The sequence below is a fragment of the Hippopotamus amphibius genome, chromosome 4, assembly GCF_030028045.1.
Source record: "Hippopotamus amphibius kiboko isolate mHipAmp2 chromosome 4, mHipAmp2.hap2, whole genome shotgun sequence".
In the NCBI taxonomy this organism is placed as follows: Eukaryota; Metazoa; Chordata; class Mammalia; order Artiodactyla; family Hippopotamidae; genus Hippopotamus; species Hippopotamus amphibius.
The window spans coordinates 146,489,524-146,928,043 of NC_080189.1; the positions used below are offsets into that span (position 1 = coordinate 146,489,524).

A 438,520-nucleotide genomic window follows, 5' to 3' on the forward strand; every position below is an offset into this window, starting at 1 on the left:
CTCTATATGCGTTAAACAGTTTCATGGTGGAGCTCCTGGTGAAATTATTCAGCTGGGGAGACAGAAGAGAATCTCTAATCTCTACCATCAAAATCTTTTTCATTTGGAGTGTTTCCTTTTAAAAAATTAATTTCTGATATAGGTCAATATGGGAAGTGTCACCTGTACAGAGGAAGGAGTATGTATTATATCTTCTGAAAATTGGGACTCTCTCTTGGCCTCCCATCACTGTGGTTTCCTGGCCATCCTCCACCCAATTTGAAGTCAAGCTGAAAACAGATCATCCTAGTGGTTGCTTGGGAATCCAGGCTCTTCTGATCTTGAGAATGTACTCATGATGTTCTTATAATTAATAACCTTCTTGTTTTTCATCTAGTCCCTGGATACCCGCATAGGATCCAAAGGCTACTTTGTTCTTTTACACTGGCATTCAGATGGGAGAGATCCTTCTGCATGGTAGGCAGATTTTAAATTCCTCCCTACAAACGGAATATATCATTGCCTATGTATACATCTGAGTGCAGCGAGCTACATACAGAACCACCTGGGCCCTCAGCTGCCCTTGGTGTATTGGTAGAAACAGAAAGAAAGCTGAAACTTGCAGATCAGTATGCTTATTTGTATGTCTTCGGTGTTCCCCAGAAAATCATCACTGGGGAAAATGTGCTTGTCAGGGGGGTGAAGCTCTACAAACCCTCCAGGATTCTGCCCCTTTTCTATAACTTAACACAGGTTTGTCAGGCAAAAGGATAATCTTTGATAAACTATTTTGGACACAATTATTTAAATGGTCAAGTTCTGAAAGGGGGAATTTTCTGTGACTTTTTAAATAACAACACCACCTGTTTCCTATCGTATGGAGAACCTAAGTTAAGACCTCCTGAGGTTTAACAGCTACTCAATACCATTCAGTTCCAGAAGTGTTAGCTTCAATTAGCACCATTGGGCTGTGTGCGGAGAGATTCCAAGTCGGGTTTTTGCATCGGGGTCATTCATCGACCATCACTGTGTGGAGTTGGGTGCTCGTTTTCTCCATGTGGGCTAAAGCTCTATACCCCTGTTCCCTCTATTCATAGGAACTCTCCTGAAGTCTGAAAACCTTTTGAGTCCATAATTAAGAAATGGCTTGAAATCTATAAATTCTTTACCTTGGAGAAAGCTTGGAACCCGTGAAGGAAGGAAATTTATAACAAGTTTCATGTTTTCCATAGCAAAGACCAGTCAATTACTTTTCATTCGTCTTGTCAGGAAAACCTCAGATCTAACCTTTGGCCTCTTCCCGGCATGCTTTTGTCCACTGCAATCAACTGTGTGTTGCCATGGTATCAAACAAACAACACGGACACGAGATTGCACACTAGAGGGTTTTGACAATGGAGATCGTTATTTTAATCAAACCTTGATATGTTTTTGTTTTTCATGGGAAAGAGAAAGATTCCAAAGTATAATTTTCCCATGTCATTTAAATAAAGCATGTGTTCTCTCTGCTGCTCTGCCTGTGGTTTCTTTCACTGGGAGGAGGAAGACAGGCAATAGTTCTGTACTGCTCTTCGGTACCATCTCCCGTTTCGCTTACACCCATCATGGTCATGTGGGGACGTTTCTGTGGCAAAGGAAGGTGCAGTCCCCCAGTGCTGAGCATCTCTTGTGTGCTTGCCCTATCCTCCCATCCCGCCTCCAGTGTAAAGAAACTTTCCTAAGTCTAGCGAGATTGGGGGGCCACCCTGACTCTCCAGGGATGGGAGGGGTGCCTGGAGAGGAGGTGATTGTGAAGCTGAGCAATGACTCAAGGAGACAGGACAAGTGAGAGAAGGAGGTGTCTCTACCAGCTGCTTAAGAAGAGAAAAGCCCCTGTGTGCCTGGCTGCACACTTCCCTACCAAACCCGCCGGGGCTGCCCGCCTCCCTTGCACACACCCCCTGAGCGAAACTCTCTTTGTTACCGTATGTGAATACACTGGGGAAGTCAGAGGGCACCATCTGGGTGTATCTCAAAAAAAAAAAAAAAAAAAAAAACACCCTTTGAGACTTCAGCCCAGTCTCTAAAGCTCAGGATTGTCTTAGACCAATAGGACCTTGCTGTCCATGTCTCAGCTCTTTAGTAGCCCGGGGTGGAGTGGGGGGCGGGGCGCGGAAGCAGACGGAAGGGCTGGTCACCAGTGAACTCGTCGTGCTTCGGCAGTTTAGGTCATAAACGTTTAGGATTTCCAGATGAAGATAGTTTCTGCAGGTTGACTGTCATTAGAATGCTCACAGGAAGAGCTTGCCCTCCCTCCCTCCCATTCTTCCTTTCCTCAAACCAGTTTCGTTAGTCACTCCACCAGCATAAAGACCTCATTATCTGGAATTCTCTTAAAAGCCGCTTGCAGAAAACAGCCCGCCTATCGCCTTGAATGTGAGATATTTGACCCTGAAATGCAGCAGCTGTTTAGTGACCTGACATTTTTATAGCTGGTGAGTTCACACTAAGAGCTTGGCCTTCCAAGTCTGCTAGAGGCACAGCTAGGAAGGGTCAGGCCGGCCCTGTCTCACTGGGTCGCTGCTAAAGGATTAATGCAACAGTGGGGGAGCCCCTACCACACGATCTGGAGAAATGATGCTTCGAGGGAAGCTGGTGTTGCTTTTCCCTCACTAGCACGTGGCGCAGGTGACCCTGATCACTCCTGGAACAGTTAAAACATTAAAGTACTCCCCACAGGAAGCTGCTCCCTAACTTCCTGGCCCTGATTTCTAAGCGACACACTAATACCTGATCCCTCTAAGTTGTCTGTTGCCTCCGGAAGTGAGCCAGGACCCTCATGAACCGCCTCGATGCCTTCACTTCCCTTTTGGGGAGCCGGGCAGAGCAGTTCTACAACTTCCCATAGTGGGATGCGTGGTCCTGCCTCTGAGGTCCTTGTCTCTGGGTGCCAGGGATTCAATGCAGCCAACTTACTAACTAGAATTAAACACACTGTCCTGATTGCACTGTCCAGCAGTCGCACAATCGCTTAGAGCAGATTGTGTTTCAGCAGCGAAGAGGCTCATTCCAGGGTTTTCTTTTGTTTTACAGACAGCCATGGTAACGCAGATGCTCAGAGCCCCATCGAGGCTGCACCAAAACCACATGCATTGATTTAGTCATAAAACCAACGTATACCATTCACGTGGCTTTTTCCTGTACAGGTTTCGGTGACCTAGGAAGAGTGAAGTTGGAAGAGGAAGAAGGAACAAATCACACTCACTGGATGGGTCCACTGCTGTCTTCACGGGAGTGGTCACAGCTGGAGTGCTGTGTTTGCCCAGACACTGCATTTTAAATGCAATAAAAACGCATCCCGGTGAGGAGGTTTAAAAACTGGCTCAGAAGCATCCACTGACAGAAATCCTTAGCTCGCAAAACAAATTATGAAGGAAATACAACAGCTGGCCTCAAATATTTGAAGGGAGAGAAAATTTATTCTGTGTTTCACCAGAAGGCAGGGCTGCAACTGATGGGTGAAAGTCACCCACACACTGATTTCACATTTCCTAACCTGTAGAGAACCTCCAAACTCCTTTAATTAACAGCAATTGGACAGGCTGCCTCATTAGAGTCTGAGTCCACCCATCCTTAGAGGCATTCATATCTCGAGACTGAATGACCATCCATCCCATCAGGGATGCTGTCAGAAGTGTAGGACTAAATGGCAGGTTGGAGAAATGATTAACTTCTTACTTGGAAATAATTTCACACTTAACTGTAAGAATAAAAATATCATAGAGAACACCCTATCCCCTTTTCCCAGATTCACTTATTGTTAACATTTCACCCCATTTGCTTCATTTGTTCTCTTGCTCTGTGTGTGTGTGTGCGCGCGCACGCGTGTGTGTACATTTTTTTCCCTGAACCATTTCAGGGTAAATTGCATGTATCATGGCCCTTAATTCGTAAATATTCGTGCATTCCTAAGAATAGAGATATAGTCTTACATTACTTCACTACATTTATCAACTTTATAAATTTATACTGATAATTATATCTAATCAACCATCCATGTTCCAATTTTGTCAGCTGATATAATAATGAATGTCCTTTATAGCATTTCTTGCCTCCAGAAAAGGATCTAGTCCAAGATTCAGATATTGCATGTAGTTATCATATCTCTTTAGCCTCTTATACTCTTCAGCCCTTGTCTTTTATGACACTGACATTTTTGAATAGTCCTGTGGATGGCAGAATAATGGCTGCCACAAAGATGGGCATGTTCAAGCCCCCAGAACCTAAGAATATATTACCTTACACGGCAAAGAGGGCTTTGCAGATGTGATTAAGGATCCTGAGATAGGAAGTGTAGCCTGTGTCATCCAGGTGGGCCCAATGTAATCACAACGGTCCTGATAAGAAAGATGCAGGAGGGTTGAAGATGTGAGGACAGAAGCAGAGGTTAGACTTATGTGACTCTGTCTTTGAGGATGGAAGGGAGCCACCAGCCAAGGAGTACAAGTCCCCCCACCTATTTTTTTTTAACTATAGTTTTCCATTTTTTGTGTTTGATGTTTCTTTTTTTTAGAATGAAGTTATACATTCTCAGCTGGAATACATCATAGCTGGTATCAAGAAATCACATCTGGAGGCACACAATGTCTGTCCATCCCTCATAAGTGACATAAATTTTGATCACACAGTCAAGGTGTCACCCAGTTTCTTCTCTGTGTAATTACAGGGTTTGGTTCTCTCTTGCAATTAATAAGCAGTCTGCTCCTCATGAAAATATCCCCATAGGTTTAGCACCCATCAGTGATTTTTGGCTGAACCAACCTTTACTATGATAATTGCAAAATGATTATATAGTTCAGCTCCAATACTCTCTCCACATGTACCAGTTGGCCTCAATATTCTACTGTAAGCAAGACCTCCTCTGCTGTTAATTTTCTGTGATGAACATAGATTCAAAGTCTTATTTTGCCCAGTGGTTTGTAATTTTTTTATGTTCAAATTGTTCTAGATTTGACCAAGGGGAGCCCCTTCAGGCTTGCTCCTATGTCCTTGTAATATATCCTATTTTTAAAAAGCATTTCCAAATTTTTTAACAAAACCAAAATTTCCAGGTTTTTCTTGTACTTACCCTGCCCCAGCCTTGGAATGAGACATTTTTCCAAGGAACTCTGATGCATTTTTTTTGTGGAAATAGTATTGGTGATCAAGATTTGTTTTACTTCTTGACCTTTTCCACAGACAGAGTGAGGAAATGCATACGTGTAAATATCCATGTAACATACATATACACAAATATACATGTGCACAAAAACAAGTACATACATAAGATGCTTTAGAAGTGGTGACTTCACACCAATACCTCGAGTTCTACTCCATCCCCACAGGGTCCTCCTTGCCTCCTGTTCTGTATTTCTATGTCCCTCCTTCCACAGTGTGAACCTTAACTCCCAACCATATCAACACATTTACTCGATCCTATATAGAATATAAAAGAGCTTTAAAATTGCTTCTTACATAACACTACCAAAAACTAAGCAAAAACTACCAAAAACTGGTGGCACAGTGGTTAAGAATCCGCCTGCCAATGCAGGGGACTTGGGTTCGATCCCTGCTCCAGGAAGATCCCACATGCTGCAGAGCAACTAAGCCCGTGTGCTACAACTACTGAGCCTGCGCTCTACAGCCCGTGAGCCACAACTATTGAGCTGCAACTACTGAAGCCCATGCACCTACAGCCTGTACTCTGCAACAAGAGAGGCCACTGCAATGAGGAGCCCGTGCACCACAATGAAGAGTAGCTCCCACTTGCCGCAACTAGAGAAAGCCCGTGTGCCACAACGAAGACCCAATGCAACCAATAAATAAATAAATAAATTTATTAAAAAAAAAAAAAACTAAACTACTTAAATTGATACAGCCTCTATGGAAAACAGTATGGAGGTTCCCTAAAAAACTAAAAATAGAACTGCCATATGACCCAAAAATTCCACTACTGGGCATATTCCCAGAGAAAACCATAATTCAAAAAAATACATGCACCCCAATGTGCATAGCAGCACTTTTTACAATAGCCAGGACACGGAAGCAACCTAAATGTCCATCGACAGAGGAATGGATAAAGAAGATGTGGTACATATATACAATGGAATATTACTCAGCCATAAAAAGGAATGACATTGAGTCATTTGTAGAGAAGTGGATGGACCTAGAGAGTGTCATACAAAGTGAAGTCAGAAAGAGAAAAGCAAATAGCATATAATAACACATATATGTGGCATCCAGAAAAATGGTATAGATGATGTTATTTGCAAAGCAGAAATAGAGACACGGACATCTAGAACAAATATATGGATACCAAGGGGGAAAGGGGTGGGATGGGAGGAATTGGGAGACTGGGATTGACACATATACATTATTGATACTATGTATAAAATAGACAGCTGATGGGAACATACTGTATAGCACAGGGAACTCCACCTAATGCACTGTGGTAACCTAAATTGGAGGGAAGTCCAAAAGGGAGGGGATATCTGTATGTGTGAGGCTGATTCATCTTGTTGTGCAGTGGAGGCTAACACAACATTATAAAGCAACCATACTCCAATAAAAATTAATAAAATAATAATAATAGTAGTAATAACTAACCTACTAAAGAGTACAGAATTTGTATATACTTCTTTCTTCTATTTCCCCTCCCCACATCCTACTCTGTTCCAGATTGAGAAAGATAATTGAAAACTGTGTTCATAAATTACTTGGATTGGCTCTTTCTCCTGCTTCAGTATGGTTATAGTAATCATTTGAAATACACTTAGATTCATTTGCTTCCACTGTCTTTCAGTTTTAGTTAGGTTTTATCCCTTTCTCATTCTCAGTGATTTGATTTTATTTTTCAAACACGTAGCCTACTCACATACTTTCAAAGTCAAAACTCTACGAAATGGTACACTCGGAGGGGCCAGTCTCTCCTGTGTCCCTTTCACCCCACCCTATCTTGCAGGTACCCAAATGTAACATTTTCTTTTATAATGATAAACATATATATGTTCACTTAATTTTCCTTCTTTTTCGCACAAAAGGTAGCAAACTACATATGCTCTTTTGCAGTGAGCCTTTTATACTAAATATCTGCCAGAAATTACTCCATATTAATTCATACAGATCTTCAACCTCATTATTTTTTAAGGCTGCATAGTACTCCATTGTGTGTACTGAATAAATATAGCTTATCCAACCAATCTCTAATATTCTCCAATTACATACAACATTGCAATAAATAACCTTATGCATCTCTATTACTTATTGTTGGAGGTATATTTCCAGTATAAATTCCTATAAGTGGGATCATCGGGTTGAAGGGTAGACACCTAGGTCATTTTATTAAAGATTCTTAAATTCCCCTTATAGGGGTTGTGCCATTTTGCATTCCTTCCAGCAGTGTATAGGTGTGCCTAATGGATTCAATCAGTTCTCACAGTCTCCACTGTCACCCTCTCTACCTCCAACAAAGCACCATCATCTCTCTCTTGGTTTATGGCAATGGCCTCCTATGGCCTTTTCCCCCCATAACCTGTTCTCAATACAACAGCCAAAGTGATGCTTTCAAAATGCATGTAAAATCCTAACAAGTCTTCCGAAGCTCTGACTTCCTATCTCACTTAAAAATAAATGCAACAGTTCTCAGGTTTCCCTGGTGGTGCAGTGGTTAAGAATCTGTCTGCCAATGCAGGGGACATAGGTTCGAGCCCTGGTCCAGGAAGATCCCACATGCCACAGAGCTGCTAAACCCATGCACCGCAACTACATAGCCTGTGCTCTAGAGCCAGTGAGCTACATTTGTTGAGCCCACGTGCCACAACTACTGAGGCCTGTGCACCTGGAGCCTGTGCTCCACAACAAGAGAAGCCACACAATAAGAAGCTTGTGCACCAAAATGAAGAATAGCCCCAGCTCTCTGCACCTAGAGAAAGCCTACATGCAGCAATGAAGACCCAATGAACCCAATAAATAAATAAATTTATAAAAAAGAAAGGAAGAAAGGGAGATGCAACAGTTCTCACAATGGCATCTTTGGCCCTAAATGCTCTGGACGCCAGCCCATCACCATCACCCCTCTGACCTCATCGGTCCCCATTACTTTCCCGCCTCCTCCCTTTGCTTCCTCTTCTTCCTTGATCACACCAAGCACTGACCTACATCAGAGTCTTTGCACTTCTGTTTCCTTTGCCCAAAACACTCTTTCCTAAGATATCACATCACTTTCTCTGTCATCTTCTCGAGGTCCTTCTTCTAATGTAAGCTTCTTGCTGCTCAGTTTGCAATTACAACCCATGCATATCCCAGCACCCATCCCTATTTTCTGTTCTCCTTCATAACACGTATCATATATTTTATATACTATTTGTTTATTATGTCTCCTGACCTGACCCCTTCCATTAAAATGAAAGCTCCATGAAGTCAGAGATGTTACTCTGTTTTGTTCACTGAGGATCCCCAGCACCTGGAACGAGGTCTGACATACTAGAGAGTCTCAACGATGTGTGTTAAATTGAACGAGTGACTTCAGTATACCACTCTCTTTGATCGAATATGCAAAAAATAGAGATGATGTGAATAACGCTATTGATGAGGTTGACAATTGAAATATTTTAAACAAAGATATATTTGAAAAGATAAATCCTCTTTTCAAACATTCAACAGTGTTTCTCAACAGCAGCTGTTACATTTTGTGCCAAATATTGGATTGGCCAAAAAGTTGTTTGTTTTTTTTTTGGGTTTTTCCGTAAAGATTTTATGGGAAAACCTGAACGAACTTTTTGGCCATCCCAATCTTCTTCGTTATAGGGACTGTGGTGTGCCTTGTACTCTCTTTAGCAGCATCCCTGGCCTCTACCTATTAGCACACCTTCCCAAGTTGTGACAACCAAAAATGTCTCAGACATTACTAAGGGTTCCCTGGGGAGTAAAATCTCTCTCGGTTGAGACCCACTCATCTATGGTTATGTTCCTAAAATTAAGCCATACGTACACAAAAAGAGCAGCATTTAATAATAAAAGTTTAAACAAAAAACATCACAATCATTTGGGGAGAAAATCTTCCAAGAAATACTGGTTCAAAAGTTAACCAAAACTACATCTAAGATCTGTTTATAATAGGGCTGCCAGATAAAATACAGGACACCCAGTTAAAGTACAATTTCAGATAATAATCATGTTTTAGTATAAGTATGTCCCAGGCAATATTTGAGATACACCAAAAATTTATCTGTTTATCTGAAATTGAAATTTAACTGGGGAACTTAATATTTTACTTGCTAAATGTGGCAACTCTATAATATAATAAATATAACATTGCTACATATAAAAATACAGCTACTACACACAGAAGACAGCCCATGCTGGACTCACAGGCAAAGTTATGTCTTGTTGATGCCTTCATTTCTTTTGGGGGGGTTTGTTTTTTAAAGATTTTTTTGATGTGGACCTTTTTTCTTTTCTTTTCTTAAGTCTTTTATTGAATTTGTTACAATATTGCTTCTGTTTTATGTTTTGGTTTTTTGGCCACGAGGCATGTGGCATCTTAGCTCCCCAACCAGGGATTGAACCCACACCCCCTGCACTGGAAGGCGAAGTCTTAGCCACTGGACTGGCAGGGAATTCCCATGCCTTCATTTCTTGACAACAGAAATGACTAAAAATGAGCTGAAAGTTTAACTTAAAAATGAGAAAGCAACAAAATACACTGAAAGAAAACAAAATTAGCCATCTAAAGGCATGTCTCACAGCTAAGTTAATTAAAGGAGGAACCCTTGCCAGCTCTAGTCACAGCTTTGCTGGTAGAACTATAATACTGTAGACCTTTGATTCTCGGGTGGTGCTGGATATATTCTAATGACTCTACATCCACTCACCCTTTTCTGGATGCCCTATCTCTGTCTTCTGTTGACGTCTTCTTCCTTTAGATATGCTACCACACATCTTTGTCATGCTGTGTAACATCCGTCTGCAGCCCCTGATTTTTTAACTAGAGGAAGCTCTTTAGTCACAAGTATAGACATTATTGCGTAAGCTGGTGACTTTAGAAAAGGCCTACTTCATGGCTATTTAGTTGGTGATTCTCACTGTCCCTCTTGTACATTCGCCATCAACATCTTCACAGAGGAGTCCAGTATTTTCAAGGCATTTCTCTCCTACATCCTTTTAGACACAATCAGGGAGATGGCAATGCTTCCCTGAAGGGATCGACACTCAAGACACAAACCTGTGAGTGACTGGACACCCTGAAGGAAGCGATTCTATCAACCAACTTTGAGAACCAGGATGGGGACAAAGAAGTAAGGCCTATTGTGTATGACCGGCTATCACCATATTGTCCTTTCCTGAGCAATGCTCTCTTTCTCAGCAATGGCTCTGTTGCCAAACTTCAATTCGAAAGAGCATTACAAGGGGAAAAAAATCCCAACCTTTGTGTAGTATTTCCTAGGTAGTAAACACAGGATTTCCTGCATCCGAAATGACTTCAATAAATTGCCTGTTCCTTCGAACATGGCCTGGTGACAAATTTGGATGCTGCTCCGTTAGGCACAGATAAGCTTGCTGATTGAAATCTCCTCCAGCTGAGCAAAAGCTTTGGCCACACGTGTGGCAAAGTTCACAAAGCTGTCCAGCCCCACCGGGCCTGCGAGCTGCAGAGATGTGTTTTTATTTCATCCCGATTTCTGCTTGGTCCTGGTATTTCATGTGTTTCCATGTCTCCCCAAAGAGACTAGAAGGGTTGAATCACCTCTTTCCTTTGAGAGCTCAAGTGGGCAGCATGGTGATATATAAAAAGTTAGGTAGGAAGGTGGCCTGTACATGTTTTCGGTTCAGCGGTTTCAGAAATAACAAGATGGGGGACTTCTGGAGGGTTAATGCTGAGCTTTTGAACACCGGCATTTGTTTCTGGGACGGAAGGGTAAACTTTCCAGCTCACACTCTCCAGAGGAAGGAAGTGTGTTCATTGGAGGGGCGGGAACCTCTCACTCTGAGACATAATTCTGGTCACACCAGGATAATTTGTAAATCTGCATTAGAAACAGTTCCTTTCCCCATTTCCCATTCTTAATAAGGTGCTTGTGACGAACTGAGTGAGTGGAATTCTCTCTCCAGACTTCAGTCCCTCTTTGTTTTAAAATCCTTCTTTAGTGAGCTGCTTCTGGAAGCATGTGGTTGCATAATTCCCAGGACACACGGTTGGCTTGAAACGTATCTATACTTTAGTCATCACAGGGAGGTAGCAAAGACTCATAGCAACCGCTCCCATTTGCCAAAAGACAGAAGATGTACAGGATTTTGATTCTATATCAAATTTCTATACAAGTGTGGTCTCCATGCCTTTATGTGGAAGCCACTGGGGAAGAAACCTCTTCAGGAAAAGCCAGGGTAAGTCTTCCAAGTGAGGATTTGTAATATTTGTAATATTGAGACCATGTTCCCCCAGCTGCTGTCAAATATAAATAGCATTTACATACCTGGACATAATTCCTATGACATGTCTGTGCTCATGGAACACAAATCTGAAGCTCTAGTGAATCAGTGAATTGCTACCATTCATTTCATTAGTCCCCTTGGGCTTGGTTGTTAAGAATCAAGAATGTCTGTTACCATGTCTCCAAGCTTTAATGAATTTATGAAAATAAACTCATTAAAATATGACTGTATAAATTGCCATGATTAACGTGTAAGAGGAAATTTCATTTTAGAATAATAATAAATACCATTTATTAAGGCTAGGCCCTGTAATAAGCGTTTGTCATAAAAGCATCCCCATGAAAACCCAATGACTCATATATTTTACAGAGGAGGAAACTTAGGCTCTGGAAAAGTAAGAAATTTACCCAAAGGCACACAAAATTCAACTCTAATCTGACCAAAATGTCTGAGACCTTAACAAATATTCCATTTTTAAAATTTGCAAGACACTGCCATTGTCCACCAAATTGTTTTTTCTATGTTGGTGATGCTATTCTCCGAGATTAAAACTTGAAATTAGAACAGAGCCCGCAGCTAGTTCCCTGGCACTGTTTTGGCTCACTGTTGCAAGTAGGAATTTTCTGATAATGGAACAGTAGTCCTAGAACCCTGAGGCTGGAGGAGACCTCAAAGGACTATTGTAGTGGACACACATTTTAGTTTCCTACTATCAACTCCCCTTTCTTCTGCCAACTGTCCTCTTCCACCAGAAGGTCAATCAGGATGTTCCCACACCCCTAGATCAAGGGGTGGACATGTGACCTGAACAAGGCAATCCGAGCTGAGGAATACCAAATCTGGTTCCAGTGACAGTCCCCGAAGAGACTGCCATTTGTTCTTGCTACCCAGAACTTGGAGCTTCTAGTCTTTTCTGAAGCTTAGTTGTCAGCTTTACCCGCAATTCTGAAAAACTGGCTAGAGTCAGATTCTGTTGCTTGGAACTGAAGAATTCTAACTAATACACAGGTCTATTCTGGGATGTTCAAAGGACTGAGGGGCCAGGACTCCACTTCTGCTTCAGCAAAAGGGCTGCTTGAACCAAGGGTTTTGTTTTTAAAGTTTGAAACATGATAAATCTCATCTAAGCACCCTTTGTCCTTGGTGGTTCAGATTGTGGCCGTCTAGTTCAGCTCTTGGGGCCTATAATTTTTATTTTTATGCTCATTTATTTTGCAAATGAATTAAAATGTGAGGAGAGGGTGGCACCTTAGGAGCCCCTTTCGTCTTACCGCCAGTTGTACACAATCGAGACAGATGCAGGAACAACTGCCACCCTAACTCTTCCCGCTGCCAACACGTTCGAACCTGTTTCCAAGTCACATCTGAACTTTCCTTTAAGCAACTTATTATTACCACCAAATTGTACAACAGCACAGTCTTTGTGTACACATTCAGTGCTGACAGTTTTTATTATTTCCTACTTCATGCCTGTCAAAAGAGCTTTGTTCAATAATTTATTCTTCAGATTTATCGAATCTGAAATTTATAAAATTTTAAGGGGCCATTTCAAATTCAAGACTAAATCCAAAGAAGCTGATCAGAGTTTTTAAGCTGCATTTCACCCTCTTCTTCACACTATCCCTTTCCAAAAAGGCAAAAATCTAAAGCTCTTTGCAAAAAAGAAAAATACAGGCTCAAATCTAACTCATAGTTTTTTGGCTTGAGATTGAATGTAATCTTATATTTAACTGTGAATATCTGCTTGTTTTTGGTCAAAAGTAGATTTATCCTTCTTTTCTATTTTGATAAATGAACTAAAATCAGTGTAAAAAATTGAAGGGCATCTAAAGAGTTACATCAACTTTGGGAGGCTTACAGCAATGGCGGCTGGAACAGATAGACCTCAGGACAGAAAAAAAATTTCAAAAGTTCAGATGAAAGTTGGTTTTTAAAACTTGAAACATATCTCTCCATTGGAAATCCTGTTTAAAATGATAACCATGTCCTCAAGGTTAGCCTACAAAGGGCTTTCAGACTGTTCTGATGGTCCTGGCACTACAGTAAGTAGTCCTGGTTTATATGGGACAGAGGGGAACATGTTAAAATCTGACGCGTCTTTCTTTGCCCCTCACCCTAGCTTCCCAGCACGCTTTGCTTCCCTAGATCTCTGCTGGGGTTCTCTCTCTGGTGTAAGCTTCCTCCAGGTACTACTATCCTCAGGTCACCTGCAGCAAAATTACATCAGGGGCTTATTAAAATGAAGACTACTAAGCCCCATCTCTTACACAGAAATTTCTGTTAAGTGGTAAATTTCTAGAAGGAATCTACATTTTAACCAGCTCCCTAGGTGATCCTTAAACACACCGAGGTTTGAGAGCCACTGCCCTAAATGTTTTGGTTTCTAATTGCCTACTTCCACCTCCACCCCAAATCCAAGTTTCTGTTCACTCAAGCTGGCTGATTTCAGCTCAAGTGAAGAGGAAGACAGTAGACGAATGTGAGTTTACGGAATACTTAGGTGACAGAGTCCTCAGGGTCCCTGCCCTTTCATCTCCCTGTGGAAGCCCCGACCTGAAGATAATCATTATTTAACAACTATGTAGATTTCTCTTCAGATAGAGATAGAGAAATTTGTGTGTGTGGCAGGGGGAGGGAGAATTGTAGAGAGATTTCCACCCTACTTTTTTTTTTAATGTAATAAAATGTATTTTCCTACCTGTTAGGTATTCTGTGACAACAAAATTTTTTTATATAAATTTATTTATTTATTGGCTATGTAGGGTCTTTGTTGCTGCACATGGGCTTTCTCTAGTTGTGGGGGCTACTCTTCATTGCGGTGCGCTAGCTTCTCATTGCAGTGGTTTCTCTTGTTGCGGAGCACGGGCTCTAGGCATGCAGGCTTCAGTAGTTGTGGCACATGGGCTCAATAGTTGTGGCTCACGGGCTCTAGAGTGCAGTCTCAATAGTCGTGGCACACGGGCTCAGTTGCTCCGCGGCATGTGGGATCTTCCTGGACCAGAGTGCAAAGCCGTGTCCCCTGCATTGGCAGGTGGATTCTTAACCACTGTGCCACCAGGGAAGCCCTGACAACAGAATTTTAAATGACTACTTAAAATATTTTAATTTTATGACAAGTTCTTTTGACAGGTTTCCTATCCGTCCATCATTTGTCACTATTACAAACAAGGCTATGATGAATATTCTTGTATATAGTCTTTGACAGTATCTCTCAGTCTGCCCTTGGGGTTCATTTCTGGAAAGAGAATTGATAGTTTCTCACTACACATTGCCAAAATGCCCTCTGGAAGGGATCGTACCAGTTTACATTCCCAGCAGCTGGGTGTGACAGTTCCCTTCTACTGACTGCACCACCATCAACGTTGAGTCATTTCAGGATTAGGAAACTTTCAGGCACCTTTCTCTTTTAAATTAGGAAGGATCCAAGCTGTGACGTCAAAGAGTAAAGGGTTCAGGAAGAGAGATCAATTGGATTGGAGTTGTGGGCGGCGCCCTGGAGTGTGATTCAGGAGGTGGGTCCTTGGTACCTGGACTTTGAGACTGTCAGTTTGAGTCAGACCCCGATAAGATGAGTTATTGGAGACACTGGTCTGCCATCTTCTCGGTCTGCCGGCTTTCCGAATAAAGTCATGTTCCTTGCCTCAACACCTCGCCCCCCATTCACTGGCCTGTCGTGCGGTGAGCAGAGCGAGCTTGAACTCGGCAACAGTGTGAGTCCACCATCAGTGGCCTAGGACCTCATTTGGGGAAATATTTAACTAAAGCAGGGGAAGAGAATCTCTGGAGTGCCAACCCTATAAACCCAAACTTATCTCAAGGAAATGACTGCAGTGTTGCTCTTTCCAAGAGGAACCTACTCTGAACAGTTTCATTATGATTCTTTTGCTCTATTTTAAAAGGGACACCTACGCTTGAATGCTGTGCTCTTCCGACCTGCCTAGTTTTCAGTCCAGCACGGGGGCTGGATGTCTTTAACTGTTCACAACTGTAGTTCATCAGGATGGTACAGAGACCTGAGCTGGTCGTCTTTCCCCTCCAGCCTCACATACGAGCACTAAGCTGGTTTGGTGCTGAGCAGTGCTCACCAGAAAGCAGTGAGAGCAAAAGGCTGGCAAAGACTTGTGGCGGCACATTCTTCTGTGGCCTCAAAGCAGCCTGGGAAATAAAGGCTGCAATAGAGCTGGAGAGCAGGCGCCTCCCGACATCCCGTGAAAGGGTCCCGAAGCTAGGTCTCCCCAGCCCGGGGGGCACTGAGAAGAATGAGGAGAAAATCTGCCTTAGCATCCAGGCTTCCCATCTGCCACTCCCAATTACCATCTAAATGTGCGCTGGAAGGGTCTCTGTCAACCTTGCTTAAATCTGAATTCAAGTTCAAGGGAGATAAAAAGAGTTTGCAGAACTGATGTACGAGGCACGCCTCAACCTCAGGCAAAGTGGGTGGTTATCCACTTCCATAGGCCGAATTGCAGCCCTTTCAAAATTTATATGTGGACGTCCCCACTCCTGGCACCTCAGAAGGTGACTGTATTTGGAGATATGATTTTTACAGAGGTAATTAAGTTTAAATGAGGTCACTAGGGTGGGTCCTAATCCAATATGATTGGTAAGAGGAAGAGATGTAGGACACAGATGCATACGGAAGAAAGGCCCTGTGAAGATGGAGAGAGAAGACAGCTGCCTGGAAGAGGCCTCAGGATGAACCAACCCTACAGATACTGGGATCTGAGACTCTTGGCCTCCAGAATCAGAAGAAAAAATACACTTATGTTGTTTTAAGTGACTGTAGTGTGTAGGACTTGGTTGTGGCGGCCCCAGCAAACTAATATGTTCACTATAGTATGATTTGAACAACTCTATCTCCTCTTGATGCCTGGAATACTCCCATGAGAGGCAGTCAGTCCTCTGGCTTTGGCTATTCAGTTTAATAATCTCTTACCATTAAACACACACACACACACACACACACACACACACACTGTAGCCCCTTCTGAGCCAGGCAGCTGGCTTACTCATCTCTATTCTCAGATTGCATATTAGAATCTCAATCTAGTGGAATTCAACAAGCATTTACTCAGTACACACTATATGCCAGACATGCTAAGTGATAAAGATTTTGAAATATTAGACGTAATCCTTGTATTTGAGACAAGTATGTAGGCAGGGAGAGTGATGCCCGCCTTAAGTGCTGTGGTGGAAAGAGCTTTGGGAGGATAGAGGTGGCGATGACAAAGTTTGCTTGAGGGAGCTGAGGAAGCTCCACGGAAAAGGTGAGTCTGAAAGGATGAGGAGGAGGTTTCCAGATGAAGAAGGGGGAAATTCTGACTAAGGGGAATGGTATGTGCTCCGACACAGCAGGAACAGACCAAGTGTGTTTGGAAATCATGAGAACCTCAGTGGGGCTGAAGCATAAGGCTGTTGGGAGAAACTCAAGTGGCCTCAGGCACCCTCCTCAGGATGACGGGGCAGGACAAAACCACTGGGTTTCATGCACATGGGTCAGGGGTCCCCTGGACTCCCCAGACTCTTTCAGCATCTCTGAAGCAAGTGGACGGTATCTGCCAGCCCAATTCTTGTGCATTGACTTTAAGAACACAGGGAGCCCAGCATCAGAGCCAAAGTCCCCCATTTCACTCTCACGCATTTCATCGTCCCAGGCTCAGCGTTCCCTTCTGGAGAGCTGGACAGGAACCAAGTAAGAGATGAGGTCTGAGCTAGCCCCTCACATCTGCCCAGGAGAACATAATATCTTTATTACTATCTGTGTGTCCAAGGTTCATTCAGCTTGTCAGAAATCCTGATGCAGTTCCTACTCCTTTCTGTGTGGTCACATCAGAATCTGTGTGTTTTGGCGAATAACTGATACTCTTCCTATTTATAGACTATTTCCCATGTTATTCACTTATAGGGTTTCCGGAGTCCAATGTTCTGTCAAGTCTCAGTTGGCTGGGAGTACGCAATAGTCATTAACACCACAGCTGCTTTTTTTTAAAAATAGTTTCCATGTATAGCTCAGTTGTTAAATGCTCTTAGATAAGTTTAAAACTGTTTGTGTTAAAAGACATACATATAGCTGGGTAAAAATGTTCACTTGTGTTAAATGACTTTTAAAATTAAAATACCAGAGCTAAAAATAAAAGCTCCTCACTATCCAAATGATAAAATATTCACTTTTGCCTTTTCAAGACATAGAAGAGTAAAAAGCATTTTTGAAAAAGTATTTCCTGACTCATCTAAACCAAGACATAATCTTTGCTCAAAGTAAAATATCCCAGGGCACTGTGTAAAGAACCAAATACCTTTTCCCTTTCATCTCTTCTTCTTCCTTGCAATCTGTTTTGAGAAGAAGAACACTTGGTAGATGCCTACACAAATGTTGAATTTCTTTTTCATACAGAATTTTTAACAGCTTAGGTAACAATTGACTAGCCTATCTCTTCATCCCATAATAATCCTTGATATCGTTTTGGCAGCTTTTTAAAATAACAGCTTTATTGAAATATAATTCACACAACATAATTCACTCACTTGAAGCGTACAACTCAATGGCTTTTAGTATATTCACAAAATTGTGTAACCATCACCACAATCAACTTTAGAATGTTTTCATTACTTCAAAAGGAAACCCCACGCCCTTCAGCAGTCACTCCCTAGGTCCGCTCATTCCTCTCCCCTCCAGCCCTACGTAACCACTAATCAACTCTGTGTCTATGGGTTTTGCCTATTCTTGACATTTCATACAAATGGAATTACACAATGTATGGTCTTTTGTGACTGACTTTTTACTTAACATGTTTTCAGAGTTCATCCATGTGGTCGTATGTATCAGGATTTCATTCCTTTTTATTCCTGAGTGATACTCAGTTGTATATATGTTGATATATCTGTTTTGTTTATCTGTTCATCAGTGGATGGAAGTTTGTCGGCTATTATGAATAACTGCACGAGGTTTTGCGGGGACATGTGTTTTCATACATTTTCTATGAAGTAGAAATGCTACGCCCTATCAAGTGCTTTTCAATGTTGAACACCCCCAGATTTCATAACTGATGAACAGAGGGGAAGATACTGGTTAATGCTGCACCCATGGACATAGAAGAGTCCATTTTGTTGCTAATATCACTACATAATTCTCTGGCCAAAACAAGAGCTGGGTAATAACTCATCTCTAACTTAAAGAAGAGTTGGTTGCTCAGCAACTATGTCCGCTAATTATCTAAGAAATCATATGTGTTATTCAGATATACAACCAAGTATTTAATGTCAAAAGCCAAGCTTTCAAGAAGACACCCTTTCCTCCTTTGTGTCATGCTTAGTTGCTAGACAGAGCACCGTGATTTCTAGGTAAGGCACGGGGACTGTAAAGTAGGGATTTCTTGCCATTATTTTGCCAGCAATAGTTTTGCATCTTCTATTTATTTATAGGACAGTTCATTTCAACACTAAGCATGTGGAACACATCAGGATTTGTGTTCAGTGCAGGGGTAAAAATACGACCAAAATGTGGCCACTGTCCTCACAAAGCCCCCAGCCCCAGTGATGAGGATGAGACCAGACAAGCTCACCATTCACTAAAGCCAGGGATGTATCTATGTGTGGCCCTTCAGATGAAGGACAAAGCACCACTAGTTGGAGACACCGGGAGAGACCCCAAGGAAGAAGTGGCATGTGATATGTGTCTTGAAGGGCAAGTGAGATTTTGACATATACATGCATGGATAGAAGACATCACAGAACTGTACATGAAGGAAAACACACGAATAAAGGCAAATAAGCAAGAAAGCATAGGATCTACGTGAGGAGTTCAGATTTAAATTTTCTCAATGCTATTTACTAACCATAACACTTTGGGCAATTGACTTGAATTCACCAAATCTCAATTTCCTCGCCTGTAATATGGGCAAAATAATATCATCATATGCTATATGGATTAAATAATATATTTTAAATGGTTATCATTGTGTCTAAAACATAGTAAGTGATCAATAAAAAGCTGGTTTCAAGCAGTTTGGTTGGAATACAAGTAGATACAAGGGAGCATAAAGTAAGTTGGACTCATAATGCAGAGAGCCTTCATGTGGGTGAGGAGTTGGATCTTAGATCCCTAAGCAGTAAGGAATTGCAAAGATGCTGGAGCAGGGGAGCACCAGCATTAGAGCTGAGCTTTATCAAGAGTACACAGAACTGGATAAAGTTGAGCTACTCTTTAGAAGGCTACTGCGGTAGTCTTGGGGGAAGGTAATAAGCATCTGAGATGAAGCAGAAAATATAAAAATGTAAATGAGGAGTCCATTTGAAAGCCTTTTTATAAAGGCAGACTATATACAACACAGGGACTGCTTACATTTCGAAGGCAAAAGAGAAGCCAAAGCTTTTGAGCCTGTATCCAAGGGAATAGTGATGTCATTAACCAAGCAGAATGAGTTAAGAGGAAAGAGAAGTCCAGCTTTGGCTCTGAGGAGTTCAAAGTACCTGTGAGACATGAGTGTGAAAGTGTCCAGCAGACTAGCAGAAATGGGGGCTAGATCATGGGAGAGTCCAGGCTGGAGATTCTGGAGGTACCTGCCAAGATCTATTGGTAGAAGTGAGGGAGTGGGTGACAGATCTTCACAGGAGAGTTGAGACCGACATGAAAAAAAAAAAGAAAAGAAAAGAAAAGAAAAGAAAAGAAAGAAAGAAAGAAACAAGAATTGAGGAGAGGTCGATGAAACCTGTCTTGCATGCCTAAGGAGGTTACCAACAGGAAAATCCTTTACAAGCTGTCAAGTCCTGCAAAGACTCAAATTGATGAGAAACAGAAGAATGAACAGCTGCTGTGAAGGTCAACCAACAGTACAACTGGTTCTCAGAAACAGTCAGATGAAACGATCACACTGCAAGTCCTTGGATAGGATGTGATAGCAAAGGAGTAGTTAAGCTGAGCTACTTTTGATGAGAGATTTTCTCCTATAGGCCTCAACTAACCAGGTTGATCATTCCAACTTTCCTGATTATTCCAACTGCTTTGTGTGTCTGCATTTTCAGTCATGTTTCCAAATTAAGTAATGATGCTTGGGGGCTTCTACGACAAGGCGTTGGGGGAGGAAGCAGTGGTGCTATCCTCTGTCCCTTCTTTGAAGGAGACAATCTCTAGAATAAACTTGTTTTCTCCATCACACATTTTGCATCAGGTCTTCAAAGTATAAACAGTTTCACATTTTAGAGTTTGCAGTCAGTCAAAGCATAGTGGTCTATTGGTAGCATCTGCCCTTTAAGTTCTAGCAAAATCTTACTTGATGTCTCCCAGATGGTGATTTGGGAGGTCAGAACCTGAGGCTGGAGGAATGTAGGGCACGTAAAGGTAGGAGGCCACTGTGCCCCAAGCTTTCCAGGTGCTAGCACTCAACAACTATAATCACAATGGTTTCTCACAAGGACCTTGAGAGGTAATTACTTTATCTCCAATTTTCAGACAAGCAAATGGTGACCAAGTTAAAGCTGACCAAGGTCAAAAGCTAGAAAGTGGCTGAGCTATAGGTTGAATATACATTTGTCTAACTCCAGTGTTTTTCCTACTGAGTAATTTCTTTTCTGTCGGGTGTGTGACGATGCCTGCAGTGTCCCCACCATGGTCCCCGACACAGCGACACTCAGACTTTAGGTGACAGCACAGCGGCGCTTCGTGGCCTTGGATCTCCACCCCAGCCCTGCCCCAGCCATTTGGTATCCCATCATTTTATACTACATGCACCTTTCCATGTATTTTTCTGGAAACATTTTATTTTCAAATGCTTCTATAACTGAATTAAAGAAAACCACACCTGTTTCAGCGGAACTATTTTTCCTATACCCTTCTTAGATAAACCTGTGATGAGAGAAGCATAATACACATATAACAGCCATTTTGTACAAAATATATGACAAATCAGAGTATACTGAGAATTCACTTGTAAATTAATTTATGAATTGAATAGCTTTTATGCTTCCCCCAAATAATACACTGAAAAGTCTTCCTTGCCCTAGGGAAGTACACGTAAAGCATGCCTAGCGAGGTCTGCAATCTGACTAAAATAAATCACTACTTGCCAACATGAAGGGGAAACAGTAATTTATAGGGTTGCAATGAATTCAAGTTTTTTAAATTATAGGCTGTCCTGGGGGAAACTGTTCCCATACAAATGCATTTACAAGAAAATAACTGGAAAAGTTCGGAAGCCAGGGCATTTAGTATATTCTGCAATGGCATTGTATTTTATTACCATCGTTATTTGCCTAAGTTAAAGTGCTCATCAAACTCGATCTCAGCTGTAAGAAAGTTTAAGTCGTTAAAAAAGAAAAAAAGCAGTGTTCATTACAACAACATCCCTGATTCTTCACATTTGAGGTGTTCTAAAGTTTTCTAAGCTCTATTACACAGCTTCTCAAAAGCAGTTCCTTTCCTACATAAATAAGGACTTTAAATATACAGATTTATAAGCTGTTTGACTTGGGTAATTTGTAAATTAGGTTGGAACTAAAAATGAACCACCATGTTTTATTAAAACTAGTGTCCCGTCTCTGTGGGGGATTTTCTTCTGCTTGGCCAGAGCATATTTGGAAACTTTTCCTTTTATGGCTTTAAGGAGAGTTCAGCCCTGTGCGCAGCCTCATGAGCTCACACAGAGTTGTGTGGCTCTGTGCGTCAGCGCCAGGAGCTTCACTTCATTTTCTAGCCAGCCTTGGCCCAAGGTCCTTCATGGAATCCCTCTCTTGTTCACACCCGCATTTCCTGAGCAGCTGGCAAACTCCTTCCCTGGAGTTAACCTCACTGTCAATGCCCCACAAAAGGCTGCTGTGCTTAACAGTATAAAACAAATGCACACACACACCCAGTCATGTGGGTTAGATTCATGTCAATTTCCTGTTCTCTAACTGCCTCCTCCCACAGACTCTCCGCGCTGTCCCCGGGGAAACCCCGGCCAGCCCTCTCTTCCAGCCTCTCCAGAGGCTCTCCTCTCCACCTCCTTTCCACGTCCTGCACGCTCCCCAACCAGTCCTCACCCACCTTCATTCCTTCCCTTTCCAGGAAAGAGGCTACTCTCTCCACCTTATCAGGAACCTTGCCCCATTAATAATTCTCTCTCTAGTCTGAATGCTCTCTCTCTCTCCTTGATTTTTTTCCCCTTAGACACAGAATCTTCTGGATTCTCCAGCATCTCCCTGGTCTATTCCTTAAGGGCTGATGGCCCTTACACACAGGTGGCCCCAGGGTCCTTTCAAAGCTGTCTTCACTGCCCTCCACGTCTTCCTTGGGTGTCCCCATATTCACCCTACAAAGTCAGGGTCCAGTGAGGAGACAACCACATCAGTTATTTTAACTGAGATAAACAAATATATATTGATAGGATTGTTAACTAGGCATAAAGTTGTTAACTAGGTAACTGAAAGGGTGCAAAGAGAACTCTGAAGTATGGCAGGTAGTGCCAACAGGAAGCAACTCTACCTCTAGGACTGAAAGTACGAAAGGAAGATGTTGGAATTATGAACACTAGCATTTAGAGAAAGGCCCCATGAGGTGGGACCCAGGCCTTGCGGGAGGGGCAGAACTGGGGGCTGGAATGCCTCAAATGTGGGCAAGAGGAAGTTGGTTCTGCGAGTGTTAGAAGCACTGCACGCCTGCCCCAACAGCTCCTGCCGGAGTGAGCTACAACTGCTGGAGTGAAGAAGGGAGCCTAGAGGGGACCCGCTCTGCTCTCCCTCCTCCCACGCTGCAGCTGCCCTCTGGTGGCAGAGCCCAGGCGGAGGCAACTGGCAGAGCAGACGTGTGCTTGGCGGAGTCCCAGCTCCAGCACCTGAAAATGAGCAGAGAGTGAATTTGGATCAAGAGAGGGAAATTGGCACAACCCCACAGCCTCAAATACCACAGGTGGATTAAAAAACCTACCTCCCCAGCCCAAGCCTCTCTCTTGAGCCATAGACTCTTGTAGCCAATGCCACCCGCCATCCCCCACCCCCCCCCCGCCCCGCACTGGGCTTTGGAATATTTATTAGGTTGCCCCATTGTTGCTTCAAACTCAGTTATGTTCTAAGTCACGCTCATTACCCTTCCCCATCCCCTTGCCAGCTCTGCCCTCTTTCCCCCACCTCGCCCTGCTGAATGAATAGCAGCATCCTGTATTATGAAATGTGTCAATGTTATTTCCCCACGGACACTCCCTATCCTTTACTCTCCCCACTCACCCAGTCATCAGAGTCCTGCCACTCCCCTTAGTAGCTCTCAAGTACGTTCCCTCCTCTCCACCCCCACTGCCACTCTTAGTCTCACATCTGACTCTGCTGCCACACCCTGGGCCCTGGTTTCCTGCAGAGACTCCCTAAACATACAGTGATCTTTCTGAAACACAAAACCTACCACCCTGATCTCTGCTTAAAATCCTTTACTGGCTATCCTTAACCTTCAAAGTTAAATTCTCTTTGGCATGAGTTAGAAAGCTCTCCAGTTGTACTTCTCACCTTGACTTCAGCCCCCTACAGCACCCCTTGCCCAGTTCAACCAAAATTCAGTGATCCGATCACACGCACCACTTGGCTTTCCTCTGCCTTGCCTTGTTCCCCCTTGCCTCTGAGTGTGTGTACATCCCATTTCCCTTTCTGGGTTAATCTTCACCTTTCCCACCTCTGACCCTTCTTTCCTTCCGAACTCCTTTCCATCCTTCAGGACTGAGCCAGGTTCTGAGTCCTAGGAGAATTCTCCCAGTCCAGCCCCCACACTCACGCTCCGTCTGTTGGTGGCCCTCCTTTGAGCCCGCATAACCCTTTGTGGAGGGTTGTCTTGTGCTCTTACTGGATGGTTAGACATGAGGGCTCTGGAGCCCAGCTCCATGTTCAGTTTCCAGCACTCCTCTTGCTGTCTGTGACTTTGGAAAAATTCTTCAAGCTTATCAGCCCTCAGTTCCCACATACATAAACTGGAGCTTGTAATAGTACCTTCCTGACAGGTGCTTATGAGGATTAAATGAGATAATATTTATAAAAATCTCGATCCCATTTTCAATCATTCTTTTCAAGGTGTCTCACTTCTGACTATTGATACATGATTATTTTGACGCCAGGACAGAAATTGCTAGTGCACTACTTTAGAACAGTGATTGATGCTCTTCTGCTTCAACTCACAGCCGCATTTACTTTGGAAGGGCCAGGACCAGACAGAGATTGTAATTTCCTTGATTCCCTAATGTTGGGGGATGGGCTCAAGCCTCAGCTTTTCTCAGGCACGAGGGCCTTCTACCTCCTCTAGGAAGAGCAGTGACTGCTTCGCCAGCCCCGATCCTCTGGCTGCTGCTAAAGGGAGTCTGGTGGGAACGCCACTACCTTTCTCGCAGGAAAGACGCGATTGGCCAGCACCCTGTTTCCACCTTCCGGTTTTGCTGGGGTTCTGACTGGGCCCGGGCAGCGGTATCCAATGAAGCATGAGCTGAGGTTGCAGAAGTTCTTCCCCAAGGTGTAGTCAGCCAGCAGGCCTCTGTTCTACCTTGATGCAAACACTGCTTCTTAGCATTTACTTGTGCTAGAGAACCCAGGGTCCAGTGGGATCGTAAAACATTATTCCAAGAGATAATCCCCACCCCCCACCCCCAACTAATTCCTTCCGCCACACACAGAGAAAGAAAACCATGCACAAGCCAATAGCACGGAACGTCTCCAGAGAGCCCTCTGAGCACCATGGACAAAGCCCTCAAATACAGCCATGGGGACCTCAGTGTTTGGGGAGGTACGTGTGCAGAAGGACGACGCACGCGTGCGTTTTGTTTCCATTTTCTTTTCACCAGGCCTATGCTTGACTTTTCACAGATTTCCCAGCAGAAGCATCAGGGTGAATGACGACATGGGAGAAAAATGTTCCACTGTGGCCAGTTCCTGCTCCTCTGGAGAGCCGTTCGTGTGTACGTGGACCGGCAGCCCAGAGACTCAGCGGCCTCCCGCAGCGGCTGGGGAGGTCACGCTGCTCCCCGGGAGCTGGGATGGAGTGACCTCTGTCTCTTGGTCCTCCGGGGGGACGTGGCTCCCGTCCAGCAGCAGCCTGTCACCTCACACGGCCTCTCTGAGGCTGAGTTCCCGCCAAGTTAGCACCAGCCTGGCTACATGACGCCCTCTTGTACCGCCCTCCATGAATGCCGACTGACACTCGCACCATTGGGCTGTGAAATTACTAGGAAAAGTGCAGCAGGGATGGCGTTGTTGTGGTGGTGGTTTTTGTTTGTTTTAATGTGGGAAGTTTTTTGGCCTTGCTCAAAAAAGCTCTCTCCTTGAGGACAAAGCAAGAGGACCTGAATATGGGAAGAAAGGCTAAAATATAATGTCTCCTGAGAAACTTTCCTCTAGAAGAATACAAGATTTCAGTGAGCGGGACTCACACTCCCTGGGAATGTTTTATTTTCTAATAATTAATCTATAGAATCACAAAATCAGACTGTATGCAAGCATTTTACATGTATTTGCCGTTATTGTTAGGTGTTACCGAGTGTATTATATATACGATATTACAAACAAATTATGAGAGCCTTCACTTTTTATTCTTCTACACTAGTGCCCTTCCTGCATGACGCATAGAAAGACAATTAATGCTCTGGTCCTGTAGGAAACTGTCTTCCAGACTATTAATGAGAGATGTTTTAGCCTTTTTTAAAGCAGTGAGGGAAACGATTTTCATTTTTAAAACTTAGAGTGAGCTTGCAATCATTCACTGGAAAGTATAAAAAGAGCACATATTGGCTTAAACTGTTGACTTTTTTTTTTTTTTTTTGGCACACGGGCTTAGTTGCTCCGCGGCATGTGGGAATCTTCCTGGAGCTGGGATCAAACCCATGACCTCTGCATTGGCAGGCGGATTCTTAACCACTGTGCCACCTAGGAAACCCAAACTGTTGACTTTTGAATATATTTTTATATCATATATTTGAACACATTTATTTCTAATTCTGAATTTAATTTTTGTCTAGGATAGTGGGAAATAAAGTCAAAGTAAAATAGATGAAGTAAGTTGATTTCACACTTTTTTTTCCTTTAGCGAAGAAAACCTTAAGTAAAATCTTGCTTAAAAGACCAGTAAGTAAAATGGGTTTTTCAAAAAATGGAGTGGCTTTGGCAGAAGCAGAGGGGGGACCCTGAGCCCAGCTCTCTTGGCTGGCATGTCTCGTGGTGACACCAAGCACACGCTGGAGACAGCAGCTGAAACAAGCAAATGAGCACATGCAAGGATGCGCACCATCACTAGTCATGGAGGAAATTCAAATGAAAACCACAAGATACCACTGCACACCTATCAGAACACCAAATACTGGCAAGTATAGGAAGAAACAAGATCACTCACGCCCTCCTGGTGGGGATAAAAAATGGTGCAACTGCTCTGGAAAGTAACCTGGCAGCTTCTTAAAAAAGTAAACATGCAACTACTATACAACCCAACAATTGCACTCCTGCATTTATCCCAGAGAAGTGACAACTTAAATTTATACACAAGCCTATACACAGGGGTTCAGATGAGCTCTATTTGTAATAGCCGCCAAATGGAAACAACCAAGATGTCAACAGATGAATGGTTAACCAAAGCCAAATTGTGGTACATTCATACTACAGAATACTTCTCAGCAATCAAAAGGAACAAATTTTTAATATATGGAACAACCTGGATCAGTCTCCAGAGAATTATGCAGTGTGAAGAAAGCCAGTCCCGAAAGGTGACATTCTGTATGATTCTATTTAGGTAGCACTCTTAAAATGACAGACTTACAGAAATGGAGAACATATAAGCATTTGCCAGGGATTAAGGATGTGGGAGGGAAACGGATGTGGCTACAAGAGGGCAACAGGAAGGATGCTGAGGGTGATGAAAATGTCTCCTATCTTGCCTGTATCAGCATCAATACACTGGTTGTCATATTGTTTTGTAAAATGTTACTATTGGGGAAAACTGGGTAAAAGGCACACATGCTCTCTTATTTCATAGAACCGCATGGGAATCTGTAGTTTTCTTAGAATAAAGAACTTAATAATATTTTTTAAACTATCAAAAACATTGATCTCTCTAAATATTGTATCTATGATTCTGAGTAAGGACTCAGTTATGATTTGGATGTCACTTGCCAGTGGCTTTACCCTGTTCAGAGCTGATCCACATATCACTCATGATGCCTCTCAGGCAAATGCCAGGCTCCAGGTTATGCTCAGCTTTCCTTTCCATTTGAGTCAAAAGCACGTACTTGAGCAGATATCATCAATCAACACAGTGCTGGAAATGAACCTCCTGTTTTTTAAGTTCACACCTTCTCTTAGCTGGGTATTTAGGCAATAAGACAGTGAAAGTAAGCAAGAGATAGACAATATCAACAAGAGATGATTGGTTGTCTGGTTGGTTGGTGAGGCATGTACCTACCTAACTCCAAAAATGACTTAGGCTGTGTTATTTTACAAATACGTATTATGTACTGTGGTAGGCTGAATTACGGATCCCCAAAGAAGTTCCTGTCCTCATCTCCTGAACTTGTGAATGTTCCCTGACATGGAAAAAGGGATCTTGCAGATATGATTAACAATGGTTTTAAGATGAGATGATCCTGGATTATCCAAGTGGACCCAATGTAATCACAAGAGTCTTTACAAAAGAGGGGAAAGAGGCCAGAGAGAAAAGGCAAAGTGATGAATGAAGCAGAGATTGGAATGATGTGGCCCTAAACCAAGAAATGCTGGAAGCCTCGAGAGGCTGGAAAAGGGAAGAAATGGATTCTTTTGTGAAGCCTCCAGAAGGAATCAGCTGCGTCAACACCTCTATTTTAGCCCTCCAAGACTCATTTCAGACTTCTGACTTCCAAACTTTAATAATAAACCAATGTTATCTTAAGCCACCACATTTGTGGCAATTTGTTACAGCAGCAACAAGTAAATTAAAATACCATAAAGCTATTAAAGGAGGAAAAGAGAAATAAGATAGATCAAGAGCTTTCTCTTCTAATTTTATTGAAATATTATTTTGAAGACAAGATTTACTTCTTATAAACTGTATGTAGACTGTGTACTTTAAAGCTTGCAAAAAACCAGTCAACTCCCATAGCAACATGTTGGATCACCTATATTAACTACGTTTTTTGAACTCTGCTAGTAAACAAGCCCATTTTAGGAATTCTTTTAGAAAGTTTATTAAGCATGTCTATAATTTGTTTTAGCTTCAGTAAGAATACAGTTGAGTATTCTAACTTTTCTATATTTCCATTTTGGAAAACCAGGAGTCAAGTAAATCACAGTAGATTTATCTAGAACTGTCCATGCACTTCTCTTTTCTTTCTCTGTTTTATATTTTGGAGGCAGCTTTATGTTTTCTGACATCACTCCCTTTTGCACGAAATCATCACCATTCATTCATTCAAGTAGTTACTGAGATATATATACACACACACACACATATACAGATACACACACAAATATATATATACACATATGTTATATATACACACGTACACACATATGTAACAGAAATTAAATTATTACCCTTACTTACAGTAGATGTGTCAGAACAGTGAAAATTCTGATTTTCAAAAAGATGAATCTCAGGACACTATATCATGCCCTAGAAAGATTCTTTAGGATATTATTAAACAGTGGGTTTGAGAACATTCAGAAAAGACACTGTGATCCTCAGGCATCAAAGTGGTTTTCTGGTGGCTTCTAGCATGACTAAGCCAGGTGGAGGGGGCATTTACCTAACATAGGAGTTCTGAAAAGTTCTGTCCCAACATACTCCACACCACATGGGCTCCAACTGGCCTAAGACTGTTTCCCGGAGCACCTATTAACATGTGAATGACTTGATTTGAAACAATGTTCTTGCCAAGATTACACATGTATGGTTTAAAAAAATAACCACGATATACTTTGTAAATCTGCCGCACAGGTTTACAAACCATAGCATATTAGAGTAGCACTACAGAATCCTCCTACACTGTCTGCTTGAACATCCCTAGGGAATGGGGACCTACTGTTTCCCTGTTCAATCTGTTCATTAGACATTCCATTTACACAGAGCTAAACTCCACTACTTCACATCGCCTCTCTGTACATCTGTAAATAAGTAAAATTCTGCCCCTCTATTCTAACACTTAAAGACAGCTATCAGGCCCTCCTGCCAAAATCTTCCTTTCCCCAAGTTAAACATCCATTTTTTTCTTCACTGTCCTTCACAGGACAGTTATTAGTCACCAGGGAAATGCAAATCAAAACCACACTGAGATACCACTTCACACCTACTAGAGTGGCTAATATGCAGAACAAAACAGTAGCGCATAACAAGTGTAGGGGAGAATGTGGAGAAACTGGAGCCCTCATGCACTGCTAAGGAAAACAGAAAATGGTGCAGCCACTTTGGAAGAGTTTAGCAGTCTTCAGAATGTTAAACAGAGAGTTACCATATAACCTAACATTTCACTCCAAGGTATATACCCAAGAGAAAATAAAACATGTGTCCGTATAAAACTCATAATGTTAATAACAGCATTAGTCACAGTAGCTAAACAGTGGGAACAAGTTCCAAAAACTGATGAATGAGCAAAATGTGGTAGATCCATGCGATGGAACATTATTCAGCAATGAAAGAGTAAAGCAATAAAAAGAATGAAGTACTGGCATGCTACAACATGGATAAATCTTGAAAATGAGGTTAATATGCTAAGTGAAATACAAGGTTTTGTACGTCAAAGGAAATCACAAACAAAACGAAAAGACAACCTACAGACTGAGAGAAAATATTTGCAAATTATGTGACCAACAAGGGCTTAATTTCTAAAATATACAAACAGCTCATACAACTCACCAAAAGAGCAAACACCCCAATCAAAAAATGGGCAGCAGACCTAAATAGACATTTCTCCAAAGAAGACATACAGATGGCCAACAGGCACATGAAAAGATGTCCAACATTGCTAATTATTAGAGAAATGCAAATCAAAACTACAAAGAAGTACCACCTCCCACTGGTCAGAATGACCATCATTAAAAAAAAGTCTACAAATAACAAATGCTGGAGAGGGTGTAGAGAAAAGGGAACCCTCCTACACTGTTGTGGGAATGCAAATTAGTGCAGCCACTATGGAAAATAGTATGCAGGTTCCTCAAAAAACTAAAACTAGAGCTGCTATATGATCCTTCAACCCCACTCCTGGGCATATATCCGGACAAAACTGTGTTTCAAATTCAAAATGATACATACACCCCAATGTTCATTGCAGCACTACTTACATAGCCAAGACAAGAAGCAACCTAAATGTCCACGGACAGATGAATGGATAAAGAAGGTGTGGTGTATATACACAATGGAATATTGCTCAGCCATAAAAAGAATGAAATAATGCTGTTTGAAGCAACATGGGTGAACCTAGAGATTATCAGACTAAGTGAAGTAAGTCAGACAGAGAAAGACAAATACCATATGATATCACTTATACGTGGAATCTAAAATATGACACACATGAACTTGTCTATGAAACAGAAAGAGACTCACAGACTGTATGAAACAGAAACAGACTTGTGGTTGCCAAGGAAGGGGGTTGTTGGGGAGGGATGGATTGGGAGTTTGAGATTAGCATATGCAAATTATTAATATATAGAATGGATAAACAACAAGGTCCTACTGTATAGCACAGGCAACTATATTCAATATCCTGTGATAAACCATAATGGAAAAGAATGTGAAAAAGAATGTGTGTATATATTTATATATATATATATACACACAAAGTGATACAATTAAATCACTTTGCTATATAATAGAAATTAACACATTGTAAATCAACTATACTTCAATAAAATAAATTTTTTAAAAATATGCTCAGTGAAGAAATCCAGTCACCAAAAAACAACAACAAAACCCATGTTGTATGATTCCCTTAATATGGGATGTCTACAATAGGCCAATCCGTGGATGAAGTAGGTTAGCGGTTGCCCGAGGCTGGAAGGAGAAAGAAATGAGGACAGACTGCTAGTGGGTGTGGGGTTTCTTTTTAAGGTGATGAAAAATTTCTGAAGTCAGAGAGCGAAAATGATTGCACAAGACTGTGAATATAACATAACCTGCTAAATTGTATACTTTAAAGGGTGACTCAAATGGTATATAAATAATATATCAAAGCTGTTAAAACAAATATGCTGAACAGCTTTTATATTGCTTTATTATTTACTCTCTCTCAGGCCTCGTTAATTTCAATGTGGTTGTGAAATGAACTTTAAGACATCTAACATAGAACCTCGCATTTAGAGAAATGAAATTTCAACAAAATAATTTTTAAGAAATTTTGAAACTTGTCATATTAGACAAATTAAACCAAACTATTGAAAGCATGAGGTTGAAAAATAATAAACTGTAGGCCTAAAAATGTCTTTCATGACTACAAAGCTTAGTTAAAATTTTTGATAAATTAACAACATGGAAAAGTGAAAGTATTATAGTATTGGTGTTTGTTTTATTAGCCTCAAATGTTATGAAAAGAACAAAAGCAGTTTATTTGATTTGGCTGAACATATATTAATTACTTATTAAAACACAGCTGTAATAGAGCATGTTTAGAATGCCTGTCTCGTGATTTAGAACTTATTACCAAATATTGTTCTTTTCCTAAATCTTTACATTTGTTTTACTGAGGTTTGCTATATTAGTTAACAAACTCAACCATAGGATATTTCTAGCATATTTTTTTAAAATGTGTCAAACATATTTTTCCACATATGTTTAAAATAGTTAATAGGATCATTGCAGCGCAATTTACAATCGCTAAGACATGGAAACAACCTAAATGTCCATTGACAGATGAATAAAGATATGGTACATATATACAATGGAATATTACTCATCCATAAAAAGAATAAAATAATGCCACATGCAGCAACATGGATAGACCTAGAGATTATCATACTAAGTGAAGTAAGCCAGAGAAAGACAAATATGATATTATTTATATGTGGAATCTAAAAAAATGATGCAAATGTACTTATTTACAAAACAGAAATGGACTCATAGACATAGAAACAAACTTATGGTTACAAAATAGGACAGGAAGGGGTATAAATTAGGAGTTTGAGATTAACATATACACACTGCTACATATAAAATACAGAGTATATAACCAACAAGGACCTACTGTATAGCACAGGGAACTATACTCAATATTTTGTAATAACCTATAAGGGAATAGAATCTGAAAAAGAATAGATATATATATACATGTATAACTGAATCACTTTGCTGTACACCTGAAGTTAACACAATATTGCAAACCAACTATACTTCAATAAAAAAAATAAACAGCAAAAAATATTTCCAATATTCCATAAGGCCAGTTGTTTCCGGGGCACAAGACCAGTGAATCTCATGAATATCAACCAACTGCCTTACCTCTTTCATTGTAAATTGAGTTTTCTTACAAGTAATGTTTGGTTTAACCTGATGATGACTAGACATTCAGGAAGTGAACAGAGGGTGTTCTTGGCAAAGCATGGTAAGCAGAGAAGTCAAATCCAAATTTATTCCAAATAAGGGAAAATCCGCTATGGGAAAGGGGTACAAAACAGGAAAAATAAATAAGATAGTAGGAAATGCTTACATCATACTTCCCAGGAAAGAAATTTGTATACAAGAAGTTTACTGTATAGCATAGAGTGTATTTTTATCCTCAGGCATAAAAATTGTGAGGCATTAAGGAAGAAGGATGGAAGAAAGAAGTTGAACTGTGATGAAATTTCAAGAAAGTCCTCAGCAGAATCCATAGGAGCTTGAGAGCTGGGATGGTCCTTCAGGGCTGCCCCAAACTAAGATAAGAGGCCTAGATTTTTGTACCTTGACACTGACCAGTCATTGGATATGGGCTACCCCTGGGAGTGGGCATATCCTTGGGCGAAGGAATTCCTTTCATCCTCGGGAGGGATCAGCTACGAGCCATCAGCAGCTAACATGCCTGCCAGCTCAGGAAATGAGTGACTTGGTCCAGAAGGGGGTATCTGGACAGGGTATCACAGCATCTACCACAGTTCACCCCTACAACTGCTTGGATTCAGTTGTTCTGTATAAGGCATTTTTTTCCCATAGCGGTACAGCTTCCTTGAGATTCTGGTTGGTCTCTTTCCCTTGGGAAACATAAGATAAACATTAGTGGGATGATCCCACTACAGCAGTTGATCTCACAGCTGCAATGAATATTCAGCATCTCCCTTCTCTACTACACATCCCAAATTCCCCTCACCCTTGACTAGAACTTCTGCTAGTCCAGGTGGCTTACAGGTGACCCAGACCCTCATTTCTGTGTGATCCAAACCCCTGCTTACTATGGTATCCTCAGGGTACTTGTTCCTTTACTGCTAAGTTAGGCAGGAGAATACTAAAAGATGCCCAGGGAAACAAAGTTTATTCTTTCCTTCCCCACTGTGTAACAGCAGTGCTGCCTCCTGCTGGACCTGTGGTGTCGGAAATGCAGTTGAAAAGCATCCATCAGGGAAGCCAGCGCTTAAAAATCTCCGACCTTTGATTCCTTTCTCCATATGTCTCACAGTATGGCTACTGATGTTTCAGTGTATTAGTATACAGACACGTGCTTTCAGATTGCATCCTCCACATCTTTTCCACATAGTGCTGACAACCAGAATGCCAGCATTGTTTTAGAAAGGTTGAGAAGTTCTCCAAAAATGGACAATCTCTTCAAGAGGAACATCCTCTCTTCTTTTCCCATGTTACTATACTGTTTGAGGACCAAGTAGGTCATACTAATGTTCTTCTAAAGGAGTAGCTTAATTTTTAAATGGATCAAAGAGGGAATTTCATTCCATGTGAACTACCTATCATTTTCCCCATAATTAGGCTGGATATTCATTCAGCCAGGATGCACCCCAAAATAAATTTAAAGGTATATAGCCAGTATCTGTGTCCATGCCATACTGGTGGTTAAATATTTGTCTACCTCACCTACAGTTTGATTATTTAAAAGGCAAGTTGTAGATACAAAGTTGATCAGTCTTTTTGGCACCAAAGCAAAGAACCAATCTGGAATCTGTATAGAACTTATGACAGCACTGACCTCAAGTTTACCTTTGTTATTGACTTAAATGCTTTGGTATACAAGGGTATTTGATTTCTCTTTTTTTTTCATAGACTGCCATTTACGTCACACTAAATCCAACACTCTACTTAATTTGATTACTTTTGCCCCACATCTATTCTAATTATTGATTTAAAATGAAATCCATTCTTGGCTCTTTTTCCCCCCTGTACATGTTTCTCCAGAAAATTTTTGCTAATAAGCTGATCAAGTAGACTATATGGGAACGAACATATTTTTATCAGCTCCTTTAAAATATGTAGACATGCAGTAATACAAAAATATTACCCCAATTAGGAAAGCAGAAAGAAAGTTAAGTTGGAAAAAAATTTTAAGGCAATGTTTTATTTTAATAGTCCAGAGTAGTTCATTTCTATTTACTTAGGTTTATGCATAAACTTATGGGGGATGAGAGGAAATAGGGTAAATTAGAATGAACCAAGAATTTATTAGCAACCTAATTTACTTTAATAGATTTTGTGCTCCCCTCAGTCTACATGTTCTGTAAAACAAAACAACTGCCTGTTCCCCTGCTTTCAAGCAGAGTCTGAGAGCCTGGCACATAGTAGATGCTCAGTAAACATTTCAACCTAATATTTTTGTTGCTTATCTGACAACCTATAAGTGCAGCCAACTTCTCTTTCCCTCTTTCCTTTTCTAAACAATTTGTTATCCCCTTCCCCCCTCCAGCCCCCTCTTCTTCCTTTCTTCCCTCTCTCTCTCTTCAGGAAGAGATTTCTTCCCCTCCCTCCCCTTCTTCTCCCTTCAAAGTATGTCACAGGAAGAAGTTTAGGAGACACTCAGAATGTTCAGTAACAACAAGCAAACAAAGCCTTTACACATGACCACATTTTCTCTTCCTCCTTTCCTGTTTTACATTTTCACCAAATTCAGAAAGCCTTGAATTGGCATGATTTTATTTAATTTTTTTTTTTTTTTTTGATGTTTAAGGGGGATGTCATCCTGTTGTGGGTCTCATGTAATTAAGAGAAAGAATCCACAATCAAAAAAACATTCCCATCCAGGGCTTCCCCGGTGGCACAGTGGTTGAGAATCTGCCTGCCAATGCAGGGGACATGGGTTCGATCCCTGGTCCGGGAAGATCCCACATGCCGCAGAGCAACTAAGCCCGTGCTCCGCAACTACTGAGCCTGCGCTCTAGACCGTGTGCTTCACAACAAGAGATGCCACTGCAGTAAGAAGCCCATACACCTCAACGAAGAGTAGCCCCCGCTTGCCATCACTAGAGGAAGCCTGCATGCAGCAATGAAGAGCCAACACAGCCAATCAATCAATAAATTTATTAAAAGAAAAGAAAAGAAAAACATTCCCAACCAGCCCTTGTCTGACTGTGCATGATTACTAAGAGAATCCGACCGATCCCAGCCCCTGGGGGCAGTCTGTGTGGGTAATCTGGGAGTAATCTGTTTTAGCCTTAACATAAGACTATAAGACTCATTTCCCATTTCCAAAGAACTAGGAGAATCCTCTTTCCTCTAAAGAGGTGGGTCTGCCCACAAGTTAAAAGCAATAGAAGCAAGCTTTAATGCAGCCTCCTGTCCTTCCTGTGGGGAAGACCGGAGGTGTTCCCCAGCCACGCAGGCTTACACCACAGTGGGCAGGCTGGGTGGTCTGCCCACTGAGAAAAGGGGTGGAGTTAATCATGCAGCCTGAGAATCTCCAGGGAAACCAGGTTCCTCCAGGTGCACAGGGGGCACCTGTGAGTCTGTTAGTTCCTCACCACTTGGCTCAGGCTGCCGCGAGGCATGGCCACTAGGTTTACTCTATTATCAGAGCCAGCCACAGTCCTGACCTTTAGGAAAAGGGACCGGACATTCAGGAGCTGGTTGCCTGAGCACCCAGTCATCATTTAAGAAGTTATCACAGAAGTCAATTTTACTCTTACATTTAAAATATAATATGGATGCTGAAATTCAAACTGAAAAAAAAAAGTCAAGCTCCATCTGGCAGCAGAGAGCCTGATGAGGACGAGGCAGGCTAATCGAGAAAAATCAGACCTTTGAGAGCTCGCAGATGAGACTCTATGTTCATTTCATGTCATCTTGTCTCCTTACTCACAGACTGCCAAACCTCATCCTGCCTCCTGACTCACAGACTCCCAAATCTCATCCCTACACACCCCCCATCCCTGCTGGGGGTTCTGATACCAGTACTTCCAATTCTAGTTGTTATTTAGCTGGCTATGTGATCTTGAATAAGTTGTTTCTTTGAATCTCAGTCTCCTCACATGTTGAATGGAAATAGCAGTATCTGGCCCACAGGTAGGAAATAACTGATCTAAGTAAGGACCTAACGGAGGCACTCAGTAAACGCTAGCTAAATCCAAAATCCCACTCTAAAGGATCAAGTCTTAGAAGACTAAATCTTTCAAGTTATAAGCCTCATTCTATTTTCCATGTAAAGAAATTTGTCTCTCAGTTGCCCTGACATTTTATCAACACGTTATGAAATAAATGTTTTAATCATTTAATAAATGATTTGAACATTCATAGCACTAGTTATATTTATTCTGAGTTCTTTCAGAGAATTAGAAGGCAAAAGAAAGTTGCAACACTGTATGATGTTAAATCAGACATCTAGTTTTAACATCCTATGGTGATAAAGATCTTCATTGTATAAATATGTATTTAGTCTGTACTTCCTATTAAATACTTCAACTAAATTTGGGGTCATTTAGAAATGTTATTACCAATATTTTAAGACATTATATCATCCAATAAGAAGTATTCACTGCTTCAGTTTTAAAGAGTGATATTAAAATAATGCCATGGCCCTATATGCTACCAAACAGGTAATAGTGTTGCCTTATAAAGGGAAAGAATTTTAGCCAAAGGTTCATAATCTTTCTTATTTGACTTAGAAAGCCAAAGTTGAACCTATGTGACAACTGCTGGAGGAAACGTAATAACCGAAGCGTAAGGAAACTGTAAATTTTTTTTATAATTTTTTTATAATTACCACCCTTAACCTTAACCTTCTCTGTCCCACAAAAGACTGTCTTATTCTATGCACTCAGCTTAATTTAAATTATGGAAGTAATACATGATACATTTGCCTTAATTTTGCATAGCACTAAGATGATATATTTTTATGAGAACCAAATCATAATCAAGAATGTTAAAGCATTTAAATGCACTGTGATGTGCCGCTTTTAAAATGGTGGATAATTTTCCCTCTGTGAAAATTGTTGTGCTTGATAATAGAGCCTCCTTGTGGGGAATTGATAGTACTTCAGTCTTTCAAATCACAGGTAAAGTGCTATTTTAATTTTTTCCTCATTCGCAGTGGAAGCTTATCTAGCTCCCAAGAAAATATGTATTTGTGTGTGAAACCCTGCCATGCAGAGATTGGCAGGCACTGAATGACTATTAGGGGATGGTGAACTCTGCTGTCTCTCCTTTGGTTTGTCCGTAGTCCTCGGAGCTAAAAGGTAAAGTAGGGTTAACAGTATTTTTTATTTTTATTATTTTTTTTTAGTTAAATTGATTGTTAGGTATTTTGAAGAGAAAACAACACGGTGACTGACAACTGTTGACTTTTCAACTGACCACACAGCGGGATCCTTGAGAACATACTAGATCAGTCAGGTGTGTGTTTTGCATTAATCTAGTAGAGCTACTTCTCTACTTTTGACCAGACAGCATATGCCTCTGAGAGGAAAGGCAGCCTTGCTTAACAAAGCCCAGTGCTTTGGGAGAGAGATAGATGTTAGCTTTCCAGTTCAGCCAGCTCAACGTCATGAATAAACATGAGAACAATTGTTGGAGTCTGGTGGCTTGTGCTTTCTTGAACCAACAATGCAGGGAGATGCAGCTGAAGGAGGAACACTCAGGGACAAGGGTGGAATGATACATGATTATGCTCTTCTCCTCACTCATGTGGAGAGGATAACACAGGGTATTGATAAAAAAATTATCTGAATCCAAGAGAGAGTGCTAACAGTACGATTAAAAGATAAGAGTGGCTTACAGTTTAAAAAAAAAAAAAACTGGGAAAAAATCAGTTACACTATTCAAACACACCACTTAGAAGTACTCCTAAGCTGGTATATTTTCAGGGGCCTAGGCCAGTAACTCAGGCCTCACTCAGAGGCTACTGAGCAGAAAAAACAGCACCTTCAGCCAACAGTCCCCAAACCCAAGGGTCCACTGCAGTGAAAAATAGGTAAATGATTTTACTCCATTCAAGGCCAGGTGGAGGGACCTGCCTCTCTATTCACAGACAACTAACGGCACTCTTTTGTGGTTTATTTTTATCGTTTATTTAAAAAATACATTATAATAATTTATCCCATTATGTCTTTACCTGAAGACCCCTATAATTATATTGTTTGGTAAAAAAAAAAAATTAGTATTATTATTTAGTAAAGTATCTTTTCAGATATCAATGCAAGTTTGTTTTCCAAAAATGAGATCACTCGAAATATTTTAATAACAGATTTTTTCTGTAATGAAATTTGTAGATACAATTTCATTTTACTCAATATAGGTTTCATAATAAAAATAGCATTTATTGCCTATTTACTCTGGGCAGGTATCACACTAAGTACCCCATATGGATTATATAAAGTAATCAATCTTTCTGCCTAGGGCCATTTTTCATACTTTAGCACTAGGACATGAAGCCCAAGTAGAGAACGGTGGCCTTCGCAAGCTGAGAATGTAGAGATCAGAATTCAGGGCAGCTAAACTAACTGGAATCTGCGGACCAGAGTACTAGAGAAAAAGGAGTTACGTGATGGAGGAGACAGAAGTCTCCATGGGGGTTCTCCCATAGATCTTTGTTACAGAATTTGGGTGTAAATATACAGAAAAAAATTGCCATGAGCCCTAGGAGAGGGTGACTATGGTAAAACTGGGAGATGAATGGATACAGATACCTGAAATCACACTGGACTGGATGATGTTGGAGTTATAGTCCAACCAGAGTGCAGAGACTTGACGGAGCACGTTGGATATCCATTTAAGACAATAGAGAGACTATAACTTGGCAAAGAAAATCACGCCCCCAAACAAGAGTCATATCCTAGGACTACAGCCAAAACTAAAGTAGACTGGCTCAAAGATAAAAAAAAAAAAAACCAAGTCTGAACGGATCTAAAGGACCCACTGGTAATTTAAGTAAAATGTCCTTTAAAGGAAAACACAGAATCAATTGTCTACAATGCACTGTCTCAATGTCAAACATATAATCCAAGATAACTAGACAAGGGAAAAAATGGAAATACCAACCATAATCCAGGAGAAGCAGTACACAGACCTTTGTACGGCCCAGATGTTTGAAATAGCAGATAAGAACTTTAAAAACACCTATTATAAATATGATTCAGGGCTTAAAGGAAAAGGTGGACATAGTGAATGAACACGTAGGGACTCCCAGAGCTAGAACTTCTATTTCTTTCTACTACATATTTTTCCTATTTTGGAACGTCATATGGAGTCTTATAGTATATACTCTTTTGTATCAGCTTTTTCTTTTGGCAAAAAATGTCAAGTGTGGCAAGTATTTTATTGCAAAGTAAACAGTGAAGTAGTTAGATGCTTAGACCTAAATGTAGAATCAGGGATTACAATAGCTACAAGTGTAAGCAGATACAATAGTGTTTTCTTCAGGACCCATTATCTCAAGAAGTGTAGCAAATTGTGATGAAACTTTTGAAAATGGTAAATAGTGCTTGATAAAAATTTAAAATGAATATACATTTTTATTTATAAAATAGTTGTATTTAAATGAACTTTTCAGAGTATTTTAAGCCATGTTTAAAAACTATTTTTATCCACCTGCCAACGCAGGGGACACAGGTTCTATCCCTGGTCCAGGAAGATGCCGCAGAGCACTAAGCCTGTGCACCACAACTGAGCCTGCGCTCTAGAGCCCACAAGCCACAGCTACTGCAGCCTGTGAGCCTAGAGCCCATGCCCTGCAACAAGAGAAGCCACCACAATGAGAAGCTAGCGCATCACAACTAAGAGTAGCCCCCTTTCGCTACAACTAGGGAAAGCCCGTGCACAGCAATGAAGACCCAAAACAGCCATAATTAATTAATTAATTAAAAAAATAAAAACTTTCTATGAAGAATGGATTAAAGTTATAAAATTACATAATAATTCATAGATTTGTCAGCTATTTCAATATTTGGTGGGATATTTGATAATTGTAGGGGATTTGGGACAACTCTGCCTCAGGCAGTATTCTCATGTGTTTTGTAGAACATTTAGCATTTTTGGATACCACTCAATAAATGCCAGTGACATTGTGACACCAAAAATCCCTCCACCCGATTTCCAAAATGCCCCTTAGGGGGGTAATATTCCTAATAATAACAGCAACACTGTCTTTTCATCATAGTCTTAAAACTGTTTGATTAATGCATTTTCTTTAAAATGTTGAAAAGATCAAGATAAAAGATGAACCACAAGCTAGGAGAAAATATTTGCAAAAGACATCTGATTAAGGACTGTTATCCAAAATATACAAACCTTTAAAAGTCAATAAGAAAATGAACAATCCATTTTTAAAAAATGGGCCAAAGACCTGAATAGGCACAAAGAAGATATCCAGATGGCAGGTAAGCATATGAAAAGATGCTATACATCACTGGTCATCAGAGAAAAGCAATTAAAACACTGAGATGCTAGTATATACCTATCAGAATGGCCAAAACCCCAACACCACACCACCAAATACTGACGCTGACGAGGATTTGGAGCAACAGGAACTTTCATTCGTTGCTGGCAGGAATCCAAAATGATACAGCCTCTTAGGAAGAGAGTTTGGTGGTTTCTTACTAAACAAAACATACTCTAACCGTACAACTCAGCAATCATGCTCCCTGGTATTTACCCAAATGAGTTGGAAACCTATGTGCAGGCAAAAAACTGCTCATGGATGTTTACTGCAGTTTTATTCATAATTTACAAACTATTGAAGCAACCAAGATGTCTTCCAGTAGATGAATAGAAAAATAAACTGTGGTACAACCAGACAATGGAATATTATTCAGTGCTAAAAATAAATGAGCATAGAAAGCCACAAAAAGACATGGAGGAAACCTAAATGCATATTGCTAAGTGAAAGCAGTTAATCTGAAAAAGCTACTTACCATATCATTCCAACCATATGACACGCCTGAAAAGACAAAAGCACAGGGACAGTAAAAAGGCACTGCTTGCCGAGATTGGTGGTTGGGGGATGAATAGGTGGAGCACGGAGGATTTTTAGGGCAGTGAATCTACTCTGTAGGATACTGTGATGATGAATACATGTCAATTTATACTTGTCCAAACCCACAGCATGTACAACACCAAGAGCAAACCTAATATGAACATGGACTTTGCATGGCTGATTATGAATGTAAGTTCGTCGACTGTAACAAATCAGGTGGAGGATACAGATGGATGATGGAGGAGGCTCCACACATGGGACGATAAGGGATATACAGGAAATCTCTGTACCTGTCTCTCAATTTCACTGTGAACCTAAAACTGCTCTAAAATAAATTTTTTTTAAGGGTGGTAAGCTTTCAAAGAGTTTTAAAAATAAGACAAAAATATGCCTTAAAAATCCTTAATAAATACTCAAATTTCTGGATAGTATATTAAATACTAATATTATCCAGAAAATTGACTACCTAATCCTCTCAATGACTGGCTTTAATTTTCACTGCTATTTTGTCTTCATTTTCTTTTCATTCATATATTGGGTTGGCCACAAAGTTCCTTAGGTTTTTAAGTAAAAATAAAAGACAATTTTCATTTTCACCAAGAAATTTATTGAGCTACGTATTCATCCTTTTGTTTCACTACCTTCTGCCATTTTTCAGGCAACTTCATAATTCCATCTTCCCTAAACTTTTTGTCTTTTTGAGCAAAGAACTGTTTAAGGTGCCTTTTTACAGTCTTCCAGGGAATTGAAATTTTTTCCATTAAGAGAATTTTGTAAAGACTGAAATAAATGGAAATCTGAAGGTGCAATGTCTGATGAATATGGTAGATGAATCAGAACTTCCCAGCCAAGCTGTAACAGTTTTTGCCTGGTCAAAGAAACATGGAGTCTTGCATTATCCTGATGGAAGATTATGTGTTTTCTGTTGACTAATTCTGGACGCTTTTCATCGAGTGCTGCTTTCAGTTGGTCTAATTGGGAGCAGTACTTGTTGGAATTAATCATTTGGTTTTCTGGAAGGAGCCCATAAGAGAGGACTCCCTTCCAATTCCACCTTATATACAACATCACCTTCTTTGGATGAAGACCGCCCTTTGGTGTGGTTGGTGGTGGTTCATTTCGCTTGCCCTACAATCTCTTCTGTTCCACATTACTGTACAGTATCTACTTTCCATCGCCCATCACAACTGGTTTTAAAAATGGAACATTTTCATTACGTTTAAGTAGAGAATTGCATGCAGATATATGGTCAGAAAGGTTTTTTTTTTCCTTAACTTATGTGGAACCCAAACATCAAAGCAATGAACTTAACCACGCTGGTGCAAATGACTTTCAATGCTTGATTTGGATATTTTGAGTATGTCGGCTCTCTCCCACGTGGCATAATGTTGATTGCCTCCATTAATGTCTCGATATGATCGCTATCAACTTCAACTGGTCTCACCAACCATGGAGCATGGTCCAGTGAGAAACCTCCAGCACGAAACTTTGCAAGCAACGTTTGACACATTCGATCATATACTGGACACAGCACCTTCTCCATATACTGGACAAATCTCTTTTTGTATTTCAGTTGCGTTTTTACCTTTCTTGAAATAATAAAGCGTAATATGCCAAAAATGTTGCTTTTCTTCCATCTTCAATATTAAAATGGCTACACAAAAATTCACCAATTTTGATTTTTTTTAGTGCACGCTGATATGATAGCTGTCACAATACAATCTAAAAAAATTGTTTCAAATGAAGTTAAAGACAACTAAGTGCTAATATAGCCATCTCATGGAAAAAACGAACAAACTTTTTGGCCAACCCTAATACGTCCCCTTATTTTTAAATAAGTGCTAGACACCCCTATTAATATAAAAAAACCTTTCAATAGTTGTCTCCCTCTGCTCGTTATAGCCCAGGTCCTTAGGAGACTGGCCTCTATTTGCTGCCTTCAGTTTCTCACTTCCTAATCACTAAGGTATCTGGTGTCTGTTATAGGCTGGCTCCTAAAACAACTCATTACAGTCACTAATAATCTTCTAATTGCTTCTTTTCAGTCCTCATTCTATTTCTCTGTGCAGCATTTGTTTATTATTGTTCTTTCAGCTACAATAATAGTAAATATTCATAGTAAATGCCTGGCTAAGGATCAAGCGCTCTGCTAAGTGCATCACATATACTATCCTTTAAGGTGGGTATTATTATTGTCCTTTTACACATGGGGAAACAGAGACATTGTGAGGTTAACTTGCTCACTCTCAAACAGCTGTTAAGTGGTGGAGGTTAGCTTCACTTCAGGTTAGTATGACCCCTAAGCTGAATTCCTTAACTACTTCTGACAATGAGTGTGTAATTACTGCAGGAGCTTTGGGAAAATGTGATACAGTACTGTTATCGGTTGAATTGTGTCCCCCTAAAAAGATGTATTGAAGACCTAACCCTTGGTACCTGTAAACATGACCTTATTTGGAAATAGTCTTTGCAGATGTAATGATGTTAAGATTAGGTCACTTGGGTGGGCCCTAATGCAATATGATTGGTGTTCTTTTAAGAAGAGGGTAGCTTGGGCACATAGATAAACCCAGTGGGAAGATGATGTGATATTGGACACACAAGTAGAATGCCATGTGAAAAGAGGATTAGAGTGACACAGCTGCAAGCCAAAGAATGCCAGAGAGTGCCTGCAAACCTCCAGAAGCTAGAAAGAGGCAAGGAATTGTTCCCCTACAGGTGTCAGAGGGCACACAGCCCTGCCAACACCTAGATTTCAGGCTTCTAGCTTCCAGGAACTGTGAGACAACAACTTTCTGTTGTTTTAAGCCCCCTAGTTCATGGTACTTTGTTATGGCATCCCTGTGAAACTAATCCAAGGACAACCAGAACCATGGAGCAATGATATCACTACTGTTAACACTGTGATGTACTTATGTCTAATCTTTCTCTACGTGTGTGCATTCATTAGAAAAGGCGGTATTACATTGAACATTCAATTCAAAATTTTGCTTAAGTTAAAATTATGAGGATTTTCCCAACTTATTAAAAAGTGTACAAAGCAATTCATAATGACTATATCTTTGTATAAGCACCTCATTTAACCATTTATCATTGGGTGTTTTAGTTATTCTCAATGATAACACAGTGATAAATCATCTCTAAATCTCTATCCATACTTGTGAATATTTTTATGAACTAGTTTGGGAGAAGTGAAATTGCTCATCAAATGATACATTTTTCATATGTCTTTCCCTGATTCTCTCTGGTAAACTAGCTGACCTATGGTATACTTTGTATCTCTCAGGAAGATATCAGGCCCCCAAATTTTGTTTACACAAAAATGCATTGTTTCTGAGAACACCCGTAGACTTGAGATTCCCCACACTCTGTTTCAAATAAAGTTAGTTCTTTAGGGAGAGCTTTGGGACTCTCTGTTTAAAGGCCTGTCCACACCACTGATCAAAACACCTGACCACTGCTCTGAAGCTGGGAGAAGAGAGTAGACTTCTTCTTTGAAGTGCCTGTCTCTTCTGGAGTGATATCTTGCTTCGGGAGCAAGGCAGTGGTGGGACAGTAGCCTCTGATCTCAGCTTCTTAGTGTTTCCTAGCATTGAGCCTCTGCCCTACAAACGAGCTGGGTGAGGACAATCACAGCCCCAGTATTCCCAGCACGCTGCACCAAAGTCAAGCACCCACCCTGTGAATGGGGACCAAGCGGAAGAAGAGAATTCCCAACCTCTATAGCCACAGTCACCTGGGTTTAGCCTCTGCAACATGTAGCTGGAAAGATGAGAAGTTCTAGTCACCTGCTCCTCCCAGGAAGCTACCACGGTGCTGGACTGGAAACGGGGGAAAGAGGGAGCCCTGTGCTCTTGGCTGTACTCACCTGAAGTGGAGTTTCTGTCACAATGAGCTCGGAGGAGGAGCCGGTTATAATTCAGATTCTACACACTCTTGCTGTTCTTACTGAGTTATAGGAGACTTTCTTGCATAAATGTTTCTTCATTTGCTAAATGCTTTTATTACTGAACCAGATTCATCTTGCCCAACTCACAGCAAGCGAAATGCTGAGACACTGAGCTGTGTAGCACACAGAGGGTTTATTCTCATGGCAGTCAAGCGAGGAGATGGAAGAACAAATCTCAAATCTGCCTCCCCAAAGGCAAGGGTGTGGGTATTTATGGGATAACAAATAAAGAAGCAGGGCTGTCTGAGGTGTGGGGAGCGTGGGAAAAGGTAATTGGAAAAAGGTGCAGTAATTGTCATTCTGCGCAGGTGTAACTAAGCTACAGGTCTCTGCACGTTCACACATGGAGGTGCTCAGCAAGATCTGAGGGTGGAGCTTTCAGCCCTCTGACATCAAAAGGTCACAGAGAGGACACTCGTGCAGGCCCAGTTGAAAGGCTGGTGGTCCTACCCAGTCTTAATCAGCTCAGTTCAAACTAGGTGCAGTGGACTCCAAGGTCTTGGAAAATAACTCAGGCAAACATCTTACTGTTTAGGCCATGTGCTGCTTGGAGGACATGCAAGTCTTAAAACGACCTTGATTAGTAAAGGAAGATGAAATGAATTTGACTAACCATTACCCATGGTTTCACCCTTAGAATTTCCAGAGACTTCAAATGTTTGCCTTTTAAATAATTTTCACCAGCTACACTTGTTTCACTGGGGAGCAGGTCAGAGAGCTCCTCGCTGCCATTCCATAAGTAGAACCCCCAACATATACTTTACGTATTATTTTGATTTATTGATCCAACCATACTAAAAAGTTTCAAGTAATCAAAAATATTAAAAATTAATTTAAAAAAACAGCCCAAGACAGCATTATAGGGGTTGCCATAGCCCTCCATTGGTGCTGAGATGGAGTAATCTTTCTGTATTCAAAGAAGGGCTCTAAAGCTGTCTAAAGTTAGAGCTGGGTCCTCTCAGACTGAGTGGAGATAATTCACACGTTTGGTCACATTTGGATGTGACCAAAGACAGATTGATGGGTGCTTCAGCGGATGCAGTACAGACAGATGACCACTGAAGACAGATGCTCACCTGGGCCTCGGGGCTGAATAAGCCCATAGAGCCTGGGCTTCTTTAAGCCCATCTTACGTTTCCGCCACCTGGCAGAATAGGGGATTGGGGAAAAATTGTTGCATAAAAGTGACTTTCTTGTGCCATGAACATTATGGACTAGGATCTAGATCTGTAAAAGTCTAGGCAATTCTTTTGACAAGTTTAGTTGACAAGTTCTCTCAGGGAGAGAAAAGGGATAGGTAAATCAGAGAGGTTTTGTTTTCTCCTTCCAAGTAAGAGTGTTTAAGAGCTCATGGAAAGGATTTGGTTCAGCAGGAAAGGCTAAGGATATCACAGAAAGGAGATAATTGATAGCATGAGGTTCCTGAGGCTGGTGAGGGGACCAGCTTCTTTACTACTGCAAAGACAGCTGAGAACTGGTACAAATTCAGCTTAGTTTGTTACATTTGATGGCTAAAATATGAGGGTATATGATCTGATGGCTTCTGTTTTCTTTGTGAAGTAGAAGCAAAAGTGATCTTCCAAAAGGGGAAAACTGGTTAAAAGTTTGAGCGGAGAAAGGTTGAAGGGTCACTAAAGTGGGCAGAGTGAGCTGACAAGAGAAGAGGTTCAGATCGCTGGGCAGGGGTGAAGGGTCAGGCAGGGCTATAGATTCTAGATGCAGAGGGTACTAACTGATCTGACTCTAATCTTCTCCAGCTCTGCTCAGCCACTCTGGAGCAGGAATGGAGAAGGCCAATGATTGGAGTCATCCAGGCCTAGGATTTATATGAGAAAATAACTGCCCAAATCTCTTTATATGTATATATATATATATATATATATATATATATATATATATATACACACACACACACACACACACACACCACTGGAGCACCAGGGAAGTCCCTCTTTATGTATTTTTAAAACACTCATCTTATATAGCTGTTCTCCAAATTAAACAAAACCTTTCTTTTAAATTTTATAGTATCTATTTCCCATTCCTTGGATAATTGTTTTTATCTTTCAGGGCTCTTTTCCAGGTTTCCCATTATCTTTTACAAATTAGAGAAGCAGTACTGTGCAGTGGTTGAGATGAGATTTCTGGCAACAGTCTGCTAGGGACAAATCGTACATCTAGCACTTACTTCCAGTGTGATGTCAGGCAAATCACATAGTCCCTGTGTGCTTCAGTTTTTTCATCTGTAAAATAGGTGGTGTGATAATAATAGCATCCCCCCCCCACCATCACTTAGAGGGTTGCTTTGAGAATTAAATGAGCTAATGTATGTACTATGCTGAGTATGACGTGTTATTGTAATTTAAATGAAATACTTAAGCTGGGAGCAGAAGGAAATAAGGGACTTCCCTGGTGGCGCAGTGGTTAAGAATCCGCCAGCCAATGCAGGTGACAGGGGTTCGAGCCCTGGTCCGGGAAGATCCCACATGCCACGGAGCAACTAAGCCTGTGCACCACAACTACTAAACCTGCACTCTAGAGCCCACGAGCCACAACTACTGAGCCCACGTGCCACATCTACTGAAGCCCCCGTGCCTCTAGTCAGTGCTCCGCAATAAGAGAAGCCACTGCAATGAGAAGCCTATGCACCACAACCAAGAGTAGCCCCCGCTCACTGCAACTGCGGAAGCCGCATGCAGCAAAAAAGACCCAATGCAGCCAATAAATAAAATAAATAAATTTTTTTAAAAATGAAATATGAAGGATTACATTCTGGCCTTTATGTCTAAGCAATATTTAATCCATCCCAATATTGCATAGCTTCTCTTTCTCCTTTTCCCACTAAGTCATGAGAAAAGGTCTAAGTCATATTTATTTGAGTCATTCTTTCACATCTTTTATTCAAGGCACTAATTTTTGTCTAAAAAGCACTAATTAAGTATTTACAACTGGACCAGATTGGTTCCTGGCTTTTATCTACATGTCTTTTTCTTCTAAACCCATCTCTTCTTTGACAAACATTTCTGAAAATACTGCACCTTTTCTTCCTTACAGGTAAACTAGAGTCCTGATTATGGCCAATTTTTAGAAAGCACAAAGTCCTCAGTTGGGCTGTACACCCTCTTAAGGCAGGTAATGCGATTTCTACCCTTTAGCAGCCTTAGCACCCAGACACTTGTTCTACATAAAGTACAAGATAAAGCCAGTAGATGGTGGTGATGTTGCTGGTGGTGGTGATGCTGATGATAGCACCACAACTTCTCATCCTTAGTTTCTCTATCCATTGACCTTTGTGGGGACAACAGAGGGTAGGGAAGGGGATACGGGGCTCTGAGATTCAAGTCCTAGTTCTATCACTGACCGGTTGTATAGCCTCAAATGTAAAAACACACACCACACTGTAAATTGTTCAGTAACTTATTAGCTACTTTCTCTCTCTCCCCTCACGTTCTTACCCACCGTTACTCTTAGAACCACTAACAGAACAATCTCCTTCCCAAACCACCCCCTTCCTAAAACTTCCTACACCTGCCTACCAAGAGTTAGGGTGGGAATTCCTTTTCCGCCTATATTTATTTTTAAATGTCTTCCTTCAATTCTTCTTCTCAGGCAATACCCTATCTTGCAATACGCTTTCCTCTTTCCCCTAAGATCTCTAACTCTTTTTCTGCCTCTATTCACAGTTGCTGAATTCCTGCTCTATGATACCTTTCATAATTGGAAAGGTATCATTTTATCATTTATCGTTTTCCCCTAAATATCAGACATGACTTCCATTTTCTCACAATGTGAAAAATATACAACTTTTTTGTCTTTAACAGGATATCTGTTAAACATGAGTTCAGCCTCACTGCATGTAAATGTTTTATAAATGCTAAAGAGGAGAGATGATCTGATGTATTCTGTACTACACTCAGTGTAGGAAAATATATTACAGATAATTCACAAACTTCTGATTGTGTGATGCCTTGAGAAAGGGAAAAAATTAAAACATCTTTAGCTCTGACAAGAATCATATATTTCCATCTTGGATTACAAAATAATGACATACACCCATCTGTCACACACACAAAGTTAAATACTAATAAAGATCTTTAAATACTTTGCAAGAAAAAAAATGTGGCCATTTCACATTAAAATCTTTATATGAGAGCTGATGCTTCATATCTAGTTTATTTATTCAATGAAGTCTGTGAAATACTGAAGAGGGGCAAGATGGAAGAAAGGAAAGAAAGAGGGAGAAAACACAAAAACATCTTTTAAAATTCTGAGTAAATGATTCTATGTACAGCGGCATTTAATGTGAGAAGTTTCACCCACATAAATCCTGAATTGTGCTTTTGAATTTTTTAAAAAAGTATCTTTGTTTTGCACCCTTCTGAGGGTATTTCTGGCTTGACTGAAGTACCTCTCTGATTTTATCCCTAAGTTATGAATACTCTATTACACATAATAGATCCTACAGCCCTTCCCCTTTCAAATATAGACCACGTTATTTTAATGTCATGTTTATAAAGCAACTATTTTTAAAAGTACTATTAAACAAATATACCCAAACTTCCAAATGTAGGAGAACATGATCTTCTTGGAGAGCTTTATGCTTATTCCATGAATACGCCTACTTCTCAAAATCTTTTTCTTAATTCCTCTTTGGAATCATCTTCAGTTAGTTGAAAGCTACATAGGATAGCCAAGCTTATTACTTTATACTTTATTACTTTATTACTCACATGATTCAACCAACTTGACTTCAAACTACATTTTTGGCTGCATCCAAAAATCAAATTTATCTCAAATGCAAAGATTTTCTACTATGAAAATTATTTTTTAAGAATGTGAAAGTTTTCTGAGAGCGGCACCCCTAAATCATAAGAAACAAAAGCAGCAGGTTAGAGTAAGCTTTAAGTCTCAAAGCTTCCAAGGCAGATAATTTTGGGGGTTAGATTGGGGACATTAATTTCTAAGTATAATCTTGAAATTCTTTAAAAAATAGCCACATTTCTTTGTGTTTATACTTCTATCTGCCTCTCAAATGGTTGAATTTTATAGTAATAAACTTTTTCAAAATGCTAAAATGGTCTTAAATGGGATATAAATTTAAAAATTTCCACAAAGATTATGGGGAGTGGAGGTGGGGAGGAAATGCACCAAAGTGTGTAAGGATAAACATTTTCTACTCCTAACCTAAGCACCCAAGGCATGTGTCAGAGGTGCAAGTTCTAGAAATCTGAAGTTCTGTTGAATGCTGGTGATTTAGAGGGGTCTTCAAGCAATTCTTAAGGTCTTCATTCTTTCCTGAAACTATGTATATGAACAAATACCAGTTGCATTCACTGAATTTTTTGTGTGTTTCACAGTGTGATTCCCGTAATGTGAGCTTTTCAGTAATTGTGAATTTTATTTTTGTCATTTTTGGCACTTACAGTTCACAATGCTTGGTTGTGTGGTTTAAGATCTTTTTAATTTTTGCATTTTACATTCCTTTTGGCACATCTGAAAGAAAGGACATGGCCTTGTATGTTGTTTGGGGGAACTGGTGAGCCTCCCCCTCGGTCTCTTTTTCAAATGTTTGGCTTTATGAAATACATGATTCTCCCCGAAATCCTGTATCGTTAGTTGAAGCGCGTGAAAACTTGCCTTCACAAGCTGTGCATCCCAAGCCTTCTTAGAGGCTGGTATCCCCGGCTTCGGGTTTAGGCTGTTTAGTCGCTGCTGTCACAGGATCTGGTGGCCCCTCCCGGCAGAAAAGCACAACCGGATTTCTGCGAGCCCACATGGCCACGTCCCCTCCTGCCCCGCTGGTCGGGTTGGAAGAAGACACCCTGCTGCAGGCCCCCAGGCGGTTGGTGCAGCGGTTTCGAAGGGGATTTCGGCTTCTGGCCTGCAGAGCCCGGCCCTGGTTGGGGAGGAAAGCGTCCACATTCCTAGTCCGGTAGCCCTCTTCCCGGCTGCGCCCCAGGAGCACGGAAATGTTGGGATTGCGAACGGCGTAGATGACAGGGTTGATGGCCCCATTGGCCCAGGTCAGCCAGACGGCCACCACGTTGAGCAGCGAGGGAGCCTGCGCTGCCCGGGCCTGCCGGGCCGCGGCCAGCAGCACCAGAAAGCAGTAGGGCCCCCAGCAGCAGATGACGGAGACGATCATGACGAGCACGGTGGTGGCGGTGCGCACGTCGCTGAAGAAGCGCAGCGCGCGCGCGTAGGTGGTCAGGGGCCGCACGCGCACGTGCGACAGGCGCACCGTCCTGCAGATGTGGTAGTGGCAGAAGCACATGAGCAGGAAGGGCAGCAGGTAGCAGGCCACCACCAGCGCCACGCTGTAGGCCGCGCCCAGCTGCGCGGGGTCCGGGGACGTCCGGTACAGGCAGCCGTGGAAGCTCTGCGCCGCCGGGGGCTCCCGGGGCGCGCGGAGCAGCTCCCAGGGCAGGGAGAAGCCCAGGGCCGCCAGCCAGGCGCCGGCCAGCAGCTGCCCCGCGCGGCGCCGCCCGACCTTCTCCCGCGGCGGCCGCGCGATGGCGCAGTAGCGGTCCAGCGAGATGAGCGCCACGCTGAGCGTGGACACGATGCCGCAGCACGAGCCGAAGAAGCGGCTGGCGGCGCACAGGCCGCGCCGGGGCCCGGCGGGCGGCGCCAAGAGGTCCAGGAAGGCGGCGGGCAGGCAGAGCAGCGCCGTGAGCAGATCCGACAGGGACAGGGACAGGATGAAGGCGTTGGTGACGGTGCGGAGCGGCCGGTGCTTCACGATCACGCCCATCACGGCGCAGTTGCCCAGGCTAGACAGCACGAAGAGGAGCAGGAGCACGAGCGCCTGGGCCGCCACCGCCGCGCCGTGCCACAGCGGCGGCCTCTCCGCCGCCTCCGCCGCCCCGCGCCCGCCTCCGCCGCCGCCCGCCGAGGCGCCGCTGCTGGCGCCCCCGCTCGCGTCGCTCTGGTTCCCCAGCGCCGCGGCCGCCGCGCCGCTCAAGGAGAGCACGGCCGCCGCCGCCGCCACCGCGGAGGAAGTCCCGCCAGGCGCGCCGGCCGCGGAGGGGGCGCCGGGGCGTGGGCTGCCCGGCCAGGCCGTGCTCACGGGCGAGCGCACCGGCGGCGGCTCCTCCGTGCGGCCCCGCGGCGGCCGCGGGGCTGCTCATCCCGCACCGGGGGAGGCGGCCGCAAGCCCGAGGCGGCTCGGGGCCCCGGCCCGAGGCCTCTGCCCGGAGTCGCGCTGGGCCGGAGGGTTGACCGTCGCCCTGGACCCGCAGAGCCTTTGACGTGCGTTCGAGGCGTTGCCGAGGTTACCGCGTGTTTACGCAGGAGCGCGGGGCAGGACGCCGGCCGAGGACCCTCGGAAAAGCCGGTCCAGGATATCACGTCTCCCGGAGGTTACGCGGCCAGCGGGTGGGCTTCAGAGAGTGCCGGGTCGTTCTCCTCAGGGACCACTGCCCGGCCAGATCACATAAAGCGGGACTGGCCCTCCCACAGATGGCCAAATTCAACAGGGGTTCACTCTCAAGCTCTCTTGGTGGATACACAGGTCCTATAGAGAGGCGGGGGAGGGGGGTTGCTTTGCTTCCTGTGGGTGTTGCTGGCATCTACAGGTAAGAAAGGAATCTAGAACCTGAAGTGGAAAACAATGTAAATTCGGAGATCTTAAACTTGAGGGAGCAGAAGAACTTAAAGCGGGTGTTCTCAAACTTCAGCACGCAACAGAATCACCTAGAGGGCTTTTTTAAAACAAAAATGACTGGGCCCAATCCCAGAGGTTCAGATTCAGTAGGTCTGGGGTCCTGCCTGAGAATTTGCATTTCTAACGAGTTGCTGCGTGGTGATGATACTGCGCTCCAGGGACCACACTTTGAGAACCACTACTGTAAATGAGCTTATTAAAATGCACATTCACTGGCTGACTCCCAGGGTTACTGAGGATGGGCCCATGTCTAAACCCCAGTGGTGACTCTGATACAGGTGCTTTGAGGAGCTAGGGATTCTGGAGGCAGGATGTCACCTTGTTTCCAAGGACCTGGACTTCAGGCCCATTACTGTCTCATACGTGTCTGGGAAGAGGGAAGAGTCATCGGTTCCTTGCCCTTCTGGCAGCCTTCATCAGTTCTCTAGAATGTGGTGTGGTCTGAATTTAAGGTGCTGCCAGAGAAGCAGTCACCACAGATGCAGCTCCAGGTATCTGGTGGGAAGATACAGGAATAGGAAGGGCCAGCCTGCCCAGGGAAGCTGCATCTCAAGTTTCTGGACATGGCCTCTAATGGGGGAAAGTGTGATTAACCCTTAGGTTCTCTAAAGCAGTGGTCTGCAAAGTGTGGACCCTGGACCAGCAGCATCAGCATGACCTGGGAACTTGTTAGAAGTGCAGATTCTCAGGCCACACCCCAAATCTACTGAATCTGAAACTCTGGAGATGGAGACCAGCCACGAGCCCTGCAAGGGATGCTGATGCACCTTTGAGGAACAGTGATCTAATGAAGGACTAGTAAACGTTCAGGTCTTAGAATCAACAATATTAGTGTTTTGGGTGCTTATTTCAGTGAGGAAAAATATCCCACTGGAAACTTACAGTATAAATGAAGTTCATTTAAGATGGTAAAATAAAACTGGGTTTCTCGGTCTCAGCATTATTGACATTTTGAGCCAGATAATTCTTTGTTGTGGAGGCTACACTATGCATTGTAGGATGTTTAACAGTATCCCTAGCCTCTGTCCACAAGATGGCAGGAGTGACAACTAAAAATGTCTTCAGACATTGCCAAATGTTCCGGTGGGGGGGGGGGGGCAACCTCAGCTGAAAACCACTGAACTAAAACAAAAATATATAACAGATTAGTTTATTTAGTATGTCTTCTCTGTGCTAGGTTTTCAGAAACAACAAATAAGAATCCCAGCCCAAAGAACCTTACCGTTTTAGGCAAACACAAATATATTACAGTGTCGTAAATGGTGTTTTAAAATATAATGACTGTAGGAAGACAATCTGGCAACTGGGAGACCAGTTAAGGCATTGTAATAGCCCAGGGGAGAAATGAAAGAGTCCAAACTAAGGCATTTACAGTGAAGAAGGAGAAGAGATTTTAAGGCGGCAGTATATGGATTAGAGTCTTTGGATATAAGCAATACAGTGAGGGCACGGTCTCATTTAAGCAGAAGGAATTTACTGACAGGATAGGGGGATTTCAAAAGAATAGTCTAAGAGCCAACCCCCAAGAACAAGAGAAGTCAGGGCAGCTCTGGAGGTAGAGATAGCAGAAAGGAACTGAGGGTGATCTCTTTAGGGCTCTATAGGAATGTCTGTTTCAACAGTTTTTCAGACCTTATGTCATTTCTCTCAAGATCCCAGGTCTTAGAGGAGAGAGTCTGATTGGAGTACCCCTTGCTTGGCAGCCCCAGCAAGGCTACATGCAGGGGATGGATAGTTTCCCAAAGGGAAAGGAGAGTGTTGTTGAAAAAAGGAGAAAGGAATGACGCCGGCCAAATCCACAGACACCCACCTCAGAGCATCAACAGACATGCCATCAAAATGGCATGAACACGGAGCCAAGGATAGATCCCAGGTTCCGGACTCGATGACAGGTGGTGGTGCCATTAATCAAGTTAGGAGATACGGGAGGAGGGGCACATTCTAGGGGGCAGATGAGTCTGGTTTGTCTACCAAGCAGGGAATCTGCTGCATGGCTCTGGAGCTTAGGCTTTAGAGACGTGGGAGATGTCAGCCTTTCTACAAGAGAGAAAACCGCGGGCATGAATGTGATGACAGGAATACGGGATTGAGTGAAGAGAGAAAGGAACCATGGGCAGAATGCTAGGGAGAAGCAAAAATTAAGAAGCAGGTAAAGGGAGGAAAGCTAGGCAGATGAGAGATGTATTTAATGAGGCATATTTGGCCAACAGAAATCAGCCATGTTTCAGGGTGTTTTGCTTTTGCTTTTCAGAAAAGAGGATAATGTAATTTTCTCAGCCTCTTCTCAGAAAAGTTGCTGTGATGATGAGGTCAGCTATATTCTTTACCTCCAGGTAGGGAACTAACAGCCTTCTTATGTATTTCAGAGCTAAAAGGAGAAGTTTCCAAGTAGCGGAGACTCACTTGTAAAGCCTGGGCCCAAACGGCGAATTAAAAGAAATTGGTTAAAACTGCAGTCCTCCTACCAGCAGCATCAGCATCACCTGGGAGCTTGTTAGAAACTCCCCACCCCATGCCTAAGAAATGAGAATCTGCATTCTAAGATCCCTGGGTAATTCACACACGTGCCTGCAAGGAGCAAGCAGCAGTGTCCACCGTGGATTGCATAAACCTTTGGGAGACCATTAAATCTGGCCGTTAGATCAAGCTTAGTTTCCAATGAGTAATGAGGTCGAAACCAGATTGCAGTAGTTGATTAGCAAATGGAAGATGGAAAATATACCCAATGAGAAGAGAGTAAGGAATCTAGAAGCTTGACTACAAAGGGAAGGAAATAGGGGTGACAGACAGCAGGCTGAAGAGGGAAGGTGGACAAGGGGTGTTTGTTTCATTTTGTTTATGATGATACTTGAGAAGACTAGGCAGGAACCAGTGAGGGGAAGGAGGTGGCTTGAAAGAAGTTAGTGATGAGGCAAGACCCTTAGCAAGGATGGAAAGGATAGATGTGAGCAGTATTCAGAAGGCAGAATCCACAGGACTTTGTGACTGATTAGACACATGGAGGTGAAAGGAACAGCAGTTGATTTCCCTAGTGGTTTTGACTCCACGGGAGACACAGTGAAACACAGAAGGAATGAATATTATTGCAACGGTTTGGCTCTGGTTTGGATTAGAATTTAGGAAGATTTAGGCAGTATTTATTTTTCAATATTCAAGAAATATAACATTTTTGTTAAAGTACTATATCATAGAATAAGTTCTGGCTGTCCTGTCTTAGAAGTGGAGGCAGTGTAGCAGGAAAATACTGGACTTGGAGTCAGAAGCCCTAGATTGACAGCCTCAAATGTGACCCTAGGAGAGTTATTTAACACTTCTGACTTGTATGTCTCTCATATTCATGAACGAGATAAAAACAGTGGCATACCATGGGCAGGCAGAGGGCGTGCCAGCCTGGGTGTAGTTGATCATTGGGTGCACTGTTGGTAGAGAATTTTGAAACAATAATAAAACTCACTAAATGTCCGTCTGCATTTTTACTGTCACCACATGCTAACAATTCTAAAGAATGTCAGTGATAAAATACTCCCCACCCTTGGTAACCATGGAATAATAATACAAATTTCATAGTGTACTTCATTAGATCAGGGGATATGTGTGTGCACGTTAAAAAATGCTGTAAAATGTAACTTCTAAACAATGTATGTGTCTTTTTTTAAATGAATGTGACCTGTGAAATTTAAAGAGAAAATAGTGGTTCTATTTCTATTAAAAAAAAAAAAAAGTACAGCAAATCTCCCTAATCTGTAGACAACTCCTTGGTCACATTTAGTGATTTTTTTTGGAGGTAAGTGAATTCTTTACCACAGATTTTAAGAGATAATGTGTGGAAAACACTAGTTTTTGTGTATTTAATAGGGAAAGCAAGAACATTAGCTTTATAGCCTTGGTTTTGGTCAGGCAACTCAATCGCAGACCTCATAGCTGGCTCTGTGCAGACCTGCTGAATGGCACAGCCATGGAAGTGAGTTAATTACTTCATTGTCTGTATGCTCAGAAAAAGAACTACTGTTACTTACCTCAAAAAAGAGTCTACTCAGTATTGAGAGAACCACATGTTGAACAACTTTTAATACTTCATTTTATGACTGATAAGGATCAAGTTTTTTTTTTTTTTGAGAGGCTCACAGCCAGTAACTTGCAAGAATGCCAATACTTGAACATTTCTTTCATTTCAAACTACCCGGCATGTAGTTGGTAGAGTAGGAGGCTTTCCCTGCTGCACAGAGTCACTGATGGACTCCTACTGTGTACCTGTACCTCAATAATGCAGTAGACAACCCCTTCTGTAAGAGCCTTAAAGATACATCAGAAGCCTGCGTCTTGGTCTCCTGAGTATACAGGCGAGGGCCCTGGGGTCTGCAGCGCGGGGCATCCTGGCAGCAGCTGCAACCGCCTCCGCCCAAAGAAGCTGAGCACCTCATTCCTTCCCAGGTTATGCTGCGAAGGGTGGAGACTTTATAATCACCTGTCTCCCTTGCACCGCGCTTAGCGAGAGGGCATTATTTTACTCAAAAACTGGAAGACCAAAACAATAAACTTGTAAAACTCATTACTTTACATTATTTGTAGGGAGGGCTGCAAGTCAAGCTATTATTCAGAGGGCACTTAAAATATGGTAGTAATTACCACAGGGTGATATTTTAAAAGTAACAAGAATTAAGGTTTTAATTTTACCTGATGTGTTAATAATTAGAAAAGTATTCTGCATGTGGGGCATTTTGTATTCTGTAAGTGATACTTATACCAATATACATGTGCAAATTGAGGAATAATGACTTCACATTTAGCCACAGTGTCCTACTTCAGAAAGCATGTTAGTTGGCTTACATGTACAATTTGGATATAGTTTTCCACATAATTCAGAGAAAAATTACTGACAACAATTTAAAGAAAGCCCTTAAAGGTCATGTAAGTCATTTAAGAAGAAATCCATCCTTCAGTGGGTCATCATCTTCTACTACAAAACTTGCTGTACCTGTGTAATGGGCTTGTCCGGATACTTCCACTATAACAGCTTTAAAATCACCACATTTTGCCTCCTGGAAAGAGAAGATGAAAGAAGAATATCAAAATACTGCCCTCATAGATTATCTAGCCTAAAAGTTGTATTCTCAAATTTTATCATTCTAAAGAGAACCCACGATGGGACTTTCCTGGTGGTGCAGTGGTTAGGAGTCTGCCTGCCAATGCGGGGGACACGGGTTCGAAGCCCTGGTCCTGGAAGATCCCACATGCCACGGAGCAACTAAGCCCGTGTGCCACAACTGCTGAGCCCACGTGCCCCACCTACTAAAGCCTGAGAAACTAGAGCCCATGCTCCACAACAAGAGAAGCCACCACAATGAGAAGCCTGCACACCGCAATGAAGAGTAGCCCCCACTCACTGTACCTAGAGCAACAAAGACCCAATACAGCCAATAAATAAATAAATAAATTTAAAAAGTTAAGAGAACCCAAGAGTTAATCATATAGGCAATAGGAAGTTTTTTAAGGTAAATGGCCAGATTTGTGTTTTTATATTTAGTTTAGCTGTAAATTGGGTAATAAATTGGAGAGGAGAGAGACTAGAAACCCAGCAACCTGATAAGAGGTAACCTTAATTCATCAATTAAATCTAGAGACAGGAGGGCAGTTTTCTGTGAGAACAGAGAACAAAATATACAGATTTTTTGGAGGCAGAATTGATAGACCTGGGACTGATGTACGCAGGAGGTGAGGAATAGAGATTAGTTAAATATGACCATAGTTTCTATCTTGGAAATGAAGCTGGTGCCACCATTAACCAAGATGGGGAATGAGACAGGAAGAACGTTTAGGAAGGAAGAACTTTTTAACAAGTTGAGTTTCAGCTCTCTCTGGGACAATCATCTTGAGATGAGTTCAGTGGACAGTGTTAGACTCAGGAGAGGCACAGTTAAGCATGATAGGAATGAAGGTTTGGGAATCATCATTAGTGGGTGGTTGAGAGTTGAGTTCACTCTCATGTGGGTGAAACTGCCCATCTGCATCAAATGTTTTGCCTATGAGCAAGAAAATATGGTGGTTAAGAGTATAGGCTCTGCTCAGAGAGACTCACCTTCATAGCTTGTTTGACCTCTGGCAAATGATCTAAAACTCTAACTCCCCATTTTATCATTTGTGATAAAAGATATGGTACATACATACAATGGAATATTAATCAGCTGTAAAAAGCAATGAAACTGGGACATTTTTAGAGATATGGATGGACCTAGAGACTGTCATACAGAGTGAAGTGAGTCAGAAAGAGAAAAACAAATATTGTATATTAACACATATATGTGGACTACAGAAAAATGGTACAAATCAACCAGTTTGCAAGGCAGAAATAGAGACACAGATGTAGAGAACAAACATATGGACGCAAGTGGGGAAAGCGGGGAGGGTTGGGGGGGAATGAATTGGGAGATTGGGATACCAAATTGTACACTCTAAATATATGCAGTTTATTGTAAAGTATAAAAAAACAGTTAAAAAAAAGGATGATAACAGTACTAACCTCATAGGATTCTTGTGAGAATTACAAGAGATGGTATATATGAAGTGTTTAGCTTAGAAACTTGACACATAGTGAAGCACCCAATAAGTTGTCAATTGTTATTTTATCTTGAATCTCAGACTTGAAGACAATGTATTCCAAATTTTTACATACAACATAAATGGTTTCATATCCCACAAGATCAATGTATTATATAGGAATCCCCAACTTAAAGAAAATTTAATATTCAGAAAAATCAAACTTTAAAAACAGCTATATTAGGATATAAAAGTCTTTATTAGGATAAATTATTTGCTATATTAAAGGACTGTTTGTGAGTAGATTCATTTCCTATAAGCAATTTAATCATACTGTAGTAGATTTCACTTACTACTATAAGTAAATTCATTAATTAGCTCTGTTAGCTCATTTATAATTTGATTCCATTACAAAAATAATACTTTCCACAACTTTTCAGGACATTCACATTTATTATATAAAATGGAACATTCCTATAGAATAAAAACAAAAAAATCCAAACTGTAATTTAATGGTCCTCAAATATTTTGGTCTCAGGATCCCTTTAGACCCTAAGATTTGAGGACCTCACCCTCCATTACCGTGATACCAAAACCAGACAAAGACACTTTAAAAAGAGAAAATTACAGGCCAATATCTTTGATGAATATAGATGCAAAAATCCTCAACAAAATATTAGCAAACCAAATCCAGCAATACGTAAAAAGAATCATACACCATGATCAAGCTGGATTTATACCAGGGTCACAAGGATGGTTCAACATACACAAATCAATCAATGTGATACACTACATCAACAAAAGGAGAGCCAAAAACCACATACTCATCTCAGTAGATGCAGAAAAAGCATTCAACAAAATTCAACATCCATTCATGATTAAAAACTCTCATCAAAGTGGATATAGTAGGAACATATCTCAACATAATAAGGGCCATTTATGACAAACACAGCCAATATAATACTTAACAGTGAAAAGCTGAAAGCCTTCCCACTAAATTCAGGAACTAGACAATGATGCCCACTTTCACCACTTCTATTTAACCTAGTACTGGAAATCCCTAGCCATAGCAATCAGACAAGAAAAAGGAATAAAAGGTATCCAAATTGGAAAGGAAGAGGTAAAACTTCACTATTTGCAGATGACATGATACTCTATATAGAGAATGCCAAAGTCTTCACCCTAAAACTATTAGAACTAATAAATAAATTCAGCAAGGTTGCAGGATACAAGATTAATATGCAGAAATCGGTCACATTCCTATACACCAATAATGAAATATCAGAAAGAGAAAGTAAGAAACAATCCCATTTAAAATCAGGTCAAAAAAAAAAGTACCTAGGAATAAACTTAACCAAGGAGGTGAAAGACCTATATGCTGAAAACTATAAAACACTGATGAAGGAAACTGAAGATGACTTAAAGAAATGAAAAGATAGGCCATGCTGTTGGACTGGAAGAAATAATATTATTAAAATGGTCGTACTACCCAAAGCAATCTACAAGTTTAATGCAATCTCTATCAAAATACTGAGGCCATTTTTCACAGAACCAGAACAAACAATCCTAAAATGTATATGGAACCATAAAAGCCTCCAAACTGTCAAAGCAATCCTGAGACAAAAGAATGAAGCTGGAGGTATAACCCTCCCCGACTTAGGACTACACTACAAAGCTATAGTAATCAAAGCAGCAGGATACTGGCATAAAAACAGACATAAAAATCAATGGAACAGAATAGAGAGCCCAGAAATAAACCCATGCACCTACAGTCAATCTAAGACAAAGGAGGCAAGAGTATACAATGGAGAAAAAACAGTCTCTTAAATGAGTAGTGCTGGGAAAACTGGACAGCTACATATAAAACAATAAGATTAGAACAGTCTCTCACACCATAAAAAATAAACTCAAAATGGTTTAAAGACATAAATGAAACCATAAAACTCCTAGAAGAAAACATAGGCACTTTCTGACATAAACAGTAGCAATATTTTCTTGGATCTGTCTCCCAAGGCAAAAGAAATAAAAGCAAAAATAAACAAATGGGACCTAACTAAACTTAAAGCCTTTTGCACAGCAAAGGAAACCATCAACAAAACAAATACACAACCTATGGAATGAGAGAAAATATTTGCAAATGATGTGACCAACAAGGGCTTCATTTCCAAAACATACGAATAGCTCATACAACTCAATATCAAAAAACAACAACAAACAATCCAATCAAAAAATGGGCAGAAGGAACTTCCCTGGCAGTCCAGTGGTTAAGACTTCACCTTCCAATGCAGGGGGTGCAGGTTTGATCCATGGTTGGGGAGCTAAGATCCTACATACCTTGGGGCCAAAAAACCAAAACATAAAACAGAAGCAATATTGTAACAATAAAGACTTTAAAAGTGGTCTACATCAAAAATTCTTTAAAAAAAAAATGGGCAGAAAACTTGAATAGACATTTTTCCAAAGAAGACATACAAATGGCTAACAGGCATGTGAAATTATTAGAGAAATGCAAATCAAAACCACAATGAGGTACCACCTCACACCAATCAGAATGGCTATCATCAAAAAGTCTACAAATAAGAAATGTTGGAGAGGATGTGGAGAAAAGGGAACCCTCCTATACTATTTTGGTGGGGATGTAAATTGCTGCAGCCACTGTGGAAGATGATATGGAGATTTCTCAAAAAATTAAAAAGAGAACTACCATATGATCCAGAAATTCCACTCCTGGGTATATATCTGGAAAAAATGAAAACACTAATTCAAAAATTCATGCATGCACCCCAATATTCATAGCAGCACTATTTACAATAGCCAAGACATGAAAGGAATCCAAGTGCCCATCAACAGATGACTGGATGAAAAAGATGTGGTACACACACACACACACACACACACACAGAATATTAGCCATAAAAAACAGTGAAATAATGCCATTTGCAGCAACATGGATGGACTGAGAGAATATTATGCTTAGTGAAAGTCAGACAGAGAAACACAAATACTATATAACTTATTTGTAGAATCTAAAAAATAATACAAATAAATGTATATGCAAAACAGAAACATACAGATATAGAAAACAAACTTGTGGTTACCAAAGGGGAGAGAAAAGAGGGTAGGGACATATTAGGGGTATGGGAATAACAGATATAAACTACTAGCTATAAAATAGATAAGCAACAAGGATATACGGTATAGCACAGGAAATTATACCCAATATCTTATCATAACCTACAATGGGATATAATCTGCAAAAACACTGAATCACTAGGTTGTATACCTGAAACACAATATTGTAAATCAACTATAGTTCAATTTTAAAAGATTTTAGGACCTCAAAGAGTTTTTGTTTATTTTGGTTACATCAATTAATATTTGCTATATTGGGAATTAAAGATACTTGTTCATTAATTCATTCAAAAATAATAAGCCCATTACATTTCATCATAAACAACAAATTTTGTGGAAATAACTATATCTGCCAAAACAAAAAAAGAATTTAATGAGAAATATGGCATTTTTTACATTTTTGCAAACCTCTTTAATGTCTGGATTAACAAAAGGCAGCTAGAGTCTCTTTCAGCTGATATCCCAGCTTCTGCATTCAGTCAGTTGGGATATCACACATCATGCAGCTCCTGGAGAACTCCACTGTACACGTGTGAGAGAATGAATGTGAAAAGCAAGCAACGTCTCAGTATTATTATGAACATAGCTTCGACTTTGGGACCCATGGACAGGACCCCAAGGTCCTTTACACACTTTGAAAACCAATATCCTAGTTGAATAGACATTTATTCAGCCCTGTCTTAAAATTCTCTTCTAAGAGTTAAATGAAGAAACTTATCTAACACCCAACTTAGGTCTCCACAGTCTCAAAAGTAGCATATTTACAAACGAGACGCTAAGGGTGCCACTCACCCTCACAGCCTTCCCTGTGAATACAGAGCCGGTTGCACTGCTTTTAAAGGCTCTGGTCTGGTTCAGTTCTAGAAGCCCTTTGTGATACTGTAGGGCAATTCGGGCTGTCACTCCTGAGCCGGTAGGACTTCTGTCAACCTGTTTCAGAATAAACGAAGATAAGAGTGTTCACAGTGTTCTAGTTCCACATTACCTGGCTGTGTGCTTAAAAATTGCAGTTTTAATACCTGTTCATCTGCAAACACACAGATGTTGGTGGTTGGTTCCTCACTATAAGCATCTTTTCCATCTGTTAATATAGTTCCATATAGAAAGGCAAGGTCTTCACTGTCAGGATGATTAATTTTAAACTGTAAATAAAATAATTATCAACCACATGTAAAATACATATTTTCATTCAACTTTATCTTTTAAATAACATATATGGGGTACTCTTAGACATAATTTTTCCATCTCTATCATTTAAAAAATATTTGGGGGGTCACAGCACTAAATACTAGAAATTATGTCTTCCTCTAGATGAATAACGATAGTTTTGTTGGAAGTTAGGATTCTTATACTTTGAGCCCTTTCTAAGGAAATCATCCTGCACAAAGCCTCTACTAAAGGAACAGTCCTATTTTATACACATATCCTCCCCCCGCTAAAAAAAACACTCTCTTTGAAGCACTGACTCCAGCACTGACCCCAGGATGGTCAGTTCAGAGGCCAGCCATGGCTGCTCAAACAGGAGGAGCTCAGGCAGTCCTATTCTCACCCTCAGGAACTTGAAGGGGATAATGCAGAAAAATCAAGCAATGCGTATCTAAAGCTGAAATTAACACCCCCGATCGATACAAGAACTGTCCGAGGCTATGAGCAAGCAAAAAGTATAAGGATGCAGATGCTATTAGGTAAGAGAAACCATTGGATGGGGAAAAAAAGACATAAAGGATGAAGTCAGTATCATAAAAAGCAGCAGGTACACACAGAGAGAAGCAGTCACATCAGTGGTAAAGCCTGGTCAGGCCCAAAAGTGCAATGCTTCCTGTTCTTCTTCAGAGGTCTGGTTGTTTAACTTCTGGATTTCTGTAGTGTCTGGTAGCTTGGCTGAGATGACTATGATCTTACGTCCATTGTACCCTTACGGTTAGTATATTCCACTACCACGTACCTATCATCTGAAGTAGTTGAATAGATTTGGATTCTTAAAGTCCAAAGAGTCCAACTATAACTCAGTTAAAGAGGCCCATGTCTGGGATCTTTGTTCTCTGTCCTCTTAAAGCCCTTATGCCCCACCTGCACAAGAGCACCAGCACATCCCACTGTGCACAGGGGTGCTGCCCCTACTAGTCTGAGCTCCTTGAAGGTGGTGGGGTTTGTTCTCCCTCTGGGTCTCCAGCATCTAGCACACTGTCCGACACACAGTAAGTCCCTGGTAAATGTTTGTTAAAAGGATACAGATGAATTTATGTTATATTTACTTTAGCCCCTCCCCCCCAATGGCCTCTGCCTACACCTGCATCAGCAGTATGAATAATCAGCAATTCGCAAAGTAGTCCTTCTGCCTGCTTCATCACTGACAGAACTCCTCATACTTTTTTCAGAATCCTTTCTCCCTCAAAGCCCACCCCTTGCCATCCTGATGAGAAGTCCTATCTTTAATAAGAAGTTCAAAATTACTCCCTTTACTAAGAAAATGATGCTTATTTCTCTTGATTTTATTAAAAATAAGGTCAAATTATTTTGTGTCAAATTGTTAATTCAAACTACTAGCTGTCTGCTTACTGGAACAGAAAATGGATGTAAATTCAGAATTTCAGAAGTTACTCTCATAAAATAATTCTACCTAATGGTATTGGCAGTCCTAGAAAAATGACAATTTAGAACAGGGATACAGTATATATTTTCATTTTGTTCTTTAAGTTATAAAGTTATAGAGTTATTATGTTAAATTAAAGCCTCAGATATATTAAATAGTCCCATAAACAATTATTAGTAGAAGTATATTAGATTCTATCTTTACTCACTTTTTACTTAGAATAATTAAATTCTCATATGCTAAAACATTTAAATATGTATATGGGTTTTATATATAGGTCCTAATTAGGTAAAATTGAGTTTTATATATAGGTCTCAATTAGGTAAAATGGCAGACTTGTGCTAGAAATGAAAGAATATTCTAGAATTATTATCTAAACTGATTTTATAACAATAATTTTCCCAAGCCAAGCTAGAGTTACTTGAGTGGTTATTTAAGTAACTTCTTAGCAATATAGGAAAAATTCACTAAGTAGGAATAAATTTTTTCTGTGAAATAAGAGAAAGTCTGATCAGACTTAATAAAATCTATTTTGTAAGCTATATTTTACATTCACTATTTTCAGGTTTTGCAGAATGACCATATACATCAAAGCATTTCAAATTAGTGGAATATTATATAATGCATTAATTCTATATGTTTAAATAACCACAAATTATTATATATTATTAAAGTTAATAATAGTTATCATTTATTGAACATTTACTATGGCTAGCCACTATCCTAAGTCCTTTACATATATTGACTTATTCTTACAACTCCCTAAGCAGCAGGTATTTCATAATTTCCATTTACAGAGAGGAAAAATGAGGCACATAGAAGTTATGTAGCTTGTTCAAGGTTACAAAAGCTACAAGTAGCAAAACTACAACTCCCAGGTAGTCTTGCTCTAGAGCCTAAGATTATAGCCAGTACCCTCTTCGTAGTACTACTAATAATTTGAACACAGAGATTTAATTTTCTGTAGAGACATGTCATTTATATTGCCTCCACGTCACAGAGGAGGGTACCTCCTATGATAGCAGCATCTGTACTGACCTGAGCTTTCACTGCTTCTGTCACTGCACTTGCTGCATCCACGAGGTCCCTTGTCTTTGTGGAACAAACATCGAGTCCTAACTTTTCAGCACTAACAAATGCATAAAACGCACCACCGTATGCAATGTCCACCACCACTTTTCCATGACCAGGAACATCCACTAGGAGATCTAAAAAAGATGTGTTTGAAGATAAGTTTGTTTTTAGTATTTCAGCAACAAAATTCACAGCATTTTAAATATATGTGTTTCGGGGGGTGGGGTGAGGGTACGTTTTCCTATCAAAAAAAGGAATGAAGTAAAAATCCATTTTCAAAATGAGCATGCATCAGGTAAGTAATAGCAGACCTTTAGCTAAGTACATCTTTCTATTTTTAACTTTATGAGGTTTGCGTAAGTTTTAGAACATTTGAATGTCATGTTTTTCCTAAAGTATACATACATATTTTGTTACCTATTCTGAGGCTCTTTTCTAGAAAACATCATAGAGGCAGAGAGAGAGGAAACCCTGAGATACGAACGTATGAAAACTATGAAGAAAAATTTAAGTCCCTCTCATACTACTGGCAAAGCTTCAAACACTAAGGATTTGGGATCCTATTCACAACTGGTTTTCTTCAACTATAACATCAAAACAAAATGAAAAAAAAAAAAGCATTTTTTCTGTGTAAGTTATATATGCTTATTTATCTAGATATTTTCATCTCATGAAAGTATCCTGGAGGCAAATACCCAGAATAAAGCCATCGTAGAATCACTGGCCTTTACAGTATCAGTTTGCATTAAGGTTTTTATTTGAGTATTTTAAGTCCCTGGCATACCCAAAGTTTCACTTGATGAGTAGTTGTTTGAAATCCTGAATTTGTATTTCCAAAGGAATGGGGCTGGGTGATGTTTTGGGACATTAAAACTGTTTTACCCCTCCTTGCATTTTCTTCTCTTCCTCCTCCCCAATTCAAGTAAGCTTAGTGATCACTGCCTCTGGGGGAGGCATATGGGGAGAAAGCAGGTCTTTCTGTATTTGTTTCATGGAAACCTAAGACATCAGGGGAAGGAGATCTGTTGGCAAAGGAGGGTCCCAAAGGGAGAGTAGTTTTCCCAGTCAATAGAGAAATTTCCTCTGGACCGAGAAAAGAGGCTGAAGGTTCTGAGTGCAGAGGACCTGTGTTGACTTTCCCACGGCACAATGAGAAGGCTAAGGGGTGTGACAGAGGCAGCAACAAGAAGGGGGAGGCAGGGGACAGGGGCAGGGGTCACATGGCTGAGGCAGACGCTCGCTGGTTAACTGTGTAAGTTGTTAAGGGCCTTGTCTCCAAGACCTTGGCACTTTCAGGAAACCTCTGCTCACACACATATCAGAGGAGGGGCCAGCCCATGGAAGCATGTGGCTAAGTCAACCAACAGGGCAGAGAGGGGTCTCAAAGTCAGAAAAAGTTGTGAAAAATAAAATAGTTCTTGTATTCCTGAGTTTGCAGTGAGTCCTACAAAGATACCAGGGAGCTGTCGGTTACGGAGTAGAACCACAGACCCCTCATGATGTGTCAAAACAGAGCAAGTTTATAATCAAAAGAGTAAAACATGCCTGTGGCACTTAACAGCAAAAGTGAATCAAAAATGTCTTTATATTGATGCTGATGCAGCATGAAAGGCAGGTTTAATGAAAGAAGACTAAGGAAACAGATAGAAATGTGGGACTGTTGGAGTGGGGAAAGCTAAGTGTGGCTTTGGAGTCCTCATGTGTAAAATGGAATTGCTGTTTCCCTCCCAAAGGGGTTGTTTTGAGAATTCCATGTGATAATGTGTGGGGAATGGTTGGCACAGATTAAGAATGCAATAAATGTTAATATTAAAGCCAAAAGCTTAACTTCCAACAGGAATAGGGCTCTTAAGAGGAGCAGATATTGACATCTGCCAATCAGCTATTCTTCTTAATTTCATTTATTTACTCAACAAATATTTGACTGTGTACTGTACTAGTGCTTAAATACAGTGAATAAAATTAAAAAGTCCTCATTTTAGCTAGGTGGAATGGAGATGAACTCAGCAATCTGTCATCCTCATTTTATAGATGACTTTGAGGCATGGAATCCCTTCCACACGGTTAGAGATGGGGAGGGGCAGAGCAGTGATCTTGGAGTCTGCCTTTTAGGCAATTTTTCAAAGTAGAGAATTTAAGGATTTTGTTTTCTTTATGACTCAAAGTGACCATTAATGCCCACCGATTATTTCATGGTCACACAGTGATGCTTTCAGGAATTACTGTGCTTGTGGGGTTGGCTGCCCCTGCCCTAACAAACCCCAAACCATGATGTACGTAGTTGGTGATCCTGCTGCCAGCTGTCATTTCCCGCAAATCTAGAGTGCTTCTAATCTGCTGCTGGGTGGCCTAGGGGGAAATCAGGTAGCCAAGCTACTTAACTGTTGAGGTTTTTAAAGCTGCAGTCCTAACATAAATTCCTGTCTCCCTCAAGTGCCCTCCCAATCCGGAGTGACACCATTCTTTCTGAGAAAGTGGCATTAGTTTTCTCAGTATTCTTTATCAACTTTTGTGTTTCAGCTGCCTGAGGTTACTCTAAGACTCTCCAGCACCTGGGCTATTACTGCATCACTCATAACATTCATAATCAGGCTAAATTGGAACCCAACTCACAAGGATCAAGATCAAATTAACAGAATGATCTGCATGGCTTGAAGAAAAGGAGTGATAACCCCATTCCTGGACTGACTGAATTAGTTCCCAGCTCACTTCCAGTCAAACTCCTAAAGCATCCTCACTGATAGAATTCAGCCTTCATTGATAGAATTTGTAGGGATCTCCCTCTTTCTAAGGATTATAGTTATAGACATTGTTTTACATGGCATACAGGCTCTGTACTAGAAAACCCATCAAAACCTTTTAAGGGCTCTGCACACCTAGGGAACTATAACTAGCAACCCTATATATTCTGCAATCTATCTCTAGGAAGATATTTTAAAAAATTCTAAGTACATTGCATACTCTCATTAAATCCACACCAAAAAAACACAATGAGATAACAAATGAAGACACAATAGGAACAGAGAGGGTAAATAATTTGACTAAGGTTGCACAGCTTTAAGGAGGTGTCAGGATTTGGACCTAGGCAAAGTCTGTTCCTGTTCTTAAAGAATAACAGCAGCAACATCTGTATCTACTTGAAAAAATTTAATTCTTTAATTCTTCCCCCAAGAAGTGGGGAAGGCACTTTTTTGCAAATGAGTTTTAGTAACTTGTGTTTACTAACTTGTCAGGGGGTAATAATGTGTCTAGCAAGCATATTCTGAGCCAGCCTGGAGTCCTCGTACGTTGGCTGTTCTTTGCACTTTCCTTGACCCTAGAGGACCTTGCTTTATCCAACTGTGAAATCTCTAGGAATGCGTGACGCGTGGAGAACGAGGCGCTGAGTAAGGGAAACACGGAATTCTGTACTCCTCAAGACTCTCCCCAAACCAGAGACGCGTAGATCTGAGGGATAATCAAATTGCATGCACCACACAAATTCGCAAGTGTAAGATGCTGACACACTTGCCGATACTTAGAATTACCTTTTTACTGACTGTAAAGGCTTTGTGGGGTGGGTTAGTTGCGCTGCGTGGGTTCCAGCTCAGGGAGGCAGTTAGTGGTGTTAGTTGGGTCCCAGGCTGCAGGGCTGCAAGGCTCCCGCCGGTTACCTGTGGCCAGCGCGAAGGCCGGGACGCTGTGGAAGCGCACCGGGCCGCGACTGCGGCCGCCCTCACACTCCACGAAGGCGGCCACCAGCCCGCACGGGCAGTGGATGTTGACCAGGGCCTCGCGGGCGCCGGCCGGGGGCGCTGGCACCAGCCCGAAGTCGAGCGCGAAGCGGCCCAGCGCCAGCACCGCGTGGCCGCACATGGAGCTGTAGCCCTCGTTGTGCAGGAACAGCACGCCCAGGTGCGCGTGCGGCAGCTCGCTGGGCACCAGCACGGCCCCGTACATGTCCCGGTGCCCCCGAGGCTCGAACAGGAGCCGTCGCCGCACGTGGTCGAGGTGCTGGCGCATGTAGCGCCGCTTGGCCAGCAGCGTGGGGCCGACCGCCTCCGGACACCCCGCCAGCACGATGCGCAGGGGCTCGCCGCCCGTGTGCATGTCCACCACCGACAGAGCCGGCGTCCTCGGGTCGTGCGGAGGCAGCCGGGGCGCAGCCAGCGTGCTCGCCATGGCCTGCGTCGGGACGGGAATCAACCACCGCACGGCCCCTCGCGCTTCCAGCCGCGGGCCCAACCGCGCCCTCCACGCCAGGCGGGGCAGGCCGCAGCGCCGCCTCCGGGGGCGGGGCCTCCTGGCCGAGGACCGGACGCGCGAGGAGGGGCGGGGCTGCTGAGCTGTCGCCCGGGTTACCAGGAGGCGGAGCCGTGGAGGCGGCGCTGGCCCGGATGTCCGGGCGCTGAGGCTGGGTCGGCTAATCCCGGAGCCTCTCCAAGGAAACCGGCGAGCCGCCGATGGGTGAGTGGTCCGCTCGGTCTCAGGAAGCGTTTATCCTAGTCCCTGCTTCTTCCGTCTCTGGGCTCGGCCCCAGCGGGCGGCCTCCGGAGAGCGGCGAATCCTTGTCCCTTGCTCCCACCGACTCTCGGCCGGGCCGAGGTGGGGTGGCGATAGTCTCTGCTCCAGACGAGCTGCAGCGCAGAGACCAACTGTCGAGGGGACGCCGACTGCGCACTGGGGGAAAAAGGGCAGGCCTCTGTTGTTCAGAATGTCACCTCAGTCCCTTTGTTTAACATTCCTGAGGGTTGACTTGACAATTTAAGGCGCCGGCGTAAGTGCAGGAAAACAGGAAAGGAAGCAGAAGCTAATTGCTGCTTAACTGTTGTGTCCTGCCGGCCCTTCGTAAAGGGGCATGACGGTTGCAAAAAAGTAAAAAAATTTAGACCTCCTTTAGGAAAGGGAACGAAAGGGGAAGGTGAGTGTACAGCGGGAGCTAGGGTTTTTTGGGTCGACGATAAGCTATTGCTTTCAGTTTGCCATACTGGTTTTCAGGCCTTGGATTTTGAGAAATATTATTTACACTCAAATGTATTTATTAAGCATCTGCTAGATGCAGAACCGATATAGAAGTTTCCAATTCTTTAACTTCTGCCTTTTCAAAAAATCTGAAACAGCTCGTTTCCGTCTATTAGTTTAGAACATTGTGATTACAGTTGGTTTACAAATAAGTGCCAAGTAAGGTAAAGAAGCCCATGGGTTTTTTAAAAAGTCAGAAATTTGATAAAAGTGAAAATACTAAACTTGAGGCATTTTAGTCAGTACTATTTCTATTTTTCTCAACAGCACAAGGAGAAAGAAAAAAATCTAGAATTTTTTTTTAAAGCGCTTTACTGGGGTATAATTGCTTTACACTGTTGTGCTAGTTTCTGCTGTACAACAAAGTGAATCAGCTGTATTTATACATATACCCCCATATCCCCTCCCTCCCTCGACTCCTTCACACCCTCCCTATCCCATCCCCTAGGTCATCACCAATCATGGAGTTGATCTCCTTGCACTATGCAGCAGCTTTCCACTAGCTGTTTTACATTTGGTAGTGTATATACGTCAGTGCTACTCTTTCACTTCCTCCCAGCTTCCCCTTCCTGCCCCCCACCCCCGAAGTCTGTTCTCTACATCTGCATCTTTATTCTCGCCCTGCCACTGAGTTCATCAGTACCATTTTTTAGATTCCATATATATGCGTTAGCATACGGTATTTGTTTTTTTCTTTCTGGCTTCAGTTTGTGTGACAGACTCTGGGTCCATCTACCTCACTACAAATAACTCAATTTCATTCCTTTTTATGGCTGAGTAATATTCCATTGTATATATGTGCCACATCTTTATCCATTCATCTGCTTACTCGAATTTGAAAAGATTATTGTGGATCAGGCAGTCTCTAGATTGTGAATTCTTGAAGAATTCGGGAAATGATTGTTCAAGAATAGCCGTAAAATGCAGTTTCCCAAATTAACTCACATTTGACCGCAGTTGTCTTGGATTTATTCCACGCTCAGCTGTCGGTTCTTCGAGGGTAGGGCCTCTGTCCTGTTTCTCTGTGGGTCTTTAGGGGTCCCTCACCAGTGGAATCAGACACTTAATGCATGTTTACTGAATGAATGAATCAGTGATTGAAGGGAATCAGATGTCACTGATGAAAAAAACTCGTTTGATAATGTCTACCTGTAGATGAGGTCAAAGACAACTTGTAGGCCCTGAGATTTTGGTTTAAAAGAGCTGCTTTTTTATGTTGTCAAAGCCTTGAGATCAGAGGGTTGATTCTGAGGCAGTGGTTCCTAAGTATTGGTCAGAGGCCCAGTGACAGCCTTGATGAAATCTGCACTTGTCCTCTACAAAAATGACCAAAGTTAAGATAATTTACTAAGCTTCTTATAAGGTGAATTTATTTAATTTAAAGGCATTCCCTTTATTCTGAAATTATGTCCTTTCTGCTTTTCTGGTATTAAAGTGTGTTCTATCATGAAGGAAGGTGATAATAGATTTTGTGTGTGTGTGTGTGCTCACTTAATGTCCTAATAAAAAGTATGGATCCTCTGGTTAAGAAAAAAAAAGGAAATTCAAAAGTCTAGACCATCTAACCAAGGGGAATGGCTGGTTGGAGCCATTGGAGGCATACCAGGTTAGGCTTTGAGTTCTGGGCATAGAGTTGGGGTCCTCTGTGGTTGAGGACCTTAATCTTAAGGAAAAATATTAGCAACAAGGTTCCATGCAACCTTCAGTGGTGTCACAGTGTAAAAGGAAAACTTTAAATAAATGCTTCAAGACTTTAGTCTAATCCATATTTTTTAGTTGAAACTGTGTTGAGATATCTCTGCCAAATGTTTCAGCTTTTATTACCTTATTTTTTATAATCACAAAAGATGTTACTATACTGGCATTTGTTTTTAAAAAGCTGTCGATATTCAACCAGCATGCCTTGGACTTTATTGTGGGAAGACCCTGTTATTTAAAAATGGCTCAACTGAAATATATGGAGAATGTGGGGTAAGTCTTAACATTTGTATGTTATTTCATTTGTAAAATCTTTTTACTTCTGAAATGTCACATGTAGAATAACTTTTCTTCAATATATTTAACTTATAAAAGACTGTGGCGGCATTAATAAAGTCCTTATTTGTGTTGTCATATTGATTGTGTATAATACATCTTCTTGACAGTTGCAGTTATTAAGTATTTTTTTAATTTGATAATTTTATAGTAATTTCCAATTACGTTTTATTAGTATAGAAAAGTGACTTGGATAATAATTTAACATTACAACTCCAGAGCATTTCTCTGCGATTTTTATGTGGTGTTAATAACTAGGTTTTCCATGTAATATTAGTCAACTATTTTAGTAACAATAAATAGAGTCCTTTAAGAGCATTATACAGGTATAGCAAATACAATGTAGATTGCTTTTTATTTTACTTATGCTTTCTTTTTTATTTTTGAAAGATGCATATGTAAACAGATGTTGAAACTGAAATGTGATGTCTTAGTGAATGATTTTTGGAGGGTGTTAATGTTTTAAGATAATATCTGTACGTAAAATACTGTTCTTATATACCATAGGTGTGTCCAAGAGGACAGAGAACAAATGCACAGAAGTATTGTCAGCCTTGCACAGAGTCTCCGGAACTTTATGATTGGCTCTACCTTGGATTTATGGCTATGCTTCCTCTTGTTTTACATTGGTTCTTCATTGAATGGTACTCGGGAAAAAAGAGGTTAGCACTTTCTATGAATGTATCTGAATGGACTGATGTTGGAATAGTTATCATTTAAAAGACTTTATCAAGTAATTATACTTCTGTTGTTTTAAAAGTGGCAAACCTGTTTTTCCTTTATCTTCTGATTACTTTTGACTGTTGCAAGGAAACAATGCTAGGGCATGCCTCAGTAAATATTAAGGAAAATATCCTTTGTTTTACTCTGAGTGATGCTGAGGGAGCATTTTATCTGTATTTTTATTTCTTAATTATTGGCTTTCTGCAAAGAATTGGCTATGATTACAAACTGTTTATCATCCTAAAACAAATACTTTGCAATTTAATACTAGTAATCTAGTATAATGTAGTTAAGATTTTGTAGCTGTAACCAAATTATGAAAACCCATATTAAAACAAATCCAGGAAATGCATTGAGCATTGTGTTTTATGCTTAGAAGATCAGGGGAGGAGGTACAAAAATAACTGATACGGTTTATAGTCATACTTTTCTAGAGAAGACAGGTGCATACACAACTAATTATACAACTCAGTCTTAAAAGTATATAAACAAAAAGTATATAAAAGCTTTATAAGCAAAATGCTCTGCAGTCACAAAGAATGGAAGAGATAAATTGTGCCTGGTGGCTCCTGAAACACTTCAAAAAAGGAATATTTTAGGCAGAGGCAACAGCGTGAACACTGGCATGGAGGTATAAAACATGTGATCTCTTGTGGGAAGGAATGGACGTAGTTGGGTGTTTGCTCAAAGTGTGGATTGCATGTGAGAGAAGGGTGATAAAAAGGAGGGTGCGAAAGGGGATTGAGGCCAGAATGTGAAAGCTGTCGGTGATGATGTGAACCTTATCCCACTGGGCATGAGGAACCAAATTCTACCATAGTATATTTCAGGCCATCCTGGCTGTTGGTTCCTCTGACGTCTCAGCATCTTTCCGGCTTTAGGTCCTGTCCCTTTCCCCAAACTCTTCTCTGCCTGAAATACTCTGTTCTCCCTGCAACTTTTTACCTAGCTGCCTTTTTGCCCTTCAGATCTCAGTTTAAATTACACCTACTCGGAAAGGCCTTCCCTGACCCAATCTAAAGTAGGTCTGTCCCCATTATTTTTCTTTTTTAATAACACTCTTATTTTGTTGTTGTTTATGCTTTGTATTTAGCACTCAGCACAATTTGTAGTTGTGTTTGTCTCCTCGTTTAATGTTCTCTCCCACCCCTGACTACAAGCTCCATGAGGACAGTGGTCATCCCTGTTCTCTGTGGAATCTAGAGACTAGTACAGCCACTGGCGCATGGTAAATACTCACTTAGTATTTGCCAAGTGAATGATTTATCATGAAAGTTTTGGTTTAGAGAAATAGCGTCGTGGATATATGTTTTAGGAAGATAACTTCTGTGGAGGGCAGATTAGAGGTGAGACATATTAGAAAGCTGTTGTCCAAGAAACAGGGATGGCCAGTGGGAGGAACAGAAGTGGTCAGGTGGGAGTGGAATCAGCACTTTTCTGGATCTGCCTAGAAGTCCACAGTGATTATTTACATTGAAAGAGCATTAATTATTTTTCAGAAGACTCTATTTAAAAAAAATTTTTTTAAGCAGCTCTCATCCTGCTTTTAACTTCTGTTACAGAATGATGAATGATGAGGGCGAGAAAAGAGATGTGATTAATAGAGCTAAAATAGAATAATTGCTCATTTGGAACTTCTCAGAGTGGAGAAGAGGTGGGTTTAATGGATGTATCTCACCAAATGCATTTGAATTAAAACATCAGCTATGTTTTGAGAGAGAATTTTAGAGCAGAGGATAGAGCTTTGATTTAGGGGTAAAGCAGAGGTGAGATCAGTGCTTAGGCAGGAAAGGAGGTGAGTTTAAAAAGGAGATTGCATAACTCTCCTTTGCTTAGGAAATCAGTAGCAAGGAAGACAAGGGCTATCTGTTGCATTTTCCTGAGACATTGAACTTAAAATCAAGGAAGCAGAGGTCTAGCTGTCTGAGGCTAGACTCATGTTTCTCAACCTTTTTTTTTTTCATTCTTTCCTGCATAAAGAACTTTTTTAGATACCTTTTTTCCCCCAAATTCCACCTACCCCATGAAATTTTAATATTGCAGATATATTGTTTATTGGTTTATATAGTGTATGTATACATGTGCTTTATATATTAAGAAGTATATTATTTTAGATCCAAGAATCAATTCTTGTCCCCTTGGGAGTGCTAGTAGTACCCATTGAGAATGCATGAGCTACGCACTAATCAAAACTTCCCTTTCTGGCCTGCTTGCTTTCCCCAGAGTTTAATATTAAATTTGTTTTTCTTTGAGGCCAGGGCAGAGATAGGCAGAAATTGCATATTTTTATGTAATGAAGCCAGAAGCTGTGTTTTGTCTGTAATTTGTTTTTATGTAATTTATAGCTGTCCAAATATATTCACGCAACAATCTTTAGGGATGTTTGCAATGCTCCAGGTGCTGTACTAGGTTGTGGGATTCAGAGATGACTAAAATGTGGATGTGCTCACAGTCCAGTGGATGAGGTAGACAAACCATCACAGTGTATGTGAGGGTCTATAGTAGAGGTATGTACAGTTTTAAGACTAGCTTAAACAGGGAAGAAGTTAATTTTGTCTTCTCAAAATAGGGTGATGTCACAGGAGAAGAAACTGACTTTATGTTGAACTTTGAAAAATGAGTAGTTTTTGAGAGCGGAATTGAAGAAAGAGTCAGACAGTAGGAGAAAGATTTGCAAAAGCCTAGAGCCAAGAAAGAGCACAGTATAACCAAGAAATGAGAGCGGAGGGTGCTGTGAGGAGTAGGGACTAAATGAGACCAACATATAAAGAGATTTGGGGCTGGGGAGTCTTAGGAAATACCCCTAAGACTTGGAGATAACCCCAGAGCTGATCTTGAAGAATACACCATTTGCCAGATAGGTGACATGTGTTTTGAGGTGGTGCATGAAGCCTGCTGGGATGAATGGAGCAGTGAGGAAACGAAGTAATTTCATAAGGCTGTGAGCTGCTGGAGATAAGGCTGGTAGGAAGTATGCTTCCTGAATGGCAGACAAGACTCACTGAAGTAGTTTAATATGGGGAGTTTTAGAAGCAGATTCCATTTTGTAAAGATTACATAGTTGACTTCAGATGGATTGAAAGGGAGCATGATGAGAAAAGGAAGCCAGTAAGAAGGTTACTAAAGTCATGGCAAGAAATGATGAGATTGGGATTTTGCCTCTAAAAATATGAATTCTATAATGAAGCAAAAGATTCGGTTGTATAATATGAAAGTGTACACGTTTACTTAGTATTTAGTGGCTACATTTCTGTAAAATGGTACGAGAGTTCTGCTTCCAACACCGTGGACTAATTAGGAGCTCCAGGTGACCCTCCTGCATGAAATAACTGAAGTCTGGAGGAGACATACTGTTTAAGACATTGCTGGTCTCACAAGAATAGGGGGATCTCCTAGAACTCTTCTTTTTAAGAAAACAATCAAACCTACCCTGAGGTGGGGGCCAGAATGACAAAGCAGGCAGTAGGGTTGGGAGGGTTGCCTGAGGTTAATTGCCGATAGCATCTGGGTAGTCCTTTCTGTTCCACATGATGTTAAGTTGGGATGCACCCATCCAGAGGCTGGACTGGCTGTAGTGTTCAAAATGAGTAACTCATATGGCTGGAGTGGGTGCTGGCTGTCAGCTGTGAGCGCATGCGGGCCGCTCACCAGCTGCTCTTTTATCTTTGGTGTTTTGCAGCTTAATAATAAGGTGAATTTCTTTTTATTTATTCTGCTTGGGATGAGTTTTGCTTCCATAGGAAGCAATTCTGTGCATTTGTTTTTCATTATTTCAGTTGGCATTTGTTTTTCATTATTTCAGTTGAGCCCTGTCAAACCGCAGAATAATTAGAAATAATCAATGGTGGTTGTTTCAAGCCATTAAGTTTTAGGGTAGTTTGTTACTCAGTGATAGATAGCTGAAACATTGTTCAAATAGAAAACTTAAAAGCATCTATAGACTAGATATCATAAATGATGAGAGTTAGTAAAGAGGCTGGCTATAAGTATACAGAATCAATTACCTCCTTATATTTCATTTACAGAATCACAGTAATGTGAGGTAGCCGAGACCAAGGTAGCTAAGCTACGTTGGATTTATACTGTGGAACTTGACAAGCTAATTATGTAATTTATACAGAAGTTCAAAGGCCTAAGAATGACCAAGACCACTGAAAAAGTAGAAGAATGTATCTGTAAATTGCTAATGTTCGAGTTATTGGGTTAGGTGGTGAGCTTACAGTGTTTATTATACTTTATAACTAATATATATTACATATAATCTTTTTTTAAGAGCTTTTATTGAGATATAATTGACATACAATAAACTGCATATAGAGAATGGACTGGAGAACACGGGGTTGGGGGAGGCGGGGAGGCGAAGGGGAAGCTGAGATGAAGTGAGAGAGTAGCATAGACATATATACACTACCAACTGTAAAATAGATAGCTAGTGGGAAGTTGCTGTATAACAAAGAGAGATCAACTCGATGATGGATGATGCCTTAGAGGGCCAGGACAGGGAGAGTGGGAGGGAGGGGTTATGGGGATATATGTATAAATAACAGCTGATTCACTTTGGTGTACCTCCAAAGTTGGTACAAGAGTGTAAAGCAATTATATTCCAATAAAGAGCTTAAAAAAAAAAACTGCATATTTTTAAAGTGTACAATTTGATTTTTTTCTTATTAGTATATATTACATATAATCTTTTATGTACTTTCAATGTTTAAGATAACTTAAAATGATGCATAGATAACTGACTTTTTAAATTTATTTTTTATTGAAGTATAGTTGAAGTATATTATATGTTACAAGTGTACAATATAGTGATTCACAATTTTTAAAGGTTATACTCCATTTATAGTTATTATAAAATATTGGCTATGTTCCCTGTGTTGTACAGTATACCCTTGCAGCTTTTTTTGGTTTTTATTTGGCCACGACACGAGGCTTGTGGGATCTTAGTTCCCCCACCAGGGATCGAACCCAGGCCCCAGTGGTGAAAGTGTGGAGTCTTAACCACTGGACCACCAGGGGATTCCGCTTGTAGCTTATTTTATATCTAATAGTTTGTACCTCTTAGTCCCCTACCCCTATTTTGCTCCTCCCCCTTCCCTCTCCCCACTGGTAATATTTTTTGTTATATTCGCTAGTTTTTTTTTATGTTGCCTATATTTATTTTTTATTTTTTTAAGAACTTTTATTAAGATACAGTTAACATACAATAAACTGCATATATTTAAAGTGTACAATTTGATATTTTTTTCTTGTTAGTGTATATTACATACAATCTTTTATGTACTTTCAATGTTTAAGATAACTTAAAGCCATGCATAGATAACTTTAAGACATTTTTAATAATTTGGCAAGATACTGAAGATAACGGTGGATCTAATTTCTGTTCTTCTACACATTTAGACCATATTGGCACAGTTTTATCTGGGATGACTATTCCTTTTTAGTAAACAAGGTTAAACAACTTCTCAAGTAGTTTTCATATGTACTTGGCTTTTCTTACCTATTAGGAGATTTTTTCGTTTCAGGATTCATCAGTTAAAACTTCTCTTTAGAATCCATACTTTAAGGCATACACAGGTTTTATTAAAAGCCACTTAACATGCTGAGCTTTTCCGGTGATTGTGCTTCCTCTGTTTCACTAGTTCCAGTGCCCTTTTCCAACACATCACTGCACTGTTTGAATGCACTATGGCAGCTGTCATCACCTTGCTTGTGAGCGATCCAGTCGGTGTGCTTTATATCCGTTCATGTCGAGTATTGATGCTTTCTGATTGGTACACCATGCTTTACAACCCCAGTCCAGACTATGTTACCACAGTGCACTGTACTCACGAAGCTGTCTACCCGCTGTAAGTATTTCTTGAGACTTTTTAAAAAAATGATTATAGATTTCATTCATTTCAGCAGACTGAGCCTTGTGAAATGGCTCCGACGCACTGCGGATGTACGGAAATGATTTTCTTCTCTTCAGTGATACGTAGTCTGATAAAAGGAAATAGAAACACATCTTAGTATAGTAGAAGTGAAAATGTTTTCGTGTGGATGTTGAAGTGCCTAAGCACTTCTAAAATAAGCTGTATCTGTTTCTTAAGGGCATTATAAGGAAAACCTTTCTGATATGCAACAGAGAAGCAATATCTGACATATGGGAATAATATGGGTTGTGGAGCTGAAAACAGGCTTGAGTTTAAATTCCAGGTCTGGGGCTTCCTAGGTGGCGCAGTGGTTGAGAAAACGCCTGCCAGTGCAGGGGACACAGGTTTGATCCCTGCTCCAGGAAGATCCCACATGCTGTGGAGCAACTAAGCCCATGCGCCACAACTACTTAGCCTGTGCTTTAGAGCCTGTGAACCACAACTCTTGAGCCCATGTGCTGCAACTACTGAAGCCCATGCGCCTAGAGCCCGTGCTCCGCAACAAGAAGCCACTGCAATGAGGAGCCCGTGCACCACAACGAAGAGTAGCCCCACTCACAGCAGCTAAAAAGAAAGCCCGCGCACGGCAAAAAAGACCCAACACAGCCAATAAAATAAATAAATAAATTTAAATTCCAGGTCTGTCAAGTGTTAACTTGAACATGTTAAGAGCCTCTTGTAACCTCAGCTTCCCCATTGGTAAAAATGGGAATGTTGATATCTTGTAAGGTGACTGTGAGGATTGAATAAATGCCGTACATGTCGGAAGCACTTACAAGTAGCTGGCATGACTGTTTGAGTACTTGGGTTAATGTTCGTTCATTCGTTCATTCTTCCTTTCTTTTTTTTTTCCCAAATAAGTGTTGTAATTTTCACCAGAATGTTTTGTTTTAAAAATATCAAATTCATAAGATTCTGTATAATATCCCAGACTACATTTTTAGAATTTCTGTGAATTGTTGGTGTTCATTTTGATATGTTTTTCTTAGTAAGGGTAGTAATAGAAGTGTCTGGTATTTATGTTCTCATAGTTGTAGCAAGTTACCATAATGTAATATGCTTAACAAAATAGTCCTTTTTGTGCAAGTTCTTAGTAGTACTAAGTGTCAAAAACACACATGCACGTATGTAAAAAGGTAATTTTCAAAAAAGAGATCCAGATATAGAGATATGAAAATCTTTTCCACCTGCCTGCCTTTTAAGTCCTGCAAATTATTTATTCCATACATATATAAAAATTATATTTGTATATATAGACAGCCACATATATAATTTATACATATAAACTGTATCTAAAAGACTGATGATATCTTCTTTGTTGATTTCATAGAGCTATAACCCTCAGCTGTGATTATTCTCTTGTCACTTATTGTCCTGGGGACTTGCAGAACTTAACCTGGTCCTATTTAGAGAACTTATTAACTGAATCAGATGTTATATTTCAATAAAATGTATAACTGTCTTATTTAAAACAAAATCACTCATTTACTGATAGTCATATCTGTAGTGCTTTTCATAATATCTATAAATCCTATAGTAGGAGAGTCAAAAAATATGAGATTAGAACACAGATGGCAAATAGGTGCTCCAGCCCTCATTCTGCAGTCATAACAGCCATTTCTAATTTATTGCAGCACTTTTCCTGCTGCATTGGGTATGGCCGCAGAGCCTTGTCACAGCACTTAGTTAGAATCATCACACAACTTCATTGATTAGAACATTTTCCATCTGTTCACCATCTTTGAATTAAGTAGGTATTTTTTTTCTTAGCAGCTTTACCAGTAGTCACTGTGGAATAGCCTGTCTGCCTTGTTTTATTAATTATACAAAACAATGTTTTGTTAAAACTACGAGAAGATTTTATAGTATTAGCATTTGGATTCATACATGTTACTTACTTTACATGACCATTTAAACTTACATATACGACTGGACTGGAGCTAAACATTTCTGGAAGCTGTAGGATTACCAAGAGTCATAATGATTTTTTTCTTTTGTAAGTCAACAAAAAGTAATGGCACAATACTATCAGAAACCTTTGGAACACTGTTATGTTGACTAGTGAGGATATCTTCTCCATTGGTATATATAAATCCCTTACAAACTGAAAAATATCATAATTCTTCTAGTGATAATTATAGTTTTGAGGGGAACCTACTTACATGAGATATGGAAAAACATGCAAGCTTCTATCATTAGAAACTTACTGTAAAAAGTAATGTTTACTAAAACTGAGTTATTGACAATGAGCAGAAATTATTGTTGTAACAAAGATTAGCTTCAGCTTGTTAGGTTTATCCCATCTGCATATGTAGGGAGCATGAATGAGGGGGAGGAGGTGGAGGATGAGGTCTTCTGGTGGAGAGCAGGGGTGGGAAACGGGTATCTGCTTCCAGAGGCTAGTTTTCTAGTTCTTTAGGAGAGGTAACACATGATGGTTTCCTTCTGATTAAAATAATCATCTTTTTGGAGCTCTTAAAGAACTACAAGCTGCAGGAATAGACAGATTTTATTTTGTTCTGATGTTGGTAGGAGACAGCCTAAAAAGACATTTGCCCAAGAGGTCAGGCTTGAGGTAACGCAGTATGGTTCAGAGCTGGACCTAGAAACATCATGAGAGCAGAGCGACCCAGTATCATTAAGCTCTGTAGAGAAGACACACGTGGTCACTTTTTTGAGACTACCCTGTGCTTCCCTTGACTTTCCCCTGCAGGGGAGAGGGTAGTAAGATAGTAAAAATAATTTGAAAATCCTCATGAGAAGAAAGTTATAACCATGTGCATAGCAATCCCATTGTTCAAATAAAGAGCAAGAAACTATGGACTGCTGATAGAGATCTTTTTGCAACTTTTTTCTGATCATGAAAATTACATTATAGGACATTTGGGAAACATAGAAAAAGCATACCCCAAATAAAATAATCTATAATTCCATTTCTTAAAAGGATCACTGCTAAAAATGTCTTTCCAGTTGCATTTCTGTATGTGTGTATATATTTTCTTTTAAGGAATATTAAGGCTGTACCGTGCACATGCCATTTGGTAACCTGTTCTTGTCACAATATATGAGGCACAGTTACCTTTGCTGTTAACATTTCTTTCATAACCCGTTTTTTAATGTCCACATAGTATTCCAGCATAAATGTACCCTAAAATTTAACCAACTTCCTATTACTGAATATTTATTATCTTCCTGAGTTTTCTAATTGTGTGATTCAGTAAAAGTGCTTGTTCATCACGTTTTTGGGTATACTTGTTTCCTTTGATACATTTCAACAAGTAAAATTTCTGGATTAAAGGATGAAACATTTTAGGATTTTTGATACACATTTCCAAACTGCCTACCAGAAAGGAACCAGCAGACACTCTCCAGCAGTATATGAGAGTCTCTTTGGACCACCAGTCTGAATATTCATCGGGTAGACTTTTTAAACCTTTTTCAGGATCTTTGATTTTAAAATGGTCAATGATAAAAATACATGTTAAAAACATGCTTTTGATGTTACAGTTTTTCATTTTATTTTCCAGATACACCATCGTGTTTATCTATTACGCATTCTGCCTGGTGTTGATGATGCTGCTCCGACCGCTCCTGGTGAAGAAGGTTGCCTGCGGGTTAGGGAAGTCTGATCGGTTTAAAAGTGTTTATGCCGCACTTTACTTCTTCCCAATTTTAACTGTGCTTCAGGCAGTTGGTGGAGGCCTTTTATGTAAGTTTGACGGGTAAAGTCAATGAAATATATTTATTATATGTGATAAACAATATTTTCTCTGAGTATGATTTTGGACCTTTTCCTTTAGTTCAGTTTTTGTTTTTTATCCTTGAAAATAAATTATAGAATATATTTTTGCTAAAACATATCATCACTCTTTCTCAAAACTGATTTCTGTTTAGAGAATACTTTATATTTGACGCTCACAATCTCAATAGGAAGATCTTTAAAACTTGAGTATAAATTAAAAAACAAAAACTGGCTTTTACGTATAATAGATGGAAATTACTCTTGATAATATATACTCTTTACCATTAAGTCTTAGTTTTCTAAGTTCCTATGAAAAACTTTTAGATACAGTAAAAAATCCTCAATATATTTTTTATTTTAATATATCCATCCATTCATTTATTCAGCAACCATTTAGACTGATCTGTGACTCAAAAGAAGAATGAGAGAAAATTGGTGTTAAAGAGCTCACGTACTACTAGGAAAGCTATCAGTAGCTGAGAGAACACAGTGTGGTACTTTTTGCACGTGTGACATTGACCATTGCAAGGATGTTGGATACCATCTTTGTATGGAGCCTGCCAGGCTGCAGAGGGCAAGCCTCTGGCCTTAAGAAACTGGGCAAGATGGCATCATTGTGCAAGTAATGTAGCTTAGTAATGCATTTGGTTCACAGTGAGGGTGGAGCTGAGGGTGAGGGCAAGGGAAGAGGAATTGGAGACTAGTCAGGGGTCTGTTGTCCCTCATATTCTGGGTTTACAGATGTATTGTTTCCATTGGCCTGCATGGTGTTTGAAACTCTGTAGTTTTTCCTAGCTCCTACCATTTCCTGTTTTCTTAGATTTGGCCCACTTCAGTTATTCTCCTGGATGACCTCTCTAAGCATCTGAGCTTGCTATTCTTGCTCTAGGGACTAGGGACCGCCTCTTAAAAGGATTTCAGGAGGAAGAGCGACATGACTAGATTTGCATTTTAGAAAGATAGCTTGGTAGCAGTGTGGAAGATGGATTGGCTGGGAAGAGAACCTGGGGGATCAGTTAAGAGGTTACTGCCATAAGCTGAGCCTGCCTATCTGACTTAAAGCAGAGAAGTGCTGGGAATGAAGAGCTGTTTCAAAGACAGAGTTAACTAAACCAGGTAACTAGTTAAATATAGGGGTTGAGGGAATGGGAGGAGAATACAGTAAAGGAACTTTCTGACTTAGTAACTAGTGAATGTATGAATAATGAATGTTAGAAGAAACAAATAGGTTGGTGAGAAGTCAATTCACTTTTAGGCTTTCACGAAAAAGAGTCAGGTAGTTATTTATTACCAGACACGCTTGGGAGAGCTGACTAGGCTGTACAGATTTAAGAATTGTCAGCCCTCACATCCGTGTGTCCTAGACTACCACTGGTGCTATTGTATAGAACCTCTTTGTTATGAAATGGAGGAAAGGGAAAAGCTGTGGAAAGAAGGGAAAGGTTTGGAAAGTTAACCTAAGGAGACTGCCAGGCAGCGTTGCTTCCTCTGTTGTAGCTGTCTGTAGTGAAAAATGCCTTTTCCCACACTGAACGTCTTTCGGTCCTTTTGTTAACAAGCCTCTACTCCAAGTGCACTCATAGGGAGGACCAAGGAGTTGCTGTTTATTTGCACTAAGTATAAACTTGTGCAGTATGCTGAGATTAGTCACAGAGGGGGTCATACCAACTCGTCATTTTATGGTGCTGAAAAAAGAGACAGTTTTTGGTTTGTAGGGGTATCTTAGTTCAGGCTGTTATCACAGAATACTGTAGACTGCATGGCGTACAAACAACAGAGACTGACTTCTCACAGCTCTGGAGACTGGGAAGTCCAAGAGCAAGGCACCAGCAGACGTGGAGTCTGGTGAGCACTCGTGTCTTGGTTCACTGATGGCTGTCTTCTTTCGGTGTCCTCACATGGCAGAAGAGGGGAGAGCTCTCTAAGGTCTCTTTTATAAGGGCACTAATCCCATTCATGAGGGCTCCGCTCTCATGACCTAACCAACCCAGAGAGGGCCTTCCGCTCCCCCCGGCCACCCACTGATACCATCACACTGGGGGTTAGAATTTCAACATAAGAATTTGGATCGGGGTGGGGGGGTTACATAAACATTTAGTCTGTGACAAGGGAATATAGCAAGTCTGAGCAAAGTAGATCACCGAGAGCTTCCGATAGCTCAAGATACCAGGGTCTAGGGAGACACTGGGGGTGATTAGGAAGATGTCAGTGACAAACTTTTACTTGCTTGGAAGTATTATTGCCAGCCAGGTTTTAAGTGTGATCTTCCTCTGAACCACCAGCAGAACTAAAATGCAGATTTCCAGGCACTACTCCCAGACCTCGTTGCTCAAAATCTTACATTATTTTAGACCCTAGGGTAAGAACCACTCTAAATCCTGCTTTGAGCCCAGAACCTCCCTCTACTCCCCACAAGTTTGGGCCTTGTTGGAAATTTCCTCTTTCTCCTTTTTACTACCAGTTCTTAAATTTGTATCATTAGCAACATTGTTTAGCTATTTATAAGTTAATTGGGATATTTTTGAATGGCTGGTTAGGACCTAATCTCTGTCTAGGAAATAAAAGGTTCTAAATGCCAAACAAGTCATTCATTTATTTAGTAAGCTGGAATCAGGCCTGCATACATAATTCAGAGTTTCTGGCAGTCACATCCTTAATTAACATTTGGAAATATTCCAGATGGGTTCCACTGCACTGTGGAATGAATACTAGTTTTAGTAACCAAAGTTAATTGTTTTAAAATAATTGTATAAAAAATAATTCAAAGTATTTTTCTCAGTTTGTCCATTTGTTTTAGTGAGCTATAAATTTAAGACATTTTAAAAGGTGGTATTTTAAAGAAGAAAATTTCATTTAAAGTATTATTTTACTGCACTGTATTTGAAGTAGAAACGTCTGAAAATTTGACATTAAGAGCACTGAATGATCCATTTCGCCTTTGAGGTCTATTGAAGCTGAATTACACTTATACATAGCCTTTCTCAACGGAAGTTCCCCATCTAGAGTACAAAACACAGAGTAATTATTTTCCCAATTCTCCCAAGTTTAATACATAACTAGTATCATTCCAGAGGCACAGGAGAGAAGTTAATTCTTTACGTCAATGGAAGCTTTAAGGCAGGGGTCTTCAAAGCTGAGCCAATGATATTTTTACATTTTTTAATTGTTGGGGGAAAAAATAGAAAAAAGAGTAGTATTTCTTGACATGTGACAATTACATGACATTTGAATTTTATTGTCTGAATAACATATAAATAAGTTGTAATTTACAAACGTAAATTTTTACTGGAACTCAGGCACATCCATTCATATGTGTGTAATCTGGCTGCTTTCCCACTACAGCTGCACAGCCAAAAGCATTCACTGTCTGGCCCTTTACAGGAAAAGTTTGCTGACCCCTGCCTTAGAGCATTAGGGCTACAGTCTCTCCCAGGACTGGTTGAGAACGTTTTTTATCTATGGAAAGAATTATACTGTTTGAATTTTTTTATGGTTTATTCAGAAAATTTAATTTTAAGCATAATACCAATGTTTGTCTTTCAGACTATGCCTTCCCATACATTATATTAGTATTATCTTTGGTTACTCTGGCTGTGTACATGTCGGCTTCCGAAATAGAGGTAGGACATCTTTTTCCCTTTGTTAAAGATGTTTTTAAAAATAGATTTGATGGTTGCATAGGAGAGTAGTGCATATGATATGATATGTGACAGCTGATTGTTTTAGTAATCCTTGGCTAAACGATGCCACTCAGTCACTTTTGGCTCATTAGTTTATGAAAAGTTGTACACTAGACTACTTTTGCTTGGGAAGTTAGTGAAGTAGTCAGGCTTAACTATCCAGCATGTTAGAAGAAAAAGTTATTTCACATCATTTATCAACATAGAAAATGTATAATTACTGAAATGTTGAACCTTGTTAACACTATTTTGAGGGAAACATGAAAATGTTTTATTTTATATAGAACTAATTCTACGCTTTTTTTTTTTTACAGTGAACACTAACAGTCATCAATAAGTACAGTGTACATCCCATACCCATCTATGTTTTGTCCCTAAATTTATTTTCTTGATTATGGGATGTCTACTTTTGCCATCTAATATCTATAATGTTTTGGTGATTTGGAAATATCATTAACACTCACATTAGTTCTGATGGCTGTTCCTATCTTGAGATATCCTTTTTGTGCCTCTAACTCTTTAATATTTCAGTAGAAGGCCACTGTTAGAACTCTGAGAGTAAACGCTAAAGGAATAAAAGTGTCAGTACTCTTCCCTCCTGTGCTTGCTAAGCTAGTGCCTATGCACTGTTTTCAACTTCTCACTACAGTTGACACCCGCTTTCTTATAATTCTTAACATAAAAAAGTTCATCCCAGAGAAAGTAAGTTGTTAACTATTTTGGAGTGGTTCCTGTTGAAGCTCCTGTTTCTGATACATTAGTGAAAGAATGAGGGGGCGGAGGTTGGGGTGGAAAAACACCTAGAAATCATAGTGACTTTTAGATAGACTATTAGTAGAGGAACTAGACAGTATTTTTATAGTGATTTTTCAGATGTTTCCATTTGTATTCTATCCCCACTTTGTAATCTTTAATCAGCTTTGCAATATGATTAATTAAAGATAAGCAAATTGGTTTGGGCACTTTTTACAACTCTAGGGAAACATTTGCAGGGGGAAATGATGGGGTATTTGAATAAAATGAAGTTTTTGAATTTTTGTTTCTTATCCACAGCTACTATGGAAAGTTCAATTAATTGAATTGCTGCTGGGAATCTCCCATATATAAAGCATTCGTGTACTTCACTTGGCATCCTATACATGATCAGAAATAGGGATGCAAGTCAGGAAAAGACAGTCCAGCTCTAGGCGAGCTGACGAGCCACTTAACAAGGGAAAGTTGTTAACTGACCAGTTGCAAATTACATATCAATGTGCTCATTAGCACATTTAGGTATTACTTTTATAATAACTTGGTCCTTCCAATTTCTGTATATTATAGAGCGGTATTAAAGATTAAAGGGAAATCAGAGTAGCCACATGTTATTTCTGCTCCCTTCTAAGTATCCAGGCAGAGACTCTAGGGATGCTAGAGATAAGGAAGTTGGGTATGTATACCTCCTACTTCCCACTGGTAGACTCAGCCACTGTGGATCACGGCAGAAAGAGGGAACATAATGTGGAGTTCCCCTTCCAGTTCAGATCTTTCAGAAGAAGCTGTAGTGTTTCCGGAATCGGATGGTGGTGCAGACCAGAGCTTAGAGACGTGGGCTCCTGTCTTGGTGCTGCCAGAGTGCTGAACGTAGGAACCCTCAGTTTCCTCATCTGTAAAGTGTAGGAGCAAGACTGGATGATTTCTCAGGTCCCTAGGATTCTGAGGTTATGATTTTATGGGAAAGTATGTTTTAAATTAAAATGTAATGTATAGCTGATTCAGCCCAATAATCGGTATTTCTCTTTTCTTTCTTTTATAAAATTATATAGAACTGCTATGATCTTCTGGTCAGAAAGAAAAGACTCATTGTTCTCTTCAGCCACTGGTTACTTCATGCCTATGGAATAATCTCCATCTCCAGAGTGGATAAACTCGAGCAGGATTTACCCCTTTTGGCCTTGGTACCCACACCAGCCCTTTTTTACTTGTTCACTGCAAAATTTACTGAACCTTCACGGATACTCTCAGAAGGAGCCAATGGACATTGAATATAAAATGCCAAAAAAAAAAAGTGTTCTTAATAAAAAAAGCAAAGAAATAAAAAAATGTATTAGTACTCTTCCGTCACATATGGGAATATGATTGTCAGCACATCTAATGTTTGGGGGGGGGGGGGGATTGTTTTCTTTTTTCAACTTAAAAGACTTTGTGGTTTGATGGAAAATACAAAATACCATAATTCTCCATTATGTAGTATAAAACACCATACACTTAGAGCTCACTGTTATGTTACACTAGAAGCCGGTTAGGAAGCACTTGCCTCTTGCAACAATTTAGCTGTTCTTCAGAGCAAAATCTTGTTTCTGTGCACCTAGAAATGTGTTGTTCCCATTTTTATTAAGAAAAACTATAACAAGTATAGTCTGAAATCCTTAGCATTGGCATAGTTGTCCATGTCTGTTGTGTTTCAATTTGTTTTTCAAGTATACTGAATTCTAAAGTCAGTCTTATTTGTGGGGTCTGATAGCAAACACAGAAATCAAGTATGTTGTTTTTTGTTATCTATTTATTTTCACCAATACAGTATTTTGATCTATTACAAAAATAGAGCATAATTTATATAACAGGTCTTTTGTTTTCAGGTAGTTTGGTTGAAGACATCTTCAGCTTATTCCTGTTCCTGTAAAGAAAAACAATAAAAAGCTTAACTCCAAAAAAATCTCAAATGTCTGGCATTTAATTGTATTTGCCACACTTAATTGGTGGAAATAACTCAAAATGTTAAGTGGTAAGATTAGTGTCTCTTTCCCAAATGAATAAACATGCATATTCACATCTTTCATTCCGCACCGTCTCATTTTTGAAGGATATATACACGTGCCATATTTTAGGAATCCTGAGACACAATTTTTGTCACGTGACATCTCAATCAGTGGCATCTTAGATTTAACAAAATACAAATATACATAAAGTTTTCCTGTGGTTGGTTCTTAATTTGAGTGCTGTGATTCTTATGCTCTGAAGCCTTTAGGAGACTCATGGTTGCAACCATAGGAACAAAAATAAAGCTTCTGCACTTTATCTGACTGTGTTTTTCCATTTGTATTTTTAAAAGGTTATTTCCTGATTCGCCTCTGTGGTGAAGGTTGTGTGAGTTTGCTAAATCTTAAGCTTTTAAGACTTCCACTGACAGTTGCAAAATATAAAAGAAAGTGCACTCACTTTTTCTGTAGTTTTGTACCTTTTGAATTCACAGCAGTTGTATCCTTTAAGTTATTTCGTTAGTTTTTCTTCGTTGATTTTTTTTTTTTTTTGTAGTACATTCAACCACTGGGAAACGGATTCTTTTGATAGGACTCTGTTTCTTCTTATTTTCTGTAGGAGTAAATGAAATGTAAAAATTCTATATGTCTCACATAGGTTTAGGTAGTTACAATTTTGCCCCACGAATCCTTAGTTGGACAATTGTATAATGAGGGGGGTGGGGATGGGGGCATGGTGCTGAGGGACCATGCCTCTGATTACCAGGACTATCATTTTGTCTCACTACTTTTGGAGTCATTTTAATAATTTTCTTCTCTTCCAGTGTCCTCTTCTAGCAGAAAAACGTGTATGCAAAAGGAGAAATCATGCAAGTAATATGATTACAAGTCCTCAAATGCAAAGAATTTCAGGAACACTAAATACATGTTTGCATTTTTAATTTGCTTCAGGGAACAAGACTAGAACAATTCATAGCCACTGTGGTTGCTAATGGTACTAAATACTTTGTTAAAATGGTCATTAAAAATATACAATTACAACCCTTTTTCCAGCTCAGCTTTGTTTTGTCTTAGATCCTTGTACTGCATTACTACTCTGGCTGCTACAGTGTATGGTAATTATTTTACTAACCAGCACAGGATAGTTAAAATATTTTCTTAATTTGACTCAATTGGTAAATTTAACAATTACATTGTTACATATTTGTCTAAAACCAATGGTTTTCAAGACTTGGCTACACAATGGAGCCAGCTGGACAGATATCTAAAAACACGCTTGGGTCTCACCCCTAGAGATTCATGATGACTTAGTCTGATTGAGCAGAGGGATTTTTAAAACTTCTTCCAGGTGACTCTAATGTTTGAAAACTACAGTCTAAACTCTCTTCCTAGTTCAGATCTTAATTTTTCCAAGAGATCTTTGGAAAATTTCTGAGTGAATGATTTTTTTGAAGTATTTCTTACTGAAATTTTGATTCAGCTTCAATAACTAGGTTCTTTTCCAGAATTAAATGATCAAAATATGGATAATTATAGTGCCCTTTTCATCACAATAAGAAAAAAGAGAGTTACATGAATTTTTTTGATCTTTCTCTAAAAATATCTCTTGGCCTAAAAATATCTTCTGTAGAGCACATACCAAGTTAAGATATATATATGATTAGCACACAAGTTGTAACCTAAGTAATAGTATATGGCATAATACTCAGGGTTTTTGGAATTTTAAAACAAAATCTTTTTAATACTTTAAAAATAATCTGTACACAGTTACTATTTGGTTTAGGTATACACCAAGAATTAACTTACCTTTAATATACAAGAAAGAGTGTTAAATCAAAAAGCAACTATTTTGGTTTTTAGGATGAAGTCTGGCATTTCACATTCTGCCAAGCCTATCGCCCATTCTTGCCAACTGGTACCCCCAGCAGATCTCCACTCAGCCACGCTGTTACTGCTCCTGGCCAGCTTATGTCTGCTGCTCCTTCAGGAAGACATCACTATGTATTCCCAACACCCCAAGAGATTGAGAGATGCCTCTTTACCCCCCCATAGCCACTCACTAGAAGGAATCCACCATATTTAATCATTTCTTCACTTGTCTGTTTCTCACAGTGTGAGTGCTTTGAGTTTCAGGGACTGGGTCTTGTTTGACTTAGTAACCGGGCATTTTGCTCAAAGGTATTCAATATGCTAAAGTGACCTTGAAAGAGTTCTCCAGGACCTGCAGGGCCACAGTGACACACTGTTTCCAGAAGAGGGCAGGAGAGGGCTGTTAACCTGGAAGAGTTCAAGGGCTTCTCTAGAAGTCCATCAGTGACAAGGCATTCAACACAAAATATCCAAGAGCTGGGAGATAGCAGGTGGCTCAGAGATGGTCACGTAATTCAAGGGGCCAAGGTGACTATTTTCTCCTCAAGAGGGCAGAAGATTTCAGGGATCTCAGTGCCTAATTTGGGTCTGAGATATTATTTATTACTCCTGTTAATTAGCACCCATATTTGACCACCAGGGAAACTGAAGAGTGGAGGATAAATAACAGGTAAGAAGCAGAGCTAAGCTTCGATCCCCGGTCCACCTTCCTCCAAAGCCCATTTGGTGCCCGTGCCCTAGGAGCAGAAACACGTGGAATTAGGGAATCCAGAAATCCTCCTTTACATCTCAGCTCCATTTCCAGTTCTCCAGAGACGTCTCCCCATTCCTTAACTAGGTCAAATCTCTCTCCCTCTTAGGTTCTCTCATCGTTCTCATGCCCCACCTGTAAAATCCCTATGACAAGAGATTTCACATATCCTTGCACAATACTTGGTTCTCCCACTGTGTCAGGGGTGGGCAAACTACAGCTGCAATCCTGCTACACAGGCAGACCTGAGTAGTTGCTACAGAGACCTTATGGGTGACAAAGTCAAAAAACATTATGGCCCTTTAATATCTGCTGACTTCTGTACTAGCCTGTGAGTTCCATTTGGACACGTATTGTCTGTTTTCATTCACCACTGTAACCCCAGAGTCTAAGATGGTCCATGGCACAGAATAGGTATTCAGTAAATACCTCAGTTTAGAGTTTCAGTTTCAGTTTAATAGCGAAACACGGATGGAACTCTCCAAACTCTCTTGACCCTTCACTTATATCATGTGCCCCAGTTTATTTATACACTATAAATGTATATATGTGTATACTTATATAATGATGTGTATAATATCAAATAGACAAATATAAATTTTAAAAGATAACAAAATATTGAATACAAGCAGAACCTTTAATATGTGCTTCCTATGTGTGGATTGATCATCATAGCACACTTTGGAGGTCCTGGATGCTCTAGAATCTATGATCCAGCGTCTACATCAGAGCCAAATCTCAATGTACCAGCCTTCAGCTACAGCTGCAGAAGTAGGAGAGTGCTCCAGTGTGATCAAGAGACAGCTTGACTCCCACTGTGGGCTATCTGCCAGAACTGAGCCCTGCAGCTGGAATCTCTATCCAGTTACACTATTACTTAAAGGGGAAGAAGATATGTTGCTGGACTGTCCAGGTAGAAAAGTCTAAAAAGCAAATATTAATTTGTTCTCTAATTTCAATAGTATTTATTGAGACCCTATTATGTGTGGGGCATTGGAAGTAAATGGTACACAGGCCTTCCTGGAGCTTATGATATTGTAGGAGAGAGAGACTTAACACAAGCAAACAAATAAAATAAATGCTAGCTAGGAATTACCTGGCAGTCTAGTGGTTAGGGCTCAGCACCTTCACTGCCAGTGGCCAGGGTTCAATCCCTGACTGGGGAACTAAGATCCTGCGAGCCACAGAGAGTGGCCAAAACCAACCACCCAAACAAAAACAAAACAAAAGTTTGTGTTTCTTAAAAAAAAAAAAAAAAAAGCTAGCTGTAATAAGTAATCATATGGAAACAAATACTGCTCTATGATAGAGAATAAGTTAGGTTAGAGGCTCTTGTAAGATGTCTCTGGGGAGGTGACATTGTTAGTCTAGATCTGAACCCCATGACTAGTGGAGAGAAGAGTATTCTAGGCAGAGACTCATAGTGGTAATAGGATACAATGCGGGAAGCTCTGCTTACAGTACAATTATTGATGATAAATGCTTTCAATTGAATTAACTTTGGCTTCTGGGAAAAAAGAGTAGACCAAATAATAAGAAAATCCTCCTTGTATTTTAAACACCTAAAAACCTAGGAGGAGTGATAACAAATTTCCTTTTCAATGCAGAGCTGAACTTGCAAGCAAGCAAAGGAAATCCTTAAGGCCCAAACAAACAGGGGGTGAAATCCTGAGCAGCGAGAATGAGCTCTCACTTTGTCTGCGGTCAGTGTTGGGAGAGCAGAGAGGATGTGCTTCTCCATAAGTAGGAGGAGGATGTCAGAGAGAAGGCCTTGAATTTCTTCCAGGCAGGCAGATGGGACTGAGAAGCATCCATTAAGATGCCACCTACCCCTCTGGGGAATGGAGGGAGGGAAATGGAATTAAGCAGCATAGAAGGAATTCTGATTGCATCTATCATGTTCTTGTTCTCGAGGGGAAAATATTATCAAATGGCAAAATGTTAAGATTTGTGTTTGATGGTGGATATACAGATAAACAGGTGTGTGTATGTGTCTCTGCGTGTGATTTATATTCAAACTTGCAATATTCCATAATAAATATTAACGGGAACTTGTTCCAGTTGTCAAGAATAAGGACAGTTTAATTAAGAGTCATATATAATGATTGTCTATCAAATGAACTTAAATTTTAATTAGATGATTGTACCATCTGGATGAAATAAAAATTAATGGCACATACTGGATCGGCCTATTATTTATATTTTATTTGGGTTGGTTTTCACTCAAGGCAACTATTACTCTCTTCTGAACACAATACTTTAAGTTGAAAATGGAAGTGGAAATTAAAATCCACGCTGAGAGACCAAATATACAAACTGACAATGGCCAGACCATACACTACAATAGACCCATGCAATGACCATATATGCAACTGGTCCAGAACAGTCATAACTTGATCAGTGACCGCCAATTTCCCTCCTTTATGATCCTTCTTCTGACTCAGGACCAACCAGAGAAAAGCCAAATATGCTCACTAATCAATCACATAGGCTGTACTGCTTCTGGTCAGCCTGCCAGAAGCCATGCAACAACCTCCAATCAGAATATACTTGAAGCCTTCCTTTTTTCCCCAACACTAAACCTCTCCCACTCCCCCACCTGCCTCTGAATCTCTACCAAAAACAAGTGGTGGTGACTCTGAATCCCTTGTTCTACCAAGCTTTATGTCTCAGAGCTTGTTCTCATTTGGGTGGCCTTCCATGTTTTCCATGCTGCAATCCTCTACTTTCCATAAGTTGTCAATAAGACAGTCCGCAAAATACAGAAAAAGGGGAATATGATATCTGTTATTCAGTGGTTTTAGCTTTTCAGTATAATCTATTGAAATTTCCTCCAATGCAAAGATTCCATCAGGTTCCAGACAAAAATGGAAGATTTGCTCATGTGAAAATAGTGCAATTGACACAGAGATGATTTAGCTCTTAAAATTCTGCTTGATCTACAGTTGCTAGGGGTGGCCTGGCCTAGCAAAGAAAATGCAGAGTGAAACAAGACCCACCAGGGAACCTTATGCACTAAGACATAATACGCATCACCAGGCTGGAGTAGGACCACTAAGATAGCTTTTAGGTTGATGTGAAGGTTCACCCACAAAATTCCTTAACAGCTGCTAAAACATTACTTCTTTTGTCAAGCAGTACCCTTGGAACATAGGTTTTTACAAAATATTTAAATGTCTTTAATTGTATCACTTTCTCTCATTTTACTTTTATTTCATCTTATTTTATTTTCTACAACCTACCTTTAATATTGCTTATCTAGTGATGATGCTCTTAAACCTTAATAACCTCTAACAGGTCCGTACACTTGCTACATGACACTATTTTCATTTCACCACTCCACCTCTCCCCTATGCTCTTTTCTCCTTTCTCACCAGCTCTCTCTACCTCCACCATCCCACCTTCCCAAGGGATTCCACCCCTGGGACCTCTGGGCTGTACTGTGCAAGGATTCACCTCCACTTCTCACTGCAGCCCTGATCTGGGCTGAGTTGTGTAGCCCTCATGTCTACATGACACTAGAGTAGGGACTGAGGATGAAGACTGATATTCCCAGGTTGCTTGCTCATGAGTCAATCATGTTATATAGGATGTGTTAACATCTCAGAAGCCCCAGAAGGCATCACTAGAAAACAGCAGCTCTTGTTGTTTTTAATGCTGTTGCTGTTTTCAATGCTAAACTCAGCTCAGGAAGAAAAAGCAAAATGATGTTCAATATCTTCTGTTTAAGAATACAAGGAAGTGTGTGAAAGAGTTTAAAAAGATTTTTGGTGAGGGGGCGACATTTTAAAAAATCAGAAAGAAGTTGAGACTCAGTTACTTAAGAGGTTCACTCAGATGGAAGGGAGACCTGCCCAACACTGCTGTATTACCAAATTTAACCCCACGAAAGATAATCAACATTCATTGAACTTATGTGACATTAGTGAGGATGGAATATTGGGGATCACTAAATTATTGGTTGGCATCCTTCTCTTTTTTTGACTATTTTTGATGTCACCAGCTAGAGTAAAATAGCAGAAAGTGTTACCGGAAGCTCTTGAGGTGTTACTTACTGAGAAGGTCTGTCTGCGATTCCTGTTCCATAAGAAAACGCATCTCTTCAATGTCCACTTGAAGCCAAATACTGATTTGCTCAATTTTTTCATCTCTTTCATTCAGCTTCTCTATCAGATTTTTTATTTCTTGCAAGGTTTCATTACCACTCTCTATTAATTCCTTAAAAAAACAGCATTTGGGGGTATATGAATATAAATTGCAACAAAATAAATTAAAACATTTTGTATGAGTGAGTCATGTACAAGACAAAAATACATATGCAAAATTGGTACTAGTCACATGAAATAAGTGTCTGTATGCAGCAAATTCAAAAAGTTCTGTAAAGGATCTCAGAAAAGTGGATTAGCAAATGAGAAGATTTAATGGAATGCTCACTGAACTCAAAATTTTAACTGTGTAGGGTAGTAGTGGTGGTAGTGGTGGTGGTGGTGGTGTGACAAAGCCAGCTCATCTTAGGAGCTGCACAGAATTGCAGAGGAGATTTGGCATGGCTTAAAGCTTAAGAGAAAGGACTTTGGAATCAGGCTGAATCTGAGTTTTAAATCCCCATAAGTTCATCAACTGTTTGGTCTTTGGCAAGTCAAACTCTCTGAGCCTCAGTAGCTTCATCTAAAAAAAGCAGTACTAACACTTCCCTTATCCACTGTTTTAAGGGTTAAACAAGGATCACATGTAAACTTTAAATACTTAGAAAGTGGCAGAACCAGGATTTAAACTCCAGTCTACCTGCCTCTAAAGGAGAGAGGGGTGGAGATGGTGCAAGGCTGGTAAAACATGGAGGAGAGATGGAGTTCAGAATTGACAACTTTGTCCTAGAATAATGTGTTCAGCTTGCGCTTGAAAAAAAATGTCGTTCCCCCCTTCCCACTTTAACTGAAGTGGTAGAGTGGGAAGACAGCTTCCCAAAGGGTTAAGATTTCATAGGGACACTGGGTACTCTTAAAAATAAGACAACAGGCCCAAAATGGAGTTGTTTACACTAAACCCTACATTGCCAAACTGAGAGACTTAATTACAGCTTCTGCTTTCCCAGAAATGGAATCTTAAACCAGTCAATCAGGAATCTACCTCATCAGTACTAGTCAGGTAATTTGCCTAGTAGACCCCTGCCAGCCCAGAAAGGAAAGTGGCCTTGCAATAGCCAAGCTGCCTTTTCTGTCTAGAATAACTTCCTTGTTCCTGCTCCCTCCTGCCTATGAAAGTCTTTCATTTTGTACAGCTCCTCAGAGCTCCTTCCTGTCTGCTAGCTTACGCATTGCCTGATTCATGAAGTATTGAATAAAGCCAGTAAGATCTTTACAATTTACTCTGTTGAAATTCATTTTTTAACAGCACAAAGGACATGTTTTAGGATATGATGATCACAGTAGCTCTGTCATTCCCCCAAAATCCTGACCTCCTTCCTTATACACCCACATGTACACACAGACACTAATTATGTAAGTGAATATCTTAGAAATATGATATTTACGGAGAAACACAAAAAAGCTCACCTTCAGTGTAGTCCAAAATTCAGCCCACAAATCCGAATATTGTGCTAAATTAAAGATTTTTAAAATGCAAAGGTTACTGAAATAATTTGAACATTTTTATTACATTAACACTATTTGTTTGTTTTTCAAAAATTACTTTTATCTAAAAATTTCTACTTCCAAAATGTCAGAATAACACTTGCCCTCCCACTGTAAACAAGGAGAAAATGGGACTAAATGTATAAAACAAGTATATTTGTTTCAATATCCAGTTTTCAGAGAGTGGAGAGTGGGCAGCACAGAACTATGACACCTAAAAGAAGGGAGAGACCTGTGAGTCCTATGGTCACTTGTCTCTCTGCTGGGGATGCAAGCAGAGCAAGGCAGTCTTACACACAGACACAGAAATCTGTTCAAAGAGCAAATTGAATCCAGCAATACATGAAAACAATAATAGCTTTAGAACAAGTGGGTTTTATCCCAGGAGTGGAAGATTGGTTTGACATTCCAAAATCAATCAATGCAATTTCCCATACTAACCTCATAAAGGAGGAATACCACCTGAGCTGCTTGAGATGCTGAGGTCATTCACACAGGCACTGCTTGCCTTACGTGACTGACCCCTCCAATAAATACCCTGGACACCCAAGCCCCTGTGAGCTCCCTGCCTAGCACCACTTTGCATGTGTCACACATCCCTGCTGGGGGAATTAAGTGCATCTCTGCAACCACTGGGGGAGGACACCTGCAAGCTTGCACCTGGTTTCCTCCAAACCCTTTTGCCCTTTGCTGATTTTGCTCCCTTTTTCCTTCACTATAATAGGCAATAACCATTAAGTATAACAACTTCTGAGTCCAATGAATCCTTCCAGCAAATCATCGAGAATGAGAGTGGTCTTGAGGACCTCTAAAACAATACTAAGAGCTGCAAAATCTTGCTGAGAAAAATTAAAGAAATTCTAAATAAATGGAGATATATACTGTGTTCTTGGATTGGAAGTCTTCATTTGGTTAAGATGTCAATTCTCCCCAAACTGATTTACAGATTCAATACAAACCCAGTTAAGATTCCAGCAGGGATATGTGTGTGTGTGTGTGTGTGTGTGTGTGTGTGTGTGTAGATTAATAAGCTGATTCTAAAACACATGGACATCAAAAGATCTAAAATAGCCAAAATAATTCTAACAGAGAAGCACAAATGTGGAGAACTTGCATTACATGATTTGCAGACTGAATATGAAGCTACAGTAACCAGGACAGCACCACAGTGCTGTAAAGTTAGATATTTAGAATAAAGGGACAGACTCATAAAACTGATTTTTTAAAAAAGTTGTTTGGGTAATACAATGCCATAAGGAGCGTCTTTTCAAAAATGGTACTGGCACAACTGAATATGCAAAAGAAAAAACCATGACATTTCAACCCTTACCTCATACCATACAAAAAAGTTAACTTGAAATGAATCAGGGATCTAGACATAAAAGCTAAACTAAAAAGTAGTAGAGAAAACACAGAGAACTTGGCTTAGGCAAAAATATATTAGATAGGACACAAAAAATACTAACCCTAAAAGATAAACTAGATAAAAGAGACTTTGTTCAAAAGAAAATTTTTAACTTTTTTTCCAAGACACCATTAAGAAAATGAAAAGTCAAGCCTCAGACTGAAAAAGGACTCATTTCCAGACTATATAAAGATCTTAATAAGAAACACAAGCAACACAAAGCAATGAGCAAAAGATTTGGACAGACATGTGGCAGACTGTATTTTCCAGAGATGGCCCCACAATACATTTCATCTCTCATGCTCTCCCCCAACACGACGCTGGCACTCCTCTCTTTAGTAGTGATGTCTGGGTCCCCTCCCCCTTGTGCCTGGTGACTGCCTCAACCATTAGGACATTGTGGAAGTGGCACTCTGACTTCCAAGGTCAAGTCACAACAATGCCATGAACTCCCACTTTGTTTTCTTGGGATACTAGCTTTTGGAACACAGCAGGCCAAGCAGCTACAGGCACGGAGAGGCCACATGGAGGTCTTCTGGTCAACAGACTCCCCTGAATTCAGCTGAGAGCCAGCATGGACACCAGGTGTGTGATGTCTTCAGATGCTTCCAGTCCCCAGCTGCTGAACTACCCCCCAGCCATCAAGCTGCCCCAAGTGATGTCATGTAGAACAGACATGAATTGTCTCCATGAAGTTGTAACCAAATTGACAATTTGTGAGCAAAGTACTTTGTAATGTTTGTTATGCTGTAATAGATAATTTGTTCACGACACTTCACAAAAAATGATATATAAGTGGTCAAAAAATATGAACAGATACTTAACAACCTTAGTCAATAGGAAACCTTAGTCAAAAGGAAATACCATTACATATCCTGTAAATGGCTAAAATGTTAACAGTTTTAAGTGTCTTGACAATTTTAAGTGCTGGTGAGGATGTGGGAGTATCTCATTGTTAGTGGGATGATAAATTTATACAACTACTTTGGCCAACTGGCCATTTCTCATAAAGCTAAACCTGTTACACTAATGGCGTAACCCAGCGATTCCCCTCCTTTGTATTTAGCCAAGAGAAATGAAAACAAATATTCTCAAAAACACTTATAAACAAATAGTAACCCCAAACTGGAAACTATCCAAACGTCCTTCAGCTAGTGAATGGATAAAGGAAATATGTTATATCCATTTAATGGAACACTACTATACAGCTGTAAAAAAAGAGCCAGCGATGATATATGCAACAACATGGATGGATCTTAAAAAGCAGTTTGCTGAGTGAAAGGAGCCAGGTTCAAAAGAGGGCATGCTCTAGCATTCCATTTATATCTAAACCTTTGGGACAGAAGGCACGTCAATGGTTTCTAGGAACTGGAGGTAGTGTGGGAAATCAACCACAGAGGGACAACACAAGGGACGTTTTTCAATTGTGAAAATGTTCTGTATCTTTCTTGTGGTGCTAGTGGTTTCAGTGGTATGTACATTTGTCAAAACTCATTGGATTTAATATGCGTGCATTATATGCAAACCAGTAAAATTGATTTCAATAAAACAAAACTTTACTTTTTATGTGTAAAGGTCACCCATGACACATTACTTACTCTGAAGAGCTGTCAGCTGAGAGGACAGGTCACTTGAGCTGCACATGAGGTCTTCTCCTCCCTTTATGTATTGTTCTATGCTGTTCTTCAGGTGTGCAATATACTAGAAATTAAAGGCATGTGGTTGCTTTAAGCCATTCAGTTATAGTAGGTTAGTTACCCATGCAGTCACTTGGCAAACATTTATTGATTCCTCTTCTGTGCAACCTATCATTCTAGGTACAAGGGCAACAGTGGTGAACACAGCCCTTGTTATTAAGCTTACATTCTGGTGAGGGAGATAAAGAACCTTGTTTCCTAGTAAACATTTCAGCACCCAAATAAACACAATATTTTGCATTTGCCACAAAAATAAACTAAAAGGTATCCTGCCTAAACGCATCGTGTCCACAGGGGGGAAAAATGATTCTTTTGCAAAACGTGTGTTCAATACATGTTACAAGGCAGCAATGCTGCCTCACTGGAGATGTTCATAAGACCTTAGAGAGATGAATCATCAAGTCAGGAGACCCTATGGAATTGTTCACTCTAGTTGGATGTTTCATTGGGTTGGGTGGCAGTGGTAGCAGTGGTTTGGGTTTTAAAGTCACGGCTTTCTGTTCTGACCACCCAATGCTCAGGAACTCTAAACTCTAAGGTCTCCAGGAACTCTGAAAATATGGGCTTTGGGATGTAAAGTTTGTACTGGCCCAGTTTCAAGCAAGAAATAACCAAATACTAAAAACTACTGATAAAAATCTTAGAAATAGTGTCCAGTACCATAAGAGGAGGAGACATGGAACTGTTCCACAGCACTGTTTATCAGCATGTGTTAGAGGGTCTCTCCTGTAGCCTTGATCTTGTGTCATTCTTTGGATGGCTTGTTGGCAGGTTTTATAGTAAACCTAAGTGAAAGCCACTTTAAGCCAAGTCCTAGTCATCATTCTTGCCATCTTTGAACATGGGTCTAAGAGACTTCCCTAGTTCAGCTGGCCTCCCGTAACTCTCTGACTATCCTTGCTTAGTCCCCTTTTGGATCACCTCCTCTACTGTTTACTCTTTCAAAGTTGTCTCTCCAGAACTCTGTTCACACCTCACTGGTCTCATTCAATGCACTATCCCTGAGGAATCTCACCATCTCCCAGGTGTAAATCCTACCTCTATGCTAATGACACCCTGTCAGACTAGTCCCTGGAGCTCCTCACCTGGTGTGATTAGGTGCTCTTGCTCTGGTGACTATGCATATGTGCCCTGAGTAGCCCGTCACACGTAACAACCGAATTGTAATTACCCATTTGTATACCCACCTCCCCAGTTAAGACTGTGAGCTTCCCAAGGGCTTGGGGCAGTGTCTTATTCACATTTGTATTCACTGTGCCTTCCTTAGAGTTTGGGACTCAGTGATATTTAAAATGTTTGTTGAATGAGGGATGCAACCATCAAAACAAACAGTGGTGAGTGAATAAGATAAAAGCAGAGGGTCATCCAGGTGCTTGAATCCAAAAACAAAACTTTTAGATTCAGTCTTTCACGTAGTCAGTTGTCCATTTGCTCACCCATTGCCAAAACAGCAATGAAAATTCCAATTAGATGAATAAATAATCCACATCATCTTGATAGGAAGACAGTCTAGTGGAATATTTCATAGGTGGATGAAATTCCTCACAAGGTTGTTTCAAGACCAGAAGAATGAAGATGTGTCAGATGTGTGTGCAGGTGATGGTACCTGGGCTCTGTAGGGCACATTTACCTTTTCAAAGTACATTAGTACCTCTTACGTGATTTTAATTCTACCAAAAAACACACGATATTAGTGGGATAATTGTTGCCATTTAACCAATAAAAAAAATTGCTCAGAGAGGTAGAGATTTTCCCCTTACTTAGAGTCTTATTGCTGTAGGACCATCTGTATTTTTACAGCTATTAGAATTTTGAAAAAAAAAATATGTAGAGACTCAGTTCCCTAATCTATAAGAGGGACATAACGTAATATCCACATCTATTATCCGGGTTATTGGGAGCATTCAAATGGGACTGAATTCCTCTTACATGTGAGGCATCATGCAAAACACTTGGGACACATTGATACAGATCCTGACGTCTGAGGTCAACCAGGTTTACTGGAAAAAAAAAAAGATATTTTTAAAATTGCACTTCTTTTGCACTTCCAGTTTACAAAGAAGTCATGGTCATGCTATGAATTAGGAGCTATTCCCAGTTTAACGGGACAAAAATGAAGCTCCCAATTCAAGTGATCTACCCAAAGTCACACAGGGTTACCGATGAGTGACAGACTCAAATAAGTAACTCAAGTATAAATAAGTAAAACTTAATCTTTTGAGATTGAGACTTTAATTTTAGGGGTTGGATGAACAAATTCCTTTGCTATGAAAAGAGCTGCAATCGATATAAAACAGATAACCTAACTTTTAAAATGGGCACAAGACCTGAACAGGTACTTCACAAAGAGCCAATTAGCCAACAAAATATAAATAGGTGCTTCATTAATCATTAGGTAAATGCAAGTTAAAACCACAATGGGATACCTCCACACACCGTCCAGAATGCTTTAGTTGAAAAAGGCCAAGTTTCACTGAGAATGAGAAACCAGTGTACTCTCATACACTACTGTTGGGACTGGCAGTTAGCGCAATGTCTTTGGGAGACTAGGACTGTGCACTAAAGGGGACCACATGCCTCCTTATGGCTCTAGAATTCCACTTGAGATGTTTACCCAAAAGAAATATGTAACTACGTTCACCAAAAAACACACCAGAGCGTTCACAGTAATGTCCAAATTAGAAACTCTCTAACCCCGGCATCAACAGTAGAGTGTATAAATATGCTATAGTATAGTCATACAATGGAATGCAATACACACATACAACACAGAACTAAGAATGAATGAATCATAACTTCACTCAATAATAAGAATGAGCCTCAAAAACGTAATGTTGGGCAAAAGAGTGCCTATTGTATCATTCCATACACATAACATTCAAAAACAGGCGAAACTCAGCTATGGTGTTAGAAGTCAGTATAGCATTGGCCTTGCAGGGAAGTTAGTGACAGGAAGGCACACAGAAGATATCTGGGTTCTGTCGATGCTTTGTTTCTTGATCTAGGTGTTGGTTACCCAGTGTGTTCATTAAGCTCTACACTTATGATTTAGGCACTTTTCTGTATGTACTTTAAAGTTTAACTTTAAAACTTAAAGTTTTAAGAGTTATTCTCTCCTTGTCTCCCATAACTAGTACAGGTGTAGACAATCAACCAAGACCACTGTACAAAGTGAAGGGCTCTTACACTTACCTCTTTTAATCTTTTATTTTCCAGGAGCAAAGCATCTGTTTTTAGGTCATGTACATAGATTTCATTTTCTAACTGCTTTAGAACTTCAAAATGAGCTTTGGTTTTAAGGCTTTCGTGATCTCTTAATTGTCTTAATTCTTGCTTCACTTTATTCTGCTCAAACATAAAACCCAAATTATAGAGTTCAACTAGCAGGGCACCAGTGTACTAGGTTGCTTAGACCACATTCAGAGAGGGGTTCTAATAACAACTGACCCTTGAACAACGTGGGGGTGAGAGGCACCAACCCTCTCACAGTTAAAAATTTGCGTATAACTTTGCAGTTGGTCCTCTGCATCCCCAGTTTCACATCCGCTGATTGAACCAAACTTGCAGTACTATAGTACACATTCATTGAAAAAAATCTACATATAAATGGACCCATGCAGTTCAAACTTATGTTGTTAAAGCGTCAATTGCAACTCCTTGACCATCAACAGAGCCTATAGACACCTTCCCTTGAAAAACTTTATATAAACTCCAAAGCTAACGGACTCTGGGAACTGAGTCTATGGATCCCAAGTTAAGAGCCAAAGTTAAGTGGTTGAGACAACTTCGCAAAATAGAATATACTTTGATATATGAACAATTGCCTGGCAAAAATGGGTACAAGGGGAATGGAATTTATGGAGGCTCTTTCAGGGAGGCTCTAGTATTTCTCAAAGGAAGAAGAATATTACTTGAAAGATTTTTCAGAATTCTCTACAGTTTTCTCTACTGAATTCTCTAGTCAGTTTTTAATTATTATGCTGTTATAAGTCACATAATTTTGTACATTATATAATCATCACTAGCAACATCTTATTAAGAAAATAGAATTATATATATAGTATACTTATAATTTTTCCTCTTCATATTTTTCTATTTCTATAATGCATTAAAAGTTACTTTTGACATCAGCGAATCTCAAAGAATATGTTTCATTTTTCATTAACCCACTCCACATAAGTATGTTTATGATTACCTGTTGATTATAAAACTTAAAAAGGTAGTAAACATCTATTTACATCCCATTTCATTCACTCCCTCAACCCCCATAACCTCTGCCCACTTAGCCTTGTCTTCTTAGGAATTTATCAGAATAACAGATCTGAAAAAACCTTAGAAAGCATACTTCAATCTCTACCTTTTAAATAAGGAAACTGAACCCTCCCCCAGTGATTTTCCAATGGTTATAGGTCCCCCCCCCCTTTTTTTTTTTCTACTTTTGGCCGTGCTGAGTAGCATATGGGATCTTAGTTCCCTGATCAGGAATGGAACCCGCACCCCCTGTATAGCAAGTGCAGAGTCTTAACAACTGAACTGAGAGGGAAGTCCCTAGTTATATGTTAATTGCTTCCAAAGTTGCTCTTTCTCTCTTTACACACACACACACACATGTATATGCTTGACTAAAATTTTCAAAACATTGGCATTAACAGGGTAAGTTTAAAAAATGTGAATTTCTTGATAACTCTAATGGTGCTAGCTAAGTATTACTGTCTGTATATACCAATATTCTAATAAAAGAAAAAAGGATGAATAAATTGACTCTTTACCATGTTGTTAAGGTATCTTAAAAAGTCTCTTGACAGTTGAGAAATGTGATCATTCAGTAAATTCTGCTCCTGCTTTTGTGCTATAAAAGAGAGGGAGAGAAAAAATAACTACCCACAGTTTTCTTTAATTAAAAGAAAATAATCAAAATAAGACATGTGCATGGTTTTAAAAGCCCTATCCTATTATAAGGCTTATGACAAAAACCGGAAGTTGAGTGCTCCCCAATGCTGCATCCATGCCTGTGTTTGACTCCTCAGAATCAACCATTTTAAACTCATTTTAACTTTTTCCTCTTACATTTTCTCAAAAAGTTTTTTCTTTAAATTTTTTCTTTAAGAAAATTTTTTCTTTAAAAATTTTTTCCGGATTTCCCTGGTGGCACAGTGGTTAAGAATCACCTGCCAATGCAGGGGACGTGGGTTCAATCCCTGCTCCAGGAAGATCCCACATGCCACAGAGCAACTAAGTCCGTGCGACACAACTATTGAGCCTGTGCTCTAGAGCCTGCAAGCCACAACTATTGAGCCCACATACTGCAACTACTGAAGCCCATGTGCCTAGAGCCCGTGCTCTGCAACAAGAGAAGCCACTGCAATGAGAAGCCTGCGCACCACAACAAAGAGCAGCCCCCACTTGCCGCAACTAGAGAAAGCCCATGTGCAACAATGAAGACCCAACGTAGCCAATTAATTAATTTAAAAAATTACTTTCCCTTCTTCCTTAAATTTTTTCTACTTCCTTCCTAATACAGTAGAGGAGGACATAACACGCTTACTCCCACCGCCACATCTCCCAACTACACCCACAACCTTCATGTTTCCTCCATCTAACCTCCTCGGAAAGTTATGGATTTTGTTTCAATGAATTTTAACTGTTTGGATCATTATGACAAGGCAAATCTTATTCATTGATGAGACAAATGATATAGTATGATTATATTTCCTTTCTTGTATAGTCTTTTTGTTTTTCTTGGAGTTAAAAATAATCTCACTTTTGTAAAAAAAAATAAACTGCTTATATATGTATATATAAGCATGTATATATCATTAATTCATATCAAAATCTATAATAGAATTGTAAAATCTTTCTGAACGTTACTTTCCACATGGTCAAACACATTAGGTAATCCATCACTTCCATTTCTCTGCCCTCTCCCACTGCCTTCTGAACATTTTTCTTTAGTCCTGCTGCAAAGCTGACCTCCTGGGACTTCCCCTTGCATCTCTCTCATGTCGGGCCTTCTGCTCTCTGAATCTCATACCCTCCTCTTTCTCTTGATTTATTTCCTCTATTTGTTGAAGCTAGTTTTGTGTAGCTTCTTGAGACAGAGTAAATGAGATCCTGGATATCTAAATACATCTGTATTCTGTATCTATATTTGACTGATAGTTTGGATGGGTATCTAATGTTGGAAATTATTTTCTCTCAAAATTTTAAGAGCAGTGTCTTCCAAATTCTTTTATGATATTGATGTTAAGGAGTCTGAAACCATTCTGATACCTACTCTTTGGTGTGTAAGATCTGCTTTTTCTCTCTAGAAGCTTTTAGAATCTTCTCTTTCTTCTTTTTTTTTCTCCTGAAATCCAACAGTGATGTGGCTTAGTGTCTTTTCTTTCATATATTGTGTGTATTAGGGATTTGACAGGCCTTTCAAATAAGAAGTTCATATTCTCCAGTCCTGAGAAACATTTTTGTAATATTTCATTGATAACTTTATACTTTCCATTTTTTTTGTCTTCTTTTTCTGGCCCTCCTGGTAGTTGGATATTTGGCATCTCAGAATAGTTTTATAATTTCCTTACCCTTTTATCCTGTTATCTCTTAACTTTTGGTTCTATTTTTGGAGAGATTTCCTTAACTTTTCTTATAATCCTCTCATTGAATTCTAAAATTTTAGTTGTTATATTTTTTATTTCTAAGAGCTCTTTTTTGTTCTCTGTTCTTTCTTTTAAGCATATTGTTTTTTCATAAATGCAATATCTTATTTTATTTCTCTAAGAATATACTTTAAGATATATTCTCTGTACTAAAGAGAATGTATATTCTCAACAATATATAGAGAATATATATGTACTATATATAATAATATAGAGAGAATATATACTCCCTGAGAATTTATCTTTAAAAGTATTCTTATGTTCTTTGTGTTGTCTGTGTTTCCACCAAGTTCTGTTTTCCTGTCTGCTTTAGTTTCTGTCATTTATGTGGAGTTTTCCCTGAGGTGTCTGGTGATCTTTGACTACCCAATCCTACTTAAGAGTGAGGGACTAAAAGGTTTGGTTCCTGGGTGGACTTCACTGTACAGTGATCAGGAAGGGACAAGCCATCTTGTTGGGGGGACTCTCAAATGTTAGATTCTGTGGGCTCCTCTCTGAAACTGTTCAATTTCCTTGGGGAAGAACCCAACCATCTTCTTCAGGGTGGGAAAGGGATTACAGAAGAGTCATAACACAACTGGCTGGCAGGCTTCCTCAAGTTGAGCAGTGGGAGGGGTCTCAGAAGAGCACCTGTCTTCTGCTCTCAGCCATACCTGACATCCTCAAGTTTAGAACACTCTGGCCCAATTTCTCTGCTGGCATTGTCGAGGAATAGTCACTAAGCTGCAAAAAAGAGGGCACTGGATCTAGAGGTCTAACTGCTCGCCATAAAGACGTTCAGCCAAACTTCAGCCCCATGACTCACCTCAGGCTTCACAGTATCCCTGTCCTCCAATGTCCAAGACGTCCCTGGTCCTGTGCAGAGAACTTCTTGCCCTCAAGCTATGCTTCTCTGAGAGCACTTGCTACTCAAACTTCTCTTTCTGCTAATACCTCTATCCAATTACACATTCCAAAAAATTGCTGATATTTATTACCTGTTGATGTCTTCTCTGCCAGTCTCTTTGTACCTGTGAGTTTATATCTTTAAATAAATCTTTTGCGCATATTTTTATGAAGTTTTATTAGGGAGCAAAGATAGATGCATGTGTTTTATCCATCATATTTAATCACAAGTCACATTACTCTTTATGCGTACTGAGCCCTTATATTCTACCCTCTGTAAGTCTCACTGCTGGCAGGTGAAGTATATTTTCCTACTCTCTGAAGCACATTGCTTTCATGTCCCCTTTCCTTCTTTTCTCCCTGTCTTCCCCTCTTTTCTCTACTTTCTTCAGTATTTTACCCCTTTTCTTTGACTTCAGAGAATCAGTCCTTGCAATCTTCTGCAATATATTGCTTATTTTTATACTCATGGTGTTTCTTATATCCTCCACCCAGTGAAAGAAGGGATGGAGGAAGGCTGGGGAAGTAGAAAATTGGGAATAGAGTACATATATGTTGTAAGTCTTGGTAAAAAGTGGTAAAAAAACCTAACTGAGTTGACTAAATGAAAACGTGGCAAAAGTGGAAAATCAGCTGAGGAATGGGAAGCAGACCAATTACCCAGGTACTTTTTCTTATAATATTCTTAAAAATCCACCTTCCTTGATAATTACCACTATTCACTTTGAATATTTGTTTATTTCACATTTGAACATATTGGGTTTCCACGTGACTGCCCTGTTTCGACATGCTGTTTTAATTCCCATCCCCATATTCATCTTTGCCAGCTAGTCAGTCCCACCTCAGTGTACATTTTTTACTCCCATTCCAGTACTTTCTGTAATTTTGGTCCCAGCCTTCTAATTCCAATGGCACTTCTTCCATCATCTAGAAGATAGAAGTTCTGGAAGTTGTCCTGCTTAATAACCTAAATCCTTGGATAATGATCCTTTATTCCCCGAATTCAAAACAAGACTCACACCTCTAGAGACGGTTCTGGATCTGTGAACTTTTGGGTTCAGAGTTAGATGACCACATCCAATTTTTTTGGAGAAAATAATTATTTTTTATATTAAACACAAATGGTTGTGCTATGTAATAAAAGGCAAAATATGCTTTACTTTCAGACACATTTCACATCCTCTAGGAAGCTCCCAGATCTGAGACAAGCTCTTAGCTATCTCTGCCTTAGGAGTAGGTTAGTGAAAAAAATCCAAGGAGTACTTACTGGATAAATGGTTAAAGTCATAGCTGGAAACCAGACATAATTTGTAAATTCATGTTAAGAAACATAAAAAACTTTCCACATGGCTGGAGATAAAGGAGTTTTTTCTACCTTTACCAAGTACAGAAAGAAACCACACAATATAGTTGCTACCAATTCTTAATTTTAAACAGTCTTTAAAAGAGAAAAGGAAAAATTTGACAAGAGTTAACAGGAAGACCTTGGTGTGGAGAAAAGGACATTAGTAAAAGCGGCAAAAACTAGAGAACAGGTAGTTAAAGGTGATGGGAAAAGTGGGGAGAATTTCACCATTGGCTTGTTATGAATGACCCACCTGTGTTAGCAGACAACAGTGAAATCCTTACCTGGGCTTGGGGTCAATTACTAAGTGCTTCCTATGTACCTGTAACCATATCAAAGAGATTTTCAAATTTTCTGTTTTTGTCCGTGTATTCTTCTTCTGCCACCTGAAGCTGTGGAAGATGCTCGACTAGTTCACCTTCCTTTTCTTTGTTAATTTGCGTTTCCTCAGCGAATCTTTGCTTTAAAGACAGTAAAGCTGATTGTCAGGTATGATTTTGGAGAATTCACACAATATTCTAGAATAGAAGGTAAATTCCTTGATGGAGAAAATTCTGTCTGTCTTGGACTCCTCTTATCCTAAGGTGCATAGAAAGGTATCTGGCACATACTAGATATTTAATAAATATTTGTTGGCTGAGTCACTGACTCTCTGGCAATCTATAATGTTAGGAGATTAAATTCACTGGGTTCTCCAAAGCTCCTTTCAGTTCTATAGCCTTACTGCTATGGTTCTATTACCCCTACATTATATGTACCCCCAAAACATATTTGAGAAATTTTCTCTTGATTGATCATGCTTTATGAAAAACAAAAACAAAACCAGAAAGCAAAATAAAATATACAAAACAAACAAACAAAAAAACCCCAAAACAAAATATACACCCACTCTAAGAAATGTGGATGAAAGTGAGAAATGGGAAGGGGTAGAAAGAAATGGATATAAATCTACAATAAATGAGTTAAAAATGCCCAAAGCAAAACGTGAAAATGCTTGCTTATTTATTCAAACTCAGGTTTTATTTAGTTTCAAATGGAATATAGTTGAGTCTCTCTTAGGAAGCCAGGGTGGATTTTAAATAGTGACTAAGGCTCATTCCCTCTTGCAAGAGCACCGGAATTACAACTAACTGCTGAACAATCATTGACAGAAAGACACTGGAACTCACCAAAAGGACACCCCACATCCAGAGACAAAGGAGAAGCTGCAATGAGACGGTAGGAGGGGCACAATCACGTTAAAATCAAATCCCATAAATGCTGGGTGGGTGACTCACAAACTGGAGACCAGTTATACTGCAGAAGTCCACTCACTAAAGTGAGGGTTCTGAGCCCTATGTCAGGCTTCCTAACCTGGGAGTCCAGCAACGGGAGGAGGAATCCCCAGAGAATCAGACTTTGAAAGCCAGCGGGATTTGATTGCAGGACCTCCACAGGACTGGGGAAAACGGAGACTCCACTCTTGGAGGGCACACAAAAAAGTGTGCTCACCAGGACCCAGGGGGAAGGAGCAGTGACCCCATAGGACACTGAAGCAGACCTACCTGCTGGTGTTGGAGGGTTGCCTGCAGAGGTGGGGGGCAGCTGTGGCTCACTGAGGAGACAGGGGCACTGGCAGCAGGGGTTCTGGGAAGTGCTCATTGGCATGAGCCCTCCCAGAGTCCACCATTAGCCCCACCAAAGAGCCTGTAAGCTCCAGTGCTAAGTAGCCTCAGGCCAAACAGCCAACAAGATGTGAACACAGCCCCACACATTAGCAGACAAGCAGATTAAAGTGTCACTGAGCTCTGCCCACCAAATCGGATTAAAGTCTTACTGAGCTCTGCCCACTCAGCCCTACCCACCATCAGTCCCTCGCATCAGGAAGCACCCACCAGCCTCCTAGATACTTTCCTCCACAAGAGGGCAGACAGCAGAATCAAGCAGTATCAGCAGTATTTCGTCTTGTGGAACTGAAAACCACAGCCACAGAGAGATAGAGAAAATGAAAAAGCAGAGGACTTTGTACCAGATGAAGGGACAGGATAAAGCCCCAGAAAAACAACTAAATGAAGAGGAGATAGGCACCCTTACAGAAAAAGAATTCAGAATAATGATGGTGAAGATGATCCAGGACTTTGAAAAAAGACTGGATGCAAAGATCGAAAAGTTTACCAAAGACCTAGAAGAAGTAAAGAGCAAACAAACAGAGATATGCAACACAATAACTGAAATGAAAAATACACTAGAAGGAACCAATAGCAGATTAACTGAGACAGAAGGGCAAATAAGTGACCTGGAAGACAGAATGGTGAAAATCACTGATGCGGAAAAGAATAAGGAAAAAAGAATGAAAAGAACTGAAGACAGCCTAAGAGACCTCTGGGACAATGTTAAACATGCCAACATTCGCATTATAGGGGTCCCAGAAGGAGAAGAGAGAGAGAAAGGACCCAAGAAAATATTGGAAGAGATTCTAGTTGAAAACGTCCCTAACATGGGAAAGGAAATAGCTACCCAAGTGCAGGAAGCACAGAGAGTCCCAGGCAGGATAAACCCAAGGAGAAACATGCCAAGACATGTAGTAGTCAAACTGACAAAAATTAAAGACAGAGAAATGTTATTAAAAGCAACAAGGGAAAAACAACAAATAACATACAAGGGAACTTCCATAAGGGTAACAGCTGATTTCTCAGCAGAAACTCTGCAAGCCAGAAGGGAATGGCATGATATATTTAAAGTGATGAAAGGGAAGAACCTACAACCAAGAATACACTACCCAGCAAGGATCTCATTCAGATTCGACAGAGAAATCAAAAGCTTCACAGACAAGCAACAGCTAAGAGAATTCAGCACCACCAAACCAGCCCTACAACAAATGCTAAAGGAACTTCTCTAAGCGGGAAACATAAGAGAAGAAAAGGACCTACAACAACAACAACAAACCAATTAAGAAAATGGTAATAGGAACATACATATCGAGAATTACCTTGAATGTAAATGGACTAAATGCACCAACCAAAAGACACAGACTGACTGAATGGATACAACAAGACCCATATATATGCTGTCTACAAGAGACCACTTCAGACCTAGGCACACATACAGATGGAAAGTGAGGGGATGGAAAAAGATATTCCATGCAAATGAAAATTAAAAGGAAGCTGGAGTAGCAATAGTCACATCAGATAAAATAGACTTTAAAATAAAAAATGTTAAAAGAGACAAGAAAGGACATTACATAAAGATCAAGGGATCCATCCAAGAAGAGGAGATAATTATAAATATATATGCACTCAATATAGGAGCACCTCAATACATAAGGCAAATTCTAACAACCATGAAAGAGCAAATGCAAGGCAGAAATAGACACAGATGTAGAGAACAAACACATGGACACCAAGTAGGGAAAGTGGGCAGGGTTGGGGGGGGGGAATGAATTGGGAGATTGGGATACCAAACTGTACACTCTAAATATATGCTGTTTATTGTCTGTTAACTGTATCTCAATAAAAGTTCTTAAAAAAAAAAAATAGTGACTAAGGCAAAGATAGACAACTGACATTTACTATCCACTCTCCTGTCCTTCCATATCAGGACTCTTGAGCTTTAGCTGAGCGTGTATGGCTGCCAACTAGAGTGATGCCTCAGCTTCCCTTGCAGGTGGGTGGGACAATGAGTTTGTGAGCAGATGTGGGGCGTGCCATTTCTGGGTCCTGTCCTTACAACAGGAAGCGGCATGGCCCCCTGGGTCCTTCCTCCTTCCCCTGGCGGGAAGAGGATGAGAATGGAAGCTGCGGCTTGGACCCACAGATATTAGCCTCATGCTGAGGATGGCAGAGCTGCCCTTCCAGCCCTCTAGCCCTTCCCTTCAGCCTGTACCGGGAAAGAGAAACAAACATCTCTCTTCCATAATGATCATGTCAGGGGGTCTTCTTAACTAGATACTCAGACTCTTAAGATTTAAATAGGCCATAATTTACCCAGTTTACTCCTAAAAACTTTTATTTTTATTTTTTTCTTTTACCTAAGTTGCATACACACATAATTTAAAGGAAACCTGAGTGCCAGCAGGGCAACGCCAGACATGCTTCCCCAGCGGGAGATGCCCTCACAACACAGTCAACCAGAGGCTAGTTTCCACTGACCCCACCAAAGTGATCACTCAGTGCAAGAGAAAGAGACCCACAGGGGTGAAGGCCTCCATGGCCTAGAAGCCCCATGTTTAAACTGGAACCAACATCTCTCCTTGTCTTATTCCTGACTCTAAGAGGATTGCCCTCATTGGTTTACCAAACGACTGGTAAACTCTGTCAGCTCTATTTCAAAAAAACGTCTGAGATGCTGACTACTTCTAACCCGTCGTTGGAAGTTATCATTCTGGTTCAAGCTACTTGAACCATTTGGCGTATTGCTCTAGCTTGATGGCTGGTCTTCCTGCATCCACCAATGCTTTCCTAAATTCTGTTCAACATAGCAGCTAGAGTTATCCTATTTAAATGAAAATCAGATTATTTCAGAACAAATAATCTCCACTCAGAACCTTCCAATGGCTTCCCAGCCCATGCAGAGTGAAAGACAAAGTACTCGTAATGGCCTATAATGTGTGGCAGGCCTGGAGATGCCCCTTTTCGATCTACCCTCAAGGAAGAATTCACTGCCCTGTGGCAAAGCATGTGGTTAGCTGACAGCCTCCAGCATCGGAGTGCAGAGTGGCCTTGGCTATCTAGCCAAGACCATGCTTTTCAAGGGGTGGCCTCCAACTAACTGTGTGAGCAAGAAGATGGTACAAGGGTGTGGCCATTTCTGCCCAAGGAGGCCTCTTCTGATGAACAATCCTTGCTCTGGAGCTCCCCAGAGAGAGTTTGCAGCGTATATAATGGCCCCTGCCTAGTCCTTTCATAGACATCACACTCTAGCAACCTTGTGCACTCTTAGTTCCATGTCAGCATCTGCTTCTGGAAGATGAGTCCCTAGCACCTGCAGGACTCTCCCGCATCTCTGCTCCTTGTCATTCCTCACATAGGACAGTCCTGCCTCAGAACCTTTACGCTCAGCATGTCCTCTGCCAGGACCCACCTTCTCCAGGTACCTGCACATCACACTTCCTCATATCCTTACCGGTCTCTTGACTCCCTGTTCAAAATGGCACACAGACTGCGTTACATACACTTACCCTACCCCACTTCCCTGTTCTATTTTCTCTATAGCATTTATTGCCACTGAATACACTACATGTTCTACTGTTTATCTTGTTTATTTTCAACCTCTCTCACCCCATTGGAATGTAAGCTTCATAAGGGCAAAGCTCTTTGTTTGTTTTCCCTTTTAAAAAGTTTCTGTTTTTCAGCATCTAGAAAAATACTGGGTACCCACCCATGCTACACTCAATGGAGAAACGCTTTCCGCCTTGCTGCTTCTTCCTTCAGTTCCTTCTAATTTTGTATGGGTTGGTGCAATGCTTTCTTTCCTTGGTCTGTTCCCTGAGTTGTGCCAGTTTCCATTTTCCCTCTTCCTATTTCTGGCCATCCCCTTTTGATGTCTTTTCCCTGAGTTGCTATATTTCCATATTGCTAATCTCCCTTGGCACTTCTATGAAATCATTTTTTTCTGAATTTATGGAGGAATGTTGAGTCACAGTTTTCATCTGTTCCAGCACCATTTTTCTGAGCGTTCTTCATGTGATGGAACATTTCATTCCCCCTTTACTTGTTTTTCTCATAGTATTTTTGTGTGGAAGACATACCTGCTTCTCTTTTGTTATTTATGTTAGAAGAACTGGCTTTTTCTGGGACCAGTTATCTGCAGAGGGTTTCTGCAGGACATGACAGGGTGTGCGTGGTGGGGGGAAGAGCGGGCCTGGACCAGGGTAAGATGTAAACTTTGAAATGTAAGGACTTCCTACTTCCTCGCTACAGCAAGGCACTGCTGCCTTCAATAAAGTTCCTCTTTGGGATAGTCGGGCCTTTTTTTCCCCTCTTCAAACTGAATCAAGTTCAGGAAGACTTCTACTGCCATCTCTTTTCTCCTCAGCTACTCTACCAATAGTAGTCTCCTAAGAAACATGCCCTTGCCTGTCAAGGTAACAGCATCACCTTGAAAAAGTTTGTTTTCTGTTGTGTTTGCAGAAACCCGCCTGTTCTGGGACCCCTAAGTCCTTTCAGTGACTTTTCTCTCCACTTCCCCCAGCACCCATGCTCTATTCTCTCCCAGGCCAGCACCATGCCCTCTCTTTAAGGAGGACTTCTGAGATTGGCCTTCTTGGTCTCCCTCACCCTTCAACACTTCCCCCAGCCTCTTTTGTTCCAACTCTGCATGGTTTTCTCCAACATTCCACCTCTCTTCGTGGATTTTGCCAGCACTTCTACGTAACTTAGAGTGTGTGATTTTTTTTTTAACTGAAAACCTATTTCTCATTGCTCTATTCCTTTTTTAGGAGAAGAAGAAAGATTCAATATTTAATTGTAGTCTTGTTTATACTAAAATATTTACTTTACATCTAACTGATTAAAATAGCATGAAATATACTCTCCTCTGCATAGTGCTATCTAAAATTATTTTTAGATGTAAAATAAAATTTACCTCATACTTGTTCAACTCTCGGATTAACTTTTTTTCTTTGACAACAAATTCCTCTTCCTCTTGTTTTAATTCTAATGTAAGTTGTTCAATCTGTGCCAAAACTTCATTGATCTCTTTTTCTCTAAAACTGGTCTAATTAGGGGGAAAAAAATGAGGATTTATCATTTGTCTTGTAGCAGTCAGTATTACATTTTCAAACAGCCAGGTAAATTAATATCTCTGTGCATGAGACTTGGCTCTGGTTTCAGATTATATTATTTCTCAGTAACCACTGAGGGCGCTCTTTTTTTCCCTCCAGAGATTAATTTTTTCACCAAACAATAGCTATAAATGACATGAGGAAATGGGGAACGGGATAGGGGACGGAGGGTAGGCAGAGGATAAACATAGGGGCTAAATAAATGATGTTTAGTCTCTCTATTTTTAGAGATAGTTTCCCTAAACACTACCCTCAAGTTTCAGTTACATGCTTCAAAAGCAAATTTTGGAGCAAATTGCTACTTTGCCAAATTCCTATAGTTAAAACACAGCAAATGGATACGTTTCTCAAGAAAATAACATAATTCACTCTAAATATGAAATCGGCAGAAAGGAAAATACCTTTCAATGAGGTAAGGTTTAATGAAATACTGAAGAATTACTGACATGCAATATAGCGAGTAAATACTAAGTTCCTTGAGTTCCTTTACCTCTTCTAATAATTCACTGCGTTTAAGTTCGGCATCCAGAATTTTATCTACAACTTCCTGTATTTCAGCCATTATCTTGCTGGTCCCGCGTGCGTGTTTTTTTAGCAAACAAGCTATTTTCCACTGAGTTATAACACTAGAGATTAGACCAAAAAGAATTATTATCAAATTGAGATACAGTTTACTGAAAAGATGAAGGAATTCAAAATAAAACAAATCCTACTATGATTATAGGAAACCATGCTATTGATGATGTACAGTAGGCACATTAGCTGAAAAAATAAGACAAAACCTTAACTGCCTCAGTGCCATCCCCGCAAGTTGCTTCACATTAAGTTGTGTCGGTACATTTAACAGGACAGTGGACAAACTTAGTAGCTTGCCTCCTCTAGGTAAAGGATAGAAATGGGGAAGACTTAGGGGTCAAACTTCCGGGTTCTCAAAGTTTTCTCTCTGCCATAAAATAAAAAAGCTGTATAACTAGAGAAAAGTAAAAATTTGCCATTGGAGTCATAAATAATATTATATTGATGAACTCAGTGACAAGAACAAGGACGCAGATACAGAGAATGGACTGGAGAACTCGAGGTTTGGGGGGGGCGGGGGGTGAAGGGGAAGCTGAGACGAAGCGAGAGAGTAGCACAGACATATATATACTACCAACTGTAAAATAGATAGTCAGTGGGAAGTTGTTGTATAACAAAGGGAGTCCAACTCGAGGATGGAAGATGCCTTAGAGGACTGGGACAGGGAGGGTGGGGGGGACTCAAGGTAGGGGGAGTCAAGGAATGGAGGGAATACGGGGATATGTGTATAAAAACAGATGATTGAACTTGGTGTACCCCCCCAAAAATAATAAATTAAAAAAAATAATATTATAACAATGACAACAATAATAAAATATAGCTACTTTCTGCAAAAGTGCTTTCTAGGTGCCAGGCACTGAGCTACATACCTTACATAGATCATCTCATTTACCGTTCACAGCAACCTTACAAGGTGGGTGCTCCTGTCATTTCTCCCTTTATAGGGATGGGAGCAGAGACATTATTAAATAACTTAGCCCCGGTCACAGACCAAATAAGAGGCAGAGCAACCAAAGCAGTCCATCTGCAGAGCCTGTGTGTGGGACTCCTCTCCTCTGTCCCTGCACGTCACCTTCCTTACTGGTCCACGTAGGAGGCTGGATGCGCAAAGGCGCACTGCGCATCTGGGCAGTTTCACTCTGTGGTGACTTCGTATGAATGGAATGAAAAATTCTGTTTCTGTTCAATGCCAAAAAAATCACACTAACAAACATCTAGATCCAAGAGAACTCACACAATTTAATTTAGGAAAATAATTTCCTTGGACTCTACCAAGCAACAAGCACTCCGATTTCTTCCAACTCTGGGGAGCTGTTAATTAAGATAACATATACTACTTATAATATAAATTTTCTTTTTTTTTTTTACCATCTCTGATGTTCTCTTTCCAGGTTTTCAGTCAGGATTTTTATTTGTTTCTGATATACTTCTTTTGTTGCTCTAAAAACAAGAAAAATATATTGGATTTCGCATTTGTGGGAGCTGGTAAAGTGCATAATAGACTTTATGTATAATTCTCATGTACAATACGGCTACCATCTAATCGGGAGACAAAACAAACCTTGTGAAACAACTAAAGATTTTAGTGGCAGACTAACGGGAAGGCAATTACAATTTCTTGCGAGTGCAAACTCATGTTGCGAGCACTGAAGCCAAGGAGAGGGAAGAACAGATTTTGGCAAGGCAGTTGAGGAAAGGCTGCTAGAGGATAACGTTTAATGGAGGGAGGAACATGGATTGCCAGAATGGAGGTGCAGTCCCACCAAGGAAAGGACATCATCATTTGCAAAGACATGAGGAAAGGAGCAGCAAGTCGGGGCTCTTGTGACTAAGACAAACTTGCTGCATACGGGGCACACGAAGGGAAGTAACACTGTGACACAGGAAGGGTTAAGGTCAACAAATTGGTGAGGACCTCTGGGTTCTAGGCTGAGTTCTGATTTGCTGCCATGTATAATTTAGAAAGCCAATATAGATTCTTAAATTAGGGATAAGTAGTAGCTAAGGATGGAAGGTGTGTTGTGACTCTGGGATGGAGCGGAATGTGAAGACTCTAACAGAGGTATTAGAAGCAGCTTACGTAGAACTCAGCACCTGTCTATCCTTTCAATGAAAGGTTCAACAATAATGACTTTTCTGGACTGTAAAAAGAGAGAGCCAATTGTGAGCCTCCTTTTCTATACTATATTAGAAATTGGCATAGATTTGTTGTTATCATTTATTAAAAAATAAATGCATGGGGACGTCCCTGGTGGCGCAGGGGTTAAGAATCCGCCTGCCAATGCAGGGGACACAGGTTCGATCCCTGGTGCAGGAAGATCCCACATGCCGCCGGGCAACTAAACCCATGCGCCACAACTACTGAAACCCGTGCTCTTAGAGCCCACACTCCACAACGAAGAGTAGCCCCCGCTCACCGCAACTAGAGAAAGCCCACATACAGCAACGAAAGCCCAACACAAAAATAAAATAAATAAATAATAATTAAAATAAATAAATAAATAGATAAATGCGGAGGAATGAAGATTAAAATTTTCAAAGGCAACACATACCGATGAAGCTCACTGAGTGTGGTAAGTCCTTCTTCCATGTTTTTGATGTCTACTTTTCTTTTCGAAAGGAAGTTTTGTTTCTGAGCTATAAAGGCCAGTTGTTTCTGATTTCTACCATGAAAAAAAAACCAGAGTTATCATATGTTTAAGATTTAAATAATCATTTTTACCTCCTCAGCATAAGAAAATATGCAATCACAAATAAGAATTTAAAAAGTAGTTTGAAAGTTCCATTCATGAACTATTTACCAAATAAATCAGTAAAAATAGAAATAAAGTCTTTTTGCTAGTGGTGGCTAAATCTAAATTTATGAAAATCTCCAAGCCATGAAAAGAACATTAACTACAATAGTAACCACAGAACCACAAGAACAGTTCTATAGGACTTTATCCTGCTGGGTGCGTGTCTCTTTTAATGAATTTATCAATTCTGTTATGTTGTTTTGTAAAGGTAAAGGAATCAGTCAGACTGACTTTGGATAGTGGTCTACCTCTTCCTAGCAGTGTGACCTTGAAAAGAGACTTCACCTGTGGATGAGCCTCAGTTTCCCCATTCATAAAGATCACAATACCTACCTCACTGGTTGTGAGGATTAACCGAGATGTAAAGTGCCGAAGCCAGTGGGTGGCACTCACGAGGCCTTTTATAAAAAGTGGTTATTTTTTGTCTCTGACTTAGAGAGAAAATAACGAGAAGTTCATCATTTTGTTCAAATTTCCAGACATTGATAGGAATGTGCCTGTAACAGGAAGTACTTTATCTAAGCGTCTCATCTTCTTCAAAACTGCTATGGAGTGAATTGTTCCCCCTGCCCCTGGTTCATGTGCTGAAGCCCTAGGCCCCAATGAGTTGGTATTTGAAGATGGGGCCTTTGGGAGGTGATTAGATTTATATGAGGTTATGAGGGTGGAGTCCTCATGGTGAGATTAGTGCCCTCATAAGCAGAGACACCAGACAGCTCGCTCGCTCCTCTCTCTCTCACTCTCTTGCCTGCCACCCCCGACCTCCTGCCATGAGACACAGCAAGAAGCTGGTCGGCCATCTGCAAGTCAGGAAGAGAGCTCTCACCAGAACCTGACCATGCTGGCACCCTGATCTCAGGTGTCCAGCCTCCAGAACTTTGAGAAATAAATTTCTGTTGTTTAAACCTCCCAGTCTATGATAATTTGTTATGGCAGCCCAAGCTGAAGAAGACAAAACCCAGTAACAATAGTGTTTTAGTGTTACAATTATTTGTCATCAGCACATTTTATGATTCAAACTGATAACTTGATCTGAGGAAAGATTTTGCCTGAAGAAAACTAACAGTATCATTCTTAGTAGGCTATTCAATTGGATGAGATAAACTGATTGCAATAACTCTCTGCATCTTAAATGCTAAAACAATGACCATAAATTCAGCTTCACATAAGTGGGCCTGGACACTGTAATTACACTTCCATGTGATTTAGCTTTGAGTGTAGCAATGTATTATTACTTATATAACTCATGCTTGTAATATGTTATTCTGTAATACTTGTTAGGAAAACACTGGTGAATACCCACTACCTGTTAAGTAATGGACAAGATCCTGCAGATATAGTGCTGAGTCAGACAGAGCAACTGCTCTAATCTGTTCATAGTTCAGAGGGACAAAGGGATTTGTATCCAGCTGATAACAATGCAGTGACTGATGAAAATGAGTGACCTCAGAGGGATGTTTCAGAAGGATCACTGTGGTGAGAGGGAGGTGGATAAGTTGTGGGGGTAAAACAGAAAGTGGAAGGAACTTCTGAGGGGCAAGCCAAACCAAAGAAGTTAAAGGGGTGAAAAGAGTGGAGTTGGAGAGGAGGATAGGATATATCTGATAAATATTGGGGGGTGGAATTGAAAAGCCTAGGTGCTTGAATGGAGTCCTCATAAAAGATAGGAGTTTCCTTGAGTAATTTCCCAGTCTCAGGGTTAGGGGATTGTGTCAGTGACCAAACCTTTCTCTGAGATAGGAAACGTAGGTGCAGAGCCAGTTTCTGATGAACGTAGATCTCATAGTTTCTCCAGGCAGTCTCATGGGGTAAAAGCATGATTATTCTTTCAAGAATCTGATTTAGAAGTAAAAATAACAGATTTGGTGTTTATGGATTTGAGCTGACCCACATGAGGAAAGCATTATTCAGTATATATAGAGGTGAATTAGGAGTGTATTTATAAGTCAGTAAAGAATATTTCACTGTTATCAATAGATTTTAAAACTAGGATAAGCTTAAGTGGAGAAGCAACCCGTAACTATAGCATGTGGTCATGTATGGATCATGGATAGAAACATACTCAGAATAAATTTTCTGTTTCTTCAGAAAAACTTTATCCTCCTCACTTAAGACAATCTTATATTGTCTGGTAACAGTATGCAGTTTCTCTCGTAGATCTTTGTTCTCTAAACGACATCTGTGTAGCTTTTCAGCCATCTAGGAAAAAAAAAGGGAATTTGTGTAGAGGATTTGTTTCATGGCTCCTTTGGTGGGCAACTGTCTAGAGGCATATATTACTTAACACACAACAACTATGCCTTAAATGTTGAGCGATTTAATTCTACAACCAAATATGTAATTGTATATTTTGGGGCCTCTTTTATAAATTATGACAAATGTGTAGAAAGGTAGTAAACACTGATGCAAAACCATAACATAATAATTCATGTTGAAATAAGAATTGGGATTAATAAGCTGGGATCATTCAGCAAGATCTGTATGTCCTTTTCCCAGAAGATAAACTACACCAGGGAAAAGAAAATGTAACATCCATGGGAACTCTTGCTCAAAACCTCTTTGACTGGATATCATGCTTACCTTTAGTTATATATTTCTATTCAAGGACAAAAGATAGTACCCATTAGTGTTCTGAATGAGGTAAGAACTTTGTGCTTCGATGTCTCTGCTGAGTTGCTTCAAATGAGGTAAGAAAGTTAGGTTAGGTAGGAATGGTGGGCTAAGGAGCACTAAAATAGATGGATGAAAAGAGATCTTAAAAGTGTTGCAGAACTAACAAGATAATGAGGAATCAGTTGGCCTAATTCTATAAGAAAGCAAGAATCCAGACGGGTAAACCTAGTATTGAAAACTTCTTCTACTCTGAGGACATTTACTGATATTGAAGAAGCCACTTGGAATCTCAGGTTTGGCTCTCTTACATGACAAGGGGGCCAAAAGTCAACACTTAGAGCTCATCCAGGTATTGAGCCTGATAAACCTCCCACCACTTTAGTCTGGGATCCCAAAGAGCTTCACCATCTGAAGAAGCGGGAATTAGAAGCTAACTAGCCATGGTCCAGCCTGACTTCGGTCACCAGGGAACCTAAAGGTGGATTAAGGAGGTCTGGGGCTGGTAACATCCCAGGCAGCTGACAGAAGTGAATGAGATCTGTTCCCAAGAAATAGACTATCATCCTAGACCTCAAATTGTTTCTACAAACACCTTTTTTGAAGTACAATGTCCAGTGTACAGTTTTCTACCGGGAACAGAAGAAAATAAGACAGCACAAACAAAAAATGGCAGAACTGAACAATGTGCAGAAAAAGAAAAAAAAAACTGGCAGAAACAACAGATGACAGAAACACTCTTATAAAAATACCAGATATTGGAAATAGACACTGAAATATAAAAATACTGTATTTATTATGATCAAAGAAATACTAGACATGCTTGAAAAATATGGTAAGGAATTGGAACCAATAAAGAGTGACAAAACAGATTTGAAAATTACCAATTGAAAAATACAATAACCAAAATTAAGAACTGAAATAAGACCATTCTGCACAGAATGTAGCAGGGGGAGCAAAAAGGTAGAAAATAGGGAAGAGTGAGTAAGATACAGAGAGGATATTTTATCGTGTACATATAATTGGAGTCTTGGAAAAAGAGGAAAAGCATGAGACAAAAGAAATACGTGAACAGATAATGGCTGAGAATTTTGCAGAACTTACAAAATAAAGCAACTCACAGATTTAAGATGCCCAATAAATCCCAAGCGGGGTAAATAAAAAGAAAAACGTAGACCATATCGTAGTGAAATCAAACAACTGGGTCAAAAGGAACAAAAAAGACCTAAGATAAATGAAAGACATGCCATGTTCATGTACTGGAAGCTTCAATATTGTAAAAACACAAAATCCTCCCCAAATTGATCTATAGATTTAATTCAACCCCAATCAAAATCCAAACAGGTTTTTTGGCAGGACGTGGCAGACTGAAATTCAAAGGGCCAAGAATAACGGAAGCAACCTTGAAGAAGAACAAAGTTGAAGGATTTATACTACTAACTATAAAAGCTTATCTTAAAGCTACTAATTGAGAGTGTATGGTTTTAATGTGAGAAGCGACTAAATTCAAATGATAGAATAGAGTCTACAGATCCACACACACATTTATGATATATTTATGATCCACACTTAAGACAAAAGTGCCACTGAAATATAGTGAAGGAAAGTACTATCTTTTCATTGAACAGTGCTAGTTAATTGGACAATCTTATGGAAAAATATGAATCTTGACTACCATTTCATAGCACACACACACACACACTCCAGTTGGCTTGTAGTCCTTAACATGAAAAAGCAAACACTAAAGCTTATAGAAGATCATGTAGGAGAATATAGTCATGACATAGGACACAAAAAGCACAAGCCAAAAAGGAACAGATTGATAAACTGTACTTCATTAAAATTAATAAACTACATTTACCAAAAGATAGATATGCACATAAAGACTGCATACTTACAGTATAGATACTGTTCTGTATATGTATAATATTTCATAATAAAGGTTAAAGTTAGAATAGAATTTTGTGTCATCATTGAACTTGCCTTCTACAACTCATGAGAATTAAAATTGGATGTCAGCAAGAGTCTGGTTTTTATCCAACACTTATTTGTGGTCTTTTTGATGACAGCCATTCTGACAGATGTGAGGTGATATCTCATTGTGGTTTTGATTTGCACTTCCCTGATAATTGGTCATGTTGAGCATCTTTTCATGTGCTTGTTTGCCATCTGCATGTCTTTGGAAAAATGTGTATTCAGATCCTCTGCCCATTTTTTAATCAGGTTGTTTTTTAGATGTTGAGATGTATGAGATCTTTGTATATTTTGGATATTAACCCCATGTCAGATATACTGTTTGCAAATATCTTCTCCCATTTAGTAGGCTGTCTTTTCGTTTTGTTAATAATTTTCTTTGCTGTGCCAAAAGCCTTTTAGTTTGATATAGTCCCATTTGTTTATTTTTTATTTTGTTTCCATTGCCTGAGGATATATCCAATAAAAATCAGAGATTGATGTCAAAGAATGTACTGCCTATGTTTTCTTCTAGGATTTTTATGATTTCACATTTTACATTTAAGTCATTAACCCATTTTGAGTTGATTTTTGTATATGGTGTGAGGAAGTAGTCCAATTTGATTCCTTTGCATGTAGCTATCCAGTTTTCCCAACATTACTTATTAGAAAGCCTATGTTTTCCCCATTGTATATTCTTGCCTTCTTTGTCGTAGATTAATAAACTATATATGTAGGTTTAGTTCTGTGCTGCCTATTCTGTTCTATGATCTATGTGTCCATTTTTGTGCCAGTACCACACCATTTTGATTACTGTAGCTTTGCAGTATAGTTTGAAACCAGAGAGTGTAATACCTCCAGCTTTTTTGTTCTTCCTCAAGATTGTTTTGGCTATTCAGGGTCGTCTGTGTTTCTATAAAAATTTTAGAATTATTTGTTCCAATCTGTGAAAAATATCACTGGAATTTTAATAGTGATTGGGTTGAATCTGTAGATTGCCTTGGGGAGTATGGTTACTTTAACAATATTAATTCTCCCAATACCAATATATATATCTTTCCACTTGTTTGAGTCATATTCAATTTTTTCATTAATGTCTTATAGTTTTCCAAATACAGGTCTTTTACCTCCTTAGTTAGATTTAGATATTTTATTCTTTTGATGCAATTATAAATGGAATTGTTTAACTTCTCTTTCTGATAGTTTGTCATTAGTGTATAGAAATGCAACAGATTTCTTTCTATTAATTTTGTATCCTGAAACTTTACTGAATTCAGTGATGAGCTCTAGTATTTTTTTGGTGGTGTCTTTGGGATTTTCTATGTATAGTATCATGTCATCTGCAAACACTGACAGTTTTACTTCTTCCTTTCCACTTGGATTCTTTTTCTTGTCTGAAAAAGGCTGTGGTTAGGACTTCTAATACTATGTTGAATAAAAGTGGTGAGAGTGAGCAGCCTTGTGTTGTTCTTGATTGTAGAAGAGACACTTTCAACTTTTGACCTTTGAGTATGATTTTAGCTATGAACTTATTGTATACAACCTTTATTATGTTGAAGTATGTTTCCTCTACACCCACCTTATTGAGAGTTTTTTTCATAAATGGATGTTGAATTTTGTCAAAAGCTTTTTCTGCATCTATTGATCATATGGTTTTTATTTTCAATTTATTAAACTGGTATATCACATTGATTGATTTGCAGATATTGAACTATCTTTGTATCCCTGGGATAAATCCCACTGAAGCATAATGTATGATTCTATTAATGTATTCTGAATTCAGTGCACTAATATTTGTTGAGGATTTTTGCAACTATGTTCATCAGTAATTTTGGTCTATAATTTTCTCTCTTCTTTTTTTTTGTGGTGTCTTTTGTCCAGTTTTGATATCAGGGTGATGCTGGACTTATAAAATGGGTTCTTAAATTTTGGGGGGATAGTTTAAGAAGGATAGGTTTTAACTTTTCTTTAAATGTCTGGTAGAATTTACCTGTGAATCTTCCAGTCCTGGACTTTTACAATGAAAGTTTTTTTGTTTTGTTTTTTTGTTTTTGTTTGTTTGTTTCCTTTTTACTGATGCATTTCATTACTGGTAATTGCTCTGTTCATATTTTCTATTTCTTCCTGATTCAGTCTTGGGAAATTGTACATTTCTAGGAATTTATTCACTTCATCTTGCTTGTCCATTTGATTGACATATTATTGTTTGCAGTAACCTCTTATGATCCCCTGAATTTCTGTGGTGTAGGTTGGAACTTCTCTTTCACTTCTGTATGTTTGCCTTTACCAATGAGATTTTTCCTTTCATAATTTTCATATTTCTAGTTGTGGTCTTTTCCATTTACAGAAGTCCCTTTAAAGTTTCTTGTAAAGTAGGTTTAGTGCTACTGAACTCTTTTAGCTTTTGCTTGTCTGTAAAATTCTTTATATCTCATTAAAATCTGAATGATAGCCTTGCCAGGTAGAGTACTGATTGTAGGGTTTTTTTTTTCACTTTAAATATATCATGCCACCTTTTTTCTGGCCTACAAAGTTTCTGCTAAAATGTCTGCTGATCGTTTTTTCGGAGTTCCCTTGCACACAGCCAGTTGCTTTTGCTTTGCTGCTTTTAAGTTTCTCTCTTTATCTTTAATTTTTGCCATTTTAATTATAATATGTCTTGGTGTGGTCCTCTTTGGGTTCATCTTGTTTGGGAATCTCTGAGCTTCTTGGACTTAGATATCTGTTTTCTTTCTCAGGTTAGGGAAGCTTTCAGCTATTATTTTTTCACTTATGTCCTTCTGCCCCTTTCTCTCTCTCTTATTTCTAGGAACCCTATAATGTGAATATTAGTACACTGATGTTTTCCCTGAGGTCTCTTAAACTATCCTCATTTTTTTAAAATTCTTTTTTCCTTTTTCTGCTCAGCTTAGGTGATTTTCACTATTCTCTTCCAGTTTTCTGATCAATGCTTTAAATCAATTACTGTAAGTGATCATGATTATTATTAGTTAATGAAAATGCTACTTTTGGAAAATTTCATATTTTTCACATATACTTGAAATATTAACTAAAAATTAACTGTAATCTTAAAGCCATCATTTCTGTCTTCCTACCTGTTTTATCTTCAGCAATAATTCATTTTTTTCAACATTAGATGCATCATCCAGTTTTTCCTTGTTATACCTAAAAAAAAGCCTATGAACAAAGGAAGCCAAATAAATTCCTTTTAGGACATGTTTTCCAGCCAAGCCACATTTATTTATGACATCAGAAACTTCTAGTACCTATCTCCCTATGCACCATATTTATTTACAATTCATTCAAATAAATCAAATTTTTACTCTTTTGAATTGATGTATTAAAACTTCATTTATTTATATATTAATTTAAGAAGCAATTTTTGAACACCTACACTCTGAAGGTGTTACAGATACTAGAGATAGAGCACAGGCAAAGTCTCTACCCTCATGGAAATTACACTCTAGTGGGGTAGACAGAATATAAGCAAGTTATCAAAAATACACATATATTTCAGATAGTGTTAAATGCTCCAAAGATCACAAAGTAGGGTAAAGGATGGGGAAATCCTGAGAGTGAGGATGGTACTGTAGACAGGTGATTAGGGAACACCTCTTGCGATAACTTGTGAAAGACCTGAAGGATGAGAAGGAGCCAGATATGTGAAGATCTTAAGGAACAGCTTTTCATACAGAAGGAACAGCAGGTGATAATATCCTGAGATAAAAACAAGCTTGGTGTATTGAATATGTGATGAAGACAGGAGTGCGAGAAGCTGGAGAGTTAGACACAGCCCAGATCATGTAGGGTCTTGAGGAATTTCAGAAGTTCAGATTTTATTTCAAAGGGAACCAGGGGAGGATTTTTTAAGGAAAGGAGTGACGTGAACCGATTCACATCTTGTAAAGATGACTCTATTTAGTGGAGAAAGACAATAGCACAGGAAGACAGACTATGTAGAAGTCTTTGACGGTGGTCCATAAGAGATAGTGGTGGCTCAGATTAAGGTTGTAGTGGTGGAGTTGGTGAGAAACAGTTGGACTCAGGATATATTTTGAAGATGAAGGCAAGAGGACATGCTTTGAATTTGGCTGGAATTAGAGTTGTGTTAGTGTTAGGTTGGTTGGTTAGTTGGGTTAGGGTTAGGTAGTGAGGAAAACAGGAATGCTGGATGACTCCTAGTTTTTTGGCTGGAGTAACTGGGTAAACAGTAATATGGAAGACTAAAGGAAACGCTATTTTGAGGAGATAGGAAGTTAAGAATTCTGTTTGGGATATGTATGTTTGAGATATCCTCCAAGTGGAAAGGTCGGATGAGCTGCAGACTATATGCATTTAGAGGTCAGGGCTGGATATATAAATATGGAAGTCATTGGGATACAGAAAGTATGAGACTGAATGAAATCACGTATGGAGAGTATAAGTTGAGAATAGTGAAGGTCTGAGAGCTCCGAAATTTAGAGACATAAAGAAATGGAACAAGGGCCTGAGATGGAGCTGTGTAGTAAGTGGAACAAGAGAATGTGATGTTTGGGAAGCCAAGTGAAGAAAGTATTTCAAGCAGGTGAAAGTGAGCATCTGTGTCAAATTCTATTAAGAATTCAAAAACTTTGAGGAATAGACCAGATCACTAAAATCTGGCAGGATGAAAGTCATTAGTAACCTTGACAATTCTGAAATTTCAGCCCTTTTAAAAAAAATCTACAATTTTTATAGCCTCCTGCATTATAATGGCAAGTATATACATCACAAATTGGATGTCATTTATATACAACATTTAGCTTCTAATCCCCCACTTCCCATGTGCTGATAACCAGCTGAATGACAAAGAAAGGTCACAGCAATTTAGAAAGATAGGTACTGATTTACCTTTATTATGCAAATATATCATGCTGGATGTCAATATTAACAAAGAAGGATTAACTAGCAATGCCTCCTGGGGACTTGTGGAGAATCTGAGGTACTTTAACTGTCCACATATAGAATTTAAACTTGGAGTTGAATAATTTTTGTTTTCTCTCAATATTTTGACCTCAAAATAGATAATGAGTTTGCAAGTTAGACTTCATGGTGGGTGGGACGGGGGGAACTAAGACTTATAGATTAATAGGAAGATGAGTTATGCAAATTATTTTATTTTCTTGTATAATTTATTCTCAAAGAATCTTATAGAATATTTTAAAACAAGACTGTTTGATTCTTTAAATCCACCAAACAAGAACTGAGCTTCCCCTCTCTACCTCCAAAGATAGAGAAAAGGAACTAAGTGAAAAAATAAAAATACTGAGAATTTTAATTTGCCAAGTAATAAAGAGGAAAAAGTAAAGTTTTATGAATGAAAAAGGGGAGGGGGAGAGGTAACTTATATCCTCAATCACCAAATCAGTCAAAAACACTTTTCCTCAGTGAGATTCCACATGAAAACTCTTGAAAAGCTGGGATTGAAAAAAAACATAGGTGAGCCATTCAAAAGGAAAGATCAATGAATCCCCATTTCCTTCTTGAACATACATGTAAAACCAGTTCGCTAACATGAAGATTGCTTATAAACTTCATCATTGTAGCAAGGCTTTTAATCCTAACTCCTAGAAATAATTTAAGAGTTAAACTATACTTTCCACTATGATTCTTTGCCTACTATTTAAAAAACAGGTATCAACTAAAACTATCGAATCACTTTCAAAGAAAAAGATTTTTTTATTCTGAGTTTTAATTCTTGTATTACTTGAGCTTTCCATTGTTAATACTGTACTGGGTATAAAGAGTATTGCATATTTTATGGACTGTTGATGGTAGAGCAGCATTGTAGTATGCAATTGCTATTTTAGAAGACATGATCCCAATACATTCAAATCTACATGGAAAAGAGCCACATTATACAAGGATCCCACATGTGAAATTGCTTGTCTTTTGGGGAATCTGCTCAGACCACATTCTGTCTTTTAAACTGTCAGCAAAGCTGGGCGGGGGGGGGGGGGGGGAAGCCCAGAAGCTATATTTATATTAAAAGACCCCACCTTCCTGTCCAGTGCTGAGCCAAACAGCTTTTGATGGGAAATCTGGGAATTCTCCTGGGAGCTTGTCTATTGGTCAATCTCTAAAGATAAATGGATCTGCGACAGGTAAACTCAGAGGGTTTGCAACAGCCATGCTTAGCCATGGGCTCACCAAGAAGAGAACACAGCACGTAGACAGAGAATCGAAGAAGAAAGCAAAGACTGTGAGCCTTGAGATGGATGGAATATTTGATTATGTTTCTGCTTTCAGTTCCATGAGTAAAAGTTTTTGCCTTGAGGCTTCCCTGTATTTTCTCAGTAAATTCTGCAAATCCCCCTTGACTAAGAACAACTCTAGCAGCATGGTTAGGTAAGCTGTAGACTTATGGCAGTGCCTTCCTCCAGGGGCCTATTTGTAGGGAGTAAGGAACTGAAATGAAGATAATATATACCCAAAAGTCTCTCCCTTTCCCTAAACTAACTACATCATCCTCAATTTTTTCTCTTGATCATCTGAAAGACTGGTTAATTTCAAAATGAAAAGGCGGTTCTATAAAGCTGACAATCACAAACTTTAGTAAACTAAGAGAATGTAATTTTCATCTAATATTAAAGAAAAAAATTTTTAATGAAACTAACATCACATCTAGAAATGCTTCAGTAAAAAAAAGTATTATACTTACATTTTATCCTCCAGGATCTTACATGATTTCTTCATGTCTTCAACCTGTTGTTCCCAATGTCTTATTGATTCTTGTAGTCGTGCTATTTCTAAATTGTGATCACTAAGAACCTGTTGAAAATTCAATAAAATTAGGGCATTCAATCATCACCAAATGATTCATGACAGCAGTTCAATTCACTATATATTCATGTATCATCCATTCAACTTTTACACTGGGGGTGTCCTTTAGTTAAAACAAAAAGCAATTCATTATACTACTGTTTCTTTATGAAACAAACTGAGACAAAAATAATCCTGAAATCATCAGAGAAGAAAAAAAATGTGTGAGGGAGAGAAATCAATTACAGAGGATTCAATAGGAATGTGAAAACTATAAAAACAACTTTCAAGACATGAATTCATTTTGACTACCATTTAAAAATTAAATATACACTTTCATAATTATTTTCAAAATATTATTCCAGGATACTAGAATGAGTGTCATAAAAAAGTCAAAACAAATTGGGTCTTTTGCCTTAGTTGATAGCTATGTTGATGCTGAAAAGATTTTTTCTTAATATTTAATCCATATTTTGCAAATGGAAAAATTGGGTGCTATGAAAAAATGTTAGCATTATTAAAAAGAAGGAAATATAGATGGAGAAAATTCATAGTGAAACAGGTATTTTTACAAGACAGTTTCGAAATGAGGAAAAGGGAAGGCAAACTTAGAGCTTGGGTCTGCATGTCAGCTCGTGAGGGAAAGTGGAGCTGAGAGAAGGGCTGATCAGATCCCTTTGCTCTTGGGCATAGTTACCATGGATGGATTATTTACAGCCACCTAACCCTGCACATCAGGGATCAGAGAAACATCTGTTGGGGATACAGAGGTACTCTCAGTCATGCCAGGTAAGACAGGTGTGTGAAATCTCCCCAAACTATTTTTTTCCCTAAAGCACTCACTTAACTGAACTTTTGGGCTATAAGTAGTTCCAGAGGAGTCTGAAATCCTAGAAATGCCATCAAAAATTAGCAGAATGGCTAAAGGACCAATGACCCATCATTAGGATTAGTGACTATATGCTGAAGGCCCAACGGCCTGACATCCATAACCTCTAGCCCTCAGTCCTCCCTGCACTGGAAGTGTAGGGCACGTTGAGAATCACAACACGGTTATTCTTTTCTGCCAACATCACAGCAGCTTGACCTGGCCGCAGAGTTTTCTAAGCTAAAAGCACCACGTGAAGATGAACTTAAAATTCCCTGTAGTCTCAAGTCCACAGCCAAGATGCTGTTTTCTAATCTCAGGCAGTAACAACAACAACAACAACAACAAACTTGGCCAAATACAAAGCACTCAGCTAAAAGCCTTATAGGCATGACCTCATTCCATCTCTACAAAAGCCCTTTGAAACAGGCAATATTGTTACCCCCACCCATATTATAGGTGAGGAAACGTAGGGTTAGTAAAGCCAAGATTCAAACCCAGGTCGCTGTGATACTGAAGTCTGTGCTTTAAACACTACTCCCCACTGGTAAGGTGAGGTGGGGCGCTGGATTGCGGGAGGTGGAGAATGACACTGCAGGCGAGCTTATCCCTGCCACCTCAAGCCTTGTCTTATTTGGCCTTAGAGATCTTTGGAGTACAGGTTAAGGAACATACAGTTCATTTTTCCAGGCCAGGTGGTATGTGTGACATAATTTATGAGGCCCCAACTAGAGATATGAGCTCAGGCATGCAGATAAAATCTGTTTTATACAACCCTTGGGTTTTCCTTTGAGCCTAGCCTGACGCATGCGTCCTTACTATGTTGATATATGAAAAAACAGATAATGATCTTTTAAATGCAAGTATCTGGGGGAAATTTTTGATTTTACTAATGTTTTGTAATTGGATGTCATAATAGATAAATAGTAACTGTAATGATCAGAACCACAGTGTAAATAGTATAATGGAATTAACTGAAGATTCTGATAAGAAATGATGTTTTGATATTACTGTGGCCCCATATAGTTTTACATGTAATTCGCAATACAGATAGAAGAAACACACTAAAGACTCATTAATTCAACTAATTGTGATAGAGTAACAGGTGTTTCTGTTTTAATTAACAAAGAAAGTATTAACAGTAACCTCTTCCATTATAGGCACCTCCATAAGCTTCAGTTTTCTTATCTTTAAAATGAGGATAATCCTCACAAAATATTTATCACAGTACTGGCTTTCAATCAATGTTATCAATTTTTAAAAATAAAAGTGCAGAGCTCTGAAGTATTTTCTAATTCAAACAGACAAATAATCCCCTTTCCATATTAATGTTCCTATAGTCAATATAAGTGGAGAGCCTACATTGCTTTATTATCATACGTCCAGAATTAAGGAACCTGCCCATAGTTATTCTCTGTTATGTAAAATAAAGCAATCCCACAGAGACAGTACATGTGGTTCTGTATGCATTAGGTTGGCTGTGTATGTATTTTTTAAAATTCATTTTTACAGTATTTTGGTCTATCAAATGCAGTTTGTACCTAAGGCATTCCAAACTTCCTTCTTTCCATCATATTCCTGAAGAAGAAAACACAATTGTACTATAACACCTCAAACAGAATGTCAGAAAACGTTAACATGCCAGAAACGTTCTCCCCAGAATGGCATGAAGATTCATTAAAATCAACTGCTTTTTCAAAACACCTGCTGCTAGTTATATTCAGGGCAGTGTATATTGACATGCCTGGGGTCGGGCTTGAAAAAAACAGTTTATTCTTTCTTACCACTGTGCTGGTAGTAACGGTTTCTCTCATTTTTGTCATTTTAAGCGTTAATCTATCCAACTCTTTCTTCTTTTTGTAAATTTCCTTTCTCTTAAGTTCACAGAGTTTTTTATATTCATCAAGCTGTAGTGACAAACATAACAAAACAATCAAAAAGCTTAAGAGCACAACAAAGTTTAGGAAAATTGTTTTTTAAATTTTGTCAACCCAATTCATATTTATTTTAAGTATACCATATTCAATCTAAGTATATTATCAAGTTAAAAATAACTACCAGGTTTGCTTATTTTGAAACATCAAAGGAAAAATTATAAATCACAAGGACCAAACTGTAATTATAAAATGTTGAACTAGTAAATTTAGAGGAACAATAAAACAATGATCATTAGTAGCAAATTATAAAAGTAACTGCCATTGTAAAATTTACCAGTAAAACATCATGCAACGGTTACCAGATTTACACTGTGCTAAGCACATCAGCAGAGTCAAAGGAAGGAATAAGAATTGTTTGGAAATCTAAATTCACATTATTTAATGAGAGATAAAATAGACCAAAACCAGAATCACTGAAGACAGGGCAGCTCACAATCCTGAACAACTTACCATTGTGTCACCCACACCAGCCCCTGAGAGCTGGAGGGTTCTCACCTTGATTTCTTTGTTTCAAAAGCACCCGGGGTATTTGGCAGAAATGTTTTGCAGCTGTGCCTTGAGATTCAGTGGTCAAACGCGCTGAACTGGCTGTGACTTGACCATGGGAATGCTCCGCCCGTGCAGATGAGACTGGAGGTGTCCGAAAGTTACCTTTGCTTCATTACCATGTTAAGATCTCTGCCCCAAGTGGGGATTTGTACTCTGCTAGGCACAATTCCTGCCCTGTGCAAGGAAGCATGGAAGACTGCGCATGCCCCAGCTGCCGGGCTGCCTCTGCAAATCTCCGCCCCTTTCCTAGAGCCCTGATGACCTCTGCCTCCTACTCCTTAAAATTCCCTTACTCCCCTCCTTTTGGGGAGATGGTGTTTTTAGAGCACAGTCTCTCCCTTCTCCATTCCTTGATCAATGAATCAAGTTTCTGATCTGCTATACTGAACCCAGTTTTGTTTGATTGGCATTTGTGACACGGCAAAGGACCCCTTGAGGGGGTCACCGACCTGTTGAGGATTGATAAAAGAAATTTTCACATATTGAGATATAGGGAAATCATTCTGGCTTATACATGAGTTAACTTGAATTTTATGCTAACTAAAATAGACTGTTCATACGTACATTCTACATCGGCTTTAATTATTTAAGAAAAGGGCACAGTGACCAGAAGTAAAGAATGTCTATGTTAAAAATAAAGATTAAATGTCCCTCTTCCTGGGATGCTAATACTGGTTCTCCTTTCATGATGACTCCCTTCCCAGGTGCCAAGACCATACTGACTCACTGGGTACGTGCTGGTGTGTTCCTTTTTTCCCCCCAAAATGTTGAAGAAATGTAACCCTGACTCATTTAATGTTCTTTGTTCTGACAAGATATAAAACCATGCTAAAAATCCTGCTTCTCCTGAGCAACTTCTCAGGGTAATCTGGGAAGATGGCTTCTGAACTAGTCATTAGTTTGGTTCAAATAAAATTCTTTTCTACTCTTATTATAGATTGTTTATTGATTATTTTCATTAACAGGATAAATAATTTTACTAAGATCAAACATACCATGATTACCTGTCAGGTCCTACTGAAATGAGTCACCTTCTTATCAAAATCAAATACACCATGGATTTGTCTGGTAAAATGAATGATCAAGAACAAGGTAACTGAATAGTAAGGACCAAGAAAGCATATTTCACTCTGTTTTAAAGAGTTATGAAAACATGTTTGTGTGGCTTTCCATCAAAGCCACCAGCCGGTTCACCCGACACGGCTACTCTGTGCGACTGTGAGCATTACCAGTTATCTCTGCACTAGGGCACTGGTGCATTAAAATGAAACTTGGTGATAACAAATTTTGTTGAAAATTGAAATTCTGTGCTCATACTTCGGCCTAAGCCTTCTCCCAAGGTCTTGGGTCTTGCAATTATAGAAAAATTAGCAAATTAGCAAAAACTACTCTGTTTTGGGTTAGGGGAGACCTTATGGGTTTGAAGACTCTGACAGCTGTTAACAGCTTTTCCTTCCTCATTGGAAATAAAGGGAATTAACAGACTGTTACTTTGGCATATGATGTGCATTTAGTGAGCATTGGTGGTTGACTCCTTAATATCCATCCCAGTTAGCCTAGCCCACTGGCACACGTAGTCCCTTAGGATCCATTATTGTTCTGGGCTGGGCACTGTCTTAACCTGGCTGGATCAGACACAGCAAGCAACTTAGGTCCTTGGTTGGGAAAGGTTTTCTTCTCTATGCTTGAATAAAGAAGCATATAGTCCAGTTGTCACTGGCAGCGATCTTGTGATAATGAGGGAAACCAGGTGAAAGGTGAGAGATGGAGGAGGGAGGAGCCACTGAATTAGCGAATCCTGGAGTCTGCCCTACCCCAGGAATTCCTACTGTGCAAGATAATAAATGCCCCTACTGTTTAAGCCAGTTTGAGTAAGGGCTTCTGCTATTTGCATCTAAAATTATCCTAACCCTTTTCTTTTTCTCCCAGGGAGATAGACCAGGGATAGGCAAACTACTACCTATGGGCCAAATCCAGCCACCACCTGTTTTCATAAAGCCACACTTATTCATTTAGTTATTGCTTTTGGCTCCTCTGTGCTAAAATGGTAGAGTTGCATAGTTGCAAGAGAGACCACGTATGGTCCACAAAGCCGTATTACTCTCTAGCTCCTTTCAGGAAAAGGTTTGTGGATCCCTGAGAAACACTGTTCACAAAAGGAAGGAGAACCTGTCATGTTCTCAAATTCCCAATTTGCAGCCCCTCTGGGCTTCCTTCCTTTTGTTTTAACATTTATATTAAAGAATAGGAAGGGGCAGGGGAGGGGGGAAACTTCCCTTTAGGGCTTAAAATGAAGTTAGAAACTCAATCATTCAATACAGTAATATTATAGAGTGCCTACCACATGCAAGGTATGCCAGGCACTGATCCTGGTGCTAGAATTCAGCAATGAAAAAAATGGACAAGATTCCAGCTTGGTGGAGCCTTCCTTCTGGTGGGCAAAGCTCAGATGCCACTGAGGGACAAGTCTCTCCCCAGTCCTCACCTACACTGTCCTGCACATTGTCCCTCAGTGGTCTCCATGCAGACACATCCCACTCTTTGCCCCTATAACTTCAGTGAGCCCCTCCAGTGGGGGGGGGCTCAGAGAAAACAGTCCAGCACAGGGCTGGAAACGGTGTGTTAAATGAAGTCCTCTCAGCACTGCTGTGGGTAGAGAATGAAAACAGGAAAACCCCTTTTGGTCCTTGTTGTCCTGATATTATATCATTGCAATAACAATAAATCCAAGCAAGGTCTAGCCCAATGATAGGAACCACAGATTTTGGACTCCAGCACTGCGGTGCAGGCTAACACCTGGTTTCATCACCGCAAAGGTTCAGGGAGCTTGGCTTTTACAAATTCTGTTCAGTGGCTGCAGACTGCCCAAGGGACTTCTTGCCAGCGACTTCACAACGTCTCTGTTCTAAGGGTGACTAGGGCTGAGCTGTTTATACTCAAGAAATGTAATCCATGGTTTTGGTGTAACACTCTCTGAAGACACAGGCGCTTCAAAGGATAGAGACTCTCAGACCTGACTGGAACTTATGAATAGTCTTATCATGAAACCAATCACCACCAGAGGGAAATTGAGACAGGAAGGAAGAGGGCAGGGCATAACCATTACAAGAATGAGGAAAGGGACAAAGCTGTTTCGAAAAACAGGATACTACAAAAACTAGTTAGAACATAATAGGCCCAGGGTGGCAGAAAATTTGACTTCCAGTAGACCTTGAGCCTCATAATACGCTCATAGGAATACATTAGCATGCTACCCGACACACCCACAGGCTCCCAGACAGTTCCCAGGTTGGCCATAAAAGGCCAGAAGGAGGGCAGGCCCAATTCCTGGAAATCCCCCCCCCTTCCCCCAAATAGAATATTCCTCCCACTCATTATCATATGAAATTACCCAGCCCATAAAAACTAACCACCTCCACACCCTGAGGCCACTCTCATTTTCTAAGATAGGTCCAATTCTGCCTAAGGAAGGCATCGCTCTCTAAATAAAATTGCTTTCACTCTACTTTGGCTAACTCTTGAATTCTTTCCTTGGAGAAGCCGTGGACCCTCCTTTGGCAGTCTGACCCAGGGGCTCGCACCTCCCAGGAAGTGATAGTTCTCCCTCTCGCATCAAAATGTTGATCACTGCTGGACTGCATTCGGCTAGATTTTAATTGACTCAAGAAATGCAAGTTAATAAGTGTTTTCCTTTTTTCTTTCTTCATACACACATATATATGTGTGTATGTATATATATATACATACACACATATATATGTAACATAGCAGGGTTGCAAGCCCAGGTCCAATTTCCTGCATTATAGTTATGCTAGTTCTCATGACGGAGAGGGTAGCACCAGGAGCTCAATAGCAATTGTCATCCTGGGCCAGGCCCTCGCTGCATGGAGGAAAAGAAGGCCGCTGCTGGGAACACCTAGCGTGGAGACAGCCCTGCTTCTCCTGGGGCAACCTGAAGCAGAACAAAGAGGAATCCATCAGAAGCCATTCTGAGGGAGAATTAGAATGCAGGATGCAGTAGTTATGTCCACTGACCCTCACAAAATTCCTCCTCTCAAAATACCCTTCTCTTTTGGGGCTATGGACGAAAAAATGTGGCCTGCCATTTCAGTAAACAATGAATGTCGCTGGTCATCAAGCCATCTGCCACTGTGCAGCCTCAGCCTGGATGGTGTGCCCTGAGGGGATCCAGGATGGAAAAAAACAGGATACTGGCCCTTTGTAGTTAAGATGCATATGAAAGGATTGATTTCAATGCGCCCAAACTCTCGCATCTTCCCACATACAGAAAACCACTAAAATCAACACCTTGAGAAGTCTGCTTTTGTGTGTGTGTGTGTGTGTGTGCGTGCGCGCGCGCGCACGCACTTGCACTTGTATGTGATTAGCAATAATCTTTTTGATGTTGGACTACATGGTTTTTCTCAGCAAAAACTTCTATATATCCTGGCTCCTCCATTACACCTCTTTGGAACAGTTCCTCAGAATTATCTGAGAGGCTGCCTTCCTGGGCTATAGTCCTCGATAAGTTCCTCAAATAAAACATAGCACAACTTTTAGGTTGCACATTTTTTTCAGTTGACAGGGCCCTTCGCTCTGCCTACCCCTCTGCAGGCCTCTACTCTTGGATTCATTCAGTAGGAGGCACAAGTTCTGAAACCAAGCAGGACCTTCTGGGGCTCCTGGGCACAAGAGTCTTTCCATGTCCCCCATTCTTGTTTGTGGGAAGCAGGCTTCATTCAGCCTCCGTGACCTTCCCTGAGTTTCACAGGGCTGGTTCAAACAGTTGCTTAATCAGGGAAGGGAGGGGATGCAGAGACAAGGGAGGAGAGGTCAGCAAAAAATAGTGCAGCCTTGGGGCAGGGTCCTGGTTTCTTCTCAAGGGATACACATAACAATATCTTCGAGCTTTTCTGCAGAACTAAAACCCCCGCAAAATGGAAGATGTCAACTACTTGTTGAAGCGTTCTTCCTTCCAGAGAGAAGGTCACAGAAGAAGCCCAGAAGCCATCAAGAGACCACCTGACGCCAGGCCAGATGATCTCTGAATTGAAGGAATGCAGGACATACAGTTTTGAGGGCATTAGCCCACTGTGGCCCCCTTTGCCTGGCAAAGCAATAAAGCTATTCTTTTCTACTTCATTGAAAACTCTGTCTCTGAGATTCAATTTGGTAACGGTGCAGAGAGGCCAGGTTTCAGCATCAGTTCCAGCAGAGCTGAACTCTCTGATCCTGTATACAGAGACATGGCCTCAGAACTGTCAAAGGCAGCCAAATGATATGGAAGAAAATTCCTAGTCCCTATAGGGCTGCATATAAGCTAGGGGCCACCCCATCCCTGTCACTCATATTCTTTCCCATGAACTGAGATGCTGCTACACAATCAAACATCTTCCCCACAGGGTTCCAGTGTCCTTGAGCCTCTGCTCAATTCCTGCAGAAGATACCATGGGAATGCTTGCTAGCTTCAAGGACAAATAGGTTATTTCCCATTTCCTGCCCTCAATTCTGTACAATTCTCTATTTAAAAAAAAAAAAAAACATGCCACTTACCTCTTGACTCAATTTTTCTTTTTTTTTCAAATATTCTACTTTTTCTCTTTCCATTTGCTCCTCTACTTCTTGAATATATTTTCTTTGCAGTTCTAGTTCTTTCTTCTCCAAGTTAATTTGGGTATAAGTCTCATTGATGTAAATAGTGGTAGCTGCTTTTTCTTTCATTGCATGGTTAAGTGACAGGATAAGCTTTTCATAATGCTTCGCTAGCTCCTCTTGCTGTTCACTAGGAGAAAAAGAATCATCTTGGCATTAAAAGATGGCTTTCCAGAAAGAAATTTAAAGTCTGTTTGGTGAGGTGAACCACCATAACGAGGGAAATTTAAGGGATACTTTAGAGTTGAATATGTGATTGTCTAAACTTGGTTGAGATGAAGGACAGAAGGAAACACAAGTGTCAATCTTGCAACTGTTAATCGCTGCAGAAGTGTCTTGTGGTCCTGCCTCACCCCACCCATCCTCACACACCAGGTAGTAACTGGGATATTTTGGTTTAAAGCATACAATGATTCAAAAACAGATTTGAATAGGTGAATGGAATCTGGCTGGACAAATGGTTTGATATGTAGCATTGCCATAGCTATCTTATCATCCCGAGGTATGTAGTTAAGCCAAAGAAAGATAAAAATCCCACCAGGCACACCGTCCGCCCAGCCCCCCACCCCCACCCCACCCCCAGCCACCTCCTGATGCCATTGCCCTGCAGAGAAGGCCCAGGAGAAAGCTCATCCTCCTCTGATGGACAGGAGTTGGGGAAGAGGGATCTGAGTCTATCTTCAGAGGGTGCTTGAAATCTAATTTGAACCTTTCTTATCTTCTCACAGCTGTAGCCAAATCTGAGTTCAAGAGGAGACATTAACCTCACATATCCTTTGCTGGCCACACTCACCTGAAGCAGACCTTAAGATTGTGAGAAACATCTACCCTAGGGCTAACAATAAAAGGTTTGGAGGGAGGACAATTGATGCCATTTCTCTATTTTCCTTTTTTCAAAGCTCCTGCAATGTAAAGGCCTTTTTTACTTTTTCTAGTCTCCAAGGCTAAACACTTTAGTTTGGGGGATTGTGTGCACAGGCTCAGGAGAATGGAAAGAGGTTGTTGGTAAGTTTCTTTTCCAGAAGTCAACTCCACCACAGAAAGACAATTGAAAGAAGCCCAGGCTAGATAGGGTCAGATAATGGATGCTTGGTAGGTTTAGTAGAGGAAGCCTTCTAAGAATGAAGCAGACTAAGGATGGAGTAGCCTTAAGGAAGCAAAGCAAAACAAAACAAGTCAAATCCATACACCTGACTAGGTATATTGTGATGGGTTGGGAGAGCTCTCAGAAACTGAATGTAGGGCCCAAAGAAACCCCTCTCCCTCACCCCTAAAGAGCTTGCCTATGTCCAGCTGTTGAGGACTGTCCAGGAGAGGACTACCTGTCAGAGTGTGTGGGCACCTTGATATATCTTTGAAAAATGGACGCAACAAGTGATTGTAGCTTGATGATGTTAGCTCCTCAGGCGACCCACCTTATGTTCATTTGTAATTTGGCTTTCCATAAAGATTTCTTTAGAGCAGTGATTCTCAAAGTGTGGTCGTGACCACCACCAGCAGCTGCAGCATCTAGGAACTTGCTAGAAATGGAAATTCTTACCCCCATTCTCCAGACCTACTCATTCAGAAATCTGGGTTGGAGGTTCCAGTAATTTGTGTTTTAACAAGCTTTCCAGGTGAGTCTGATGTACACTCAAGTCTGAGAATCACTGGTCTACAGGGGTGTGATGGTGCTGGCCAGTTGATATGAGTAATCAAGCCTGGATAGTATCTTCCTCATTATCAGTTTAGAGATTGATAGCCCAGTTCATATCGTGGTCTCTGGTGATTGTGGCTATAGCGTGCACCAGGCACAAATCTGCATTATGAGCCGCCAAAAGGGGTTAGAGTATGCAGCCTTTCTCAGACTTATGTGATCATGAACTTTCTTCTCCACGGAGCCTCTCTCAGAAAAGGTGTTCTGAAGGCCTACTTTGGGAAACTGTCCCTGGGCCTTGAGGTCCCCACCTAATTCCTGATGCTTTGATATCTTATGCACCAAGAAACCCGATTATTTTAGCTTCCCAAGAATATTTTTCCATAATGAGGGCTCTGTGAGTATTTCTTACTCTAACAAACTGAAAGTCTGACACTTAGTCTTGCAAATTTACTTGTAGTGCTGGGTTATTCTTCAGGGTTTCATTGTTTTTTCTTTCAGAATATCTCTTTCTCTGTGGGCTGGGTAAGTCAAGATTTGTAATCCCCATTTTATAGATGGAGAAAATGAGGCCTACGGAGGCGGAAGTGCTAACAGCACAGCTGAGGAGTAAAGAAAAAAAACCTAATAGGTGTCAGCTCTCATTTCATTGCAGATAAAATCTAGAATCAGTTTCATTCTCAACCCTCCAATAGACTAAAACTCAATGTCTTTAAGGAACTAAACTAGCTACAATATATACAGTTTGATATTATACTTGCAATACAATACGCAGCAAGATTTCTTCTTTTGGTGGTGAGGTTTGTAAACTTAATTTTACTAAAAATGAAATGAAAACCACTGTGTGCTTCTACCTTTGGAGGTGGGGTGTGAGGCAGGGTGTGATTTACACATAGTCGTTGCTGCTGGGAAGCTGAATTCCCTCTGACATTTTACAGGTCTCCTGGCTGCGGTGGTAGAAGATTTTCTGCTCTCTTCAGGTCTCTGCAGCCTTCACACACCCCTCATCAGCCCAGCAATCTTCTACAAGTGATCTCCACCTCTTAACTTGCCCTGCACCAGATCAGACCAGAGGACAAACCCCTTACGAAAAATTTCTCACTTTAGCCCCAGACCCTGACTCTCTTAAAGACTAAATAACAACAAACAAACAAACAAAAAACCTACCCCAGAGCTTTATTAATTTTTTTCAGATCCAGTATCCTCTTCTTCAGAAACTCTACTTCATCATTTATCCTTGTAATTTTCATGTGTAATTGATTTATCTCAACAAGATTTAATCTTCGAGCATCCCTGACACACTCTTGAAAGTGGGAGACATGTTATTCAGTTGAGAAACCGCACAATTGCAGATACTGACAATTCAAATCATAAACAAATTATGCCTTTCTTTGAAAGATTCTTCTGATTATATTCTTGGATCAGACACCTAGTACTCACCCCCTCAGACCCTCTCTATCTTACCTATCAGTTACATCCCTTATTTCAGCTGTCGCTCTGGTGGGTGACCAGCTTTCTATGAGCTCCGCACAGCTTCAGACTGCTGCAGTCTGACAGCACCTGATTCCTTCCTGTCCTATCCACTCCTCACCTATCTGGGACTTCCCTGTCACCTCTACCATGGGACTTCTTTAGACACCCACACCCCCAATGCATGTGTAAACCAAAGTTTGGGAGGTATGGCAAGCATTGGACCAATGGTAAGCAGAAGGCAGTGCCTGGATGTTCCTGAGAAGAGGTAACTGTCCTGAGGACAGATTCTCACACTTAATTAGTTGCCGTCAGCGGCAGTCAACATCATATTTCACTCCATATTAGCTCTCCCTTCTCCCTGCTTTGTTTCCTTATCCCACCCGCCTCCTCCTTGGACTGTTCATCCTAATAAAATAATAGAACAAAAGCTATTGCTTCTGGCTCTTCTTTCCGGGGAACTCAGTGTGTTAAAGAACAAATTATTCATCAATAAATAACATACTGTAATCACATAAGGCTTCAAAGGATTACCTCAGTGCTTGAGAGATAGACGGTTAAAATGCATGCGTTTTTGAACAGCCCATTTAGAGGTGGGTACTGGACTGTCCGTTTCTATGCAGCAAATTTCCCAGAAACTGGCTGGTGGCCCCCTGAGAGAGCTAGATTGTTTTTTGTAAGCTGTAAGCTAAACTGCTCATTGCAGCAGGGCTTCTCAAGCTTTACGTCTCGCCTATGCATATGCATCACCTGGGGATGTTGTTAAAATGCAGATTTTGATATAGTAGGTCTGAGGTGGACCTAGAGATTATGCATTTTGTAACACACTCCCAGGTGATGCTGATGCTACTGATCCAAGGACCATACTTCGAGGTGAAAAGCTTTATAACACAAGGCCAACTACATTTACTTGGTTAAGTATTTAGTGTGTACCAAGGACCTTATAAGCTAGCATGGAATTTCTTTTTCCTTCTGAAATATTTGTCCTGCTTTATAAAAGTAACCCAATCTGGGAACTTCCCTGGTGGCACAGTGATTAAGACTCTGAGCTCCCAATGCAGGGGGCCTGGGTTCAATTCCTGGTCAGGGAACTAGATCTCACAGGCATGCTGCAACTGAGTTCACATGCCACAACCAAGGAGCTGGGGAGCTGCAACTAAGGAGCCTATGTGCCACAACTAAGAAGCCCATCAGCCACAGCTAAGGAGGCCACCTGCCACGACTAAGACCTAGTGCAACCAACTAAATAAATAAATAAATAAATATCTTAAAAAAAAAAATTAACCGAATCTGGACAGCAAAAAAAAAAAAAAAAGCAACCAAAGAAAATAAAACATTCTTATTTCTGCCTTGAGCACAGATTCTTTTGTCTTATTGTTTATCTGCATGTAGGAGTTTGTTATATTTTCTCTGCCAAACTAGACTAACACTGTGCGTATTGTTTTATAACCGACCACATCACACAGGGTCTAATTGGGAGATAGAAATCTTATATTGAATAGGGAAATTTTAATATAAAGAATTATTAACTGTAACAGAGAATTAGATTAATGAGGGAATGAATAGGAATGAAGTAAACAGGACTTCTAAAGAATTCAGGAATACCAGGCACAAGGAGCAGCACTATCCCTAGGGCTGAGATAGAGTGCCTTCCAGGAAGCAGCACCTCCAGACCTGAGATATAGACCCCAATGGAGATGGCTGCAGCTCATTGGATGGTAAAGAAGTTCATGAAACTTGCCATTGGCCTGGCAGAAATGCTTCTGGGGGGCGTTGGGGGTACCTGTCCAGAGGGAATTGCTATACTTCAGAACTCACTGCAAAATCACCAGGGAAGCTGTTCACAGGGAGGTGCCTCGCGGGTGGCAATCTACCATGAAGCTGCCCAAGGGATACTGGAGGAAGCTGCTGGGCACCAAGGACTGCTGCCTGATGCTGGGAGAAACTACCTGAACTGCAAGAGTGGGCCAAGCTGAGCACACTGGAACAGGAAGGGACTCCCTTTCCTCCTGTATCCCTGCAGGGCTCTGTGCTGACAAAGCTTGATGTTGTGCCAGCTGGCAAGAGCGATATTTACAGGGCCCAGATCCCTTATAACAGAGCAGACAATGAAGGTATATTTGGAGCTGCAAGGCAATAAATGGATAACTGAAGCCACTACTTCAAAAATCATTTTTTAATTTATGTAGACTACTGTTTTAGGTTGGGTTCCCTGGGAAACAAATTTTAAAATTTGTGTGTAGAGCTTTGAGTAAAATCTTCTCTGAGGAAATAAAGGTTGGGCAAGGGTGGGGATTTTAAATGATGATGAGCTTTGGAGCTGTGATGACACTTCAGAGTTATTCTACATTGAGCAAGGGAGGCAGACCTTTGTACTCTCTTGGTGACCAATCACTGAATGTGGGCAGCACTTGGGGAGAGACTGTAAGCTGGAGAAAGCCTTTCTCTTTTGTCAAGGGCAATTCCTGCAGAGGAACTGAGCTGTGAACCTCAGCCAACACTCCTGGCAGCTGGAAAAATAAAGTTGGAGCCTGGTCTTACACCAAATACAAAATGTAACTCAAAATGGATCAAAGACCTAAATGTAAGAGCTAAAACTATAAAACTCTTAGAAGAAAACATAGGGGAAACCTTCATAACATTGGATTTAGCCATGATTTCTTGGATATGACACCGAAAGCACAGGCAACAAATGAAAATATAGATACACTGGACTATGTCAAAATTAAAAACTTTTGTGCATCAAAAGTCATTATTAACAAGAGTGAAAAAGTAACCCATGGAATGGGACAAAATACTTGCAAATCATATATCTGATAAGGAGTTAGCATCCAGAACATATAAAGAATTCCCACAGCTCAACATCATTGAAGCAAACAACCTGATTAAGAGACGGGCAAAGGATCTGAAAAGACATTTCTCCAAAGAAAATATACCAACGGCCAATAAGCACATGAAAAATGCTCAACATCACTAATCATTAGGGAAGTGCACATCAAAACCACAATGAGATACCAATTCTTATCTATTAGGTTGGCTGTTATTTAAAACAAAACAAAAACAAAATCAGAAAATAGCAAGTGCTGGCAAGAATGTAGAAAAATTGGAATGCTTGTGCATTGTGCAAGGGAAGGTAAAATGGTGCAGCTACTGTGGAAAACAGTATGGTGGCTTCTCAAAAAATTAAACATAATATTACTATATTACCACACAATCCAGCAATTCCCTTCTGCATTTACACCCAAAAGAATTGGAAGCAGAGACCTGAATAGATATTTGCACACCCATGTTTGTAATAGCATTATTATTTATTATTATTGTTGTTATTATTATTATTTTGTAACAGCATTATTTACAATAGCTAAAAAGTGGAAACAATGCAGGGGTCCATTGATGGATGAATGGATAAACAAACCATGGTATATACATACAATGGAAGATTTTTCGGCCTTAAAAAGAAAGGAAATTCTGGCATATGCCACAACACAGGTTAACCTTAAAGACATGCCAAGTAAAATAAGCCAGTCACAAAAGGACAAATGTTGTCTTTAGTCTATTCACAATAATTATATAAATTCAAGTCATATATATTACTTCCACTTAGAAAGTGAGTGAAACATATTATGGATCTCGCTGTATTTGTGTTGTGTACTCTTTCTGGCTATTTTTTTTTTGATATGAAATAACTATTCAACTCATCTTGTTATAAGTACTAGACTCTATTTTCTTATAAGATAAACTAAATATCTACAGTTGATAACCTCAAAGTACCTTCCAATTCTCTGCTAACACTAGTGGGAAGAGTTTCCAACAGAAAATAGAGTCTGCTGAGTTCCATGCTTTCAATTTCCAGAAGATCAATTGTGGATTTTCTCATTTCTTCCTGAAAATATAAATTACACATTTAAAAAGTTGATATTAAAATAATAAGATTGATTTCCTAAACAATGCCCTGTAGATGTTTTCAGAGATCAAAATTTGCTTTTCAGTAAATATCTTTTGCTATTATTTTTATTTTGAATAGGAAGTGGGAAATAACTATTCTCCAATCAGTTTTTAAGGTGTCGTCAATTTATCTTTTAATTTCTGCTAATTTTCTTCTACTCAGAAATTATTTTTCACTGTGTGTGTTCCTTGTATGCAGTTTCAAGGAAAGGAAAGACTCCAAAAAAAGGGTGACATTGGGACAGAAAGCTACTTAATTAAAAAATGGAAAATGACTATAAAATTATGCTTAGATATAAAAGAACAATGGTTTTCTTATACCTACTTAAAAATCCAAACAAATAGTCAGGTGGGGATATACATGTGGGGCTATTTTAAAAAAAGAAAAAAAAATTTAAAAATCTGATAATCTGAGAGTGGAAAAAATAGGTAAATCATTTCTTAAATAAATGGTTTAATGGCTATAGTTACTTTATGACCTGAGTCATTGCCATTATATTTTATGAATGATGAAAAGCAGGTTATATAATTGTATATTTAGTATGATCGCTTTTCTGTAAAAAATAAAATTCAATATAGAAATCATCTATAATCTGAAAGTAGGAAAGGCATTCATCAAAGAGTTAATTGTGATTATTTTAGAGTGGGATCATGGTGGTTTTTACTTTCTTCCTTTTGTTTGTCTATTTTTTCCCCCTCACTTTTCCAGAGTAAACACCCAATGCTTTTATAATAGTGAAAATGTGTTACTTTAAAAAATGGGAATATTTATCTCTAAGAGATTTCACAGCTCAGATATTAAACAGAGACATACTAGATACTTTAATAAGCCACAATAAATATTTTGAACCCCTCAAATCCTGGAGAAAGACATAACTAAAAGAACGAAATAGAAGAAAAGGTTTCCACAGGACCACAGTGCAGTACAACACCTAGAAATTCTCAGGGTTTACACATATGTGTTTAATTAACTGGGATTATAAAGTAAAATACATATACAACTATATATAATTTCATAAAAATATAATCACAAAGTAATGAGATTAACTATTTGCAGCAGTGTGTAGACTCAAGTTCATCTACTTTACAGCCATATTTCTACAGTTTTAGATATTTGATATGTTGTAGATTCTCATTCAATATTTTTAAATCAAACAAGGAGAGGTCACCATTCTGAAACATCACCCAGGGCCAGGGCCAGGGCCAGACAGAGACATGTTTGTGACACTTCAAAAGGAAATGCTTTAAATATTTCTTTGGTGGGGCCAAGTTAGTATAACTGAAAGAGAACCTGTTTGTTTTCACTGAAAAGCACTGTCTATGTCAATGGAGCCCAATAATGTTTCACCAGTTTTGTGAGGAATTGCTCATAGAGACCTGAGAAAATTGGCACGATGCATGCAGTGCAGCCCAGAGGTTGTTTGCTGGTTTTAAGCAATGCTCTCATATTGATGTCACAAGCCTTTGTCCATGTGACCCACCCATGAACTGAGCTCTTTCATCACCAGGGTCTCTTCTCTTGAGCAGTCTTGCCCTCATCCATAGCACAGGTCCTTAATTCAGTGCTTTGCGTGGGAAATCGGGCAGCAGTCCCCTGCTGGTCCACACTGGTGCAAATGTTTAGTAGACTGGGAGAGATTTTCATTCAGGGAAAATATTTTCCCTATTCATCTATTGAAGTAACCTTGAACAGAGCTGGTGCTAAATTAAAGTCTGATGAAGAAATAAGTGGAAGATTGAAAAAATAGCTCTTATAGATAATACAATACCAATTTCTTCACAGCGATAGCAACGTCCTTAAGAAAGGTCTTAGCTTCTTCATTGCATTTAAAATAGTCACTTTGCAGTGATTGTTCTAAAAAAAAAATTAGAAAATTAAGATCTCTTATTTACTTGTCCAAATCAAATCCTATTTAACCCTTTAAGATGTAGTTCACATGCTTACTCAGTTGAAAATTGTATCTTTTATCTCTGAATTTCTATAGTACATAATGTGAATATCTTTTTTACTTGTTATTTCTTATTTCACATGTACTAACTTAGCTGTATGCTTTATGTTTCTTGAGGACAAAGTCCTCTTAAGATTCCATCTCTGTATCACTCATGGTATAAAGAAGGAATTTGTATAGGATAGGACAGAAAATTCAATAAATGTTTATGAAAGGGATAAATATCCATATAACATGCCCATAATGTAGGTTTAAGAATATCTTCATATATATACACATTTGTATACACATATCCTAAAGGCAATATTTAACAAGAAAGCACTCTAATTTTTCAAAGATCCATTATGTCTTTTCACTTCTGTGCCAATATTTTAATCATGGAATGGGAGTAAATATTTGTAAAACTGGTAGGTGTGAGGTAGATAGAGTTTCTAACCCTTTTCATTCACTAACATAAAAGATACTGCCTTTTCTCTCATACACTGTGAGTCAAAATCACCTGAGAAGAGAGACTGCGAAAATGTTGACAAAGGTAAGGAAGACAAGATTCATGCAGAATGGGAAGAAGGAAGGAAAAAAGAAAAGATAGAAGGAAGAGGAGAGGAACAGAGGAAGCTCTCCATTGGCTCTGTCACCATTGTATTATACAGATTCTGTCTAAATGGATTCCAGGCCAGCATCCACATGTGCGGGATGAGTTTGATGTGCTTCATGTTTCACATGTATATAATCTGTTGATTCTTATAACTTCCTGATGAGTCCCATTTCACAGGTGAGAAATCTAAGACTTTTGAGGTCATGTCATGTGCTCAAGGTCACAGAGCCCATCACTGATAGAGTCTGGATTCAGACACAAGCGGTGTGACTGCAGAGTCCATGCCCTGAGTGACCATCCTCACCTCTCAGAAGAGTAAATAGCAATTTCTGCCCTCCGTTCCAGGACACTTGGATTCTCTTAATGAACTAAGCTCTCAGACCAAGTGAAAATCAGTTACTGAGTTTCCAAGCAAGTGTGTGTTAGGGAGGGACAGGCATTGCCTGCTGTCTCTTTTCCTTTTTTCTGTGGAATGAATGAGCACTAGCATGTTTCCACTTGCAAACCGGCTGGGGAGCTACATATTTTATAACTCACACTCTGAGCAAGAAAGCATAATGAATTTTTTTCCCTATGACAAACTTTCTGAGAGTCCAGAAATTATTAGCAGAAAATGTATTTGTGCGTAATGCACAATTCCTTGCCTAAAGCAACAGGAGCTTCTTGAACACTTCCTTTCTTATTTACCTGTTAAATCATCCAGTTTGCCATGGCAAAGTGTTGGGGGAAATTAACTTGTAAAGAAAGGGCAAGAAGGGGTAAGCTGAAATTAAACACGTAATCTAAATGCAGGTGAGCACTCCAATCACAGGCAAATGGCCAGTGGCCTGGGAGTCCAGAATTTGTCTGGGATTTGTCACCATTTACTGGTGTGAGTTTGGGTCAAGTCACAGAGCTGAGCCCTAGGTCCCACTCCATTGCTCCTCTCTACCCCCAAGGAGCTGGGGACGGTTCTGCCCTAGCAAAAGATGCCCTGAGTTCTGGTAAGAGGGATCCCACTTAATGCCGCCTAGGCACTACCTCCGAGAAGACGTCCCAAGGGCCTCTCACCGACAACTAAGAGCTGCTCCAGGGCGGCAGCCGCGACCGAGGAGCCCAGGGTAGGGGGGAAAGTGCATAATTCCAGAGAGGGGCCAGTGGAGACAGCGGCCGCCTGCAGCGCCTTCTCGCCGCTGAACCCCAGCTCTGGGGACCTGGAGCTCAGAGCCATCTTGCTGCTCCTGCGCGGCGCCTACCAGGCCAGAGCTTAGGACCGCCGGTTGCCACGGGCAACGAGGACGCCGAGGACGCCGAGGCCGCGCGCCCGCTCGCGGCTCTCACCTGGGGTGGGCGCCTCGCCAGTTTCTCTAGCCTTATCCACAATAATTAATTGATCCTGTAAGTATGAGTCCCTCTTTAGCCGTCCTTTCCTCCTTCCGTTTCTTTGGTTCAGACCTTGTACCTGAACACTTGCACACTTCTCGTGGGCCATGGAATCAGAATAATGATCACTTTTGAACGCATTTCTGTGCTAGGTACTACAGCTTTTTGTACGGCGCCCTTACTGTTCACAATGGCTTTGTGAGGAAAGTTCTTTTATTATCACCACTTTAACAGACAAGGAAACTGAGGCAGGGATGACTGAATGTATTGCCCAGGGGCACAAGTGGATAATTTGGGGTTTAAAGTGGAGTCTGTATAAATCTTTCCATTATGCTACAATACCCATCTCTGTACTCTTCTAGACCTTTCCCTGTATACATTCTACCACTGTGCACATTTTACCTTGAATCAGTGATTTTCTTCTGCCTTCTCATCAAACTGTGAGCTCTTTGAAGGCAGAGATATTATTTATTTTTCTCTGCATCTCCAAAATCCAGCCCTGCATCAGGCTGGGCAGATTGAGTGTAACTGCTAGTTCCTCTTTCCTCTGGTTGATTAGAGAGCAGCAAGGGTGATTTAACCCCCTCCTTCTTAAGTTTTCTTCATAGATGGCAATTGAAATCCGAGTGAAAGTAACGTGACAATAGCTATCCTTTGGGGAATGGAAATGTATTCCAGGCACTGTCATACATACTTCACCTACAGTAATCTATTTAACCCTCATCCTTTGGGGTAGGTGTTATTTGCCGCTTCGCATATGAGGACACAGAGTCTATGCCCTGAATCACTATACTATACTGCCTTGGCAAGAACACAGTACATCAACAGCAGAACTAGCTCTAGAATCCAGGCCTCCTTCCTCCAGGAAGAACCAGATCCTGGCCTTTAACACTCTCCTGGTTCCCCTCTTTTGCAAGATCTGGCATTCAGATCCATCCTTGCCCTTCTGTGCTTTTCTCTGTGTGTCAGGGGCAGGATGTCTGGAAACCACATTCCTCAAACACACTTGTCAGCTGGTTGGAGACCCTGGTGGGAGATTAGCTGCCAAAGAAACCATCCTGTTTGTCTCCTGGAGTGGCAGTTTCAGGCCACCACAGTTGACTGCGTCCCAGCAGTTTGAGTGGCTTCAGAGGTGGCAGGAGTGGGAATCGGTGCCTCTAGCAGTCTCCACTGCTTATCAGTGCAGGCATGTGGGCACAGTACAGGTTTGTAGCAAACCTTCCCTTTGGTTTCTATAGCCCCTGGAGCATATTTCCTGTGATAAACTCCCCTCTTCTTGAACTATCTGGACTGAACCATGCTAAGCCAACCTTTATGCCTTCTGGTCACCTCACCTGGATCACGTTGCTCTCTGTTGTCTATGAGTAAGGCCAGTCCCTGAGGGGATATTGCATGTATACCTTTGTAATTAGAAAAGAAAGTAAAGCTTTTTTTTTTTTAATTAAAAAAAAAACCAAAAAAATAAAGAAAATACACAAACTTAAAATAGTTGAGAGTATAAAGAAACACATTCTTTGTTCCTTCAGTAGCCATAGACTGTGTTCACTGGGCCAAAAGTCATGTCTTACTTCTCTCATGTTTCTTTTTTACTCTGGTAACATAAAGAGAGATTTTTCTCTTCCAGTCAATATTTTTCAGGCAGACTTTAGCTCAGTAGCAGAACAGCATATTAGAATACCCCAGTTCCAAGCTGACATTGATTTTTAAGTTATGGTAAGCAAGTTTGCTTCTGTTTCCCCTGCTAGTTGACAGGGTCAGGAGGAGAACTCAACTGCTGCATGACTTTGACCTCTAACTTGCACAGGAATGTAGATGACCCTATATTCAGGCATATTTGCAGTTTCTACAGTATTTGCGGTGTATAAGGTTTTTGATGGTGACATTGCTCTTGTTCCTGTCTCGGCATAAATCTAGTACCTCTAGGGAAAGCCTCAACTTCTTGGTTGTGTTTCTAGACCCTGGGTTAGACCAGGTCCCATCTTGGTGATGTGTTAAACATCTCGCGTATAGGAAGTCATTGCATGTTTCAGTGCTTTGCACTCAGCATTTCAGGATCTCTGATGGTTCAGTACTGGACCGTGCTCAAATCCTCCTGAGAAGTAAGAATTCAAGAAAATAGAGTCTCTGTCTTCCTTACTCTGACCCTATCAGTCCCACGTACAGGGCCTAATACGGGCACGTGGCCCTGCCCTCCCACGTGGTTCGTCAGTAGTATTTTTTCTTATCTTAATGCCCTGCCACCTTTTGCGTGTTGTGCTTCATCTTCAGGCTTTTATTGCTTCATGGTCACAGGCGGCTGCTATAGCCCCAAACATCATGCCCTTGCACAACGGAAGGAGTAAAAAAGGTCCACCTGTGGAAGCCCCTCTTCCCTTCATCAGGGAAGTAAATCTGTCCAGAGTCCTACACACTTCCTTTTATGTCTCAATGGCCAGTACTAGATCACAAGGCCACCCATGAAAGGATAAGACGAGGTATCTGGACTTCCAGCTTCTGTGGAGGTGGCAGGAGAGAAGAGGCTTCAGAGCAGCTGGACAGTTACGCATGGAACGTCAGACACACACACATTCTCTGAACTAGTATTTGTCAAGCCCAACATTAGGTCGCAACCAGCTGGCTGGGTGGGCCTTTCCCGGGGGTGGTGAAGGACTCAGTGAGGCGTTCAGCATTGAATAGACAGGCAGTCTTGATGCTTGCCCATTGATCCTTGAACCAGTAGGCGCTCCCCCATTTAAGCCTTCATATTGGCTTTATGCCTAGGTCTGCAAGGTGGTTATACATTAGACACAGATTCCATACCCCTTGGGCTTCTCACAGCTTCTAAAGTACACGTCTATGATCAGGCTGCGATTCTCAGTGACAGCAATTCCATTATACAGTCATTTGTGGTCTAAATGGCAGGAAGAGCGTGTCCCCTAGGTAATGCCAGATGGTTAGAGAAGCAAACAGATGGATTAGTGTCCCTGATGGAGTTCTGCCAAATAAAGATAGCACAGCACCTCCAAGGAAGGGCAGACTGTGTCACTGTTTGTAACAACACCTGATAAGGGGTCTCCTTTTCAACGTTGTCTCTTGACAACTTGTTTTTATCTGTCATCAGCAATTTCTTGGGGCTAAAAAGATATGAGTCAAATACCCATTGCATCATTTGCTGGTGGTTTTTGATTGGCTTAGGTAGTTAACCTCTTAATCTCCATTCTTCATCTGTAAAATTGGATTTTACATTCCGGGATTATGACGTTTAAGTAGAATAATGATGTGCTTACCACAGAGTACATGCTATTTCTCATCTTTTATTTCTACTAAATGGAAAATAAGAAACATTTCTTCTGAAATACAAATGTTAATGTCCTTTCTGCATCCCGTGCTTTCCTTAAACATCTTGGTCATTCAACCCTTAGTGACAATTACTGCAATTAAATCAACAGCTGCCGTCCCAGAGTTGAGAAATTGGTTTCATTCCCATGTTATTTCTGCCGCATAGTAGTGACTGTCTGGAGTGCTCAGGTATGCAGGGTTCTGAGGCCGAGCTTCTGCAGAGAAAGATGCCTCCAGGTTCCCAGAGAAAGGCATGACCACACATGTGCTGACATCGGACTCGTCGGTTTACGTGTGTGTGATGTGCCTGCCGTGTGCTGGGCATCGTGCTGGGCACTGAGCTTACACAAAAGAGACCCACAGGTGGCATCAGGGAAGGCCTCTCTCAGGAAGGGAGACATGAGTGGTGACAAGGAGTGAGCCTTCTTTTACTAGTAGAGGAGAAAAAGAGGTCAGAGAGAGAAAAAGCAAAAAGAGGAAAGAGAAATAAGAGAAGGAATGGGAGAGAGAAGGGGTAGGAATCTGGAGAAGTCAGCTGTCTACTCTCATGAAAGCCTCTTTTCCTCTTGTTTTCCCTAAAAGTTCATTTTCTTTGATGAATCCAGTTAGCATGTATTGAGCTTTATTACATACCAAACACTCTAATCAGTGCTTTGACTAAACACCTGGACAAGATTTCGCCTGTTTTCAAGAAAATGGCCTTGAAGGTGGAGAAAAAAGGGTACGTTTTGAAGCACACCTGCAAAGCAGTTCGTACATTTTGTGAGTGTTTCCATGCCTTACTTAACCTTTATCATAACTCTCTGGGGTGATTAATATGATTACCCTATTTTTCAGGAAATCCCACCAATATGAGAGCTTCAATGACCTTGCGGATAACCTCAGGTCAGGCCTTTAAAGCTGGACAGCGGCAGAGCAGTCCTTCTGACTCCAGGACCCTGGGGCACTGTCTGCTATGCTAGAGCTGCGCTGTGGCTCTGTGACCAGGGCAGGGGGTGGGGGCTGGAGCAGGGAGTGCTCTGGATGTCAGGATGTCAGCAGAGCCATGGAGGTCTGCCAATGGGCGTGGAGTGAATGGAGAGGGAAATCAGGAGCTCAACCAGATATTTAGGTTGCGATCTCACTACAAAGAGCCTTGAGTTTCAAACTCAGGAGTTTGGATTTAATGTCGCAGGCGATGCTGCTGTGAATATGTTGATGGAGAGCAGATTAGGCTGCTCTCTGCTGGCAGCTGCTTGGTAATTCAGTTTATTTTTGCCTAAAGTAACATTTTATCACAGGATAAAATATCATTATCAATTACTTGGCATTCTGATTTTTTCAAGTGAGCACCTGCAGAGTAATCAGAAATTAAATTGGGCCTGAAACAACCAATGGCATATTTAGCAAGAATGTCATATTTTTTTTTTTACTACCAAGTCACTAATGTTTCAAGTGGTATCCTCTTTTAGAAAGGGAGCAGCGGATGATTGTTAATGCTTACTTAGCATTTTTATAGACTTCTCTAACATTCATGATCTTTCAGTAGCGGTATTCTTATTTTCCTTATTTTTTTCTTGTTTTAGTTAATTCTTATTTTTTAAGGAGAAGGTAATTCATATGAAGACAGTCTGGTTAAGATCATTGGTGTAGGTACTCTGTTTGATTTAAAAATCTCTCTCTCTTTCTTTTTTTTCCTTTAACAAATTTAGAAAATGTCAGATTAACACGGGCTGACCATTTCCTCCATATGTGGTTGAAGTTGAGAATTTCCAGAGCTTATTTGGGAAAGGAAAAATACAAGCCATGGCAACTCTCAATCCCATTCCTTCCCACCCCCTCAGGGACCTTCCTCAGTTAGCTCCTCCCTCTCCTGTGTCTTCCTCCAACCTCATGCCCAGTTGTCTCTTCCTAATTTCATGCCTTTCCTAACCCTTCGGCCACTCTACCTCTCATTACCAAACTTCGTAAAAGCGTAGTCTGCATCTTGGCTATACTGCACCCCTTCACCCCGAATTCTAAATTGCCCCCTCCTCACCTTCGAACGGCCTTTTCTCAAGCCCCAATCCCACACATCCTCCTTCCTGCAGTATTTGACACAATTACCCAGCTCTTCCCAACACTTTTTTTTAGAAACGTACCTCCTAATTTGTTCCTGCTCTTCCTTCTCCACTTCTTTCACTGGCTTCCTTGTCTTCTTCCCCCTGTTTGCTAAAAGGGGGCATGTTGTCTGGACTCCATCCTTGGTCTTCTCTTCAGGCTCTCTCAACCCTTCCCTTGAATACGGTTGAATCTACACAAGTAACTCTCAGGTTGTATCGCCTGCCCCACCTCTCCTCTAATGTAGACTACACTAAACATTCTCATCGGTCTATGCTGCCAGCATGTCAAATTCTACCAGTTCAGAATCAACATCTGCATTGCAGGTAGTTTTTCTGCCTATTGAAAACATACTTGTATCGAAAAGCTGTCTCATCCACAAATTTTTTCTTGATTCCAATAATCTCAGCTCTTCCAGAGCACGTTATTCAAATTTTTTATGGTTAGTAATTATAGGCTGAGTGTCTAATAGTTTTCTATGTGATAGTCTTATTAATAAATAGATGTGTAGACTTTACACCTCAATTTTCTCATCTGTAAATGAGGCCTTAATTTAGGGTAGTTTTGAAAATTAAATAAACTGATATAAAGTGTTTAAAACAATGCCTGGAACAAAACAAACAACTCCATATATTGTTGTCATCTCTATAATATGAACTCCTCAAAAGTGGGCACTATGTTTTACTCATTTTTTAATCTCCTGTAGCACTCAGCATAACAATTTTCACATATTAGATGCTTAAGATATTGTTGAAATGGATAATAGAAGAGATTCATGCGTTCAGAATTTTTAAAAAATGTAGAGCTCAAAATCTCTTGCAGTTTAGGTTTTAGTGGAAAAAGAAAAATACTGGGGAAAAAGGCAACTTCCTCAGGGTCTCACACCACATTTATATGTAGGCTGGTATAGCAAGAGCTGATATTCATAAAAGTCTTACTGGTCACTACCATTATAACACTCTGAATAGAGATCAACTCGATGATGGATGATGCCTTTAGGGCCGGGATGGGGAGGGTCGGGGGAGTTGTGGGAAGGAGGGAATATGGGGGTATGTGTATAAATACAGCTGATTGACTTTGGTGTACCTCAAAAACTGGTACAAGAGTGTAAAGCAATTATATTCCCATAAAGAGCTAAAAAAAAAAAAAAAACACAAAGACCCTGAATAACATTGTAAATCACCAGATTAAGTTGCACATAAAGTTTGCTTCTAAGTGAATTTTATTACACCAGAATTATCCCTTAATAATTAGTTTTAAATGATAACTCTTATTTAACCATGATTTCAGTTAATGAGAACTTTGGATGCTCAGCTCTGCCCAGATCAATGAGCTTCTGCAGTTGAAGAAAACTGTCAGAATTGTCACCGTGGCTCCTGCATTCCAGTTCAGGATGAATTTGTGTGTCAAATTAAGCCATGATATAGAGTTTCTGAAGATTTGTGCACTCTTCTTTACTGCCTTTATTCATGGCAGGGTTGTTAGGTAATGCCTGGATTTAAGCACTTTTGTCTTTAACTACAAAAGTCAAAGCAGCGAAATTGTATGTGTGGAAAAATACTCAACCCTGCAGTTAAGTCCTTGGACTCCCTTGTGTTATGCCTGTTGACAATTAATGTACTTTAGTTGAATTTTTATGACTACCAATCAAATAGTCTTGCTGAGGCAGCATTTCTCCTGAGTTAGAGATTGTAGGGAGGGGGCAGAGAAACACAGGAAAGGTAGTGTTCTCAGTGGAAAGAGCCCAGGCCTCGAAATCAGACAAAGAGTGATCCAAGTCCTTGTTTCATCACTTACAAGTTATGTAAACTTGTGCCAGTTATTTAGACATCTCGAGATTCAGTTTCCTCATTTGGACAATAAAAATAAAAATATTAACCATGCAGGATTTTGGAATTCTGAGGATTAGGAGTAATGTTTGTAAAGAGCCCAGCAGGCACAGTGTATGGTTCAGTCATGCTATATTAGTTTCATTTTAATAGCTTCAGAGTAACCTTATTGACTAATAAATCATGCAGCTAAATTATAAAATAATTAGTTAATATTAGTTAATATAATAACCAATTTAGGAATTAAAGAATAACATTTAAAATAAGGTAAATTTTTATATAAAAGAAAAAAAGTAAGTGCACTTTACTTGGTAAGAAACTCTATAAAGGCCAAGAAAAAAAATGCTCTTGGTTTAGCACTGTTCTTCCCAATGGAGGTTCAAAATTCTACCACGAATTGGGCACCCAAATGAGTTCATGCAGATAACCTAATAGAATATAATAGAATCCCTGATGAAAGTTCCACTTAGTCTGTTGCAAATATACTTTTTGGTAGCAAACATCTGGCTGTTCTCTCCCACTTAGAGGAAGCAAAGACATGAGCTAGATTCTGTTGTTGAAAATTGGTTAACTAAATATGCGTGGATTTATTTCTGGGCTCTCTATTCTGTTCCATTGGTCTATATGTCTGTTTTTACATCTGTATCATACCGTTTTAATTACCATAGCTTTCTAGTATAGTTTGAAATCAGGGAGCATGAATGATACCTCCAACTCAGTTTTTCTTTCTCAAAGTTGCTTAAGCTATTGCGATTCCATTGCATTTTCTATTTCTGTGAAAAATGCCATTGGAATTTGGATAGGGATTGCACTAACTTCGTATATCACTTCAAGTACTATGTACTTTTAAACAATATCAATTCTTCCAATCCATGAACACAAATTCCCATTTATTTGTGTTTTCTTCAATTTCTTTCATCAGTGTCTTATAGTATTCTGTGTACAGATCTTTCAGCTCCTTGGTTAAATTTATTCCTAGGTATTTTATTCTTTTTGATGCTATTGTAAATGGGATTGTTTTCTTGATTTCCTTTTTGGATAGATCAATGTTGATGTAAAGAAATGCAACTAATTTTTGGATGTTGATTTTGTATCCTGCAACTTTACTGCATTTGTTTTTTAGTTCTAACAATGTGTGTGTGCGTGTGTGTGTGCACATGCGTGTGTGTGTGTAACCTTTAGGGTTTTCTAAATACAGGATCATGTCATATGCAAATAGAGATAATTTTACTTCTTTCCTACTTTGGATGCCTTTTATTTCTTTTTCTTGTATGACTGCTCTTGCTAGTACTTCCAGTATTATGTTAAATAGAAGTGGTGAGAGTGGGCATTAGAGGAAAAGGTTTCAGTTTTCCCCATTATGATGTTAGCTGTGGGCTTTTCATAAATGGCCTTTACTATGTTGAAGAAATTTACTTTTATACCTATTTTGTTGAGAGTTTTTATCATGAATGGATGTTGATCTTTGTCAAATGCCTTCTCTGCATCTGAGAGGCTCATGTGATCTTTATCATTATCTTGTTAATGTGGTGTATCACATTGATTGATTTGTGTCTGTAAACTAAACTTGTATCCCAGGGATAAATCCTACTTGGTCATGGTGTATGATCTTTTTGATAATGCTGTTGAATTCAGTTTGCTAGTATTTTGTTGAGGATTTCTGCATCTATGTTCATCAGAGATACTGGCCTGTAGTTTTCTTCTCTTGCGTCTTTGGCTTTTGTATCAGGGTAATGCTGGCCTCATAAAATGAGTCTGAAAGTATTCTCTCCACTTCTATTTTTTGGAAGAGTTTAAGAAGGATTGGTATTTATTCTTCTTTGGATGTTTGGTAGAATTCAGCTGTGAAGCCATCTAGTCCTGAGGTTTTTGATTACTACATCAGTCTCCTTATTTGTTATTGGTCTGTTTAGGCATTGTTTCTTCTTGATAAAGTCTTGGTAGGTTGTGTGTTTCTAGAAATTTATCCATTTCTTCTAGGTTATTCAATTTGTGTGCATATAATTTTTCCTAATAGTCTTTTATGATCATTTTTATTTCTGAATTATAATGTCTCTTCTTTCATTTATGATTTTGTCTTTTCTTTTTATCTAGCTAAGGATCTGTCAATTTACTTTTTTCGAAAAACAAACTCTTAGTTTTGCTGATTTTTTAAAAACTGTTTTTCTATTCTCTATTTGACTTATTTCTGCTCCAATCTTTATTATTTCCTTCTTTCTTCTAACTTTAGGTTTAGTTTGTTCTTCTTTTTTAGTTCCTTGGGGTATAAAGTTACATTGTTTGAGATCTTCTTTTTTAATGTAAGTATTTATCACCATAAACTTTCCTTAGTACTGCCTTTGCTGCATCACATAAGTTTTGGTAATTTGTTTTCATTTTCATCTGTCATGAGAAATTTTTAAAATTCCCTTTTGATCCAGTGGTTGTTCAAGAGTGTATTATTTAGTTTCCATGTGTTTATGAATTTTCCACATTTTCTTTTTGTTACAGATTTCTAGCTTTATTCCACTGTGGTCCAAAAGATACATGATATAATTTCTATTTTATTAAATTTGTTGAGTTGTTCTGTGACCTAACATGTGATCTATCATGAAGAATGTTCCATTCACACTTGAGAAGAATTTCTTCTGCTGTTGGGTGAAAGTTGTATATGTCTGTTAGGTTCATTTGATCACTAGTGTTGTTCAAGTCCACTGCTTCTTTATCAATCTTTCTGTCTGGATGTCTATCCATTATTGAATGTGGGGGTTGAAGTCTCCTCCTATTATTGTATTGTTGTAAATTTCTTCATTCAGATTTGTTGATATTTGTTTTATATACTTAGGTGTTCTAAAGTTGGATGCATATATATTTACAATTATTACATCTTTCTGTTGAATTGACCCTTTTATCATTATGTAATGACCTTCTTTGTCTCCACACACAGTTTTCACTTAAAGTCTACTTTACCAACGAACTTCATACTTTATACTCTCATGTTGCCAGTTACTTTCCTTTCATTTCCACTTGCAAAACTCCCTTTGGCATATCAGTCAGCAACCAGAGAGAACTAATTCCAGCAGGATTCTTTTAAAAGGCAACTGGGACACAGGATAAAAAATAATTCATTTCAATTTACTCATCAAAGAAAATGTGGCCAGCCAAATTAATTCTGTAATATTGAATGTATTGAATTAAAGCAAAATTTTAAAGAAAAAATCATAGTGAGGAGCTTGAGATTGGTGTCAGTATAAAGCACTAGTGAAGAAGGTTGGAGTGTGAAGGCAAAATGACCCTTTGCCCAGATCTACAGGGTTTGTTTACTGCTCCTTAACCACAACCACATTGGCTGATCCCAAACTGCAGCGGGGGCTCCTGTATGTCCCACATACTTCCTTACACTCAGAAGAGAGTCTAAAGTTTGGGTGCCTAAAGCTGCCCTATTCAATGACAATGTGGCAGTTGCTGGAACCCCATAATAGTGAAGCAAGGCCCAACACTCGGCTGCACTTGAATACATTCAGGTAAAGGAGAGGCTGTTCCACTACTTCTCAGCAGCAATTCCTTACAGTGGGAAACAACTGGCGACACAGATCTGGGCTCTGCACAGAGGGAAAAGTCTTCACGGTGAGGTGAGGGCCAGTGTGAGGCTCAGGGAGGTTCTATGAGTTGAACTGTGTCCCCCGTAAAAGATATGTCAAAGTCCCAAACCCCAGAATATAAGCTTATTTGGAAATAGGGTCTTTACAGAGCAATCAAGTTAAAATGAGGTCATTGGGGGCCTTAATCCATATGACTGGTGTCCTTATTAAGAGGGGAAATTTGGACACAGAAGGAAGATGATGTGAAGCCACACAGTGAGAAGATGTCCTTGTGCCTGAAGTGATGCATCTACAAGGCAAGGAATGTCACGGACTGCTGGCAACCACTGGAAGCTAGAAGAGGCGAGGAAGAATCCTCCCCTAGAGCTATCAGAGAGAGTGTGGCCCTGCCAACACCTTGGCTTTGGACTTTTTGCCTCCAGAACTGTGACAATAAATTTATGTCATTTTAAGTCATCCAGTTTTTGGTACTTTGTTTGGGCACTATGAGGAAACTGGTATAGGTGGGGAAAGAGCAGAGAATATATGAACTATCCTAATTCATTTTTCCTGAAATGATCTATAAAACATACCACAGCTTCTTCACCTACTCACCCCCTACTTGCTTAACTCATGTTTAAGCTGTTAAGAATTTTCTATTGTTCAGAGCTTTCAGGATAACTTCACTCACTCTGGGTCCCTGAGGGCTCTATTCTTAGTCTGCTTCTTACCTGGTCTTCGGGTCCTCACATTATTTCCATCATCTCAAATATCATCTTGACTGATGCTTCCTGTAAAAGCAGGATCATATGTGCCCCATGTCCCATCTGTTAGAATTCTACAATTCACACCTATCGTTTTGGAGTTTCCTCAGGAAACTTTCTTCACCATAGCTAGCAAGCAGAATTCCTCATTAGAGCCTCTGAATGAGCAGCTGCTTATGAAAGGAATTCTGGGCTCTCGGGAGGGAGGAAAATGCTGCACGTTGAGACCTTGAAGAAGGTTAATTTGATACAATGAAGTCATTTAGAAGAAACTTTATCTCAAAAGTTGGACACTGAAACACACACACACACACACACACACCCACACACACACACACACACATTCCTCTTCTACATCTGGTAACCACAAAAAACAGCAGGCACCAAACCAAGCTTATTATCTTCCTTCCCCAGACAAGCTCTTCTGGGCTTTCTAACCTGAAAAATGGTATTGCACTCTCCTGATCATCTAGTCTTTGACAGAGCTGGGGCTGAGGGGAGGCAAGTGAGCTACCTAGGGTGCAGATTTTAAGGAGGCACTCACTCTCAGGGTCAGCCTTGGTCTTGAACTCCCACATGTCGTCAATCACCAACACCAGTCCCATACCCCTCCGTGTCATCTCTCCTAGCGGCTCCTCTGTGCACAGTGGGTGCTAGGCATGTTGGGCTGATATAGAGGATCAGGGACAGGTGACTATATCCTTTCCATTCTCAATGTAGCTTCCTTAGTAGAAGCCTTGTAATTTGTCACCTGTCTGCTGTTAGTTGTGTCACAATTATCTCCTATATTCTTTTCATCTCCAGTATCATGCATCCTCATTGTGTCTATGTGACTCTGACACCTAAAAAATAGAGCACAAACTCCTTAACATTCACGTTTCTTTTTAGTGTGGGTTGAACCCACCCTTTCAGCCTCACCTGGCACTACATTCCCACTCAAGCACCTTACAGCCCAGTTCAGTGTATTAGTCACTGTTCTCTGCATATGCCATGTGCCTCCACATCTTAGCATCTTAGTCCATGTTCTTTCTTCATGCTGCGAGGAACCTTCTCCTTCTGGAAAAAGCCAGATCAGAACCCAGCCCCAAAGTCCACCTCTGAGAATCCTTCTCTTTTGCTTTAGTCTTATATTGCAGCTCTTATTTCATGCTGCCTTTTACTTAGTGAGCATTTCCACATGGCCTCCTCCCATCACCCCGTCTTGGCTATTGGCACAGTATCCAGTTAAGTTGGTTGTGTTGTCGTCACTATACTTTGCACAGAAGGGTAACTCCATGAGTGCTTATTGAACACAAGTCCAAAACTGGTCAAAGGCAACTTTTTGTAAGTAACTATCCTTTTTTTCTCCCATTTTTATTTCTCCTACTGCCACTACTTCCATCCACTTCTACCTCATCATCTTTGACGCATGACTTTAACAGTGAAATAACACAGGCAATAGGACTTCTTCAAAAAATAATGAATAATCCTTAGAAGACTTACCTTGGTGAGGGCAGGAATCACTGCCTCTCTTATTCACAGCCCTGTTCTGAGTGTTTGGCATACAGCAGGTGCTCAATAAATAATTACCAAAACAGTGAGTTCATAGCAATTATAATTTTTATGCCAGTATTGTGTTGCATATTATTATAAGAAGTTTATGGTAGAATTTATATAACCTTCAAGTTTTAAAAAAACTATTTAAATTATCTGCATAAACCCTACAGAGTACAATATGAAGAGTGTTTTCCAGTTTTACCACTCTCCAGTGATTTCTATTAATAACCCAAAGGAGCCATATTCTAGGTTGGAGTGGGACTATGTGGTCCTGGAAACAGGAGAAAAGTGAGCACTTGGTCTCAGCCTTCCCAGCACATCCACAGGAGATTTTATTTCTTAGAGCTTTTGCATTTTCTGGTGAGATCATGAGAGGAAAGGGAGAAGTTTCTACATTTAGTAACATTTATTTATGCATTCATTTTCAAGTACATAAGTGCAAATATCCAGAGTCCATAATTAAGTCCATTAGGAACTACAGAGAAAGTAATACAAATTGTAATAAAGTTAACATGCTGGTACTTTTAGTTACCATACATGTGAATCAGCCCATCAGTCTCACACAACAAAAGTACTGCATATTTGTTTTGGGTTTATTCATTTATTTACTTATTTTAAGTTATACAAAACTGATTACCCTAAGTACGGTCGACTTGTTTTTATTTTTACGTTGTGTGTGTTGGAAAAACATTTAAACATCGGTCTACGAGTCTATATATTGTTATTAAAGATTAATCCAACCAACAACCCAAGGATATATAAGCGATTTCCACTATTGCATCAGTGCACTGGGTAGGAAAGCCCTAGCCACAGGGAACATGAGAAGCTACAGAAGCATTGCAGAGAGAAGAACACCGACGAAGGAAAGATAACTTGGGTTCTCACCATCATGCACTTTTTTTTTTTTAGCAACACAAAATTAAAAACCACATCTAATACACTTTTCTCTATGCTTTAGTGCTTGACACAAGTGACTCAAATATCCTAAGAGTACAGAAACAGCCTAAAACCAGCTGTTTTAAAGTTCGTCTCTAAGATTATGGTACTGGGGGGGAGAAACAATCCATGTGCAGTAACATGTAAGACAGAGCTGTTACCACTTCAGACATTCCTCTTGGTGTCCAGTCCCTGGTGGGGTAGCGATTTACTCAGTGTGCCTTTTAGCGCCTGGGATTTTAGCCTGAATCCTAAAAAGACAGTATCAGAAGATGGTAAATCACAAGTGTTATTAATGAAATCATTTTATGACATCATTCATTACGTGTTGCTGCTTTAATTAGCTAAGTGACCAAAGAGCTTAATATTCCAAAAGTTATTACAATTTTTATGTACGAGTGTCTATGAACACATTGCTATGCAGCAATAAGACGAAAGTATGAATTAGATAATGAATGACCCAAGGAAGCCATATTCCTTAAATTATAACTTTTTAGGTAGACAAAGATGTCAATTTATTTCAGAATTATAGAAGCTGTGATACAGTCAGGTGACCATTTATCACTAAATCTGGGACACTTCTGAAAGTGAAAGAGGGTGCTGTTGTTACTCACTATGCTAGGACAACAAGCACAAACATGGATGGTTCCAGGTAAAGAAATCTATGGTCACCCTCAGCATAAACTCCCCAGAACTAGAATTAAGGAACCTGGGTCCTAGTTTTAGCCCTCTACTAATTAGCTGTGTGACACGGGCCAGTTAATGAGCCTTCCTGGCCCTAGAGCATTTACTGGGTTCAAATTAGATATTTCCAATGCCCCTAAAATTCTGTGATTCTCACAATATGGCAGTGTTATTTTAGGGTAGGTTTATACCAGAAGCACTTTGTTCCATTAAATCAAAGCTTTATGAGCTCCCCAAGCAGAGTTTGACTGAGACTTTCCTCTGTGCCAGGCACCCTTCCAGATGCTGGAATTCAGTGCACAGAAGGCAGAAGGTCCTGCTCTCACAGAGCTTTCATTCTCCTAGGGATTGAGGAGCCATAAATAAACAAGTGGACAAACAAGAGAAGTACATATGGTGATAAATACTATAAAAAACTCCAAACAAGATGGAATGACAGGCAGTAAGGGGGCAGTGGTGATAAGGTGGGAGATGCCTACTTTAAATCCACTGATGTGAGAAACAGATGCTCCAAGGACAAGAGGGGGCCACCAGGCAATCATCTGGGTGTGAAGTGCTTCAGGAAAAGGAAGCAGGGAGTGCAGAGGCCATAAAGTGAGGACAAGCTTAAGAGGCAAGGAGACCAGTGTGCTTGGGGAGGGAGGAGGGGAGGTCTAAGAGGCAGGAGGTAATCAGATGGTGTTGGAACTTGTGGGCGGTGGTAAGGAATTTAGGTTCTATTCTATGCATGGGAAGCCACTGATGAATTTTAGGCAGAGGAATGATGTGATCAAAGAAGATCATGATGGTGGTTAGGTGAAAAAAGTGGGGAAACAGAGGTGAGAGCAATAATGGATGGGGGAATACCATAGCAGTCCAGGTGCCAGATGGCAATGGCCTGGGTGATAATGGAGTGATGTGAACACTCCAGGGATCTAGTGTGGAGGTGGAGCTGACAGGACCCACCTGCCATGTTGATGGATTGAATGTGCAGGCGGGGAAAGATGGAGAGTAATCAAGGAAGATTCTTCGATCTTGGCCTGAGCAACCAGGTGAATGATAATGCCCTTTACCAAGACGGTAACGACTGAAGGAAAAATAAATTCTGGGCTGAAATCGCAAGATCTGTTTGGCCATGATGAATTTGAAATGTCTATGGGACATTTGAGAGCAAACATCACATAAGCAGATGAACAGACCTGGCTCTCAGTAAACCTTCGGATTTAGACTTTATACATCTATTAATAACATCTAGACTTGCATTGATTTTTAAAAAATAAAAAATGTCTCAAGCACATCACTGACTCATATTTGGCTGTGACCAATTAACCAATGAAACCCCCCCAGGCATTTTTTATACATGCTATTGTCGTACCCTATGTCATCTCTACCTCCCCCCCCTCCCATTCTATATTTGCAAAGTTGACTTTTTAAAAACCTAAACTTGTGGAGATACATGTTTTGGCGTCCTTGACATAGAGATAAACTTTGAAGCCATAGGACTGGATGAAAGGTGAACCAGAGAAGGAGAAGCCAAGAGAAGACACTGGGAGAAAGCAGCTGGGGCTCAAGCAGTGTCACTAGTCAAGAAGAGTGTTTAACAAAGACAGCAGTAGCCATGAAGAGTGTCTGAGAGGTTGAGACGGATGAGCATGGAGTGATGGCTGCAGGATCTGGCCGTATGGAGCTTACTGGGACCCTGACAAAGAGCAACTTGAGTGCTCATGGTGAAGGCCTGATGGAAGTGAGGTGGGAGAGAAGAAACAGAGATAGCAAGGACTGAAGACTGGGGAAATTACGACTGTGGAAACAAGCCATTAGAGGCAGAAACTGATAATGCAGCAGAGAGTGTGAAACATTCCAAGAGACACCTTAGGTCTATCTTCTCAAACGTTTACCACATATGTTTTAGTTTTTTGAAAAAAAGTCAGAAAAAGAATGACAAACATTGTATGCTAACTCACATATATGGAATCTAAAAATGGTACTGATGAACTCAGTGACAAGACAAGAACAGGGACGCAGATACAGAGAATGGAATGGAGAACTCGAGGTTTGGGGGGGTGGGGGATGAAGGGGAAGCTGAGACGAAGTGAGAAAGTAGCATAGATATATATACTACCAACTGTAAAATAGATAGCCAGCGGGAAGTTGCTGTATAACAAAGGGAGTTCAACTCGAGGATGGATGATGCCTTAGAGGACTGGGACGGGGAGGGTGGGGGGGAGTCGAGGGAGGGAGGGAATACGGGGATATGTGTATAAAAACAGACGATTGAACTTGGTGTACCCCCCCCAAAATAAATAAATAAATAAATAAATAAAATAAAATTCAAGAAATGTGTAGACATTGCAAAAAACAACAACAACAAAAAAAACACTTTTTATTCTATGTTGGAGTATAGCCAATTAACAATGCTGTGATAGTTTCAGGTGCACAGCAAAGTGACTCAGCCAACGTTACATATACATGTATCCGTTCTTCCCCAGACTCCCCTCCAAGCCAGGCTGCCATATAACATTGAGCAGAGTTCCCTGTGCTATACAATAGGTCCTTGTTGGTTATCTTTTTTAAACAGAGCAGTGTGTACATGTTAATCCCAAACTCCCTAACTATCCCTTCCTTCCACCCTTCCCCCCGCCGGTAACCATGAGTTCGTTCTCTAAGTCTGTGAGTCTGTTTCTGCTTTGTAAATACATTCATTTGTATCACTTCTCTTTAGAGTCCACATATAAGTGATTATATGTTTTAGTTTTGAAATGCTTTAGAATACCACAGTAGACCAGGTGTTAACTAATTCTACTTTTCTCCCATTGCAGACATCCTTTTTACCACATCTGTGACAGTGGTCAACTAACTTTTATGTGAAAACTTCAATGAGTGACAGTGAGCTCACTGTTTCATGGGGTGAATGGTTTCACTGTTGAACAACCCTAATTGGTACTGTTTTCCCTCATGTTTCATTCAAATCTCAAAACTTCTGGACTTTCCATTCACAGCTCTTTAAAGGAAAAGAGGAAGACTACTTCTTTCACAATGTTAGACCTCCAAATATTTGAGGGTAGCTACTGTGTTCTTTTAAAGTTATCTCTTTTCCAGAGTAATCATCCCCAGTGAAGTTGGGTTGTCACTCGCCATTACTGCCAGATTTCCAATACTTCCATACCTGGTCATCTTTCTGACATTACACAAGTGTATAACTGAAGCTCTTAAAATACCCAACTCTGAAATTTAACACAGATATGGAATGACAATATGGAATATGAAACAACTATGGCCTCTTCTGATTGTGATTTATACTTCTATCAATAACATCTAAACTTGCATAGATTTTTAAAAATATGCCTCAGTACATTATTGACTCATATTTGGCTGTGATCCATTCATTGATTAACACCCACCCCCAGGTATTTTTTACACAACCACCGGTGTACCCTATCTCATCTGCCCCTCTTCCCATTCTATATTTGCAAAGTTGACTTTCCTAAATATAGAACTTTCCCTGTCAATTTAATTTTATTAATTTCACTTCAGCATTCTACATTACTCAAGATCACTTTATTCATTTTGAATCGAACTTTGCTGTCTTCTGAATGTGCTTTTGCTCCAAGCTATGTGTCACCTAGAACTCTGATGAGTATATCTGATTTGTCTTCACACAGTCACGTGAAATACTGGGATGGAAAGTCATGGAGTCAAGGGCAGAGCCCTCTGTCACATTATACCTTGCCCCAGATGGACACTGATGGATTAATGAACATCCTTAGGGTCTATTTCGACCTTCCAGAACTCTACCAATTGTGCTATCACATCTACCAGATATCTCCATTTTCTCCTCAAGGATACCAGGAGGACTTTTCGAGTACCCCACTGAAATCCAAATTCTTGCTGGCTAGGGCAGGCCTCAGTTTAGTGATCATAGAATGATCTGAGTATTTACCTACATTTTTAGTAATTCATTCTGAAACTTTGCTTGAAAGTAGGCATTCAATTCATCAGAAGGTAATTTCTGGAATCTATTCTTCTCATTTGAAAATCAGGACAGTTCCTGCCCAATTTCGGGCTATTTTACCATCCTAGAACATAACCCGCTTGGACATGGGGAGCTGTATTCACTTGAGGCAGATTTCTTATTAGGTTTTTAGTTATTTAAAGCTTTAATTCCTCTAAAATATTTATTTTCCCTTTTTAAATTTGTCAGCCTTTCGAGCTGGAAAACTGAGACACAGGAAGGTTAAATGACCTGGACAGGTTCATCATCCACTCAGTACAGAGAAGGGAGGGGCACCACGGGCTCCTGGCCAGGCTGGGACTGTCTGCCACATCCCTCGTGAACTGATCTCTAAGCAGTTGAAGGAGGATGATTATGACCGTGATCACCGAGTATTTATTGAGTGTTTCCTATGTCCAAGCAAGAATAGTTTATAGACATTATCTTTTCAATGTATAGATAAGGAAACAAGCTCAGGGAGTCAAATTACATTTATAAAGAACTCATACAGCTAAAAAATGCCAGAAATGGACTCAAACTACTCTGATTCCAAAGATCATGTTCTTAACTTGTTTCACTAAAAGTGTGTGAGTTCTTTTGGTGGAGTTATTCTAACATGGAATCAGAATTTCGGAGGTTGAAGCAGCCTTAGAGGTAAGATCCCACCAAGAAATCTGTAAAATTTAGTGTCAGGCAAAACCAGATTCTTTTGAAGAACTGCTGTTTCCTCCTTTCTGATAATAAGAACTATGTAACTTACCCAGTTTCTCTTTTTGTTCTTAGCTTCCTTTCTATTCTTTTTCAGATCCTTGATTTCCAATTTTAATTTAACCAACTATATTGTACACATGCATTCATACATTTTACTTCTCTTCCTTCTCTCCTTTCCACTCCATTTATCAGGCCTATACCCTTATCACTTTTGTTTGAATTCTAATAGCCTCCCAGCTAGTCACCACATCTCCACTTTCCTCTCCAATTCTCCTCCCACTAGACTGTCATAGCAATCTGTGCAAAACCCAAGTCTGAGTCTGATTACATCAATCTCCTGCACAGGAACATCAAGAGCAGGTCATTTCCTGTTGAGTCAGAGTCCTAACTCCTTAGAGCATTCAATACTTGACCTCTGCCTCTCTTTGTAAACTGTTTCCAGTTCTTCTTTCCATTCATTTAAACTTTAGACACACTGGTTAACTCACTGCTCCCTGCACTTGACCTACACGTTCATGCTTCTGCCTCTACCTGTATTATTCCTTCTTACAATGTCTTTCCCTTCATCATCCACCTGATGAGTGTTTACCCATCCTTCAGGGCTGCTACAGACTGAATGTTTATGTCTTGACCCACCCCTAACCACCCCCCACCCCAATTCATATGGTGAAACCTTACCCCCAATGTGTCGATATTAGGAGTGGGGCCTTTGGGAGGTGATTAGGTCATGAGAATGCAGCCTTCATGGATGGGATTAGTGCCTAATAAAAGAGAACCCAGAGAGCTTCCCTCCACTTTTGCCATGTGAGGACACAGAGAGAAGTCTGCAACAGAACCCGACCATGCTGGCAAGGGCCCTCATTTTAGTAGCTTTCCATTATCCCCTTTAGGTAAGACCAGTAGTTCCCTTGTCTCTCTCACTTTAATATCTTACACAACTCTATTGTCATTCTTATACTGTCATATAGTTATTTCTTTACAGTTCTGTCTGCACCCATAGGCTGAGAGCTCTGCTGGGGGGGATCACCTCATTCATCATTATACTCCCTGTGCCTGTTACATGCCGTAAATAACAAGTATGTGTTTTTTTTGGAAGCAAGCAACCAATCAATCAAATAAAAAATTAAGAGATGTGATTTGTTCAAGATCCTCAAACCAAGTATTGGACAACTGAGGACTAGAACTTCTATTTTCCAGTTTCCAAGCTCCTATTCTGGTGCTCTTTGCTGTAGTTCCTGAACATAGTTATAACTGCCAAAAAGTCACCTAAGGAGTTCATTAAAATATAGATTACAGGTCCCTTTTTCTAGGAATGCTACTCCCATAAGCCTGTTGTAGAGTCTGGGAATTCATGTTTTTAACAGGTTCCCCAGGTTTGGCAAACACCAAGTTTCATATTATACCATGCTGCCATTTCTTAATACAAAGTAATGAATATTTATCCTCAATTTATTCAATTGCATTAGGTATTAGTTGCATTTGTGTCCAAGCTGATAATTTCAGGCATTTTGAAATGTGCTATAGATTTGATACAAATCCAAATTTACCATGAATTTAAGAGGAAGAATATAAACAATACACAGTAAAAAACAAAAATCTTTATATACTTCAAGAGAGAACTGTAACTGATGATATGCAAATCAAACAGCAGAAGAACTTTAAAGTGCTTATTTTTTTCTTGTTTGTTTTACTATCTAAAATACTTTCCTTTAATTCTGACCATCACCTAGGTCTAGCCACATGATTCTAAGATTACCAGAGAGAAAGTCTAGTCTTTTTGAGACACGTATTTGTAGTCGGAGCCTAGGTCAGCTTTTGATTAAAACAAAATCTTGAGTAATAATGACAACATAAAAACTATCATTTTAGATGAAGACATAGCTAAAAACACTAATTTAAGAATTAAGGAAAACGACTAAATTAATGACCATGTTAACTGTAGATACTTATAACTGGAATCTTTATCTCCTAATATATAAAGTAGCCATAAAGTAGAGTCTATTCAAGACTCAGGTTTAAAAAGCAATGGTGTTAATAAAATAAGCAAACACACATGCTTGTTGAGTTGAAATGGTGTAATTTAGAATGTAACAAAAGCTCCAAAGATTAAAAAAATGTTTTAAGTTTTAAAAATAATTTCAATGGTTTAAAAGATTAGTGATATTTATTGTTTAAAAACTGAAGATGCTTTTTAACTTAATGGTTTTTATTTCGATTAAATTGTTATAAATTAATTTTACTTTTCTGAATCAGGCTTCTTTCTTTCCTCCAATCCATCTTAGTCTTGGACATGAGCCTGTCCCCAGATAGAGCTTAATATCATTCATTCGTTAAAACTTGTTTCATGATACCTAAGATAAACCACTGAAAGTTTTGTTTAATTGGAAGTTTTAAAATTTATACTTAATTTATGACATAATATAATTGGGAAGGGTGTGAATATATGGCTCAAATAAGTGAATGATCATAAATGAACCTATTATTTTATTATACTTTCATTACTCCTATCTAATGCAGTCAAACGCCTGCCTAAGGCAGTCTCTCCTTTTTATGAATTGCACTATGTAACTTACTTTGCCACAACAGCATTTATGTGAGTCCTCACAAGTCCCAGATATTGGTCAATCTGTGCCTACAATGAGGAAGAAATCGTGAGCACGTCCAAAGTTCACAAGGTCAAAACTTAACATGAATGTTTGACACTACATAGAACTTACCTGGTGCTTAACATACACTACAGGTAGAGTAAACATTGAAACCACAGCTGAGGTGAAAAACAAAGATAGTATTAAAATTGAGAGTTATCAGTAAGAATAAGCTTATAGACACATTTTTATGTACTTATATGATATTATGACATTATTTGCAGTAGCCAGCATTCTAGCTAACAGATGGCAGGGCTAGTTCAAGAGGAAAACAAAAATACGCTGAGACCTTGACAGATATTAAGTCATTATTCCTGGAATAAGGGAATGACTTCCTAGGATGAAAATGAACTTCTATACATAACTGCCACTGAAGCAGATATATATTTGAAGCCAAATAAAACCAGTTATGGTTGAAGGAAAAAAAAAAAACTCCGGACTAAGAAATTCGTAATTCCTGTGTAACGCATATCGTGCTCTGTAACTGCACGCTGACGGCCAGGGAGATGCTGTGGACTCAGAGCATCTGGCACTGGTTGCTAGGAATCCACCCGAGCAAGCTAGCAGCTAACAGCCTAGGAGCTTTGTGCTCGCCGAGTCTGTGCAGGGAGGCATGACACACGTGTCTATCCGTACCCATGAGCAGCAGGGTCAGGCCGTTGAAGAGAGCGCCAACGTATGTCAGGAGCCACATCAGGACTGCAAACTGGAAAATGACACGGTGATCAGAGCTTCTGAAACCATCTCACTTCACTGCCTTCTTTAGATTAAAATTTGAGGCAAACTACATCCTGGGTTTAATAGGAAATGTAAGAGCATTTAAAGCTCATCACAGAATTACTGAAAGAGGATCCAGTCTTTACTTCTCTCAGAACCCTTTGGATCTCTTTGCTATAAGACTTGAGGGACTCAATGAAATAATAATCTAGGGCAGGGGTCAGCAAACTGGCCCTTGGCCTGTGTTCGTATGGGCCTACAAGTTAAGAGTAGATGTTACATTTTGCAATGGTCAAAGAAAATCAAAACAAGAATAACATTTTGTGATATGTGAAAATGACATGAAATTTAATTTTCAGCATTCATAAACAATGTTTAATTAGCACACAGCCCGGGTCATTCTTTTACGTATTGTCTTTGGCTGCTTTCCTGCTATAATGGCAACGTTGAGTGGCTGCAAAGAAGACTGTATAGCCTGCAAAGCCTAAAATATTTAGTATATGGCTCTTTATAGACAAGGTTTTTTGATGCCCATTCTAGCCCACAAGTTTTACATTACAAGTGTAAACAGAAAGGTCACCTTAAAAGCCCTAAGGTAAGTAATTATAATCTCCCTGCTATCTCTTTTTAGTCATTACTTGCCACTTGCCAAGACATTATTCCAGTAAAGCACCTTGAGGGTCAAGGTCTCATCACTCACTTTCCTTCTGCTCTTTCTTCCTCAGTTAGGAGCAGTGCATATAGTGCAGACCCCTCCCTCGTGTGTACAAAGTGCTCTGGGAGAATGGGGAACTCACAGGATCCTTGCCTGGGCTCCCACTGCTCTGCCCATGGCCCTGTTGAATCACGATTGACTGACTCTGGTTTTACATGTAAGCCACAGGGCAGTCACAGCAGCTTGTTCAAAGAGACCTGGTGAGTTCAATGACGGCACCAGGAATAATACCCAGGTGCCCAGGGTCCTCTATTCTCAGGCGCTCAGTCTCACAGCCCACATGTCTCATTATTAGCAGAGTCCAGCATTTCAGGGAAAAACATACGTATTTTTCACATTCCCAAAAGCAGGTTTTCATTTTTAAAATAATTTTAGGAAATTGAGGAACTGAAAATGGTAAGGAGAAGCAACCTGGGGTATTGTAAAAAGTACAGAACTAGAAGCTGTGTGACCTGCGTTTGATCCCAGCTCTGTCAGTGACTCACAGGGCAACCTCGGGAAAGTGTCTTAACCTCTCTGAAACATAGTTCCAGCATCTGTAAGATGAGGGGATTAGACTGGATGAGCTCCATGGTACTGCAGAGCTGGAGATTTTCTGACTCTAGAATATAATTAGCATTTGCAGTTTATAACATTATACCTTTAGGGAAAACAAAACTCAAGACTGTCAAATGGAACGGCTTAAGCCACCGTACTTTTAAAGAATCCACCAGGTCCTGGACAAGGAAGAGCCTCCTCAGTTCTTTAAGTGTGTTGTTCACGTAGAATTGCAGGCAGTCTGTGTACTTCTGAATCTGATCCTGAGACAGGGTGATCTCGAGCTCCAAGTAGGCCCTGTCAACAAAGCATCCCCACAGAGAGCTCCATCAGAGAGAATCCTGTAACAGCCAAGTTTTCCTCCTCCAACCCTGAGGACAACAGCCAGGTCACCCTGAAGGATCTATACCAGCCAGAAGGCTGCAAGGCACCACACACACCCACAGCCAGTGCACCGGGGAACACGGGAATCACGGCACTTAGCAGGGCACTGTGACTGCTTCTGTCGCCCACAGGCAACATTACAGTGTGAGCTGATAACTCAGAGCAACTGGTTGCGAACAGAGAACAGTCAGTCCAACATCAGCTCATTTGCTGAATTCTCTGCGCATCTCTGGCCCACCAGGTGACTATGAAAGTCTTCACTTCTTCCTGGCTGCATGAAGGCGAACTGTCTTTTTAAATAATTGAGACATCTTAAAATCCTAGCCGCCAATTATTATTTGTTGTCAAAACTCCAAGATTTCATATTTACATTCTGGAAAGTACTTCTAGGTTTTATCTAGAGAGCTCTGAAAACGCAAGCGACCTGAGCCATATTGAAATGCTCCCTGGTCCTAGCAAGAGTGGTATTTTTAGTAATTGCATTTTCCATTTGTTCAAATGGTTAATTTGAACTCTTGGGTAGATAAATCAGGCTCTTCAAATATATAAAAATCAACTCATCCTCCTGTTTTGGCCGTCCCCCTCTCTCCCCGCTGCAACCCCCCCCCCGCCGCCCACCCTCTCTCTCCCCTTTCCCTCCCACCTCCACCCACCCACCGCCATGTTTTCTGTGTCTAGAGTTCTTAAAGTGCTCACCTAACTCTGAGGATTGAGAGGAAAAGAGTAAAACAGAATTTGGCTTGAGTTTTAGTGAGTTTAGGTTTATATGTTTGGCTTAAAAAAAAAATAGAACAACTGATTTATCTAGGTAATATTTTTGATTCAAAACATACTCTGAGTTAGATATTCCTTTTACTGATAAAACAATTCAGCCAAAGGAGTATTTTACATTTTAAATTTGTCTCCTAATAGAAGATAAAGTAGTTGAGCTAATTATATTTAGACTCTTGGTCCTACAACTGGGTAGTTACAGAAGGAATAAGCCAAGTGAGCCAGGAGTCCTCAGTGTACCCTGACAGTCTTGGATCCAAGAACATGGGAGAAACCAGCCTCTCTTGGAAGACTCACGGCAGAGGCTGGGGCAGGCAGGACTCTCAAGGTGTGGACACTGGTCACAGGTGAGGGTCGCTGAAGCAGGCATAGTGTTCCCCCCGGTCATACGACACTCCACCTCTCCATTCTTTCCACCCTTGGGATGGGAGCACGTGCAACCAAGTTATAGCCCAGAAGACCAATTAACTCTGCATTAGAAGAAGGCCAAATACACCCCAAGAGCGAGTATGATCAGACTGTACCTGTGTTCGACACTGAGGCCAGGAACAAGAGGCTGGGAAGGGAAGTCTGAAACTTGGCACTTTCCCTTTTGTCAACAAGGCCCCATAACACAGGTGTCTTTTCCCTCTTTTAAGAACCTGGTGCTCCGAGGACTTGATTCAGCTGACTGGTGAGGATGAGCCAGGGAGGATTCGGAGGCATCCCCAGTGAATTACTGGGGCTGGCTCAGAAGCCGTTATACAGCAGTATCTACAGGTCTCATCCAGGATGCAGAAATGTCCCTCAGTTACAGGAGGTGAGGACACCAGTGGTGGGGCCTGCATCTGGGGCCAGCATCAGGTGAGGGGTGACTGTGACCATCAGTGCTAAAATACCCAGGCCTTGCAAGCTAGAGTCAGGAGTAAAATGGGGTGGAGTTGGGGAGCATGCAGCTGGCAGTGCTCATATCTCCCTCTGCACATTTCATAGATCCTCTTCAAACACTGCCTTAGAAAAAAATCCTCCTCTTCAGCGTTTGTGCTAGTCAGATTTCCCCCGTACAAAAATACAGAAAAGGAGGCGTGATACTGTTCCCAAACCTTGCATCCCTCGGAAGTTTGGCCTTTTGATATTAAACTTCTGGAAAAAGCAGAGAAATGAAAATCCAAACACGCTAGTCCTGGCTCTGTGCTGTTTACTGCCATGTGACTTTGGGCAAGTCACTTTACTTCTTAGAACCTCAGTTTTTCTATCTGTGAATAGGGATCATAGTGCTCTGCCTTCTTCAGAGTTGGGAGGAACAATTGTTGAAACACTTTAAACTATAAAACACTGTACACATGTAATGAATTATGATTACTATTAGTAACAATTAAATATAAAATTAACATTAAATATAAATTTAACAGTTCACATTTCAGAAATTCACACACAAAGAATTTATATTTATAAATTATAGAAATTTATATTAAAGATAAATATTTAGTATTTAAGTAGTAGCAATTAAAGTTTTAAAAGTTCAATAAAGCAGTAAGTGTTAGAATAGGGATAAATGAATTTGTTTTAGAAATGTAACAGAAATGTTAGGTATTAAAAGAGAGAACATTAAAGGAGACTCCACGAGGCCTATTAAGTGTCAGAGAAGCAGGACCCATAGGACACAGGAGCTGAAACAGAGGCAGCAGAAAGAGCCACGTGAAAGGTGGGGCAAGGGCCGGTCGGGTGGGGGCACTCACTTGAAAGGGTGACCCTCGTCGGTTTTCTGCACAGCTTGTAAAACAGACTTGTAGATGCGGAAACTGATGGTGGCCGAGAGCGCGGCAAGGGCCAGGTAGGCCACGACGCTGACGACGCTGAACTGGGTCAGGGAGAAGAGCAGCAGCAGGAAGCTCCCAAACACTATCCCCGTCTGCTTGATGTCCCTCCAGTACAGCAGGTCAATAGCTGCGGGGAGGAGACACACACACACATACACCGCTTAACACTGGCAGCGCCACTGGCGGAGCTGCTGCAGCCCATTCCGCAAAGCCATGGTTGCTACAGGTTCTCACCAGCTTTTGGAGTCCTAAACACAGGTGAGTAGACACAGTGCTATTCCCAGGGCACTTACTGTCATCCCAGTGTGCTTTGGAAGAATCTTTTCCATCCCTGAGGTCAATCAGTAAATTCACAGGTAAGAAAAGGCTGTTGAACCTCCAGTGACAATATCTCTCTGAGTGAATCTCAGGGGGCTACATCTGTACAGTGGCCTGAATTATGTGCCCTTGAAACAAGACTGAAAACGCAGAGGACTCTGTGAAGCACCTGCTCCCTTCTTCTGGATGGCATTGATTGCACCCATCTTGACGCTCTCCTGACAATTCAGTGTCTCAGTGGTGGCCTGCAGATGAGCACATCAGTCATCACAGGGCCCTGCTGCTGAGAAGGGGCAGCAACAAGGCAAACAGAGGTCCTGGGCAAGTGGAACCTTCGGAAGCATGGCAGCAGGTCCGGGAGACCCCCGCCAATGTCAAAGACTTCTGAATACAGATACGGTCTGCCTCCAAAACGAGCAAAACTAAAGGTTAGTAGCTGTCTCAAGAATCCCTGGAGCTGATATTTGGATTAAACTATTTTGTATCATATGATTTGTTCACTTACTTTCTTGCGACTTAAAAATCTGGAATAGAAGCTTTAAAATCTACATCACACCTATCATTCAGTTATTTCCCTCTTTCAACTTAGAAACAAAAAATTACATTGAAAAGAATAAAGCCATAGTGCTTCACATATGATACAAAATGGAAATATTTTAAATATTCCAGTCACTAGATTATGAAAAAAAGCATAGGAGACTTGCTGAAGAATGTATGCAAATTTATTCTCCAATTAGGCAAGTAACAAATGGTTTCTTTTTTCTTTTCCTTTTTTTTTTTTTTGAGATACAATTGATATATAACATTATGTAAGTTTAAGGTCTACAACATGTTGACTGGATATATTTATATATTGCAATATGATTACCAACATAGCATTAGCTAACACCTCTCTAAAGTCACATAGTTATCATTTCTTTTTTGTGGTGAAAACATTTAAGATCCAGTCTCTTAGAACTTTGAAGTGTATCATAGGGTACTGTTGACTATACTTTGCTGTGTGTTAGACATACAGGACTTATTTATCCACTAGTTGAAAATTCGTACCCTTTGATCAACATCTCCCAAATTCCCCTATCCACTAACTCTGGTAACCACCATTCTACTCTGTTTCTATGAGTTCAGCTTTTTCAGATTCCACATATAAGTGAGATCCTACAGCATTTGTCTTTCTCTGTCTGATGTATCTCATTTAGCCGAAGGCCTTCAAGGTCCATCTATGTTGTCACAAAAAAATGGTTTTTATAGAATATGTCAATAAATTTTCAGAAAGAGAAAAAAAGACACAAAATTCCCATCTCACAACCAAATGAAAGTGGCAGTTGCTTATACTACCAGCTTCATGTGCAGGGTAGCTGGAGGCATCTGGTTTAAGGCACCAGTCATTTGCTCAAAGGAAAACGGAGGTGACTAGGTTGAAGAAAGCAGGAAATTGCTCTCATCATACTCAGGTACATAACTAGCTGAGAGGCAGTAGTGAAAAGGTCACAGAGCCTAGTGACACCCCCCACACTCTTGAGAGGATACAAGGAATGCTGGGAACAAAGTATTAACCCTTGGCAGCAGACTTAGGCTAGCTGGAGAGTAAATCAGATCACGGGCTTCAAGTGGGAGGGGGGATCTTTCACAGCGGGCTGAGGATACCCCGGCAATCTGAAGCTGGAGGGAGAATTTACTTTTGAACTGATCTGTCATTCATCCCCACCTACTCTCCACTCACCACTACTTGGTCCACCCATGAGATTAACTCACAAAGATTACGAGAGTCAGCCATTTTGTTAGGGAAAAACGTGTTCCCTTTCTCCCAGAACACTTCTGCAATATAGGAAGGAGAGAAGACTGCAAGCATGTTTTGGGGTGAAACAAAGATTTTTTTTCTGTCTTTCGAGTGGTGCCAGTTCTACAAGTTGGTTTCCAGGGCCAAAGGAAAAGCACCGCTGCTCCAAAGTCTCTCTCTTTTCCCAGCCCGAGTCACTGGTCACATTGATATTCCACTATTAGAAATTCATTTATCTGGATTAATCCTTTTAATCTTCAAAGTATTTGCTCTCTCGCTCTCTCTTTTTAATGTAAAGACCCAGAAAGGGATAATGACAAGATTAGCTTGTCATTAACAACACATTTGAATGAGTTCACTACATAATTTTCATCTTAGAAGAGTTTGTTGAGAGCAGAGCACCAAAGTAATAATTTTTTTCGGGCAGAGAAGAGGGATCTTTTGGAAGACATGACACAAGAAACCCCTGGGCCCCTGAGGGTAGATGACAGATGTGGGAGAAGAAGGGATCTCCACAGAAGCCTTGCTCCCCCTGGGTCTGAGTGGCTCTGGAGATAACAGATGGAGTTCAGCCAAGGCCTAAGTCCAGACCCGTAGGCCTAAAGGCCCCTGGGGGCTAGGAGTCTCCTACTGCTTATTCTGTTAAGTGTAGGGGAGGGGGAAGGAGAATAACAAAGAGCCCCAAACGTCACCATTACCTGCAGTGTTACCTCTTCCACGTTTGTTCATTTATTCAGTGTTTATTGAGCAAGAACTAAGTGCCAAGCTTTGTGCTAAGTGCCAGGGATATCAAAATAAATAAACTGTTTGAAAAAGAAAACATATGTAAATAAATAAAATGTAATCTTCTGTTTCATGATGCCCATGGATTCTCATGGCAGACATATTTGGAAACAAACACATTATAAGACAGCATGATCTGTGCTATGAGAGTACACCCTGCTAGGAATGGTAGGCTTATCCAGCCCTGAGATGATGTCAAGGGGCACAGGAGACCCTGCAAGCAGTCTTCTGGCAAAGAGGAGATAGAATTTGCTATTTTCAAGTGAATCCCCATTTAATAAATTGCATAACAACTGTTAAAAATGATGTGGCCTCTAGAAAAGCCTTCTGAATCTCTGGACCCCGAGAATGGCAGGCACCAGGTAGGGGCTTCACTAGAAGAAGCTGTGGGCAGAGAACATTCACTGTTAACTAAGTAGCATTAGTTTGGTGTAGGGTAATTATACAACAGGTCTTTCAACCAACTTGCTAAAATTGCTGGAGGTTTCCAATTGGGAGGTCAACAAAAGTTTTATCTGAAAACATCAATGGGACGTTGATTCTGGGTACTCTGTGACATGATTATCTATTTACACAGATTCTGAAATGTTCAAAGCACTTTCAGATATTGCTTCATTTAAATCTCACAATAAATTCCATTATACAGGTGTAAAACAGGTGAGGAAACTAGAAGAAACTCACCAACTATTTAACAGGAGAAACAAGATCAAAACTTGAGTTTGATGCCTTTTTCAAATCAGTTGCCTCTCTCATGTTATGTGGTTGGATGTTAACTGTCCCCCAAAGTATGCAAAATTAATTTGGGGCAACTTGATTATATTTAAATCTGCTTCCAGAGCTAGATATTTATAGTGAATTTTTTTTCTTTAAGGGAAATCAAGTCATTAGCAACAGTAAACAGTTATTGGTCATCTGTTTATTTAGTAAGCACAGGAATGAAGAGACCATAGCATTTTGTTCCTGCTTTTATGGAACTTAAGATCTACCTGGGAAGACTGAACATTCATTTCTTGTTTTAAATGCATCAATGCCAATAAGTCTTGTGTTGTCAGATGTGGCAAAAGTTGAGTTCAAGGAAAGGACAGTACTGGAATTGATGAGAGAGATTGTGGGATGGTTTGTCAATGTGGCGAACACTTTGTTAAGGAGATGAGGTGGATAAAGGGAAATATTATGAAGAATTACTTGCCAAGAACGGTGACTAATTAGCTGTGGGAGAAAGGAGGAAGAACTAATTAAGGGTGAAAGCATCATTTCAAAGCCGGGTGACAGAGTGATTAGTATCACTGACAGAAGTAGGAAATCTGAGGGAGAACTGGTTTGGGAAAAAGCTGACACTTGTTTTTATACCTCCAGGTTCTGCTGTGATGACATCGAGCAGGACACTCAGACACAGCCTGGGGCAGAGATGGAACAGGGATCACAAATGAGATGAAACTGACAGTTACAGATGATACTTAATTTTAAAATGATCCCTTTTTATAGGCTTTGTCACAGTAGCCCTGAGTTGAAATGGACAGTAATATCCATGTGATATTCAGATGGATATGTACAGCAGAGAACTAGAAGTGCAGGACTGACATTTAGCTAAGAGGGTTGAATATTTACATTTGGGTGTATTCTGAGTGGAAATGATGATTGAAGCCATGAAAGTAGAGGAAATTTCCAAGACAGGCGAGACTAAGGGATGTAACAGAAGATGAACCATAGTTAAGGATTCAAAGGACTGAGTGAAGCTGTAAAAGGAGCCCTGTCTGGGTATTAGCAAGAATCCCTCCTCAAGAGTGTTGGTTACAGCAGTCAAGAAGAAGGAAACATCCAGAAGAAAGGGGTAGGCAGTAAAGAAGAAGGAAACTTTCAGAAGGGATAGGTTACAGTGTGGAATGCTGCAGATGCAATGAGGAAAATGAGAAATGAGAAAGGATCACTGGTTTTGGAGACTGGGAAGTCACTCATAACTGGGCAGAGAGTGGTGTTAGGTGCTAGTGAGGATGGAAGCCCGATTGTAAAGGGTTGGGTCGGTGGTGGGAAGTTCAAAGTAATAAAGAAGATGGTAAAGAGAACGGTAGTTTTGGCAAATCTTAAAGTTGAGCAAACCTGGGAATGTTAGTGGAAAGAAAGGAGTGAAGATCCTGGAAAGAGAAGATATTTGTTTGGGCAAAGTCTCAGAGAAGACGGGCAAAGAATGGGATCAGTCACGGCTCTTTCTTTTCAAAGGAAGAGGATTGAGAGGCTGGGTAAAGCTGGAGGCACATTTTGTCAAAGCATGGGTGTGGCTACAGATGTCTGTTGAGGTGGAAAGGGAAGACTACCAAGTGGCTTGAGGTAGATTTACTCAAGTCTTCCCTGGAAAATGAGTCATGAGGTCCTCCTGAAACTGAGGAGGATAGGGGTAGGGCTTGAAGAGATTAGGAGAGGTCCACACCAGTATTGTTCAACGCAGTAGTGATGAGCCATGGTAGCTACTGAGCACTTACAATGTGGCTAGTCTTGATTAAAACATTGCAAGTGTAAAATACGTCAGATTTCAGACAGTACAAAAAAGGATGTAAAAAGCATCTCATTAATGCTTTTTATATTGATTTTTTGTTGTTGAAAGGACAATACTCTAGATGTGCTGGATTAAATACAGTATATTATCAAAAACTAATTTTACCTCTTTTTTACTTTTTAATGTCACTACTAGAAAATTTTTAATTACATATGTGGTTCACATTATATTTCTATTGGACAGCACTGATCTAGAAAAATACAGTAAGGACTCAAAAAGAAATTAATAAAAGGACTCCCAGGCAGTAAAGAGGGTTTGGTTAAAGTCAAAGATCTCTATGGATCCAGACAACAGGGTTAGAAGTTGGGTGTTCTCATCTGTGGATGGCGTGTCTGGCCCAGATTTGTGAACGGCCACGGTTAGAGGAGTCACAGATCCAAGAGGACAAAATTTAAATGAACAACCCTGGGCTCAGGCTGGGAATGACAAGCAGTGAAGACCTTTGGGAACTGACGCGCTGGGAGAACGGTAAGGGCTGAGTGTGGCCGAAGTGCCGGCAAACAGCCTTGAAGCTCTGATGATTCAGTGGGAAGGGTAGGAAGTGAAGTGTGATCACAGAAGAGAATTTCTCTGTTCCCAAGCTGCTGTATAAATGCCAATTTTTCACATTTTAATTCTGCTTAGAGTGATGTAAACTTGTGTAGGAAGCTTTATAGTACCTGGTCCAGAAAAATGGGTGTTTGAATAAAGTTTCCTTAGAATCCAAGTAAGAAAAAAATAAGTATCTCTGTATGCGGCAAATTATCACAAGTAGCCTTTGCATACAGCAATAGATAGCTTGTCTCTTCTTTCAATATCCCTCCTAATACAGGAAGGCTAGGTTAGTTTAAACAGCTGAGTACACATTCACTAAGTATACTCACTAGGACAGGTAAATTACCATATTGCTTTGCCAATTATAAAAATTACCAATGTAAAATGGATGGCTAGTGGGAAGCTGCTGCATAGCACAGGGAGATCAACTCGATGATGGGTGATGACCTAGAGGGGTGGGGTAGAGAGGGTGGGAGGGAGGCTCAAGAGGGAGGGGATATGGGGACATATGTATACATACAGCTGATACACTTTGGTGTACAGCAGAAATAACACAACACTGTAAAGCAATTATACTCCAATAAAGATCTGAAGAAAAAATAGTACTAGTTAAGGAAACTTTGAAAAAAATTAAATTACTTTGTTAAAAACCAAGGATCAGTGCATTCTATCCACCTAACAAATAGACTGGGCTTGGTGAGCTCATCCTAGTCTCCAAACCACAGGTGGGAGGACACACTGTAGCCTATCTGGTGCTGACTTAGAACTAACTCAGTCAAGGGTGGACTGGCCGATTTGGCAGATTTGAAGAATTCTAATCTCAAATGCTGAAATCAGTGCTACCCTCATTTCCATAATCCAGGCAAGAATAGAACAATAAAACAGAAGAAGTGATCCAAGATTTGAATTAATAGCTACATGGAAATAAAATTCAGTGTCAAAGTTCTAGAAAGTCCTTTGTTGTAGTCCAAAGTATTTTGGATTGGGGCGTTATTTTAAACATATTGAATTAAATGATCCAACAGTGACTCCAGCATTCAGAAAGTATATTAAAAAGGTATGAACTGAAAAGACAGTGGTGCAGCTATTCATATTTTATTTATAAGGCAAAACATGGATAGTATAAAAAGGCAATAAATTTGCTCAATTATCTGCATTATTGCACTATTTATTTCATCTTGGTCCAGAATAGATTTCAGGCAGCATTGCACCACTTGCTATGTGACAAATTAATGATACTTTTAAAAAGGCCAGGTCAGAAAATGTGTGAAATTCCCGTTCACAAATGATATCAACATTTCAATAGCTGTTGAAAATGCTATGCTTTGACTTTTCTATTTACTTTCTAGCAAGCCTCCAATTATTGACTACCTTGTGAAAAAGATTACAACGCTAGAAAAACCTCAGTCCTTTACAACTCAGTGTCTAAAGCAGTGATAGAAAAGCCTATTACTCTGATTTTTATTAGGCAAACAAAATATCACCACAAAAAAGTTAACAAGAAGAAACAGTAGTAACATCTTCTACTTTGTTCCCTCATTTTGCCATCAAACTAGAGAGACGTAATGGAAATAAGATGTCATAAAATACTTTAAACATACAGAGAGACCTTCAAAGAGGACATCTTCTGGTCAACTAATCCATGAGTTTCATTTGCCATGAAACAGTCTCCTACATAAGGTAAAATTTTAAAAGATAATCCAGGAGCCCTGAGCCCAGAAGGGAAACTGCTAGAAGAGACTTTTGCAGATAAGACTCCTGCAGTGATTCCATCTTCTAGGTCCTTCCTTCACATCTTTTAAATGCAGGCAATCTGACTGTCAAGAGAAAAATGCCAACATTATTTCTAGACGGTTAAGTAATTCTGTGGATGTTTTGAAAGGGAAGATATGTTAAGCCTGGTGCTCCGTGTAGATAGTAAAAGAGCACAGCATTTAACCCACACAGATGATCTTCTACTATAATCAGCTTTGACGGAACAATGAAAAATGAAGGATTTTATTGCCAAAGCCACAGCTAGCAACAATCTCTGGGACTTTTCTTCCATGGGAGACAAAAGCAGACACATTCTTCTAATGACTACTCTTCAGATTAGACTGATGGCATAAACTACTTTTATGCTCATGAAGGAGTTATCATTTTCCTGGGTTTAACAGCTGAATGTGATTCCTGTTTGCTAATTCTAACCACTAGGGTCATACTGCATGCTGTGAAATTAACACAATGATGCTTAAGCCACTGCCACCTTGGTAGAGTAGGCCTGGTCAGGAAATGAATCAGTAGGGCCCAGACAGGGTGGTCAGCTCCTCCTGCTAAACCTCCAGCAAATGGGCTCATTTGGGATTAAAGGAAGAGATGGCCATATGGAGAGAAAGACAGGCTTTGGGCACACAGTAGTTGAGGGAGGCACACAGAGAAAGATTTTCAAGGTATTAAATAATCAATGTCTTTGTGTGCTTTTTTTTTTCCTGAATAAGCTTTGTGACTGGATCAAAATACAAAATTGTTCATTGGCTGGTTTGAATCAGTCATAATTAGCCACAAAATCTTAAGTCTGGGACATACCGTCTTCAAATCTATCATTGTATTGGAACAGAAGAGAACCATGGAGGTAGACTGCAGTTGGTTCTCTCTCTATTTTAAAGAATATACTTTAAAATTTTGACAAAGACCATAATGGCTATATTTCTTGAACTAAAAAGATATGACAAGGAAAAGGAATGATCTCCCTCTGTACCTTCGTTCTGTTCAATAAAATATTACGTCCTGCCTGACTGCTGTCATCACTAGATTTGACCTGCAGTTTGGTGAAATGATTCTGAAGGCAGAAGATAAAATATGACTACATTTGAAGTATGCCCATTGTGAAGTGGGTATAACTGCAATACATTCTAAACATTAAAACCTATTACATTTGTACTTTTCATTTGTTCAACATTAAGACCAGTTTGGGCAAAGCACTTGTAAGTAATGCTTGAAGTATCTTTCCCCTTTGGTAACACAAGAAATAAGGAAGAATTTAAGGATTTTATCCTGTGAAACAATAATTGCTCTGATTTAACTTTATAGCTCAAACATATTTGGGGAGAATAGAACTCTATACCTCTAAGTTCTAAAACTCCTAACAATTTTATTTTCTTATTTGAAATATATGCTATAAATTTAGAATATAATTATACCCATCAAAGTTTTAATGTAGTTATTATTATCTACCACATAGGAAGAAGATGGCTTTTAAGGAATTATTAATGTCAAATTCTTAGCTTTCAATTTGTGAGCTTAATTATAAGGTAGTCATGTTTCTTTTAATGGCTGTGTGTACTTTCATAAGAACTGAAGAGGTGACAGTATGTAAATATTAATACATGGTCAAATATGCACACAACTTAGGACATCAGGTTGAGAAGGATGGGAAATTTGGTGGTGATGTAAATTTAATGAGCTTTCATTGGATTTTAGAGTCCTATTTTAAGTGAACTTAAAATAGATCAATTCACAGATTCTGTTCCTGAATGTTTCAATTATTCTAAAGATGAAAAAGAATTGAGTAAAGAATATAATTTCAAATACTATGAGAAGAAAATGGGAGTGAGGTTAAGGCATCATTTTAAAAATGATGAAGAAGGAAGCCCTGCTGATATGACAGAAGATTTCATCCACAATCCCTACTGATGTATGGTAATCATAATTAATGCTTTTGTGATGGCGTATCAGGAATATTACTGTTTTTAATGAAAGAAATATTAATTCATGGAAATATGAGAAAAACCATAGATTTGAAGATGTGGATTTAGACTGGCATTTTTGTCAATCTTTCTCACCCACAGTGGATCTTCCTTTTAAAAAAAGAAAAAGACACAGCAGCGAGTCCATCTGTAGAGTCTAAAACCAAAAAAAAAAAAACGTAATAAAAAATGATCCCCACCTATCAATCTTTACCAGTCTTTTTCTTAATTTTAGTAAGGAATAGCTCATAATGTAAAGAAACGTATATCTGAAGTTCAGCAATTCTTTCATGTCAGTTTCTTCTGTTAAATTATTTCAAATACTTTTTGAGATATGTACAATCTTGTTTAATAAAAGCTGTTTTTGTTCCCTCCCTAGTTCTCTAGATTCATTTTATATGGTATACAGATACTGGAAGATATTCAGCAAATACTAACATTAATTAATTCTAGGTGGTAGGACGTTGGGCGATTTGCGGCTTTCATTTGAAACTCTCTGTAGTAATGGAAATTTTCATAATAAGCATACATTATTTTTAGAAAACCAATAATGTCATTATTCTCTCCCCAAATTTTGAAATATTCCCTTATAAAGATTCTCTTGAAAATGATAATACACTGTGGAAAAGGAGAATTTTATTTTTCAGTGGACTAACAGCTACCTACATTTGGTATATTATCTATATAAGAGTTTTCTTTCATTAAAAAAAAAATCCCTAGATCCTCAGCTAAGCCAGTTTTCTCATTCGATCTCATTAGAATCTGCAGAGAGGGAGTCTGTAAATGAAATTATTCATGCTGTAATGTTTGCACAAGTATTCTAATAATGCTGAATGCAAATAAAACGCTGTTTTTGATAAAAGGTGGGATTGGTCTGCCTTTATGTCTATGTGTAAAACGGTCTTTATTAAATGCCATTTTCAAAATACAAGCATTTCTTTCAATTCCTGTGGCTAAAACAGACATTTCTTCCACGTATTTGGGGAGGCTTGGCCGTTTTGAACTAGCACCTTTGAGAATAGACTACCCTCAAGAATGTTTTCACAGAGAACTGTAGGCCAGCATAAAATTTTCTAACAAAATCAGACACATTTAAGATTATATTCTCTGGAAAGTGTTTCGGCCTTCAATATTTTACAGGTAGGGGAAGCTGTAAGTACAAAATGCTGCCACATGTAGTAAAGTGGGAGCCGACCACTAGCCTCAACCCCCCATGTTGCCAAGTGTCCCGCCCATGAACTTGTCACGTACAGGGATATCTGGAGAAAAGCAATCTTTCGAGCACAAGTGAAATGACAATGGATGAGTGGTTTTGGTCAAACCTTGTTCCCCTGCCACAGCACCACTGGATTCATGTAGTATAGCAGAGTGGTTAGAAGTGTAGGTTTGGGGATCCGACTGCTCTGCGTTTGGGACCCAGTTAAGTCCTATGGCAAATTACTGGCCATCTCAGCCTTAAAATCCTCAGTTCCCTCCTCTATGAGACGAGAGTAACACAAATAATCTCAGGAATACATGAGATTAAGGTATGTAACAAGAGTTTAGGACAATGAGCAACACGTGGATAATACTGATGGGGAATTTTTAATGATGGCAATGATGGCAACACGGCATCAATTGGTCAAGATTACTGCCACAACTGCTCAACTCTGTTTTGTCTTTAAAGAGATAAGCTGTGTGAAAATATCTTTGAAGGGACAAAGGGGAGTTCACTTTCTGTAACTCAGCATTAGTGAAAGAGGTGGTGAGTGTTGAGATGGGAAGAGTTCCGGATGTGCAGCCCGAGTCACCTTTTCACTACTCAACCTGCCACCTATCGAAAAACTTTGGGCAAGTCACTTAACCTCTCTGATGCTCCTGTTATTCAAGAGTAAACTGAAAAGCTCAAATGAGAAGATATTTGGCAAAATGAAAACTATGTAAATGAGAGGGGTTATTAATACCCCTTGTTACCTAGATAATTCACATTTTTAGGAAAACCATTGAGGAAGAAGCCATCTACTTCAGAGGCAGATGTGAGAACAGCAAGAATCAAGGGGCTCTGGGGTCAGACAGCCTAGGCTTGAATCAGCCTCAGTTCATCCCATGTAAAATGAGATAATGATAAAACTCACACGTCATGGGATTCGTGAAGGTTAAATGCAATGATGTGAGTAAAGCATTCAGTAAAAGTGCCCAATAAATGTTAATATTTAATAATAATAATTAGTAATCTGAAGATTGCCATGTATATTCTCATGTTTTATTAGGTTGTTGTCTTATTCTCATTTCATCTTCACTGAGTAGATTGGGCTTTGGCTTACTAACCATTTAGGTATGAGTATCATTTTTTAAAAAATCTGTGTAATGTAGTATAACGTGGACTTAGTCTCTCTTAAAACATTCTTGTCTAAAGCTAAAATCATATACGTTAGTAAAATAAATAAATGGCTACTTTTGCATGAATACTACAGTTTTTAGGGCACATTGCATTAGTTTCAGTACAGTCTTCACGACATATCCAATGGGCTGCAAATTTCTCTATGGAATTGTTTAATATGGAGGAAACCTGAAGCTCACTTTCTTTATTCACTTTTCCAAGCAAAACTTTCACTTCTTAATACTTTTGGAGGACATTATCAATAATGCTATACTTACTTCTTTTAACTGCATTCACAGCTGCTCCTTGATCACACCCATTTCATCATCTGTATACTAGACCTTGCTCTACTGGTCTATGGATTGGGCTAAGAATTATTACACATGAATGGCTTCAACCCCGATTATGTATTAACCTCACTTGAGGAGCTTCTGAAAAATACTTCTGATGCTTGGCTCAACTGAATCAGAACCTCTAAGGGTGAGGCCCAGGCATCCTTTGTGGTTTTTAAAGCTTCCCAGGTGATCTAATATGCAGTCAGTGTTAAGAACAACTGTTTTTGATGCGGGAATTAAAGTGAAGAAGATACACTGAAAATGCTGAACAAGAATCTTGTAGATTTTAGTTTAAAGTTCTCCCAGTGGGGAGAAATAGGAATAATTTACTTATTATTTCTCTTTTATGCCTATAAACCCACCCACCCAGTTATTAGTTAATTTTCAGGACAATGGCTTTGTTCTATCTGACAAAAGGAAATCAATGGTACTGAACACTACCAAAGGTCACAGAGTACAAAAGACCCTCAACGACCTGCATTAATCTTGATAAGCAGCTGTCCAGTGGAAATGAAAATGATGGCCTTCAATGGACAAATTATGGCATTTTGTGTTATCTTCTGATTATAAATGTCCATAATTTTTAACCCCCCAGTGAGAATGTCAACTGAGGCAAAACACATAGGATTGTGATGAAATAGTGTCTTATACAAATAAGAAAATCTGCCACTTTTGGTACCTACTTTTGGTAAGAATAGAGGAAATCCATAAGCATAGTCTAAAAACCAACTCTGTTATGTCCAACTAAACTTGGTATCCTCTCAAGCCATGAATGTTTGTTGAGTGTGTATACAGAATAAACTGGATGAGTCTAAACATAACAAGAACGAAATGTTGCCAAGAATTTTCACAGCTGCCTCCTATACAGAACATATGCTCGTTCATGTAGTTGCCATCATTCTCTGAAATTATGCCCCCTGAATGGCCATACATTTATTTCCTGGCATTTAAATTTATTAGGTCTATTTATTTACTTCTGACAGGTGTATTTCCAATAGGCCCACATAATTTGAACTAGACTATTGTATTTTATGTTTTTGCCACCCGACCAACAAATAAGAGGCAGACAAAATATGTACTTAATTCTGAGGTACATGTTTACTTTTTTTTGCTTAAAAAAATTCACTAAAGAAAAACTCCTTGGGGCATTAAAGATGAAAAGACATCCCATTCTTTCTGTGATATTACAAGAGGAAGATGCCAGGTTTTTTTTTTTTTTTAATCAGCTTTTGCTTCAGGGTATTCTTGGTCCCGAGGGATGCTGCAACCCTGCAGGTTAAGTCAAATGCACCTTCTTCAGAACCATATTTGTTAAACACTAAAAGACACTACATATTACAATCATCCAAGTTTACAACACATAATTCATTCTTGCAAAGCCTCTATTTCTCCTAGTAATCTCAAACTGAGCAAGGTGAAGGTGAGAATCTTAATGTAACAAAGGAGAGATGGAGATGCGAGAAGTATGAGGCTGAATAAAAATGGCTGAAAAGCAACCCAAGCGAGGCTGGAGGGTGGCCACACCCAGTGCTAATAAGGACTGTTTCGAAATAAATCTGTCATACCAGAGGGCAACTGGCACTGTTTTTTACTTTCCCTCCATTTCTTCCACACATACCCATTATTAATAAACAGTAGTTACAGGTTACCCCAATGAAAGACAAAAAACCCCCGAAATATTTCAAAGTGAATCATCCTAATATGTGTCTACGCCATCATATTTTCAGGATTTCGAGAGCTATTCTGCATTTCCAGTTTCCTTTGTGTGACCACAAATAATAACCCTGAAATGGGTGTGTCCCTCTTAACACGATGCCCTAGAGCCCTCTCGCTAATGGTTCTATCAGATTTCAACCTTTAGGCATAAATTAAATGCAGAGGGAATCACGGAACAATAAGAAAGCATTGTAACTCCAGGAATAAGAAATTAAACAAATACTGAATGATTAGCGGATCCCAAAAGAGCTCCAGGAGGAGGCGTAAGATGCATTATTTAAAATACTAGCGTGACAAGGAGAAAACAAAGGGGTGGGGGTGGGGGATTTTTTTTTTTTTTAAAGACAGGAAAAGAAAAAAAAAACCACAAAATCCAAACACCATCCACTTTGATTTTTGACAGAACAAGTTTACTCCCCCCCACAGAAAGCTCTTGGTATAAAGCATGCACAGGTCCCACAGGTGAAATGATGCACAATGGCCGAGTCTGGGTCCCGGGGTTCCCGTGCGCCGCAGGCATGCACTACTGAAATAAAGAGAATACCCTGACTTTTCCAGTTGCTCCAAACACAGTCCATCTTCGTGGAATCGGCGGTGGCCTGCATCGTGCGCGCTTTAGGGGCTGGCCGTTGCTGTCTTCGGGGGCGCTGGGCGAGCACTGAAGCGTCGCTGCCCCGGCTGCAGCGCTGCTCGCGGTGGCCGCGGCTGCAGACTGACTGAGGCTCCACGAGCCGGCGCGCGCCGCGAGGGGCGGGCGCGTCGCGGGCGCCGCAGTCTCGGCCGCAGCGAATCAGCGCGGCGCGGTGCCGGGTCGGCCTGCGCGCACTGGGATGCGGGCGCCGCTAGGAGCGAGAGCGGAGGCTCGCAGCCCTGGGGGTGGTTAAACCGGTTCTGACCGTGAAGACGCAAAAGCCGACTGGGGGTGGGAAGTTTGGGATAAAGAGTAGAAAGGGCCGATGGCAGGGATGTGAGAGTACGACACAGGCTGTTTCTGGGACTTCCTGAGTGGCATGGTGCATTTTCTAGAAATGTCTTAGAAATGCAAGAAACTTGTTGGATAAAACATACTTGATGGCAGTACAAATCTCAGGCTATCAGCATCACGTCCCCTAACTGTCCGCATGGCTCACTGACCTTCCCCCTACCCCCACTCCGCCCCCAATTATTTACATTCTGGCCACACTTTAATTGCACAACATCTCTCAAACAATCGCCAAATTCTTTTCCTCTTTTGGAACAGTACACGGCTATCCAAAACCTTGTGACCCTCACAAGCTGCAATCACTGCAAAGAAGCCCTGATGACTTGTATCTTTCTCCTGTTAACTCCTCTTCTCCAGCTCTGTCTTTGGGTTGAATGAATAGATACTACCAGAATGTGGTGCCACAGGCTCCAGATCAAAGCCTTCGTGGACTCAGGCACACGGAGTTATTAGTCACTGCAGTGACACTCCCAGAGTGGTCAGTGGTGGGGACATCCAAACAGGACTCAGGGAAGCAAAGGGCATTCTTCCTCAACAACATCATGTTTGGGATTCAGTGCTGAGGGGTGATGGGCATGGGGGGGGGGTGTATCATTTGGGAGATAAAGTTGGTTTCCAACCCCAGTGAGTCAAGGGCTTCAGGTGTCCCCAGTTACAGTGCAGATGTTCATGGGAGCAGCAGAACCATGGCTGGTGACCAACTGTTCAAATCTTAGCATGAAATATTTTATGAGATTATATTCCAAGGCAGTTGAGAGAATGGACAGGGGATAGGTATGTTTTGATGAGGAAAGGTAGAAATAGCAGAGAAAAGACTGGAATTTGGGCATTAACTTGTGAAAGAAAGTCCTGGTGGAGGGAACCCTTGAGGTGACGAGACAGCATGAGGACAAAGGATGCCTTGGGAACCAAAGGAGTATATAGAAGGAAGAGTTCCCACTTCGTTTGTTAAAGCATAGCCTTACCCATTACACAGAATTTCTCTCTCCCTCGTGGAGAAGTGGAGCCTCCACAATTCCTCTGCAGTGCACAGAGGCGTTCCTTCCCAGACCCAAATCTACATTTGTACATCCTGTGCCAGCAAGAGCCTAAGGACAGTAATCTCAAGGTTATGCTTGTGGACATGATTTATCTTTCATTTTATGAAGCATATAACACTTTAAAATATGATCTTTGGGATCGTGCATGTTCTTTTTAGAATAAAAGCTTCCAGAGAAACCAGCTAAGCCTCGGCATATCTTTGTAACACATCTGAAATTATTCTTAAGGAAGCTTAATAAGAATGATTTCAGGAGGATGATTTGGCACTTTGGCATCTTAAGTCTCCTACAAGAGTGGGGTTGTCAGAGCTCCAATGAGGCTGATGGGAAGGAAGAACAGTGACCACATTATTACACAGCACTTTTCAAACTGACCTGCTCCAGAGGTGCTAATGACTTTGTTATATTTCTATTCCCTCCCCACCCCCACGTGGCTCCCAGGTTTTTCATCATCATGGCCATGTTTGGGAATTCGATCAGCAAAATGCTGAAACGACTGGTACTTGATGACAAATGCTCACTGCATGATGTGGCGCTTGACAAACTGCAAATAGATGGGGACAAGACTCAGGAGAGAGCAAGGGTTGCCAGGTGGGCTGCCGCTGTCCAGGCCACTTTTCAGTTGGAATCTGTTGGAGCCTTGGCCACTAGGAGGCACTACCAATCCAACGATAGCTCCAGACATCAGCCTCAGCAGAGGAGGTACCCCAGGTATTTTCAGTGGCTGAGCATTCAGTGTTACTGGAACCTGTGTGTGGCTCTGACAGTCAGGACTGAGCAGCAAGCTGGGAGCAGCATGTCCCTAGCAAGGAAGAGTAGGCAGAGAGGCAAGCTCTCCCTCAGGTGGAGGGTAGCTGTGTCAGAATTCTTGAGTCATGAGTTTTCACTGGCACAAAGTTGACCTTGGAATGTCAGCTTAGCTGAAAGACCACTTTCTTTGCAGTCATGCTAAATCTGGAAAGAGAAGCTTGATGGCACCCGAAAAATCAATACAGCAGTTTGATAGTTGAAGACTGAGGAAGTAAGATGTCTGATGCCACAGACAAAGATATATTAGTAAAGTAAGAATTGGGACACTTTTGATTAATGCACAGGTGATTAAGAGAAACACAAATGATCTTATTAAAGGAAAATCAGGCAGAAGAGTATGAAGAACTCGACTGGGGATGTGGGTGTTAGACCCACTTGTGTTACAGACTTTAGCTATATGGCTTTCAGCAAGTCGTTTATCATCTCTGGACCCCTCTCTCATAATATACAAATGAGTTATAGCTTTAGATGTTTGTTTCTATGAAATAATAAGAATTTATTTCCCACAGACATTGTAAATGGATGCTTTCTTTGCACAAGTGCCCACAAAATATTAATTGAAAGCTCTTGGCAAGATCAAAATGATAGAAGGGGTAGAAAAGATATGTAAATTGTCCTTAAGCAGTGAAAGAAAGCAGAAAGCAAAATAAAGCTTGCTAAAAGCAGGCAGGAACTGCCTCTGTCTTTAAACCAGGAGAGAACAGATGGGCTTTGTATGCAGCCAGCTCAGAACTTGGTTTAGGTACTGCCAGGAAGGGAAGTGAGTTCTTTAGTTTTCAGGATGAAATTGTGCATTAGTTTGTTCTAAGAAAAAGCAAAACAGCAAAGTTTTGTAATCTCATCCCAGATCAAGATGAAAGTTGAAGGCTACCATGCCTAGAGTGGTTGTATTGTTTTTGGCTACTACAGCAGCAGGATTTTTACTGATGAGACTCAGTGGCACCTTCATTGTTACATTTATTTAAGAAATACTTTCTATGCACCTACTGTACTCTAGACATTGCTCTAAGCATAAAACAAAGTTCCCACGTTTAAGAAGTCTATATGCCAGTGTGTACGGGAGGAGTAGGTAATAATAAAAGAGGTAAATATATATTTCACTTGGAGAAATGTACTGGGGAAAATAAAGCAGGTGAAAGAGGATAGAGAAGGAGGTGGGGTGGAAATTTGCTATTTTATAACGAGAGTCAGTGAAGGGCTAACTCATTAGGTAAAATTAGAGCAGACACCTAATGGAATAAAGGAAAAAGCCATTAAGATCTATGGAGGAAGAGCATTCACAGATGCACTGAGTTTTCAGGACAGAAAGTCGTATAATAGCCAGTAAACTATATCAAGCATTCTCACAGAACTTGATTTTTTTTTTCTTTTTTTAGGCCCTGAGAAGTATAGCAATTGGAGGAAAAGGCACAGAACCAAAAAACACTTCATTACAACCAAAGAACACTAAGAACTCTGCTCTGTGCCATATGGAATAAGGAAATTTAAAGGAATAACCAATTTGGTACATAACCCACTGTACCAAAACAACGCATGAAATGTCTTCAGTTCAAATAAAAGTAGCACTTGTTATTTTCACATGGTATACATTTAGTTGTTACAAGATCCCTATGAGATAGATAGTGTTTACCTTCATCTTGATTCATGCATTCAAACTTACGGAGCCCATACTAAGTACCTGTTTCTGTAAATACAAAGGGAACTGTCCACTGGGAACTTGAGTCTACTGGGGGAAGATTTACACATAAATAGATAAATGCAATCAGTGGATTGTATGAGCAGGAAGAGTGGATACACAAAACAGAGAGTGTTTAGTGGCAAAGGTTTCAGGAAAGGCTTTAGAGAATAGGTGATAATTAAGCTGAGTTATGAACAAGAAATGTATCACCAGTTTGAGTGATGGGCTTTCCTGGCAAACAGATGTGGAAATTTAATTACAGAAATGCGTAGAGGACAAACTGGGACAGGCCTGAGCACTAATACTGTCAATAGTTTAGGGAGACACTGCAGGGTTTCAAGGAGAGGAGTAACACGGGAACTTGAATAACATCCAAATTTGGCTGCGAACTTTTGCAGAATTGATAAAAGACATAAATTCTAGCTCTGAACAAGACAAGTGAGAAATCAATACCCTGACCCACATCATAGTGAAACTGCAGGGCATCAAAAATAAGGAGAAATCTTAAAAGCAGACATAAATAAAAGACAGATTACCTCAGGGAAACTGTAAGATGAACAGCGATCTTTTCATTAATAGAAGCCAGAAATAATGTCCTCAAAGTAGTGAGGGAGAATAACCATCATCTAGAATTCTATACCCAGAAAAACAAATATAGGGATCTTAAAATATGAAAGAAATGAGAGAATTTACTAATGGCGGACTCTGCAGAAAAATCTATCAAAGATAGTACTCCAGAAAGAAGAAAACTGAACCTAAATTCAGTGAAAAGGAAGAAGTGACATGCATGAAAGAATGCTAAGCATAAACATTAGTAATGGTTAATTTGAGGGGAGGGTTATAAAAGAAAGGTGAAAGTAAAACAGTAGACAAAAATAGAACACAGGAAAGAGTGATAAGCATAAAAGCATTCTAAGATCCTAGTATTGTTCAGGAGGAAGAAAGAGATATTTAGACTATGAAAAAGTCAGATTTATGTGTTAAACATTTAATGGTTACCATTAAAAGAAAATAACTAGAACATATAACTTCTAAATGAATAAGCAAGGTAATTAATTCAATCAAATAGAAGTCAGGAAAAGGAAAAATTAGAAGCAAAGAAAATAACTAGTAAATTGAAAGCACAAAATAAAGTATTAAAAATACTTCTAAATATGTCTAAATAATGCCAACTTAAAAAGATGAAAGCTCTCATATTGGATGAAAAAGATCTAGGCTAGGATGTTTTCAAAAGAAAGTCCTAAAACACTGACATAGAAATGTTCTAAGTAGAAATGGAAAAAGCTATACCAGGTTAATAAATTTTTGTAATAGTGACCTTGCGAGATTTGCTCATTAATTTCATTTGTAGATTCTTTTTAATTTTATATGTGCATAAGCATATCTTCTCTGAATAAAGGTGGCTTTATTTCTTCCCTTCCAATCTTTATACTTTCATTTCTTTACCTTGACTTACTGCATTGGCTAGGACTTCTAGTATAATGTTGAGCAGAGGTGGTAACAGGGACTATCCTTTTGTCTTTTTCTTGAATTAAAGGGAAAATGTGCTCAAAATTTCACAATTAAATACAACGCAAGCTGTGAATTTTTTAGCTATCCTTCATTAGAATAAGGCAAATTCCCTCTGGCACCAGTTTTCTGAGATTTTTCATCATGAATAGGTACTGATATCTATCAAATGTTTTTACTGAAGTTAGTGAGATGGTCACACAGGTTTTCTCCTTAATTTTGTTAATGTATAAATTACATGGGTTGAATTTTGAATGTTAAACCAAACTTGCATTCCTAGAATAAACTTCATATGGCCCTGATGTGACATCCTTTTTATATATTGCCATTCAATTTGGGTTCAATTTGTTAATGTTGTGTGTAGAATTTTTATATCTATATTCATGAGAGATATGGTCCTCTTCTTTCTTTTCTTATAATATTTTTCTTAAGTTTTTGCATCAGGGTTATACTGGCCACACAAAACAAGTTGAAAAGTGTTAATCCCATCAATATTTTCCAAAGGAGTTTATGTAAGATGATATTATTTCTTTTTGGAATATATGCAAGAATTCACCAGGGAACCCATTTGGACCTGGAGTTTTATTTGTGAGATGTTCTTTAGTTACAGATTTATTTAATAATGTAGGATTATTCTGATTTTTAATTTCTGTTCATGACAATTTTGGTCAGTTTTTTTCAAATGAATTTGTTCATTTAAAATATATTGTCAAATTTACTGGCATAAATTATTCACAATATCTTTTAATTTTTTAATAATCTGGAGGAGTCATAGTAATGTTTCCTTTCTCATTCATGATATTTTAATTTTTGTTTATTCCCCTCTTTCTTGAACATTTTGTTGGAGGTTTACCAACATAATGAATTAGTTTTAAAGAATAAAATTTTACAGGACTTCCCTGATGGCACAGTGGTTAAGAATCTGCCTGCCAATGCAGGGGACACAGGTTCAAGCCCTGGGCCAAGAAGATCCCACACGCTGGGGAGCAACTAAGCCCATGCACCATAACTATTGAGCCCATGTGTCGCAACTACTGAAGACCACACACCTAGAGCTTGTGCGCCTACAGCCCATGCTCTGCAAGAAGAGAAGCCATCGCAATGAGAAGCCTGCACACCACAAAGAAGAATAGCCCCCGCTTGCCACAACTGGAGAAAGTGTGTGAGCAGCAACGAAGACCCAACACAGCCAATAAATAAATAAATAAATAATTTTAAAAATAAAGAATGAAATTTTACTTTGTTGTTTTTCTCTTTCATATATATATCTATTTCATTCTAATTATTATTACTATTATCATTATTATCTTTTTTACTGTCATTTGCTATTCTTTTATTAGCTCCTTAAAATGAAAGCTTAGATTATTTTCAGCCTTTCTTCTTCTCTAATATTTCATTTAAAAGTATAAAACGCCCTTTCTATACACTAACAATGAAAGATCAGAAAGAGAAATTAAGGAAACAATCCCATTCACCATCGCAGCAAAAAGAATAAAATACCTAGGAATAATCCTAACCAAGGAGGTAAAAGACCTGTACTCAGAAAACTATAAGACACTAATGAAAGACATCAAAGACGACACAAACAGATGGAGGGACATACCATGTTCTTGGATTGGAAGAATCAACATTGTGAGCATGACTATACTACCGAAAGCAATTTACAGATGCAATGCAATCCCGATCAAATTACCAATGGCATTTTTCACAGAACTAGAACAAGAAATTTTACAATTTGTATGGAAATGCAAAAGACCCCAAATAGCCAAAGCAATCTTGAGAAGGAAAGACGGAGTTGGTGGAATTAGGCTTCCTGACTTCAGGCTATACTATAAGGCTACAGTGATCAAGACAGTATGGTACTGGCACAAAAACAGAAATATAGATCAACGGAACAGGATAGAAAGCCCAGAGATAAACTATGGTCAACTAATCTATGACAAAGGAGGCAAGGATACACAATGGAGAAAAGGCAGGCTCTTCAATAAGTGGTGCTGGGAAAATTGGTCAGCTACATGTAAAAGAATGAAATTAGAACACTCTTTAACACCATACACAAAACTAAACTCCAAATGGATTAAAGAGCTCAATGTAAGGCCAGACACTATAAAACTCCTACAGGAAAACATAGGAAGAACACTCTTCGACGTAAATCACAGCAAGATCTTTTTTGATCCACCCCCTAGAGTAATGGAAATAAAAACAAAAATAAATAAGTGGGACCTAATGAAACTTCAAAGCTTCTGCACAGCAAAGGAAACTATAAGCAAGACGAAAAGACAACCTTCAGAATGGGAGAAAATATTTGCAAATGAATCAACAGACAAAGGATTAATCTGCAAAATATATAAACAGTTCCTCCAGCTCAATATCCACAAAACAAACAACCCAATCAAAAAATGGGCAGAAGACCTAAATAGGCCTTTCTCCAAAGGAGACATACGGATGGCCAAGAGGCACATGAAAAGCTGCTCAACATCACTGATGATTAGAGAAATGCAAATAAAAACTACAATGAGGTATCACCTCACACTGGTGAGAATGGGCATCATCAGACAATCTACAAACAGTAAATGCTGGAGAGGGTGTGGAGAAAAGGGAACGCTCTTGCACTGTTGGTGGGAATGTAAATTGATACAGCCACTATGGAGAACAGTATGGAGGTTCCTTGCAAAACTAAAAATAGAGTTACCATATGACCCAGCAATCCCACTGCTGGGCATATACCCAGAGAACACCATAATTCAAAAAGACTCATGCACTCCAACGTTCACTGCAGCACTATTTCCAATAGCCAGGACATGGAAGCAAGCTAAATGTCCATCAACAGATGAATGGATAAAAAAGATGTGGTACATATATACAATGGAATATTACTCAGCTGTAAAAAGCAAGGAAACTGGGACATTTGTAGAGACATGGCTGGACCTAGAGACTGTCATACAGAGTGAAGTGAGCCAGAAAGAGAAAAACAAATATCGTATATTAACATATATATGTGGGCTACAGAAAAATGGTACAAATCAACTGGTTTGCAAGGCGGAAATAGAGACACAGATGTAGAGAACAAACATATGGACACCAAGTGGGGAAAGTGAGGAGGGTTGGGGGGAATGAATTGGGAGATTGGGATACCAAATAGTACACTCTAAATATATGCAGTTTATTGTATGTTAAAAAAAAAAAAGTATAAAATGCCCTCTTAGAGACTTCCCTGGTGGTCCAGTGGCTAAGACTCCACGCTCCCAATGCAGGGGGCCTGGGTTTGATCCCTGGTCAGATTACTAGATCCCATATGCCGCAACTAAAAAGATCCCACAGGACACAATGAAGATCCTGCACGTGGCAACAAAGAGCCCACGTGCCATGACTAAGACTCAATGCAGCCAAATAAATAAATAAATATTAAAAAAAAAGTATAAAATGCCCTCTAAACACTGTAGCTGCATCCTACAAATTTTGATACATTATGTCAATGTTATTGTTCAAAGTGTTTTCCAATAGGCATTGTGAGTTTTTTCTTTGGTCTACTGATTACATAGAACTGTAAAATTTGGAGGACTGTTCTAACTATCCTTATTGTTTATTTTTGGATTAACTATTGTGTAGTCTGAAAACAAATTATGTATAACTTTTTCCAATTAAATTTGTTGAGACTTGCTTGAGAGCCTGGAATATGATATATTTTGATATATATGTCTAGTGGACTTGAATATATATTCTGAAGTTTTAAAGGAAAGTAGTCTATATATGCCAATTAGGCTGTATCGGTTAATCATATTACTCAAATAACCTAGCTCCCCACTAATTTTTTTGTGTGTCTGTCAAATATGAAAAGAAATACAACTTCCAACTTTGATGTTGATTTGTCTACTTCCCTTCAATTTTGTCTGTTTTTACTTTACATATTTTGAGGCTATGTGATTGGGCACTTATAAATTTAAGATTATCATGTCTTACGGTGGAGTTGATCCTTTTATCACCATGAAATGTTCCCCTCTTATCTCTAATAATATTCCTTTTTTTAAAAAAATTACTAATTAATTATTTTATTTTGGCTGTGCCAGGTCTTAGTCACAGCATGTGAACTCTTAATTGCAGCATGCATGTAGGATCTAGTTCCCTGACCAGGGATTGATCTTGGTAGATCTTGAGCCCCCTGCATTGGGAGCGGAGAATCTTACCCACTGGACCACCAGGGAAGTCCCTCCAATAATACTCCTTGACTTAAAGTCTAGTTTAGCTGATACGGAAGATACCCTCGACAGCTTTCTTTTGATTAGTGTTGGCATGACGTATCTTTTCCCATCCTTTACTTTCAAAGTATTGTATCTTTATATATTCTTATAAACAGCATACTTTTTAATACTCTGTTCTGTTCTTTTCATATTTTATTCCCTTCGTTCACCATTTTGAATACTTCCTATTGAGCTCTCTGAGTTCACTGATTGTCTTCTTCTGTGTCCAAAGACCTATTAAATGTAGTCAATTAAGTTTTAATTTCAGAATTTTAATTTTCAGTTCTAGGAAATTCACTTGATTTTGTTTTTATAAATTCCATTTCTCTGTTTAAATTCTCCATCTGGTTTCATATATTTATAATAGTTATTTTAAAATTTTATCTAACACCAATATCCAGATCATCTGTAGGTCTGCTTCTGTTGCCTCCTTTTTGTTTGATTATCAGTTACATATTCTTGCCTCTAACACGTCTAGCAACTTTTTTATAGTATAATGGATATTATGTACACAAGAACAATAAAGACTGACAGCTGATGTTATTTTCGTATAAAAAGCGTTCATCCTTCCTTTGTTAAGAAGCTGGGTTGATCACATCATTTCAATCAGGCACTAAGCTAAGTCATGGCGTATTACTGGACACAAGCTCAATATACAAAAACAGTGTTCCTATAAAATAGCAAAGTCACTTGGAAAATATTATATTTAGGTTACCTATCATAAGAATATCATAAATATGTAAGGTTATCAGGAGTATATATAATTCTGTAGAGACTTAAAGAGAACAGTATAAAGCTTTTTTTTTAAAGGAATCTTCAATAAAAAAATATTCCATGCTAGGAAGACCCACTGTTGCAGAGACAGAACTTCTCCCTAAAGTCATTTTGTAAATTCAAAGCAATTTCAATCAAAACTTCAATAAACTTTTTCATAGTACTGGACAAACTAATCCTAAAATTCATGTGGAAGAGGAAAATGCCAAAAATAGTACAGTTTTGAAAGAGAAAATGACAAAGGAAGAAGGGGAAAAGGAAAAAGACAAAAAGGAAAAAGAAGATTCTCATCTTCTTGGTATCAAGACTTATATAAGTATTATAATAAAAAAATAGCATAATATTTGTAAGCAATAGTTAAATAGACCCATGGAACCAACTAGAAAACCTAGAAATGGACACATGTATATGTAAAATTTTGATACAGTATAAGTATTACTACTACTGTTACCACTACCTATAAAATAGTTTAGCAATGTTTTCAGTACTTTATAGACATTAATTCATTTGATATGGTGACATAATTCAGTGGTAAAGGAAAGGTTATTCGATAAAGAGTGCTGGAATAATTGGCTGGCCATCTGGAAAAAGACAAAATTAAATTTCTAACACACTATATATAAAAATAAATAACAAATGGTTTAAAGACAGTTTGAAAATAAAATTTTTAGGAAAAGTAAAAGAATATAGCTTTACAATATCAGAGTAAGGTAGAAATGTTACAAATTTAAAAGGAATATTGTGATCACTTTGATTACATTAAAAATGCTCAAGTTTGACAATTGAAAATATAAAGTGAAAAGAAAATCCACAAACTAGAAGAAAGCATCAGGGAAAGAACTTCAAATTAATACTAAAAGAAGTTCAACAGGAAAATAGGAAAAAATACAATAGGCAATTCCTATAACTGGAAATACTTTGAGTCAATAAACAATAAAAGTGTGGTTTTCCACTAATTATGAGGGAAATAAAAACAAAGACCACTGTGAAATATTTACATCATTGAAACTAGAAAAATTAAATGTCTGACATTACTAAGTGCTAGTAAAGATGCAGAAACAGCAACACATATAATGCTAGATCTGTAGAACAATTTGACAATTTCTAGTAAAGTTGATATCCATACCTTATGACCCAGCAATCCCACTACTAGGTATCTATTCTAGAAAAAAATCTCAAACTTGTGCACAAGAAGATATGAAAAAAGTTGTTCACTACAGCAATGTCTATAGTACTTTCAGCACAGAAATTGACAAACTGTGCTTTATTTATACAATGGAAGCCTATATAGTGGTTAAAAGGAATGAACTAGGATTTTATGAATTAGCATACCTAACTCTGAAAATAGAATGTTGAGTAAAAAATTCAACTTAAAAAGGATATATACAACATAACTTCTGGCAATAGTGCAGTAAAGAAGCCGGCAAATGATGTTCCCCAAAACTGACTATGAAATTGGACAAACTTGCTAAAGACAACCATTTCACAGCTTTGGAAATCAGCCAAACACAAAAACAAATTGAGAAGCCTTTACACATGAAAAACTGCTAATATATGGGTAAGAACAGTGGGAATTTGTTGTGGGTTCGACTGGGACTTCTTCTATCACTATCCTACCCTTCTATTACCAAGGTGGGACTCTCTGTGAAAACAAACAGCTTCTTTTGACTTGATTTGGACTGAAGGGTGAAAAATCCACACTCAGAGGTGTTCTCAGTAAAAGAATTGAAAACTGTCTGAACTTTAAATGTACTTCTCAGCCCACACACAGATCCACTGGTTGCAGGTCAAATCTTTACTGATGACTTGAGAAGTGAGAGCACAGACTCTGACCAATCATTAGCTGTCTGCTGAACTCTGCATACACAAGGGGGATACTTAGGGATCCAGGACTTTTTTTTTTAATTAAAATAATACTGAGGGCTTCCTAGGTGGCACAGTGGTTAAGAATCCACCTGCCAATGCAGAGAACACGGGTTCGATCCCTGCTCTAGGAAGATCCCACATGCCACTGAGCAACTAAGCCCGTGTGCCAAAAAAAAAAAAAAAAAAAAAAATACTGAGCAGAAACATCAGTGGCCACACACCATGGGGGAAGAGGGAAAACTCAGGTTAAGACCATGAAAATTACTAAAAACAAAACCAAAAGAAAAATCCAAGCAATGGCACAAACTCTCAATTAAAAAGTCAGATTCAAAATGACTAGTTTTCAATAAAAAATTACTAGACATGTAAGAAACAGGAAAGTGTGATCCATAATCAAGAGAAAAGCAATCAACGAAAATTGACTCTGAGTGAGAACAAATATTGATTTAGCAGACAAAAATTTCAAAACAGCTACTATGAATATATTTAAAGAATAAAATAAATTATATTTAAAGAATTTGCAAAAAAAAAGAATGACAGTGATTCAACAAAAAGGAAAAATTGATGAAGACATAAAAACTCTAAAAAGGAACCAATTGGAAATTCTACAGATGAAAACTACAATAACTAAAAATTAAAATTCACTACATGAACTCAATAGCAGATGTTAATACAGCAGAAGAGACTATTGAACATGAAGATAGATGAATAGAAGTGATTCAACTTGAAGAATGGAGAAAAAAATATAAAAGAAAATGAACAAAGCCACAGAGACTTATGGTACAATATCAAGTGTACCAACATATCTATAATAGAAGTTTGGCGGCGGGGAGAGAGAAAAATATTTTAAGAAGTAATCCTTGAAAAATTTCCAAATTTGATTTTAAATACTGATTAATCAACAGATTTAAAAGGATCAACAAACTTTAAGTAGTTTAAATATAAAGTAATCTATAACTAGACATATCTTTATTGAACAGTTAAAGACAGAGAAGGAGAAAACCTGGAAACAGCAAGTGAGAAATGACTCATGTCATACAGGAGAGTATCAATACTAATAATAACTGACTTCTCATCAGAAACAATGGAAACAAGAGAGAAGCTGAATGACATTCAAGTGCTGAAACAAACACTGTCATCCAAGAATTTTATATCCAGTAAAATTATCCTTTGAAAATTAAGGTGAAATATAGTCCTAGATGAAGAAAGAGAGAATTCATTGCTAGCAGACTTGCCTTAGAAAAAATAATAAAGAAAGCCTTTCAGGCAGAAAGGAAATTACTCCAGGCAACAACTAAAATCCACAGAAAGAAAGAGTTCCAGAAAGAGTAAATATATGGGTGAATAAAAAAAAACTATATAAATTTATCTTCTCTTCTTTTTCTATTCATTTATTTAAAAGACCTAAGATTGTGAAGCAATAATCATAACAGTGTATTGTTGAATTTATAACATATATGGATGTCAAACTATCAAGAAGACAAAAACTATAAATATATATGCACCTAACAACAGAACTCCAAAATAAATAAAACAAAAACTAAAGAACTGAAGAGAGAAATAGAAATAATAGTTGATGAACAACTATTCTTCAATACCCTACTTTCAACAAGGGATAGAACGAGATCGAATATCAACAAGGAAAGAACTGAACAACACTGTAAATTAACTGGAGCTGACATCTGTAGAACATACCATACAACAACAGCAAAATACATATTCTTGACAAGTGCACATGGAACATTCCCCAAGATAGAACATATATTACTCCATAAAACAAGACTCAATACATTTTAATAGGATGGAAATAACAACAATGGAATGAAATTAGAAATCAATAACATAAGGAAACTTGAAAATTCACAAATATGTGGAATTTAATCAATGCACTTCTAAATAAGCAATGGGTCAAAAAAGAAATCACAAGGGAAATTAGGAAATAATTTGAAATGAATGAAAATAAAACTAAAAGTTAGAGGTAGCTAGAGATAATTAAAGGGAAATGCTTTTTATATTTAAAAAGAACATATCAGTAACCTAATCTTCTGCCTTAAGAAACTAGAAAAGAAGAACAAACTAAACCCAAAGCAAGCAGATGAAAGAAGTAACAGAGATTAGAGTGGAAATTAATGAAATAGAGAAAAACAACACGGAAAATCAATGAAACAAAGTTCTCTGAAAGAATAAACAAAATTGGCAAACTAGAAAAAGGAAAAATTAGCTAGAAAAAGGAAAAAAAAAAGAGGTCTCAAATGACTAAAATCAGGAAGAGGAGACATTATTACCAACCTTACAGAATTAAAAAGATTATACAGAAATACTGTGAACAACTGCAGATGAACAAATCAGATAACCTAGATGAAATGGACAAATTTTTGGAAAGACACAAGCTACCAAAACTGACTCAAAGAGAAAAAATGTTAATAGATTGAGACGGACAATGCATTGAATCAGTAATTTTAAAACTTCTCACTAAGAAAAGACCAGGTTTAGATGGTCTCACTGCTGAATTCTACCAAATGTTTAAAGCAGACTATCACCAATCCTTCATAACTTTTCTAAAAAGAAGAAGGTATAGGAAAACTTTAGATCTCACTCTATGAGGTCAGTATCACCCTGATGCCAAACCAGACAACACATCATGAGAAAAGAGAACTACAGAACATACCCCTTATGATTATAGATGCAAAAATCCTCAACAAAATATGGACAAACTGAATTAGCAATATATAAAAAGGAAGTATCATGATTAAGCGGGATCTATCCCAGGGTTAAAACAAGCAATGGAATGCACCAATCAATATAATACACCCTATTAACAGAATAAGGGCCAAAAACTATACTATCATTTCAATTAATGCAGAAAAAAGCATTTGACAAATCCTACACCTTTTCATGATAAAAAACACTCAACAAACTAAAAATGGAAGGAAACTTCTTTAACCTGATAAAAGGAATCACCAAAAAACTCACAGCTAATGTGATGCATAATGGCAAACTCTGAAAGCTTTCTCCCTTAAGATCTGGATCAAGACAAGGATGTTTGCTCTGGCAACATCTACTCAATATTGTACTGGAGATTCTAGCCAGGACAATGTAGCAAGAGAAAGAAGTAAAAGCAATGCAGACTGCAAATGAAGAAGTAAAACTATCTCTGTTTGCAGACAAAATGATCTTGTATATATAAAATTTTAAGGAATCAAAAAAATATTTAGAGGTAATAGGCAAGTCTAGCTGTTTGCAGGATATGAGATCAGCATAAAAAATCAATTGTATTTCTACACACTAGCAGTGAACAATCCAAAAATGAAATCAAGAAAGCAATTCCACTTACAGTAACATAAAAAGAATAAAATACTTAGGAACAAATTTGGCAAAAGAAGTGCAAAACTTATACTCTGAAAACCACAAAACATTGTTAGAGGAAATTAATTTAATTGTTGCATTAAATAGGAAGAGGTTCAATGGAGAGACACTTTTGTTTATAAATTGAATCACAATATTGTTAATATGGCAATACTCGCTAAATTAATCTACAGATTCAACATAATTCCTGTCAAAATCCCAGGTAGGTTTTGTGTGTGCATGTGTGTGTGGGGAGAGGGGGTTTCTTTCTTTTTTTTTTTCTTCAGAAATTGACAACTGGATCCTAAAATTCATATGGAAATGCAAGGGATCCAGAATAGATAAGACAACTTTGAAAAAGTTGATAAAAAACACACTTCATGATTTCAGAACTTCCTACAAAGCTACAGTAATCAAGACGATGAGATACTGTAAGACTAAACATACAGATCAATGGAACAGAATTAAGAGTCCAGAAATAAACCCTTACACATATGGTCAATTGAGTTTTGACAAGGGTGAGAAGACTATTCGATGGGGGAAAGAGTAGTACTTTCAACAATGGTGCTGGGACAACTGGAAATGCAAAATAAAAAAGCTGGACCCCTGCGTTACTCCATATACAAAATTTAACTGAAAATAGATCAAAAAGATAAAACATAGCCAAAAATCTTCATGGCCTTGGATTAGGCAGAGGTTTCTTAGATATGACACCAAAAGCACAAGGAACGAAAGATAAAATAGGTAAAACTGGACTTCATTGTTTTATGAAGCTTTTTTTTTTTCCTTCAAAAAAGAAAAAATGTTTGTGCATCAAAGGACACTATCAAGAAAGTAGAAAAGGACAACCCATGGAATAGGAGAGGATATGTGTAAATCTTGTATCTGACAAGGAATATGTACCAAAACATAAAAAGGGTTCTTACAGCTCAACAGCTAAAAGACAACTCAATTTAAATGAGCAATGGATTTGAACAGACATTTCTCCAGAGAAAATATGACCAACTATCACATGAAAAAAATCATATAAAAAATTACCAATCATCACATGAAAAGATGCTGACCAACATTAGGTCAAGGCAGATCAAACTACAAAGAGATATCACTTCAAACCCACTACAATGTATTTAATCAGAAAGATGGACAATAACAAGTGTTGGTGAGGATTCTGAGAAATTGGAACCACTGAACATCACTGTTGGGAATGTAAACTGGTGAAGGCACTTTGGAAAACATTTTGGCAGTTCCTCAAAAAGTTAAACATAGAGTCACAATATGACCTAGCAATCCCATTCCTTAAGTATATATCTGAGGGAACTGAAAACACATGTCCACACAAAAACTTGTAATAACTATTCATAGCAGCCTTATTCATAACAGCTCAAAATGGAAACAATAAACTATGTATCAACTAATGAATGGAAAAACAAGTTGTTGCATATATATTCAGCTATAAAGAAGAATGAAGTGCTGATACCCACTACAACATGGATAAACCTTGAGAACATTATTCTAAGGGAAAGAAGATGGATATAGAGGCCTATGTTGTATGATTCCATTTATATGAAATATCCAGATTAGGTGTGTCTATAGAGATAGGAAGTCAGGAGCTGACAGAATGCGGGAATGGGGAGTGACTACTAATGGGTACAGGGCTTCTTTTTGGGGTGATGAAAATGTTTTGAAATTAGTGATGTTAGTTGCGTAACTGTGAATATCCTGAAAACTACTGAATCGTACACTTTAAAAGGGTCTTTTGTAGTATGTGAATTATATCTTGATTTAAAAACAGAAATATGGAAGAAGAGAATTACAATAAGACTATTCTTCTAGGTAGCTATAATGCTGCACATCTTGGCATGAGGCTTAGTGAACACAGGGTGAGCTAGAGTCAAGCCTCATTTGCCATCACGGCCAGGCACGCCTGCACAGGGCACAGCCTGACAACTTCACATGGTAGCTTAGACTGATTTTTAGCCTACCCTCCAGGTCAGCCTCTACTGACAGTATATGGAGCTCCTTGACAACCTGAGTTTATTGCTGTCCATCTTCTGGTCCTCCCTTCCCATCACATCTCTCAGAATTTCCCCTGCTGGACTTTTTAAGCACATAACTTGAATTGTTTTCTGCAGTCTACACATTTCCACCAAATCCAGGCATGACTGTATTTGAGGGTTTTTTCTTTACTAGGGATTAGTGCCTCAGCCTTGTTCTCCACCTGTTCCTATCTTCTAATCACAAGTGATTCTACATTTTCTGTTTCTTGTCTTGCTACCCATCAGTCTGTGGCTGACTCACAAGAATTAGCAAGATCCTCACTTTTATTTTTCTCAAGAACACATGAAATATTTTATGCTTAGAGCAAAAAAGGACACCTAATCCACTTGTAGTTGGAAAGAGGGAAGTTTGTGAATAATCAACAACAGATGAAAAGTCACAAAGTCAACCACAGAACAATAAAATTAAATGCATCTCAGGAGGCTGACATTAATTTTTATGTTGATTGTACCCTGAGAAATAATAACCTGATTAAGAAATCAGTAACATAGAATATTAAAATTTTATGCCATCACTATATACCTAATAGAATGGCCAAAATCCAGAACACTGACAACACCAAATGCTGACAAGGGATGTGAAACAATGGAACTCTTGTTCACTGCTGGTGGGAACACAGAATGCTACAGCTACTTTGGAAGACAGTTTGGCAGCTTCTTACAGAATGAACCGTGTTCCTATCACATGATCCAGCCCTTGTGCTTCTTGGTATTTACCCAAAGGAATTAAAAACTTATCTCCATACAACAGCCAGCACACAGATGTTTACAGCAACTTTACTCATAATTGCCAAAACTTGAAAGTAACTGAGAGGCCCTTCAGTAAGTGAATGGATAAACTGTGGTATATTCAGAAAACAAAATATTATTCAATGCTAAAAAGCTATCAAGCCATGAAAAGACAAAGAGGAAACTTAAATGCACACTACTAAGTAAAAGGTGATCTGCAAAGACTACATGCTGTATGAATCCAAGTATATGACATTCTGGAAAAGGCAAAACAATGGAGACAGTAAAATAAGTAGTGGTTGCCAAGCATGGGGTAGGGGAGGTGAATAGGTAGAGAATTTGGGGGGCCTTCTCCTTCATCTGGAATGTCTTTATTTCCCCTTTATTCCTGAAGGATAGTTTCACTGGATACAGAATTTATAGTTGACAGTTTTCTTTCAGCACTTTAAAATATTGTGCAACTTCCTTATGGCCTCCATGATTTTAGGTGAGAAATTTGCTGTCCTTTGAATTGCTGTTCCCGTACAGATATATCATTTCTCTCTAATTGTTTTCAAGATTTCGTCTTCAGTTTTCAAAAGTTTAATTATGATGTGTCTTGACATAGATTTGGAAGGTTTGTCCTTTTTGGGGTTTGCTCACCTTCTTGAATCTTGAGGCTTGTCTTTTGTCAAGTATGGTGAGTTTTCAGCCATTATTTCTTCAAATGTTCTTTCAGCCCCACCCCCATGCCTCTCTTTTTGGGGCTCTCATAATACAAACGATGGATCTTTTGTTATTTCTCAACTGGTCCCTGGGGCTCTGTTCATATAGTTTCTTCCAGTATATTTTTTTTGTTTTCAGACTAGATGAACTCCATTGTTCTGTCTTCACGTTCATTGATTCTATTCTAGGTCATCTCCACTCTGGTATTGAGCTATCCAGCAATTTTGAAAAATTTGCTATTATATTTTTAGTTCTATCACTTCCATTTGGTTATTTTTTTATGAATTCTGTTTCTTTGCTAAGATTTTCTATTTTTTGCTTTGTTTCAAGAGGATTTGTAATTGATTGTTGAAGCATTTTTATGATGGCTGCTTTAAAAATCCTTTCCAGACAGTTCCAGCGAATGATTCATCTTGGCGTTGGCATCAGTTGCTTGTTTTTTTCTCAAATTGTGATTTTCTTGGTTCTTGGTATGATGTATGATATTCTATTGTATCCTAAACATTTGGTGTATTACATCAGAAGACTTTGCTTCCTATTTAAATCTTTTATTTTAGTAGGCAGGCACTCTTGTTTAGGTTTAGCATGTGGGCCTTAACCAAGTTTTGTTAACTATAGTTCTAAAGGCAGTTTAATTTTTAGAACATTTGCAGAATATTTTGGTCTGCCTTGTTCTGCTGCTGTCTCTGGGGCTCCCACTGGTCTCTGCTGGTGCTGCCAGAGGCAGCAGAAGAGGTTTCACCAGACTGGGCCAACCAGTGCCTCTCAGACTGGGCCAACCAGTGCCTCTCAGCAGGGGAGTGGTATGATGGGATCTCCCCACTGGTACCTCCCAGCTGCCCTGATATCTGCTGGCAGGGGAGGAAAATCTCAAGCCCACAGAGCAATGAGGCTTTCAGAACTGGGCCACTTGCTGCAGCTGGATTCCTCTTGCCGGTTCTGCCTACCTGCCTCAGTATCTCTTGGCAGAAAGGGGGAATCTCAGGCGTGGAAGGGAAGGAGAGTATTTCCCCCAGATGCTTATTGTTGGCAGGGTTCCTGATTGACCTAATTTTGCCAGCTTTGCCAGGTTAGCCTGGTGTTGTCAGAAAGATTCCCATTGGATCTGAGGGAGAAATGAACCTACTTGGGCTTCCTTCTGTTGCTAGGTTGAGGATCAGACAATAGCAGGCATGGGTCATTTTCTGTTCAGTGGGGGGATGTAAGACAACCTGCCTCTATATTGTTCCTCCAGTCCTGAGGTTCCAAACAAGTTTGCCTTCTTACCACCCTTCAGAAGTCTCCTTTGGCTGTCTCTTACATTATTTCCAGGGTTAGTGCTTAGTGGAAGTGAATGGGGAGAAACAGGTCTATGTAAGAAGTTCCATTCATTGCTCTTTTTTTCTGGGGCGGGGGTGGGGAGAGGTGGCTGTATTGGGTCTTCACTGGTGTCCAGTGGCCTTCTCTAGTTGTGGCGAGCAGGGGTTACTCTTTGTTGTGGGCTTCTCATTGTGGTGGCTCTTTGTAAACTGTAGTTGTGATGAGCAGGGGCTACTCTTTGTTGTGAAGCACAGGCTCTAGGTGCACGGGCTTCAGTAGCTGTGGCACGTGGGCTCAATAGTTGTGACTAACGGGCTCTAGAGAGGAGGCTCAGTTGTTGTGACACACGGGCTTAGTTGCTCTGTGGCATGTGGGATCTTCCTAGACCAGGGATTGAACCTGTGTCCCTGCATTGGCAGGTGGATTCTTAACCACTGCACAACCAGGGAAGTCCCAATTCCTTTTTAAATTAAATAAAGCTGCTGATCACTGAAATCAGGGTCTTCCACAACCTCCTTCTTCTCACTACCATCAATACCAGGGATGTTCTAACTTATTCTCTTTGTTTCTGCTGACTAATTCAATACAGGTTGGCGCTGAGGTTTAGTTTTGGCATGCTGAATTTGAAACTGTGCTGAGACATGAACTTCTAATCTTGCGTAACAGGGGAAAGAAAGGGCTGGGGTGAAAGATCAACCAACATAACATCTTTGCTTTATTTTGTTTTTGTAAAGGAATGTTCTCATATTTCCAGGAAAATAATGATGGCGAAATTTACTCTAGGGAAAATGACAAGGCCTGAAATCTGCAGCATGCTAGATGAGGTTGTGACAGAGAATGTACATGTGACAGTGCATGTACCGAACACTCTAAAATGTGGCCCACTGTGGTAAATGCCACAGTCATTTTATTGATTATTTATTTATTTCCCTTAGATCTTTATTGGAGTATAATTGTTTTACAACGTTGTGCAGTTTCTGCCACAACAAAGTGAGTCGGCTGTATTTACATATATATCCCCATATCCCCTCCCTCTAGGGAGCCTTCCTCCCCTCCTCCCTATTTCACCCCTCTAGGTCATCACCAAGCATCAAATTGATCTCCCTGTGTTATGCAGCTGCTTCCCACTAGCTATCTATTTTACATTTGGTAGTGTATATATGCCTATGTTACTCTCTCACTTTGTCCCAGCTTCCCCTGCCCCCCCCCGCCATGTCCTCAAGACCACTCTCTATGTCTGCATTTTTATTCTTGTCCTGCCCCTAGGTTCATCAGTACTGTTTTTTGTTTTTGTTTTTTAGATTCCATATATATGCCTTAGCATAAAGTATTTGTTTTTCTCTTTCTGGCTTACTTCACTCTGTATGACAGACTCTTGGTCCATCCATCTCACTACAAATAACTCAATTTCATTCCTTTTTTATGGCTGAATAATATTCCATAATATATATTGCCACATCTTCTTTATCCATTCATCTGTTGTGGGCATTTAGGTTGCTTCCACGTCCTGGCTATTGTAAATAGTGCTGCAGTGAACATTGTGGTACATGTATCTTTTTGAATTACGGTTTTCTCATGGTATATGCCCAGAAGTGGGATTGCTGGATCATATAGTAGTTCTATTTTTAGTTTTTTAAGGAACTTCCATAGTGGCTTTGATTTGCATTTCTCTAATGATTAGTGACGTTGAGCATCTTTTCATGTGTTTTTTGCAATCTGTATCTCTTCTTTGGAGAAGTGTCTATTTAGGTCTTCCACCCATTTTTGGATGCGGTTGTTTGTTTTTTTTTTTTTTGATATTAAGCTGCATGAGCTGCTTGTATATTTTGGAGATTAATCCTTTGTCAGTTGCTTTACTGGCAAATATTTTCTTCCATTCTGAGGATTGTCTTTTTGTCTTGTTTATGGTTTCGTTTGCTGTGCAAAACCTTTTAAGTTTCATCAGGCCCCATTTGTTTATTTTTGTTTTTATTTCCGTTATTCTGGGAGGTGGGTCAAAAAGGATCTTGCTTTGATGAATGTCATAGAGTGTTCTGCCTATGTTTTCCTTTAAGAGTTTTATGTGCCTGGCCTTACATTTAGCTCTTTAATCCATTTTGAGTTTGTTTTTGTGTATGGTGTTAGGAAGTGTTCTAATTTCATTCTTTTATGTGTAGCTGTCCAATTTTCCCAGCACCACTTATTGAAGAGGCTGTCTTTTCTCCATTGTATATTCTTGCCTCCTTTGTCAAAGATAAGGTGACCATATGAGCATGGGTTTACCTCTGGGCTCTCTATCCTGTTCCACTGATCTATATTTCTGTTTTTGTGCCGCTACAATACTGTCTTGATCAGTGTAGCCTTGTAGTATAGTCTAAAGTCAGGGAGCCTGATTCCTCCAGCTCTGTTTTTCCTTCTCAAGATTGCTTTGCTATTTGGGGTCTTCTGTATTTCCATACAAATCATAAAATTTCTTGTTCTAGTTCTGTGAAAAATGCCATTGGTAATTTGATACTGATTGCACTGAATCTGTAGATTGCTTTTGGTAGTATAGTCATTTTCACAATGTTGATTCTTCCAATCCAACCATCTTCCTTACCATCTCCCATGGTATGTCCCTCCATCTGTTTGTATCATCTTTGACTTCTTTCATCAGTGTCTTATAGTTTTCTGCATATAGGTCTTTTGCCTCCTAAGGGAGGTTTATTCCTAGATATTTTATTCTTTCTATTGCACTGGTAAATAGGAGTATTTCCTTAATTTCTCTAATTTTTCATTGCTAGCGTACAGGAATGCAAGATAATTCTGTGCATTAATTTTGTATCTTGCTACTTTACTAAACTCATCAATTAGTGCTAGCAGTTTTCTGGTAGCATCTTTAGGGTTTTCTACGTATAGTATCATATCATCTGCAAAGAGTGACAACTCTACTTCTTCTTTTCCAGTTTGGATTCCTTTTATTTCTTTTTCTTCTCTGACTGCTGTGGCTAAAACTTCCCAAACTATATTGAATAACAGTGGTGAGAGTGGTCACCCTTGTCTTGTTCCTGTTCTTAGAGGGAATGCTTTCAGTTTCTCACCATTGAGAATGATATTGGCTGTGGATTTGTCATATATGGCTTTTATCATGTTGAGGTAGTTTCCTTCTATGCCAACTTTTTGGAGAGTTTTTATCATAAATGGGTGTTGAATTTTGCCAAAAGCTTTTTCTGCATCTACCAAGATTATCATATGGTTTTTATCCTTCAATTTGTTAATATGGTGTGTTACATTGATTGATTTGCGTATATTGAAGAATCCTTGCATTCCTGGGATAAACCCCACTTGATCATGGTGTATGATCTTTTTAACATGCTGCTGGATTATGTTTGCTAGTATGTTGTTGAAGATTTTTACATTTATATTCATCAGTGATATTGGCCTATAATCTTTTTTTGTGACATCTTTGTCTGGTTTTGGTATCAGGGTGATGGTGGCCTCATAGAATGAGTTTGGGAGTGTTCCTCCTTCTGCTCTATTTTGGAAGAATTTGAGAAAGATAGGTTTTAGTTCTTTTCTAAATGTTTGATGGAATTCGCCTGTGAAGCCATCTGGCCCTGGGGTTTTGTTTGTTGGAAGATTTTTAATCACAGTTTCAGTTTCAGTGCTTGTGATTGGTCTGTTCATATTTTCTATTTCTTCCTGGTCCAATCTTGGGAGATTGTACCATTCTATGAACTTGTCCATTTCTTCCAGGTTGTCCATTTTATTGGCATATAGTTGCTTGTAGTAGTCTCTCATGATCCTTTTTATTTCTGCAGTTTCAGTTGTTACTTCTCCTTTTTCACTTCTAATTCTGCTGATTTTCATCTTCTCACTTTTTTTTCCCTGATGAGTCTGGCTAATGGTTTATCAATTTTGATTATCTTCTCAAAGAACAAGCTTTTAGTTTTATGGATCTTTGCTACTGTTTCCTTCATTTCTTTTTCATTTATTTCTCATCTGATCTTTATGATTTCTTTCCTTCTGCTCACTTTGGGGTTTTTTGTTGTTGTTGTTGTTCTTCTCTAATTGTTTTAGGTGTAAAGTTAGGTTGTTTATTCGAGATTTTTCTTATTTCTTGAGGTAGGATTGTATTGCTATAAACTTCCCTCTTAGAACTGCTTTTGCTGCATCCCATAGGTTTTGGGTCATCATGCTTTTATTGTCATTTGTTTCTAGGTATTTTTTGATTTCCTCTTTGATTTCCTCAGGAATCTCTTAGCTGTTTGACAGTATATTGTTTAGCCTCCATGTGGTTGTATTTTTTACAGTTTTTTTTTCCTTGTAATTGATATCTAGTCTCATGGTGTTTTGGTTGGAAATGATGCTTGACATGATTTCAATTTTCTTAAATTTACTGAGGCTTGATTTGTGACCCAAGATGTGATCTATCCTGGAGAATGTTCCATGTGCACTTGAGAAGAAAGTGTATTCTGTAGCTTTGGGATGGAATGTCTCATAAACATCAATTAAGTCCATCTGGTCTAATGTGTCATTTAAAGCTTGTGTTCCCTTATTTATTTTCTGTTTGGGTGATATGTTCATTGGTGTAAGTGTGGTGTTAAAGTCTCCTACCATTATTGTGTTACTGTCAATTTCCCATTTTATGGTTGTTAATATTTGCCTTACATATTGAGGTGCTCCTATGTTGGGTGCATACATATTTACAATTGTTATATAATCTTCTTGGAGCGATCCCTTGATCATTATGTAGTGTCCTTCCTTGTCTCTTGTAACTGTTTTTATTTTAAAGTCTAATTTGTCTGATAAAAGTATTGTGATTCCAGCTTTCTTTTGACTTCCGCTTGCATGGAATATCTTTTTCCATCCCCTCACTTTTGGTCTCTATGTGTGCCTAGGTCTGAAGTGTGTCTCTTATAGACAGCATATATACAAGTCTTGCTTTTGTATCCATTCAGCCAGTTTGTGTCTTTTGGTTGGAGCATTTAATCCATTTACATTTAAAGTGATTATTGATATGTATATTCCTACTACCATTTTCTTAATTGTTTTGGGTTTGTTTTTGTAGGTCTTTTCCTTCTCTTGTGTTTCCTGCTTAGAAAAGTTCCTTTACCAATTTCTGTAAAGCTGGTTTGGTGGTGCTGAATTCTCTAAGCTGTTGCTTGTCTGTAAAGCTTCTGACTTCTCTGTCAAATCTGAATGAGATTCTTGCTGGGTAGAGTATTCTTGGCTGTAGATTTTTCTGTTTCAATACTTTAAATATATCCTGCCACTCCCTTCTGGCCTGCAGAGTTTCTGCAGAAAGATCAGCTGTTAACCTTATGGGGGTTCCCTTGTATGTTATTTGATGCTTTTCTCTTGCTGCTTTTAATATATTTTCTCTCTGTTTAATTTTTGTTAGTTTGATTAACATGTGTCTTGGTGTGTTTCTCATTGGGTTTATACTGTATGGGACTCTCTGCAATTCCTGGACTTGATTGACTATTTCCTTTCCTATGTTGGGGAAGTTTTTGACTATAATGTCTTCAAATATTTCCTCAGACCCTTTCTTTTTTTCTTCTTCTTCTGGGATGCCTATAATTCCAATGTTGGTTGATGTTGTCCCCGAGGTCTTTGAGACTGTCTTCCATTCTTTTCTTTCTTTTTTCTTTATTGTGTGCTGTGGCAGCTATTTCCACCATTCTATCTTCCAGCTCACTTACTTCTTCTTCTGCCTCAGTTAGTATGCTAGTAATTCCATCTAGAGTATTTTTAATTTCAGTTATTGTATTGTTCATGACTGTCTGTTTGCTCTTTAGTTCTTCTAGGTCCTTGTCGAATGTTTTTTGTATTTTCTCTATTCTGTTTCTGAGATTTTCGATCATCTTTACCATCATTACTCTGAATTCTTTTTTCAGGCAATTTGCCTATTTCTTCTTCATTTATTTGGTCTTATGGGTTTTTATCTTGCTCCTTTGCCTGCAAAGTTGTTTCTATTTTCTCATTTTGTCTCATTTACAGTATTTGAGGTCTCCTTCCCCTAGGCTGCCTTGTAATTCCTCTTGCTTCTGTTCTCTGCCCCTGTCGTGGGGTTGGTCCAGTGTCTTGAGTAGGGTTCCTGATGGGAGGGACTGGTGCCTGTGTTCTGTTGGGTGGACCTGAGTCTTTTCCCTCTGATGAGCAGGGCCATGTCAGGTGGTGTTTTGGCGTGCCTGTGAGCTTAGTATGACTTTAGGTAGTCTGTGTGCTGATGGGTGGGTTTGTGTTCCTGTTTTTTTTGTGGTTTGATGTGAGGCATCCAGCACTGGTAGCTGCAGGCAGTCAGGCAGAGCACAGTCTTGGACTCTGATAGAGGCCTCTGTGAGAGCTCTCAGTGATTAATCTTCCCTGTGGCTAGGGATTCTCTAGTGGTCCAGCATCCTGGACTTGGTGCTCCCACCCCAGAGCCTCAGGCCCAACTTCTGGTTGAGGAATCAAGACCCCACATGTCACTCATCCTGGCAATAAAGGGGATTAAAAAAGACTAGCCAAGCCCCAGAGTAATGGTTAAAAAGTTAACTCAAAGAAACAAATACCGAAACAAGGAAACATGTACATGCACAAGAGAAACAAAAACAGAACCAAATAAAATATAAAGCACTAGAACAACCAGACAAAAGAACCCCAGAATGAAATCTGACAATTAAAAAGAAAACCAACAAAAAGTCAAAACCAAAAAAACAAAACCAAAGCAGAGTGCCCACTAAGGACTGATGCAAAGAAACAAAACAAGCTGACAAGAATGATTTTAAAAAGAGGGAGAAAGGGGAAAGCATACAGAACAGCAGAAGAGCAACTTAGAAATGGAAATATAGAAAAAAAATAAAAAAAGGAAAAGAAAAGAAAAAGAAAGGGAAGAAAAGAAACAAAATGACAAACAAAACCCCAGAGAAATGGTGAAAACAAAATCAAACCAACAAAACTAGAAACAAGGACCAAATATAACAAAGAGCAAAAGAATAACCAGATAAACTGAAGAACCCCAAAATGAAATCAAACAATTTGAATTAGAACTAGGAAAAAGCAAAGCCCTAAAAACAAAACCCAAGGCAGTGTGTCAACTGAAGAATAAAGCAAGGAAACAGAGCAGATGGATAATAGTGACTAAAATTAAATAAGAAAAATAAAATAAAATAAAAAGGGATAAAACACAGAACAACAGAAAAAGTATAAATGGAAATAAAAATGTATTAAAGAAAAAGAAGAAAAAAGATAAGCGAAAAGAACACAGCACAATAGAAAAGCTAACTAGAAATAGAAATATATAAACAAATAAAAACAAAAAAAAATTTTTTTAAGTTATAAAACATGAGGATCCCATAAGACAAAAAAAAAAAAAAAAAAAGCCAGAACCAACTACAGAATGAATCAAAACATTAGAATTAATAATAATAATTCTGTTTCCTTGGGGTCTCAGCTGTAAGTGTCCTCATACATGCCTTGAGCCACAGGCCACCCCTGCCTCCCCAAGGGGCCCTCCTCTGCCTCTGGGTTGGACTCTGGTCCTGTTGTGGGCCCTGTGGGGTCCACTTAGGCTCTGATCTGGCCCAATTCCTGTGTGTGCTTGCCCCCAAAGTCCACAGCTGCCAGAGCTAGACCTTTTTCATTTGTGGGAACATTCATTGTCTACTCAGATATTTCAAAGACACAGGGTCTACCTAGCCGATCGTGGAGATTTAATCTGCAGCTTGTACAGCTGATGGAAAGGTTTTTCCTCCTCTTCCTTAGTCCACCTGTCCCTGGCATTCAGCTTTGGTTTCATCCCCACCTCTGCATGTGGTCCACCCACAGGAGTCTGGTCCTGAGGCTGCCTTGGAGCTCTTGGGTCTGCCTTGGTGAAGGCTTCCTTTATTGTTGTGCAGGCACTGGCATGTGGGGAGAGAGAGGGTACGATAGTGGCTCCTCCCGCTGCGTGTGAGTCAGCAGTCCACAGTCATTTTAAACCCTCTTCTCTGATCTTCTCCTTCCACTGTGGAGCCTATAAAAAATATATAGTAACATGTAGCTATATATAACATGTGCATATAATTTTTCCAGAATGCCTTGCACATAGGGGTGGCAATGGAGTCAGGTTTTAGCCAATGAGATATAAAGAAAAGTTTGCTGGAGAGCCTCTGTGAAAGATTTTTTCCTTGATGAAAGCAGGGTGAACTCTGTTGTCACTCTGGTTGCCACCCGTTTTCCATGAGGACATGATGCTTGGAACTACTGCCATCATCTTGAGGTCATGAGGAGAAGGCCACGATAACTGTAAAGAGTCTAGTGCCCTGACACTGTAGGTCTGTTGAGCCACCTGGGTCTATGGAATCCCCTACCTCTAAACTTTTTATTAAGTAAACAGTCAATGTTGTTATGGTTCATACTGATGCTAGCTCGATTTTCTGTCATTGCAGCCTATGGATAAACTCACTGACAGGGTTAGCGCTGCTGTACTTTTTCCTGGTTCCCTTCTTCATTTTACAAATTCCTTGCACCAGTGAGGAGCAACAGCACATTCTGTTTCCATTTTCTGCTTATTCCTCTAACCATTAATGAGTTAGATATTTTCTTTAACGGTCATCATTGACTACTTTTACAGAAAGCCACAGCGAATAGAGTAACTAAATCAACGCATTGCTATTGCAAAAATCTGCCTTATACATTCAAGGTAAAGGAAACATTCTCAATAAATCATCATAGAAGGGACATATTGCTGATTTTGCAATAGTGCCTCATTAGTATAAAGTACCCCCACCCCACAAAAAACTTTCCTCTGCTGAACGTGCATTAGTGAACAAGGACCAGAAACTGGATTTAAAATAATGATCTTATTAAACATTTACAGCACAGCAGTAAATTTCTGCAAACAGTTGCAATTTTGTAAACCATTCCTAACATACCTAGAAGGAAATTAAAAAAAAAAAAAAAACTAATCTGAAAGTCCATAAAGTTGCTGAAGCAGCACTTAATTTTTTTTTTCTTTCTCAGCAAGAGGCAACCTGAATCCACAAAACCAGAGTTCACTATTTAGGTTTGGAATTTCAGAGGCGGCCTTGTGTTAGGAAAAATGCAAGCAGACAAAGGACAAGAATAGTCAGTTATTGTCGAGAAATGTGTTAGGACAAACCACAACAAAATTCTAAAGCACACAACCACAGGAGTTCAAAGGAATAAGGTTGAAAGAATACACTTCCTAGAATATGAACACCTCTCCATTTTTAGCTAACCTAATAATTATTTAACCTCTTTTTTTTTAAATGTGTAAGATATTATCTGTGTTACAGTAAGTCTACAAGTCTCAGGGACCAGAAAGGTATTCATTCTTTTGTAATCATGGCTATAGTAAGTCCCAGGCTAAAAACTCATGTGAGGTGAGTATTAAAAGATGCTTAGAATGACTCAGTTGTTGTTGAGTGACCCTGTAGGAATGCTTTTGAAGTTGGTTAACTTGAGATCTAGAGGGATGTGTCTGCTCACAGGTGTGCTGGTCTCAATGACAGAGTTAGGGCTACTGCTTGATTCAGCCTCAGTGTTCTTAGCACAGTCTTACTCTCTGGGTATAAAATAATGATAGAGCTGTGCTCAAATTATATTCTTATTTTTCCTCTAATCTAATATTCCAGGTTTGAGAGTTTTTAAAAGTCTTGAAGGTTAGAGACAACTACTTAAAGATAATTCAGCAAAACTGACATCTGATGTTAAAACTTGAAGGGAAAAGAACTTTGGCATGTTTTGCCCAGTCTCCTTCAGCTATGTGTTTCAATACCTCCATAGGAGTATAGCCGTCTTTCAGTCTATTCATTTGCTTGAAGGTAAAAAAATATGTGCTGGTATATGCGAAATAAGTGTTCACACACTAAGCTATTATGCACAAAAAAAGGTAAATGACATTCAATTATTCAATTGTCATAAATAATGTCTAGCATATTTTTGCGTATTTTAAGCCATTTCAGAAGATGTTTGCTATAATCAAGTAGTGGTTTCCTTAGAATGTTCCTATAATATCAATGTGGTTATTAACCAAGTCTTCTTAAGCAATTTCTATGAAAATAAAGGCAAACTGGACAAGTTATGCTTGCACAATATTCCTCGAGGACTTTATAACTGAGGCCACCACACAGCAAACTGCAGCGCCTTCACCGCTATGGCAATGAGCACACACCACTCCATCCTATCACCTTCTAAGTGGTGGACTCTACAGTACACACTGGCTAAGTCTTTGTGGTGTTGATGGAAGTGTACGTGGGGAGGAGAGAAGGTTGTTATTTAAGTTTTAAAGAGATGTTTGTCTTGCAAAGATACATGTCAGAGTCAAACTTATGAAAAGGAAAGGAGAAAATGTCAAGTGTCAAACTCTTCCCTATTTAAGCAGCCTTCCTTAAGTAGTTTTATCAGACTTGTGGAGGATGTTTCTTACTTTCCATTTTTAATCTCCTTTAGTCAGAGATAAACCATCAGGAGTTTGTGAAAAAAATCCTCCTAATTCCTCCTTTTGCAATTCTCAGATAACATGGAATGACTCATACATAAATCAAAGAGCAGAGAAAAACATTCCACACTTACAAGAATATGAACAATATCAATAAGAGTGCACATTTATTAACAAATAACACACACTGGGCTAAGTGTTTCACATGGAGTCTCTCATTTAACCCTCACCACAAATTTATAAAGAAGGGCTGCTAATACACCCATTTTACCCAAAGGGGAAATAAGGCTCAGATTAGGGAACTTAACTCCAGCCCCAGAACCCATAAGCAGCAGACTCAGATTCAGACCCAGGTTTGCCCGGCTTCAGAACTCCAGCTGTGATTCCGGATACTGTACTGTCTACTGACATCTCCTAACAACCACCCACTGTCTGCACCAGAGAAACCAGGGGCTGGGCAAACAAAAGTTCTAAAATTTCTGAACCTGAAAAGGCCACTCCTGCGGTAAGGGACAGTTCTGAGTCTCCCCAAAGTGTATGCTCTGTGGAGCTGGACTTGGGATCAGAATTCAGTGAAGGGAGGATAATATGTGTTCAATGTTTCATTCAGCCCATGGAATGAAAACCAGGAAGCTCAGATATTATATTTCTGACATCCAGTTCCTGCCTTTCTCCTTCTTGAAGTGGATACCATACAACCTGATGCTGCAGGGATGAGGAGTAATTAGTTGGAAGCATGAATTCTGGGAGCCTCTAAAGTCAGCCTCACTTTCTCTCTGGGCTTCGGGATACGAGTCGGGTTAAGGTGCAGCAAGGGCAGTCTCTGCCACTTACTGGTCTTACTACTTCAGATTGTTTTACTTCCCTGAGCTCAGCTTTATCAGCAGGAAAAGGACACTACTCCTCACCACACATATGTATACAGGCCAGCACTTACCATTGTCAGTAGCCAGCAGCCAGGGGTCAGTTCAGAAGAGAGTGAAATTAGACAGAGCACCTCAGTGTAAAAAGCCATTCCACAGTGGAAAGTAAAGCGCTATCAAGTTGCCTTGGCTTGAACAAAGCCAGTGCAGGACCTTAAAGGATGTTATTTTATTTATTTATTTATTTATTTATTTATTTATTTATTATTTTTTAGATTTTTTTTGATGTGGACCATTTTTAAAGTCTTTATTGAATTTTTACAATATTGCTTCTGTTTTATGGTTTTTGGCCATGAGGCATGTGGGATCTTAGCTCCCTGACCAGGGATGGAACTCACATCCCCTGCACTGGAAGGCAAAATCTTTAACCACTGGACTGCCAGTAAAGTCCCTAAAGGATGTTACTCTAAAACATTCCTATATTCCAAGAATTATTTTCTTTCTGCTATGTTGCTTTGAGTTTCATACAATCCACATAAAGGACACACCATGTGACAAATTATTTTCCAAATTAATATCAAGGTGTATGTTAGATTTCTCAAATAAATTATATTTTATTAGATAATGATAGTTATTTAACAGATAATTATTTGTTGAATGAATGAATACAAAGCATATCTTTTTTGCCTTGACTTTTTTGCCCAACCAGGAAGCTCAAAGCCAAATTTAATATAAAATCAGAGAAATAATACTAATATTTGTCATGGCACATTTACTTCACCTATTTTTCTTTGTGGCTTTGATTTGCTTTTTTTTTTAACTTTCAGTTTTCATTTATTAACTTATTTTTTTACTTTTAGTTTTTTTCCCTTCCAGTTTTATTGTGATATAATTGACATATTGCACTGTATAGGTTTAAGGTGTACAGCATAATGATCTGACTTACATATACCATGAAATGATTACCACAATAAGTTTAGTGAACATCCATCATCTCCTATGGATAAAAAATAAAAGAAAAAGAAAAAAAGCCTTTCCCTTGTGATGAGAACTCTTAGGATTTACGCTCTTTACAACTTACACAGTGCTAATTGTATTAATCACATTGTGTATTACATCCCTAGTACTTATTTATCCTATAACTGGAAGTCTCTACATTTTGACCACCTTCATTCAATTCCCCCTCCCCTGACCCACTGATTCTGGTAACCACAAATCTAGTATCTTTTTCTATTAGTTTGGTTTTTTTTTGTTTTTAAATATAATTGACCTACAACACTATTTAGTTCCTAGTACACAACACAGAGATGCGATGTTTCTATACATTTCAAAATGATCACACGATAAGTCCAGTTACCATCTGTCATTGTACAAAGATATCGCACTGTTATTAACTATATTCCCCACCCTGTTCATTTCATTTGTGTGACGCATTTGCTTTGCAACTGGAAGTCTGTACCTGTTAATCTCTCTCACCTATTTCAATCACCACCCTACTCCCCTCCTCTCTGGCAACCACCTGTTTGTTCCTTGTATTTATGACGCTGTTTCTGTTTTGTTATATCTGTTCACTTGTTTTGTTTCTTAGATTCCACATGTAAGTGGAATCATTTGGTATTTACCTTTCTCTGTCTGACTTATTTCACTTAGCACAATACCCTCTAGGTCCATCCATGTTGTCACAAATGACAAGATTTCATTCTCCTTTTGTGTAGCTAATATTCCATTGTGTGTGTATGTATGTGTGTGTGTGTGCAGATATATATATATATATATGTATATATACATATATACACCACATGTTCTTTATCCATTCATCTATTTAAGGAACTTAGGTTGCTTCCATATCTTAGCCGTTGTAAATAATACTGCTATGAACATACAGGTGCATATATGCTTCTGAATTAGTGTTTTTGTTTTCTGTGGAAGTCACTTTTTTAATTGAAATTTTTACTAAGACACTTGTAGATTCATTTGCAGTTTTAAGAGACAATATAAAAAGATCCTTTGTATACTTTGTGCAGTTTCCTCCAATGATAACAATATTTTGCAAAACTATAATATAATCTTATGCAGATTTCCCTAATTTAACTTGTACTCGTGTGTGTGTGTCTTAGTTCTATATAATTTGTTCACGTGAGTAGGATTGTGTGTCCACCACCACAGTAAAGATACTGTGTAGTTCTAACACCACAAAATTGCCTTTATATAATGAAACCCACCTCTCTCAAATTCTTCCACATCTAATTCTATTTTTAACAACTCTATTTTCTACATGTCTTGGGAGTCCACAGGGGATAAGCAGAAATGAATACATATTTAAGAAAACAAGGTTATACCTCATCACAGCCTTGTTGGCTAACCCAGTCAGAGAGCAAAGCGATGCACCTTTCCTAGCAATGGGAAAACATATTTGCACTACGCACTTCCCCATATTTTAATATAACAGGCAGTTGTTGAGTGCTTAGTGTCCCAGGCATGTACTAGGTGCTGGAAAACAAAGATGAATAAGGCACAGGTGTTCATCAACAATTAGGAGACAAATATAAAGAGAAACTGCAATGCAGGTGAGATCACAATTTCTTTCAAATATTTGGTTTCTAGTTATAGACTAAGGAGCACAGAGTTGGAGAGATGAAGAGATACTCTAATGACAGCTAAAAATTGCCAATCCTTAAAAATGGTTTTGAACAGGGGGATTACTACCAAACGATTGAACACATAGCACTCAAAGAAAACCCAAACATAAAGGGTGTGTGTGTGTGCAAGCGTATGTGTGTGTAGTATTCAAAATAGTGAAAGATCTTCATATTTCATACTGAAAAAGTTCTCTTCATGCTGAAGGAAGTCTATAGCTTCATATTAAACATGAATAATTCTAAATTGAAAGATACAAACAATAAAGGATATTTTGGCAAAAAAAAGGTGAAAAGTAGCAAAAGAGGTAAATAAGTGCTTCAAAAACTGCAAATAGCAAAGAGTGAAAACATAAGTGATCTGTAAAACATTAAGGCTAGGGTATAAACACTAAACACATTTTTCATCTAAAACTGGGGGAAAAGTTATTTCTCTATCCATCTATTCATTCATTTGTTCAAAATGCATACTGAAAACCTATCATGGGCCAGGCTTTCTTCTAGGCGCTGGACATAAAAAAGTAAACAAGTCACCCGTGAGGCTATGTAGGCTGGTGGGGTATGCAGATGAGTACACACAATTATCAAAAGGTGTGAAAGGCACTATTATGGGGAAAAACAGTGAGTTACAGTGTCCATGAGGAGGTAGCGAAACAAGATATGGACAAGAGGGTCAGGGCAGGTTTCTTGGAATAAGTGGTGTCTAAGCTGAGCCTTGAAGGATCGGTAAACTAAGTCACAGAGAGAGTGTGTACATATGGGCATGGCACGTGGGAAGGAAAGGAAAGGGAAAATGGGACTCCCGCATGCAAAGTCCTAGAGGCTAGGGAGTTTGGATGCAAAAGTCAGAGTGCTCAGCAAGAGACCAGAAAGCTAATTTGGGAGTCATGAGGCTAATCAAAGTAAAAAAAATTAATTATTTGAGACCTACAACAATTAGAGAGAGGATAACACCAAAATTTATTGAGCATTTACTGTGTTCCAGACACTGCTCTAGCTGCTTTTCACATGTCATCTCATTTAGTTTTCACAACCCTGTGATTTAGGGATGATTAATTCTGCTTTACATATTAGGATCTAAGATTTGGAAAGGTTAAGTAACATGTCCAGAGTCACATCACGTATAAGTGGTGGGGCTCGGACTTAAACTCAGAGGGGTCCAATTCCAACACCCTGGGTTATTTTTATTACCTATTTTCTATTACAATTTTATAATTAAGATAAAAAAATCACAAGAAAATAAATCCCAGAATTTTGTTTTCAATGAAACAAACCATCAAGGACATGATCTAGGGTCAACATATTCAACCTTCAGTCCAACTTAACTTTCAGTCTTTCAAGGTGCCTCCTTGATAGCCACTCAATACTGGGTTAGGTGCCACCATGTGTGTGCTCTTAATTCCCTTTGTCTTCTTGTCTGCTTCCCAATTAGACTGTGAGATTCATGAGGGCAGGATCATCATTGTATCATGAACACCCAGCATGGTGCTTGACATGTGGTAGTCTATAAACAACCACTAAATGAATTTTCTAAATCACGATTAACAGAAAAAAAATTGACATAGAAATGTGCACTTATGACCAGTTGCCTTCAACTGGAAAGTGGAAGGAATAATTCTATTTAGTTTTTGCACACAGACTGTACAGTTAATGACCAATATCTTCTGTATACACCAGGTCCCCAGAAGGTTGTGTGTATATAGCAAAAGCTGTTTATTTTCCGTGGTATATAAACGACTTTGAGAATATCATCATCATTTATAATTTCAGTGGCAGCAATTAGGGAACAGGTTCAGTTAATTACCTGTAGTTTTATGGCCTGAGAGAAGTCAGATGCAAAGAAATAATGAGATTCTGTGAGAAGCCTAAGAGGGAAGCTAAAGTTTAAGTGGGTATCTAGCTAACTGATGACTGGCAAAGAGTTTTAAGGGAAAAGGACACATGCACAAATATGGTATGTGTTGGAAGAATGCCAAAAAGGAGACAGGACTGTGAACGATGAAGGTAAAAAGAAGCAAATGGTAGGGCAGTGTAGCTCTGTTGACTTAACAATCAACTTTAAAATCAACTGGTGTATTCACTAAAATTGAAAATTTCTGGATCCATCCCTGATTAACCAAATCAGAATTGATGGGGATTAAACCCCCAAATTTGTATTTTAACAGGTTTCTCAGGTCATTTTTAAGCACTGAAAAAATAGTGAACCACTAGTTCTCAAATCCATGAAACACGATAACCACAGCATAGAAAAGTAATAAGGTTCAGACATGCTTATTCTCTAAGAGGTAAGATGAGCATTGGAAAGGCATTGTAATAGGAACAGGTTCATCACATTCATCGTACCCTATCTAGGCAGGCAGATTTCACCACCAATCTACACATGCCCCCCACTCCACTGCTCTCATCCACATTTCCCTGAGGGTGGGGGGCTGGCTGCCACCTTCGGGTTGTCTTTAGGTCTTGCTCTTTCTTCCTTCTTTTGTGCTTTCTAGTCCCCTTCCCCAGAGTCCCAGTCTTTTGAGTCCTTCTATAAAGAACATACTGATAGGTGCTGATATTTAAGTTATGCTGATTTGATGTATTCATAGTCGTTACATCTCTGAATTTGAAAAACAATATCAGGTTGACTTTTGATTTTTCTCAGATTTTAAACGACTAAAAAGGCAAAGTCTCTCTTCATTTGATTTTCCTCGAAGGTTATTCAGGACATCTTTTTCCAGGGTTGATGGTACCTCGTCACTCTGGAGAATGATGAAACAGTGGTTATAGTTTGGAGATAAAAGCAGGAAATAAAGAAACCCCCAAAATCCACTTTTTTTCAGGAGGCATGAGGAGAGATTTACAGTTTGAAATGCAGCTCAAGGGGTCAAATATTGCATTAAGTGGTTAGAATATGATGTTAGAGGAAATGAAACAAAAGATTGGCATTAATACTGGAGTTTTTAATCACTAAAACGAAACTATGAAACAAATAATCTGGCCCTGTGGAGGAAGAATGATGCAGATGGTCCTAATTACTCAGCCAAAGGAAGACAGGGACCTGGCTTCCACAGGTGTATGGAAACAAATGAGGCCTGTGTTGGCTTTCTCTTGAGTCAATTCAAAGCACTTGGCCAGGCTCAAGCATCCTTCTAGCTTTGAGAAGTGGCCATAATTCAGGAATCATGACCTGATTTAAGAGAAAGTGGGAAAGTGGCTAACTACCCCACTGATATAGGCAGTAACATGGATTTTAGCTTTGCAAGGATATTTCCTTACAAACCATATGGCCCATTTCTGTCTTTTAATGTTAGAACAATCCCCTAAAATAGTATTTCCTATAAAAATAACATTCTTTTACCACTCCAAGTATCTTAGCATCTAAATGCTATTCTAAGCATTTTAGAAAGATAAATTCGTTCAAGCTATTTACAACAACGACTACCACTGCTGTGGCCAGAGATAGAGAGCTTTGCTTGATTGCCAAGAAGGGAACAAGGGCATCATATAAGCCCCAGAAAACAAGCCAAGGAGACAAATCCTGCTGTGGGCCCAGAGAGGATTTGAAAGGCTGCCAAAGCTTAGGGGCTGTGGTGGGGGTGCGTGGGGGATGAAAAAAGGGGTCTTTTCTCCAAAGTTTTATTCAAGGACTGCATGTTAATGCTCAAGTTGCCCAGCTCCATTATTTCAGCTACTCTGACCAAGCCTTCCTAACAACAAGAAAGAAGCCACCAACAGGTGACAAAACTTCTCATTTCTCTAAAAGGCTGGGGCCTGGTCTTTGTTTAATGTATGTTCTGGTGTCCAATATCTGGGAGAAGTAAACTGATTTCAACACATGTAATTATAGTTGATCCTCACTGACTCAAGGACCAATTACTCAGATTGCAGATCACCATGTGGTGTCCGTGCTTCTGCCCCACGCTTCTACCTCTGTGAAGACCCCAGGTTTGTTGCTTTTTTTCACACGTACATGGATCCAGTCTGGACCACAGCATACGCTAGGAACTCAAGAGCAGAAAGCTCCTCGTTGGGCTCCCAGGCCCAGAGGCCTCCCTTTTCACTAGCGCCACCTCCGTAATCTCCCAGTTGCTCCCATTAAGCTCAGGGCCACAGGTGTGGATGAGGCTCTAACCGACTGACAAGCTGCTACTCAGTGTCTCAAAGGGCCAACATGCAGACCACCTGCTGCAGACGCATCACAGGAGCTTGTTGAAAATATGGCCTCCTGAGTCAGAATGGGGGCTGGGAATGGGCATGTTTAACATGCCTCCCAGGTTACTCTTCTGAACGTATAGGTTTAAGAACCATAACCATAGGTGCGAAGTTTTAACATCCAAGTTGATTTTGTTCTTGAGTCTAACAGTGAATTCAAAAAGCAAAGAATGGCATCTGGATCTTGTTGTTTCCTAGGACTGGAAAGTGAGAGATTGAATTGTGAGGGATAATGGTATTTGGGAAGGCCTGGGAATAGGCAGGAACCTAGTAGGGAAAGGCCAACAAGAATCCCTCACTTGACTGTATCGAGGAACATGTGCTAGTGTAATTGTAAGGGTGGCCTGGGTATGAATTGGGAAGCATCCTGGATTTCCCTCTTAAGCATCAGGGTTGTGTAGGTGCTCCAAAATTAAACAGCAGTACAGTGCTTGCTGCTAAACCACATTATCTCTTAAACAGCTACATGACAACCCATACACCCTCTGACTTAGTGGTTGGGGCTCTAACTTTTCTCAATTCAAACTCCACCCCTGTCACTTGACAGTAGGAGGCCTTTATTTCTTCCCTATGCCTTAATCTCCCCCATCATGGAATGGATGTGCTTACGGTACCAGTCATTTGTACCTTTAGGGTGGGCTGTTAAAGAGGGCTGAGCAGCGAAAAAAGCCGGACACAAAACAGACATTAATACTAGTAATCACTGTTAAAAGTTTCACATTGTCGTTATAAAAATTAACACTGCACTGACCGATGAGGAGAAACTGAACTGCTTAGCTAAAGTCTGAGGATAATTTATGGGTTTAAATTATTTATGTGCTGGACTTCCTAGGTGGCGCAGTGGGTAAGAATCCACCTGCCAATGCAGGGGACACGGGTTCGATCCCTGCCCCACGAAGATACCACATGCTGCGGAGCAACTAAGCCCGTGCGCCACAACCATTGAGCCTGCACTCTAGAGCCCGTGAGCCACAACTATTGAGCCCATGTGCTGCAACTACTGAAGCCCATGTGCCTAGAGCCCATGCTCTGCAACAAGAGAGGCCACCACAATGAGAAGCCCGCGCACCACAATGAAGAGTAGCCCCTGCTCGCCGCAACTAGAGAAAGCCTGTGTGCAACAAAGAAGACCCAACACAGCCAATAAAAATAAATTAATTAATTAATTAAAAAAATTTTTTTAAATTATTTATATGCTGCCTATCACCTACTGCCACAGACGCTTCAGAGTTCACAGCTCTTGGAATATCATATAATTTTCTAGAGCTTCCACAAAGACCTGCTTATTCTCATATAAGATGGCTGTGAGCCTTGCAAAGTGTTCTCATTTCATTTTAGGCCTAATATGTTGGAGTTTGTTTCTGTTCCTTTTTTAAAAAAGTAGAATGTTTCTTTTTAATTTGGGTCATACCTATCAACAGACTCTAAATAAGCCCTGGTATGTTGTACAGTCTCCACAATGTAACAATAATAAAATGTTTGCTGCAATGGCTGTCCTCATACTCCAAAGCATTTACAACACGTCTGACAAAGTGTGTCTATTTCCATGGTACCTATCACCATGGTAGCTGAGCTGCATTCCCCTTGGAACAATCAAGTTAGTAATATAGCCTTTGGCTACTGCTTTCTAAAAGCTTTGCTGTTGAATAGATAAATGGGACAATTTCTGTTTGGTTGTTTGTTTTTTTTTTTAAAGAAGCCATAAAACCCCTCCAAAATAAACAACTGTTGCTAAATACTTCTTAATTTCACTAAAAAATAATAAACCTTCTTCCCCTCCACATCAGTTAGAGAAACATTTCTTATTTCTTTCATTTAGAGAAGCATTTCCAAGCTTCAAGACCATGCAAAATGTACAGACTGTATTGTGCTTTTAACTACATTTTAAGATATCTGCAGAAAGGTTAAGAAAAGGGCGAGTAAAGGAGAAATTAAGAGCTTGGGATTAACAGATACACACTATTATACACAAAATAGATAAACAATAAGGAACTATTATATAGCACAGGGAACTATATTCAGTATCTTGTAATAACCTATAATGAAAAAGAATCTGAAAAAGAACACACAAAAACACACACCTATATATATATGAATCACTTTCCTGTGTACCTGAAACTAATACAACATTGTAAATCAACTATATTTCAATAAAAAAAATTAAAAAAGAGATAGTTACGTAGTGATTGTTTAAAATAAGGTCAATTTTATAATAATTTGAACTGATCAGAATATTAATTGAATCAATCAAGTGCAAGGATAATGCCAATTCCCAAAAATCCCAAATATAGGCTTTATAATATACTTTGTGGCATCGCCATACAGAGCTGACAGAAGCGTAAGCTGGTATCATTTTCCTCAAGAGCACTTTGGCAATGGCAGCCTAAAAATGTTCATACCTTTCATCTTAGTCCATTTGGGCAGCTTTCACAAAATACCACAAATTGGGTAGCTTATAAACAACAGAAATGTACTTCTCCCAGTCTGGAGGCTAGAGGTCCAAGATCAAGGTGCCAGCATGGCCATGTTCTGCTGAGGGCCCTCTTCCTGGTTCACAGCCAGTGCATTTTTGTTGTGTCCTCACATGGTAAAAGGGGAGAGGGATCTCTGTGGGGTCTCTTTTATAAGAACATGAATCCCACTTCTGAGAGCCTCACCCTCATGACCAAAGCACCTTGCAAGTGCCCCCCCACCATACCATCGCATCTGACACTAAGATTTCAATATATGGATTTGGAGGGGACACAAACATTCAGACCATAGCACCTTTTAACATGATAATTCCATTTCCAGGAATCTATCCCAAGAAAATTATTTTAAATACAGACAAAGCCTTATAACAAAGATGCTCACTGGAGCGGTATTTAAAATAGAAAAAACAAAAAACTAAATGTTGAGCAATAAAGAATATGTAAGCAAATAATTGGAAGGTGATGGGCATCGTTGTGCTGTCATTAAAAATCATGTTTATGCAGCATGGTATTGGTACAAAGACAGACAGATAGATCAATGGAACAGAATAGAGGGCCCAGAAATAAACCCACACCCCTATGGTAAGTTAATCTACGACAAAGGAGGCAGGGATATACATGGAGAAAATACAGTCTCTTCAGCAAGTGGTGTTGGGAAAGCTGGACAGCTACATTAAATCAATGAAATTAGAAAACTCCCTCACATCAGGTACAAAAATGGTTTAAAGACCTAAATATAAGACATGACAACATAAACTCCTAGAAGAGAACATAAGCAAAACATTCTTGGACATAAATTGTAGCAATATTTTCTTAGATCTGTCTCCCAAGGCAAAAGAAAAATAAATAAATAAACAAATGGGACCTAATCAAACTTAAAAGCTTTTGCACAGCAAAGAAAACATCAACAAGACAAAAAGACAAGCTACGAAAGGGGAGAAAATATTGGCAAACAATGAGACTGACAAGGGGTTAACATAAAAATATACAAAGTGCTCATACAACTCGATATCAAAAATCTAAACAACCCAATCAAAAAATGGGCAGAAGACCTAGACATTTCTCCTAAGACATTCAGATGTCATGAAAAGACATACAGATGGCCAATAGGCACATTCTGACCACATACTGGAGGGTGTGGAGAAATGGAACCCTTATACACTGTTGCTGGGAATGTAAATTGGTGTAGCCCCTATGGAGAACAATATGAAGGTTCCTTAAAAACTAAAAATAGAGCTACCATATGATCCAGCAATCCCACTTCTGGGCATATATCCAGAAAAGATAAAAACTCTAATTCAAAAAGATACATGCGTCCCAATGTTCATAGCAACTCTATTTACAATAGCCAAGACATGGAAACAACCCAAGTGCCCATCAACAGACAACTGGTTTAAGAAGATGTGGTATATACAATGGAATATTACTCAGCCTTAAAAAAGAATGAAAATTGCCATTTGCAGCAACACGGATGGACCTAGAGGTTATAATACTAAGTGAAGGAAGTCAGATAGAGAAAGACAAATATTATATGATATCATGTATATGTGGAATCTAAAAAATAATACAAATGAATCTATATACCAAATAGAAACAGTCTCGTAGACACAGAAAACAAAATTATAGTTACCAAAGGAGAAAGGGAAGAGAGGAGGGATAAATTAGGAGTACGAGATTAACAGACACAAACTACTATACATAAAATAGATAAGCAATAAGAATTTACTGTATAACACAGGGAACTACATTCAACATCTTGTAATAACCTACAATGGAAAATAATCGGAAAAGAGATATATATAAAACAATCATTTTGCTGCAAAAAAGTTTTTATAGTGATGTGTTTAACACATTTTTTTCTCTAGCACAGCAAATACATGATTTAAAGGATTAATAAATCATGTTTATGAAGAGTTTTTAATAACTCAGGAAAATGTTTTCATATAATGTTAAGTAAAAAAGCAACAAACCAAATTATATACACAGCATAATATGTATAAAGTATGTAAAAATATGTATATAAAAATACTGGAAAATATGTTGAAATTAGCAGTGGTTACCCCTAGGTGGTTGCATTGTGGATGATAGTTATTTTTGTCCTTTATACATTTCTTAATACTATTGGTATTTAATAGACATAATAATAGGTTGTGTATTATTTTTTCATTCTTATTTTCTCTGCCTCTCCCTTCACTCTGTCCATAAAATACAACTAAAATTTATTTTATTAACTGCATATTTAGTGAACACAATATAGAATTCTACATGCATCCACCCATCAAATATTAATTGAGCATTATGTGCAAGGAACAATTTTTAATTTGTATGTATGAACAGATATTTTCCCTAACAAAAAATCAGTTACTTTGCTTTTAAATTATTTGATTCTCAATAGACTGTTTTCCTCTATGAGTTACTATTCCTCAGTAGAAAAGCACCTGAAAAATGATAATTTGATAATAAATTTTTCGCCATCCTACTTTCTTCCAGCTCCAATGATTATGCACAATGAGTGTCATATCAATTCCATCCCTAAATGTTGGTGCTGGGAAATAATGAATCTATTCATTCTTACAGTCTCCCCCTGGACTATCTCACCAATGTTCATGGTCACCACCAGACGTGTGCACCAGCAACTCTGTATTTCCAGCCTGGATCTTGCTCCGAGTTCCAGACTCAGTCACTAAGTGCTTACTAAATATATCTTCCTGAGTGTCTCATGGGCATCTATGAACTCATCCTTCCTCCATCACCTTCTCCTCAGACTATGTTCTGGTAACTAGCACACCTCTTCAATCAAATGAGAACACAAGGATTGCCTCAGATTCTTTGTCCTCTCCCACTGTTCCCTGTGTGCCCACCCTCACACCTTGATTTCAACTCCCCAAATCTCTCAAACTGCTCATGTTAAACCCTCATCACCCTCATCACCCCTCAGCAGATTTTTGTTATGACCTTCTAACCATCCTCTTGGTTGCCAATCTAGCCTTCACAAGGAGAAAGCTTTCTAAAACGTACATTGGATCATGTCACTCCCCCTTTAAGAAGCTAGAAGTCCGCTCCGCATGTCCTACCTGATCAGGCTCCTTCTCATCTGCCCAACTTCATCTCCCATGGCTTCACCACTGACATCCAGCAATCCAGGAAAACAGAGCTCATCTGCTTCTCTGAACCCACATGCTATTTCCTCCCTTTGGGACTCTCCACACACTCTTCTCTTCAACTGGGACCCTTTCATCTATTCCATCTTTCTGAAAGCTATACATTTTCTAAAATTTAGCTTGTTTCCCTTCCTCTGTGGCATCACAATTTCTTCTATATATTCTCATGATATTTTATTTATTCAACCAAAATCTACGAAGTATCCAGTTAGTTATGCCATTCACTGTGATTGCTGCTGGGTGTACAGACATTTCTGCCCCCACAGAGGGACTCCCATGACTATTACTGCCCTTGTTTATTTACACCTCTGTCTCCCCTGCTGCTTGAGGGAAAGGACTGGATCACAGTCATCTTTGTACTCTCAGAACTTGGCAAAAGTAGGTACTTAATAAGTGCGTGTTGAACCAGCTGAAACTGTAGTGTTTTGACTACAGTGTTTTGAATGACGAAATTTTACAACTGTAAAAGTAACTCATAATTTCCAATGAGTAGTGCTTGATACCTCATAAGAGAAAAACACAACTCCATGTTTTCATGGAGCAAGATCAACTATATTCAGAGAGCACATGGTTCCAGAGTCTCTAAAGATGCTTTGAGATATGAGTGGATAATTTCTGAGTTCATAATCCATAATTAAAGTGACTGATAGTAGGGAATATTTAGTCCCATTGTAGTCCACTTCTAGAAACTGTGATTTCTAATCCACGCTGCATTAATTGCCTGATAGAAATCTTACTCGTGGTTTTATTCAGCATTTAGGGATACGGGCAAGAGAAAGGAGTAAAAATTTGATTTATAGCTAGAGAAGTAACATTTTGGTTCTTGATTAAAAAGTCAAACACAAAACATTTGTTGACATTCACTCTGTGGTTGATGTATGAATCTGTCAACCCCATTGTCTCTTACTAAGGCATTCTCTGGGTTTTATACTGAGGCTTATTCCAAACTCAATCTCTGTTTTTATTCAAAATTGCTAATTGGCATCTACCTTTTGCTATTTTTCACTGAATAAATACATTAATTAGTTTAAAAATGTACAAAGATGGTATTAATTTTCATGAGCTAACACTCTGGCTTTTTTTAATCTAAATGTTTCCAAATCATCCTCAGATAGGGGAAGTAGAAAATTGCACATATACAATATGGTTGAGATAGAAAATAGATCTTGCAGATTTGAAATGATGTAGATTCAATATAAATCTTTATCTGTCAATTTAAGCATTTTAAGGCTAGGACTTCTCCCTTCCTCCCTTCTCCCTTCCTTCCTCCCTCCCTCGCTCCTTCCTTCCTTCCTGCCTGCCTTCTTTCCTCTTTCTTTCTTTTCTTCCTTTTTCTCTCTCTCTCTTTCTTTCCTTCCTTCCGTTTTCTCTTTCTTTCTTTCACTTGTTTTTTAGAAAACTGAAAGAAGCTTGGCTAGAATATGTCTCTGGCCAGTCCCAGAACGCTTTATGATACACTGATATACTTTCCTAACGTCCATTCACTGTAGGATTGAATGTTGCAAATGATGGGTTTTACCACAACATCTGAAAACTTTCTTTGTTTCCTCAAACCAGGTGAGCCAGTTACAAATCTGTTTATTCATTTCTATTTCCTGAAAGATTAGATACTCTAGCTCAACAGTGCATTCCTTGAAGGGCTCCTTTCTTTTGCTTTAAAATTGCTCTTTATTTCCTTATCTCTTTGGTTTCAGGTAGTTGACCTTATTAGTCAGAAAAGTGTTCTTGGCTTTTGCCTGCCATGAAAGAAAACTGATGACCCATCTAATGTGCTCTTCTTTGGTTTTCCATTTTTGTCAAAGCCAACTCCTTTACTATGAATAGTACCCTAATGCTTTGATAGTCTTAGCGTCATTCTTATTATCAAGTATTGTGCTTTGAGTTAGTTTCTCAAAAGTAATAATTTTAGTGATTGACTTTCACAGGCTCAGAAAGCTTCTGCATTTAAAGTTTTGTAATGAGTCAAGTAAAATATATAGAGTGTATATTTAGTTTGAAGTTGTATAATCATACAACTCAGAATGACTCTGAACTTTAATTAGAACAAGGCATTTTTAAAAATTTAAAGTCTTCCTCACTCCAACCCATTCTTCTTACTTAGTTTCTGATATTTTTACTTATGGTGGTTACTATGATTATTTAAATTACCTTTTTGCAACTATTTCTTAATTCATTAATTTTAGGTAGTAATTGTTACATAAAATTTTAAAATTTAGTGCACTTTCACTACTACTCATTTCCTTTCCAGTTACAGATTTTTCATTTTATTTTTAGTGCCAAGGTTTATGAAATTTACATTCTTTTAAAGAGCTAAAATTAGGACTTCTCTGCCTTATCCATAGAGGTGATAACAAAATTTATTGTGTATATATAGAATTATTGTTTTACAACTATTTAAATATAAATACAGAAATAAGTAATGCATTTAGATGAAAAGAAAGGGCTTGTAATCTATATCACTAACCCCCCCAGTGCTCAACAGGAAAAGGGCTCAATCGTTAAGAATCCAATACATTTTCTACTAACTTCTTTTCAAATTTCTTTGCTTTTATAGGTCATATTCAGCTGCCACTCTTTCCTATATTTTGCTCCATCTTCTTCCTGAGTTTACTTTTGTTAAGGTTTTCTCCTTAAGAATTTTTTTTTCCATATGGGTACTTGAGTGGAAAAACTTTCAGAGTCTGCAAATCAGAAAATATCTTGATTTTGCTCTTTTTTTAAAATAAATTTATTTATTTATTTATTGGCTGTGTTGGGTCTTCATTGATGCACACGGGCTTTCTCTAGTTGCAGCAAGTGGGGGCTACTCTTCGTTGTGGTGCGCGGGCTCCTCATTGCCGTGGCTTCTCTTGCTGCGGAGTACAGACTCTAGGCATGTGGGCTTCAGTATTTGCAGCACATGGTCTCAATAGTTGTGGCTCACGGGCTGTGGAGTGCAGGCTCAGTAGTTGTGGCACACGGGCTTAGTTGCTCCACAGCACGTGGGATCTTCCTGGAGCAGGGATCGAACCTGTGTCCCCTGCACTGGCAGGCAGATTTTTAACCACTGAGCCACTTAGGAAGCCCTTGATTTTGCTCTTTTACATGAATAATAGCTTGGGTGAGTATAGAAGTCAAGGCTCAAAATCATTTCTCCACACAAATCTGAAATCATTGTTCCTCTGTCTTCTTGTATACGTGCTGCTGCTAAGAAACAGAACACCTGACAGATTTTCATTCCTTCATTCTCTATTCTTCATTCTCTATTCTTCCTTCAATCTCCCTGCTCTGGAATATTAAAAAGTATCTTTATCCTCACAGTTGTAAAATTTCATCAGATCATGTCTAGCTATGCATCTCCTTCTATTCACTCCATACTTGGCAGATATTTTCAGCTTGAAGATTCATGTCTTTCTAAAGCTCAAGGAAATTCTCTTTTCCTGTTATTATTCGTATTTGGTTAATATTACTTCCTCCTTTCCGTTGTTCTGAAACCCTGATTAGATGGTGGGTCTCCTAGTGTAGACTCCAGGCCTTTTACATTTCTGGTGATTTTTCATCTTTTAAGTTTTTTGTTTTACCCCTCAGGGAGAGTTCCTTGATATCAGATTCAGATCACCAGCTTGGTCTTTAGCCTTATCTATCATTCTACTATTCAAATAACCCACTGGATTTTTCAACATCATATTTATAATTTCAAGGAACTCATTCTCCTTTGTCCTTCATTCACAGCAGCTTGTTTGCATTTTGTGGTTGAAATACCTTTCTCTAATCACTGTAAGGATACTAATTATAGCTTTTAAAAGATTCTTCCACCCCTTCTACCCATTTTTTTTTTATCCCTACTTCCTTTTGGCCAATTATCCATTTGTTCTTTTAAAATGGTTTGTTTCTCATCTTGGTTTCCTTTTATGTCGTTGGTTCTCCTCAAAATCTGATACAGGGGAGGTAAAAGATTTCCTCAGCCCTCTTAGAGTCTCTGGCTGGGTCTGAAAGCTAAACTGACCAAAACAGGAGAAAAGCATACGAACTTATTTAACATAAGTTTTATATTACAGGAAGCCTTCATAAGGAAATGAAGACCCAAAGAAATGGTTAAACCTGAGTATTTTTACATTAGGTTTGAGGAAGAGTGGAAAGTTATGGAAAGATATTATGGGGCAAAGAGTATAAGGTAAGTGTAAACTGAGGGAAACTTAGCAAGGCCTATTTGTTCAGACTCCTCTCTGTGTCCCTCTGTCTTTGGAGATAAAGAAGCTCCTTACCTCCAGGTATGGATAGGGTACTTCTCACTTAAGGGTCTGACCTGCCTCAGGGGACAGTCAGAAAGTCCTTCCTACACATGCCATTTCCCAAATCCTTTCAGCTTGAAATATTCAATATGACAAGGTGCTGTATTTTAGGGTAGTGTGTCCTGAACACTGCCACTAGTGATTTCTTTTCCTTTTTATCTTTTTATAAACAGCTTTGTTGAGGTGTAACTTACATGAAATTAAATTTACCAAAATGTAAATCTTGACTGTGATTCTTACTTATGAATGAAGGACACAATTGATATGACAGTTTGTATGCTATTGATAGGCATGTTTTTCTAATAGGCCAGCTTCCCCAGTAAGGAAGTGATTGTCACCCTTAAGTACATCTTAGCATCATCAGGATATTTTTAACAATGCAAATACCCAGGCCCTGACCTAGGCCAATTAAATCAGGAGTGGGGCTTAGGCATCAGTATTTTCTTGATCTCCTCAGGTATTTAACGTGTAGTCCAGTTAAGAAGCACTGCTATTAGGTATGTGCAGGAAACAGGCTCATATACCCAGGGCTCCCCATTACCAGAGCAAGAGGGCTATAGTTTGGAAATGGAAGTGGTTAGTGTTTCTGGAAGGAAATACCTATCCTTTCTTTTCTTCTCCCTCTATGTCTGTTGTGGAGGTCTGGAGTTTCTTTAGCTTTGCTATGTCTCCCTGAAACCAGGGTTCTCTTTCAAGATGCGCTCCCCAGCAGGAAGAAGTGCTTTCCTTAGAAAGTTTGTGTGCTCTAGCTTTAGCTAAAGGTCTCAAGCTCCATTACCAGCCCTATTCCTTAGGGATGGCAGTGACTCTGTTGTCTCACACTGATGCACACAGAGAGGTCCCCCAGCCCACCTTGCCTGTGGTATTTGTTAAGCTGGGAGCATTTCTGGGTTTTCTTGGGATGAACTGCAAGAGCTGGTGTCTAGATTATGGTTTCCTCTGCAATTCCTTTGCCAATCCAATCCAATCTGCTTTCTGTTTTTCAGAAATTCTTCAAAACTTCTTGTCCACTGATTTCACTAGTTCATATTTTTCAGTGCTTATATAAACATATTATTTTAAAAATATTTTCTGTCATTTCAATGGGAAAATGGGAGGGAGGAGAGGTGGATGCAATTGCTTGCTTTGTCATTTAAACTCAGTCCCTCAAGCTGTTCTGGATATCTTCCAACGCCTGGTAAAAGTTTAATTCTATTGTCAAGTTTTCCTCTGAAGATGTAACCATTGTTTTATTAATACATATCTGTTCCTGGCTTTGCTATAACTCAATTATAATTATTTGGAAACTCACTTAACATCTTTGGGTTGGTTTTCCTCATTTTTAAAGTGAAGAGGGCTGGAGATAGGATTAAGATGGTGGAGTAGGAGGACGTGCACTCACTCCCTCTTGCAAGAGCGCTGGAATTACAACTAACTGCTGAATAATCATCGACAGAAAGACACTGGAGCTCACCAAAAAAGACACCCCACATCCAGAGACAAAGGAGAAGCCTCAATGAGACAGTAGGAGGGGCGCAATCATGTTAAAATCAAATCCCATAAATGCTGGGTGGGTGACTCACAAACTGGAGAACAGTTATACTGCAGAAGTCCACCCACTAAAGTGAGGATTCTGAGCCCCACGTCAGGCTTCCCAACTTGGGAGTTCAGCAACGGGAGGAGAAATCCCCAGAGAATCTGACTCTGAAAGCCAGTGGGATTTGATTGCAGGACCTCCACAGGACTGGTGGAAACAGAGACTCCACTCTTGGAGGGCACACAAAAATGTGTGCTCACCAGGACCCAGGGGGAAGGAGCGGTGACCCCATAGGAGACTGAACCAGACCTACCTGCTGGTGTTGGAGGGTTGCCTGCGGAGGTGGCGGGCGGGTGTGGCTCACTGAGGAGACAGGGACACTGGCAGCAGGGGTTCTGGCAAGTGCTCACTGGTGTGAGCCCTCCCAGAGTCTGCCATTAGCCCCACCAAAGAGCCTGTAAGCTCCAGTGCTAGGTAGCCTCAGGCCAAACAACCAACAAGGTGGGAACACAGCCCCACCCATTAGCAGACAAGCAGATTAAAGTGTCACTGAGCTCCGCCCACCAAATCAGATTAAAGTCTCTGCGCTCCACCCACCCAGCCCTACCCACCATCAGTCCCTCCCATCAGGAAGCACACACCAGCCTCCTAGATAGCTTCCTCCACAAGAGGGCAGACAGCAGAATCAAGCAGTATCAGCAGTATTTCGTCTTGTGGAACTAAAAACCACAGCCACAGAGAGATAGAGAAAATGAAAAAGCAGAGGACTTTGTACCAGATGAAGGGACAGGATAAAACCCCAGAGAAACAACTAAATGAAGAGGAGATAGGCACCCTTACAGAAAAAGAATTCAGAATAATGATGGTGAAGATGATCCAGGTCTTTGAAAAAAGACTGGATGCAAAGATTGAAAAGTTTACCAAAGACCTAGAAGAAGTAAAGAGCAAACAAACAGAGATATGCAACACAATAACTGAAATGAAAACTACACTAGAAGGAACCAATAGCAGATTAACTGAGGCAGAAGGGTGAACAAGTGACCTGGAAGACAGAATGGTGAAAATCACTGATGTGGAAAAGAATAAGGAAAAAAGAACAAAAAGAACTGAAGACAGCCTAAGAGACCTCTGGGACAATGTTAAACGCACCAACATTTGCATTATAGGGGTCCCAGAAGGAGAAGAGAGAGAGAAAGGACCCAAGAAAATATTGGAAGAGATTCTAGTTGAAAACTTCCCTAACATGGGAAAGGAAATAGCTACCCAAGTGCAGGAAGCACAGAGAGTCCCAGGCAGGATAAACCCAAGGAGAAACACGCCAAGACATGTAGTAGTCAAAGTGACAAAAATTAAAGACAGAGAAATGTTATTAAAAGCAACAAGGGAAAAACAACAAATAATATACAAGGGAACTCCCATAAGGGTAACAGCTGATTTCTCAGCAGAAACTCTGCAAGCCAGAAGGGAGTGGCATGATATATTTAAAGTGATGAAAGGGAAGAACCTACAACCAAGAATACTCTACCCAGCAAGGATCTCATTCAGATTTGAGGGAGAAATCAACAGCTTTACAGACAAGCAACAGCTAAGAGAATTCAGCACCACCAAACCAGCCCTACAACAAATGCTAAAGGAACTTCTCTAAGCGGGAAACATAAGAGAAGAAAAGGACCTACAGAAACAACAACAAACCAATTAAGAAAATGGTAATAGGAACATACATATTGAGAATTACCTTGAATGTAAATGGACTAAATGCACCAACCAAAAGACACAGACTGGCTGAATGGATCCAAAAACAAGACCCATATATATGCTGTCTACAAGAGACCCACTTCAGACCTAGGCACACATACAGATTGAAAGTGAGGGGATGGAAAAAGATATTCCATGCAAATGGAAATCAAAAGAAAGCTGAAGTAGCAACACTCATATCAGATAGAATAGACTTTAAAATAAAAAATGTTACAAGAGACAAGAAAGGACATTACATAAAGATCAAGGGATCCATCCAAGAAGAGGAGATAACAATTATAAATACATATGCACCCAATATAGGAGCACCTCAATACATAAGGCAAATGTTAACAACTATGAAAGAGGAAATGCAAGGCAGAAATAGAGACACAGATGTAGAGAACAAACACATGGACACCAAGTGGGGAAAGCAGGGAGGGTTGGGGGGGAATGAATCGGGAGATTGGGATACCAAATTGTACACTCTAAATATATGCTGTTTATTGTCTGTTAACTGTATCTCAATAAAAGTTCTTAAAAAAAATAAAGTGAAGAGGGCTAATAGGGACTTTCTAAATTTCTTCCCAGCATTAGTATTTAAGGATTCTAGAATTATCTTTAGTATCATAGGATTCTGCCACTATCTGAAAATCAGGGTGTCCTGCATAAAATACCTTTTTAACATAGAAAGGCAGGACCTATATGTATTAATATAACTATGAGGGTGAGGCAAAAATTATCTGCACTCTGAATGTGGAATTTATTTTAATTAACTTTTAGAAAAGACAGACACATCATTTTCTGCATAATCTCCTTGCTTTTCAATACACTTTGTCCATCTGTCAACAAGCTTTCATATTCCCTCATTAAAAAATGTTTTAGGCTGAGCTGCGAGCCACGAATACACCACTGTCTTCACATGGATGGGCATCCAGCTCCTTCTTGATGGCTAACACTTGTGTGACCTTCCCTGAACTTCTCTATCCATTCATACATACTTCTTCGCGGCAAAACACTTTCTCCACACCACACACAAAGTCTTTGATAAATAATGGTACCAAGTACACCCTCAGACCACAAAAAACGCATCACTGCACACTGCTCTTCTTTGATGCAAATCACAAGTGGGGCATCCATTTTTGCTTGCACCACAGTTACCAAATGAACTGATGTAACTCGTTCACACCTGCACAGCAGTGACTGGGGAGACAGTAGCCTTGAACAGAAAGCGCTGATAAGACAGTGTGGCCACAGAAGTTTTAATATAACCAGAGTGCGGATAATTTTTGACTCACCCTCGTAGAACCATGCTGGCTCCCCCAGGGTTTAGTAAATCCATTTTAGAGAAAGAACTAAAATAGGATAATGTACAAGCAACTAGCCTAGTGGCAACTTTAGATTTAGTGGTCACAGAAGGCATCTTCTGGGGAGGTGTCACATAGGCTGAGAACACAATAAAAAGAAACAGCCACGGAAAAACCAGGAACAGAAGAAATGCCAGGCAAAGAGAACAGTTAGTGCAATTTCTTGAGGCAGGAACAAAGTTGGTATGCTAGAGAAACGTGAAGGTCAGTGTGGCTGGAAAATGGTGTATGAGAAGGAAAGTGGTATGAAGTAAGGTCAGAGAGTGAGGCAGAAATTAGATCTAGGATTTTTTAAGTCACAGTAAGGAGCTCAGATTTTACTCTGAGAGCACTGGGAAGACAATGAACAAATGGTAACCTCTGAATCACACTTATGTAGTTGCCAGAACAGCCTGCAGGGGGCAAGAGCCAAGACAAGCCCAGAAAGAAATAAAGAGCAACCTTGACCAGTTTTTGCACAATTCACCTTTTGCAGCATTTACTACACTATTAATGCACATTTCTAAATGTTCATTTAATTGAATGTGGCTCCTGGTTTTGACTCTTTTGCATAAAGTATGCTTTAACTCTAGTAGCACAATTCAATACAGATGCTGCTGCCCACAGCTGTTTTTCGACCTGTGCCTTACTTTTGCCTATAATACATTCAGACAATGGTACTACAGAAAGATGCATGCCGTAAAAGAATCCACAAGAATCCAAACAAAGGCTAGTCAATACTACAACAGGTGACTTCAGCCTAAAAAGGAGGTCAGTCTGCTCCATGCTGACACATCCAAAGATGATTTCTGATGAACTCAGGATATGCTCAGAACCAGACTGACTTTTCAGTTCCCTTCACCTTTGTGCACACCTCAATTTGGTTTAAAGGAGATGCATCTCAAAGCAAATGGTCCATTTGGTTCTGAAACCTTACTTTAATTCTAAATACCATTTTTCAGCATGGGGTCTTCATTGCATTTGCTTTCTTCAGTCAGGTGTTTTGTTACTCAGCTCTTACTCCTCAGTTGGCCAGTCACTATTTTGTTTTTTAAATCAGGAATTTTTTTTACCTCAATAAAATACCGATCATAGTCAACTCTCAACAAAGGTAATGCTAGCATGACATTTAAATGCAGTAGATTACCTATCTGGAAACAAGGGGAGCCAGAGCTCAGGACAGGTGGGAAGGAGGGGAAAATCACTCTCAGTGGGCATAAAAGATTAGCAAATACCACAAGAATGGAAGGAAGAAATAACATATGTGAATGTGTATATACAAACACACAGTATACTTCTCTTGAGAATCAGAATTGCTTCACAAGATATTTCCTATGACAAAAGATAATTATCTTTTTCTATAAACATTAATTGCAAGCTCCTGAAAATAATTCTGAAGATTTGCATGGTGCAAAAACATTACAGTACATTAATTACAAAACTGAGAAAATGCCAAATGATGACTTAGAACCTCAAAGCTTCAGGTTGAAAAAAAAAATTCTGTTACATTGTTATACCCTCTACAATATTCAATATTGACTGCCAAGCTCCCAACATTATGAATCAGTTTATGGTTAGATATGCAAATTACTGGTTATACAACACAAAGTAGCCTAATAAGATCGTGAACTTATACTAGCTACTTGTTCCCTCTCCCAAACCCAACAATGGAGATGTCACAGAAAGAAAAAGGAGGCTGATGGACCTTGTAAAGTCACATACAGACTAAGAAATTCTTCAAAGGAGAGTAGTGTTTGGGTTCCAGTGTGCACAGCAGACACTAGTCTAGAGTGAGAGGATAGAAAACCACAGGGGAAAGACTGGAATGGAGCTTCCTAGTTTGCTTCTCCCTTTATTGCCCTGGGGTGGGTCACCAGTATGTATTCTCTGGAAAAATGTCTATTTAAGTCTTCCACCCATTTTTTTTTTCGATCAGGTTGTTTTCAAAGACTAGATGATGCCTATTTTATGCAAATTGTTCCAGAAACAAAGAGGGAAAACTATCCACATCATTTTACATTGCAAGCATAAGTCTGACAACAAAATGGGGTGAGGGCATTACAAGAAAAAATGCTTTCAGGCTCCAGTCATTCATGAGAGGCAGTAAAGCATAGGAGGTAGGCACACAGATTCCAGGGCCAGGCTCTCTCAGTTCCAGTCGCCACTTCACCACTGACTAGCTGTGTGACCTTGCGAATGCCACTTAACTTCCTTGTGCCTTAGTCTCTAACCAGTAAAATGAGAATGAGAAGTATCAGTATATGTCATAAGTTGTGAAGATTAAATGAGTCAATATATGTAAAGTCCTTGGCCAGTGTCTGGTATGGAGTAAATGTTCTGTAAGTGTTAGTAACTGCTAATATTGACATGAATATCAAAGTTATAAATGAATATTAGCTAACCAACAGATATTAAAATGCTATATAAAACAGTAGTTAATCAAACCAAAGTTTATTTCAGGAACATAAGATTGTTTAACTTTAGAAAACCTATCAGTTTAATTTACTACATTAATTAACCAAAGAGAAAAATCACATGATTATCTTAGTAGATGCAGATAAAGCATTTAAAGTTAAATTCCTATTTATGACTGAAAAACATTGGAGAAGGAGGAAAAAAAGGAAATTTCCTTGATTATGGCTGTATGTAAAAATCAAATTATAGAAATCATACTTAGTGGAGAAAGTTAAATGTGTTCCCTTTATGATCAGGCATATAGACAAGTATAATCATCTATATAGAAATCCCAAAAGATTCAACAGACATGATATGTGGGAAGACATTCAGGAGTCTTTCTGAAACCTTGAAAATGTTAAAGTATGTGGGCCAAGCGATGGGATTCAGAATGTCCTGCTTGAGCAGTGGAGGAGCTGAAGGTGCGGGGCACGGAGACGATGGGGGCATAGGCAGAGGGTTGGCCCTCTCTGGGGGCGCAGCCCCTTTCTCACTGCACACCTCATATCACCCTGTTTGGCGCTGAAGGATGGCTGGTTAGCCAAAGATGGGTAAGATTCCTCAGGGGAGGAACAACCTAAGACAGACACAGCCGCAGAGGGGCCAACAGGGGTGGGGCACAGACCCTTCCTCATATCACCCTGTTTGGCCCTGGAGGATGCCTGGTTAGCCAAAGACGGGTAAGATTCCTCAGGGGAGGAACAACCTAAGGCACAGTCGCAGGGGTCCAACAGGGGTGGGGCACAGACCCTTAATCCTACTGAGAGAGGTCCCCTGCCCCCAGGGCTGTTTTGCTCTCCATGCCCAGCTCAGATCCACACCTGCTCAAATCGGACCCAGGAGGCAAACAAAGATCATTGCCGCAGTCATGTGAGGCCTTTGATTGTTTATGGGATTAACCTGGGAAGTGTTAGCCAAGAAACAAATAAAAGCAACGTGGGATGAATCAGCAAGGCTCTTGATCCTAGAGGTCTTGAGTCCCCCGGTTCCATCTTTCTCTTCAGTCTGTGTCTGTGTTTTCTTCAAGCTTGCAGCACCCGTCACTCACCTCGAGTCGCCGAGCTGGTCTCGGCAATGATATAGACCTAATACATGAGTTTGGCAAATGTGTCAGATATAAAATATATGTGTATATCTGTGTACCCACACATACACACACACAGAGCATTCCACTATACCAACAATAGCCAACAAAAAATACACTGTTACACTTATAACAACAATGGAAACTATTGGAATTAACCTAAAAAGGTACAAGATCTTTATTTAGAAACACTTTAAACTCCACTGAATATTCCAATAAACAAAGGACTCAAGTAAGCGGAGATAGAAAAATAAAAATTCCAGTATGATTTTTTTAGAACAACCTTAAAAATGTATTATAAAACTTATATGTAAAAATAAGGAACCATTCAAGGGACTTCCCTGGTGGGGCAGTGGTTAAGAATCCACCTGCCAATGCAGGGGATACGGGTTCGATCCCTGGTCCGGGAAGATCCCACATGCCTCGGAGCAACTAAGCCTGTGCATCACAACTACTGAGCCCGAGTGCCACAGCTACTGAAGCCTGTGCTCCTAGAGCCCATGCTCCGCAACGAAAAGCCACTGCAATGAGAAGCCTGTGCACTGCAACGAAGGGTAGACCCTGCTCTCCACAACTAGAGAAAGCCTGCACACAGCAACAAAGACCCAACACAGCCAAAAATAAATAAAATAAATAAGTAAATAAGTAAGTTTATTTAAATAAAAATAAAGAACCATTCAAAACTAAGTCAATTTGGGGGAAAAAGAAGGTAGACTCACCCTAGCTAATAAGACAAACAACTAAACTAGAATAGCAACAGAAACAAATGGTTTGACATAAGAACAGAAAACTAAACCAATGGAAGAGAATCAAGAGTTCATGAACAGAACCATAGATTGAAAAAAAAATGAAAAAAAAATGAAACTTGATCTATGATAAAGGTGCTACCACAGCTCTGTGGGGGAAGAATAAACTGTCCAATAAATTCTGCTGAGAAAATCGACTCATTACATATGAAGGAAAGAATGCTAGATTCTTAACTTGTATGTTCAAAGGTAAACTACAAATGGATTAAGTAATTAAATGTAAAGGTAAATCTAGATAGTAAAAGATAACGCAAGAAAATAAATTTGTGCCTTGAAAATGTATTTAACCAAAAAGGTTAAATCAAAATAAGGATCTCTGTTCAACAAACTGCACAACAGAGTTAATAAATGGGTGACAAACTAGAGGAAGGTCTAAACACTAAGAGAATAAACAAGAAAAAGATGGAAAATCACATAAAACTAGCCAATTCACATATAAAGCAGCATGAACAGCTAACAAGTATATATAGAGATGCTCAACCATACTTGTGATTAAGAAAAAGGGTGAGTTTTTTATTCCTGTCAGATTGATCAGAATTAGAAATTCAGATAATACCAAATGTTAGCAAGAATAGAGGGGGAAAGGAAGAGGAAATAAAACCTTTCCATGTCTGGCTGGTAGGAATGCAAACTGATTCAAGCAATCTGAAGAAAAACTTAGCAGTATTTATTTAAATTAGGTATGCAAATACCTAATGAGGCAGCAATCCCATCATACAATGTACAGACAATAGAAACTCTGCCATAGGGTTTTAAGAGGACACATGTGGATACTTGTGACAGTGTTACATATGAATGGTAGTGGAGGATGGGAAGCCGCCTAGGAGTCCACCATCAGGAATCGAGGGATGTGTAAGTGAAATCTGATGGGTGCACATAATGAAATATCGTGCAGTAGCTGGAAGCAATGAACTAGTTGTACACATATCACCATATTAGTAACACAGTTGAAGTAGAAAATGTAAGAAACAGAAAGAGAATTGTAGCACAGTATCACTTTTTAAAATTAAAAACACTCATACCAAACATCTAATTTATATACACACACCGAAGGATGCGTATCACTCCCATTAGGGTGGGTGATGAGAAGGACAGAGGAATGGGAGTGAGTAAGCAGAAAGAAGGGGTAAAATCAAATAACATAACATGAGAGAGGGGCCTTTCACTGACTGTTGAGTATATATACCATTATAATAAAGAATATGATTAATTTGTATCTCCGTACTTGAGGAGTGTGTTCCCTCCACTTATCATGAATAAAAACTACTGCCATATACCAAGAGACAATCATTTTGTTTATGTGCCAAGCAGAAACTGAGGTTTTCAGATTAAAAGATTTAGCTTGCTCACGCTCTCAGACATAATTAAATCCATTTGTATGCTCTTTGTAAGCCCTTAGGCTCAGTCAGCATTTATCATTGTTAACTGAAAAGTGTCTCATATCTCAAGACCTGATCGGATTAATTTGGTCAACCTGACATAGTAACTGCATATTAAAAATGTCTTAAATAATATGGAATAGCCCGATTGGCAAAATATTTTCTCAACTCTTAAATTCTTCATTTGGAATGACTATATTATTGATGCATTTGTTGAGATGACCTACAGCTGACTTCTCTGCAATCAATGTTTAGTTTGAAATGGGACATTTCTGCATCTTCTAGATAATATTCATCATGGTCAGAAAGATACTTTGATTAATGCTGACAAACATTAAATTCCTTAATTATACATTTCAAGAAAGTATATTACTCTAATGTCAACAATAGTTACTGACATGAACACTATTCAAATAATGCTCAGAACACAAATGGTTTCTCAAGTCATTTCCATTTTTACTCATTTTGGGCAACACTGACATCACCCAGATTATGTATCTACTTAAACTTCATATTATATCTTGGGATGGTTCTTTGGTGGTCATCCTAGTTTTTCCCCCAAAGGCTCACCAGAAGGGTTCTGCTTTGTTACAAAATTATCTATCCCAGTAATGGTGGGCGAACTTGAACAACCCAAAAGTTTTGCTATCTGGATCAAAAGGATCTGATTATGGTAATGTTGTTTCTTTAAGGTTTCATGTATAGCATTATATATTAAAGTTAAAGCCTCACATATCTCCCCAGTGTACAGTAACTAAAAGGTTTTTATTTTCAGTTGTTTTCAAAACAGAACATCATCATTTTTTTTTTTATACCAATGTAGCTGAATGCCAGAAATTCCAAGGAGTATGACTACAGTTTTAATGCTGACTGGTACGCTGTGTAATCATTTGTTTACATTATTTGCTCCTCCTTTCTTTCATCCTGCTTACCCATCCACTGACTTCAGGCTTGGCTATGTGGCATACTTCAGCTAATGGGAGGTGAGGGAACATTCATTTTCCACGTCTGAGCAGAAACTTCATGTGACTGTGTTGCTTGGCTGGGGCCATCTTGCTTCATCCTTATACCAGGAGAACAGCATGTCCTAGAAAGGGACTGCTCCTTTAGCCTGGGTTCCAAAATCAAAAAACATATGGAGCCAAGCCCAACAAAGCATAGCAGACCCAAACCTTGATGTTATGTGCAGAAGAAAAACTATTGAGATCTGGGATTTATTTGTTATAAACTAGAAAAAGCTGGAAAATTCACTGAGTTAGTGGGTGACAAGAGAATTTACCATCTTTTTTATCCATGTAAATTAAGCAAAGTTCTTTTCTTTTCTCTGACTTTAACTATTGATTCCTAAATCTACCTCTGATTATTTGTGTGGTTTCAATTTAACTGTATAGAATCTATCTACTGACCTATCAATATCAGAAAAAATCTAGCATTTTACAGATTGAATCTATAAAAATATTCAAATGATATGTTGATTTGGCCCCAAATCTTATATATATTGACCACACATTAGATGATACGGTGGGGCAGGGGGATGGAGGTGGCAGTAATCTTAAGCAGTCTTTATGCAGAAGAGCCAAAGGGTGGCAAACTAGTGGTGAAATAGAACCCAGAGGTACTCTCAGTTGCCACTATGTATACCTCCTTCAAGCAGGTAAATCCTCCCAGCCACCCTGCTCAACCTTCCAGTTTGATGTCCACCAACACACTATCCCCCAGCCTTGGAGGGAACCACCCCAAAAGGAAATGCTGATGTGTTTGTCATATTTTTATTTACTTGTTATTTCCATGTGGTACCTAGTACAGGGCTTGCAAATAATAGGCATTAAAAATGTTTACTGAATGAGTGAAAGAATAAATTATGCATAATGAAATTCCCTATTGATTGTTTCAATGACAGGTAAAGAAGAGGTTGAGAGAAAGTACATGTGAGTTACATCCACTATTTCTCATCCCAGACATGTTGTCTATAAATGCTGCTTCCACTTTTGCCTTTGAAGAGGAGTTGACAAGAAGGAAAAGGATCACCAAGGAAGCTTCTTCTCTGACACTCATCTTGCCTTAAGAAACTTCACTGGGGTACTACTCTTAGGAACATTCAGCTCTAGGCTGATATGTGCAAAACCAACAAGGATGCCAGACTATGGGCTCAAGCGGCAAAGGTAGAAGGAGCAACTAGTAACTGTCACTTTTCTTCTCCTGGATCCTGAGTTCCTACAGGTCAAGGAAGACACTGTGCTAGGTGGTGAGCATATAGACGATGACAAACAAAACATGGTCCATGCCCTCCTAGAGCTTATACTCTATCAGGGACATACTCACTAATGAATGAATACAGGGATAGATCTGTACTTTAAAACCATGATAAAAGCTACAAAGAATAGCAAGCTACCAGAAATTTAATGTAGTTTTAAAAATTTTACTTCTTAGGGCTTTCATTTTATTCTTGGCTTCCCTGGAGATTTAGACAGATTTAGCTAGTAAAACTGAAGTCAGAGAAACCATTCAGCTAAGTTCCCAACAATTTAGCTAAGTTTTAAACTTCTCGACTTCTCCACTGTCAACAGCAATTTAACACCTGCATTTACCTGCCTGGCAGAGGACAAGGTCGTGTGCCTTTATGCTGAGACTGCAGGTAGAATGACTTTGCTTTTAAAGCTGCAGGATCATTGTTAAATGCACGGTCACTTCCAACTAAATGAATGACTTGGCCCACAGCACAATTACCTTGATGTCTTCAGATGGCTTTCTGCCCAAGTCACTCATCATTCCCAGAGCCAAGACACCACTTAAAAGGTCAGTAGCATAACTTAATAAAAGGACACATTCTTCTGTATTCTTAGGTCTTGTTGTGAAAGAAGAGAGCCTGCTGTAAATTTGTTTCAGTTTTTAAAGGAGAAAATCTCTTGCTGAATTGATTGTCCTTGTGGAGAGACTAAATGGAAAATGCAATTGACTACAGCTACATGTACTGATCCTGGGGCCAGGGCTGGAAGGCTGGTGACAAATCCATATGTTGTCAGCAACAAATTTCTGAATTTCTACGCAGGGATGGTCTACTGTGATTCTCAGGGGCCCTAAATACTCACTGAAGAAGCTGGAAGTTACTATAACCTAGCTGTCAAAGGATGTAATCCAGACAAGAGCTATTCCTCCAAGATGGACAAGTCTGTCACAAAGCAGAGATTCAGGTCAATGAGGATAGGTGGTCAAGAAAATTTTTCAGGACTTCCTATTCTTGACCCCTAGACCCTAAATCTAAGGAACATTACATTAGTAAGAGCTTCTTAATCAACCTCAAGGGGCAAAGAGCAGGAAAATACAAGATATAGAAAATTTTTAAATGGAACTGCCCCTTCTCAAAGAACATGACTGCTATAATGTTGTGAAGTAACCACTGGACACTCTCAAGTTTAGGTTAGGTGGGCTAACATTATTTATTGTGGTAAAATCTCAATTTTTTGGTCTACTTGCTCCTCAAGGGAGGAACTCTCAGGAAAACAACATTTGGTTTTGCTGTGAATAAATGCTGATTCATGAATGGCAATCAGACCCTCCTCCCTTCCTCTCACAAACACCTCATCCTCTTTCAAGACTAGTTCGAATATCATCTCATCTTGGTACACACCATTAGCCTCCCCAGGTAATTACTGGCCTCTCCTCTGTATTCCTTGTTCATACCCTTGTTATTGTGCTCATTACTGTATACTGTGGTGACTTGTTTAGACGTCTTTCCCTCTATATAGAGTGATGATTTGCTTGAGACTACCATCCTCTTGTTTATCACTGAATTCTCAACTGTGAGTACTGTCCGTTACCAAGTACATGCTGAATAAATGCTTACAGAACTGAATTTACATCTAGATAAAAGATTCTAACAGCCCCTTACAGGATTTGGGCTCTCAAACCTTTCATCCACGTTACATAGGAAGCTAGTGATCATACCTATAGATAATGCAAAAGTGGGCAGATATAGCAAATGCATTCAGTGATAGAATCCTTCCAGATCTTGACAGAACAGAAAATGGGGTTAACCTAACAAGATCAAGTTTAGCAGCAATAAAATTCAAGGTCTAGTACTTCCCCCCAAAGTGTCAACCATGATATGAACATATGAGATAAATTTAAGAATTGACCAAGGATGGAAAGTAAGCTTGGAAACAGTGAGTTCCCTGTCACTTAGAATGTTCATAGAGTTTTTAGTTCCTTCCAACCCAGAAATTCTCTGATTCTGAGCTCTTCTATCAGTCAAGTTAAAAAAAAAAATGGAGTCCATATGTTTGTTCTCTACATCTGCGTCTCTATTTCTGCCTTGCAAACAAGTTCATCTGTACCATTTTTCTAGATTCCACATGTATATGTTAATAGACGATATTTGTTTTTCTCTTTCTGACTTATTTCACTCTTTATCACAGTCTCTAGGTCCATCCATATCTCTACAAATAACCCAATTTCATTTCTTTTTATAGCTGAGTAATATTCCATTGTATATATGTACCACATTTTCTTTATTCATTCCTCTGTCAATGGGCATTTGCGGGGGGGAAGGGGAGTGGGATGAATTGGGAGATTGGGATTGACGTGTATACAGTAATATATATACAATAGATAACTAATGAGAACCTGCTGTATAGCACAGGGAACTCTACTCAATGTTCTGTGGTGACGTAAATGGGGAGGAAATCCAAAAAAGAGGATATATATGTATACATATAGCTGTTTCACTTCACTGTACAGCAGAAACTAACAGAACATTAACTATACCCCAAGAGAAAAATGAAGGTTCCCTGATTTCTGGAAAAAGATAACATCATCTCAACAGTGATCATTTCTAGTATTACATCCCACTGAAAGAATGAGTAGTCATAATAGCCTGTCATTTTATTAATAGATTACAACACCTAATTTTTTGTAAAGCATTAAGGGTCAAGCTAAAAAATATTGTGACTGAGAAAGTCCTCTATCTTTCTGTAAGCACTAGATTTAAGGTTTGTTTATCAGATAATCATTGTTTCCAGATAACCATGCTTCTGAAGCATTTTGAAAATTTTAGCTGTGAATGGAAGTCTGTATTTTACCTGTACAACCAGAGCTGCTGAGTAATATTTTGATCTGTTTTGGTATTGTCAACATTCTTCTAGAGTAGATTCAAATAACGGAGCAAGAGGAAACCCATTTCAATCTGTTCCAGCTGGAAGCCTGTTGTCATCTATACCAACAAAATAGATTATGCAGGAGATATGCTTTTAGTGGCTGAAACAGCTATGTTTTCCATCTCACTGTGGCTAATATAAATGTGTCCTACATGTTTACGAACGAAGTTAGAATGCCATTACTAAGAAATGGAGGTAACATCTTTTTCTTAAGGAGAAAAAACTTATTCCAATATTACCAAATATTGAGTAACCAACATATTTTTCTGCATTTAACTTTTTATGAAAAAGAAGCAAATGGTATAAATAAGTAATAAAGGCACATCTAGCAAGCTGACATTAAGAATTTAGTAAGGGAAGTAGGGAAAAAGCAACTTTTAGCTTATATCTCCTGATCAGAATTTAACTTTCAAGCAGTGGAAATGAAAATGGACAAAAAGGTAGAAGTTCAGAGTTCTGGGCCCAGTTCTTGACACATGCTACAACATATGACATTAGCAAGTTACTTTCTGCCCTCTTAAGAAAAGAAAACTAATAATTCAAGTAGGAGAGACAGAATTTCAGAGAGATAAAACAGAAAGTGATGGCCCAGGGCTGGACCTAGCTCTCACTAACTCCACAACTCATCCTAGCTAATATAATTTGTATTTCTCAACATTAAATAAAATAACTCTGATTCTTCTTCCATCTTACCACATAGCATCTATGAGGGAGAAAAAGAAGAGAATTGGCATTTTCCAAAAATAAATTATATTCTAAGACAAAGATTAGCAAACTTCTCTGTAAAGGGCCAGAGAGTAAATACTTTAGGCTTTGTGGGCCACGTGGTCTCAGTGGAAACTACTCCACTCTGCCCTTGTAGCAAAAATGCCAAAGACACTATGTAAGTGAATCAGTATGGCTGTGTTCCAATAAATTATACTTAAAAAATAACGGTGGTATGATAAGCATCAAAAAGAATAAAGTAATTGGGATAAATTTAATAAAATAAGTGCAAGACATGCAAAGATAATTACAGAACAGTTGAAAGAAATTAAATAATTAAATGGAAAGACAGCCTATATCCATGAACTAAAAGTCTTAATATTGTTAACAGGGCAATATTCCCCAAACTACAGATTCAACACAATCCCTATCAAGGGATCCCTATCAAGGTCCAAGCAATCTGTATCAGTTTCTGTTTTTCAGTTGATTCTAAAATTCCTATGGAAAAGCAAAGGACCCAGAACAGATAAAACAATACTGAAAAAGAAGAAACAGGCTGGAGGACTTACACTTCCAGATTTCACTTACTAAAGAGCTACACTAATCAAAACAGTATGGTACTAGCATAAGGCTAGAAATATAGATCAATGGCATAGAACTGATAATCTAGAAATAAAACCCCACATTTATGGCCAATTGTTTTCTGACAAGGATAACAAGATACTTCAATTGAAAACAGTATTTTTAACAAATGATCCCAGAACAAACTGGCTATCCACATACAGAAGAATGAAGTTGGACTCCTACCTCATACTAAATTTAAAAAATTAACTCAAAATGAATCAAAGACCTAAATGTAAGACCTAAAACTATAAAACGCTTAGAAGCAAACACAGGAGCAAATCTTTGTGACTCTGGGTAGGCAACAGTTTCTTAAGCATCTCTCAAAGGCCTCACCTCCTAATACCATAATCTTTGGGAATTAGTATTTCAACATATGACTTTTTTTTGGTGGGGAACACAAATATTCAGACCATATCATGATCTATCATAAAAATTCATGAATTCTAATCCTTTTATGAACAACCCTCAAATAGTCAACTCTCTGCAAGGTTCAAAGATCTACTGAGAAGATTATGCAACACTGCTCAGAAATCCCATCCAATATTTAACAATGTTCCCTCTCAGCAGACTACTCCTTATGCCTTTGTGAAGATGGAATGAAAGAGCAGTGGGTACAATATGGTCTGCCATCAGGAGAAGGAGAAACAGAAATAGTCAGAGCTTTGAAAACCTGCTGGCAGCTACGAGCCAGCTTTTAGAACTCCAAAGGTCTAGAGGCAACAGAATCTGTACACTAGTCCTTGTTTCCACTGACAGGATGTCCCTACAACAGAATGAAGTGGTGGCCAGGTTTTTCTTTTTTGAATTCAGCATAGTCTTGTGCAAACAGTACAGGAGTAAAGGAAATTGTAGAAATAATCAAACTGCTAGCTAGTGAGAGAGAGGAGAGGAGAGAAGATATGGAAATACAGTGAAAGCACCTGGGAAGAACCAGTGTTGGTCGTGGAGTTTGATGTGCTGCTGCTGCTGCTACTACTACTGATTTTCCCTGCCACCGTGATCAGGAGGAAAATCCATCTCTTACAAAAGTTGCACCAGAGACCATCAAAATATCATTTTGATGCCAACTGAGCATATTGGACTGAGGGAAGGAAGGAGAAGTGGGTAATCAAAGAGCTGGACCATCAATACAAACACTCAGCAAAAAGCATTTATAGCTTTTCGTTAGCCCAGCAAATACTTTCCTGGCTTTGAAAAGTGGTACTCAACTAGATGGCAATTTTATATATAGTAAGGACAATATGATGGACTAAGTCTCTCCTTTATACCCAGAAGAACCTTATTAAAAGCACTCCAGAAAGTAGAAGATAAATAAGACATTCAACAGCCTCCCTTTATTCCCAAACTCAATTTTACTTTTGCTTCCATGCAGGCTACCACAAGCTCGCAGGCACCAGGCAGAAGAGCTGTGTATACTTAGGAGTGAATATAGCACCCACCCACCTCACTTTGCAGCTACTCTGTGATCAGCCTCTACTGAGGTGGGCATTTATATTTTATTATACAGGGGGCTAATGAGTCTCTACAGTTACCCAGTGACTCCAAGTACATTGTATAAACAGGAAAACAGGGAAAAAATACATTTTTACCATTTGCTTATTTCCCACTGGTGACCTATCACTACAGCATCTGATGATGGTACTCAAGCTGTTAAAGTAATGATTCTATTTATGTGGCTCATTTCACCGTAAGCCAAAACAAATATTGTCATCACTTCAGGACAATTCAATCTTTCTCCTCAAGGTAAGAAAGGGGCAGGAATCATTATTCTGCTAATACTTCTCCCTGCCCCAGATTTGTTAAGATATGGGAAAATCAGCCCAGAAAGGTCAGAATATTCATACAATATCTCAATCACTGCAATGTAAATCAGTAACACAAACAACCTAGGAACAGTATGGCTTTTATTGCTCCTACAACACCTTACTGCATTAATTTGTTTTTATGTCTGTCCTTACAAATGCCTTGTGGGCAAGGACTGTTTATTATCATCTTTGCTTCCTCAGACAATAGCCCCAACACTCACACGCTGTAAGTGCCAGAGACTTGATTTTTTTTGAATTTTTTATTTTTTACAATAAACTGCATATATTTAGAGTGTACAGTTTGGTATCCCAATCTCCAAGTTCATCCCCCTCCCCAACCCTCCCCACTTTCCCCACTTGGAGTCCACATGTTTGTTCTCCACATCTGTGCAGAGACTTGATTCTTGAAAGAATGAATGAGCACTTGCACATGTAAGTGGGTGAACATGTGTGAGCAAACACACATACATTCACAAACACACAGGAATCCACATGGGTTGTTCATAGTTCTAATTATATAATTCAGAAAACCCTTTGTTTCTAATGACAAGAATATTAGTAATCTCCATAAGCTCGATGTTCAGCTCAAACTGATCTTTAAAGACAGTAGGTAAAGAGAAACACACTGGGCATCTTAACACTTCTCCCTCCTCTGACACCCAATATGATTGCACTTAAGAGTGACAGCATTTGTAGTGAAAGTTAATCATAATGGTACCTGGTGTTATTATTTAAATTCCCATTTGTATTTATTCTGTCCTCTGATGGGTTAATGGAATATTCACTTAAAAGCAACTTCCAGAGAGCAGGTTCTGACTTAAAATCCTTTGGTGTCCCCATGGAACCTAGCAAAGAACTAGACACATACAGGAGCTCTAATCACGTGCTGAATACAGAACTGCTCACCTAAATCAAATCCAAGGTCCACCCAGTTCCACAGAAAGAGCAGAAACCATCTGACAGCTCTCAAAGGACAGATTTTCATCTGTGTAATATTTCTGCTTAATGTTAAAAGATAACTGACTAACAATAAGATGACTATCTTTAACAGGAGCCTCAAGGCACAGGGTTGGAGGGCACATCTGTCGTCCTTGTTAGTGACCTTAACATTAGAGGTGTTCAATGCAATACTTTAATTCTATCATCTATCTTTGACCATCCTATTTAAAACAGCTCCCCTTAGCCTGCTCTATTTTTATAATTCACAGCACTCATCACTACGTGATACCGTTATATGTGTTTCCTTGTATATTGTTAGACTCCTCCACTAACTGAACTCCATGGGAGTGGGGCATCTGCTTTGTTCTCCAATCTCCCCCGACCCCTACTGTGTTAGGAAAGAGCCTGGCAAGTTAATAGGCTTTCAATAATTATTTATTTAGTGATGTTGCTGAATTTACAACTGTTCACTCACCAAGAGTCAGGCTCTCATTTGAGATACAGCAAAGAGGTCCAGGAGTGTGTTAACTGCTTATCACGCGCACATGCACGCACGCACGCGCACATCGCACTAAGACGAACCCGAAGTCTTCAGGAAATGAACACCTACAGCCGAGGGAACATGCTCCACTCACAAAAGCCTCGGCCAGCGATGAGTAGGAAGAGACAGGGCCAATCATTATTAAAGATTTGGAAAGAGGTTTGCTGCGTTCTATTAAGATTAAAAAAAGGGGGGAGAAATAGTTGCAAATAAACCAGATGGGGTAGAATACCATGAAACTTACAGCAGATGGCACTAAAATATTAAACTAACATTTCCTTATGCTCAAGCTGAGCTTTGTGTTAACACTGATTAGAGGAATCAGTCTATTTAAAAACATGCAGATGAAAAATGAATCTGGTATTGTTAAACTCTTCTGCTAAAAACGACTCCAAGCATTAGCATCTCATGTGCTTTCACACAGTGATATGTTAATATTATTCAGGCAAGGTTATGTCTAACAAAACCACCTAGACTAGGAGGGAAAAAAGCTCACAGTCTCATGAATCTGTTCAAAAACAAGCTCAGTGTGGTAAAGCCGTGAAAATCTGCTTCTCTGATCTCCATAGCAACAGCAGCAACCCTCAGACAGACATTTTAAAAACCAGATTTGTTTTTCTCTTTTCCAAGTACCTTTGTGATATTTTTGGATAATGTTGAAATACAACTGACATTGCATAAGGTATAAACACCCTGTTCCAAGTGCTTCATCATTAGACAGGGTGGCTTGTCATTTTCTCACTTAATCCACAATGGTGATGCCACTGTCAACAGTGCAGCACCTGGCTCTCTGGGGATGCCCCAGAAAAATACTGTCAACTGAAAGTCAGGCTTAATAATATTTATAGGCTGGCATGGGCTACCCAGTTGGAGAAAAAGATACTCTCAAGATTTATAAACCATGCAAAGTAATCAACATATTATCCATCTGCTTTGCAAATATTATTTAAGGCTTCCACCTAAAAAGAAGCCATAGAATACACACTCTCTCACTGAATCTGAGGTATAAAAGCTATCAAGTTCCAGTCACCCCAAAAAGGCAAGGAAATAATTTAAAATAGAACCATGTAAACAGGTGTGCACTGAAGAATTCTTTCAACTATTCTGTATGCTGGAAGGTTTTCATAATAAAATATTGGGGGAAAAGGAAATACATCTGATCATCATATAATACACAAACCAAGGGAACTTTCTACTGTTCCATGTTCTTATTACAGTTCATATAGTTGAAAAACAGAAGAGAGATATTTCCTCACTGGCTAATTAAAAGTGACCAACTGGGGACTTCCCTGGTGGCGCAGTGCTTGAGAATCCGCCTGCCAATGCAGGCGACACAGGTTCAGGATCTGGTCCGGGAGGATCCCACATGCCTCAGAGCAACCAAGCCCGTGCGCCACAACTACTGAGCCTTGCTCTAGAGCCCACAAGCCACGACTACTGAGCCCATGTGCCACAACTACTGAAGCCTGCGCGCCTAGAGCCCGAGCTCCACAACAAGAGAAGCCACTGCAAAGAGAAGCCTGCACACCACACACAACGAAGAGTAGCCCCAACTCTCTGCAACTAGAGAAAGCCCGTGCAGCAACAAAGAGCCAATGCAGCCAATAAATAAATAAATAAATAAAAAGTAACCAACTGAAAAAATTTAGAGGATTCTTAAAGAAATTTGAATATGAACTGCACATTAGATGTAATAGCGGTCCTGGGGCTACATAAGAAATGTTCCTATTTTTAGCAATGTACACTGAAGCATTTAGGAGAGGAAATATATTGATGGCTAGGACAATTTTCAAATACTCCCCCCAAGAGTAGATGGAACCAAAGTGAAAAAATGGCAATGAGTGTTAAATTTTATAGATCCTATATTTAGAAGTTCATTATACTATTCTCTCCAATGTATGTATGAAACCTTCTATAATAATCTATTTTAAATATCTTGAAAAAAATAGAAGCGTGAGTGCTCATTCAAATCATAGGTAAGAGTTAAGTATTTGAAGGGTCAACCCTAATCTTGTCTTCTTTAAAGGATGATTAAAATACATACTATTTTAAGGATGATGCATCTTTGTCAGTGCTTGTGAAATACCTTGTGTGGATTTTTGGAGTGAGCTGATGAACAATTATTTTTGAAAACATGAAAATGGCGGACAAAGAAGATGAAGCAAAATGCACCAAATAAGCAAGATATTGCAAGAAACCTCCACAGATGGAAATAGAAATACTGCGTAAATCCTGCCCCCTGCCTGGTGCCAGTCTGCCTGATTGTAGGGGACCAGGCAGACAACAGACTACCCTGAATTGGATGCACGCCAAAGAGTCCTTCCCACTTAGGATAACTGAAAGCATACAACAAAAATAGAAGAACTTTTTGAGAGAAATGGCAGTTATCTGAAGCATTTTATATAAGAAACAAACCCTCAAGGATTTGTCTATCTACTCTAAAGCGGTGATTCCATGTTTATCACTGTGAGAATATGGCTAAACCTTGCCCCCAAATGTTACTTCAAATATTCCTAAAGCATCTGATTGTTCAGAAGTTAGTTTTCCATAAAAATTAATCGGAGAGGTGAATTTTCTTTTTTTATGTAGAGCCATGCTTTGAGAAATGAGGAAGAGGCATTTGCAACATTGTAAGTTTGCCATGAATTCAGTCCCTTTTAAAGGAAAGGTTATTTCCACTTAAGCTGCTACTGCCCTGGTCATTCTGCATTGGGAGAAATCTGATCAAACCAGAGCTGGGAGCTTGAGCTAAATATTGATGAGATGAGGCGTGACAAGAGAACATCAGATGGTGGTGAAGCAGCCCACTCAAATCCTCCCCATTACGGAGAACAGGAGTGCAGAGCGCACAGAAGGAGGGCAAGCTGCTGATGGAGCTCAGGTGCATGGCCAGGCTGCCATGGCTGTGATCTGCAGGCCTGCCATACAGCCAGCCTTGGAAGGCCAAGGGGCTGATCCACCAGGGAGAGCCCATCCCTGCTGCCCCACATTCTCCTACATCCTTGGTAACCACCATTACTGACAGTAGTCTCTGTGTATAGCCTTACCTAGTACAGAAAACATGATCCAATCATGGAATGTGATAATGACTGCTACCATTCACAATGTGCCAGGTCTTCTACTAACCTAAGCTCCTTAAAAACCATATTCAATGTATTCAATTTAAATCTTATTACAATTCAAGGGAGTAAGAATTATTAGCTATATTTTACAGATGAAGCCTGGGAAGTTTCAGGCCAGCAGGTGGTGGACTAGGGTTCAAAGCCACATCTGTCTGATTCTAGAGCTCATGCCTTAATCACTATGCAATACAACCTAAGAACAACCTTTGTTTTTATTTGGGTTCTGCTGTATTCAAAACACGAAGCATTTACTGCAGAAAGTTTTCCCATTTTATAGGGGTTATAAAGTTTCAATAGCCGGTCTTGTACAAATTCCATAAGCTCAGCAAAGAATAGTTGAACACTGGCCTACAGTGATGTCACCCTCTGCTTTGTCAACTCAAATCTAATATTGGCTTTGTCAGCTGAACTTCAGAAAGCATCTTTCTCTGCTGACTCCATTTGCCCTTTCCTGGGCTGATCACTCTAGGAGAGCACAACCAAGAGGTAGATGCTCTTCATGAGTAACAGTAGGGGATCCACACACAATGTTCTTTTCTTAATTGGCCTATTATTCTTTAACCTTTCACTGGATTCAATAATGTTTAAATGAGCTCTTGGAAAAGAGCACAATCTATAAAACGCCCTGACACACAATAAAACCCCATAACATACTTCTGTGGCTTTATCTGTGTGCCTGGAGTTACCATTCATTTAGTCACCAAATGTTTATTGAGTCTCTACAAACTCACCAGGCACCACTGGAGGCACTGAAGATACAGCACTGAAAGCAAGTGTGTGATCTCAAAGAGCTTAAAGTCTATGTGGTAAAGACAAGCCACCAACAAAAAAATGCATATTTAAGATACTGAGTCATGGTAAGTGCTATGAAAATCTATAAGAGAAAATCGTGCAAGAGGTCTGTGATAAAAATGTGATGCTCATCAAATTTCCCCTGTGCCCCTGCTTCAGGAGAGAGTCATGTTACTAATTCTGGCCAATGGACCATAAGCAAAAATGACATGTGTCATTTCCAGGAGGAGGCTTTAAAGAGCTAACATGCCCCTCCAGCTCTCTCTTCCCTGGTGTGGCAACCTGGGAAGCCATATATTGATATTCAGTGGCACAGGAGGGAGCGAGCCTGGAACCCTTTGTAACTGAATAAAAAAAAGCCCCCATCAACTAGTATCAGATTTCATGTGAGCTAGAAATAAATATTTGTTGAGCTAGGCCATTGAGACTTGGGGGTTTCTCACTGTAGTATCGCCTAACTCAAACTAAGTCAAAAAAGTACGGAATGCTAGAGCCTGGGGAGAGACAGCAAATGGGACTCATGGAAGCCCATACACCTGGGATGGGGTTAACTCAGTGGCTGTAAACCCTGGACGGACGTTTTAAATCACCCAAGGGATACTAAAAGTACTAATCTACAGACATTACACCCAAAGACGATACTCTGGGATAGTTAGGGTAGGCCTAAGCATATGTATTTCGAGAAAAAAACTACTCACAGAAGATGATAAGTCAGGTCTGTTGGCTTTAAGAAACCTCCCCAGAGGCAACCTGTCCAGCAATATGCTGGGGAAAGAGCTTATTAGGGAGATCAAGTCAACTTTGTATAAATCATTGGAAAGCAGCCAATCAAACTGTGGAACATGAAGACAACCTGTAAGATTACTGAAATATTATAAAAGAATTCTTGTACTACATGAGTAACTGGACTAGATTCTTCCAAAGCTCCATCTCATTGTATAATTATTATTAACATAAATATTTAAAGAGTAATAAAATGAGAGGATAATTACTTAAATCATTGAAATTAATTGTCACGAGAATCCTGTGATGCAGATACTATTCTCCCTTTCGAACAAACGCAAACATTGAAATACAGTCTGGGTGACTGCCCAAAATCACATCACTAGTAATAAATGGTAGAACTAGGATCCAAACACAGCTGGCTCAGGATTCCTTGTCCCAGTGATGAGGGGGATATGCAGTCAAAACAATACAGAGTTTGGAGAAAGTCTCTCTAGCCAAGGGGCCACCAGAGGGAAGCACCTCAGGCACGGGCTCAGGGAGTAGCTGCTCTGAACCTGGTTGACACCCAAGTTCTTAGAGAACAGAACAGTTCACATGCCGCCAAAGTGTAGTAGAAATTCCCAATGAAACAATCTACTCTTCTTGCCCCAGTTCTATGCTCACCAGGCAACAATGAGCTGATCTCCTTACTGGGGTGGAGTTCTGATATGTCTCCAGGTAAACTGTAAATGGGCATTCTGGTTTATACCAGATTCAGATACATTTGTGTTTCAGAACACTTACTACTGAGAATGGAGTCTTGGACTGATTAGAGTGGACCAGCTCTAACCTAGGGTGGCTCAATCCTTCAGAGCCTTTTGGAGATCTGTTACATAGACAGGATCACACACTAGTTCGCTAACACAAAAAAAAGAATTGCTTTGTTAAATTAAACCTCTTTAGAGTGCACTCTAAGAAATGGACAGCATGAAGGACCCCAAGGAAACAGGATACAAGAAATGCATTTTTTGAAAGGGAAGCGGGGGGCGCTCAGAAGCACTGGGCTCCAAAGTAAGGGTCGTGAGTAGCTCAGGGACAGGAATACACCAGTTGTGGGAGGCAGAAGATCCCCAAGATACTGCGCTTATTTCCCAATTTTGCCTGGGTTTAGCCCTATCAATGGGACTTCTTCAGTTCTCGCAGTGGTCTATGTCACAGACTTTTTGTACTTCTGTTCTGGTGAACCCGATGGTCACCACCAGGGCTGCTTCTTACTTTGCACAACTCCAGAGGGCATGAACTACTCACCTTGTGGTTATTAAAGATTTGTTCAGTTTTAATGACAATATTTAGGTAAGTAGCAACAGAACTTCTTGAGGACAAGATTTTCGTTTTCTAATTTGCTCAGAATTATCTTACCAGTATTTCTAATAGTAGGACCAATTAGCATCAGCAAAGGAGAGTACAAAGGAGAAAGGTATAGAGAAGGAGAGGCAAAACATAAAATTATGCAACTATGGGACATATGGCCCAACATACATTCTAACTGTAGATCTTCTTTTTCAACCTCACCCATACATTATGAGTTACCACACTAGTCAGGATGAGGCTGGCTATGGTAACAAATAACCCCCAAATCTCAGTGGCTTAACGTGGGAGAAATCTGTCTGGGGGCTAACATAATAGACCAATGTGAGTGTTCATCAGCAGGCAGCTTTCCTCCAAGCAGTCATGCAGGGGCCCAGGTTCCTTCCCTTTTGTCATCCCTTACAGCCTGGAAGGAAGAAAAGACACAACTGCATCTTAACCATCTTGCCGCAGATGTGACCCACATCACTTCCACGTACATTCCACTGATAACAATCAGGGTTTTAGCTTCATCTACACGCAAGGAGGGCTAGAAAATGCAGTCCCTGACTGAGCAGTCACGCCCAGCAATGACTCTACACCATGGAAGAGGAAGTATCAATTTGGTGGAAAGTGACCCATCTTTACTTATTACAAGATGGGCATTTTATAAATCACAAGAACAAACATAATATACAATGGGAGAGCTGAAATTTACAGTTCAAGTGAATGGTCTTATGTCTCATCTTAGAGGCAAATCAGTCTGGATGTGACAGATGAACAGCAAGGCTGAAGTCTGAAAGGTGTCATCAGTCTCTAGGGATTTTCCCATCAACACGGCCTCTGGTGCTTTCAGCCACACTAACAGGACCTCAGGGAAAGATGTGTCTCCACAGGAACCAAGGGCTTTAGAAATCAAAGTCAAAGCCAAGATTCTTGGCTTTGTGATTAAGAGCACAGATTTGTGGAATATATAAAATCTACCCCAAATTTCAAGATTCCGTTTTCAGAGGAATAAGAAAAGGCTTTAAAGTGTGGACCCCAACAAAGGGAAGAGAGAGAAAATAAAAGGGACAAATTAGTAATGAGGCCACTTCACTTACATCGAATTTATTTGGAATCAAGTTATTTATGATTTTATTTATGTCTAACATTTGAGAAAACTATGCCTCTATGTAAAATGATTCAAACACCACTTGTTTAAAATTTTAAAAAACCTAAACCTAAAATTTAAGAAAACCTAAATCCTGTCCAAGTGACTCGGCTGAATTTCCACCTGATTGACCATACTACCACTTGAACTAGCTGCACTTAAGTGCACCATTATAAAACTATTTCCAGCAATGTATGTTTAAGATATAAAATCCTACATCTCCATATTCTAAAGCAACTTGGCATAGAAAAGCATTTAGGTTTGCTTATAAACAACTCAGCTACCAAGAAAGCAATTTAGTTGGAAAAGGGCGCTGGATGAGAGTCAGGACTCAAATCCTGGTTCTTCCGTCCATGCACTATCACCTAGAACAACTGACTGTACTGCAAACCCTGAGTTCAATTTAAAAGAAGGATGTTGATCCAAAAACTCCAGTTAGTACAAAACTTTGGTTCATGAGTCCTATATACTATATTTTTTGGCACAGGCCAAATGGCCTAGCTTAAAATTAATTCTGGTAAAAACTAAGAAGTTATTTGGACCTCTGTCCTTGCACTTGTTCCAAGGAAAAATATGGATAATTCAAATGATAAATCACCATATAAATGGTCCAACCATGTGGACACTGTAAAATCACTCAAAGATATATTTTTCTTACATCCTAACCCAGGAGATCTGTAAATTTCAAATCCTGGTGACTTGAGATGAGGTTAAAAAGTAGAGGCTGGATATTTTCATCACAACCACTGGATGGCAACAGACATTAACAGTGAGTAGGGAAAATCAATATGAAAGCCATTCTTCTGCTTTACTTGATTTCCTCTGTGTTTTTAGATACAGCATCAAATCTCCTAGAGTTGCTGGGGGAGATAAACAAAAGTGAGTTTGAAAGTAAAAAAAAAAATAGTTTTGGAAAACATATTCTGCTTTTGCAAGTGCATTGTGTGTAGATAAATCCCCCAAGATTTCAGCCAAGAGTTGTAAGAAAATGAGGTACCAGCCAGAAGGGAAGAGTTAAACCAGAATTCTGTATTTACCAGAATCTGCAGCTTTGAACTGAACTATTTATTAGTGGTAGTGAAATTTTTTATCTTGTGTAAGAAGATTAAGCTTGCTACTCCCCATTTGTGACTGGAAGTGTATATAGCTCAACCCTACCCTCAGGCCTTCTCCTTCTCCCATTGTTTTCCAAGCCTTGGACAGAGGCAACCTGGAGGACTCCTCTGACCCTGGAGGCCCGTAACTACTGGGAATGTGAATGGTTAGCTGTATGTGTCCTTGCCAGCCCTTTTAAGGCCTTTGTTCCGGAGGTTTTGCGGGCTGGGAAGACAGTAGCAGCACCCTCCAGAGTGAGCTGGCAAGGCCAGAGTGCTCACGTGATCTTCCCTCCACTTCTCCCATGAGGAGGTGGAAGTCTCAGAGTGAACAGTATAAATTTCATCCTAAACCCCACACATAAGCCATTTTAACTAGCATCTAAGCTCAATCAGAAAACCCACCTTGCAAGATTCTGGCTCAGGCCCTGGAAAAAGATGGGACACTAGAGGAAAAACCTGCCAAAGATAACTCTGAGGGCTTTAAGCGATCAGCCTCAACACAGTCCCTGGAACAATAACTCTGAAATTCTGGTGTGCCTAGGATTCAGTGGGGAGCCACCTAGTGAAGCAGATTCCTCAGCCCCTTCCTAGGAGATCCTGGGGTGAGCCTAGGAATCTGTATTTTAATAAATGGCTTAGGATGCAAATAGTCCACCAACCACACTTTGAGAAACACTGTCTAGAAAAACAAACGGTTCCATTGAGCCCCAATGCACTCTCCCTGTCACATGCCCCCAGTTTCCACAAGAAGAGAGGAGAGTCCTGCATTAATGCTATACCTGGCAGAAGAGGACCACTTTCTCAGGCGTAGGTCATTTAAAACCCAGAAGGACCATTACAGAGATAGAGGTAACTCAGGAAGCACTGAGTAATCAGAGATAAAGACAATGGTCAGCTGTAGGCTTGAGCTGATGTTAACTAGACCCAGGGGTATGCTTGCCCTCACTTCAGACCCCAGTTTGAGTGTCTGCCTTAAACTACCTTTCCTCTGACTTTAACCTCCGCTTTCTGGCAGGCTGCTGTCTTCTCTTTGTCTGTCAGTATAATTTTGATCCATATTTGGGACTGCACTTTAGACCTTCCGAAGCTTTTGTGAATTCCTGGCGCTAGCCAAACTTTTACTTAATTCTTTTTAAAAAACCAACTTGCTGTCCACCGTCCCTGCCTACCTCACTATATGTCTTATTTAACCTCCACAAGTACCATATTTGACCCTCACTGCAGCTCCAGTCTCAGCCACACAAACATCACTGTCACCTAAACACGTTAATGACCATTATACCCTCAAATGTTTGGCCATGCTCTCAAGATACACAGCTCAATCTGTGAGAGAATACTTTAGTGCCAGCATAACCCAAATGGATGATTTTCCAATAGCAGACATAAAAAACTGGGCTCAATGACTAAAGAAACAGCATCTAAGTTGGGAGTGCTTTTCCTCTTGTAAGTATTTTCGCATCTATGTATAATCATTACAGTGACAAAAACTGAAATATAATTTGAGAGATGCTGGGAATAAAGTCACCTCCACCAGCAATCCAATGTAGCAGTAAGTCATATTGTCAATCTCCAAAACATACTTCAAACCCATCCATTCCTCTCCATCTTCATTGCTACCTCCCTCTCCCAGACACTGTCATCTCATGCCTGAACTACTATAATGGCTTCTTATAATGAGGAGGATAAAGACCAAACTCTGCACCATGGTCAGAGCATGGTCTGGGCATGAAAGGGCACTGCCAACCTTCCAACCCCATTTTTCCCTTTGCCTACCACACTCTAACTATAAAGACTTTTTTTTAAGTTTCTAGAACGCTCCCAGAACTTTCCTGCCTGGGGCTTTTGCATTTTCCATTGTCCAGAACTTTTAAAAATTATCTCTTGCCATAGTTGATTCCTCAGTTTCCTCCTTCTCCGACCTTCTGATCTAAATTCCACTACCACCAGGTACTCGCTCAAGAGAACACATCACTCCGTTGATTTCCTATTTAATGTCAGCCCCCCAACCACTCAAATGTAAGCCCTGCAAGGGGTGGATGCATGTCTGCTTTGGTCATATTGCTGGTGTCAAGCGGGCAGTGCATCATATTGGCTGAATCAAAGGAAGGATGAATGAACGAATTGGTAAGGTCTTGCTTTGGTGGGGCTGGCATAACCCTGGGTAAAATTTGTTATCTGTACTATAGCAGTGTTTTGTGGGATTACAAAGATAGAATCCAGAAGTGCAGAGACCATAACCGTGAGTATCCCACCCAGACTTTAGAGGAAAGTGAGATTAGTATTTGAAAGGAGTCAATCAATGCCCTGGAGCCAGTCTTAGTGCTGAGAATTAGAGGTATGTGAATTATATCCTCCAAGCCCCATGACTGGACTGGTAAGTAAGGATGATTTATGTGAATGATAAAGGGACTAGATAGAGAATCAGGATCACCATCTAAACAGGGAAGGCACCAAATGCCTGCCATCTGTGATCTCTATCTCTACTGGCAAGTCTGCCTTGCATCCATCTTAGCGGCTAAACTGTGCCCCACCCTGTGCCCAGGCAAAACTTATGAGGGAGTTGGGGTTCATTGTGCCCCCAAGGAATTGGCATCAAAATATCACAACAACCATTTTGGATCTATATATACATCCGGTAGTGAAGTGTCAAAAATATCTGTCCCTAGAAATAGTAAGTGCTGGGTCATCAAGATTTGGAGAAACTCTCTTCAAGGCTGAGAAGGAAACCTTTCCAGTGTCCATTTAAAAAACAGATCAATATGCAATCTGGGACAATGCTAACCTTGTGACTGTTTCAGAGGAAAAGCCAGCGAGGTGACCTGGCTACTGGCAGCCTCATTCTGTGATGCCTAAAGCAGGAGAGTACCTTCTATCACTGGGCAGAGTCTCATAAAAGTAGCTTAATCTTAGATTATGCTTTGAATAATCTAAGATAGAAGGTTCAAGGTCTGCATCTAAATATTTACACTGCATAGGTTCTCACAGAAGCCAGACTTTATCCAGCAGTTACTGGCCGATCCTGTTCAAAGCTGGCATGCGGGAAGCAGCTACAGCAGAAGGGGCATAAGTCCTCAGGCTGATTCTGAAAACTGCGTCGTGAAAGAAAGAGTCTGTCCAAGAATCTTTATGGCCCGACTCACTAATTCAGTCTCACGGAAGCAAACAAATATGGGATTCGAATATAATAACTTTTTTTAATTATAGGAAGAAAAGTAAATGGGTCACATTTACATGGTTCTCTCCAAAATATTTTAGGACAGAAGCAATATCTGGTATAATAATGAAACATAATAATAAACATCATAAATGCTAGGTCTATTTGAGAAGACCTCCATCTGGGAGTCTTCTTGCAAATCACTCCCCTAAGGAGATAAGCATTTCCCTGCCACAGGGGGCTAAGCCGTGCAAGCTCTGGCTGCTGCAGCTTGTGTCCACAGAGAGAACGCGCAGAGACCCACCTCCCTAGGCACAGGAAGGGATGGAAACAGCTGAGTGCCCCCTCAGCCTCTCTCATTAAAAAACACCGTATGCCCAGGGCATGCTCACCAAGGTGTTTTCCACTACAGGTCTAGGCTGCTCAGACCATCTGCTTACAACAAAAATTCTCTTTAGCAAGCTTATTAAAAGTGCAAGTTTATGCCCATCCTGATTTTGTCGTTCTGGGGCAGGGGCAGAGCAGGAACCTGAACTTGTAGTCAGCACTCCAGGAGATTGTAAGGTACCCGGTACCCAGGCAATGCTTTGGGAACCGCTGGCTTAAACCAGTATTTCTCAAACTGGGGTCACTGGATGCCTTGTTGAAAGTTCCAAATAGATAACTTTTACATTTTGTACCTGGTTTTTGATAACTTTTCAAATATTAAGAACATTCTGGATTATCTGCACGATATATTTTATAACCAAACACCACTGCAGGACTTCCAACGAAGTTTTACAATCAGGTTGTACTTCTAACTTTGTCTCAGGCCAATGAGTCTTTACTCAGATCCAGACCTGATCTGAATATCTACACCAGAGTGAAGCCTGAATGATATCCCTTCATTCACTCAGGAGGGGAAGAGAAGGAGGAAAGAAGCAGATTTTCACAAATAACATCAATGTACTGAATTGGAGGTGGGGGGAGTGGTCTATAGAATGTCCAATAGAGAGTGAGGAAATGGGCTTGGAGCCCAGAACAAAAGACTTCTCCAAAGCCAGAGACTTGGGAGGTACTGCACATGAGGCAGTGGCTGAAAACCTGTGTGGATGATAGCAAGGAAACAAGGGATGAAGGAAGACAGGAAAAGAACTTGGGCCAGACAGAGGAATTGAAAGGAAGGTAGCAAAAGAGATCAGGAAAGAGGTCAGAGACTGAGGGGATACGTCAGGGAGACAAGGGAGGAAAAATTTTGAGAAGAGAACAGTCTCCATATGCGCTGGTATTGTCCCTGATTTTACTGCTAAAAGAAATGTTACAAAAGTCTGTCCAATACATCACTTGTGCAATAAAAAACTGTGTGCCAAAATAACATAAAGAAAATTTTTAAAAGGAACAAGAACAACAAGAACAACAACAACCAAAACCGAAGCCCGTGGTTATCTCTGAGACTTGGGAATGTCAGGTTGGAACTTTTTATTTTGCACCATTTCTTACAATTTAAATGATTATTTTGAACATATTATTTTCTCACTACTGTTTTAAGGACTGTTCAGCAGTATGACATTAAAGGACCAGAGAAAACAAGAAAGATGAGACTGAAAAGAGGTCTTTTTCTGGGGGGGGTAAGAAGGTTGTTGTTGGGGACCTTCATCAGAACAGTTTCAGGTTGGAACGTGAAAGCTGACTCCCATGGTCTAAAACATTGCTTCTCAAGCTTTAATATGAATAGGAATCACGAGGGGATCTTGGTAAAAATGCAGATTCCGATTCAGTAGGTAGGTCTGGGAAGGAGCCTGACATTTCTAACAGGCTCCCAACATGATATCTATGTGGCTGGTCTGACACTATGCTTCTGAATTACAAGGAAAAGTAATCAGAACACAGGGAATGGAGGTGAGTACCCAGAGACCACTATTTCCCAAAGAATGCTCTCTAGAAGATGAACCCTACAGCACACTCTAATAAAAGATTCTGCAATCAAAGAGGTCTGGAAATACCATACACCCATCCTGATGAGTCACATTGGGTATTAGTGTTTCATTAAGAATTTTTAATTGGCTTTCATGTAGAGGTTCCTAACAGGGTTAACCTTGTAACAATGAAAACTTATCTACCCTGTCACATTTATGGTAGGCCATGATGGAGGGTATGGGGAAGAAGAATGACAGGTTAGCAGGAGCTCAGGGGGTGCACAGAGCAGGGAAACTGGAATATGATGAACCACACCTTGTCTTCAGTGCAATAGCAGCAGAGATCTCCAAAAGGTAAGAAAGCTCCAAAAATAGACCTTGTTAGGACATGCGCACGCCAGTAAAGCCTGAAGTTCCTTGACAGTACCTGCTAGGATGCCATCAGATATTTGCCAACCCTTATTCTAAACATTTCTGGACCTTTCTAAAACTTAGCCCAGCATCCGCAGGATAACTCCAAAGCCAGGGAGATGGGCATACTTGTGAAATACATGAACCTGAATGTATTTACATTGCCAGAGGCTTCAGGAAACCACAGAAGCTGACCTGACCTCACTGCTGAGGGGAGTTACACTTGAGTACAATCCTACTTACCATTGACAGTGATTAAGAACAGCCTGGGGGAGGCTGGGCAGCACTGCTCCTCCCACCTGCTGAGATGGAGCAGGTGAGACCAGAAGAACCTCAGGGCTCCAATCACCTGCTGGCGGCCCTGAGTCATGTGCCCAGCACCTTCAGTGCTTGGCTGCCCCAGAACTGCCTTTTAGACTTGCTTCATAGATAATGAGGCTGAGCGCTGAGTTTCAGTGGGAGACTGGATTTCAAAGGATCCCTCAGTGCAGAGGAGAGCAGAGGCTATTCACCTTGGCATGCCTTAATCATTTGAAAAGACTGCCACTTTCTCCTTTCTCATGTCTAACTTGCCAGTAGAGGGGCCAAGCCACATGGGGCAACTTGCACAGAGATTATAATGACACCAGAATCAGCCATAAAGTATGCTCTGAAGCCTTGGCGTTCACAGCTGTAATTTCCCATTGCCTTAGCTCTTCATCGGATGTCTGGCCACTCAGTCAGTTCCAGCTGTCGTACTTGTCTCTCAAATATATTAACCAGGGAAATGGGCCTGCACAATATCATTTTCTCTTTATTAGCCTTCAGATTGACTTACTTTTGAGAATAAATATATTTGAGCAGCACTGTGCACATGGTGACACTAGTCAGGGGTTGAAATGGAAACACGTGCCTGTTACGGTACAGTGATATGAACCCACACACCCAACGACTCAAGCTCTCCTGCTTCAGGACCTGTGCAGGCAACCACAGGTTGTTCAGGCTAATGCTGTTTCCTGAAGCTCCCTGAAAACTGCAGGGCCCTTTCCCACCACAGTCAGAGTGGCAGAAAAGAATCCAAATTAGTTCTAATATTCACCCAACAAATACACCTTCCCACTGTTAAATCTGTCGCAGAATATCCTCCCTATGGCACACACTAAATACACTTTAAACTCTCAGAGATGAGTTATTTGGGAAATCAGGAGTCAATTACATTGGCCCCCACATGATGCCACGTGTTTAGGCCACCAGCAACCATGCAGCAGGGTTTTTTTTTTTTTTATTACATTCCTCCAGTTTCCCCCTTTCCAATGTGTTAATTTTACAGAATTTAGAAGCTAGCTTCCAATCTATAAAGAGAAAGTTTTTGTCCTCTATTTTTATATGAGGCACTTTAATTGCTACTAACATCACTGAGTTAGCATATAAACAGGAAGAAGGGTGTGCCCTCAGAATCATTTATCTCCAAAAGGCAAAATACTTCTAAAAAAACAAAAAGCAGACGAGATGGGAGAGAGGGGACCCTGAACAGAGTTGTGTTTTAGGGTTTGTTTTCAAGTTTCACCTGGATGTTCTTCTACCCAGGATCTGGGAGACATTGTCTACCTTCAATGCAGCCCATTAACTAGACTGTGTAGGCCTAATTTATTCACCTAACTCTTTAATTCCTGTCCTGAATTTCATAATACAACTGCAGTCCGGTGTGTGGGGGATGATATGGGAGTAAGAATGCCTGTTAAGACAAAATAATGACTTCCATTTTTTCTGCATTTCAAGACTTCATTCAATTCAAGATTTCTCATAGGGAAAATATAATGGCCAGATTAAAATCATTCTAAGTTAAAAGTGACTTTAAAATTAATTAGTCACCTTAGGTCTTGCTTAGGGACAAGAGAAACTCTGGGACTAACTTCATTCCATCTTTCCTGACTAGCTGGGATACAAAAACCTTACCAAGGCCCAAATTCCTTGCTGGTTCTGTTGCTGTTTTTGTTTTGTTTGTTTATTTTTTGCTAAGAGAAATCATGGTGCTGAGATCCTCTTGGCCCATTTAAGAAACAAGTTTGGCTGTCAAAATGGACGTGCTAGTGGTGGGTTCCACTAGAGGGGCTGTCGGCCCGCCCCATCACTGAGGGGGTGGGAAACTGGAAAGAAGACTGGACAATAGCAAAGCCCCATCCCTTCCCAAGTGAGGAATCCCAGCCCTGGAATGAAAGGAGGGCCACATTCACCCCATTCAGGAGATCTTGGAGTGTACACAAAACCGCTCATTATTGGAGATGCTCGGGTTCAGCCAGCCCGGCGCAGCTTGGAGCACGTGGTTTTCCCGCGGAAGTCCCAGCTGCGAATCTGAATCCCCTCATCTCCCGCGACCCGCCTCGTAATTGTTCTCTGGTCAATTGTTTGACCGGCTAGGACATGACTACAGGGCTGAGCCAGAACCACCCCCTCTGCGGAATATCTCAGGGCACCCGGGGGAGAAAAGTAGCAGACAACCTACTGTAATCAAGAAAGCGGTCTCTTTACCTTTTTGCTTGTTGAGAAACAGCAGAGGGGGCGCGAGGCCGGGACCCCGAGGCCCAGGGCCCTTCGTGGCCTGGGAGCTTTGGTCGCACCGCGCTGCTTCCACAGGTGTCCGCGCCACCGCGGGCCCCTCGGGCGCAGGGGCCCCGTCTGCAGAGGGAGGCTCGGGGCCGGTTCGGGGGGCGGCCGAGGGGAACTGGAGGAAGGGCTCCGGCTCCGCCAGGCCCCGCCGGCTGGGGGCACGCTCTTCGGCCCGGACGCCCGGCTCCTCCCGGATGGCGTCCAGGGCGCCTGGCTTCATCGGCGGCGAGTCCTGCTCCCGTTTGGGACTCTCCTCCGAGGCGGAGGAGGCGTCGCACGACTCGATGATGAGCTCGCTGTCCAGCTCGGCCTCGCGCTCCTCCCTCAGGATGCTGTACTGGATGGACGGCGAGGCCGGCGACGGCGGCGGGCCGCCCACGTGACCGAAGGTCACGTATCCCGAGGCCAGCGCATCCTCGGCGGCCAGCGGGTCCTCGGACACCAGCTCGATCTCCGAGTCCCCCGACTCCGCGCTGCTGGCCTCGTGGTCCAGGGGGCTGGGGATGGTGGGCAGCCCGGACCTGGCCTTGGCCTCGGGCCTGTCGGCCACCTGGCCCGCAGGCCGTGGGCTCTCCGTTGTTTCGTAGGATAACCCCTTTGCTTCCTTAATGGCGGTGATCAGCTCATCCTCGGAGATGCTGCATTTCCCCTGGGATTCTGCGGCAGATGGTTCTGTCGTCCCACAGAGCGAAAAAGAGCCAAAGAGGCACACACAAGGGCAGACAGATGGACAGAAAGAGAAGAAAGAAAACAAAATTCCATTAGGGGAGATATTTTCTCGTTGCTTAAAAAACACATATCTCATTAGCACAAAAATAGTCTGTTTCCAGGGCTTTGCTGGAAAGACAGGCCACCTGAACCAAAAGGCTAATTACTGTTATGGCCCAATTCATCAGTGTTTGATATACCTATCTATCTTAATCTAGCTATTTTTAAAAATGACCCAGCAATTTCTTAGCATTAGCACCTCGTTGGTTTTTCTGTTCCAATGTGGGAAAGATTCAAGAAATCATGGTTTTAATTTCTAATCCATTCTCTCAGAGAAGTTTCCCAGTTCCACAGACTTCATCAGATAATCCCATGTATGTAACTCTCTAATTTGGCCCACCAACGTCAACAAATCTGAGATCATCCATTACTCTTTGTTTCTGTTCGTATTCGGTACCTCATTAAGACAAAAAAAAAAAAAAAGCTTATTTGGATCCTTGTATACAACTTGACTTCTAGGCTTTACATTTCCCATAAGAATCAATACTTTTGCTCTTTTTTTAGTGAAAAATGTAACAAAGTGAAGCACTATAATAGTTTTCGCTAATTCCACCAAGCAGGCTGTGCAGATTAGCATACTGCACAATCCGCAGGGCTTCTCATGCTAGAGCCCACTGTCATTCTTTTTCATCTCTTCACCTCCTCTTGAGAAGAACAAAACCCAAGAGTCAACCCCTGTCCCCTGGGTGAGTGCCTGCCTTCTGTCTGATGTTTGTCCAGATGGCCACCCAACCTCACTGGCAATCTTACTGATATTTCTCTCTTAGTTGAAATTACCTAGGATCACCATGACAACGGTTTTCAGAAGCTTGGTTTTCCCCTTGCCCATACGACAGGGCCTTATTTCAGAATATCCTAGACAGTGATCTCTGGCCCTTTTGTAAGCAGGAATCACTTGTCATTTCTCCAAAGCTTTGAGGTCACTGGGAGGGATACAGAGAGGGTAAGAGGTTGACTACTTATGGCTAAGTAATTTGTCACCTTAGGACTGTGGGAGAACCCCAATGGATAAAACATTTTAGATCTCTGTAAAGCTGAATTGATTTTATCCTTTATCCATGTATCATTCATTCATCTATTATTTATGGAGAACCTACTATGTGTCAGTCTCTCTTATAGGCACTTGGGATGTATTAGCGAATGAAACAGGAAATAAAATCTCTGCTTATATTCTAGTGGGAGAACACTACACAAATAATACTTGTAATTAAAAAGTATATAATACATTAGAAAATGTTAAGTGCTATGGGAAAAAAAGTAGAGTAGGGTAAAGGGATCAGGAGGGCTGTGACAGGGTGGGGATGAGTTTGCAGTTTTAAATAGGGTAACTGAGAGAGGGCTTATTGAGAAGGTAACCAATATTCAACACTTGAGAAGGTGAGCGAGTGATTCATGAAGATATCCAGAGGAAAAGCATGCCAAGAGGAGGGAACAGATAGTACAAAGGCCTGGAGGTGCGAGCTGCAATGACTTACAGGTATCACAAGGAGGCAGTTATGTCTGGAGCAAAGTGAATAAGGGGGAGAATAATAGGAAAAGAGGTCAGGTGCATTCAGGGAAGCGGGGGTCATCATATAGGATCTCATCAGGCTTTTATTCTGAGTAAAATGAGAAGCCATTGGAGGGTTTGAGCAGAGACGTGATATGGTCTATGTTGTTTTTCTTAATAACTTAAAACGACAACAACCTCAATATCTCACACACAATTTATGTGTGAAAAGATTTACTGCATGATCCCAAACTCTATTTTTATAAAAGTTAGTTCCTTAATAACTTGTGCACGTGGTTCTTTGCTATGATTTCAAGCATCATAAAAATGTAAAAGCTGCATTGATTCTCAGTGGTAGGCTGGGGGAGGACGAAGAAGATAAGGAGTAAAGGCCAGTGTGAATGGAGGCACGGCCTGTATCCCAGAGCACTGCCAGTAGCAGCACTGTCACAGCTCCACTTGTTGAGCATCTGCTGGGTTATAGGCACTTCACACGTGGGGCTTAGAGTCTAGTGGCAATAGGTCAAGTGACTTGTCCAAGGTCATTGTACTGGTTTTTCTATCTTTGCCTCCTTGGATTTATTCCCATCTTTCTCTGCCCTGTTCTCTGTTCTGAGAGGCTGACCTATATAAAAGTCATTCCCAGAGGGAATTCCTTCCCCTCTGATTTCTGGTTGTTTTCAGTCAATAGGAACCATAGAAGGGGTGGGAGGAGGGAAATGTTGGGGTATTCATATCTCTTGCTGCTTCTGAAGCTCCAGGTCTTGGCAGGCTTTGGGAACACTGTTCCCTTCCCTTCCTCCTTTGGGTCTAGGGGTGCTGATAGATCCCTAATATTCCCAGCCCTTGAGTGCTTTACCATCTTTTTTTGCTTCTCTTACCTGTCTTTACACATCTGTCAATAGCTACCTCTTTAAACCCTCTTCAGTTACAGCCTTTGAATGTATCACTTTGTTTCCTGACAGGACCCTGAATGATACAGCCACATGGCTAGAAATGACTTGGCTTTAATTTGAACTCAAGTTTTATGTTCCATGTGTTTTTCACTGTATCATGCTGCATCTGTTCAAAACTGAGATGGGGTCTGAGATAGGGCAAATTATATTTTGGAGAATGAGAAGAAGAGGAAAAATGAGCTGCATAACCACATGCAAAAGAATGAAGCTGGACCCCTAGCTCATGTCGCATGTAAAAATTAACTCCACATGGATCCAACCTAAAAAAAGAGCTAAAACCAGAAACTCTAGAAGAAAACATGGAAGTGAATCTTTGTGACCTTGAATTAGACAGTGGTTTCTTAGACATGACACAAAAAACATAAGCAACAAAATAAAAATATACAAATTGGAATTCATCAAAATTAAGCACTTTTGTGCTTTAGAGGACAACATCAAGAAAGTAGGAGGGCAATCTACAGAATGGGAGAAAATTTTACAAATCATATATCTTATAAGGGACTTATATCTAGAATATGTTAAAAATTATTACAACTCAATTATAAAAAGACAATTAACCCGGTTAAAAAAATAGGCAAAGCTTTTTATATACTTCTATATCTAGCTAAGTTTTTGGTAGTACGGACAAAATATCTTTCATACTTTCCTTTCATCCCTTTCTTTTATACACTTCTATTCCTTTCTTTTTCTTTGCATATTTCCAACCACATTACGCTCTTCTGTTCCCCTTTCTTCCAGCCATTTTAAGTGTATTTTATCTTAACATACTTATAAGCAACACTATCGGTCTGCTCAGACTCCTTGCTCTATTCTCCAGATGATGCACTGCCTTGGTATTAATATTAGGCTTTTGTCTTTATCTTAGTTCTTAGTACAGTTGTCTAATTACATTCTGAGAATCTCCATTCTCTCTGGTGGTACTCCAGCTCTTTTCTATATTTGATCCTAGCTTACAAAATCTCCCTGGATTGATGTTTGTATGTGTAGGGTGTTATTTGTTGTTTGTTTGCTTTTGCTTTTGTCTCTGATTTGTTCTGTTTCAGTTGTCAATTTCTGCTGGGTTTCTCTTTGAATATCTGATAGCACACTGGGGTTCTGTCAGGTCTTTCTAGAGCCTTATGTCCTAACGGATTCAATAATTGTGTGTCTTATACATGTATGTGTTTCCTAGACTGAATATTCGTTTAATCCAATACTTGGACATTGGTCTCAGGCTTGGACAGTCTTCTATAAACACCTGTATCACCAGGACAAGCAACCCCAAAAGCTTGGACAACCATGAGGAAACAAAGAAACCCCATGCAGGCAAAGGAGGAGGAAAAAAACCCACAAGACCAAATAAATGAGGAGGAAATAGGAAAAATGCCTGAAAAAGAATTTAGAGTAATGATAGTAAAAATGATACAAAAGCTCGATAACAAAATAGAGAAAGTACAAGAAACAGTTCATAAGAACTCAGAAAAACAAACAGCAATGGATAACAAAATAACTGAAATTAAAAATACTCTAGATGCTATAACCAGCAGAATGACTGAGGCAGAAGAACGAATAAGTGAGTTGGAAGATAGAATGGGAGAAATAAACACCACAGAGCAGGAAAAAGAAAAAAAAATAAAAAGACTAGAAGACAGCCTCAGGGACCTCAGTGATAACCTTAAACGTACCAACATTCGAATTATAGGCATCCCAGAAGAAGAAGAAAACAAGAAAGGGTCTGAGAAAATCTTTGAAGAGGTTATAGTGGAAAACTTTCCCAACATGGGAAAGGAAATAATGAACCAAGTCCAAGAAGCACAGAGAGTCCCATACAGAATAAACCCAAGGAGAAATACACCAAGACACATATTAATCAAACTAACGACAATTCAACACAAAGAAAAAATATTAAAAGCAGCAAGAGAAAAGCAACAAACAACATATAAGGGAAAACCCATCAGGATAACAGCTGACCTTTCTACAGAAACTCTGCAGGCCAGAAGGGAATGGCAGGATATCCTGAAAGTCCTGAAAGAGAGAAACCTACAGCCAAGAATACTCTACCCAGCAAGAATCTCATTCAGATTTGAGGGAGAAATCAAAAGCTTTCCAGACAAGCAAAAGTTAAGAGAATTCAGCACCACCAAACCAGCCTTACAACAAGTGCTAAAGGAACTTCTCTAAGTAGGAAACACAAGAAAAGGAAAAGACCTACAAAAACAAACCCAAAACAATTAAGACAATGGTAATTGGAACACACATGTCAATAATCACTTTAAATGTAAATGGATTAAATGCTCCAACCAAAAGACACAGACTGGCTGAATGGATACAAAAACAAGACCCTTCTATATGCTGCCTACAAGAAACCCACTTCAGACCAAGGGATACATATAGACTGAAAGTGAAGGGATGGAAAAAGATATTCCATGCAAATGGAAGTCAAAAGAAAGCTGGAGTAGCAATACTCATATCGGACAAATTAGACTTGAAAGTAAAGACTATTAAAAGAGACAAGGAAGGGCACTACATAATGATCAAGGGATCCATTCAAGAAGAACATATCACAATGGTAAATATCTATGCCCCCAATACAGGAGCACCTCAATACATAAGGCAAATGCTAACAGCTATAAAAGGGGACATCGACAGGAACACAATAATAGTGGGAGACTTGAACACCCCACTTACATCAATGGACAGATCATCCAAACAGAAAATAAATAAAGACACACAAGCTTTAAATGACACACTAGACCATCTCGACTTAATTGATATTTATAGGACATTCCATCCAAAAACGACAGACTACACTTTCTTCTCAAGTGCACACGGAACATTTTCCAGGATAGATCACATCTTGGGTCACAAATCAAACCTCAGCAAATTCAAGAAAATTGAAATCATATCAAGCATCTTCTCAGACCACAACGCCATGAGACTAGATATCAATTACAGGAAAAAAACTGCAAAAAATACAAACACATGGAGGCTAAACAATTCACTCTTAAACAACCAAGGAATCACTACAGAAATCAAAGAGGAAATCAAAAAATATCTAGAAACAAATGACAATGAAAACACAACAACCCAAAACCTATGGGACGCAGCAAAAGCAGTTCTAAGAGGGAAGTTTATAGCAATACAGTCCTACCTTAAGAAACAAGAAAAAGATCGAATAAACAACCTAACCTTACACCTCAAACAACTAGAGAAAGAAGAACAAAGAAACCTCAAAGTGAGCAGAAGGAAAGAAATCATAAAGATCAGAGCAGAAATAAATGAAAAAGAAAGGAAAGAAACCATAAGAAAAATAAATAAAACTAAAAGCTGGTTCTTTGAGAAGATTAACAAAATTGATAAACCATTAGCCAGACTCATCAAGAAAAAAAGGGAGAAGATGCAAATCAACAGAATTAGAAATGAAAAAGGAGAAGTCACAACGGACACCTCAGAAATACAAAAGATCATGAGAGACTACTACAAGCAACTATATGCCAATCAATTGGATAACCTGGAAGAAATGGATACAGTCTTAGAAAAATACAATCTTCCAAGACTGAACCAGGAAGAAATAGAAACCATGAACAGACCAATCACAAGTACAGAAATTGAGACTGTGATTAAAAATCTCCCAACACACAAAAGCCCAGGACCAGATGGATTCACAGGCGAATTCTATCAAACATTTCAAGAAGAGTTAACACCTATCCTTCTCAAACTCTTCCAAAATATTGCAGAAGGCGAAACACTCCCAAACTCATTCTACGAGGCTACCATCACCCTGATACCAAAACCAGGCAAAGATGTCACAAAAAAAGAAAACTACAGACCAATATCACTGATGAATATAGATGCAAAAATCCTCAACAAAATACTAGCTAACAGACTGCAACAGCACATTAAAAAAATCATACACCACGATCAAGTGGGGTTTATCCCTGGGATGCAAGGATTCTTCAATATACGCAAATCAATCAACGTGATACATCATATCAACAACTTGAAGGATAAAAACCATATGATCATTTCAATAGATGCAGAAAAAGCTTTTGACAAAGTTCAACATCCATTTATGATAAAAGCTCTCCAGAAAATGGGCATAGAAGGAAATTACCTCAACATAATAAAAGCCATATATGACAAACCAAAAGCCAACATTGTTCTCAATGGAGAAAAACTGGAAGAATTCCCTCTAAGAACAGGAACAAGACAAGGGTGTCCACTCTCACCACTGTTATTCAACATAGTTTTGGAAGTGTTAGCCACAGCAATCAGAGAAGAAAAAGAAATCAAAGGAATCCAAATTGGAAAAGAAGAAGTCAAATTGTCACTCTTTGCAGATGACATGATATTATATATAGAAAACCCTAAAGACTCTACCAGAAAACTGCTAGCACTCATTGATGAGTTTAGTAAAGTAGCAGGATACAAAATTAATGCACAGAAATCTCTTGCATTCCTATACACTAACAACGGAAGAGCAGAAAGAGAAGTTAAGGAAACTCTCCCATTCACCATTGCAACAAAAAGAATAAAATACCTAGGAATAAACCTGCCTAAGGAGGCAAAAGATCTGTATGCAGAAAACTTTAAGACATTGATGAAAGAAATCAAAGATGACACAAACAGATGGAGGGACATACCATGTTCCTGGATTGGAAGAATTAACATTGTGAAAATGACTGTACTACCCAAAGCAATTTACAGATTCAATGCAATCCCGATCAAATTACCAATGGCATTTTTCACAGAACTAGAGCAAGAAATCTTACGATTTGTATGGAAACGCAAAAGACCCCGAATAGCCAAAGCAATCTTGAGAAGGAAAAATGGAGTTGGTGGAATCAGGCTTCCTGACTTCAAACTATACTACAAGGCCATAGTGATCAAGACAGTATGGTACTGGCACAAAAATAGAAAGGAAGATCAATGGAATAGAATAGAGAACTCAGAAGTAAGCCCAAACACATATGGGCACCTTCTCTTTGACAAAGGAGGCACGAGTATACAATGGAAAAAAGACAGCCTCTTCAATAAGTGGTGCTGGGAAAATTGGACAGCAACATGTAAAAGAATGAAATTAGAACACTTCCTAACACCATACACAAAAATAAACTCCAAATGGATTAAAGACCTACATGTAAGGCCAGACACTAGAAAACTCCTAGAGGAAAACATAGGCAGAACACTCTTTGACATACATCAAAGCAACATCCTTTTTGACCCACCTCCTAGAATCATGGAAATAAAATCAAGGATAAACGAATGGGACCTCATGAAACTTAAAAGCTTTTGCACAGCAAAAGAAACCATAAACAAGACTAAAAGGCAACCCTCAGAGTGGGAAAAAATAATTGCCTATGAAACAACGGACAAAGGATTAACCTCCAAAATATACAAGCAGCTCATGCAGCTTCATACCAAAAAAGCAAATATCCCAATCCACAAATGGGCAGAAGACCTAAATAGACATTTCTCCAAAGAAGACATACAGATGGCCAACAAACACATGAAAAGATGCTCAACATCACTAATCATCAGAGAAATGCAAGTCAAAGCCACAATGAGGTATCACCTCACACCAATCAGAATGGCCATCATCACAAAGTCTGGAAACAACAAATGTTGGAGAGGGTGTGGAGAAAAGGGAACTCTCCTGCACTGTTGGTGGGACTGTAAGTTGGTACAGCCACTATGGAAAACAATTTGGAGGTTCCTTAAAAAACTACAAATAGAACTACCATATGATCCAGTAATCCCACTCCTGGGCATATACCCAAAGAAAACCATAATCCCAAAAGAAACTTGTACCATAATGTTTATTGCAGCACTATTTACAATAGCCAGGACATGGAAGCAACCGAAATGTCCATCAACAAATGAATGGATACAGAAGATGTGGCATATATATACAATGGAATATTACTCAGCTATAAAAAGGGATGAGATGGAGCTATATGTAATGAGGTGGATAGAACTACAATCTGTCATACATAGTGAAGTAAGTCAGAAAGAGAAGGACAAATATTGTATGCTAACTCACATATACGGAATCTAAAAATGGTACTGATGAACTCAGTGACAAGAACAAGGAAGCAGATACAGAGAATGGACTGGAGAACTCGAGGTATGGGAGGGGGCGGGGGGTGAAGGGGAAACTGAGACGAAGCGAGAGAATAGCACAGACATATATATACTACCAACTGTAAAATAGTCAGTGGGAAGTTGTTGTATAACAAAGGGAGTCCAACTCGAGGATGGAAGATGCCTTAGAGGACAGGGGCAGGGAGGGTTGGGGGGACTTGAGGGGGGGGCATCAAGGAAGGGAGGGAATATGGGGATATGTGTATAAAAACAGTTGATTGAACCTGGTGTACCCCCCCCCAAAAAAAAAAAGAAAAAAAAAATAGGCAAAGGGCTTGAATAGACATTTCTCCAAAGAATATTTACACATGACAAAAAAGCATATGAAAATATATACAGCATCATAATTCATCAGAGAAGCACAAATCAAAACCACAATGAGTTACCATGTCACACCCGCTAGGACTGCTAGAATCACAAAGGCAGAGAGTACCAAGTGTTGGAAAGGATGTGGAGAAATAGGAAGGCTCATCCACTGCTGGTGGGAAAGGAAAATGGAAAATAGTCTGGCAGTTCCTCTATTATTTAGAGTTACCATATGACCCAGAAATTCCACTCATAAGTAGAGAACTGAAAATCTACGTTCATACAAAAACTTGTACACAGTGTTCATGACAGCATTATCCATGACAGTCAAAAAAAGTGAAACAACCCAATGCCCATCAATTGATGAGTGGATAAATAAATGTGGTATATCCATCCATACACTGGAATATTACCTGGCCATAAAAAGGAATGGAATACTGATACATGCTACAACATGGCGAAACCTTGAAAACAGTATGCTAAGTGAAATAAGCCAGTCACAAAAGACCACATGTGACTGGAAAGTTAAGCAGACCCCTGATCATAGAAAGGCCTGGAAGCCAGTTTAAGAGTCAATATTTTATCAGGAAGGCATTGGTGGGTCCTAGAAGGGTTAGGATGAACTTAGGAAAGAAAGAATAGAAGGAGGATGACCCATCAAGAGGATACTGCAATAATGGAAGGGAGGAATTATGACAACCTAATGAGTTATAGTGGTCCCAGGGATGGAAAAGAGGATAATTCAAGAGACACAGAAGAGAGAGAAAGCATAGACTTGGGATCTGCCTCATGTGGAGAGTGAGAAGGAAGTGGGAGGGGGGTCAAAGATCACTCAGAAACCGTGAGCCTCGGTGAGTAGAATGAATAGGAATTTCATGCCCAGAAACATGGAAGTCAGAACAGTGAGCTGTTTTGATGGGACAGGGGAAGAAAATTCTCATCTTGGATATTTTGTCCCTTTCTATAGCGCACATCCTTCCAATATCTCAGCTGGCAGCCTCTGTCTAACCATACAAACTGCAAGGACTGACCAAACTCCTCCTTGTACAACATTCCTAGGAGACCACGAAGCAGGCAGGCAGGATCCTGGGCTAAGAGGACCACAAGTGATCCTGCAGGGTAGCCTGCCTTGTGTGCAAACCGGCCTGCTGCTGCATCATTCAGGGGACAAGGGGGTGCCCGCTCGTTCCGCAAAAGCGGGTGCCCCTGGGTGGCTCTGTGTCTGTCTGTGTGATGATTTCATTAACATCGGTCTCTTCACCCTCCCCCACTGTCCCTGACCCCGGACTGGAAGCATCATGCGGGCAAAGGGCAGCCGAGGTGTTTGTCCACTGCCATACCCCCCAGCACCTACCGCAGTGCCTGGCACACAGGAGGTACTCAACAAACAGAGCCCACGTGAAGACTAGCTCAAATCTTTAGAACAGTGGTTCTTAATCAAGTGTATGGCTCAAAACTGCCCTCAGAAATTCTGACGTAGTAGAAATAAGTCTGAATGCGGCCCAGGCATCTGCATTTTGTAACTCTAAGGGTGAATCTAAAGATCACCTCCAGTTAGGATTGGCAGATGTAGCAAATAAAAATACAGGATACCCAGTTAAATAGGAATCTCTGATAAACAATGGATTTTTTTAGTATAACTGTGACCCATGAAATATTGGTATTTGTGTCTGGTAACCCTAGCTCTAGCCGAAAACCACTGTATTCAGAAAAGAAGGCTCAAGGATATTGCTTTATTTACTCAAGAGTAAGGATGGCATCAGGCAGCTGTGGGATATGGGGGGAAGCGCCTAATAAGTTTCATCTTAGGCAAGTAAAAGTACTACTTAAAAAAGAAAATCATCTTTATCATGAGTGAAAAGGGACTCAGTGGATATAGCAGACTCTGCCCTCCATTCTTAAAGTGAACTAAAAGTTTAACAAAGTGCTAGGAGGAATCCGGGGGAAATTTAGAACAAAACAGAGGTTTTCCTACCCTTGTTAAAAACTTGTGGGCCTCTAGCTAAGACACGGGTTTTGTGTCCAGGCTGACACAGCAAAGCTAGAAACAGTCATTGTAAATAATTAAATAGAATATAGAAACTGAGAAGGTTAGAACCACCCCACATGGGGAGATGTGTCTGCTGCTGCTGCTAATTATGATATAATTCAGAAGGATAAAAGCGAAGGTGAACATGGCTCAGTCTACCAAGTGGCAGATGCCAGTGTCCAACCACGAACAATGCTGCCATTCAGGCCCCCTCTTTGCTCCCAGCTCATTCTCTACTTATCATCCAGAAAACACATCATTTGAAAACACAAATCTGATCCTGCCACTCTTCCCCTCCTTCTCCCCACTGCGGCCACATGGACCTTCTAGCTGCTCCTGGAACACACAGGACATTCCCAGCTCCGGGCCTCTGCACTGGCTGTCTCCTCAGCCTGGCACCTCTTCCTCAGGTGTCTACATGGCTTGCTCCCTCACCCCATTCAGGTCTCTGCTAAAAACCATCAGCAGGGAAAAGCATTTCCTCATGACCAACTCCATCACTCTCCTGCACTCTAGCTTGCTTTCTTTTTCTTCACAACCATCATAACCACCGGATGCTATGTTATTTATTTATCTGTATGTAAGTCTTGTGAAGTAGGACCCAAACTCCATGCATGCAGGAAGCTTGTTATGTTTCACCACTGTACCCCCGGCATTGAGGAGCAATACCTGGCATGGAGTAAATGGTCAATACATACTTGTTAAGTGAAAGCACGAATGAATGAATGGCATCACTTCCCAGATTACAACCCTCCAATGGTTTCCCATCGCATTTGGAACAAAATTCAAATGCTTTATCCTCACGTGGGAAGCCCTGAATGATCTAGGCCCTGTCTACCTCTCTAATTCTGTTCTATGCCATACTCCTCCCTTGCTCCTTTGGACCATCTTTCAGTTCCCAAATAATACAGCCTTGGGGCCTGTGTATTAGTTGTCCTCTGTACCTGAGGCCCCTCTAAACCGCTCCCTGAGTTGTGGGCTTCTTCTCATTCAGATCTCAGATCACGTCACCTCAGAGAGGCCATTCTTGATCCTCTCACACCCAACACTCTATCACTCTTTACAGTATTCACACTCCATGGAATTACACTATTTATTGATGTGTTTCCTTTTATTGACATCTCCCACTAGCAAGGAGGAGGCAGGGACTTTAAATATCTTGTTTACTGCAGTGTCTCCGGTGCCCAGCACATGTCTGATGCATAGAAGTCACTCAGTAAATATTTTTAAATAAAAGAGTAAATTTTCAAAATGGGTAGGAGAATCACAGACCTCAGCAACGCAAGGAAACAGCAACAGTAGTTTTCAGAGTTTAAATCGATTTACTTTTTATTGCTTATTTCTCTTTGAGGGACGCTGGGGTGGTTTTATGATGGCCTCTTGATTATTGTCCTTTCTGAGGATAACACCTCAAAGAACATCCATGACCACCATAACATACTTCCAGGTGCCCGTGTCAGAAACAACATGCCGCCAATGGGCCGATGGTCTGGTGCGTCAGGGCACTTACTGTACTTTCCTAAAATACTTCATGACTGATCTCTGCTTAGAAGAAACTTTCAATACAATATTTAAGCTGTAAGAATTTTTACCTCCGTACCTCGGGGTATAGTATTTAATATGATGAAAATAATTATGTTGGAGAAAGTTACAAAATGTAATAATCTATTGGAATAGGAGAAAGTATATTAGACTCTTGCTTAAGCTTTAGGGTCTGTGGCTAAAACTGTTCTACATTAGAACTTCTTCTGACTCATAATTCACATTATTAGAATTACTCCCTAGAGTCAGTTGTTCATTTCCTTATTTATTAAACAAGGATAAACTGAATTCCTTTTGTTTAGGATGCTTTCCTTTTCCTCAGTTTCTATGTAGGATTATATATAATTCTTGGTGTTTGTCTTACCTGTTGGCACTGGAAATGGCACAGTGAATCAAGACCCAACAGATGTAATAAAACCCAAATCCTCCAGTGTCTATGGGCACAGTGTTACATGGTACCAGGGGCTCACAAGATGGGGAGGGGGTTAGGGTAACCTCAGGATAAAAAGGACAAGGAGGGACTTCCCTGGTGGTCCAGTGGTTAAGACTCAGTGCTTCCAATTCAGAGGGCGCAGGTTCGATCCCTGGTCGGGGAACTAAGATCCCACATGCTGTGTGGCATGACCGAAAGATTAAAAAAAAGGGGGGGGGGGACTTCCTAGGTGGCGCAGTGGTTAAGAATCCTCCTGCCAATGCAGGGGACACGGGTTTGAGCCCTGCTCTGGGAAGATTCCACATGCCACGGAGCAACTAAGCCCATGCGCCACAACTATTGAGCCTGTGCTCTAGGGTCCGTGAGCCATAACTATTGAGCCCATGTGCCGCAACTATTGAAGCCCACGCACCTAGGGCCTGTGCTCTGCAAGAGAAGCCACTACAATGAGCAGCCTGCGCACCACAATGAAGAGTAGTCCCCACCCGCAGCAACTAGAGAAAGCCCGTGTGCAGCAACGAAGACCCATGGCAGCCAATAAATAAATTAAATAAATAAATAAATAAATAAATAAATAAATAAATTTTTTTAAAAAAGGACTAGGAGAAAAGCCTCAGTGACAAGCTGAGTCCTCCTATCTTTCCTGTTAATTGTATTCTTATGTGCTGTCATATGACTCAGGTGTTATGGTGTGGGATGTGTGTGGAGAGACAAGCTGAACATGGGAGATAACTGTGTAATGGGACAAGGGACTTTCTCTTTCTGGAATAAACCTTACTTAGAATGTTTATTTGAAGCAATTGCAGAGAAAACCACTGCCCTCACCCCAGGCTGTCAAATGGGCACCCAGAGACCATAAAACTCCACGATCATGAGAGCCAAATCGGACTTTGTCTTCTCTTGAAGATGCTGCAGAACCCCAGTGAGTTGTGAGTACTTAAGAAAAAACAATTCCCTCCTAATTAATGAACCCTATATCAAATCTGTAACAGCTTTGTAAACTGTAATTTTCACATGAAGCATGTGTCCTGTAAATGGACCAAAATGTGTGGGGTCATTTCACTTTTCCTGAAGACTGGCCAAAGTTCTGTACTGACCACCAGACAACCCTGGAGCTCTGTAAACACAGCTTATAGTGTAGTTTATATCTTCAGACTGTCAGTATCTTTATGTCATGGGATAATTGAAGGGTTTTACATGCATTGCCAGAAAGACCACAAGGATGCTGAGCCTCAGATATGTCCCTATCTCCTGTGGTCAGCTGGGATAAGTCACACTGGAGTGTGACTATTTCCCTGGTCATCTGTCCCACTGGAAGGCAGGGACTGGTTTTTGCTTGCTTTTCAACTCCAGCATCACCAGTGCCTATTTGAGTGCCTAAACAAAAGAAAGTGTGTAGAAAGTGTGTGTTGAGTGAATGAATGAATTTGAAAATCAGGAACTTGGTGCAGTGAATCTTTAAGAGTTGACAGTTGAATGAGTCCAAGGTAAGGTTGGGGAGGGGAGGAATTAATGCTAAAATCTTTAGAGAAATAAGACAGGAGGAACTTCCATTAAATCTGTTCTGTTCTAACACTTGGATTTATTGCATCAAGATTTAGAGCAGTCACTCCTAATCGTAAGGGTTTAGATCTGTTTTAAGAGTTCAGTAGAAGCTCTTTTACTTGAGGTGCTGAAAATTGCTTTTTTTTTTTTTACTTTTTATTTTATATTAGAGTATAGTTGATTAACAGTGTTGCATTAGTTTCAGGTGTACAGCAAAGTGACTCAGTTATACATATACATGTATTTATTCTTTTGACAATTGTTTTTTGTTAACCAAAAAGGTCTGTAAATTTCTTTTGGGTGGAGTAAGAATTTCAGCCACTGGAGGCAGGGGACGATTCAAGGATCTCTCATTACCCTCTTCATCCTGATGCCTCATGGGCATTTGAGAGCGGTGGAGATGCAGAGGCTCCACTTCCACCACGCAGGATAGTGGCACAGGGTGGAGTGGGGAAGCTCTGGCCTTTCACTCGGTTATGGGAGGACTCTTTGTGTTTGAGAGGATGCATCAATGTAGTTTAACAACACCCTGCCTTGGGTCAGATTAGAAGGCTCAGGTTGAAAAAGATCACAGTCTAGTGTATTCTGAACTCTTTTTTTTATTCTAACCAAAGAGGATCTTTAAAAAATAAAATTGTATGCAGAACTTCAATAAACTATATGAATCAATTTTTAAAAAGGCTAAAAAAAAAAAACTTCAATAAACTAAGAAGATGAAAATAATGTGCTGAGATTGAAGGGGGAGGGGAGGAGTACCCCTTTTTTTACTCACTGCCCATTCCCCTGCCCCCAAAAAAGACTCTAACCTCTACACTACCCCCCTTCAATATTCAGACTTGGAGCTGGGGCCAGGAATGTTAAATGCTCTGTCCAAGGTAGCCCCGCTGGTCTGGGAAGAACAGCCAAGGTGCTTTCTCCATGATGCCCAGACGTCAGGGAGGAGAGCTAACCTAGAAGCTGGCAGCACCTCCTTCTCCGCTCTGAACAGTAGAGCCACAGGAGGATTTTAATGTTTCCAGTGTGTCATCTTTACCTCTCCCCTCAAATGAAGAAAGAAATATTTTGCAAAGCAGATCTCACAGGACTTTTTAAAAAATCCCAGATGTCAACCTTTGTATAATGGGCACAAGACTGAAAAAGTTATATGTTAATTAAATCAGTTAAATTGAGATTTAAGTATTTTGAATGCAAATCGTTACTCTTTAACGTTCAGATTTCCAAATGCTGGGTTCTCCCAAGGCAGGGAACACCCATTGCCTTACCTGTTCCAGAAGATGGAGGAGTGACGGATCCTGGGCTGTCATCTTCAGGCTCTGAGACAGTGACTGTGGGGACTGTGTCAGGACTTGGTTTCAGGCAGATGCCTTGCTTCTCAGGGGTCTTCTCTGGGGTAGCAGTTTCAACAGAAGGCTCGATCTCCGTCAGCGTGATTTTGACAGGAGCAGTGATCATAGGAGCTCTGTGCTGTTCTTCAGAGACATCACCTACATAGGGTTCAAATGTTGATTCTTCAAATAAATGGTCCTTGAGGATTTTTCCCTCCACAGGAGCTGGTTTCTCTGCTTCATGGGCCTCTTCAGACTTTGTTGAGATGTCAGTGTCCTTATTCTTAAAGTCCAAGTCTTTCTCTTCCAACTTGGGGTGACGCTGCTCCTGGTATTTCACCTCCTCTGGCCTAGCTATGTCAATGTATTTACAGGCTTCTGCTTTCATCTGGCCCAGGGGGTCTGCTAAGATCTTGTTCACTTCGGTGGACTCTGCAGGAGTCATTTCTATTCCAGAATCAGAACTAAATAAGCCACGAGGCTCCGTCCCAGGCACATCTGGTAAGGAGGGTCCGTGGGTACGCAACTCCTCTGGGCTCTCTGAAGCTGTGACGTGGCCGTTTTCCTTCTGAAGAATTCCAGTGAAATATGTAGAATCCTCCCGAGATGGGTAACAGACATCAGAAATCAGAGACGTGTAACACACTCCTTCCCCATCTTTTGCTGCTGTTGAAAGGCCATGATCCAGGGCCCTGGAGACATCTGCCGCACCTATGAGTCGAAACAGCAGCAGAGAGTGAGGGGCTGCCTGGCTTCAGTTCTCTCTCCTGCCTAACCCACCGCCCACCCTGGCCTGTGCAGACATGGCACCCTTTCTCCTCGAGACCTCAGAGTTCCCTTGGACCACTCTCATGTTGCTTTTCCTTGTCTCCCTGATAGCCCCGAGCACCGGTATTTTTCTGGCAGTGGATCACACAAGCTGCCACATCCAGAGAAGTTGGGGACAGGCCCAGAGGCCTAGAAAGTGGATGCTCAACCACTGGTGCTTCCATATACAGTGGCTGGTTCTTACTGGGTATTACTCAACAGAAGCCTTCTTTGTATCTAAAGTATTCATGACTCTGCAAACAAAGGTGGAAATACAGGCTAATTCAGGTCTGCAAATACAACAATGGGATAATCCACTAGGGAGAAGGGCTGCTCTTGGAGACGCAGCGAGCTGGGAGAAGGCTCGAGATCCCTCCGGTCCAGCTCTTTCATTCAGGGACTCCTGCCCTACCTGGAATGATGCCATCCCTTCTCTTATTAAAGGTCCTCAGAGAAAGAAACTCCTAGTTTTCTGGTGGCCTCATCCCAAAGTGGTATCACCTTAACGGAGTGCTTCCCTCTTTCTTCAGTTTTCCCCTCATTTTGTTTTTCTCCTCAATCACCTACCACCGCCTACCCTTTGCCTCCCGGTGGTATTCAAAATGACCCACTGAGGATTTCTTGGTTCCACTGGTGGTGCTAACGGCAAAGAACGTTTCCAAGTTTGAGTCCACAGAATGCTTTCACCTGGCCTGCATTTTATTCATAAACCAGCCTAAAAATTCATTAATAGCAAGCAGAAGAAGGAAGCACTTTATTATTTTTCTGTGCTATAAAATACTTCCAGAGGGGAAGAAAACCAACATTTATTGAGGCCTTATCATGTGCTAAGCAGTAGGATTTTACCTTATTCTTTAAAACTAATTATCTAAATTAAGCCCCACGCTCCTAAGAGACCACACACAAACACACATTCAGCCCTAAGACACACTCAAAGACTATTCCAGATTAGGGCACCAAATCAAAAAAGTAATAAAAGTAGTAACAGTAACATAATAATATTAATAGTTAATATTTGAGTGCTTGCTATGTGTCAGACATAGTACCAAGCTTTTTATTAATGTTGACTCATTTAATCATCAAAGTAATCCTAGGAGATAGGTACTATCTTCATTTTACAGATGAGGAAACTTCATTTTACAGATGAGGAACAGAAGGGCTGAATCGCACAGGCAGGAAGCGGCGGAGCCAGGATTCGAACCCAAGCAGCCTAGAAGTCAGAAAACCTCCCCCAGTGCCCTTTGTACCTCCTTAAATCAGTTTGCAAAGTTTTTTTTTTTTTTAAGTAATTTTGAATCAGTTTTATTACAAGTAAACTTAGCTATTTTCTTTTCCTAGCTTTCTTCTTGGTTACATGAGCCATTGTTAGTCTAAGGGGAATGGAAAAGCACAGAGCCTCTTCGCTTCTAGACTCTCCTGCCTCAGCACCATTGCAGGAGCTGCTTTCTTTCCTTGGAATCCTCCTCATCCAGATATCTGCATACCTAACCCCCTCACCGCCAAGTCTTTGCTCAAATGTCACCTTCTTAAGGAAGGTGACCTTGACCACTCTATCTCAAACTGCAACTCCCCCTACACTCCCTAGCAACCCTGTCCCCTCCTACTTTTCTCTAATTTTTCTTTTTCTTGTAGCATGTCTCCTTCTAATATACCATATAATAAACTTATTTATTCATTACTTATTTAATGAATCCCCCCCACCGCGCCTAGGTATGTTCCATGAGGGCAGGAATCTTTGACTATTTTGTTTGCTAATGTAGCCCCAAAACTAGAACAGGGCCTGGCACATAGTAGGTACACAATAAATATTTGCAAAATTAAAGAAGGTAATTTTGAAGTTTAGAATAAAGCATAAACAACAGAAGGTGTGAAAAGACAGGTTGGAACATTCCCCTCAATTGTTAATGACATTCACTTTATTCAGCAAGTAGCCTAATTTTGAGAGCAACAGACCAGTGTAAATCTGTACACTTCAGCTAGTCTTCTAGTATACTTCCTTTGTATATGGCAGCCCCGCTTTTCAAATTAGACAAAAACAAAAACAAACTCGATAACAAAAAGAATAGTAGTAATGATGGGTCTTATTGCCTATCACACACAGACCAGCAAAGAAAAAACTACCCAGTTTAAATGCATATGTGCACACACACTTTTATTCTAAAGGATATTTAAAGATTCCTTCGTTATATGGGCTTAGCCTCACTGGAGGCGGGGAAATCAATACTGAGATATGTCACTACAGACATTTGGATCCTGGGATTCTGCACCACAAATACCTGGAACCACTTCCATGTGTTAATAAGTAATGGTTCACCAGGAAGTAAGGAGGGGTTGGCCACTGGATAGAGATAGCCTGGGGAGTGGGGGAGGGGATGCTCTCCTGGGGAAGACACAGTAGATCGTTTCCAGGGCTGTGTCACAGTATCATTCAGCTCTCACTCGATGCTTCTTTTACAGGGGCCACCACAGGACTCCTGACCCTTATGGACCTGCAGCCCACTGTATCTTGCCACCCGTTATCACACTAAGCACAGCTGTCACCTATTCAGCAACTGGCCCCAGGGCTCTGCCTTGCCTCACTGAATAATCCTTAAACTCTGCAGCCTGGCATCTGAGACGATGCGAATGATGTGAATGCCACCTGGCCTCACAGCCCTGTCTCCATTACTCCTCTCACTTACCCTCCACTCCAGGCACACAGAGCCCTTCACAATCTCACACTCACTCTACCAGCCTTTCTAGCCCTGTCTTTCACTCGCCAATTCAAACTCTCAGCTCTGGTTGACAAAAACTGCCCATCACTTCTCCAACACTTAATCCTTACAGTCTCCACATCCAAATCTCCACCTTTTAAACTCAAGCCATCAAAGATAAACAGCTTTAAATACTACCCCCACCAAGGTGAATTTGCTGACCACACCTGTCAAGACCTGACCCCTTCCTACTGTTCTCCCTCCCCTTTCCTGCAGCACCTAATTATATTGCTTGTGTCACATGTATAACACACGACTTCTCTATGTCTATGTTATCTCCTGCTAAACTGTCAGTTCCTGGAGTTTGAGGCTCATGTGTTGCACACTGTATTGTACACAGTAGGCACCCAATACAAAATGAATAAATCAATGAATGGACCAATCAATCAGTCAATGAGTAGACATTCTATGTAGCTACTCAGAGCAAACAAAGACAAATTGATGCAAGTTACAAAGAGGATGTTTTCAATTTATTATGTGAAAGAACTATCCGGAATTCAAGTTATCCAACAACGGGATGGAGTTGCATCTCAGGAACAAGACTGTTATGATTCCAGTGGGCAGGCAGAGAGAGAGAGGCCCAGCATCTGTCTAGGCAGGAACCAGCACTTGGTGGAAAGTTGGATGGGACAACAGCAGAGGTCTCTCCCAACTCTCTATGATTTTTATACCAGTTGTCTGCCATCACAGTGGGACACAATTTCCTTTATTTCTTCTCTGCCTGTACAACCGAATCAATATAATTTTCCCCGAGGTGATGCCACAGAGAATAGGGTCTTCCCAGACATATGGCGATAATTGAGGGAATAAACTCTAGATTTCATCTGTGTTACTTGAGAGACTATCAATAGAGTCAATAACTGGGAAGAACTCCCACCCCTGAAATCCTCATCTTACTATCTTTGTCTTGCTCAGAAAACCCAGCATAAAATTGGAAGGACTCCTTTTCCACACTCTACAAATATTACCAAGTAGAGGAAGAGGAACAAGGCCATTTGTGTAAGTCACACATTTTAAATGGGACCATGTCAGAACCCTTCTAAAAGTAACAAATAATATAAATACTTTGAATATCATCATGTCCCATTTCTTAAATTGAGCTAAACATCCTGAAAGATTCTCAAGGTTCAAAGTTACTGAATTTGAAAATGTATTTACATTACCTAGGGCCTATTAGAGCTCTTAAAAACAGAAAGTCCTTCTAGACAGTAAATTATGTGAGAGCAGAGTCCTGTGGGATGGCTGGAACTGGGAAGCAGAACTGAGCCTTAAGGCTCAGGAAAGCCAATTAATCCTTGTCAGCGCTTCCTGCAGAGCTGGCAGCTGTGGGGACTGAAGCAGAGTGCACAAGCTGGCTGCCCGAGGCAGGAACCAATATTGATACATTGTTAGATACAAATCCACTAAATAAAAGGGCTTTCCTTGTCTAGACTAGAAATTACTACTTTCTTTATATAGCCAAGGATTCTTGGGAACACATGACTTCCTCATTCTCTCTGGCTGTCGCCTTGGCCATCTAGAAACCTGATCCACGTGGAGACAGATGCACACTGAGAGTCAATGTGTGGACTCACACATGCCTCTCGGGAGGTGGCTGGACAGGAGGGCACAGCACGTTCAAAATGAGAGTGATTTCCAAATTTTCATTTTACAAGTAGCTTTTTAGGAAAGTACTTATAATAAAAACTGAAGGATCCATAAGCCACTATTTCTAGTCGAAAGCTAAGTGAAAGAAAGAATGAAAAGAAGCTAAAACAATTGCCATTAAAATTGTGCTGTTAACACCAGGCTTTTGTATCCACCAATGTTCTAGATCAGAAATACCAATCATGAGCTAGACAAATTCAGTAGTCTCCCAAATGGTGGGTGTTTTATTTTCTTTTTTAAATTTCTCTGGCAATACTAAGGAATGATGGTTTGACTTTTCTCAAAGAAAGTCTCAATCCTAAAATCCTCATTCTTGACTCTGACTCATTCTTACTGAATCAAGCTCATTCAGTTGCTGGCCCACATCTTAGGTTTGTATTCTGACTCTACTACTGTCAGTTGTGAGACTCTGGGCAAGGTAGCCTCTCTGAGGCTTATTCAGTTTCAAAATGGGGGCATTAATAGTTCCCATCTTATTGGGCTGTTATAGGGATTAAATGAGACAATGCACTTAGCTCTATTCCAGGCACATAGTACACACACTCAGTAAATGAGAGCTGTGGGTTTTATGGTTACCTCTATTTTGCAGGGAGGATACCAGCATTTGCAATATATACCATCTGTCCTTTTGGTAATGTATCCTATCTAGTGACACGTGATCAGGGTCATTTGGGTCAGAGGAGTTAAATATAGCCAGTCCACACTCATGTTGCCCTCCGGGGTCTGCCTGAGATGCTGAAGTCCCAAGAGTACAAGGCCAGGGCTATCTGCACAGCTCCATGCAGGTGGTTGGGTGTTAAGTACTTTCTAGTGATGCAACTGATGGATCCTGTCACGAACCCAGTGATGACTGACTTGAGTATGAAATGTTGACATTTACCAAGACAGTAGGAAAGGAAGGAGAGTGTTCGGTGCCCAATGACAAGGTTTCTCCCTTGTGGATGGAGCTCATTCTGACTTCTCAGGGTGGAGACAGGGGTCTATGGTTTAAGATGACACTTCCGTAACTCAATAAGGACCCTCTTACTGCATTGAAATGAAAACATAGAGAATGCCAGAAAGAAAGAATGATTATATGAAAAGGTTTTCTGAGCACAGAGGTAGATATGCTCCATTAGAGAAACATCTGGATTAAAAATAAAAACAAAACAAAAACACCAACTATTGTTTGAATACGGCCAACACTAACAGGTATAGGGGACAATAATCTCATTAATTTGAGAAATATTCTTTAAAGGGGGAGTATATAAAAAACTGGAATGACGGTGGGAGTAGGGTGAGAGATGCATGTTAAAATTCAAGAATTAAAGGCCAGAAAGTGACCTGAAGTGAATCTGCATTCACTCTTCCCAGAATCGTTTGCCCTTAGACTGCCCACGCGACGGATGGTAGTAGCCGCACAGAGGTTAGGCAGTGAGGCTTTTTCCCTGAAACTCCCATTCATCTTTTCTAAATGCTAAGAAATCAGCAGGCCCACAGTGTGGAGGTTGTGACACATTTGACAACAGAGCTATCTATGAAGGATGGATATGCCGGAGGCTCCGGGAGCCTCTATGTCACCTAGAAAACATTCTCCTTCTAAAATTAGGTACCCTGTGATTTAACATGAAAAATGGGTACATCCATTCTTTAAAAACTTATCTACATGATTAGTTAATTGAGCAAAAAGGAAAAGATAAGCCTGCATTCCCTAGCAAAAGACTCAAAGTCAATGCTGATGACATGCTCGGGGTTTAAGAATATGAGTAACTACTATTTCTTTGCCCAATTCACTGCCTTACTTAAAGTTCGCCTGCCAGAATAACAGATTTAGCTGTCAGGATCGCAAAATTAATGTTTAATAAAAAGTGATTCAGCAAGTTTTGGGTTTTCCCCCCACTATGAAGAGCTAGGGTTTGCACTGCCTGCAGAATTTTAACTTCAGCAGAAAACTCTGCTAGAGGAAAAAAACCTGGCCCAGCAGCAAACCACTGTCTACGTTTCTCTGACAGTTCTCAGAAGGGTCTTGGAAAGCATAAAGCTGTCAAGTGCTGAGATGCAAGGGAAGCGCAAGTTCTGATGAGCTTCGAAGGGTGGGGATGTTTTTTGCCCGTGTTCAAAGATGGAAATGTGATTCTGCAGCCTTCTTGGGTGGGGACAATCTTTTTTGGTAGGGAAGGGGGTAAATATTTACTTACAATTTACTTAGATCTTAAAAAAAGGTCCTTAAAACCCTACCTAGGCTTCCCATTGCCTTTTTTTTCTAAATAAGAGCTTTATTGATTTATAATTCACAAACCATAAAACTCACTCTTAAAGGGTACAACTCAGCAGTTTTCATATATTCACAGAATTATACAACCTTCGCTATTATCTAATCCACCCACCTAATTCAGATATATTCCACTCAATGTTTTCAATACAGAAAAAGCTCTAAATTACCTTCACCATGCAAAGATTTACCTTTGGAACAACCAAAAGAGAGTTATGCCAATCTTTTTATTATTTGTTGAAGAATTTTGCTAATTTCCAAAGAGAAAAATAATTGTTCTTGGCCACATTTCCTTAACGCTATGTATATACTGATAGTAGTAAAAAAAAAAAAAAATACATACTATAAGTTTCTGTTTACACTTTAGTGTTTCTTTTGCTCCCTTCCCCCACATAGAATCATCTAGCTAATCCTCAGAATCCCTCTTACATGACCTTTCTCCCTTACTTCCCATCCATGGCTACCTCCCCAGCTGGACCCTTATCACCTTCTATTTGGAGTCACGTGATAGTTTCCTCAGTGTTCTACAGCTTCCAGCCTTGCCTTTTCTTTGTGCCACCTTGCACACAGCTGACACATTCATCTCCCTGAAACACCACTTCCGCCATGTCACTTCTCTATTCCAAAGCCTTTGGCGAGCGTCTTTGCCCATCCTTTGGCTTTGAATTCAGGATCATCATCAATGAGACCCCAGCCTGCCTTTATGGTTTTATCTCCGAGCCTGCTGAAGAAACACACCTGTTCACCCGCAAACATGAGATTTTCAACTTCTATGCCTCTATGCAAGCCCTTTCCCTCAACTGAAAGGCTCCTCCACTCCTCCCTAATCCAAATAAAGCCTCTGGTGATGCCACACCTGCTCTAGGCAGTCTCCTCCTACCACCCCACTCCTCAATACTTTCTCCTTCATCTCCACTCCTAAGGCACGAGCATTTGTTTGGGGTTCACCGGGTTTTCTGCCTTTGTCACCAGTTATCTTCTTCTCTATACTGGTTGAGAACCATGTCTTGCACGTCTTCATACCTGAGTTCCTAGCGCTGTGCTCTGCACACAGTATGTACTCAGTAATCACTGAGTGGGTGATTATCTCCAAATATTACCACCGGATTGAGTCACATTCAAGAGCTTTTAAAATAAGCTTTACCATCAATCATGTATTAATTCAATCCAAAAGATTTGTTGAACACTCACCATATGCAAAGCGGAGGACATTCCCATATATACGTAGGCTTAGAAATCTGGTGTCACAACAATTCACTATGAAGTCATTGTCTGTAACTGGAAGTTTGGGTCCCCCTGGCTGCTGGTGGCAGTGAATGCTGGGGAGGGGCAGTGATGCGGGAGGATCATAACTAGAGGAGGAAGGTCCTATATGGAGCCCTGACATGTCATATATCCTGATTCATCTTTCTCATCAGGCATGGCATTATCAGAAAAAATAAAGGATTCGAAGGGTTCTTTGAAGATACAGAATTCAATCCCTTCCCAATTCCAGGATCTCATCCACAAGATTCAGGATTGGCCATCTCCCAGCCTTAGTATGAATATTCACATTCCTAGGATCACACTGTTTGCTATTCAAAACAAATTATTAATTAATAAGTGTTTGTAGTTAAGAGCCTAGGTCTTGGGGGTCAAATGCATGACTTTTAATACAGACTCCAACATTTACTAGCTGTGTGGCAGATTTCCTAATGCCTTTGTGCTTCCATCTCATCTGTTAATAATAATCATCACCTCATAGAACTGTTGGGAAGACTAAATGAGACAGTGGAATCAAAGTGCTAAGAATCATGCCTAACATATATTAAAGGCTCATTATTATTTTTAGAATTGAACTTTATACTTCACTGCTGCTTCCTGCCTTTAGTCTCAGGTTTGTCTTCAGAGTCTGGTAGTGGAAATGGATAAGTCAAATAATTAGAAAACAATACAGCACATAAAGGGCTAATCTCCCTATTAAAGAGTACCTCAAAATCAAGAAGAAAAAGCCTATCAATCCATTTTTTCAGATAATGAACAAAAGACAAGAATAAACACTTTGTATGGAAAAAGCAATATAAATGACCCTGAAGCATAAAAATGCAAATTAAAACAACCCTAAAATGACATTTCTCCCTTATCAGATTGAGAAAAATGCAAAAAAGTAAGGCTGAAATGCACTCTTTGGTAAGGCTGAAGGAAAACAGGCACTCATGCACTGAGAGGAGTCTGGCAGGAGTGGAATATGATATAATCCCTACAGAGGACAATTTGGCACTACCTATCTAACTTACAAATGCATCTATTCTTTGGACCAGCAATCTTATTTACAGGAATTATTCTATAGACATACCTGCACATGTATAAAATGAATATAACTGAAGTTATTCATTGCAGTATAGTTTGAAATAACAAAAATTAGAATCAGCTTAAACAGTCATTATCAGGGCCTGATTAAACAAACTATGTACTTCTACACATACAGTACTAAGTAGGTGTACAAAAAAATGAAGACAATCTCCATGCACCGATACGGTAAATTTTCACATAATGTTAAGAGAAAAAGCTAGATGCAGAGTATGTGTTACATATAGATATATAGACACAGATATGCAGAACGCTAACTCTCATGTAAGAAAAGGGGGAAATAAGAATATATGTGTGCATTTGTTTGTATCTCCATAAAGAATCCCTGGGAGAATACACAAGAAACTAATTATTAGTCAGGGGAGTGGGACAGAATAAAGTAACAGAAGTGGAGGGGAGACTTATTATGTACTTCTTTTAAAAAATTATTTTCTTCTTTCAACCAAATGAATGTATTACTCTTTAAATTTTTAATTTCATTTGAAAACAAAGAAAAAGAGAACAACGTGGGATGATAGTAATAGAGTTGCACAAACCATCATGGGAGCCCCCAGCCCAGCTTCCTTCCTCCACATGACACATGTTCAAAGATCTGAAGCAGATGGGTCCTCTCTTAGGTTCTCATGGCTCAAGCTAGAACCTTCTTCATTCTCTTTTTCACATGTTTTGTTTTCCTCCCACTGGGAGCTCCTAAGAGACATGAACTGTGTGTGCCTTGTGACACACTGTTTGCCTCATGCTAAGCATGTTTGCTGGCATATTGGTTTTGTTTGGTAAGTATTTACGGAATAAATCAATGAATATGCTCCCAGACTCATCATACTGATTACAACCAGGGGATATACTATAGTTTGTCACTGTCCATCTTAAAATCTGACCTAGACCTGACTACAAGCTAAAGAGGCTAGAGATGGACAATCAGACAATCTCCCCTCCCAGTTTTGACTCCCTTAACTTAAACTTCCCATTTTTATCCACAAACCATTATATTTTCTGCCGTGTGATATTAGCTCATGTTACATTTGCGTCCAGCTAAAACATGTGGGTATATAAGTTTTAAAAAAACTGTATAATTTCAAATTGCACTTTTAGCCACAGCACTAGGTGCATTTCATAAGTTTGAAAGACATTAAAGTCAGATGCAAACAATTTTTGTAATTGCCTATGACCTGCACCTATCATTTAGAACAGACTGAAGAAGACCCTAGAAAGGGAATTTACCTCAGTCTGAAATAATCCACAAGATCAAGATAAAGCTAGAGTTAGGGTGTCTCATTAGAATGTGTTTTATAAAGAGAAATCTACGTCCACACAGCATAAGGCAACACTTATAGGCCTGGCATCAGTCCATACTGTGTGTTGACCAAAAAAAAAAAATGTCCTTCATCTGGCAGATACAGACCTGCGCCTGAGACATGCATCCTCTGCTAAAAATCTTGGATCTTGTGCGCGTGTTGGGAATTGAACACAGGTCACTGGAATCTAAAACAACGTTATGTAAAGTGATACGCTCTGGGAGGCACACTCGGAAGGACAAAGGAGGACGATCGAGGGATCATTCTGTTAGAATCATGACATGGCACGTGGCATCACATGGTGTGAAGGATGTTACAGCTGCTGTGGTGGGGCGTGACATGGCGCGTGCTGTGCTGTGCTGTACTGTGACCTGACATGACAGAGCAAGCGGTATGGAGCCGTAGGACATGGTGCGGTGTGTTGTGTGAGGGTGCTTGGAGTGTGGCATTCTGTGACACAAAAGGCACAGGCATTAGAGGACTTGGCCTTCCATCTCCACCAAGTTACTGACCTTTAATAAGTCATTAAATTCTCAGGAAATCTGTTTCCTCACTTGCAAAAGGCGGATAACAGCTAACACTTAAACCGCATGCTTACTAGGTGCTAAAAATGGGTTATCTCACTTCAGTCTGAGGCCTTTTTTTAAAACCACACCCATCCTATTGATAAAGAAATGGAAGCTTAGCGAAGTGAAGGCAGGGGCGGTCCCCAACCTTTCTGGCACCAGGGACCGGTTTCGAGGAGGACAGTGTTTCCAGAGACGGGGGGTGGGGGTGGGGGGCAGGGGGCCGGTTCAGGCGGTAACGCGGGGGTGCGGAGCGGCAGGTGAGGCGCCACTCCCCCGCCCGCTGCCCCGCTCCTGCGGTGCGGCCGCTCCCTAACAGGCCGTGGACGGGTGCCCGTCCAGGGGCTGCGGACCCTGGGTGAAGGAACTGACTGTGAGGCACACAGCCAGAAGACACAGCCTCGGCACGTGGATTCAGGGCAGTCTCCCTCCAAAGCAGATGCTACTAGCACTCTTCCCGGAACCGCTGTGAGGATTAAAGGGGACTCAATGGTTTCCTCCCTGGCAAAGCCCATCAACAGTTCCTGGGAAATAAAAACAGAATCTGGGTAAGAAAGTCTAACCTTTTTTTTTCCTTTTCTTTTGTACTTGGTCTACTTTCATTTGCTCCAAGGTTGCCTCAGGCAGAGGCCCGGCACCGGCCCTGCAGATCAGAGGCCCTGGCGCGGCAAGGCTGCGCCGACGCCTACAGTACTCGGGTCCTGCGCAGAAGCGCTCAGTTAAGGCCGCCGGCGGAAGCGGCCTGGAGCAGAGGTGGCGCGACCCCGCCCCCAGGACCTCGCCCCCAGAACCCCGCCCCCGCCCCGCTGACTGGAGCCTTGTAAAGCAGCCCCGCCCACAGCCTGCTGGGGAGAGCACGGCTCTGGGGCGGGAGCTGCCATCTCTCCACTCTCTGTTAAAGAATACGGCTGTCCTTTGCTTCCTAAGTGAAGAACTCAGTCTTGTTCTAGTGGCACGAGTGACCCTGGACAGGAGAACCCTTTGGGGGGTCGGACCTGAAAGGGTCCATAACATGATTATCACTAGCTACCATTCTGCGTTTACACAGCATGCCTTCTTCCTCAAGTTTCCAAAATCTAACTCCTGTGTTCAGGAATATTTGAAATTTAATTTGGGATTTTGAGCATTCCTAATTTTAAACATAATCTCATGTGAAATGCGGGTTGTAAGAATAGAAACAGGTGAATGACGTGTGCGGACGAATTAACATAAAACTGGAATTCAGGATGCATCACTTGGTAGACTCAAAGGCAAACCATTTGACTTTAACATGCACACATGCAAACATACTCCCACGCAGCCACAATCAAAATGGATGTAGAAAATTTATTCTATTAAGGCGTATAGCAAATAGAGCCCGGAGGTGGCTGTACTAATCAAGGAGAAAGAAAAGAAAGATTCATGTCTTTTATCAACAACAGCATTCGTTTTGCTCCTCGTAACTATCTGATCTATGGGCCGAGGTAGTGTTTAAAGTAAGACAATAACTCAGCCATTGACGTGCCAGGCTTTGGGAGTATTGATCCAAGTGGCTTGAGTGCTCAGTCAGGAAACTGCATCAAGATTTCTTCCCATTTTCTTTCCTTTTATGTCCAAGATGAAAAAGAGCAGTAAATTATAAGCGATAAATTCAAAACATAATTTCTGACATCAATGCAAAATTTCAATCAACTGCACATTTGAAGGGGATAACTAAAATATTGCACTGTTCTAGTATAAGCTACCTGCATCATGATCAATAAACATGCATTGTGTTTGCGGGAATTTGGAGAAGGATTGCTATTGTGAGGAAAATGAGCCTTACACTGGGGACTTGAAAATACATATGTTTTAGAGAGGCAGAGGGAAGCAGTTGAAAGTTATTTTGGGGGCAGAAAATAATAGCAAAGGCAAAGATGAAGTGATGAGTAGGAAAGAATCCCAACTCCAACAGAAGAGCTTGGGAAGCAGTGGGAACTCAGGCCAGAAGGGGTGGATGAGATTATGAATCCAGTGTGAGGGTTTCATAGAGAATGTGGGAAACAAGGATCCAGTGATTGTTTTATAACAATTAGTCCAATCATAGTTCCCACAAGAGCAGCATACAGGTTTGGGAGTCATGTCAAAAGAATTTGTGATTTTTTTTTTAATTATAAAAGCAATATTACATGATCACTATAACATTTTTTTTTAATATAGAAGTATACAAAGGCTAAGAAAAAGAGTGGTTCCAGCAGATGCCATGAAAAAATAGTGAACATTCACCAGGACTTGCATTTAAATATAGCCTGGAGTTCTAGGCTTCAGAGAGCACAGCTCTCAAAGAGCCCAGAGAAGGTGGGTTCAAGAGAAAGTCCTTTAATACCGAAGTGCCTGGCTAAGAAGTTTCACATAAGTGAAGGGATTTGAGCTCAATCTTGAAGGATGTAGAGGACTTGTATAGGCTAAAGTATAGGTAATAAATTTCCAAGGACAGAAGCTTTGATGCTCTGATGTTCAGTCAAATACATTCAGGTGGTTATCTGAATTTCTACATATTCCATCGAAATGTTGGACATCATCTCACAGCCACCTTTTTGGAGTAGTCTGAAATTAATCTTGCCATGTTTGAGGGCAAAAAAAAAAAATAGACTCCCTAAACAAGCTAGTATAGGAACAGTTAAAATGGTCTGGATAAAACCATAAATAAATAAAAGCTTGCAGAGAATACTGCATTTCTTTGTTCTATAAGATTTCATAAAATGAGAGCAGAAGCCAAAACCAAATGCATCCTGGAAGAGGAACCAGCAACCAATTACTATGTCAATAATTCAATAAAAGCATTAAATTTTCATGGCTTTTTAAAAACTCCTAAAAATAATCTGCAGGACATTATCTCCCACATCTGGTGTTTGAAGTCCTCTAATCATATCTCCTAAAGAACTGTACTTTGTTCTCTTTAAGGACTGAATTAACAGATTGGGCCACAAACAAAAGTCAATCCCATTTAATTGTTATTTTTTTAAATTTGGTTAACAAGTAGCTGGAATTTTAGTCTGTCCCTTAACACAAAGTGGTTTTCAAAATAAATGCTTCTTGAAAAAAGCAACTGGAAAGAAAACAAGAGTCAAGCTTTCCCGTTCCTAAGTGTGTAGGACCAGGCCAGACTCTATACATACCTTCTGTTCTATCCTTGTTTTTATTATTTTTGCTCTAAACTCATGTATATTATTCAATATATTTTTTATTTACCTGGAGGTTGGTGAGTTGGATACCAATAAGATGCACTTGTATTTTGAGAAGAAACCAACAGTTAAAGCAGAGCTATTCAATTGCTTGTTGAATGTAGGTCCTTGTCAGATGACCCCAAAGAGACCTGACTTTTGAAAACGATATCCTTTAATGTAAATTCTTTAATTCTTTAATGTTTCATATTTCTTGTCTGCATGTCAAGATTAATTGTATCAATACTATTTTTTAACATATATTTATATCCTATACATGAATCTTTTCTTCCTACATAAAATAAATGGAAGGAAACAGCATGTGTTGAATACTTGTTACGTGCCTGGCAGGCACTATGTTACATCATGCTAATCAATAACTACGTGAACATTCTAAAGTAACTATTTAGTAGCACCCTGAGAATTAGGAAGACAAGCCAAACCCAATGATGATATAACAAATGATATTTTTCAGTGTTTAGTTGTTTAACTTCATTCATGCAATATATACTGAGTGCCTATTATATGCTAGGCACTTATTCCAGTTTCTGGGGAAATCACAGTGAATAAGACCTATTCAGTCCCTGGGCCCATGGAGGACAGAGACAAACAACAAGCAACAAACAAAAACACAACGATGCAGGCATGGCAAGGACGGCTGGCGAACTGTCCCCCAATGTCTACCCTGTGCCTCTTCCCTTTAGCAGTAGGCCCCCTCAAGGAATTTTAGCATATGGCCACCCAGCTAAAAACTACACCTCTCAACCTCCCTCTAGGTGCGGACACATGGCCAGGATGTGAACAGAAGTAAGGCGTGTGCCTCTAGGTCACGTCTTTCAGGAAGAAGCTGGTTGCCCTCCACTTTCTTTGCCCTTCCCATGACCTAGTTCACGAACAAAGTCTCCTTGAACCAGCTTTAACAACACAGAGGCAGGCAACACTCGCGGAGTAGACGGGCAAGAAGACAGAAGGAAACAGGAGCCCTGGAGCAGACCCTCACCTGACCGTTCACCTGCCTCTAGACTGTCAAATAAGAGAGAATTAAACTTCTAACTTGTTTGAGCCACTCTGTTTTTGTATCTCTTTGTTATAGAAGCTTCACCTGTACCCTAATACAGCAGATGAGTAAAATAACTAACAGTTGTAACGACTGCTCTGAAGGAAACAAACAACTGGATAAGAGGAAAAATAAAAGGTTATCAGTGGCAAGGGGTGGGTTACTTTAGAAAAAATGCCCAGGTCACTCTTAGGGGGTGACATTTAAGCTGAGACCTAAAGGATGAGAAGAGGCAATATGCAATTTTTTGTTTTCTTTTATGGAATCCTTGAATGTTTCCTCTCCCTGTTTTGACTTCTTTGTTCTTCTTACTCCTCCCCACGGGCCAGGGTGCAAATGCTACACACACTTGTGTAAAAGCCGTAGGAAAGGTCCACTACTGGAGTGCCTGATCTCTCTGAATGTGCCACAGCTGTGACTTTTATGTGAAAAGCCACATGCATCAGTTAACCAGCCAGTGACCAACCTTATTGAATGGCTGTCTACCGTAACTTATAGCCACACTAGACTGGGAGATATTTGAAGGCAAGAATGGTCCTACTGTCTCTGTATTCCCAATATAGTACTTAGCACTTTGAGTTCAATAACTCTTACTTAATGAGGAAGTTTACAAAGGACTCACCAAATGTTTGAAAAACTCCCTTTTCTTTGGCAACACAAAAACAGGATCTCAAAGCAGCTGAATCTTTTAAGACAGCTCTTCCAAAAATGTGGTCATGGTCCAATGACTAAAATCAGGATTTAGATCATCTGTCCTGTTCTCACAAGGGCTGGACCACTAGAGGTAACTGAAGTGTGGCTCTACCTCGGAACGGTGGATGCGTCATGGCTATTCATCTGGTCTAGTTTTGTCATCTTTGCCCATAGGCTACAGAGCCCTAGACTGTGTTTAGAGGGCTACAAATCTCCTCACCCTCACCCCCCACCTCGATTCCTGCTCTATCAATGGCTCAGGGATGAGGGCAGTGGAATCTTATCCATGAAATGACTGTATCTGGACCTTAAGCTTTGTCACTAACACGTTAATATGGTTCTCTTCCCCTCCTTTTATTTAATTCTGTGTGTCTCATTGTTTAAAAAAATTATACTACCTAATAATAAGGATGACAATAGCTGGACTTATTTAACTTTCCTATGTGCAAAGCACTGTGCTAATAGCCATACATACATTAACTCTTTTAAGCTCTTTAACAATCCAGTGAGGCAGGCACTATTGTTATTCCCATTCTACAGATGGGAAAACTGAGAATTAGAGAAAGTAGATAATTTGAACAAGGCATCAGATTTCTAAGGTCACAAACATCTTAATTTGTCCAAGGGGTTTTCCAGGATGTAGGCCTTTCGGTGCTAAGATTGGGAGTGTCTTGGATAAACCAAGATAAGTTGGTTATCCTATAAATAGCTAAAGAAGAATTTGAACCTAGGTAGTTGGACTCTAAAGCAATTGCTCTTAATCATGTTATCCTGCTTATTTTTTAAGTATTTGTTACTATTATAGACTGTGTCCCCCCAAATTCATATGTTGAAACCCTACCCCTCAATGTGATGGTATGAGGAAGCAGAGCTTTGGGGAGATAACTGGGATTAAACGAGGTCATGAAAGTGGAGCTCTCGTGAATGGTACCAGTGCCCTTAAAGAGTCACGAGAGAGCTTGCTGCTCTCTGCTCTCCACCATGTGAGGGCACAGCAGGAAGTCTGCAGCCCAGAAGAGGGCCCTCACCAGAGCTGTCATCCTGGTCTTAGACTTCCAGGCTCCAGAACTGTGAGGAATAAATTTCTGTTGTTTATAAGCCTCCCATTTTATGGTATTTGGTTATAGCCACCTGAGTTGATGCAGACAATTACTAAAAAGAATGGAAGTTCTCTGTAGGGTATTTAGCAAATGTTAAATGGAAACAGTAATAACCAGAAAGTCTTTTACATGAAGTCGTGTCATTCTGAACTGTGATCTCCAATAGGGTGTTTTTCAAGACACTATTAACATATGCACTTTAAGAAAGATGCTTTTTGATTTGACAACTGAATAAAGTCAGTATCAATACATAGCATTTCTGAGGCTCTACAATATGAACATGAATATGAAAAGATTCACCACTAAACCTCATTATAAATGAAATAATTTTTCATGGACACCTTTCCAAGCAATGAGTGTTTTGCCACTAGAATTCCAGAAAAATTGATGAGAACTGTGCTGGGAACCCTGAAGGAGCAAGCTTTGCTCCATACAGAACCTGTCCCATTGTGCAAGAAGCTGAGAAAGCAGAGCACTGAAATGCAGTCTTATAAGATAGGTCATGCAGATTTTGCTTTGCATTAAGATTAAACATAAACAGAATTAAAATAAAAAGGATTATTTCTCTTTGCCTTTATCACACAAGAGTCTACACAATCCCTGACAATATCTAAGGCCTAGGCACCTCTTAGCTGGTTTGGGGGGAGAGAAGGTCTGCTTTGATTCATCATGTAGTCACCGGAATCCCATCTGCAAAGGACACTGCAATAACCAGGTCTTGTGATACCAAGGTAAGACACAGTCTGCTGCCCTCCAGGACTTAACAGTACATTGGCTACAGCGGTGATGAAAGGTAATGACTACAAGATACAGGAAGGACAATGTGCTGTGGGAACGCAGAGGACAAAGCGGTCCTTTCTGACTTGTGGGACATGGAGGAGTGTCCCAGAGAAGTTGGTGCTTAGGTGGATGGATAGGACGGCAACAGGGGGAGATAGAAGTCCCACCCTCCCCAGGCAGAGAACACAGAATAAACAAAGCCACGGGAAAGTCTGAGTCTTAAGAAAAAGATTGTCTGGTGTAGTCCAAGCCACATATGGGGAACACAATAGAACAAATAAACAAACCAAATCCAAAAACAACATAGGCCTTGGGATTTCAATGATTAATGCATGATTTTCTTTTATTTAGATGGTTGGGATCTGGAAATGTATCAAGTTTGCATGCATTAAGGCCAGTTCAATAGTTTCAGAACTCTACTCATTTCTATGGTTCTCTCCCAGAATTTATCATCTAAAACAGCGGTCCCCAACCATTTTGGCACCAGGGACCAGTTTTGTGGAAGACAATTTTTCTACAGACGAGGGGTGGGGAGTGGGGGATGGTTTCAGGATGATTCAAACACATCACATCTATTGTGCACTTTATTTCTATTGTTATTACTTTGTAATATATAATGAAATAATTATACAAGTCACCATAATGCAGAATCAGTGGGAGCCCTGAGCTTGTTTTCCTGCAACTAGATGGTCCCCTCTAGGGGTGACGGGAGACAGTGACACCCGAAGTGTGTTGTTTATGTCTACTCCTTAACCTTGTTTTGGTTGCTGTCACTGCAGAAAACTCTGCTTCACAAAGATAGGATGTTGGAAATGGAAGCAAGCTTTTCAGCGCTTTTGTGGCAATCTCAGGATATTCTGCCTTAACCTTAATCCAGAACGTGTGGAGATTTGAAGTTGTCTCAAACATACTTTCAAGGCCACCGTCATTTGCAATCTCAAGCAGCTGATCCTCTTCTAGCAGGGACAAAGTCGATTCACCTGGCTTATTCACAAATGGGCCACGGATCCATTCCTTCCCAGTTTGGGGGTCTTTTGTGGTTGGGAAGTAATGCTCAAACTTTTCTGAAAGCTGAGATGGGTGATCACGCACCTGCTAGGAGAAAGAAGGCCCTGCTCAGTCTCTTTCAAAATCTCTGCTAATGTTTAAAACACATCAAAAATTCCAATGTTCACTTGTCGCCCCCATAACTCCAGTCTGGCTTTAAATGCAGACACTTTATCTGCTGACTTGAACGCAGCTGTCGTTCTCCCCTGAAGGGACAGATTGCGTTCACTGAGCAGGTTGAATATGTCACACAAGTAAGCAAGTTTTGCAACCCATTCTGTGTCACTGAAATGTGCTGCCAGGGGTGACTGTTTTTCTAAAAAAGAATCTCTGGAGCGGCTCTCGTAACTCAAAAACTGGCCAGCGATCTACCTTTAGAAAGCCACCTCACTTCTGTGTATGAGAAAAGACCTGTGCACTCTGCATCCATCTCCTCACAGAGCTGCGGGAACAGACGTGAGTTAAGGGCATACACTTTAATGCGGTTGATAATTTTAATCACATCCTGCAAACTGTTGTTAAGTTCAGGTGACATTTTTCAGCTAGCCAGCATTTCTCTATGGATGACACACACTCACATTCAGAAGCGACCTCTTTGACCCGAGTAGTGAAACCAGAAAGCTGTCCAGTCATGGCAGCCTCTCTGTCTGTGCACATACTGACACAAAATGACCGATTCAGTTTTCCTGATATGTAATTATTCAAAGACTTGAATAGTTCTGTAGCTGTGGTGTTGGTTGGCAACAAAAGTGCACATAACAACCTCATGCACATCCTCCTGAAAAATATGTGGCACAAGAACAAGCATTGTTGCCTGGTTGTCAACATTGGTAGACTTGTCAACCTGGATTGTGTGATGGTGACTCATTAATCCTCTCTAACAATTGTGCCTCAATAACCTCTGTTATTTCATCAATTCATCTAGTTGGGGGGCTAGCCGAAAGAGGAACACATGCCACCTTTTGAACTGCAGCCTCTCCTAAAAGTTCACGACAGATGTCCTTAGCAGTAGGCAGGATCAACTCCTCAACCAATAGTAAAGGGCTCCTTAGCTTTAACAATGCGGTTAGCCACTGAGACTGATGCTCTCAGTGCAGACACATTTGATGAAGTGGTAGCCTTCAGTAATTGCTTCTGTTCTTTGTGTTCACGTTTTTTCTTTTGAAAAACTCTGAAGGCTTGCCTTTTAATGCAGGTGCTTGGTCTCCATGTGGCAAAGCAGTTTTTTTTTGTTTATCTTTTTGTTTTTTATTTATTGGCTGCATTGAGTCTTCGTTGCTGTGCGCGGGCTTTCTCTGGTTGCAGCGAGCAGGGGCTACTCTTTGTTGTGGTGCGCAGGCTTCTCATTGCAGTGGGTTCTCTTGTTGCAAAGCACGGGCTCTAGGTGCGTGGCCTTCAGTAGCTGTGGCACGTGGGCTCAGTAGTTGTGGCACACGGGCTCAGTAGTTGTGGCTTTAGAGTGCAGGCTCAGTAGTTGTGGTGCATGGGCTTAGTTGCTCTGCGGCATGTGGGATCTTCCTGGACCAGGGCTCGAACCTGTGTCCCCTGCATTGGCAGGCAGATTCTTAACCACTGAGCCACCAGGGAAGTCCCACGAAGGTGTTCTGAAGGGTTCATGGCTTCGTTGGATAACCAGTCGCCACATGTTATACAAAGCAAGTTTGTATTTAAGTAGGACTCAGTATTTTAAATGCAGCTTTCTTTTTGCTGGCAGTCTTAAGAGTCTTCTGCTGTCTCATCATTGGGTCTTTCCCCCTTTTCAAAGAAGCTCTCCAGTGATGTTTGTTTTTTACTCATTTTGGCTACGGTTAGCTTGTGGGCTTCCCAAAACTGTGACTGAGACAAGTGCGCAGTGCGGGAAAGAGGCGCAGATGGAAGTGGTAAATAAAATAATGGGTGGGCCATGCACGGACTAAAATAAGTGTCAGATTCTGACTTAAAGTCTGCCACCAGATGCAGCTCAATTGTCACTTGCCACTCACTGACAGGTTTTGATATGTGTCTGCAAGCACAATTGATTATGGTCACTGTGCAGTCAAACCTCTCTGCTAATGATAATCTGTATTTGCAGCCACTCCCCAGAGCTAGCATCACTGCCTCAGCTCCACTTCAGATCATCAGGCATTAGATTCTCATAAGGAGTGTGCAACCTAGATCCCTCACATGTGCAGCTCACAGTAGGGTTCACGCTTCTATGAGAATCTAATGCTGCTGCTGACCTGACAGGAGGCGGAGCTCAGGCAGTAATGCAAGTGATGGGGAGTGCCTATAAGTACAGATGACGCTTCGCTCACTCACCTGCCTCTCACCTCCTGCTGTGTGACCAGGTTCCTGACAGGCCATGGACTGGTACCAGTCCGAGGCCCAGGGGTTGGGGACCCCAATCTAAAACCTTAACGTTATGGTCAAGCTGTATGTATGTATGTATGTGTATACATATGCTTATTTTCATAAGCTAGAAATTCATGGAAATTAATAGTGATTAGCTCAATCACAGGTATTCAGAAATGAAAATAAACAGTTAAAATTTCAAATCAGGTTTACTTCCTGAAAGGCTTGCAGCCTCAAATATTTAAGAATTTAGTGACATGAATTCCCTCCTATATCAAAGTCATCCATCATCAACAGAATCTATATTTTGAATGAGTTCCCTGATAGCCTGATGCAAGTGGCAACCCATGTAATATTCTCATTCTCCAACTGATATTTTGGTCCATTATTTGCAAAATGGTTGGGTAGGAGCAGGGAGCCACCTGTAGTCATGGAATCCAAAAAAATCCACAGGCCTCTACAGGGGTTTTCAGCAGGTGGACTAATAATAAGTAAGAACTGCTGGTAAACCAGTAAGTCTGAACTGTGCAAGAAATACAGGCATCATTGCTTTTTAAGGTGCCAAGTGGCTCCTTAACTTTTATAGAATTAAACCCCAAGTGCATCTGTGAGCACCGTGGAGGTATGTGAATCATAAGCGTTCATCAAATGTCACGCCTAAATTAAGTCTTATCACCAAACAGTATTTATTAAACACCCACCTTCTGCATACACACGGCAGTGCGCAAGGCACCTTAGCAACCGAAAGCTGTATCCTCAGCCATGAAAATACTTCATGATAAAATGCGAAACTGTTGCTGGAGGTCACAAAGATTATTCTTCTACTGTGAGTATTCTCACTGCAAATTTCAAATACACAGTGGAATGGGGTAACTTCTCCCATCTGGAGAAATCTTCACTGATGTGCTTGTTCAACGATCCTTATCAGTAAACGAAAGGCTTATATGCAACTCCAATTCTGCTTCTTGTGGATATGACAAGACAGTCTCAGAAGAATTACTCATGTCACTTTGCACTGTTCTTTTTAAAATTATGAGACAATAAGAAACACAATAAGAAGGAATATCTACATTTAAATTGTCGAAGAACCATTTTATTTTAGGCTGGAGTATGCTACTCATTATTTATTGCCGTTGTCTTCTGGAATTACTTCTGAGAATACATAGACTAAAAAAAATTCATAAGATCTGAACAAATAGAATATTTGAAGACAACAGCACCAAAATTACTTTCTATATGTGGAGGCTAAGGACACACAAAATGCAGGAAAAATAAAATTTTTAGTCAGTTAACTAATGTTTTGTCTATAGAACATTTAAAAAATCTGTTGGTTTTTATATCACGTAATTGACTTTTAAAAAACCAAACTGTGTGAATCAACCTGCTGTTTCCACATCTTTTAGAATGGTTCTAAGGTGATTTTAAATCTGCATGAGTTTAACCCCTCATAGACTTTCTTTGACTCCTTAGTCACTTTCATTTACAAATGTGCTTATTATAAGCCAATTCCATTGTTCAACTTACTAACCAGTACATTTAACTGCCTTCAGTGTGCTCAGCACTTTATTAGGTAATTTGAGTGCTACCGAAGAAGAAAAAGAAGGTCAAAATAACAATTTACGCCTTTCCGAATTAAGTTCTATGACAGTCTAATTCCTTCCTCTCCTTCTCCAAGATTAAGAAAAAAAAAGTGACGAAATCTTTGCTTCTGGCTCATTCCTCAGCTAACACGATGCCAAATCATGCAACTGTGACTGTGCATCTTTTAGGTTACTGTTTTCCTGCTCTAGGGACCTCCTAGACTATGAAAAACACTCATCCCCCAAGATGAACAAGACTGAGACACAGCATTTGTCCTTCATTATTTAACATTTCAAGTCCTCAAAGAACGTGGACAACCTACTAATAATATCCTTATTTGTCAATAAGGGAGTCTTCGGGCATTTTAGAGATGGAAAATTTGGGGCTTAGAAAAAAATGAAAAGATTACTTATGAAATGCTATGGCTACGTCTCTGGGATCCCTGAGAATGAACTCCAGGTAAATTGAGCTCTTTGGTGAATGAGCCATTGCACTCCCTAGGGGGATGCCCAAGTTATGCCCAGCTTACACTGCATTCTTTCACTAATGAATACTGTTACAGTAAAATTTCAAAGCAATGCATTCCGATGGTTTTCTATAAATTAATAGAGTAGAAAATTTGTTAAGAATATAATTCCTTACCCAAAATGAGTTCAGAAATTAGGCTTTAACTGCATTATTCTTTCCCTGTGTATTTAAAGTGGCTTCTTAGAAAAGAACCCTCAAAATCGGGAAGTGTAAATCTATGAGACATATGGGTATTCTATCTCATTGGTTATGAACTGTTAAAATACCTAGTTAGCTATATTAGAAAAAATATTCTCATCATTGATTTCTTGTTATAGTAAAAACAACCTTATTAAATCTAATTAAGAAAAAACTAAATATAGTACTATATCATGTAATTTAGTGTAGTCGTTCCAATAAATGAGGAATTGTTATATATCTATTACGCATCTCCTGATGTAAAAGCCAATTTCTGACAAATAAGCCAGCACATTAGAACTCACTTTAAACCAATAATAATATTCATTTATAGGTATAAATATTCCCATTTTGGATTAAGACTTTAAATATCTCATGAAAGATATTTTTTCCACAATTGAATATCAGAAGTAGTTTTTCCATCAAGTGAAGAGTCTCCTAAAGACACTGCAGTGTCCCCACCTGAGTTACCAACCCCTATTGCTACGTCTGAGACATAATGGGACAAGCCCATGAAGTTAAAAGTAGGTGGAAGCACTGTCATTTCTCAGGTATCCAGGGGCTGATTTATCTTGGCTTCTCATTAAATGTTTTCTTCTTCCTTCTACCCTGCTTATGACCATCTTATTATCTTACCCAAGAGAAGATGAAAGAAAAGGACAAGAGAGAGGAAAAGACGTGAATATTCAGTCCATCCTCTGGTACTTCTTTTTTCGCACTTTCAGAAAACAAAAACAAAAACAAAAGCAAAAACATAATAGGACAACGGAATATGGTGACTGAAATGAGGATCTTAGATTATCCGAAGGTTTTATCCACCTACGCCTTTCTTTTGTGTTAAAAAGGAAGAGTTACTCTTATTTCTCTATTATTAAAAGATTAGGATAAACCTGCAGACATGTTTGCTAACTAGAATGCCAGATTTACAAATCTTGGACTAGTATCCACACTATGGGTAAAAGAGTATCTGTAGTGAACTGCCAACTAAATTTAAATGAAAGGGAAGCTTTAATGCCTTAAGTAGCAGAATTAAAACATAATGCAACTGCTGAGTTAATGATAGCACAGCTCTTTATTGTTCTATGACAAACAATGTGAGTTTCTTGGTAAATTGACTTTTAAAATTGCTGAATTTTCCCCCAAAGCATTCTGCATCCCACTTGGTAGAATGTGGAATCGACTCAATAAAAAGTATATGAAAATGATTTATAATCTACAAAACACTGTACAGATAATTATAATTTGGCTCTGAAGGGTTGGTTTCTTTCAACCTCTGCAGTTTTAGTTATGTTACCTACTGTTTTAGCTGTGTCAACTACTGTTTTAGCTGTGTCAACATGGGCAAAATTGAGAGCTGAAGTAATTAGGCATATAATTCAAGCCAAAAATATGACTGAGAAAAAAGCTATTTGGCAGTCTCTCCCTACAATGATGAAAATCAGTTCATAAGCGTCCAATTCTTTATTTTGTTTTTTCCCCCCAAAGACCTCAAATGAAGGTATGTGGAGTCCATGAAATTCAAGTAATTTTCATTTGGAATCTAATAGTTATATGTGTATTCTTAATGCTCCCTTCTGAATAAACTGCAATCAGTGTGCATAAATTTGGTCACAATACTTTACCACCACCATAGTCAGCCAAGAGCCAGGTCACAAAGCATCACAGATATCCCCACGGGGAGCCTGCACGGTCAGAAGTCACTCCTCCAAACAGCATTCCTGATCATTAAAGCACTATCTTCTTCTTATGACTTGAAGAGGCAAAGATGGACCAGTAACTGCTTCTATGTTACTTTACTGAATGAACATTTCAGGCAGAAAAGTTGCAATAATAAACAGAAATCTCCTCCAAAGCTATGGCAACAATGGCTGCCTGTCCACCTACTCTTGCTACCCTTCTACATTGTACAGGTGTTGCTGAGATGTAGTTGCCCAGCCAAGGACATGTCCCAGCTCCCTTCCTAGGTGGGACCATGTTCTACTTTTTTTTGGGGGGGGGAGGGCCGGAGGTGGGACCATGTCCTAAATTCTCTATAGCTATTAACTCACTCAATCCTTATAATAGCCCCATGGGGTAGGTATTATTCATCACTCCTATCTTACAGATGAGAAAATTGAAGTACAGTGCGGTTAAGAACACACAGCGACAGAAACTGAACTGAAATACCAGATGAGGCACCTCCAGACCAATAATAACACACTTTGTGCTCTATATTTTACAGGACAAATATCAAAGTCCTCTACTTCAATGTATATTTTAATACATCCCACAAATAGGCAAGACCATTCATTCATGGAGCAGAAAGTTATTTCTAATAACTGAAATAAAGAAGAGGAGCTATTTGAAGTCTGAACTGTTCCTCTCACAATCAGGGACAAGAAGTTTTAAATTGGAGGTTGCAGATATCAGTCAGTATAAATAATATCCAATCATTTAAAAATTAAATAAAATTTGCTTCAACAAGATACCATATTATAATCAACTTCAGCTCATTTCTGTCACTTTCCTTTTTATTCTGCAGTCAAAAGCCTATTGCATCTTGGAGAATAAGTACTTTATGCCAAAACTTGTGGGAAAAACATTGTTAAGTCATTGTTCTTTCTCTTCATTTCTGAACATGTCTATAAAATAGGAACTTCCTTCATCTTGGAAGTGTGGGGTTTTGGGGAGGGAGACAAAAACGCCTTAAGCCCTTCTCTCTGCCTCATTTGCCCTGCCCAAGGCAAGAGGCTGAGCCTTCCTCTACTGGATGTAGACAAGGATCTTTCATCTAGAGCCGACCCTGGTCCTGCCTCTCACCCTCTCTGATACTTCCTTTGGAGCTGGACATGGCTCCTCTCCTTCATCCAGTAGGAGGCTCTGCTGGGGACTAGATGGAAAATTCATTTCAGGAGGATGAAGGAGTAAGAAGCCCATTTTATCATCACAGGTCCAGGCTGTGCCCTCCAACCCAGGTTCTCCAGAAATAAGACAACTATGTGGGCTTGAATGTGACTGAATTGGTTCAGAGACTCAGGGGAAGGAGTGAGATGAATCAGCACTCAAACTCCCGCAGATATCCTAAATTATTTATTGAGTTATGGCTTCCTAACTAAAAATAATCCACCTGCCATGACGGACAGTGTTCCTCTCGGGGCGACATGCCCCTCATCTAAGAAGATGGAAGGTGTCAGCAAATGTGGTCCCTGGGCAAGGGAACCTCAGCATCAGACGTCTGCCCATGTCACAGAGAAGCACGTGGACTCTCCAACTTGTGCCCTCCTTTGTCTGGTGCCGCGTTATTGGAGGAGAGCACACGCTACACACTGTCATCATGAACATGATGGGTCATCCATCTTCTCTTGGTTTAGAAGCATACCCTAAAACCCCAGGGAGTCAGCTTGCTTCTTCTGTTTCTTTCATCATGGCCCACAGACTTTTTACCCCTCTATGTTTCCTCTTCTCCCAACAGTAGTTACAGCAGTTGTTAGTTGGACATAGAGCACATTAGACTTGTTGAAGCTGCAAGAATGAGACCACATTCCATTTTAGTCCCTTTTAAGTTTGTGCCAACCCAGGGGCTTTGCCGTCTACATGCCATTCTGTTGTGACTAGTACCTAACACTGGCTCTTTCTTCCCTTTGGCCATTAACTTGGTGGCGTTTCTTGCAAACTATCACTTTCCGGAATAAAATGAAAGTCAATGACTGCGGTTTTTTTGCTCAGCTGAAGGATGCTTTAATTCTGGACTCTGAATCCCAGACCTTTTGCCCTTTTCCAGTAGTACTCTTAGGACCAATAGGATGTACTCCCTTTCATAGGGAACACGTGGGTATCTAATGAGATTGACACTACATTTTCAGCAAAAGAATGATGTTTTTCTCCCAGTTTTTTCCTAAGCCTTTAGAAATCAAAGATGAGGGAAAGTTAAGACTAGGAAAATTAATATTTATGTTGTGTCTTTTCCTGTGCCAAGTCAGGGCTTCACAACGCAGCCTCCACTTGCCTCTGTTCCCTGCTCCACTTCCACCCTTGCTCTCTACATCCCAGGCACACTGACTTCCTTTCAGCTCCGTGGACATGCTGCTATACTCTCATGTCCTCTGCATGGGAAATTTTCCTCCCTCTTCACCTAACAACGCCTCCTCATCCTTCAGATTTCTGCTCACTCATCACTTCCTCCAGGAAGGGTCCCTGACTTCTCTGACCAGGTCAGTCGTTCTATCACAGACTCTCCAGCCCCATGTGGCTCTGTTTTGAAGTCCTGGTCATGGTTGTAATTTTACATTTATTTTTGTGATTATTTTATTTTCTTTCTCTCTAACTAGATCGTATGCTCCATGACAGCAGGGATTATTTATGTTTTTGCTCATGGTAGTTTAAGCCATGTATGAATCAATGAATGAGTGGTTTTTTTTTTAATTCTCAGAAAATCCTGTGCTGCAGATATTTTAAACTCAAGTTTTTAAAGATACAGAAGCACTGTTTGCTGCCCTAAATGATGTGTCCAAGTTGCAGCTAGTTAGGAGAGCCCGAAGACCACACTTACTCATGTGTCCATCCAGGATTTATAGAGTGCCCACTGCATGCTTTGCTCTGTGCCAGACAGTGGATAAAGTAACAAATAAGTCACAATTCTTTCAGGAGCTCCTAGTCTATTTGAGCAAGAAAAGTCTGTAAACAAATAAGTCAAACAAAATATTACACAGGTTAGGATGTTGGTCCAGCATACAGCAGGCATATATAAGAGAGGATGGACAAGTCTATCAGAAGAGCAGTGAATCCTGAAATATTAGCAAGTGCTTTATCAAAAAGACTAGCAATAAGGGCCTTAGGGCGGAGGGAGCCCTGGAAGCAAAGGCATAGAAGATCATGACACGAGGCCTCCTGAGACACAGCAAACAGACTGGAGGCACAGGAACATAGGTTATGAGGCTGGAGTGAGCGGGCAGAGTGAAAGTCAGGGCAGGCCTCCTATGCCTTATAAGCAGCTCGGAGACTATGCTGTAGCTATAAGGAGTCACTGAAAGGTCTTAAGCAAGAGAGATCTGACCAGATTTCAAAAAAGTCACTCTGGTAGTGGAGAGAGGTAGACAGATTAGGAGCAGGGGAGTCCGGAAACTGGAGGGACAGAAGAAAGGATACAGCAGTGGTCCAGGCCAATGGTAATAAAGACCAGAATTAGGGCAGTCGCAGTGGGAACTGAGGGTAGTAGATACAGGAGATGTTAAAAGAAAGAGACATCAGGATCTGATACTTATTGGGTGGGCAAGCTAAGAGGCCTCTGGGGTGATCCTTGGGTTTTGGGGGTGGCTTGACTGGCTGGACCCTAATACAACTTTCCCACCCACGAAGGGCAGAAAGAGGCTTGCAAAGACAGAAAATAACTTCTATTTGGGGCCCACTGAGTTTAAACTGCCTGAAAAACATAGGAGTGTAGGTGCCCACTGGGCTAGAGAAATGAATACGGGAAACGTCATCTTAATTGGTAGGCGGAGCCATGGCTGTGAATGAGGTCATGGAGGAGGCTGCAGGGAGGGAAGACAGAATCCCAAGGAACCAAACCTACACTTCCGGTGTAGACCGAAGAACAGGAGCCAGCGAAAGAGACAATGACTCCCCACATTTTTATTCTAAACAATGGAGAATGGAAAAATGTTCCAACCACATAAGGAAAATCATACGCTCCTCCTGAGATATTATGTTCCTTTGGGGGACATTTTCATGGTGTCCTGGCACCTCCTTACCAGTCTGCTTAGTGATTCTGAGAATTTGCCTGACCCCTTTCGGAGAACCCAGTCTAACCCTGTGCGTACACATTTAAGTTGTCCATATATCACTAACTTCTGTAATTCCTGGTCACAACCTCAGTGTTCTTCTTCTCCCCCCACGTCCGCCCTGCAATCTCAAAGGAGAACATTAAGGCAAAGATGTTAAATGATTCAGCAAGCATTACATCACTAGTCAATAGCAGGGCAGGACTTGAAAGGAGAATTTGTGGATAACCCTGCACTAATTGGTATTTCTTGTACGTTCTGACCTTGGTTCTTCATTCACCACTCTTTTGCCATGCGCTGCTGAAGTACTAGAGACAAAAGGTAAAAACACATGGTCCTTGTCCTTAAGGAGTTTCCAGGCTGCTGGAGGCTGAACCGGTTAGCAGACACTGTGATTTGTGCTGTGAAAGAGGTCTTTGCAGGTGCTGTCAATGGTGGAGAGGGGGTGCCGGATTCTATCCGCGAGTCTAGAGAGGAGATGCAATGCTTGTACTGAGACCTAACTTTTTTAGCATGTACATAACCATAAAAGCAAAGAATTTCAATAAATTAAAGAGAGTCTACTAATAAAACTAAATGTCATCCTGGGTTTATATCCAACTGTCATGAAACCAAAAGGAAGTCTGGGGGAAGAAAAACCGTAACAGAAGCAAGTGTTACCGAGTGGTGCCAACCACGCAGGAGGTAATCAAAGTTGGTGGTTACCAAACTCGAGAGAAAATTTGGACCAGAACCATTTTAACTGAATGAAGCAGCTATGGAAAGTAGAGAACCAAGGTCTACTGCAGATACACTTCACCAGTTTTTCTTTTCTGTCACTCTCTTTGAACTATTTAAGGGCAATCCCTTCTATTTGTTTCTTCTCATTGCTTCTAACAAGTATAGGGCAGAGGAGACTGTGAATTAACACAACATAACCTCATTTTGGTAGCAGTGAATCTAATTATATCATAGAGAGCAAGGTAAGTACAGGAAGATGCTGCAAAACTGCTAGTTCCACAAATATTTATTCACCTTACTTGCAACTTGTAACAGCAATAGACACAATGTTAGAGGTGGAGGCATTTGCCTTAGAAGTAGAGTGAAAGCCTCTCAAATTCTGACTTCACATACCCTTTTCCTTATAGCACCATTACTGGATGCTACTTCAGGGCATGGCGCCAGCATGGAAGGCGGAATTAATATAGTAATATATAAGTACAAAATACATCATAATAATGAGCAGAACATGCAAAGCACCTTTTATTTCTATCATCTCATTTAGTCCCCCAAACGACCCTGTGGAATTGGTGTCTTATCCTCCCTAAGCAGATAAGAAAATGGAAATACTTGAACCAAGGTCACATGGACAGCGTGGGGCGGAGGTGGCGGGGAATGTGAATCCAGGTCTCCCTGATTCCAGAGCCCAGGCTTTCCATCACTCAGCCATCTCCTTTCTACTTTTGCAGAGCAGACCAGGACAAAAATCAGAATAGACCTCTTGGACTACTTTGTTTCTTTTTTAATAACTCTATTGTATACTTTAATGTCTTTATAGAAACAAAAATCTCCAGAATTTCAGTCATCAACCGTTTATGTTCTTGTTACTGTTCTGTTTCGATTGTTGTTACTATACATGCTCGTTTTACTTAGTTGTAATCAGGATATAATTTTGGGTCTCTGCTTTTCCTACTCAATGTTATCTCAAAATCCAGCCCCATCTTCTGACATGGTTCACATCACTTGTCATTTTAATGGCAACGAAATAGTCCATTCTTGTCATTATTTGGTTTCCTTCCAAACAACCATGTTCACTTTTCATGCACCCTTTCCCCTCACTCCTATTATTATTGGCTGCCATTTTGGTGTTTACAAGGTGTAAGAATTTAGAGCATGCCTATCATTTAAAATTTACTTTTCTTCATCGAGTTCCTGGGATACCTGACTTGATTAAAACTGTAAAAATGTTGAAGTGAGGAGGTTAGATAAGAATTACTTAAAAATGAAATAACAGGTATCTTTTGAAACATCTCTGCAAAGACAGACATTTCATGAAGATATGATAAAAGAGGATATAGATTCATAGTACAGAAAGGTGGGTCGTGCACATACTGTTTTTGGAAGAAAGTGTATTTGCATTATAATCCCCTGGTTTTGGATTCTTCTTTTACAATGAAAAGTAGCCAGGGGCAAGAATTAAAGTTGAGAAGATTAAATAACTGTCAGTTTAGAAAATGCAATTTTCCCTTGGGTTAGCAGAGCTAGACCCATCTTAAAGCACCAATAAAACGTCACTGCACACAGCTGCAGAAACAGAGTCTTTTATCCCAAACCTCTTACCTAAATTGATTATTAAGAGCCAATAAAGAGGCAAAATGCAACCAAATGGATGAGGTAGAATAACATGTGACCCTGATTTCCTAAGAGGCTTATAATGGTTTGTTCTTCAGGTTGAGGCCTTCACTTTCAGCTGCCCTTTTACTGCAAGAAGAGGCATGCACTTTACCAGCACCTTTTTCAAGTGGCTGCTATGGAATGTTGTAGAATTGCAACAGTTATTTGTTGGTGCAATTCTCCTCTTTCCTGACTCAGCTGTGAGCTTCCTTTTTTGTTGGAGGAGAATGAGTGTTTGATCATCATCCACAAAGGGGAGGTGGAAATGGTTAAAGTTTAACCTGTGCACTAGGTTGAGTGACGGCTCAGTGATGGCTACAATGGCCCTGATTACCACCAGCCCCTGTGCTGTGCTAAGCACTTGGCACACTTTACATATATCACTGCATTTATGCCCTTCAACAACCACATAAAGAAAGCCCTGCCAATCTGATTGTACAGATGAAGAAAGCAAGACAGAGGTGAAGAACATTGTTCAGTGATACGCAGTGGGGGCTTCGTGGTGGTGCAGAGGTTAAGGATCCACCTGCCAATGCAGGGGACACCGGTTCCATCCCTGGGCCAGGAAGATCCCACATGCCGTGGGGCAGCCATTGCCCGTACACCACAACTACTGAGCCTGTGCTCTAGAGCCTGCAACAAACAAAGACCCAACACAGCCAAAAATAAATAAATAAATAAATAAATAAATAAATAAATTTACTTATTTATTAAAAAAAAAAAGAACACACAGTGGCTAAGTTTCTCATCCAGACCTATCTCTTGATCCCTATGCTGTGTTACCACCCTAGATGCCTCCGTGTATGTGTTTTTGGTCAATCACAAATATGTCCAAATTTCCACTGTATGTGCAATAAGATGGAGACAAATATACTCACTGAAATTCTGCATGAAGTGGGACGCAGAGAGGGAACCAGGCAACAAAAGCGACTCTGTGGGGCCACATCCCACAGGAGAGGCAGGTAGAGTGGTGCCTGGATTCCATTCCCCAGGAGGCTGGGTGTACTGGGGAATCTAACACCCAAATCCTCGAAGGGATGGAGGGTGAGATGATTGCGGATGAGGCAAAGTGGGGGAGAAAAGAACAGTAGGTGAGGTGGTCAAAGCTGTGTGATGTGGGATCTGCTTCCTCCCTCACAGCTTTCTGATTTTCAGTAAAGACACTAAACTGAGAAAATGCTTTGGGTATTGGGATTCCTTCTTGAGAACACTGAAGGAACAGTCTCCAAAATCAAAATTACAGATGCAATGGGAACAGTGAGACCAAACCTTCTGCTTTCCCTGTAGCAAAAGGGAGAAGGGAGTGGGGCCAGTGACTTAGGGCCATCAGCAAGGATACTGTTCCTTCCTCTGAGGAACACACAAGGGAAGAGTTAATGAAAGGGCATTTTCCTCACCAGCTAACAAAACGCACTATAAACCTCTAGTAATAAAAATACTGTGATATATACAAATAAGTGAAAAAATTGCAGGTAATAAAATCTTACAATATTAAAATTTTCCAATCTGGTGGCCAAAAAAAAAAGTTATTTCAAGATTTGAATTTGCATAGTCCTGGTTTCCAGAAAAGGTATGAATCTTTACAAATGCTTATTGGCTATCTGTCATTTCTTCCTCTGTGCAATGACTCTTCTTATTCTTTGTACTTTTTTTTTCATTAGGTCATTAGTCTTTTTTATATTACTTTATTGAAACTCAGTATGTTTTCATTATTGATCTCATCTTTGTATATGTTTCAAAATTCTCCATTCTCACTATTTTCAACTTTAATTATGGTATCGTTGGCTGTACAGAAGTTTTAGCTTATATGTGGTCAAATCTGTGAATCTTTGTTATTACATCTTTTGGGTTTTGTGTATTGTGGGGAAAATATTACTAGGGTACACTTTGGGAGTACCCTTTGCTCGAGCCTTTTGGAAAGGAAATTTAGCAGTGTTTCTTTTTCATACTGAAAATTCCCTTTTGTGAAACATGTTATTCCCTCTTCCTTCCTTCGAATATTTTGGTAGAAAGAAACTGTATTACGAAATACAAATTTATATTTATGGATAGTTCCATGACTCTTAGTGGCTGAAGGGTAAGGAATTAGTGACACTTTTGACCCTGTAAATGCTGGGGCACGTGATTGCAGGAAAAATAGGACAGAAATTAGAGTGGGAACTGGTAAATTTCTTGGACTTACAGTTCCGTTTTTAACTGATACATTTCACTAACAGAAAGCCGTCCTGAATCTCCTGATAAATATGTTTCTGGTTGTTACTTTTCATTTCCAGTTTTACCTGTTTTCACTGATCCAACAACCCTGCAAACCTTCATCGGGAGCTTACCTTACTGGATGAATCTTGCAGGAACTGCTTCAAACAGAGCGCTTTCTGTGTCTTACAACTGCAAATATGTTGGCTCATGTCTGAGTTTTTACCAACCTTAATGCAGCAGGTATTGCCTTGGACATCTTTTCCATTTACAAAATAATGTGCTTTCCAAACATTACGTTAATCTAATCAATAAAACTAATAGTGCTCAAGCTGTTTCACTAATTCTTCCTGCAACACTAATTTCATTTTTTTTCTTCTTAAAACAGTCTCATCTCGCATTACAGGAGTTAATTTTAGTGCCTAATGACACAAGTACATTGCTAAAACCCATATGAAAAATTATAACAAAAGTAAAACACATAAGATCTAAGTGCCAAGATAAATTTTGTCATCTGGTGCTCTGTCTCTACCTAAGTACATTTGTTTCTTTCCCATCTGTTTGGAAACTTATTTAAGTAAATTAACATTTCTCTCAGAATTAATCTCACTTCCCTATCAAGTAATAGACATCTTTATTTGAAGAAATTTTGCATACTTTATTATTTAGTCCCCATCGTATACTCTGTGCTATAGCTATTATTATTCCCAGTATACAGATAAAGAAACTAAGTCTGAAAAAGCTAAGTAACTTGCTTAAAGTCATACATTTCTCAAGTGGTATAACTGGAATTTGAACAAGCCTTGTCTTTATACCCTCCATTGTTTCCAATACGTGACACTTTTACCCTTCCATTCATCCATGAAGGTCAGTCTGATGTTGTTTGACTGGGACTCCAGGGTTGGAGCTCTTAATGGTACTTTTTAGGAAAGCATATATGAGACGGAGTTCTTAACATCCAGCAGGTGTGGACAGCACTGGGTCACCCATGGAAGCAGTCCTTTCCTCTTTCTTCCAAAAGTCTTCCCTGTACTTTCTCTCATTGGCCCTAAAGGCAAAAATTTCCCCTCCAATCCACAAAAAGGAGGGTGGAGAAAGAAGCTTTTTGCCTCACCATCTAGAAGGTCCAAGAACCCATCAATAATCCACGGAAGTCAACGGCCCAATGAGGGCCACAGGCAACAGAGAGCAAGACCAGCATCTTGCCCGACAGTACTAAATCTACCTCTCCGTCCAAGACGAAACCCTATCTTGAACAGAAGTCCGTGGAAAGAACAAAAGACTTGCAGTCAGAGCGGCCGAGGTGTGAATTCCAGTAACACTATTTACTATCACGTGACTTTGGGTGCAATTTTTTTAGAGCCTCTACTTATCTATAAAATGGAGTGAATAAACCCACCTCACAGCACTCAGTAAATGGCAGTTACAATTAGGATTATAGCAGTGGAAGTGTCGGCCTGAGCGTCTCTATCTTTCTTCAATACAGAAATAAATGATATTGAATATAAAGTACTCAATGCCTGCCACCATGCACGGCCCATAATGGCCACCCAACAGGCATCATCACCATCATCATCACTGCTACTATTAATCGGCAAGATTACAACTGGCCTGTCGAGGTCCCTTTCTGCTTCTAGATTTTAGGGAAGGGCAGAGAGAGCCATGAGAAAGGCTAAGAACATAAGATAAAGAAGATGGAAGAACACAAAAAGGCAAAAATTTATAACCTGTGAAAAATTCCCCTTTAATTTCTGTTCAAAGAGTTTGATGAATATGTAGGCTTAAACTCTATCATCAGCATAAACTTCTGGCCAATTATTTCACCTCTGCTGTCTGAGCAACAAAGCCATTTTGAGAGAAAAACAGTAACTTGCCTGGGACTGTGTTTAGCTGTAAGAGTTATCATGTCAGAACTTAGTAACTGCACTGAAGCAAAATGAGGAATTCCCAAAATATACCTTTGAAGAGCCAAAAATAGTCCTGACAACTATAAAATTGAGCAATCAGAAATTATTTGGGGAAGGAATCAAGGGGCAGGAAAGTACTCAAGGAACTCCCACTGTACATGTATTATTGAAAAGAACATCGAGTGCAGACAGTCCTCTGCTTAAAAAGGAGTTGCATTTCCCAAAGTCCATCTGAGTCAGTATTTGGAACCTGAAAAACAACCTCATCAAGAAAAAAGTCATAAATGGTGGTTTGCCTGGGCCCAGGGAGCTCTGTTTGATTCACCCTGGAGCTGAGTCGTCCTCTGAAGAGTGCAACAGAGGTAGTTAATAATGTTGAAAGCTCTAGCTGGGGTCAAGCACATCAGGATTTGAACCTTTGACCTGCCTTTTATTAGGCAGGTGGAGGCCAGGGCAAGAAACCACACGTCTATAATCTTCAGAGTACTATTTTTTTGGTATTTTTTTCCAGCTCTGTTGATATATAATTGGTAAAGAAAATTGCACATAATTACATATCATATATTATTATTATTATTGTACATTTATACAATTTGGTAGGTTTGGACATATGTATACGTTTGTGTTATCATCACCACAGTGCATCACTTCCACAAGTTTCCTGTGCTCCTTTTTCATTTGCTTTTGTTTTTAGGGTAAGGACACTTAATATGAAATCTACCCTCCTAACAAATTTTTAAGTCTACAATACCATATTATTATCTATTTTACATAGCAGTCTCTGGAACTTACTCCTCTTATATAACTGTAGCTTTATACCCATTGAACAACAACTCCCCGTATCTCCCTCCCCCCATCCCCTGGTAACCAGCATTCTGCTGTCTACTTCTATACCTTTGACTATCTCAGATGCCTCATATAAGAGGAATCATGCAGTATTTGTCCCTCTGTGACTGACTCATTTTGCTTAGCATAATGTCTTCCGGGTCCATCCACGTGGTCCCAGATGGTAGATTTCTTTTGTCAAATGCACAGGGAAATAGTACCAGTCTCACGGGCCCACATGAGCAGGAACTGAGCCTGTGTCTGGGAAGTACTCAGCACAACCAGCATGCAGTACACGTCAGTGGCCACTAGTATTAGTAACAGAAGTGAAGCCTGATCTCTATTCTACACAGCTCTCACCTGCCACTGAAGTCAGAACTAAAGGAAAAGCCATGAATGTGGTAGACACATTCTCCCCTCATGCGGAGAAAGAGGAGACGGGCTGGTGGCAGGAATGGTGTGGCTGGGGTCCCACGTAGGCTGGGTAATTTGTATAACCTTTATGCGAGCCCAGCCCATGTGTTAAAAATGCGGACAGGACAAAGGCGTGAGATGGAAAGAATGTGTCCTCCCCTTCTGATACCCCATCATTGCATACTCTTGTGCGCCACTCAGGAAATTCTTATACACCTCTATCAGCCTGAATCAATCTCTATTCCGTTTCTTATCCCTATACCTGTGTCAAAACCTCTTACTCCGTATTTACACAGAAGGATTATGCTACACGTGATCTTTCTCACTGCTTTCTTTTTTCATTAAATAATTCATCTCAGAGCTCTTCCCACGTGTGTAATTATAGATCTGCTTCATTCTCTGTAATGATGTAGAGGTATTCCATTAAATGAACATACTCTATTTTTTTTAACCTGACCCTTGTCACTGGATAATTAATTTTTTCTCAGCACTTCATAATAATACTTCAATAAACATCCCTCTATACATAAATTTACATATTTTTGCAAATGTATCCAGAGGGTAAATTTCCAGCAATGGGGCTGCTAAAGTAATGGGTATGTGCTTTTTTTTTTTTTTCCCAGTGGGAAATACTGACAAATATTTCTTTAAAAAATAATGCACTAATCTGCACACCTACCCACAGCATGAGAGTTCCTGCTTCCACTCACCCCAGCCAACACTGAGGGTTGGCAAAGGCGTGCAATTAGACACATGAAAAGTAACATCTCATTTTATTTGACCTTTCTTTGATTATGAAGGATATAATCAGAGCATTTGCTTGTTTTTCATGTTTGTTATTTGTGTTTATTTTTCTGTGAAATTGCTGTTTATATTCTTTGTCCAGTTCTCTATTTTTTTAAAGGTTTTCTTCTTTCTCTTTGTCAGCTAAGTAAATTGGCCATTTATAACAGCTTTTTTCATATTAATTTCAAATGCTTCATTTTTTAATACCAAATGTTTACATGAATTTGAGTTTACTTCTAGAACCTGTATTTATGTCCATTTATCTATTTCTTTTTCAGGTCTAAGCAGTTTTTGTTATCAGAGCTCCATCATTTAGTTTCATATTTCGATAGGTCATCATTCACCTCTCCCTGTAACCTTCTGGCTGTTCTTACATATTTATTTTTCGAGGTGGACTTGATTCCAATTTTGCCAAATTCCAAAATGGATATCTTGATTTTTTGTTAGTATTTATTTATAGATTAACTTTAGGGAAAAATAGCATCTTTTAGAGTTTTTCCTGTTCAAGAATAAGGTACAAATTTACATAAGTCTTTCTGTATGTCCTTTGGTAGGTTTTTAATGTTAATTTTACACCAGCTTTTTGCATATTATGTAATATTGTTAATTTTTTCCTATATATTTTTATCATTTGGTTATTATTATAAATAGCATCTCTTCTTCCTTCATTTTCTATTACTTATGTCTTAAACAATTATGAAATGAGTGACCTTACCATATTTTGGTAATATTTGCAGTTTTTTAGTTTGATTCTCTCTGGTTTTCCTGAGATACAGTATTTTGCCTTCTTCTCTGAAGCACCATCTATTTCTTTCTTTGGTCTAAATGCATTTGCCAAAAGAGGAAAATGCTAAGTAATAAGTATAAATGGCATTTGTTAATGATTGTAATGGGAAAACTTTTCATGTTGTATTACTTATGGTTTTTTTAAACTAATGTTAAGAAAACATTCATTCCTATTTTGCTAAAAGTTACTTGTTCATTTTTTAAGAACTGAATTTTATTAAGTACATATTGGCATCTATTAAAATAATCACATGCTTTTTATCCTTTAAGAAAATTTAACAAAGGAAAACAAAATGAATTATAAGAGAATACCCTGCAAACCTTTATGCAAATAAGTTTGAAAGCCTGGTTGAAATGGATGTTTCTCTAGGAATTATATGCTGGAGATCTTGCATGTTTGAAAATATTCTGTTGGCCTTAGACTTCAACAAAAATTTGGCTGGGTATAACATTCTTGGGACAAACTAAAAAATATACCAACCCCACCAACTCAGAAATTCTAATATTTACATTAGAGAAATGGTCACATTTGTGCACAAAGAGACACCTAAGGATATCTAGTGCTGCTTTATTTGTAAAACTAACAAAATTAGAAACAACCTAAATATCTACAACAATATAATAAAATACATAAGTTAAAAAGAATAAGGAACATTAATAGTGTTTATGAGGATGGATTTTGTGAAAAGATAAAGGAAGTTGAAAAATGATGCTTACAGAGTGGTATTATTTGTATACATTAAAGAAAATACACAAAAATGTTGTATAGGTTTTATAGGTACATACATAAAAATCTAAAAATGAAGATTGGAATGATACCCGTACTAAACTTAGAGTCTAGATGTGTGTCTTGGAACATTTAACTTATCTGTAATCATGTAACTTTTTAAATGGTAACAATGTAGTCATTTATTATATCTGATACACACACTCAGGAAAAAGTAATGGGAATGTGAAAAAACATTAATAGTAGTTATTTCTGAGTGGTAGCAATAGGGAAGTGAGTTCTTTTTTGCTTGTTTATAATTAAATTTTAAACTAATAATTATATTACATTCTCAAATCACTCTTTTTCTTCAGAACTTTGCACACTTTGCTCCACTGTCCTTTGGCTTTGATTGTTGCCTTGGAGAATTCTGAGATGAGTCTGATTTTTCCTACTTGTAGTGATTTGTTTTTATGCGTGAGGAAGATGCTTGCAGAATTCATTCCCTAGCTTCAAAGTTTAATGTCTGCTTTCACCTTGCTCCTGTTGAACCTGAACAGTCTTCTCTCGAGGCTGTATAATTGCTTCTTGGCTCTCCTCCATATTATCTGACCCCTCTTCATCTTCTCCTTTTATTTTCAGTCTGAGAATTAGGAAGTTCAGGTTCTATCTGGGGGTCAGTTCGGCTGGGACTATGGGAAGCTATGGCTAGTCAAGCTGCCTGCTGCTCTGGATAAATACAGAGCTGGCACCTGGGTGCACACTTTTCTAATTCACCCTATATCAAGGTACATTATACTCATTTTCCCAGTTTCCCAAACAGGCAGAACCAAGGAAGCTTCATTAAGACAGACCCAGTGTCTACTTTCTCTGCGTCATCCTCCTCTTCCCAACAATGATCCCACTCTCTTCTCAGCCAACAGACACCAGAGAAAAGCATTTTGGCCACATTAACACCTCCTGTGGTCTAACAATTGGACCCTCCATGTCCCTCTTCCTCTGGGCTCCTGCTTATTCCACTTATTTTACCCTTCGTCCTCCAGTTGGCTAGATCACTATCCACGCTGGATATAATTTGCACAGGGTAACTGCAGTCACTCCCCATTCCCTCTCAGCTTTCTTTCCACCTGGTCAGTTTCATAAAGGTTCGTCTTAATGCTCTTTTCTCTTTGGTGAGACACTGAGGGCATAGAAAGGGCTTTTCAAATTCTCCCCCAGGGCTTCTAACTAAACTGAGAAGTACTGAAGAGACGTCTTAGGACTTTGTCCCTTCACATTCTGTTCCCTCAAAGGGAATAGGAAGTAAAGGAATGAAATTAGGAGCCATTAAGTTTCCGGGAGTCTTATGCTTCTTTCTTTGCCTGGCTGTTACACTGCAGGAAGCTGTACCTCTGCCTTTATTTGATGGCAGCCAGCATACTTTTTGCTGGTTTTCAATGTATTTGATCTTGGGCACGCCATTGGCTTTAGGGAGAGGGAGATTCTATGATTGGCTTCACTCCACCATCTTCTCCTGCAAGTAGAGTTAAGGCTATATATATCAGGGACTCTCCTTCCCAAAGTAACTCTAAGTAAGTTTTACTCTTCAACAGTGAAAACATAAAAGGCTATCAATTCAACCCAAGGGGAAAAAAAGGCTCTGAGGTAACAGATCTATTGGGATACATGCATCTATGTGTGTGCAAGCATAAGTAAACAGGAAAGCCAAATAGAGAACTGGACATATTTAATTGGGTAAGCTTCAGGAACTTAGTATCACCTGCCTTAGTATCACCAGGAAATCAACAACACTCTTTATGGCTCAGTTCTGAAAAGAGGAATTAAAATTCCCCTCTTCATGCCTTCTCTGTATTTACTGTCATCCCAATTTCATCGAAAACACCAATATGTTGTCAACATATTTCTAACGCAATCACACTTAAGGGTGAGTATTACGACCTCAAAAACAGAATTTAAAGGCAGAATCCCTTAGAAAATACTAATGGGAAGCACGAAATGGTCAAAAATACTTTCCAGATTTCCTGAGAGCTCTAGTAAATATATTTCTATGAGTAAAGAGAATTGTTAAAAGCAGATTTTTGTGGCCCCCAGGATGAACAACAAAGTTTCTTTTTCCTCCTGTGTCATGCTGGATTGAAATGATCTATAATACTCCATGTGCCAGCAACAAAGTAATGACAATGCAAACCTCCCTGAAATCATGTGACAATTTTAGCCTCATGTTTTTTAAAAGGTCTAAAAATATCGTTTTAAGCAATTGATCCACTCTGGCCCCAAGGTCAGACCATGACAACGCTAGGGAGAAATTACTGAAACATAGAATCTGAAGAACCACACATCACAGTAATTCTACTGAGAAACAAAACTTAGCATTAGTATAGCTGCTAAGTACTAATTAACATAGAACACACATTTTTTTAAACAAATATGTAGTATTTTACTTTGTTCTAGACAAAACTAAGATTTTTTTTCCTACAGAAAATTGATTTCTCAGTTTTATTCATCCTGCCAAATGACAGCACAGCTCTATTCTGGGCACAGCCAGATGGTTGAGGACACGTAAACCACGTCTCCACCTTTACTTTCAGCTGCCCTTAGAATCAAAAGTGGAGTTCAACTATAAATGCAACCCTTATTTTCTTAAGTACAGAAGCATTGGGCTCCGTTCCAGGTCTGTTCCGCCACGGCAAAGTAGATGATTGTGTCAACTTGTCTGAAGAATACAGGCAAAATCAAAACAAGAACAACAACAACAACAATTCCTAACTTTAGAAATCTAGTAAGAGATGGATTACTGTATGTAAGTATGTGGGTATGTTTTTAATCACATGTTTCATTCCCTCTGCTCAGGACCTTTTTTTCTTTTTTTTTTTTTTATTTTAATTTTTTTTTTTGGGGGGTACACCAGGTTCAATCATCTGTTTTTATACACATATCCCCGTATTCCCTCCACTCCTTGACTCTCCCCCCTCGAGTCCCCCCCACCCTCCCTGCCCCAGTCCTCTAAGGCATCTTCCATCCTCGAGTTGGACTCCCTTCGTTACACAACAACTTCCCACTGACTATTTTACAGTTGGTAGTATATATATGTCTGTGCTACTCTCTCACTTCGTCTCAGTTTCCCCTTCACCCCCCGCCCCCTCCCATACCTCGAGTTCTCCAGTCCATTCTCTGTATCTGCATCCTTGTTCTTGTCACTGAGTTCATCAGTACCATTTTTAGATTCCGTATATGTGAGTTAGCATACAATATTTGTCCTTCTCTTTCTGACTTACTTCACTATGTATGACAGATTGTAGTTCTATCCACCTCATTACATATAGCTCCATCTCATCCCTTTTTAGAGCTGAGTAATATTCCATTGTATATATATGCCACATCTTCTGTATCCATTCATTTGTTGATGGGCATTTAGGTTGCTTCCATGTCCTGGCTATTGTAAATAGTGCTGCAATAAACATTATGGTACAAGTTTCTTTTGGGATTATGGTTTTCTTTGGGTATATGCCCAGGAGTGGGATGACTGGATCATATGGTAGTTCTATTTGTAGTTTTTTAAGGAACCTCCAAATTGTTTTCCATAGTGGCTGTACCAACTTACATTCCCACCAACACTGCAGGAGAGTTCCCTTTTCTCCACACCCTCTCCAACATTTGTGGTTTCCAGACTTTGTGATGATGGCCATTCTGATGGGTGTGAGGTGATACCTCATTGTGGCTTTGACTTGCATTTCTCTGATGATTAGTGATGTTGTCTGCTCAGGACCTTTTATCAGGGAATTCACAAAAATATCATTACCTTCTCAGGATTATACAGACACACACATAGAGTAATAAGATCAAAAATCTACCCAGACATATATTCCCTTAGACTCTCTTAGGGGCCATTATACTGATTTACACTTGCTGTTGTGTTACTGTCAAAAACCACCTTCTTTGAGTTCTGCTCTAGACTCAGCCAAATGCCCAAGTTATTATATATATAAAATCCTGATCATAACTTGCCAACACTTTCTGTAGCAGCCCCGCCTAACTTTATAAAGACTGCCCTATACCACAGCGTGTGTACTCCCCTCCGAGCCACATAAGCCCTCACACTCTCTCCCTTAGGTCTGCCCACCTTTAGTAGAGGATGTTGTCCAAATGCCTCCCTGGAGCAGCACTGACTAGCAACCAGAATCTTGAGTTAGACTGACCCTTCCTCTGGTCCCACGGATGCTCACTGACTGAAGCGATCCAGGATGGTATCTCCTCTTTACCTCAACTACTGATAATCCAAAGATAAGTCAGTAAGTACATAGCATTATCTTGACCATAGTGGCTAATTCACGTGGAGACACGTGACCTAAAATTGTTCCAGTCAAAATGAAACTCAATTTCTTCGTTCAATGGTGGAGGAACAAGAAGCTCTCCCCATCCCACTGCACCCCATCCTTCCCTCTGGATGTTAACACCAAATGCATGCAGCCCTAGGAGCTGCTAGCAGTATCTTGCTGACTTACATAGGAAGACAGCTGGAAAGAATTATGGGCAAAAAGCATCACAGCCCTGAAGGCAGCGTAAGCCCACGCACTGTATTAAATCACCCCTGAAGCCTGTCCCCCTCTAGTTTCCAGTTTCGTCAGCCAATAGACTTCCTTATTTTTCAGACAGTCTGGACTGCGTCTGTTATGGGCAACACAAAGGCACTTGACTGATGCCTATTCCTCCTGCTTTCCAACTGTGTTACAGTTCTGGCTCATCACAAAGACTCGAAACAACGACTTAGTCCAGGACCAACATGGCAGCTCCATGGTGCTGGGACCCGGGTTCTCTTGATCGTGTTGCCCTGTCATACCCTGGATGTGGTGTCATCTGGGCGGTGAAGGTGACTCACTGCCAAGTCTGTGTTCCTGGGTGAAGGATGAGGAAGGGAAGCAAAGAGGAAGGAAGGGGCATACTTTCTTTTTTTTTTTAGGGGCACAATTCAGAGGTAGTGTCACCGGCAAAGTCCATTAACAAGTCCTGGGAAATAAAAATAGAATCTGGGTAGTAAAATAAAGTCTAACTTTTTAAATGTACTTTTTCTTTGGGCTTCATCTAGTTTCCCTCGCTCACAGGATGCCAAGGGCAGAGGCCTTGCCCCCGACACTTCAGACCAGAGTTCCTGGTGTGACAGCACTTCAGCTTTGGGACCCTGTGCAGAAGGGCTGCTGATGACACGCAATTCACCACGGCGCGGCGGTGGGCCGTGCACAGAGACGCTGTGCCCGGCACCTGCACTGCAGCCTGAGCAGCACAGCGGCACCAGCCCAGTGAGAACCCCGCCCCTCCCTTCCTCCTGACAAGACCCCTGTAAAGCAGCCCCGCCCTGCCCTGTTGGGAGAGCTGGACTCTAGAGCAGGAGCTCCCACCTCTCCATTCTTTGATCAAAGAATAAAGCTTTCCTTTGCTTCTGAACCCACCTTGGTCTTCTATCGTTTCAAGTGACATGGGCAGAGGAATCTTGTTGGGAACTGACTCAGGAGGGTCGGTAACAGTAGCAAATATCTCTTGTAGCCATATTCTGCTGACCAGAAGATGGTTGTATAGCCATATTTAGCTATGACAGACTGAGATATGTAGTCTTTGTCTGGGCAGCCATATGACCAGCGAAAACGTCTTCCGTTATCGGGGAGGAAAAGGATGAATATTGGAGGAAAACCAGTAGTTCTGCACGCTGACCTTTACCACAGTTTGTCCCTTATGGGTACAATAATCTGTCTTCTATGATCTACCAGATCATTTCCATTTGTTCTTTTAAACCTATTTAATATCCACCCCAATCTAGCAGTTTCAATCCCATCTGCTGAGTTCTGCACAAAAATAATTCCACATTGTGTGTATGTTTGTGTGCATATCAACTAAAGTTCAGACTCTGGCTAATTTCAATATTCTGTGACTAATTTTAAGTTTTGATAGGACAAACTGGAATTAGACTACATTGTTTTCACTTGATGACATTTTAAAGTTTTTTTTCTTTTTTTTAAAGTAGTGGCATCACAAATGTGAGGGTTTATTCTCTAAGGCCAGTTAATGAGAGAATCGTTTCTTTTTTGAACCATTTAGAAATAACTAGATTCATGTTAAATGTTATGGACCATGGTAACCTTAGCCAGAATTCTGAACTTGTTCCAGTACATAAAATCCATCTGTTTGTATTATCTGTTATCTACACAGTTTATTGTGAATAACTTCCCAGTGCCTAGAAAGCTCTATTAACTTGTAGAGTTTTAAAACAAACATCTCACTAGGGTGTTCCCTAAAAGATAAAGGGGCAAACTGTGACACCGACACTTGGTATATATGCAGCACAGTGTTTACCTGGACTGAACGATTTAGTTGTATATACATGTAATTTTTGCTGATTAATGTCACAGAAGATGCATTTGTTTTCATCCCAATGCCCCAGTAGGAGCTCTACTCAGGAATGTAATAGGTACTTATGAAAAAGACAAGACCAGAATGGGACTTTATAATAAATATACTTGTTAAAATAATTTACATTAATCTAAAAATCATGTATTAATCACCAACTATGTCCCAAATATTATGGGAGGGACTAGGGCAGATAAAGAAGAATGAGACCAGACATCCACGCCCCTGTGATGTGTTCAGTCTGGTACTCTAGGCAATGCTGTGGATCAAAAAAGCACTGCTCACATCATTTTTGTTTTTGTTCTTTAAAACCTTCAATGTCCCCAGTTCTTACAGGAAAATACCCCTCCTTCTTGGCAAGATACACGGGGCTTTAATAACGTCCTGGCTCTTATTTACTTGGCACATCCCTATAACACATTATTCCCTAACCTGACATCAGTACTTGTAGCTGCAGGAACATTTTCTGCAGTTTCACATCTCTGTGCCTTTACATAAACTCCCACCTCAGCCTGGGGTCACTGTTTAACTACTCATTCTCAAGATTCAGCTCAGGCTTCTCCTCCCTTATAAAGAAAGTTTTTCCCAACCTCTTCAACCAGTATTAGTTACTCCTTCTAATTCTCTCCAAAATCATTCTCTCTGGTCACCTCCATCATATTTTTCCTCACTCTTAACCTATGGACCTCGTTCTCCCACTAGAATCTGGGCTCCTGGGGGTCAGTGATTTTATCCTGCCCATAGTCATATCTTCTGTGCCTAGAATAGTGCCTTGTCTAAGACAAAGGCTCAATAAAAATCTTTGGAGTGAATGAGTAAAGGATCATATGTGTTAAGGCTGTAAATGAACTCATTGCAAATCATTGTAATCCATGAATAACTCCTTCGCACTCTACGGGAGTCACTTGAATTCTCTGAACATTTCCCCCCATCATCGTCTGGAATAACACAAGCTTTTGGCTTCCACAGAGGATTATTTGGAAGATTTATCACTTACAGTACGTGAAACAATTTGGAATTCCTATTCCATGTAACAAACTATTCCTAAACATGAAATAAATCTGCATCACCGCTACTCTGCACCATTTTCTGAGTAACCTCCACAAGCACAGAGAATACGTGACAGTGATATACTACTACGGGGGACATCCCCTTGCCCAACAACCACCGTGGGTTCCCTAACTCAGACGGACTGTTTGTATTGGCACCTGCTGTGCCACTTAAAAATCAACATGGGACAGCATTAGAGGGAACCAGTGGATCCTGATTCAGAAAAGGCTGTGCACCATCCGGGAGTCCTCCTTCCTGTGACGCTGTAGAGAGATCTTTCTATTTATCTATGCAAAAGTCCACTGTGCAACCAGTAACCAGAACCTACTATTTAGTAAGAAGAGTAAGTCAGGGATGCGTCTCAGCATAGAAAAAATGGTGGCGACCTGCGCGGCATGACAACAGAGATATACCAAAAGGTCTGCATGCTGCCAACTATCCGCCCATTATGGGAGCCAATGCTTTAGGACGTGAGGTCTACCTCTTCCTCATATGGAAGCAGAGGCACTGGAGCCACCCTAGAGATAAAATTCTGCCTCGTCCTTACTGTTGCCTAGGGCCATCCCTGCCAGCGCTACTGAGGAGCAGGGTTTCACAGCCATGCGGATCGTGAGCCTTAGAGGCACATATCTCTGAATTCAAATCTCATTCTTCTACTGGTTATTCCTATGACACTGGACAAGTTACATCCAGTTTCTGAGCTTCAGTTGCCTGTAAAATAGGGATAAGAATACTTACTTCTAAGGTTGTGAAGATTATATGAGATAAATGTAAGTGCCTAACCTAGGATGTGGCTCATAATAAATGGAAATTTATCATTATTAGTACTGTTGCTGCTGCTGTTACTGCTACTACTACAAATAATAGTGCTCAGCTCTGAGGGGGGCATTCACGCATCACGGCCACTGCATCCACGGGGAAGAGACAATGTAATAAACATTAAGCCAGAAAAAAATGAAATATGTTATAAATATAGGATGTCATCTATTACGATCCATGATAAAACAGGGCATCGCAGTAAATCTCTGGAATAAAGGGTTTCGTATCCACTTTCCCAGGAAAAGAGGTCACTAAAAACTGACTCTTAAAATGACTCTTCTCCTTCTGTTAAAATGGATCATTTATCATTAATTTACACTCGCTAAAATCATAGGACAAAATTCATTACGGCTTACGTGATACTATAAGGGACCCATTTCAAGATTACCAACTTAGTGCTCACTTGACTGAATGTTCTTTAAAATGGTCACATCCACCGAGTATTTCCTTTTCTTATGCTATGAAGGCAAACTGGACTTCAGCCTTTCAAAATTTATAGTAGTTTCCTATTACTGCTATAACAAATTACCACAAACTTGGTGGCTTAAACAACATGCATTTATTACCTTACAGTTATGGAGGTCAGAGTCCCCAAATCGAGATACTGGCAGGGCAAGGTTCTTTCTGGAGGCTCTAGGAGAGAATCAGCTTCCTTGCCCTTTCTACCTTCAGTGGGTGGCAGCCTACTTTCCTCAGCTCATGGCCCCACCCTCCATCTTCGTAGCTGGCAGTGTGGCATCTTCCAACCCCTCTCTCTCTCTGATTATGACCCTGCTTCCATCATCACATCTTCTCTGACTCTGATCCTCTTGCCTCTCTCTTACCAGGACTTTTGTGATTACATTGGGCCCACCTGGGTAATCTCTCCATTTTAATATCCTTAATTCCATCACATCTGAAAGTCCCTTTTGCTACATAAGGTAACATATTTACAGGTTTCAAGGATTAGGACATGGACATCTTTGAAGGAAGGGGGCATTATTCTGTCTTCAACAGTGTTAAAATCAATAAATTTACAGATAAAGCATTTCAAATACTGAAGACTTAAAAAGTGGCCCAAAATGATAACAGCAAAGGATTCTTAGCTCCGCAATAACAGCCAGTGATTTACCAAGGTCACTTGAAAAACAATTCCCAGACTTTTAAGGCAATTGATGTGTCTGAATTTTCTAAAAATGTAATAATTCTTTCCAAGGCGGTCCAGTGAATTATGACTTGAACGGATAAACAAATAATTAAACATATAATCTGCTCTATACAACTCAGGATATTACCTCATGATCTGAGATGAGACAGAAGAATTAAAAATTCTCTCACAATGGCACTCAGAGAAGAGGCCAAAGAGGGCATATTCAGTCTGAACAAAAACAAAATGCCTGTGGAATGAGAATAAGTTGGTAAGCCACACTCATCAAACTTCACTCATCATAATAACCATGAAGAAGAAAGCTTCAGGAGAACCTCACTCCCATTCGAACACTGAGAAAAAATTGGATAATCTACAAAACCATCAATTTTCTCAAGGCCATCAGAGAGCACAGGTTGTAAGTCAATGAATTGAGCTGGATTTCAACAGGGAAAGCCCTCCCCAAGGAGACAGAGGACACACAAACTCTTTTACCTTTGACAGAGCATGGGGAAAAGAGATGCACACTGAAAGAATAAATAAGCTAGAGTGTTAGCAGATTTGTGGAGGCTGAATATAGGCTCGTGCATAAGTTTACAATAACTGGCAGTCCCAGACACATAGGCAGTTGACATTTTTCTCCGTGGATACCCACGGAGTGCTCAAAAGAAAGACTTGAAAAGGGCAGGAGACCATGAAAGCCCCACTTGGTGGCACAGATTTGCAGGTAGTGACTGCTGCCAGCATGGAGCAGACATGAAATACCAACCACTTCAACAGACTCTTCTCTCCTACAAAGCAAATGCCTTGCACCACTGGGGAAGAGGACAGGAAACCTTCCCACAGCCAGGACTTAAGCAAAACTCTATTGCCTCTGGGAGGGAGGCAGGAAGACCTTTGGGGACCAGGGGATCCTGCATCAAGACAAAGCAGAGGTCTTCTGTCATGGGCAGGGGCTGGGAGTGGCTGAGAGAGAGGAGTCTGTACTTCCCAGGAGCTGCCATTGATACGAGGCAGAGTTTGACAGCCTAAACGGGGCAGACACAAGAACACTGAGAACGCCTTACTTTATCTCTAAGCACAGAGGACCTGCTTAAAACTGAAGCTGCACCAGGAGAATTTGCACCTCCACCACCACAAGCTTTGCTCCAAGCAATAAGCAAAAAGAAGTCTACTGGTGGGGGAGAAGCAAAAACAAAGAGAGGGAGGGAGAGACTCCCTCTATGGAGAAGATGGGCGGGGCCTGCTGCCAGCTGAGAGTGAAGCAGGAAGAACCTCTGGCACTGTGTGACCACACGGAAGCACAAGGTAACAGTAACCCAGAGTGACGGGAATCTGAAGCCTGCGAGACCACTTTTCTGTGAACCCTAAACTATCCTAAAATAACGTTTAAATAAACAGATACTCATGCGTAAATAAATACATCAAACCCTCAGTGTAAAAATGGAGCCTCTTTCCAGACAGACAAAAAAGGGTAGCATACTGAGGCCTCAGGTTTCTGAATCTCCAAGTCGAGAGGCCCAAACCACCCACCTGCTCACCACCTCGGGTGCCACTGACTCTTGTTTCTCTCTCAGGTCACAGGTAGTGCAGCTCAAGAAAGGAAAGTGCTGTTTAGAATGGAAAGCAAAGTATAACGCATCCAGGCGGAAAGAACCAGAAGACAGATACAAGTGGGTCGCATTAGTACTCTCACTTCTCACTTGTCTGGGGCAGTAAATAATGCCAATTTCCCAGGGCGGAATATGCTATGGGCTCCCTACCCCTCTGAATTATACGGGGGACCAGATCCTGCCAAGAAGGTTGCTTTTTAACTGGAATGATTCAGGCCAGAGTAGATTTGGGTGGCCTGAATTATCTGGATAGTTGCCCTAATTCTTTGCTTTGACTGTGCAGACCTAGCCTTTGAGGGCAATAGGCCATTCATTCCCTGAGATACATATTCCCTTCCTGGAGGATGAAAGGAAAGGTCTGGAAACGTCCCATCAGGATTGAATTATGAGCTTGTAAAGGGATTCACTCCGTGATAAAGTCCCTGAGGGTAGAGGCAAGTCACGCACAGCACAGGGACTCAGACGGAACTGGCTCCTCCACCCCCTTCAACGGGCAGCAGGCAAGCTGCCAGAAGCACAGCTCCAGCAGACTCTGATTACAGGTGTCCTCGCTCCAGCTGTTTTTAGTCAAATGAGAATAGGAGGCATCCTGTCCTCGTGATTTCAGTTAGATAGACAGCTATTTTCTGCTTGGCCTGTGTGTTTATCCTGGAGTAAATGACATGTTATCTTTCTCAGTTTCACCAAGGGGATGGTGGATTGCTGTGTAGATTCTTTTTTTTTCAGAGTGAAAGCTGAGAGATTTAAATGTCACCTGTAAATTCCCAACTTCATTTCTTCTCTTTGTAAAAGTGATCTATCTTAGCAAGACGGCCACATCATTCTGGGTAAAGAAAAAAGATTTCTTGATACAACTGAAATTAGCTGCCATTTTAGCAAGTGAGATTTTGGTTTAGGTTATGGTCAGATGCTGGAAGGCAAAACCTGTGAAGCTTCCCCAGTGATGAAATTCTTGGACAAACCTAGAAGCTTCTTTCTTTGCTGTGGCTGCTTGGATATTGGAATTGGTAGCTAAAGGAAACCTTAAATGCTAAATGCATAAATTCTAAATGTATTACTGAACTCTAAATGCTTATTTCATCTGAAATTACATATAAATATTATGTGTAAAGACTGTGTATTAACAACCAGAATTTGGATTGAGTTTTCTAAAAGTCATTGAAGCAAATGCAAATTCAGATGCTCTTATAGCTCAGATTCAGATAGATTTAAATTGCATTCCCTGCTGTAAAATGACTCCATTCTATGTAGCCTAGTGCCATGCATTTTTCTAGCGCCATACAGACTGGGCTTCAGGAGGTCTTTGGCTTGGCCCCAAATTGTGTATTTCAAACAAGCTCCCAAGTGATGCTGATATTGCTAGACCATGGTCCACATTTTGACTAGCTATGTTCTAGCCCCTCCCTCTAAAAAAGTCACAATTCTGTTTAAAAAGTTTTAATCAATCCTCTAATTTTCCATGACTTCATTTTTACTAGTAAATAAATGGAACCAAAGAGAAAAAACAGTCCTTTTTTTTTTTTGGAGATTCCATTCAACACTAGTAACTCTACCAGTTGCTTCAAAAACTTCAGTTGTGCATGACGTGCTATATCCAGACACCATTTCCCAGATCGTTTCGAACACACGTGAATTGTGAGATGTTTCTGTACTCAGATATACCTGGGAAATGCTGCATAAGGTGGAACAGCACATTAATGGGCTTCAGAAGTTTGCTAAACATTGTCTAACGCCATATATATTCGATTACAGGATACTTTTTTCATGTGTTACTCATGAATTACTGTGATGTTACTTGGAACAGCATGCGAAGAACTGAAAATAATGGGATTTTCTCTAAGTATAGATATTAGATATATTTGTACATCTGTATTTCACATATACATCACAATCTATCTTCAAATAATATTTCTTCATGTATAGCGTCATCTATTCAAAGATCCCTTCCGCAGGGGCACCTTCCTTGATCACTCCATCTGAAACAGCACCCCCGAGTCCTAGTCTCTATCTCCTTATTGCGGTCATTTTTCTTTCTGACACTTATACACTCTCACATTGTTTTATTGTACTACACCATCCCCACTAGAATGTAAACTCCATAACAGCAAGGACTTTTCTTTCTTCACTGCTCTGTCCCCAAATTCCAAAATAGTTTCTGGCACACAGGCTCACAGGCTTAAGCAAGGTAAGGGAAGAGAGGGAGGTCCCCAGCGTGGAGCACCTAAGAACCTAGCTGTGTGTGGTCAGCTCTCTGTCTGAACATTCTGAATGGGACTGAACCATGGCTGCCCACCTGCCCCACCACAAGGCCCAGATTTATAGCAAAAGATGAAACCTTAGCACCATATAACAGCTTAGAACTAAACACTGATGCTCAAATTAATCACATCCATAAATGAGTCTTTTCCTAGAAGGCCCACACCGTGTCACAAACCTTGACTATGACAACAGCTTGACCTAAAAATACTGTCCGAAAAGTTTCTTCCATGAAAGCCTTTATTTTTCATCAGTTAGGTTCCCAAGATGATGCCTCCAAATTTTTAAAATTAAAGGGGACATTACGAACTCTACATTATCAGGTATTTCCCAAATGACACCAAAGACCCTGAAAGGAAAGAGCACAAAACAAAGACAAAGAACGCATCATGTCTTTCATTTTGTTGATGAAGTCAATCCTACCTGAGAGCGTTTCATAAGACTGACATCAGAGGATGTCTGCTGTGGAGGATATGAATGACAAATAACTATACATGTTTGATGTAATAAAATTATGAATCATAGCCCACAAAATTACATTGCTTTCCCCTCTCAACGTCATGCATCGTTTTCCTCAAAGCTGATCTGTCGAGATACCATTTTTATGTTTTAAAAAGTCCAACTATAATCCAGCAGATTAAAATTGAATTAACATAAATTGCATATTTTACCTTTCAAAGCCAAACTTTTTTAAGTTAATTAATTAATTGATTTATTGGCTGTGTTGGGTCTTTGTTGCTGCGCACGGGCTTCCTCTAGATGCAGTGAGTGGGGGCTACTCTTGGTTGTGGTGCGCAGGCTTCTCATTGCGGTGGCTTCTTTTGTTGTGGAGCACAGGCCCTAGGTGCACGGGCTTCAGCAGTTGTGGCACATGGGCTTAGTTGCTGCACAGCATGTGGGATCTTCCTGGACCAGGGATCAAACCCATGTCCCCTGCATTGGCAGGCAGACTCTTAACCACTGTGCTACCAGGGAAGTTCCTCAAAGCTAAATTTTTTAAATGGGATCCTTTATCTCAGATTTGGTTGAGGCTCCAAAAGGCTAAGAACAAAATAAGTAGCTGGTACCTGCATATTCCAAAGGAAATGGGAAAACCAGCTTTGTAAGTCTTTGCCCCTAGTTCATTCAACATGATAAAAGTGTTAGAATTGGATAGGCTGAGAGAGTTAGCAACCAAAAGGAATATTTCAATGATGGCGTTATTTCAAGTCAAATGAGAGGGTCTTCCTGGAGAACATATCCAAGCTGAGTACATGTTCCAGTGCCCAAAGCACTGTGGGCTAGTGGCCAGTTAGGAGGTCCGTGGCTGCAGAGTGCAGCCCTAAGTTTGGGAAGTAAATGCATTCTCCTTCTATGGCCAAAGGAAAGGTGACACAAGGTTGTCCTGGATCCAGTCCCAGAGGTCAGCCTAGAACTACTAGGAGACTTTGGCAAAATGAGGCCAGAGTTGGTCCTCAGGATGTGAAAATCCACTAGAGATGCAAAGGAACTGCAGATGAGAGATCTTTAGGGATGGGAGTGATCTACAAAGAATCCACAATACTTCATAAGAGCTTTAAACACTGCCACATTCAGAGGAAGTCAATGGGCTTTTACCTCATTGCCCTTCAAGTGAAATCTTTCCTGAGCCTTCCTCTCTCCAGCCCCACTTTTACCCTGGAAGTTCATAAGCTGTGCTAGGACCTGGCTGAATTAACAGAAAAGCTCACTAGTCCTCTCTTTTCCACTGCAGCCTCCCACACAGAATAGCTCTGACTTGTGGCAGGGAAAAGCTTTAACTTTAAATGAAACTGGGATGAAGTTTTTAAGGATGCGACTTCTTTTTTTGTTTAGCTCTTTATTGGAATCTAATTGCTTTACACTGTTGTGCCAGTTTTTGTTGTATAACAAAGTGAATCAGCTGTACTTACACATATATCCCCATATCCCCTCCCTCCCACGACTCCTTCCCACCCTCCCTATCCCAGCCCTCTAAGTCATCACCCATCATCGAGTTGATCTCCCTGTGTTATGCAGCAGCTTCCCACTAGCCATCTATTTTACATTTGGTAGTGTATATATGTCAGTGCTACTCTCTTGGACGTGATTTTTTTTAAGCTCTTTATTGGAATATAATTGCTTTACACTCTTGTATCAGTTTTTGAGGTACACCAAAGTCAATCAGCTGTATTTATACACATATCCCCATACTCCCTCCCTCCCGCGACTCCCCAGACGTGATATTTTGATAGCAACGTGTGACTATGTTTTTATCTCCTGAGGTAGCTGAGGATATTTTGTTTTCCCAGAGTGACCAGAAAAGTTATGGAATCACTCTAGTATGCATCCAAAAAAGCAAGGAAGAACCAGTCCCAGAAAGCAGATTGAAAAGAGGTAACGAGGGAAAATAAACGTTTTGTTTGACACCTATGAGCCCTGCTCCTTAGAGTATATTATTAATTGTTTAAAGTAAATTATATTACAGTATATACTCAAAGTATATTATTCATTGTTCTTTCTTGCAATAAATAAAAGTGTGTTTTCATTTCTATAAACATGTTGGAACGTCCCAACATTTTACACCAGAGAGTCAGGTTTGGCAAATACTTTCTTATTCTGATCTCAGTGAGCCAAGCAAAAGGCCATAATTATATAAATTCATTGCTTAATGGGATATAAGGGTAAACAGGAGCCTAAATAATGAATCTGCTAATTGTCTTTTCTTATTCTTAGCATCAGTATTCAGTACTTAGCATTAACGTATCCAATGGACAGGAAAGGACAGTTTCACAGGCTGCCTCGCAGTTTGGCCAGAGGTTTTCCTTTGAAGATCTCCCGACTTTGGGCCCACTCCACAGAGCAGCTGAACTAAGGCTGAGGACTAACTCAGTGCAGAGGGCACAGCAGAGGCTCTAGATGTTCCTAATAAGGTAGGAAGAGTGTTTCAGGTTGATTTATGAAAAAAATACTAAAAAAACATTGGTCCCTGTCCAAGGATTTTAAAAGGAAACCTTCTCAAATAAGGGCTTTTTCATTTCTTCCCAAAGATTTTTTTTTTAAATTCCAGCTGCTTTCACTCATTCTTCAACAAATACTTACTGAGTACCCACTACGTTCCCAACCCTGTGCTAGCTGCCAGAGAAAAGAAGATTAATATTGGGATATAAATCTCTAAGGGTCTCTTCGTAATTCTGCATGTCTTATGATGAGGTATCGATGGTGTGTTGACTATCCTTTAAGAATGTTTGTGTAGCAAACAGCCTCGGAAAACAGGGAGAGTCTCCCTCCCAGGCAGCAGCAGGTTTGTTTCCCATCCAGTACATGAGGTTTCCCTTGGGGGGCAAAAGAGGGGCATGTTTGCTGGCAGTCCCTGAGAAGATGGGAGGATTTCCTAAGCACAGAGTTCCTGCAGCGTCCACTGGGCTGCTCTGCAGCACCCCGGTGGGATCTGGGATTTGGGGGCAGGGAACTGACGCAACATGAAGCAGCTGCTGCCTGCTGCGCTGTGAGTAGACATGTCCTCTGTCCCTGACCCAGCAGCCCCCAGCTCTCTGGCAGCTTCCATGGAACTAGGGCGGGCTAGCTTGTTAGCTTGCAAGCAAGAGACGATCTGGACCCCTCATAGTTCTTGACGTTGAATTCCTCGCGTTAAGGAGCTCAAGGTCTCTGGGGGAAGTCAAAACAACAAAAATATTCTAAAATAACGTATACAGGGAGTGTCAGACAAATGCTTATGGGTACACTGCAGAATCCGCAGGGAGGGACAGACAGGAAAGGTTTCTGTGGCAGCAAAACATGGTGTGTGCAGAGAAGTGAACGATTCACGGATACTGAAGCATCAAGTGTGAACTTGGGATTGACCCAGACTACAGCTGAATGGTTGGTAGAGGACCAAAGATAGAGACCCTTGTCTCTCTCCATAGGACCCTAAATTTTGGTTGTACTCGGTGGTCTCCGAAGAGAGGCACACAAGGCAATCCATTGTGGCACTGGAAAAACATACTGGAATGTACAGCTAGGTAAGCTTTACTGGCAGGCCATGACGGCACCCTGAATTTGTGAGCCCCCCTTCATACCCACCTCCCACATGGCCCTTGCAATAATCCCTTTGAGGTGGGCAGAGCCTGGCACTATCTTACACAAGGGGAAACTAAGGTCAGGTTCCCAAGGGCACCCTCGAACTGAACACAGAAAAGCCCTTGACACTCTTTCTCCCGTGCCATGTGGCTTGCTGTGCCCTGAGTCTCACATTTTCATCTGGAATACCCTGGGTAGGGGCCAGGCAGGATTCTGTGCCAAGGGCTGGTCCAAGTCTCCCCAAAGTGCCCACCTCTTCGTCAGCCTTGGTGAAGGACCTGGGCAGAGGGGGAGGCCAGTAGGAAGAGAATTCGGGGGACTGCAGGTGGGGGGCCAGCCTCTCCTCAGGCACCCACCTGTTGCCCACACACTCAGTTGACCGCCAACGTGGGAATGGAATCCTATGAGAATTGCTGCTTTAAGGGTCTGTGGAGGAATCCTGCAGGTCTGAGAGCACTCAGGGGATGAGGGTAGGGTGGACCATCTCCCTGGAGCATCTCTGCTCAGTGTCAGGGTCTAGCCACAGATGCCGGGAGCGGGGGCTGCCTCTTCCTTCCCGATAGGAGCTGGTGCTTAGCCTGGCACTGTGTGTGGATCCTGGGTGTGGGGAGTGAGAGGTGGCCGAGACTGGTCTCCAGCTCTGTGGCCCTTCTGTTCGGTGATTCTCTTGTGACACCCTTATTCCTGGGCTTTCCTTATTATATCAGGTAAGTTATTACGGTTCATTCAATCCGAAGAGGACACATGAGCAAAAGAACCATAAATAGGAGACCATTAAAGATCTTCTGTGACAGGGAAAAAAACCATAATTTAACTTTATTAATATCTAATATATGGATTCACACGGCCTCCCTCACTTATCTGTATTTTTGATGATCCTGAGGCACAAAGAACATGGGGATTCCCCAGGGAGGCGTGCTAAGCTCCTCAACCACTGGTGGGCTTTCAGCATGTTGTAACATTACAGTCTATGAGCACTCGGTTAAGAATATGTGCAGATTATACTACCTGGTTTGATTAAGCTAATTCTCACAACTGGCTTAACAAGATTCCAGAAACCACAGGCTGACAATAGTAATGACGCAAATACAAACAAATGACCTGAAAATGGGCTGACGTATCTCGCCCATCTCTTCATCAACCGCATTATAAGCTAAAATCAATGACAATTTAATCAGATCTAACCACAAGAATTCATTTCCTTGTTAATTGAAATATGGATCTATATCCACCACTGGTAAAGATGAACCTCATTATAAGTGTCCGATAATTCTTAAGATATTAGCTAATGTTGGTGTCAAGTCAACACAATTTGCATGACATTTAAAAACTGAGTATCCTAAACACGGAGGTAACCATTACAGCTTTTTCATTGATGCTTAATATTATATGTGCTTCAACCCAGAAAATATTGTTGGAAGAGGCATTAAAAATATTGCTGCGGGAATTCCCTGGCGGTCCAGTGGTTAGGATTCCAGGCTTTCACTGCCGGGGGCTGGGTTCGATCCCTGGCTGGGGAGCTAAGATCCCACAAGCCATGCAGCGCACCCAAAAAAACCTTTTTTTAAATATTGCTGCATATTTGAGGAGATGTGTATTAACACAAATTCTGCAATGTGGGAGGTTTGCTACACAGTTGGATAAAAGTACTGGGGTTTCAACATGTCTCAGCTTATGGTATTTGCTAGTTTCTGTTTCAGGGATAAAACACACAAACAGTTACTTCTGGTGATGTATGAAGCAGAGATTCTCAACCCAAACTGCTCATTAGAATTAACTGGGTATGTTTTTTAAAAATGCCCACCGCCAGCGCCCTTCCCAGACCAATTAAATCAGAATCACTATAAATACTTCTTTTGTTAGTGCCGAGACCAGCTCAGCGACTCGAGGTGAGTGACGGGTGCCCCAAGCTTGAAAAAGACACAGACACAGACTGAAAAGTGGGACCAGGGGGCTCAAGACCTCTCGGATCAAGAGCCCTGCTGACTCATCCCAGGTTGCTTTTATTGAGTTCTTCCGCTAACATTCTCAGGTTACACCCATAAACAATCAAAGGCCTCACATGACTGAGGCAATTATCTTTGTTTGCTTCCTGGGTCCGAGTTGAGCAGGTGTGGATCTGAGCTGGGCCTGGAGAGCAAAACAGCCCTGGGGGCAGGAGACCTCTCTCAGATATTGGGGGTCTGTGCCCCACCCCTGTTGGCCCCTCTGCGGCTGTGCCTGTCTTAGGTTGTTCCTCCTCTGAGGAATCTTACCCGTCTTTGGCTAACCAGCCATCCCTCAGGACCAAACAGGGTGATATTAGTCTCCACGCCCCGCACCCTCAGTTCCTCCACTGCTCAAGCAGGACATTCTGAATCCCATCACTCGGCCCACATACTTTAACATTTTCAAGGTTTCAGAAAGGTTCCCGAATGTCTTCCCACATGTTAGGAAAGAGAAAAGGAAGGAAGGTTGCAGTGATAGCATCTCACTGTGAAACCCATTCCTGAATCATTCACAAGTAAACCATTGCTACAAAGAAGTTAAAGCCAGGATTGCATAAACTGCTACTAGAGGTCATCAGTGTATAGTCTGTTCTGCTACAACATGACACGCATTCTTAAAAATCACAGCATCACACTATGCAAAATTGCAGTAAAAATCACAGGGCTTATGAAGAAAATGGAGTAAGAGCGCAACACTCAAAAACTTTCTCAGTGCCAGATTTTTGTAAAAGGAGAGAAAATTTTAATAATACCAGAAGCACAGTTTTACATGTGTTAAATGGCTAAGACATACATAAATATATAATAGATATGGCACTGTCCCTTGAAAAAGGCCCAAAGGTTTGTATTGCAGCTTGTGGGTTATTGTGAAGTGGGAAGTTATGACACCAGATGTAAACGAGTATGACTCATAACACACAACGTGGTAAACAGAGGCAACTAATAAATGTTTGAGACTGTGTGTGTGTGTGTGTCTTGATTCTACTGTTCTCTGCATTCACCCAGGTTCACATAGTGTTTCTCGTGGATGCAACCGTGCATAAGCAAACACAAAATTTGTGTTACGCTCAAAGTATTCCCTAATACATCAGTTGCACTGGAACAAATTCATGTTTTCAAATAAGCTTTATAGCAGAACTGACTACTTAAAATTACAAAAACAGCACAATGAAACACAGCATGATCTTTCAGTAATTTGCGATGAGATGGAGAGTGACCAAGAAAATCTTTTACATCAAATCAAGGTTTGTAGGTTATCTCATTGTAAAGAAAATAAAAGATTTATTAAACTTTGAGTTAGTCATTTTTATTTCACAAAAAAAGATGAGTAATCTAAATTTGCTGACCTCTCCTGATAACAACGAATCCCTTCTGTAATATGGTACTAAGTAGACATACAAACTCTCCCTTCATCATAAAGGTAGCATTTTAACCACAAGGGAGGCAATAATGGCTATTCAAAAGAGCAGAGCTCTGAAGAGAGCATTCTGAAGACGAATAATTGAAAATGATTCCATTATTGGGTAATTTTTTGCTGAAAATGATGTATGTCATATATAAAAACTCTCATACCTGTACACATTAAATTGGAAACAATTTTCCAATCCCTCTAAAAATCTTCCACAAGAGGAGTTTCTGTAGGTTTTGAACCAATTGTTAAAAGTATAAAGAGCATCACTTCCAATTAGTTTGCAAGGAAAGTCATCAGGGAAGATGGAGGTTTACTGGCCAAATTCAATAAAAAAAAACCTTAGCATTGTTGAAGGATGGGATTGGAAAATGAGTACCTAGATGTAACAAGCTTAACCAACGCTCTACTTATTCCTTTTGAAAATATGTGTCTTTGTAAGGTACATTTTTCAGACTTGACAGCCAATAAAACCAAGTGTAGAGCTAAACTAACCTTGAAGACAGACCCTGAGATCATTCAATCAGAAGGTGTTAGGCTTAGATTTTCAAAAATTTGAAAGCATATTAAATTGCAATCATGTTGCTCAGTATCAAAAGTAAAAAAAAAGTAACATTAATAAAAAGAATAAAATACAATATTATTTTAAAATGTCTTTTGTCTTTTGCTTGTTCTTTTTTCTCTATGTCTAACATATCAGTACCTGTAGACAGTTTATAAATAAAAACACAAATTAATATATACAAATATATGTTTAAAATTTTTATTGATAGACATCATGATCAAAAAGGTTTGAAGACCACTGCTAGAGCTGATGGGGAGATTAAGCAGTTGAGACTACCTTCAACTACAAGTTATCAGAAATCCTACTTCTGGGTTTAATTGCCTTAAGTAAAAGAAGCCTAGGTGTAGGACAGTCCCAGGCTGGGACTCATGAAAGGTCCAGACTCCTTCCATCTTTCCACAAAGTCTTGTTTAAAATAGGGACTCTACCTCATGCACACAAAATGGCTGCTGCATCCTTAGACATCATGTCCACAACCCAGGGAGGAATATGAGGGAAAGGTGAAGGAAAAAAGACAGAACATGCACTTTAGATGAAGGTCTCGACAGATAACCCAGGGCTAGGCAATCAAGGGGAAAAAAAATCCAGGGAGGTCAAATAAGGCTCTTCCTCTATTATATATATGAGGGTGAGTCAAAAATTATCCGCACTCTGGCTGTAGAATTTATAAAAGTTTTAACATAACTGGAGTGCAGATGATTTTTGACTCACCCTCGTACATCAGGGCAGACAACAGAGACAGAGGCTAAAAGCGGGGCATCAACAGGAGCGACTGTAGAGAAGTGAGCAGAAAGCCTCATTTCTAGCTGACTGCATACTGGATTGGCAGTAAGGGACCAAGGTAAGCCTTGTCTTAGAGTGGGGCCAGGGCAGGTGTGCATGGGGTCCTCGCCGCACAGCAGCCTGGCACCTGCTCTACCTCTGAAAGCAAAGGCTCTGAAAATGCAAAGTCAGCACTTCTCTGGAAAGAGTCATCAGCTCAATGTAGAGAAAGACTATGGAAAGGACTAGCTAAATGAACTTCTCACAAGTCCTACTCCATCTCATATTTTTTAACCCATTAACTCATTTTTGCAAACAATAGTACATCAGTGCATCTATGGCTTTAGCAAGCCAGACTGGGGCCTACTTCAAAATATTCTTTGGGAAAACCCTGATTGGAAATGCTAAAAATTAGTCTATGAATGGTCTCATTCATTTATCCATGTAAAGCAAACTCAGTGATTTCAGGCTAATGACAGGCAACCCAAACAAAGAAATAAATATAGAAATTCCACAGTTTAGAATGGAAGCCAGCGTCTCTCTGGGATAATTTTATGCTGATAAGGAAAAAGTTATCCTGATTTGTCTTCTGTATGATTTTCTCATATATAGTATTTTTGAAAGTTTTGCTCTGCAATAGTTAAAATCAGCTACTTTGTTAAAACAGCAGAAATAGTAACATTTAAGGCCAAGATTATACATCTCTCACAACAGTGTGTCCCGGCTATTTTATATTGCTCAAGACTCAAAAGCCTTGTGCATTATTCATTTACTCCAAACAGGGCATGTAATAAATTACTGCTGAGATACAACCACTTAGAGCAAGACAGTTCATATTTACTCTGAAAAATGATGTCTTCTCAGAGAGCTTTTTCCTTTAAGGTCACTGTCACGGGCACTGGCGCTCCTCCTGGTAACATTTATGCTTTATCCCGCTGCCCACTGCACTGTGTAAAAGGCCATTCCACAACTTTAAACAGAATCTTCTCTCTTGGATTTCACCCTCTGAGGATGACAGCTCTGGGATAACTAAAGAGGAGCCTTTGGGGTCCCCCAACACAGAGTGCAAGTCTCCCTCCAGCCCACAGGAGCCCTGCCCGCTGTTTCTTGAAGACAGCAGGACATCGCTCAGCCCCTCTCTGTCCCAAACTTAAATCTCTCTCCTGACTTCAAAACTCCCCTCCTGAACCCTACATACCCGGGCAGTTTCCAGGGTCTCTCTACTTCATTCTCTTCAGACCAAGATTCTTAGGTGGTAACCTATACTGCCTTCACCTCGTGACTCCCACTCTCTCCACCAGCTCCTGGTCCAGCAGCCCATGCCTACTGAGCCGGCACTTCTGCAGAAGGTATCTATCGACACCTAGAATCTCTGTGCCCTCCCAGGAACACAAGGGTCCCCTATGGGGTCTCTCCTTCCTCAGGTTCCCCACCACTCAGCCCTTCTCCCATCCCATACTGATTTTGTACTCCTCCCTTCCCACCCCGATCCTGCAGTCAGCCTGTTCAGTATCCTAACTCCCTTCTTAGAGTCCCCCTTTCTTCCTCATTTCCTTAATGCTGATTCCCAGGCCTGGGAGGACCCCAGAGGCCCTCTGTCTATCTGCATCTTCCTCCAGAGGCCCAGATAACGTGCTCTCCATCTTCTGTGTTGTTTACCAACTCCCACCTTCATGCCTTTCCTTGGGGTACTACTTCTGCTAGCAGTGCCCCCGCCAGGGTGCAGTCACTTGTGCCACCTGTCCTTCCTTAGACAGAAATATGAAGTACCTCCATGTACTCCCCTGATTAACTCCCACCTCACCTATTTTACCCAACCTCCCCTAATGCACAGAAGCACAATTTCTCCCTGATGCTTGATGTAGGATCCTGTCTCCTATTTTTTTTAAGATTATCTTTAATGCTACATGTATAATCTTAGAGACTAAGGGGTACAAATACACACAGACATAAACTCACATGTGAATACAATAGGTACTCAAATGATTCAGACTTTTTGTAAAGAACAAAACAGCCATTCCCCAGGAAGCTGCTGTCCATCCTCACCCACCTCCAATAGCATCTTGTCCACTTCTCTATTGCTACAGAGCGGACCACGTTGTAATGTAGCTCATTGTCGGCCTTCTCCAATCCCCAAGGTAATTCTAAAATGAAATCAGATTTAACTCTGTATCTCCAGCATCTCACAGAGTGCCTGAGACAATGTAGGGGCTTAATAAATATTTGTTGCACATAGAAATGAGTTTTGAGATGGAATACACAAACCAAGTTGACCAACATCCAGGATAAAATTAAGATCTGGTGGAGGGGGAAGGGAAGTGGTACAATAATAATATTGTGAAGGATTAAATTATAAAATACTCGGTACCAATAAGGCTTATTTTATGTATGTTTTAAAAGCAGATCTCAGCATGATAAACAGTATGGTGACTTACTAGAAGATAGGAGAGGGCATCAAAAGAAATATTTCTGCTTTGAAGGCAATAGTCAAACATAAAGTTCAAGTCCTAATATATACGCACCCACTGAGGAAATTCTTACTAAGTGCCTATGTGTGACAGGCACTTAGCCAAGCATAGGGGTTACAAGAGTAACAGTCCCTGTCCTCATGGGACCGCTCGCTAATGTCTAGCTAAACAGACATAAACAAACTAGTAGCAAGGAAAATGAAAATGTAATTACAAATGGTGATAAGAACGATGAAGAAAAAAATAAAAGATACCAGGAGACCACATGCAGGATGACCGAACCAAGATGATGTTTCACGGTGGGCGGAGGTTCCATTTATTTTTTTTTAGACAGGAAAAAAGACGTACTTGGATCAGTTTCTTAAAAAATCAAGTTGCCTTATACTCTCCTCCAACTGTCTGTCGAAACAGTCATGCATTCCATAGTCCTGACCAAGGGGGTGTCCTGAAGAAGGTGATCTTCATGTTTCTTGTTTGTAAAGACAGTCATGCTGCCCTCTTAATAAATATGCCACAACGCCCGTAACCACTGCCTTATTACTGCACAATCACTAATACACCAAAACATCTACCTACCTATCCACACATTTATTCTCCCTTTGATTTTTCTGAAGAGTGGGAGTGCTGGTTTAATAGCATAAGCATCTCCACGCCTCCTGGAACATCCAGCTAGCCTAGGATCCCGCAATGCCAATGCTGGAGTGTGTACCTAACTACCCACAGCTTTGTCAGCAGCACATTTCAACGTCTTCTCTATTTTTGCTAACTGAATAGATAAGAACCAGTGCCTAATTCTCCTCTCTTTACTGTGATGTTAAACAGTTTTCAAAAACTGATTCACTATTTTTTTTCTTTTATGTCATTTTGAACAATTATTTACCTCCTCTAAGTTTAATGTTCCTCATATGCCAAACAGGCAAAATAACGTTCATCTCTGCTGCGTTGCTTAAGAATCAAAGGAAATAATGTTCTTAAAATGCTAAACCCAATATCTTGGATGTAGCAACATTCAACAGTTAACTACTGTGTCTACTTATTCATTATCAAGTTAGTTCTTTTAGATTTGTAAGCACTTGTATTTTTAGGTAATAAACATAAACCTGGCAAAATGATTGAAAATATTTTCTCCTACCGTTCTGTTTATTATCTTAATTTTGCTTGTTCTTGTTGTATAGAAGCCTTTGTAAACTAAATACATTTTGAGAGAGAGCCCATGGACTTCTACTGACATTTCAGCTTTATTTTCTGGATCCTGTGACACCTATTTTGATGATTTAATTTTATAGGTGGCAGAGAGTTCACCCCTTACTTCACAAGCATTTCCTAAAGTTGCCCGAAATGTGATTTTGAGAAGAGGAACATTTGTAGTATCAATATTCACCATGCAGATGTTTATATTTGTGGTGACTTGAAATCTGTTGTTTGGAAATACTCCCTTTGCTTCCATTGGCCAGACAACACCTGAAGGAAGATGCAGTGACAGCTCCCTTGCTGAAGTGCCTCCCTTTAACCTGAGGTAGCTGATTTTTTTTTTTTTCTCAAAATACAGTTTTAGGAACTGCAGCAACAAAAAGTTCTGGCAAGAACTAGCTGAAAAAGCCACTGCACCACATTTTTTTTTTATTGGAGTATAATTGCTTTACAATGTTGTGTTAGTTTCTGGTGTACAATGAAGTAAATCAGCTATATGTATACATATATTCCCTCCCTCTTGGACCTCCCTCCCGCCCCCCATCCCACCCATCTATGTCAACACAGAACACCAAGCTGAGCTTCAGTTTTTAACTTTTTATTCACCATCTGAGACGTCTAGATTTCCAACTTCAAGGCATTATTAGAATTGTCAAAATGGAAGAAAAGGGCTTCCCTGGTGGCACAGTGGTTAAGAATCCGCCTGCCAATGCAGGGGACACGGGTTTGAGCCCTGGGCCGGGAAGATCCCACATGCCTGCGGAGCAACTAAGCCCGTGTTCCAGAACTACTGAGTCTGCACTCTAGAGCCCACAAGCACAACTACTGAGCCCATGTGGCACAACTACTGAAGCCCCTGCACCTAGAGCCGTGCTCCGCAACGAGAAGCCACCGCAATGAGAAGCCCGCGCACCACAACGAAGAGTAGCCCCCGCTCTCCACAACTAGAGAAAGCCCGCGCAACAACGAAGACCCAGCACACCCAATTAATTAATTTTTTTTTTTTAAATGGAAGAAGAGGCAAGAGCAACCGCTGGACTGACCAACGCCTGCATCACTGCATCCCTGTTTCCAGTGCCTACATCCCGCTGCCATCACCACCATGCCCAAGAGAAAGGCTGAAAGGGATACCAAAGGAGATAAAGCCAAGATGAAGGACAAACCACAGAGAAGGTCTCCAAGGTTATCTGCTAAGCCTGCTCTAGAGCCCAAGCCTAAAAAGGCCCCTGCAAAGAAAGGAGAGAAGGTACCCAAAGGGAAAAAAGGGGAAAGCTTATGCTGGCAAGGATGGGAATAGCCCTGCAGAAAATGGAGATGCCAAACAGACCAGGCACAGAAAGCTGAAGAGGCGGGAGATGCCAAGTGAAGTGTGTGCATTTTCAATAACCGTGTACTTCTGGTGACTCTACAGTTTGAAATACTACTGTTACCAAGTTTTATAAAAATGAAGAATTTTGTTTTACTCTTTTTTAAGCTACGTTGTTCGCACACAGAACACTTCATGGTTGTTTTCTGGGGGAAGGTCACATGTCACTAATAGAATGTCTCCGCAGGTGGACTGATGTGGGTCTTGGGGGGACAACTTTCCCATCTATTTTTGAGAGAGTTCCTCTTGGTTCCCAGGAAGGAGGGATTCCTTGATGTTGACACACATTAGCCACCTTGACACAAACACCTTGTGGTGTGGAAAAACTAAAATTAGTTTGTATGTCCTGGTCTCCCTCTCCACCTTCAGCATAGACTTGACTCCCTTAAACCCAGAGATCTGTTGGAACCTGACCCCATAAACTTGGTAACCAGTATATCAAGCAATCTTGACTTTCCAGTGTCACCTTTGAGACGGCACCCCTCAGAAGAGTAGAGGTTCCTTTTTTTTAGATTGTGGATCTTCAGATGGATAATTCTGCCACTTTCATTTCCATTTCCTGAAAGTCAGGGTCAGCTTGTGAAAAGTTGTTAAACAACATGATAAGTGTTAAATGTCCACCCTCACTCCAAACTCTCCCTGTTCAGAGCACCACATGAAGGCTTCATTGGGTTTTACTGTGGCTTTCTGATTTTGGTAGTCCATTGAAAAAGGGAGTCTGAAAGTTGTTGTATACTGTTAACGATTATCTGCCCGTGTCCTGCCTGAAATACCATGATTGTTTATGAAAAGTATCTTCAATAAGCTGGGCACAGTTTGGCTTGGGGAAAAAAAAGTGTCATAATGTGTAAAATTCCTAATTTCATTAATGAGACTTGTTCAATAAAATGTGACAGAATTCTCCCAAATTCCTATGTACTAAAATCTGATCATAAACCACAGTCTTTCCACGAGCACTTCCTTCCCGTCTTCCAGCTCTGGAGGAAGGGCGCTGGAGAACTACCTACAGCCTAACGCTCTGCCTCCCTTGCTCCAGCCACGTGATTCAACTTTGACCCCCACCCTCTCAGTCAAACAAGTGCCAGACTTAAAGTCTGAAGACTGTCACTTACTTACTGGTAATACGTGACAATCACTTAACTCCTCTTAGCCTCAGAGGGTCCAGCAGTAAAATGGAGATACTATTAATAATATTGACCATGCCTATTTTAAATAGCTGTAGTGAGAAGCTGATGCTAGAATTATGCCTGTTTCTTGATGCCAGATTTGACCCCAAGCAAGCCAGCATCAGGAAGCCCCTTAAAAAAAATTAAAAGAGGCTTCTGTTTCAGAAAGCAGATGGCACATTGGAAGTTTCATCCTGCTGGTGGCCTGTGCCTATTTCCAGATGTCTGGCCTAAATCCTAATCCTTAGCTGGGTTACCAAAGCTTTGTGGCCCAAACCTCCTACCTTGGGCTGCCTGCCCTGCTGTTGTTTAGTTTGCCTGCCTGGTTCCTGATCTCTGATCTCAGATTTTGTAGATGTGACTCTTTGTCTGCTCTCCCGACTTAGTTTAGGGTTTCTTAATCTCAGCACTATTGGCATTTTGGGTTGGATGATTCTCTGCTGTGGAGGACAGTCCTGTGTCTTATAGAATGTTTAGCAACATTCCTGGTCGCTACCCACTAGATGCCAAAGCTCCCCTGAGTCCTGTCAATCAACAGATGTTAAATTCTTGTTGATAAGGGCCTGATGAAACATACATGGTTATGATTTACAAAAGTCAGGAAAGTGATCATTTCTGTGGGGGAAGTAAGCGTGTGTGATCAGGGAGGAGCTGACAATATCCAATAAGAGACTAGTGATGTTAAATTTCTTAGACTAGGCGCATGTGGTTGTTAATTTTACATATGTATCTTCATACATATAACACATTTTTCAATAAAAATTTTGAATAACTTGAAAAAGACCAATTAAAAAAAAGTTTCCAGACACTGACAAATGCTCCCTGGGGAGAAAACTGCTCCCCATCTCCTGCTGAGAACGTCAGCTAACGCTCTTAACCTTGACCTCTGGCTCCTCGATCTATGACCCTTGCTTGCCAGCCCTAATACATTTTAGGCAAACACTGTTCTAGTTCCCCTCTGAGCTTTCCCTACTATCAAAAGCCTGGAGTATCCAGAAAGATGCTCTAACTCAGAGGAAGTTGCTGTAAACTAATATTAAAATAGTTAAAATGTGTTTTCTGATTTTTCAAAGTTTTAACAGCCTGAAGGGGAGCTGTTTCCTATACAGCCGACAGTGTGAGAAGAATACAGTCGTGTTACATCTGGGCCTTCTGGTCTCCAGTAGCACCGCTGCTCTCAGGCCAGTCAGGGCAGCATTCATCAAACCCTGAGCACACACAAAGCACAAAAGGCCATGGAACAAAGTTATCATGTGCTCCTAGAGTTACAAAGAACTTTAGTGTTTTCCCGCCTCAGTGTCCCATCTTACCCTCAGTTCTAGAGAAGATAAAAACAGAGGTGTGCAGAGGCTACATGGCATACCCGATGTCATAAGGCTATTTAGCATATGAATTCAGACCAGAAGCCTATAACCTCATCACATGCCACTCATTCCAGGCATGGTGGATTTGAGCACCCAACGGTTTGTGGTACCCAACACCAGTATTCTAGTTCATATATTTCATTATTTAGCACTGGCTTTTCTATATGTACCCACATGTTTTTCACTACTAAACATATCATAGTATACTTACATTTCTCCACCAGACAGATAAAAAAGAGAAGTTGATGAAAAAGCATTAAAATACAATATCAGGAGATCAGGAAAGTACTAACAAGTGGGGAGAGAGCGGAGGAAGAGAGAATGCACATTTATGAGCACACACTAAATACTTTTAACTAATGATCTCGGTTGGTCCTCAACATGATCCTATGATGTACATTTGAAAATTGGCTCCACCACTAAACAACAAGCTGACCTTTGGTAAGTTACTCATACTGAAACTCTGTGTGCCTCGGATTCCTCACCTGTAAAATGGGTATAATAATAGAACCTACCTCTCTATATGGTTGTGGGATTAAAGAAACAGTGTATATAAAACATTCAGCACAGTAGCTGGCACATAGTTAGCATTTCATAACTGTTAGCAATTCCTATTCTGTTTTCTAGCAAACTGTGTCTTTTTCAGCTCCATATTCAGTCTGCCATGTTTCCAATCCCAGTCTGGCCACATAACCATAATTCTGAGCTGCTCACTGGAAGCCCGAGTTCCTTCCCAATTTTGCACTGGCTAATGGCTCCTGGAAACAAGTGACAAGGAAGACAAGGTCACAGGGATAATCTCCCTACTTTATTGTAGCCTACACTTGCTCAATAAATGCTTCTAAGCCAGAAATTCAAAATACAGAGATGAATAAAACATAAGGTTCCCCCACAAGCAGCACACAGTTCTTCATTTAGCAAATGTTTATTGAGCTTCTACTCTGTGCTGGGGTCTATGCCAGGCTCTGAGCATACCATGGAGGAAGGACAGGCCCCTGCTTTCACAGTTACTAGATTCTAATGACAATAAACAAAGAAGTAAAAACACAAAATCAGCTAGTGATGAGTGCAAAGAAGAAAATAAAACAGATCTGACGGGTAGGGAGTGATGGGGGGTGGGGCGCGTGGTGTTTGGAGTGGGTGGTCAGGGAGGGCTCCTCTGAGGAAGTACTGTTTCAGCTGGTACCTGGTGGATATGAGGCATCCAGCCAAGTGAAGGTCTGAGGGGGACTAAATGGGTCTACAGCCAACAAGGACATGTGCATGTGTGGTTCTTATTGCCTTTTTCTTCTTTGCCTCACTTGAGTTCATTTTCTCCCTGGACTTGCCCTCCTGTTGGCTGCCATAGCAACCTGGGCAGACCATTTTATTTTGCCCACCCAGTCACTCATCAGCCCACACTCAGCACACACTCAATCCTAGCAACTAGTCATGGAAACATTAGTGAGAAAACAATAGACTCCATAACTCTTTACATCAGCTCCAAGTACTATTCAGCTGCAACTGAAAATAAATCAGGCAGCCTTGTCCCATGAGAAAGCCTCAGTCATTGCCTACCCTTCATAAATAATAAACTCGGCTTCTCAAACCAGTTCCTACCTTGCTTTCAACAAAAGGTTCCAGCCAGCCAGTCCAAGTGACCCATAATAGCCCTCTCTGATGTCACGTGATGTTCTTCTCTACCCCTCTGTACTCAAACTTCCCTGTACTTTCCTTCTGCATATATTTGCATTTGAGACAAGTCTTCTGATTTCAAATATTTCTGCTAAGACATACTCCCAGAAGTTGCAGACTATGTACAGTTTATTTCCACTTATCTGTGGTATTTAAGTACTCCCGTACAAGCAAATGAACAGAATACTTCCATGTTTAATGAGCCATGCAGGACCAAAATAAGTTACCATCCTATTTCTCTCCCAGGCAATGAGTTCAGGGGAAGCTTGTGTACTTTTGTTTGCCTCACACTGGAATGTAGCTTGGCAAATGCCATCTTACATCTTTTTTTTATATAAATTTATTTATTTATTGGCTGCATTGGGTCTTTGTTGCTGCACGCGGGCTTTCTCTAGTTGATGCGAGCGGGGGCTACTCTTCATTGTGGTGCACAGGCTCCTCACTGTAGTGGCTTCTCTTGTTGCGGAGCACAGGCCCTAGGCACATGGGCTTCAATAGTTGCGGCACGTGGGCTCAGTAGTTGTGGTTCACGGGCTCTAGAGCACAGGCTCAATAGTTGCGGCACACGGGCTTAGCTGCTCCGTGGCATGTGGTATCTTCCCAGGGCAGGGCTCGAATCAGTGTCCCCTGCATTGGCAGGTGGACTCCTCACCACTGCGCCACCTAGGAGGTCCTGTCCTTGGTTTTTATTCTAAAAGGAAAGCTAAGGAATTAAACATACATGATCAAGTCTATCTGAAGCTCTAATCATTCTCTCAATATTGAAGTATTGGGTTAAGTACATCATTAGAAGAGAGAGGCTGGCTGTAATACCTAAACAGAAGGCAAGGATTGTGTTCTGACAAGTCTGACGCTCCCTCGAGGGCTGTGCTGATCTCTGGGCTGGACAAAGCCCACCTTAAGAGGATTGTGGAGGGCACTGGATAGGAGCACAGAGGGAAGATGACAGAGGGCTGAAAGAAGAGATTGGTGAGGATGAGCGGGTATTACGTGGCCCGTAGGGAAGGCCACAGGAACATCTATTTACATACCAGCAGCAGAGTAACTGCACACTGCCTTAAAACCAGATGCCAGTGGTCTAATTATCTCCCAGTTTGGTATCAGGCAATGGCTTACTGCAGATGCAGCTACAGAAGGGTCCTTGTCGTAAAACACCCGGCCAGCTGCTTGCTGCTACACCACAGGGGTAAACGCACTGCCAACTGCAAACGACAGGTGATTTCTCACCCCCACAGCCCAAAGGGAGATGGTTATGAAAATCTATTTGTGGGGGAGGGTGAAGTATTATGATTTCAGTATGAAATTCTTGGCTCTAAAGAGACATATAAATTTTCTGAAGCACTGAACATCTATAAGTAATAAAGAAGCAAGGTAGCCACAAAAGGTACAAGGCAGAATCCCATGCCTAATGAAGTAAAGCTGGATAGTAAATGCCTTCTCTCTGCCCACCCCACTTCTGCCAAATATTATATTTTTCAGCCTTTCAGCCTTTCACCATGCCTCTGTTTGCTCTCATAGCTCCATATTGAAGCATCTGGATAATGATGCACTTTAGGGTATTTGGTCATTTTTAGGTCCCCAGATGAGCTTATTTCCCATCTTTTCTACTCAAGAGGCTAGCAACTACACAGCAATCCATCATTCATTCACTAATAAACATTTTAGAGTGCCTTCTACACACACAGTACTGTTTGAGAGGGATTCAAAAATAAATCAGATGTGCTCTCTTAGGGAGCTTGTGATCTGGCAGAAGGAGAATAAAAATATACACGAGTGACTACAATACAAGGAAAAATGTTCCATTTGGTAAAAGAGAGGCAATCAAAATGTGATGTGAGTTTGGAAGAGCCTTCCTGTCTTTGCAATTAAGGTATGCATTTTTTTAAAAAAAAGAGAAAAATCTCGTGAGATTAGATAATGCTGAGGTAACCCCCAAATTTCAGTGACTTAAAGCAGCACTTTATAGTTATGTAAGATAGAACCATTGGGGAAAACTGGGCGAAGGGTACAAGGAACCCCTTGGTACTATTTTTGTAACTTCCTATAAATCTACAGCTACTGCAATATGGAAAGAACGAATAAACTAATGGACAGGTGAGTGAGGGGTACAGAACATCATTTCATGTCTTGCTCATGCTGCTTGTTCAGGCAGGTTGGCTGTGGTCTGCAGTCCTCACCTACCAACCAACTGAGCGAGGCTCCACCTCTGCGTCTCCAGAAAGGAGGACAAATAACACGTGAGCCAGCAGGCCCTGGCTCCTAAAACGTCCACCCTGGAGAAGCACACGGCACTCTTGTCTCATTGGCCCAAGCGCATCACACAGCCATACCTAGCTTCCCAGGTACGAGGATGTGCCCAGAGGAAAACCAAAACTATCTGGCAAATAGCACTAATGACCGCTGTCTCCAAGAACACAAACTGTATCATCAGGCATTGGTGTTTGAAGAGTTTTCTATGTAAGATAACCACAGGGATGTTTGGCACGTGTCTTAAGTGTGATTTTCTTATAACAACAGAGTAAATTCTAAAAGGAATTTGCCTGGAACACAGTCACCCAAGCTGGTCAGCCACAGAATGAGCAAGTGGGAGGCCCCCCGTGCTGGTTCAGCCGTCTGCCTGCCAGCAGCACACTGCTGTTACGATGCCTTCCCGCAGGCATTAGAGAGAATCTGGATCAATGTGGGTAATGCCGGCTGGAACGCAATTCCGGCTACATCGGATCTGAATCTGAATTTTCAAGTGGCCCAACATCTTCAGTGCCAACATGAACGATGATTTGTGCTGACTCTTCAGGGGCATGCTGTAAGGACACGATCAAACAGCAAGCCGCAACAAGACCAACTCAATTCCCTTACCCACAGAGTCTGCCTGTAAAGTCAAGAAAGCTCAGGGAGTTCTCTGGCCCAGGCAGCAATAAGGCAAAGTGCTGAGTGAGGACCGTGGAGCCCAGGGGACAGTGACCACAGTCGGGCGACAGAGGGTTGCAGGGGCAGCATTGTGGGAAAGAACCCAGGATGGGGTGACAGCTGCCTGAGAACAAACCTCAGCTCTGCCTCTGAGCAAATCATTTACCTTCTTCCAGTTCTCCTTTTCGGATGATCTCTGAGCACCTTCCTAATTCAGAGCCAGATCACTTGTGTCTGAAGAGTAGCTCTGTCCCTAACTAGTGGTGTGACCTCAGCAAGCGCTTACCCTTGCTGTGCCTCAATTTTCTGTAAAATGAAGATAGTAGTGGACCTAGCTCACAGCATGGTTGTAATGAGTAAGTGAATTAACATATGTAAGGCCCTTAGAACAGGACCTGATGTGTACTAAGGGCTAAATAATTACCTGTTATTATTACTCGTAGTAGCAGTAGTATTAATCAAAACTGGAAGACACACAACCCTGAAAACTCTCAGCTCTGTGTCCTGGACCAGTCCACAAAGAAAAAAGATACAAGTATATTTTAGGTCACTTTCCCAATGAGTATCGGTTTAAAGACAAAAGCTAAAGGTATGAGTTATAAATCAAAAGACAAAATGTCAAATTATTACTCTGCTAGCCTCTTGACATTATAGAAAAATCCAACTCTCCTCCTCTATACTTGAAAGAAGGGCCACACCACCTCGATCTAATCAACACTCTGCCTTATTCACCCCTGATCCTCTGGGGCACAGAAGATGCCTCCCTAAGTCGAGGCCTTTTGAGGCAACATTTCCCTAGTGTTAAGACTGATGATCACTGTACATCCTGGTAAATCTGACTTAGACTCAAGACCACGGGTTTCTGAGAGTCACAGTACACAGCAAGCACCTGAAGAGAAGAGATGGGAAAATTATAATCTGAAATTAGGGATGTAAGGACCTGAAAAGGGTCATTAGATTTATCTACAAATATAAATAATTAAATTTATATCTTTATAAAGATAAAAAGATTGATAGCTTTTATAAAGATAAAAATAATATTAGCTCTAATTTATGAATAACTTATAATTACTTGTAATTATCTGCAATAAAGTATAGACAATTAATTATCTTATTTCTTCCTATTTATCTATGAAATTCCCAGAGCCCATAAATGGTCATTGACTCCACTTCCTCGCTTTTCCCCTCACTCGTCTTAGAGCATAGGGAGTCAAGAAAAGAACTATGCAGAGCAAATGAGGACTGCACTCTAAAAAAGATTATACACCAAGAAGTGTCTCTAAAATTGAGGTACACAGAGCATGTGTGGAAGAGAATACAACAAAGGGCCTCAGGAGAAGAATGAATGATAAGACGCATCTGGGTGACTGCCAAACTGAAGCTGGAACAAATATTTTCCAAGAAGCAGAATCTACAGACTTAGAGAAAAGGCTCATAACTCAGAGATTTATCTGAAAATGAGACATTTATATCCACACGGATTCACATGGGAGATGTAAGTCGAAGAGGGACAGGAAGAATGAAAAAATATAATGAATATTGACTGTCTTATGGTGATTAACAAATATTCAAATTAGTAATATAAAAAAATTAATTATAAGAATGCATTAAATAATAGTGAAAAGGTTAATGACATGATTTATACATTACTTTTAGAGAACATGCATGCTGATAAATAATATGGTAACTTCCATTTATTGAGAGCACAGACAATAAGAAAGGTCACGTAGACATATTTATCCTCAAAGCAAATGCTAGCTCTGAAACATTGCAAGATTCTTCTAAACTATGTGTCAGAACTTTCCTTTGGTTTAAAAATCATTTCATTAAGAAGAACCAAGTTGGAGGACAAATACCACAGAATTTCAAGACATTATAAAACTACAATAATCAAGAGAGTGTAGTATTGGCTTCAAGATACACAGATAGATCAGTGGAATAGAACAGAGAGTCCAGAAGTAGATTCCACACACATATGAACAGCCTGAATTTTCAATAAAGGCAATTCAGTGGAGAAAGGAGTCTTTCAACAAATGCTGCCAGAAAAATTGGGTATCCACGTGTGATAAAGGGGGAGGACGTCCATCCATACTTTATACCATACACAAAAACTCAAAATTGATCACAAACCTATATGTAAAACCTGAAATTATAAAACTTCCAGAAGAAAACATTGGAGAAAACCTTTGTCACCTGGGGTTAAGCAGAGATTTCTAGATACAACACCAAAATCCATAAAAGAGCAAATTGATAAATTAGAGTTGATTAAAAAAAATACTTCTGCTCTTCAAAAAGACTGTTAAGAGAATGAAAAGAAAGCCACAGACTGAGAGAACCAAATTATTTTGATAAAGGAACTGTGTGCAGAGTATATAAAGTACACTCAAAACTCAATAATAAGGAAAAAAATCTAATAATAACTTCAGCAAAGACTTGACTACTTCATCAAAGAAAATGTAAGGATGGCAAATAAGCACAGAAAAGATGCTCAACATCATGAGTCATTTGGAAAATTCAAGTTAAAAGCACAGTGAACTACCACTACACACCTGTTAGAATGGCCAGAATTAAGACTGACACTACCAAGTGTTGCTGAGGATGTGAAGAAACTGGAACTCTAGCATATGGGTGGTGGGAATGCAAAATAGTACAATCACGTTGGAAAAACAGTTCATCAGTTTATCACAAACTTAAAACGGTACCTACCTCATGATTCGACCAGTCTACTCTCAAGTATTTACCCAAGAAAAATGAAAGCTTACATCCAAACGAAGACTTGTTCATAAAGTTCACAGCAGCTTTGTTTGTAGTAGCCAAAATTGGGAACAATTCAAACGGCTATCAAAAAGTAAATGGATAAAAAATTATGCATCTACAAATGGACTCAGCAATAGAAAGGAATGAAATATTTATAAACACAATATGAATGAACTTTATAATTACTCTGAGTGAAAGAAGTTAGACCAAAAAAAAGTACATTCTGTAAAATTGCATTTAAATAAAGTTCTAGTAAATACAAAATATAGTATAGTATATATAGTATAGTAACAGAAAAAGTAGGTGTGGGAGTGGAAGGGATAGATTACAAAGGGGTCCAGGAAATTTTTTGGGTGTGGGAATGTTCATTACTTCGACTGTGGTAATGGTTACACAGGTTTATGCATGTGTCGAACTCATTATACCTTTAAATATGTAGAGTTTATTATTTTTTTTAATATATTTTTCTTTCTTTATTTATTGGCTGTATTGGGTCTTTGTTGCTGCACACGGGCTTTGTCTAGCTGTGGCGAGTGGGGGCTAAGCTACCCTTCATTGTGGTACACGGGCTCCTCATTGCCGTGGCTTCTTTTGTTGGAGAGCACAGGCTCCAGGCGCGTGGGCTTCAGTAGTTGTGGCACATGGGCTTAACAGTTGTGGCTCATGGGCTCTAGGGCGCAGGCTCAATAATTGTGGCCCACGGGCTTAGTTGCTCCGCGGCATGTGGATCTTCCTGGAGCAGGGATCGAGCCCATGCCCCTGCATGGCAGGCGGATTCTTAACCACTGCGCCACCTAGGAAGCCCTGCAGAGTTTATTATATCTCAATTATACCTCAACAAAACTGTTTCTTAAAAAGAAAAAAAAATAATGTAATTCCTTTATTCAGCATTTATTGAGCATCTACTCTGTACCAGGCACCATTATAGGTATAGGATACAACAGTGAATAACCACAGTTGACCTTGAATAACACAGGTTTGAATCGCCCAAGTCTATTTATAGGTGGGTGTTTTTCAATAGCGAATACTACAGAACTACATGGATCTGAGGTGGGTTGAATCCACTGCTAAGGAACCATGGATACGGAGTAATCTGGGATTCAGAGGAACCCGTATAAATTATACATGGGTATTTGACTGCCCAGAGGGTTGGCTCCCCTAACCCCTCACGTTGTTCAATGGTCAACTGTAGACAAAAATCCCTTCTGTGGTCCTCTCTAAAAATATTATCTCCATTTTTATAAATAAAAATTTACTTTATTTTTATAAATGAAATGATTTACTTAAGGCCAGGAAAAAGTTTAGAGACTGGTAGAGTCCGGCGCAGGTCCTCCGCCAACATTTGCAGAGCCTGGGGCAACAGTGCACAGAGGCTCAAGGTACAGATTTAACACATAAAAACAATAGATCAAACCGTGCTCCTTCCTAGCCCACAGGCTCTCTCAGCCCCAAGAGCTTGAGGCTAACAAGCTACCCTTCCTGGGCCCCTTGCAAACCTAAAGGAGGGCATGAGGCCAGGCCTCTTTTTTTTTTTTTTTTTTGGGGGGGGGTACACCAGGTTCAATCATCTGTTTCCATACACACATCCCCGTACTCCCTCCCTTCCCCGACCCCCCCCCCCGAGTCCCCCCCACCCTCCCTGCCCCAGTCCTCCAAGGCATCTTCCATCCTCGAGTTGGACTCCCTTTTTGTTATACAACAACTTCCCACTGACTATTTTACAGTTGGTAGTATATATATGTCTGTGCTACTCTCTCGCTTCGTCTCAGTTTCCCCTTCACCCCCCGCCCCCTCCCATACCTCGAGTTCTCCAGTCCATTCTCTGTATCTGCATCCTTATTCTTGTCACTGAGTTCACCAGTACCATTTTCAGATTCCGTATATGTGAGTTAGCATACAATATTTGTCCTTCTCTTTCTGACTTACTTCACTATGTATGACAGATTGTAGTTCTATCCACCTCATTACATATAGCTCCATCTCATCCCTTTTTATAGCTGAGTAATATTCCATTGTATATATATGCCACATCTTCTGTATCCATTCATTTGTTGATGGGCATTTCGGTTGCTTCCATGTCCTGGCTATTGTAAAGAGTGCTGCAATAAACATCATGGTACAAGTTTCTTTTGGGATTATGGTTTTCTTTGGGTATATGCCCAGGAGTGGGATGACTGGATCATATGGTAGTTCTATGTGTAGTTTTTTAAGGAACCTCCAAATTGTTTTCCATAGTGGCTGTACCAACTTACAGTCCCACCAACAGTGCAGGAGAGTTCCCTTTTCTCCACACCCTCTCCAACATTTGTGGTTTCCAGACTTTGTGATGATGGCCATTCTGGTTGGTGTGAGGTGATACCTCATTGTGGCTTTGACTTGCATTTCTCTGATGATTAGTGATGTTGAGCATCTTTTCATGTGTTTGTTGGGGCCAGGCCTCTTTGAACCTGATTAGACTCACAGGATCAGGCTCCTCCCTGAGGCCTCACTTTCCAGGCTCAGGACTTCCAGATGCCTCCCAAAGCTAAACTGTGTGAGCAGAGCACAGCACAGGAGTGAAGGTGCCTGGAAAACCTGATGGGTCTGCTGAATTCTTTCTTCAAAGAAGACAAGGACTGAGCTACTGCTTCCAGCCTCCAAGGCCTGTGAGCTGCCGCCAACCCCCCACCCCAACCCCAGTCCCTACCAGAGATCAGGTCTAGGCATTCTCTGGTATGCAAGACAGAGGCTATAATTTTCTCCTTCTCCCTCCTGGACTGCAGCTGTGTCACCTCTGCAACCTTGCCTGAGCACAGGGCTCAAGCAGTCATCTCATGTGCTCAGGTGCTTTCTGCACTTAGGAAAAAAATTTTACAAAGTGGAAAAAAGAATGTTTTAAGTTTTTAAATCTTTGTGTCTCAGTGTTTGTAATACACAGAGCCCTCTAAAGAGCAAGATGCAGATAAGGGTTCTCTCTGGCCTGGGTTTAAGGGTGGCAGTGATCAGAGATAGAATCCCGGTTTCCAAGGAGACCACATGGACTTCAAAAGCCCTGCATGCAAATCATATAAAAGGTAAATGAGAAGCGTTCAGTAACAGGAAGCCCACACACTTAGGGCTTTAAAACAATACAAATGATTATACAGCTTCTAAGTACAAGGTGAGCCAGAGAAATAGGCATTCCTTTCAACAAGTATTGCCCCCACAGCCTGGAGTTTATAGCTTCATCAAAATTAAAATCTGAATCAACATTGAAATAATTGCAGAAATAGTCTCCAGTCCCATGAACCAACTCAAAGGAAGATAAATGATAATTTGAATATTTTACACACTTGAATGGTGATGAATTTGATCCTCCTTTCAACATATTTTTGGTGAGCTCAAGAAACTATAAACAAGCTATGTATGAGAGACTGCCCTGGTCCTCAACAGTCCGGGAAGCAAGATATAAGGTCATATGTGATAAATATCACAGAAGTGGGGCAGCCAAGAGTAACGGGAATAAAGCAGAGGGACTATGCATCAGAGACTAGCATAATGGAAAAAACACACTGAAAGGGAAGGCACAAAAGCTAAGTTCAAAGGCTGAAATTTAGCCCCAGCTTTTGCAGGATGCATATACAACTAAACAACAGACGTCTTCCAGTGGCTGCTTGAACTACTCCTACATATCAGTAATTTACTTTTATTGTATCTCAGGAAGTTTTATTTTTATAGATGGCTGAAAATGTCCTTGTAACTTGCAATCCCCTGGACCACCAAGAATCACTCTTTCATATGAAAATTCTTTAGTTGTGTTAAGACTGGATCATGTCCTAATGCTTTCTTCCAGGTTTAATAACTGTTATAATGATGATGATAAAATTAATTATAGAACTGTATTAGTTTCTTATTAATGCAGTACCAAATTACCACATGCTTAAAACAATACAAATTTATTATGACATGGGTCTCACTAGGCTAAAATCAAGATGTCATCAGGGTTGAGTTCCTTCTGGAGGCTCTAGGGGAGAATCATTTCCTTGCCTCAACTCCTTCATCCCATCACTGTGACCTCTGCTTCTGAATTCACATCTTCTCTGCCTCTGACTCTTCTACCTCCCTCTTATAAGATCCTTTCGATTACACTAGGCCACCTGAATAATACAGGATAATCTCCCCCTCTCAAAGTCCTTATTAATCACATCTGCAGAATCCCTTTCGCCATGTCAGGTAACATTAACACTTTGCTTGGATTAGGATATGGACATCTTTGGGGGATGGGCAGAATTAGTCTGCCTACCACATTAGTTAACTTTTTTTTAGCATTCACTGCATTCACTGTGCACCAAGCATGCTGCCAAGTACTTTACGTGCATCATCCCATTTAATCATGCCAACAATCCTACAAGGTGGGTCCTCTTGTTGTCCCCATTGTACAGATGAGGAATCTGAGGCTTGGAGACATTAAGAAACTTCCCAGGAAGAAATACACCTAAGTTAGTCAGTTCTTAGAATGGTTCTTTATAAACCATGGTTTCCAGAGGTTTTGCTCTCTTGTTCTCACCCATGGATGTGCTACAATCTGTTGCCATTAGGAAAAACTGATGAAAGCAGGAGAAATGACATCCAAGACAGAGAAAATTGTGGGAATAAAGGGGTGGAGGTAGGAAAGTTAAATTCCTCATTGAAGAAAGGCAAGGAGTCCAGGATATCCAGAGCAAAAGGGGTGTGCTGGGGAGCAGTGGGTGATAAAATTGGAGAGGGGGGTGGAGGCAGGATTGGAAGAGGATAAGGATTTGGGCTTAGGTAAACGTGGGCCACAGAGACAAGAAACCAAGGATGACACAATCATAAGAGAGCTTTAGGCAAATTAATCCAAAAGGTACTAAATGGAAAAGAGGGGAGTAAAGAGCGAAGAAGCATAGAAAGGTACAGAATGTACAGAAGGAGGAAAGCTGTCAAATTCTTCTGAAAAACCATAGGAAATACTTGAATAAATAGAGACATACCCATTTCAACCAAAAGTTTTCACTGATTTCTTTTTTGTATAGGTGGCCCAATTTAGGGTGGTTCATCTTACGATTTTTCGACCTTACAATGATGCAAAAGCAATACGCATTCAGCAGAAACCATACTTCAGATTTTGAATTTTGATCTTTTCCCAGGCTAGTGATGTGCAGGACAATCCTCTCTCGCGATGCTGGGCAGGGCAGTGAGCCACAGCTCCCAGTGAGCAAGGTGATCACAAGGGGAAACAACTGATGCTCTTACAGCCATTCTGGATCCATACACAGAAACAATTACATGTAGTATTCTGGCCATTACAGACACGCATGATTGAGGATACTGAGATCACGGAAATACAGCTGTGCTTCTGACCTAGAAAATCTCCTATTAGTCTGTCTCTACTTGTGTCGTGTTGCCATTACCCTCTACAATGGTCCAGTTTTGTTTATTTAGCTCTTTCCACCGACTTGGTGGTATAGTGTATATTTCAAAGTTTAATAAGGAAAGAGCATCCAAAAAAAATTAAAAGCTTTCTCTTCCTCCCTCTCTTGCTCTCTCTCTTTTTTTACTGGCAAAATCTTCCAGATTTCTCACTGAAATTCCTCACTATGAATCAAAAAGAATTAGATCAATAGAATTATAAATCAATAGAATTAGATCAAGTGAATTCATTTGAATAGAAAATAGTTAGGGTTTCTTTCTTTCTTTCTTTCTTTTTTTTGCTTTTGCTTCCTACCATTTTTTCACATTCCTAACAAATATACGCAGATGTAACTAGGTTTACACTAGAAATCAACATTCTATATGCCTATTACTACAGAAATACTTTCATTACAGGAATCCTATTCTTCATCTAAGAATGCTTAAAGCACACATTAGTTTGTCTTTAGCTCCAGCTCATAAAATACATTATGATTTCCTTTCATTCTTACTATAATTATTGCTGTTTCAAAGTAATGCCTGTTTACTTTTTGTAACCTGTCAAGCAACCCAGAGAACTATGAAGGGTTGATAATCTTCCTCCCTCCACCCAAATCTGACTCTCCTAAGGAACACAGATTAACTGGCTATTATCCTTTGGCACCTTCTAAAACATTTGTTTTACTTTGGTCTTACAGGCTTAAAAAAAGCAAAAGTTCAGACCATTAGCAAAATGTATTGTGGTTTTGCAAAATATCAGTCTACACACTTGCAAGAAAATCAATGGAAATATATCTAAAGTGACTCAACCTTTACTAGTTCCAATTCTGACACTGGAAATTTTTTCCAAAAATTAAGGCTAAAAATTTAACAAATTCAGTTTGACTCATAGGGAAAACAGCCTTTTTTTCTCTCTCTAATATGTACAATTCATTTTAGGCAATGAATTTCCTTTGTAGAATTCTCATTCACAAAAAGAATAATTGAGAGTCTGTTTTTGGTGTTAAATATACAGAAAAAAAAATTTAATTGATTTTTTTTTCTGCCTTGTAAGCTTAACCTTTCCTCTCTGTTCTAAAATTATCTGAATTCTTAGTATTCCGTAATTAATCTTTCTTTCCATCTTTTTTTATTCTCTCAAACTCTTCAAAATAGTTATCCAGAATCATTTCCAAACTCTTCCACTTTTAGCGTTTGGAACCCACTGCCTGCTTTGTACTTCACTTGATAAGGTTCTGTTTCTTCTGACTCTGCTCCACTCCAAGATGGAGCCATCCTCACCACTGTGAGAAGACGCGGACTCGGCAGACCTTTATTGACAGCAATGTTGGATGCTGCTGAGCTCGTCTAACCACTGTCTCCATTCCCCCATCATTAAAATAATAACTGCATTTATTGACTTCAGAAAGTTGTGAGGCTTACATAAAATAGAGTCCAGAAGAGCTGTAAAATGAAAACCATTCTCTCCGCTCCACCTTCAATTTACCTAGTGGTTAAGAACACAGACTTTCTCAGCCTGACTAGCTCTATCTTTTCCTGGCTGTGTGATCTTGGGCATACCTTATCCCCTCTGTGCCTCAATTTCCTCATCTGCAAATTGAAGATCAAAAAGCACCTACCATGTATAGTTGTAAGGGTTAAATGTGATAATACTTGTATCCAGCAATCCCACTTCTGGGTTCATATCCAAAGAAAGTAAAATTATTATCTCACAGAAATATCTGCACTCCCATGTTCATCACAGAATTATTCACAGTACCCAAGATATGTAAACAATCTAAGGGTCCTTTGAGATAAATGGCTACAGAAAATGCGGCATATGTATACAATGGAATATCATTCAGCCTTAAAAAAAAAGGAGGAAATCCTGCCATTTGTGACAATGTGAATGAACACAGGGAACATGATGCTAAGTGAAATAAACCAGACAGAAGGACAAATACTGCATGATCTCACATATGCGGAATCTAAAAAAGTCAAACTCTCAGAAACAGAGAGTAGAAAAGTGGTTACCAGGGGCTAGGAGGCGTGGGAAATACTAATGGGTAATAGTAATGGGTACAAAGTAATAAAAAAAAAAAGAAGAAATGTGATAATATTTGAAAACCACTTAGTACAATTAATTTTTATATCACTTCAGTCTTTCACTCATAATAAATCCAAAACTGAAATATTCTTCATGTTGTCTTCAAGACACTCGCCACTTTCCCTCTGTAATTCCTCTTCCATGGACTTATTCTCTAGGGGAAAATTAACAATATTTCCACACCATTAAAGAAATTTTTCAATCTTGTAGCCACTAGATGCTAACCTCTTTGATTAGAAGCATCCGATGATAAATAACATGGAACTTTCACTAAGTCCTTAGCATAAATATTTGTTTCATGCCATTCATAAATATAATTTGCATAAGCAATGACTATATGGAGAGACCCACTGAACTATCACTGAAGTACCATATTAAGCATTCTTTAGATGGTGTCTTTGATCCACCTCTTCCCATATGTCACCTTAAGCAAGTTAGTAATTATCCTTTGGGGGCCTGTTTCCTCATCTATCTAAAATGTCTGGATAATAATACATACTTCATAGAGCAAATAAGAAGATTAAATGGTTGAAATGCTAAATTTCAGTTCTGTGCGGAATTTGATAAGTTAAGGATATGAGCTATCAGCAACCGTTAAAAATAATAGACTAAAAAGACAATAGAAGACTAGCCAAAGAAATCTTGAGAAATAAAAACAGAGCTGGAGGAATCAGGCTCCTTGACTTCAGACTATACTACAAAGCTGCAGTCATCAGAACAGTATGGGACTGGCACAAAAACAGAGATATAGATCAATGGAACAGGAATACAGATCAATAGGAAGTCCAGAGATAAATCCATGCACTTACGGTCACCTAATATATGACAAAGGAGGCAAGAATACACAATGGAGAAAAGACAGTCTCTTCAATAAGTGGTGCTGGGAAAACTGGACTGCTACATGAAAAAAATGAAATCAGAACACTCCCTAACACCATACACAAAAATAAACTCAAAATGGATTAAAGAACTAAATGTAATGCCAGACACTATAAAACTTTTAGAAGAAAACATAGGGAGAACAACACTCTCTGACATAAATCGTGGCAAGATCTTTTTTGACCCACCTCCTAGATTAATAAAAATGAAAACAAAAATAAATAAATGGGACCTAATTAAACTTAAAGCATTTGCACAGCAAAGGAAATCATAAACAAAATGAAAAGAAAAGCCTCAAAATGGGAGAAAATATTTGCAAAGGAAACAACCAAGGATCAATGTCCAAAATATACAAACAGCTTATGCAGCTCAGTATCAAGAAAAACCAAACAACTGAATTAAAAAATAGGCGGGAGATCTAAACAGACATTTCTCCAAAGAAGAATACAGATGGTTAAAAAGCACATGAAAAGATACTCAATATCACTAATCATTAGAGAGATGCAAATCGAAACCACAATGAGGTATCACCTCACACCAGTCAGAATGGTTGTTATCAAAACATCGCGAAACAATAAATGCTGGAGAGGGTGTGGGGATGAAAAGGGAACCCTCCTGCACTGTTGGTGGGGATGCAAACTGGTACAGCTGCTATGGAGAACAGTATGGAGGTTCCTTACAAAACCAAAAATAGAGCTACCATATGATCCAGCAATCCCACTCCTAGGCATATATCCAGAAAAAAACATAATTGGAAAATATACATGCACCTCAATGTTCACTGCAACACTATTCACAATAGCCAGGACATGGAAGCAACCTAAATGTCCATCAACAGATGAATTGATAAAGAAGATGTGGAACATATATACATGGAATATTACTCAGCCATAAAAAAGAACAAAAAATACCATTTGCAGCAACATGGATGGACCTAGAGATTCTCATACTGAGTGAAGTAAGTCAGACAGAAAAAGACAAATATCATATGATATCACTTGTATGTACAATCTAAAAAAAGGCTACAAATGAACTTATCTACAAAACTGAAATAGAGTTACAGATGTAGAAAATAAACTTATGGTTCCCAGGGATAAGGGAGGGAGGGAGGGATAAACTGGAAGATTGGGATTGACACATACACACTATTATATATAAAATAGATAACTAATAAGAACCTACTATATAGCACAGGGAACTCTACTCAATACTCTGTAACGGCCTATATGGGAAAAGAATCTAAAAAAAGAGTGCATATATGTATTTGTATAACAAATTCATTTTGCTGTATACCTGAAACTAACACAACATTGTAAATCACTTATACCCCAATAAAAAAAAATTTTTAAGTCATATAACTCCCCTGGTGGGGGGAAGACAATAGAAGAAATAAAATTGATAGTAATAAAGTCTTTATTAATTTGAAAAAGAGCAGAACCACGATAACAAAGGAACAAAAACCAGATGAGACCAATAAAAAACAAACAAAAGATATGGTAGATTTAAGCCCAACAATATCAATAATAATATAAATGTAAGTGTCTAAACACTCCAGTTAGAAATAAAAGATTGTCAGACTGAATAAAACAGTAATTTTCAATGGTATGCTGTATATAAGCCACATGCTTTATAAAAATGTAGATAGATTGAAAGTTGAAGAGCAAAGATATACATGCAAACAATAAGCATAAGAAAACAAGTAGATGAGATATGCTTCAAAATAAGGAGTATCAGCATAGTTTTATAATTTTGCAAGGGTCAATTTATCAGGGAGACATAATATTCATAAATTTGTATGCATCTAATAACAGAGCTTCAATTATATGAAGCAAAACCTGATAAAACTGAAGGGATAAACAGAAAAATCTACAATCATAATTGAAGACTTTAACATCCCTCTTTCAGGAATGGTTAAAATAAGTAGACAAAAAACAATAAGGATATAGAACAGCCTTCCTGAACTAGAGTTGTGCAAGAAATTTAGGCACTTAAAAACGATCTGAATGACAATACTTTTTTTTTTTAATTTTCCCAGCATGATTCTAAATCCAAACAATGAATACCTTAAGGCATTAGGGCTTAGTTATCTTCAGAATCCCAGTTACAAAATGGGTTGATAGAGATGATGTAAAACACACTATTTATTTCTTTTTTTGCTTGTTCTAACTACATTTTCTTTTTTTTAATTAATTTTTATTGAAGTATAGTTGATTAACAATGTTCTGTTTGTTTCTGCTGTACAGCAAAGTGAATCAGTTATGCATATACATATATCCACTCTTTTTTAGATTCTTTTCCCATATAGGTCATTACAGAGTACTGAGTAGAGTTCCCTGTGCTATACGGTAGGTTCTTATTAGTTTTCTATTTTACATATAGTAGTGTGTATATATCAATCCCAATCTCCCAATTTATCCCTCAACCCCTTCCCCCTTGGTAACCATAAGTTTGTTTTCTACATCTGTGACTTTATTTCTGAAACATATTATTTATTAACTTAACCTAATTGGCAATCACAGACCATTTATACCTAAAAATGGGTCACATGGTGGTCACATAGTTTTAAACTTTTTAAAATATGATTAAAGTGAGTGCATTTTATTATATGTAAATTATATCTTGATACATTTCAGTTGGAAAAAAAATCCCACAATGAGATTCTGCTATACACTCACTAGAATATCTGAAATTAAAGAATCTGACAATAATAAGTGCTGGTGAGGATGTGGAACAACTCATATATTGCTAACAGGAGTGCAAAATGATACAGCTACCTTGGAAAACTGTTTAGCAGTTTCTAATAAAACTAAATATAGGCATTAGGCCTACCCTATGCCTGGAAGGATGTACTCCTAGGTACATACTCAGGAGAAGTGTTTCCACAGATCCACAAAATGATATGTTTCAAGAACATTCATAGCTGGGACTTCCCTGGTGGCAGAGTGGTTAAGAATCCACCTGCCAATGCAGGGGACATGGGTTGGATCCCTGCTACAGGAAGATCACACATGCATGGAGCAACTAAGCCCATGAGCCACAACTACTGGGCCTGTGCTGCATAGCCCATGAGCCACAGCTATTGAGCCTGTGTGCCACAACTACTGAAGCCCGCACACCTAGAGCCCGCGCTCCACAACAATAGAAGCCACCGCATTGAGGAGCCCACGCACCACAATGAAGAGCAGCCCCCACTCACTGCGACTTTAGAAAGCCCATGTGCAATAACGAAGACCCAATGCAGCCAATAAATAAATAAACAAATTTATTTTAAAAAAAATAAATAAATCATTCCATCTTGTAGTCAACTTTAAAAAAAAAAAGAATGTTCATAGCAGCTTTATTCATAACAGCCAAAAAATCAGGGGAGAACCCAAACAAGTGAATGACAAAATTGTGATATATTCATAGTGTAGGGTACTGCACAGTAATACAAAAAATAACTCTCCATTCAGAAAATAATGTGGATGAATTCAAAAGCATCTTATTAAGCAAAAAAAGCCAGATAGAGAATTATTTTCTTCATAAATACTCAAAGACAGATAAAACTATTCTGTAGCAATAGAAGCCAGAATAATGGTTGCCTCTGGGAATGGGGGATTGACCGAGAGAAGGGGGATGAAAGAACCCTCCTGGCTGATGGAAATATTCTTTCTTGATTCCAGTGATGGTTACATGGATGTCTATACACCAAACTGTACAAATAACATTTGTTTACTTTTCTGTGTGTGAATTGTATCTCAGTATTTTTGAAAGATTAAATGGTATAATTAAGTTAAATCACAGAATCAGCCTGACTCATGGATGATGTCTCATAAACTATAGTTATAATTGTTATTCTAACTTAAATACCTCTTAATATTTGCTAAGCAAGTGTAACTGCACACCCTTCGAAAGATAAGCTAAAACAAACTGAAAAAGGAAGGCATGCATGATTTGAGACAGGAAATTTTGAGTGCAACTTCACTAAAGTAAGACATCGGAAGAAATACAAAACATGTAGAACCTATGTCCTATAAATGGTTAGATAAACTTCATAAAATGTTTATAAATTATCTAGTCATTGGAGTTTCGCCACTAGTGTTACTTATTCTCAGCGTCTTCAATTTGGAAAGCAGCAACTAGAGAATACTGCTTTTTTACAAACATTTTAAAGGTACTAGGGAAAGAAAGAGATTTATTTTAAGAAAATAAATGGGTTAAGATTTAGGTCGAAATCCCAAAATGATTTGTGTTTGCCCTTAATTTGCTCCATGAAAAAAGCTGCTTTGAGAATCTCAGCATTCTCCTGGGACACCCTTACTCCCTGCCTCTGCAAGAATACAGGCTGGTTCAGCAGTGGAGGAGTGAGTCCTGTCTGGGCAAAAGAACAAGAAAAGCTTGTGGCTGTTCTCACAGGCACAGTTACGCAGGTCTTATAAACACAAACTCAGGGGTGGAAAGGGAATAAAAACAAGATTGTAATAGTGGTCTTGCTATTCATATGAGACGAAAAAGTAGCGTTTGTAATTATTATGTAGAAAACATGTTTTAAAATGGAAAACTACAAAAGTAAAATAGGCAAGGTGCAGTGAAGAAGCACATATGGCACCTTCTGAACAGGGAAGAACTAAATGGAGTATCTGGAAATTTTAGGGCTTAGAGTTTTTTGCTTCTAGATGTCTCCCGGTAATCTCCCCAGGACTTCACCAAAGAAATCTAGCCATTTATTCATTTATTCAGTCAGTCGTTCATTTAATAATTCTTTCATTCAATATACATGTTTTGAACAGTCTTATATGCCTAGCGTTGTTCTAGGTCGTGCAGATATAACAGTGAGACTTCAGGGGACATAAAGTTTCCAAACATGAAAAGTGAACCAGGTATTTACAAGTGAGCTGTCATCCCCAGGTTTCTGAATACAGAGTTGCTGATACAATCCTTGCGTGCCTCACCATGTCCGTCAGAAAATACTGGGAGTAAGCATAGGTCAAAACCTCTGTTCTTGAAGAAAGAACAACCCTATTTTAGTCTGTGAATGTGGAATGGGAAAGAAATTCTAACAGGGTGCTGTTAGAAATTCTAACAGGGGGTGGGTGGAACTCTTGATTTGTCAACTAGAGCAATCAGTTTCTTCCACTGAAGCCCTGGGGGAAGAGGAGGGAAGTTCCAGCTAAGGGGGGGGGGGCCGGAATCCTTCCATGCGGCCACAGTCCATCTCCTGCCCAGTTTCTGTGATGATCTAGGGGAGCCGAAGCAATCCTTCGAGTATGCGACGCTGTGATTCACAATCCTTCTGAATAGTGCACAGTATATTCAGTGATGTGATTCACCATATTAAGGCTACAAAAATGTTCACACTTCATATTTCTATTATCAAAACTGCAGAAACACATTGGGACCAAAGTAGAACCCCAGAAATTTTACCAACCATGACTATATTTTACATCCCAGTTCTAGCTGATTTTAAAAACACTGTGGCAAGATCTTAAAATATTGCATGATCATGGCTCAACCATGTCCCAGGGCAGCTCAGACTGACAACACAAGGTACTCGGATTAACAGCTCACCTGAGAAATGATAGTAGTTAACATTCATTAAATGCTTATGATGTGCCAGGCTCTGTTCTAAATGCTTTTATATATAACAACTCACTGAAGCCTCACAACAATACTATAAAGCATGACTTACAGAGGAGGAAACTGAGACTCTCAGAGTTCAATCAACTTGCCCAACATCGCACAGTTAGAAAATGGCAGACAGGATTCAAACTCGGGAGAAGCTACTCCAGACACTATCCTCTCAGACTACTGCCTGTCAGGAGACTGCTGATTCTGACTGGGACTGGGCAGCATTTGAAGGACTTGTCCAAAGATCACCAGTGTGCTACTTTCTTACAAAGCCCAATGCACTGTGATGCTTTCTTTCCAAGGTTACTCTGACCATGAGTCAGTTACCTGTGAGCCAACCCAGAGAACCCATAACAGGTTATAGAAAAACTACGCTACTTTCTTTTGCTAAAAAAGTAATAAGTCCTCTTAGAATAGTCAGATTTATAGACAGAAGGTAGAATGGTGGTTGCCATGGACTGGAGGAGGAGGGAATAGGGAGTCGTGTTTAACGGGTAGAGCGAGTTCTGGAGAGAGACGGAGTAATGGTCACACAACAATGTGAATGTACTTTGTACTCAATCCCACTGAACTATACACTTAGAAATGGTTAAGACAGTAAACATTTTGTGCATTTTATCGCAATTAGAAATAATATTTTTTTAAGAAAAGATAATCACAGGGGAAAATTAAATAAATAATGAATTCTCCTGATTTTTATTTAATAAATTATCAAATAGGTCAAGATATAATCAAGGATCTTTCTTTTGCATCTTATTAGAACTTGTCAAACTTTAATTTATTGTCTAATTAAGACAACAAATTCAGTTACTTTGTATGGATGCTAGATAATGAGATTATAAGAAAGCAATTGTGAATCCAGTTATATTCAGTAAGTAGAACTAGTCAATGTTTCCCCACATCATAAAGTACTAATAAGGTAAAATCTATAATCAAAGTAAAATGTAATCACCTTATACATGAACTTGACCTTGTAGATTCCCTGCATCAATTAGAAATTAAAAATTCAAAGTGTTCATAGTTTGCATTTTTATAGTGTTTATAAAAGCACTTGCTTTGGGATTCCTAATGGTTTCTCTACATCTGTATAATAAATCCTGTGGATGACCGTTACCTTAAATATAAGTTCAGTGATATATTATTTAAATATTAATACATTACATTTGCAATGGAGTGCTATTATCTTTGAAAGTGTTTTACATTGATTCTCTCTTCCTGTATCCTCATTTCACTTAAGAGCATCACCATGCACCAAGATTTCCAAGCCAGAAACAGAAATAATTCTCCAAGTTCTATCTGTACTTCATACAATATTTCTCCCATCCCAACCCCTCTTGCTCTGCACTGCCGCAGCTTCTGCCCCACTACGTCTCACGGGACTGCTGCGGAAGCCTCTCAACTCGCCTCCCACCCCTTGCCTGCTCCCACTCCAACCTTCCACATTGCCAGAGCGCTTTCTCAACACCAATCTGAGAGAGCTCCAATCTCACTGAAAAAACCTCAAATGACTCTCTATTGTCAAAAGAATAAAATCTACAGTTCTTACTCTGCCATCCAACAGCTTAAGTTTCTCACAGTCCAGTCCTATCCACCATTCCATTCTCCGTTCCTTCCCCTAGGAGGATCTAGGCACACCTGAAAGCACTTGTCATTATCCCATCATGCCAGCTTTATACTCTATTCATTCGTACTGCCTGGACCCTCTCCCTAGGAAGTCTTCCCTGCACAATTTTCCAGCATATGACACCCTTCAAGAGCCCCCCCAAAAGAAGCTAGTTCAGGCAGCTGCCATGGACAATTCTAAAGAGGACATGGGGGAGGAGAAAAAAAATCTCTTAGGTTCCAGCATCATACATAGTATAATGTATATAATTCACTATAGTAGATTAGGAACAGCAGTTGGAACTATAAACATACCATTGACAAAGGCTATATATTTAAAACTCTGAACTTGGAACAATTGCAAAAAAAAACAAACCCCAAGAACTCTCTGCAGTAACAGCCCTGATTTCAGTAAGTAACCAACCGGGATGGGTCACTACGGGCCATGAAGCAGACTAGGACATAACAGAAGGTCAGCAATATTGCATAACGAGGATGATGGAAGGAAAAAACCAGGACCAGAACTGTGACATCTCCCCTAACCTTCCTGATTCACTGGTGCTCTTGTGAGGAAGGAGAAATAGAATGATGTAAAGCATACATCCTGGCCCAACTCTGCTTCTCTTCCTTCCCATTTCTCACCCATAGCAGACATCACTCACCAACCCCGGCAGTCTTTTCACAGCATTCTTCTCATTTCAGCACCCATATCGATGAGTCAGGGCAGGCACATCCACACATGCAACACACACGCATGCACACCCACTTGTACAACACTCATCTGCTACCTTGATCCTGAGGTGCTCCGTACTCACCCCAGAGCACCTACCCAGACACCTTTCTTCCGCGTAGATCTCAAATATTTCCAACTAAGTAAGCACAGCAGAAGAGCAAGTGTATAACCCAAGGGCCTGTGGATGAAGCCTAGGCAGATGAGGCAGGAAGTTTATTTAAAGTCTCAATTTTGAAAACTGCATGTGAATTTACTCTTCATGCATCTGTTTATTTTGTAATAAAAAATAGTGTTTTAAAAGGCTTACTACTGGAGAGAATTGACTTTGTCTAGTCTGGCTCTGAGTGCCCCTGATCCCTAGCCAAGTGTCTGCATACCTGCTTGAGATGCACAGTCTGTCCAATTCTGAAAGCCATATGCACTCTCAGAGAAGAGCCAGTCTGCAGAGACTGACTTTGCTTATGAAGCAGGAATCATCTAGAGGCTTAAAGACAAATGCAAATAAAATAAACAGCTCTGTACCCCTTCATCATTGTTCTAGAAATCTAGAATCTCAGAGGGAAAAAAAAAAAGGATTCCTCTTTGAAAAAGCAAGAAGGGAGAAACATGGCTTTAAGCAGGGTTGTTCCCTCTGAGTAGTCTTCCCCAGGCCTTACCTTGCTAATTTCTTACCTTTTAAATCTCAGTTCCAGAACCACTTCCAGTAAAAATCTTTTTCTAACCTTTCCTTCTGTTAAGATGCTTGATGTAGCATCATGTAATCCTTCTATCATATTTCATAACAAAATATAATTGATGCTTTATTTAGCTCTTTCATTAGACTATAAGCTTCCTGAGGAAAGAGGTTTTTAATGCTCTATCCACAGCAGTTAGCATAATACCTGGTATGTAAGTGTATAAAAATGAATAATCAGTTCCCATCTCGTCACCGTTGTCCCCCGTGAACACTATATTATAAAATATTTTTGTCTACTAACAGTATTTTACAGAACATAATGATTAATCAATGCTTCCATTTTATTAATCAATGACATTTTACCTGAGCATGCCATAAAAATAATAAGCCGAAAGTATTTTCTGTTAAAATTACTTGCTAATCATTGTTGATTTTTTGGTTTGCTCATATGGGTTCATAAAAGTTTTAGCTAAAGGTCTAAATCCCCAGTATTCAAAATATAGGTGTCCTTACAAAGTCATTCACAGGACTTGTTACATAACAATTCCCTGATTTTACTGTAAAATCACAGAATCCTGAGACAAAAGGAATATGAAGAATATTGGAAATAGTGTGACTCAACTTCTCACTTCTACTTATTGGAAATAAGCCTACTTCTAAACATCCCTGATAAGGGATCATGCAGTCTCTCCTAGAACCCTTCCCGGGATGGAGAACATCCTACTTCATGTTTTATTCCCTTTTGAGCAGCTCTACCTTCTGAACCACAGACCTCTCCTGCCATATGAAGAGACAGCAACATACACAGGCATGGCCGACCAGAGATGAAGGAAGCTGGCACAGATTACCCAGCCCAGCAGTCAGGAAACGGGCACAGGGCCTGAATTCACTTACAAATCCCACGTGAAGACCTTCAGCCAGGCCATCTTCGCCGGAAGCTCCGGAAATGAATTTTTCAGCGGGCCCAAACCTGCTTTTAAGTTCCATTTCATTGGAGCCTCTTTCGTCTCAAGAAACTGCTCAGACTTTAAAAGGCTAGAATTGAATTGGAAAGACTGTAATGTCTTGCTCTGCACAAACTATGAAAAATTAATGCACCATCACTATTCCTATTACTAATAGAAAGTGAAGATTCAACTTGTAATGTCTGCATCTCAGTGCAGCATCCCCTTCTTGGGAGCAGAGCTGCCAGGTGAGCTGCCAGGTGCTAAGAAGGAGGAGCTGTTAATGGCAATAGTGTCAACCTAATCTCAAGGCAAACTACTGCATTTTATTAGGTAAATTCTCAGGATAATTGAGCATCTTATCAAGGACACCCATCCAATTAATTTTAAATGTCAACAGCATCCATTTATCATCGGATAGTTTTAATCATAGTTGTCAAGAATTGCCTTTATTTTTTAAGTTAGCACTCCAGAGTTTTTAAAAGAAATTCAAAGTGGTATGACATATGAAAATTTTTTGCTGATTATTCTTACAAGTCATAGAAATAGGAGCAAGAATTTACCCTGTAATTGATTTAATATTGGTCACATGAGTTATGCATAAAGTATCCAAATCTTACTTCTAATGTCTATGAATAGTCATTGATTCTGTGAACTTTGAAAGCTTATGAAAATGTACTATGATCCCAATACAGTACTAAGACCATTTTATGCTATCAAAGAAAAATAAAAGAAAATAAACCATTAAACAATGAAATTCTGACACTGATATACTTGACCCTCTGCTAGGGATTATGGAGACTATTGAAGACGTAACACCTAGCTCAAGGGACTTGCAGACTAGACGAGGAGAAACAAACATTCATGCACCTGATAAAACACAAACTAGTACATGTATGCAAATCATCATTGATGCAAGGATAGCAAGGAACCCAAACGCTTAGCTTACTATTTCAATAAGCCCCAGGAAGACTGTGGTTTAAATAAACATTCCTGAAAACGTACACGTGTTACCAACTAGGACATGAACCCCAACATCCGGTCCCCCCATCCTGATCAATCTAGTGGGATCTCACTAGAAGACTTCTTGTCTGTGTCTAGATTTTGGTCTTGGCTGGAAGAAAATAAAGAGAATTTTGCAAATTAGCTGTCATCACTACTCAGATTAAATAAATGATAGCACAGTCCTCTGCTACCTACTAACAGGCCACTGGATTCTAAACTAATCTAAGAAAGTCTATAAAGTGTTTGTCACAGTGCCTGTCTGTCTAGCACTAGGTGCTAAATAAATGTTAACTTCCTTCGCTTGTATCTGTTTCCTCTCTTTTTCTTAAGTAGCCCCATTCCCCAATCAAGGTATAAGTATGTTTTTATACTTGACCATGGTAAAAGAAAAACCGATGAACTCCTTGATATTGATATCCAGACCACTGCATGTGCAAACCTCAGTGCTCACTGTGCATAAGAGAAAAGTTTACAAATAATCTCTTACTTCTAAGGGAAAACCCTGAGCTAAATTCTTCTCCATTTAGATACAGTTAATGCGAGTCCTTTGGAAAATCCCCAGACAGAGGCAGGAACACTTGGCCTACAGGCCTGACTCAGCCCACTGGCTGATTTCATCCAGCCTGGGGGTGAGAAAGCTCTGGGCAGTCCTGTACAGAACACTTTGAGAACACCTCCTACCCCTGAGCCGCAGGTGCCTGCTGGGGTCACCCCATTTAGAAAGGTCACTGGAGGTTTAAGGATCTAAGCAATTGTAAGGATAGGGATGCAAATTACAATTTCAAAGGGAAGTAAAGCCAAGAATCTGGGCTCACTCCAGAGTCTAGATTTTAGGAAAGCTTTCTTACCTACTTCTCTTTTCCTTTTTTTACAAATCCATTCCTTTATATAGAGATAGAGACAGAAATAGAAACATAGACATATTTCTTGCTTCCTCAAAGGGCCTCCCTCCCTCTGTGTATTTCTCTTTCCTTAACTCTCTCCCTTTCTGTGTCTTCCCAATACCCCTCCCCTTTGTCTATCTGTGTCCGTTCCAGGGGTCAAGCTTCCTCCCTCCATCATCATTCCTCCCCAACCCCATTGCCCCCTCTCTCTCCACCCTCATCTCTCTTCCTGTCTCTTCTCCAGTCTCTCCAGTTGAGAGTCCTATTATTTTCTTCTCTCTGCAAGATAAAGCTGAATTCCATGTCCTGGCTTTGTTGTCTGTAAAGCAGTGTTTTTTTTCCTTATGCTATATTTCCAAGGCAGAAAGGCAGTGTGGTAGAATAGAGAGATCATGAGACTTGGGAGCCAGAGATGTGGCTCTGGCCTTGCTCAGAATCCACATTTGTAAAATGAGGATCACTCCATAAAGGACAGCAGTGTTTCATCCATTCTAAAGTACTTAAGGGAGGTTGGTGATTATTATGCAAATAAATAAGATTGATAGGGAATTAATAACAATAATAAGAATACCAAACATTTATACAGTCATTACTCTGTGTCAGGAACTACAGATATTAGCTTATTGAATCCTCAAACTACCATATGAAGTTGGCACTAAGAGTTGTGCACAGAGGGTAAGATTTAAAAAAAAGAGAGAAAGTGAGATCATGACTAAATGTTTTCTCTTGCAAACATTTCTTTTATTATTGTTTTTACAATTTTAAAACAAGGCTAGAGAGTTGACTATTTCCATTTCACTAAGAAAGTCAACTAACTTAAGTCCCATTACTCATACAAAGTCACCTGCTGATTGTTTTTCCTATGAAGGACAGGGACCTTCATAGAAAAAAAAAAGTTCTAGGCTTTTATGATCAACTGAGGTACCAGCCCTTCCTTTTATGAACTGAAAATTATGTTTCACAAGATTCATAGTAATGTGATTATACAATGGAGCATATCAACATCAATTCAGTACCCAAAAGACAACTTCACACAAATCATCCCAGTGCAATCATAGTCATTATGTGTTAGTGATACAATTAAAGGTTGACCTTGGTGTCCTCCATATCTGGCAAAATGGCAGAGATTTTTTTGTTTTTGATAGATTCCTTTTAGGAACCAATGTTCCTGGGAGTTATTATAATGCTTAGATAACTACTGAGCACAGAGAAGATTACTACACTTAAAAAAAAAAAAAAAGTAACACAGATGGCCTTGACAGGCCACTGCAAATTGTCCCTACTCCTAATATGTATTTACCTTCAAGATAGGATACTTCTGGGACTCATTTCTCCCCCATTGCCTCTCTTCAGAGAATATTTTTAAATATTTTTAAATTGCTCCACTTTATTCATAGAAATGAAACCAATTCTTACTTCTTAGACTTCTGATATACAAACATACAAATTATAAACAGGAACTGCTTGGCCTTTAAAAGATTATACAATTTCTAGGAAACAATACTAGGCATTTATTCTTTCTCATACTTATGGTAAAATAAAATAGGAAAACTTATCTAATGCCACGGATTCAATTTAAAAAATAAACTCACACAAGTTCAATTCTGGTAACGCAAACATGCTGGGTTGCAACTTACCTTGTATTGTCTATAATAAAAGGTTTGCTAAATAAATTAATAGTATGATCAGTAGTAGTAACTCCAAAATTTCTATGTATGATGGTGCTTAGGGGCTACAGTCTGGTTGGAGTAGAAGCCATTTGACTTAGTATTTTAAAGCTGCATTTGCACAGGGAGCACCTTTTTACTTTGATGATGTGTTCATACATAAATAGTAAAACTAGTACAGTTTTTTTTAGATATCTCATGTACATTTTACATAAAATTGAGAAAACATTAATTGTTCACATCAGAAGATATCTGTTTGTTTATTTATTTATGTATTGTGACTTTAGATGGCTGATGGGGTTATTATCAGAGGGAGAATTAACATCTTCCCCTACCCCAACCTCAAGCATCTCCTGATAATCAGTAAAGGAATGTTGTCTAAAGTAACAACTGGTTCTAAAAACTTTAGTAATGACTAAAGTATACGCAGAAGCATACAGTATACATAGAAACAGTGAATAGACACATGATACATCACTAACTAAACACTACAGATTTATATAGACCCACCATTTAGCCCTTCCCACAGAGGCTGAGACTAGCTACAGGCCATTGGAAGAGCTGAGATGGGAAACCAGCATGGCATCTCCAAGTCCACACTCTTTCTCACACTTCACCAGGGCCAGTTTGGAAAGAGGTTGGCTCAGTAACGCTTTGAGAGCCACAAATTCAGTTACTACATATTCCTGAAACTAACAAAACAGAATTTACGGAATGCAGCCTTTTCCTTAATTTAGACTCTTCATAATAGACTATGTTGTTATTTTATTGCATCTGTTTTCATATCTGCTTATATATTTAAGTATCACCTACGCAACTACATACCATGTGTGTGTGCGCGCGTGCATGTGTATGAAACACACATACACAGTAAGTGCTTAATAAATATTTGTTGAGTAAATAAATGGATGATTCAATGAGATTTTACTAAACCATGAAAGCACTGCTGCTGTATAAACAGTGATTTATATGAGTATATGGAATTATTGGTCTCTAAGAGTTAGAAGGTTATTTAATTCCTCTATTCATAAAAGACCTCCAAAAAGTCCCCGAATTTGTGTCCAAAATGGTGTTTGTAAGTACACTTTCCTGAGCAGAGATTCCAAAGCTTTCATCAGATTCTCCAATGGGGATCTGTGATCCTGAAAAGATAAAAAATAACTAACCTAATGTATCTTCTCTATTAATATCTCCTCTGTCACATAAATGACCAGCTCAGCTATGCTTACATACCTCCAGTAACAAGAAACTCACCACCATATGAGGCAGTCCAAGCTATTTTCGTATTTCATGGCTTAACTTCTGATTGACCACAGCTCCATCCCCCAGTGTCCCATAGAAAAAACGCAGTCCCTATGACACTTGACATCTCCTTATGTATTTTTAGACGGCTGTCATAACTCACCCTATCCTCTCTCGTGCAGGCTGTAAATCCTCAGTTCTTTCAACCAGAGTCCACATTTCTGCTACCAACTCTGCACTGGAGCTCTCAGCACACTCAAGACTCTGCCCAGCCCCACATGTGGTCAGTCCTCAGGGAGCCAAGTGCAACTCTCAGCTCCTGGTTCTGGGCATCTTGAATTAATAAGACTAACAGTTCCTCACCTGGGGGGAAGCTGCCTTGCCTCATTGACTGAGAGTTAACTTACGGTTAAATAAAGCTCCCCTATTTTTTCCTTTATATGTGTTGCGGTTTCACTGGGACCCTCCTATGCTGTTCGTGTAGTTAGTTTGAGAATCCTACTGCAAGAGTTGACAATTATCCCTGTCAAATTTCCACTCTGGATTCTCAAGCTCTGTCATTCCAAGTTTTAGCTACCATCCCCCTCACCCAGCTTCTCTTTCTGTCTAGTTCACATAAGTTTTCATACAGGTTAATGCCTTACAAGTCTGCAACTTTCACTACACAATCTATTTATGTTTGTCTTATATATAATGTCCAGAGTATTTAGCTGTACTTAGCATCTTTCCAGAAGAGTTCATCTATTTATGGAAGACTTTTAAACCTACAGAGCCGTAAGACTAGCCTGCAAGTACCTACTAGCCCACAGGGCCAGTTAATTTAACCTTGTGGGGTGAAGTGGGGGTGAGGTGCAGGGGCTGGCTTTCACTGTGACAGCCTCTCGGTGAGAGAAGCGGCTTCTTCCAGACTCCGATGCACACGTGGGGCAACGTCCTACATTTACTGTCCTTCCACTGAGCAGCAGATTCAGAATAGACCCCGCCTGCTACCCTCCCTCACTCCGGCTGGCCCCCACGGGCATGCCTCAGCGCTGCTCCAGGCACAGTTCACTCTTTAGCCCATGAAGAACAGGGCGGGTCATCACTCCACCTACCCTCCTCATAGCCAAAAATGTCTTCCAGCGTGGATTCCCAGGACAGACTTCTGCCCGGCCCCCTTCTCCTCACTCTGCTGCCACTCCCCACTGACACCTGGCTGGGCTTCAGCTAAGCGCAGCAAGCATTTTCTATTAAAGCACCTAGGGCCCAAATGGTACAAATCAACCCGTCTGCAAGGCAGAAATAGAGACACAGATGTAGAGAACAAACATATGGACACCAGGAGGGGAAAGCGGGGAGGGTTGGGGGGGAATGAACTGGGAGATTGGGATACCAAATTGTACACTCTAAATATATGCAGTTTGTTGTCTGTTAGCTGTATCTCAATAAAAGTTCTTAAACAACAACAACAACAACAACAAACAACACCTAGGGCCCACATGACATGATCTTTTTCTCAATCTTTGTTCCCCTAGACCTCTCTCCTGCGTCTGACAGTGTTTCCCAGGCTTCCCATCAGTAGCTCCTTACAGATGTAGAGTAGTTTGCAGTTTGCATGTACCTCCTCTTGTTATCACGTTTTATCTTCACAGCAGCCCTGTAAGGTAGCCAAGGCAATGGTATCACGCCCATTTTATATATGAAGAAACTGAGACATAAAGCAGATTTACCCACATGGGCAAGATATTCGGTGCCAAAGCCGAGACTAGTCAAATCTGTCTTCTCAGTTGAGGCTCATTCCCTACCATGCCATCTTGGCTTCCATGATATTAAAACTATAATAATGAGGGCAGATACCATCTGATTGCCAGGCACTCTACAAGACCTAGTGCCACATACACAGAATCTGAGGCTCAGGGAGGTTCAATAACTGGCCTAATGCCAGCCATCTAGTAAGACACAAAGAGCACTTGCTCTGTTCTTGGCCCTTTTTTCTTCCCATACTACATAATCTCTTCCAAAAATTTAATTTCTTCTATGGCTTCTCTTCTAAATTTCTAAACCTATATCTACAATCCTGTTTTCATCTCCAAAATCCACTCCTGAATATACAGAGCCAAGTGGAGATTTCCACTCAAGTGGCTTTTCTCCATGTTGAGCCCCATATGACAAAAATGAACGCATTATCCTCACCTCTCCGACAGGTCCCCCTGCCACCTCGCTCTAGCACCATCATTCTCCCAGCCACAAGCACAGAACCTCAGAGCTGACTCACTCCTCCCTTTGTCCTCCTTGTCCCGTCAGTCCAAAATCCGACTGAATGTTCCCATGAAGTGTTCATCTTTCCTCCTCTTTCTTCCCAGGAACCTTCCTCTTTATTCCCATGGCTATTTAGTCAAGGCTCTGAAACTGATGTTATTGGGTCAGCCTTTTTTTAGCAAAAGTGCAAGTTTCAGGATCATCCCTGTTGAGTTCATCATCTATGCCACTGTTGGACTAATCTTCCTTAAATTAAAAAAACTTTATATACACTCATTCCTCGGTGTTCACTGGGAATTGGTTCCAGGACCCCGTGCGAATACCAATGTCCATGGATGCTCAAGTCCCTTATACAACATGGTATAGTAGAGTCGGCCCTTCATATCAGTGAAGGTGGATGTGGAACCCAAGGATACAGAGGGCCGACTGTATCACTTCCCTCACGTATAACCCTTCAAAGTTCCCAGAATCCATATAAAAGGAATCTAGAGTCCCATGAATAGCTTTCAAACCCCCCCAGAATCTGTCTCCCTGCACCCAAATGGGCAGGTTAAAACACCCTAGTCATTGCTAAAAATCTCTATGTCATCACCCATGTCTCTGCCCTCACCTAAAACTGCCTCTCTGCCACTTCTCCTTATTTCTATTCTATCTATCCTTTAGGCGTAAGTCACACTCCACTTCTTTCAAGACACCAGGTACCCTGAAACCCATAAAATTATGAAATTCCTACACCACTTATAGCTTATAGCGTTCTCCAAGCACCAGGCTGGACAAACTACTTTCGTTTTGTGTGGGTTAGTCACATCTCCCATGTAGACAGTAAGTTTGGAGGAAGGGAGGAGGAGAACCTAGCTCATGTTCTTCCATTCTCCACAGCTCCTAGCAAAATGCTGGGCGTAAGGCGGAGAGTCAATAAATCAGTGCTTCTTAAAGTTTTAACATGCATTTGGCAGGCTTCCTTCCCTGAGTTGAGGTCTGTGAATCACTTCATGTGATCCTGAAGCAGGTCATCTACAGACCACATTTTGAGAAGCCCTGATCTTTTCAGGATCTGTTGAAAACTTCATGCCAAAGGGAGATGACGTTACTTTTTATTCTTCTACTCATCAGCTAGATCAGGATTAACCTGAATACACACAATTTTCTGTTGTCCAAGACTTTTTTTTTTAAAATGAAGACTTGCTATGCATAAAACAAAATTCTAGATACTTTAAAGGATGTGAGCTATTCAATAAATTCCCCACATTCAGGAAGCAAGAATTTGGTCTATAACTGGTTTTATAATAATCTCATGCAGTAGATGAATTAAAAAGTCAATTTGGGTATTGGACGTGGAAGTTAGAGCACAGAGCAGTTCCAGCTAAAAATGTAAATCATTAGGCAATTCAGCAAACATGGTTTTACAATGAATAATCTGACATAAATATACAGATAGTGAGACAGAGGACTAAGGACAGAATCATATGATGCTTTTAGCAATATGGAATTAGTTAATGACTTCTCCAGACATTTTAGATTATGTTGAATATTTATGGAAATAGAGTCTGTAGTAAAAAAATGAAAAAGACAGTTCAAGAAAAAAGAATAAACAAAAACATGGTTGCAGACAGCATGTTTCACATTTCGGTTAATAACCCTAAATTATACAAAATTGTGTAGTTCTCAAGGGGCAAGTATGTTACATTATAGAGTTTTCCTCAACAATGAAGAACTAAGGAAGAATTTAAAGACGGCCACAATTCTGCGGAGAGTGCATTTTTTAGAGAGCCAATTTGAAGTTAACTGTGGCTTTTGTCATGAATACTGTTTCTGGTTTCATTTGTGTGCTGTTCACTCTTGAGAAATATGCCTTCTTTAACAACCACAGGTAAAGTTAGGGGTATTGTTTTCTCTTATGAAGGAATAAAGATCTTGGTATAACTGACTTTCCTTCCTAAGTTTCCCCCAATAAACAGCAACCTCACTTGTGCTTAACAGCAGTAACTGAGAGGAAATCTATCTCTTTTCTGGACAATTCTAATTATTTTAACTTTCTCCTTCAGTGAGTTGAAATGTGTTTCTCTGACTTACCCACCAGTCCCAATTTTGCCTTGTAAAATCACCTCTGTCAAGTCTTTATTTGCTTCATAAGATTTCTTCTAGTATTTGAATTTAACTTTCAGGTCTCCTTTCATTCTCTTATTTTGGCTAAAAATTCTTAACTTTTTCAACCATTTCTCAAATAGCATTTTTTTCTAGAAGCCACATCAATCTAGTCACCTTTCTCTCACTGTACTACAGTGTCTCTAAAGCATGGCACCCATCGTTTAGGATAAGACTCCAAATTGGATCTGCCTAGAACAGAATCTAGGGGAACTATCACCTCATATAATGTGTACCCAAGACTTTCTATTAATACTACCTAAAATTACATAAGATATTTTAGTAATTTCACCATACCACTAGCTCATATTTAGTTAATTACAATCCTCAAAGTTCCCATCCCCCACAATGAACTATTTTAAGTTGTATCTCCTACGTTCTGAACATATTAAATAGAATTTGCAGAACCTATAGTCAGAAATTTATACTTTTCCAGGCTACAATTCTTTCCTCCCCTCTCAAATCCCCTAGCTTTGAAGCCCAGGCCACTATGTCCTTTCCGAAAAATATCAGCACCAGTTCACTGTATTCTCCAATCTCTGCCACGGTTCTTTTCAATTTCAGAAATCATGTAGGTAATTATTTCACTCCCAGCCTTGCCAGTCTTCTGCATGCCACTCCTCTGATGACCTTGTCCTCCACTACATCTCAGTCTCCTAATCGCCTCAATAACTGTATCCCCTCCTTAATTTCCATATCAAACACATCCTCTTGAATCTTAACCTTTCAGCCCCCTTACTCTAGTACCCTGGCTCCTGCTGTTCTTCACCCTGCCAGGACACACAACCCATTGTTCATATCATCTCTTCACTGTGCTTCATCCCCCTCTGTCCTCCTTCCTCCCCAGATTCCACGACCCATCAGTACTCTCACTGCCTTGCACACATCCTTAACTCCATTGCCCATCTCATCTTGTCATGCGTACCAAAAAAAACCAAAAGCCAATCCAACCAGTCACGTACTTCAAATCAACACTGATGGGAAAAGAAGACAACATGGGGCTTCCTAGGTTGCGCAGTGGTTAAGAATCTGCCTGCCAATGCAGGGGATGCGGGTTCAATCACTGTTCCAGGAAGATCCCACATGCCATGGAGCAACTAAGCCTGTGCGCCACAACTATTGAGTCTGCGTTCTAGAGCCCGTGAGCCACAACTACTGAGCCCATGTGCTGCAACTACTGAAGCCCACACGCCTAGAGCCCGTGCTCCGCAGCAAGAGAAGCGACGGCAATGAGGAGCCCGTGCACCACAATGAAGAGTAGCCCCCACTCTCCACAACTAAAAGAAAGCCTGCGCACAGCAACAAAGACCCAACACAGCCAATTAAGTAAATAAATTAATTAATTGATTAATTTTAAAAAAGACAGCATGTATGATAACTGGTTTCACTTTAAGCTCATGACCTTCAACTCCAAGTGAACACTAGGGATGCTTAGAATTCCTACCATTTCCCCTAGACATTTCACTCTCCCAGTCTCCTACACAAAATTTGTATACATTCTCCTCTCCTCTCAAACTTCCAAATCAACTCCTGCCTTCACTCTGCTGTTGACATTTCTTCCTGTTTCACTGAACTTCCTCTTATTCTCAGCCCCACCCCTGTACCTGTGCCCCCTTCTATGTCTTTCCTCCAGGTCCTGTCCTTATGTCTATCTAATATCATCCCTCCACTGTGTCCTGATCCATTTCCCCTCACTGCTCAGAGACATAGCTACAGGAAATGCCCCCCCTCTCTCCTATGCCATCCATCTTTCCATCCCTATTAAATCATTCGTATCATCTTACAAATATGCTTTAACATCCCCCACAGTAAAAAATAAATAAAACTTTCCCTTCTCTTGATCCCAACCCTCCAGGTAGTTATGTTTCTATTTTTCAAGAGTTATGTCTATAATATTGTCTCTTATTTTCTCCTTTCTCATTTTCCCTAAAACCCATTCCATCCAAAGTTTTCCCCCAACACTTCAAAATAGAAGTTTCATCAAATCCATGGCTTCCTGATTGTCAAATCCAATGGCTGATTCTCAGTGCTCATCTTACCCAACCTACAAGCAGCATTTGACAGACTTGATCATTCCATCCCTCTTAACACACATTTCTCTGCCTTCTGGAATCCCATTTTTTCAGTTCTCCCTCTACATCACTAAGCCACTTTTTCTCAGTTTCCTCTGCTTGAAACTCTGAGTATTTGAGGATCCCAGGACTCCCTGACCTCTTCACTGTCAAAACCCACTCTCTCTTGGTGATCTCATCTCTATGCCAACAATGCCAAAATTTATATACCCAGACCAGACCACTCCCCACTCCCGACCTTTACACTGCCTACTTGACATCACTGCTTGGCTATCTAATGAGCATTTCAGAGTTAACAGTTGCAAAAACAAACACCTGGCTTTTCCCCAAAACCTGCCCCTCCCAAAGTCTTCCAAATCCCAGCTAATAGCAACTCCATTCTTGCAATTGTTCAGCCCATAAAATGGTGTCATCCTTGACTCCTTTCTCTCACACCCATACACAACCCATTAAGGATAAACTGTTAGCTTTACATTCAGAATATATCTAGAATCCAACCACTTTCCACCTCCTCCAGTGTATCACCACAGTGCAAGCCACTATCATCTCTTGCTTGGATTATTACAATACGTTCCTAGTTGGTCATTCTTGCTCCATATCCCTCCTCTCCTCCCCCATTTTAGACTCTCAATACAGTGCAGAGTGATCCATTAAACTTAATTTAAAACTTAACACTAAACATGTTCCTCCCCTACTGTAAACCCCCAGTGGCTCCCATGAAACTCAGGGTAATATCCAAAACTCTTTAAATGGCCTATAGGACCTACTCTGCTCATCACCACTCACCCTGCACTGTAAGCCCATCTCCTATCACTCTTACCTTGTCCACTCCACTTCAGTGACGTCCCTGCCATTCCAGGGAGTATTTTCACCCAGGGCCTTTGCACAGACTATCCTTCTGCCTAAAATGATTTTCTGCATCTACTTTACTTACTCTGTCACTTTCTTCAAGTCTTTGCTTTAATGCCACCTTATCAAAGAGGCCTCTTTTGACTATCCCTCTCACTCTACTACTCTATTTTAACTTTTTCCTTAGGACTTATCATGCCTTGACATATATTTTTTGTTCTTTGTCTCCCCTCTGTCTTCTCTCCTTCCCTGCCTACACACACAGACACACACACAGTAGGATATTTAATTCATAGTAGATAGACTTTCATCTGTCCTTTCTGTATTGCATCCTTAGTGCTTAGAACAATGCCTGGCATATAGCACGGGTTCAATAAATAACAGTATAATCATGGATGAATGAATTAACTCTCTCTTGCTGAATTTGATAACAATGGTTGCTGCTGAAGAAGGACAACGGCTGGCTGGAAGACTGTGTGAAGACTTCCTTTTCTCTGTATACCCTTTTGCATTTTTAAAATTTAAATATGTGCATGTGCTTCCTACCCCAAAAAGGAATTTTTTAATTTGAGTAAAAAATTATTTTAATAAAAAGAATTTACTTTTGGGTTAACATTAAAATCAAGATTTTTAAATAGCGGTGCTACCCTCTACCATATTAAGCATCTTTTGAAACTTTGTGCCATTTGCAAAATTAAAGAGTGTGCTTTGTAACAGAAGCTGAGTACTTTCTAGAGTTCCTGGGCATAGTAAGTGCTGTGCATATGTTGGTGATTCAGAATATGAAAAAAAAGAAAATTATGTTTTATGTGCATTATTTTTTTAGTGAACCAATGGGAATTGCTGGTGATCAACATGTTTACTATTTTCTAAGGGTTTATAAATATTCAGCATAATAATGCATTCTTAGAGTCTACCAGCACTCAGCAACAAATATATTGGCTTGTAAGTTTTAAATATCCATTATTTTCCCTTTTTGGAAAATCATTCCCCATTTCAACTTTTCTAAAATTAGTCTTATTCTCAAGAGATACTAGGAATGAGCGCTCACCACACTCATTCTATACCATGAAACATAAAGTAGTTGGCTGCAAAGGGCCAATCTTATCAGAGCAGTGATACAGGATTCTACTTGCTGTTTACTTACCCTGGGCTTCCAGTCTTTCTTTCGGTATGTTTTAGATCGTCCAACTTAAGAATCACTGTCCATTTTAATTATTTATTTTTAAATGATCATCACAGTAACTTTAGTGAACTTCCATCATCTCATATAGATATAAGATTAAAGAAATAGGAAAAAAGTGTTTTCCTTGTGATGAGAACCCTCAGGATTAACTCTCTTAACAACTGTCATATATAACACACAGCACTGTCAATAATATTTATCATGTTGTACGCTACATCCTTTTTTATCTTATCTGGAAATCTGTACCATTTGACTGCCTTTATCCAATTCCCCCTCTACCCACCCCTCACCTCTAGCAACCACAAACCTGATCTCTTTTTCTGTGTTTGGTTGTTTGTTTTTGAAGTATAACTGACCTACAACACTGTTAGTTCCTGTCACACAACATAGTGGTTCAATATTTTTATACATTTCAAAATGATCACTATTTTAAATAATACGGGTTTAATAGGAACTGAGAAACTTTTCTCTCTCCTTTTTCAATTACTCGCACTACAGCATCTTCCACAAGCAGTGAGCCTCTCCAGTTCATGTTCTTCTCATTGTTCTTTTTGCCCTCAAATATTATTTAAACAAATAAAACTGTTTGTCTTTCATCTTTTGACCATATTCTTTCATGGAGAGCATTCCTGTGTGGATGCATTAGTCTCTTGAAATATGTCTTTTATTTTCACTGCCGTCTGTATTTTATAGCGCCTTGTTTGAAATCTCCCTTAGTCATCACTGAAATAATTTCCTTTAACTTTAAAATAAAAGCACAACTAACTAATACAAGGATCGTTGAGGACTATTCAGCCACAGTTACTTCTATGAAGAAGATAAAATTAGCTAGATATTTAGGTAGATAGATAGATTTTGGTTTTCCCCCAGCTATGCCCTTTGAGCAAACTACGCTGGTATTTATTTATCCCGTGTTGACCTCAGAAAACTAACTCATGCCTGTGTGCCCACGTGGTTAGATTATTATAATACCTTTACAAACAAGCTTCCAGCAATGACTTGGGAATGAGGAAAATGAAAAATGACACAAAAGGAACTGTTTAACTAAATACTAATGTGAAACAGAAAGGTGCACATGTTCTAGGAAACCACAATCTGTGTTTAGCACAGATCCTTACACAAAGGAGGCATTCAATAAATGTTTACTAAATTGAGTTGAATCTCAATGGTCTCTCACTTTACAGATAATAAAAACTTTCCATAATCCAGGTTATGCAAGATAGACAGTATAATGAACAAAATAATCCACAACTCTTTGCCAAACCCTAAGAGTCAGAAGTAGGTGAACAGCCTAGAAAAGAGATGGGAGCAGGAAGGTCTATGGTGTATTGAGGGATAATGAATAGGATGGGTTTCCTGGAACAGCAAGTTCATGAAGAGGAAGTTATGCTAAAAGCTCCGATAAAATTTGTTTATCAATGTATTTTTAGGGTATACAAACATTTCTAACTTTTAATTTAACCTAATTTGAATTCCCATAATGAAAGGGTATGTACTGTAGTTACTACCAGAAAATGTCATTGATTATATTCAGAGCCTGTGTCCAGAGAAATAAATTGCATTAGAAACTCTTACTTCTCTTACTGGTTCTGTAAAATATTGTAAAAGCAAATGTAGTGTTCCCATTTCAATAGAACTGTACTTTCTTAAAAGATGAAAGAAAACAAAAGATTGAAATTTACACCTTCCGAAGAGGATTGCTGGGAATGACTCAAAAAAAAATGCCCACATCTATCAAACACATCCACAAGAAAAGACAGTTAATCCAGCCTCTATGTGGATTTTAGAAAATGACTGGTAATATGTATGGTACAATTTATTATATTAGACAGAATAAATGCAGGATATATAAACATTTCTGAAAGGTATTTAAATCATGATAGACTAAGAGTAATTTTTCCAATAGAATATCACATTCAACATTTGAAAAATATAAATTTATGAGCACTGTAGTCCAAATAAATTCAGAAAATACCTCTCTCTCCCTCTCCCTCTCCCTCTCTCTCTCTGCCCCACCATGGCAATCATCTAGAAATTTAAGTCAAATTATCAATATCACTAAAACAAAGCATCACACTGGGCTGATTTTTCCAGACCATTTTCCATTCTCTTTTTCATTTTGCCTTCCACGCATGAATCAGTCAATGAGTTAATTTCCAAAGTGGCCAATTATTAATTCTTACCATTGCATTTTGTTCAAATGTTCTATTTTAAATTCTTCCTTTAAACAAAGGGCCATTCTTCTATCTTTGTGTTATTGTACGCTGTTTTGAATAGCTTCCAGGAATAAAATAACCCATCATGAAAAAACAAAAATGTTGCTCTTAACATCCTTTGTATATAGTTATTTGATGATGGCCCTGATTCATGATTAACAAGCTAACATGCTGTAGCCTACACATGGTGTATTCAGTGTTCCCTTGGCACAGACATCCTATCACATGCCTATTATCAGTTTTAGACACGAAAAATTGTAGCTTTACAAGAAAGTGTTACTTTTTGTTAAGAACATTTCCATCCCACAAATGGGACAGAAGCAATGAGAATAGCTGGAAACACAGTACTGGTGGAGTTTTATAGTGCAACTTTAATGATGTTTAAATATATATTCATTCCAGGATTTCACTGAGAAATATTTTTGGAAATGTTTCTTTAGGAACTTTAATTACCATCAATGTATTAAAAAAATAACGGAATTTCTGTCCAGATGGCATGATTAGTGGTGTTCTTCAGGAAAAAAAAGTTTTTAAAACATCAATATCTGTCTTACATTTTAGAATTACATTTGAGAAAGAATCAAAATCTGTTTACAGTGCATCACATTAAAGATCTAAGTTATTTCTTAGTTTGATTTGAGTCCCAAAGAGCATCATTCTTTTAAAAAAGTAAAGCCATGTGCTTAATAGGCTTCCTCTGGATTTTGTCCCTGATTAAGTTGAAGATGCACCTGCTGACTCTGCTCACTGCAATAGAACTGCCAAAATAACAGATAAGGGAGCTGGCCCAGATTTTATTTGTATTTTTCAAGATCTCGTTATTTATTTAGATATCATTTCTGGCATCTGGGACTCTTATAACAGCCTGTACAGTCTACTAAAAAAGAAACATGCAAACACAAAACATTAAAAACCCAACAATTATACGAGAAATTCCTTCCAGTAGCCATAATAAACTTAAAAATTTCTATATGAATATGCGAACTCTGTGCTCCTTCCCCTTCCCTTCATTCTGTTCCCATCCAAACTTAGCATCATGTTTGATTTTATTAGTGTATTTATTGCCTAGGATAGGAAACTCCTCATATATTCAACCAAGTAAAATATTTCTATAATAATAGTAATAATAATGTTAAAAATTGCAAATGCCTACTTTGTCACAGTTGTTCTAAGTGTTTTATATATAGCAACCATTTTAGTGGATCGTCTGTAGGGGGGTGGAGCTTAGCTTCCTCTCCCTAGTTCACTTAACCTGGGTGACACCAATAAGAGGTAGGCAATGTTTACAAATGATTTACTTTGATGTCAGTAATAAAGGTTCTGTACCATGAGCTACTCTCAATGAAGAATGGTAAGGGTAACCCAATGAAAAAAGTACCTTCCTTTGTCTATTAGCTTTTGCCATCTTCTTTTGCAATTATAAAAAGGTTTGTTTTCTCTTCATTTAGATAAAGTTGAGATCTCTCTTAGTCTTAAATCCTCCCCTCCCCCATACAATAACTAATATATGACAAATGGGGTTTTCTACTTTGAGTCTTTCTTTCTTTCCTCTTTCTTTCCTCTTTCTCTCTTTTTTCTTTTTTTGCTTGTACATGGTCCCTACATTTTTTTCTTCCTTTCATAATGTTTTATTCAACACATTCCCTAAACTTCCTTTCCTCAGCTCAGATCTTTTGTACTACAGAAGAATTAAGACAACCTAAGGCACTCCACAGGGCCCTTAAGAGAGGCAGTGGCTTAAGAAAGGGGTTCCCCTAAATCAGCTGCCACGAACAAGCATGCCAGCCCCGCCCCCCTTCCGCTCCTGGAGGTTCACCCAGCACTCGGCCTTTATGAGTTACATTTCCAAAACTATACAACTCTCAGCCCACCACAGCAAAGCTTTCTCCCGGAACAACACAACACAGCACCCTCTACCCCACTCCCTGGAAACACAGAGCTACCGAAGCCGGCGGCCCCTCCCCAGATCTCGCCTCGGGCATCCTTTGGACAGGCTGCTTCAGGATCCCAGATCCACGCGAAGGGAGGGCGAAGCCAGGGCAATTTCCAAAGGCCCGGGCAGGTTCAGGCTGCTGGTAAACTGTGCCCCGTACACTCACCGCCACTCAAGCCCTCCAACACCGCAGCCAGCGGCCGCTCTGAATCAAGGTTCCAAGTTTCACAGCTCCCTTTGAGATGCGAGCATCCGGGCAGCTGGGAAAGAAGGGTTCTGGGCGGAGGCCGCCACAACTCCCAACCTTCTGGCAAAGCTGTCCCTCTGGAATTAGACACGCCTTGGCGTTTCGGTTTAGTGCGCGGGGCGAGAGGGAGATAGAGGAGGGGAAGGGAAATAGGAAGGGGTAGGGTGTGGCGATTCTTGGAGGGAAGGGGCAAGGGAGAGTCACATCTTTGCCCTGGGTCTAGGGGCAGAAGGCCTGCCCGTCGCTTTGTTGTCAGCGTCCCCTGTCGCTGGAGCGCGCCGGGCGCACAAACACGCCCCCCAAAATCATCCCAACTGGCCAAGCGTGCCTTACAGCCCCCAACCCCTTGCCAGAGGAAGAAACTTGTACACAGGCGCGCCAGCAGCCAGGAATGCTGCTGTGTTTCTGAGGACAACTTTGAAAGCCGGGAAAATGATGATAATGAAATAAAAGGATCAATAGTATTTTGTTTTCTTCCTAGCCTTTGGAAAAATAAAATTTCTGTCCTTACCAGTCCCCTAATATTTACAGCTGCCTGTGGCGAAGGGGGGTTAAGGCTGGTGCTCAAGAGAGAGAGCGAGAGATAGATACACAGTGGAGCTGCAAAGAAGGGGACCGACTGGGGGACCCGAGTCCCCGACGCCATTTGCGGGGCAGCGACGCCCTCCCGCCTTACCTGTGGATGCAGTTTCCATGGCAACGGGCGGCGGCCGGGCGGGGCCCGAGCCCAGTTCCCGCGGCGCAGCTTCCCCGGCCCCGGCGCCCAACCCAGGTCCGGGCTCCCCCGCCTGCGGCGCGGGCTTGGCCCCTTGCGGCGTCACCGCTTCTTCCTCCCCCTCCCCGCGGCCCCCGACCCACTGGGACCCGGGGCTGGCGAGCGGCAGCAGCTCTTCCTGGGGATCGGGCGGCGCGGCCATGGCTGGCAGCTCCCCGAGCGCGGCGACAGCGGCTTGGCGGGGCCGATGTGCAGTGACCGGGCGGGCGCTCCCTGCTGCTGCCCCCGCCGGGACTCCGGGCTTGGGGAGGTTGCGGTGTCAGCGCCGCCGCCGCCGCCGCCGCTGCAACTCCGGCCGAGCTGCTGCCTGCCGCTCTCCGCGCTTCAGCTCCTCCTCCTCCCCCTCCTCTTCCTCCCCGCCCCGCCGCGGCCGCCGCCGCCGCCGCCGCCGCCGCCTGCGCTCCTCCTCCTACTCCCGGCGCCGCCGGCGCTGCTGCTCGCTACTCCCAAGCCTGTTATTACGCAGGTGAAAAAGGCCTGCTTGGTCCGAGTCCTCCTTTGCACACGTCAGCCCCCAGTCTGCTCATGGCAGGCCTACATTAGGGGATGTGCCAAGTCCACTTGAATCTTCCTCTCATTTGGGGAGGAATTAGAGAGGATGAGCAGGTAGAAGCAGCCCCCAGCTGAAGCGTGACTGATTAGGCAAGCTGCCCTCCCAACTCGTAAAGTTAAACCCGGACTGGTGTCCTGGGACCCGAGGCAAAGAAAGGAAGCTGGAGCCCTCAAGGCCACTGTTCTGAGGCTGACCAGTATCATCTCTGGAGGGGACTGGTCTTCGCGGGGAGGGGTGGAGATGGGTGTTCACAGATGGAGACGAGGGAGTCTGCAACCCGGAGGTTAAATGCTGCATCCTCAAACTGTTTCCAAAACAGAACCGAAAATAGTGGAGTACAGGAAAAGAGCTATCAGGAGAGCCTCCTATAGCCTCTGATTCCTCCCAGCACTGAGGGTGAACAAGACAGCAATAGGCAGGACAAAAACAACTTATGTTTCCTTTCAGAAACCCTGAGCCAAAGCCATACAAATTATAAGCTCTCTGTGCAGTCTGTTTAATTTGAGAAGCTGGACAGTCCAGGAAGCTTGCTGCTGCTTCCCGCCCGCCCCCATTTTCCTTTACAGCTCTCTCTGATAACATGGAAGATACTTGACAAACAGAAACTCAGAGGAGGGAAGTGACTTGGCTTATAATGTATTGTTCCTATATTCAGATACATCTTTTCAGACAAGACTTGTGCTTTATTGGTTCCTAAATCGTCTATGAAATGATGTGGTTGGAAACAAAAAGTAACACACAATCCAACACACGAGGTGGAGGAATCAGCCCATCCACTGCTCCTTCTCTAGAAAAGGTGGGGCATTTGGCAAGCTACTGTGAGACTTTGTGGGACTAAGCCACCAAAGACATGCTGAGAATTTCATTTCTATCCATTTTTTTTCATATCTGTCAATTTATATATTCAAAGGCCAACTTCAGCACCATGCAGATGCTCCTCAAAAATGCTAAAAGCCTGAATTCTGCCCAACCCTTTGTTCTATTCGGTAACAATAAATTAGAGAAAATGTGTTCACTCAATAGACAAGAAATATGGCCTACTAGGGCCAAATACCCCTGGGGATGTGATGATCACCAAAATTTTACATTATTGATATTTTCAAAAATTATGAAGGACATGTTCATTGGCTTCATTGTGGTGATAGCTTCCCAGGTGTATACATATGTCAGAATTCATCAGGTCACTTACTGTAAATACGTGCAATTTCGTATATGTCAATTATACCTCAATAAAGCTATTTGTTAAAGTTACCCCCTTCCACAATAAAAAAAAAATTATTGGTTAACCTGAACCATCATGGTTTTCAAAATCTTTCCATGGGAAAAATGAGCCTGTTTAAGAAATCTTTAAGGTGAAAAGCTATTGCACTCCTGTCTTTCCATGAAGCTTAACCCTTTCATACAATCAGGGGCATTTGTGAGTTTTTAAAATCTATTGTTTAGGACATCAAAAATACGAGATGGAAATTTCTCACAGTTTCATTATTGGTAACATGCTAAGAATATAGAAAATTAGTGGTATAACATTAGATGGTTATCTATGGGTACTGATTATTTGAGAATTGTTATGGTAAGGGAATTACATACAGAATTATATAGAGAATATTGTTTCTTTTAGAAACACTAATGAAAGTCATCATTTTAAAAAACTGGAGTAACTATGCAGGCCTCACAACTTCCTTATACCTAAACTGGTAATGAGTTTTGGGATACAATTCCAATTCTTTTTCATATTTCATTGGATACTGATTGATACTCTAATTGAGATTGTGTAGAAGAAACAGCCAGTTAAAGTATATTTAGATTTTACTTACTAGAGAAAACAGAAGTTTTCCATTTTGATTAATAACTTTCATTTCCATGAAATTCATTTCATTGAAATTCCATTTTGATAAATTATTCTATTTTGCTCTGCTGAAAAGAGATGTTCACATGCTTTAGTTTTAGCAATTGTCACAACTATCTTTATTCATCAGATTCTACCACTGGATGTGGACAAATACCTATTTGGGTGAAGGAATTTTCAAGTTTATGCTATGGTTCGAAATTACCAGTGTCTATCACTATCATTGATTTTACATTCGCACCCCTGTAAACTGACAAAGCTTGACTAATTTGAAGGTGTATGGGCATAACACACAGTCAGCAATGGGATTCCAGGGCTTGCAGATTTGCTCTAAGTTATGAGTTGTTCTAAAATGCTTTCTAGACAAAGAAAAATGGGGTTGGCACTTTTAAAGGAGTTGTAGCAAGGAGAGTTGAGACAAAAGAACTGCCAGGTTTTGTCTTAAGCTATTGTTTTTTGGAAGAGAAGTTTTGTTCACTGTTTCAAAAGAAGGAATCTGGTGAGGAACATTTATTTAACATTAGCTTCTTAACTTAGACCAAAGCTTACATCATGGGGAAAGGAGTGTGGGGACATGCAGAAAGAGCACCACAAGTAACACTTTAACCAAGATGAAATCCTTTCCAGCCTTAATATGAAAGTTATTTAATCATTCTGTGCCTAAATTTCCTCAGTTGTAATCTGGATATTTTAATAGCACCTTCTGCACAGAATTTGGGGGAGCACTAAATGAGCTGACATAGGTAACACATGTTATTAAGATGTAATTGCACATGCCAAATTATTTCCAGAAAATGGTTTATAATGGTTAGAGCTCTGCGTGGGTATTTATATTTGTAAAGACCAGAGAGTCAACAGCAACCACTTCAGGCATTCAAAGCAAATTAGAGGGGCTTCCTAGGTGGCACAGTGGTTAAGAATCCACCTGCCAATGCAGGGGACGCGGGTTCAGTCTCTGCTCCAGGAAGATCCCACATGCCGCGGAGAAACTAAGCCCGTGCGCCACAACTATTGTCAATGTGTTGCAGCTACTGAAGCCCATGTGCCTAGAGCCCATGTTCTGCAACAAGAGAAGCCACGGCAATGAGGAGCCTGCGCACCACAACGAAGAGTAGCCCCCACTCACCGCAACTAAAAGAAAGCCCGTGCACAGCAAAAAAGACCCAACACAGCCAATTAAATAAATAAATAAATAAAAACAAAGCAAGTTAGATAAGGAATGATATTGAGCGACTATTGATCTGTTTCTACTGGTAGTTTCTATATTCTGAAAGGCAAACCTTATATAAAGATAACATACTTCCAAGGTTCTCCTAAGTAGTTGTGTAAAACACAAACATGTGGGCATGTACACATATTTCAACTTGCCATTGCTATATCAGGAACGGCAAATAAAGCTCACTGATAGATTAGTAACGAATGCTCCGGATGTTGTGTGGAGAAAGAGTCTTAGATCACATTCAGAGTCAGTAAAAAAGAGTGTCTAGAAAGGTAAGCAATAGCTACATTCAGGCAAGTGAAGGGGGTATAGCAGCACATGCCAAGTATTTGCCTTGTCTGGTTTATTTAAAAGCTTTTAGCACCCAAGCCAAGGCTCTACTTTTGAACCTTTTTAAGAGAGAAGGCAACTGTGGAAACACTCCCATCCACTTCCTAAATGAGTGTTTGGCCCAAGATAAGCCTCACCCTGGAGCCTCAGATTTCCCTGAAATCATTATGTGTGGGGTTGCTTCAGGGCTTAATTTGTCTCTGGAGCATCCAGCTCATTTTGCAACATGGTTTTCACTCTTCCACAATGTGTAGAAGCTCTTGAATTTGATCAGGGGGAGTTCTCCAATTCCTACTGCAATGAAAGACTGTTTAGATGGAAACTAATTTATAGAGGCTACAGGCTGGTGCCCGCGACAGCTGTGTTTTCTCCAGGAGACCACTACATCATTCACAAATGTCACATAGCACATCTGGAACACACCAGGCTCCTTTGTCCATGGGGAGTGGTTGCTGTTACTTAATCTGCCATCCAAAGGGATAAAACATAGATGTTTCTAATGTCCTCCAGTAGGGGTGGGAAGAAGAGAGTTGATCACTTTTCACTGAACTCAGTATCGTTTTTCCTATTTAATTTGCACATCTGAGTAAAACTGCAAAGACTTTTTAATTTCTTTGGGCAAAAACATGAATCAGGAGATCTGTAACTTGAATTCTCCATGCTTTGGACTCACAAAGCATCTTTTAAAAGTTCTGAGCTTGAGAAGCAAACCAAAATATATACATGATAAAGGTAAATTTTCTTTGAATACGTTCTTCGAAGTTTACAAACAGATCTCATTTAATACATGCACAAGTACATGCTTTTAATTTCCAAAATTTGATGAGATATGGTATCTCATTGTAATTATTTTTTCTTTATTTGATGACCAATGAATTTGGAGTTTTTTCATGTGCTTCTTGATAATTTGTATTTCTTTTTTAAAATAACAGATTTATTGAGATATAATTTGCATACAGTACAGTTTAAAGTATATAATTCAGTGATTTTAACTATCTTCACATGGTTGTGCAATCATCACCACAGTCAATTTTAAAACATTTTCATCACTCAAAAAAGAAACCTCATACCCATTATCAGTCACTCTCCACCCCTACCATCTCATATCCAGTCCTTGGCAATCTCTAATCTGCTTTCTGACTTCATAAATGTGCCTGTCCTGGACCCTTCGTATGAATGGAATCATACCATATGTGCTCTTGTGACTGACATTTCTCTTAGCACAAGATTTTCAAACTCCATCCACGTTATAATATGTATCAGTGCTCCATTTCTTTTTATTGATGAATAACACTCCATTGTATGGATATAACACAATTTGTTCATCCATTCATCAGTCGGTAGACATTTAGGTTGTTTCCACTTTTTTGATTATTATAAATAATGCTGCTATAAATGTGTGTGTAAATGTTTTTGTGGGTATGTTTTCTTTTATTTCGGCTATATATCTAGCATTAGAATTGCTGGGTCACATGAGAACTCTGTGTTTAACTACTTGAGGAACTGTCATACTGTTTTCCAAATCAACTACCCTATTTAAAAATCTCATCAGCAGTTTATGAGGACTTCAATTTCTCCACATCATGGTCAACGCTTGTTATTATCTATCCTTTTATTACAGCCATCCTAGTGGGTGTGAAGTAATATCACATTGTGGTTTTGATTTGCATTTTCCTGATAGCTAATGGTGTTCAGGATCTTTTTACATGAGCTTATCGGCCATTTGTATATCTTCTTTGGAGAAATGTCTATTCAGATCCTATGCCCATTTTTAAATTGGGTTATTTTACTCTTAATATTGAGTCATAAAATTTCTTTAAATATTCTGGATACAAGTCCTTTATCAGATATATGATTTGCAAATATTATTCTTTCATTCTTTGGATTATATTTTTTACTTTCTTGATGGCATCCTTTGCAGGACAATTGTTTAATTTTTATGAAGTTCAATTCATCTATTTTCTCTTTTGTCACGTGATTTTGGTATCATATCTAAGAAACAGTTGCCTAATACAAGGTCACAAAATTTACAGCTATGTTTTTTTCTAAGAGTTTTATAGTTCCAGGTCTTATAATTTAGTCTTTGTTCCATTTTGAGTTAGTGTTTACATATTTTGTTGGTGATTTTTCTTTCTCATTTTGTAAATTGCCTTTTGTGTCCCATGTTTACTTTTCCCATCAGGTATTTTTTTCTCAAATATTTTTAAATGCTCTCTGTATTGTATTTTTGTCATTTATGTTGCAGATATTTTTCACATTTTATTCTTCAGGATGATGAGAAAACCGAGGTTCTAAAAAAATCTTCAAAGACTTCTTCAAAACCACATGGCTAATGCAGCTGTTATTAAAGTCTAAGTCTTCTGATGCTATACCTCATGCTCTCCAACTTAAAGGTCCTGACACGGTATAATCAATTTTTCAATTTGTACGCAGTATGTCATTAACAATAGCCTAGATCAATAGAGCTCAAGATAAACTACAGAGTAGTCAAGATTAGTGATCACAAACTACATTCAAAGTATTCAGAATTAAAGCAAAATCGCTAGCATCAAGCCTGAGGGTTGGAGTGTCCCAGCCAAAGTCAGAACCCTGGACAGCTCAGTATGAGACTTAGCCAAAGTTAGTTTTCTTCTAACTTCAGACTGTAATCACTGCAACACCAGATTAGTGGTTGACTCATACTTCTGGGGGTTAGTTCCAATTTAAGGGGCTCTGGCTTTATTCATATGGCCTCAACCTCTCTTGGGGAAGGGGGTCATACCATCTTCCAAGAGTCTGATTGTCAGATGACACACCTTCATCTCTGGGCCTGAAAAATATGTTAGGAGAGCCCAGGGCCCCTGGGGCTTCTCTGGGGTTAACCTGGTCTGAGGAGGAAATGTTTTCTCTCTTTCCTTTCTTGCAGCTCTTTATCCATAAAGCTGCCTTTTCATCAAATTTGAGGACTAGGCAGGAAATCCACTATAAGTGGGGACCTGAAACAGAACTTGGCAGAAGCTTAAGTTTACATAAAGATGCCAAGGGAATTAAGGGGAATACTGAGGTTAAAGGGCTCAGAGTCAGGCTGTATTTATAATTCCATGTACACCACAATATGAGTTTGACCACTGATGTCACAGAGAAGATAGGACCACACAAACTCTATGGCTTGTATACCTTATGAACTGTCCCGTCATTGATCATCTATCTCTCTGAGCCCTATTTGGTGACAAGTGTAAGACAGTGATAAATCAAGATAAGCCTATCATAACCAGGAAAATAACCTGAGTGAAGGTCCTCATGATAGTAGAAGGTTCCAAACAGAAGTCCTTAACCTGAAGATGCTCCAGGATATCTACACATAGTCAGTAAAGAGAAATACTTACTTCACTTAAATAAATAAGCAAAAAAGAGAACATTGGGCTCTGTCTCTTTGAAATGGGCTTAGCATCATAGAATATCACTCAAGGGGTTAGCGTTCTGTTTTAAAAGCAATAGGCCAATTATATAGAGAAACAGTTGCTCTGTGGAAGCATCTAGATGATACTCTGGAATAATGGTATTCTTCAACAGAATCATGGCTTTCTGTGCAACTTCACTTTGGAGAATTTACAAAGATCTTACTGCCAAATGTTGCTCCTACTATAGCTTGTCATTGGTATTGGAAATTCAACATTTTGACTTTATAATTTTGGAAGTGCTGTTGTAATATTAGCATCCCCCCCAAAAGGTAACTCAGTATTCACAGTATTAATATCTTATAGTGAATTATCAGATAGCTTTACTAAGCTGAGCTTAGATTTTGATAAGAGGAAGAGAAGAGCCAGCACTTCACACTGCCCAAGGAGGACAGCATGTGGGATTTCAGCTGCAGACCCTTAGGACTTAGAGGAAGATGCTTAACTTCCCCAAGGCAGAATATATTTCAGCAAATTATGGACATGCTCAACAATCCTTGAAGATTGTAACAGTGTAGCAGAAATTATCTCTACAATTGTGAAAATGTTTATAATGGTCCAGCAATTTACCATTAGACCATTTGGAACACACAGCCTTGTAGATCATCATAGAAGGGGGAAAAGGGAAGAAAAAGTGTAGAATTCTCATCTGTTCCAAAATACCTCATGCTGAAAGTTTCACATATCACTTCTTATAGAATATATGAGTCATACGCCCCAAGTCTAATGGCAAAGGATACCAGGAAATATAAAGAAATACGTGGAATATTTGGTGAGTCTTCTAAACTTTGTTCAAATATTCATACCAGGCACTTTGGGAATACAAAGATGAATCATCTTTTCAAAATGTTTATCATCAAACTGTGGAGATAATAAAATGTGCCTATGAATAATCCAAATCCAAAGTAGAAGGTGAAAAGCCCCAGGAAAAAGGCTCAGATAAAGTGTGATGGCAAATTACTGCAATGTGGAGATATCAAGAAAAGCTTCATGGGAAGAGAGGTATTTGAGCGAGGCTTTGGAAGCTGTAGGTTTTGTACATGAGGAGCTGATAAACAGAGATCATTCTGATCTAAGGAACAGCAAGGGCGTGGAAGAGAGCAATTATAGGGCACTTACAGAGAAGAGTGACTCTGTACATTTTTCTAGAGCAAAAGGTAGGTAAATCGGGAAATAAAAATAGAAAAATTGGTTGGGCTCAGATTGTGAAGGGCCTAGAATGTCAGGTTAGGGTGTTTGGATTTTTTTTTAAATAAGAGCTTTCATGAGACATAAATAGATGTCATTCAGGAAAAGACAGCAGCAATGAAAATGGATTTGAGGGGAAGAAAAGGAATGACAAGGAGGCTGGCCAGCAGGCTATTCAACTTGTTTTGATGAAGGACACTGAGAAAGAAGAAATAATAATATAAATGGAGAACAAATATTAGAAATATTTCAATCAACTGAATTTGGTACCTGACAATGTAGGAAAAGTAAACATTGATCTAAAGAATTTGGGGGACAGACAATTCATAAATGTCATTAATGGAAATTTAAAAACACAGGAAGAGAAGCTGGTTGTAGAAGAATAACTAGTTAGTGTTTGACCACACAGAATTTAATGTGCAGATGGGACGTTTAGGCGAAGGTATCTAGCTGGCTACTAGAATATCAAAAGGAGGTCAAGGTCAAAGCTGGTGATTGAGATTTAAGCATCACCTAGGTAGAGAGAATAATCTAAGTCATAAGGCTGGATAAGTCTGCCAGGGGAGACAGTATATCAAGATCTGAGAAGCCGGCCAAGAGCACATCCTTAAGAAATACATATTTATCTGAGTTCAAAGAAGAAAGAATATCCAGGGAGACAGAGGGAGCATACTCAAAGGAGGAGGTTCAAATGTGTGAACCTTCAACAATGTTTAGTCCTACAGCGAGCCTGATGATGATGACTGAATTGGCCATTGAATTTGGCCACTAGGAGGGGCAGGGAAGAAAGGTGATCCTTGCTTAAAGAAGTAAAGGGAATAAAGGAAAGTTTGGGCCTTTAGAAAAGAACAGGAAAAACATATAGTCTAAGGGGGAGGATACAATGGAGAGGGGAAAACTGTAGATTCAAAAAAGGACAGGAAATAATCAATGAAGCTAGTAGATTAAGATGGAATGAGCACTTGGTTCTCCTTGTCCACTATACCTATTGCCCCCAAAGAACCTCCCCCTCTCTGTCTTTGCCTATATACTGAACCATTTCATCTGGACCCACCACAACATCACTTTCTGGTCTGTTCCTGCCTTCCTTGGATCCTAACTGCTTCCCTGGAGCCTTGAAGGTTCTCCTTGCAGCAGTTGCTTCATACTTACCTCTGACACATTGGCCTCCCTCTTGGTCCACAGCTCACAATCACTTCTAGACTTTTGTCAGCTCCTATCAAGCCTAGAAAAAAACCCTACCCAATCTAGTCTCTCCATAGGACCCCACACCTGCTACAGGACCTTGAGGGCAAGGATTAAATTTAGAATGTAGGAAACTTAATTGTTTTTCAGAGATAGAAAAAAGAGAATTCAAGGGAGATGAAGACTGAGAAAAAGTTCAAGCCGGAGATGAGGGAGATTCACATCAGATGGTTAAGTGTAAGGCAGAGTCATCTGCAAAGTATGAAGGTGGCAACAGCAGAGTTTCAGAGGAAGAAAGACTGCATGTAAACCTAATATTTGTAATTTGTATTGCTTTTTCCAATTGACTTCTATTATAATTTTACAGTACATTTTTTATCTAATCTTCTAAGACTCTAATTCTTCAAATGGAGAACTCCAAAATTATCAAAGAGCTTTCTGACTGCTATTTATCAAAGGCACTCTAATATGATCTTTCCCTGGAAGGTAATATTGAATTGCCAATATTCAACTTGAACTTTCATCAAAGGGAATAATGAATAATCAACTTGAACTTTCATCAAAGCATTGTAAGGTACTCTATTTCTAAAAGTTCTTCAATAACTCCAGTGGAGTTGAATGTTAAATGGCCACAATAGTTATTCCACTTAGTACAAATCATTATCCAAAACAAACAGAAAAACAAACAATGAAAACCACCTGAGACTGACTTTCCTCATGAACAGTATTGATTGGTTAGGGATTCTGAAGTCAGGCAGGATTTGAATATCTATTGCATCACTTACTAGCAGTATCGTATGGCAAGAAAGAGCAGAGGGCATTGGGGCAACAGACTTCCTGGGTCCAAATTGTGACTGTCCAACCCACTCAAAGGAGGGAAATAATGCCCCCAAAGCCTCAGCTTCTAATATCTGTAATAATAATAAAAATGTAATCATAATGTAGACCTCATAAGACTACTGTGAAGGCTGCATGAGGTGGGTCATACACTGAGGGTTAAGAGCATGAGCTCTGTACCATGCTGTTTGAATTTGGATACCAGCTCTGCCATGGTCTATCTGTGAGACCTTAGGTAAGCTACTCTCTGTGCCTCAGCTTCCTCATCTGGAAAATCAGAATAATAGTATGTCCTCCACAGGACTGTTGTAAAGATTGAATGACGTGGGGACTTCCTAGGTGGCGCAGTGGTTAAGAATCCACCTGCTAATGCAGGGGACATGGGTTCGAGCCCTGCTCCAGGAAGATCCCACAAGCCACAGAGGAACTAAGCCTGTGTGCCACAACTATTGAGCCTGTGCTCTAGAGCCCATGAGCCACAACTATTGAACCTGTGTGCCACAATTACTGAAGCCCATGTGCCTAGAGCCCGTGCTCCACAACATGAGAAGCCACCACATTGAGGAGCCCACGCACCACAATGAAGAGCAGCCCCACTCACCGCAACTAGAGGAAGCCGTCTGCAGCAACAAAGACCCAATGCAGGCAATTAATTAATTTAAAAAACGACTGAATGACATGATAATATAAAGGACTTAGCCTAGTGTCTGGTGTACAGTGAGTTCTTAATAACAGTATTATTTTATATTCAGCGCAATGCCTGACATATAGTCAGCCCTCAATAAATTGTTCTAAATTATTCTAAAGGGAAAGCTTTTAAAGTCTCCTCAAGACTACTCTGATCCCATAATTAATACTGGTTTACCTAAAGCCTAATTGACAACGCCAGTATTCCAACTACCATTAATGGGATGCATTTTCACACAGTTGTAGAAAGCTGGGCTTCTAAAAACTAAATTATCCTAGAAATAAGGGTACATTTAACACTGCCTGAGCAGGACACATATAAAGCACAAACAGCTGCAAGATTTTAAGCAGGTGCTCTGACATGAACAAAAAAGTGAAATAACGGCAAGCTGAAGAAACATCATCAAAATCACTGGATGCAGAGCCACAGGCAGCAATGCCCCTGTTTGGTTACAAAAAGCAAAGAAACGGCAGTGCTGAGCCGGCCAGCTGAACCCACTGCCAGGAGTGCTGCTGTGAAAGTGCACTGAAAAGACTGGTATACGTTGACTAAAAGTTATTTGCCTTGTAAAAATGAACTTCTTCCTATATGTTGTGTTAAACAGGGAATCACTGAGTTCTTGGGATGTCTTTTTGCTCAATGTTTATATGTACATTTTATAGAAGTGACTAGCACATAGTAGATACTTAATATATTTTGGCTAAATAAATGAATGAAGTGTGAAGAGTCCCACTAGAAGAAGACACATTGGTGAGACTTTAGACTAAACAGGGCCATCACCTCCAAGGGACAGTACTCCATATGAGTCCTGAGATATCTACCCAGGTCTGCACCAGGTACCTCCAGATGTTATGAGATCCTGGGTCCTGGCTTTGATGCACATTTTCCTTCTGGAGATGAAGTGGCTGAGACTTCAGCTTTCAATCCCTGCTTGTCCTCGTCTCTCCCTCACACATGGCTTCCCTTCTGGGGACTCAGCCTTCCTGAGTTTCACTTCAGCCTCCTTTCACCTTGCAAGTCTCCACTCACTTCCCAGATGAACCAGAGTCACGAGCTTTCCACTCCTTGGCTTTCTGTTCTCTGTGTCTGTCACCCATGGGATGGAGGCCTTCGTGCAGCTGTGGGCCCTGCAGGCTCTAAAGTTAGCCTCTTGGGTTCTGTCGGTCCCTGCCTACTCTGCCCATTCACACCTAAGACACATAGAGGAGCACTACCCCCATCCCACAGCTGTGTAAAAGGTAACAGCCTTCCTAAATATTTCAAAGACTGAAGTCCATCGCCCTTTTCTCTTGTTTCTCCTATAATTTTCTCCCTCAGTCTTCCAAATACATTTGAAAGAAACAGAAAGCTCTCTCCAATGTCTTGGCATGGCTCTAGCTTTAGCCAAGATCTTTGACCTTTAGACTTCAGCACAGACTGCCTTGAAATTTGGACTTCATCATAAGTCACCTCTTCAGGAGGGACAGAGATTAAAATTTCCAGTGATGATAAATACAGTCTCCTTCTCGGCTGCTATGGAGAATCCACAACTTAATTGGGGTGGATTTTGAAGGGTGCCTAGAGATCATGGCTGAGTCTGGAAGCTTCAGTGCAGTAGCAGATCCATAGCTTGGTTTTGGCCTAGATCGCTCATTTCAATTAGCTCGCTCAGTTTGGATTGGAATAAAGCCACTCTAGGTAATGAGTTTAAGGAAGGTCTGAATAGTTAGTCCCTTTGGGCTACCTAAGAGGATATAGCTGTGATTGTGTCCAGATTACTGTGCCTACTGATTGAAGCTGATTCAGTGCCCCTTAAATACCAGCTCAGGTGTGTCTATAATTTTTCTCAAACTTGGTGGCCTTCTCAGGCACCATCATAAACTGATACACTTAAGTTAATCTGACTCCAGCTTTCTCTTCTTCTTTGAACTTCCTCTGAACTTTAGGCAAGCCACTATACCATTTACAAGCCCCCACCAGAGAGAAGGAGTGGGAAAATCCAGCTCTAGGCAATGGGGCCCCTACCAAAGGATGAATTTCATCAGGGAGCAACTCCAGCATCTGCATCGATCATTCTACAGTTCCTCAGCAAGTTCTACCAACCTAAGAAGTTTTGGGAACTATATGCTTTGACTGGTAACTAAGGACCACTAACTAAGGACCATCTACTCCTACCCACTATTTCCCCAAATGTTACCATAGTTTAAAATTTCCATGCGGTTCCATGCCCATTGCATTCTATATGAATGGCATGCCCAGGAGCCAAACACTGCAGCAGACTTCATTGTCTCGCTGGAATTGAAACCATGAGAGGCCAAGCTTGAGAACTATCTACTCATGATAACTACTTTGTTTCTCTAACAGACTGTAATCCTGAGTGTAATAATATATATCCCACTTTTTGCTATAGGTCTCATAATTTGTGGTCTGCCTCAGAGCTGGCATTTTGCTTCCGTAACAAGATCTACGGTTTTTCTGTGCAAAAACCAGCAATCAAGCAAAGTGTTCCCGAGATATGGAGGGAGTATCAAAACTTCAGATATAGTACTATGGAAGCTACCACGCTGGCGCTGGGAGCCCCACTTCTGGTTGGGTGTATTCATCCCTCTGAGAATACAGATTCGAGTACTCTGAGACTTCCTTCCAGCCAGTGTGTGACAGTGCCCCAGCGCAGGAACATCATTCTCTGCATGTTGGATTGGAGTGCAATCATGTTCTGGAAGATTGTTTTCACAATTCCAGGGAGTTCTGGCCCGTTCTCTCATACGACCGCTAGCAACTGGCTCTTGGATGAGCGGACTCAACCTAAATATGAGACTGTAAAAGTCAATTCTCCGAAATCATCCTCCCTCAAGACATCCCATGCCATGCTTGACATACCAAGCTCCAACAGTCGGTATTACTTTTGGGGTTTGTGGAATATTACAGGAGCGATGTGGCAGGGATATAAAAATATACTGCCTGCCATATTTCTTCAACCTGACTTCCAAGCTTACCAAACTGCTCAAGGAAAATAAGCCAAGCGTCATTAAAGACCCAAAAGACATTTAAAAATTGCAAAGGTCGAGGGAGGGTGGGGGGAGAGTCGAGGGAGGGAGGGAATACAGAGATAAGTGTATAAAAACAGATGATTGAACTTGGTGTACCCCGAAAAAAATAATAAATAAATAAATAAAATTATTTAAAAAAAAAAACCGCAAAGATGGCCCACCCTGCCTCTATTCTAGTACGCCCAGACTATCAGGGTCTTTCCTCCCCCCAAGCATATTATTCTGAACATACCATGGAGGTATATTTCTCAAAGTATGTTTTAGAGACCAACTACATCAGAATCACTTGAAATTCTTGTTTAACATGCTTATTCCTGAGCCCTACCCAAGACATACTAACTTAGAGTCACTGGAAATAAGTACCTCAAATTACTCTCATATCCACTAAAACTTAAAAATTACAGCTGTAGAAGCATCTTTCCTAACTCAGCCCTAACTCAGCATTTTCACAAACAGTGTTCCACAAATTTTCCACTCCCCGTCCCTTGCCCATCCAACACCCCAAAACTGTATGATACAAGAGAAGAAGTCCTTAACAACCAAAGCACAGAAAGCCTGAAAGTATTGTATAAGTGGGCCATATTTCCAATAATGATAAAAACAGGTCGTTGCAACCGAGAACAGCATCCGATTGTCCAAAGATTAAGCCAAAGTTCCCTTCACTGGTTCTAAGTCTCTCCTGGTGCAGAAGAGAGAATTTATAAGTTCAGGCTCAGCTGGATTGAGATGATCATCAGGGACCAGGATTCATCTTTATTTCTCAGACAGAAATTCTTCCTGTGGATGAAATGACAATTGGCAGGTCATAACTTTCCATCCTGCTAAATTTGTCCAGCCAGGAGCAATAGAACCATCTTTGCAGATAGCTCAAGAGTCCTCCCTGGGGAGAACTTCCATCACCTCAACTTGGGGTGATATGTGAGGTCCTTTAGAATGAGGGTTGGTTATAATGCATGGCAGGATGATCAACTTGTCCCAGTTTGCCTGGAATTCTTCCAATTTTAAAGCTGAGAGTCTACGTCTTAGGGAATCCCCTCAGTTCCAGGCAAACCTGGAAGATTGATCACCCTAGGTGGGGTCAGCCTTTTTTCTACATGGAATGAGTTCCCCACAGGAAAGAGCACTTCTGTTACAAAATGAACAGGGAAGAGGGCCTGAAGCAGGGGAAATATTCACTTCACCCAGGCCAGATCCATCTGGTGCCTGGGAGGAAGCATGGTAAAACCTCGCCATCTGCCCCCCTTCTCTATGGCAACACTGGGGCAGGTTGTCTTTCGGATCAGGCTAGGGCTGTGTGGCCCAGGCCATCGCCTCAAAGGGTTTCATCCCTCACTAAGCTCAACCAGCAACCTGACATTTATCTCTCAAGATTCCTTCACCCTCTCTAGGTCCTTACTTGTTCCTAGTTTCTGGCCTTGATCTGACTCTCCTCTCTGGTGATGTGGCACTTTGCTCTTTGGCTTTCGTCCCTGGGTTCACCCTGGTTTCTGGCGTCTGTGTCTCTGTATTTGTAGTAACTGACCTACACCCTCCTCTGATGCCATCGCTGCATCTTGCTTGCATTTGGCTTGATGCTCTTTCAGCGGGGTCTTAGCAGTCCGTCTGCAGCTGAGGTTTGCCAAAGCCTCCCAATTCACGCAGTTCACCACCGCCCCCACCTGTTTTCAGGTGGAATTCAATGTGGCTGTCCATCAAAATCTGTCCCAAACTGTGAGACAGGAGTTTAATCCTTATAATCACAGCTATTAGCTCCCTGACTTCACACACACACACACACACACACACACACACACACACACACACACACACACACACATCCTCTAATCCTCACAGTTCTGCAGTGCAGGCACTTTTATTCCCATTTCACAAATGAGGACACTAAGGCTTAGAGGCTTAAAGGAGTGAAGTAACTGGCCCAAATTCACAAAGTCAGACAGTTCTGAAGTTAGAGTTCAAAACCTTGAGCTGACTCTCCTAGGTAACATGATGATGGTAACTAGTTGAAATAGGAAGATCACATATGACAGCTTCTGAAGACTATTTTTTAAAGTTCTGCTCTATGTGTGTATCTATTCTTATATTACTGGCACTCAACAGTGTCAAACACATATGTGGAATTTTCCAGAATTTAAGAACTAATCTTTACCTCTACAACTTAAATAGTAAAGAAATTATTTTAAAATGCATTTTAAGATTGTTTCCCAGGAGCTAATAGAGTAACATCTAGGCTTAGAATTCTAAATTTACTTACTTTCAATTATGGACATTACACCTTTTCTCTTCATGGGCCAAATTTTGTTCTAAACAAGTGGTTCTCAATGTGTGGCCAGTGAATCTTGGGGTTTGTGATGTCAAAACTGATTTCATAACAATATTAAGTTGTTATTTGCCTTTCGCTCTTTTTCTCTCATGGGTGCATGAAGCAACATGTTCTGAGATTCTGTAACAGATTGACTGCAAAAGCAGGTATAAGAACCCAGATACCGTCCCTTACGTCGGACACTAAAGAATTTTTAAAACATGTAAAACAATGCTTTGTTTCTCACCAAAGCTTTCCTTTTAGAACATACAGTTATTTTTCACAAACATGTTGTTTATGTTAGTGTGAAATGTTTTTTAAATAAATTAATAAACATTAATAAATAAAAATTTCTGAGTTGTAATTTTGAATTAAAAGGTAATATCAATTGGTATAATTCACATAAACAAAAGTTCTTTGGGGTCCTGAATAATTTTTAACAGTATAAAGGAGACCAAAATGTTTGAGTACAGCTGTTCTAATTAAGAGATTTTTGCGGTGAAATTCTAAATTTAAATCTCTCTCTAGTATAAATATGCTTTGATATTCCAGAAAATGGGGAAAGATTGGGATATTCTACAAATTAGTCAGGTGTATTATTATTACCAAAAAAAACTGCAATAAACTTGTGATTTGAAATACCTGTCAGTCACTCATTACTGCTGTTCATCAATGTCTGGTGTAGCTCTCATTTGAGTCATTGTATATGGGTTTAATAACATTTTTAATGATTAGCAACTGATTTAAATTGAACCAAAAAATAAAACCTAAGAGAAGAAAATTAGAGACAAATCTAAGAATATTTTTAAAAGCCTTGAAAATATAAGCCCTTTTTTTTCTTTAAATGGGATATCCAGTAGGAAAATTCTTTTTCTTATTGTTTATTTTTATTTTTTATACATCTTTATTAGAGTATAATTGCTTTACAATGTTGTGTTTCTGCTGTACGACAAAGTGAATCGGCTATATGTATACATATATCCCCATATCCCCTCCTTCTTGACTCTCCCTCCCACCATCCCTATCCCACCCCTTTAGGTCGTAACAAAGCACTGAGCTGATCTCCCTGTGCTGTGCATCAGCTTCCCACTAGCTATCTATTTTACATTTGGTAGTGTGTCTATGTCAATGCCACTCTCTCACTGCATCCCAGCCTCCCCCTCCACCCCACCCCTCACCGTGTCCTCAAGTCCGTTTTCTACCTCTGCGTCTTTATTCCTGCCCTGCTACTAGGTTCATCAGTACCATTTTTCTAGATTCAGTAGGAAAATTTTTAATGACAACTTAAAGAATTGAGGCATTTTTGAATGGTTTGCGGATGAATTCAATCATCACTTCAGTTGAATTAGGAAGACATTAAAGTGAAGAATTAAAGATATAAAGTGCATCCAGGGGAAGTAGAAATGTCTACAGCTGAAGAACACAAAGATCTCATCTGCAATCATCTCACTTATCCTTTCTTCTCCATTCTCTGATCTACAACTTTAAAAGGGGCTTAAATCTTTTCTCATTTATTTTGCCTTTGAATCCGATCAAGCGGCTGCTGAATAGTTATTAAATGAGAATCGCAACCATGATTACACTTACTAAAAAGAGTTTGATGCAGGAAAGGCAACTGTGATTCCTTTAAAGCCATCATTTTTATCCAGGTATCTTTTTAATTCAACCAACTTTGGTTAGTAAAAGGTGTTGGCAGCATTTTAGGGGTTATTTCTTGGGGCCACTGTAATAATAAGTCTTAACTGTTCTGTCTTTTCACAACACACATGTGTTGAGTAACTACTGTGTGGCAAGTGCACTCCTGGGACCTGAAGGCAGGAGAAGACTGATAGCGGGACTCTCTCCCCTGAGAGCTGCCCAGTCTAGTGGAGAAAATTATAGTGTGGCTCAAACCGATTTGATGTCGCTTTCTCATTTATTTGATTGTATGACGTTTTACTTCCTCTGCTTGGTTCCTCTTTACTTCCCTTTCTCAGACAAACCTAAACTGTCTACTAATACATTCATTTACTAAGTTAAATAAAAGTGAATTCACTTTGAGAATTTTGCTGCACCTGTTTAGATTATTGAAGTCACTCTAATGTGCCATTAAAACTTAGCTGGAAACCCATTTACTTATCACCAGGCTTCAAGTCTCCATACAATTTCAATAACTTTCTAGAAACAGTGATGCTTTTTGTTGGACCAGAAGTTAAGAGTATTGATTGAGGGAGGGAGAATGAGTAAATTTTTATTTCAACTGTCAGGATATGTCTTGAGAAAGTAAACAAACTGTTTTTGAAGAAAAGCAGGAAGAGTATGGTTTTGAGTTTTTTGTACTATCTGTAACCTTGACCCTTGGATATTTGCCCTAGATTTCATAGCCTTAGAGTAGCAGTGCATTTTAATTAGAAATACCAAATGTCTGCTAATTCAAATACTCTCCTAAAGTTGTGTTTGGGAAACACAAAAGCAATAAAATATAGGCCCTTGCCTTTTGGATATTTACAGATATTTAGGAAGAAAAAAAGATACCTAACAAAATGATTAAGTGGTAAAAAAGCAAACATATCGAAAAAGGAGAAATGGAGTCCATCCTCCATTTAGCCCATTTTTTTCTCCAGAAAATAGTCCACATTTAGAGAACTTCTCAATTTAATACATTTCTTGAACACATTACAACTCAAATTTAATAACTAGGCATTTAAATATATGCTTTATGAATATAAGATTGGGAAGCTGGAATAAGATACGTCACGTCAAGTGATCTGGTTATAAGCCAAGATTGAGGGGACCTTTCTACTGTAGCAGAAGCCTCTCTGAATGTTCCACAACCACAGTTCCAGTTCTCCATACTGTTATTGTTCTAAGGTCACACAACCCATTTGTATCTCTATCTTCTGGAAAGTTAAATGTCAGGAGATTTGCCAGTAAATTAAAAAAATTGTTGGTTAATTCTATTAAAGTAGATATAACCCTAAAGATGTCTTGTTACACTTCCAAACAGTGATGAGTATATTTAAGACAATCTCCTCAAAAATCTATTGAGTTTTCAAAGACTCTCTTGAAATAAAGACTACTAATTTCTCCTCATTATCCATTTCCCTTTCTTCTATAGTAGTAAAACCTCCAATTTTAAGATGGATATAGGGCTACCTTAAATTAATATTAAAATTTTCAGCCTCTTTTGCAGTTATCTGTGGACTTACGACTAAGTTCTGACTGATGGTATATGATTATCATATGAAACTTCCTTCTTCTCTTTCCTCCTCTCTGCTGCAAGCATCTTAGAGCATGAGGTGACCTTGTTGATAGAGGTTGTACAAAGCAAAGCAACAAGATAAAAAAGCTGAGTTACTCATACCTTAATGACCCCAGACCACTATATCCCAACTTTGTATAAGAGAGAAATAAACATCTGTATTTATAAAACCATGATTATTTTGTGTCTTCTTTTGCTGCACCCAAACCTAAGTTTAATATTGATCTAAATTCTAAATAAAAAATTAAAAACAATCATTTAGAATTGCACAATTGAATATCGTAACCACTATTCACAGGTGTGTCTATAAGCACTTGAAATGTGACTAGTCTAAATTTAGATATACTACAAGAATAAAATATACACTGGATTTTGAAAACTTCATATGAAAGAAAGAATGTAAACTCACTCATTAATAATGTTTTATATTGATCAGATGTTGAAATAAAAATATTTTATATGTTAGGTTAAAAATATATTATTGAAATTAATTTCATCCTCACAGCAAAGAGAACCATCAACAAAATGAAAAGGCAACCTACTAAATGGGAGAAACTGTTTGTAAATTATATGTATGATAAGAGGTTAATATCCAATATGCATAAAGAACTCATACAACTGAATAGCAAAGAAACCAAATAATCCAATTAAAATATGGGCAGAGAATTTGAATAGACATTTTTCCAAAGAAGACAAAGAAATGGCCAACAGACACATGAAAAGATGCTCAACATCACTAATTATCAGGGAAATGCAAATTAAAACCATGAGATACCACCTCACACCTATCAGAATGGCCATCATCAAAAAGGCAAGAAATATGTATGATCAAGGATATGGTGAAAAGGGAACTCTTGAGCACTGTTGATGGGAATGTAAATTGATGCAGCAACTGTGGAAAACAGTTTAGGGATTCCTCAAAAAATTAAAAATAGAACTACCATATAATTCAGCAATTCTACTTCTGGGTATTTGTCTGAAGAGAACAAAAACACTAGCTCAAAAAGATATATGGACCCCCAGATTCATTGCAGCATTGTTTACAATAGCCAAGACATGGAAACAAACTAAGTGACCACCAGTAGATGAATGGATAAAGAAAACTGCAACATATATATATTAATTAATTAATATATCTATTACATGTAATATATATGTAAAATTCATCCATGAAAAAGAATAAAATCTTGCTATTTGTGACAACATGGATTGACCTTGAGGCATTATACTGAGCAAAATAAGTTAGAGAGAGACAAATACTGTATGATCTCACTCACATATGTAATCAAAAACAAAAAACAATACCACCCCCAAAAAACCAAGCTCATAGAGAAAACAGATTGGTGGTTGCCAGAGGTGGAGGTTGGGGGGAGGTATAGTGAAAGGGTAAATGAACTCAAATAGTTCTAGTTCTAGTTATAAAATAAATAAGTCACGAGGAACTAATGTGCAGCATGGCATCTATAGCTAATAATGCTGTATTGCATATTAGAAAGTTGCTAAGAGAATTAATCTTAAAAAGTTCTCATCAAAAGAAAAAAATTCTGTAACTAAGTATGGTGATGGATATCAACTAGACTTACTGTGGTGATCATTTCACAATACATACAAATGTCAAATCATTACATTGTACACCTGAAACTAATATAATGTTGTATGCCAATTATACCTCAATTAAAAAAAAGACTTTTCTGATGACAATAAATGTGATTTTGTAAATATTGTAAAAACATTAATTTTACATGTTTATTTTTACTTTTTTACTATGGCTAATAGAACATTTAAAATTACATATATGTGTATGAGATTAAGAGATACAAAGTACTATGTATGAAATAGATAAGCAATAAGGATATATTGTACAGCACAGGGAAATGTAGCCATTATTTTGCAGTAACTTTAAGTGGAGTATAATCTATGAATATATTGAATCACTATGTTGTACTCCTGCAACTAATATAATATTGTAAATCAACTGTACTTCGAAAATTAATTAATTAATATTTTAAAAATAAAATTGCATATATGGCCCACATTTTATTTCTACTGAACAGGGTTGATCTAGAATACAAATTTTTAATATGGGGATCAGTAGCTGTCTTCACTGAAGATGAAAAAAGACAAAAAAAGGTAGACTCTATAGCATTTCAGATTTAGATCAGGCATGGGGGTAAACATTCTGCCAATAGGGATTTTTTAAATTAGACTGAAAAGATTGCTAATATATCTTTTAAATAAAGAGTATCTGGGATGATTTTTAATGTGATTCTGTTTTAAGACAAAAGATGAATTAAATGGTCAAGATCTCACAAGCACAAAAATTTTAAAACTCTGATAACTCTGATACAAAACCCACTATCCTAGGTAAAATTCTTCAGTATATGTAAAAATACATGTATACAGATGAGACATTAACATTATATATGTGTTAGCTTTTACCGTATGTTACTAATGTTTTCAAGGGTATGAATGGCTTATTTTGATGTTCTAGACCTGATTTAAGAGGGTCATTTAAAGTTAACTACAGTCTAATGTTCAGCTTGGTGTTCATCTTGTATTTGCACAATTAAAATTCTACTTCTATTCAGGTGTTGCATTTGCAGGTTGGCTCATATAATGATTATTCTGGCATGGCTAGCAAAATGGTGCAGGCCACAACCAGTGATTGTCTCAGAATTCTCTGAATTTAATAACAGTGCTACATCTCTGTCCAAGATGTCTTATCAGGTGCACAAATGTGCACATTAGCCATGGTTTGTAAAGCAAATGTAGCCTGGCTCTAATTTCTACAGACACTGTCATCTTTGTGTACATGTGGCTAAGAGGTAGGCCTGTAGTAACAGTATAACAAACTTTCACTTTCCCAAAATGAAAAAAAGGTTCCTTATTTCGACTAATGGAATACTCTGATTTTTTCAGTGTCAATATTCGTTTTAAATTTCAAACATTGGATTATGCAAAAGCACACTTAACCCAAACTATAGAATTAGGCTTTAAAAAGCAAATAAACAATACCTCTTTCTTTTCCAAGCTTGGAACCATCTGGGAAGTAGTCATGAGACAGATAACTGGAGATTAAAATATCAGCTTTAATACTGGAGAAGTCATTGGCAGAATGGTTGTACATCTATAGAGAAAGGCTCCCTAACATCCACTATTCCCACTAGATCTTGCCAGAGCCCACTCAAGGGAAAATTTGGGTTCATTCAGGTGATTCACTTAGGCAAAGTTGCTGCCTCCCGCTAGTCTGTGGGCACAAACAGTTGAGATCAGGAGCAAATACCCAGTAGTAAATTGGGCATGGGGAAGTGGGGGTGGTTCTCACATTTGCTCTCAACTTCTCAAATATTTTATTGTAAAGTGTTTACAGATGGAAAAGAAAAGAGGATAAATCTACACAAAGTCAAAGCAGCCCTGGTTTGGGTATGTGGGGGTGATGCTTATCTACACATTGTGATATAACGGTGTGAGCACAGCCACTCTCTCTACAGTGCACAGTTGCTGTTTTTGCCTTCCCAGCATTCAAAATTCTGGTAAGAACACCTCAATTCTCCTTCAAGTTGTCAACTCTCTTCTTACAGTATACCTGAGATTCTGATGGACCTGACCCCACCCCTCAGCCCAGGGCAATCAGAGAATTTCAGTTGAACATGTAACCCCAAGTTAGACCAATCGGCTTGAATATAGGAACTTGTCTTGAAACGGGTTAGGCACCCTCTTTCCATTAGGGTCCTTAAGCTGGCAGATGGCACTATGTGGCAATGTTCCTTTCTGAAAATGAGCTGATTAAAATAGACCACAGTGATGGAGAAACTGAGTCCAGATATTTTCATTTGAATGAATCCCAGATGTGTAGCTTTGCTTAACCTATTCCTACCCCTGGACATGTGATGTATCGCTTGTGAAGGTCAATACTTTTTTCTTTAATTTTCTTAAACATTTGAATTGGATTTTCTTCACTTAACATCAAAAAGATTCCAGGTTCATAAACTCTCTTGCCAAAACAAATTTTTTTTCCAGAAATCTGAAATTGTGCCACAAGAGGAATCTTTTCCTGGGAGAAGTATTATACTATCAATTCTTAGTGTTAACTATATCTTGGTGTTAATTTTTTTTTACCAGTTTTTTGGGGAAAGGACAGTGGGATAATGGACATTTTTATCAGGGATGGTTGTGTTTTTTCTAAGGAAAATAAATAAATAAAGAAGGTAATTTCTTCACCATCAGATCAGATTCTAGTTAGAGCTTGATAATTAGCCAGGGTATCTCAACATGACTGATTACTAACAGCATCTGGAGAACTTTTAAAACATAAATTTGTGAACCGTACTCTAAACCTACTGAATGGTATTCTCTGGGATATGTCCTTAGAATGTTAAAAACATTCTACAAGTGATTCTAATAATCAGATAGGTTTGCAAACAATCAATAGGTTTGCAGTCTATTTTCGTTTAGACTAAGGTGGTGGTTCTTTACCCTGGTGGTATTCATTTACTCATTCAGGCATTATTTTTAGGTTTCTACTTTGTTACAGTCTACAGGAATGCAAGAATGAATGAGACATAGCCCTTTCTCATGAAGACCACAGTCTGGTTGAAGAGACTCACCTTAGATAAATGTGCTACATCTGTAATGGAAGCATGAACCAAGACCTGTGTGCAAGTTGGAAAGAGAGAACAGCATACTCTGCTGGGGTACTGAGCGAAGGTGTTGAAAAGGATTTGTAGGATAGGCAGGCAGGAAGGGGAAAAAAGCATTCAAGGCCTAGGAACTAGTAGATGCAAAAGGATAATGTGGTATAAGGCCTTGCAATGCTCTGGAAATGATAAGGTTGGTGTGGATGAAGGAATTGCTGCCAAGTGGGGTGTGCGGATGAGGAAGCAACAGGTAATTTGAGCTTGTATTTTATGAAGTGCTAAAAATTTGGGATTTTCTTGTGTGGCCCCACTGGTATACATAATCCATAGATCCTACCACTCTTATCCACCTACCTTCCTCATGAAGCCACTTCCTTCCACATCCAGCTTAAATTCCAAGGTCAATCACTATTAACCTTCCTGTGAATACACTCTCAAGCTATCCTCCCTCTTTCACTTTGCTGCATGCATCTGGCCAAATTCAACTCTTCTTATCTTCCCTGCTAGCATATGCACAGCTGACTGTGGCTGGAGAAAAATCACAACCATACTGGCAAGTGTCACTTACATTCCTGATCACTGAACTCACAAGAAAGTAATGCTGTTTGGCAATCATATGCTGTTACCCCAGCCCACTTCCTCACCTGGACCATTACCTCATACTCTTTCCTCTCTCATCAAATCCCAACATCTTTCCAAATCTTACTCTCAGATGACCTTTTTTCTACTTCACTGAGAAAACTAAAACTGTGAGAAGAGGGCTTCTGCACACCTCCACCATCACATAAACCTACCCGTCTGCTTCTGTACCAAACCACTGTACCTGACCTCCTGCCCAAGCTCTTAGCTAGGGCTAACACTGTGACCTGTGCACACCCACCTTCTCACAATCCCTCAAGAATACTGCTGCAACATTTCTCTCTCTATCTCCTGGATACTTTTTGGTCCCCATTGGATCACTCTCATTAGCATATGCTAATAACATGCTGTTATTCTCCCATCTTGAAAAGTATCTTCATTGACCCTACTTCTCCTCTAGCTTATGCCCCATTTCTCTTCTTCCTTTTATAGCAAAACTCCTTGAAAGAGTTTTCTGTAGTATTTATGATCACTAATTTTTCTCCTTCCATTCTTCTTAAATCACTCTATAGAAACTGTCTTTTCTGGTGGCATCAATGATCTCAATTCTCAGGCTTCATCTCCCTTGACCTATCATCACTCATAGAACACCATACCTTCCTGGTTTTCCTCCCACCTTTTTGGCTAAGATTCTTAGTCTTTGGTGGTTCTTTTTGATCTCTCTTAACTTAAATACTCAAATGTCCCACAGCTTAATCTTTCAACTTCTCTTTTCTTTTGGAAATTTAATTCAGTTTAATGACTTTAGGCTGATAACACCCAAATTTGTATTTCAAGCCTGGACCTCTCTCCTGAACTCCAGACTCATAAATCCAACTTCTTACTTAGCTTCTCTACTTGCATTTCTGATAGGAATCTCAAACCGAAAATATCCAAGTCTATGCTTTAATATCCTCCCACCCCTAAAACCTGTTTCATTTGCACCTTTCCCATTTCAGAAAATGCCATGTTTTTTCTACAATGCTCAGATCAAAGCCTTGGAATCATCCTCTCTTTCTTTAACACCCCACATCTAATCCTGTATAGTCTTCCCCAGGCATCATCATGACGCATGTCTTGCCTCCTTCCAGTCATTACTCAAATATCATCTACTAATGGTGGCCTTCCCTGGACCTCCAATTTGAAATTGCGCGCACACACACACACACACACACACATACACTTCTTATCTCCCTTCTCTTCTTTGCTTTTCTTCTTAGCACTTATCTCTAGCTAACCTACTATACATTTTATTTGTCTTTTCTCCATTAGAATGCAAGCTACACAAAGACAGATATTTTAACTTATTTTGTTCACTAACTGTATCTCTAGTGTCTAGAAGATCGCATGGCTCACAATAGTAGTTCAGTAAATATTTGTTGAATGAATGAATGCACAAATGAGCAGACATGTAGAGGATGAGGCATGGGAGGTCTATTAAAGCATGACTTTATCAGATCTGTTTTCTAAGACCGTAACCCTGGAGGTAATGAGGAAGATAGGCTACTGGACAAAGATTAATGGCTGGAAAATAATTTAGAGGCTAATTGGTAAAAAAAATTTGCACCCTGAACTAAGGCAGTAGTGGTAGAAATAGAGAGAAGGAGATGAGCTGGACCAACTGGAGTAGAAATTAGAAAGGACAACAGGATTGTCATAGTGTGTATAGGGATGCTAGTATGATTGAACCAGAGGTGGGGCAGAAGAGTTTGGCTGTACCCGTCTTGTCTCTGCCTGACTCAAACTTGGCTCTGCCCTCAACTTTAATCTGATTTCTGGCTCTTTGGTCAAGTCCTGCTCTGGATCCCTTCTTGTATATATAACTTTGGGCAAGATACTTTCCTCTTCCTAAGAGTACCTGCAATTATTTCCTAGAGCTGCTGTAACAAATTACCACAAACTGGGTGGTTTAAAGCAGAAACTTATTCTCTCACAGCTCTGAAGCCTAGAAGTCTGAAATCAGGGTGTGGGCAAGGTCATGCTCTCTCTGAAGGCTCTCAGGAAGAGTCCTTCTTTGCCTCTTCTTGGTTTCTGGTGTTTTTCCAGCAATCTTTGGCATTCCTTGGCTTGCAGCTGCATGACTCTAATCTCTGATTCTGTCTTCACATGACTTTCTGTGTGTCTGTGTCTTCACATGGCATCCTTATAACGACAGAGTCACTGGATTTAGGGGCTACCCGAATCCAGTATGACCTCATCTTAATTAATTGTATCTGTGAAGAACCTAAATCTAAATAAGGTCATATTGTGAAGTTCCACATGGACTTGAATTTTGGAGAGACACTACTATCTTCCAGAGAAAAGAGCTGGACATTTAAACTATCACTGGCAATTTGGGTTTTATAAACTGCAGTCTTCATATAGCATTTAGTTTGCTAAAAATGGAGGAAACTTGGAATTTCCTGTAAGTTTGCAGACAAAAAAAAATTGTTAACTCTTGCTTTCCCAAAGAAAGTGAAGGAGGGATAGGATGCTATGAGTGTTCTAGAGGCCTAATACAGCAAAGTGATCAAAATAAGAGATTGTTCATATAAAGCCCTTGGCACATTACTTGGTATTCATAAATTCCACAAATCCCCTTTCTTGAGCACTTGCTGTGTGACAGCCTCTAAGGTAGATGTTGGGAACACCGTGGGAAATGAGAGAGATGTGTTTCCTGCCCTCAGAGAGCTCAAAGTGTAGTGGTGGAGGCAGACATTAAACATTGAGCAAAGATATAGGTATAAGGGTAAATACAGATCCAAAAAGAAAAAATATTTAATTTTCCCTGGTATACAAATAGCAAAGAGACTCTTCTCTCCTGCTTTTCTTTCAGAGCTTTTCTTTAGAATACGTGTCATTGTAAATTCTTTCTTTGTACCTCTTAAAAAGATAAGCCTCTTGCCAACTTTATAACCAAGGAATGTCTTTCTCAAGGAACTGGAAGCCACCTTTTTGAAATGGAATCATCAAGAAAGATAGTGTCAAAGCAAACCAGAGCCAGATAGAAGTTAAAGTTGTGAAGGTAAATTTTATGCAGGAAGAGCAACCTGAGTATAGAGCTCTATTCTGAATACAACAAGGACTAGTGGGGACTTACAGTCAAGGAGGAAGGTGAAGAGCTGTCTGTGGATAAAAAAAATTGCTAAGAGGAAACATCAAGGCTAAGGAGGTTTCTGGTTAAAAGGACTGGATAGAATTATTAAGGAAGGCAGGCCAGGATGATACGGTACGGGCGGAGGGTGCAGGGAGGAATTTGGTCAGATATCATGGTTGGGAGATTTCCCACTAGGATGACCCAGCAGGATGCTTGTTAAAACTGGTCTTACAGGGCCAAGAACAGAGCTCAACAGGGAGGCCTAGTCCAAAAGGACTCAGGGCAGATTTATTACAGTTTGATTAAAAAGAGAATCTTTCTTGGGGCTTCCTAGGTGGTGCGGTGGTTAAGAATCTGCCTGCCAGTGCAGGGGACACAGGTCCAATCCCTGCTCCAGGAAGATCCCACATACTGCGGAGCAACTAAGCCCATGAGCCACAACTATTGAGCCTGTGTGCCACAACTACTGAAGCTCACATGCCAAGATCCTGTGCTCCGCAACAAGAGAAGCCACTGCAATGAGGACCCCATACACCACAACAAAGAGTAGCCCCCGCTCGCTGCAACTAGAGAAAGCCTGTGTGCAGCAATGAAGACCCAACACAGCCAACAAATAAATAAATGAATAAATAAATCTACTAATAAAAAAAAAGAGAGAGAATCTTTCTTAATAGCATCCTGTCTCCCAGTTTCTGTGGGAAGGTAAGAGGTAACTTCAGCAGATGCCTTGCTCCAAAACTACCTTCTGTCATAAAGATAATGAGTTTATGTTTCCTTTGGATAAAGCATCCCAATTACCAGGTGAATTTAGAATGAACATTGACAGATGGGGCTGTCATGTCCTTTTGTTTGAGGCCTAGTTATCATTTGAGAACATGTATGGGATGGGTTGTATCTGCTTGGCTATATAAAAGGGTTAGGTTTCTTTCTGTCTGCCATCTCTTCAGGGGATTGCCTGTGTTATGAATTATATTCTGGTTTAATGTTTATTTGGTAATAAAACTTTTCTTTTCCTTTTACCTTTGTGGAGAGGTTTTCTGGGTGGCCAAGAGATTTTGGTTTTAATTATATTTCCCCAAAAATAGGAATGAGAATTCTCAAGCACTATTGGTGGGAGGGAAATCTGGGACAGCCATTCTGGAAAGTTTTCAGATGATATTTAGTGAAGTATGTAAGTATGCTTGCCTTTGGCCCAATAAGTCTATAATTTGCCCAATAATCCTGGCATCTATCCCGGAGAAAATATCCTTAAGAAAACAATTACAAGGCTATTCAATACCATATTGTTTATTTTAGTCAACACAGGTGCCCATCACTAGGGGAAGAAAAGAAAGATAAAAACATGGTAGATGTACATTATGGGATAATGTGTGTAATATAAGGATAATGAACTACATGAACATACAGAAACAAGGATAGATCCTAAAATACCACTGAATGAAAAAGAATCAAAATACAATTTACAGCACAGTAAATTTATATAAATAAAAAATATAGACACACAAAACAGTACTGCCTGTTTTTCAAAGACAGATGCACAACTCAAAGTTTGTAAGGAATATCAAATGTGTGCCTATTATTGGGATGGGGGTGGGAATGGATATAAAATAAAATAAGGGCCTTATATGTACAAATGATGATAATGTGCTGTGACCTGAGGAATACAATCAATTTTCTGAGCCTAACGTATAATAAATAAAAGACACAAAAGAAAGAAGGTAGAGGAAAGAATTCTCCCTCACGAAGAACTGGTCAACTCTCCAGTGAATTAAGACTACCATCCCTTCTTAAATCACTATCCTTCAATTTTCTACCATAAAGCTAAATACAAATAGAACTAGGAAGGTAAAATAAGGAGGTTATGTTGTCTGAAGCAGGGTAAGTGTCTTTTTACAATTCTACCCTGGCTGCCTTTTAAGAAAAGCTTGTGCATTAATTATATGTCAACAAATCATGGACAAAGATTATTTAACTTTTTTAGATGGACTCATTGGAAATAGCATTCTGTTGGCCTAATTAAAATTTTATTTCAGGACAGCTCCTACCTTTTAATTGAATAATATATATTCCTT

At 40.0% G+C, this 438,520-nt stretch overlaps 5 protein-coding genes, 1 long non-coding RNA gene and 1 pseudogene across 12 annotated transcripts; 2 read left to right on the top strand and 5 right to left on the bottom strand.

Annotated features, from left to right (window-relative positions):
- Window positions 1-22,971: 22,971 nt before the first annotated feature.
- Window positions 22,972-45,694, bottom strand: LOC130852695 (uncharacterized). The gene is made up of 3 exons (XR_009053433.1): window positions 45,562-45,694; window positions 41,632-41,657; window positions 22,972-23,234 (listed from the first exon to the last, which is right to left on the bottom strand). It is a non-coding gene; the product is annotated as an uncharacterized LOC130852695 (long non-coding RNA).
- Window positions 45,695-51,062: 5,368 nt separating this feature from the next.
- On the bottom strand, window positions 51,063-53,213 carry GPR135 (G protein-coupled receptor 135). Its single transcript, XM_057732616.1, has 2 exons — window positions 53,009-53,213; window positions 51,063-52,764 (listed from the first exon to the last, which is right to left on the bottom strand). The coding sequence occupies exons 1-2, from the start codon at window positions 53,211-53,213 to the stop codon at window positions 51,308-51,310; spliced, it is 1,662 nt and encodes a 553-aa protein (XP_057588599.1). The 3' UTR covers window positions 51,063-51,307.
- Window positions 53,214-57,842: 4,629 nt separating this feature from the next.
- On the bottom strand, window positions 57,843-70,878 carry L3HYPDH (trans-L-3-hydroxyproline dehydratase). Its single transcript, XM_057733485.1, has 5 exons — window positions 70,295-70,878; window positions 66,606-66,775; window positions 63,994-64,116; window positions 63,767-63,904; window positions 57,843-58,347 (listed from the first exon to the last, which is right to left on the bottom strand). The coding sequence occupies exons 1-5, from the start codon at window positions 70,800-70,802 to the stop codon at window positions 58,222-58,224; spliced, it is 1,065 nt and encodes a 354-aa protein (XP_057589468.1). The 5' UTR covers window positions 70,803-70,878; the 3' UTR covers window positions 57,843-58,221.
- Window positions 70,879-70,973: 95 nt separating this feature from the next.
- JKAMP (JNK1/MAPK8 associated membrane protein) lies at window positions 70,974-90,417 on the top strand. 6 transcript variants are annotated; one of them, XM_057732945.1, is made up of 7 exons: window positions 70,974-71,087; window positions 73,522-73,613; window positions 74,184-74,338; window positions 80,042-80,248; window positions 83,842-84,023; window positions 87,600-87,676; window positions 89,539-90,417. In XM_057732945.1, the coding sequence occupies exons 1-7, from the start codon at window positions 71,084-71,086 to the stop codon at window positions 89,755-89,757; spliced, it is 936 nt and encodes a 311-aa protein (XP_057588928.1). In that variant the 5' UTR covers window positions 70,974-71,083; the 3' UTR covers window positions 89,758-90,417. The 6 variants fall into 6 exon arrangements, with proteins under 6 accessions (XP_057588928.1, XP_057588932.1, XP_057588931.1 ...); XM_057732946.1 differs by having other exon boundaries at window positions 71,021-71,087; window positions 73,540-73,613; XM_057732947.1 differs by having other exon boundaries at window positions 71,037-71,087; window positions 73,490-73,613.
- Window positions 90,378-151,994, bottom strand: CCDC175 (coiled-coil domain containing 175). The gene is made up of 21 exons (XM_057732617.1): window positions 151,826-151,994; window positions 150,001-150,086; window positions 148,058-148,169; window positions 143,984-144,119; window positions 141,082-141,310; window positions 134,827-134,949; window positions 132,074-132,183; window positions 128,490-128,571; window positions 122,894-123,030; window positions 120,589-120,699; window positions 119,405-119,476; window positions 117,951-118,086; window positions 117,262-117,393; window positions 111,023-111,161; window positions 106,593-106,672; window positions 105,016-105,168; window positions 101,725-101,827; window positions 98,644-98,687; window positions 97,147-97,309; window positions 91,038-91,084; window positions 90,378-90,389 (listed from the first exon to the last, which is right to left on the bottom strand). The coding sequence occupies exons 1-21, from the start codon at window positions 151,983-151,985 to the stop codon at window positions 90,378-90,380; spliced, it is 2,367 nt and encodes a 788-aa protein (XP_057588600.1). The 5' UTR covers window positions 151,986-151,994.
- A 13,620-nt stretch (window positions 151,995-165,614) lies between these two features.
- On the bottom strand, window positions 165,615-408,481 carry RTN1 (reticulon 1). 2 transcript variants are annotated; one of them, XM_057733608.1, is made up of 9 exons: window positions 408,167-408,481; window positions 295,007-295,780; window positions 278,476-279,225; window positions 179,012-179,219; window positions 176,297-176,435; window positions 174,806-174,875; window positions 174,242-174,288; window positions 174,098-174,156; window positions 165,615-166,410 (listed from the first exon to the last, which is right to left on the bottom strand). In XM_057733608.1, exons 1-9 carry the CDS (start codon window positions 408,405-408,407, stop codon window positions 166,368-166,370), a joined length of 2,331 nt encoding a protein of 776 aa, XP_057589591.1. In that variant the 5' UTR covers window positions 408,408-408,481; the 3' UTR covers window positions 165,615-166,367. The 2 variants fall into 2 exon arrangements, with proteins under 2 accessions (XP_057589591.1, XP_057589592.1); XM_057733609.1 differs by lacking the exons at window positions 278,476-279,225; window positions 295,007-295,780; window positions 408,167-408,481 and adding an exon at window positions 193,735-193,902.
- Window positions 361,760-362,023, top strand: LOC130852530 (non-histone chromosomal protein HMG-17-like; annotated as a pseudogene).
- Window positions 408,482-438,520: the final 30,039 nt, after the last annotated feature.

Bases quoted from the DNA above. Each gene is read 5' to 3' on its own strand.
- GPR135 (XM_057732616.1), bottom strand. From the start codon at position 53,213: ATGCCAGCAACACCCACAGGAAGCAAAGCAACCCCCCTCCCCCGCCTC. The intron at 52,765-53,008 runs GTAACCTCCGGG...CGGGATGAGCAG, and splicing joins GAAGCCCACCCGCTGGCCGC to CCCCGCGGCCGCCGCGGGGC.
- L3HYPDH (XM_057733485.1), bottom strand. From the start codon at position 70,802: ATGGCGAGCACGCTGGCTGCGCCCCGGCTGCCTCCGCACGACCCGAGG. The intron at 66,776-70,294 runs GTAACCGGCGGG...CATCTTTTTTAG, and splicing joins GGCCTTCGCGCTGGCCACAG to ATCTCCTAGTGGATGTTCCT. The intron at 63,905-63,993 runs GTATTAAAACTG...ATTCTGAAACAG, and splicing joins GTGTGTTTGCAGATGAACAG to GTTGACAGAAGTCCTACCGG.
- JKAMP (XM_057732945.1), top strand. The intron at 73,614-74,183 runs GTAAGTCTTAAC...TATATACCATAG, and splicing joins AAATATATGGAGAATGTGGG to GTGTGTCCAAGAGGACAGAG. The intron at 80,249-83,841 runs GTAAGTATTTCT...TTTATTTTCCAG, and splicing joins CACGAAGCTGTCTACCCGCT to ATACACCATCGTGTTTATCT.
- CCDC175 (XM_057732617.1), bottom strand. From the start codon at position 151,985: ATGGCTCTGAGCTCCAGGTCCCCAGAGCTGGGGTTCAGCGGCGAGAAG. The intron at 144,120-148,057 runs GTACTTTGAGGT...CCCACTTTCAAG, and splicing joins TGTTAGCAGAGAATTGGAAG to AGTGTGTCAGGGATGCTCGA. The intron at 134,950-141,081 runs GTAAGTGGCATG...TTGTCACTACAG, and splicing joins AAGAAAAATTGAGTCAAGAG to CTTGATGAATATAAAAAACT.
- RTN1 (XM_057733608.1), bottom strand. From the start codon at position 408,407: ATGGCCGCGCCGCCCGATCCCCAGGAAGAGCTGCTGCCGCTCGCCAGC. The intron at 295,781-408,166 runs GTAAGGCGGGAG...TTCGACTCATAG, and splicing joins CATGGAAACTGCATCCACAG to GTGCGGCAGATGTCTCCAGG. The intron at 179,220-278,475 runs GTAAAGAGACCG...TCCTCCCCGCAG, and splicing joins GTTTCTCAACAAGCAAAAAG to CTATTGACCTGCTGTACTGG.